The sequence below is a fragment of the Sceloporus occidentalis genome, unplaced genomic scaffold, assembly GCF_023333645.1.
Source record: "Sceloporus occidentalis isolate IW3139 unplaced genomic scaffold, rSceOcc1.0.p SCAF_7, whole genome shotgun sequence".
NCBI lineage: Eukaryota > Metazoa > Chordata > Lepidosauria > Squamata > Phrynosomatidae > Sceloporus > Sceloporus occidentalis.
This window is the reverse complement of record NW_028316987.1, coordinates 66,774,255-67,334,589: the sequence shown is the minus strand read 5'-3', so window position 1 is coordinate 67,334,589 and position 560,335 is coordinate 66,774,255. Positions and strand designations below refer to the sequence as shown.

Genomic DNA, 560,335 nt, shown 5'->3' with positions numbered 1-560,335 from the left:
AAAGGGCGGTATATTAGAACACATACAATAAAAAATGAATGATAAACAACACTATAAAATACAGTGGCCCCTCTCCTTATGCTGGGGATCTGTTCTGGATCCTCCTGCATAAGGGAAAATCCATCTATGCTCAAGCCCCATAGGAGATAATGGGGTGTGTGCATGTGGTGGCAGGGGTACCTTTGTTTTTCTCCCCATGCGGCTTCCGTGTAAGCTGGAAACCATGTAAAATGTGTCCGTACTAGAACAATATAGAATAATATACTAATATGCTAAAAACAAAATCCTCATCAGTCACTACCCATCTCAGCCACCTTAGGCACGCTCAGCATCTTAATGTGGTGAATCAAAGAGGAAAGTCTTCAACCTTCTATGAAACTCTGTAAGATCCTCCTCCAGCCAGAGGTGCAAAGGAAGACTAGTTATTCCATAAACACGGAGCCAGATCCTGAAAGGGTCACAGCCTTGATGGCAGCCATACACCAATAATCCTTTGTCTGCAGTTCTTAAATTTCTAGATGGTATATACCTTGCTAGCCAAGCTGCCAAATAATGTGGGAGGTTTAAGTGCAAATACTAGGACCAAAATGTTTGTAATAAGCCCTGGCCCAAACTGGCAGCCAGTGGAGGGATCTACAAGAGGAAGAGACATGTGAGTATTTGGGGTGATTTAAGACAACCTGAATAGCATGTGTATTCAGGCCACTATGGGGCACCTGGGAAAGAAGGAGCCACCTTCACTCACAGCATAATGCCGCCGCTGCTGCCACTACTGCTTGAGTGCACAAAGGCAGTCAAAATGTGCCCAAGTTCACCCTCTCAACCCATCAATGGACAAAGGAACAGAGCTGTTCTCAGAAACTCTTCCACTGTTCTGTGCCCGTGGCAAGCAGTACTGCATAAGGAGATACAACCTCCTTCTCTTAAAGTATATGCAGGTGTAGCCAGAGGTTATGGCTGCATGTATGACCCGGAGGACTCCATCCCACAGTGGCAGATCCTAGCTCCCTTTGAAGATACTGCCTCTTCTCCTGAGGAAGGCCAAGGAAACTTTATCAAAACAGAGTTATCACCTAGGTCTCTGGCAGATCTGGAGCCAGTGCTGAATAGAAGCCATACCTTCAGAGTTGCTCAAGGTAATGGGTTGCCCTCAAGTAGCTATGGATCAGTCATGGAAATGGCAAAGGGCAAGTCCATGCTGGATATATCTTTTCAATGAGAAAGCATGACTCATTAGAAAAGACAGTGATGCTGGGGAAGTTGGAGGGAAGTAGAAAGAGATGAAGCCCACATGCCAGATGGATAGTCGGGGAGGCTATGGGCTTCAGTCTGCAGGACCTGAGCAGAGAGGCTTGGAAATAAGCCTGCCTCTCAGCACATGTACCCCTCACCCCCGTTTTGACTAAGCACAGTTCCCTCAGTTTTGGATGCGATGTAATGAGTATCATTTATTCCATAAAATACTGCTGTTTTAAATAATCCATGGGATGATGACAATTTTTTTTGGCAATTTTTCTATTTCTAAGACATTTTTAAAAGTTTTATTTTAAAAATTGGGTTAAATTATAAAATAAGATGCGATTAAACTGGCTTGCTGATTTTTTTTAATAGCTAGTGTTTAGAATGTTGTTTTTTTAAAAAAACAACAACAACCCAAGCTCTTTATTTGAAAGAAGCTTATATAACTGGAATACCTCAGAAAGCATCTGTGGCACAGTTTTTATTAAACCTGAGTGACTCATGCTCTCACCTTAGCTTTACTCCTCCACAGGACTCTGTGAGTTAAAAGAAACAATCATCTGTGTCACCTGGAGGAAAGACGACATGATAAGGAAACAGCATGCCATCAATTTAATTTATTCAGTTTAATTATTTTAATCCCATTGTTCTACACAAGATGTGTAGCTCACAATTGAAAAAAACAAAAAGGCACAATAAAAAACAGCCATGAAAAACTATTATTATTATTATTATTATTATTATTATTATTATTATTACATTATTTATATTTCCCGCCTCTCCCTGCAGATCGAGGTGGGACTACAACAAACTAAATACAATACAAACAGTGATAATTACAACAAAACCCCTATCCCTCCCATTTTACATAATAAAATCACAATTCTCATCAAGCCATGATCAAAATGGACTGGACCATTAAGGTGGACGGGGCTGTTTTGCAAGGGGTCAAGGTGGGAAGGCCCACCAGAAGAGATTAAAGGCCAGATTAGAAGAAACACTGAAGAAAGTCAAGTTCACCTCATGATCTCCACACTGCATCTGAAAATGAGGGCTTATATCCACAAAAGTTCATGCTAAACCTTTTAAAGAAGAAACAGCCTTAAATGTATTGCCACATTTATTTATTTTTTCTGCCCTCCTTTCTCCTTTTCAAGCTGCAAGAGACTAACATGGCTACTTCTTTGAAAACCTCACAATCTGGGTACCATTGCTGAGAAAACCATCTCTGTCTTTCCCATTTGCTGTATCTAAGGTCATAGTAAATGATAAGTTGTGTTTCCTCCTGGTAACCTATGTTTCCTCCTACAATGAGATTTCCTCAAAGCTACATGTCTGGTGCTCAGAATTAAATCCTAAAGGGATCTTGTAGCACCTCTGAAACTAACTGAAAGAAAAAAGTTGATAGCACGAGCTTTTGTAGACTTGAGCCTACTTCCTCATATGCATGTACCAAATATTAACTATTAAAACATGCATTTAAGGAAGACCCGGGACAGCCAGCGGCCTAGTTTCCTCTGCAGGGACAGTGCAGCCCCCAAACTGCACACAGTCACTGCGGAGGAAAAAGAACTGGGAAAAACAGGGTTCTTTTTCTGGCAACATAAGCGCTGTGCGGCGACATGTGGATGCCTTGAGGCGCTTATGTAACAATGGTGGTGCTGGCATACACAGGGCACCGCCATTGTTACACCACTGCGCCATGCTGGGTTTAGGGACTGTGCAGTTGCCGTGCGGTCCCTAATCCTAGAATTGGCGCCAGTAAGGTGCAAAAGGTGTATACTGCACCAAAGTAGACTTAAATCTACAAAACTCATGCTACCAACTTCTTTCTTTCAGTTAGTCTCAAAGGTGCTACAAGATCCCTTTGCGTACTGATTTTCCAAACTAACACAGCTATATATTTGAACACTAAATCTATGTTTACTTTCCAATGACCACACACAAAAGAGAGGATGCTAAGTACAAGCTGAGGATAATCACAAGCTAAGATAAACAGATGTCTTTCCCTATTTAATGGACGACCTCTCTTCAAAACACAGTATATATAACATCTAGCCTGATGCTCACACAACAAGGATGCTCACACAACAAGAAGAGGAGCTTCACAGTGAACCAGAGCTCAGAGCCTAGAGAAAATTTCAAACATACCCTGGCCCAAGCTGTTTAGTGATTCAAAGAGTGAGAACCAACATTGTGAATTGAGCTTGGAAGCTAAGAAGCTGAACAATTTATGAAAGTTGTCCTAGTCCCTGCCAGAATGCTATCAGATGCTTTCTGTATCAACTGGAGCTTCCAGACTGTCTTGAAGGACAGCTAGACTTAACATGCTTTACAATTAGCCAGCATGGAAGTAGGTAAGTAGAGTTTTGATGAATGACTTAAGAAATATGTTTCTTAAAAATGCTTTCTTGGTCACCTCCCTATACCTGGGTATACAGGAGGAATTTTTGATCCAAGACATGGGAATCCTCTGCATTAAACCCAATCCTAAAACAAGTTAAACACCATTCCTATGGTCAGATCCCCCCAGCTGTGACTCATGTGCAAAACATGCTGTCTACTTCAAACCTTAGTCTTATCTGAATTGCATTTATTTGTTGAAACCAGAAATGCCTCCCACGCTAAGCACCAGTTTGAAGAATGAGGGCCTGTGCATCACAACCCATATGGGGAAAGGAAGCATTCAGACTGACAACTGGTGAGTTTGCGGTGGTTGTAGATTCCCACTAGTCCCAGCCCAGCATTAAAGACTCTTTAGAGGATGCACTAGGGGCTACATTTCAAGGCATCCAAGCAAATACTCCGTGATGAAGACAATAATAAAAAACAACACTGAAGCCAAGCCTTCTTCAAAGCAATTTGTTCAGCTGGTGAGAGTGACTTACTCCTGACAGTCCTGCCCCCTTCTCTGACCTTTTTCACTGACCGACTTTCCCTGTTCTCTAATAAAACAAAGGGAGACATTCTGCTTTAATATTGCACTTGCTCATTGGCTACAATTACAGTATTTAGAAAGCAGGCATGCACTAAACAATGTTTTTCAGTCTGCCTAGCCACTAAAATTGAATACCGCATGTTTAACAAGCAAAACTGCATGCCAAAAAAACAGGTTGGCTGAAATTTCCCTTGGGCTTCTGACCACAAAATGATGAAAGATTTAAATGAAAGCAAAGCTCAGACTGTAACAAATACCTCAACTGAGATAAGGGCATTTCTAATGAGGCAAAAGACCCAACCAAACGGAGTGGTCCAATGAAGGTTTGTTTCATAACTTAGGGTTTCCTCCGTTAAATTGCCCATAGACAATGTAAAGAGGGCATGTCATAACTTAAAACTGATTCTGTTGTCATTGTTCCCTCCAAAATCCTAAGAGTTAGCGACATATGAAGGAGCTGCCAAGCTTATAGAATTATAGGGTAGAATTCCAAGGATTCCATAAAAGAAAAGTAATTGCAGCTCAAAAATCTCACACTGCTTCCTTTGAGACTAGAGCTTTATATTCTCATAGAGAATACAAACCTTAATCTGCTTCAAATACAGGATGAAATCTGCTACTATGCAGATTTATATGGCAAGTTTTTCGTACACTTAACACTTGCTTAAAACAGCAAAGAATCCTGGGGTGACCTTATAGGCTAGATTTATTTATGCAAAGTATCAGGAAACTAATATGGGTTGGTGCATGTAAACCATTGACCAACTATTAAACTAATAGCTTATTGAATTATTTTAGGTAAAGTGTGAGGTGTATATGTGTGTGAACAATTGGCGTAGTGGTTTGAATGTTGGACTGCAGCTTTGGACTCCAGGATTCAGTTCTTAGATTGGCCAAGAAACCCACTGAGTGGCTTTGGTCAAGTCACATGCTCTTAGCCTCAGGGGAAGGCAGTGACAAACCTCCTCTGAACAAATCTTACCAAGAAAACCCCATGATAGATTGATCTTAGGATCATCATAAGTCGGAAATGACTTGAAGGCACACCACCACCACCACCACCACCACAACAACAAATATCTTGAGAGAGGGGGCCAAACGAAGATATTCAGAAGTGGTTTCTGGCACATTGTCTTGTGGCAGAGTTCTTCACATTTCTGCTCCCCAACAGGCTTAACTGGCAGTAGCAGCACTTCAAGGGTGCTTGGGATCTGTCTCTTGAATGCCTCACTGTTTCCAAAGTGCCACCAACCATGCTGGCTGGGTGACTGAACTGTAGTGCCCAAAACTATCTCTTCTAAGCTCCAGTTGCTAAATAGTTATGTCTTTATTGGTTATTATTATTATAGTGGGCCCTTGGTATCTGCTGAGGTTTGGTTCCAGGACTGCCCTGTGGATACCAAAATCCATAGATGCTCAAGCCCCATTATGTATAATGTACAGCAAAATAGTGTCCCGTATATAAAATGGCAAAATCATATTTTATTCCCCTTTTTAAGCAGTTCTTGTGACCCCAAAGGGACCTTGAAGCCCCAAGGGCAGAAAACTATACCCGTGGATTTTTTCTCCCTCTAAACATCCTTAAGCCTACAAAGTATGCCTACAGTCTAGGACATGAGGACTCCTGAATATCCTGTACCTGGATCAGCCAGGTATAGGTTATTCGGGAGTCATCAGGTCCTAGACTGTAGACTCACTTTGTGGTCTTTAGAGTGTTTAGAAAAAAATCCACAGAACTATACTTTGGCTGAACTCAGCAAGGACTGTTTTAAGAAGTGACCTGTTTTGTTTTTTGGGTTTTTAAATGTACAATTAGCTTGATCCCTGCAGCCAGGAAATATATCTATTAGTCACCGTGGGCCAAAAGAACAGCACCTGACAGAGACAGGGTAGGTCACAAAGTAATGTTTGTATTGCATTATACAGTACTCCTTGCATAAGAGACACATCTAGGCTCTTTGCCAGCTTTCTGTCATTCCAGCACAGTAAGGGCAAACATCTCTACAGGGAGAACAGTATAAAAGATTTTTTAAAAAGAGGTAAAACCAGCAAGGTAATCAAAACCTTTAACCTTCTGAGATGTTATCAAGTTAAAAGTGTGGCTTGCTTGCACCCGTTGCTTCAGTGAGCACCTGCCAGTGAAGTATGTGGAGGTCAAACCCAGTAAGATCTGCTTCTGAGCTAAAATGGTATCACTGAATCAAAGAGTTGGAAGAGACTGCAAGGGCTATCCAGTCCAACCCCCTGCCATGCAGGAAATCTACATCAAAGCACCCCCGACAGATGGACATCCAGCCTCTATTTAGAGACTTCTAAGGAAGGAGATTCCACTACACTCCGAGGAAGGAGTGCGTTCCACTGTCGAACAGCCCTTACTGTCAGGAGGTTGTTGATGTGGAATCTCTTTTCCTGTAGCTTGCATCCATTGCTCTGGGTCTTAGTCTCTGGAGCAGCAGAAAACAAGCTTGCTCCCTCCTCAATATGATATCCCTTGAAATATTTAAGCAGGGCTATCATATCACCCCTTAACCTTCTCTTCTCCAGGCTGAACATCCCTAGCTCCCTAAGTCGTTCCTCATAGGGCATGGTTTCCAGACCCTTCACCATTTTAGTCACCCTCCTTTAGACACGCTCCAGTTTCTCAACATCCTTTTTGAATTGTGGTGCCCAGAACTGGACACAGTATTCCAGGTGGGGCCTGACCAAAGCAGAATACAGTGGCACTATTACTTCCCTTGATCTAGACACTATACTTTTATTAATGCAGCCTAAAATTGCATTGGCCTTTTTAGCTGCCGCATCAAACTGTTGACTCTTGTTCAATTTGTGGTCTACTTGGACTCCCACATCCCTTTCACATGTTGTTTCATTCAGCCAAGTGTCCCCCATCCTATATCTGTGCATTTCACTTTTCTGCCCTAAGTGCAATACCTTACATTTCTCCCTGTTGAAGTACATTTTGTTAGCTTTGGCCCAGCTTTCTAGTCTATTCAGGTCATTTTGAATTTTGATCCTGTCCTCTGGGGTTAGCTATTTTTCCTAATTTGGTATCATCTGCAAATTTGTATATTTCTGGGGTGGGTGGGAATTGTGCTGATCTCTAAATACTATTGAACTGAACTACAACTCCCAGCAACCCTCGTTAGCATAGCCAGTGGTGAAAAAAAATCCTGGGAGCTGCAATCCAACAAAATATGCCTGATTCTCACTTTTGTGTACTACATCTGTAACCTACGAACACTAACATTTTAGTTCCAACTAGAGCAGACCCACTGAATCAATAGGATTGATGTGACATTTACTACTCTTCCCATTCAACAACTGATTCAGTAAGTCCACTTTAGCTGGGACTAACAATTTGATTGATGCAGTCGGAAAGTGGCTTATATTGAGTCAGAGAATTGGATTCATTTAGATCAGGACTTGTCTACACTAGTGCTGCAGTGGTATTCCTGTACTTCAAAACTCAAATCCAGAATTTGGGAATGCTGGACTATAATTTCCAAAATCTCCAGCCAGCAACCATGGACATACCATTTGTTCATCTGAATGTAATCTCAGAATAGACATACTTTGTTCAGAATTTGAAAATGCAACTTTTTTGGGGTCACATCCACTCTGATCAACACAAGTGGCATATGGGCCTGAAAAAAGGCAGTCAGGTTCTCCTTTTTCTCTTTATCCATAGCTGGAGGAAGCACATTGCTTGGAATCCTATTGGCATCCTATTCAAGCATAACCCCCTACAGAGGTGGATGCATTTTTTTTGTTTGTTTGTTCAATGTAGGATGCTGGTTTACATCAAAAGATGCAAAAAGAGTTGCCAATGGGTTTCTCATGTGTGTGGAATGATAACATGGTGCATGTTTGGTGTCTTGTTCAGTTGTGCAAATTTGCCATCCTATACAACTATACAAAGGATGTACAGCATAATCAGTACATAATTCTGCATGTGGATATTTATGCAACAGTGATAAGGGTTGTTTGTTGTTAACTGCCCTCAAGTCAGCTCTGACTCATGACACTGTGGTTGAGACATCTCCAAGCCTCCCCCTCATGTCTTGCTATGCTTATGTCTTGTAGATTTAGGCCTGTGACCTCCATAATTGAGTCTGGCCATCTGACATGTAGTCTTCCTCTTTCTCCTGCCTTCCACCTTTCCAAGCATTATTGTCCTTTTGTGTAAACTGTGCCTTCTTCTAATGTGGTCAAATAACAATAGCCTTAATTTTGTCATCTTGGCTTCCAGGAGGCTTTCTGGTTTGATCTGTTCAAGGACCCATTCTTTTGTCCTTTTGGTTATCCACTAAGGGTAACACAGCTGTATGAGTGATTGCTTACTTCCAGGTAACCAAAGGGTTGAAGCTGAGATTTAAACACAAGACCGCACTCACCCAATTAAGTATTCCTGTGCAAATGAAAAGTGTGAAAACTTCTAGATACTTGGGGTCAGACCTTTCTTAAGAACAGCAGCTTTAGCAACATCTCTCAAAGACTGAGAGGTGGGTGACCAGTATTTACTACTTCTCTTTGGAAAGTGTGGATGAGCCTGCATAAATAGCTCCGGGCACCTTGCTTTCTGCAATGGACATGACAGCCAGAATGCCAACTTGTTTTGAGCATAATAACTGTGAGTTCATCAGTTGTGTAGTGCTTTTCATATTTCTTCAAAATGTGGTTGGATGTGACCTCAGACTACTTTGTAAGCTTGTGACTGGGAGGAGCTTACCATCATGTACGAGAATGCCTTCAAACATGACCCAACTGCCTACTTTAAATAGAGACTATTACAGGGTGGAATTCTTTTAATGACATGTGCAAGGATAAGTCATGCCAAGCATGCTGGTTGATTTTTGTTTTACAATGGGCAACAGTCCTGTTCAGCTGATGGCCACATAAGTGGATTTGTGCACATGGGACAACTGTGCAGCAGTGCAGTTAATTACATAGAATAGCACATGAATGCAGACTGCAGCTATACGCACAACCGTATAATGGGTGGTTAGCCATGTTTCAACCAATGATCCAGGCATGAATACATTGGTATTGTGTACCATGAATCTCAATCATAGTTCCCTTCTTTCCATCCTCATTCATGTCCTGACTGCTTGGTGCACTCATATTTAACAAAGGATGGAGGGGAAAACTCAGGGGACATCAAGAATTGGATTAAGGGGCACAAGAGACCCCTCTAGGGCATCCAGCCCTGTCATCAACTTGGAGTTCCTCCCAAAGAAGAAAGGTGGCTATTCAAGAATTAATCTAAAGTAGGGGCTTTCCTATGCAATCTTGCTGTGGGTTCCTTGCGAATGTATGCAAAAGAGTGCTATGTGGATGGCTCCCCTCTAGGACTCAGTAACTAATTTTGTAAATGCATTTTCTCATATTAGCTATTCAAAGAATGTGAGTAACCAAAAGTGTATGTATGGGGAAGAGATTCAGTCTCATCTCCACACCCATCTGAATAGCTGATGGGTGCAGTAACTGTTGGACACACTAACTGTTGGTTTATTTATTACTTAATGAATTTATACCCCATCTTTATTCTTGCACAGGAACCAGGGCAGATTACATCCAATTAAAACAAGTACATACATACCTACATACCCCCTTTCAAAAAATGACACACACACACACACACACACAGAGAGAGAGAGAGAGATTGAGAGAGAGAGAGAGAGAGAGAGAGATGTTTGGTTCCTTTTGTTTAAGAGAGGATTTTTCATCTAAAGACCAGATCGACTCATTTTAGGCCTCATTGGGAATAGGTGCCAATTATTCCATTGTCTAGAAATTAGTGTAATTTCTATGTATGCAGGGCTAGATTCAGTCATACTAAGTGAAGACCCATTGCAATCAATCAGATTGTAAAAATTATACCAGATCTAATACGTTGCAGAGGATTGAGTTAGACTGAGACAACAGGAGACCAGGGATAGAATCCTCCCAGCTCAGCCATGGAAACCCACCGGGTAATCTTGGGGATATAACAGTCTCTGCCTTATAGGACAACAATGGAAGAATTCTTCTGAATAAATCTTGCCAAGAAAACTCTATCATACTGTCACAATAGGTCAGAGGGCTAGTCTACACATGGTGTGCATTTTCGCATTCACATTGATGGTCTTCACATTTCACATTTATTAGCATCAACCTTCCCTCTGCCAAAAATGCACAGCCATCTGAATGCATACAAAGCAGATGGATGGCCACAGGTGTGATAATGCACATTTTTGCAGATTTCAAGAGATACAAAAGGTAAACCAATGTAGTCTTTTCCCAAAGAGTCCCCCACCCCTGCAAAAAGCCCAAATTCCTGTGAATCACTTGTGGCCAGATCACATTCTACTTGACTGGGATGAGGAGTATTTTAAATGTGTAGACTATACTGAAGTCGCTTTGAAGGCACATAATAACAAATCTGAATCCAACTTATAGACTTTCTTAAGATGACAAATATCAGAAAATGAAAACAAAAACAAAGTAAGAGTAGCACTTGATTCCACTGAAAGACCAATGTTCTCAGTTTAGACATACTGTAGTTTTAAAATGAACGTGATGCAAAAAGAAAAAGAAATCCACACTTTTGCAGAATTTAGCATCAATGAGTTGTAAAGTTGATCTTCAGTTTCCATTAAATCTGAGTCACAGTTGGACAGCCCCCTTCCCCCCAAAAAAGAAAAGAAATAGTAACACAGGGTCTGCTTCTTTATGAAAGCCAAAAAAATCTGCTTAGTGTTAAAGTGTGATACAATAAAACATCCAAGATTTCTTCTAGTATCACAGTTCTTCTGGCTTTTTTTTAAATCATACAAATTATTTTATTTAAAAGAACACAAAAATTATTCCTCTTTGCTGGGGGTGAAAAAGGTCAGGAATAAATCTTGTTATTTTAATTTGCAATGTAGGTTGAAGTTAGGCACCTCCTGGATAGAGCAAAAAGCTCAGCTCACATTACTCTGACCTTTTCCACTGCTAGAGTCCAGGACACAGTGGAGAGCTCTGTGAAATACAGTGCCAATGAGCAGATGCCCGTTATACACTGCAGCAGATGAACTCCCTTGAATTAATGAACCATCATCAATATACACTTGGGTGACTGTAGGCTTCTCAGATAGAATATCTTGAATGCGAAGTACCTGAAACAAAGCAAAAATTAACACTGGTTAACACTAACCCATCTGGAAGTATCACAAACTTTCCAGAATTTCCTTGTTGTTGCTATATACCTTCAAGTAGTTTCCAACTTACAGCAATCCTAAGGCCATAGGTTTTCTGGAGCTGAGAGTGTGTGAACTGTTCAGGGTCATCCAGTGATCTTCCATGGCTAAGCAGGGGATCAAATGCTGATTTCCATAGTCATAGTTCAATGTTCAAACCTCTATACCATGTAGAGCTTCCTATGTTGGGTCAGCCTTACTCAGGAAAGCTTTTCTGGCTACCTGTTTTTAGATGGTGCTACTGGCCATGATAGATGGTTGAGATCTTAGGGTTCACTCTGGCCCAACATAGTCATTATTGAGGAATTGATAACCTTGATTTTAAGGATATAAACAAGTTGGAGCAGGTTCAGCAAAGGGCTCAAGTATGATAAGAGATATGCAGAACAAAGAGCCAGCATGGTGTAGTGGTTTGAGCACTGGACTATGGATCTAGAAACCAGAGTCTGAATCCTACCTTAGCCATGGAAACCCACTGAGCAGGTCACACTCTTGGGCAAGTCACACTCTTTCAGCCTCTGAAGAAACTTGCCAAGAAAACCCCGTGACAGGTTTTCCTTAGGGTTGTCATAAGATGGAAATGACTTGAAGGCACACAACTACAGAACAAAACACATGAGGAAAGGTTGAAGGAGCTGGGCAAGTTTAGACCAATGAAGAGAAGACTGAGGAGTGTCATGATTGCACTCTTGAACTATCTAGAGCTATCACAGAGGTTTGTTCTATTTCTGTGAGAACTCCCCTGCATTCATATATTCATTTGGGGGTTCTGTCAGAGGGATTATTAGTTTAGGGTTTTGTTTAGATATTATTTGATTAAGGACATAATGGGTTTGATATATATTGGTTAGTTAGAATGTACTAGAAGGTGATAGATAGATGGCTAGCTTCTGTGCTTGCTTATCAGGGTTGGAATGTTACAATGTTAGGGTGTTACCCAGCCAGGCAGAGACTGCTCTTGTGTTGGGAGGGGTGAGTTAAACTTTAGGAGTTAATGCTAATACTTATAGGCTGTTATAGTAATATGTTCATGATGTTAATATATGTTGTTGTTATGCTTTATATGCTGCCATGTATGTTGGGTTGTGGGTTGATGGGATATATAACCATTCTTACATATACTCATAGGTTGTTAAGGTTTTATAATACTTAGTTTGGTAGTGAGGGATGTCTGGATTTCAAGGCCACAGGTGCAAGGAGGAGATAACGCTTGGTGAGAACTTAATTGTTTTGGGAACAGGCCAGAGAGCCCAGACGAGAGGACACTACGTCACCGGGGTGGAGATTCCTCACTGCGCGGGAAAGACTGATCCAATTAATTAACTTTATTGCTTTATGGGGGTGGGTCTGTTCGTGGGACTATATAACCCATCTGTAACTATGTATCTTCATTCCTGACAAAGAAGTCACTTCTGTTGCCTATACCTTTACCTTTCAATAAAGCTGTTACTTTTTATAAGCACAGCCTCTTGTTGTTTGGGGGTGGCAATTGGGAGCCTGACAATTTCAGAGGGCAGAACCAGGTTCTAGAACTTGGCCTTTAGATATTTATAGAGTGCAATCATGTCACCTGTTCAGTCTTCACTGGGTTGACTTGACCAGCTCCCTCAATTTCTCCTCATATGTTATGTTTCTCCTCACATGTTTGCCTTTTCCTCATATATTTGCTTAATGTTTGCTTTTCTTCATGTTTCCTTTCCTCATATACTTGGTTTTAAGTTACAGGAGGGTGGATTTCCATTGCACTTTAAAATGAATATCTTGACTGTGAGAGCACTTTGGAAATGGAACTAATTGCCTAGACTGTTGGCAGGGTCTCTTTCTGTGGAGATCTTCAAAAAGAGGTTGGACACTACCTGCTGGGAATCTCTAAATGGAGTTCCTGCACTAAGTGGTGGGCTGGACTTTATGGCCTACAAGACCCTTTCCAACTCTATGATTCTATGTACCTCTGGGAGAGAGCTTCCACAATCAGTGGCAACTGGTGGCTCCCAAATCAGTGGGATGCCAAATCTAATCCAGATTTTTGTCTGAACTATCCAAAGCTCAGATCCTATCTTGGTGATAGAGTTTAGCATCTAAGATAACTAAAGTTCAGACTAAACACTAGAGCTGATTCACTCCACTATCATGAAAGCCACCAGTTACCATTCTCCACAAGATATCTTGTTTTGTTCTGTGTACTCAGAACCACATTTTTAACTTTCCAGATACTGTTTTTTAAAATTTGGATTCAAAAATCATTGCAAGGAAAATAATTTATTTACTATCAGGTATGGATTTTTGCAACATACAGTCAGAGCTCCAAAAACTTGTTTTTTTCAGAGTACAGATCCTCCAGACAGACATCATTGGCATGGTGGTTGGGTGATTCTGGACACTGCAATCTAACAAAAGCAACTTTTCCAAACTCTGTATATAGGGTGTTTCTTTTTACACTGGCTGTTGCAAAGTATCCATGTCAAAGTGCTATCAGAGAAAACTTTAAATGATGACATTTTGGTTGTTTATGTTTCAAAGAAGTAGCCATGTTAGTCTCTTGCAGCATAACATGGAGGATGGAAAGGGGAGAGGGAAAACAAGCAATATGGCAGCACCTCTAAGACTGTTTTTTATTCTAGCATGAGATTTCCTAGATATAAACCCACTTCTTCAGATGCAGCTGCTTGTTGTGGGTACCATATTTTTAGCAACCGTATTTGCAAATGCAATTTGTGGGAGCACATGTTTTTAAGTGTGCCTTGTTTGGCTACAAGCAATGCAATTTTGATCTGACCTAAATCTGTACTAACAGCCAAAAAAAGCCTTCTGAACAGACTGCAAATTACACATAATGGTATGCCTGACGCAAATTGTTTAGGTAATAATTTTAAAAAGTAGTCTAGAAAACTAAAACCATCTTCTCACCAAATTTAAGGCATGATCTTTTTAATAGGAACTCAAATGAGGGAAGAGGATGTGCTGACTAGTTAGCCAGTTTAGGTAAAACTGTTTAATAACAGTTAGGTAATCTTGTATAAATGTATGTACCTTGCACATCATCTTGAAATCTTCTGATTTAGAGATGTTTTTAATATTTCCGGTGATAGGGAAGACCTGGTTCACAAAACTGGTGTTTTTTCTCCTATATTGTGCCTGATATGTGAATAGCTCTTGTATGAAAATGACACGTCCCACCCCCAAAAGATTATAAACATGGCATTAATGAAGAACCTATGTAGTGAGGAATATTCAACTGCATGGCAATTCTCCTGAGGTTTAGAGTCACTTGCATATGCAAACCAAGACAGTTGATTTCCTGCCAAACACCCATGTTAATTTGGCAGGATGGACTGGATCATGGTTTCTTCTGGATGTTCTCGTTTTAAATCATTTTGGCAACTGCTATCAAACCATTTATATTTGCTTAATATATTGAAACAGAGTGTTAGTGGACTGAACACTGGACTCAGCCATGGAAACTCACTGGATGACCTTTGACAAATTACACTTTCTCCGTTTCAGAGAAAGGCAAGAGCAAACCCTCTCTAAACAAATCTTGCCAAGAATCCCACCATAAGTCAGAAATTATTTGGAGGCACTCAACAACAAATATATTATTTCCTTTGCTTCACTGTTTTTTCTTGCTGCTGACTGTCCTTATCTTTTTATTTTCTGCAAATCAATTGGGGGAAATTTTTGAAACAAATAGCAACTTCCAGGCCCTCTCATACCCTGGTTAAAATGCTATCACACATTTATCATTCATCTTGTTAAAATAATTTCTTACTGACCTCTGAACCAGGAAGGTTCTCTGGATCATAGAAGATCAGCTTCATGCCATTGGGATGGCATCCTACCCAAATGTCTCCAGTGTAAGGATCAACTGATATGTTATCAATCAGGGTGTCTGACTGGAACACCTAAAGTACACAGGGGAAAAAACACGCAACATTAAAGAAAAGCTTACAGTGACCAAAGGTAATGCTGAAAACAACTGCTCGCCTTGTAGCCAGTGCATCTTCAGGTGATATACATTTATTTTTCTCTTGGATGGAAAGGAGGACAGGGGTATTTGTTGGTATTAAGCTGAACCAGGATGTTATGCAGCATGTTCAAAAGGAAGGTTGCCCAGAACATAGAAAACATGCCATATGCTGATCAGAGATACTGTTGAGGGCTACATTACAGTAGTGCATGGGACCAAAGGCAAAGGTTTGTGACTAAAAATAACTTATTTTAATAATGCTCCTACTGCCAGGAACCAAGGAGAAGCATTTCAACCTTTTAAAACAAGGGAGGAAAACCCCATACAAAAACTGGACAACTACCACATGATCCTATAATGGAGATGAGTTTATTCTGGTGGCAGCAATCATCTGTTTTATATTCAGGTTAAGAGTGAACATGCTACATTCCAAACTTTGTTTTCAGTAACAGAACTGAGCTCACAGTCTTTCAAATCAGTGTTTCAAATCAGAATTGCACTTCTGGATCCTACCAACTGTTCTTACTTTCAGTAACCTAATTTGGGGGGAGCCTTTTTGTGCTTGCAGTTGTTAAAAAGGGTGGGGGGAGTCAGAAACGTGCTGATCTTATGGAAATAACTCAGGGAATTGGCAGTAGATCATGTTCTTATACCTAGAATTGATATACACAAATGGCAACAGCTTTCTGGGGTTTCAGACAGGATCTTTTAATGGTGCTGTTGGGGTCTGAACCTGGTATATTTTGCATGAAAAAACATGTGGCCCACAGGTAACCCTAACCCAAACACCAAACAGTAGGGCTGCATCTACACTGGAGAAATAATCCAATTCGACAACACTTTAATTGTTATGGCTCAATGCTATGGAATCCTGGGATTTGTAGTTGTGGCACTGGAGCTCTCTGATAGAGAAGGCAAAATATCTCACAAAACTACAATACCCAGATTTCCACAGCACTGAGCCATAGGAGTTAAAGTGATGTCAAGTTGGATTACTTCTGTGGTATGGATGCGGTCTGAGGCTCACAGGTAACCTTAACTTAAGCTATTATAATTTCCCCAAAGAGGTGACACTATCAGATACCTGGTAAGAGAAAGGAAATTGCCATCAAGCTACCATTCTGCCCTATCTGACCCTGACTAACCCTGGTATAGCTCTGAGAATGAAGCTGTCTCCTTTTGGCCATGCTCATTTGGCCTGTGCCAAAAACAAAACAAAACACCAAGAGTATTTTTTAAGAAGTTGAACATTGATGGAAGGATAGTAATAGGAGTGCCATTCTTGCCCCCTAGGAAAAGAATCCCAGAGCCTGACAGCAGCCATAAAAAAGGCCCTACTGTAAGGATACTAATACTTCAGGGGCAACTCAACTACTTTATAGGGCTGCAAACAACAGAATATTTCTTAATTTCAGGGATGTCTGTGTGCACCCAGCACTATTTCACCAGTTTCCCACTTTGTCCAATGGCCTTGCTGCACATCCTAGACTCCTATGGTTTTTGGCATAAGCCTTCAGGATATGTTTGCCCATTTTAACCTGTCTTGCTGAAACATGAGTTCACTAGATTTGTGCCTATTTGATCCAGTGGTTTTTCTAGCTCTTCAGGGAATATCACCAACAGCTCATTGATGTCAACATATAGCAGATATAATCATATCAAGGCAGGAGAAAACTGCCCAATATGCATGATTTGTTTCAGATATGCAGGCCATACATAACTTACCTTTAAACGAGACAAACTCAAATTGGCATGTTTTTCAAAAACATGAATGCTATGGTCCATTATATCAGCAACGTAGACATACCTTGAAATGAAATAAGGAATCTGAGTGTATTTTTCATGAAAGTCTTCCAATTTTAAGAAACTCTGTCTTGCAACACAGTCAAACGCTTTATGCATTCATTCATAAGAGGAGCTCAAAATGGATAGTTTTGAGCTCCTCTTATGGAAGCTATCCATTCTGAGCTCCTCTTATGAATGAATACATTAAGTGTTTGACTGTGTTGCAAGAGGCTTATAGTAATTTAGGGTGATATTTCAAGCAGCTTTTAATGCAATCAAAATAATATTCAATGCTTTGAGTAGGTATGGGGGGCAATAATTTGGGCAAGATGCAAAGATGCATTTTGGCACCCAATGTTCATAGAACTGAGACTTTCCTCTACTCCCCCAATTTCTGTAGCCCCTGGATTGCCAAATCCTGTTCCAGAGATTTCCCAGTCCTCCAAAGCACATGTTTAGTGTACATGAAGAGCTGCAGGAGGAAGGGAGGGATCAATTATACTGATAGAAACACTAGAATCCAAAAAAAGTGCACCACTAGAAGCTGGCACACATTCCTTCCAAATTACAATAGCAAAATCTCTGGAAGGTAGAAATTTGGATGTTTATGGTATGTTATCCTACAAAAGGCTCCCTAAGACATTTCTGTTAACTGAAAGTAGCAAATACATTATTCTATGAACATTACCCAAAGATCCTGAAGAGCTCTAAGATCCACAGTTCTCTGTATACCTGTCCTTGATATTAATTACTGAGTTCAGAGAGCATTCTCAAACTATATAGGACAGATAAGGAAAATATTGTTGGCTCTTCCTCTCCTAATTTTTTCTTTCTTTCTCTTAAATTAGGCGTGGTACAGACCACCCAAAAAGGGCAGACTCCCGGTGCCTGTTTTTCCGCCGGAGGGAAGCTGCAGCTGCCAAACCGCAAAGCTTCCTGCCGGCAGAAAAAGAACCTGCCAAAAGTGTGTTGTTGTAAAGCTGTGGCGGCAGCGTAACAAATGCGCTATTGGTGCACTTGTTACATAAGTACTGTGTGGACACTGTGTGGCGCTTACATAACAATGGCGGCACCCATGTATACAGGGTGCCACCATTGTTACACCCTTATCACGTGCGAGGATTGCGGAGCATGTGGCGCTTTGCCCCCAGGCAACCCTCGCATGTGACAAGGGCGTCACAAAGGGCCCGTATGTACCAGGCCTTAGTTTGCTTTTTCACCCACATTCAGTCCAACTATGATTTGCACAAATGACAAATTTGTCCAGTTGAGAGTTAACAATAAACTGTGGTTTACTAGTCAGAGGGGAGGGGAACAGGAAGACTGCACAAGCCAAATGTTTCTTCATGCAACCAGGGAAACACAGGCTTGGTTTACATAAGGGTGAGCTGTTTATGACCCTCCATATGTTGTTGAACTCTAGATCCTATCATCCCTCACCATGGGCTTCCTACACTTTCAAACTTCCCAGCCATTCACAGATGTAATAATTTTAAATACATCCAAATGAAAAAAAAGAAACGGTCCCTTAATTTCTAAATGCTCACACATTGATAACACATTTAAAAGTTAGCCATCACTTAATTTTCACATCAAGGTTGATGTCAAGTACAATATTATCACATTAAGGCTGATGTCAAGTGCAATATTAGCACCTTATGATTACATTTCAGGAAAACACACAACAAATTAGTTTAGCAAGCCAGAAGAATAATTAAAGTGTATCAAGTCAAGAAAGCATAAACACCCGTTTGGAAAAATAACAGTACTGTAGCAATATTTCTCCTCAGTGAGACAATTTATGCACCATGCTCTACACTGCTCTAAAAATACTTCTGTAAAAATTAATACTGGAACAAATGGAGGACCTTTGAGCTCTAATGTCCACACAAATGCAGGCATGCTATGGATTCTTATCAAGTTCTTGGGACTTTTCAGATGGTGCCAACATTTGGAAACGTTAATTTCATGGACCATGTCTCCTTGTTGGTATGGCCCTACTCAGGATATGTCTATCTACCGAGATCAGATAGTTGATCGTGGTTTTCTCAGTGGTTGCACCCAACCTCTGGAGAAGCCTCCATAGAAATTTCAATGTCACTTGTGACCCAACTCAGTGTTATTCATCGCATTTCCAAGAAAACCAGTCTTACTGGAAAGACCAGAAAGCATAAAGGTTCTGCTACTGATAACTTTTATTGTCTGTTTTTCTTGTTCACCTCACTCTAGTCATTTTAGTATGTTTAGTATTTTTTTATCTGTTCCCTATTTTGTGGCAAGACAACTGCAGAAAGACAGGATATAAATATTTTAAAAACAAACAAAATAAAGACAAACACATATTAACTCTGCATAAGCCAGGACAACTATTTTGAAAATAAAAACAAAAACCACCTACTTTCCATCCGGTGAAATGTTAATGCCATTGGCAGAGTAAAGTCCTCCTGCCACTTCTTTAACTTCTTTTGGACTGTAGTAAACAACATTTGTCCAAGTCAAACCCAGAAACATCTCCAAGGTCTTCAAGTTGGCTTCTGTGAAGTAATAATCGTTGGTGGCGTAGAAACTATCAGGGCCCACAGCCACAATATCATTCACACTATAAACAACAACAACAAAGATTGAAGAAAAGATATATAACTGTGGCAGGAAAAATGTGGTATAATGGAAACACGTCACTCCAGATCTCACATATGTGGCACTTGAAACTCCTGCCAGTTTCTTAAAGTCCCCCAAGCCCCATTTAAAACAAAACAAAACAAAACACTGGTGCATTTCCCCCAAAAAACCTGCACAGAAAATCCCCGAACAAGTGAGAACACCTCCTCATGTCCCTCCACTTCCCAGTAACTCTGTCTTTATTCATGTCATTCTCAAAATGGTGACAAATAATGACACAACATAACATTTTGGGAAGGACTCTGAAGAAATATGGAAATATTTTGGTACTTTAGTCTATTTGGAAGAAATCACCCATGAACTCCAAACATTTGCCCATCCTATAGACTATCAAAGATATTATTTCACACCATCTAAAAACAATTCACAGCCTGGACCCAGAGAACACAAAAGACAGAGCAGATCCAGTCAAATAGGCTATATCTAATTTTCTGTCCTATCTTACTGAAGCATGTGAATATTTGTATAACTAAAACTATGGGTTAGCCCCAAATTTTGTTGTACTTCAGAGGATATACATTGAAATGAATGGGACAAAACTGGGTCTAATCCTATCAAATGGCTGTTCTATAAGCTGTCCTCCTCAAAGGAGAGATAATGACTTTGATTTTATATTGTCACAGCTTTACAACACTAACACATTGGTTTGTTGTTTTTGTTGTATGCTTCCAAGTTGTTTCCAATTCATGGCAATCCTAATGCAAACCTATCATGGAGTTTTCTTGGCAAGATTTCTTCAGATGAAGTTTGCCATGGTCTTCCACTGAGGCTGAGAGCATGTGACTTGCCCAAAGTTACCCAGTGAGTTTCATGCCCAAGTGGGAAAGAGAATCCTGGTCTCTAGAATTGCAATCCAACATTCAACCCACTACACCACGCTGGCTCTGTAAGTAAGTGCAGATACTCATGCTTAAATGTGCACTACACAGACAATTACTTAGAATTAACCATAAACATAGTGCTTAAGGAACAATGAAAGCCAAAATCACACTGACTCAAAGACTGAATGTATAGTCCCTCAAATCCATCACCAAGCAATTTAACCTGGTCCTCACTCCACTGCTCTTCAACTGTCAACAGACCACCCTCCTACTTGGTCTAACTTGCCTCAACTTTCCCCTCCACCTTACCTTAACAGACACCCCCAGATTGCTCATTACTTGGTACCTTGACAGGAGCTCATGCTTGATAGTTTTAAGGTGCACAAGGGAATTGTCATCCTCCATAAATTTGAAAAGTTCCACCGTTGTCTTGATTTGGGGATGATTTACAACAAAGAGGTATACAGTATCATCTGGGGAGAAACACATAGTCAAGCAAGTTTGGTAATACTTGGAACAGAATGCCATTTTGAGAAGTGTAGGCTGTATCTATACTGCAGCACTAAAACATTTTGATCCCACTTTAACTAACATGGCTCAAATGTTATGGGACTGTGGGATTTGTAGTTTTGTAAGATATTTAGCCTTCTCTTTCAGAGAGTTCTGGTGCCACAATAAATGCCAAATCCCAGGATTGTAAAGGATGGAGCTGTGACAGTTAAAGGGGTAGCAAATTCTGCAGTGTGGAGGCAGACTCAGGCAACAAAATAAAGCAGTCTATTTCCCCCATCCAATGGTGTTCAAACATAGCTTTCTAGAAGGATTCTGCACAGTCAAAACGTTCATTCTTGAATCCCAGAGGGGAAAAAAAGAGGACATTTATCTGCATTTTGCTCATAAAACTTTAAGTAAGCCTCCTTCATGTGTTACAGGTTTTCATCAATAACACTGCTGACCATTGTGTGTTCCCACCAAACTGTGCCCCTCCAACATACAGTACACACCCAATGTATATGGAAACTGTAGCATGGGGCTGGCATAGTGATGTGTTACTGGGTACAAAGGCCAGCAACCTGGCTCTTGTCATGTCATGTCTCTGTCCACCACTTCATGCATGCAGCATAGTACAATGGAACCTGACCAGTGTTTAGAAATTTAAAATTCAGAGAAATTTTGTTGCCATGAAAACAAATATCCCCCCCCCCAGTTTTTCTCCCAAACAGCCCCCCTCAGCAATTTCCAGAAAGAAATAGACAAAATATGATACCACCACCCTTTACAGAACAAAGCTCACTGTTATCTTTAGGACTATGAACAGTATTTTGTATAATTTTGTTTGGTATAAAATAACATTTTGTATATGATTAACAAATTTAATTATTAGTTACAAATGGAGCTACAAGGTTTTGAACTTGAAGGGGCCTCTTTAGTTTTTGCCAGTTCATTCAGAACAGGCAAAAACAATAAAAACAGAAGACACTATCAAAATTAGTAAATCAGAGCAAATTATTTTGTTTCCTTTCCATAATGTCAAGCAGGCATAAAATGGTTGTTTCCACAAAAGGAAATGACAAAAGGAAACTGGAACCAAGAACTGTCACAGATAACTGTACTTTGCCTTACTGAACATCGATTTTAGAAAAAAATGTTGGGGAGCAAATGAACACCTTGACAACATTGTCTTAAATATTTTAATCATTCTGAAAGAAAATATAGTATATTTATTTATTATTTAATTTATATCATACCTATTTCCCAGCATGGGATTCAAGACAACTGTACACTGTTTTAAAAGCACAATACAATTGATAAACTCCTAAAAGAAAAGTTAAAACACATTTAAACTCAATTTCTGTTTTAAAAACAGAAGTTGAAAACAGCATTAAAGGATGCTTAAAAACATATTAAAATAAAAATCTCTATATTTCCCACTAAAAGCTTTATCTGCAATAACACACTAAAAACAAAAAGCTTGCTTAAATAAAAAGGTCTTTACCTGCCAGCAGAAAGACAGAAGGAAAGGGACCAACTGAATTTCCCAAGGAAGGGAATTCCATAACTTGGGAACAAATACCAAGAAGGCTTACTCATGTTCTCACCAGACAGGCTAGGATGGTAGTGGAACTCAGAGAAAGCCTTCTCTTGCAGATCTTATGGCTTGGGCAGGCTCAGATATTCCATAAACTGTTTAAAAAATTTTTTGCTGTTTTTTCCCTGATTTTTCTGGGGGAACGAAAGACTTCAGAATTTTTTTTCAGGCCTTCAAATCTCTACCACTGTTGATTTTGAACACATCAAAATCAAAATAGCTTTACTTGAATCCAGTCTCCACTTAAAAAAAAAAGAACTGTTAATGTCTAGCAGCTCCATAGAAGTTTGCTTGGTCCATCTCCAGTGAAGAGGATTGCCTCACCTTGCAGTGGTGAAATAACATGTTCTCCCCAATGTGGACTATCGAAAGCTGCTACTTCTTCCCTTGACTCAAACCATTTATTCTTCTGTAAAAAGTTCATCCCAATATATGAAACTGACATATGAGACTTCAAGATATGTCTATTTTAATCTAACAAGTAAGCATGAGACCTAAAGTCCTGGCCTCTCCAATCTGTTTCTTCCCTTGATCTCCTTCATAAACCCAGCATTACAAGAAAGACTCACTCATGTGTTCATGGCCTGCACAAGTCTAAGTAGGAGGACCTATACTTATCTCTGCAGCCCATGAACAGTTTTTACTACCACGTTCATAATCCCGAGTCACTGGCTGGGTGAGCCTACTTGTTGTAGTCCCCAAAGTAACTTTTCAAAGCACTATACCTACAGTTTAATAAATAGTTTTAAAGGAACAGAGAAAAATGAGCTGCAACCTGCAGATAAAAACGTGAAAATATCACCACTCTTATGAATGTATTTTTAAAAGACCTTTGGCCATGAACTGGCTCCAGGTGGAAACTAGAAACAGCTGGAAAATGGACGTCACCTGGTGTCCTGTTGCAACTGTCTCTTCTATAGTCCCTCCTTATAAGCAAGTCAACTTACCCTCATCAATGTATAGGCTGATCCCATGAGGATTAAAAGATGCCAGATCAAAGCCACGGCTGATTCTTAGCTCAACTGGTCGAGGATTTTCTTCATTTAAATCCATTAGTAATATCTCTCCTCTTTTATCAGGGGCAAAACTTTGCAACCCAGGGTATTTTAAGCCCTTGAAAACAGAACAAAGCAGAAACTTTGTTGAACAACAGTTCAGAACATTGACAACTTGCCAGTGGTTTGTGGACATGGTTCTTGATACCATTATTCTGATGCATCGATAGGTAGTCCAACCTTAACGGAGATTTCTGTCATGACCTGCTCACATTTCATAACCATTCAAGAACAGTTATTGCTTTCTACTGGAGGTATGCAAGGTCCCAAGAGTCCTCTGGGCCACTAAGCCTTTCCTTCCTTCTGTCCATACAGTTTGAGAAATAAACACCCCACCATCACAACAGGAAACAGTGTGGTGTTGTGGTTTGAATGTTGGACTATGAATCCAGAGACCAAGGCTTGAATACTCGCTCAGCCATAGAAACCCCTGGGTGACCTTGGGCAAGTCACACTTTCTCAGCCTCAGAAGAGGACAAAGGCAACCCCCTTCTGAACAAATCATGCTAAGAAACCGTGTGCTAGGGTCACCATAGGTTGGAAATTACTTGAAGGCACACAACAACAATATAGCTATCCCTGTTTTGAAACAGGATCTGGCCTGCAATTTGTAACCATTGCTCCAGTACCCAATAACTTTCCACACGTGAGAGAAAAACTTACAGAACTAATGAAAGCCAGGCCATTAGGAAGAATGTCAATATCTTCTGAACCAAACTCTGCAAAGGAAAAAAAAATCTTGATTAAAAGCATCCAGGAGAGATGTCAATACAATGAAATACAAGATCATTTCTTAAAAGAGGAAGTTGTTCTGCATCAAGGCAGATCATTGGTATGGCTTACTCAGTGTCATCGAAATGTGAGTTTGGCAAAGTGACTTTTGGACTACAGTTCCCAGAATACTCAGATGCTGGTTGGAGGATTCTGGGAACTGTATTCCAATAAAGTACTTTATAACCCTCCCCCTGAGCTCTACATCAGATTGCCCTCCACTCTCCAAGTTAACCAACTTGATTTTTTTGCAGCTCTGCCATAAGGTACCAGAGCCATTTAGTGGACAGAGGAAACCAGGAACCAGCAGACAAACAGCAAACTATGTGTCTAAATATGGATATACATTAACAAAAGCATTCTCTAGGATTTCTCAGGGATTCTCCAATAGTCCTATACGGTGACTTCATCACTGTGTGTCCAGCTGCATGCACACAGTTGGATGCTTCTCCGCTGACCCCTACTCTTCACCAACCAACAAATGGTAGCATTGTGGGTGCCCAGCATGAGAAAAGTGGGTTTGGGACAGAATGAGAGAAGGGACAATGTATTGTTCTGTCTGACTTTACACCTCATCTCCCAATGCAGGATCTCAACCTTCACTGAGAAATCCTAAAGATTCCATAAAATGTTCAGCTTCCATACAGAGAATATAGTGTTACTTCTGTTGCCCAATTAAAAATTCATATATATTTCATAGTCATGGCCACTGAGATGCTTTTAATACTTATAGCTGTAGGTGGGAGATTTAAATGATCATACACAATGGGATATAAAATACTCAAAAACCAGCAGAAAAACCAGATTCCCATAATTAATTACAGACATTTTTGGGGTGAGGAGTACATGGCTCTTACTTCAGGGACAATTAAAACTTGAAGGGCTAGTAAATCTCTTCCCAGGATAGCACCAAAGAATTTCTTGCAGGGGTTATCTTAAATGCACTCAGACAGAAGGAGCTATGCACACCAGTAAAAGCTAATTCTTTTCTTGGTGGTGAAAGTTTACAATGGAGAAGAATTCAGAGGCAGCCAGGATAAGATATAAGGGTTGAACAAAGATCAATTTTGGCTCAGAAAGACCAGTTGGTCAATGTTCTGACCTTGGAAACATTAGCTTTTGGAACCATAGCCCTAGAATAGCCCAGCCAACGTAGCCAGAAATTCTGAGAGTTATACTCACCCAAAGTATCATTTCTAACTCTGTTTTAACTAAAAGTTGAGATGTCTTTTTATATTGCTATTCAAAGGAACAACCAGAGTTCCCTTCTATGCCAGAAAACAAAGCACATACTATCAATCTGTATGACTGTGGTACAGCAATTCACTGAGATCAAAGTCCTTAAGAATAGTTCACTGTTTTGTTATTGGTGAGAGGGACAATATTTATTTATGTATTTATTTATATCCTGCCTTTCTCCTTACACAGAGTCCAAGGCAATCATTTTAGAAAATGATGTTGTACAGTAACACAATAATATTTCCATACTCGTAGTGTTCAGCCTGGAACTCAAGAGAAATAGATTCTAATGTCCATGCCCATGAAGCATGTTGGCCAGTCATTATCTTTCTGCCTAACTTACTCCACTGAATTGTTGTAAAATTAAAAAGAAGAGCTTGGAGAGAAGTACAAATGTTACCCTACTTCAAAGTCAATAAATATTTTGTGTGACTAACTAAACCCCAGTGTAGAAACTGGCAAAAATGTATAGTGGAGGAAAGCATACATCTGCATACACATGTGCCTGCAAAATTTCAAATACAAGCACACAGGTGCATTTGTGGAAAAGAACAGTTACTTCGGGTCAAACCTGCAACTACTGTACCCAATAGCTGTCCATTCTCATGATGGGGGAAAAATCACTTGCAACTCTGACAATCCATTTCTACTGACTGTGATATCACAAATACCTTTCTGTAATGAATTATGTGTCTAATTTTTTTAGGGTCTTCAGTATTGTAAATTTCTTGAAATATTATCAGGGGATCAGGAAGGGGGCCTCTTAGCAAAATTTGTTAGGATATTTGCCACTGCCTTCCTCTGAGATTGAGGCAGTGTGATTTATCCAAAGCCACACAGTGAATTTCCATGATTGAGTGGGTGACAGGGTTTTCTTGGCACAATTTTTTCAGAGGGAGTTTATCCTTATCTTCCTCTGAGAGAGTGTGACTTGCTCCAAAGTCACCTAGTGTGTATCCATGGCTGAGTCAAACTCTGGTCACCCAGAGTCCAACACTCAAACCACTATCAGACACTGGGTCTCACACACATAGCTATCTACTCAGAATAAGTTTCTGATGGAGTGGAGTTTGTTCCACAAAAACCCTAGCCATAATAGGCATATCAGAGCTTCCCCCAAAAATGCTTTTTATAGCAACTATCTTCTAACTCCTCAAGTTCGTGGGTATATATTGTCAGAACGATACTGCAGAGCTATGAGATTAATGTTGACTCACTACCAAATTATACCGCCAATAGAGTTAAGCAACTGATTAAAGGAAAAATCCATCTTGTTGCTAAATGGGCTGACTTACAATTACTCTCGAACTCTTCTTTCTCCTTTTGGTTTCCATTATATAAAACATCGTTTGGATTAGAGAATTATTTTTTTAATCTTACTCTGGCCCCTATTAGAAAAGCATTTACAACCTTATGTTTTCAATGTATGCCTTCTGCCTATTTGACAGGCAGATATAATAACACCCCTGTCCACCTAAGATTGTGTATTTGTAAAACTGGGGTAATGGAGAATATTGAACATTATCTTTTACATTGCCCTCTTTATACAGCTCCTAGACAAAAGTTCCTTGATTATATTTTACACTCTCTGACAGATCTTGTTCCCAGCAGATCTGTATGCTTTTGGCTGGTAATGATGTATTCATTACCTCCATGGTGGCAAAATTTGCTTTAGCTGCTAGTAAGATTAGACTTAGTTCTCAAGATGGGAGTGCGGATTAGAAGTCTCATTTGCCATATGATTTTATCACTATTGTTACATTACTGTATCTTATTGATGGGATTATTTTATTATTATTATTTTGTTTATTTGTATTTCCCCCCAGAAATTCTGTGTCTTGATCCTTTTATATTGCTTTTGTATCTACTGGCTGGACCAGTATCAAATTGTGACAGCTTTTAGCTTTTAATAATAAAGTTATTTTACCTTTTACCTTTTCATTTCTTTTTTAGAAAATGCTTTTAAAAGCTTAGAAACAGTTTAAAAGCTCTAAAAATCTGCAGTCCTATGCAAACCTGTCTGTGATGAAACCCCATCGGACACATTAAGACTTATTGTAATAATTCTGGGCTGCAAAGAAACAGATGTAACATCTTTAAAATCCTTCTAAGGATTTTGCTTTTTAATAAGCTAGGACCCAAACAGACAGGCCAAAATAAAGCTGTTTCATGTCTCTTTGGAGGTATGTTCTTTATATGACACACGCATCTTAAGAAGCCAGAAGTTCTTAGGGCTGGAGCATGGCTTTGGCGTGGCTTCCGACCTCTTAGGACGCATGTAACATTTAAAGAGCATACCTCCAAAGAGACCCAAAGCAGCTTTATTCTGGCCTGTCTGTTTGGGCCCCTAGTTCAAAGGTCACAAAATTCTGTGCAAACATTTGAATTCTCCAGAATTCTTCATCTGACAAGAAAGCAAATACAGTACAGCAGTGATTCTCTCACTCTTCTCACCTGTGCAACCTCTTTTATATCTACATGTGGATGTCACACCCCACTGGATGTAGTATATGAATAAAAAGATAGTTTACTGTGCACATTTTTGTTCACACATTTATGGATATTCATATTTTAACATTTTATAAGGAAATAACATTGTTCAAATTAGAACAGTTTTAGGCTGCATACTCACTGCAGAAATAATCCAGTTTGACAGCCCTTTAACTGCTATGGTTCAGTGCTATGGAATTCTGGGAATTATAGTTTTGTGAGACTTTTAGTCTTCTCTGTCAGAGAGCTCTGGTGCCCCACCAAACTACAAATCCCAGGATTCTGTAGGATAGCACCATGGCAGTTAAAGTGTTGATAAACTGCATTAATTCTGTAGTGTGGATGCAGCCCAAGTCAAATAAATTCTATACTTAAATTCAATACTTCTTCTCCGTTTCCTTTTCTGCCAAAGCCCTGGGCCATACTTCCTTTTCCTGCCTTGGCACCACAAAGCTTCAGGCTTGCTCCCAGACTGCTGCTGCCACCACCACACCTTTGTCACCTCCACTACCGGTCTATAAGCCTTCTCCATTGCTCTTCCTCCCTGCCACCCAGAGGTGGGTGCCGTGGCTGTAGAAGTCTCCTTCAGTGTTGCTGTCCTTCTCTTCCTTCTCCTTGAGATAAGGAAGATAACACTGAAGGAGATTTCGTATGCCTTCCTTGAGCAACTATTGCACCCCCACAAGGTTTGCCACCACCCTGCGTGGATCCATCCCACAGTTTGAGAACTACTGCAGTACAGTCAAAAATAATGGGGAGACAAAGTGATTGATATCCAAGAAACAGATATCAAATTGCCTCTGGTTGAAATCATAGAGTTGGAAGAGACCACAATGGCCACCCAGTCCAACCCCCTGCCAAGCAGGAATACCAATCAAAGTACCCTTGACAGATGGCTATTCAGCCTCTGTTTAAAAACCTCAAAAGGATGAGATCCACACTTTGAGGCAGCATATTCCACTGTTGAACAACTCTGACTGTCAGGAAGTTCCTCCTGAAATTTAGGTGGAATCTCTTTTCCTGTAGTTTGAATCCATTGCTCCTTGTCCTAGTCTCTGGAGTCATGGAAAACAAGCCTGTTCCATCTTCGATACAACATCTCTTCAAATGTTTAAACATGGCTATCCTGTCCTCTCTTCATCTTCTTTTCAACAGGCTAAACATTCCCAGCTCCCTAAGCCACTCTTCATAGGGCATGGCTTCCAGACCTTTCACCATTTTGGCCGCCCTCCTCTGGACACACTCCAGCTTTTCAATATTCTTCTTGAATTGAGGTGCCCAGAATTGGGCACAGTATTCCAGGTAAGTCCTGACCAAAGCAGAATACATTGGTACAATCACTTCCCCTGATCTAGACATTATTCTCCTGTTGATGCAACCAAGAATTGCATTGGCTTTCTTGGCTGCTGCATCACACTGCTGACTCACATTCAGCTTGTGCTAAGACTCCTAGATCCCTTTCACATAAACTGTTGTCTATCCCAGTGTCTCCTATCCTACATCTGTGCATTTCATTTTTTCTGCCTACCTTACATTTCTCTCTGTTGAAATTCATCTTGTTAGCTTTATCCCAGCCCTCTAATATGTCAATGTCATTTTGGTTTTTAATCCTCTGGGGAATTAGCAACCCCTCCAAGTTTGGCATCATCTGCAAATTTAATGAGCATGCTCTTTATTCCTTCATCCAAGACACTGATAAAGATGTTGACTAGCACAGGGCCCAGTACAGATCTCTGTGGCACTCCACTAGTCACCTCTCTCAAGGATAAAGAGAAGCCATTGGTGAGCACCTTTTGGGTTTGGTCAGTCAGTCAATTACAGGCCCATCTAACAGTAGCACTGTCTAGGCTACATTTTATTAGCTTCTTTGCAAGAATATCATGGGGAACTTTGTCAAAAGCCTTACTAAAATCAAGATAAGCTACATCAACAGCATTGCCTTCATCAAGCCTGTGATTCTTTTTTAAAAAAGAGATCAGATTAGTCTGGCATGACTTGTTTTTGAGAAACCCATGTTGACTCTTAGTGATGGCCACATTGTTTTCTAAGTAATTACATGCCATCTGTTTAATGGTCTGCTCTAGAATCTTTCTGGGTATATTGATGTCAGGCTAACTGGGCAATAATTATTTGGGTCTTCTTCTTTTATCCTTTTTGAAATGGGGACAACATTTGCCGTCCTCCAGTCTGTGAGAATTTCTCCTGTTCTCCAAGAATTCTCAAAGATTATTGTCAGTGGTTCTGAAATTACTTCTGCTAGTTCATTTAATATCTTAAAATGGGAAGCAGGAGAAGGATTGAGACACTCAAATTTAAGCCCTCCTAGGCACTGAGCTTGTCAGAATTAATGGGGAGAAGAAACAAAGAAACACACGATCACTGGCCCTGTTGTATAAATACTGTTTACACTTGACTATAACTTGACCTCATGTGTAAGTCAAGGACAGGTTTTAGGGCCAAAGTTATACATTTTGATATGATCCATGGGTAGCTGGAGGGTAAAACCTTGAGGCATGCAACAAAGAATATGAAGGAAACTATGCTAATGAACTTTAATTCTAACAGGCATAAATGTTTGTGCTTGTCCTAACAGCTGGATGGAGGAGGTGGAAACTACCACCATTTCCCCACCCGAGTATTCAAAAAGGTCAGAAGTGGTGCCACAGTGGACAGAGTAGAAGGAGTCAATGCTTCTTTTAAGTTCTCCTGGGACAGACTAAACTTTTGTCTCTTAGCACTCTACTCAGAGAAAGCGATAGTTACTTCTTTTTTTATATAAATGTTAAAGTACAGTACCTACATGACCCATGGATAAGTTGATCCAGATTTCTGGGGTCAATTTTTTCACTAAAACTTCTAGATTTATAGTATATACAGTATATATAATCTATCAAATAAAATCATCCCCACCTGTGGAAGAAAGGCATAGGTTCCTAGAGACTGCTAAAATAAACACAGAGAAACTTAACAGCTTTTACATTAATAAAGCAGGAGATTATTTTATATATTGTGCAAAGATGATTCAATTGTTGGGATATAATCCAGATGAAAATGTACAATGTGGGATGAAGATGACTGGGCAAAAAAGGGTCACTGCCAGCCATGACAAAGCATTTTCCACAAGTGCTGAGTCAGGGGAAGTCACCTCAGATGGTTGTCACCAAGTTCAGTAAACTGCTGCAAAAGGCAGTAAATGTGCGAAGTCACCCTAGATGGGGGACAGAGATCAGTGTGGCACAAGAGGAAGAGGCAGGGCCAAAAGGCCACATGGAGCCCTTACTATATAAGGGAGGTGCCTCTAGTCACATTGTGGGTCGTTGTTGGTGGATGGTGTTGTTAAGTTGTATGAGATTGCTGTATATAGTGGAACTTAGAAGAATAAAAGCCTTGTGAAGAGACATCTGGCTAGAGTCTCTTTTGTCAATTTCAGGAAGGGGAGAGGCATTTCTTCAATTTGCACACAGCTGCCTGTTGCTTGTGAGGTGGTGATCCTGGTGCCAAACGTCAGCGTGGTACATCACGCATTGCACAACAATGCTAACATCAATAACATTCAGAGGACAACCGTTCAAACATGACATGCAAAAGACCTACCGATTCCTTTAATAAGGTGGCAATTTGGAAGGCGCTTTACTTTCAGTTCTCGTGAAGCACAAATTCTATGCCTGCAAGAGAAAGAAAGTAGAAAATCTTTAATAGTGTTAAATATGATGAATAATGCAGCATGAGGGAAGGAAATAAGAACATATGGGCAGCCTGGTTGTGTCACATTAAAGGTCCACTAGATTAGCAGCCTGGTTCTCACAACCATCAGACAAATTGGTTCAAGAAGCCCAGAACCACAACAGAAGGACAACTGCCCAATTCAGCTGTTTTTCCCTAGAGGTGTTGGCTAGGCTCAGAGTAGGGGTGAAAAAACTCAGGCTTTGGGAGCCAAATTCTGTCACCGTGGCCTTCCCTAGATGTCCATGTGCACCCCCATCCCCCAACCCCTGTCACTGCTGTTGGTTAGCTCACCAGCTTTTGTGCAGGTTTCCCCCATTCATTTTTCAAAGCCTGAAATACATTTTGAATTACCTCTGCTGGACACCTTTCACTGCCACTTCTCGGTACCCACATGGCCAGAAGGAGGAGAAGCCTGCCTGAATGAATACCCCTCCATACCATCTGAACTGGGGACAACAACCACACTATCTTTAAAAATGTAGGCCTATGACTAACATAGTCATTTTCTTTTTCTTTCTCCTGTATGATTTAACACCTTTGCCTGACGAAGAAGCCACTGGAGCTTCAAAAGCTTGCAACATGTATATTGTGCATTTTGGCTGGCCTATGGAAGATTTCACTGTTTTGTGGATTTTGGATATTATTGTATTTTGCTATATGGCCAACGGCTATCCCTGGATGCCTTCCAACCCTGTGATTCTTCCTCTCCCAAAGCTCACTTACTGTAATGTGCACTGTACAAATATTACACTTTGACACCGCTTTCACTGCCATGGCTCAATGCTACAGAATTCTAGGATTTATAGTTTTATGAGATATTTAACCTATTCTGTCATTACATTAGGATTGCTGCCATAAATACTAACCCGTCATCTATATGCTTCATTCCAACTACTTTTGGGATCAAAATTACCTGAATTCCCCAGTCAGCAGAGGCAGTAGCTAGGAAGGCTAGGCAATTCTGGTAATCTCCAAATCACCAATTTCAAAGCTCTGCTTCATTCATCTTCCATCTTTAATAAACTAATGTACTCTGACATAACCAAGAATAAAATTAATCATATGACAACTAATTATGCATAATGATTATCCAATTATTCCCACAATCAAGATCTAGCCTGTCCTCCTACTTAATGGACTATTACTGTTTTAGAGAAGACTCAGGCTGCATCCACACTGCAGAAATAATCCAGTTTGAAACCGTTTTAACTGCCCAGGGTCAGTGCTATGGAATTGCAGATTGTTGTGGCCCCAGAGAGGAATGGTTTCAAACTGGATTATTTCTGCAGTGTGGATGCAGCCTCAGGCAGTTTCTGTTCCAGAGACCAAAACTACATTTCAAAGACTTTACTAGAACAGCAGTATGGATCCTATCATTTTAGGGCAGCCTTACAAAGGTTCCTATCCTTAACTTTTGTGAAACTTTTATTGTTGTAATCTTCACAAACCATTTCTTGCTTCTTGATGTGTACAAGAATGGAGGGTCCAGCATCAGTTCAAGGGGAAAACTGGCACTCTAGGTCTTTGGTGCAATCCTGTCACAAACTGCTCCACTGTAGTGGTCAGGGTTGTTGAATCAAGGTCGCACACAATTTTGGGTGGAATCAACATCAGCAGAAATATACTGACCCCAGCTTCAAAATAAAAACTTAGGGGCTGAACAGACCACCCCTTTCAGAGGCAGATCAGAGCCGTGGTAACTACATGCAGCACCCCTGATCTGGCCTTTCCATGGTGCAAAAAGGAGCCAGAAAAAGTGGCCTATTTTTGCGCCGTGGAAAGGGGACCATAGCTGCTAGCACCAAGGCTTTTCAGTGCTCCTTTGGCACTGTGTCATCTGGACGCAGTGTCAGAAGAGTGCCAAGACACCACCCGCCATTTGGTGGGGCATGCAGTATCACGCTGACATGGAAGTAGAGACCGGGTGTGCATCATGCAGACACCATGCCCCCACTCTGCCCTGATGTCGGCCTTTATGGATGGTCTGTCAAAGCTGTTAGATATGGTAGCAAAATAATTTCTTAATAAAAATTATATATATATACACACACACACACGGTAAATATATCATTTTATATTTCACCTTTTGTTAATTTATTAAATGCTTAATTTGCTCCATATTTACTTTCATAGGAATTTAGGAAAATCTTCCTGTTCAGAAATTTTAATATATACCGGTAGGTTGAGTATCCCTAACTTGAAAATCCAAATGCTCCAAAGTCCAAATATGGGTATGTGTTATTTTATCTATTTATTGTTTTTAATAGGATTTCTTATGTAATGTTTTGTAATGAGTTAAAAATCAAAGCAGATGTATGGTACTGGACCACTGTATTCGTCTCTCCCGTTCTGAGGCCATGGATAGATTTGCTTGCAAAATGCACTTTTAAGTGTGGTTTTAATATTGCCTCTTAACCCTTCGAATGGATAGTGCTGAAAGTAGCACTGTATCAAGGGCTGCATTCTCACTGCAGAAATAGTCCAGTTTGACACAGCTTTAACTGCCATGGCTTCATGCTATGGAATTCTGGGAATTATAGTTTGTTTTGGCACCATACCTTTCTGGCAGAGAAGGCTAAATGTCACACAAAACTACAATTCCCATAATTCTAAAGAAGTGAGCCATGATGGTTAACATGGTGTGAAACTGGATTATTTCTGCAGTGCAGATGCAGCCCCAGTCAGCTTTGTGATCTGAGTGGGGGATTTCAACACAAGTCTCTTCAATCCCACTCTCACTATGACACTACACTACACTGCTCAGTTCGTATAAATTAGATCAGGCTGGGTGTATTACAATGAATTACAAAATGTTTTAACTTTAACCCAAACCATTAAGGGAAAACTGCTCAAACATTTAAAGAGATTTCTCAACTTTATGAGTTTATGAGCACAGAAAAAACTTGTGTTATGGAAGCATGTGTACAAAAGGTACATGCCATAATACAGACAAATACAATAGTATATAGAAATTAACTTGCTGAAAATAGGTTCATTAGAAAAAAGGGCTTCATAAAAATGTTTATGTCAGGAAAATGTGTGCCCCAAAGTGTGTCATTCAGGAGAAATGCACATGAAAATGTGAATGAACAATGATGTAAACTTTTTTAAAAGGACTGGTTCAAACTCGTACACAATCTTAAGGATGAATAATGAGAAAACTGGATCAAATAGAAAATACAGTTTCACCCACCCCTCTTGAAGCTCACATGTGTGGGAACTTTCTAGCTGACTCCCCATTGGGGCTCTCCAATGACATCCCAGTAACTTTCTAGCAAGCCAAAGCCAAAATGGATTTGTGTAAGCAAGACATCAAGCAGAAAGACACACCAAAGTATAAACAACAAAAAACTGTTGCAGAATAGGATATCCACCAGCAATCCTTGCAACAGGCTCTTTCTGAATTAAAAACGAGAACTTTGGGTCCCTGTGATTGTCCTCATGCTAGAGACATACATTTGAATATGCTAACAAAAGCTTGCATGGGAGTAACAATCGCTACTGGCAGTTCAGCAGAAGATATTCAAGGGTGGGGATGCCTTAACCTTCAGTAAGTTTCATATGTACAAGGAATTTAAAAGATGGCTTGCTTGGTGTAATTCTTGTTCCAGATCATCATTCCAACAATTTCTTTTGATGACTAAATCCTTGGCTAAGGTACATAGAAATCTTTCATTAAGCCTTTAGACAAACAAGTATTTTCTTTGTCAGTTTTCAATTTGCAGTAGGTCTAATGCTGTGTATGCCACTGAGCACTCTTTTAAGGCATTTAAAGTTATTGAAATAATTTGGTACAGACCTTTGTTCATACAGATAATTTTAATTTTGTGTTTTTTTGTTGGTTGCCTCTGAAGAAGGACCTTCCTGGTCTGAAATAAAACTGGAGGGCAATAACTTCTCTTGTCCCTGGCACTTTGCAAAATGAGTTCATCTTACAGCATTTCTTTCCAGTACTTAGTAGTAATTTCTGTTAGGGAACCAGGGTGATGTAGTGGCCTTGAGTGTTGGGCTACCACTCTGGGAGATCAGGGTTCAAATCCCAGCTCAGCCATGGAAACCAACTGGATGGCCTTAGGGAAGTCACACTTTCTCAGCCTCATAGGAGGGCAAAGGAAAATTATCTCTCAACAAATCTTGTAAAGGAAAGCCCATGATCTTATGGATCTCCATAAGTCAGAAATGACTTGAAGGCAAGCAACTTTTTTTTAAAAAAAGGATTCCATTATTATTGTCTGTTGGGAACATGACAATAATAAAAGACAAATAAACCAAACCATGGTTGTTTCCCCCCCCCCCCCCCTCCGTTGTACAGTGGGATCTAGACAGTAGCTAGATTATCTCTTCACTCCATTTTTGAAAGATTCATTAACTACCTCCACTGTACGGCTGCATCAGCAAGATTGCAACATAAGTCTTATATTACACAGTACTCTTACCAAAGTGCAAACAGGATGAAAAGACAAGTAGTCTGACGAAATCAGTACACTGCCCTTTGTAATATATTTTCCACAGTATTTTAACCTGAGGTTATGTGCATACCTATCCAGAAACTATAGCAAAGCTTGATGTGTAATAAATAATTAAGTTCGTCCTTATTGTTGATGTGTGCCTTCAAGGCATTTCCAACTTATGGCAGCCCTAAGGTGTAGCTATCATGGGGTTTTCTTGGTAAGTTTCTTCAGAGGGAGTTTGCCACTGTCATCCTCTGAGGCTGAGAGAGCGTGACTTGCTCAAAGCCACTCAGTGGGTTTCCATGGCTGAGCTGGGATTAAAACTCTGGTCTCCCAGTGTCCTAGTCCAATTCTCAAGCCATTACACTACACTGGTTGAGTTCAATAAAACTTACAAGTCAGTGTGTAAGATTCAAAGAATATGATCAGAATATTACCAAAATAACTAAATTTTGTTTGTGGGGTGTGTGCCTTCAAATAATTTCTGACTTGGTGGTTGAAAAGCAAATCTATTGCAAGGTTTACTTGGCAATATTTGTTCAAAGAAGGTTTGCCTTTGCCTCCCCCTGAAGCTGAGAGTGTGTGACTTGCCCAAGGGCACTCAGTGGGTTTAAATGGCTGGGCAGGGATTCAAACGCTGGTCGCCCAGAGTCCTTACCCACCACACAGACCACTACACTGCACAAACATTCTGGGTGTTTGAAATTCACATCTGTTATTTTTCTCCCCAGAAAAAAATATTCTCTCCTAAACTGTTTTAAATACTGTAGATTGTTTTGTAATTCAGACCCATAACTTCACAGGGATGTCTGTGATACTTAACTTAAATTGAGGCAAGAGGGATTTTACAAAGTTTCCTGTTTGTTTCCTGAGACTTAAGAGTTACTTGTTGCATTAAACTGCCTACCAGTAGTATAAATAATATAGTACCTTGTTTAAAATCTTTAGTGTACTGTAAAGCAGTTTAGGCAACTCATTCTCCAATTTGAAACAAAATACAGTAGCTGGGTCTCAAATATGTTGCTATTTTGAGTTATCTTTTTTCCAACTGCAAGAAAAGCACATTTATCCATATTGCCAACCCACAGGCTTGCTCCAGATATAACATTTGTTAGCATATTAAATTGTATTTTTCTTGGAGGGAAATGTTGAATATATTTATGAACCATACTCTCTGCTTATCAGTTGTCCAGGAGGATATATAATAAATATGACCTTAAAAACTTATGTTTTCAAATAACTCAAGAAACAACCATAAACAAAACACCTCAGTACTGTAATTAAAAAGAATAGCTAGCAAGATAAAGCATTAAGCAGCATTAACACCCTACAAAATAATATTTACTTCCCATAAAAACAGAGCTAATTTCCCTTGGAGGCAAACTCCATATTGAGATACTGCTACCCAAATGACCCTGTGCATCATATCCCCTCCACCTTATGTAAACATATTGCTATGTTCTTAAGAATAAAACTGAATGCACACTGTAGAAATAATCCAGTTTGACATCACTTTAACGACCATGACTGAATGCTATGGAATTCTGGGAATTGTAGTTTTTTGGGACATTTGCCCTTCTCCCTCAAAGCACTCTGGTGCTACAACAAACTACAATTCCCAGAATTCCATAGCACTCAGCCATGGTGGTTAAAGTGGTGTCAAACTGGATAATTTCTGTAGTGCGGATGCAGCCTAAAACACGTTGCCATCTTTGACCTCTTAGCTTCTGATTCCCTAGATACTAGTATATGGTACTATCCTTTACAGTTTTTACACCTCTGAGAAGACATTGGTCCAAAATATACTGCAGAAATAATCCAGTCTGAGACTGTTTTAACTGCCCTGGCTCAGTGCTAAGGAATCCTGGGAATTGTGGTTTATTGTAGCACCAGAACTCTCTGACAGAGAAGGCTACATGTCTCAGGAAACTTTCAGTTCCCAGGATTCCCTAGTACCGAGCCAGGACTATCAAAGAGGTCGCAAACTGGATTATTTCTGCAGTATGCTTTGGACCATCATCTCCCAATGTCATCACATGAGACAGAATGAAGACTTTAAGTATCAAACATATATGGGAAAAGGCTCCCAAGTAAAATAAATGTGACTTATTTTAAAATAATTGTGTGCTAGTGTCAGAATATTTGGCCACTTTGTTCTGCACACCTGAAATCAAATAAGTCAAGGCATAGTGTTATCAGAGTGAAAACTGGGGATAGCTCTTTTACCTTTAGTGGTTAAAGAAATAGGAGAATTTCAGACAGGCTGAATCAGCACTGCAGAAATAATCCAGTTTGACCCACTGCCATGGTTCAGTGCAGTGGGATTCTGGGGAGTGTAGTTTGTTGAGCTCTGCTCTGGTGCCTCAACAAACTACACTCCCCAGAATTCCACCACACTGAACCATGGCAGTTAAAGCGGGGTCAAACAGATTATTTCTGCCGTGGGGATCCAGCCATACTGAGATTGCTTTTTGCCTGGTTTCAGGACTAGAAATACCTGCTGTAATTCCCTTTTCTACACAGTCATTAAAGATACAAAAGGCCTCTGGAGTTTTCTCTCTCATACCTATTATTCTGAGCTTTGCCCTCTGGTCAAAGGTAAAAGGAAGGCCACTACTGACTATTCACAATCCCCCGTGGGAGGCGTTTTGGCAAAGAAGAAATACTTTAAAATGAACAGTTAATCCATACCTCAATATTTATTTAGACAATATTAATATCAGATTACCAGGAAGAGTATTACAAAGCAAACCATCTACCTTCTTCGTCCAGCTGAACAGGCTTAGAGCACCTCTTCATCCAATTTACTATCTAATTAGCAGATGTTTGTTAATTTCCCCCCAAAATAGTTGCCCCTTTTTAAAATTACACTTATGCATAGGGCAGAGGACAACTCTAGGTTACACTTAACAACCCTTTATACTCAAAAAGGATGTGGCTACCTATTCCAAGGCAAAGCGCAGAACAAACTGTGCAAACAAGTTACTCTAAAGCAGTGGTTTCCAACCTTCCTAATGCCGCAACCCTTTAATACAGTTCCTCATGTTGTGGTGACCCAAACCCAGGAAATTATTTTCATTGCTACTTCATAACTGTAATTAAATAGGTGTTTTCCAATGGTCTTAGGCGATCCCCATGAAATGGTCATTCGACCTCCAAAGGGGTCTCGACCCACAGGTTGGGAACCGCTGCTCTAAAGCAACTAGCAACCTTCTTCTCTCTGCTGTTTCTGTTTCCCAACATTAGAAAGACTTGGGATGAACAAATGGCAAGGTGCAAGCCCCAGATACAATATAGTTTAGTATCTACTCAGCTTTATAATGGCAGACAGGAGACTTGCCACACATGGTTTCGGCCTGAGAAATAACAACATAAACAAGTGCAGGCACAGCAACCTGAGTTGGTTTCAGACGACAAATAAATGTAGATATATTCATCTATTTTCTGCTCCCCCATCTTCTGGTTAGACCAACTATTCAGGTTCAACTAGAGTGTTACTGGAAGGTTAATGCATTTTCCAATTTCCATGAAAGGAGGGCAGCGCATGTGCACACGTTACTTGGAAAGGATAATCCTTAAGTGTTTAACCCTTCTTCCTAATTCATCTCCTTGAAAGTACAGGTGCGTGTGTGATAAATATTACTGTTGACTGTCCCCTGTATCAACTCTCCTGGGATCAATTCTACACAAAAGATCTTATTTATAGTTGGGGTGGGAGTATGAGAAACTTTGGCAGGAAAAGGGTGAAGCACAGCATGGCATAGCGGTTTGAGTGTTGGACTGTGACTCTGGAGACCAGGGTTCAATCCCTGCTTGGACATGAAAGTCACATGCTTTTGGCCTTGGCCATGAAACCCACTGGGGAATCGTGGCAAGTCACATGCTCTCAGCCTCAGGGGTAGACCATGGCAAACCTTTTCTGAACAAATCTTATCAAAAAAACCTCATCACAGGGTTGCCATAAGTTGGAAACAACTTGAAGACACAACAACAACAACAACAACAACAACAACAACAACCACATCTCAATCAGGAGACCAGATCTTCAGTGTTTTGTTAAGCCTATAACATGGATGAAACACCCAGAATAGGATTTTAGCTATGTTGCTAGAAACAGCCATGCTGATACTTACTGTGTACAACAGAAGCTGGAAATGGCATTATTGTATCTACAGATAGTCTGAAATTGGTCCAGACAGTTGGAAAGTTCCTATTTTCATATATGAACCTGCCAGAGTCTTATGATCTTTGTGGAAAGGCTTTCTCTCAGTTCTGCAAACATCACAGAACTGTCTGGTGAGGATACAAGGGAGGGAGAAAGGGGACTTCTTGGGGTACATCTACACTGTAGAAATAATGCAGTTTGACACCAGTGCTGCTCCTCCGTCCTGTGGAATCCTGTGATTTGGAGTTTTACAAGGATTTTAGCTGTCTCTGCCAAAGAGTGCTGGTGCCTCAACAAACTACAATCCCCAAAATTCTAGAGCATTGAGCCATGGCAGTTAAAGTAGTGTCAAACTGGATTTTTTCTCTGGTGTAGATGCGCCCTTGGTGGCTGATTCCAAGCTGTGGCATTCCCTTCCATGGGAGGCTAGGGATGATGCCACACTGAGTCGAACATGATTGGAAAGCACACAATAACACAGCCATTCCATTTTCACTGTCAAGCAGCACTCCCCTTACTAAGGGGATGTTCCCATTAGGTGAAACCCCGCGTTCTGAATCGAATCCAAGGAGTGGCATTCCTATTAGGATCCGATTTAAACCTAGAACGGTTCTAGAGCAACCCGCAATCGTCCCCACTACAAATCGAATTGTAGAGCGGTTTAAAATTTTGAATCGATTTTTCGTCATTTAACGCGCGTTAAAAAACACGAAGGGTCTGACCTTCGTTTTTCCCTTGATTCGAGTTAGGAACCGGAGCATTTAAATAGGAACGACAGCCTTTGAAATCGGGTTAGATGGATGGGAGGAGCCGAGTGCGATGGGGCTGGCCTTGGGGGAGTTGCCCTTTCTGTCCCCATCCGTCATGGCTGTCGCCATTTTTGCTTCCCTCACCCCTTTGTCCGCTGTGGTCTTTCAATAAGAGATAAGGATTATTTTTATTTTTTATTTTAATGGTTTACAGGCGCTTAATCTCTTCAGCGCTTTAAGCGCCTGAAGTCCCGGCTGCTCAAGCGCCTGCATCTGCCGGTGGATTGCAACCTCCCCTCTGTGTGGGGAGAGCCCATTTCTAACGGAGGAGAGGCAGGAAGGGAAGGCTCCTCTCGAAGAGGCATTCCCTGCCCGCTTGGGCTCTGATCTCGCCCAGACAGGGAAGGGAAGGCTCCTCGCGAGGAGGCATCTGATCTCGCCCAGGCAAGGAAGGGCTCTGATCAATGGGGGGGGGGGGGATAGAGCCTTTCTCCCTCCCTTTCTCAAATGGAATCTGCCTTCTCCTCCAACCCTGGAAAGAGAATCTTTGGGAAGAGTGCTCCCTCCCTGCTTTTCCAGCAGCCTCCTTCATTGATCTCTGGGCTGTCATGCAAAACCTATCTGGAAAGAGCTTGAGTTTCCTAAATTCGCTTTGCCAGAAGCCTCCCCCATTGATCTCTGTGCTCTCTGAAGGGATTCTCCCTGGCTGTCTTGGGAGACATGAAGAGGGGATGCTGTCATGGAAAACCTATCCCATAGTTCCTCTGGAAAGAGCTTGGGTTTCTTAAATTCGCTTTGCCAGAAGCCTCCCCCATTGATCTCTGGGCTCTCTGAAGGGATTCTCCCTGGCTGTCTTTTGGGAGACATGAAGAGGGGATGCTGTCATGGAAAACCTATCCCATAGTTCCTCTGGAAAGAGCTTGGGTTTCTTAAATTCGCTTTGCCAGAAGCCTCCCCCATTGATCTCTGGGCTCTCTGAAGGGATTCTCCCTGGCTGTCTTTTGGGAGACATGAAGAGGGGATGCTGTCATGCAAAACCTATCCCATAGTTCCTCTGGAAAGAGCTTGAGTTTCCTAAATTCGCTTTCCTAAATTCGCTAAATTCACAAACAGTCAATGAAATGGAAATGATGCCAAAAGATAAATCGCTTCCAAATATTCCGGATTAACGTTACGTCGTTCTGACATACTATTGATTGACAGCTCCAAATAAGGTATGGAGGAGAAGAATCGCTTTATTTAAACACCGATTTCATGCCAAGTAGGAACGCTTGCAGGTAAAAACTTCGATTTAAAAAACCAGATGGGAACGAAGAATAAAAGCGATTCGGAACGCGGGATAAGACCAGGGTTATTTTGAATTGGATCTATTAAAAACGTTATATTTTAAATCGTTTCAAATCTTAAGTGGGAACATCCCCTAAATGTGGGAGGGGGCATTTTCTGATCTAGGGAAGCACCCCTTTCTTTCTGTCCCCAGCTGAAAAACTCTCATTTTTCAATAAAGCCAAAGCCATCCATCCCGAAAGGAAAGGGTCCAGAGCGCATACTGAATGCTTTCCTTGCATAGGATATTGCAAGCCAACAAAGCATTTTAACAAAGATAAGCGCAACAGAAAAATATGCATGAGTACATAACAAAATATGGTATCTGTGATATATATTGACAGCCAGTGTGGTGAACTGGTTTGAGTGCTGGACTATGACCCTGGAGATCAGAGTTTGATTCCCAGCTCAGCCATGAAACCTTAGGCAAGTCACACTCTCTCAGCCTCAAGGGAAGGAAGGCAATGGCCAACCTCCTCTGAACAAAACTTGCCAAGAAAACTCCATGATAGCTTCCCCTCAGGGTTGCCATAACTCAGAAATGACTTAAAGGCACACATCAACAACAAATATATATTGAGAGCCAGTATGGTGTACTGATGTGGAGACCAGAGTTTGATTCCCTGCTCAGCCATGAAAGCCATTGGGTGACCTTGGGCAAGTTATACTATCTCAGCCTCAGGGGAAGGAAGGCAACGGCCAACCAACTCTGAACAAACCTTGCCAAGAAAACCCCAGGATAGGGTCGCCATAAGTCAGAAACAATATGAAATCATGCAACGAAACATTTAGCTTTCTCGGTTAGAGAGCACTGGTGCCACCACAAACTACAAATCCCAAGATCCAAAAGGCTGCATCCACACTGCAGAAACAATCCAATTTGATCCCACTTTTAACTACCATGGCTCCATGATATGAAAACTGGAAGTTGGAATTTGTTGAAACATTTAGCCTTCTCTGTCAAAGAGCTCTGGTGGTGCCACCACAAACTAGAAATACCAGAATTCCACAGCATGGAGCCTGGGCAGTTCAAAAGGCTGCGTCCACACTGCAGAAACCGTACATCTTGATACCATTCCATGCTATGGGATCTTGGAAATTGGGAGTTGGGTGAGACATTTAGCCTTCTTTCTCAGACAGCTCTGGTAGTGCCACCACAAACTACAAATCCCAGAATAACCTAGCATGGAGCCATGGCAGAATGCATCCATGCTGCAGAAATCATGCAGTCTGACGCCACATTCAATGCCCTGTCTCCATGCTATGGAATCCTGGAAACTGGAGGTTTGTGAGACAATTGGCCTTCTCTATCAGAGAGCTCTGGTGCCACAACAAACTACAAATCCCAGGATTCCCTAGCACTGAGCCAGGGGTGTTAAAAAGGCAGAAATAAAAAGGCAGACACCTGGCAAGATGGCCAGGTGTCCCAACTGCAAAGGAGGAACACAAGGCACCAATGGGGTCCCTAGGGCAGTGGTCCCCCAAACGATGCCCTTTAAGAGATTTTGGGCTTCACTGCAGAAATAACCCAGTTTGAAACTGCTTTAATTGCCATGGCTCCATGCCGTAGAATCCTGGAAATGGGAGTTTGGGGAGACTTTCCTCCTTCTCTGTCAGCGAGCTCTGGAGGTGCCACCAGAAACTACAAATCCCAGGATTCCACAGCACAGAGCCAGGAGAGTTCAGAAGGCTGCGTCCACACTGAAAAGGAAAAAAAATCCAGTTTGAAACAGTTTAGGCAAATGGAAGCTTAACTCAGGTGCCTTGGGGGGTTCCCCCTCTCGCCATTCCATGCTCTGGGGAGCCCTTCCTCCTTAAGAGCTTTCTTGTGCCATGGCTCCATGCAATGGCAAGCTCCAGCCTTGGCTCCTCTTCGGGAGGCCACTCACCGAAAGGCCAGCAGCCGCTCCCCAACCAAGGCGGCCAGGATCCCCAGCAAGGCCAGCGCCAGCAGCTTCCCCATGGCTCAGCAGCAGCAGCAGCAGCAGCAAGAGGACAAAGCCTGGCTCCCAGCAGCTGAGCAGAAAGTTGCTTGAGACAGACTAGGGGCAGGGCCTTTCCCCTCCCGCCAAACCCTGCCCTGGGAAGAAGAGGCAGCAGCAGCAGCAGCAGCAGCCCCAAAGAGGAGGAAGGGGAGGAGGAGGGAACCCTGAGTCCTCCAGCCCCACCTTTGCGCTCCTCTCAGAGGAGGAAGGCGCGCGCAGCCGCTGTGGTTGCGCGCCAAAACCCAAGGCATCCCTATCCTTATGCTCTCCTCATGCCCAGCCATTTCCAGAGCCATGCTGAGGGTCCCTCTGTTACAGTGTGGCATCCCTAGGGTTGGTGCCACCATCATACAGGAGCCTTAGGAATGCTTTGTCTTTTCCTTTTTTTCTGTTGGCACTAATGTTACTCCCAATTCACTTTTCCCACGTTACCCCGGAATGCCATGCTAAATAGTTGTGACATCCAACAGTTAGCAAAATTAAAATGACACCTTCAAGTGACAATAGCATACGCACTGCCTACCATAAATGTATTTACAAATACAGGTAGAGTTAAGACCTACCTCTTTGCAGAGGCTTTTAAGGAATTGTTTGAAGGTCTGGCTGGGAAGTTGTACCATTTCCGGGGGGAAACAAACATTTGACACAGTTTTTAAACATACAGTTTTTATCTTTTTGAAATGTGTTTTATTTTATTTATTTTTAAATAACTTTCTTTATTAATATTGAAGTGCCCCGGCTCCGTGCTGTGGAATCCTGGGATTTGGCGTTTGTGGTGGCACCGCCAGAGCTCTGACGGAGAAGGCGAAACTGTTTTCAGGATGCTGTGGCACGGAGCCGTGGCAATTAAAGCAGTTTCAAAGTGGGTGAAATCATCCATTATTGATTGAGTAAGATGAATGATTAAATTAATGGAAGAACTCATCTCATTATAAATATCACATTATAAATTATGTATATAATTACATGTATCTCATCATATATGTCTCATTATAAAAAAGATTAGATCTTTTTAATGTAAAATTCTTGTTTGAAGATAAATGCCCAAATGTCACTCTCAAAGTCGCTAATGGGGCAGCTAGGATCAGAACCCTTTATGTATAAAAGGGCATTTAGAGGTAGATATAATAACCCCTTCAACTCTTGTCTCATTGAGGGGAATTGTATCTCTTGACTATATGTGTGAATTTGGGGTCTATGGGCTCTAATAAATTAAGACTGACTGACTGGTTTTAATTCTGCAGTGTAGATACCCCCATAGGTTTAAAGAACATACACATAGATACATTGCATATTTTTCCAGTTGAGAATTAATATGCTGTGGCATATCTAACTAGAGTTGAATAAGAACAGGTTGTGCATCCCTTATATAAAAATCAAAAAACAAAATTTTTTGCATGTTGATTCAATGCCATAAATTCAATGTTTCAATGTATACAAACTTTGTTTCATGCACAAAATCATCTTAAAATGTTGTATAAAATTACCTTTTGACGATGCGGATAAGATGGATATGAAACAGAAGAATTTAATGTTTGGAGTTAAATCATGTTAACACATCCTGTATTTTGTTTGTTAGGGTTCCCATATTTCATATCTCAAGGTAGCATGTTCTTGAGAGATCAATGACCTTTTGGGTCAGGTTCCCATGAGAAAAGGAGTGTGTCCCAAGGCATGTACACATCCAGATCATGGGTTAGTCATATCTAAATAGGTGTATGAATCCCTCCTTCCTTCCCCTATGTCATTTGCATTTCTTCTTGCAACTTGAGACAATGGGCAAGTATGATCCTGTCCTTTGCCTCACTCAGATAAAAGAAGAGATTTGGACTTTCAGTGAGACATCTTACACATAACAATACAGGCATATCTGAGTTAACCAACCTCTGATATAGAAGCTCCTTGATACAAAGTTTAGGTCACCCAGTTCCTATTAACCCTCATCCTCTGTCTAGCTGGAATTTTTTTAGCAGCATCAGCATTGGAAAGATGGTGAGGGAGGGTTAGAGAAACACACACTTTTGGTGTTTGGTTTCAGCAGCATGTCTGTAGCAAACAATGCGATCAAGTTTGAGCTGAGAAAGAATGGGATTCTGCTCTAGTCAATCCCTACTGTGGTTGTGTATAACTCTCTGTAACAGGCAAGGTAAACAGCTGCTTCCTTCAGAATTCCTTACTGAGGATTCCTGAAAAACAAAACAAGAAGGGCATAACAGATAAGCCTGTCCCAGCAGCAACTCTCAGCATGTTAAAAAGGGATAGAGCTGTACGTTTGGGCACGAAAAGGGAAATAATAAGAAAAGTGAAGGCTGGTGAAAGAAAAAGTCATCCCCGAATATATTTTGGAAGAAGCCTTCAAGTGGTCTCTAGAAGTCTCAAAATGTTCTAGCTTTTACATTAGGTTTACCTGACCTGGTTGTTTCTATTTTGCATGTGCATATTGTTAGTTTTGAATAAAACGTTTTCTGAAACATATTGAAATGTTCTTGGATTTTTTTGTGATGTATGAACTTATTTCTGTTCTTTCCATGTTATTTCTGCCTCTGACATCAAACTATCTGTTAAAAGGTAATGCCTAGGAACACATCTACTTTGTTAAAAGAGGTATACCAGTATTCCCATTTCACAAGGTTCTGTATCAGTGTAGCCAAATCTGTACTATCTATTCCACACATAAAATGGGAGTACGTATTGGCAAGGCCAGGAAGGCTCTGGGTAGAAACTCGAGTAAGACCTTACAATTTTGGGGTGGGAATGAACCCCAAATATCACATAAAAGCCTGTGCATTCTCCATGGCACATTGCATACAGTGTATATCTACTATATATACTCATGTATAAATCTATAAATTTTAGTCCAAAAATCAGCCAAAAAAAATCTGGGCCAATTTATCCACAGACCAATATAAGTAATGTACTTTAACTCCTATCAAAAAAGGAACCATCCCCTTCTCTGAGTAGAGTGGCGAAAGGCGAGAGCTTAGTCCATCCCGAGAGAACATGAAAAAAAGCACCAACCCCTTCTACTCTCTCCTCCATTGCAACAAAAAGCCGGTCTTTTTGAATGCTTGGGTGGGAAAATGGTGGCAATAACTCTTTGGCACTTTCCCTCAAAGCAACGCCAAGATAGTAGAGGGAATTGGTGCTTCTTTTAGGTTCTTTCAGAGTGGACTAAGTACTTTGGCATTGTTTTCCTTTGTGTCATCATTTACATCCTTTGTTGCGTTTTCCTAAGTTTTTCTCTTCACTTATCCACTGGTCACATCAAAATCCATAATTTTAGCCCGGAAAGTTCCCCTTGAATTACATATGAGGTCGACTTATACGTGAGTATATATGGTAGATACTGATGAAATTAACAGGAGACATTCAGGAGCAAGGGTAATGGTCTCAAAACCCGATTATTGACTCAAAATTTAAACAGGAGGAAATTGTCTTCCTATAATACTGTGCTTTTCCATTCAAATGCAGAGAGAAAACAGGAAATATGAATGATGAGCTAACTCGTTTTTTTCTTTCTCCTTTAAGTGATTAAAAAAGCACATGTGTACACAAACACAGACATATATAAAAACAGTTAACTAACTGAAAATAAATGTGCTTTCAGTGCCCATTGCATCAAGATATAAACTGCATAAAAGGCTGCAATCTTAAACAAATTTATTTGTGAGTAGCCTGCGCTTAACACAACAAGACTTACTGTTGAATTACCTATGCACAGAATATACTGTACCGTACATGTCTATATGGTAACAGGAAAAATCCAACAAGAAATTCTCTAGTGTAACGAATGGGGAAGTAGTAGATGCTTTCTTTCAGCTTGCTGAGCCATTAAACTTGGGAAGAAAAATACATTATTTTCTAAAGAAAATATTATTTTTGTCCATTACATGGTTGGTTATTATTGACTGAATGGGAGCTTAACTTGAGTAATTCTTGAATCCAGGAATCTACTATTGTTTGCTTGCTATTATTTTAAGTGATGTTTTAAACTATTAACTGTTTAATTGTATTTTAAGGGGGAGTGGGATTGTGGGATATGGAATGTATTTTTATTGGAATGTATATTTTAATGTTGTAAGCCACCCAGAGGGGTGGGATAAAAATAAATTATTATTGTTATTATTATTGTTGTTATTAGTAAATATAATTTTAAATAGTTTTTTTTTTCTGGACATGTGTATAATGGCAAGATTAGCCTCTCCTGTCCCAGTTCCTAGAGCTCAGTAATTCTCAAACTTTGATCTTCCAGGTCTTTTGGACTTCCTCTCCCAGAAGCACCTGGCAGTTTGGCCAATGGTCAAGAGGTTGTGAGCTGAGATTCACAACACCCGGTAGACCAGTGTTTGAGAACCAGTGCAAAGCTCACGCCATTTGTAGCATTTGCAGTTGGCTAGAAAGACTGTCTTGAAGAGGAGAAGGAGTTGGGGGTGGTCTTTGTACATGATCCAGCTGCACAAGCCTTCATCTAGCAACTCAATGCATTCTTCTCACTAAAGGTTAACTACTGCAATTTTCAAATAGTATGGTATACATTTTCTTTTCAAATGGACAAAATGTGTGTTATCCTTGTATGCTATTGTTTGTATTATTCCTCAAGGTTAACATTTACTGTGATGCTCCTGAAGAAGGAAGCAAATGGTCAAAAACTGTGCCAAATTAAACAGGAATTGTGTGTGGAATATCTGACAAAACCTAGATCTAGTCCTCTTAATAATAAAGACATAGTTTGACACCCATGAATGCTGTTAATCTCTCTTTCAGATTCAGATTTAGCAATCCTTATGCCTTTTGCAATCTATTGCAATGTTTGCAATTTCAACATTTATTTATTTATGGGATTTGTATCCTGCCTTTCTCCCAAAATGGGATTCAAGGCGGTTGTGTATGCCTTGCATGAGGGTAGACCTTGAAGTCTCCTTTGAAGGTTTCTGTCTTGCAAGGAATGAGTCATTAGGGACACACTATTTAGTTTTTTATGATCAGCAATGTTTTTCAAGAGAGTTTAAGAAACAAAACTGTTTTATCTTATGTCAGGAGTGGGAATTGGGTTGACCAGATATTGATAGATTTAACTCTCTTGTGGTCTGTGCTAGCCAAGGCTGTTTAAATAAACAGGAGTCTCATTAAACCATGCAGGGGTTTCTTTGACTTGAGAGCCCCTGTGAAATAGACATTAGGACTAGGGTGCCTGAGACGTCATTCTCACTACCTTTTAAACCAGATCGCAATTCGGTTTGAACTAGTTCAAACAACCCTGGTTCCCTCTTAAATCAATTTGCTGAAGTGATTTGGTGGGGGTGGCCATGCACCAGACCCATTTAACCCACGTCTTTTTGACGCCGATTTTTTCCACGTCTTTTTCACCAAATTGATTGAATGCAAGTGTGAACCACAAGCAGCTCAGAATTGATTCACATTTACCCTTCGGCTGACTAGAACTGAATAATTTTGAATCGATTCATTTGAAAATGTGAACCACAAGTGGGTTGTTTTAATGCCAGAAAATTACAGAAAATGCGATTGGGGCAAATGTAGTGGAATCATGCTCCCATGTCTAATCAATCTATTGATTCGGGTTGCACACTGATTTATCTGTAAATGGGAATGAGGCCTGGGTTCAAATCTTGACTCAGTCTTAAAACTCAGTGGGTGACCTTTGGCCAGTTGCATGTTGCCACCTTAACCTACTGCACAGGGTTTTTATGAGGGTAAAATGCATGCAATACAAACAATGTGTGTATTTCTGTGCTCCCTGAAGGAAGTGCTGTTATGGAAAATGTGAAATATATGTATTTTAAATATATATTGGAACTCCCTAAAACACTGCAAAGCAACACTGAACTTTGAGACAGGAGGAGCCTGAGGTCTTGGGATACATCTGTGCAGAGCATGGAAAAGTTACTTTTTGGGACTACAAAATTGAGAATTACACAGCTAGAACGGCCAGTGGTTGTGTACCATTTCAGTTGGCAGGTGATCAGGAGATGATGCTTTATCCCTCCGATCTTACATTGTCAACATGCTTTCAGACTTGGCAGTTGGCACTTGCTTTAGCCAATGGGCTTAAGACATTTCCCTCATGCCAATTACTACATGCCATCTGTTTTAATCTCTTCCATTAGAAGAGAGAAACCTCTGATTATATGTTTAAATATATACTGTGTGTATATATATATATATATATATATATATATATATATATATATAAAAAATCGGAAATAATTATCAAAATCTCCGTTACTCACAGTCTGGAATTGACCTTGAAGCATCTACTGTACTGCAAAGTCTTTCCAAGGCACGAGCCACTTGTACACTGGGTGCAGTACTAGGGCATGGAGCATTTTGATAACACAGTCCTTCAGGTAGACTTCCACACACCTGGGGACAGGGGTAGGTATAGGTACAGTAACCCTCCTGCATTGCATCACTTATATGTATAGAATGGGAAGTGTATGAGAAACCGATTTCTCAGTATCCCCCATAACTGCAGTGTGCTGGGATAATGTTGCTTACTGATTGACCTGGAGGTTGAGGAGAAAAAAAAAAAGCTTATGTGTGGAAGGATTACAAATTCTGTGGATTTTTAGTACTCAGATGGAATTCTTGCACTGAGAATTCTTTAATTCCAAGTGGATTTCATTTGCAGCAGGTTCTAGTTGGTGGGTCTTGGAGTTCTAGTAAAAGAAAGCAAGTCCAAAGTAGATGTTGCAAGCCTGATGGTTTGCCCGCCTCCTGTTACAAAGCACAAAGATGATGATATCTCTGTATTTCCATAAAAGACCCTGAAATGCGCTGGATCATCACTATGGCAACTGAGTGTAAAATAATATTGTTCTCCCTAGAAAGCAATTTGAGGTGTATAGATTGAGAACATATGTAAGAGTATGTGGAGGAGCATGTCCTCATGGAGGCTTTTTGATATTCAAAAGGAAGCCTGAGCATGAAAGGGGAGGGGAAGCAGAAAACACAAAGCCAGACTATGTTTTTGCTGCTGTTGTTGCATACAGCCCTTTGCACAAAAAAGAAACAGAAAGCAGTTTCTATATCAATCAGTTACAAGAAAGCAAACACAAGCGCTGATAATTCCTCATACATTTAAATAAATGTTAAAATAACTTTGATAATATATGTGAGATTTGCTTTTTAATTGTGTCAATATACAGAAAATACTGAAACCAATATAATACTGGCTAAGAAAGATTAGTTAATACAGTCAGCCCTCCACATCCAGGGATTCGTTATCCATGGATTCAACAGCCAAAGGCTTAAAAATATTCCCAAAAGATATAAATTCCAAAAAGCAAACTTTGATTTTGCTATTTTATATAAGGGACACTATTTCTCTATACTATTGTATTTAAAGGGACTTCAGTATCCACTGATTTGGATATCCACAGTGAGTCCTAGAACCAAAGTATATGAGTTCTTATATTGGGAGAAAGGTGGTAAATAAGAAAACAACAACAACCAGTAGATACTAAGCCCCCGCTGCATTTACAGTTTTTATTTTCTGTGAGCATGCAGTATTTCAGAATTATTGGTCAGAATCAATGGCTTCAGTTTGTCAGTGTTAGAATTGTGTTACATATCCTCCATCTGGTGGAAGTCTCCAGTGGAGTGCTGGAAGGAGATCTTGTAGGGCACCAGAGCTTTCTGACAGGGAAGGCTACAAAACTACATATCCCAGAAATCCTTAGCATTGAGCCATGGCAGAGAAAGCAATGTCAAAGTGCATTATTTCTGCAGTGCAGATTAGACCTAGGGGCCTTTTAAAAAGAGCTGAAAAGTGGAATAACAGGATTAGTCAAGGTTGTTCCTGACAAATCAGGACAGTTGTCAGGTATACTTATCCATATACCCACTGCATCATGTAAGATGAAATTGTAGTGGGACTACAGAAATTGAGAAAGAAAAAAAATGAGAGAGAGAGAATACATTGTAAAAGCTGAAACCTTTGAACCCTGCAGATAAGTTGAAAGGGAAAACTAGGCCATGTTTCCAAACAATCTCACTTTCCAGCATTAAGTATCTTTAGTGTTTTCATTGAGAATGATACCAGCCTCAAGAGCTGTCCAAATTAATTTTAACATATTTGCACTGGATAAAGTTTTGATGAATGAGTCACTAGTATAGACAAATCCGTTCAGCTATGTTTTTAAATGCTGGCAATGGTTTGTAGATCTGCCTGGTTTCCCCTTGGCAGAGTTAAGCATGTAGTACTAGTGAGCAGCTGATATTTCCTTCATATAAATAGAACAAGCAGATCAGCATTACTTCGTGTTAAAATTACCTTGAGGTTTGCGGGCTAATGCAAGTTTAGAGGAATTAGGACACCCTTTTGCATAAACATACACCTTTTGCAACTGAAAACAACTGCAATATATTTCCCACGCAAGGAGGGAAAAAGACATGGGAGAAACTGTGACACGGGCTGCAGCTGCCAAGCTAATGAAGAAAGCTTTCTTGGAGGCTCTGCAATCAAATGACTACAGAACTGTGGAGGAGTTTTTGATTGAAAAGCAAATAGATGTGGACACGGTGTTTGAAGTGGAAGATGAAAACCTGCTCTTAGCCTCCTACAAACAAGGTAATAACTAGTACTCGCATTTCAGCCTGTGAACTTTTTCATCCAAATTGGCTATTTGCAATATGCTGGTATTTGTGGCCTGGAGGTAACTTACAATGTAACTTACTGGATCAGAGCCTGATTAAGCAGTATGTTCGGTTGTTGTTGTTGTGCATCTTCAACTCATTTCTGACTTATGGCGACCCTAAGGCAAATCTATCATGAGGTTTTCTGGGCAGGATTTGTTCAGAAGAGATTTGCCATGGCCTTCCCCTGAGGCTGAGAGCATGTGACTTGCCCAAGGTCACCCAGTGGGATTCATGGTTGAGCAGAGAATCAAACCCTGGTCTCCAGAGTCATAGTCCAATGCTCAAACCACTACACCACACTGGCTCACATAATAAGTTTGGCACAGAGTACCTTTTATGGGTTGAATTCAGAGGAGTGTTCAGGTGAAAGCCTGAAGAAATAGCAGGGCACCAAAAACATTTAAAGGAGTTGTGCACCACTCCTGTAAATGGTACAAAGACAGTTTTTGCAGCAAAATAGTTGGAATTCTGGGAATCCAAAAAGTATCTTTTATGAGTCCTAGCAAACATACTGTAGAAGATTGAGGCTGAATATGTCTACTTGTTATGAGTTCTTACAACACTCAGGTATACTGAAAGTTTAACCCCACATGGAGATATCCCCCCCCCCCCCCCGCTCACACTATCTTTGAAATATGGGTGAAATAAAATCAGAAGTGGGACAGAATGCATTTGATGTTTATAAGCTATCCTAAAAAGTAATCTCCTTATTGACTTGCCTCAGCTCCTCCCACCAAACAGCACTGACCTGATCTGGTGCAGACACTCGGCTGCATAGCATTACACTTCTTGTCACATTTAAAATAGCTTACTTCAGGAATAAATTTTGGCTGGAGTAGACAGTGGTCTAAAACACACTGCAGAAATAATCCAGTTTAAGACCCTGTCTCAATGCTAGGGAATTCTGGGAACTGTAGTTTCGTGAGACATTTAGCCTTCTCTGTCAGAGAACTCTGGTGCCACAATAAGCTACAGTTCCCAGGATTCCCTAGCAATGCGCTAGGGCAGTTAAAGCAGTCTCAAACTGGATTATTTTTGTAGTGTGTTTTGGACCGGTGATGTTTTAGTTGGAATTTAGTCTACGATGCTTGAACCTGTCTATAAATGTAGAGCTTGGGCAAATTCTGTTTTAACTACAACTTCCAGCTTCCATGCTGGCCATGTTGTCTGAGTATTTTGAGAGCTGTAATTCAAGAACCAATGTGGCATAGTGGTTTGAGTGTTGGATTAGGTTGCTGGGAGACCATGGTTCAAATAGCACTTGGCCAGGAAAACCAAAGAGTAGTCTTGGGCAATTCACATTTTCTCAGCCTCAGGTGGAGGCAATGGCAAACACTCTCTAAACCAACTTGCCAAGAGAAAGCTGTGATAGGTTTTTCTTAAGGTTGCCATAAGTCCGAAATGAATTGAAGGCACATAACAACAGATTCTACAAAGTAGCTTTCCTGAGCCCTTGGTAAATGTTTCTTGGTAAATGTTAGCACAGAGAGAAGATGTATTATCCTGAGGTAAATGCACCCTAATACTGTAGATGAACTAAGTTTGTTTCGTTTCCATGCTATTACCAAAAGGGTGTAGAGGTTTAAGCTGGTGGGAACTACAGGGTGAGTCTCCTTTATGCAGTATTCTGTAATCCAAAATACTCCAAAAACCAAAACTCTTTTCATAGGTGGCAGAGACATCTTTGCTTTTTGATGGATCAGTGTGCACAAATTTTCTTATGTTCAAAATTATTTAAAATATTGTATAAAATTACCTTTAGGCTATGTGTATGTATAGAGATGCAGTGGCTTAGTGGTTAAAATGCCAATTCTGATGATTAGCAGGTTGGCAGTTTGAGGCCCAAGTGCTGCATGATAAGGTGAGCTCCTGTCACCAGTCCCAGCTTCTGTAAACCTAGCAGTTCAAAAGCATGCAAATTCAAGTAGATAAATAGGTACCACATCTCAGTTGAAAGGTAACAGTATTTGGTGCAGTCATGCTGGCCACATGACCAACAAAGCAGTAGTTGGACAACACTGTCTCTTCAGCTTAGTAACGGAGATGAGCACTTCCTCCTACAGCTGATTATGACTAGACATTCATGTCAAGGGACTGCCTTTATCTTTACCTTTATAAGGCATATATGAAACATAAATAAATGTTGTTTTTAGACTTGGGTCCCATCTCCAAGATATTTCATTATGTATGTATATGCAAATGCACGTATTCTAAAATTTTCAAAAGTTTAAAATTCAAATTGCTTCTGGTCCCAAGCATTTTGGATAAGGGATACTCAACCTGTACTTTGTTTCTTGAACCCTGCAATCTACTAACCAGGCCTAAAACAAAATGATGTATGCTTAGAATAACAAAATCCTGACCCCAGAAAACCTGATCTCTGATCTGGCACTCTCTAGATGTACTGACCTATATTATTGTTGTTACTGTTGTGTGCCTTCAAGTAGTTTCCAATTTATGACAACCCTAAGGCAAATCTATCATGATGATTTCTTGGCAAGATTTGTTCAGAAGAAGTTTGCCATTGCCTTCCCCTGAGGCTAAGAGCATGGGACTTGCCCAAGTTCACTCAGTGCTTTTCATGGCTGAGTGGGAAACTGAACCCTGGTCTCCAGAGTTATAGTCCAACACTCAAACCCACTATGCCACACTGGCTCAATATTTCACACTAATCCTAGTCAGCATGGCTGACTAGTCCCACGTCTCAAGGGTGCTAGGTTAGAGGAGACTGGAACAGAATTTAGAAGGAGCAGAATTCAGGGTCCAGAAAAAACAAAAAACAAAAGGTAGTCTCATTAGAAGTGAAAGGATTCCAGTTTCTCTCAGTTCCCAATACATCGGCAGCCTTACATCAACTCCATTTCTGAAGGTATTATAGTCCCCATCTCTTCAGGTGGAGTGATAAAGGAAAGGGGCAGGAGAACCCTATTGTTCAGTTGGGAATTTGTTCAAATTATCTGGATCCAGAAAAATTATCAGTCTCAACTAAAAGGAATTCCAAGGAGACACAGGGTCAGAAGACAGCTGTGCCATCCATATACTTCTTGAATGGATTTGTTACCTGTTGCAATTGGAATTACACCACATGGAGGTGACAGCCATGGTGCAAACCTATGTATCAACTAGACCTCAGTGTACATAGAAACTGTGATGGGACAGTTGTCAACACACACACACACACACCAGTGTTATTGAAATGCAGTTCCCATACCCTGCCATCATGGGCTAGCTCTGATGAGAGCTGCAGTCCAACAACATTTGGAAGGCCACAAAGTGCCCACCCTGATTTATGGGAAGCAACCTCTTTGAGGATGAGACACCAAAAATTTTAAGCAGAGGGAGAGAAAACTTAAGGTATTTCAGAGGATCTTTAGAGTAATTTTCACATTCTCTCTCAACAGTTGCTCTCTTGCTGTTTTTTCTGCCCTCTTTTTGCTCACTGTAAAAAAAAACCCACTCAGAACCCCTCCCCAAGAATGAGGATAAAATGTCTGAATGAATACATAACAGAACATTTGGTCAATTTGGACACCTCAGCAGTGATGGCCTTCCAGGCAACAAGGTGAAACAATCTGATTCAGAGAGCACTGGCAGGAAAGAAAGAGAAATAAAGGCAATGATCTGCTACATCAGGACTTTAAAAGAAAAGTTGTCCCTAGCCATTTGGACTGCTTGGTTCTGCTTGAGGCCAGAGAATGTCTTGAGCTGGTACTATATCCAGGGGTATAGCATTGTCCCCCCCCCCCCCCAAAAGAATTTCAGTCCCACAAATAAAATTTTCCTTCAGTCCCCAAATTTCTTGTGTTGAGAAAATGTGAACATCTTTCACATCAATCTTATATTTGCTGTGTTTACATTCCCTTGATAATTTTGCTTGCTCTCTTTCTTTGGATGTGTAAACTGCATTTCTAAATGCTCAGCCAAAGTTGTAAGTTATTGCAATGCTAGAAATTTGGAAACTAAGGAAATATTTCATAGGGGAGGCAGAATTCTAAATTAGAGTGGCAGTGCTCTAATCCACCCATCCTGTTACGTCCCTGAATATGCCATAGACATGCAATATCTTTAGATCACCCTATAATATTTTCTCCTTATCAGTCAAAGACAACCAATGCATGCATTATGCAGTCTTGTAAATAAGTATGCAAATGTTACTAGCCTGAAAAAAATTCTACCAGACGACTGGATGAGGACAGAAACTCTTTCCCCTCTGAATCCAGCAGAACACTGCATTTCTGTGTTGAATGCAGGGGAGAGTTGAATTGTTCTCTCCATCTCCCATCAGTTGCTTATTTAACCTGCATGGAATTTCTTCATTCCTAAAGCTCTGTAGGCATAAGAGATTTGGATGTATGGTTGAGTGAGCACTGCTCTCTGACTCTGGATTAGTGTGAAATTTTTTATATTACTAAAATAAATTGAACTGAATTATTTGGTCATTTTAGAGTATAGATTAGAATCATAGAATTGGAAGAGACCTCAAGGTTTCATCAAGTCTAACCCCCTGCCATGCAGGAATTCACAATTAAGGCACTCTTGACAGATTATTATGTGGCCTCTTCTTCAAAACCTACAAAGAAGGAGACTCCACCACTCTCCAAGGCAGCACAGTCAAACAGCTCTTGCTTTCAGAAAATTCTTCCTCATGTGGGATCTGTTTTCCTGTAGTCTGAATCCATTGCTCTGTCTTAGTCTCTGGAGCAGCAGACAACAAGCTTACTTGTTCCTTCTTCCATATGACATCTTTCAAAGAATAAATCCATTGAAACTAATGGGACTACACTTCCATTTCAGTCCTTCTGTCCTTTCACATGACTAAATTTGGATCCAACCCTATTAAATTCAGTGACTTAATTTATATTCCACACTCCCAATCCACAGAGGCTAGTACTTGTACTAAGTAATCACTAGTCATGGATTAGCAGCAATCCTTTAACAGTTCTTCATGCGTAGTTTTTTCTTCTTCTTTAAATCAGGGTATTGGCTGCCCAGTTATAAAATGCAACATTCATGGGCAACTGGACTACATTTATCTGTCCTGTATGGGCATCTGGAGAGCCTGAGGGTCCTGTTGAAGCACAAAGCGACCATCAACTGTAGACCAAATGGGAAAGCAGCAATCCATATCGCTTGTGAAGTGGCTAATTTGGATTGTGTCAAGATACTTTGCAGCCATGGAGCAAAAATGAATTGCTATTCATTGAGTGGGCTTGCTCCACTGCATTATTGTACGACAAAGATATCCATGCCTTGTGCACAACAGTTAATCTGGAAAGGTAAGATCAGTTGATGACATCTGTGTTGGACATGAGTATTCTTCTATTGGGTGTGTGTGAAGGTAGACATGGAAAATAATATTCCAGAGAGTGTTTAGTTTTGCCTTCTTCCCAGTTCCTTCAAAATACAGGAAAGTTCAACATAGGTGTCAAAATCAAGTAACCTGCCACTGCTTTTCAGTTTCATCCTAAAATGAAACAATTATTTAATGTGTATTTTCTGCAGTAGTATTCACTGTTAAGATGGAAGTTGCAATCCTTTGAGTTTCTTACACATGCATAAATTCCCCTATAGAAGCAGTTAGTTGAATACTCCCGCTTCCCCAGCTCAGAACAGTCATATTCAGTTCAAGGTTATGGATGTAGAGTTGTGCAGGCAGTGCAGTTGCTTGCATGCACATTGGGTTGCTCAAACTTTCAATTCATCAAGGAGAACACATTGCACATCTGCTGTATAGTTTCATGAATGTCTCAATGAATGTCCCAATTTCAGTCTTCTTCTCACTTTCTTCTTCACCCTCAGGTTACTTCAAATCATTGCAAACTGAGTTCAAAGTGTAAAAGCACTCAGTTAACTAAACAGGGGGGAAAGACAGGACAGGGTGGAATCTTGCTCTTCCCTATAGGCTTAGGTAAAAGCAAACTACTGCAGCCTCTCTTAGCTTTTATATTCTTCTTCATTAATAACTGTTGTCATCTTAACCACACTCTGATGTTGCTTGACCATACATGTCCTGGTTTTCATCTGTGAAATGTTGGAGTGTATGCATCATTCCAAAACATATGCAAATGTTGCTGATATTGTTCCACTGAAGACATCATGACAAAAAGGATGGCACACTGCTTGCAGAATAAACTTTTTTCTCCTATATAACCCACTCTTTCCCTAGTTTGCTGCTCTCCAGACCCTGGACAACTAAGCAGATTAGTTTGTCAACTAAAATGACAGGAATAATTGCCTAAAATTTGTTTAAACCACTGTCTGCCCTAATTTAAACAATATCTTTCAATATTCACTTCAGTTGCGCTTTACACCAAAACAGTCTAGTTTTTAAATCTCCCCTTTCAAAGTAGATCACAAATCCCTTTAGGATGAACACTTTAAGGCATTTTCCATCCTGAAAATAGGTCACTTGGAATGTGTCATTTTAGCTTACATTGCATTTTGCAAGAGTACCATGGACTTTTCTATGATTCCCCATAGTAATAATCTTAGTCCTGCTGTCAACTTTATTACCTTCACAGGAAATAAGAATGACACTATACATTTATCCTTCTACCAAATGTAATTATGTGCATCTTTGAGTGGAGGAAAAACCACAGAGTAATAGCAAATGTTGCCAAAATATAAGAATTCATCATTTTAAAATCCATTCTATCTTCCTGCCAGCTCTAATTTTAAAAGTATAGATTTAGTATCCATATGATTAAGTGTGCATGTTTCCTTCTGTTTGCATAATTGCTTTGAAATGTATACATGAATAGAATCTTCTATTCCTCCAGGATATAAATCAACTAGGAAACAAAATTGTACTGTTTTTTCACTATAAGAAGAGAATATTTTGAAATCTGAAAATCCCACGCTAACAACCTTCCAGTCAAAATTATCTTTAAATGCTCAGTACTCAAATGACTCAAGACCATATTTTTGCTCACATTGTGCAATCTCAGTGGCATTACATTCAGAACTGGCCCTGAAGGAATGGACAGGATGGTAACCCCCTTCTCCCGCACATACATTTCACATAGTGAAATCAACTGGACAGTTTAATCTTTTATTGTTATTGGTAATTGGCCTTGAGTTGGCCCCAACTCATGGAAACCCTGTGGATGAGACATCTCCAGTCTCTACAGGGGAGTCCTCCACTGCTCTGCTTAGGTCTTGTGGATTCATGTCAATGGCCTCCCTAACTGAGTCTTGTCATTGAGTATGTGGTCTTCCTCTCTTTCTACTGCCTTCCATCTTTCCAAAAATTATTGTCTATTTGAGTGAGTTCTTATGATGGGACCAAAGTATGATAGCCTCAGTTTTGTCATCTTAGCTTCCAGGGAGAGTTCTGGTTTGATCTATTCAATGACCTTTTTGTTTTTCTGTTCATGTTGTCCTCAGCACTCTTTGCAAGCACCAAAACTCAAATGAATTGATTTTTTCTTATCTGGTTTTTTTCCCCAGTGTCCACCTCTCACATCCTTACATGATGATGGACAATACAATGGTTTGGATAATTCTGATTTTAATGCTCAGTTGTATGTCTTAACTCTTTAGGATCTTATCTAGATTATTTTTATAGCTGCCCTTCCCAATTCCTAGTCTTTTTATTTCTTGGCTGTAGTCTCTAGTCTGATCAATGTTTGATCAGGAATAAGGACTGTAGGAGGGATGATTTTGAAAATGTTTGACCTGGTAATTAATTTTTTATGTTGCATTAGTAATAATGAGATAAATTCAGACCATAATTCCAGTATTCAGGCAAGATACAGAACTGTGGGATCTGTCCCTTTTGCTGGTGTACATATAAATATTGTCCACTAGATGGGAGTGTTGCTTCAACTAAAATATAAATGAATACTGAGATATCTGTGCAAACTCTTCTGTATAGTTCTTGCATTGTACATAATTCAAAATCCATGGTACATATGATGCTTATGCTGTTATGCTGCATGTACAATTGTGAGGGATTGCCTCAGGCAATTCAGCTCGTCCAAAATCAATCCAAGACTGTTGACTTTAGGGCTAGTCTCAATGTAAGCATACTATACTAATTGGGGCAAATTTTCACACATTCGTATTGATGGTTAATTGTTTTCATTTTTCTGTGCAAATCTGAATCTATTTATCTGCCTTCTGCTGAAAATGTACAGTGAAGCAGATGGACAGCCACACCTGTGATGATGCATATTTCTACTAATTTCAGAGGATATGCCAGTTAAAACTGAGTTTTCCTCTGAGTTGAAGGAACTTTTTATGGGGCGGGAGAACAAAAAGCCTCAAATCCTGGAAATCGTTTGGGGTCAGATCACATTCTATCTGACTGTAATAGATATGTACTGGGAGGCAGGTAGGAAATGTTGGACTCCATTAAACTGGATCAGTTTGAGTTGGTTAGTACCGATGATGTGGACAAGATCCTTGGAAGCGTTCGGAAGACAACCTGCTCCCTCGATCCCTGTCCCTCATGGCTAGTGGCTCAGGGGGGACTGGTAGTAACTTCGCTGTTACACCGGATCATAAATACATCTCTGAGGGATGGGCAATTTCCATCCAGCTTGAAATTGGCCACTGTAAAACCGCTGCTAAAAAAGCCCTCCCTCGACCCCCTGATGCATAATAATTATCGGCCAGTATCGCTATTGCCATTTCTGGGGAAGGTGATCGAGAGGGCAGTTGCAATCCAGCTTCAATCGATCTTGGATGAAACGGATTATCTGGACCCATTTCAAACCGGCTTTCGGGCGGTTTACAGGGTTGAGACGGCCATGGTCGCCTTGGTCGATGATCTCCGTCTGGGCATCGACAGGGGAAGCGTGTCCCTGTTGGTGCTCTTGGACATCTCAGCGGCTTTCGATACCATAGACCATGGTATCCTTCTGGAGCGCCTAGCAGAGGTGGGAATTGGGGGCACTGCGCTCCAGTGGTTCTGGTCCTACCTCTCTGGGAGGTTCCAGATGGTGCAGCTGGGAGACGTGTGCTCCAACAAGAGGGCCCTTACAACTGGGGTCCCTCAAGGAGCCATTCTGTCTCCCATGCTTTTTAACATTTACATGAAACCGCTGGGAGAGATCATCCGGAGACATGGGGCGTGGGGTTATCAGTACGCTGATGACACCTAAATAGCTTTCTCTATGTCTCCGACTGATGCAGTGACTGAGAATGGTGTCTCTCCTCTCGTGGCCTGTCTGGAGTCGGTAATGGGCTGAATGAGGGAAAACCGACTCAGTCTGAATCCAGAGAAAACAGAGGTACTTGTGATAGGTTCCCCTGGTCCAGGAATGATGGTGGTTCCACCTGTCCTGAACAGGATCACGCTTCCTGTGAAGGACTCCGTGCGCAGTCTGGGGGTGCTTCTTGATTTGTCGCTTCACCTTACAGCTCAGGTGGATGCAACGGTCAAGAGCACCTGCTATCAGCTTCGGCTTATTCGCCAGCTGCGCCCATACCTGGCCCAGAGGGACCTTGAAACGGTAGTACACGCTCTGGTAACCTCTCGATTGGATTTCTGCAACGCGCTCTACATGGGGCAACCCTTGTACCACACCCGGAAGCTACAGATGGTACAGAATATGGCAGCCAGACTGGTCACTGGTACTTCCAGGGCCAGTCATATTACACCTGTACTTAAAGATCTACATTGGCTGCCCATTCGCTTCCAGGCACAATACAAGGTGTTGGTGATAACCTATAAAGCCCTACATGGCTTGGGCCCAGGATACCTGGAGGACCGCCTCTCCCCATACATTCCGCCCTGCACCCTCAGAACATCTGGGCAGCAACTACTGAGGGTCCCAGGGGCTAGACTAGCCTCCACAGCAAGGAGGTCATATACCATCGTTGCCCCGGCCCTCTGGAATACGCTGCCCATAGAGCTCCGCTCAGCCACCTCCCTGGCTCAGTTCAGGAGGGAGCTAAAAACCTTCCTGTTCTGGCTAGCGTTCCCTGAATCAAGCTCCTGCTAGTCTTCCCCCCCAACCTTCGACAGCGATGGTATCTGGTTGATGGGGTTTTAATATTGGTTTTAATATTGTTGTTTGATATATGTATATGTATTTTTATTGTACTGAAATCTGTTGTTCACCGCCCTGATCATTGGAAGGGCGGTATACAAATAAAATTTTTATTTATTATTTATTATTTATGTGTAGACTAGCCCAAAGACTGGATGATATAGTGTTATAGTCTGTACTTTTTGATCTACACTGGCTCTCAAGCCATTATAAGCCCAGTTTAAAGTGCATAGTGTTTAGAGAACTAAATAGTTTGAAGCCAGGTTTCCTGAAAGGGACTTCCTGGGCTCACATATATCCAGACCTTTGTACAGAATTCATAGAGTTGGAAGAGAGATCAAAGGCTATCAAATCCAACCCCATGCCATGCAGGAACATACAATCAAAGTACCTCTGTTAGATGGCTATCCAGCCTCTGTTTAAAAACTTCCAAAGAAGGAGACTCCATCACACACCAAGGCAACATATTCCCCTGTCAAACAGCTCGTACTGTCTGGAAGTTCTTCCTAAAGTTAAGGTGGACTCTCTTATCCTGTAATTTGAATCCACTGCTCTGTGTCCTAGTTTTTGGAGCAGCAGAGAACAAGCTTGCTCCATCCTCAATTTGTCATCCCTTAAAATATTTAAACAGAGCTATCATATCACTTCTTAACCTTTTCTTCTACAGGCTAAACATACCCAGCTCCCTAAGTCACTCCTTATAGTTTCCAGACCCTTCACCATTTTTGTTGCCCTCCTCTGTACATGTCCCTCTGTAAATTTACTTAATTTTAACATGGTGGTTTTGTGGCATTGTGGTTCCTGAAGTAAATCTTCTAAGCTCTGTATAGACTTTAATATTATCGTCTGAGACCCTTCTACAGGTGCTTTCCTCATGTGAAATGGAACAGTAGATTACCAGGAAGAGAGGGCATTTTCAGTAATGGCACCCTGTTTGCAAAGTGCCCTGCCCAGAGAGTCTTGCTTGGTGCTTCCACTAAGGCCTGTTCAGGGACAGGTAAAGACTTCATAATTTTCTCAGGTGTCTAAATGCTCTGCTGCATTAATGCTTATTGTAGTTGTTGTTGTGTGCCATCAAGTCATTTGCGATTTATGGCAACCCTAAGGTGAACTATCATGCAGTTTTCATGGCAAGACTTGTTCAGAGGAAGTTTGCCAGTGCCATCCTCTGAGGCTGAGAGCATGTGACTTGCCCAAGGTCACCCAATAGGTTTCATAGCTGAGCTGGGAATTGAACTCTGGTCTGTAGAGTTCCCTGAACTACAGCACTTAGAGCTCTTCAGGAGAGAATTCTAAGTATCTCACCAAACTACAAATCTTTAGATTCCTTTTGATACAGCCATCACACTTAAAGTGGTATGAAACTCTTATAACTGTGCAGTGTAGATACTGGATTCAGCATGTACATCTTATTAGCAAGTGTCCCAACTGTCCCCTTTCCTTCTAAATAGGTGCAGATGTGAATATAAGAACAAACAATCAAGATGAAGAAACTCCCCTCCATACTGTTGCTCGTTGTGGCATCCCCGAAATGGTGGCCTTTTATGTGGAGCATGGTGCTGTGGTTGATTGTGGAAATGCCCACAGAGAAACGCCACTGGCTTGTGCAGCGTACTGGGCTCTTAATGGTAGAGAACAGACCTACAGCACAGATCACCACTTGATCTGTAGGATGTTGCTTGACTATCAAGCTGATGTCAATTCACGAGATGAGGATTTCCGGACTCCTCTCCACAAGGCTGCCTGGAACTGTGACCACATACTGTTGGACATGTTGCTTGAAGCAGGAGCAGAAGCCAACCTCATGGATGACAACGGGTGTGCTCCTTTGCAGTACGTCCTGAAAGTGACAGGGGTGCGGCCCAGTGCCCAGCCTGATCTTTGTTACCAGCTGCTTCTAAATTATGGAGCTGCCAGGATATATCCACCACAATTCCATAAGGTGAAGGAAAAAATTAAAACATGGTGTACATGTGCATTTGTTTAGATGGGAAATGAGAAATGGCCTGATGGAGGTTAGGGTTCTTCTGCCTTTTTGAACAGATTGAAAAACCTGGCCCAGTTCAATCCAGCTAATTGATTTCAGAACATCCAACCTGGCAGAGGCTCTTTGGTTTGCAAAATGCTCTTGCAAGTCTTCATAAGAGTTCTGCCATCTGGGTCTCATAGAGCTGGATCATAGGTCAGTGGTTTTTCTTTCTAGATCTGATTGCATGCTGTTTTGCATATTAAGTTGTGTGCAAGGAGGGGGAGACATGTACCTTTAATGGCTGATGAGGGAAGGAATGCCTTTTTCATCTTCAGCATGTGCACTTGGGGATACACACCATATGGGATAAATATGAGGGTTTAAGAAACATTAACATTCTATGATTAGGTGGCAACTAGTTCCATAAAAGCAGTTACCCTCTTTTTAATATTACTAGTAATATTATTATTATAATTTCAGGATGCCACATTTTTTTAAAAAAATCCATATAGAATGACTTAAGGTTCCTCCCCCCTGCCCAATATTGTCATCCTAAAAAAACGTAGGATAACATGTGTTGAGAAGAATTTTAGCCAGATGTGTGAGTTTTTTAATCTGCAAAAGAATCCCATAGTATCATGGGAAAGAAAATCATCACTGATACTTCAAATTTTTCAAATGCAGGCTTTCATTTGCCAAACTGGGCATTCGGGTTTTTCATGTTACAACTACTGATCTGCAAAGCAATACATAATGATTCCATTATCAGAAATCACATATAGGGCATAACATATGCGCTTAAGCTAAATTGGGACCAAGTGCATGGATTTGTGTACAATTAAGATGTGGGGAATAAGTGGGTATCTAATTGATTGATTAATTAATTAATATCCTGCCTTTCTTCCAATGTGGGTTCCAAGACAGCATTAAGAAAAAGTTTAAAACAGCATTAAAATACACTTTAAAATAATAAAAACACTACATTTAAATGATTATCTGCCACATACACTAAAAGCCAAAAACTTCCTTAAATAAAAGGGTCTTTACCTGCTGGGTGGAAGACAGCTGGAAAGGGGCAAACCAGGAAAGAGAATAACTCTCATAGCTCACAACTTTCATAACTCTCTATATTTTCACCAGATGTGCCTAGGATGTGGTGGAAATGAGGGAAAGCCATCCTCTCCAGATCATTGAGCATGGGCAGGGTCAAACAGTGAGATAGTCCCCCCCCCCCCAAATAGTCTGGACACAAGCCATGTAGGGCTTCAAAGGACATAGCCAGCATTTTGAATTCTGCCCAGAAATTGTTTGACAGATAGAAATCAAAGCGTAAACTGGAATGGAACAGAAGGAACAGAAATTGAGACCTGGCCAGAGACCTCTGCTAGAGGCTAGCACGAAAAGAGGCCAAAATTCTGACAATTGAAAGAAAGGGAAGGATCCAAGAATGAGAACAGGTTATGAACACATATGTAGCAATGCATGATAGTATGGGTCTTGCAAGCCATCTTACGGGAAAAAAAATAAAGCTTCACACAGGCCTTTTCTGCAAGGTCCAAAAAGCCCATTCTCTCCCCCCCCCCCCCCCCCCCCGTTCTGGCATCATCCTATTTGGACAATGCACAGCCCAAACCTCGGTTCTAGTGCAAGCAGCATGGATGATGTTTGGCACATTCAGAACTGGGATGTACTGTAACACCATTTTAAAAATTAAAAGAACCTCTTACACCGGGAAGATCCAGAGACCTCTGTACCTGAGCATGTCTGCATGAATTTTCTGCTGAGCTGCCTTGCATGTCTGTTGATGTCATCAGTTGCTCAGTATGAAATCAGAATGAGGCGCTCAGCCATATGATCATTGCTGAGCACCTTGTCCTGACCTCACACCAAGCAACCTGTGGTGAACATGTCGGGTGGCTCAGTGGGACATCTGTGCAGATAGCCATCCTGGTGTGGGAACAGAGGGCAGATAACTAGGGGAGGGCAAGACAGCTCTGGGAACAGGATACTCCATGCATACAGGGCCATAGAGAGAATATTATCAAAGTAATAAATTCTACCCCAGGTTCTGTACTTACTTGGCAAAGCATGTATGCACAGACCATCATTCCAGGTGAGCTTTCATAGAACTCCAGCTAAATGCATTCTGGTGAGGGCCAGTGTGGTGTAATGGTTTGAGCATTGGACTAGGACACTGAGAGACCAGGGTTTGAATCCAGTGGGTGACCTTGGGGAAGTCATACTCTCTCAGTCTCAGAAGATGGCAATGGCAAACCCTCTCTGAAGAATCTTGCCAAGAAAACCTTGTGATAGGGTTGCCATGAGATGGAAACGACTTGAAAGCACACAACAACAGCAACAACAACAAAAAGTTCATTCTAGACGTATTTCCATGCTTGTCTATTACAGGAAAATCCAAAATGGACAAATTTTAATTTAAAAAAATGTTTCCAGAGAAGAGAACTGGAAAGATCCAGTACAGTATTTATGTTTCCTGCATGTACCATCAGTTAATCTGCACCCATGTTGGAGAAGCAAAGGGACATGTTACTGTACTGTAGAGCAAGGAAGGGACTATTTCAAAGAGAAGGTATTCTCTAGTGAACATGTCAATTCCAATGGGTTGTAAATATTTCTGTTGGCAGGTTTTGCAGGCTTGCTACTCTTACCCAAGAGCAGTTGAGGTGATTGTGAATTCATATGAGCACATCAAGGCCACAGCAAAATGGAGAGCAGCTATACCTGATGATGTTTTTGAGGTAAACGTTTAAAGCTGACTTTTGTGACTGATGGTAAATGCATTGGTAACATCTCCTATATTGGAACTTAACTCCGCAGCTGTAGATGTTTAGTAGGGGATAGATGTTGGCAAACAGCCTGCTTGCTAGTGGGAGAAAAACTGAAGGCACATGGAAGACTTTCAAAGGGTTCAGTGTGGAGGCCCAGTGGATCTGTGAACCACTCCTCTTAAGGGTGCACTGTAGAAATAATGCACTGTGACACCACTTTAAGTGCTATAGCTTCATCCTATGGAACCATGGGATCTGTAGTTTTACAAGGTCTTTAGCCTTCTCTGCCAAAGAGTGTAGGTGCTTCACAAAACTACAGATCCCAGGATTGTGTATGATGGAGCTATGGGAGTTAAAGTGGTGTCAAACTGCACCACAAGAGCCCTCCCTTCATCCACCATCTTGAGGGAGAGAGAGGCAGGCTAGCTCCACCAGGCCTGCCTGGAAGAAGATGAGCCCTCCCTTCAGCCACCATCTGCCTTGGTCCAGGCTTCAGAGGGAGAGAGGAATGTTGGACCTGATCCCCTCCCCCCCTCACCATTCCCTTCTCCTTTTGTGTCATGTCTTTTAGATTGTAAGCCTGAGGGCAGGGAACCGTCTATTATCCCCTCTGTTGTAAACCGCTCGGATTCCCAGTGATTGGGCGGTATATAAATAAATCCTATTATTATTATTATTATTATTATTATTATTATTATTATTATTATTTCTACAGTGTAGCTGCACCCTGAGAGAATGCAATTCAGAGTCAATCAGTTCTTTTTGTTTCCAATACTTTCAAAATAATTTTTCTGTTTCATTACAGCAATAGTTTGCAACCTTTGATCTTCCTGATGTTTGGGATTTCCTGGCCATTGGCCATTTTGACTGGGACCTCTGGAAGCTGAAGTCCAAAACACAGAGGAGCAAAGGTTGAAAACTACTACATTATAAGGAAGGGAGGCAGGCAGGAAGGAGAGCTCACTCCATTACAAGAGAAGAAATGTTTATCAAAGGGGACAGTCAAGCCAATTCTAAATCCAATAGGTTTCAGTAAAGCTTTTGCTTATTTCTTATTATTGAAATCCAATAAATTAAAAAATGCTTAACTTTTGCAAGGTTGCACTGCATGTTAGGTGAGAGTTAAACAAAATATTAGTACTTTACTTGAGAAAACAACTCTATTCTCACAAGGTGCAGTCATGGTCCAATTTGTGGAGGCAGGTGCTTGTTTAATGCTTTATGTATTAAACGGTAGTTTAATCCTTTTTTTTTTTTTTAGTTTTTGTGTTATAGATTATTTCAGCAATATTGCTTTAATGATCAGAGTAAGCAGTCGTGGCCACTCCAGCCACGATTGCACCAGGATTGCGGCAACCACACGGCCCACTCCTTTTTGGACGAGATCACAGAATCAGAGTGGCTTCCAGCCACTTTGGAGGCATGTTTCATTTGAACGCCATGCCCTGTCTGGGAGAAAAGCGAGATATACATTAAATTAAATTGAATTGAACACAATGCTGAACTATGGTTTAATTCAAGGATTTGTAATCTACACTCTTTAAACCACATACGGCTTTCACCCTAATTTCATGCACTTTCAACTTAGGTCCAAAACACACTGCAGAAATAATCCAGTTTGAGACATCTTTAACTGCCCTGGCTCAATGCTAGAGAATTCAAGGAATTGTAGTTTTGTGACACATTTAGCCTTCTCTGTCAGAGAGCATTGGGACCATAATAAATTACTATTCACAGAATTCCCTAGCTCTGAGCCAGAGCAGTTAAATTGGTCTCAAACTGGATTATTTCTGCAGTGTTTTGGGCCCAAAACACACATTCCAAATAAAGCGGCTTCTGGCCACTGGGGGCATGGCATTCAAACAATGCATGTCCCCAAAGTGGCTGGAAGCTGCTCTGATGCTGTGATCCAGTTCTTTGGACCAGATCAAAAAGAAGCTGGAATAATCTAGCTCTTGGTGGAAGCTGGCTTGGGATCACAACAGTGGCCTGCTTTGGAAGCAAGCCATGCAGGTGCCGCAATCCTGATGCAATTGCGGCTGGAGTGGCCACCCACCTGCTTTGTCCCTTGGACCCTAGTCTCAAAAGCAATCAATTCAGAACTCTGAGAAGAATAATCTGCTGGGTGGAAAGGAAGACCAAGGAGTGAACATGGAGTGAATATGGGACTCCATAGAGGGGTGCAGGGTCTTAGAGAGAGAGAGAGAAAAGAGGTTGGTCGCACCCAGTTTTAACTGTAGCCCCACCTATTTCTGGCATCATGCCTCTGATTATGCCCTGAAGAAAGGGGTGGGCAACTATGGGGGGACCCCCTGAAGAGCCACTTTGGTGCCCCAGAAGACAAACTTTGCAGGGCTTCACCTTCTGCTTTATCTCTCCCTACAAAAAACAAAAACCCTTGTATTCAGTTTTAAATAAACAATAGAAAATTGCCCCCAAATGCTCCTAATTCTCTCTAGGGGGGCATTTCCACCACATTTTTTGGCCTCCCTGTGGATATTTAACTACCAACACCACAGTGCCCCCCTCTATATTCCTCAAGATCCCCAGGAACAGAAAATATTTCTTTCATTTAAAAAATTGTGTACAGGTAGGCCAAGGATGCTGGGGGTGCACTGAAATTATCCTCCAAGAAAACTAGCCCTTGGAGCCCACAGACTACACATGTAACCCACAATCTGCACCTTATAAAGTGTGAAATGACCTGGAGGCTTAAAATGATTGGCTACTACATTCCCATTTATGGGTTTCAATGAAACAAAGCTGTAATTATGGGGAAATATTGCAGTGGGTACCTGGAAGATCATGACATATTTTCTCCAGCACATAGTAGAAAGATATTGATCATAAGAATATTTTTGTTTTCTCTTTGCAGATGCACAGAGATTTCTACGAATCTCTTTTTGATGCCTGTGTGAACACGCCAAGGTCACTCAAACATTTAGCGAGATGTGCTATTCGGAGAACATTGTTCCACAGATGCTACAAAGTGATCCCTTCACTTTTTATTCCAGTGACACTAAAGAATTATTTACTTTTACAACCAGAAGGAATAATATACTAAGCTTCATTGGGGATAATTGCCAGCCACCTAATACTGTAGTACTGGAGTGTATTTACATGAAAAATGTAATAAACCAAGTTTTCAATGACAACTTTGCCTGTAATTGGAGCATGTGGCCAAAATTGTAAACAAAGGACCCAACTGGATATAGCTCTGGGTAATATAAAGCGCTTGGATACAGAGCTATTTTATAATACGTTTCTTTCCCAGCTCATGTTGTAGAACAATACATGGAACTGGAGGAAAAGAATTTGATCAATCCTTCCACCTGCTTTCAAGTTTATATGATTACTATGTTACATATATCCATGCTTGAAAAGTCTTTAAAAATGACTCTGCAGAAGGAATATAATGAAAGACTGATGTGATCAAAAGACCATAATGTTATTTGAATAACCATTGGAATCCACATGATCTTCAGGTGTGGATCCCTGTGTAGCTCAAAATGCACCACTCATGCACAAAAGAAAAGTCAGCATGTTTGTGGGAACCCCAAGATGTGTAGACCTATTCCCTTCAAAAAATCTAGAAAGAGATGGAGAAGCTCCAAAGTGCCCAATGGAAATTGAGCATACCTTTAATGATGACTGAATATATTCAGTGGCCATAGACTATTGTTGACTGAATATACTCATATATACTTAATAGGGGGCAGAGCAAGGGAATGTAACAGAACAGAAATCAGTAGTGGCTGTTGGCTCCTGTATCAGTGGGACAGTGGCTCCACTACAGGTGTTAATCCAGATTTTAAAGTTGTTATTCAGTATGCTGAGCTCTATCTCCAAAATAAGTTCAACACCTTGAAAAGTTGCTTAAAGACTAGGCAAAATCTGGGAAGGATTCACCAGCCCACTGACATGGGAACCACCAGCTACCATGGAATGGAATGGAGTATCCTTGAAAAGGACATAGCTGGCTCACTAGTACTCTGACAAAGAGTACTACACACAGCAATATTTTGTTAGAAGCCCTTCTTTTTGCTAATGGCTAGCCTGAAATATTTTTACTTAAAAATAATGACACAAGAGTAATATAGTATGTGAACTCTTTTGTATATGAATTGTATTCTTCACTCTATCAGTCCTATCAGATGGCCACATTAAAAAAAATGCTGCTTTTTTAGACTACAGCTTCCAGATTCTCTTATGTGGGCTGAAAGAGAAGTTGTAATGTAAATAAAAAAATTAACTTTCTATAGTTCTTTCTTGCTGTATTATCATGAGGGATGTGTAGATGAGATGAATGGCTGCAGACAGTCAGTAAAGTTGCCAGTTCAGCACCATTCCAGGCATTAGGCATCAAGTTGCCACCACATTTGCTCAGAGATAGTTGTTTAAACACACACACACCTTATTTACCAGTTTGGAAATTAAGACTTACCTAAAGGGACTGTTTCCAGATCGAGGTAAAAAGAAAGAATGAATCCTTTTTACTTATTTAGGGAGATGGGATTTCATCCAGGCTACATGCTTCTCTAGCCAGAAGATGAATGGAGAGCAGAATGGTGGGTGAACCCTGATGATACAATGACTGGAAGGGAAGACTGAAGCTAACTAAATACATATACTACCAGAAAGTCCTTGCAAGTAATTAAGCTTTGCAAATTGTAGCAAGCTGCTGCGGTATTAGCTGAGCTGGAAGTTTGAGCACAGTCCTCTCTTCTTGCCTGGAGCTGATCCTACCAAAACTGGAGAATTTGTACCCACATCTCCTACTTGGAGATGACCTATAAAAACTGAAGATGACAACCCCGAGAAGAAGTGATGGCACCATCTTTTCAAAAGTGGTGGCTATGCTGGCTGAGTGATTCTGGGAACTGTAGCTGAAAAAAGCAACTTTTCCTTTGGTATATAATCTTATGAGAATCCAGGTTATGTCACAGCTCTCAAGTTGGTGTACATGCAATAAACAAGAGGACTATTTTCTTATCGCAATTTGTTGGGCTCACCAAGAAAACACTGTAAAGGCACTGCGGCTTCGATAAATTCATAATGGCTAAAGCAGTCCTAAAGCAAGAGAGGAAAGTTGTCTGCTGCCAAGATTAATCTTACCATTAAGTGGAAAAGGGGGTGGGAGGAGTCATATTTAACATGTGAATGTATAATGTATGATTTTATTCTTTAATACTGACAAAGAGTGCATTTGGAAGAGGGAGGTCTTGGAAGGAACAATAAAGCTCTTTGGATCTGTCACTGTAGCAAAGGTTTCCATGCTGAGAAAAGAAGAAGAAAAAGCTTGTCACTGCTATTTCCCCACACCCTCCCATTTTTGTAGCCACACTCCCTCTTTAAAAAAAAAAATTCTATGGGCATCTAGCCTCACTTGAAAGTTTTGTTCTAAACAGGTGCTAGATTATACCCATTGTAGCATCTGACAGGGAGCCCAGCAGGATCATGATGATTATAGTGGTAAGAATTTGCAAGCTGTTCAAGACACTGGAGAATATCAATATCTGGCTTGAGCCTTCTTTTATTGCTGTTTCTCATTTGGCTTGAAAGGCCAATCGGAAATAAAAGCCCTATGCCTGTTGTAGCTGTAAGTCTTGCTCCAGATTAATTCCCATGTGCTTTCTTGATTTCGCAGTTCACACAGCTTGATAGAAGTGGGCAAGAGGTTGGATACATCAAAATGGCAATGAGGAGACATGGCAATTGCATTAAGTATAGTACGCCCATTACTACATGAGTCACATCTTTCTTGTGCAAAAATATTTACAGGAACCTCTGCAGTTGCCCTCATTTTTCACAGAAAACTTGGAATTTATTGTCATGGTGGTAAAATTTATCTGCTTCTATAAAAAAAACTGATAACTTTGCCTCAGGTCAAGATTTCAAAAATTGCCATCAGTACCTCCACCTGAAGAAAAACCCTATGCAATTTGAAAGCTTGCAGAAATTTTTGAACAAATTAAACTGTTCCAAAAAAAAAAAAAAGTATGGTACTTGTCTACTCTGTGTCTTTTTTTCTCTGAAGCTAAGCTAAGCTTGTGTACATTCACACTAAACCGTAGTTTATCATGACAATTTCTGAGGGTCTGAATGTCATTTTGCCCCCACAACTTTGATGGTTCACACAGCTCAATATGCCCCCTCAGTTTTTCATGCTTGCAGCAGCTTCTGAAAAGCCTAACTTAGCATTTAATTACAATACCCCCAGAAATTTTTAGCCCCAAAGAGCAGTTTGTAGAAACAGAAAAGAACTAAAATTTTACTTCCAGCTTCTTAAAATTGTTCAGGGTGTGTATATGCCTAAATCAGATACGGGGGTAAAATTACATTTAAATGTCAAATTACACTCTACAGGAACTTATAGGGGTCTACTTTGCATTTTTGGGTTAAATTGGTGGGTGCTGGAAAGGAATGGGAAAGCCATGCTTTGGACACTGAGAAATCCTGTAGCAGTAAGCCAACCCTTGCCAATCTGTGCCACAACCCATACTTTGGTTAGTTTATTGCTGACAAACCACAGGTAAGACTAGCCACAGTTTGGTAGACTTGGACCAGACCAGCTGCTGTTACTCAAACACAGACGGTAATGCTTCTGAACTAATTGTGGTTATGACAGAAATGCTCAAAACCATAGGAGACTAGGCTTATTTCTGCCACTGTGGTTTATAGTGATTTGAAAGGCAAATAGACAAGATTCAAGACTATTATGGAAGATAAAGAATTCTAACAATTCAAAGGATAGTTGAGTTCTGAACAAATATAAGATATGGAAAATTAATGCCAAATGGTTCAGTGATAAAACCTCTAAATAATACTCCTTCCAAGGTTCTGAGAAACTCAGAAAACTCTTGACACTGCAGTACTGTAGTAGAAGAAGCCAGTGATTATTAAACATTAGGCCTACACATATTTTGGACTACAACTTCCAGATTCCCTTATCATTGAGTATGTTAGTTGGGAATTCTGAGAATTGATGTCCAAAAATCCAAAGACAGAAAACCAGTTACAATAGCACAATTATGGATAGCTTAAATACAAAATCACAGGCCTGGATTCATTCAAGCATGTGCTCAGCTTTTGGGGGGACATGGGAAGAAAGTCATTTCTAAAGACTCTTTGAGTATTTAAAGATTGTCTTTCCTAATCACAGAATAATTACAACCAATCCCTTCATATGAGGTATGAGCGGGGAAGGCTTTTAGAGTAGTGATTGTTTAAGTTATTTAAGAATGATCTAATTCTAGCAATTTGCTGAACATTAAAAATAGATTATTATCTTAATAATACCTACAAACTAAGAGCAGGCTGCTGCTTTGCATTAAATATGGGTCTTCCGCACCTTTTGTTTTAGATTTTTTGTTTGTGTGTTTACAGGTGATCTGCAAACGATTTCTTTATACGAGGTTTATCCTTTAATAAGGATTTGGTCGAAAGGGGGCAGCACGAGATCATTTCTGAGCTTTGATCTGCTTCACAGGGTTGAAAAGGGAAAGAGATCTGCACTCATTCAATTCATCCTGAAGAATGAAAGCAAAAATACATTTTAGTTATTTAGAATAATTGAATAATAATTGAAAAGATGTGTTTTGGGCTTTGAAACTAGTGAGTGCACAGATTAGCAGAGGCTAATTGCATAACATAAGAAGCTTTATATTTTTTAAAACAAACTCAGTGATTGGACAGAAGACTGTTTGAGAATCTCTGGTAAGATGCATTAAACTCCACAACAGAAAAAGGAAGTATATGGCCATTATAAAATGATGCACACAAAGAGTTAGTCCCATAACAGTTCAGTAAAGCTAAAATATTTTATTCTAACATGCTTTTGAGAATTGAACATTATAAAGAGCAGGCTTTTAAAAGTGCACTCTATTGTTTTAATTATACTGTTTTTAACGTACATTTTATAGGTTCTTAATTTAATTTAATCATGTTTTAAATTGTTTTAATGTCATTGATAATTTAATTCTAATGTTAATCTTTTGTATCTTCTTCTTCTTCTTCTTCTTCTTCTTCTTCTTCTTCTTCTTCTTCTTCTTCTTCTTCTTCTTCATCTCCCATCATCTTTGGTGTGTGCTTTCAAGTTGTTTCTGATTTATAGTGACTCTAAGATGAACCTATCATAGGGTTTTCTTGGCAAGCTTTGTTCAGAGGGGGGTTGCCTTTGTCTTCTTCTGAGACTGAGAGAGTGTGAATTGCCCATGGTCACCCAGTGGGTTTCCATGGCCAAACAGTTATTCATACCCTGGGCTCCCGGAGTCCCAGTCTGACACCCATTCCACTGTACTATGCTGGCTCTACTATCACATTGGCTCTGAATCAGCCAAATATAGTCGACAGGCCTCATTTACACAGGAGAAATAATCCAATTTGACTCCACTTCAACTGCCATAGCTCCATGCTATGGAATTCTGGAATTTGTAGTTTGCTCCACTCTGGTGCCACAACAAACTACAAATCCCAAAACTCCATAGCATGGAGCCATGGAAGTTGAAGTGATGTCAAACTGGATTATTTCTCCAGTGCATCTGACATCACAGTTTTCTTGCAGTGAGTTAGGCCTCGCTAGGAATGATATATTGTCTATCAGTAAAAAAGACAGTGCTCTCATCCTGAGATTCTTCTCCCTTGCCCTAAGCACAAAAGAAGATGGGCCTGGGCCTGAGATCTGAGAACCCTACATTAAATCTATGGAGTTTATATAACATTGACTAAGTAAACTGAATTAAGTCTGATATATTTTTTTCTGGTCACTGAGTTACTTTTTTTGTACTGAGGGTAGAATTGTAGTGATTTAATAGGTAACATATTCTAGCTCATAAAATTTTGCACAGGCATTTTAAATAGTCATTGGGTCAAGAATCAAGTTTTTGGCCATTTTTATACCACTGTCTCAGTGGCTGTGTTTTGACCACTCCTGTGTTAAGACACTAGAATTATTGCATGTATGTTGTCTTCTTCAGTGTGGGTGCGCTTCAGTAATCTCCTTTAGTACACAGCCATCTTACAAGGGTAACAGCTGCAGCTTTTTCTCCCCTTCTAATGTCAGAGCTCAGAATAGTTACAAATTACATGTTGGTAGGGGGTGTGGTTCATTTAAATGGCACACAGCCAAGCTCCACATTTTGGCAACTGTTGTTTTTTTTTTTTAGATCATGACCTGGGTACCTGCCACAACCCTTTTTTTGATTATTTATTTAAAAAACACAATTTTGAGGGGCAAAATGTGGGCATTGGTCCCCAAATAAGAATTCTGCCTTGTGAAATGTTCTTTTAGTGCCCAAATCTCTAGCATTGCTGAATGCAAGGCACTGAAAATCATTTGCACCTAGAACTCTTCTGTTTACTGGTTTTGCATTAGCTTGGTTTACTTTGGCTGCTCCTTTTCTTTGGATGCCTAAACTGTGTTTTCAAATGCTCAACTGAAGTTTTAAGTTACTGCAATACTAGAAATTTGAGGACCAAAGGAAAATATCATTGGGGGGCAGAATATATATTTGAGAGGGCAATGCCCTCATTTGCTCTTCCTTCCTGTTGCAACAGTCCTAGGGCACAGTGGGAATGGGAGCTTATCAAAACTATCAGAGTGGAGGCTAACTCTGAAGATGCTTGTAAAAACATTAACTTTGGAAAGGCAAATTTGGGGACAAAATGTTTACTGGACAAATGTAGAAAGCACAACTCACAGGCCACATGAAGTGTCTATGCCCTTGTTTGTAACCCCCCTGAGTCTCCCAAAGCCCCTAAACTTGGAAGTTTAAAAAATTAGTGGGAAAACAAGTAACAGAAAAATGCCATCAAAACACCATTGATAACAGAATTATGACTTAAAGCACATCCTTACTTTGCCAAAATCCTGCCTAAAACAGCTGAGAAAATCAGGAAGTAGGTGCCAGATTTGTATTTTCATCCATATTTTTTTGGCTGAAAAGAATGGAAGTGTGGCCAGCTGGGGTGCAATTGGCTCCCATCAGCTTCACATTGCTCATCTCTGATGTAGATCATGGAAAACGCATTTTGTACTACAACTCCTAGAATCCCCAGCCAGTAGTATAATGGATGGAAAGTCATTTTTCCAAGCACTGGAGGATGTCCTCTTTCATGTTCATGCTCAGATCCTAGTCCAGATTTTTGTTCCATCTACACAGCTACTACTTTGTTAAGGCACTCAGGATGGAAAGCCCCTTATCCCATGTCAATAATTTTCTCTTTCTAGCCTGGAGTGGGGTGAAGGATAGGAATAATGTGGCCCCACTGGATATTTTTGCACTGCAACTTCCAGCATCCTTCACCACTAGCAGTGCTGCCTAGGTTTCCTAGGATTTATAGTCCACCAACAGCTGGAAGGCTACCTGATTCCCACCCTGATTTAATTCAACATTAGACTCTACGAGTAGAGCCATACTACACAATTATAGCAGTTTGATGCCACTTTAATGGCCATGGCTCCATCCCATTCCTTAATGAGAATTAAGAACTATCGGGGGTTAAAGTACTAATGTGCTTTTGCAATATTGCATTAGTTCAGCATTAGGAGCATTTTGTTTTAGTGCTGATTTAGTGCTGACAGTTGTCTTTCCCTCACTTGATCTCTGTTGAATCTGTATCCTAGAAACAATAGATCTGTTATCTTTATTGCTTCCGAGACAGTACAAACACATACAAGTAGAGATACATTCCATTTGAGAAACTACTGGATTAATTTAATCTGACATTGGGAGGAGGATAGAAAAACCTTTGGTAATGCTGGGAGCTCCAAGGAAGCACTTCAGAATGAGGCAAACATGATACAGATCTCCAAAATAAAACCAGTTTGTATAGGTACAAAACCTGGGGCCTCCAAAGACTTTTTCCCCATTTAGGATTATCATAAAATTCTGCTCAGGTATCACTGACCACACTTTCTTGAACACGGGATTAGGGGAGATCCTGGGCTCATACACCTCCATCATCACTTTCTTTATGTGAAAGTGGTGTGCCCAAAGAGAAGTGCTTGGTTGTATGAAGACTCCTCATGTTCAGGGGCATCATCTCTGAAAAAATACCACCTCCAGAATTCCTTGTGCATATGATGGCAGAATAGCTGGTAAAGCACTGGGTTCTGTCCTGGCACAGGGGTGGGACATAAATGAAACACAATAATACAATAATCAAGGACATATATATGCATAATAAAAGCATTTAGGGAAGAGGGGTAACTCACATCAAGTCTTCTGTTGGCAAAGAGCGTGCACTTGTTGTGGTTGCATGCCTTCAAGTAGTTTCTGACTCATGACGACCCTATCATGGGATTTTCTTGGCATGTTTCTTCAGAGGGGGATGGCCCTTGTTGTTGTTTTTGTTTGTTTGTTTCATGCTGGTCTTCGACCGTAATAAAGTACAGTATATTCTATTCTATTCTATTCATCTTCTGAGACTAAAAGAGCATGAATTGCCCAAGACCATCCAATGCGTTTCTATGCCCGAACTGGGCTTTAAACCCTGGTCTCCAGAATCATAGTCCAATGCTCCAACCACTACGGCATGCTGGCTTCACTATTTGTTGTTGTTGTTGTATGCCTTCAAGTCATTTCCAACTTATAGCAACCCTAAGGTTAATCTATCATTAGGTTTTCTTGGCAAGTTACTTCAGAGAGGCCTTGCAACTACCATCCTCTGAGCTTAGTGGGTTTACATGGCTGAACTGGGCTTCGAATCATGGTCTCCAGAGTCCTAGTCCAATACTCAAACCACTATGCCATGCTGTGCTCCATTAGTCACACTTATTACATAGGATTCACAGAACAACAACAACAATCACAACTAGTTTGCAATGAAGTGTGAATGAAATGAATGAAAGCCCTATCTGTTTTTGTTCAATGCAAGTGACTGTGGTTGCAAACAAACAAAGAGGTATTCTGTGTGTCAAGACAGTTAATCCACCTAGCTTTTTTCTCTTCTGAGGGTGAACCTGTAAGAGAAATTGATTAGCGGAGATGATTCATGATTTCATAATGGAAAAAGCAAAAAGCCAGATAAAGATAACATTTGAAATAAAGTGATCCAGTCTGTTTATAAAATGGTTTTAGCTCACTAATCCATTCTGGAAAAAAAATCAATATACTGTACCAACAGGATAAAGCATTAAGTATAGACAAATGGAAATGTAACAAAATTATCAACAAACTTCGTAGGACTTTTCTTCAGGCTGGTTATATTAACAAAATATAACAATTTGGGTGGTTGGGCAGAATGGACAGTAGAACAGTCCTATATAAATAATAGTGTAATTTCAGAAGTGTGAAAAATGTGGTTTAAGAATTTAAGCAGAAACTTTCCATTCATGATTCACGAGACTGCTTGTATAGGATTGGGATGGAGCTTTTCTTTTGTTCATTTTTTCTTTTTTGTAATGGGTAGTTTCCATATTATAAGTTTTCTTATAATGGTCCTCCCAAAATGATGCCCGTGTCTTGAATATGTGTTTCTGAGTGCATAAATAATACACCATCAAACAAAAGCAAGCAGGCAAGCAAATAAACAGCAGCTACTTTGCCAATGATGTAGCATATCTGTGCCTGCCTATTGAAGGAATTAGATGCGATCCCATTGCATTAATGTCAACATGAGCAGAGTTAAGGATAATAGCACACGTATGTATGTGCCTTCAAATCACCTGTCAACTTATAGCAACGCCATTAATTTAATAGGGTTTTTTAAGGCAAAGAATATACAAAGGTGGTTTTGTCAGGTCCTTCCTCTGAAATACAGTGGGCCCTTGGTATCCCCCTGGGATTTGGTTTTAAAATCTGCAATGCTCAAGTCCCATTAAATATAATGGTAGTAAAATGGTGGCCCTTATATAAAATGGCAAAATAAGGAATTTTTGAATTTTTATATTTTTGGATTTTTTCAAGCCATGGATGATTGAATTTCTGGATTAAAAAAAAATCAATGGACTGTATTGCCTATAGCATCTGGTATTTGTTGGTGGTCTCCCATCCAAGTCCTCACCGGTGGTGACCTTCCTTAGTTTCTAAGATCAGACAGGATCTGGTGTCTTTAGGATATTTAGGCAGCAGGACAGAATGCCATAGTGGTCTGAGTGTTGGACTTTGACTCTGGAGACCAGGGTTTGATTGCCAGCTCTGCCATGAAACCCACTGGGTGACCTTGGTCAAGTCACACTCTCTCAGCCTGAAAGCTCCTCTGAGTAAATCCCCTCAGGGCAAATCTTGCCAAGAAAACTCCATGATAGGTCTTTGGGTCACCATAAATCAGAAATGACTTGGCAGGCACACAACAACAACAACAAACAGAAGAGTACAAAAGTAATTATATTCACTTTTCTAATCAAATTAAAGAAAGCTGCTCATCTTGAAATGTGCACTTAGTAGTTTTCTAGAAAGAAGCACTGCTCTTCAAAACCACCAATAAACAAAATAATGGAGAGTAACTGCAGCATATTCATGGAAACAAAAACCAAGGAAGAAATAGGTCACAGACAAAACATGCTAAAGGCAAGTCTGTCTTTTAATGTGCCCGGGCCTTGACTTTCAAGGAGTTCCTGCACACACTTGGAAGGGGAGGCGTGGTGTGCCACTTGGTGGTGACTAATCCTCCTTTTGCCACTGGCACATATAAACATGTTTTTAAAGCTCTTTGTGCAATCAGTAGGGAACGCGTTGTTCTCTTTGTCATCAGCCCAGTGTACTTGTGAGAATGGAAGAACAATGCCAAGAAAGAAGTGCGCGGCAGCTAATTCTGCTGGCTGTGCAAGAGGAACAGAGTATGTTTACCAAGCATTAATAGCTCAGTCCCTCGCCTCCCCCCACATCCCCAAATAAGGAATGGAAAGCTTTAAGCAAAGACCAGAACAAGACAGAAACAGCAGCAACTGGCAGTGAACCACCTCCTGTTTCCTCCTGAAGGTTATTTTTTTTTAAATAACTTTGGTACTTTTATATTTACATGGTCATCTCTGGGAGGCTGCCCCCATTTCTACTTGTGTTTTTCTGAAAGAGGCTGCTGCTGATCTGTCCTTTATTGCAACCAGTCAATTCATTCCCAAGTGTCTCCAGTTAAGAAACGCCAATGGGAGGCAAGCTTAACTCTCCCCTCCATTTTTAGGCCCACAGCCTCAGAACAGCTGGAATAATCTTTTGGATTTGTTGAAACTGGCTCCCATATTGTCAAGCATTAGGAAACTGTTAATCCTTTCTTTTTGTGTGTGTTTTTTCTTTTTTTTTTGTATGCTGTGCAGCATAAACAGAAGCTGTGCAGCTGTTGTGTCCTGTGTGAAGTCCTGCTTTCCTTTGGTTTGGCTGTAAGCAGGATGGCTACTTCTGTCCCACTTGACTAGGACAAGACATTGGGGGAAAAAGAAGGCTTTTATCAAGACAAACTGGTTTGTACTCCCCACATTTTCATAGTTTGCAGATGTTTAGAGCTTTTTGGTCTGAGTTCTCTTCAATAGAAGTCAAGACAAGGTTCTCCAAGGGCAAGATGGGCTTTAAAACAAATTGTTAAAGAGCCAAGAATCCATAGGGTAAGACCAAAATCTTTTCCAGCCTCTTAGCTTTACCTTCCTCAGTATGTCTGTCAATTGAGACTTTCAGTAATGGACTGTTGTTGTTATTGTGTCTCATCAAGTCATTTCCAACGTATGGCAACCCATAGAGAATGTGCCTTGCCCAAGGTCACCCAATGGGTTTACAAGGTTGAACTGGTTGAACTGGGTTTCGAACCCTGGTCTCCAGAGTCATAGTCCAATGCTCAAACTGAATGCATATTCAATAATGAGTACATATTATTTTTTTCATTGCTGGGATGAGTAAGCATGATAATTTATTTTTTAAAAAACTATTTTATGTTTGTTTGTGTGTGTGTTTTAATTTATATTTTGAAAACCACCAGGAAACTGTTGAACTGGTAGCATACAAAGGTTTCTGGTAAAAACAGATATATAAAATAAATGAATTGGTATCTTTTATGCTTACAGATAGATTATTTGATGCTCATGCGGCAAAACAATACATAACAACTTCACTGCCTTCTTATTTTCCATGCACATTTCAAGAACTGAGCTTCAGCTTGTAAAAGCTGACAGAAGCTAACAGTGAGAAGCCACCACTTTCCTTGAATCTCAATGTGATGCCAAGATCCAGTTATATGACATCTGTTCTATTAGGGCCTAACTAGACAAAATCTGAAAGTTCCATGGGTGGTGCTCCCAAGATCATCTCCAAAAAGCATCTTACAAGTCTCCATGTTATAATTGGAAACATGATATGGTTGGTTGGTCCTTGGTATCTGCTGGTGTTTGGTTCCTACATACAGCTTTGCTTAGGTCTTGCAAATGCAGGGTTGTGGCTTGATGGAATCAATCCATCTGTAAAATAGTTACCAATATCTTCTTTTCCCACTGCCTTCAGTTTCACTGAACATTAACATCTTTTCCAGTAAGTCATGTTGCCTCATGATATTTCCAAAGTAGGATAGCCTCAGTTTCTGCCTTGACTAAGGATGATGGTATGATAGCCCTCTTTAAATTTCAGAAGGGTCCCATGGGGAAGATGGAACTAGCTTGTTTCCAATTAAATTGATTCAAATTATAAGAAAGGAGATGGAAATTTTAGGAAGAAATTCTTGACAGTAAGTATGGTTTGACAATGCTGTAGATTGCATCAGAAGGTACTGAACACTTTTTCCTTAGGCCTCTGCTTAAAGAGGTTAGATGGTCACTTTTAAGGGATATTTTAGCTATAGATTGCTGCACAGGTCCTTGGGAGCCTTCCAGTTATATTGTTCTATCCTGCCTCTTGAATTTGGTGGAGAAACTAACATTTTGTCTTCCTTAGCCCTCTTGCGGATGCCTCAACTGTTTGTTCTTTCCTTCAGAATGAGGCAATTCAACTCTGGCACAGTTTGAGATCATTTGCCCTAAATAACAGATGATATCTTAACTGTTACTGCTTCTCTGTTCTGTTGTATCAAAAACAACAACAATCCAAAAACAGTGATAGCAAAAGCAATGATAACAAGGCAGGAAAGGATTTATTTAAGCCTGAGCCTGCCAAGATCTGTCAATATTTTCTGTAAATATACAGAAAGAGCGTGGCTTCCTTTTGGAGAAACCAAAACATACAGGAACTCCTGGGAAAATCTATCATTTCCTCCAATAACGGATCACCATTTTCTTGTGAAAAAACAGAAGACCTGTAATTCCTTGATGGCTGATAATTTGAAGACAAGAGTCATTCTTACTCCTGCTCTTTACAGATGTGGAGTCTAGATATCCACTCTTATACTTGGAATGGAACTAGGCCACCTTCCAAGAAAGTCAGAAACATATATGCCCATGAAGTACCCTAACATATAACTATTATGCATTGCATTCACATTTAGTCATATATAGAGTAGACCCAGTTGTCACTTAAGTCCAAATGTTTTTCATCCATATGCCACAAATATGATTGAATCTATGTCCACAGCCTGTAATCTAGAGCTGATAACATGTGGCACCTCAGAAGTAACTGAACTATAATTATCATTATCCCTTGTCACATAGCCAATAGTGGAGAAATGTTGGAGCTGAAGTCCAACAACATCTGGAGGGCCACAGTTGCCCACTTTTGCCATAGTACCATGCCAATGTCAAGTAGCAGAGAATGGGGAAGTCTAGGTTTAGATGATTATGGTGCTGAATCCAATTAAAAATCTTCAGTTGCATTCAGTGCTCCTCTTATGTGATGAAAAGGCTATGACACTGCACATGCATAGTGGAGAAAGATTCTACTCTTTCCTCATGGAAAGGTATTTCAAGACAACCTTTTTTTCTCCTTGGAATTAATGTCAGTTTTATGACTTCCCTTCTCTCTAGTTAATAAAATGCTTCAGTTAAAATTCCCTGACATGCCTACTTGCACTGGTAAAAACAACCCAGGGTCTTGTGGCAGCTTTAAAAAAACAACATATTTGTAGTTGCTTAGGCTTTCATGGACTGGAAGTGACTTCATTAGCTTCATGAAACTGTTAGCCATTGAACTGGAACAAATGGGAACAAAGAAAGAAAGTGGACACAAAATGGAAAGAAAGCCAGAATACATGAGATGGACAGAGCCCAAATTAACTGTTAACAATATATCCAACTCAAGTATATGAAGGGATTTAAAGAGTTCCTTATTTCCTATGTTCCTATGCATGGATATCTAGGAACTCAGACATACTGCTGGGTTTAGGATATTGAGAAAGTATTTACTACATACATGAAGAAATAAGTGAATGTGAGTAGGATCACTCCAGTAGATTTCTGTCTTCACTCACTCACTCACTCACTCTTGAAACTTGCCTCTATTGGCATCAGTGGGTAAAGGACAGAAAACAAAACTACATCATTATAAAAGTATATCATTATGCCTTTATATATATCTATGGTGAGACTGCATTTGGAATGCTATCTATTCATTCTGGTGACCACATCGCAAAAAGGATATCAAAGACTTGGAAAAGATACAGAAATAAGCGTTTGGGGATCCTTCTGTCTGAGGAAAGGCTCAATCAGCCTTTCTTAAGCTGCTGTCCTCTGGATATGTGAAATTACATTTGGTTGTGATGACTGTAAACATAAATCCCCATGTTGTTGTTATCTGCTATTATGTTGACTTCAGCTTATGGTAACCTTATGAATACAAGACCTCCATGATCTCTGGTCATCAACTGCTCTGCTTAAGTCTTGCAGTCTCAGGAGAGTTATTTCCTTGACTGAATCAATCCACCTGTAGGATCCACTCACAATGCAGAATTATATGCTATGATTCCACTTTATCTGCCATAGTTCCATCCAGTAAAGTTCTGGGATTTGCAACTGGGGGAGGGAAGCATTTACTGTTACATCGGTCGTTTTGGCAGTCCATGGTACCTACAGAACTCTTCTCCAGAACCACATTTCAGATGAGTGGATACTCTTCCTGACAGTTTTCTTCACTGTCTAGCTTTCACAATGATACACAGAAATTGGAAATACAATGGCCTAGATGCTTTTGACTTTGGTATTTATGTCTTAACTTTCGAGGATCTTATCTAGTTCCTTCATGGCTGTCCATCCAAGACATAACCTTCTGGTTTCTTGATTACAGTCCCCATTTTGACTGATGACTAAGCCAAGGTAAAGGAACATAACGCCTTGTCTTAGTGGTTGGGAGTCCTTGAATGAGCTCTGAAAGGTATTACACTCCATCCTCAAAATCAAGTTTTGCACAACAAAGATGGCCACTGCTTGTCACACTGAGAGTGTTGTCAGGCCTACATGGAAGATCCGATGGTTTTGAAACCTGTTCCCAATGGTCAGGGACCCTGGGACAAGCATGGAGAGTGGTAACACCCTATCCCCAAAACCACATTTGCACAAAAAGGTAGCCATACTCTTGAGAAGATCTGGGGATCAGGAGAGGGTCTCTAAGGGTTTCAAAGACTAATGGAAGGTCCCTCAAGGAATCCCAATCAACCTAGGGACCATGGATTTGTAATTTGCATTGACATCCTTACATACCAATGGCATATATATGTCTGTACCTGCTCCCACTCCACCAAATGCATCTGAGGAAGTAGACTGAAGTCTATGAAAGCTCATGCTGTCAATTTCTTTCTTTCAATTAATCTCAAAGGAGCTACAAGATCTCTCTACATACTGATTCTACGGACAAGCACAGTTATATCTTTGAATTCTACTATGTTGGGTAGTTAATTCAGGATAGGAGGGAAAATAGCATTTAAAACAACAACACCTAATTAATGTGCAGTACATGTGGTAATAGATAGCCATTAGATTAGATGGGGACTTGACAAACAATCCATGTGTATCCATCAGGCATGATACTTCAATGGAAGCTCCATATTCAGTGCCAATATGCTACTGAATGCCAGGGAGTGCAATGCTTGGGGTGGGCTCTTCCCTTCTTGGCTTCCTACAAACATCTGGCTGCCCACTGGAAAAAATAGACTGAAATCCTATTCACCAGTTACGTATCAGAAAATGAAACAAGCAGAGCTATGCTGTAGTAGTGGAATTCACTGTTGCACAACCGATTGCACATTCTCTCAGTATGCAATAATAATTCCACCTCCTGATAAGGATGGCCATCTTCCTAAGCAGTGCACCTGGACCTGTACATGGGTTTAGGTTTATGTTGTCATCACATGACATGCACAAACCAGAACATGATGTCATGCTTGCACAACCTTGAAGAATGTGAAAAAGTCTGTCTAATGGCATATATACCAGTGTAATGCCACGGCAGGTCTCTGGCCATTGAATCCTGCAAGAACTGGTCTATCACAATAGGACTGGATTGGAAATGTAGACCCTTGAGCCCACATTGGTAATTTTGGAAAGGACTGCTGGACATGATTTTAACTCTGATGGAATGACAGTGGATGCCATATTTGAACTCTAAAAACATTGAGGGGAAGATGCCTGGTAATGATAACTAAAAATACTGATGCTATAGTAAGGTTTATATATCATATTGATACTAATACAAATTGATACTAATTGATACTTATACTTATGAATGCCTGTACCTGTTATGTTGTGTAATAAGTTTAAAACAAAATCCTTTTTAAAGCAAAGAACTTATTTAGGCATTTCCCTTAATTGAAAATTTTAATTTCCCAGCAACAAGATATTTCATTTTCATTCCTGCCCTATTGCAAGAAATGGGAGATACTGTATACTAAATAAGAATCTAATAATTTTAATTTTGAAACTTAGAAGAGCTGCATACATATACTGCAAAATATATTGCATCAAAATGTACTTCAGTGTCCCTTCTGTTTTAAAGATGCACTTGAAAGGTTGCCCTAGAAGATGTTCTGTTAAAATACACCCTTCAGCTTTTCTGAAATTTATTCTCTGAGTACACTCATATCAAACAGTGCAAATGCCTCCCAGCTTTGTCTTAAGAAAGAAACAGAGGACTTTCTTCTGTCAACTGAATGTGGCTGCCCAAATTGTCACATTTGATGGTGGCTGTTCTTCCTATGTTTTTTTTTTTTTTTTTTTTTTTTTTGTCAAGAGCTTCAAAGACACACAGATCTGCTGCTGGATCAATGAGTCATTGAACTATCCACCAGGTACTTTTCTGCTTTAAACAAGGATATTTTTCTTTTCCAGCTCCATCTTTTTGTTAGCTGTGCTGCTGTCTCACACTCCCTTATTGACTGAATGAAGAAAAGGCCTCCCCCCCCCCCGCCCCGGTTGTATTTACACAGTATGTCCTGGTTACTTCCCAATAGTTACTGTATACAATTGTCAACTTGGATGACAAAAGAACAGCCATATAGATATACCCTTGAGTTGCCCTGAAAATTAACCAATAGCCACACCAATGGCTTCATTCTAAATTGTTGTTTTCAAGGCAAAGATTGCCACATAGAATTATTGGGACCCTTGCAGTGAGCTGTCATGTTTTCTTCAGTAGCTGTTGTGAAACTGGAGTTGAAAGTGGTGTTTTTTAGCTTATGAAGAATGGGGCCAACCAAAAGGCTGAAGTTATACAAAAGTCTAGGAATGTACTCATTTTGCCAGGTTCTGAATCCCTGGAGAGCATAGATGGGCCTACAATTTATCTATTTCTGGTTATTCAAGTTAACAGCAGTGGGATGGACTTGGCTTTACTGCTGTGCCTTGAAGTGGAAGTTTTAATGGTAATTAGACAAGTTCTGTAGAAACACCAACCATATTTGCTCATTATAAATTGCAGAGGTGGCAATGTTGGCAACAAAATTAAAATAAAAACACCTCTATCTTGTGACACCTTTTTGGAGCAACAAATAGGTTCCAAATACTAGCTTTTGAAGCCAAAGGTCTTCATCACATCTCTTCTTCACTCAGTCTCTGCTTTATCACTTCCCTCACTTATTAAATGTGCATGTTAATCAATATGGGAAAAGGCAAGCACACTAAGCCATCCCTTTGCTTCTAGTTCTGACTCTTGAAGAACAACAGGTTTCAATGGGGGCATTTACCCTACATGTCAGCACTCTTCATATAGTTGGGGAACCTGGATTGATTTTGTTGTTGCTGCTTTGTTCCTAATTATAGTTGGGAATGTTCCTACATATAGGAAACTCTCCTATTTAGGCTTGTTTCTACCCTTTTGAAAAGACTGGCAGAACTGAAGATGAAGTCAGGACTGGTGCACTTTCCTTTTTGCATGCAATTTTACATTCTTACATAATGAAGTAAGCCATCATACTGTGAGGTTCCTTTAATAGTGAGCCAATTAATTTTTAGTGACAAGATATGGTATCTGTTGTTGCCATTAATTTGGCTTTCACTTAATAGCAGCCCTATGAATGAGAGACCTCCAAGAGACTCTTGGCAATATTCTACATCAGCTACGTTGTTGCATCTGCGTAACTAAGGAATGTATCCTGGCCTGCCCCTCGCAGTCCTCCTTAAGAGACAGAAGCAGGGTCAGGCAAAGGGTATGAACAGACAAAACTACAGATGGTGAATGCCCATAACTGAGGAATACAGAAAATGGTACCTTATGACCTGTCCTGCTTTGCAGGGATGGAAGTCTTGTATACAGTGCTTATTACAACACCCTTTGCAAACAGATCTTTGTGGATGAAAAATCATTCAAACACTTTCATATTTGACTGGCAGCTGCATTTCCACAAGGACTAAATGTTCCTGTCTAAACTGGTTATCTGAATTTCCCTTTATGCAAGAAAACTACATAAGGTACTGTAACAAAAATGTTTTTAATTCTGTTCCTTCGAGGACTGTAAAGCAAACAAGTGCATGCTATAGGGCAAAGTCTTGTAGACTGAAATCTGGTCGAGTGAAGGGAAAAAAAGAGAAAAACAGTGAACCACTGCAGATGGCAGACTGAAGCAAGATGGAAAAGCCTGGGTAGCTAACAAATCACAGCTCATGAAATGTTCTGAGAAGGGTCTATGGGGAGACAAATATGAAAACAAGAGGGCTGTCTGTTGAACACTCAGATAGGGCTAGGTAGAAATAGAGTGATGGCCAATTGGGAATAGGGGAATGGAGGAGACCTGAACAGGGTTTTTGGAAACTATGAGTTGAAAAAAGCCCAGGGGCAAGTGCTATTTGTTAAAAGCTGATATGTACTGTGTGTGGAAACAGCTTTAACACTAGTTGTTGACTTTGTTACCATACATATTTTACTGTTTTTATTTTTTACATTCTGAATATTTTAGTTTAACAGTTAACAGGGCCAATCACACTTTAACCACCAGGAACTGAATGACCAATACATCTACTTGTCCCATATAGTGGTTACCTCAAACTAGGGAGGGATTTTAAGGGTAAAAGGGCAAGGGAAGTGATGGGAACCTAAAGGTTGGAACTCTGGAGCCAACCTGGAGAAGGGTTCTGCCATACTGACACTCGCCTGAAAATGTTTCTGTATAATGTATACAGGTTGATGAATTATTTTTCAAAGGGCTTTCAAAACAAACTGACATGGGTTTGGAACAGTATTAAGGAACTTGCATGTGCCCCCCCCCCCCCCGACCTACTATTTCAGCTCCCTAGCAGACCCACAATAGTCCCTACAAGAAAGGGAAAGAAATTTCAGCAGATGGGGTGAGTGGGTGGCCTAAAGTGGAATTTGATAAAAATGACTCCTCATTTCCACTTGCCCATCCCTGCTTTATAAGGGTCATATGCAACTGAGTGACAATTTTAATATTCTCCTTCATTTCTCTTCTCTTGGTTAAGTCCCACAACAGTCTTCTAAAGACCCATTTAATTTCTTCAGCCATTTCTTGCACTTTCTTCATACACAAAGCAGTAGACATCACTTGAAGAAAGGTCACATCAGACTAAACCTGTTGCAGCCCTTGTATAACCACCATCCCATTGTCTCTCCTCCACTCCCACAATCAATGAAATCAACATTTCTGTGGTAACCACTGATGCTCAAGCTTCCAAGAAAACTTTCCTCTCTTTTCTAAGTTTTCAGGGTAGTAGCTGATCTTCTCTCTCTTACCTTACGCCATTATCTTATTTTACAGTCATCCAGCTTGCTTACTCACTGATACACACTATTGTACTGAAATGACAGTGACACTACTAACAGACCAAAGCACCATAATTACAAATAATTAGGAGGGTCAGAATTAGGATAGGCAGCTTAAATGTCAAATTCAGATAACTTCAGTACAGCAAGTGACCCCAATTTCACAGTGAAGCTGGGGGTGAAGGACAGACAAGAAATATTTTTAAAATATTTTATTAAAAATGTTACAGTACATTTCAAGTGTACTAGAAACTTCAAGGCATATCATAGCAGAGATATCTAAAAGGAAAGTCCAGTTTTGAGTGTCTTACACTCTGCCCAGGCAGTTTTTGATATTACGTGTGGGGCACAAAACCACACCTAAAGCACCCAAATAAGGTCTGTGCCTAAGAAAAGACGGCTCCTTTGGTTGTTTTCAGAAACAGTGCATAGTCCGATAAATAGATTAAAGCATAAGCAAAAAACTTTTTAAAATATATTATTACCTATTGCATAAGCTTCTATAGTTACCAAAACACAATGTCTGAAGAAATATGCAATTTTACACAGCTGATCTGAATGGCACACTTTTCTTATTAACCAGTACCACTGTGGTACCATTATATAATGTTAAGGATTCAAACAGTACATTAAGATCTCATCATTAGTAACTCTTACTATAAAGCTGCCAACCAAACCAGGCACTTGCAATTAGCACACTAAATATGCATTTCTTTTTTCATGATCAAAGCATAAAAAAACACTTTACAAGATAAAAATCTGCTGCATTTTCCAAATCTGAACAACATTTTCAGTGGGAAAAACATCTAAAAATCCAGCAATGTTAGCTGATAAAGCCTTTGTTGGTTCACTGTACCAACTGCACACAATAGCCTCACATGGCTGGGATTACCTATTCAACTGAATCCAATGTCCACAGCAAAAGTGGCATCAGCAAATATGACAGCAATGAAGCTGCCATAACTGAGCATGGACACTAAATCTTCACAGTGATCCTTTTAAAATGAACTAGGATTAGTTTTTAAGCATATCACTGTCTTTTCAAAAAAGAAAAAGACAGACTGACATAGATTGTCATTAGCTGGGCCCTTATGAAACTCCCAATCTTCCAGGAGTGCAAATTATTTGGAATGGAATATTCTCCCAATCATTTCTTCAAAAAAAGAAACCATTCTACAATTCTCATTTTTTTTCCTTTTCTAGTTCTCACTCATAGATTTCCCACACTCTTTGGAATTCTCATTTAAACTCCATAAATGGTTATCATCACATCACTATAAAATGTTTCAAGCATAATCTGAACTTTTAAAGCTATACAAGTCATTGTTTGACTGTAACTGCTAGCTCACATATCAAGATCCCAAATTTGTTTCAAATCCACATGGTGAAAACCTCTAAAGTTGATGTTTACACAATATCACTCAAAGAACTATCCTCCCTGTCTATGTATAACTTTACCTTGTGCTCATCCAGTTTAAAGTCAGATTGCTTGTATTTTAGCTCGCAAAACCTCTTTATTTCTACTGCTGTTTCTCAGTGCTTGTAAGAATCAGACATACCATAATATTACAACTTAATTATCTTCAAAATACATACCCACAACTTCCTTGACATCACTTTGAGATCCTTCTACATGAGTGTGGGATAACCTCCACAATCAGAAAGGCAATAGAAAGTTGCTACAGACAAAATTCAAGTAACACTTTACCATTCGGAATTAGAATAAAAAGGTAACTTTTAGCATCATGGTACTATCTCAGCTTTTCCCCAAATCCAGCTACTTCACTTGTAGTGGGGGAAAATTATTATCACTGCTATTTCAACTAGACAGATCTTCCATTGGTTGCAGTGTATATCATTAACACCAATTTTGTAATAGAATGAAATACGGAGTTACAACATTAGGGGAACGTTAAATTTTGCGTTGGAGTGCAACCATGATATACAGGTTTAGAACACATTGTCCTAACTCCTAAAGTTCAAAAAACACTACTATTTTGGAGTGTTAACCTAACTTTCTGAATATAAAATCATATGCACACTTGTCTATGAATGCAGTTCTCCTAATGTATGATGCATCTTGGAAAACAAATACAGTACATGTACAGTCTATGCTGTAATCTCCTATTCCATATATTTCTTCTTTCTTGTATAAATCTTGGTACAGAATAGGAGTGACATCAAGTTATTTGTTTCATTAGTCCTGGCTGAAACACTGATTTCTGATCCCCTTCCATTTCGTGCACAAATACAGATTTCATGCAGCCGCACTCTGCCTTGACAAATTTTTTGGTTCTTTGCTTGGAACACACCAGTCATCTGCTTCTATAGCAGTTTGATAATGTTTACAAGCCGACTTGTTAAAAACAGGAAGCTTTTCTATAGATTCTGTGGAAAGAGCCTAGAAAACAAGACCAAGATTTATACAGTTAGACATCTCCATTAACACCTGAGACAAACCAGTAGTATTATTCTTTTGGGTCCACTTAGTTGTTTATATCCCATCTTTTCCCCAATAATGAGACTCAAAGCAGCTTACATATTACTATACATCCATTAAAAATATAAAATATGAACATAATTAAAAATCATCTGTAAAGTTAAAGCCATTAAAATTAATTGAAAGACTATTTAAAATTCATTGACAGATTATCATACCCAATTTCTCAAAACATGATGGGAATTTTTTTTTAACTTGTTGGTAGAAAGAGAACAAGGAGGGAGCTATGCTAGCCTCCTTTATTACAAAACATCCTGACTGGAGACAGGTTTGCTTTTTTAAAAAAGGTATAAATTGCCTTGCTCACATAAAACTGATTATGATGTTAACATTTGCCAAGCTTTTGAGACTGAATTTCATCATATTCCACACTTCTATCTCAAGCACAGCTAAGCAATAATAAATAAATTAAGTTCCTTTCTGAAAAGAGTAAAACTGCCATATCTAATCACTTTTCATAGTTAGGTGACCAGAATGCCCTCATGAAGAGGAACTCTAGTTTCTTCAAATATTTTTATAGTTGTTCTCAGAATGGATATTTTTTGTAAGAAATTCAATATGGCTTACAATCCAGACAGGAAAAACACAAAATATTCCCTAAATTCAAACCAACTAAAATCGGTAATGGCAACATAAATTCACCTTAAAAGCAGATTCTGCAAAGGCTCATCAAAGCCCAACTAGCTTTATTACTTACAGTTTACATCATTATTATGAAAACTGCAAAGGCTCAAGCTGGCATGAATCCAGTTTTAAAAGCTAATTAACAGTTTAATTTGCAACACTGCAAAACCATTTGAAATGGGGGGAGAAGCATGGACAGAATGTAACATACCTTTAAGTAAATAAGAGCATCTGTTCCATAACCAGAAATGGAACACAGACTAAGGTCCCCATGGAAGTATTTAGCATACAGGCGAGAAATCGGTAAGCCATAACCAAAACCAGCCTAGAGAAAAATATGCCATTTTATTAGATTTTCTTCTTTTCTAGATCAAGTACTGCAGAATAGATAATGTACTGGTGTAAATTCCAATTGAATACTCTTATGCCCTGCTATGACTACCCAAAGGAGGAAAATTATGACAGCCAACACACTGCGTTTTCCCAGTCTGTTTACTTCAAGTTGTCTTCTGTATTCTTGATTTAATTATAAACATTAAATCTAGCATGATGCACTACTAGTAATCTGTTTCAAGGATGATCTTAGGCAGGTGCTTATACTTGACCAGCAATGTTTAACAGAAAATGAAGGGAAGTGAGAAGTGAGAAACTCAGGTAATGATGCTAATTTTGCAAGTCAGCTACTGGGAAACTGCTAAATTAATTTCCCTTGGATCTGATGGACTGTAAATGTTAAACTAAGACTGAGTACCTTTGAAAACAGATGATGTTTTCCATATAGAGACCTAAATACCAAGGAAGGGGTTAGGCTAGACTACATCTCAAGCATATGAGTTTTTTCAGAAGGATTTTACAACTTGAACATGGTATTCCCAGCACAGGCCAAAATCCAGGGACATACATCTAAATCCAATGACAGAGCAACTAGACCTTTTCTCCTCTCCCACACTCCACAACTGCTGCATCTTTCAGCTGCACCAAAAACTTGCACTTGAGAGATTTTCAACCATCCATATCAGTTTTTCAGGGTGCATGGAGAACTATTGGGAATGGGAGTGTGTGAGTAAATAATAGATTTTGGCAGAATCACTGGGATTCAGATGTATACTACTGGATACTGGCCTATCTGTATATGTACTGCCCAGTTTAGTGTGCAGATGGCAGGAGATAGTAATTTTTTGCAACACAGATCAGCATAGGAATGATGCAGTTGCTGCAGATACTAGGCAAGTTGGTTCAGCTTACATGCAAATGTCTTTAACTCAAAGCATCCTGTGTTAATTTATGAGACTTGCTTCATAAAAGCAAGGAGAATTACAACAACCTAGCCTTCCCTTTTCTAAGTCTTACCAAAGGAGTTGTATTTGTGCTATCAATCACAGGCTTTGGTGCAGTAGAGTATGTGTAGCTGAAGAGATTTTCTATTTTCCTTACTGGAACACCACCACCTCTGTCAGATATCTAGGTTAAAAAAAGAGCCAGAATTATGTATTTATAGTATGACCAGGAGCAACTGAACCACTAACATACAAATTTTTGTTTTTAAGGCTCCAGCAAGTTCAGTTCCAAAGAAAATCTGGCAGAGGAATTAGTCTTCTGAGTATAGTTCACAATGTATTCCCTCATACCAATCCTATTTAAATCAATGGGACTCTCTATGGACCCTTTTGATTGTGTTCTTAAGACAGTAAAAGAGTGTGGAAAAAATATTACCTTGATTGACAGGTCTTCCTTTCCAAGCACAACAGTCACCTCCACTGGATCAAGAGAAGGCTTATTTTCTTGATTTTCAACTGTTGCCCTCATTGCATTCTATAAAGAGGGGAAAAAACCATGAAGCTTAGGCATAACTTTCATCATTTTGACTATTCTTGAAAGTATGACCCAATTTACTAAAGCAGAAACCTGAAAACTGAACTTAGCAGTTAGGGAAATGTAATTGTCCTAATGAGGAATGCGATATTTAATTTAGATATTATCATATGAATGACCACAAGCCTACTGCATATTACAGATTGAATGTTTCCCGATCTTTTCATTTTCTTGTTTCACCTCCATGCATTCTCTATTGTGAACACTAAATTTTAAATATTCAAGATGAATTGCTATAGTTGGCACCACTTTTAATTAGTATAAAGATGTTAATGTACATGTAAACAAGAAGTCTAAAAAGGAACACTTTGTAATCACAAATACTAACCTTGAATAGTTCAAAGAGCATGTGAAAGAGATGAGAAGGTACATATACTATGTGAATAGGCTGTCCAGCTGCCTTTCCTGTAGAAAAAATACAAATAATAATTAGCTCACTGGTTTTATTACTACAGTATAACTTCAAATGATTATTATTGGCGAGTGTGTCCACATCAGTGATTTTTAGTGAGCTCTGTGCTTTCCAATCAGCATTCTGCAATATGCCACCCTTAATTTTATACAGCATTGGAGTTCTAATCATTTTTGTGGAAGCTTCTATTGTACTAAAGATATATATATATATATATATATATATATATATATATATATATATATAGCGCGCATATTGCATAACTCAGGGCAGAATCTGGAAGCAGTCCCTGCTTCTTCTTTACTACCAAGAACTCTCTTAAACTACAGCAATGGCAAATTTGTGCCCATGTGAATTTCTAATTATTTTTAAAATATGTTGAAAAAACAACTGTTTCACAATAACATGTCAAGATTAGTCTATGTCTGGCATTCTGAGTTTACTGAGAGATGATGCATAAGCAGACAAATGCCACTGTGCAAGTTTTGCATTATCTCTAGAAGGTATCAAACTTATAATTCCAGGATAAGGGAAAAAAAAGTAAGAGCAGTACCAGTTAAATTATAGATCAGTAAAAGGCCTTTCACAGGTGAAAGTCTTTACAAATAGACTTATGTAATGGGACAGACAGGAAAACTCACCATTCACTTGAGTGAGCTTTAACTCTGGAGAAGCAAAATAATACTGGTCACAAAGCATCTGGGCACTCTGGAAAGCATCTACAATTCATTGTAAAAGGGTGGGGGGGGGAAATAAAGCACTGGTTTAGGAAAATGCAGGACTATTACTTATTTCTTAGACTTCACATGACTCGAGTGTTATTTAATACTATAACAGCAAATTTAGAGAATACAGCCATCTAATTTATAGCAGGTCATTCTATTACTGTCTGCACTAAAGCATTAAGAACATTAGTACAGAATTATTCCATGGATTGCATTATACAGCAATCCTACACATGTCTATTTAGAACTGTCCCACTGATATCAACAACAATTACTCCAGTAATATATACATGCTTGTTACACAGAAACCAGCAACCATTATGAAGGCAAAGCTGTAACTTGTCCAAACAATAAGAGCTATGGACAACACAAGCAGTATCTAACTATCAATGAAACCTCAGCCTGCTGGTTATATGCTCAGTCCATACTTGCAGTCAGTGAGTTACAGTGGACCCTTGTTATACGCTGGGGTTTGGTTCCAAGATCCCCCGTGGATGTTCAAGTCCCATTAAACATAATGACATAGCAAAATGGTGTCCCTTATAAAAAATGGAAAATCAAGGTTTGATATTTGAAATTTATATGTTTTTGGAACATTTTCAACCCATGGATGCTTGAATCCGTGTATAAGAAGGGTCGACTGCATTTTAATAATCCAGTGTTTAATCCACTTCATGACACGACAAGAAAAATTTAAATGATAAAATATTTTGTTCTCTAATGTGACCCTATGATAGTCATGTCTCTGAAAGACTAGCTGTTCTTACCCTGCCAAATATTGCTAATATAACCACATGCATTATGTACATGTTGTCTACAAGTCAAACCATATTTCTGCCACAAGGAAGGGGTGCTCAATTGTATACGTACCATGCACCAGATCAACAACATCACAGCATGGGTCAATACATCCAATGTGCCGTGGATTGCCCATATTGTTATTGTTATCAAAAATAAGTGCTGTTGAAATAAAAGATATAAAACTATTAATCAAATGTTTCTTTTAAGCTTAAAAAGCCAGTCTATTGAAGGATAACAGGTGGGAACACTTGCAAGGAATGAAGGATTTTTTTTTCAGCCAGTGTGCTGAAGAATAGAGACTGAAGTGGGAGGAAGAGGAGGGAGGGCTTATGGAGAAAGGACCACTTTCCTTTGGCAGCTGGGGCCTGAAGGAGCACTGGTACTTGAAGGACAGCAGAAATTGGAATATGGAGGGATGGAAGGAGAGGGTGGGATTTTTCATGCTGCAGAAATCTGAGGCTTGTTTGTGCCAAGCTGGGAAAGAAGTACATTAAGTTGCAAGTGAGTGGGGGAGGGACTGCACTTTTGGGTTTGACAGAGTCCATGACACACTTCGCCCACCATGCAGTAAAGTATGTTTTATAGAGAGACAGTTAATAGGTTCAAAGTCACTCAGTGAACTTCACTGCAGAACCAGGATTTGAATCCAGGACTGATCTGCTTAAGTATAACACTACTTACAAGAGGAAAGTGATTTGGTTCTTACAGTTCTGTAGTCCGCAGACATTTGCATTCCACAGGAAAGCAGTTGTTTAAATTGAAAAACAAAACCCACATCTTAAAAAAAACTACTCCATAGTCTCAAGCTAGATAAAATTTCCCTTTCATTCTTTGTGCTGTATGCTATCAAGTTTCAATACATCACTCTAGAAGACAATATACAGTTCATTGCTTTCTTTGCTAGGATTTTTTTTTTATTGAGCTGAATGCTTTTGACCTACGGTTGGTACTCTCATAAGCTTCTAACTTGTTTGTCTTTTTGGATCAGGCGATATTAATAAAATCTACCTTTCATTCAAGATATCTGAGCAAGTTACACAAAACTTCCAAAATCTGTTAAAAGATGTGAAAACCCAACTTACTGTGTTGGTTTATTAACATGCGGATGGATATCCGATTCATGTAAAATCGATCCAAGAAGTACTGAATGTTTTGATTGATGAATGGGTCCATTTTAGATGAATCTCTGTATTCTAGAACTCCCTGGGCCATTGTAGGTACTACATCATGATGTCGGTTTCGGACTGTAACAATAGCATCTATAAAACTGATGGGGGAGACACAACTTTAGACTTGTTTATATGAAGAAATGAGAAAAGCAAAAGAAAACAAGCTATTCTTTCACACTAGTCTCAACTGGCATGATAGCAGAAAATACTGTTCCTCCATCCACAACCTCCGCTAAGTAAACCTTGAATACATATGTGGGTTACTTCACCATTCTATCTGTCAAGACAACCAAGGCATCCTAAAGTTATCCTGACACTTTATAAGTTATTGACATGTTTTATTTCCATGTGTCACTTTCTGTGACATGAGATGTCAATCAATTTTGTGGCTGTAAACTTATCTCAGTATATTATAATCAGGCATCTGTTTTCTGAACTGGACAAAGTTCAGGTTTCTAACAAGTGTCAGCAATCAGCTATTAGTTTGAACATAGTAATTTGTTGTAAAAACAAAACACAGAAAGCACTTACTCTGACAGAACTTTGTGGTCATCTGACTTTTTATCACGGAACTCCACAAGCTCCATTAGGCTTTGGACATACCTGTTACAATAAATACAAAGCAAATCATTGCTGATTAGTCAGGGCAGGGGGAAATTATTTGCACAAATATGATTAATAAATTCTACCAATCAGTAACTCAGATAGCAGACAAAGTAAGGACAAGCAGAGGATTTCAAGTTGCATCTAGATAAAGGTTAGAAAAAATATTCTTGATTGCCTGCTTGCACCAAAATAAGCAATAAAGAATGAGGTATTTTTCTATATAAACTTTGTATGCACACCTCTTTTGCTTTCCTCATGCTACTGTTGTTAGAAATCTGTATGTTTTTAGTATGTGTGTGGTTTCATCTGGCAGTTTTACATGCACACAGGGTATAGAACTATCCTTGTAAACCTGCACACATAGCATACTGAAAGACATTTATCTAGCTTCCACTATCTTGTTATAACTAATACCATCACTGATAAGCATATCACCACAAAGAACAAAACAGAAGGCTCTACAAAACCTTGATTTATGTTTAACAAGCAGCTGTAAAGAATATAAAAGGACTCTGTAGAGCATGCATCAGTTGTGCTTCCAGCATGATATTAGTTTCAGTTACACACTTGATTTAGATAGACAGATCAATATATTAATAATATTTGTGCTTCAAATAAAGTTTCAGAAGAAGGAACATATTTCTTCAAGATTGAAACAGAAAAGAATCATATGGGAGATTTTAATGAAGTTTGTTACAGACTTACCAGCTTTTTACCAACTGTACTGAAGGAGTGCTCAAAAGTGGACTAGGAAGGAGATCAATTTCTTTCAGAATATTTGCTAGCCGCACAGGAAGTTCATGCCGAAGAAACGAAAAAGAGGTTCTTTCACAGGCATTAGTTGATCCTAAAAAACAACAAAGAACAAAGTATAAATTATTTTTTCAGTGTAGTTATGCCAGCCAAGTATTCCAGGAAACTTTGTATCTCATCTTGGTGCTGTAATTAGTAACACATAGGAAATACGTTGCAACAGTTGCTAACTGTTAAAACAAAAGAGCTTTCTGCAAAATCTGCACAACTGCAGTGACCAATAGAAATAATCAACAAAAATAATCTGGTCTACTCCTCTTAGTGCCTTCATTTTCACAAGCTGCTGTATTACAGATGTTCACTAGAACATTAGATGAGAGTTATGAAAACTCTAGGGGAGAGGTTTCTGGCCAAAAATTGTAAGTGGACTATGTCTGGCTTTCTACAAGTGAAAACATTGGTGGGTTATATACCGCCGAGAAGTGGCGCTCTCCCGCCGCCGCCGCTTGCAGCTTCCGGGAGCTGCAGCTGCCACACTGCGCGTCTCCCGGACGCTCCGAGGAAGGAGCGCGGAAATCGCGCTCCTTCCGGGGCCAGAGAAAAGGCACACTATGCGCCGTGGCGCAGTCGTGACGTAATCATGGCGGCGGCCATGTGGAACAGCCGCCGCCATTTTGTGCACGCAGAGCACGTACTAGGGTTAGGGGGGTGCGGAAGCACTGCCCCTTCCTAACCCTAGTATGCGCTCGTCGTGTACTTTCTGGCCGTCTGTAACCCGCCTATGGGTTTTTTTAAGAAAACCAAATGGAAGCCAGGTATTCCTAACTGGTCATACCACACAGATTTTGGTGCCACTGAAAGCACATATAGCAAGTTAAGTATATACTGAAATATTACGAGATTCATAGGCTGGGCAGTACTATCAATAATGAATTATTATTATTATTATTATTATTAACATTTATTTATGACAAAGGCTGCTCTTACATAAACTTAACAGTGGCCGTGTTGAGATAATAAACTGAGCAATGCTGGAAGTTGTTTGTTCACTTATGCATAGATCAAGGGACAGAAAAATATCCTCTTTCTAGCATTTGATGACTACATCCTATGGACTGCAATGTTACAGAAGCCAAGGAGACAAGGATAAATGACAATTCAAATTCCTAGAAAGCTTTGCTTAAAGCCTAAAACATTTTCTGGAGATTACTTAAGAACAACATTAAACAGTAATGAGTGGCTCTTGTTTCAGAGACAGAAAGTCAAAACAATTCTATTTTAACATATGGTTATTTAATAGTTGCCCTTCCAAAAAGAGTTTATTTAGTTGCCCTGTTTCTAAATGCTTCACTTGTTACTGTATAAAGGATTTAGTAAAAACCACATTATATGTAAAGAACAGTATATAACACACTTCTAAAAACTTCAGTTTATTGACCAACTACAAGATTTGGAAATCTTGCATTGCAGGCTCCCTTCCTCCAGAATATGCTTCCTGCACATTTGCTTCCTAATAAAACTGAAATTACTGGACACACTATTGCATTACACAAAACTGTACATGCTGAACACATTACAGTTAACCTGAGCCCCTCTCATTCTTCAACGGCAGCTGATACAGAAACAAAAGGAAGATACAGGCACTTCAGAATACTTTTAACTAGAATGCAAGGCAGAAAAACCAAAGGAGTTCTGGGGAGCCTTGAAGACCAACCCTTGCAATCCCAGGCAAACTGACAAGGAACCAGACTTTGATCACTTCTGTTCACTCATTGTTCCCTCAGCGCTGTTCTCCACCTGAGATTGCAGCCTTATCTAGAACTCGTGAAATCAGATGCATAAATTGCATCAGACCAGATGAATATACCTGAGGAATGTCCTCCAAAGCAGCTTAAATTCCTAGGATGGAAAGGGACCTTGCAGCACCTTTGAGACTAAATGAGATGTAACTGAGAAAGTAGACCAAGGCCACAAAAGTTTATGCTACTTCTACACAATTAGTCTCAAAGTTGCTACAAGATTATATGTCTTCTACACGGTGCTACAAGGTAATATATATCAGACTTATATGTGTGTGTGCATGCTCATGTTCTTGGTTATGTATTCCTGATGTTCCATCGATGAAAAAGGCATTATAGTTACTACTACTATTACTACTACTATTACTTTGTTGTTAACTGCTTTCAAATTGACGCAACTCATGGTGACCCTGTGGATAGACATCTCCAAGACCCCCTGTCCTCCACTGCTCAGGTCCTCCAAATTTAAACCCATGATCTCCCTAACTGAGTCTATCCATCGGGTGTGTGGTCTTCCTCTCTTTCCGCTTTCCTCCACCTTTCCTAGCATTATTATCTTTTCCAATGAGCTGTGCCTTCCCATGTTATGTCCAAAGTATGACAGCCTCAGTTTGATCATCTGGGCTTCAAGGGAGATTTCAGGCTTGATCTGTTCAAGGACCCATTTGTCTGTCTTTTTGACTGCCCATCCTATCTCCTATTACTACTACTATTATCCCTATGCATACTGACACTCCAGACTAACACAACTATATGCCTGTGATATCTGTGAGGGTTACTGTTTCAGCTGCGGCAGACTCAGCACTCTGGACTCATGGCTGAAAGCCATAAAAAGATGGAGAGAAACCAGCATCCTTCAGCTATCTTCATCCCAAAACCATTAACTAGAAATGACTCTCCATCCCAATTCTGAGCCCCCCCCCCCAAACCATCAGAGATGCCTGCTGCCTTTTGAGATTGCCCATGAGAAGCCAGTGTGGTGTTGTGGTTTGAGCATTGGACTCTAGAGACCAGGGTTCGAATCCCATCTTGAAACCCATGAAACCCACTGGATGACTCTGGGCAAGCCACACTCTCTCAGCCTCAGAGGATGGCAATAGCAATCTCTCTGTGAAGAAACCAACCGAGAGAACCCTGTAATAGGTTCGCCATAATGGAAACAACTTGAGCGTACATGACAACAGAGAGCCAGTGGTGGTTTGAGAGTTGGACCACTGACTCTGGAGACCAGGGTTCGAATGGATCCCTGCTCAGGCATGAAACTCACTGGGCGGCCCTGGGAAAGTCACACTCTCTCAGCCTTGGGAACAGCAACAGCCACCTCCCTCTGAAAAAACTTTCCCAAGAAAACTCTATGGATTTGCTCAGAGATCCTCATCATGCGGCACTTTTGGAATCTGTTAAGGAGAGCCAGCATGGCTGAGTGGTTTGAGCACTGGCCTAGGACTCTGGAGAACAGGGTCTCCTTGGGTCTCTTCTGGTAGAAAGGTGAAGTAAATCAATAGAACAAAAAGCAGGGTTCAAATGAATCACCCTTCAGCCATGGGCAAGTCACACTCTCTCAGCCTCAGAGGACAGGAACTGCAAACCCCCCTCTGAAGAAACCTGTCAAGTAAACTCTGTGGCATTAGGGTCCCCATAAGCAGGGAACAAAAGACAATACTTGCCCATAGGGAAACCATACGTGCCCATAGACAATCATCAGAGAATGCTTGCCCATAGAGAACCATTGGGGAATACTTGCACGTTCTCTATGGGCAAGTACTGTCATTTGTTTTAGCATGTCCCGATTTGGAAGACACACAACAACAACAACGAAAGCAGAGGCTCCCTCTCTCTCTCTCTCTCTCTCTCTAAAGACAGGCACACAGAGACCCCCCTTTCCCTCACCGAAATCCAGGAACTGCTTGATGGAGAGGGGCGAAGGAGAGTACCGGGCAAAATGCTCCACCTCCCGAGTCACCCGCCCGCTCGGGCCTGGGCTGCCTGTGGCGGCTAATGGGGCCGCGTTCCGCAGGGCGATCCGAGCGGCCTTCATGGCTGCCAGAGGACTTCGAGGTTGAGGATAATGGTCACTGGAGTGTCTTCCTATTGAAACGCTCCCTCTGCCAACTCCGCCCCTTCTGAGCGCCGCTCTGCACGTGCGGCCCCTATTTACCTCCTTCCAAAGGGGCGGGGCCACGACATAGCCACGCCCCTTTAAGCCTGCCAGAAACTGTCGACGCCTTCTTTTTGGTCCCGCCCTTCTTACGCCACGCCCACCTCAGAGTATCATCTGCCAACCTTTGGTTTAAAACGCTGACGCTTTAGGAAGAAAAGGGGGCGTGGCGAGGGTATAGGCAGTGGGCGTGTCCTGGCGCCGTCTCTCTCAGTCCGCAATTCGCTCTTGTTTACACTGCTGGGCTCGGAGATCACAAGGTCAAACACTTCCTCCTTTTTCATAGTCTATTGGCCCCTCCCCCCACCTCGCGTGCCGAACGTTTGGAGCAACAGTCTTTCGCAGCGCGAGGGGGAGGGGGGCGGAAAAGAGCACGTCTTCATTTCCCTACCGGCTTCTTATTGGCTGCTCTCGTTAAACGCGTTTCTCCAGAGAGCCAATCAGAAGGCTGTATCCGTAACTGGGCGCTTAGGTGGTAAACAACTCGATTTCTGAAGGGAGGGGGAAGGGAGGAGGCTGTGCTGCCTTTTCCAAGAAAAGGGAGAACATGAGGAGGAGGAGGGAAGGGCACACTGAGGGGCGTGTGTGGTGTTGTGTGGGATAAACAGGGGAAACGAATAAAATAAAGCTATTGTTCTTGAAGCACTATCTTCCCTCACAAAAAAAGTTCAAATACATTGGGACACCAGAGCCAGCGTGGCATAACAGTGTGACCTACTAAAACAAGTGGTAGTACTTGACCATAGGGAAGCCATACTCGACCATAGAGGAACCATACTGGCTCATAAGGAAACATTGGGGAATGCTTGCCCATAGAGAAACACAGGAATACTGGCCCATAGGGAAATATACACTTGTCCCTCCATATTCGCTAGGGTTAGGGTAGCAAGACCCCCTGTGAATGTGGAAAGACCACAAATATAAAAAACGCCATGTTTTTACCTGAGAGGACACCTCTCTAGGGATCTCTAGGTCCTCCAGCGCAATTCTGTGGTCAACGTCTGACAGACACTGACCATAGAAATGCGCTAGAGGAGCTAAAAATGCCTAGTAGAGTATTCTCTCTAGGAATCTGTAGGTCTTTCAGTGCAACTTTCAGTTAAAGTTGACCATAGAGAGTTGCACTGGAGGACCTAGAGATTCCTAGAGAGAACATATCAAATCTGTGAATAATCAAATCCGCAACTATCTATTGCGCTTTATAGATGGACCCTATCGGGTGCCATCATTACGTGCGAGGGGCAAAGCTTCCTGATGGGCCTTGCCCCTTGCATGTAACGAGGGCGTCGGCAGACCACCATTTTGGGCGGTCTGTAAAGCGCCAGAGCTGCAAATATGGAGGGATGAGTGTACTTGCCCATAGGGAAGCCATACTTGACCATAGAGAAACCATACCTGTTCAGAGGGAAATATTGGGGACTACTTGCCTATAGGGAAGCATTGGGGAATACTGCCCATAGGGAAACACAGGAGAATGCTCGCCCATAGGGAAACATTGGGGAATACTTGCCCATAGAGAAACACAGGAGAATACTGGACCATAGGGAAATATATATGAGAACACTTGTCGATAGGGCTATAATTCCTCTCTAGTCACAGGATAATTGCGAGATATTTGCCAAATCGTGCGGCTATTGATGGGAGCATCCCACCATTCTCCTGTCTTTTTTCCCTGTGTGATAAACTCCAATGACGGCCAAATGTCTCACGAAACTATAATTCCCAGAATCCCATAGCACTGAGCTGTGGCTGTTAAAGCGATGTCAAACTGCACTAGTTTCTGCAGTACGGATGCAGCCATAGTTCAACACAGCCAGTGGTCATGAATGCTCAGCAACACTTGGAAGACTACACAGTTCTGTCCTCTGGTTGCATAGATGTGGACAAGAGATATTTTCCTTTGCTGGAGAACTTGCACTAAGAGGATCTAGATATTCCTAGAGAGATATTCTCTTGAGTAAATTTTGCTGCTTTTGATTTTAGATTGTATGCTGTAGGCAGGTTTTTAATCTGTATTTTGATATGACTTTGTAAAGCGCTGTGTAAAACATACAGCACTATATAAAACAACTGTAATAATAATAGTAATAATAATAAGAAGAAGAATAGCATTTTTTAATTTGTGGTTTTTCCACATTCACAGGGGTCCTGTGCCCCTAACTCCAGCAAATGGGGAGTGACCACTGTACTCAAAAAGCAAACAACAGGGCTAATATGGACACATTGATCAGGATAAGAAGATGCAGACTCTTCCTGGTAAACTGGGACATAAGAATTTAAGCCCCATTGAACAATGTGGGTTTCTAAGCATCAAAGTTAAGCCGTACATCAATGTTGCGCACATTAAGAAAGCACCATGCTTATTTTAACAAACAGCAAAACTGTTGCCTTATTACATTTTCTTGGAGTTGCTTACACAAGTTATCACTAACAGAACCTTAGCCTTTTAGGCTTTAGTTATATCACTCTGCTTGTTTTTCCGCTCATACGCCTAACATTTTCTAAATTTACTCTGCTCCTTTCGAATCCTTATACAGCTGTGAAGCCCTGTTGCCTGGGTAGCATAGTTGACATAAACAAAGTGAGCAATTAACATTGCAGCCCTATGCAGGTCTACTCAGAAATAAAGTTCATTGCAGTTATAGGTCTGCAGGGGTAAACAAGAGACTGGACAGTGGACTCATTTTTTAAAATAAAAAAATTAATTAATAGCAACTCCTGTTAACAAAATGAGATTACATTGGTAGACATAGTTATTTGGATTAGCTTAGTTAAAGTTTATTCGTTCTGCCTTCTGGGCATTAGCTGTTGTTCCACAGATGGATATGAACATTGGCAACAGGGATGGAGTTGTTTTTCCAAAATGTCTTTCCTCTTGTAATGATCAACTAAAATCTGGAAAAGAATCAGCAAGAAAACATATGAAGATCTGCAAATCTTTTGTTGTTGTTGTTCTCTTTACAATTTGATTGCACAGCCGGTTTTGCACTGTTCAGAATATTCCTGTTGGGGTTGCTTATTTGAGCCGTTCTATAACCTCCATGGTGTGCTGGAGCATGTCCAGAGGAAAGCAACCAAAATGGTGAAAGGTCTGGAAACAATACCTTATGAGGAGAGACTTAGGGAGCTGGGTGTGCTTAGCCTGGGGAAGGGAAGATTAAGAGGTAATATGATAGCCCTGTTTAAGTATTTGAAGGGGTGTCATATTGAGGATGGAGTGAACTTGTTTTCTGCTGCTCCAGAGAACAGGACATGGAGCAATGGATGCAAGCTACAGGAAAAGAGATTCCACTTAAACATTAGGAAGAATTTAGGAAGAGCTGTTCGACAGTGGAACATGCTCCCTCAGAGTGTAGTGGAGTCTCCTTCCTTGGAGGTCTTTAAATAGAGGCTGGATGGCCATCTGCCGGGGATGCTTTGATTGAGAGTTCCTGCATGGCAGAGGTGTTGGACTGGATGGCCCTTGAGGTATCTTCCAACTGTGATTTTATGGACTTTATCACACTAGTGAGAAGTGGGATTTAAATTAGAATTAAATTAGAAAAAACCCACAAATGTAGGAAGTTTATCACACGACATTTCACCAGACCAGAAATAACATGAAGATAAAGCGAAGGCAAAAGGGACAAAAACGGCAGTTTTTTACTTTTGGAACTTATTGAAAGTAAAAAGTTGCTGTTTTTATCCCGTTTGCCTTCGCTTTATCTTTGTGTTATTTCACTTTGCCAGTAACATTGTGTGATAAGCTTCCCGCATTTGCGTTTTTTTTTTTCTAATTTAATTCTAATACGAATCCCATTTCTGTTTGGGATTCCACGAGTGCGATAAGGTCCTATGTATGCACATACACACACATACACCACACCTTGCTCTGCTTATGCTTTCACAGTGCAAACTAGAAATGCAGGCCCTTAATCCGACTTTCCCTTACTGATAAAACTACCTAGATTCTAGATATAATAGTTAAGAAAAGCTTTCTCAGCGTGCTGATACAGCAGACATTTTATCTGAATGTGAAGTTTAGTAGGGGAAAGTTCACAGCCAGTTATGCACCAAGATTGTCCATTTGCGGCTGTGCCGAATAGGTTACACAGCGCCGCCGCCTCCTCCTCTGCAGCCGAAGAAGTTTAGTAGGGGAAAGGTCATAGCTAGCTGCAAAAGGCGTCAAATAACATCCTTTTCATTTCTCCTATTTCGCAGAAGCCAGAGCTGTACTTGGACCGCTCTCCTACCACATTAATCCTTGTGGGCTAGATGGAAAAAAATTGCTTCAGGAATAGCATTTCAGGAACAAACGTTCCTCTTGGTAAACAAGAGGCGGCCCTTTAACATTTTCCTTTACCGGCACAGCTGTTCTCGATTTCTCCTGGTTCAGAACCACTTTAAAAGTAATGTACGGTGGTCCCGCCACATTCGCTGGGGTTAGGGGTGAAGGACCCCCATGAATGTGGAAAAACCACAAGTAAAAAAACACTATTCTTTTTACTTAAGAGAACACTTCTCTAGGATTAGTGACAGGTTTGCCTTAAAGCTGCCCAAAGTTGAAAATGACTCGAAGGTACACAACAACAAAGTATATAGGATCATAGCCTGAAACACCCATTCTGCTTACACGATAATTTAGAATAATATTACTGTATAAATCTTTAATCAGAAAGAAGCCCTACAGTGTATATTTCCAGCACAATGTATTTAAGTTTGTGCACATCTCAGTATTGGGAATTTCCTTCCATGCCTAGTCTGTAATTCTACGCATATCTACCTATGTTTAGTGGGATTTACTTCTGAGTAGATATGCACAGGTTTGCTCCATTAATGTTTATAACAATGGATGATGGTGATTCTAACACATGAGAAAACAAGATTCATTTGGTTTATCACCACCACCGGCACAGTTTTTGTATGTAGACATAGGACTTTATCACACGGGGGGAAATCGGGGGTTCCAAAGGCATTTTCCTGGGATACTTGCACAATCACGGGAAAGATTTTCCCACATATTGTGATTAAAGAGGACTTATCCTGGGAAGAACCAGGAATGCTCCAGCAACAAATCGTTCATGCCATTTCTCTGTGAATGATTTGTTGCTGTAGCATTCCTGGTTCTTCCCAGGATAAGTCCTCTTTAATCATGACATAATGAGAAAATCTTTCCTGCAATCATGCGAATGTCCTGGGGAAATGCCCTTTTAAACTCCCGATTTCCCCCGTGTGATAAAGTCCACAGACATGTTTTGGAAGATAGCCTGTGGGTAGTATATCTCTCCTAATGTTCTTATTAGTTCAGAAGTCTTTTGACAAACTCACATTATCTTTCCGGTGAATAACCATCAGGATGTGTATACATATAGCTCTGAGTCATATCTACAGTTAATTAATCAGTTCAGGTTCCCAGTTTCTGCAAATAACAAATCACCCATGCATTTATCATATGGATGGATTTTCTGCCTATCCATGTGGCAAATGTGAGGAATTATGAGCTCTGAGGACACTTAATTCTTTTGTGTGTATGTGTGAGCACAAGTGCCTGGCGCCACATTAGATCTTTTATTTGGAGTTAATGGATAGGATCCACATAGACCTGGTCTTATTGCTGAGTAGAGAAAGGTAGTCTCTACCTGCCAAGCTGGTGGAAAAGAGTAGTGTGCCACATGGCCTACACTGCCCTATGCTAACTTGCTGTCCTGTGATCATTGCTGAAGAGAAATTCAACAATCAATCAATACCTTTATTACAGTTAAAGACCAGCCAATCAAAAACAAAAATTCCAGGTATAGCAAGCTACTCAGTTAAAAAAACAGGGAGATAAAACTTTCTAACTAGCAGATTAAAATAAGTACATTTACACTACTATAAGAGCAGTTCAGGTAAAATAGTAAAACAGCAATTACATTCAAGGAAGTAAAATAATAAATAATAGGAAACTGATTACATACTAGCAGAGATATATCTCAACAAGATCTGAGAGATTCAATAGCATACCCTCCAACTGTCCTGATTTAGCAGGGACTGTCCTAATTACTCTGTTGTACCACCACCCCCCAGCTGTTTTTGAAATGTCCTGGTTTCTTTCTCCTCACCTTCCCCCTTCATCCTCAGCTTACTTCATTTGCTGGAAAGAGAGCCTGAAGTACAAAAATATCTTGCACTCAGTTATTTAGGTAGGCTTTTGGGTGGGTGAATTTTATCTATATATATATATATAGTGTAGTATGCTGTTTTAATGTTTTAATAGTTTTTACTTTTTAAATGTTTTCAACTATGTTGTTTTTAACTAATGTTTTAAAATTAGTATTTAATTTTTTAACTTTTGTAATTAATGTTTTAGTTTTATCCTTTTTAATACAGTTGGCCCTTCCTTTATGTAGGGGATCTGTTCCGGATTCCAGCACATAAGGGAAAAACCACGTAAACTCAAGCCCCATTAGAAACAATGGGGTTTGTTCTTGTGGCATGCACCTGGTGTGCCACAGGGAGTGCCCCGCAGGCGTGCGCCCCATTCCATCTTCTGGGGCATGGGAGAAGTCTTTCCAGCAAATGCCGGAAGCCGCATATGGCGCGCCTGTGTGTGACGCGGACATACTGTAATTGTAACCCACCTTGAGAGAGCCAGCATGGCATAGTGGTTTGAGTGTTGAGACTATGACTCAGGGTTCGATTCCCAGCTCAGCCATGAAACCCAACAGGTGACCTTGGGCAAGTCACATGCTCTCAGCCTCAGGGAAGGCAATGGCAAACCTCCCCTGAACAACTCTTGCCAAGAAAACTCCATGATAGGTTCACTGTAGGGTTGCTATAAGTCAGACTTTGACAGCAAGCCCACTGAGTTCCTGCTGGATGCCAGCTAAGTCAGGAAAAAAACACCCAACCTTCCAGGACTGGATGAGTGTGCTGACTTTGCCTGTATTATAGAGACTGGGTTGTATGATAGTGAGGAGGGTGTTAATCTCTCAGCTTTGTCCACCAAGTTTATCTATGCAGCACCAGGTAAGATCTCGGGTCTAGGGGGCAGAATTGTGATGGCCTGTCATTTTGTCCTCTGCACCAGGTGCCCTCAGCACACAATAAACCATATATATAAATAGCAATAGCAAGTATATTTCTATACCACCTATTAGAGCACTTAAACACTCCCTAAGCGGTTTACAATGTGTAAGCTAATTGCTCCCGACAAGCTGGGTACTCATTTTAGCAACCTGCAGAAGGCTGCAAGGCTAAGTGGACCTACTTTAAAGAGGGTTTGGTTAAAACTCAGATCCCATGCCATCAGAAACAGTTCCTCTTGATTAAAACACTATCACATCAAAGATATAATTGGGCTCCATAGTCTGGACCAGAACAATCATATATTTTGGGTGCCTCTACACTGTAGAAATAATGCAGTTTGATAACACTTTAAGTGCTGTGGCTCCACCCTATGGAATCCTGGGATTTGTAGTTTTATAGGCTCTTTAGCTTTTTCTGCCAAAGAGTGCTGGTGCCTCAGAAAACTTCAAATCCCAGGATTATGTGGGGTGGCGCCACTATGGATTAAAAACCTGGATCTGTGAATGGTCCTGTAGTTACTGTATTGAAACAAAATTCCACCAAACAGTGATACCTTTGTTGGCCAACCGAAAAGCACAATATATTTGTTGCAAGCTTTCAAAGCTCCAAAGTAGTTACTGTAGTTAGTCATATCTACCTTGATTTCTCCATGCAAGAAAGCTGTTAACATCTGTTTTTTCAACATGCGTCATTTAGGATGGTGTCACATTTAAGAGTGTTTGCATGCAACTGCTCTCTGGGTCAGAATCAGTTGGGCAGGTTTTTTTTTCTTCATGACGGTTAGTTCCACTCAATAAGATTGTTTTGGGGGCTGTTTTCTTTTCATCACTGAGACATTCTGTGCATGTAATACGTGCAATACACACAGACATCCCATAGGCTAAGCATTTATAAATATGTTATTTTTAAAGATAGGGCATTTGAAAGTGCCAGCTGCTTACAAGCCTTAATATTCTTAAATAAGTATAACACCAAACTGGAACAGTTCTTCAAATTCCACAAATAATTATACAGCTTTGTAGTTCATATTTCAAATGATGCACCAAGTCCCTAAAAACCTAAAGGTGGAGGAGTATCATAGAAAATATAAAATTATACAGGAAAAACACCACTCCACTCTCGCTGAGTAACAATTTTGAAACCTGTGAAGTGGTATGTTAAAATACTGAACTTTAAGAAAACCTACAAAGAGTGTAATTGTCAGTCTTACTGCATCTGACCTTTATCTGCTGACTTTTACTGTCAATCAGTCAAGACACATAATTTACATCTCCCTTTTGTGCTATTTTTTTAATGGTCATAGAGTTTTAAAAATGGATCTGTCAAATTAAAACTTAAAGCTGCCAGACAAAATAAAGTTGCCTCAATGCACAATATCAGAGTTTCTCAAGGCTGTTATTTAGCCTTAAAAGCTAAGCGCTTTCCCCACAAAAGGAAACATGTATCTTTGCCTTTATCCAAATACAAATCATATCTGTTTTTCTGTGTCTGTTGCTCACTCCTTTTTATGGTACTTCTTTATTTTTAAGACTGTACTGCAGATGTACTGAGCGCATTGTAAAGGCGGCCAAAGTACTGAAATGATACCATGTCCTTTCAGGTTGATGGGTCTTGCTATGGCAATCTTATATAGGTTCCACTGAAGGCTGTAGTGGTAAGTTTCTCAGCAAAACCAATAGATTGCCCCAACTAATGAAAACCTAGAGAGTAATGATGACTTCTTTTGCATGCACGCATACCCCCCCCAATCCAAACATACTGGCCACATTTAGTGGTTGAGTAAAAACAGCCCCAGGGAACAAAGTTTTCTTTGGGGAATACAAAGTGTACTTAGTGGACCTTGCAAGGAAGGAGACTAGATAGCATGTGTGGTAACCTCAGTGGTCGTCCTCTGATGACCCCAAACTCTGCCCCAACAGCCTTGGTGGGCATCATTTGCTACTGTTCTTCTGGTATGGTGTTTTTCTAACTTAAATTTCCACTCCCACTTGCCCTATGCATTGAGGCGATGCAAATACTATCTCTCTCCCACTATCAGAGGGCCCATACAGACAGGCCAACATAAAGCTGCTTTGGGTCACTTTGGAGGTATGCTGCTTAAATGATGCATGCGTCCTAAGAGCCTGGAAGCCGTGCCAAAGCGTGGCTTTAGTGCAGCTTCCGGGATTTTAGGATGCATGCATCATTTAAACAGCATACCTCCAAAGTGACCCGAAGCAGCTTTATTTGGGCCTGTCTGTACAGGGCCAGAGATACTGTTTATGAATTTTCCACATCTCCTCTGAGATGTCCAATGGTAAGAATGTGGAGTAGGTTTTGTCCCTTCTTGCAAAAGTAATGTCATGTGCAGCTCCTTTGTTGTTTGCCATTTGGAATTAATCACCACCATTCTCCAATCACGAGGGAGAAATTCAGCTGCAATATACTCTAGGTTTATGGGTTAAACCTGCCAAGTAGCTACCTCACAAACTAATTCTGAAGAGTAAAGCAATTTTTTCTAATACTGGTACTGATTGGTATGCTTTACCGCTATACCACCTAAAGTTTTCCTGATGCAAAACATGAAGACTTCTTGAGCAATTCAGTGTTCTCTACCTACATAGGAGCCTGTGGCATCACAAATGAAGGAGACATGCTGGATTCCAAGGAAACATTTTCTTTGAATTGCAAATGGACATTACATTTCATTGAATTTGAAAATCTACCAGTGAACACATGGCCAAAGGGGGTGGTGCCAGCCTGAGGATAGCCCTCCCTACCAAAACTAACACCAGAAACAGAAAATACAGGCCTATGACTAACATCTTTAATTTCTTTCTCCTGTTTGTCTGATGAAGAAGCCAGTGTGACTTCGAAAGCTTGCAACATGTAATTGTGCATTTTGGTTGGTCCAATAAAGGTATCATTGCTTGGATGTTATTTAATTATGAAGAGGTAAACAATTCCCCCCCCCACACACACACACACTCCCCAAGGCTCAAAACCAATGCAAATTGGGCTACTGAGCCTGTAACAAATAGCTGCGTATCAGCTACCAATTCCACCACTATTTCTTGAGATGTAGTGTCTGTTTATAACTGAATAACGGGTGACACAAATCTTTCTCTTGGTGAAGAGTAAAGGGGGCAGAACATCAAATAATGAAAATTATCCTCTGTCTGATTGCAACCAAACACACATTTTCTATCTATAACTGGAATACCTCTATATGTCCCTTAAAGATATGCAGAGGTCATCTGCTGCTAAATTCTGTGAAAGCCCTTTGGAACTGAGGAAAGGTCTGGGTTTCAAAATATTGTGGCTTTGCTTACTCTTAATAGCAAATAACAACAGCAGCCAAAATCAAAAGTGGAAATGACAGCAATGTCACTTCCAGTAATATCACTTCATGGGGGGAGCGGGGGATTGTCTCCAATTCCTCTGCAGTTGTCTAAACCATGGGAAATCAAATTTGCTCCGGATTTCACAGTGTCACCTTTGTAGATCCATCAGGAGAGGTGGGAAATATAAATAAAATTTATTATTATTATTATTATTATTATTGGTTCTGTAGCACTACTGGGAGAATCCTGTGTTTTGGTCATGCTGCCGTATGATTAGACACTTGGAACTTGTACATAGATAAGTAGAGTGTATCTTCTTATTTCTCTAATTAATCCCTGGTAACAGCCAAACACAAATTATCATTCTGCATATAAAACTTTTCCAATTCATCCTGTTCTCTTTCTCTCTTTACTGTTCTAAAAGGTGATGCTGCAGAATGTTATATCCGTGGTACAGGGAAGGATTGTGTTACTCTTTGCTCTATGTTTATTGATGGACAGTTCAAAGTGATTTGTTTTAGTACATTCTGAACCGATTACAAGTTCAAGTGTCCTTTCAACTAACCTGCGACAAGCCTTATGCCAGATCTGGAAGACGTCAATGGGTTGATTATTACACTGCTTGCAGACTATTATTAGAACACAGCTTGAAGATTTAAAAAAAAATTCAGCCATGCCATTTGATAGGCCTTCTCTGTACATTACACACACACACACACACACACACACGGATAGCAAAAGTGTGCCAAATGCAACAGGATGGATCAATAGTCCATATTTAGAGGGGGAAAGACACATATTACTCAAACTTCATTTTTTTAAAAAAAATTCAGTACATGCATATAATTTTCATCAACTGGATTGCTATATTATATGTGAATATGAACATAAAAACAGTGTGTGTATAATGTATATAGTTCCCATGGCTAAGCAGGGATTTGAATCCAGGCCTCCTACAGACCTAGTCCAACATTCAAACCATTATACCACACTGGTTCTTATAAATGGAAGATGATGATGTCTGGATCCCTTCTCCCCCACTCCCAATTTTATGAACAAGCCAAGGTGACTGCACAATTAAAATGTATTTAGTAGCATCTGAAAATGCACCATACCAAGATGTCATTGAAAACCAAATAAAATCAAATGATTATTGATTAAAAGCCAGACTGCCCACTTTTTTTAAAAAAGCATTACACTGTCTTGATGAGATAGACTGGGAAGTGTATAGAGGTTGCCCTCACTCCATTTCTCACTGGTCTTGACCCCAATGGGCTACACCCAGTTACATAGAATTATATAGCTGGAAGTGATCACAAGGGCCATCCAGTCAGTGTGAGTTCTTGTGATGCAGCTCCATGGTTTTGCCTGTTGTTGTTATTTCTCCAACTACTCATTACATTTTTTTAGAGAGCTGTTGCTAGTGATTGCTTGGATCTGCTGTACCAGGGTTCTTTCAAAGACTTTTTGAGACAGTCCTATTCTTTTTTCCTCTCTGAATTTTTAAATTAATTTTTGTAGAGTTCTAATGCAAAAATGCCATTACATTGGTCCACTATAGCATTATAACTTTTTGATTTAGTTAAAGGAAAAGAGAAGAGACTATAATAAAAGACATATATCAGTCCTATAAGTCCTATAGCCCTTGAATAATGGACATCCTTAATGGGAGACACCTGGCAACTCTCTTGAGAGTAAGCAATCTCACGAATTCAGTCTTTGGGAAGAGAGGTTTGAGTTCCTATAAGTCTGGGTTTGAATCTTTTGTGTGTTTGGCCATGTAAATGCTGAATTAGGGTTGCCATCACTTTTTCTTTTTCAGGAGGCTCCCATTCTTTGCCATGTATAAAACAGGCAAGTAGAATATGGTTCTCTCCATGCCCAAAATAGCTGTACTTATTGAATTTGGCCAGTGCAGATAGTTAAGAATTTCAGCTATTAAGTTTTGATAAAAAGTTACTGAAAGTTCCAGATTCCTTCACCAATTCAACAGAAAGAACTTGAAAGAGAGAGAATGTGGGGGGAAAAGTCAAATTTGTCCATCTTTAATAACAACCACCACAAATAGTCGAGAATTTCTTGTGGCTCATTTTAAAAGCTGAAAGGCCATGGTTTTCAGGCTTATGCTTTTGAGAAAACAAGTAAGCTGGAAATGCTGAGGCTTTTAGATTCTGTGAAAAAAAAAAGGAAGTATAACTGATCCAAATGCGTATGCTGCTGTGTTATTCAGTTTGACCAAAGGTTGCCAATTAACAGCATAGTCAGAAATAATTCAGGTTTTTTTTTTTTTTTTTTACTTTACTATTTAAAGCACAGTGGAAATGGAAGTAGTTCCAAGCACAATTTAGTCTTGTTATCTCTGCTGACGCCACCAGTCTGGCTGCACAATGGTCTTGGAAATAGTTGTACCTATTGAATTTGGCCAGTGCAGATTGCTGAAACTTTCATGTGATTCATTTTTTGAGGGGGAAATACTTACCAAAATTATGACTTCTTTAACTCTTTTTTAAACACAACCTTGCATTTGTAAGCATTAAGGATGGTGCAGGTAACATTTGGGATACGAGTGGTTCTTGGATTTGAAAAGATTACATCATTGCAAATTGTAACATACTCCCCAACTGTCCCAATTTGCCAGGGTCAATCCTTATTAATTCTCTTTGTACCACTTTCTCAGCTGCTTTTAAAATGTCCCAGTTTATCTCTCCTCCTTCTGATTCTTTTATAGCCAGTTTACTTCAGTTCCTATAAATTGAATTCAGTATGCAAAAGTAGTTTGCACTCAGCTATCAGCAAGGGGAGAGGATTTTCAGTTCTCTCTCTGTCTCTGTCTGTCTCTCTCCCTCTCTTGAAGTGTCTACCAAATTTTAAAAATAACTAATTTATTTATAGAAATTAATTTAAACCCAGATTACCTCCATTAAACATTAGTTGATGGCAAAGGTTAATGCTGTAGCAATCAGAATGTGTAAAATGGAGAAGCCAACCTGCTTCCTGTAACAGTAATGATACACAAAACAGTTTGTAAAACCTGTCTTGTGTTCAGTATAAATTGTTTCTTTTTTGTAGTATGTGGAGGTACCTTATGTTGAGCTATGAGTGCTACCTGTTAGAAAGCACAAGGTACATTTATTGCTAAGAAAGCCAAACAGAATTGTTCTATACTACCTTGCAATTAGAAAATGGTTATATTTTAAAAAGGCACTCTGCTCAACTATGCTTGTGGTAGGAATGGCTTGTTATCCTTTGTCAGTTTTAACATATTTTAAAACTGCCCTTCATACTTATGGATGCCAGGGTGGTGTAAAATATATACTTAAAGCAATAAAACTCTCCAAACACATGAGAAAGCAAAACAGTAACACTGAACCCGACAATCAGAATGCCTTGGCAAGCAAAATGGTTATGAACAGGTGCCAAGACTCGTATAATGTGGGTGCCAGTCCTATTTGCATGGGAAAAGCATTCCATAATTGGGGTGTTGTAACTGAGAATATTCTCCCCCCTTCATTGGTACATAGGGGCTGAAATCCTATACAGAACTACTTGCAGTGGCATCTCGCTCCCTCCTGTCACCTAGTGTTGGTGGCAGGGCTACAGGGCATGGCTAAAAGGCAGTACTCATCCTTCCTCCTTCCTTGCTGCGATGGTGGCAGCCTCCTCATGAGGAAACTGCCAGCACCTCAGGAAAGCAGGGCGGGTGTGCTCACCCCTTCCTCTGGTGGGAGGATGGTCCAACTGGTTGTCAACCGGTGTGGGCTGCATCTGGACCTCCTGGTGATGCTACTGTCTACCTGTACAGTTCCTCATACTTGCCTACCTCCATGTAGCAGTCAAGCCCAGAAAAGGACTGCTGCTGCTTATTGATGAGATGTGGAGGGGAGTAAAGGAGACAATTCAGACCATAAAGTAGCAGCTGGACTCAGCTTGGGGGGAGAGGGAAGGAGAGAAGAAATGAGGGTGCATTATCACGTGGAGTACACCCTCTCTTTTCTTCCCCCAGCAGCCCAGAGCAGCTGGATCTTCAAGGTCTGTATTGCTTCCCTCCCCTTCTCATCCTTAAGCATCAGCAACAGCAGCTCCTGGGCTTGACAGTTTCTTGGGGGGGTGGGGGGGGATAGAGATTTTGGGATAAAGCTAAGGGGTAAGTAAGTGTATTTATGCATTGCAACAAATAGTACACAACAAATGGGCATTGACTTCATCAGCATAGCCAGTGATGAGAGATGCTGGGAACGGCAGTCAAAGAAAAGCTGGAGGGCCACACTTTGCCCACCACTGACGTTTAGCTGCTCCTAGTGCAAACAGGAGAGATCAGGCAGCAGGAACTCATTGCCAGGGTTCTCATGTTATCTCTGGTTTATCAGGCTTATCTCTGGCTTATCAGGCCCTGTGAACACCCCACAATATATTTATGGTATTTGGAGGAGAGACTTCCAGGGTCCTGGCAGTAGCCCTTTCAATACTGAAACTTTAGAGCTTTCCAGTTTCTATCTAGCAACTGGATTCTGCAGACTGATTAACAAAGTTCTATGATTTGGTGTAAGGATTGGCATAGGAGGTGCAGGATCAAGGGCATGGCATTGTGTCAGCTCCATGTGATCGTGTCAGCATAGTACTGTATTGCTATGCTGTTGAAGCGAGACCAATGTCCTGGCACAAGCACTGTCTCTGGGTAATCTCGTGTACCTGTGCTCAGAATATTGTAATAAGCAAGGGCTTAGCTGATAAGAAGCCTCTTGTACTCTGAGTGGGTTTGCCATTTGTTGAACACATGCTGCTGCTATGGCTACATGGCATTCATGGCAATCTATACTTAATGACAGCTACAGCCATCTGCGTGATCAGTTGCCTCTCTGATTTAACATGCACTGAACTAGTGCTTGCTGTTGGTAAAATGCTAGCCACAGTAACTAGTTCCAAATTATTCAGGGCAGGGGGAGGGGACTATATATTTTGTCATTTAGGATGAGCTGTTGATAATGTATAAGGATCACTTTTTCTATTTTTGGCCTTTTGCCCATGATAGCAAAGGCAAACAGGTATAAAGGCCACTACCTTCTAGGCAGCTTGTCTTCAGTCAAGCGGGAGAAGTGTAAACAGGTATATGCCTCCCATTAGGAGAAAACCCAATAAAGCCAAATGGCACAAAATCACAAGTATGAGATCAAGCAGACCAAAATAGGACCTTTCAGAGTGCCCTGTCAGCAGTATCATCATTCATGTGAAACTGGCGTTATCAAGAACGTGCCCTGGGAAACCACACACATATTTAAAAATCACTATGAGGCATTCAGTTTGGAAAAGGTTTTCTGAAAAGAGGGAGAATAATCTAGCAAAATGAAGCAAGCATATGCTCCAAGCTTGTAAGCAAAACACATATTTTGTGTATAAATCTACTCACTGGGCTAATGTGAATTTTTAGACGAACAGTTGACAAAAATGTAGAGCAGAGGATGCTGTTTCTGATCTCTTATCGGTATTTGTTGGCATATTCCTGACAAAGATTTAACACTGAGTCAAAAGTTTATTTACCCCACTCTATCAAACGTTTGGCTCCAGTACAATGTTTTACTTTTGGACACATTATGAGAAGGCACAACTCATTGGAAAAAACAATAATGCTATGAAAGGTGGCAGGAAGTAGAAAGAGAGGAAGGCTGCATGCTAGATGGATGGACTCTGTCAAGGAAGTCATAGGTCTGACTTTGCAGGAACTAAGCAGAACACTGGAGGACAGGGGATCTTGGAGATGTCTCATCCACAGGGTTGCCATGGGGTGAGATCGACTCGAGGGTGGGTTAAAAACAAAAATCTTGTTTAAACCTCAAATGTTCAGCTTTGCTGAAATCATATCTATCTGAGAGGAATAATTCCTTGCTTTGACAGTTAAGACTTCTGGTCTGAATTGAAGCTGCTTGTGATAACATTCAAAATCGAAAAAGGCTTGTGACTTCAATATTTGAAGGAGTTCTCTCCCCCTTTATCTACCTTCCCCAAAACTGAGTTCTACTGAAGGAGGCATCCTGTGTGTCCCACCAGTATGAGCAATACTCTGTGGGAGGACATAATGCCCTCCCCTTGGTAGTCCAGTTTGCTCTGATGCTGGTTTTATTCTGGCACCAAGTAAAAACATAGATTTTTAGTAAACTCTACTGGCATTTCTGTCCTGGACTGCAGCCAGCACACACAAACATACGCCAATAAGGATGGCTCAACAAGGTAATTAGCTATGCAGCTGGGAATAGTCCACAAACCTTGCAGGGAGTAAGAGAAAAAGCAAACCAAAAGCCAAAGCCGAAGTTAGGATAACAGGGATCACAATAGTCAGTCCAGGGTCAGGTCAGCCAAAGGGTAGCAATAGTTCAGTCTGTTCCAAAGTCAAGAGTCAAGATACTGGGAGCCAGTACAGGCAGCAATCACACCAAAGGATCATGCAATAAACTCTGGCACAGAATCAGCATCTCACAGGTGGTTAAGTAGGAGATTCCCTCCTCAGTGCCAGCTGAGGCTTGTTTGCCAATTGTCTCTGAGCAATCCTCCTGGACCTGCGTCTGCCAGCACTTTCAGCCCTGCGCTGCCTAAAGGAGGGAACCTCCAAGCCTGGTTCCTGCTGTACCACCAGAGGAATCCCACCAGCACTAGGACCTGGCTGAGCCTCCTCCTCTGGGGCTGGGAGATCAGGGCTAGCTTCTGGCAGAGCAGGATTAGCACCTGGTGTAGCCTCAATTACTTCTTGCATTGGAGGAACCCCATCCTCCTCCTCATCCTCCGAGACCTGCTCTTGGCTGGCCATGACAATTTCAGGCATTTATGGAAGAGACTTTCATGATCCTTGCACTAGCCTTTATGCCAAAATATACATGCTCATGACTTTAAAGTATTTTAATTTGTTAATTTTAATATGTCCTTAGTCTCTACAAATTATTTTTATTTTTGACTTTTTAAATTATTTTAAACTTTTAAAACCGATTTTATTTATGCCACCCTGAAATCCTATGATATAAGGTGGATAGAAATATTTAACAAGTAAATAAATAATTTACATTTGGTTCATGACTTTCCCTTGAAAAGAATTTTTGTAAAGAAATGTAAATAGTAACACACACATCCCTACCATAGGACCAGCCTATACTCAAACTCTCCACACAGGTTCAGCCATAGCCTGACTAGTCTACTGAATGACAAGTTCACATAAGTGATTAGCTGTCTGGATATGACAGTTGAAAATCATATACAAAAGTTTAATTTTATATGCCCAGCCTTTTTTGTGGTCCTCTTGGGCTCCCTCAGCCCCTCTGGATTTTCCATTTTTAAGGCTCTTTTTCAAGAAGAAGGCTTCCCTGTGCAGTTAATGGCCATTCTACTGCCCACACATCATTCTTCTTGCTCCTCACTCAAAGGAATGCTAAAATGCAACAGCACTGATTTTAGTATGGACCACAAGAGGAGAGCAATGTGTACACTTCTGTTTGAAGGCTTCCTTTGTTTGAAGAATTAATGAGTTCAATTCTGGTTTAAACATAAAGAACTAAAAAAACCCAACAACACTGGCTTGTACCAGGAGTCCTATCACTTAGGGATTTTACTGCATGGTCCCTGTTCTTGTGGCAAAAAAGGAAACATATCATGTTTAGAACCCCAATATCAAACATCATTGAATTATGTGACTGGGGCTGCTGCTGCCAACACTTTTCCTTCCTGAGTCCCCCTTTACCCCTCCTCCTTGCCTTATGTCCTAGCCAGTATGCCTTTTAGTGTTTTTATTTTTTATTTTATTTTTATTTTATTTGCTTTTAACTCATGTAGTTCCAGAACTCTGTGATATCAGTAATATATATATATATATATATATATATATATATATATGGGAGGGAATGGTAATTAGGCTGCTTTGGAATAGCAAAGGGGGGACAGGGTGAAAAGGGGGGACACTAAGGACGATATCACACAGGAGGAATGTCTCCCAATTTTGGAAAAAAAAAGGAAGTAGGGCCAATTCGAAAATGAACACTATTACACGAATGGTTGTCAAATGCACAGAAGAACACAGTGCCCACCCCAAAGCCAAAGTAGTGCGAATGCAAAAGAAGTTATCAAATGGGTACGTACCCTTCATAATCTAGAGTTCAAATTAGCATTCCTGCACATGTGCAGGGAGGGCAGAATCTGATCGTGACCTTTTTACACTTCCAGTGGGGCTTGCCTCTGGTTCCCATGGTTTTGCCTTGCTTCATATTATTTGTTCATTCATTACCCCTTATTTCACGTTATTTAGGCAATTCACGTTATTTAGTCATTCGTTACCCTTGAAATAAAGGGTATTTAGGCAATGCACTTTATTTGTGCATTCATTACATCTCATTTCACATTATTTAGGCAATCCACCAATTCAAAATCAGTCCAAAGCAACCTTGTACATGGTTTGAACATTGGACTATGGTTCTAGAAGGCAGGGATGGAGTCCCACTGGGTGACCTGGTGCAAGTCACAATCTCTCAGCCTCCTCAGAAAATGGCAATGGCAAACCCCATCTGAATAAACCTGCCAAGAAAACCCCAAAAGTGGGGTGGGCGGTCTCCAGATGGTTGTGTGTGAGAGAGAGAGACTGTGTCTGTGCCTTTAAGTCTCCAGGTATGGGGGGAATGGGGGGAGAGAAGGAGTCCCTCCCATTTGGGAGAGCTTTGCTGAAGTGAGGTTGGGGGGGGGGGGGGCTGGGTCCTCTCTGGTTCTAACCTGGCCCATTGGGAGTCCCATTGAAGGCAATGGTGCTGCCTCCTCGCCATGAGTCAGAGGAGGAGGAAAGGGGAGGGGAAGCTGGGCAGGAACCAGAGCTGGCAACTAAGGTTACATCCACACTGGAGAAATAACCCAGTGTGGCACTGCTTTAACTCTTTGTGGCTCAAGGCTATGGAATTCTGGGAGTTGGAGTTGGTTGTGAGCCCAGAGCGATGTCCCTGAGGGGAGGAATGTCAGCGCAACTGCTGGGGTCCAACAACCACTATCAGTAATTCAAACGAGTCCTGGGGTTAAATCAGACCCTTGTAGCAGAGCTGGCAATTTCCAGAAGCTGAAGCATGGCTCCAAAGTCCAATTGGGATGACAGCAACTGGATGTCTTCCAGGAACTGCAACAATGCAGGAACCTCCGGGGACACACAGCAAACCGATGCTGTAGCTTCTTCTGATAAACCACCAGAGAAACAAAGTCCCCAAAGTGCTCTTTATTCACAGTGCTATAATACAAAACCAGACCTCTAAAACTCCAAACCATACCAATCCAACTCCTACTTCAAACCCACAAACTATCCCTTGCAACCCCTGGGTTTATATAGACTCCAGACCATGTGGTCTCCCAAACCCAGTGAGTTCAGATGTGTAACCATGTCATGTGTCTCCTGTGCAATCCAGACACATGGTTTCATCATCCATGGCTAGGTGCACTTGGGCACTGAAGTGTCCTTGAGCCAATGAGCTTCAGCTGTGCTGATCAGCCTTGTCACTCTGCTGAATGCTCATGGCCAAACACACACACATCAAGCATTTCCCTGTGTGCTGTGTTTTAACCCTTCAGATCCCTGACAAGGAAAACAGACCCCCATTCCCCAGGCTGCCCCACTCCATCATCCCCTAAAGAGGAGGAATGAAGGAAGGAGAACAACTCTCTGGGGCTAATAAAAAAAAAGGGGGGAGTCTCTCTTTTTGAAGGCCGCTGGCCCTGGAGGGAGGGAGGGAGGGAGGGAGGGAGGCAAACAGATCCCTGAGGTGCACAAGGGGCCAGGAGCAAGGCAAGCTCCAAGCCCACCATTTTGGGCAGAGAGAGAGCTTGCAGGGCACCTCATGGAGAGCCTCCCTCCCACTCTTTCCTGTCAAAAACAGCTGCTTTTCCTCCTGGCTGCCATGGAAGACCTAGGAGCCTGGAAGCCAAAACAAAATGGAGGATCATGGGAACTGATGCGGGGTGGGGGGAATACCAGGGCCACAGCAGACATGTATATTACACCAAACAACACCACACTGAATGCGAAGTAGCCTGGGAATAGGATTTGTGAATTCCCTAGTTCACCGAATTTACTTAAATGTGGATTGATGCATGATTGTGTTTGGAGTGCGTTTGTAATGCGAGCGAATGCATCTGATAACCTTTCGCACAATAATGTGAATACGCATGATTGCGTTCAGGATGACACTGGATTATACTTCCAATTTCAGTCCTGTGATATCGTCCTAATACAACGTGACTGACAATAACTCAACTGCCTTGGCAGCAACATTTCCTACCTGGGAACTTGTGCTATTGGCAGTTCATTGGGACACCCTAATTGTGGTTGGGGGATACAGCAGCTATGGGTTGGAGGTGTCATTGTGGGATAAATATTGCCAAAGATGCCTTTTTCCAGGTGTAATGGTGATTTAAAAGTCATGTGTAGTAATCTTCTTAGAGCAGTGGTTCTCAACCTTCCTAATGCCATGACCCTTTAATACAGTTTCTCATGTTGTGGTGACCCCCAATGGATAGAGGAACAGTGTCTCGGTTCCTAAGACCATCAGAAATGTGTGTTTTCCTATGGTCTTATGTGACCCCTGTGAAAGGGCCGTTCGACTCCCAAAAGGATAGCGACCCACAGGTTGAGAACCACTGTCTTATTGCCTGAACTGAGCAAACACAGTGCAACTCCCCTAGAAAATCTTCCCTACTATAGTGTTGTCATATGTTTGGGAGTCTGTTTAACTTATGTGCATTTGAAATATAAATTCACATCCCCATCTGCCCCTTTTCTTGTGGTTTATAAGTGGGCACCCTAGTGAACAACAGTGAGATGTTAGAGGATTGTACTATGTGAATTATGCATGCCATGCTATGGAGCTTGCCCAATGGATCATATTTTCCAACCGATTTGATAGGGACAGCTCCAAAAAGTCCTTTGCCGTTCCACTTTTTTAAGCTCCTTTTAAAATGTCCTACTTTCTCCTTCCTCCTCTCATTTTTCCTCTCTGTCCTTGGCTTATTTCAGTTGCTGTAAACTGAGTTCAAAGTGCAAAAGTAGTGGCTATACTCAATTACCTCCACAGGGCGGATAGGAGAGGGAGGGGCAGAATCTTTCTCTTCCTAGTATGTTCAGACAAAAGGAAAATGATGCATCCTCTCCTAGTTTGTATGTTCTTTCTCATTAATAACTTTTGCCATCTTGACTGCCTTTGGTATTGCTTGGTCACACATCTCCTGGTTTTCATCTGTGAAATGTCAGATGGTCTGGCAGATCATACCATAAGCTTGCTTGCTTGGCTGTTCTCAGGTACAGTGAAGGACACTTTCCTACCACCAGGATTAAAGATCAGGTCAACTGTCACTCCAGTTGGTTTCTCTATATGGAAAGAAGGTAGGTGGGTTGGTGGGATCTTGCCCTTCACCTCAAAATGTTTTGGGCTGGCCTCATGTTTACCCTTGGTACAAGCTTCTACCTCTCAGCCACAATTAACTATCCTATATCACAGGACTGTTGTGCAGAACTTGCAAACAGCTACTCACAAGGAATGTGCCATGTGCAATCAATTCCTTTTTGTATAACCAAGGCCTACCAAAGTTACTTTACAATTTTAAAGCAAGGAGTGAGAATGTCATTCCTTTTGCAGGGTAATAGAAAATGTTTACTTTTGCAGATACAGGCTGTGAGGCCTCCCTACTTAAGTTTGATTTGTACCATAAACTTGTAGTATTTTGATAGCTTTACAAAGCAATGAATGTAGTTACTTTGGAATAACAGGAAAGTAAAGAGTAATGTTAAAATGCTACTAAAACTAAATCTACTACCTTAGATAATTTAAGCATCGCTGCAACACCTTGTTTGCATTTGTGACAATTTTGTCCCTATTGACGTCAATGAGATCACACCAACAACTTGTGTTTTTAAGCACACTTCCAGCTGAGAGGCAGTGAATGACTTGAGTCTTCAAGTTTCAGAGCTGACAGGATTGTGACTGCTCCTAACAGTGACGACAAGATCAACCTTAGCTCTTAAAAGCTGAATGATAAGCTCGGCTGTTATTTTCCACAAGTCACAGCTAGTAATTCATATTTCCCCCTGCTGTTCTGATCTCTGGCATATAAAGGTTTTTATGTGAAAGGTTATAGCCAGCAGAGATGCCATAGCTGCCAGAACATGACACTTGGCTAATGTAAGGAATGCCCCTGACGTTACCTTTGAATTATGCCAGTTGCTGTCTATATAAATGAAGAGAGAATCCTAGTCTAGAATAAAATGATGAATTTGTTCAAAGGAATGCACACACATACTCCCATATTTCAAGAACACTTAACCTGGAGACCAATCTCATTAAAGTCTATGATAGAGTTGGAAGAGACCGCAAGGGCCACCCAGTCCAACCCCCTGCCATGCAGGAAATCTCAATCAAAGCATCCCCAACAGCTGGCCATCCAGCCTCTGTTTAAAGACCTCTAAGGAAGGAGACTCCACTACACTCTGAGGGAGTTTGTTCCACTGTTGAGTTTTACTTAAAAAAAAAACCTTGAAGAAAAAGAGAATACATTTCTTGCAGCCTTTGTTAAGTCACAGTCTGTGTTTCTCACTGAATTGTTTCCACATGAAAGTTTCTAGTGTAACAAATTTCTTAGGGACAGCTTCCTAATAGAGCTATCCAAAGCACAGGCTTGCAGTAAGGTTTGTCTTAGTTTAAAGAACGAAGGAGTCTGGGTTGTACTTAAAGAGGCAATGCCAAGTTAATTCATTACTGGTGTTGATAGACCACATCTCATATTAGTAACTAAAAGACAATGTGTAGCTGTTCCATCTTTCCTTCCTTAATGGACTTTCCTTGGCTGGAGGGAGTTAACAAGAAGGATGGAAGAACCAGTGGGAAAACATGGAAGGACAGCTTACAAAATGTCATGTTTGAGGCATAACAGTTGTATAATCACAATGGTATCTGGTACAACCCACTCTCTGAATTAATAGTTAGTGTTGTTGTCATTATTCTTGTGTACATTCAGGTTGTTTCTAATTTATGGAGACCCTAAGGTGAACCTCTTATGGGTCTTCTGTGGCTGAGAGTGTGTGATTTGCCTAAGGACACCCAGTGGTCTGCATGGTTGAATGGGGAATCAAATCTTGGTCTCCAGAGTCTCCAATGCTCAAAACACTACATCTCAATGGCTCAGTATACTGCTTGCTAAAACTGCAATGGGAGACCAGGACTCTAATCCCCATTCAGCCAAGGAAACCTACTGGGTGACCTTGGGCAAATCATACTCTCTCAGGGGAAGGTAATAGCAAATCTCCTCCGACTAATTTTTGCCAAGAAAACTCTGTGATAGGGTCACCATAAATCAGAATAAAATAAGGCACATCATTGTTGTTATATTTACTTTGACTCCTTAGTAAGTGACCCCAAGGAAACCTAACAAACAGTGGCATACTTACTGTATTTGATACCCAGTGGGGATCATTTTTATGACCCCCTCCTCTGTTCAATAGCCTTTTCTGTGTCTGGGGGAGATGGGGGAGAGCAGGGAAAGGAGTCGACTCTCTACCACCCAGAAGACCTCCCAGACCTGGAAGGCATCTCCTTTCCACCTCAGAGGGGGGTGTCACCTGGTGTACTTCGCACTCCTTGCACCCACTAGTGACACCCTTGCTAACAGAATATTTCCAGGTCTGAATCCAGGCCCAGCTGTTCATGGGTTCAATGTGTCCTTGACAGTTATTTCTAATCCTCCTTGCTATAATTCACTTTTAAAAAGGAATATAGTATACTGTTTTCAGAATATCTGCATGGCTGTGACCATTTCTAGAAGGTAACTGATTCTGTGTGTACATTCATACTGCCATAAAACACATTTTTATATCATTCCATTGTTGCAGATGCATCATCACACAGCAGTGAAGATAACGACAAATAATTAAACTCCAGATTGTTTCAACCCATAGAAGTAAGTAAACAGATCTTATCTCACACTATTGCAAGCCACTTTAAATAAGTAAATACAGTTTCTTCCTTAGTACTCTAACCTTTCCCCCATATAAGATAGTAATTATTAATAATGATAATCCCCTACCCATATGTGTAGCATTAAAGCCTGACTCTTGTTATAATTTTGATGTAGGCATGTCAACCTAGTATCATTTTACCATGTCAGTTTAATACAGTAATCACTGCTTTTGGATATGTTTGCTTTGGGGCCTTGTCCGCATGTTACCTGGAGTGGCATGGATTTTGCTTGCTCTGTGGTTGCTTTGACAAACTCTTGGGTAGTCTTTGAACAAGGAAATTACAAAGGAAGACTAGGAAGGGAAACAGGTGGATTGAATTATATTCACAAATTTCAGTCCATTAGCAGACGTGTGAATAAAGACAATGGCTTCATGATTGTGTTGTTGCTGTGTGCCTTTGAGTTGTTTCCAATCTATGATGAATCTAAGGTGAATCTATCATGGGGTGGCAAAATTTGTTCAGGAGTGGTTTCCCTTTGCCTTCCTCTGAGGCTGAGAGAATATGACTTGCCAAAAATCACCCAGTGGGTTGCCATGGCTGAGCAGGGATTCAAACCCTGGTCTCCAGATGATAGTCTAGTGCTAAAACCACGATATCACCATGGCTCGTGCCTTCAAGGCTGGCATGAGTTGCTCCCTCTGAGGTCAAAATGAGGTGTCCAGCCATGTGATCAACACTGGGCATCTTATTTCTGACCTCAGAGGGAGTGGCCCATGCCAGTGGAATGGTACTGGGCAACAACCACCAAACATCACTTGGGAAAGCACAGGTAACAGGGGAATACAAAGCAGCTTTGGGTTCAGAATACTCTGGAAGCAGCTTATGTTTGTCTTGTAGCATTCTCCTCTACTTCAGTTTGTTCTTGCTGCATCATCATCATCAATCATCACCACAGGCTTTTTATTTTCTACATACCATGTAGAAAATACATACCTTGGCTCTGGAGACCAGGGTTCGATTCCCAGCTCAGCCATGAAACTCACTGGGTGACCTTGGGTGAGTCACACTCTCTCATACTCAGGGGAAGGCAATGCCAAACCTCCTCATGGCAAGAAAATCCCATGATAGGTTTGCCTTAGGGCCACCATAAATTGGAAACTGTGGCGCGTTACAGATGTGCCAAAGGGGCGTGCTAGGGTTAGGAAGGGGCATGGTAGGGTTGAGAAGGGGCATCACTTCCTGACGCCCCTCAACCCTAGTACGGACTGAGTCCGTACAAAATGGCAGTGCCTGTCCACACGGGGGCTGTCATTTTGACGTCACGGACGAATAGCGTCAGGACATCGCACGGCGGAAGCAACGCCGTGAGTGCATGACTAGCGCCTCGCGGTGCCACTTCCAGGGCCTAGAAAGAAGCTCCATTTCGGCACTTCTTTCTGGCTGCGCCCGGGAACTGTGCGGTTTGGCTGCTGCGGTTCCCGGACACAGCAATCGGCAGCGGCGTGAGACCGCCTGTTTTGGGCGGTCTGTAACATGCCTACTTTTTAAAATTAATTTTATTATGTTCCATATCTACACATACTATGCAGCCAACTACATTACACATATATTAAAACATCCGTTACTACATGCCCTATTATATTAATAAAAGATTTACATTCTCCTCTACCACAACTCTCTTCCATTCATTCCATTTCTCCTTCCTTTCTCCCTCTTATCCTAAATCTCTTTCCATAATCTTCCTATCTAACCCCACTTCTCACTCCCCTCTTCACTTCTCCCCTGTTCATCTTTATATCTGTCATACTTCTTTCTCTCATTTCATCTCCTTCCTTGAGGGCACACAACAACAACAACAACAAACCATGTAAGCCATGGTTGCATGCTACAATTATGCTCCTGTGGGTGTATTTAGCAACTCTTCTTGCATTAGCTGCATGGTACTGTACATTATAAAAGTCCACACACATCTAGCAAACTGTGGCCAGTTATCTCAACAGGCAGAACATTAACAAATGATAATAATACAGGAACAATCTCTTGACTTTGACCCATAAAAGAAGAGTTGTACATTGCTGGCTCTCTGTAGACTTTATGAAAAGTGATCTTTTCTTTTATTAAAAAAATAATTTTTAGAACAAACAATAGTGAGGGAAAATGTTAATGTATGTATAATGAAACCAGTCATTTAGAAGATTAGGCAAGTAAATTACCAAAGTAAGCTTTTCCTATGGCGTGAAAGGCTATTTTTTTTAAAAAAAAAAAACAACAACAAATAAATTTATTTATTTTATAAAAATAAATGTAATAAATTAAAAATAAATAAAAATAAAGAGGATTTTATTGTGTAGTGCTGAGCACAAAGTAAGAAAGTGAAAGGAGAGAGAAACTGGGAGATTTTAAAAGCAGTCGAAATGTGGAACAACAAAAGATTAATCAGGACTATTCAAGGATATGGGTTATTCTATGTTTGTGTGTGCCTTCAGGTCATGTTATGGTGACACAAGGAATTTCAAAGGGTTTTCTTAGGCATGGAGTACTCAGAGGTGGTTTTCCCAGTTCCTTCCTCTGAAATCTAGCCTATAGCACCTGGTATTGGTTGGCGGTATCCCAACCAAATACAAACCAGGGTTCACCCTGCTTATCTGGTGTCTTTAGGGTATTTGGCCCTTGATCCCCTCTAGTTCGGACAAATCATCAGGATTCCAGCCAGAGTAACTAGGTGGAACTTTGGAAATTATTTATTGTAGAAGACAACAGAACTGCAAGCTGCTGGGAAGATACTATTTATTTATTCAAGGTGCACACTGCCGAGATACTGTAATATCTCTCAAAACCCAAGATTTGGTTTGACAGTTTTGTAACCCTGGACTTGTCTGCAACAGTTCAGGTGACTTGTAGTTACACTGCCATCTAGTGGCAGAACATTCTACAGTAAAATGCTTGTAGCCAAGTGTTTCTTTAATTATGGCTAATAAGCCATTTAGAAATTCTAAAATCCTTATTCAGATGGTGAAAATAATCTGGGTTGTACTTTTGTTGTTCACATGCATTTCAAATACATCCAATTAAGCTTGGGGAGGGAGAGGCCAAAAAACCCAGGATAATCAATATTAAGTTTTCCCCAGCGTTTTAAAAAAAGATTTGCATTGTTGGCAGTGTGAATAACTGATGGAAATGGACTCGGGATAAACTGGGATAAAATTATGCATGTCTTGAATGTGTTTCGAATGCATTTGCATCATCAGCTCCATCTTTATTCAAGTACTGGTACATATGAGCAACGGAACTTGCAGGGATGCACAGAGATGTGAATAACAAACCTAGTTGTGCTTAAAAAAAAGATGCGTGAATGACTCCTTCAAGCTATTGTAGGCTGGTGTAGCAGGAGTTAAATACAAAGACATCCATGTTTCAGTTTTCTTAAATGTCCTACATTTTGGGCTAAATTTTATCCTACAATTGTCCTACATTTTGGGCTAAATTTTGTACTACATTTTGTCCTGGTTTTTAGTAGAGAATTATGGCAACCCTAACTTGAAGGCATGCACACACACACACTGGTCAAAACATTTGTACTCCCCCCCAACTCCTACTTACTGTACCTCTTAGCCTGTTGAGAGATTGCTGGAGAAGTGAAAATCTTGCAAAATGTTGGGAGATATGTGAATATCAACTTTCTTCATTCACCATAGGAACTCATGGCATAACCATTAAACCAGACAAGCCAAATGGCTGAGCAGGATTGCATTTTGATTTGATAATGCCGAATAGTGTTATGCAGTGTTAGAATAGAATAAATTATTGTGTGGCAGCTTTTGTTTATTGTTAAGCAAGAACCCACTTGGCGAATATTATCAAGCTGCAAATGCAGGGCATGCTGATCATTTGTTTTGCAGTGACTACTAATTAACTATTGTGTCTCTACCTTTTGCCAGGAGCTTTTAAATAATTTCCTTTCTATGCCAGCAACTTGACAGGAAGTTAAGAAAGGACACTAGTGAGGCCTAGATTACACATAAAGCCTGCAGGCAGCTGACAGGCAATTATGTATAATAAGGTGTTATGAAAACCACAGCGCAGCAGGTGCAGCCAGAAGGGAGAGACAACCTCCTGCTGGGTTTGCATTGGGATCAGAAAGAAAGTTAGTGCATATGAATAGAAAGAACTTGGGGGTTGACATATAAAATATGAAGCACCAAGGAAACAGGCCATCCAGAAAGCCACTGAAAGGGTTCGTAAAAGGAGAGGTGCCTGGGTTCAAGGCTAACTAGGAAGTTGTATTGTCTACCCCTGATTCTTGATGAATGGGGGCTGGGCTAACTGAAGTTTACTTGGTGAATTCTTTTAGTAAGGTTGGCCCTCTGTAGCCATAGATTCTTTACCCATGGTTTGAAGCTTCCATGGTTTGCAAAAAATTCAAACATATAAGTTCCAAAAAGCCAACCTTGAGTTTGTCATTTTATGTAAGGGGCAACATTTTTTCTATGCCATTGTGTTTAATGAGACTCAAGCATCCACTGATTTTGGTATCCACCAAAATCCATGGATGTGGTTTCCTGGACTATATCTAGCCATCTGGTATACAATCTTCCTCTCTTTCTACTTCCCTCCACCTTTCCTAGCATTTTGGGATCCTGGAACCAAATCACAGCCGATACCAAGGGCCCGCTGTATGTGAGCAGGTGCTGCCATTTCCAGTTGCTGCACACTGTCACTGATACACCCAGTTGTGCCTTCAGGTCTTATACAGCATATTTTGCAATTGCAACAGTTTGGGTAGCTCTTTTCTGGACTACAGACATCTGCATGAGGAATACCTCATTCTATCTGAAAGACTGTATCTCTTGATAATAAGCTTGAAATTGTTGATATAATATGATACAAGTCTTAAGATATTTGGCAGAGGACCTTTTCTTGGTCCCAACACCATCATTTGGTGATGACATAGGACAGAGTCCTCTCAGTGACTATAGCCAGGCTGTGGAATTCCACAACATGGGAAGCTTTGTTGGCCTCTTTCCCTGCTCTATTTCTGGTGGCTGGCAATGATCTTTTTGTTTACCCAGTTCTTTGACTATTAACTGGCCATTGCAGAAAACATTTTAATTAAAGCACAATGTATTTTGCATTTATTTATTTACTGCATTTATATGCTGCCTTTCTCTCAGTATGGGACCCAAGGCAGCTCATAAGCAACCAAACAAAATTAACTAAACACATAATAAAATTAAAACACAATTAAAGAATTACCATATTTGCTATTATTAACTGCCTTCAAGTCAACCTGGACTCATGACAACCCTGTGAATGAGACATTTCTAAGATACCCTATTCTCAACCACTCTTCTCTGGTCCTGCAGACTCATGGCTGTGGTTTCCTTGATTGAACCATCCATCTAGTATGTGGTCTTACTTTCTTTCTATTACCCTCGACCTTTCCTAGCATTATTGCATTTTCTAGTGAGTCATGCCTGCTCATGTCCGAAGTACAGAAGTCTCTGCTTAGTCATCTTGGCTTCCAGGGAGAGTTCAGGCTTGATCTATCCAAGGACCCAATTGTTTGTCCTCTTCGCTGTCCAAGGTATCCCCAGCAGTCAGCACTCTTCTCCAGCACCACATCTGAAATAATACCATCAGCATTGCCTCTTTGTTCCTATCAGTTTTCTTCACTGTCCAGCTCTCACACCTGAAGATAGCAATGGGAAATACAGTGGCTTGCACAACCCTATTTTTAGTGTTCAATTTTATGTCTTTGCACTTTAGGATCTTGAATAGTTCTTTCATAGCTGCCTTTCCCAGTCCTAGTCTTGTTCTGAGTTCTGGACTGCAAACTCTATTATAATTGATGATTGATCCAAGGCATTAAAATCATAAATATAGATAATATAAAATATATCTATAAAAGCATTTTAAAATATACAGAGGATAGAGGTAGAATTACCCCTCCCCCCACAAGAAATCTCCCTCATTAAAAGCCTCCTTGAACAAGGTCTTATCTGCCAACAAAAGGAGAGCAGAGAGGAGGCCTACCTAGCCTCCTATGGAAGGGAATTCCATAGGGCTGGAGCATCCACTGTGAAATCTCTCTCCTGTGTCCTCACCCAAATGACCCACAATGGTGGAAAGATTGGCTGTATCTGCACTGCAGAAATAATCCATTTTGATGTCACTTTAACTGCTATAACTCAATGCTATGGAATTCTGGGACATCTGGTCTTGTGAGATATTTAGCCTTCTCTGTCAGAGACCTCTGGTACCACAACAAACTATAAATCCTTGAATTCCATAGCACCGACACAGGGCAGTTAATACGGTGTCAAACTGGATTATTTCTGCAGTGTGGATGCAACATTTGAGACTAAAGTCTTCCTCTGAGGATTTTAAGACTGGCAGGTTCATATGGGGAGACACAGATGTTTATCATCATCTGTATTGCTTCAATTGCATTTTAAATTGCTTTAAAAGAATGTTTTGACATGATTTTTTAAAAAATACAATCTTTGTACTATTCATTGTTTTATTGTTTTAACTGTATGTTGTTTTAACATATTTTATGAGCTGAATTATGGGTCCCATATTGGGGAAAAGGGGAGGGGTATAAATAAAATAAATACAGAAATGAATTTGGAACCTTGGAATCTTAATTTTTCTTATAACCATCCTTTGCTTTCCCTATTATTATTATTATTATTATTATTATTATTATTATTATTATTATTATTATGTCCTCCATATCCACAGATTCTTTAGCCATGGATTCAACTATTCACAGCTTGAAAATATTCCAAAAATATATAAATTCCAAAAAGCAAACCTTGAGTTTGCTATTTTATATAAGGGACACCATTTACTATGCTATTGTATTTAATGGGGCTTAAGCATCTATGGATTTTGGTATCCATGGGAGATCCTGGAACCCCAATAGATAGCAAGGGCCCACTGTATCATCATCATCATCCCACTCCACTATTCTCCCAAAATGGAGCTCAAAGTGGCTTACAATTTAAAAGAACAATTCAAATAAAAGAGTTGGCCTTCTTGCCACATCTCTCCCTCTGCTGCATCCAAATCACACTGCACAGTTATAGTCCTATGATTCAACTTCAATTGCCTTAGCATCATCCTATGGACTCCTGGGATTTACAGTTCAGGGAGGGGGATTTGCAATTCTTAGTTTAAAAGCTTTAGTGCCTCACCAAAGGACAAAGCCCAGGATACCAGAAAATATTGCCATGGCAGCTAAAGTAGAATTGTAGTGCTGTAACTGTATTGTGTGGAAGAGCCCCTTGTTTAACAGTCTGTTCTAGAAGAGACCTATTGAGTGAAACTCTGCTCTGGTTGTGCTGAAGCTAAACAATGTTGTGAGCTGGACAAATCTGTATACTGATCACAGAGGATACAGGTAATTTTCCTGTTCAGCAGTTTTTGCCTTATAGCAGGGCAAGTAACTTGGGTGAGTCTGGGGACACTGTTTTGACTCCATCTAAAAAGTCCTACAATGCACAAAACAAAAGAGGAAGAAGCTGGAAGTCTACATCTCTTTTTGAAAAATGGGTATTGTTTGGTATTAAACAATGCAGGGGCCCCTGTGACCTATTTAAATGGCTAATCACCAGTCCTAGAGGCTTCCAGTAGACACAATTCCTGGGTTTTCTTTGCCAGAAAGGGGGCAGCAGGGGGAGTGGAGATTGCAAAATCTGCCTTTTTCCATACCGACTTTATAATATAACTGTAAAGAGTGAAGACAATAACAAAAATGTGGAAGGGCCAACACAAAGCTGTGTTGAATTCAAATGTCTCCCAGCCTTTGGATGCTGGGAATTAATTTGGTATACCCTAATGAATTTGTGTTAGCACTGTGTCTGTGTCCATATGTTTGTGCATAATCCACACTACCAACATCTGACATGTCTGAATTGGGATCGTACCTGTAGTGAGTGGTGGCTTTCATTTTGGTGACATAGGTGAATCCACGTAGGAGAGATGTCATGTACAAACTGGAATGAGCTTTTTTCCTGCTGTTCATAGGCTAAAGCACAAACCAATAAATTAAGATTACTAGAAAAGAGATTCCACATAAACACTAGGAAGAATTTCTTGATTGTGAGAGCCTTTTGACAGTGGAACAGACTGCCTTCATTAGATGTCTTTAAAAAAAAGATTGGATGGCCATCTTTTGCAAGCACTTTCACTGTGCACCAAGAGAAATCTGCCAAACCATCCAGAGGTTGACAACACGTAACAGGGAACAATAAGGAGTTTATCATACTAGGGAGATCCCGAAGAAAAACGGGATTTAAAAGAGATTTAGATTTTAAGAAAACTTGCAAATGTGGAAAGTTTATCACACAAAATGAAAACGCAAAGTTAAACTAAACGTAAGGCGGAGAAAACCGGCAGCTTTTTACTTTTGGGAAGTTCCGAAAGTAAAAAGCTGCCAGTTTTCACCGCTCTATGTTTTAAACTTTACATTATTTCACTTTAACAGCGACGTCGGCTGATAAATTTCGGGCATTTGCATTTTAAAAATTTAGATCTAGTTTAAATTCCTTTTTTCTTCGGAATCTCCCTAGTGTGATAAACTCCTAGGACAGTTAGAGGATTCACATTTGATAGGGTGATTTAGAGGGGGAAATGGTGTGTTTGAGAAGGTATTTAGGACTGTAGCCATGAGGGTAAAACAGTCCTATGAAGACTAGAAAGAACATTTTGGTTGATACCTAAGGACTGTTTATGTGTTAGTGAGAATGGCTAAGAAAACCTCAGCAAATTCATGTGGTACCATAAGTTTACAAGCGCCTCGAAGGCACACACACACACATGGTTCATATATTTTTATGCCATTGTGGTATATGTGGCGCACGCGTGCACGCACACACAATTATAGTTCCATGGGTTCTCTTTCATCCCTCTCTCTCTCTCTCTCTCTATATATATATATATCACAAGGGTTTCTTAATGGAAAACAGTAATAGCATTTATTGCAGCACTAGTATTGGTGGGACAGTTGAAAGTGCCATCTGGTGACTCTTCCTCAGCATTACAAAGCAATAAATTGTATACTATGGAGCATGAACTTCTATTTCATGGTCATGTATGGAATTTTATAGCTTAGAGATTAAAAAACAACTCCCATATTGGAACTTAGGCCTTGCATAACCAGTTGAGTCATGCACCACCATATGGACAGGGCTTTAGACATGCACCAGGAAGCACTGGGGTTGGATTGTATGCTTTCTGCTGCATGCTCAAAGCTTCTGTATGGGAGCACTTGCACACAGCTGCTTGTATTTGTGGCTGATGAAAGGCTAACATGTTTGCAGTATTTATTATGTTCTAATGTTAGTGACAGCTTTGACTTATGATGGCCTTATGAATGAGAGATCTCAAGTCACAATATCATTAACAGACCACTTCAGGTTTTGCAGACTTGGGGTCATGGCTTCCTTGACTGGATCTATCAATCTGTAATGCAGTCTTCCTCTTCTACTACAGCCTTTGACTTTACCAAGCATTATTGTCTTTTCTAGTGAGTCATGACTTTTCATGATATGGCCAAAGCACAACAGTCTCAGTTTAGACATACTGGTTTCTATAAACAGAGAACATACATAGAAGTGCAAACCTGCCTTTACACCTTCTCCCTTGACTTTCTTCAGTAATCATTCCAAGTTTTTGCTCTTTTCTGCTACTGGTATGGTGTTGTCTTCATATCTGAAATAGTTGGTGTTCCTACCTCCAGTTTCCATGCCTCCTTCTTCCACTGCTTCCTGTATGATATGTTCAGCATACAAGTTAAACAGATAGGGTGATAAAATGCAGCCTTTCCTGCTCCCCTTACCCATTGGAAACTATTCTGTTTCTCTGTATTCTGTCCCGATGGTAGTCTGAATGCAGGTTATACATCAGGAAAATAAAATGAGCTGTACAATCAAAGGCTTTGCTATAATCTATGGTGATTTATTTCTACCAAGCGCTCTGAATTCAGCTTCCACTTCACTTCTAAAACTGTAGTTTCATCTGGAAATGGTTCTACCTTGAATGAATGTGTTATCCTTTCATCTCTTTTATATTGTTCTTTGGTATATCCAGAGAAAACGGAGGTACTCATGATAGGTTCCCCTGGTCCAGGAATGGCGGTGGTTCCACCTGTCCTGAACGGGATCACGCTTCCTGTGAAGGATTCCGTGCACAGTCTGGGGGTGCTTCTTGATTCGTCGCTTCACCTAACATCTCAGGTGAATGCGACGGTCAGGAACACCTGCTATCAGCTTCGGCTTATTCGCCAGCTGCGCCCATACCTGGCCCAGAGGGACCTTGAAACGGTGGTACATGCTCTGGTAACCTCTAGATTGGACTTCTGCAATGCGCTCTACATGGGGCAACCCTTGTATCATACTCGGAAGCTACAGCTGGTACAGAATATGGCGGCCAGGCTGGTCACTGGTACTTCCAGGACCAGCCATATTACACCGGTGCTTAAAGAGCTGCACTGGCTGCCTATTCACTTCCGGGCACAGTACAAGGTGTTGGTGATTACCTATAAAGCCCTACATGGCTTGGGCCCAGGATACCTGAAGGACCGCCTCTCCCCATACATTCCGCCCCGCACCCTCAGAACTTCTGGGCAGCAATTACTTAGGGTCCCTGGGGCCAAACTCTCCTCTACTATGAGGAGAACATACTCCATCGTCGCCCCGACCCTTTGGAACACGCTGCCCACAGAGCTCCGCTCGGCCACCTCCCTGGCCCAGTTTAGAAGGGATTTAAAAACCCTTCTATTTCAAACTGCATTCCCCGAGTGAAGTCCTAGATGGCCTCCCTCTCTCTTCTGACGGCAAGACGGACGGCTGACCGGGGTTTTTTTTATATTGTTTTTAATTTGTCTTAATGTATGTATTGTTTTTTATTATGTTGTTCACTGCCCTGATCAATGGAAGGGCGGTATATAAATAAAAGTTTTATTATTTTATTATTATATTGTTTCCATTATCTTTTTATTTGTACTCGGTCATGTAATGTATTCCACTGCTGGTAATAGAGCATCTCCAGTCTTGGTATAAATTTCCCTTTGAATTCTTGGATCCTGTGGAAGACTTGTATTGTTCTTCCTTTTCTGATGCCACTTTCTATTTCTCTGCACTGATTATTACTATGGCGGGATACAAACCGCCATATAGTACGTATTGTATACGTACTAGGGTTAGGAAGGGGCGGTGCTTCCGCACCCCCCTAACCCTAGTACGTATACAATACGTACAAGATGGCGGCGCCCCTTCCACATGGGCGCCGCCATCTTTATGTACTGGACGCATAACGTCCAGACGTGTCGCGGCGCTAATGACGTCACGAATGCGCCATTGACGCTTCGCGAAGTCATCAGTGCGCCGCGGAAAGAAGTTCCGAAATGGAGCTTCTTTTTTGCTCCGCGCGGGAGCCGCGCGGTTTGGCTGCTGCAGCTCCCGCGCAGAGCAAATGGCGCCGGTGGGGGAACGCTGCAAAGTGGCGGTTTGTATCCCGCCTATATTTCTCATTGCCCCTGAAGTTGCTGAACAGTTACATTCAGGAGTCTGACCCTATTACCTTTTGCTTTTGCTTCTCATCTGTCCATAACTGCTTGAAGAGTTTAATCTGTCATAGATTTTGTTATTAGTAGTTCATGATCTGTGCCACAATCCATTCTTGATCTTGTTTTTGCATGGAGAATGGAGCTTTTTCACCTTGTGCTTCCAGTTATGTAGTCTATTTGTTTTCTGCATTGGCCATACAGCCATTTCTTGGGTTGCTTGAAGAAAGTGTTTACAAGAAACAAACTGTTGGCCTTGTAAAATTCAGTCAGTTACTCTCCTGCTTCATTTCTTGAAGCTAGACCAAATTTTTCTACAATCTTTGATTCTTCTCTGTTTTGCATTCCAATCACCTATGATTAGCAACAAGTCCTGTTTTGATGTGTGATCAATTTCCTGCTGGTCTTTAGCAAATAATCTTCCAGTTTATTCTTCTTTCTTTGTAGTTGGAACATAAACTTGGATTATGGTTATATTGATGTGCTTTCCCTGAAGTTTCAATATATTATTCAGTCAGATTTTAGATTATATCCTTTGACTGCTTTTGCTGTATCTCTCTTCATCATCAATGAAACACCATTTATTCTTCAATTTCTGTCTATTTTAGGTTGCTCACTCCAAGTACTGCAATGTTTATATGTTTCATTTCTTGTTTTTCTATATTTAGCTACGCGATTCATGCTTTTCACATTCCATATCCCTATAATATATATTCTGCACCTTCAGACTTCCCTTTCATCTCTGAGCACATCAGCTGCTGAGCAACCTTTTGGCTTGCATCCAGTTGCATCATTAGCCACAGCTAATGTAGTTGCCCTTTGCTCTACCCCAGTAGCTCACTGAGCGCATTCTGACCTGGGAGTCCCATTTTTGGGCACTATCTCTTGTTTCATATTGGACTGTAACATCATAGGGCTTTCTTGGTACAGTCAGCCCTTCCCAACTGCAGGCTTGCCATCTGTGGATTGGAGTATCCACAGATGGCCCACCTCATTCTCCCCAATGGTGGTGTATGCATGTGGCTGCACCAGTGCGGTCATGCGCATCATGCCAACATTGGTTAGAATGGGACTTGAAATCCCATGTTTTTGCCATTCATGGGGGACTCTAAAATGGAACCGCTGCAGATATGAAGGGCTGACTGTAACAGAATTCAAAAGGGGTTTGCTGTGCCTTCTTTTGTGCAGTTTCTGAGACGTCCCCTGCCAGTGTTATTCCTGATTACTGCTGCTGTCCGGTAACTATTTGATACATTTACTATGGCCCCTTAGCAAAAGCCTGTTTGACATGGGAAAGCCTACTAGCATCACTGCTATCATCAACATAGCTAAAGCAAACGTATTCCTCCTCCCAACCATGGGTTGCAAGGTCAATCCCAGAAAAAGGGCTCAAGCTCGACTCAGGCTTGCATCCTTCCGAGGTCGCTAAAATGAGAACCCAGCTTGTTGGGGGCAATTAGCTTACAGTTGTAAACTGCTTAAACACTGTTAGTTCAGTATAAAGCAGTATATAAATGAAGCTGTTTGTTTTTTTGTTTTGGGGGCTTAGGGATTACCCATGCAGTTGTGCTGCAAATAGACTAGCTCTCCATCTCCATACAACTCCATTCTTTGGGGGTTCTTCCAGACGTTGTATGAAAGATTTGCTGTGACCACCTTGGCAAGCAGAACTGTTGGACTCTGATGTTGTCCACTCTACATTTCCCAAAGACTAATTTTAAAGCATTCGTCTTTAATATCAAGGAAAGGCATGGGAGAAGCTTCTCCCATTTGTGCAGCATTGTGAATGAAGCAACTCTGGCTCCATAAATAATTATTAAAAAAGACAAACATTTTCTGCTGATTTGTGGGTTGATAAAACCATAGGCCCTACTGCTCAGGAAGCTGAATGGGCTTCAGTTTCTTTGTGAACACTGATGAAATAAAAGCTTTATTCTTTATGAACTGGTGCATTTGCCTGGAAGGGGGGAAAAGGAGATGGGATTTTCATGTTGGGAGAAAAAAAAACCTCTTAAAAGCATACAGACAGTATTATCAAGAGTTTGACAAAGGCATTCAAATCGATCATGATGCACATATCATTTATTATGCCCATCTTGTCACGCACATTTATAGAACCCCTATTATTGTTGGTGATGTTGTTCTTGTGGTGTGCCTTCAAGTGGTTTCTGACTTATGGTGACCTTATGGTTTCTTCAGAGGGGGTTTGACTTTGCCATCCTCAGAAGCTGATGGCATGTGACTTGCTAAAGGTCACCCAGTGGGTTTCCATGGACAAATGTCCTTTAAGAGTCTTAAATGGTTTGGGAACAAGCTATGTCCACATGAACCTACTGGGACCCTGAGATTTCTATCAGTGGTCCTACTTTGGTCCCCACCATTAGTCTTTATTTTTTAAAAAAGTCTGTTGCTTTATTTTTAGTTTTAACATCATACCTCTTTTAAATTGCTGGTGTTCTATATAAAACTGTTTTTCTTGCATTTACTTACATAAACTGAAACATACAGTTTGGTCTTGGCAAAACCCTGTGTTTACTGAGATATAAATCTCAACATTTTTTAAATGGAGGAGGTTGTTTGCCTGTCAAGTGGCCACTCAGAGTTAATAGTGATTGGAATGTGTTTATATCATAATTTATTTCCTCAGCATTTTCTTAAAGAATTTGTGTTTGTGGAACAAAGAACAACCATCATTACCTCACAAACAGCATCTTCCTCAGAAAATTTAAATTCTCAGCCACTGGCTGTGTACACAATTATACATAAATTAACTAGTAATTCAAAGCACTGACAAAAATATAAAATCCCTCCAGCTAGGAGAATTATGTTATCTCCACTATTTCTTCTAAGATGACTAAGCTGTCACATCTTTTTGCTACACACTTTCATCTCACCCTCATGAGTGCCATGCTAATAAGCAGGCAAATTCAGCATCTATGGCACAGACTGCATGCTGGCACAAGTGTAAAAGAAAAAGAAAATGCCTTAAGCAATGAATATATAATATCACACAGATATAACTACCAATAGTACTTTCGAACAAGGTGGGATGCTTCAGTGGTGCATTACTTCAAATGCAGCCTCTTTGGAAAGTATTTAAAAGGGTTTTAAAATTTATTTGACAAAATACAATTCATATGTGTCTGTGAGTGTGTATATATGTATGTATGGGAAATATAGTATTATTTTCAGCTTTATTATTTTTCAGTTGTAACAAACCAGTGTGACTGCAGTTCCAATCCTGTGAGGTTGGAAACATTACGAGGCACCCTTTGTTTTTATGTTCCAGAGGTAGTCTAGCATCACTATATTTTAAATGACCCTTATGTTGTATATAGATGCTTACACACTTTAAGAAAGACAGCTTCCTTTAAAAAAATTTACCAGCCAGGTTAGAATGGGCAGCTTCAGGGATGTGGCTATGGATAGGCAGGCAAAGTGAAGATGTTTCCTCCCAAGTAATAATTCTGCCCCCAAATGAACATTTGCTTCAGTTCCAAAACTCTGAGCACTGCAAAGAGTGAGATGTTGCTCATCATAAAATACTTAGAATTCTTATATTTGCAGTGTCTGTATGCCCTTGGTTTCTTTGCTTGCATCTGTTTTTTGGATGCCTAAGCTCTATTTCTGTGTACTCAGCAGAAGTTTTAAGGTACTTCAATGCTATAATTTGGGGTCTGATGGAAAATGTGGTTTAAGTTGTCAGAATTCATAGTGACAATGCCTTGATCTCCATCCCTTGATAACTAACCCCTGACCTGGTCAGCATGTCAATGAAGCCAGTTCTCAGACTAGAGGAGAGAGTAAATTAATTCCATTTTCCAATTCAATAAATCTGCTAAGAATCAAACAGAGAAAGAGTTCAGAAATAGTGGCTTAAAAATATCAACAAATAAAACAAATAAACTAACAAGATCCCAGGAATAGCCCAGAAAAATTGTCAGGTAAAGAAATGTACACCCCAAGACCTGTTTAGTATAGCTTTAGACTGATCTTATTATCTTTCACCGTATGTGAAGATGAAGGAAGGCTTTTACAGTCTCGGGTGGGAGCCACTGGGGAAGGAAATACAAAATGCCACATCTTCATCCCCAAAATGATGACAGACAGAAGTCTAAAAGCAGGGATGTTACCCAAAGATAGGTGTGTGTGGGGAGGAACTGTGGATTTCCTATAACTGTCAGCATTATGTCAAATGTTGGGGAAATTAGCTTTTGCAAGAGCCTTGGGTAACCTTTGGACCATTGGCAACTATTTATACCAGTACTAACTGAAGGGAACTCCAGGTTTGGGATGAATTAAGAGAGCTTTATTTAGGAAATATGTGTGCAATCACACACACAATGGCAGTTCACACAGACACAGCATATCGAGCTAACCAAAATGGAAATATGAAAATGGGATAGTGGCGTTTTAGGCATTTGCAGGAGGTTATAATTACCTGTCCAGTGAGTAGAGCCAGCATGGTGTAGTGGTTCTTGGAACATTGGATTATGACTCAGAAGACCAGGGTTTGAATCTTGCTCCACCATGGAAATCCATCCAGGATTCCATAGGATGGAGCTGCAACACTGAAAGTGGTGTTGAACTGCATTATTTGTACAGTGTAGATGTACCCTACACATTCTCCCTTGTCTACCCTCTGTGTGAATGTGTGGGTACCTCAGGCCACAACAAATCTGTAAATCCTGAAAATCTTTTGTTGCTGTTGCATGTCATCAAATTGTTCCAAATTTATGGTGACCCTCCCATGGCTTTTTTTTTTGTTGTTGCTGTTGTTGCAAGATTTGTTCAGAGGAGATTGGCATTGCCTTCCCCTGAGACTAAGAGCAAGGTCACCCAGTGGGTCTCACAGCCAAGCTGGGAATTGAATCCTGGTCTCCAGAGACCTAGTTCAAGACCCAAACTGCAATTTGACACCACTTTAACTGTCATGGCTCCATCCTACAGTAATAATAATAATAATAATAATAATAATAATAATAATAATGTATTTATACCCTGATTTCCCCCTGAAATTGGGACTCAAAGTGGCTTACAATTTAAAAGTCCAGTACCCTTAGAAACATTTAAAAACAACCATTATAAGATTAATAGACTATTTCAGAATCCTGGGATCTGTAATTTAGGAAGGCATCATCCTTCTTGGGCAAAGAAGGCTCAGAGAAGGTTACAAATCCCAGGATCCCATAGGATGGAGCTACAGCAAGTGGTATCAAACTGCATTATTTCTACATTGTGTGGGTACCTCGTGTGTGTGTGTGTGTGTGTGTGTGTGTGTGTGCCTTCATCCTTTCCAGGGTGGACAGATATTCTAACTGCAAAGGAGGATAAGGCACTGCAAAATGTAAGACATTCAAGAAAAATGTTGGACATGACAAAATAAAAGCTAAAAACACTCATATAAATATAAATTCATGTTTCTTAGTCATGCTCAAAAAGGAAGACATTTTGGCATTCCTCCTTTAAATAAGGTTGAAATGTAGGATGCATCCTGGAAAACAGGGACATCCAGTCACTCTGATCTAGGCTTGCCATTTCTCCTGGAAAATCCCAGATTAAAGGGTCTGAAAAATGTCATGGCTACATTAGAAGGAACTTGCTGACAGTAAGAGCTGCTGGATGCTCCCTTGGAGTGTTTCCTTCTTTGGAAATTTTTAAACAGAGTCTGGATGGACATCTGGCAGGGGTGCATTGATGTGAGTTCCTGCATAGCAGGGGTTGGACTGGATAGCCCCCAAGGTCTCTTCCATCTCTATGATTCAGATTTCCAAACTTCCATCCAGTTACTCTGGCTGAAATCCTTCTTAGTCCCAACTAGAGAAGCCCAAGGGCCTAAATACCCTAAAGCCACCAGATCTTGGAAGCTAAGTAGGGTTAGTACTTTGATTTGAGACCACCAACCAATACCAGGTGCTATAGGCTAGATTTCAGAGGAAGGAACTCACAAAACCACCTCTGAGTACTCCCTGTCTAAGAAAACCCTCTGAAATTCCTTGGGTCATCATAAAACAACAGGTGACATGAAGACACATGCACACACATGCATGGCAGAATGGGGCTGGTACTAAGACTGGCCTTTGAGGTCTCTTCCAGCTCTAAAATTCTATGAATCTGTGAAAAAACAACCCTGATCTCACCAGTGGCATCACTAGGTTTGGTGTCATCCCCACCATTGGTCTCCTCCCATACTACACCCATAAAGAATCCTAGGTAATGTTTTTGTACTAGTATGGTAAAGGTAAAGACCTTCCCTTAATCTAGTGGTAATAGCTGTGACATAAACAACTGGCAAAATTAAAATGATCTTTCAATTATAATATCATATGCTCAGAATACATGTGATTTTACATATCCATAGTTTCATGAGGTTGAAGTGAAACTTTGGTAAAATGTCATTTTTTAAATTAAATTAGTTTTTTAATTTTTTGTTAAATTAAATTTTGAAACTTGAAATTTTAATTAAAAAAAAATGGAGACTCTCCTTTCTCCTCCCATTGAGCCTCACTCACACCATCACTTTAGAATTTCAAAGAGATACAAGCAAATGCCACAGCCTCTAGAATCACAGAGTCGGAAGAGACCTCAAGTGCCATCCAGCCCAATCTCCTGCCATGCAGGAACTCACAGTTGAAGTATCCCCAACAGATAGCCATCCAGCCTCTGTTTAAAAACTCCAAAGAAGGAGACTGTACCACCCTCCAAGGGAGTTTTACTGTCAAACAGCTCTTACTGTCAGGAAGTCCCTCCTAATGTTGAGGTGGAATCTCTTCTCCTGTGGCTTGCATGCGTTGTTCCAGGTCCTATTCACTGGAGCATCAGAGAAAAGCTTGCTTCTAAAGACTTCTAAGGAAGGAGACTCCATTACACTCCGAGGGAGTGTGTTCCACTGTTGAACAGCCCTTACTGTCTTGAAGTTCCTCCTAATGTTGAGATGGAATCTCTTTTCCTGTAGCTTGCATCCGCTGCTCTGGGTTCTAGTCTCTGGAGCAGCATAAAATAAGCTTGCTCCCTCCTCAATGTGACACCCCTTCAAATACTTAAACAGGGCTATTATATCACTTCTTAACCATCTCTTCTCCAGGCTAAACATGCCCAGCTCCCTCAGTTGTTCCTCATAGGGTATGGTTTCCAGACCCTGCCAAAACATAGATGTTTCAGTAACAGTAGTGTCACCCCCCTTTAGGTTAGAACTCAAAGATACAGCTGTGTTAGTCTATAGAATCAGTACAGCAAGATCTCATAGCACCTTTGAGACTAATTGAAAGAAAGAAATTGGAAGCACGAGCTTTCATAGCCTTCAGTCTACTTCTTCAGATGCTTTTGGTGGTGTGGAAGCCAGAAGCAGAGACAGACAGACAGACAGACAGACAGACACACACACACACACACATATATATATGCCATAGATATATGAGAATATGTACAGTATAGTACACCTATGTACCATATAGACACGAAGAGAGTTATATTCTCTTCTACGTCTCTCCTACATGCATGTATATATACAGTATGTAAAGAGATTCTCTTCTATGTCTCTCCTACATGCATGTATATACGCATTTACGCAGAGAGATCTTGTAGCACCTTTGAGACTAACTGAAAGAAAGAAATTGGCAGCATGAGCTTTTGCAGTATTCAGTCTACTTCCTCAGATGCTTTTGGTGGCGTGGAAGCCAGGGACAGACATATATCTATGCCATAGCTATTTCTCTCCTACATGCATGTATATATACAGTATACAGAGAGGTCTTGTGGCACCTTTGAGGCTAACTGAAAGAAATGGGCAGTGTGAGCTTTTGTAGACTTCTGTGCTGCCAATTTCTTCCCATATTGTCCATTTCTTTCAGTTACCCCCTTTAGGGTGTCACCTTGTGTGGCTTGCACCGTCCACAGCCCCCTTGGGATGCCACTGCCCCTGATGCCACCAGTCCCCCCCCCCCGTCCCCAGAGACCAAGGTCTTTGCCCTCCAGGATCTCCCCTGTTTTGCTTTTGCAGGGCATGGCCAGCATGTGATCCTTTGGGCTAGCTGGCTTGCCAGGAGCTGGAGGAGGGAGGCGAGGGCTCTCAGTGCCAGAGCCCAGACAGGGAGGGATGCAGGCGATGCAAGGGAGGAGCCAAGCCAGCGTGAGGCAGCACATTTCTCTCGGCACTGAGACTGGCATCAGCATCAGCATCTCTGCCCTCCCAGTCTCGCCGGTTCTCACGCTGCAGCAAAAAGTGAGTCTCTCCAGGCAGCATCACCAGCATCCACAACAGCATCCTTCTCTGAGCATCTTCTCCTGAGCAGCCCTTGCCACCTTCTGGGAAAGAGGCTGCCCAAAACAGAGAAGAAGACCCCAGGCTCGGGATTGTACTGCCAAGGTAATGCCAGGCACTGGGTGTGCGGTGGTGGTGATGGTGTCTTGTGGAGGATGCCAAACTAGATTAGACTGGCACCTTCAAGGAGGGAGGGAAAGATGCTCCAGAGGAGCTCAATTCAGGCTCCCCGCCCCAGGATTTCTCTGCCTGGAGACAGAAGGAAGGAGGACCTAAATGCAACCTGGGTGGGTTCAGACTGGTGCCCAGAGCATCAGCTGGCACTGAGGACCTGGCAGATGCGTAGTTATTTGGAATGGATGGGGTGGTGGCACAATTTTGTGGATGTGATTTCTATATCTGTCTCAGATTTCTTGCATGTTTTCCTCTTCTTCAGTGTGCAATGAACTGTAGGATCTAGGGCATTTTCTGGATTGGGATCTAGCCTATGGTGCATAGATCCCAGCAAATTTCTAGAATCTAGTCAGGGGACTGGATCAGATTTGCTGCCACTGAAAAGAAACAACCCCCATGGTGTGTCTCCCAGCTTCTAAGAAATATGCTCATCCATTCTGGCTTTGCCTTACCCAAACAGTACCTGCTGTGCAGAGAGGAGTGTGTGTGTGTGTGTGTGTGTGTGTGTGTGTGAAGCCCTGCTATTTTGGGAATGACTTGGTTGGGTTTGAGAACAGAAGGAAAGAAACAGGAAATTAAATGACCCTAAACAGTCCTTCCTATCACCCTCATAAAAACCAAACCAATTAAACAAGACCGGTCTAAGGTTTCAGAGCAAATTCTGCTAAAGATGAATGATGGTATGTGCCACCATTAAAAACACACACCACAATTGGCATGTTTAAATGCAATCATCAGTGTCTCTTGCATAGAGAAGCGCCATTGATTTTTATGATATTTACTCTCAGGTAAGTTTGTATTAGATGGCTGGTACCCACTTATTTGGAAGTATTCAGAAAGCCTGTGTGTTTTAGTGGTTTGAGCATCAAGCTACAACTCTGGAGGCCAGGGTTTGAATCCCTGCTTGGTCATGGAAATGCATTGGGTGACCTTGGGCAAGTCACACTCTCTCAGCCTCAGAGAAGGCAAAGCAAACCCCCTCTGACCAAATCATGCTAAGAAAACCCTGTGATACGTTCAGTTTGCCTTAGGGTCACCATAAGTCAGAAATAACTTGAAGGTACACAACAACAACAACAACAACAATTTTGGGTAGACATGTATAGGATTGGCCTGTTAATATGTTTATCAATAATGTCTTTAGATTTCTAGAAATCCAGAGGGTTAGCTGGCTTTATTTATTTGTTCATTTATTTGTATAATCTGATTGAAACATTTTTAGATTTTCATCTTGAATCATATTATTTTCCGGACTTGTGAGTCACTCAGGAATAAATGCCGAAGGCCGGTGTGGCACTTTCTTTTACTCAAAAGGTCTAAGTGATTATGCACCTTTGGGGATTTGGAAATGTCAGCCTGTGGTGTCCCCTGGTGTGGAACAATGGTTTCTGGCCTTTCATATTTCCTGCATGGTGATGAGAAGATTAAGGAGAGACATGATAGCTGTCTGTGGATATTTGAAAGGCTGTCACATAGAAGATGGAGCTAAGTTGCTCTTTGGTGATCCAGAGGGTGGGGCTGGCACTATTGGATGGAGATCACAAAGAAGCAGGTTTTGGTTAAACCTTAGGGATATTTTCTAAAAATTATAGTGGAACAGACCATTTCTGGAGGCAATGGCCTTTCCTTCTCTGGAGTCATTTGAGTAGAGGCAAGGCAGGTGTCTCTAAAGGAGGCTCTAGTTGTGACTGGAGATGGATTAGATCAGAGGTCGACAACTTTGGCAGGTTGAGGGGCCAATTTTCTGGGACCCTCTGGGGACTGCATGGACTGAAAAGAGTGCTCCCCAACAAAATCTCCCAACAACCACCTGTAAGTGGCCAGAAGTTTACCCCCTGCTCTTGAAAAGCTAGGGGTTTTAAAATGTTAAATGGTATACAGTGGTGGTCCTGCAATTTTTTTTTAAAAAGGTGAACCAACACTTACTTAGGTTTCTGGGGGTGTGGCTGCTCTGTAGAAATAATGCAGCTTGATACCACTTTAACTGTCATGATTCCATCCTGCATAATCTTGGGATTTGTAGTATTGTGAGGCACCAGCATGCTTTGGCAGAGAAGGCTAAAGACTGTAAAACGATAAATCCCAGGATTTCATAGGATGGTGCTGCAACACTTAACGCATTGTGAAGCTGCATTATCTCCCCAAGAGGTGCACCTCAAGAGAGGCAGAAATATGAGGAAGTCATGGATAGGGTTGGGGCAAAGGAAAAAAAAAGATATGGCCTGAGGGTGAGACTCAAGTGGCCCCAGGACTCACTTTGCTCATTTCTAAATCAGATGATCTCCTACTAATATTGTATGAGTCTGTCAAAGTTTAACCAGGTGCACCTTATCTGATATCTGCAGCATCATTATGGAGTGTTATTAATGTTTTCTCATATTTGCATTAACAACTGTTAATGCTAAAATCAAAATCTCTCCCCCCCCCCTTGTGTGCAATTACTGGAGGCACACGGAAGAACCTCGTATTTCACCTCCCCCTTACTAGCACAATTTCTGCATCACTTTTACCCTTTAGACGCACCCTTAGGCTATTGAGCAAATAGTGAACTCAATTGTCCCAGTACAGCCAAAACAGTGCCATGTATGTGCAAGGGGGAGATAGCAGTAGGCTTGAGAGAATCCCAAGGAAATCCTTAGGGAGAAAAACCTACAGGGCAGCTGGTGGTGAGAGGGCACAAAAACAACTTGCTAAGAACTAAGCATGGTCATTGATGTTTACTATCCAAAGATCATCTCAAAGTATGCTCCACGGGGCTGAGAGGAAGCCCTCACTCAAAGATCTTAACTGGGGTTAGAATATCGGAAACCCAACTACAAGTCTTCAGTGAGCTATGAAACTAACTGGGGGACAGTCTTTTTCAGCCTCATCTACTTCACAAGTTTGCTGTGAAGGTAAAGTGGAGAGGAAGGGAGCCATCTTTTTGTTATGCTGGCTTCATTGAAGGAGATGCTGGATATTGAATATAATTCATCAGTTATGCATGCATACATACTTGGAAGATATGTTGTGAGAATTACTGGGATGAGGAGAAAGAATTTGCACTCTGTAAATATCAGATATTGTTTTCTGCCTAGTGTGGTTTGAGCATTGGACTATGACTCTACAGAACAGAATCCCCATTGGGCCATGAAACCCACTGGATGACCCTGAGCAAGTCACATTCTCGCAGCCTCAGAGGATGGCAAAACCCCTCTGAAGAAACTTGCCAAGAAACTTATCAATTTCCTTTCAAAGGGAATTGGTTTCAGAATATAAGAACCACTGTGACCATCTACCTCCCTATATTATCTACCAGCTATAGCCAGTTAAACTCACAAAAGGCACATAATAGTGGGAAATTTATGCAAAAGTTACTTTTTTAAAAAAAGGAAGTAGCTGTAGCTCTGTCCCTCTAAGTTCATTGCTTAACGCCCTGTAAAAAATTTTTTTGCTGTGTTTTCCATCACAATATCAGTCTAAGGAAGTCTAAAGCTGCATAAGTTACTTTAAAATAGAGTGCTTTTGAGTATCAGATCAAAATAACTACTTCAGGTAGAGCAGCAGGGCTCTGCAGGTAAACAGTGCATTCATTTTAACCGGTCATTAGACTGTGAATCACATAGTCAGTAGCTTCTGTGGGAATAGGTTATGAGCAAAATTCTAATAAATAGAATCCTGAGATTTATATGGAAAGAGATAAGATGAAGTAGATTAATAATAATAATAATAGACAGGGCTACTGACGGTAGGTTTAGGCCCTGCTTGAATTTATATTTTAAGCCCTCCAATAAGGGGGACTGACTAAAAATCTTAACTAGGCACAAGTTTACAAGCTATTATTATGTGTGCATTGAACACACACACACACACATATATATTACATCAATATAGTTATATTCTGAATATGTAATTGACAGTTTTTTCATCGATTAAAGTTTGTACTGTATTGGCTGTTAACTTTGTATATTACAATGATTTTCATTGAATTTCAAGGATTACTATAGATGTCAAAAACAATCAACAAATAATTATACCACTAAGAAAGACAAAAAAAAGTAACATGGTCAGGCCCGGCCCCCTTCTGGACCACTGGTGTCCCATAGTTAAACTTTTGATGTCATAGTTAGACCTGTGACCTCATAACTGCTGAAGGATGATGTGTTCAGCTCCTCCATAATATCATGGCAACCGTCTGTCTCCTAATCTGTCCCCCTCCCCAAACTCACCTTAAAATCCAGCCAGCGGCACTGTGGGGTGGAATTCTGTGGTGTTGGTGAGTGGGATGATAAAGGATGATGCTTCCACCCCTCTCCTGCCAGCAGTGTGCCAAGCAGAAGCAGAGACCCCCATGGGGTATTGTTGTAACTCCTTAGCACACCACTGATCACAGGCAGGAAGGGGATGGCTGTGTCATCCTTCAGCATCCCACTCCCCAGGACTACAGAACTCCATTCCTCAGTGCAGCTGGCCGGATTTTAAGGTGAGTTTCAAGAGTATTTACAATTGTGGCAATGTGAATAGGAAACAGTTATGAGGTTTTAAATCTAATTTATGACATTTTAACTGATTTATAATCTCAAGGCTGACAAGATGTAAGGGAAAGCCATACAAATTACAGGGGCTCAGTCATCTGGAAGGGGGCCAGTGATCAATAGTGTACTGAGGAATTGCAACAGGGCCCCATGAGGGTCCTTGCTTGTGCTTGACACGTTGCTGATTGCTGGTGGGAGAGGGCTGAAAGCAACATCCTGCATTCCTCCCCTCCAGTGCCACTGGCTGGATTTTAAGATGTATTTCAGGAATCAGATTGGGAGAGAGATTGTGGCCATGACATCTTGGTAACATGGCGGGCACAGAATCTCAGCCCATGTTTCTGATATTCCACAAGAAATAATGATTTCTATTGAAACATGTTGGTAGTTGGCACAGTCCATAGCAACCTTTAATACAATTTGAGTCACTGCTGTCACTGAGTATAACTAGGATCAGCTTCCTTCCCTATCTAATGCATTGTTGGATCATTGGACTATGCAAACAAAACAACACACAAAACAAAACAAAACAAAACTGAAAAATATCCCATACAAGGGAGTCATCTGCTGTGTTAGTATTAATTTCCCATCACTATGAAGATTTCTGTCATGATCATCTTTCTTCTAGGGCACAAACCACCAAAGAAATTTTTCCTACATACTGTACTTCATTTCTCTTGCACAAGTACCCATTTGTTACAGTCTGTCTTGATTTAAAAGACAATGTAACATGCTATAGTGACAGTTCACTAGAAATTATCTTATCTATTATTTTTATTCATATCCTGTATTTCTCCCCAAACTGGGATTCAAGGCAGCTTACAACAATGTTAACTTTAAGCTAATTAAGTAAAAGTTAACCTTCATTAGTCCAGCTAAAGCAACCCACCAATGATAACATTAAAATAGAACTAAAAAATTATAATTTGAAAGCAGAACTGAATTAAAAGCAATTTAAAATCATATATTTTAAAAAACATTAACAGAGTAGTGGAACCACTTGTTAAAGTCCTTTCTGCAGCAATCAGTCCTTTGCTGAAAGCCAGTCTGAATAAAAAAGATCTTTGTGTGCTGGTGAAGAAAAGGAAGGCGGCCAACCTAGGTCCTCTTGGAAAGGAATTCTACAGCCTGGGAGCAACCACTGATGAAGCCTTTTCTTCCTGCTGCACATTGTTTTTTTTAATTGCTCTTCCTAAACCAGCCTAAAAATATGACCTCCATTCTTTATTGTGTTGAGAGGAGTGACTGTCATAGTGCATTTGCAAGTGTTAAACCAATTATTTGTCAAATGACGTCTCAGTCATTACACTTGTTTTCACCATGGCTTTGTACCCAGACCACTTTATTATGTCTTCTGAATATTTCATAAACCAAGACTTTTCATTCCCTCACATCACTGGTTTCTTTACTATCAAGGAACACTTTGCACACTGATAACCTGTACCCACAAGAAACCTGTAGATCTGTTTTGGAGATTAACTTATCGTAGGTCATGTTCTAGGGAGCATGCCTAATGGGCACAGGACAGTCTTGTATAATTTCACCATTACTCTGTTTGGTTACGTTGTTTTTAACTGCTGGATTTGTTTATTATTTATTATTTCTATGACACTCATCAACCAAACAGATTAGAGTTGTATATGTGGTTCCCATTACACAGGGTCACCAAAATCTTAGGGTATGGCCTCTCTTCTTCAGTCTGCAAGCAAGAGAAAGGAGGTTCAAAGTGAAAGGATTGCCTTGAAAGAAGTGTATATATGTTTCTCATTAGTTACAAATAGTATTTATGATTTGAAAGGCACACTCTGAGCAACTGTGTGTTTCTTGTAACATCAGCCTTGTAACAGCACCAACTCCTCCCATGACATCAGAAGTTTTCATCTTGAAATCTCAGGGTCTGGGATAGTCCTGATCTGGCAACACTAGTTGTCATTATTTCATCCTCAAAATAACCTGGCATGGGCAGCTTGTGCCCTTCAGATGTTGTGGGATTGCAGTTATCATGATACCTCACCATTTGCTATACTAGAATTGGCTGATAGGAATTGCAGTTCAGCAACATCTGGAGGGCCACAAGTTGTCGCCCCTTGGTTTAGGTTGAGAGATACTGGCCAAAGGTCATGTAGCTAAATAGGGATTTGAATCCAGCGTTCTCCGCTCTCAGGCTGCATCTCACTGCAGAATTAATGCAGTTTGACACTACTTTAACAGCTGTGGCCTAATGCTATGGAATCCTGGGATCTGTAGTTTTGTGAGATATTTAGCCTTCTCTCTCAGAGAGCTTTGGTGCTACAACAAACTACAAATCCTAGGATTCCATTGGATGCTTCATGACAGATGAAGCTGTATCAAACTGCATTACGTAATTCTTCAGTGTGGCAGCAGTCTCAAACCTTTGCTTTATACCACACTGATATCACTGAAAACATTTTGGAAGGAACAAAATGTTTTAAGACCATTTCAGGAATCTCTTAATCATACACCACCTCCATGCATGCATCTTGTGAAGGAGAAACAGATACACAGAGTGGGGCCATGCCTCTTGCTTCCCTACTCTTGACATTCAAGGATTAAGTATAGATGTTTGCATGGCTGCATCTATACATGTACAGCTCTGCATGCCTAAATTTTTCCTTTAAGGATGTTCATGCCTAATTCATAGACATTGAGTCAATGGGATCATGTTGCACTAGGAGCAGTGGTAGAGAGGTATGACGCTTCAGACACTTTCTGTGCATTACTCCTCTTTATGCATTGCAAGCATGAGTGGATCTAATGAGGTCTTAATAATTTTTGCAAGTTTTGCATCATCCAGTTAATGGGAAAGATTTTTTTAAATAGCTTCTTTAGATATCATGACTTTCAAGTCACACTTTCTCAGGTTTAGAGGCAGGAAAAGGCACCCCACCCCATTAACAAATCTTGCCAAGAAACCCCATAATAGGTTTATTTTAGGGTCACCATAGGTTGGCACACAACAATAAATCTGAAATAGCAGGACTTGGGACAATATGTACATGTATTTAGATTGAGTCTGATGATGTACCCTCCAATATGTGTCTGTGTGCCCTCAAGCCACTTTTTGATTTATGGCGACCCCATTAATTTTGCATTTTAGGTCCTCCAGTATGATTCTGTGGTTAGCTTCCAGTGGATGTTGACCACAGAGATGTACTGGAGGACCTAGAGATTCCTAGAGAGGTGTTCTGTCAGAGGTGGGTTTTTTTTTAAAATCTGTGTTTTTTTCTGCTTTCATGGGGGTCTTGCACCCGTAACCCCAGCACATGTAGAGGGACCAGTGTACAGTTAAATCTGTGTTGTAGAATAAATAATCAGCAAAACATGCTACTTGGAAGTGCTGTAAATTCAGACTGCAGTTCTGCATTTGGAATAAGCTTTACTGATCACTTGCATGCAAGATTGGTCATAATTAATCAAAAGAGGACCAATGAAACCAAAGAGGTAGACTGAAGTCTATGAAAGCTCATGCTGCCAACTTCTTTATTTCAGTTAGTCTCAAAGGTGCTACAAGATCTACCTACTTACTGATTCTAAAGACAACATGGCTATATCTTTGAACTAAAGTCCCATAGATGTTATGACGAAGTTTGGATCCAACCCAATATTTATATTTAAAAATAGCATGCCATCAGAAATTAAGTACTAGTTTGTTTTATTTTATGATGTTACATACCTCTTGTTTCTAGTTCTTTGCTGTGCAGCTTCACTTTTTTTAGGTAGTTTCTTGTTTTATCACAGAAGGATAGATTAGTTTTCTTTTAGGCTGGGGAAGGATTAAATTTGTAGTCCTATCTACCTGGGAGAGTGATCTCAAACTCACTTTTGAATAGATGTGGTCACTTTTGAATAGTGACCATATATCACCGATCCTGAAATCACTCCACTGGCTGCCTATTGGTTTCCAGGCACAGTACAAGGTGTTGGTTTTGACCTTTAAAGCCCTAGATGGCTTGGGCCCAACCTATCTACGGGATCACCTTCTTCCATATAATCCACCCTGCACACTCAGGTCCTCTGGGAAGAATCTATTGCAGCCTTTAAAGACCAGATTGACTGCTGCTTTCTAGAGGACTTTTTTGTCCGCCATTCTCAGATTGTGGAACAGCCTGCCAGAGGAGATCCATCATATTATCAGCCTGGATAGCTTCAAAAAAGCTGTCAAGATGGACCTCTTCCAGCAGGCCTTTCCTGAATAAGAAAACTCCGGTCATAAAAATAATGGTGTTTGTCTACGTTATACCCCATTTAGTTTTTGCCCAAATTGGAATGATGTCGTATTGTTATTACTTATTGAGATTTTAATTATGATCTGTTTATAGATTATTTAACGATTACTTGTTTAATTGTTATTTTAAGGGGGGAGGGATTTGTGGGTTATACTTAAGGTATTGTTGGAATTTTATGTAAGCCGCTTCAATTGCTTGTACAAAGAAGCAGGATACAAATAAAAGTATTATTATTATTATGATTATGTCTCAAGTTATACTGTGATGTTAATTTTGCATGGTTGTGGAGTATGCTGAGGACCCTTTGACCCTCCAAATGTTTTGGATTACATCACCCATACTTCCTTGCCATTGGTCAGGCAGCTGGATCTTCTGAGAATTACTAACCTTCTGCACTGTAGAAATAAAGCAGTTTGACATTACTTTAACAGCCATGGCTGCACCCTATGGGATTTGTAATTTGGTGAGGTATTCAGCCTGATCTTTCAGAGAGCTCTGGTGCCTCACCAAACTACAGATCCAGGATTCTGTAGGATACTTAAAGTGTAGGGCAGTTAAAGTGTTGTCAAACTGCATTATTTCTGCAGTACAGATACACGCTTAGAGGTCCAAAACCTCTGGAAGATCAACATTTCCCCATACTATTGTAAGTAGTGCATGGTTCACAAAATGGCCTTGTGTAGTGACACAAGAAATCTGTAGGACTTATAAATGAGGGAATTTGATTTTGTTAAAGTACCAGTGTTTGGCATAGAGCTCTAGAATTTTGTGACAAGTACACAGATCAGTATTTGAGCTTGAGTTTTTCACAGTGCTAAAGAAAAAGCAAACCCTCACTGATTAAATCTTGTCAAGAAAACCCCATGATACCTCCCCTTTAGGGTTGTCATAAGTCAGAAATTACTTGAAGGCACACAACAACAACAACAACAACAACAACAACAGCCTAATTTGCATTAGATTCTGTAACTGTAGAATGAACCTGTAGAATCTGGACTGTCTCTCAACCAGGATTTCTCCATGAGAGGTTGACAGATGTTCTGCAAGAGATTGTGATTGGGGGGACAATATTTTTTTAAAAAAATCTCTTAATTATAATAATGTTTATGCAAGGGTTCCAGAATATTATTCCAGGGAAAGAAAGGTTAAGAAAGCCTGATTCTGAAGATAGGATGAGTCCTCAGTGTTAGTAGCTTGCTATACTTTATATTGCTTCCTGCATCAGTCTAATAGTGATGCACTTTCTCCCAGATTCGTTAATGTCAGCATCTAAGAGCAGATGTAATAATCTTCTTGTCCATGACCCTAAAGCATGGAACTCTCTCCTCTAAATCATTATGACATAACATGTATGTATATGCTTTGCATTATAATTCCTGCCTCTTTTTGTGTTATGCATCTTTCTTACTATTCTCTGGCTAGCTTCTAGCATTAAAAATCACTTTCTTTAGATTATAATCAATATGTATGTCACTGAAATACCATCTTAGGAGGACATGCAATAAGAGTTAACCTTTGCATAACCTTCCTTACTGGCTCCATAATCAAAACAAGCATTTAATGGAGAGACAGTGCATTTGATTCCCCCATACTAGGCAAGCCAGAAATTCCCTCTGCATTGTATATTTAGGCCACCGCTTCAAGAATCAATGGGGTTACCAGGTCAATTGTTAAGTGGGGCAAATATGAAACAAATATTGATTTCTTAAATGGAAACATCTGCAACATCAGCATAGTCTGATTTTTGTAAAAAAAGAAAGAAAGAAAGAAAGAAAGAAAGAAAGAAAGAAAAGCATAGCCTTCTGTGTTCTGAATCATAACTGCTGTAGAATCATATAAAGAATTATGAAGCATGTCTTCCTGATTGGCCTTGACAGTAATGTTGAATTTCTCACAGTGTTAACAAAACAGACTGAAGGGGAAGTTTTAAACAATCTGACATGTGCTTTGTTTTTAGCATCCAGTCATCATCCCCTTTATTTCCACTGTTCAGGCAGCAAACACCATTGCTTATGTAGCCAGAACAGCATTATTAGGAATTGGTGAGATTTGGAGTAAGACAGGCTCAGTCAGCCTATGAAAGATCTGCCAAAACCCTAAGCGTGTGCACACAGAAAGCACAAAGAACAGGCTGACAGATCACAGACATAAAATACACCCAGTGCTTCTACTACCATGCAACAATACAGCTGTGGGTCCTCAGTGTCTGCTGGGGTTTGGTTTTACAAGCACTTCTGAGTACCAAAATCTATGGATGCTCAAGTCCCATTATATACAGTGGTGTAGTAAAATGGTGTCTATTATATAAAATGGCAAAACCGAGTTTTGCTTTTTGCAATGGTGGGTGGGTGGGTGGGTGGGTGGGGTATTTGCAAGTTGTGGATGGTGGAATCTGTGGATGCAAAATCTGTAAATATGGGGGGCTGACTGTGCTACTGTACTACCATGATACAAGGCATGACTTGGAACAGACTTCCAAAAATGGAGGCTGTTTTGCTGAGTGTGATGTAAGGTGGAAGGACTTGGAGTAGAGAAAGCTATGGCGAGAAGGAGTAAGACAGAAGAGATTAGATTAGAGAAAGCTATGGGGAGGAGTAAAATGGAAGGGGCCAAAGCAGAGAAAGCTGTGGGTGCTCTTTGAAGGCACAAAACAGTGGGAAGTGGTGCAAGAGGAGGGAGGCTATAGCAGAAAGGAAGAATTAGCCAAAATCATTTCCTTCCCCTTCTGTTCACAGAAGTCTCCACAGCATCAAAGAGCCTTCTGTGAATGGAAGGACAATGTTGGATTCAGCCCCTTAGCACTATTTGGAGCTCATTAACAAAAGCAACAACCAGGGATAATAAAAAGTTAAAAGTATTCCAACGTTTTGAACTAAATGATCTAAAATCTCAGAAGCATGTTGGCGTTTCAAATGAGGGACACTCTATTGTTCTGCCCACCAATGCTGCATCTCCTTCTTCTGCTGTTTTCCAAGCTGCAGGTATAAAATATATATATATATTGTGCTGATGAAACAGGATGGCATTGTGTAGAGGACAAAACCAGTGATGTCATTTTGCATTTGTGCTGAGATGGCCTGTGGGAAAACCATTCCATTATTTCCCATCCACTTTTAGTATATGGAGGAAAGAAGATCACATTACTAATGAGTTTTAAAAAAACATGCACAGTCTAGTTAATTCTGCATAGTAAGTCTGTTCAAATACACTGAAACAGTAGACTGCCTTCCAAACATGACCAAGTTCTTGCTGCCATTTAAAGTTACATCCTGTTTAGTTTAATATGACCATGTCAGCTTATCTGAAATAAAAAAGGTAACTCATGGACCAGGAATGTTTAATGTAATGGAAAATGTGTGGTTGTGTGGCATGATTATTGGATCTCCCCCTGCAGTATATATTTATTATTGTTGTTGTTAGTTATTGTTATTATTAACTTAATTTATAAAGTGCTTAAGTTTACACACCGCTGTACATAAAATAGGATAAAATAAATATATTTCTGATGTTTTGTCATGATGCCAAGGATAGTAATATCTATGCCAGTGATGGCGAACCTTTTAGGGACTGGGTGCCCAAACTAAAAGGTGTTACCTGCTGCCAGGTGTGGGACTTCTGGGGGCGGGATGAGACTTCTGGGGCAGGACATCTCCCCCCCTGCCCTCCTGGGCCTTCAGATGCCTTTCTGGAGACAGCTGAAAGCCCGGGGGGGTGGGGTGGCAAGGGAGAAAGAAGAGGAACAGGCATGCGCTTGTTCCTCCACTTCCCTGCCCTCTGCGTGCCGCGAAAAATGGCTTCACATGCTGTCTCTGGCATGCGTGTCATAGGTTCGCCACCATGGATCTATACAGACCTGCAGGCTGGGAAACCTCAAATTATAAAAGCTGAAAAATGGGAAAAGAATACCCCCCAACTGCCTCACTTTGGCAGAGAAAGTCCTGATTAATCTTTGGTTGCCCCACTTTTTCAGCTGCTTCCAAAATGTCCCAGTTTCTCTTCCTCCCACATCCACCATTTATCCTCCATTTACATCCACTGGGGCAAATTGACTTGAGAGTACAAAAGTATTTTGCATTCAATTAATTCAATGTTTTGGGGGGGGGGGGAGAAGAGGTGGCAGAATCTTGCCCTTCCCTGTAAAGTCAGGCTAAAGCAAATGGCTACAGTCTCTCCTAGCTTGTCTGTTCTTTTTTCCTCATTAATAATTTTGTCATCTTGATCCCACTCTGATATTGGTTGGTTAGACGTGTTCTGGTTTTAATTTCTGAACTGCTGGAGCATATGGAAAAGGAGCATATTACAATTTTTGCTGCAGATCCTGCTTGCCTTCTTTTATATTGTAATTGCATTATGGCTGTTGCTGGTGTGATGATAACCAAATGGTAGGGATATTTTTGGAAATGGAGTCACAAATATGGGTTACAGATAAATGGAGTGAGAAGCAAGTGGCAGACATAAATTCCTTTTTGAACTGGCTTTCCATTTGAACCAGTGGAAAGACAAGTTGTTTCTCTTGTCTTTTCATTGTGTTTCCACTCATTAGCTATGCTGATTAGCTATTTTCAGCATGCTCACAGACTAGTGACTCCTCATGCTACACAACCATTGTTCTTCCTTCAGCTTTAAGCTATGTGCAGAATTGCAGTTGACTTCATATTTCAGAGGGCAGAGTGTTTCCTGTGCGTGTTAACATTCTGGTGTGTTCTGTTCACATGGCATAGAGCCATGTTTCAGGGTAAGGGACAGTTTGCCTGAGTACACCATTTTAGGCTATTTTAATTAAGATCAATTTTAAAAAATTGTTCTAGCACTTTTTTTCATTTTAAGGGTTAGGGCACAGTGACTTCAATAAGTGCAGCAATGTTTTATAGTATTTATTTTAACAGTGCATTATGTGTTTTTAACTGTGTTTTTGTATTTTAACATGCTGTACCCCACCTTGCTGAGAAGTGGCAAATAAATAAAAAATGTTGTTGTTGTTGTTAAAGTTAGGAATGTGGGGAGGGGAAAGCAATCCACAAATGGCTCTAATCACAAGGTACTATAGACTAAATGAATTGGTCACTACCAGATATTGAAGATATTTGGTTTCTAGAACAAAAAGGCAGTAGTTGACCTTAGTGTTTGAAAACATCACACTGAAACTTGAATCCCACTTTGTGAGAAAGGCAGGATATAAATCCAATAAACAAATAAATAAGAAAGCAGGATGTACATATGGTCCTCTTCAGGCAAGCTGAATTCAAGTAGGGTAAAGATAGGAGGAAAAGAGGTGTGCTAGTTTCGCCCCCCCCCCCCCACACACACACATGAAAGGTGAGATTGAGGCCTTGTCTACACTGACATGGGGCAGCCTGCCTCCGAAGCTGCCCTGGTGGTCCCCTGTTGCAAAGCCCTCAGTTCTGATGCTTGGCAACTGACTACATGTGTCCTGCTGAGCTTCCAAGCACGTCTACTGCTGCTGCGAGTCACTTCCCTCTAAGGTCAGAACGAGGTGCCCAGCAACAGTGACATGGCTGGGTACCTCGTTCTGACCTCCAAGCACCTTGTGGCAGCAGCGGACATGCCTAGCAGTTCAGCAGGACATATTTCAAACAGCCACCTGGCATCAGAATACAGGGCTCCAGATTTAGAAGAGATGGACCCTGGTAGTACAGGGGTTAAATGCCTGCAATGCATCCACTCCCTCACAAACCACAAGGTTGTGAGTTCAATACCAGCCAGGCTGCCAGGGGCTCAGAGTTGACTCAGCCTTGCATTCTTCCGAGGTCGTTAAAATGAGTACCAGCTTGTTGGGGGCAATTAGCTTACGCGTTGTAAACCACTTAGGGAGTGCTTAAGTGCACTGCTATTGCTATTCCCAGAAGATCCAGAACAACTGGCGAGTTTTTAAAATTGGAGGCAAGAAGGATAAAACATAGTTATGGTGCTGAGCTGGATGGTCATTGTCCTGTCTGCTTGCACCTCAATCGGGCTTTGCATGGTGTGTTGTCCGCTCTCCCTGCTGAGGGAACAGGGGGAAGCCAATGTATTTGGCTCATACAGACATGGCCAAAAAGGAGAGTGTCCTCTTGTATTGTTCTGCACTGGATGGAGAGGCAACTAGCATAGCGCAGGCTGTCTTTTTCATCATGTCAACCTCTACATAAGGAGAACACTTCTTTTCTGGTTGTGTAAAGGCTTGAAATTACATTGGCCTATTAAAAAATAATAATTAAAAAATGAGCAATAGAGAAATGGGCTCAGGCATCTAGCATACATGGAAAAATAGACACTTTGAAGTTAATGTGACAAGAAATGCACAAAGCCGTGGTTTTGATAAGCAGTTCATTGACTATGACTTATGGCACTTCTTTATTGTATATGAAAGTGATAGTATAGGGAGGAGGTGGCTCAACGGTTAAGATGCTGACTCTGATGATCACAAGGTTGATGACAGGTTGGCAGTTCAAGACCTAAACGCCATGTGATGGAGTGAGCTCCCGTCACTAGTCCCAGCTTCTGCCAACCTAGCAGTTTGAAAGCATGTAAAAGTGCAAGTAGATAAAAAGGTACCACTTTGGTGGGAAGGTAACAGCGTCCTGTGTAGTCATACTGGCCACATAATCATAGAGACATCTTTGACAACACTGGCTCTTTGGCATAGTAACAGAGATGAGCACTGCCCCCTACAGTCAGACATGACTTGATAATCTTGTCAAAGGGGAAACCTTTACCCTTTTAAGTGATAGTGATAGTGGCTGTATATATTCTTGAAGAGCTAGAGTGGTGTAGTGTTGGACTATGACCCTGGAGACTAAGGTTCGACTCCCTGCTCAACCATGAAACAGACTGGGTGGCCTTGGGCAAGTTCTTTCAGCTTTGGAGGAAGGCAATGAAAAAGACCTTCTGAACAAAGTTGGCAAAGAAAATCCCATGACAGGTCTGCCTTAGTGTCACCATAAGTTGGAAATGACTTGAAGGACCACCACCACATATTCTAGACATGCATTCCTAGAGAAAGATATCATAGGTTGATTCTGAAGCTATCTTTACTGCAAGACATGGTTAACGTCTGTGTTATGTTTGTTATTGTTGCTATCAACTGTTGCAGATTTTGTTTGTAAATTTACATTGTATTATGAATTGTATTTTTTAAAAATACTTTTCATTTGAATGTGTTGATTCATTTAAGATTGAAACAATTTTTTTAAAAAGAAATACTTAAGGTAGAGTTCAGGTTTATCATTCTTCCCTCTCCTGTTGCATTGGCTATCTGGTTCTTGATTGCCCAAAGGCTACTTATTGTCTCAGCTCCCCAAAAGGCATAACCCAACTCTAGATGTGTCTTCACAAAGCATAGGTCTCCCCAAGCAAACATGAGGTAAACTTATGGGAACAATTTTTGGGGGAAAAGCCAAATTGATTTAAATTAAGTTAAACTAAACAACAAAGTTCAGAAAGAAGCCCTTGGAAAAGTTATTTTTGGAGACTATAGTTTCCAGTAGAGCGAGCATGGTGTAGTAGTTTAAGTGTTAGACTATGAAAGACGGTTTGATTCCCAGCTTGGCTATGAAACCCACTGTGTGACTTTGGGCAAACCACATGCTCTCAGCCTCCTGTGAACAAATCTTGCCAAGAAAACCCCATGATAGATTTGCCTTAGGGTTGCTATAAGTTGGAAACAACTTGAAGGCACACAACACACACAGTTCCCAGTGGTGCAAGTGCATATACCTTAACTGCCAATGGTTCCATCCTGTGAAATTCTTAGACCCGTAGTTTGGTGTGATATTTGGAATTTTCTCTGCAGTATTTCACCATACCCCAAATCCCAGGATTCCATGGGCAGTCTGGGCACAGACCTAATTAATAGTCTACTACTCCCAGTTTCTCTATCTTCCTCCCACTTTCTTCCTTTGTCCTCAGCCTACTTCACTTTTTGCAAACTAGATTCAAAGTGCAAAAGTAGTTTGTAATCAATTAATCCAGCAGGTGGAGGAGGAAAAGACAGCAGGGAATTCTTAGCCTTCCCTGTAGGCTCAGGCTGCAGCATTTCCTAGCCTGACTGTTCTTCCTCCTAAATAATTCTTGCTATCTTAATTACATTCTGATGTTGCTTGGCCACACCTGTCCTTGTTTTCATCTGTGAAATGTTGGAGGGCACGGGATGGAACCACAGCAGTTAAAGTCACACTGCTATAATTTTGCAAGATCTCTCAGTCTGCACAATTACTTGTGGGGGAGTCTGGGTGTTGTAGCCAAAGAAAGTAACTTTTTGGAAGGAGACAGTGTTTTGTGAATGCAGGGGCAATTAGTAGAAATTTATTTTTATTGGACATGTTTGATGTATCTTGTTTCTGGTCAATGCAGGCTTTGTCACTCTTTTGCATTCTTTTTGCACCCATTAGATAATGGCCTTTAGCAGCATGTGCATAATATTGGCATTGATTGATTCAGAGCTGTGTTAGTATAATGGAGCAATGAGGCATAAAACAAAAGTAAAAAGGGGAGCATAATCGGCCCTAGCCTTGAGTTTTCTCAGTGCCTTTGATGGAATCTTTACACAGCCATGCTTTACGCAAATCAACAATGAAGCCATTAACTGATAGTCTAGAATACTTTTCTACTAAGGCCACCTCCTTAGACCAATTTAAGAAGGGACTGAAAACACTTTTTCGAACAGGCATATCCCTGACTCCTGACTTCTGTACGCTCTCCCTCCCCTCCTGACAGCACTGCTGAGCTGGCCTGAGATATGGTTTTGTTATTTGTATATGGGGGGATTTTAATATATTCATGTTTTAATATTTATATTGTATGTTATATATGCTGTTAAACCGCTTTGATCAATGGAAAAGCGGTATATAAATAAAATTTTATTATATTATTATTATTACTGCCTCCCCCCTTCATCCTCCACTGGTTCCAGTTTTGTCCTTCCACAGACAGAGAGGCTGACAAGACTGGTCAAGCCTACTGACCATTACCCCTTTTTTTTGGTTCATGTTAGGGATGATGGGAGTTGCAGCTCTTCTCCTGGCTTTCACTATCACCCCCTGGTTAGCGGAAGAACAATCAGCTTGACCAGTAGCTCTGAGAATTGGCTGAAGATGTCTTCTAATCTTCTCTGGAATCTGCTGGTTCTTGTTCTGCTCTCAGGACACCAGTCAACACAGTAGTCTTCTTTTAAAGATCTACTTTTATTCTAATATATACACTATGCACAAAACAATTCACTACTCTCAAAACCCACACTACTATACTCCTCAATACCCACAAAATGTATTGCCATACATTGCTGTTTATATAGACATTTGTCTCTCTATTCATTATACAGTTGCCACCTCCTGGGCGTGTACATACATTATGATTGACATACAATACTTGGCTCAATCTTGACCTCACATTGCATCATACATTACTGTTCACTCAATGACTTTCAGGTGATATCAATTTGCACCTTTTCACTTTGTCCTTGCCACATATGTCCTTGGCTTTTAGGACCTTCTAATTGCATTATATGCAGCACCTATGTGACATTTCAATTGCTTTTGCTTTGTCATGTTACTTTCAAATACATCCATATACATATTATATTTCTTGTGACTATATATCCCATGTTGCTTTTTCCTGACAGTGGGAACCAATGATACTGCAAGGCATAGCCTTCAGAATATCATAAGGGATTATGAGGCTTTGGGTAGGAAGTTGAAAGAGGTGGATGCACAGGTTGTCATCTCCTCTCTTCTCCCAGTCGAAGGGCATGGTCCAGGAAGGGAGAAGAAAATAGCGGATGTAAATAACTGGCTCCGTAGATGGTGCCGCCAAGAATGATTTGGATTCTTGGACCATGGGCTGCGGTTCCATGAGGAGGGACTTCTGGCAAGGGATGGGTTGCATCTCACGCCAGTTGGCAAAAACATTTTTGCCAATAGCCTCAAGAATTTGATCAGGAGGGCTTTAAACTGAGTTATGTGGGGGAGGGAGACAGTATTCTGGAAGGCAAAAAGGCTGGAGAAGATAGTCAAACTGACAGAGAGGGAACAAGACAAACAGTGCAAGGACCCAACAGTGGGAGGCAAAAGAACTTGCACAGGCAGCAAGTAAAGGGAACACATGGTCTTAGATGCCTCTACACTAATGCACAGAGCATGGGAAATAAGCACGATGAACTTCAACTCCTAGTACAACAAAGCAAATATGATATAATAGGCATCACTGAAACCTGGTGGGATGAGTCTCATGATTGGAATGTGGAAATAGAGGGGTATAACCTTTTCAAGAGAAACAGGCCAAACAGGAAAGGAGGAGGAATAGCCCTATATGTCAGAGATATTTACACCAGTGAAGAGATCCAGGACATCAATCCTGGAAGCCAGGTGGAGAGCATCTGGATAAAAATTAAAGGGCAGGGAAACAACAAGGATGTTATGGTGGGAGTCTACTACAGACCCCCAAGTCAGACGGAGGAATTGGATGATGCCTTTCTAGAACAGATGACCATACACTCAGAAAAGAGAGATGTAGTAGTGATGGGTGACTTCAACTACCTTGATATTTGTTGGAAGTCAAACTCAGCCAGATCCTCAAGGTCTAGTAAATTCCTCACTTGCCTTGGAGACAATTTCATGGTCCAAAAGGTGGAAGAGGCAACAAGGGGATCAGCTATTTTAGATCTGATCCTAACCAACAAGGATGACTTGGTTAATGAAGTGCAAGTGGTGGGATCCTTAAGTGGAAGTGACCATGTTCTCCTGGAGTTTGTTATACGATGGAAAGGAGAAGCCAGGCATAGTCAGACACGCATTCTAGACTTCAGGAGAGCGGATTTCAGTAAACTTAGAGAAATACTGGGGGCGATCCCATGGTCAGGAATACTAAAAGAGAAGGGAGTTCAAGATGGATGGGAGTTTCTCAAAAGGGAGATACTGAAGGCACAAATTAAAACAGTTCCAGTGAGAAAGAAAAATGGGAGGTGTCGCAAGAACCCAGGATGGATGACAAAGGAACTTTCAGCTCAGCTAAATCTTAAACGGAACATGTATAAGAAATGGAAAAATGGGGAAATCACCAAAGAGGAATTCAAACAAATAGCTAGCAAGTGTAGAGATAAGGTCAGAAAAGCCAAAGCACAGAATGAACTCAGGCTTGCTAGAGAGGTTAAGAACAACAAAAAGGGCTTTTTTGGATATGTCCGCAGCAAAAGGAAGAAGAAGGAAACGGTAGGGCCACTGCGTGGAGAAGATGGCAAAATGCTAACAGAAGAAAGAGAAAAGGCAGAATTACTCAACACTTTCTTTGCCTCAGTCTTCTCAGAAAAGGCAAAGGGAACTCAACCTGAGGATAATGGAGCAGAGGACAGAATAGGGGAAATTCAGCACAAAATAAGTAAAGAGATAGTACAGGAATACCTGTTTAACCTAAATGAATTTAAGTCTCCAGGACCAGATGAGCTACATCCAAGGGTATTAAAAGAACTGGCAAATGTAATATTGGAGCCATTGGCAATAATCTTTGAAAACTCCTGGAGAATAGGAGAAGTCCCAGCAGACTGGAGGAGGGCAAACGTTGTCCCCATCTTCAAAAAGGGGAAGAAAGAGGATCCCAACAATTATCATCCAGTTAGTCTGACATCAATCCCAGGAAAGATTCTGGAGCAGATCATTAAACAGAGAGTCTGTGAACATCTAGAAGGCAATGCCATAATCACAAAAAGTCAACATGGGTTTCAGAGAAACAAGTCATGCCAGACAAATCTAATCTCTTTCTTTGATAAAATTACCAGCTTGGTAGATGAAGGGAATGCTGTGGATATAATATATCTTGATTTCAGGCCTTTGACAGGGTTCCCCATGACATTCTCACAAACAAGCTTGTAAAATGTGGGCTGGACAAGGCAACTGTTAAGTGGATTTGTAATTGGTTGACCGGCCGAACCCAAAGGGTGCTCAACAATGGCACCTTTTCATCCTGGAGAGGAGTAACCAGTGGGGTCCCACAGGGCTCTGTCCTTGGCCCAGTACTGTTCAACATCTTTATCAATGACTTGGAGGAAAAAATTGGGGGAATACTTATCAAATTTGCAGATGACACCAAATTAGGAGGAATAGCTAATACTCCAGAGGACAGGATCAAAATTCAAAATGACCTGAATAGACTAGAAAGCTGGGCCACAGCTAACAGAATGAACTTCAACAGGGAGAAATGTAAGGTACTGCACTTAGGGCGAAAAAATGAAATGCACAGATATAGGATGGGGGACACCTGGCTTAAGGAGACAACATGTGAAAGGGATCTAGGAGTCCAAGTAGACCACAAGCTGAACATGAGTCAACAGTGCAATGCGGCAGCTAACAAGGCCAATGCGATTTTAGGCTGCATCAATAGAAGTATCGTATCTAGATCCAGGGAAGTCATAGTGCTACTATATTCTGCTCTGGTCAGGCCCCACCTGGAATATTGTGTCCAGTTCTGGGCGCCACAATTCAAAAAGGACATTGAGAAACTGGAGCGTGTCCAAAGGAGGGCGACTAAAATGGTGAAAGGTCTGGAAACCTTGCCCTATGAGGAACGACTCAGGGAGCTGGGGATGTTTAGCCTGGAGAAGAGAAGGTTAAGAGGTGATATGATAGCCCTATTTAAATACTTGAAGGGATGTCATATTGAGGAGGGAGCAAGCTTGTTTTCTGCTGCTCCAGAGACTAGGACCCGGAGCAATGGATGCAAGCTGCAGGAAAAGAGATTCCACCTCAACATTAGGAGGAATTTCTTGACAGTAAGGGCTGTTCGACAGTGGAACACACTTCCTCGGAGTGTAGTGGAGTCTCCCTCTTTGGAGGTCTTCAAACGGAGGCTGGATGGCCATCTGTCGGCGATGCTTTGATCTGGATTTCCTGCATGGCAGGGGGTTGGACTGGATGGCCCTTGCGGTCTCTTCCAACTCTATGGCCTGTTACAGACAGCCAAAATAAAGCTGCTTCGAGTCACAGTGGAGATATGGTGTTTCAATGATGCATGCGTCCTAAGAGTCCAGAAGCCACACCAAAGCCACGCTCCAGTCCTTAGGGCTGAAGTGTGGCTTTGGTGCGACTTCTGTGCTCTTAGGACGCATGCATCATTGAAACACCATACCTCCACTGTGACTCGAAGCAGCTTTATTTTGGCTGTCTGTAACAGGCCTATGATTCTATGATTCTATGATTAAACAGTTTATTGGCTGTGATATTAATTGGTTTAATGGTGTTGCTAAAACCAATGCTTGAAACCAGAGGAGGGAGTGGGTTTGAAATTCTAAACTGAGTTCTTGGGATGGACAGGATGGATAGCTGGAACCACAGTTCCTCATGCCTAAATGCAAGCTGATTAAATATTTAACCACAATTAAGATGTAAGAGATATAGAGGATTTGCTCCAGGATGGGTCTTTGTTTTTTCCTATCTGGCTCCAGCTTAGTCATGGTTAACTGGTAACCAGCACTGCATCAGCACCAGTTCAGTGAGTTATTTTGTGTGTGTCTCATTGAACATGAATTGAAAACATTCCACGTAGGGAAGCAATAACTACATTTAAAACCTAGGTCTTGGTTTCTGATGGGCCAAGGGCCTTGATCAATAGAAAATCACAGTGGCAAGTTTTAAGCAGATAACATACTTAAAGCTAAGCAGTTGACTGACTGACTGACTGATTGATTGATTGATTGATGATTTATTTCCTGCCTTTTCTTCAGTCCAGGACTCAAGATGGTTTAGAAAGCTTAAAACAGATATAACTTTAAAATTCATATTGTACAAAAATTTTAAAAAATGTAGAATTAAACTAACAATGGAATTAAAAGCTGTTAAAAGCAAGACCATTAAAAAGAAAACAGCAAATAAACAGTACAGCATATTCTGCAAGGCCGTTTGAGCAATCAGGATACTATCCAACTGTCCCACTTTGTCAGGGACAGTCCCAATTAATCCTCTGTCACACTTTGTCAGCTACTTTTAAAATGTCTCATTTTCTCTGTCCTCATCTCACTTTCTCATTTTGTCCTTGGATTACTTCAGTTGCTGCAAGCTGAGTTCAAAGTGCAAAACTAGTTTGCACTCAACTCAGACACAGGGTGTATGTCCACATTGCAGAAATAAAGCAGTTTGACACCATATTAACTGCCATGACTCTTTTATAAATTCCTGGGATTTGTAGTTTTATGAGACATTAGACTTTTAGACACAGATGTGAGTGGCGCTGAAAGTGTCATCCTCCTGCTTCTGCTCCAGAAGTGCTGTGGATTTTGTAGGATGGATCATAAGATTTTGTAGGATGGAGCCATGACAGTTAAAGTGGTGTGTCAAACTGTTTTAGCTTGTGTGTTTTTCACCATTAATAACTTTTGCCATCTTGACCGCATTCTCATGTTGCTTGGAGACATGTGTTGGGGGTATCCACCCTGGAGGATTAAAGCAGTTTGAAACCACTTTAATTTCCATGACTCTACCCTACAGATTCATGGGATTTGTAGTTTGTTGAAGTATTCAGCCTGGTCTACCAGAGAGCTTTGGTGCTTTGCCAAACCACAAATACCAGGATTCTGTTGGATAGAGTCATGGCAGTTAAAATGGTGTCAAACTGCTTTAATTCTGCAGTGTGGATACTGATTTTCATCTGTGAATGGAGAATGTGAATCAACTATCAAGGACATGCTAAAAAAGAAGGGGGGGGGGTCAAGTGCCTATGAAAGTATAGGAAGGAAGACTGCTAGTGATGCAAACTTGAGTTGATTGACTTGGACTCAAGTTGCTTCAGTGACTCAACTTGGACTTGACTTGGCAATAAATGATTCAATTTGACTCAAGACTTGTATATTTTTAGTGACAAACTTGCTGGCCTAACTTCATCCAGAAATAGCAAATGTCACAGGCAATGGGCTTGACGTGTGCGGTCTACTCAGCAGCTTGTCCCTGTTGCACATTGGAGGAGCCTTCTAAAGCTTTTCAAAAGCTTTAGAAGGATCCTTCTGCCTCAAGCTCGCTGCCTAACACATTTGTTGTTCTCTTCTGGTAATTTTTTTACCTACCTTTGTGCACATCTTCTTGATTTTCTAGTTATTGAAACTTCACCTCACCTCCTTTTTCTGTTAAAGTTGAGTCCCAGTCTTGACACTCCCCTTGAGACTTAATTTGAAAGTAGCTTGCAAGGACTTGAGACTCGACTTGAGACTTGGAGTAAAAGATCTGAATACATCACTGGAAACTGCCACACTGACCTCTCTAGGAAGTAATTGCAGAGCCTGGAATTAGGTACTGAGAAGGCCCTCTCACATGTTCCCACCAGATATACAATAAAGGTGGAAGGACAGAGAGGAGGGTCTCCACAGTAGATCTTAAAGCACAGCCATGCTCAGATGGGAAATTATAGCTTTTCAGATAAGATGAACCCAAGCTGTATGGGACTTTATAGGCCATAAACAGCAATTTCAATTGTGTCTGGTAACAGACGGACAGTCAGTGAAGCTGTTGCAATAAAGGAGTTGTGTGCTCTCTTAAAATCAAGGTATTGTCTAGTTAAATGATTTCACTCTTTTGAATGTTCTATCAATTTCCATGGCCATTGTAGTAGTACAAAGGTAGCATCACTACATGACATTATATTACAGTAGCATCAGAACTATTATTCTCTTCCCAGACACCCTCAAATAATCAATATCATTTTAAAAGGAGAGGGGGGGGGGGGAAGAATTTCACTGTTCAGTTTTTTTATTGGTTTCTATGTTTTTGCTCCCTAACAGAGAATCAACATGTCAGACAAGAGTGATTTAAAAGCTGAGCTTGAACGCAAAAAGCAACGTTTGGCCCAAATAAGAGAAGAGAAAAAACGGAAGGAGGAAGAAAGGAAAAAGAAAGAGGTAAGCAGGCATAGCTTCTGATGAGCTACCCTTCCCACATTTCTTTCCTTTTAATTTGAAATGTACAATCTTTTAACCCATGTTGGTTGAGGGATTTAAGAGCCACATTCGCTCATATCTGTATGTGAACGTGATTCTGTCCAGAATCTTCAGTTTGGGAGTAGCATTCGGTGCAAAATTCCTATGTGGCTTTTTTGGTTTGTTTTTTGCTTTTCATAGAAAATAGCATTTTCTGCATGGAAAATATAATTTCATCACAGAAGTATCAATTCCTGTGTAAAACTTTGCTCATGTTTGATTTGAATAGAAAACAGCATTTTCTGTGCAGAAAGCTGCATTTCCTTTCTTTTTTAAAATTTTAAAATTTTTATTCTTATCCCATACAAACACACACAGCAATACGACAACACATCAGCAGAAATAACAAACATGTGTTGCACCCTAAATGCAAATTTGATTAATTTACTATCCAATTCTAACCACATTCACACTTATTCATCTTTTTCCATCCATTCCAATTCCCTTCTACTTTTCTCCTCCTTCTTCCAGTCTTCCTTTCCTCCACTTCCTTTTTATTCTCTCTTCTATCATTCCTCCCTATCATCCACTCTAACCGCCTTCTTATTCACTCTTTCCCATCTCATGTCTTACCATCTTCACTTATGCTTATTCTCTACTACCTACATATTCCTTCTTCCATTGATAACCTTCCATACACTAATTGCTATTAATTTCTACTCTACCCTCAACCTCACCCATTCTATAATTGGTTTCCTACCTTCCTGTTTTGTATGTTAGGGTTAGCGTTGGGGATGCTTTGATTGTTGGGGATGCTTTGATTTGGATTTCCTGCATGGCAGGGGGTTGGACTGGATGGCCCTTGTGGTCTCTTCCAACTCTATGATTCTATGATTCTTTGTTTTTGACTAGACCTTTCTTTATCTTATTAGATATCTCTTCAAAAATTTAATTACTTAACATTTACATTTTCTATTTCTATACCTTTGCTACTTTTAACTAACTCAGTATTTTTATCATCCTATAAATAATTTTCTCTTTCCTATTAATCCATCTTATCTCATAGTTCTTTCCACATTTTAACATTTCCACATTCATATTATATTAAATTATTATTTCACCCCATTGTTCTTTCAAATATAGAAATATTAAATCCCAATCTTTATTAAAGTTCTCCAATGAATTATTTCTTACGACTTGTGATAATGTGTCCATTTCTACTATTTCCAATAATTTCATTATCTATTCTTCTTCTTTTGGTATATCTGTTGTTTTCCATTTTTGGGCATATATTATTTTCACAATGGTTGTCATATAGTATAATACTTTTCCATATTTTTTCCCCCAACTCATCCTCAAACATTCCTAGCAAGAAAAATTCTGGCTTCATTTCTAGTTTTATGTGTAGAAAGCTGCATTTTCTGTACAAGAATTTATATTTCTTATGTTGACAAACCAGAATACATAAACAGAAAACAGAAAAGTATATGTGTTGGCAGAGTGGTCATGATGGTGGCAGGATTATGGGCAATGTACCCCCCAAAAGGAGTTTTTCTAAGCACCTTGGAAGTCCTGCTTTTCCCACTAATTCTCAAAGCTCTGGTGTCTCTTTATAAAAGACCTCTTCATGACTTCTGTTCAATTTTATGTTCATCATCCTTGATTTATGTACCGTACCTTTCCAGATAAATCCAAGACCTCACAAGGAGCAAGCCTTGTGCAATTCCAGCTCTATAGAATGAATGCCACATTATTTCTTATTGCTCATGAACTGGGTTTTGAAATGTTTATCAAAATAGGAGCCTTGTGCTTGCCACATGGCTCCCTGGGTAGAAGGTGCAATACCTGGCACAGTCCAGATTGGAGATGGAAATTAACATGATATTAAATTGTAATAATGAGTTTAACATATGAGATACTTGTATAGATGTCAAAATAATAATGACTTGAACTAGGATTGCTTATAGGAGAGAACAAGGATGATATGTGTGTGTGTGTGTTTTACTCCTTTTGCAACCTGTATGTTCCTGCTCTTCCTTTATGGCTGTCTAGCTTGGTTGCTAAGGTAGCAGATTTGCACTTCTGTTCTTCAGTAAGATAAATTATAATTGCTGTTGGATTTTAGCCTCTTGGCTTTGGAACATCTTCTCAATCTATTAAGGTTTGACTGGCATATTAGTTTATTTGTCCTTGAAAAAATGTGTGTGGTTTTTTTCCCCTTTTCATTAAGGGATTTGTATTTTAAAAAAAAATGTTTCAGTCACTTAGTGAAATAGAAATGAGAACTGACAGGGGATGGATATTCATTTTCATGCAAAGTCAAGGAAGCATTAAGTGATTATGCTTCTTTTCTTTCAGATGTCAACATTTGCTGTAGTTTAAAGCACCTGTTATCCCTTTTCTAATGACTAGTTTGCTTTTAACTGACAGTTTAATATTGCACGTGTATCTCATACAGTTATTGGGATATGTGAGTTGATACAAGAAAGTGACATTGTAAATTTTATTGTGTTTTTGCTGTTGTGGGCCCAGCAGAGAGCTGGGGCAGTGTGCAGCAAAGACCTACATTTGCTGGAATAATAATAAAAGAAGGCCATAACTTTATTGGCTATCCCTGAAGAGGGCACAGATCCAGACACTGGGTGTTTCTCCTTGCCAACCAATACCAACTCCACCAGCATGGTGACTGGAGGAGACTTGAAGTTACAAATGGGAGATTCTATATGGATGAAAGCAACTGTGTTTTTCACCTGGGAATGAATCACATCACAGTCACCAAGATGGACATGTCCCTGACCACCTCACCCCAAATTTCACCTTGCAAGATAAGTTCCCTATATAAGGGTAAAGGTAGGGCCTGTATAGACTGGCCTGAAAGGCTGGAATGTGGGGAGAGTTATGGCACAGCGTCCACATGCTGGATGGTGTAACCCAGCCCCCAGCATGCCACTTTGGCACCCGTCAGTCAACACAGTGCATGCCATGATGACACCACTTGAAGGACACAAAAAGGAGCCACTTTCTGTGGCTCCTTTTTGTGCTCTCCAGAGGCTGGACTAGGGCCGGGTCGTGTAGTGGCTGCTGCCCCGATCCAACAGCCGCCAATCTGTACAGCCCCATAGTCTCTTCACATGAATGTCTAGTCATAACCATCTGCAGGGGGTGATGTTCATCTCTGTTACTAACCCGAACAGCCAGTGTTGTCTAAAGATGACTCCAGTGGTTGTGTGGCCAACATGACTGCACCGAATGCTGTTACCTTCCCACCGAAGTGGTACCTATGTAACTACTTGTATTTGCATGCTTTTGAATTGTTGGGTTGGCAGAAGCTGGGACTAGTGACAGGAGCTCACCCCATCATGCGGCACTCGGGCCTCGAATTGCCAACCTTCTGATCTTCTGATCATCAGGATGGGTGTCTTAACCACTAAGTCACCGCATACCTCTCCAAAAATTGAAATCTGGAGGAAGGGCCTTCCTCTGTGTCTCACCCATGGGGGCAGTACACTGTGTGAAAAGTGGAATAGGACCTTCTCAACTGTGGTACCCCACTTATGGCATACCCTTCCCATGGAGGTCTGATAAGTGCCAACATTGGTTTCTTTCCTGCCAAAACATGGCTTTTTATTAAAGCTTTCAGAGAGTGACTTATTTCAGATTATACATGTACATAGTTTTTAAATTGTTGTAAAGTGGTGTTAGCTGTTACTATGTTTAATATGTTTTATCTTGTTTAAATTGTTTATCCTTTTAATCTAGAAGTTTTAAATTGTTGATATTGTATTCTGCCTTGGGAACCTATGAAAAAGGGTGGGAGAGCTTGGCCAAGAAACCCACTGGGCAACCTGGGGCAAATTACATGCTCTCAGCCTCAGGGGAAGGCAATGGCAAACGTCCTCTGAACAATCTTGCTAGGAAAACCACATTATAGGGTTACATTATGGTCAGCATATATTGGAAAGGACTTGAACACACACAACAGCAGCAGCAGAAGTATTTTAATAAATAAGAAAATAAATAAGGTGCGTTAAAAGGACCCTAAAACTGGAAATGATGAGTACACAGGCCTATTCCCCTCCCCCAAACTGGACACACCCAGGCTAGAATGACATTTTTTAAAAATACCAAGGGTGGGTGCACGTTCAGAAGATCCAGTACAGAATCGTGTGTCAGAGGAAGGGTTTTTATTCTCCACAATTAGACTAGACAGGGAAATTCCATGTCTGATATCTGCCAAAGTAAACCTCTCCCAAGATGGCCAGTCTTGAAAAGATTACAGAACTATGCTGGCTCCTAGGAGAAAGATGGTTGGTGTTCTCTGATAGCTAATGAGCCCTAATATCTCTGCATCTCCAAGCAAGAATGTCCAAGTAAGTCTAAGGACCCATGGTTTTTTCCTGCCCTCACTTTTGTGTTTTTTAAATGCAGTTACTTAGAAACAGAAAGGCTCTTCACAAGAATAATGGGGTGTCAAAATGCCTACATTGTATTTTAGCTGTCAGACAATATGCCAGCTTGCATACCACATGCCTCTCCCCCTCATCAGACACAACTGAGCACAGCAGAATGTGATGGAAAACACAGTTCACTGATGCACTGCAGAATTAATCCAGTTGGACACTGCTTTAACTGTCATGATCTCATTTTATGGAATCTTGGGCCTTGTAGTTTGTTGTCGCACCAGATCTCTCTGACAAAGAAGGCTAAATATCTCACAAAACTACAATTTCCAGAATTCCATAGCACTGAGCCATGACAGTTAAAGCAGTGCCAAACTGCAGTGTAGATGCAGCCATAGAAGTGCTTGTCAGAAGTATTTTCTAGCACACTTTAGTTGCCTTCTGTTCTTTAAACATTTCAGGCAACCACATACTTTTCACATATGACCGTGTTCAGTATGATAGATAAGAAATGATTGTAACCCATGTTTTGCAATGAAAAAGTTCCTAGTTCAATCTCTGTCATATCTAGGTAGGCCTAGCAGAGATCCCTGCCTGAAATTTTAGAGAGCTGCTGTCATTCAGTGTACTGTAGACACAAATGAACTAAGTAGATCAATGGTCTGACTTACTTAACTTCCTAACCCTGTGTAATAATTCAATACTGATATTCCTGACCCAATCAGGTCCCAGTTAAACTGGATTTGAGGATTGCCAGAATAAAAGAGTCAGAAATATGACAACATGACAGTTTATTGAATCCATGCAGGCACTAAATGGAAACAGAAGTAAGGACAAAGGCAAAGATAGCTCACATGTCCCTTCAGTTGGTTGAAGCAGGGCTTCAAGTACATGATCTGCAAGTACAACTGCAAACTAGCTGTCACTCCATGGAGCAAGCTCTCCAGGCTGGACTAATATGCAGTATGTCCCTTCACAACAAAACCAAAAAAGGTCTGCCCTTTCTTCAGTCTTTAATATCTTCCTCACTGTAGAAAGTGTCCATAAGTTCAAAGACTGGGATATTAATACTCAGAACAAGTGATGGGATTCCCTTCCATCATGGGAAGGACATATATTTTGGAAAAGGTTGATGTACTGGTAACTCAGGAAAACCCAAGATGCCATTTAGGTGAGAAGTAGCAGTTCCTGGGGACTAGTTGGCCTCTCACAGAGTGTGCATAGTTAAGTTTTTTAAAAAGCCCATTCTACTCGGATATACATGTCTCTATACTTTTTAGATTTGTATGTGTATATGTGTCTGTGTCTTCAAGTTGCTTATTGACTTTGGGCTACCTCATGAGGTTCACAGAGTTTTCTTCTTGTTGTTATTAACTGCCCTTGAGTTAACCTTGACTCATGGCAACTCTGTGGATGAGACCCCTTCAGAACTCCTGTCCTCCATTGCTTGCTCAGGTCCTGCAGGCTCACACCCATGACATCTCTGATTGAGTCCATCCATCTGGCATGCAGTCTTACTCTCTTTTTACTGCCCTTTACCTTTCCCAGCATCATTGTCTTTTCTAGTGATTCATGGCTTCTTATGATGTGGCCAAAGTATGACAGCCTCAGTTTAGTCATCCTGCCTTTCTTAGGTGAGGAATAGTCAGAGGTGGTTTTGCCACTCTGAAATACAGCAATGGTATTCATTAATGTTCATCGAAACATTAACCAGAGTTTAACCTGCTTACCATAGTTTCCAAGATCAGACAGAATCTGATGACTTTAGGGCAGTGGTTCCCAATCTCTGGGTCAGGATCCCTTTGGGGGTCTAACAACCCTTTCACAGGGGTTGCCTAAGACCATCAGAAAACACATATTCGGATGTAGCAATGAAAATAATTTTATGGCTGGGGGTCACCACAACATGAGGAACTATATTAAAGGGTTGCAGCATTAGGAAGGTTGAGAGCCACTGCTTTAGGGTATTTAGGGCCATTTAGATTTGTATACAGGGCATAATTTGATTGCTTACCAACTCCTTGCTGAACCTTTGGAATCTAGCCCACAAAAATCATATTTTGTTTCTTACTAATAACACAATGTTTATTTTTGCTTTTCTAGGCCAATTTGTGGTAGATTGCAAGGCCAAAAATAAAGTATAAATGCAAATATAACACAATGTATTTTGAAATACAACCAAAACAAAACCTTCTTCTAGACCACCTCCTCCTGTATGTATCTGACCCAAATTTGAGATTATCTGCAGAGGCCCTACTGCATGTTTTACCACCCTGTGAAGTTGGCTTTGTGGGTACTCTGTACCAGCACCCTGGATGTACAACTGCCTCTCAAGGGAGGCCTGGCTGGCTTCATCTTTTCTGAGAAAGACACTGCTCCTGAAAACTTTGTGGAGTGGGAATTCATCTTTTTCCAAGAGTACTTTGGGAGCCCCCAAAAGAGCCTTGGGGACTGCTTGAATCCTCAGGACCACAATTTTCCCATCCCTGCTTTTATAGGGTAGTTTTTCTCAATCTGGTGCCCTGCAGAAGGTTTGGAGTTCCATTATCCCTTGTCACTGTCCATGTTATCTGGAGTTGATGGAAGTTTTAGTACAAAAGATTAGTACCAGGCTGCATGAAGCTACTATAGAGTATGTATTAGGTAGCTTAAGGCTTATCTGCATTGGCCAGGATATTCCATTGGCAGCACAGAGTATCCTGACCCTCAAGCTGTTTCCCCCTGTTACCTGGCCCTTTGTTTCTGTAGTTCAGTGGCTGTCTCCATGGGTGGCTTACTGAGTGCCAGTGCCTGTGCCATAACTGTGGGTTGCGCACATCTGAGGTCAGAATTAGGCACTTAGCAATGGTCACATGCTGGGTGCCTCATTTTGGCATCAGACTGGACAACCCATAGCAGCAGTTGAAACACACCCTAGTATCTTCTCAAAAGTTTTTAAAATTAATGTTAACCTTGTTTTCCCCTGGTTCTGATGCTGGGTGTGCCGGATGTTGGGTCATCTGAACAGAGCACATCAGAACAGGCAGGAGGGGAGTAAATGGACATTTTAGTCCATGCAGACAAGGCCCTAGATGCTTTTAAAAAGAAAAGGACCCATGTTTTATGGAACAGGTAGAGGATACGTATCTGAGTTCAACATTTTGGGGCAAGCTGCCCTGTGGTCCATGAGCTACAAATTCAAGAGGGAGTCTTCAGTCTAGAATAAGGACAAAGTCAGTAGTCTGTTCAATAACTTTATAAATTTAATGTGCCTTGGCTTTTACTCTTTAAAAAAGTTGTGGGGTGGAGGATTGGGGCCCATATAAACAGGCCTGATGAAATTCGTTTCTTGACCCTGCTGTTTCACCTGGGAGGAAAGCTGCCATTGGCGCCAGGAAATACATTGTGTTTACTTTTTAACATCAATAGATTTCTGTCTTTTTAACACATTTCCCCCCTTGATTTTATTTCAGGCAGATCTCCAGCAAAAGAAGGAGCCAACTCAAGAGGACTCTGACCTAGATCGCAAGAGGAGGGAGACAGAAGCTTTACTGCAGAGCATTGGTATTTCTCCAGAACCACCTCTAGGTATTCAAGATAATCCCATTTGAAACATTTTAACTACATTAAGTCTCACACAGTCTCTGTAGCATGCTTTGCTTTTCTTGTTTTGGCTGTGTCCCTTATGCAGCACATTCTGCTTATAAACCATGCATATCACCCATATAACTAATTCATTGCATTTCTGATTGTTATCTTAGCTGAATGTTGGCTTTGTGGATTAGTATTGCTTCTATTCATTCATTCATCATAGACTGCTGCTATTACATCTGTCTCAAACTAGGCTCAATTTAACTTCATTAATTCAATATTTTCTTTCATATAAAAATACTTGCCGGTTGGAAAAAAAAAGATTCCTATATTGCACTTTAAAACAATATTTATAGAGAGAAAGGAAAATAATATAAATTTAATAGACAATTTACCTATAGTTTTGTTCTATATATGAATTTCACCCTTCTGTTCTTATTTCATCCTAACTGTGTATATTTGAACATAGTATGTATTGTGTAGTTATGTGCTTTGTTTTCAGTTTGTTTTTTATTTGAAATTGTATATGGTATGTGCAGAGCTCAAGGTTGAGAGCAGTAGTTTGTATTTTTAAAAATTCACTTTCTTTTCCATTTTATTATTTCTTTTCCATCTTTTTGTTTGTGTCTGTGTGTCTATGTGTGTGAAACAACTAAAAGGAATTTTAAAAATAGCAAAAGATTGAGGTGAGCACATATTCCCCATGGCTGTTATAGACCTGAATTACATAGTGCTCAATTATCTCAGCTCCTAACATTCTATGCGATTATGCATTAACTCTAAATTCAATATAAATTAAAATTTGAAAATTGCTCCCATAATTTGTTGGGAAATTATTTCAGAAGCTAGACGTCATTCAGTAGCTAGGCAGAATAAGGAGATTCAGTGAATCAGCAGACAAAACATTACCTCCAGATGATAAAATATCTAAAAATTATTTTAGATAAACATTATTCTTAGATGACAGAACAAATAAACCGTATTTAATTTCACTATTACTTAATAAATAACAGTACTAAATAACATGATTAGTATATCAAATAACATTATATGACACAATATTTTGAAATATGGCTGAAGCAGCACATACATCAGATACACTACATACTCACAACAAAGGGAAACCTTTAGCTAAACCAGGTAAGGTGTTAGAGGATGGTGGTCAGAGATCCTATTTATTTTACTGGAAGCTGAAGTTGGAGAAATGCAGGTTGTATTGGAACAGTGGCAGCTAAGCAGGTCTGGAATTAGTTCATGTCACCCTGAGGACGTTTCTACAGAACCAAAATCTTGACACATCCTGAAGTGCTGACTTTTGCCCCAGGCCAGATGAGATGCCATCTTAAATTACCCACAATGACATAGCTTGTCACTGTGTCAGACATTATGTGAGAAATTTAAAATGGTAGCTTGTGGAGATCCACTGCTGTTGCCAGGGAACTTGTGTTTTGGGACATTGATGCGGGAAAAGGTCCAGCAGAAGGAATCCACAGGAGCCATCCAGTACTTGAAGATAGGGCCTAAATCGAGTGTTAGTCTCAACTAGCATAGAATCAATTGGAAGTTACATAAGTGTAGATATACAAGGTTCCCACTGATTGATTTAGTCTATTCTATGTGTATTTATTTGGATTTAAATACAATTGGCCCTCCGTATCCACAGACTCCTTATCCACTGATTCAACCATCCATGGCTTGAAAATATTTTAAAAATATATAAAATCCAAAAGGCATCTTTAATAATCATCCTATAATTATCCTATATAAATAATAAATAAGGTCAGTTTCCTCTTCACCAAACATTTTCTACTGAGTCTAAAAGAAATGAAGTGCAAACCAAATGCATGCCTAACCAGAAAACCTTTACTTAGTAGCAAAAGACCATTAGTTGAAGGGGAATTTGAATATCTCAGGGCACTGGGCCCTTAATCCTGTCCTTGTTCCCGCCAACTGCATATCCCTAGCAGTGGGCTTCATTTGATTCCAAATGAGCTTGTGATATGTGAAGGAATTTACAAGAAGAGGGAATCCTTGATATATACTGGCTGTAATGCATTGTGGGGTAGAAATCGTAGATTTCTAACACTTTGCTTTTTATTTTTAAAAAATGTGTGTATGTGTGCATTTCCCCTATTAGTCAATAAATTATATGGCAGGGAGAAGATGCAATCTACCAATGTTTTTAACAGAGATCCTCCAAACACTAATCTAACCAAATAAATACTAATATGGGGTGAGTAACCTGTGACTTTTCAGATTTTGTTGCACTCCAGCTCCCATCATTCCTAGCTGACACAATCAGGAATAATGAAAGTTAGAATCCAACAGCATCAGAAAGGCTATAGGTTTCCCAGCAATGATCCTAAAGCAACACAGAGAAATCTGACATTAATATAAAAATATGTTACATAATATTGAGAAATGAATCCTCATGGTACCCTAAAACATGAAAACTAAGGGGCTAAAACTGCAGTTTGCCTGCTAACCACAAAAGACCTGTCAAATGGCTTAAAGATGATGAATAATTCCACTCACTTTGGTAACTCCTAAAAGGAGTTTTACAGAAGTGAAAATACACGCCCTGTTTTACAGTGCCTAAGGATCCCTATGAGCATGAAACTTTCATTTGAGCTTACATATATTCATACGTGAAGCATATCTGTTTCAAAAGCAAATTCAGTTAACCATACTGGTCATACAGGAGAAAGGAGTCTTGGGCCAAGTAGTGAAACTGAGAGCCAGTGTGGCGTAGTAGTTTGGGTTGGACTACTATGACTCTGGAGACCAATTCAGTTTCCAGCTCAGCCATGAAACCCACTGGGTGACTTTGGGCAAATCACATGCTCTCAGCTTCAGAGTAAAGCAAATGGCCAACCTCTTCTGAACAAATCTTGTCAGGAATACCCTATGATAGGGTTATCTTGTCACCACAAGTTGGAAATGACTTGAAGGCACATGTCAACAACAAAGTACAAATTATCCCATTTTGATCACATCAGCACACATTCACACAACTTGTTTGAAGGGTAGGGACTAGGGGCAGGGCAGGTGGCAGTAAGAAGGCCTACAAATGACACCCCCCCCCCCCAATCTAATGATAGCTGAGCCCTGATGAGAAATAAAATGTTACCACTTCTTGGGCAAACAATGTTCTGAATACACAGGCCTCTAAATGTGACGTTAATCCTGTATAATAAAAAACTTCACAATAATATTAGAGAAAATATAAAACATTTGAATGTATTAGATTTATATAGTGTATAGAAACCAGGGCTCTCGAGTTGGTATACTAAACTTTCCACTCTGACTTTTCTATTTTTCTGCTCTCAAACTCTGATTCTGACTCAGAGCAAATATATGGCAAATCTATATTAATTAATAAAAACAAATTTATTATACGAAAATGGTCGCACAAGGCATTTCATCACCATCATGTGAATCATCAAGTTACTTAGACGGATAGAACTTAAAATATATATATATTTGATTAGGCGTAGAATATAAGCATAAAATTACAGATTTACCGTATAGTGTTATTTTAAATTTTTATTATAAAGGCAGATTCAGAGTCAGTACATTTCTATAGACTCCAACTCTGACTCTTTCCAAGACTGCTTCAGAATTTGACTCCATCTTCACAGAAACCTCAATCAGCAGAATCACTGCTATTGGCCAAATGCTCTCCTCATCATTTTCAACCACTGAAGAGGACCTTTGTGGTTGAAATATGCCTGACAAATTGGAAACTGTAGCTTTCAATGTTAATATTTGGGTTACCGTATTGCTTCCATTAAAAAAAAAATATATGAGTATTTGCAGCCACTGAGTAAATTTACATGATGTATCAAGCCAAGGGTCCACAGAACTTTGTTCCATGGTTTGTTTGTCATGTGCAGACACAGCAGTCTATCCATGTTTAGTTTGTTTCTAACCAGAGAAAGAATCCATGATCTGTTCTTGGTTTGTTGGGTGGAAAACCAGAGAAGGATTACTGCCTGTGTTCACATGCTGTGATAGGTAAATTAATTTGTCAAGTTGTTCATTTGGGTAAAAATGTGATCCCTGGACTGTCATATAATTTGAATTTGTCCATTATGTGTACCAGAAGATAATTGTCACTTAAAATTCCTTGTATAATGGAAGTGCACTCTGCAAGAGGTAATTTTAGGGTTTGAAATTGAGATGAGGTATAGAGGTAGGCAAGAATTCAGAGGCCATTATGACAGTCCAATTCTAGCGATTCTGTTTGCCCACATCTACTCAACAAACAATTTGGCCCTGAAGTTTGCAGGTAGAACCATATAAAAATATCCATTGACAACCAGCTGGCTTTTTTGGAAAGGCCACGAAGATTGCCATTAGAACCCAGTAAACTAAATGTGCCAGATAGAATCACATTGTCCAGTTCAAAATGAATTCAAAAGATGGCAATAGGATTAATATTTTTGTTTAAATCATATTTCATATTTTCTCATGGGCCAGATGTATTGCTTCAACCACTGGTTTTATGGCCCACATTGAGGTCTGTCATCATCTTAGCATATAGCTCAAGGGTCTTGCTGGGTTTGGAATCTTGCTGTGATTCTAGCAGCCTCTGACAACTTGTCTTTTCCCAGATCTTTTTGATTTCATAGCCCGAGTGATCTCACAAGGCTAGTTATATATTATGTGGCAGATCTGTGGGACTGAGTCTCCCAATATCTTCTTTCATATTTTATTGCTGCCACGAGGAACTCTGAATTTGCTTGGAGCAGTGGTGGAATGGAGGACATGTTTAACCTACCCACTGAACCATGTCCCTAATTTGATACAGACACTGGCACTGTTCCTTCTCTTGTGAGCTGCGAAGGAGACACAGGCACCTATAGGACATATGCTACATGGTATATATATTTTTTTACCTTTTTGGACTATAGCTCCTCAAACTCCCAAGCAACATGGTTACTGGCTGTGCTGTTAGCTGGGGAATTTGTACTCTAAAACCTTACATAAGCTCTGGCTATATGTTTAAGCACTCAGCTAGGTATGACTACAGTGATTAGATTGGGAAAACAGCTCAGAGTTGACTCTAAAGCATGGCTGCTTTGCAGTACTAGCAGCATTTTTTTAAACAATGTAATCCTCAACTGGACACTCATCTGATCCACTAACCTGTATAAGCAATAGTATATCTCTAGGAGTAATATTAAAATTACTGTATATATGCATGATTTTTGCAGGCAGCTATCAGAGTCAGTGGTAAGGATTAGTATTATTGGGCATCTTCCAAGGCCCATGTTCAAAGAGAAGGGGGGACACTGTCAACTGAAGCTGCCCAAACCCATTGCTCTACCTTCTTAATGTAGTTCCCAATTCACCTGCCCTCTGTAAGCAAGGACAGAAGCAAGGAGAAAGAGCAGCAACTTTGCCTTCTATTTTTTTTTCTGCCTGTGCATATTGTGTCCAGAAGGAGAGGGCAAGCAGATGGGCACAGTAGTGACAAGCTACATTCCTGGGCATTTTGCCCAAGAAGGCCACCTGAAACCTGGCACCAGGACAGATGAACACATTAAATGACTTGATGCAACCTTTGGCTCTAAAGTCATGGTTTCCCTTTGGGAATAGACATGAAAATCAAAATTTAGCTCCTGCTGATGTAGCTAAAGCCAAGGAAGCAAAAGAAATGTGTAATGAGCATGTCACCTACCACTTCACACCTGTACCTGCCAAAAGCCTGTCAAAAAATGAATGCCTTTTGCATTTTTTCTTCATTTTAGTGACAATTCCTATAGAGAATATATGTAAAGACCTTGTACCACAGCCAAGCCACTTGATTGGCGTTCCTGCCTGGTTATGTGAAAGGTTTAGCAAAAACAGTGAAAAGACTGTGGTTTCAATCTAAACAGTTAAATCAAAAGTAAATTATGCATTTTTAAACACACACACACACACACACACACACACACACACCTAAGATGAAATGGTAAATGTCATGTTTAAGATTTACATTTCTTTCAGTGAGGCTGCCTTGAACGTAGTTGAAGTGGGGTTGTTTGTGTAGTTTTCATTCCATTATAGAACAGAATTTGTATTTCTCATTACATGTTTATCTTGAAATGGCAAGATTTCCTGTTTTGAAGCATTTCAGTATGGAACCTCTTTAATTAAACTTATGAAGGTTGCTAGCCCTGATGTCAATGAGGCAGTGAATTCATTCTGGATTTTAATCTGAACTTTAGAATAAAGATTCCAAAACAAAATAGATCTGAAGATCCTGGATGTATTTTGGTGACCAGGTTCAGCACCTCGGATAGTTCCTCCAGAGTTTAGGTTACACCCAAAAGGGATTCATTGTCCCATTGACATAGTAGTTCCCAGTCTGAACATGCAATCTCATTTGTACTGTCAATCCAAGATGGCTTCTGTTACAATAAGGAGCCCCAATAAATTATTTCCTTCTAGTTGGATTACCTTTAAAGTTGTTGTTGTTTTATTCCTTTATATCTCACCTTTCTCTCAATAATGAGATTCAAGGAGGCTAACAACATGCTAAGAGGAGTACTGATTAAAACTATACAAAAGCTTTAATAAAAATATAAATATAAATATTACTTTAAAAACAATGAAACAATCTATAAAGTTAAAACTATTAAAATTCCTTAAAACACAACATGCAAATGTTAAAAACAGCACCACACCGTATTAAAAGCACATTCCAGACAGTTTCTAAAAGCCTGATGGAATAAAAAAAATGGTTTAACTTGCTGATGGAAGGAGAGCAAGGACAGGGCCATTTTGGCCTCCTTAGGGAGGGAATTCCAAATTCTAGGAGCAACCATCAGTTCATCTCTGCTGTTTGAACTGGATTAATTTTAAGCCTACCCATTTTGTAGGAGTGATTCTATACCCTCTAATTTAAGCCTCATCAGAAGGTTTTGTAAAACAAAGAGAAAAGAACACCCCAAAGGTTCCAGTGAAACCAGTTCAGTACATGTTTTTACCGAAAGATGTATTTTTGTATAATAGAAACTCTTTACCAGTATCAAGACAGTGAGCATTTCTTCCTGGGTAGTGGTGATATACTCAGTCTGTTTCTGGCCAAAATGGAGAAGTAGAACTCGAAGTTCAGGCATAGCACTTCCTATACATTCTCTGTCCATTTGGCAAAGGAGAAAGCTTTTTAGATTGTATCCCTTTGGTAGGCTGGCCTTTTTGTTGTTTGTTTTGTTTTTACTTGTAAAGTTGTTTTACTTATAAAGCACCATGTGCATCAATGGCACTATAATAATAATAATAACAAGGCCCTTTCTTTTGGAAAGGAGGGCTTTGTCATGTGGAATGTGTTTGCCACATTACACCTCTTTTTAAAAACCTACAGCTTATTTTTATCCTGGCTTAGCAAATTTTAGGACCAATTGAGATGTAATGTAATAGATACATGATCAATATAGGAGAATCTCAGTAAACAATGATTCTAGGCTTCAGCACAAGAATTTTTTTAGCACCTGCTAGACAGACTCCATTAAAAATGCAATTTCCTTCTACCCGCAGCTTAACTAGCCAGAAGGTGCTTGGTGGCTATTACATCACAGAGCTCTGGTACTCTCTCTAGAAAACTCTTGGCTTTTTATTTTAGGAAAAAGTCAGTGTTGGGAAAGGACCAAGTGTGACACTTCCGTTGTGCTGGGAGAAAAGTGCCAAATATGTCTGGATTAGGCTAATTTTGTTTTTAAAATACCAGTACTGTGAATGAGCATCAGCTGACATTAGTCACCACAAGAAGCCAATTAGAGCAATAGGTGATGGAGAAAAAATACAAGCACAACAAACATTACTAATCCCAAACACCCAATAAACTGTTTGGAAAGTATCTTTAAATGTAGCATGCTTTTTCTTTCTTGTTTAATTTTTGGTCTAGTTTTACCCAGCAGTGGCACTTGTTCAAAAGAAAATAATTTTAATACAGTGCCTAAACCATATATTAAATGGCGCTTTATTGTTCAAAGAAAATGTTCCAAGGTCTTTCTTATCTTTTAGAACAGGCACACAGCTCTGAAAATACAAATGAGCAATAAGAAAACTAAAGAGCCAATCTTTACTTCCAAGAGTTCTTTTACACTGAATAACTGATATTATCATGACTCACTTTCAAGCCAATCTAAATTTCATTCCAACTTTAATTTGCAAAAACATTTAGAATTCACATGACTTTTTCCCCCTTTCCTTTTCCTTTTCCTTTTCCTTTTCCTTTTCCTTTTCCTTTTCCTTTTCCTTCTCTTGCTTTCACCATTCCAAATTCTTCCTGGCCATTCAATTGTCTTATAATTTGAATCCTTGCTTATGATTTGTCTGACACTGCTCTTCATCAGTGCAGTCGCTGCATGTTTTAACATTGGATACCTGTTATTTTCATTATTTAGTCCCAACCCCTATGTCTCCCTCTCCGAAATCAGTGAGCACTCCCAGTGAAGCCGGAAGCCAAGATTCAGGAGACATGGGACCTGTGGGAAGGTAAGATGAAATGCTTGATCTATATACGTCTTCTGCCTTTATTATGAATGCTTTTCCTGTAAATGGTTTTCTTGTAATGCCATTAAGGTGTTCTGCTTTATAGATATACACCCAAGTCTCCTGAGGGATCCGGGGGACTGAGATTCAAGAAGTAACTTTTCTGTGCTTTGCTTCATGCCCTCCAAATGTGTTGGGTTACAACTCTCATAATCCTCAATGTAACGGACTAGGGCCTGATCAGGGCCATCATACCAAAACAGATTCCAGAGTGATCAGGATGAGACAGTGCAACCAGTGGAAAAGAGGGTTTGTTGGGGTTTATGGATGCAGGAAGGAAACTCACCTGCCCACACATTTGTAGGCAAACTACGCAAGCTATAATGGGGAGTGTTCTAGAAGCCATTGAGCTCTCTAGCATGTGTGTCCCACTCTCACCTTGTGGAAAGCACCAAGTTGTGGTTGAACGCAGAAAGCTTATATAGTGAAGTTCTACACCAAGGAATCACAACTGTGGCACAATTCCTACAAAGAGTGTCCTTAAGTCATATATGTCTGCTTTCTTTGCTTTGTAGAACATTCAGAACCAAAAGTTCAGACTTGGACATCATGATGTTTACATTGCTGAGATTTAATATAAGTGATTTTCTTTCCTAGTTGCTACAAGCATTACTCTCATCAATCAAAGGAAGAGCATTTTTATAATTACATGACTGAACATAGTGCAGCAAATGAGCATCAGTTATGCATCTTTTTTCTAACTAGCACATACCTGTTGCTACAGACTTTCCATAATCATTATTGTTGGTGATATAGTTTAGGAATGGTCTGCAGTTCAGTAGTCACCCAATTAGAATACCTAAGGTCCAAAACACACTGCAGAAATAATCCAGTTTGAGACCGCTTTAACTATCCTGGCTCAATGCTAGGGAATTCTGGGAACTGCAGTTTTGTGAGACCTTTAGTCTTCTCTGTCAGAGACCTCTGGTACACAATAAACTACAATCCAGGACTCACTAGCACTGAGCCAAGGCAGTTAAAGTGGTCTCAGACTGGATTATTTCTGCAGTGTGGATTGAACCTAAATTAACAGAATGGAATTAATCTATAAATGTGGCCTCACTTGGATGTAATGAAGACTTTCCAATATATCACAGATGAAAACTGGGACACAAGCATCATCAGAGTGTGATTAAGATTACAATGTTGTTAATGAGGAAGAACATATAAGCTAGGAGAGGCTGCAATAGTTTGCTTTTGTCTGAACCTAATGAGAAGGGCAAGATTCTGCCTGCTCTTTTCCTCTCCATCCTGTTATTAATTGAGTGCAAACTCCTTCTACAGGTTGAACTCAGGTCCAAAACACACTGCAGAAATAATCCAGTTTGAGACCACTTTAACTGCCCTGGCCTTCAGTTTGCAGCAAGTGAGATAAGCTCAAGACAAACAGGAAAAGTTTTAATACCTCTGAAAAAGTGTGATGACAAAGGATTAACTGGAACTCTCCCAGCCAAATGGGGACAGTTGGAGGGCATAGTAATGGTAAACCAGAGATGGGCAACCTGAAGTCCTTTCCAAAATTCTCTGAATGCAATAAATTCAGACCTCAGCAAAAACAAATATTTTCTACTTTTGGCAGCCAGATCCAGATTATCAATGATTCAGATGGTATGTATGGTTTTTCCAGAGCCAAGCACTGTAGGGAAAAGATATAGTGTGTTTCCTTTGTTCCCTTATATTTTCCTCACTCCTCCATTGTGTCTGTTACCATCAAGCATTTGTGTGGTAACTGAATAATTGAGTAGAAATTCACCGATCAGGATGTTAGGTTCACCAGTATGACAGCGCTGAAAAGTTACACCCTCACTATAAAAAAAAAACCCAGTGTACCTTGTGAATAATTTCCAATCTCTCGGTGCTATATGATGGGAGTTGCAGTCCAGCAGCATTGAGAAGGCCACAAATTACCCACCCCTGATTTAACTCCTCAGTCATATACATATTTAGTTGAGATTAATCTCTCTTGGAAAACTGAGTAAATTTAAATGTGGATGGACTGTAAATCTCTTTCATGTGACCTAGAAAGGGAAGATTGGTTCTGGATGCTTGCCAATTACCAAGTCAGGGACCTCAGTGTTAATTAATCTTTTTTGCATGTGAGTCTGTGGCATCATTAAAAAATGTTCAGAGTCTCATTCCTCCAGGATGCAAAAGAGTTCTTTCCTCTTGTTTATTCTCATTAGCAACTTTCTCATGCTATGGTTTGGAGAGGTGCTCTTGTTTCCCAAGGGTGCTTCCCAGTGTGTGTTTGCAACCTGACCCCCAGCGCTATCCAATATTAACATGTAATGTGGTGCCACAGAGTGAGTGTACTTAATGGATCTGCCATATTCGTTAGTCTACCCCGGAAAGCTTTAATTAGCCTGCTTTTCTCTGTGAAGCGGCAACATCTACCAGCCCCAAGGAAATCTGCACTGTAACGTAATTGCCCTGCCATATACCCATAGTGGGAAACATGTGAAAAATGTTACATTGGACAACAAAAACCACATAGATGTTGCAAGCCAGGCCTAGAAGCCAATCATTTATTGAAAATGAATATCTAATTAACAGCTGTCAAAAATATCTTGCAGAATCCTCTTTTGTATGAGAGTGTCGTCTTAGCTCTCTTCTAAATAAGGTAGTTGATTTTTTCTCCTTCTTTTATTGTGAGGAGGCATTGGAAAATGTAACACCGCAGTGAGAAAAGATACCACTGGATTCTTTCACTCAGGGTGAAAGGACTGTTCTGTTTTACTTGTAGCAGGCTAACATGACCAAGCCCCCTGGAATTTTTTGCAGTGAAAGTACATGAGTAGAAGTTGCTCTGCTGCATATAATCTTGACATTCAGAGAGTGCTGAAAAAAGTTTTAACAAAAAATTAGAGGAAGAAGTCAGTATGGAGTTGCAAATACATTTACATATATCTTTTTTTTATTCTGTCCACCACCAGAAAATACATGAATTAAAAGGGGAAAATACCCCTAGAACTCTTTATTAAAGCCAAGAAAAATTAGTTAAAACACAAAATTTCCAAAGATCTGGGGATTATTTATATTTTCTGGTTTGTAGCAATTTGCAGAAATCAGTGAAACAGGGCTGAGATTGACACTTTACTGAATAAATTGTATGTATCCATTTGTCTCCGCTGGATATCCCAAAGACAGGACTGGGTTTAGACAAACAACTTGACTTTAAAAATGGATTGATTCCCTTGAGGGTTGGTGGACTCTCCTTTGAACATGAGCTTTAACCACGTCTCAGGAGTGTTTTAGTTGTGTATTCCTACATGACAAGAGGTTGCACTACATGGTCCTGGTGTTCTCTTCCAACTATGTGATTCTACACAGACACATGTCCTTTGTAATATGTACAACTCTAGAATCTCTTCTCTTCATGGGGTTTAAGTGATCTGGATAGGATTAGAGCATTCTGTAAATTTGTCAAGAGCAGGCTGTGGCAACCAATATTGTACAGTATATCTCGAAACTGAAATGGCAACATAGCTAAAGCCTTTCGTGCTCATTACAATCATTTCACTGTCTTCTTTTCTGCACTTTTAGTGATGCAGTTTCAGGAGGACAGCTCTAAAGTTTGCAACATCTGTAGCTCCATATTCTCAGCAAAAGATTCTAATTGTTTCATCTTCCACACTGTTACAGGGTCAGCAAACTATTGCAAGTGACCCTGCTGTTAGAGTGACATTAATATGAAGCTTGCTGTTTCTGGTAGCTTTCCATGGCCAATTAAATGATTATTGGAATGATAAAGTGTATTAATATTTCTAGAATTACAAGGGAAAGGCAAATAAACAGCACTTTTTACTATATGGCAGGGTTCTATTTATTATGTATAGATGTCCAATTTAATTCTTTATGCTGGTCTGCACACCTGAAGCCTCTTGTTGGAGACCCCTGTCAACCTTAATGTGCAGTTTCTTGTTTCTTAACCAGCTTTGCAGTTTAACATGTTCACTGTCCTTGAGCTGAAATCAACTAGAGATCTACACTGGAAATTTTATTAGGATCAGAGACAGTTAACATATTACATTAGTCTTTTAAAACCTGGCATCTTCCAGATATGTAGCACTAAAAGTTTCCAAATCCCCAGCCATTCTGTCTATTGGAATCCTGGGAGCTATAATTCAACACATTGGGAAAGCACCAGGTTGAGGGAAGCTGCATTAGACAGTAGGAACATGTATACATGTGAATCTGTATTCATTTCTTTGTCTCCGTCTGTTGTGATGTAGGAAAAGGAACTAATAGCTTTTGTCTTTGTTGAGAAATCTGAGCTAATTGAAGCTCACATTGAGTGGAGTGTATAAGTCTTGCTTTCCTGCGTTAGGTTTGTAAGCCTGTGCTCAGAACCACATGTTGTTGTTTTTAATTACAGTTGTATAGCACCAATTTTAAGTGTCTTTTTACTGAAAATGTTTACTGATGCTGTTTCAGTAGATACAGGGAAGGAAAAGCAAGCCATTCATACTTTTTCCACACTCTCTTCTGTACAATGTATGGCTGTGATTTGTGACTGTTGTCTTGGGCAAAATATAAAGACATAAAATATAAACAAGAAAGCAAGCTATGCCATTTCAGCAGCTCTGAACCTATGTAGTGGGCCAGTGGCTTTGCAGTTCCACTCTGTGCATTCGTGTGGGCAGCTGTTGATGGTCCACAGCATTATACCCAAACCATTTTTTTTTTACTTTACTCACCTTGGATCTTGGCAGGCTGTATCAACCCATTGATTGGAATAACACTTCCAGTTTTGAAAGAAAAAAGCATCTTCAGGCTTAAAACAGACCTGAGTTTTTCAGAGGTAACATTTAAATGGCCAATTGCATGCAATTTGTCAAGTTGCTAAATTTAAAATAACATGGAATGGATTTACCACTGATGTAGAGACAATGTGATGCCTTGCATTATGAATGCCATTCCCAAACAAATTCAGTCAGCGCCATTCTTACTGCTTTCTTTTGGATGAAGCAGCCTAATATTTGCTTTTCCTTTCTCCTGAGCATTCTCCTTCTTCTCCTTCTGTTTAGATTTGCCATTTCAACCATATCACTGGCTGGTTGTGTGTGTGTGTGTGTGTGTGTGTGTATATATTTCATTGCACAAATGGATACTTATATAATCTTACTGAACTTCCTTGAACACTATATAAGCAGAAGGGCAGGCTGCACATGAAAGTTGGAATGATGTGGCTCTCCAGATATTGCTAGACTACACCATCCAGCATTCCTCACCTATCCCTATGCTGGTTAGAGCTGGTGGAACTTGTAGTTCATTAACATCTAGAAGGCAATACAATTCCCATTCCAGCTTTGCTTGTATAAAGCATACCAAGTCAGTACAGCCCAAGAACTGTGCCTAGTTGGTACCATCAAAGACAAATCTGGTGTTTGAAGCTACACAAAGCCTGCAAGGTGACCCCTTTCTCCAACAACCTCCACCTCTTTCCCCTGATGTGGAGTCTATTCCCAAGCTCTTTTCTTTAATCACACTGTAATAGTAATCCCCCTAATGGAATATTGTTTGTCCCTTGGGATACGTAAAAGATTTTGAAAGAGTCTGGAGTAGAGGAGTAATGACTGCCTCACAAGTTACGTGTAGTTTTCTCTCTTCCTAAGTATCCTGGGTGTGTAGGTATAAGTGGCCCCATGATACTCATAACATTAGATGCTGGTGCATAGTTGGCAAAGTACACTCTTGCCTAATGCCCTTGGCAACATTAAAGAAGTGATTTTTCACGTTGTTTCTATTTTATATGCAACTTCTGTAACATATTAGGCGTATAAATTATTCTCTATCAGACATTCTGGGTTTTTTTCTTGTGTGTGTGTGTGTGTGTGTGTGTGTGTGTGTGTTTGTGCTTTGCCTTCTGTTATATCAAAAATGCCTTCCGTTATGTTAAAAATTAGAGCAGGTGGATAGATTCTCCTAGTTTTTCCTTTTGCTTGGTCTCTGCTGTACAGCCATCATAGAAACCCTGAGTAAAACCTTTATGGGTTTTTGTTTTTTGTTTCAGGTGTAGGAATTTTGGAAATGAATTTGATTAATATGGAGAATCTTGCCAGTGTATGTGAAGCTTGTAGGTAGCTCAAAGCAAGAGACTTCTGCTTCCTATAGTAAGCATCACTGTCCTTGAAACACTTTGAAAATGCCTTACTACATTTTCTTTTTCCTTCCTCTTGCCTTCTAATGGACTTAATATTGATTATTCCAACTTTATGCACCAGTGTGTGGTAAATGCCCTTGCATTTTGCTTTCCAAATGAAACTAATAGGAGTTGAGCTCATCTAAGCATGTTAAGTTCAGAGCTTGGAAACATTGTTTTGAGGTGACCTTCACTCTTTCCCTCCCAGTTGCCGTGGTGGTTGAGGGATTTTGCCAATTGTGCTCCACACAGACTAGGGAATCCTTGGATTTATATTCCCCCCAAAGTAATGTTTCAAACGCTGAATAGTTTGTATCACATTTGTAGCTCAATCAGTTTGTACAATAACATGCTTTATGTAGACATATGCATTAAGCATTCAGTGGTGCTTACTTCCATGAAAATATATACAGAGGACTGAGCTCTAATTTGCTGCTATCCTGCTGCTGTCTTATCATAATGTCCCAACACCAGGCTCAAAGTAATATTTAATTCTGAGTCCAGGAGGTTTCTGTAGCTGGAATGAGGTGTGGGCCATTTTGACCTTAACTGCAGGCAACCAAAGGGCCCTGGGTGTCACAATGCCAGTGCCCAGGAGAAGGATAGGAGAGCAGCAGAGTGGTGAACTAGGCCATAATCCTTTTTTCAGAGCCAGCTGAGCCATTTATATGTTAGCTAATACACAGTGATTTCTTTTTTTGTGTTCTGTGAAGTTGATAATCACTTCACAGTTTAACAGTTTTAAAATTTATTTATTTATTATTTAGAAAAGCAAATGGTCAAACATTATATGACTGCTGTGTGACAAACTATCAGCCATGGTTCAAAAGGTGAAATAAGCGATGCTGTGCCTGGCATTATCTTTATCATCTGTAAAATGACCCAAAAACACATACTTGCTGCTGAGAAGAGCAGTCTTTCCCCAATATGATACCCTGTAGATAGGCTAGACCACTGTGGGGTGAGACCCCTGGGGGGGATGACAAGAGTTACTCAAAAGGGGGGGGGGAGAGACACAAGACTTGGAGGCCCTGATCCCACCTCCTCTTCTGCTTTCCAAATCTTTTCTTTCCTACAGGGAAGATAAAGATGAAGAGGGTGCTTGCGCTAGCAGTCTTTGCCTGAGGAGGAGGAGAGCAGGGAAGCTCATTGGATCATGTCCTCTGGTGGGACCCATCCTGAGCCATTGCTTCTTCTTCCCCCATCCATCCTGTCACTGTCTCCATCTCAGGACAAGATACTGCTACAGCATCAACCAGCATGCTCAGTGTGTCCTAGGCACATGGAAGCCAAAGGAGAGCCAGCATCCTCAATGGATCCCGTCAGTAGTGGAGGCCAGCAATGCCTCTTGCTCAGGACCACTGCCATCACCTGGCTCTGGTTGGGGCCCCTCAGAGACAGAAGCGAAGTGGCCAGAATCACTTAGCTCACAATACAGTGCTTTGCTGGATGAGGAGTCTTGGAGTTGAAGTCCAACAAACCTGAAGGGCTTTGGTTTGGGGAAGGCTCGGATACAAAAATCACAGGACTGCTTTGGGAAACATTGGCCCAGTACAGACTGCCAGTTTGAGGTGACCTGGAGCCAATTTTAGGGTTCTGGAGTGCACAGCATTCGCATGCTCCAGAACCCTAACACATATGGGCAGCGCCATCTTTACATGGCACCGTCCATATGGGGCATGCATGCATGATGCAAGTGTGGTGCCACATCCATACCTCCAGATGCCGTGCTTCCATCATGGATGCATCACAGTGCACCAATGGCGCATTGATGACATCATCTCCACGTGCCAAAAAACCCCCAGTTTTTCCAGGTTCTTTTTGGTCTTTTGGGGCGCTGCGCGGTTTGGCTACTGTGGTGTCCCTCTGGAGGAGAACTGGGTGCCTCCAACCTGTCCCTTTGTGACGGTCTGGAGAGCCCAATTGTTATCTTGGGTTAATGGATAGTTGGTCTACATCAGTAGTTCCCAAACGTTGGTCTTCAAAGTTTTTGGACTTTAACTCCCAGAAGCCCCAGCCAGCTTAGCCAACTCTTAGGAATTCTGGCACCTGAAGTCCAAAACATCTGGAGGACCAAAGTTTGGGCATAACTGGGCTAAATGGTAGCATCCCTGTTCTAGATTTAGTGCTAGAATGCTGCATTGGATGGAAATTTTGGGCTAAGGAAGAAATGCAAATTCCTTGCAGCCACATGCAGCCGAACTAGAATTCCATTCCAGAACACGTGCTTTCCTGTTCTTTTCAACCAATGATCTCACACTCTCTGTGCCAACTTTATGCACATGAAGAATTCCCTGGCTCAAGGTTCAAGTTATATCCTACCCAATCTTTAAAACAAATTCACCAGGTCAATTTCTGTACAGTAAAAGTTGAGCACTTTCCAGGTATATTGTGAAGATGATGTAGTAAGAGAAATACTGAAAAAGTAAAAAAGCTGACTGGGGCATTCTGAAAAGTGTACCCAAAAAATAACTTTTAAATTTTGTCTGGCAGTGGTCTGACAAACCTGTTAGTCTGTACTCGAAACAGTAGAAATGCATAGAAAATCTTTTGCAGGGATTGCTTGGTCCTGATTGTGGGAACTGGAATTCATGAAGAGGGATCCCAGAACCATTGTCATAGTTCCAAATACCTCCCCCAGTCTTTCCTGAATAAAATGCATTTAATGATGTTAACTTGTAGCTGTTAGTGGAGACCATCTGCTAATCAATGTGCACACAATGAGTGCAATGCAGTAATCTACAATGTCCCATATACATACATTGAGTGTTGCATGCAGACACCTTTGGATGTTTCTCTCTTTTATGCTTGTAGTGTATAATTCATTGGTATGCGCCAAGGATGTCCTTTCCAGGGAACTCAGGCACATACATGGAGCCCAGCCATGTGTTCCCCTCAGCATTATTATTGTTTATAGAACTAAAAGAAATGGACCCAGTTTGTAAAGGTCCACTTGTAATCAATTGTATTTCATTTGAGCTGCGGAGACCGCTACATGTTATGTTAACTGCTTTACTTTTTTCTTTTCCTTTTTACTCTGGAGTAAATGCCTGGGGTTTGTGTTGAATAAGGCTCTTCAGAAGTGGGTAGTGAGACTTAAAAGTTCACACTAAGAGAATTAATACAGTAAGTATAGTAGCCATAGTCCTGGAACCAACCCAAATTTAAAAACAACTGTACTGGTGAATGGTCAAAAATACTTCCTTCTTTATTCTCAGTGTGTTGTGAGAACAGCTCTTTTGCAGTTTGAATAGAATTGAGTAACAAAATGTAGTTTTTAACAATATTTGAATATTGTTATAACAGTATTAATATTGTTTCAAATGCTTTTATATAAATCAGAATACATAATTCAGCTTCCTAAATAAAGTACTGGAGATTTGATCTGTGATTTTGTCATGTATAGATTAATGCAATAATGGATAATGTTCTAATCACTAAAATCTAGTGTATATTCGGTTGGAAGATTATAGAAGTGTAAATGTTTTGTTGATATATGTTGTTTAGTGAGGTTGAGGAACTTTTAGTTATGATAGTGAAATACAGTTTTACTGTTTTGTTTTCAGTTTATTCAGGTTATTTTTTTCTTCCCTTGAGGCAGAGAGTTTCTCAAAATGCACCAGGAACAAAGAAGTGTTTTTGACAATACATGGTTTTAGCTGTTTGTATCTCTTTATTTGTTTGCATATTTTGGGCCTCAAACCTTCCCACTTGGATTTTTTAAAATAGATTCCTACATATAGACGTGAGAGCTAAAAAAAAAAAGTGGGAAGGGAATACATATCCTCCTCTTTCCTCAGCCCCATATAAAAGTGGGGTGGAAGAATATGGAAAAATTACTTATTTGAATTACAGTTCCCCAAATTTTGAATGGCTATGCCACTTAGAGGATTCTGGAAGCTGCATTACAAAAAGTTAACTTTTCCAAACTCTGTTATATGTAGGAATTTGATTTTAGAAACTGGGGTATGAGTGTGATGTTGGACTCAACCCATTTGCAATATCCTGATCTGGACTGAGGCCTGAGTACTTCAGAGTAAAAAAGAAAAGAAATTTAAGATACTACACATTTATTTTAATGTGTAGTTTACTCTTTTGCTAAGCAAACCTCTCATATTGAAACATCTCTCATTGGACACTCAATGTTCTTGCTAGTCTTATATCTACAATTGTAACATACTGAATTATTTGCTCTTGTTGATCAGTGAACACTGTGATATTGTGGTTCTCTGCTGCATTTTTTGGTGGTGTGTTCTGTGCTTGTACAAAATACAGCAAGTGACAAAGTGATTTCTACCCCTTCTTGCAATCCTTTCAGTTAATTCTGTGTGTTTTTCCTCCCCTTTGTGCTGTGCGGCTGATAACCTGGCTAGGACCCTGCAATGGGACACAGACCCTTCAGTGCTCCAGCTTCAGTCGGACTCTGAACTTGGGTATATGTCCACTCTCATTATTTTTTGTTGTTATATTATGACTTTATTTGCATGAATTATGTTGAAAAGGCTTTCCAGAGGGGCTTTCTCTGTGTCACTCTGTGCATGTGTGTCTATATATTTAGATATATATCTATATATATAGATAACTGTTTTCAGAAGGTTTTACATCTATTTTCTTAGGAAATGTTTTTGAAACTTAGAATTTGTGTGTAGGTATCTCTGTTTGTTTGTGCATAAATTCTGTGACTCTAAAGTGAACCTATGCTGTAGAAATAATGCAGTTTGGCACAATTTTAACTGCCTTGGCTCCATCCTACAAAGTCCTGGAATTTGTAGTTTTGTGAGGTACCAACACTCTTTTGGCATACAAGGCTAAAGTCCTTGCAAAACTATAAATCCCATGATTCCATAAAAAGGAACTACAGTGATTAGACTGCATTATTTCTACTGTGAAGATGCACTCTCTTAAATATCTAAAAGATTTGTTAGATACCTTTTGAGAAAACAGATGTAAAGCTACCTGAAAAACAGTAACATTTCTGATCCAATCCAAATGCAAGTTGGAATTTTCTTTATTTCTTTCTTACATTTATATCCCACCATTGCACCAATGAGCTCAAAGCAGTGTATATTTGGTTTATGTGTTTGTTTATATAAATCCCCCCCCCTCCACCCTGTATCATTAGATCTCAGGACAGCATGCAAATTAAGTTAAGCAAGTTATAACATATTTCAAAATGTGAAAAAGTAAGGGGTTAATTTTAACAGTCTGGAAAGATGTTAAAGAGTTTTCGCTGTTAGATGTTTACAGAGTACCCTCTGTAAGTCAGGCTGAGAGGAAGAGAAAAACTGGCCATGATTTTAGAAGTGATTTTCATACCTCAGTGGCACCTGGAACCTGGATCTCCCAAATACTAATCCAAAATTCTGACCACCATGCTACACTGTCTCAGTGTTATCAATATGCTCAGAAAAAGAACAATTGCACACTTTGACCTGAATCCAGTTAGTAGTCCCAGCTAGAGTAGACTCATTGGATCCATTGCTGAATCAATATTTAGATAAATCCCATGGCATACCCTCCAACATTTCACAGATAAAAATGAGGATGAGTGTAGCCAGACAACGTCAGAGTGTGGTCAAGATGGCAAAATGTCTTAATGGGGAAAAACACACAAGCTAGGAGAGGTTGTAGCAGTTTACTTTTGCCTGAGCTGACTGGAAAGGGCACAAATCTGTCCCCTCTGTCATTCAGTAAATGAAGTAATCTGAAGACGAAGAGTGAAAGTGGAAGGTGGAGATAGAAACCAGACTTTTTAAAAAGCATATGAAAAAGTGGGACAAGAGAGGATTAATCAGGAGTATCCCTGCCAAATTGGGACAGTCAGAATGTATGCCATTGATACACTGGGTCTACGCTAACTGGGAGTACCAGTTTGATTCAAGTCCTTATGTTGATAAAAATATTTTCATTACACTTGATGTGAAGTGTTAGAGCTACATGTTTATGAAAACTGTAACATGCATGTAGACATACACTAACAGCATGTGTATCTCCACCAAAATATGTCAGGAATCCATCGTGTGGGCAGGATCACAGTGATGTTAATAGTATGTGCATCTATGAATGTAAAACATCTTCCACCCTTTATTCTTCAAATAGAAAAACTCTAGCAGCAAAAGCAGCAGTAGTGATGTGCTTCAAACACTGCTCATCATCAGAATGGGCTGTATTTAATTATTTAGATTCCTATGTTTGATTCTTGATGCCATATGTGACCCTCCAAGGCTGTTTTTGTGTCCCTTGACCCCCTGTGTCCTCCCCAAGCCATCATTTCACTCTCAAAAAGAAAGGCAAATAATCTTTCTTAGAAGCCTCTTAAATAAATTACAGCCCCCCTGATCCTATTTAACACCCAACAATACATGTTTTTGAAAATCAGAAAAAGGCTTCCAGGACCTTCTGATTTATTTATTTGTTTGGGAGCATTTTTGAAGTTTATGTGGTCCTCAAGGTGTCTTGGGGCAGAGAATTGGCTTTTTGTCCCACCAATGTTGCCTGGTCTGATTTAGAAGGTGTATTAACTTTGATCTATACCAACAGACCTATGAATAAAGGGAAAATTTTGGATAACATGTAAGCAGTGCAAGTGGTAGTATTACCCAAGTTTCACTTACAGCTAGATGGGGAAAAAGTTGCAAAGCAGAAAAGAGTGCAAAAAACATTCTTCGGAGTCCTGTATCGATCTTCTCACCGTCTCTTGAGAGAAGACAAAACCAATGGTGTGTGTGTGTGTGGAAGGGAATCATTCCTAGAGGGACTAAACCCATAGGGTATTCTGTACATACACTTGAATGCTCAGCTAATTATTGTGTATTTGTTTGTTCCAGCCGCCGTCTGCACAAGCTAGGTGTGTCAAAAGTGACCCAGGTGGATTTCTTGCCTCGGGAAGTGGTTTCATACTCCAAGGAGACTCAAACACCCCTGGACACTCATCGGGCTGAAGGTAAATTAGCAACTGTTGCTTATATTTTCTGAAAGCATTTTGACATCTGAAGAAAATCTTCCTGGAAGGAAAAAAAAGCTGTCCTTTCAATTTAAAGTGGAATGCTAGAGATCTGTTTTATTGGTTATTCAATTCATACACTTTCCTCCCAAAAGATAAAGATAAAGTCTTCTGTTTGGTATATATTCCTTGACCCAGTGCTCCCATTGGATGTGCAGGTGGCATGGATGGCAGTGATACTTCTTTGCAGCATTGGCTGATGTGCCAGCCACAGTCATCCATGTTCAGTAATCTGTGCATGGATTAGACTAACATGATGAGCATGGGGCTACCTTTGGAAAGTACTGAGAAATTTTGGGAAAGATTGCAGTCATGGTATTGACTGGAATGTTACAATACAAATTGCCTTCATAGATGCCACAAGTGTATTTACCCCTTTCCAAATATTGAGTGTCCTTTCAAAAAGGAGTTTTAAATATCTGTACTTCAGAAATTTACGAAGAGTACCCTCTAGTGGTATAACTAAAAATGACACTAAATAAAAAAGTCTATGCTTGACTGTGGAATCTGGACTTTATTGGTGCTTTTGTAGTAAACAAAAATGCTGAATGTTTATACTCTTTGAGTAGAGATACTGTAAAATATGGTTCTTCTTTTTTTATCTTGGAGAATATTTCCACATTTTTTGTGTGTGGAATGCACACAAAATTGGAAAATGTGATAATTGGTGCTTTGCTGTAAATGTCATAGGATTTGATGGTTTGTTTATGTTTCTATGATCTGTTTGTGCATCTTGTAGTGTGTGTACTCTCTCTTTGTGTGTGTGTGTGGGAGAGAGAGAGAGAGAGAGAGAGAGAGAGAGAGATTGCATGTACTTAGCTTTGAAAAGAGAAAAACAAGCTAGTTTTGTATACACCATGAAACCATGATGTTGCCTTCTGTTACAGGAGAGATTTTTTTTTGAAAGGTTAGAGAATTCTCAAGGTATTGTCTTGCTGTGATGAAATGGCCAGTACTGATTAAACAGTCCCGGCTAGATGCACTGGATTGTTAAATGGGGAGTCAGCACTTATGTAAATCTCTTTGATTCAGTAGGTCTGCTCAAATTGTGATGAACCATTGGATTTAGACTTAATGTTCAGAGAAGCCATGTTCACTCAAAAGTGCTTACAATCACCCCCTATACAGTACTGTAGTATTGTGGTACATATTTAGTACTTCAATATAGTACTAAATGTGGAAAAATCATTTTTTGGGGAAGTTGTGTATATAGAACTAGTGTGGTCCAGTGGTTTCAGTGTTGGACACCGGAAGACCAGGGTTTAAATTGCCACTTGGACATGGACATGGGCATGGACATGATCTTGGGCAAGTCCCACACTCTCCCTCAGAGGAAGGCAATGATAAACCCCTTCTAAACAAATCTTGCCAAGAAGTTCCTGCGATAGGTTTGCCTTATGGTCAACATAAGTCAGAAATGACCTTAAGGTACATAACGACAACAGGAACAACAACATATAGGAACATCAAGAGATGGGTTCCACTTCTCTACACCTTTTGCTCTTCCATGTGTAGGTTTGAATGTTTACATAGGGCTTATCCTTATAGCAATTTGCAATGCAAATATGATTGGGATGTAGCTTTGGGGACAATGAAAGCATTGCACTCCCAAATAAGAACTTTCTGTCCCCCCAATTATTTTTTTCTTCAGGTCCCCAGTTTCTAGCATTGCAGAGTGAGACACTGAAAAGCATTCACACTTGGATTCCTTCTATTTGCTGTTTGTATTCTCTTCGTTATTCTGCCTTCCACTTTTCTTTAGATGCCTGAACTGTGATACTAGAAATTTGGGGATGGAAGGAAAATGTCATACATGTGTGTGTGTGTGTGTGTATCAGAATTCTTATTTGGGAAGCAATATCTTCATTTTGTAGTCCAAGCTACATGCCTGAATATGAGCAAAGACAAATATGTTCCTATCCATATTAAAGAAAAGAATTTTGTAATGACTAACACTTAAGAAAACAACTTCAAATATCAAAACAATATAATCTGATGGCCCTCAAGAATGAAGTGAAACAGTAAAGGGAGGCCTTGGAAAGATCTTAAGAGGGAAGCAGGCATGGTTGGTTTAAACCAAATCACTTTTAAAAAAAACTCCTGGTTTTTTAGATTGATTTTTCTTTTTCTTTTTTAAAAGTATGGCTATTATTGCTATTTTCCAACCCTTTTACTGAACAACCATGACTGTTGTGAATTTAAATTTTAAACTTTAACAATTTTTTGGCAGTTGTTCATTGTTAGACCATTATTGAACCACCTTGGGGCCCTTTCTGGGAGAAAAGTGGCATAGAAATGAAATAAATAAATAAATAGTGTCAGTTGCTTCTTTTTAATCCCTTTAGTTTATAGTGCACGAAATGCCATTCAGAAACAAATCCTTCAATTGATGTAAGTTCAACCAAAACAACTTGCTTTAAAAGCACATTTTTTAAAAGAACAATTATTATTTAAGCTGGTGGCTGTAACATCTGAATTGCATTTTGCTACTTAATTTTCTGATATGGTCCTATATTGGTGTTGTCCTCCACATTAATGCAAAACATAAACAAACAAACAAAAACCCAAACTGGTTTAAACAACAACAATTTAAAAAGACAGTTTAAACCAAAATAACAACAATGGTTTTGGGGAGTTATTTAAAAAAAATTTCTTCCCCAACTGTGGAAGCAGGCCTGGTTGTCTCAGGTGCATTCACTAGTGGTGCGGATTGAAGTATCCCTCTGGCTTAGTATGTATCACATTACAGTGGTCTTCCTTTCTGGTAAACCCAATTCAAATTGAGTGTGACAGCAAGTTGTTTTCAAAAATGAATTCTGAGGTTTCTGCCTGCTCAGCAGCACTCCAATACTGTTCTCGGTACAGGCAGCGGCTTGATTTAATCTTCTTGCAGGTGGACTGCTTGGCCAGGCTCAATAGGGACCCTCCAAGAGCTTCCACCCACTGCCTCCTCATTGATGGGGCTCTTCTGTTTTTCTGCTAGGGAATGGTGTTCACTTTTTCCATAAGAGAGCTCTGGCATTATGTCCTGGGGAGCAGATTCAGCCTCCCCACCGTGTGGTTATCAATCCAATCTTTAAGCCTGGCGTCCCATTTCATAACATTAAATCAAGTGAGCTGCTGAGACACCTGGTGACAATCGGCCCCAAATGAAAGAGTTAATGGCCTCGACCTCAGGGTCATCTAACTAACTGCAAGTCCTTGCCGCTGTGCTTTTGCCCTCATCCTCATATCCTGACATCTGAACCCAGCATTGAGCTGTGTATTTGAAGATGAGCATCATGACACCTGTATGTAAATAGAATACCAGCTGGGTAGCAGCGCTTTTTCTTTCTTTGCAGTATATCCAACCCATCAACAGCTTACATGTTTAACAGTTCTTGCACAGTATAAATGAACACATTTTTTGACATCCCACACACAGGCATGTTAAGCAAATATTGCAGGCAGATTTCTTCACATTCATGACTACTGTACATACAAGCAACATTTAGATTATAATTGAGTTTTGAGAGAGTATGTTTTTTGTCTGTTAATACTTTTTTCCTTGATATTTTCTGATTTTTTTTTATTTAGCTCTTTATTTTATAGCTATGTTGTAGATCATTGTTGTGATGTGTGTGTATTGTAAGCTGGCCAGAATTTTGATTTCATGGTAGAGGTGGGATATTGATACCCAGATAAATGTTGAAAATATATTGTTGGTCCTGATCTACAATAATATGGAGGCACAAGATTTTGCATAATTAAAAACAACAACAATGCATCTTTTTTTTTTTTTTTTGGACTGCAAGTTTCAGAATCTCAGCAGCTTTTAAAATGTTCAAGTTTCTCTCCCCTCCTCCCACTTTATTACTTTGTCTTCTGTATACTTGCCGTAAACAGAGTTTAGTGTGCAAATATAATTTGTACTCAGTTAACTCAAGACAGCTGGAGGGTATGGAATCTCTGTTCAATAGGTGCTTTCTTAACTTCATTCTGCAAGAAAACTTGGGCTGGGCCTCTCAAGAGTATTCAGGGCTCTGTGTAGGTGATCCTATAGCTGTCTCTTTGAGAGCAGTTTAGGAGTTTATTGCACCGTCTCTGGTGCCTGACTTACATCTACTGAATTTGATGCAAACTTGGACGTTATGCTGATTTTATTGCATGGACTTTTATCTCAAAATGGCTTCCTATTGCCTCCAGTGCTGAATTCGGGCTCCGTAAATTGCTTCAGTGGCCATTTTTTCCAAATTGGAAACTTTGGAATTGGAAAAAATGACTGATGAAGCGACATACAGGGCCTGAATTTAGACCTGGAGGCAATGGTAAGCCGTTTTGAGACCAAAATCGGTGTGATAAAATCAGCCGAACTTCTGAATTAGCGTCAAATTAGGAAGAGGAAAGTCGGGCACCAGTGATGGTGCAATAAGTTCCAGTATCTGGAGCACTTCTTTATCTCCAGAACATTAACCTGCATGTTTCAGTTCATTATCCTTCAGAAATGAGACAATAGTAGTCTGGGACAATTCTTGTGGTGGTGGTGGTGGTGGTGACTTAGATTTTGCTGACCAATTGGTAACCCTGTGTATAACCTGGACCCAAACCAAGGAGGGCTTTAAAGGTAATAACCAGCACTTTGAACTTTGCCTGGAATCTAACTGGCTACCACTGGAGTGATTGAAGCATTGTGCTTTCTGTGCACTCTAGTGCCTGCTGTGAGAGAAGCACAGTGCCCAAAATTTCTTTCAAAGATTGGAAATACCTTTCAAGGGAAATTGACATTTCTTGTAATTGAAATTAGCAAATTTGTATTCTAGACCTCAGTGCCATCTCTGGTTAGAACTTCCTTCTGACTTTCTTTTCAGCTCTGATTTTAGATAGGTGACTTGGAAGGTACGACCCAAAGAAAGGAATAAGCATCTCTTAGCCCTCATTCTTGATCAATTCATGTCCTTAATGCTATCATTAGGAGAAATGAATATGTGCAGCTGAGCCAGCTGAAAAGGCTTATATCCTTCTGCTCAGATGTATGAGATCTATAGCTAAGAGAGAGCTTAAGGAAATAGTCCTAGTGTTCTACAGAGGCTTAATAGTTTCATTTTATTAGCTCATTAACAGAACAGCCAGAACTGGAATGGTCAAAGTGAAAGTGGAGACTCCCTTTCATACCTGACACACACTTCATCATATACAAAGAACCCACAATTTGTGGGTTTCCTCCCCTTCATTAAAGTTTCAATCAATCCAGTTTTAACAAGGACTTAAAAATTCAAGATTTATAACAGTGTTTTGTAACAGGAATGTAAAATTAATACAATTAATATGCATGTAATAGGAAAAGAGAAAAACAATCTGGAAACCAACTGTGCTGTACATCTTGGATTTATATATTCTAGTAACACCTATACTTCAAAATGCAACACACTATCCACCATCAACAAGTAACTGAATTTATACAGTCAACTATCAGAGTCTTACATATCTTCCATTTAGCATGTTTACATCAATTCCAGATGCTGCTCATGGTGATCCTTTTCAATTATAAATTCCTGCTTGAATCCTGTTCGTTGGCTCTAGTTAGGGATAGACCTGCTGATTCAATTGTTAAATGATAAGTCAATGTGTAGGTAAATCCAATTGATTTGGTAGTGTGTCTGGTAAGGACTTAACAATAGAATTTAGGCCTGTTGTGTTAAATTGTATCATTCCAAAAACTCCAGTTGATTTATCAGCATACCCCCCAACCATCCTGATTTGTCAGGGACAGTCCCATTAATCCACTGTTGTCCCAATTTTTCAGCTGATTTTAAAATGACCTGGTTTCTCCCTCTTCTCCCCTCTTTCCATCTTTTTACATCAGCTTACTTCAGTTGCTGTAAACTGAATTGTATGTGTAAAAGTAGTATGCACTCAATTCAATAAACGGGAAGCAGGAGAGGAAGAGGTGCAATATTGCCTTTTCCTGTAAACGTTGGCAAAGGCAAACTTCTGCAGCCTCCTCCAACTTCTTTGTTTTTCTTATTGATAACTTTTACCATCTTGACCACCGTCTGATGTTGCTTGGTCCTGGATTTCATCTGTGAAAAGTCAAATCACAGAAGAAAAATGGTGACTGTAGTTCTACAAATTCTTCTTTGTTTATTTCTTCCCCGTGCAGTCTTAAATATAAGTTAATGTTTCAGATATGGCAAAAGACCAAACTGTATCAAGGCAGCCCCTTATTGAGAATTCTTGCTAGGAAACTTTTTATTTTTTTAATCAGGCATCTCCAATAAGAAAGAGATAAAATTTTTACATTAAATAGTTGGATATGTTTTTTGCGCAACCATTTCTGACATATTTTGATGATGATTTTTCTGGGTTTTTTATGGATCAGGTTTACTAGTGAAATCACCTGCCTATGGCCAGGCTTACAAAGAGTTTTGAGACTTTACTGTTCTGGACATCACCTCTCAGCATTTTTGGCAGCATTGAGTCTTGGCAGTTAAAATGGTGTCGAACTGGATTATTTGTGCAGTGTGAATGCAGCCCCAGTTGTCATCTGTGAAGTGTTGGAGAGCCTGGGATAGAGATGGATGTTTATAATAATGGCTGGTTTCAGTAATCCTCCCCTTCTTTGTTAAAGTACACAGACACATACAGTTATGTATTCTAAACCTTTATGGATCTTTGACCAATTACACAAATTTATGTTTTAAAAACCCCAGAAGCGCTAGAGCTAAAGGTTTCCAGTCATTGCTGGTTGCTTTAACTGCATGATCCTTCACTGTCCTGGACACTTAAAAATAATGGACACCTCTGCTCCTGGTGACAGTGGGAAAATGCCATCCTAGCAGATTTGTGCTTAACATAAAAGGTTCAGTTCCTGTGAATCTTTGCCACAGGACACAGACTATGAATAACAATTAAGGTTTATTACCATGTCCTTCTCTTTATGACAAATGGTGTCCAAATGGTCCTTTGCATTTCTGATCAGTTATGTCAGCTGAAAAGTATGCCATGATCATTAATAGCTCCTTTATATCAGTTTACTGAATAGCAGACCCTTTCAGGGCTGGCCACATCTTGCAATAATTTTATATTTTACACAGTAAACATGATACTCGTCGTAATTCTTGAACTCTTTCCCCCCAAACTCTCTCCATGCAACCAAAGGCGTTGGTATTGTTATTAGTTCTGACAAACTGGATTGTGTTTTGGCCATTGTTAAAATATTTGTATCTGCTCCACCCCTTCAAGTTGCCAAGAGACAGAGAATTTTTAATGAATTTAATTAAAACTTTATGTGGTTCCTGAAGTAAAACTCCAGCTGCTTTGCCATTCTTGGATGAAGGAAAGTTTCGTTAATGCATAATGATGTGTTTTATATGAGATATGTTTCAACCTCCTCCCTAGTAGCCCTAGGTTGTTTTCCATGTATATCACAGTTGGTGGATTATTTTATAAAGAGTGTACAAATCAGTTAAATATATTATCACCAACAGCTACTTTTTGGGCAAACAGGACACAGATCTTACCAGCTGTCAGAATCAAAACATTTATTGTATCAGATTCTAGGGATGTTTCTGGAATCTACTTCAATGGATTTTACAGTTCCATACTTCCAAAATGAATTTCGAATCTTCATCAGGTGAAATCTGCAGTCATGTTCCAAAAAACCCAATGCTGGTGGAGGGGACTAAAAATCTTTTTAAAAACAAGTAATTTCACCTTTTCCTGCCATTTTTATGTTGTTGGTTTGCAAAATGGTACAGTCAAAGCTTGGAAAGTTACTTTTTAAAAACATTTTCCATTGTTACTCATTACAGCATTGGAAAAATAGCCCACTGACATTATTCATTGTTGTTGTTGTGTGCCTTCAAGTTGTTTCTGACTTATGACAACCCCAAGGTAGACCTATCATGGAATTTTCTTGGCAAGATTTGTTCAGAGGTGGCTTGCCTTTGCCTTCTCCTGAGAGAGTGTGACTTACCCAGGGTCACCCAATGGGTTTCCATAGCCAAGTAGGGAATCAAACCCTGTTCTCCAGAGTCCTTATGTAACATTCAAACCACTACATCACACTGCCTCTCAACATTGTGTGATTTGTTGCACATCTTACTTCTTTTCTATTACTTCCTGTTATTTTTTGACAGAACAAAAAACTCTTCAACCTTACTTGCTTTTGATAGAGTCGTTTAAATTGTTGATTAAATAGTATTTTATTGTATTTCATTATGGTTTTTAATATTGTGATTGAGCTTGTATATTGCGTATTGACACTGGGTTGTAATCCCGCCTCGATCCACCTGGGAGAGGTGGGAAAATATAAACAAAATTTTTATTATCATTTACTATTTATAATTATAGGAGAATGGTGTAAATCTTGAAAAAATCCTGGTAAAGTTCTCTTTAAAAATAACTTTTTAAAAAATAACTAGGAAAGTGTTGGTTATTTCATTCTTACTTATTCTGTTAGTTTTGAATGTGGCTTTGTCACAGTCTTATTATCCTATAAATGTAACTAGTTAGAGGTGGTTGCTTGTCTTTTAACTCTCTACTTCCAACCTCTGGGTATAATAGTGCTATTGAAATCAGTTATGGATGGAATGAGGTCCCCACCAGAATGTATGTGGGAGAGGGGCAAAATGAGGACATTGCTCTCCAAAAAAGAATTCCCCTTCAATGAAATACTCATTCAATCCCCAAATGTCTAGCTTTGGAGAAAGCGAGACGTTGAAAATTGTTCACACCTAGAACTCTTATATTTGTTGGGTTTGCATTCCCTTGGTAACTGTGCCTGCCTCTTTTCTTTGGATGCCTAAACTGTATTTCTAAATGCTCAAACTGAAGCTTTCAGTTATTGAAATGCTAGAAATTTGGGGACTGTGAGGAGGTAAAATTCTTCTTTTTTGGGGGGGAGGGCAACATTCTCATTTTGCCCTCTTATAGCTATAGCCCTAGATTTCACGCTTGCATTAGGATAGCATGGAATAACAAGGAATACAGCCTCTATACTATAGACAGTGTGTATTGCAGATCCTAATAAACTTAAGGCTAAAACTTTAGCAGGCTTTAAGAAGGCACTCCTATGGACATGTGTCTGCAAATTAGTCCCATTATGTTCAGTGATGTGAAATGTGTGTATGTATAAGTAAATACGTTTTGGGTCCTGCTACAAATGAAAGAGGGCCAGAAACTCTTGGGATAATGTCATGGCATGCTTCACTTTAAACAGTAAATGGGAGGAAATTCAAGCAGACTAGTACAGAAAGACTTCTTTTTACGCCTTTAATGCATTGTGCAAAGTGGCTAATTAACAAAGAGAAACCAACAAAGATGAAATGTATGTATGAGTCTAATTCACACTGGATTTATTAGCCAATGAAACACCCATAGAAAAAGCAGTGAAAGTTAAATTTTTCATTTTTCCTAAAGGAAGGTGTGAACTCTCAGCTGGACTACAGTATAAAATGTGCAGAAACACATTCCTCATAGGAAACAAAGACATTTTATGGACCTGTATTAACAAGACTGATAGGCAGAATATGGTAGCTAGCAGAACGTTGCATTCCAGGCTGCATTTCTAATCTCATTTTACCCCTGTTCTATCCCACCAACTTCCATTCATGTGTGTGTGAATCTGAAAACTCAATCTATTGAGTAGCTCTCACCATTAATAATTATTCGATTGTATTTGCATTAATCAGACTCAATCCCATAGTTAATCCCATCCTAGACAGTGAAGGCTATTAGATATTAATAACATAGCAGTATATTGCAAAGGCTTGCAATAGGAATGGGCAATTTGTGGCTCTCCAGACATTACCGGAATGTAGTTCTGATTCACCACTGACTATGCCTGCAGGGTCTAATGGAAGTTGTAGTCCAGGGCCAATGCTATGTAGCAGCAAAATGAAGGTATTGCTTGCCCATGAAATTTTTCTGCAGTCCCCAAATTTCTAGCATTGTAGAGAGTGAGACATAAAAATAATTCACACCTAGAATTTTTATATATTCCATTTGCTTATTCATTTGGTAACTTTTCTCTGCCTGCCTCTTTTCTTTGGATGCCTAAAGTAAATTTCTAAATGCTTGCCTGAAATTTTAAGTTACAGCAATACTAGAAATATGACCGAAGGAAAATTTCATTATAGATGGAAAGAAACTTTTGGAAGGCTTGAGAACAATGATAACTTAGGTTTCCTAATGGGGTTAGATTCCCCCATCCCATAATGTTCAAAATCACAGTGGAAAGTGCACAGAAGAATTCCCAAGACATCCTGCATGTCCTTCACATGGCTGGGTATACCAGAGCATGGAACAGTTACTTTTTGGACATCAGCTCTCACAATCCTCCAGCTAGTATCTGGAAACAACTTTTCAAGGTTCTGGACTGAAGGTTGGCATGGGGCATTTGTGCAATCTAGACTTGTGATATTAAAATGCTGCCATAAGTGTTTCCAAACATGTGATGAGTACGCCGAGTCTCCGAGGGGTGAAAATGCAGCCACAAGGAACTGTGATTTAGACTGGATCAGTGATAATGGTGGACCATGAGTAAAGAGAGAGAACACATAGAAGACTAGTTTAGGTCAGAAGAATGATTCACTGGTAAAACAAAGGATGTTCATTTGGAGGGAGGAAAAAAACAAAACCCTATCCCTGCAAGCTGAGGATGTATCAAATGGAGCAATCAATATGTTCAAAACAGTTTTGGGGAACTGAAAAACCATTTTTATGTTGCCTTGTCTATTACAAACCAGAAAGAAATTGTAATAAACTTTGGATATGTATTTTAAATATAATTTGGAAAGTAGGACAAAGAACTACATTGAGCCCATACATGTTGAATATAAAAGTTGCTTATATTGTGTGGATATTGATAGTGATCCTCCAGAAATTATCATCAGATGTAACATAGCTGAAAGATTTCTCTCTATTAATGAAAGCAGGATCTTTAGGTTATTTTGCTGGAATGAAGCAGAGAATATTAAGAAAAGTCATCCAGATGTCAGAAATATTGATAATTAGGTGATGACGTTGTTGTTGTTGTTGCTGCTGCTGCTGCCGCTGCCACCGCCGCCTTAAAGTTATTTCAGAACCAATCACTGGGTTTTCTTGGAAAGATTTGTTCAGAGGGGATTTGCCTTTGCTTTTCTCTGACGTTGAGAGACTGTGATTTGCCCAAGATCACCCCGTGGATTTCCATGTATGAGCAGGGATTTGACCTCTGGTCTCCAGAGTCCAGTGCTCAAACCACTACACTATACTGGCTCTCAGATGATGGCTTACCTGAGAGCTCTTTATTCAGTACTTCAATAAAGAACTCCTAGTCCTTTTGTAATAAGGAAAGTCCATTTGAAATTTAAATTTTATATTAATTATAATATTTGCCATGAACTGGCTAAGTTGATATATGCTTTAGTCACATGCTGTTTGGATTACTGTAATATGCTTAAATGGGGATGCCTTTGAAACTTCCTCTGGTCCAAATAGTTGCAGTGAGGCTGGCTACAGGGAAGACACAACTCCCTTGTTACAATAGCTCTTCTGGCTGCCGGTCCATTGCTTGGAATGATTCAAAGTGTTGGTGATGACCTATAAAGTCCTATATGGTTATCTCCATATATGAGCCCACTCATGTCTTGAGATCTTCTGGGGAATTCCTTCTTTCTGTCTCATCACTTCACAGGCACATCTGGTGGGAACACAGGAGAGGGCCTTCTCAGTGGGTGCTCCCATGCTCTGGAACACTCTTCCTAGAGTGTTTAGACTGGTTCCTTAGGAAGGTAAAGACTTTTATTTCAGCAGGCCTTTGAGGACTGACTACTGATGTGGAAGACCAGAGGTATTGGCAGATTATTACACATGGTTTTTAAATCATGGTTGTAGTAATAAAACAGCATCGCCTTTGGCAATGCCCGTCACATTACATCATCAAGAATTAAGAATCTTTTGTCACTGTGGTGACCAAACTATGTCCAGTGCAAGAGGGAAAAGTCATTTTGTTCCTGTCCATCAAGAAATGTAAAAATTGTGGCTGGATGAACACTCTAAAAAAGAATCAGCATGCAAGTAATCCCTTGCTATGGTGTTACAATGTCTGTTTAGACTGTTTGTTGTCAAAAGGAAAGCATGAACCAATCAAAGTTTAGTGCCTCCTGGGAACGGATCAAGCATATTCTTCTGTCTTCCACTGAAGTCCATAGGTTTCAAAATAATTAATGTGACTGGATCATGCCCATATTTGCTTTGGACAAAATTACACAGCTGCCATTGTATGAGAAGGAGCTACAGCCATTTAGCAAATAGTTTTAACTTTTACAGCAAACATTACATAACCAAACTAAAGATCTGGTGGTTTAAATGTTACACAATGCTGGGACTGAGTTGTTTTTTTTTTTTTTAATTTGTTTATTTATAAAACACATATACCAAAAACATAACATACATATATACACAAAATACAAAACACAATAACATGGCAAAGAAGACATCAACAACAAAATGAAAAGACATAATAGCTTTCCATTATCTGAGGACTGAGTTGTTTGTGTCAGTTGAAGGATTTGTTCTGAAATGAGTACAAGAATTCCCCCATACTGCTTTAAAACAGTAGCAGGAAAACAAGCCACTTCCTTAATCTCTCTTTCCTCCCATCTCCCTGCAGAAACTGGCTTTAATCAAGCGCTTGGGTGGAAGTTTGACTGTAAGAAACGTGAACCAGATTTTGTTGATGCAAGAATTTGACACTAGGAAATTAAAAAAAAAGAAGAGTACCAATATACATAACTGTATAGTGAGAGGTTTATAGCAGATGACTTAGTTTCCCATTCACTAATATTTGTGGAAAGGTTTAGTATATACCAAATGTATAAAGTATTAAATGTCCCTTATAAAGAATTCTAAGCCAAGAAAGATCCATTTCCAAAGGGAGTTGGCTCAGACACCCTATTGGCAGCTGTGCATTTTTAATGTGATGGCTATATGTACATTAGTTTGCATGACATGTTTTTAAAAAAATGACACACATTTTTGCTGCATTACTTTCTTTCCTTTTGCCCTGGGGTGTGTGTGTGTGAAATCACAGTTGGGGAGTTGCGTCACCCTATCAGATTTGGATGCTAAAGTTTGATCACACCGAAGAAACAAAACAAAGCAAAAACGAAAGCCAACAACCACCCCTTTACTTAACAAATTTGGCAGATGGGTCCCTTTTGCAGCAGCTGCTTGCCATGTGATTTAAAACTTCCTGTCACTATAATTGATGTGTTTTTATTCTTTCCACTTCCTGAAGCCTGATCAGAATTAAAATTGCTGTTGGAATTTCCTGTCAAAGCAACTCATTTATTCGCTGGGCAGAGCACTGACAGTACTTTGATTGGACATTGCCTTCAGCTATTCTCGAGCAAGGAGATTGCTTCAAATTATACTCCTTTGCAAGGTTTGACTTCCATGCACGCCACATCTGCAAATATATACAGATTGTCCATCATGCAGTAACCTTCCCCCCTAATGAAAATGCCACATGTAAAATGTTAATGATTTGAATATCAAACCTGGCCACCTGCTAAGGGCCCTGGCTTTTGTATTTATTTAGAAAACGCACCGGGCCTTCAAATCTCATTGCCTCTCCCCTTATGTTCAGGTTTTGCCTATCAGGGAGGGAGACACGAGAGAGACACCAGAATCCCCTTTGACTTCATCATTATTATTTTTTGGTAAAGTTGGCTAGACATGTTGAGCTTCTGAATATTTTCACTTTTAACAATGCCACAATATGTTCTAGCAAGTTTTGCATGTACTCTGAATTGTATTTTGGGGTGATTATTTATTGGGAATAGGTTGCTCTGTCCTCACGGAATATATATGGCATGGACTGTTTCCAGACTAGGCATGTGTTTTTACAAATTCTGCCTGTGTTTCTCCCCCATCTTTCTACCATATCACACTACTGTTTTCCACAATGAAATTCACATGGGGCTTGAATCCATGCAAGTCTCTGTTTTTGCGTGTGTGTGTATGTCTGGAACGGATCCCCCACGAAAATGGAGGGCCAACTGTATGCAAAATGCTACAGATGAGATACGCATTTTCTCACAGCAAGGGCCCTTGCACACTGCAGAATTATAATGCTATGATTCCACTTGAACACCCATGGCAGTATTGTATGGTATCTGTGGATTTGTAGTTTAAGGAGGGTTATTTAGAATTCTTAACCAGAGAGATCTAGTGCTTCACAAAACTGCAAAACCCAGGATTCCATAGGATGCAGCTGTGGCAGTTAAAGTGGAATCATAGTGCTATACTTCTGTAGTGTGAAAAGGTCCCTAGTTGCAGGAGTTGTGAAAATATTACTTTTGTTGAGATTATCGAGTTCAGTGAAATGTCTATCCCTACTCCAGAAAACAATTCCCAACTCCAGAATGGTCTTGAGTCTGAACAAGGCCGAAAGGCTGAACAAAATACCAAAAGCATCCTGTATTTTTGGGTTATTTAGGTAGAATAGAAGTTTGTTAATAGCTACTTCCTGACTGTCAGCTCTGAATGTCATACATTTTGACTTTTTCCTATTTTGTCTTCAAATTCTGGCAACACTAAAAAAACCAAAAAAACCAGGAGTTGAGCCATCCATCTGATGTGGTAGTTTCAATCACATTTCCAGTATAATGTTTTTGTAGAATGTTTTATGCAGTAGCAAGTCTTACTGTGGACAATGTTAGAGTCAGCATGTTCTCCCAGGAGAGCATGCATAGCAGGATTACAACTTTCGTTTGCTTGAGTTCAGCCATTGGCTCCGAATAACATAAACGAACAACACACGTGGAACATCCTCTGTGTAAAGTCATTCATTTGTAGTGCATGACGGTACTTCCAAACAGATGGCACCTAGTGGTACCAATCAAAAGATGTTATGCAGTCATGCCAGTCTGATGATCTTGCCTTTAATGGGTTTTCTGTGGAAAGAAGCCATGTTGTGATAGATGGGAGGATTACAAATGGCAGTCACAGATATTGTCTGATGCCCCTATAAAATTCCATCAGTGGAGCAGGGTTACTGCACAATAAAAACCTGTCTGGAAGAGACCATTGTGTAAGTCTGCTGATGGAGCAAATCAAAATCTAGAGAACAATTAAACCACTGTACTGTGGCAGCAATTCAGCTGTTTTGCTGTGTGGTATGCAATTGGAAAACTTGATCATTTTGAAAATCTAAATTGCATGGATTGTCTGTTTGGTGATTTATATACTCCTTCTCAGAACAGAAAAAAAAATCATTATTAGGAGGTAGCCTAAAATATTATATCCCTTGTAGTTATAATTTAACTAAGCATACTATTTCAGATTTATTTTTAAAAAACTATGATAAAATATAGTTCTTTTTTTTCTATACTGCTCAGCCATCAAGGATTGGAAGATTATTATTGGAAGATTATTAAAAGCCCAGTGAATATTATTAAAAAACATGTGGTAAAACATGTTGCAGTAACGAGTCCCAAGATAATCAAACGTTGTTTCTTTCCTTTCCCCCTTGTATTCCAATTCTAAATATTTGTGGTCTTGTCTGCCTTCAGGAAAGGAGTAACACTCCCACAACACCACTGTAACATTTTATTCTGTCATGTTTTCCTAGCACATCAGCCAGTACAGTTTAGGCCGCCCATTTTGCCAGGCACAGTGAGCATTCAGATTGGATTGTAGGCATGCTTTAACATTTGCCAAGACCAGAGTCTGACCTTCAATGGCCTTGTTCCTCGTGCAATTTATCAATCAGGCCCAGAAATCCATTGAAGTTGCATATTTGCACGCAAAATAGTTTTCATTGCTTTGGATTGAACACGAACCATTGGCAAGCATTTTAAAAAGAGTGTTGCATATTGTAGTAGATTGGACCAGAGAGCAGTGAAGAGAGTTGAACTTATAGATTATTCTTCAAAGAGAAAGAGATGTATTCTTTGTTGATGCCAAAACACAGTTTCTGGGTCATACAAAGCACATTACCATCTAGGTTTTCAAGCTAGATGCTCAAACATGCCTCAGTTTTCTCAGAGGTGGCAATGTACAGTCAAGCTGCTGCATGGACTCCCCCATCCCATGGCACTCAAATCCAGAAGGAGAGGAGAGGAGAGGAGGGGCAAAGTCTTGCCCTTCTCAGTACGCTCAGGCAAAAGCAGAGTGCTGCAGACTCTTTTATGTATTCTCCCTCATTCTTTTGTCATCTTAAACACATTGTGATGTTGCTTGTCCACAAGGGTCCCAGTTTTCATCTTGTGAAATGTTGGAAGGTATATAAACATGTCCTTTGGAGAAATGATGCTTAAATGGTAAATTGCTCTTCCCACAGCCTCTCTCTGTGTATGTGTGTGTGTGTGCAATTTGGCATTTGGGAAGCATCCACCAGGAAAATTTGGAAGTGTGTGTTGGGGGCAGAAGAGGTGAATTCCTTCAAGGTCCAGGAAGGGAGGAAATGGCCTTAAACCACCACCCCCAACCCCCATATAATAATTCAGAAGACAAAATTAATAATCAGACTTGGCTTTTTTGCAACACCAGAATGAGGTTCACTATCCTAAGATAAATAAATCCCATGCTTTGGACAATTAAAATGATCATTTTTGAAACTGTATTAGTTTTATTGCTCATTAGTGAAAATGCCTGTCTTTGCACAGGTTGATATAGTTCTTATTCTAATATGCAGAAGCTGTCAAATAAGATTGTGCAATTGATCATAGAATCATAGAGGTGGAAGAGACCGCAAGGGCCATCCAGTCCAACCCCATTCTGCTATGCAGGAACTCTCAATCAAATCATCCCCGACAGATGGCCATCCAGTCTCTGTTTAAAGACCTCCAAGGAAGGAGATAACCTGTGTCCAATCTGTCTGAATGAAACCATAGTTATTGGAGCATGTGGGTCTGCTTCTTGTGATCATGCATCCCTAGAGCCCCACAGGGAAGAGACCTGTCTGCTCTCTGTTCATGAAGGCTGGCCCACAGCAGGGAGAAACTATAACTATGTTTTTGGACTACTCTCTCCTGCCTTGAAACTGTATTGACTGCAAACCAATCAACTGGTTAAGAAAATCTGTCACCTAATGACTAAAGATGGCACTGTAAGCTTAAAATACTTTGGTAAAGTTACAGTTGGTCCTCCATATATATGGATTCAATCATTTAAAGCTTGAAAATATATCTATTTTTTGAACAATCCAAAAATCAAACTTTGATTTTTCCATTGTATATAAGGGACACTATTTTATTACACCATTGTATATTAATGGAACTTGAGCATCCATGGATTTTGTATCCACAGAGGTCTGAGAAGAAAACCTCAGTGATACAAAGGGCCCAGTGTCCATTATTCAGACTACTGCATTTAAAAGGCCAAAAACCTTCCAGGTACATACTCATAAGAGTCCTTTGGTATGCAAACCAAGTGTCAGGTGTTTAGGTCTTGGAACTATGGCTCAGACAGGCAGACAAAACCACACATAATACTTTTTAATAATTTTGTACATGAAACAAAGTGTGGGTAACTGAACCATCAGATAGCAAAGGTATCACTAACTCAACCACCCATGAAAAAAATTATGGATTCTTGGAGTATTTTGGAATTTGGAATTCCGGATAAGAGACTCAGCCTGTATTATGAACAGGTCCTCTGAATTTTTCTAACTCTGGTGAGTCAAGCAGAGCTATTTGACCCTGTTTTCCATGATAGATATCCCCTCACCCCTCCTTATCCCTTCTCACCAAGAAAGATGAAATGAAGGCTTCTCCTAAGGGCCTCATCACAAAGTGCCCCCAAGATCCCACCTTTCCTTTCAGCTAGTTAACTTTAATAGAGAAAGCTGAGTATTGACTCACTGTTTTAAGAGCAACCAAGCACTCTGTAGTGACAGTGGTAGCTTTGACTCCTTTTTGATTAAGCAAGGCTGAAGTGGTTGCCATGTAGGAAAATTCTAGCAATATTTAGCTGAAATATGCCTATCCTGAGATCTCCTCATTTCCCCAAAATAGCCACTTTCTATTTATATATGAATTTCTGTATGTTTATATATATTTAAATGCTCCATTTGCTACACTGGTTTTAGCTTCTTGTTAGCATCACTTCTTGTTAGCTTGATGTTCCACAGCAACAGGGGCAGCTGAAAAAGTGAAACATGGTTTCAAGATTTATGCAGTGTCTTTATTTTCTTTCATTAAGAGAACCAGCAATAATAGGTGCATATTATAAGTTAACAGTGTTAAGCAGTATGTTATAGTTGTGTCTGACAGATGTATTGTTTATGATCATATTTCATGTTGTTGAAACGGTGTCTATATTCTTTAAAGCAACATGACCTTAAAACAAGACAGAAGCAATATTTATATTGGTGCCACTAGGAATAAAAAAAATATATTGTTCAGAAAGTGTGAAATTGGCTTCTCTTATCTTCACTACCAATGTAAATCTTTTTTTATTCTTGCATGCAAGGACAAAATAATTTGAAGAGTTTTCTTCCTATTGGGCAAAGCTATGAAAATGTTTGCACATTTTTCAATGATTTTTCACATTTGGGATTGTTGTTGTTTTTGCCTAAAATTATATTATTATTTTTTGTTAAAAAACACATTTTTGCACAGGAAATTAAATGTTATACAAAGTACTCTGTTTCTAGCACAACATGTTGGCTTTGTACAAATGTTCAAGATTTTTTTTTAAACCAAAATCACAAATTATGAAAATATTGTCAGATTTTTTGGTGACATATCCCAGTGTCCCAAAACACTATTTCTGGGTGAGAAGAAGAATTGCAATTCTTTTTACATCTTAAATCTTCACTGATAAAATATTTGTTACACTTCCCCATCAGATATGGAAATACGTTATCTCTTGAGTATCTTTGTAAAAACAGGAGAATGAAACTGATATTTTAAATGTATTCTGTGCTGAGTAATCATCTGCTTATTCAGCAGAGCTAAATCAGATTCCATAGAACAGTTTAGACAGCAGCATCTATTTAAAATATTTGTATTGTTTTGAACTGTTTAACTAGTTTTACTTGTCCACTATGCTGAAATCCTAGCATAAAAGGTGGGATATAAACATTGTTATAAAACAGAAAATGAGAAACTGTAGAAACAACAACAACAACAACAACAACAAATAACTAAATAGCTATAGCTAAAACCACAGTTTGGAAAAGTTACTATTGTGAACTACAGTTCACACTGGCCACTCTGGCTGGGAAAATGTTAGGGGTTGTAGTCCAGAAACTGAACTTTGGACAAGCTCTGGTTAATACAGTATGATTAGAATAGACTGGTTGTTTGTATGTTGTTGTTTCTTTGTCCTATACGTGGTATCATCTTTGTGCTGAAGTGTAGGGAAAGGATGTGAAATGGAAATCAGTAGGACCTGCCCCAGGACTGAGGAGACCCTTGGCAAAGTACCCTCTAGTGGTCACATCCTGTGTCAATAATTGCCCATAAATTTACATGGTAGAAATAGGTAGCAGCAGCAAAACTGTGATTAGTAACAGGTGTCTTAGAACTGCCATTTTAATTTCCCCAAGAATGATGCTGCCCCAGGAACATTGAGGGAAATGGCAATTCTCAGACCCATGAATGGTTCAAGGCAGACTTCAGTGCCACAGAGTTCTTCTGCAAAGATACTGGAGCCTGTGGCAACTGCTTGAGGATGCCAGGGGTTGACATCAAGTCTTGATAAGTACATCTCACATATTCTCAAATGTTATATTCATTGAGTTTGTATGTCATTGGTGCAGAAAAAGAACTGCATATCAGGAAATTGCAGTGCTGTTTGTGGTCTGCATGAAAATGTCATGTGAGAGATAGTGGGTCTTGAATGCAAACCTTAGGATCTAAGGTTGGAATTCAGACTTGCAAGGTATCATCAATTATCTGTACCTAGCTCAGAATAAGAATATATTGTAGGTATAATAAGAATATATGGCATGAGGTGTTCTATTTTGCAAATACTGTAGTATGAAAGCCTTAATATAAATATTCAGGCCCTGGCCATCTATCTCTGCTTAGCCTTTAAGATGAAGTGCTGTTTTACACTATGGCCATCCATACTTTTTTGGAATATGACCATGTGGAGTGGGAGATTCTGGGAGATTCCTCCCCAAAGGTAACTTTGTTGATCTCTTCCTCATCAAAGCAGGGCTATCTGCTTACAGTTCAGGCCTCGGTTCAAGCCACTAATATCACCTGTCCCAATTTGGCAGGGACAGTCCCAATTAATAATTTGTCATTCCAGATTTTCACCTGCTTTCACATGTACCAGGTTCTCTCTCCTCCTCTTAGTTTCCCCCTTTGTCCTTAGCTTATTACCATTGCTGTAAACTGTGTTCAAATACAAAAATATTTTGTACCCATTTAATAGAGTGCAATGTAGAAGAGAGGAGGGACAAAGTTTTGTCCTTTCCATTAATCTCAAGCAAAAGCAAACTGCTGCATTGTATCTTACCTTGTGTGTTCTTCCTCATTAGTACCTTTCCCCATCTTGACTACGCCATGTTATTACTTGGCCACATTTGTCCATGTTTTCATCTGTGAAATGTTGGAGGGTATAATGTCAAGGATCTTGAGATGGAAACTCTAGATTTAGGTAAAACCAATTCAGCCTTCCCCTGCCATGAAAACAAGCTTTGGAGTGAAGGACCACATACCTCTGCTATCCAGGCTTTCCTGAGCTAGTTCAGAAAACTATATGTATTTCATTGCTTATGTTTGTATATGTGTGTGTGTGTGTGTGTGTGTTGTAATTCAAATGTTACTTTCCTAACACTTATTTGGTCTCAGTAACATGATAGCAACCTCAGAGGCTCTGAAGAGCCTCTGTGTTTGTTCAGTAATGGAGAAGTCCATTTTAGCCATTAAATCCAGGTATTGGACCAAAAAGAAAATCTGAAGAGGGAAAAGAAAAGGATGTCTGAAAGTCTCATTTTGGTTTTCTGTTGTGCCCTAATACTGAAGATGAGTACGCTTGTTTGGAACACGCTGGGAGATCATAATTGCTCTATTTTCCCCCCAGATAAAAGGATGGAGTATCCCATTCAACTGGTTGCTCTAATCATTGGTACAATTTCACTGTCAATATTTTTTTTTAAAAAAAAAACAACCTAAAATTCTGCTGCAAAATAGGAAAAGATGTGTTTAGTTTAGTGTTATTTTGAAAATGTAAGCAATAGGAAAGGGAATTGATTTGCCTCTGTATAAACTGTCAGTTACAGCTTTCTGTGTGGCTGACCTGTTGAAATGATCTCTTTTTGGAAGGGAGAGGAGGGGGGAAGCAGCATTAGAAACCCACAAAGTAGTTATTATAGCTTTTGTAGAATGAGAATATGGGAACAGTATTTGTGCCTGCAGATGAGGGAAAGAATGCATGCTAAGTAAAGTTAGTGCAGTAAATAGGATTGTATCAGAAGCTGTTTCTACCTGAATGCTTACCACAGCCAAAGAAGCAACTAGCATGTTAATTTGTTGGTAGTATGAAATGATATGAACACTCTTCATTGCAAAGCATAAGGGTTTGTCACATTATTTTCCCTCATGCATTGGAGAGGAGAGAGCAACCACCTCCATGTGCTTATCAGAGCTTGGGAAAGTTACATTTCAAACAGCAACTTCCAGAATGCTGATGGGCAGTCTGGGACTTAGTCCAAAACCTAACCTTTTCAGACTGTAGAGAAAAGGTGCTTCTTCCAGGAATAGCTCTGGTTCCATCAGCTCTTGGATGTTTGTGTGATGCTAACAGATCCATGTCTATGTGAAAAACAAAAACCTGGCCAGCAGTACCACATCTCTGCTTTAAACTGCTACTTGATTCAGAATTATCTCTTTGTTTACTACCACTCCAAAATTCCCTGGCCAGCATGGCTACCAGCTTTGGATTGGTTTCTCTTGGACTCCAAATGAACTTTCTGGGCAAGTTAGGATTTCAATCTGGGCATCCTATCCCCTAAGCCAGTACCAGAAGCCCCACCTTATCTGGTGGGTTAGGTACCAGATGATAGCAAAAAAGTGGAATCTGTTGAAAAGTGGAACCCAGTTCTTTTTTTATTACTTGAAAATGCAAGGCTGAATACTACATGGCACCAAGTTGACTGAGAGAGAAAAAAAACAGTATGCCTAGTCGGAGAGGAAAAAACAAGCATGACAAGTCGATCGAGAGAGATAAAAAAAGCAGCAGTGTGAGGTTAAAAGAACAGCCAGGGGCTGAAAGTGTGGTGCATGGCTATAATTTAGATCTGTTGAAACAGTGAAGCACCAAAAAGCAAGGTGTGAAAAGACAGGATGACTGCATATGATTTTCTTTTGTAGTAAGCAATGAGTTAAAGGAGTAATGGGGTAGTGGGAGAAGTGAATACATATCACGGACATGAAAAGAGAGAGCAAATGATCAAAGTTGCAGAGGGGATTTCAAGTCTAATCCACATGTATTGGTGACAGCCATTCTCTGTGATTTTTCAAAAGCAGGATATTTGCATATCCAGAATCAAGTCTGCTACGCCAAAGAAAGACCCAACACAGCACTTTGGAAGTAAATGGCAACAACTGTTTATTGATTATAGTTGCAGTTAGTTGGCATATGCATGGGTTAGGATCTCGGCATCAGCAAGCCTGCTTTCTGCCCGATGAAACCAAACCTCCTTTTTCTGCCAGATAATGGAAATGGAGCAATGGGGACTTGCCCAGCCAGAGGTTCTACCAGGCAAGAATCCTTGCACCTCCACTTCATTAGGGTAGCCGGAAATGCCTCCAGTTCCATCTGCCCAATCTTGTGATGCCTTCTGTCGACAGGCCACACAGTGTTGCCTTTATCCTGAAAGAATGTCGCCATACTTCAGCACCAGTACCCTCACCTGCCTGACCACCCTGTGGAAAACAGCTGTGAATTGATAAGGGGTGAGAGGGGAGCCATCCCAGTGGATGAACAAGGGACCTGCCAGTCAAGGCCTGACTCTAATGAATTGCTGTAATAGAGTAACCAAGGGGACATGGCATTGAGGCCCCAAAGCTTGATGGTGGTGCCCTTCCCTAACTGATCTTCCTTGGAACCCTGCACCCCAATGAGCACCTCATCCTGTTGAAATGATACATTGGCACTGGTAAGGGCCCTGCCTAATATATTTCCCTTGGGCCCCACCACCAGCTCCCACACCCTGAATGCTCCAAAAAAGCCCTGGAAAAAGATGTGCAGAAGAGGTGGACCTTATACTTGGATTGGCAGACCAGTTGGAGAAGCCTCACAAGTTTTTTGAGGAGCTTGAAAGTGACTGGCCTTCTCATGTCCTGATGCTGTGGCACTGAACATGCCCAACTGCCACTGTTCTGCTAACTAAGGAATTTATCGCATGCAGTTTTAATGCCAACTTGGGCACGAGACGGGATCGGGCTGGAACGGATTAAAACTGATGTTACCACACACAAAATTACTGCTTCACTGCTGCTCGACCATCACCTGTCCTCCAGAAGTGCTCTGGCAGCTGATTTTGGTACTATGGAAAGGTTCTGTAGTATCAAAATTGCCCACCAGAGCACTGCTGAAGGACGGGGGTGGTTGGGCAGCAGTGCAGCAGCAATTTTGTGTGAGGTAAAATGAGTTTCAACCCATTCCAGCCTGATCCCATCCCGTGCCCGGGTCTGTACCATCAGTTTGCAGCAGCATATCTGCAATAAATAGTGGAGTAAAGTTTGATCGGGGGAAAGAATGGGAATCTGCAATAGCTGTTCCTACTATAAGCGGTATGTGTCTGCCTGTAAGAGGCAAGGTAAAAACAGCTGATTCCCAGATCTCTTGCTGAACATGTGTGCAGAGCAACATAAAGAGAAATGAGGACAAATAGAAAAGCCTGCCTCACAAGCCTCCTGTAGGATGTGAAAAAAAGCATGGATCTGTAAATTTAGCCACCAAATAGAAATCAAAAGAAAAGTGGCAGCTAGTGAAAGAAAAAGTAATCCTTGGATGCATTTTGGTCTCTGGGAGGTTCACTTTTATTTGTTGTTTAATTACGCAAGGCTTTTTGGGGCCAATACTATGAATTTTGATATGATGTGTGTGGATAAATTGAGAATAAAACTTAGGGGCATGTAACAAAGGGTGTAAATGATGAAGCAAAGGAAAACAATGCCAAAGAACTTACAAAATTCCAGCAGGCATAACTGTTTGTGTTCACTCTAAAGGCTAGATGGATAAAGAGGGAACTGTGATAAATTGTGACGGTGTGATGTGTGGGAGAGGCAACCAGGTACATGCTGTGCTAAGAAAATGTGCATTTGTCAAAAAAGGATTAAAAGATAAAACAAAGAAAATGGTCACTATGTTAGCAATGATTATTGCCTTTAACTTTAATGTGATAACTTTGTCTGATTTTAACCCAGAAAAGTTGGGAAACATGCACATGTCTTATTCATATCCTTCAAAGCCTGATCCTTCTTGGGGCTGCTTTGAGGAGAAGAGCCAAAGAACTGCCATAACTGCCATTTTTGCACCCAGGCATTCAAAAAGGTCTGATGCGGCACCATCACAGAGAGAGTAGATGGGGTCAATGCTTCTTTTATATGCTCCCAGAATAGAGAAAACTGTTGCATATTACTACTCAACTCAGAGAAGGGGGTGGTACCTTTTTTTTTTTTATAAGAGTAAAAGTATAGTACTTACATTGGCTTGTGGATAAGTCAACCCAACTTTTTTAGGGTCACTTTTTTTTTTACTAAAATTTACAGACTTATACATGAGTATATACAGTAGTTTCATTTCATTTGTGCATAATGTTAATTCTGAAACATGCTGGACTGCTCTTCTTTTTCTGCTGCAGGAACATGTCCATATTCTTTCTGTGCTATTTCATGCCCAAGAACACATCTGCTTTGTTTACCAAGATATATCTGTAGAGCTGCACTCACTTCAGTGAGGCATTAACAAAGAGTTTGCGGAACAGTAGTTGGATAAAGCAATCGCATCTTTAACCTAGAAAAGAAAAAGTACGACAGCCAGTAGAGTGTGCTGCTGACTTAAAATAAGCTTGGTAATCACTCGCTTCTGTTTTGTCAAGACATATCTCCTTTATTATGTACTTCTGAGCAGGGAAAGTGTTCAGATTCATCAGAAGCCAAATGGTGTAGCAGCGTTGTCTCTTTCTCGGGAACTTTTGCAAAAGCATTGCATTAAAAAAATGTTTGAATCTTTTATAATGATAGCAGGAGAGAGGACAAGCCTCATCATTTTTAATAATGCTTCTTCACCCCTCCCTCATTTCTCCCCCTCCTTTAAGTTCACATTTCTTTTCTGAAAGTCTCATAGCTTAGTCCAAAGTGTTTGCCTTTCCAGTTTTCAGCATCTTAGCAATGATCCTCTGACCTATGTTGTGATCTCAAAACATGTAGGAAATCTTGGCAACTTTAGCAGGAGGGGAGTTGTGCAGAATATCTTTTTTGCTTTCCGCCCTTTTCCCATGTTGAAATGAATGTATTTTCCCAAGGGAAATATCAATAGATTATTCTTGAAATATATTTTGATATTGTATTATATCTTGTTACTACTAATAATAATGGCACTACCAGTCAGAAAACATTTGTGCATGTAAGTATTTTCCTCTCAATCAGATTTCCTCCTGGTTTGAGAGAGAGAGAGATACTTTTCATTATGAAAAAGGGAATGTTCTTCCAATCTGGGAAGTACACTTCCCAGTTTCACTATCTAGCACCCTTGAGGAGATCCCAAGGTCTCAGGGCCCCTGTGGTAAGTGGCAGGGAAGAAGCATTTAAGTGTCCTTCTGTGTCTGCAAATTATGGTATATTGGGTGCTCCAGAGCATTGTTGGAAATCAAAAGGTCCATGTCATTTAGTTATGCACTTGGAACTCTGAGGCGAAGTAGATGGCCCACCAGGAGCAGCCAGAGGCCACTCTGGCTACAGTCACACTGAAACTGCACCAGGACTGCAGCGACCGCACAGCCCACTTCCAAAGCGGGTCGCTGCCATGGTCCCAAGCCAGCCACTGCTGAATTATTCCAGCTCCTTGAACCAGTCTAAAGGAGTTCCGGAGTGGCTTCCAGCTGCTTTGGAGTAGGGTTGCCATAACCCGGTTGCAACCGGGTTTTTCCCAGTTTTGGCTGCACCTGCCCGGTCACGGCATGGGTGCAGCCAAAAACCGGGAAAAGCCCGGTTGCAGCAGGCTCGCTGGGCAACCCTCGGGGCCTCGCTGCCCTCCTCCTCCTCCCCCGCGCATGGTCACGCGCAGGAAAAGGAGGGCAACGAGGCCTGAGGTGGAGGAGGCTGCAGGGAGGCGGCGCCTCTTGGGCGCAGCCGCGCCAACCTCCCCGCCTCCCTGCAGCCTCCTCCCTCCTTCCTGGCCTCCGCGGAGGCCAAGAACAAGGCGAGGCCGCGGCGCTCGCCGGGGGGCTCCTCGCCTCCTTCCCGGCCTCCGCAGAGGCCAGGAATGAGGCGAGGCCGCGGCGCTCGCCGGGGGGCTCCTCGCCTCCTTCCTGGCCTCCGATCGCGGCGGGGCCCAGGCGGGGAGGGAAAGCCTCCTTAAGTGGAGGCTTTCCCTCGCCGCTTGTCCTCCGCTCCCCGCCGCGATCGCGAGGTAAAATGTAGGACAAAATTTTCAAATGTAGGACACATTTTTGTGTGTCCTACATTTGAAAATTTTGTCCTACATTTTTCCCGGTTTGGAGGTCCGGCGCTATGGCAACCCTACTTTGGAGGTATATGTCATCTGAACGCAATGCCCCCAAAATGGCCAGAAGCTGATTCTTTTGGCTTGTGCGTTTTGGGCCTATGTCATTGGGAGAAGTTTAAATTGGGTTCCTAGTAGGTCTGGAAAGAGTATTCACTATTATATATTTCCTGGCTGAAAAATGCAGCGAGAACAAATATTTCTGGGCAATTTTTTCCTAGTATTCGCACATCTCAAAGTGTTTGTAGAAATTATTCTGCGCTGGAATGCAAGTAGTATTTTTTGATTGAGAACTGAGGGGTTTTGTGCGGAAAACACTGTTTCCAAATAGCTGCTTCTAGTTTTTTGTAATGGAAGAATACTGTTTGTTTTTGTACCAAAACCCCTCCCCCAAAGCTTGCACAGAAATTCTAGCACAACAAGAATGTTGCATGCACACACACAAAAAGGCAGCCTTGAACAACAAAACCATTATCTGTGTGCAAGATCTCTCTCTCTGCATGGAAGGTAACAGTCTTGCATAAAAATACACATGGCTGTCTGGAAACAAAATCTGCATACCCCTCCCCCAAAACCCAGGATTCTCAAATGAGACTATGTATTTCTATATAGGATAAATTTCCCAAATACATTGAGGTATGCAAATACCAGGTGAAAAGTGAACAAAATTCCCACACGGTATTCTTTCTCTCCATCTATAGAAATGAGAAAACGAGGGAATTTTTTCTTGCCTTCACTTTAATATCCCAAACCACAAGTCAGTGGCTCAAGGTAAACTGGATGAGGTAACATCTCAGCAGGCCATCCCACTTTTTCAGATGCTTTTAAAATGTCCTATTTTCTTTCTCCTTCTCCCACTTTCTCCATTTGTCCTCATTTTACTTCAGTTGCTGCAAACTGAGCTCAATGTGCAAAAGTAGTTTGCATTCAGTTTGGTCAGCAGGAGGGAGAGGTGAAGAGGAGCAGAAGCTTGCCCTTCCCAGTAGATTCCAGCAAAAGCAAACTACTGTGGTTTGTGTGCTTGTGTTTATTATTAATAACTTGAGCCATTTTGACCACACTCTAATGTTGCTTGGGAACATGTTGCTTTTCCCCCCCATTTTTTCAAGTATTGGAGGGTAGGAATGTCTATACATTCAGGCATTTTTATTTTACACCATTTATCTGTTGTATGATATGTCAGTGCAACACTGATATTTATTGCATTCTTCTGATGTATCAGAAAGCTTAATAAGGATGTCCAGAGCTTGGAAAAGTTCCTTTTTATGATATCTCACATAATCCAATAGCTAGCATTGTTACCAGCCATGCTAACTGGAGGATTCATGCAGCTGAAATTCAAAGAGTAACTTTGTGAAACCCTTGCTTGGCCACTGAAATCAAAGTGGCTCAAATGCACATAAGCAAGCCATGTTTATATAGATTTTGTATATAGGTTCCACTGGGATAATGCGAAAATGAAGCTTTATAATTTACATATAAATTGAGTGTGGTCAGTTTAATGCAGGTTTATATCCCTAACTAGAACAGAGCTACATTTTCTCTTTGTCTAAGGAAGTGTAATCAAAGAAGGCTGAGCAATAGCAATTATTTCCCCTCCAAAATATATTAGAGCAAATTGAAAATTATAGTTTCAACTGTATATTGTGCATGTTCATTTAAATTACGATGCAGAAAGGTCTTGCTTTTTGTTTAGAATTAATTGGTGCTGCTTGCTTCTGTCACTCATTAGCTTCACCAAAAAGGCATCATCAGGTACCAGCAAGGATTTAATAGGCAAAGCACTTCATTGGAGGGCTGGTTTCGGCTCGCTTGCTTTGGCAGGAAGAGATTTCCAACTTTAGCTGAACTGTTTAAATAAGGAAACCAAAACATTTTTTTAAACCCTATTTTTCTCTGGGATTTTCCTACAGTACTTCATGTGTGGCATTCAGTTTTTCTTCTAAATAAAATCCATTTCTCATCACTTCTATGAGCTGCCACATTAGGGCCACCCATCTTTGGGAGGAAATGTTAAAATATTATTGATAAAGTACTTTGGAAGACTTATCACCCCCAGAATCCCCAGCCCAGCCATACTGCTTGAGAGGGTTTGGGAGTTATAATCTAAAAACAACAACAACAACAACAACAACAACAACAACAACACACACACACACACACTTTTCCCAAATTCTGGGTATATTCTAGAAGCCTATATAAGATGCACAAGTGAATTAATGTTAAAATAAAGTATTTTTATCCCACTTTTCTACCACCAGGGAGCTCAAAGCAGCTAAGAGCATCAGAGATAGAAATAACTAAGACAATATGATAAAATAAATGTGATAGCTAGCAAGATCACTGACCCATCAATTTAGACTGTTGATCTATAAGTTACAACAATAATGTAATATAGCTGCTGTTTCATTATTCCACAAGGAATAAATTACAAGTAACTAGTTGCTTCCAGAGTGGCATAGTGGTTTGAGTGTTGGACTATGACTCTGGAGACCAGGGTTCCAATCCTTATTGAGCCATGAAATCCATTGGATGACCTTAGGCAAGCCACACTCTCTCAGCCTCAGAGGATGGCAATGGCAAACCCCTTCTGAAGAAGCATGCCAAGAAAACCCCATTATAGGTTTGGGTTAGGGTTGCCATAAGTCAGAAATGACTAGAAGGCACACAACAACAAGCTTTGGTAATACAAGCCACATAGGTAGATTGTAGAGATACAATCCAGCATCTTTCCAGTGCGATGCATTGTGAACATGCATCTGAAAAGATTGTTAAGGGATTATTCTAGCAACAGTGAATACTGTTTGTCAGTGAACAATGATACAGTATTATTGTTTATATTTCAGTGTTATCATCTTTATAGGCGACCGTCTGCCTGCCACACATTTTCTTCAGGAAAGTGTCTAAGGAAGGAGTCTGTTGTGGGTAGCTGAAATTTCATGTTTATGTTCCAGAACGCTTGCTGAAATTCTTGCTATTTGGTCTCCAGCTGAGCAAAGTACATATTTAAAAATTACAGCATGGCGATTGGTTGTCTATAGCCTTAGAAAGTAGCTGAGCGCTTGCAGTCAATTAAAACTGGGCTGGAGTTCAACATGAAGAGTTATGCTAGGCCTGGTTTTTGGATTCATATGTGCCTGAGTTTATGCCTGGACTGCAATATGTTTTTGATGTAAAGCTGTTTGGAAAAGGAAGTGCTTAACCCTTAAGCAGCTTGTCTTCATTTTCAGACACATGCACAAACATACAGACAAGATTCAGACTTCTTGTGCTACCACAGTGCAGTCTTTAAGCACATCTGAGATATGTAGCTTTTTCCATCAGAGCTTGTAAAAATTCCTCTTTTTAAGAATAGAACTATCAGAATGCCTCAGAAATCATGGCTGGTGCATACCTATCAATAACTCACAGGTGAAAATGGGGACTCATAGGGCCAAGCACCAACAGAGTGTGGTCAATATGGCAAATGTTACTACTGAGAAAGATCAGACGAGCACATAAGCTGCAGCAGTTTGATTTTGCCTGAGTCTACTGGAAAGGGTGAGATTCTGCCCTCTCCTCCCCTCTCTCCACTGAGTTAATTGAGTGCAAACTATTTTTGCACACTGAACTCAGTTTGCAGCAACTGATGACAAAAGGGGAAAGTGGAAGAGAAAGCAACTGGGGCATTGTAAAAGCAAAATGGGATAACAGAGGATTACTTTGGACTGTCCATGCCAAACCCAGACAGTTGGAGTACAGTGGGCCCTTGATATCCAGTGGGGTTTGGTTCCAGAACCCCCTGTGGATACCAAAATCCATGGATGCTCAAGACCCATTAAATACAATGGTGTAGTAAAAATGAGTCCCTCATCTAAAATGGCAAAAATCAAGGTTTGCTTTTTAGAATTTATATATTTTTTCAATATTTTCAAACCGTGGATGCTTGAATCCATGGATGAGGAGGACCAACTGCATATCAATCAATCAATCAATCAATCATTTCAATCAATTAAGATTGATTTCATATGATATGTCACTGTCTATAGGATTGTGGCAATAGTAGTCCAAAACAAAACACCAACCTATTCCAAGTTCTGCTTTTCCTCAACTGGTTTGGAGCAAAATTGATGCTTTATATTGAGATGGTCAGCTACCAAGAGTCTGTGGACTGCACCTGCCACCTTTTCAATCCTGCCTTCAAAAACCTCACTTCTTTTATTGGGAAACAAAGGCTACATGGAGCCTAAAATGGCATGCCCCTGCAGAATATCCTTTGAATGGCTAATTGCACCCCCTGGAGATTCCTGGAGGGTGCAACTAGCCATTTGGGGGCCATTTTGGGGTGTGGATGTAAGAATTCTCCTCCCCATTGAAATTTTCCTTTAATTGCCAAATTTCTAGCCCTGCAGAAAGTGAGGCATTGAAAATTAGTCACACCTGGAACTCTTCTGTTTGCTGTGTTCACACTGCCTTGGTAATTTTGTTTGACCCTTTTCTTTGGATGTCTAATCTGTGTTTTTAAATCCTCAACTGATGTTTGAAGTTGCTATAAATTTTGGGACTAAAGAAAAACATAATGGAGTGGAGCACAATCCTTATGGAGGCAATGCCCTCATTTTGATCCTACTATAGCTACATCCCAGTGGATAGGGACATGCAGGAGGTTGCACTGGTGTGTGTGTGTTGAGGAATCTCATGTGGCCCATGAATTGCATAATTGTCACTCTTTCTTGTATTAGATATTTCCAAATATCTCTGTGAAGCTCAAAAGCATGGTATGGGGGCATTTGTGTTTGTCCTCAGTTCTTTGTTCTCAAAATTGGTATTCAGAGGCATATTGTTTCTACCCATGGAAGATCCATGAATAATGGGGTGTGACTCCTTACCTTCCAACTGTGCAAATTTTTCAGGGACAGTCCTGATCAATTCTCTCTCATCCCACTTTTCCAACTGCATTTAATATGCCCCAGTTTCTCTCCTCTCACTTTGTCCTCAGCTTACTTCAGTTTCTGCTTGTTAGGGGCGATTGGCTTAAATATTGTAAACTGATTAGGGAGTGCTAGTTCACTGGTAAGTGGTATAGAAATGTACTTCTTGTTGCTATTGCTGTTGTAAACAGAGTCCAAAGTGCAAAAATAATTTACACTTCTTTAATACAGCAGGGTGGAAAGGAAAGAAGGGGGTGTAACCTTGCCCTTCCCAGTAGGCTCAGTCAAAAATAAACTGGTGCAGCTTCTTCTAGCTCGTGGGCTCTTTCTTATTAAACACATTTACCATTTTGATTATACTCTGATGTTGCTTGACCACACATGTCCCAGTTTTCATCTGTGAAATGTTGGAAGGTGGGTGATACTTATGAACATAGGTGTCTGTGCTGGTGAGAGGAATGTCCAATGAATGGAAGCAAAAAAATATGTGGAGGGAATGGTTTGGGAGAGGGAGGGAGATTTCTAGCATCTTCCCTGGTGCTTCTGTCTATCACAAATCAGAACACATCTGTTTACAATTTTGAAACCTCTTTGAACTGAATGAACCACCGTGGTGATCCCATCAAAGGTATACATTTTTTAGTTATTGTTTATATAGCACAGAGCTTGAAAAAGTTACTTTTTGGACTTCAGTTGTTAGAATCCCCTAGCCAGCATGCCAGTTGGGGATTCTGGGAATTACAATCTAAAAGACAACTTTCCCAACCTCTGAGAAAGTACACTGGTAATTTGTTAAACTGTTGTGACACATCTGACTGTCAGGCAATTTCTGGTACAACCAATATTTTTGGATACCATCTCCCATCAGCCCTAGCTGGCAGAATCAGTTATATAAAATGAGGAAAGTCTAAAAATATTGATTGGACCAGAAATTTCCCACTTCTGATTTTCACCATTCTGTTGGTTCAAGACTGATCCATATCAGTGAACCTTGTATAAGGGAGTCTGTGTGAGAGTAAAATTACTAGTTCACCTTAAACAGATTACAGTGTTCCTAGCTGTCAGATGTCCCCCACTGAAAGGGATGCCTACTTTTAGCAAAGCATCTCCTGCTCACCAATTCCTCAGAGGTGGGATTTTGCCTGGGGCATCATTAGGAGAGGGGCAAGGTGTGTGGATTGCACCAAGTGATACCTCAGAGAGAGGTGTCGCCCAATACACTGGTGGGAAGGGACTGCCTTCTGGGTCTGGAGGGTCTGCTGTTTAGGCAGGAAAATGAATCTCCTTCCTTTTCCACCTGGATGGCAGCTTTGCCAGACACAGAAAAAGCCGATGAAGAGGGAGGGAGATATTAAAAAATGATCTGAACTTGTTGTCAAATAAACTAGGTAAACTACTAGATTTTGCAAAGCTCATGGAAGAAGGTTGGACATAGTAAAGCAAACAAATAAAAACCCAGCACAAAGTTAGGATGTACCTCCCAATAAATGGCATTTCTGAGGTTTAAATCTACTAGCCCAATATTTTAAAGACAGCCGCTTATGGCCCTCTTTTAAGCACCAAATAAAATTTGAGCTTCATTCCATTTAGAGGCTTAATCCAGATGGAGAAATACAGGATGCAATAAGGAAATGATTCCAAGGTTTACAAAGGGATGTTATTCCCTTTAGTGGAAAAGACTGAGACCAGGCTGCCATGAATTTTGCTGGAGAGCAAAGCAATAGTGCTTGCCAGTGGGCAAAGGGACCCTCCTGGGGGAAGTGTTAGGGAGGGGAGGAGGAAGACAGAATCCAAGATATTGTAGTAAGAAAACATTCAACACCACATGCAACTAAAAATGAAATATCAGAAATCTTCTTGAACAGGGAAGCAAGTTGAAAAGACTGTTAGCAATAACAGCAAGCGAGCTAGTTCCAGTGGCCAAGATGGATTTTCTTGGAGCCAAGATGAAAGCCATTGTTCACTGAGGCCTTCTCACAGCAGATTTAGATTGCTTTGTTTTATAGTTCTGCCAAGAATTGGTGGGACAAATATGAAAGATTAACTATGCAGTTGTCAGTGACTCAGGATAATATATTTTTCTAAAATGCTTTTCATAATAATAGGACTAATGGGAGAGAAAAGTGCGGACCAGGCTATGGGGTCTGGTTTAAAAACAAAAACAACAAACCATACACACCAGACCTTTATTAGTTTCAAGACACAGGGTACCTGACTAGCTCTTAACCTGGTGTAAGCCCAACTAAAGGTCTTTGGATCAGGCTTGCTAATCATTCTTTCATCTAGCGTTATGTTGTAATTTGATCTACTGGAGGTAATATATGAAAAAGCTTTGATTTCTAAGTGATTTTATGCACAAATCCTTTCTCTGCATTCCTGTACAGATGATCAGTCAGTCTTTGTAGCTGACACCAAAGGGAATATTTTCTTTCTTTCTTTCTTTCTTTCTTTCTTTCTTTCTTTCTTTCTTCCTCTCTCTCTCTCTCTCTCTCTCTCTCTCTCTCTCTGTGTGTGTATATGTGTGTAAGAGAGAGAAAGAAAGAAAGAAATTGAAGAGCAAGCTGGGATACAGAAGCTGATGGACTTCAGAGCTGAGACAGTGTTCTTGGATTATAAATTGGGTTTAAGTCATTACCCAACATCTGCTAAAAATGCCACAAAGTCACAAGGATGCAACCATAACTGTCTGATCCATTTTCCAACGAGATCAGATCAGTCTCTGTGTTTCACCAGACACCTCTTATCCTCACAACAAGCTTGTGAGGGAGCTTAGGCTAAAAGAAAAAAAAAGAGACATTGTTTGCACTTCACTTAAAGTTCTTAAACCATGATTTGAGGCTTGATAAACCAGAATAAGAAGCACAGTGTGCAGGTGCACTTGTATTTTGGTGATCAGGGAAAGAAACTACTGATGAGTTTTATATGAGTTTCAAATCTGGGGTGATGGTTTATGGAGCCTAAAGAAACCAGCATTGTCTGAAGGGTAAAGTGTAAGTGAATCAGTTGTATGCATTCTGGTTTATTAAACCATAATTCAAGAATTATTAATTATGCCATCATTCATAACTAGTAATTCACAATGGCACCTGGTGGCTTCCATGCCAGTAGGCAGAGATTCTGCTCTAGGTTTTAATCCATTATTTAAAGATACTACGGTATCTATGGTGCTGAACATCACCCCCCAAAATATCCCCTTGTTTTCCAGTAAAAGTAGCTGTACATCATGAGGTCTACCAGCACTGGCTTCAGTGTGAGTTTGGTATTTTCTCCCCATTAGACAAACTCTGAGACCAAACTTTATAAGTCTGCAATTAATTAATCAGGTGTATGTCTTTGTAGAGCAAGGGTTACTAAGTCTTGGGGCACCACCTGTTTCTGATCTAGTTGTTTCTTAATTTCACAACACTAAGACAGACCTATCATGGGGTTTTCTTGGCAAGATTTATTTAGAGGTTTGCAATTGCTCTAAGGGTGAGGAGAACTACAGATGTTTATGTGTGTTTGTCCAAATACCATTGGTGCATTCTAAACATCAGTTTTGTACCTAGTATGATCCAACAAACACATTGCTGCAGTCCTATGCACACGTACCTATGAGTAAGTCACATCAAAAGCTGCATCGGCAGTGTAAAAATAATGCAGTTTCATGCTGCTTTAACTGCCATGACTCAATGCTGTAGATTTCTGGGACTTGCAATTTGTTGTGGCTCCAGAGTTGTCTGACAGAGAAGGTTAAATATCTCACAAAACTAAAAATCCCAGAATTCCATAGCATTGAGCCATGCAAATTAAAGTGGCCTCAAACTGCATTATTTCTGCAGTGCAAATGCAGCTGAGTCGGTGGAGTTTACTTGTGAGCAGACACATGTTGCTGCAGTCTAAGTTCGTGAAAAAGCTTTATGTAATTCATCTTAACACTGTTAACAAGCTACAGACTGTAGAAGCTTGGAATCATGCCCAGGTTTTTCTCTTCTTTCCTTTCCCTTTAATTTTGTTTTTCCTTTGCTTAACATATAGGCTGAGGAACAATTCTTCTGTGGACCTTGAAAGATTGCTCATTAGTTTGTGATATTTTGGTTGGGCTTTATAGTAGGTTTTTCTATGGTTTTTCTGAATCCACCCCCTCCCATGGACCAACAAGGCTATGCAATTTTTGTGAATCATTTAGTTGTCCAAATTTGTTGTACTGGCATATAAAATTAAAAGGCTGTTGCTTCAAAAGAAGAGAATGGCTAATCTAGTTGTTTTCCTTCATTTCTTTCTTTCTTTTTTAAAAATAATAATCCAGTTAACAGTGCGATTATTTTCTTTCTCTCTGTCTTTTCTTTATGCCCTTAGATAAGGCTAAACTAACCCCTCAAATCTATTATTTCTGATTTGCATGAAACTTAAATATTCCAGAAATTTGACCCCCTCCCCCTGGATTCCCCCAGCATTATTTGGACAATTCAGATTGGCATAAAGTCCATTAAGTCTTGGAGAAAACATCAGAACACTGGGATACTCACCAAAACCAAATGTTTTCAGAGAACCAAATTCAAGTGAAATGAATATTGGTGTAACGATGACACATTTATAGCAGCCCTGGTGGTGACAAAGACATCTGTTTGTTTTTTTAAATCCTAAAAAATAATAGTAATAATCCACAATCAGGAAAACCATCACTTTGTGGCCCTTGCCTGTGGGCTGGGGTAAGAAAGAGATCAACGCAGTGGATGCCACAGTCAAAAACAAAAAAGGCACTATTTATTTCTAATCCTCTGATCTCATGGCTGTCACGTAAAGCATTGCTTCGTTTTCATTGTCAGTCTTCCTGGGTCCATTCTATTTCTTACCCGTTGGTTTGTTCCTTTTTAAAGCTTTGGCCCAGGATCCAAATAACCCTGATATAGGTCCCATGAGCCCATGTGTACTTTAAACTCTTAAACAGATATCCTAGGTTCTATATTGGGAGAAGGAAAAGACATTTCTTTAAGTAATTGATTAAATGCAACCTCCCCATTCTGAGAAAGTAATGCAGAGGAAATTTTCCTCTGTAATGCAGAGCAAATGTTTTTCAAAAGATGCTTGTGAATGGCATGACTGACAGTCAAAGTGTGTGATGGGGGCAAGGGGTAGGTCAGAAATTCTGCTGGGCCAGCTCAAGCGACTTGTAAGAACATGAGCAGGTCTTTGGATTTTAGCCTATTTTAGAATATAGGAATATTTAAGAATATAGGAATGTGCAATTTGCTGTGGTCCACCAATTTCTGCATCCTTTATGTCAACTGTGGTTGGAGACAGGTGTCTCGGGAAGATCCACAAATCAATATGGAAGCAATATCCACTTTCTGCTGTACTTCTTACTGTCAGATAATTGAAGGTATATTGCTTTCTAAAACAGGCTGTTTTTGATTTTGTAGCTATTGCCACCTCTATGCACATCTTCTGGTTATACTAATTATTCTAACTTTGTGGTTTTTTAAAGAAGCAATTTGAGCTCGTTGATATGTTGGTATCCTGTGGTATTGAGTTGCACAGGTTCATTATTCATTGTCCCAAAAGTTATTTCATTCATTGACATTCTGTTTTTCTTGGTGTTTGGAAAAGTTTTTTAAAAAATATACTGATCATGCTAGCTTTTGGATTTTGAGAGTAATTTTTCTAAGCTCTAGTTCCTCTTTGGAGATTTGGATGCGATTGCAATCTGGACATGTTTGGTGCAAAACACAGCAGAAATAATCCGGTTTGAGACCTCTTTAATAGCCCTGGTTCAGTGTTAGGGAATCCTGGAAATCCTGGTATGTGGCACCAGAGCTCTCTGATAAAGTCTCACAAAACTACAGTTCCCAGAATTCCCTAGAACTGAGCCAGAGCTATTAAAGAGGTCTCAAACTGGATAATTTTTGCAGTGTGTTTTAGACCAGTGTTTTCTACCAGGAAGCACAGTCTTGTTGGTATTTCAAGACTCATCACTGCTCACTGTCTCTTTTCTCTCATACCCTTCTTTCTTACAGCTTGGTTGCTTATCCTAATGGTCTCCCTGAGAGTCAATATCCTAGAACCTAATTCTGTTCTATAATATGGAATAACCCCAAGACCATTGCAAAGAAAACATTTTCAAATTGTTTCCAGCGGGAAATTCGGCCTGTTCAGACTGTGGTACCTTGAGCTGCACTCACTATCAAGTATACTGATTAGTACCCTGGCTTGTCCACTAGGTTATTTCATCCATTAAAGGCCACTGAAAAAAGATCTAAGGGTAATTAATAGCACTGTTTTTGTTTTGTGGTGATAGTAAGAAACAGAAGAGGGGGAAATACCCCAAATATGTTGAAAATTAATTCAGGGAAATCATGCTCACTCCATCCTTCCACTCCCCAATCCAGTACATGGCAACAAGAGTAAAAATCTGTTTTTACTTTAGCTATCAATTTAGCAGCAAATCGAATTAAATACCAAAATGTTTGAAAACAGAGTTGTATTTCATTCCAGCTGTGTCACTGATTTGAGTAGGGGGAACATGTCTTAAATGCTCAACATTTTTATGATTAAACACCCCAATGGTCTTCTTTTTAAAATGAACCATACCTGGAAGAACGTTCCTGTTAAATATTAATCAAATCTCTTCCCAGCAAAGGGAGAAGAGGCTGGGTTAGGTAGACACAGACAGATGCAGGCTAGAATTTTGTTTGTTAATCCCAACTAGAGTAGACCCACTCAAATAGTTGTATAATAGTAAGTCACATGAGTCAATCCAATTAATTCAATGGCTCTCCTCTAGATAGGACTAACAGTCAGATTCAGGTCATAGTTTGGAAAGGATCCCTTTGGGGGCTGTAACCCTCAGGATCCTTTAGGCAGCATAGACACTGATTGGAGGATTCTAAACACTGTAGTAAAATAAAATAATCTTCCAAAGTTCTGGTTTATTAACTTTTATTTGCACTGTGGCATCTTTTAAGCTTCCTTAAGTCTGCTGTCAAGTATTTTATACTGCTCTTCGTGCTGATAGGTTTGGATCTACTGCTGGGTCATAGCCTAACTGGATCCCATTTGAGATAAATTAAATATACAGTATAAATTAAATAAATGAACAAATAACTGAAATGGGGCCACAGTAACACCATTACAAATGGAACGGAATGGAATGGAATATCTGGAAAGTGAGGATAGAAGAAGAAGTACATTGATATACCACCCCCAATGGTAGGAAAAAAAACCCCCAAAATATCTGCATTACGATTTAACCAGGGCTTTAACCCCATGTGATAGGGTCCTCTCTCTGAGGAACACCTGACTCACTGCGGTTATGCAAAACCTAAGTGTAAAAATACATAATACACAAAAACAGGGGCACACATTTGGACTGTGTGGACAATATTACAATAGCTATCACTCAACAGCTTTCCCAAGCCTGGCACCCTCCTGATTGTGAGACTGCAACTCTCATCCTCCACAGCCAGGAGAGCTAGTGCTGGGTGGGGTGGTGGTGGGCCTTCTAATTCCAGGACTGGTGGGATCTGTCTATTTTTGCCTCTTAAATCTTGCAGATGAAATTGTATAAGAACCTAAAACTTCCATTCAAAATGTACAACAACAACAAACTCACAGAAATGCACACCCACCAGCCTGCTTTTTCCTTTCTAAACAGAGACACATTTTCAATATACAGCTAGAATCAAGAAGTCTTCTTGATAGCACAATGGTCGCCTCTCACTTTGCCCAGCTTCCTTATGTCTCCAGGCCACAGAGGTCAGGCTGAAAATGTTTCCGTGACATGATGGCATTACCAGCCTTTTTCTAATGGGAGGCACATACTCCTACACAGTACATTTTCTCTGTGTTGTGGTGCTCACCACGCAGAGAGCTGTACTTCTAAATGGTTTCTTGTGTAAGCTCTTTCATGCTTCTCGCCTTGGATCCTTCTTTTAGATTCCAAGCCAAGAGGTCAGGAAACGCTTGGTACTTCAGCTTCTTTTTCTGTATATGTTTCTATGTGATTCTCCATGCATCCAGGGAATACATTCTTTCTCCCTCTTCTCTTTCTCTTCTCTCTCTCACACACACAATCATCCTTCTTCCCTATACATAGCTTTTGGCTCAGAATATTCCAGAGTTTTTTGTGTATGGAAAAATGACAACTTGATAATATGGGAGGATCTTACTATTTCCTTTCCCATCTTTCCCCAGAATATTCTACTTGTTGTGCTATCTTTGTATCCAACATTTACACAAGGGTAGGAGGAGCAGGGGGAGAAGGAGGCTTCTTCCTGCGTTTTTACATATACTTTGAAAAATTATTGCGCTGATGGAATCAGCAAGCTTTCAGGACTTTTAGGTTTGGCCAAGCTGTTAATGCATTTATTGCTTTTGGCATCAGGTGACTGGAGTGGTTAGTTGCTTGAATTTCTCTTTCCTCCCCACCATCTCTTTCCCCCCTCTTTTTTTAAAAAAAGATCACTGTGTTTTCCTCCCCTTTGCAATTCCTTTTCCTTGCTAATAGCACAGAGTGACAGCCACTGATTAGAGAAGCCTTGAAAAGGCCACTAAGAACCTGGCAGTCAGAGGCATCACATCAAAACCAAGACAGACGCTGGCTCTCAAGATCCTTTCCCCATATGGTGGGCTGTTACCCTCCCTGCGCTTTCCAGATAAAATTCACCTTTCTCTTTTCACTCTCTGACCTTGAGATTCCAGTAAAAAGCTTGAGAAATAATTTGCCACCTTAACATCTCTGTCCAGCCTTTCTGTTCAGATGCAGCTTGTTTTAGAAAGAATCAATACAGTGGTACAGTTCTGAAAGAAGTGTATATTTAAACAGGCACTGCAGGAATTGTCTGTGGCCTAGTTCTCACCTGAGGGGTCATAAATCTGTGTCTGAGATGTACTGCTTTGGACAGATGATTGGTTCAATTCCAATGACTGAGCCCTTCCTCTCTTCCACAGGTGCTTTTTCTCTATATAGAAACAGCCAGCCCTTTCTACAAATGGGCTTGCCATCCACAGATTGGAGCATATGCAGATGATCCTGCTCCATTCTCCCCAATGGCAGTGCATGCACATGGCCGTGCCACCATTGAAACAATGGAACTCAAGGTCCTGCGGTTTTTGGCATCCTCGAGGGGGCAGGGTCCAGAACAGAATCCCCACAGATATGAAGGCTGACTGTACTAGCCTGCCAGATGGAAGGCTAGGACTGGGAAACTTTCTCCAGAAATCTACATTCATCTTCATGGTCTATGTGACTGTTATAAATGGGATTATCTGCACCTGTGCAGTACATTTAGAACCTTGTAGAGCTAAGTGATTGCTTATTGGTGTTGTTAACCCATCCCTACCACCATATGTATATAATTAGCTCAGGGGCGTGCCTTCCTTGGTTCTTTTTTCTTGTGACAAATACTTTGGAACTTCTATTTTTCTTCTTACTATGGAGCAATCATTGAATTTTTAGCACTTTGTGTGTTTCATCTCTTCAGCAGTTTCCACATAGCTCACATCAGCCTCCAGAGAGACTTATGAGTCCTTCAAATGTTTCCCTTCATGCAGAGGCAAAATTCCAGATTCAGATGGTAACTCTTGGTGTCTCTTCTGCTTTGGAATTGAGCAGTGTATTTGATCCTCCTACACACACACATATACAAGTAACAGCATGCAAGTGGTACAGTCTAGGGAAGGCAGTTAAAATAGAATCAAAGTGCTATAATTATATAGTGTGAAAGGGGCCATTTTCACTATGCAAAAGCTGTCATGAATATCAGCATTAAACACCAAACGTTATTACACTTCCTAAAATGGACATTAAGATAGTATTTTGCATGTAGAATTGAAGTCAGCACTGTAGCCTAGGCTTCATTAGGCTAGTTACCCTGGCATGACAATCTAGTAGATAAGAAAATGAAATCACAGACTTTCCAATGGGAACCTAATGAGTTTCTGTCTTCTCACCACTCAGCCTGGCCACAAAGGCAGCATCTGTGTATGGAGTTTTGCTATAAACAATTTTCTTCTCCATTTGCTTTTACTGTTTTTACTCTCCTCCTCTGATACTCCCCCACACCTGATCAGCTGCTGTGTTGGCTTTGCTTTTCCTTTAGTGAATGGAGCTCACACATTCTCTCTTCCTGTCTTCCAATCTTCCTCTCATCATTCACTTGCTTGTTTGCTCACTCATGTGAAATCTCATGCAGTCCTTCCTGCAGATCCTTCCTCATAATTCACTCCCTCGCTTATGCAGAGATGAGCGTACATACATTGTAGATTGCTGCACAAGAGACTTAACCTTAAACCACACACATCTCTTGCTAGTTTGCTGCACCAAGGCAGGGATGGCTTGGATTCAGTGCAGAACTGGCCTTCCTTTATTGAAGACAGTCTGCAGTCAAATTTGGGCTTTGGCCCATGCATTGTGTGGACAGGGTGACCTGAGGATGGAGGAAAACAGGTGTAAATGGTCCGTGTAGACATGCCCTAAGTAAGCCAATTTTGTGGCAACTGGGAGTCCTTGTTCTCATTCTGATTGATCCCTTGAAGTCTTTGCAAATGGCACCACTGTCAATGACCATTAATAGGCCTATAAGCATCCTGAGAACTTTGAGATTTAGAGATGACACAAAATTCTGAACCAAGTTTCAGTCTCAAGGTTCTTTATGAATCTAATATTATAAACATACACTAGAGTAAAAATGTAATTCTGCTCCTTTTCTTTCCTGTATTTTCTTCTGAGGTTTTCTTGTAGAAGAGACCTTAAAAAATTGTCCCCCCAGTTCACCCGAACGTAAAATCTGTATTTGGATTTGCACCACCTGGTTATACTTAGTTTCCTATTTTAAAACAGTTTTTCAAAATGGATTCAGACATTACACTGCTAAAAACAATTTTCACTCTAGGTATTGAATGTCATACTGGGTTTGTAGTAATAACTGATAGATATCTTGAATAATCTTCAATACAGACTGAGATTACAAAACTCTGCCAATCACTGGGTTTAACCTTAAACATAGATGATTTGAATTCACATTAGCAGTGTGAGGAAGCCAAGAAAATGGAAGGGTGCTGTTTGCAGAAAAGATGAGAGGGTTACTTCTGCTGTTAGCTTTTCCTGCTACTTGCTTGAGATACTAAATCAAGGTGAAGTTTATTTTAAAAAAATCCAAGAAGTAGGGGGTTCTAACTGTTCATTCCTGCTGGGATTTTCCTATTATAAATCTGCTGTCAGAAATGAGTGTTTTACTTGTGGCTTAATTTTGCACAGGCCCAAACACCTTGGCTCAACACATTTTGCCAGAGACCGTCTTGACTGTCTTAATGCAGCAGGGTCCTCATTAGCTGTGACTCGGGAAAAAGGAAAAAAACACACACTTATTCTTTTGTCACTGCCCATTGCTTCATTAGTTATCCAATGGAAACTGAAAGAAGACATAAATCCCAAGGTGGCAAACCTTTGAGTAGCATTGCTCACATGAATTAGCCATCTTGAAGCAAAGCATAGTTAACATTTTCAGTGAAACCTTACTCTGTAAATGCAGCATACAATATCTAATTGTATCTATAGCTGCTAATATTTTGGACACAAAATGACTGCTTTGGTTATTTCCCCATCACTTCTATATCCTACTGTCACACAGAGTTTAAATGTATTACATTCTTGCACTGCAGCAATCAGAATCTCTAGCTAGTTTGCCCATTGGTTATACTGGCTGGGGGATATTGAGGGCTGCAGTTTAAAAAAACCCTCTTTTCCAGTCTTTTCTATCCTATTATGCTTGAACTGTACAGATATGTTTAACAAAGCACAGGACTCAGCCATAGCATTAGATAATAATTATCTTATTGGATGAACAATTTCATTTGAATATTATGCTGGTCCATGACGGTGATAAATATTTATCTATCTGTCATTTGAACATGTATTATGCATTGAGTCTCCCTTACCCAAAATGCTTGGGGCCGGAAATTTTTCGGATTTCAGTCTTTTTGTTTTTGGATTTTTGAACATCTGTATTTGCAAATACATACATAAAGAGATATCTTGGAGATGGGACACAAGTCTAAACACAAAATTAACTTATGTTTCGTATACTCCTTATACACACAGAGGTAATTTTATAGAATATTTTAAATGATTTTGTGCATGAAACAAAGTTTGTGAACTTTAAACCAAACCAGGCAAGTCTAGGCAATATATGCAAATATATTACTCTGCATAGCAAATATAAGATGTAGGATGTACAGCTAGCTGTAGCTATGTAGATTTTCTTGACACAGGTTTGTAAAGGACAGAGACTATGCTGCCTGTCTGGATAAAAAACAGTACTGTGGAGTAAGCATGAGCATATCAGTTTTGCTTGCTTCAAGTATAAGCATAATGAATGTGTGACAAAAGGGGGGCTAGATAGTGTCACTGGTTTTATTCCCGTACACCACTCATTGTGTCCCTGTGATATTCATTCCTTCAGACTGACAGCAGCAAATGCACACATCTATGTATTTTAAACATACCTACTGGTATGATAAGTGCACATTTGGAATTACTGGGATTCGCCCAGGATTTCCTCTACATATGCAACTCCTAATTGTTCAGTTCCTGTTCACATTTATTCTTTATGAGTGTGTCTTTTTACAAATCTAGGTCTTTTATACACTATAATGTCAGTGGCCATATTGGGTAGATGTGACTGGCTGGTGCAGTGACTGTGTGTGTTGTGTAAACTCCTCCGAAGAACTTCCTCTACTTGGTTTGATAAGAAATCTGTTTGATCTGTCATTGCACACATTATCCTCTCAAAGGCCTAGCCCCAGAGGCAGATGAAAGGCCCTCTCTCTATTTCAACTGCCACTGCCCATCCCTTGGAGGGAGAGTAGTATCTGCTGGATCAGATCCTGTTCTCTATTACCAGTCCTTTCTCATTTTGTGTCATGTATTTTTAGATTGTAAGCCTGAGGGCAAGAAACTTCCTAGTTAACAATTTGTAAACTGCTCTGAGAGCCTTTGGGGTTGAAGAGCGCAGTATAAATATTCTAAATAAATAAATGAAATAAGTGATATTCTCTGTTCTGTCATCTTAACAGTCTGATGCAGGTGACACAATATTGGCTGTTTATAAGTATGTATGGGCATATCCCTTTGACCAGGCTCCAGGACGAGGGAGTTTTCTAACTGTAGGGCTGTCACCTCTTGGGTGATATCCTGGTACAGGTTGATCTAACATGGCACACACTATAAGATAAAAGCAGTTTACCCTATAAGGATTTTAATTACTAGCTTCCCCCTAAAGACAGCTGTTAGTTCCAGCAAAAGGAAACATATGGAATCTATGGGATATATTTATTTAATAAGTGTTGAGTTATTAAAGTCCCATTGATTCAGTGATTTTAGATTCATTTATTCTAGTCTGGATTAACAATTAGATTTAGGCTGTATTATATGTTTGATTTTAAGATGTGAGAATAAAGGGACAGGGAAAACCAGCTGCCTCATTTTGTATCTGTGAATGTGATCTGCTCATTTCTGATAGCATATTAAACTATGGTTTATTATTACTATTGCTAAGAAATCACACGATGATTTGAGCTTCCAGTGTATAACAGGGAAACCATGATTTATTACTGCTTATCTGCTTTCATATTCTGTTTATTTAGCACTTGCCTTTATAAGTTGAGTTCTGTGTGGTCTAGCAACTCTTCAGGAGGGGACAGCCACAACTATAATTTGCCAGCAGTTTGTAAATTCAGGTGTAATCACAAATTCTAGCGCAAATAACAGTTTTAAAATAAGGTGTAAACCACCATTGAATTAAAAAAAATCTGGATTTACAAACTGTAATGTAATATGTAGGGATATGTAATATGTGGTTCCTCATTGCATCTTCCTTCTGTCTTTAAGTCAATACTTGTTCCACAGTTACACATTTCTAAATCTGATATAATTTGAGCCGAAACTTCAACCTTTTCCCAGGAACAATACATGGAACATGGGGTTCTGGTGGTAAAGGTTTTGAGCATGTGTAGAGTGTCTTTTCCTTATGGCTCTATGGCTGTGAGGAGCTCACAGACACATTCAAGTGGAAGTTTCCTGGGCAGAGGTCATGTCGTCTAAACAGAGTTTTGGCACCTCTTGGTTTAGAGATCAAATATTAGATTCTCCCTGAGCTTGTATAATGGCTTTGTAGCACATGAATATCTGCTTTTGACCACTAGCATTTTGTGAAGCAGCTTGGAAGCATTTCTTTTGGAACTGACTCATAGAGAAAGCATGATGATCGTGAAGTCACGCAACAAAACAGCAAGCGCAGTGCAAAAAGAGTTTGAGTGATTTTTAAAAAAATGCTTTGGCAATGAATAGAGTGTTTCTGTAGCTTGAGGAAATACAGGCACAGCTTCTGTTTGAATCATGTATATAAATGAGTATCTCTGGGGTGGAAATAGTGAGCACAGTTTTTAAAAAAATATCAGTTCAGTAAAATGCTTTGTATTCAGTAAATATTACTGTTCAAAACCATAGTCTCTAAATTGAGTATCAGTGTTGAAGCCAATGGCAGAGAAGAGCAACTTTGGAGATGTCCACTGTGAGAAAGCATTTTGTAAACAACCAAGCATGTTTTTAAGTACACAGTCAAGAAATGGGGAGGGGTATATATTCCCAAAGAGAAATGGTACATCTCTACCAAACTGTGAACCTTGCAAAATGGAGTAAAAATATGGCAGCAGGGTTGGGTGGTAATTTTGTTCAATTCTGGAGTATGAATCTATTTGGAAATTGTGTTTCCTTCAAATAATGACAATCATTTTAGGGCAGATTTATCAGACCTCCAGATATCCTGTCAATTTCCTGGAAAGTTGCCCATGCTGACTGGGGCTGATAGGAGCTATAGTTCTAAATATAAGGGAACACCAGGCTGTATGGAGCTGAGTTAAGGTATTAGTCATGTTCATTTGGATGTTTCTGGGAAGACACATCCACCACATGGTTTTGAAAAGATTTCAGTGTGATGCCTTTCTATGAATATGCTATATTTTTGAACAACAAGAGTTAATGATGTTCAGACACTGATCCATCATTTGACTTTTTCTCAAATGACAGGAAGAAATAGAACTGGATATCATCAACATGCCTTGCCCCAGTCCCCTAATTATCTTTCCCACAGGTACCATGACTGAGGGGATCAAAAGCCACTGAGGTCCAAGAGAATCAATACATATGTGTGCCTTGTTTCTTTATCAATGAATATCGTTCAACAGAGACATCAATTATAGATGTGAGCCCAAGGAGAAGATTTTTTTAAAAAGTGTCAAGTCCTTCAAATAAACATTAACTACATCCTGGGATCACCTAGTCAGTCCCCTCTGATTAGATGTCACAAGTCATAATGGACATGGGCTGAACATACTACTGAAAAGCTGAACCTTTACAAAGACCTTTACCATTCCTTACATCAGGCCGCAACCTGATTCATCAATGCCCTGAGTGCCTCTGCAAGATCAGTCACAAGAACAGCAAGTCCTTCACAAATGCTGACATTGCTGTCTCATGGTAGACAAGATCATGTACTCTCACTCTGAGAGTCATGCTACTTGCACTCAAAGCTTCGTCCTGTTTACTTCATTTTCCACAGCTCCCAGGGGGCTGGATAGGCTTTACCTCCCAGGAAAGGTCCCTTGAGACTGTTGTATCCATGCCCTGATCATCTTTACACATGGTGACAGGATCTTGACTGGTGTTTCAACTATGTCAGCCAGAAATTAACATTTGGGAACCTCTTAGGTTCAATTAGCTTCTGGGGATGGGTCATCTTAATCATAGTCATGCAGCTTGATTTTTGGATGCCAATGGGAAAAGAACCATCATGTGTAGAAGTTTTCAGGAAATTGTGAAAAATTCTGGAAATGCAAGAGAATGTCTGTGGATAAGAAACTTCAAAGGGATTTTGAATAATACTGTACTACTACAACTACTCATTAAGAGATTTACCATACCTGCCACCCATTCATTTCACTCCTTACCCATTCAGTTACTTGTGAGATACTGGGATTCCAGTTTACTATTTGTGAATGGCCACTGTAGAGTTCATCTTCATAAGATCTTATACCAGTGAGTTTGACTCTGGAATCTTTTCATGGATTACATGGTCCCATTTTCCTTTTATACATATGAATTTTAGACACTGGATATCCAAGGAATTCAGCAGAGACACCTTTGTGTCAGTTCATTTGGTGATTTGCTCCAGAAAGAAAAGCCTTCGCAGAAGGGGGGGGGGATCAGTGTTGTGAATTTTCTCCATCATTAAAATAAAGGTGTTTGCTCTTGTCTTTATTCTTGAGTAGTCATAATGGCTTTGCAGATTATTGGGTTGCAAATTACCTGACGTTAGGCTAAAATCAGCTTGATAAGTTTGGTCCTTGTTTAAGCCACACTTGATGTCAGAGGGAGTTAACTGCAACCCCAATATAAGTACAATGGGCCCTTGGGATCCACTGGCTCCTGTAGATATCAAAATTAGTGAATGCTCAAGTTCCAGTACACATAATGGCATGGCAAAAGGGTGTCCCTTATATAAAATGATGAACTCAAGTTTTGCTTTTTGGATTTTGTTGTTTTTGGGATATTTTCAAACCATAGATGGTTGAATCCGTGGATGCAAAATCTGTGAACATGGAGAGTTGACTGTATTTCTTTTAATGGAGGTTAAAAACTTCATCCAAATGTCTTTAGGAGACTCATTACAATTTTTTTCTAGAAAACTTTAGAACCTATGAATATTTTAAACAGAAAGGTACATGACCAAAGGATGTTGAATTTTGAGATTCTCACTGCAACCAAGAAGAATGTGCTTGGGCAAAGGAAATTAAGATTAAAAAAAATGAAAAGAGACAGATGCTTTTCATAAGAAACACTGGGAACTCTGAATTTTTAATTAGTAGGAAAATCATTATATTGAAAGATTACTGACTGTAATAGTTGAAGCAGTACAACAGTGTGCAGCCAGGACTGTAGTGAAGATGACTTAGCCAGCTTCAAGGCCCTGTGAGATGCCAGAAGAAAAATCATAAACAAAACATTAAGAGGCATTTCCTTGCCATTTGGCTGCAATACTCCATCATTTGTCACAAGATGGAAAAATAAGACCTGCCTTTCTGGGGCAGCGGCTGAATGCAATGAAAACAACACTGACTGCAAACACAAAATCAGTGCTCAAAAGTGAAGCTAAAAAACCAGAAGATGGAAATGAGAAATATTACACCAGGGGGCCTGCAGAAATAGCACATACACAAGCCAGAAATAGCACATATGGTAACTTTTAGAGAGTCTAAGGGAGAGTGACATTAAGCAAAATTCACAACATTTTCTTAACGAGATAAAATGTATTTAACTTTTGTTGTTGCTTTGTGCCTCAAGTCTTTTTCAACTTTTGGCAACTTTCTATGGCAACCCTAACATGGAGTTTTCATGCACGGTTTGTTCAGAAAGGGTTTGCCTTGACCTTCCTCTAAGGATGAGAGAGTGTGACTTGTCAAAGTCACTCAGTGGGTTTTCATGGTTGAGGGTATTTGAACCCTAGCCTCCCCAGTTATAGTCCAGCGCTCAACCCACTATGCCATAGAGGTTCCCGTATTTCTGTTAGCCCTCTCAAAAGCAAGTGTCAATTCATCTTACAATTCTCAGTTGTTTTTTTCTCAATTTATTGGAGCCTGTTGGTAGCCACATGGATTTGTACACAGCTACTTTCCACAGCCTGAGTTCGTAAGAGGAAAGATGTAAAGTTTGTTTCTGCATATTACTACACCACTGTTGTAATAAGTAAGTTATTAATACGAGGGTCATTTACAATTATGCAGAATTAAAACATGGTACTGTCAGCCTAATGCAGCATGGCTCTTGCTACATAAAACCATACACAGGAATTATGTTCTCTTAACTAGCATCAGAGGTGTAAATCCATGGAAGTGTAAATCTCATACTCCAGAGAGCAATGCAGGCCCTAGATGTTGAATGGGTACGGTATATATCAACAACGGGTGTGGGGTCTGCTTTACATAAATTTTAGATGAATATTTAGCTGTTTTCTAAACTGGTTGAACAGCAAGAACCTTAGCTGTATTAGAAACTAAAACCACATGTCCCAGTGGAAATATCCACATACCCTCCCATGTGTTAGCATCACTGTAACCCATGGAATATACATCTCCAGGAGAAACAAAACTATTTTCAATGAACTCATAAGATGGTTATGATTCTTATAATTAAGGTTCTTTTTTCTTGACCTGAGATGTTCTTGTTTTCCCTCCTGTAGTATTCATTACATTCACAACAGTGTATTTAGCGCTGAAATGATACTTACTTTGGGTGTTTGGCTGGTGGAACACTGTTAAGGTTGGCATATAATTAAGGTAACTGTAAATTTTAAATAATACGTGGGTTTGTCATGGTTTAACAACTAATATTATATTGTTGTAGAAACATGGAAAATATGAATGACAGAGGCATGTACCAAAGCATCACTGTACATGCAGCAGGGCATCTTAATTGACTGGTAACTCCTCAACCCTCACATGTTGTTCATGCTTCTTCACATGTCATATTATTACTTATTATTACCATTGTATTTAATTATATCCTGCCTTTTCTTTTGGGACTCAAGGTAGGTTACAAGTAATATTTAAAATGATAAGATAACAGCATTCATTTATAATGCCCTTTCCACTAAAGGGTGGAACATCAAATATATACAATTGAAAACAAGAACAATAAAACATAACACTATAAATATACATCTAAATATCTATCTTGGTTGTTCTTCTCTGGACATAATTCCATCATGTTGATACACTTCTTGAACTGCAGTGCCTAGAACTAGACACAGTATTCCAGCTGAGGTCTGAACAAAGCAAAATAAAGTGGGGCTCTTGACATTTAAAATGTCCCAGTTTCTCTCTCCTCCTCCCATTTTTTCCCTTTGGCTTTTGTTTGCTTCAGTCTGTTTCAAAGTCTACAACATCAAAACATACAACATTTAAAATATAATTAGGCTACATATAGAATTAAAAGCAATGCAAAAATATTCCCATCTTTTAAAAAAGCAGTACACCAATTGCAGACTATGTAGCTCTTACTAAAAGCCATTTCCCCATTGAGCAGGTAGTTCCCAAAGGTGAGTGGAAATGCTGAAGGCACCACGAAGAGCAGCAGAAACTCTAGGAAGGGCATTTCAAAGCATGGGAGCAACCACTAAGAAGATCTTTTTTGGTGTTCTCACCAAATGTACCTGTGAGAAGGTGGTGGGACAAAGACAAGGGCTGCGCCTGAAAAATCTCAAGATACAAGCAACTTCATATGGGGGAACATAGGCGGGTTACAGACCGCTGCTTTGCGGCGGTCTGCTGCCGCCGCCGTTTACTCTGTGCGGGAGCTGCAGCAGCCACACCGCGCGGCTCCCGCACGGACCGAAAAAGAAGCTCCAAAATGGAGCTTCTTTAAGCGGCGCCTCTATGACGTCACGAGGCGCCAGGGGCGGACTCGCGACGTCATAGACGCCGCGACACGTGCGGACGCACAGCGTCCGATACGTAAATATGACGACGGCCGTGTGGAACGGTCGCCACCATATTGTACGTACAGAACACGTACTAGGGTTACGGGGGTGCGGAAGCACTGCCCCTTCCTAACCTTAGTACGTATTCATTACATACTAAATGGCGGTGTGTAACCCGCCATAGTCCTTCAGATGACGTGGACCTGAGCTGCTCATTTATATGAATGTCATGGAACCTGTGGGTATAACACTAATGTATATACAGTCAGCATCAAGCATAAATTTGTTTGGGCCAGGCACAAACTTCTAATATGGATCATACATAAAACCCTTGGTCCATTTTGGCCTGTAACATGGCACCCATACCCCATTGCTGAGATATGACTGTTCTTGATTATGTTATTTGTTCCTTCCACCCACTGCAAATAGCCTAAAATACCCTGTTGGTTTTTCATGTTTGTTCAGAAGAAAAGCTGAGAGAAACAAGGGTGGGTTACAGACCGCTCATTTGGGGCGGCCCGCACCCACCCCTTTCCCCGCTGTATCGGGGTCTCAGCTGCCAGACCGGCAGCCTCCAAGGTGCCGATCCGCTGCTTTGCAGGCCGCGGGGAAGTGGCAAAAGGCCGCTTCCCCGCAGCCTGGAAAGGGGTGTCCTTGGGGCTTGAAGCCCCAAGGACACCCGGCGATGGCGGGGAGGAGGAGAAAGGGGCCGCTTGGCCCCTTTCTCCTCTGCGTCACTGGGTGCAGCCATGTAAAGGCTGTGCCCAGCGACGCAAACCCCAGAAGGAGCTCCATTTCAGAGCTCCTTCTTGGACTGCTGAAAGGGCGCTCTAGGCGCCCTTGCGCGGCGCAAAGACATCACGTCCGTGCTGCCTCATTTGGAGGCGGAGCGGACGTGACTTCGTAATGGCGGTGGCCGTGTGGAACAGCCGCCGCCATTTTGTACGGACTGGTTCCGTATTAGGGTTAGGGGCGTCAGAAAGTGACGCCCCTTTCTAACCCTAATACGGACCCAGTCCGTATTTTCAGGCCCGTCATTAACGGGCCTAAGGAACTCTGGGGATTGTACTTGAGATAATATGTGACATTGAGAGGCACATTTCTTTCCAACTTTCTAACTGTGTTTTGTGCTTAAACTACAAGTCTTACAGTTTGCTGTGCAGTTATTCTTTCTTCACACTTGTAAGATTGCCAAAATGAAAATTGGAGATGACCCCTCTACCTGTAAAGGTTGTGTGGAAGAGGGAATTTCAGCAGCTTCTGGCTGACATACAACCAGGTAACAAGCAACACCTGTTGAAATTTTCTCTTCTCTACAACCACTAAAGGTTCAGAACCTTCTCTTTTTTTCACTCTTGTAACCCTAATTCCTGAAGAACCATCACTTCTCAAAATTATGTTCATTCTATTCTAGGTTTCACAATTTTCCACTCTGAAGCCAAGATTTAAGTAAACATCCACTTGAATAGATACTGGGAAATATTCCTGCACAAATAATATGTGCAACCATAGCATACTAAAATGGATGATGAAGGCCTGTTACAGACTGCCAAAATAAAGCTGCTTCGGGTCTCTTTGGAGGTATGCTATTTAAATGATGCATGGGTCCTAAGAGTCCGGAGGTCGCGCCAAAGCCACACTCCATTCCTAAGCACTGGAGTGCAGCTTTGGTGCAGCTTCCGGATTCTTAGGGTGCATGCATCATTTAAACAGCATACCTCCAAAGAGACCCGAAGCAGCTTTATTTTGGCAGTCTGTAACAGGCCCATGACACTGAAATAGGTTTAAAAAATGCTATACCTTGGTTCAGTCATTAGTCAAAATAAGAGATTGTAGTCAAGAAATCAGAAGAAGAAGGCTGAGACTTAGAAAGGCAGATATGAAGGAACTTGAGGAGATCCTCAGATTTAATGATACATAATTAATACCCAAGTTGTGACAATCAATGCCATCGCATTTCCCATTTCTATGTATGGTTGTGAAAGCTGGACAGTGAAGAAAGCTGATTGTAAGAAAATCAACTAATTTGAAATGTGGTGCTGGAGAAGAGTTCAACAATTACGGTGGACTGCTAAATAGACCAATAAATAGATCCTAGAACAAATCAAGCCTGGCCTCTCCCTAGAAGCCAAAATGACTAAACCATTGTAATTTGGACATATAGGCGTGTTACAAACCACCATAAGGGACGTCCTCAGGACATCCTAGGTTTAAAAAGAAGTGTCACTTCTTGACGCCCCCAAGCCTAATACGTCCCGAGGATGTACAAGATGGTGGTGCCCCATCTACATGGGGGCCGCCATGATGGCATCACGAACGCGCCACTGTTGCGCCACGCGAGGGCGCTTAGTGTGCCCTTTCTTCGGAGCAGGAAGGAGCTCCGAAACGGAGCTCCTTCCTGGTCTTGCCTTGCTGGGCTCAGCCTTTAGATGGTTGTGCCCAGTGACGCAAGGGAGAAAGGGGCCAAGCGGCCCCTTTCTCTCCCTCCCCGCCGCCGCGGGGTGTCCTTGGGGCTTGAAGCCCCAAGGACACTTCTTTCCAGGCCTCGGGGAAGGGGCCTTTTGCCGCTTCCCCGCAGCCTGGAAAGTGGCGGATCGGGGCCTCAGCGGCTGCCGCTCTGGCCACTGAGGCCCTGCTTTTCGGCGGTCTGTTACGTGCCATAATAAGATGGCATGACTCACTGGAAAATACAATAATCCTCATTAAAATAGAAGGCAGTAGAACAAAGGGAAGACCACATTTCAGATGGATTGATTCAAGCAAGCAAGCCACAGCTGTGACTTTGCAAAACCTGAACACAGTTGTTGATTTTGGGGTCTCTTGGAGATCTTTCATTCATTGGGTCACCATAATTTAAAGCTGATGACATAACAAAAACAAAATGGGATTTTAAACTGGGCTGGGATTTCCCTAGATCCCAAGAAAAGCTACCTACTATCTCCTCTCCTCAGGCCTGCCACCATGCTTAGGCAATACAGTTGCTTTTTAATTTCTGGTACCAGGTTAAATGAAATGCAGAAACAGGAGTGCTTATGTCATCAGAAAGTGTTTGTGTGTAAATCCCAAATTGCTATAATGAATTGCCCTGAAATAAGTCAATGCTTCTGAAAGTTGGTGGTGATTTGGAAATTTATATAGGAAGAAAAATTCCATCATTGAGAGATGAAACCTAGGTTATAAATCCAGCCCTTTGAAGCACAAGTGAGACAGGTCACTTACAAGGATGTCTGGTGTGTAGTTTAAATAGAAGCATTGTTCTGGCCACTAGGGACCCTCCTCATTTTGAACAGAAACATATTAAATATTGCTTAAAACCAATTGATTAATAGTATATGCAGATAGGGGAGACTCATAGCAATGACTAAAAATCCAGTTATAAAAGGTCGTCTATTACCAATGTGCAAAATCATGATTCATTTATGAGAGTAAATCCTCATGGAATAGCCTCAGCAGAAACAGAAGTGGTTTCTGTACTGAAGACTTTTTAGAAATGTAAAAAAAATAAAAAAAATAAAAAAATAGAATGATACAGATGGTTCCAGTATGGTCATCTTGAATAAGTGGCAAAAACTTCCAAGTAAGTACTAAACTTAGACTTGAAAATAACTTTGGAATTTTTCCCCTGAGCAAGGCATCTTTGTGTACAAACCAGAGTGGAAAAGTTACTTTTTGGATGACAATTCCTAGATTCCAGTGGTCATACTTCGGCTGGAGAGTTTTGGCAGTTGTATTTCAACAAAGTATTTTTTCCAAGCTCTAATACAAACTGCACGTCAAAATAGATCCTTATATTCCCCTGCCAAAGCAATGCCCCTGAAATGTCACGTTGTAATATTCCAGCATTATGGAAGAAATCAAAGTCCCTGGACACTATAATCACAGACTTCTAGGTTCCATTTACTGTATTTGGCAGCAGAACAATTAGTTCTAAATAGAAACCACAAAAAGCCTGCTGTCATTCCCACTGATCAAGATGAGCCACCTTCATGGACCTGACACTTCAAGAAATTTGCCTGTCTGTGGAGAGCATTGATGGAAATGCTGGCCCTCTGTTGCAGTGTACAAACATGGCTACAGTCAGTGATGTATAAATCAAACATAATCCCATTGAGTGTGTACCAGCAGATCAGATCATCTGTTCTGCTAGAGTGCTTTTGTTGGATTCCCCCGCCCACACTGATGGATCTTAGATGGAAAATAATATGCAAAAAATGCCTTTTCTACAAGGCATGGTAATACAGTCATTTTGCATATGCAAAAATGTGTTCCTTTTCTCTTTTTTGTCTGCAAATCTTTCATCATTCACTATCACTTTCAGTTGTTAATACAGTATCTTCCACAGGAATATCTGCAAATCTCTCAATATATTTCAAGGGCAGGGCATCCTTTTCATCTAGCCACAGATTCCATGAAGACAAGGTAATCCAGCATCATGAGGCTGCTGCCTGTTCTGAAGAGGAAAAATCTGGTACCAGAAGATTCCATCACCGTGAAAATTATCTATCTGTCTACCTATCTATTTATCACTTCATATTCTGGGTCCCTCACTGCTGTACATTGCTTTAAAGCAGCAAACTGTTTTCAGTCCAAAGCAAAACTTGAGAAGGCCTCTTGAGTTTGACTACAGCTGCCATATGTTTTTTTTTTAAAGTAATACTTGGAAAAGTGTTAAAATATATAATTTCTAATGCCCCCAATTTGGCAAGAACAGGCCTGATTAATCCTCAGTCACCAGCTGGTACTTTTGGTTGGTCTTTAATATAAGTGTTGTTCAAATGTAGATTTTGGGTTTCTTCTTCTTCTTCTCTAGGGCAGTATGACCAATATCTTTAAAAAAATCTGATTGTTGCAGCTACTGTTGGCACATATGCAGTGGTAGATAGGGAAGGTTTGTGGGAGGTGTGTTTGCCCAACACTGGTAACATATATGCAACAGTACCATATTAATCTTCTTCTTATCCTCCCTTCTCCCCCTCATTTATATCCTATCTTCCCCCCTCTTAGGACTCAAATACACCTAAAATATCCAATAAGTTAATGTCAAAGAGCTCTATCATTCTACAGTGTTATAGCACTATTATCACACTTTAACTGTTATGGCAACATTCAGTGGAATTTTAAGGTTGATAGCAAGACCTCTCTGAGAATTCAAAATGTCCCTCCCCAAATTGCAAGTCACAGGATGCCACATGATGTTGCCATGGCCATTAAAGTGGAGTGATAGCTCCATATTGAGCCACTGTGGCATTTGAGCATTGTGCTATGGCTCTGGAAACCAGGATTTGAATTCTCTCTTGGTCATATAAACCCACTTGGGTGACCTTGGGCAAGTCACCCTCTATCAGCCTCAGAGGATAGCAATGGTAAATCCACTCTGAAGAAACGTGGCAAGAAAACCCTATGATAGGTTTGTCTTAGGGTCACCTAAGTTGGAAATGACTTGAAATGACACATTTTAACAGTATAGTATGGCCTCATTCACACTACATAATAAACCAATTTTTGAGTTAAAGCGATGAGACAATTTAGCGCCGAATAGATGATGTTCACACTATTCAAACTGAGATCGAATCTGCCCATTTCAGTTTACTCAACTTCATGTTCACATTCATCAATAGGATTAAATCAAAGTGAAGTTGTATTACAGGGGTGATCATGCCACAGGGAACCAAATCCAGTCGATAGCACGCTCACACTTGCGCTGAATTGATTCATTTAAAAAGATGCAGGGAATGCTGTGGATTCGAAAGAAACAGTTTAGCTGGGTTTAGTGCTGCGCCTCCCTGGCAAACAGCACCAGAAATTCAGTGCAAGTATGAACAAGGGCCCTTTAAACCAGTTTACACCGGTTTGAAAACCAGTTTATTATGTAGTGTGAATGTGGCCTATGATAAGGTCTGAGATGTACTTAAAGAGCCAATTCTTTTTAAAATAATAATTTTTAAAAAATTAGAGTAGTACAATTAAAAGCAGTACTGCAATCTTTTAAAAGCCCTTTCTTTAGAAATATTCAATTTCCCAAAGGCTGTCAGAATAAAGAAGGCTTTGCCTGCCAACAGGAGGGCAAAACTCAATCATGTATCCAACTCTATGAATTAGAGCTCAGGGATGCATCAAGCATATAAACTAATTTGATACTGAACCTGTCTAGAGCAATACTAAGCATTTTTGAAATGTGCTTCAAGTTCAGATGGAGAGTCCCTCTTCCAACCCATCCCAATCTGTGACACATGCACGCATGCACGCGCATGGAGGATGTTCTGTCAGAGATCCTTTTTATCTTTTATCTTCATCTTTTACAGGTGCTTATAATTGGCTGCATTGATTTCTGAGGCTCTGTCTTAAGTTTGAATGTTCTTCTTCCTCATCATGGGTCTGCAGTTTGGCTTAGATGTTCAAATGCTGTGTACCTTAACACAAATATAGCAAAATATATAACAGGAAAGGGAATAACATATGAATCGGGTGAAAGGGGGGAAAGCAGTAGAGGAGAGATTTGCATAGGTTAAGAAAGGGCAGTAAAACATCTGTTAGAAGTAGCTGACATGTGTCAATTTTCAGTGCTCATTAAATTCGTATTAATGCCGAATGGCTCTTAAGCTCCAAATGTACCTCCTGGCAGATGTTTTCTCAAGTTGAGCAGTGGTGGGTTTTCAGAACTGTTGCTATGCCTGTTTACTTGCCAGTGGCATCTGACCTGAGGTCAGGATTCTATTTAACCCCTTCTTGTAGGTCAAAAGACAAATTAATCTGGTGAGAATTGAATTGGAAATGAGGTGTTTGAATAACAGGTGTCCCACTATTGGCATAGCTGCTAGGCTCAAACATGTATGCATTTCCCCCCTTTACTGCTCACAAACATGCCACTGGGGACAAAAAGTCAAATGTAAGACATTTGAGATGGAAAGTTGCTGCAGGGGATAGGAAGGAGCAGGTGATTCATTCGAGAATGTCTTGCAGATTTTGGAAAACTTACCTCTCTCATACTGCTGGGTTTGATGTATTCATGCCCAGGACTTCGGTAGATCAAAAGTTGACCATAATCCTCTTCAAAAAATGTTAGTGTTACATGTGTGTGTGTGCCTGTGTGCACCTTCAAGTGCGCCTGTTGACTTATTTCATAGGGCTTGCTTAGTCAAGGTATAATCAAAGGTGGCTTTGCCAGTTCCTTCCTCTGAAATATAGCCGACAGCACCTGGTATTTGTTTATGGTCTCCCATTCAAGTACTAACCAGAGATTACCTTGATTAGCTTCCAAGATCAGACAGGATCTGGTGGATTAGAGGATTTATATACAGTATATGCCTAGTTACATGAACAAATTGTTCCTAGGGTAGATCTACACTGGCCAGAATATGCCGGGCTGCTCCTGGAGATTCTGGTCCTGGAGCTGACCTGTATCCCTCCCATTACCTCTTCATTCTGGAGTGATGCCAGGCAGCTGTCTACACATGCATCCCACTGTGCCACCTGGTGCCACAAGTCACTCACTCTGAGGTTGAAAACGAGGCACCCAGTGTCAATCACATAGCTGGACACCTTGTTATGACACCAGAGGGAGTCACAGAGAGAATAGGCAAAGTGGTGAGGAAGCACAACCTTCAAATGGTTTACAAACCGACGAAGAAAATCCAGCAAATGCTTCGCTCAGTCAAGGACCAGAGAGACCCTCTCACAGCCACAGTAGTTTACTGAATACCATGCAGTTGCGGACAAGTCTACATAGGGACCACCAAACGCAGCGTGCAAACCAGAATCAAGGAACATGAGAGGCACTGCAGACTGGGCCAGCCAGAAAAATCAGTAGCAGAACATGCCACAAACCATCCTGGGCAGAAAATACTGTTTGAAAACACTGAAGTTCTGGACCATGCCAACCACTACCATGTCAGGATGCACAGGGAAGCCATTGAAATCCACAAACACCTGGACAATTTCAACAGGAAAGAGGAAACCCTTAAAGTGAACAAAATTTGGCTACCAGTCCCGAGGAATAGCAAAATAAAGACTCAGGAAATGCAAATGGGAAACCATTCAGCGTCAGGGACTTTCCCAGCAGATAATGATCACCAATTAGCAGACATTAATCCTCGTTTGCATTAGCCTGCCAGCCTGAGGCCAGCCATCAACACAGAACAATTCACATGCAAATCACTCCTGCATTCCCAGGCTCACACAGTATATATACACCCAATTTTTCCAGGCAAAGCATTCTCTGAAGATGCCAGCCACAGATGCTGGCGAAACGTCAGAAAGAAGCTCTGCCAGAACATGGCCACATAGCCCGAAAAACCCACAAAAAACTATGGATGCCGGCCATGAAAGCCTTCGACTTTACAAAAAAAGAATACAGGGTGGTAAATATAAATATACCACCAAATAAAAATAAACCTCTCCCAGAGACTATCAATTCCAACTTCCACCCTAGATAAATTTATCAATTTATAAACAACTGTATATATATTTTTTCTTTTCCTCCCTTGTCAATAAATAATCCTGGATCCTCAGTTTTCATAATATAATGTATCAAAGGTCCTGTAGCATGTATCTCCAATATTTATGCTGAACCCCTGGTGGTCTTGGAATATAAGATGTGATGTGTACAAAATCAGTGAATGTCCACCATATTTTAATAAACATGCCTGTTCTAGTTTCCTTGCATGAATCTGCTTTCTTGTAAACAAAGGTCCAAAGATCTCTGAGTAAAAATAGGCATATGAATTGTCTGTAAAATCAAGCTGTGTAGATTAATGGTTTTAGGAAAGGCTGCCACAGAGTGCATCAGATTTTTGTGTTACATCATTTAATTTATAAACATACCAGCAGTTCTTCCAAGTGGCTTTTTGTTGCTTTTATTGACATCTCGTCAGATTTTGATTTAACTAACAGGAATCGTCTGCAGATATTCACACTGATAAGAGATTGCTGATCCTGATTCAGGAATTTTATACAAATACAATGGTGGGGGGTACAGGTTAGCAAAAATTAAAGACTAATGGTGGAAATTTGTCCAATAAAGTAGTTGAACAAGGTTTCTTGTTGGCACCTCTGCTGTTTAATCCTTATATTAATAATAATGTAACTTAGTTGTATTGTCCAGACCATTTTGCCACAAGAATAGGTAACTGTAAAATTGCAGTCCTAATATATACTGATGTGGTGCTGCTATTAATGAATAAAATTGGGCTAAAGAGAAGTCTGGATAAATTTTATGATTTCTTTCAAACACAACATTTTAATCAGATTAAATTGATGTTTTAATGACATACATACTCCCAGGTATAACTGGAGTTTAGATGGAAATAAGATAGAACAAGCTTACTTCTTCAAATATTTGGGTGTATATTTTGATAAGAAATGTTCTTGAAATGATTCAGTTACAGATTATTAAAATACCAGCACAGAACAAAGCCCGAGCTGTTATTTATTTATTTATCAATCATTTTACAAGTGGCAGGTTGGTAATTCCAGAACCATGTTTCTTGGGGAAGTATTCACTTAAATCCTATATGGTGTTGGGTTCTGGGAGACAAGACATAACTTGGAAAAAAATGGAGTTTTCCCAAAATAAGCTTCTGGGGTACTGACTGGCATTACCTTCTGGGACCCCAGCCTTTTCCCTCAGGGCAGAGACACGTGTGGCATTAGTAAAAGCTAGGGCACAGAAGTCAGCCCTACAACAGGTTGAGATGTTTTGGATTTTGGATTTTTCTTTTTAGATTTTGGAATATTTGCATAAACATAATGAGATGTCTTGGAGATGGGACCCAGGTCTAAACATGAAATTCATTTATGATTCGTGTACACCTTATGCATAGGGATGCAGTGGCTTAGTGGTTAAGATGCCAAGTCTGACTGTCATGAGGTTGGAAGGTTGGCCATTCAAAACTCAAGTGCTGCAGGTGGAGTGAGCTCCTGTCACTGGTCCCAGCGTCTGCCAACCTAGTAGTTTGAAAGCATGCAAATGCAAGTAGATAAACAGGTACCACTTCAGTGGGAAGGTAACAGCATTCTGTGCAGTCATGCTGGCCACATGAGCACCAGAGCCGTCTTTGGACAATGCTGGCTCTTCGGCTTAGTAACGGAGCCCTACAGTTGGTTACGACTAGACATTCATGTCTAGTTTGTTGAAGAAAAACTAATCATACCTTGAAATAACATTGTTACAAATTTCCATTTTTTATTTTGTCTCTTTCTCTCTCTCTAGAGGATGAGGAAGATGAGGAATTGGTTGAACCAAAACCACAAAATGATTCTGAGATAGAAACTCAAGAAAAGAAGCAAGAGGTGAAAGAAGGTTTGTAAACATAGACTTTATACAAACTTCATCAAGCATTATTCTTTCCAACTTAACTTTACACGTAGTGTCTATAGTCTAACTGTTGTTTTTATTATTTTACTATGATTGAACCCCACTGGTGGGACTTTTTATGTCACTGGATCCAGGAGGGTGAGCGATCCATTTCTGCCCTACAGCCTCCTTGCAGCCTCAAAACCTGGCCGGGAGGCCTGGGGAAACCACCTGAAGCTACTTTTGGAACAATAAAGTGGAGAAGAGTGGCAAGGAGAGCTCTGTTATGTTAATTGGTTTCTCTTAGCATGATGTGGTATATGGAACTATGGCTGGAAATCCTCTATCAGATAGATTTACTCATCTGTAACTATTTCATATTCATGATGGCTGCTTGGTTTGTGACAGTATTGTTATGATCATAACTCCCCTGCAAACCTGCTTTACCAAACATTCATTGCATGGGGAAGGCATCCATTCTGCCAGCTATTGGGTTATGGGTGAATGATGTTTCTGTCAGGTTTAGGGGGGGTCAGACCAAGAGAGAAGACCTTGTCTGCATTGGCCAAATATAACGTCCTCTCCCTGTCCTCTCAGCAGGGAGTCCGGATGACAGAGGGGCCAATCCCTGAGTCTTGTGTGAACAGTCTGGATGATGTCAGGCTTGTTCAGCACCAAAACCAGGGTACACCCCCCCCTTGTAACAGATTCAGTAAACTCACTAGTTGCTCTGGATCTTCTTAGATGACCCAGCGCCCTCCATTGAAATGCAGGGAGCTGTTTAAAACATGTCCTGGTGTGGGTCACAGGGCTGACATTAAAGTACAGTGAACACAGGATGGAAAATAGATCAGTGAGACATCTTGTGCTTTGGCTGTAGAAGATCTCTGGACCAATCTATGATATCTCTAATTCAAAAAGGATGCAGCAACAGATGATTTGAAAATTCGCTGTTTTAGAATATAGTGAGTGGTTGCCTGTCAGAATGATTTGGATGGACAAATCGTTTGAACTGATATAAGGCAGTCTCCTATATTCTCCATTTTGCCTTCATTACTAATAATCAAAGGTTGAAGAAGTTACTGTTTTAGACTACTGCACTCAAAATCTTTGAATCAACAATCCAGCTAGGAATTGCTGGGAATTGTAGTAAAAAAAGATAACTTCCCCACTCTCTGATAATAACTGTGGATGCTAATAAAGTTCTTATATTGGGATGCATATTTAGCAGATACCCCAGCTGAGTGCCTGCTTTATTATCAGTAGGTTTAGCAAGGAGACTTAGAAAAAGCAAGACCAATGTCGTTGAATACTGTATTAGTTGTTAAATTTTGGTTGAGATTTGTGTTATGTTTTTCCCCATTGCCACATAAAAGCAGCCCTAATTCAGATATCTCTGGAAGGCGACATTGTGGATTATGCGTGAATACTTTAAAAAGCCAAACTAAATAGACTCCTGAAAGATATATATTTATTTTAGCTTTTCACATGCTTGCAACTGAGCCCTTTGTATACTTTTGTTGTTGTATTTGAAGGGGAGCCATAACTAACATCATCTATTTCTTTGTTATAGTTTAGTCTAGTAGAAGTGCCTCATGTTGCCACTGGCTCCTCTTCTTGTCTAGTCAAGCCAGGTCCCGGGTGAATGGTAGCTGTGTGTTGGATTTTTTGGTAGTAACAGTTTTTGAGATGGTCAGACCACAGAATTCAAAAGGAAGTGCGGTAGTTGACTCAGATATAACAGCACTTTGTGAGAGTGTTAGTATTTTAGGAGCTGAAGGGGAACAAAATAAATCAACACTGATACCATATCACAGAAAAAAAGCATTTTGCTTTTGAAAGCTAAAATACATAAGCAAGATTAACATCAGCATTTCTGATAAAATCATCATAAATTAGAACTTGAGCTCTTTTTTGGTCCATCAAGGCCTGCTCTCAGTAAAATGTATGAATCACATACACTCAAAACTGTTCTGTTTTGGCAAGGATGGTTCCTGTTAATCCTCTGTTGTGCCACTTTTTCAACTGCTCTTAAAATATCCCCCTTTTTTCTCTCCTCTTCCTGCTTTCATGCTGGTTTACTTCTATTGCTGCAACCTGAGTTCAAAAGGCAAAAGTAATTTGTACTCAGGTCAGCAGAGGATGAGGACAGGAGGAGGCAGAATTCTGCCCTTCCCTGTAGATTTAGGCAAAAACAAACTGCTGCAGCCTTCCCTGTTTGTGTCCGTTCTTGCTTGTTTTCATCTGCTCTTCCCTGTTAATAACTTTTGTTCTCTTGACCATAGTCTAATGTTGCTTGGAAATGTTGAAGGATATGAAATCAATAACCACAAACATCACGTCACTTAACATAAACAGAGTGCCTTTTGTTAACTGTTGAGGTGTAATAACCCCCTTCCCTTCCAAGAATTATTGGAAAGATTTCCTGATTCTTGCACCTTTGGAAACTATTCCTGTGCATATTTACTTGAAAGTCAGTTCCCCTGAGTTCAATTTATTCACAATTATATACAACTAGGATTGTAGCCTCAATACATGAAATAAGCAAGAGAAAATACAGATAAGAGAGACTTTTCTCCTTTCCTCTGCTTTTATTTCCCCCCTCACATAATCATATTTGATTCCCTCATACAATCCCTTGCATTTCTGAGTTTGTAACCTCCATGTGTGCTCCATGGAAGTGATTAAAAACATGTTAGAAACAAAACAGGAATTGAGAGTTACATTTCCTGTCGGTACTGGGTTCTTCAATGCTTATTCAGAATTAAGGGCTTTCCTGCAAATTAGTCTATAATGGGTTAAATGCATGTTTATGTTGGCATAAAGTGCTCTGGTTTCGTTCCTTTTCTTTTCCACACAAAGCAATACAGTATTTTTCCCTCTGGACTTTTAAAGAATCTCTAATAGATATTATAGCGGCGCCATTCACACTTCTGTATAGCAGTTAAAGCCTGTGTCAGCACTTCCCTTATGAATCTTGTTTTTGAATGGCTTTATAACCCAGCCATAAAAATTTATTCTGGGGTAAAAACTGGCTATCACACAGGGAGCAAAACTTTTATTTTTACTTGAAGCACCTTGGATCATTCGTATCACCTCAGCATCCAGTTTTTGAGAGGAATATGAATAAAAGACTTATTGATGCATGGAACAACAACAACAAAACCCCACAGAATTTTTAAAATGAAATACCATTTGTAAGCTATTCTATCCTTGCTGTGATAGATTTTTTGAGGTCATTTATTACAAGCTTTATCAACAATGTTATGAAGGAGCTGAAACAATGGTATACATTAAATTTTTGCGAAGCGAGCAGGACTGTTACATTTTACGGCGAAGGGGAGAGAGCTGCATAGCAACAACAAAAAAGAGTCTTGTGGCATCTTCAAAACTAGCAGTCGCCTCATGTTACTTAATAATGTTTATAAACTTTTGTGGACTTCAGCCCACTTCATCATATGTGTGCCATATTCCCTGAACACATAAATATTTAAACACATGTTTGAGTAAGAGGGGATATTGATATTTTTGTTGGTGTTGTTATTGTTATATGCTCTCATATCAGCCTCAACTGAAATTGACCCTATGGATGACAGAAATACTAGAGACCCTGTTCTCATACCTTCCAACATTTCACAGATGAAAACTTGAAAACGTGTGGCCAAACAACATCAGAGTGTGGTCAGGAAGGCAAACATTATTAATGAGAAAGAAAACACAAGCACGTGAACTGCAGCGGTTTGCTTTTGCCTGAGCCTACAAACATCTGCAACCTCTCTAAGCTTGTGTGTTCTTCCTTATTAATAACTTTTGACATCTTAACCACAACTGATGTGTCCCAGTTTTCGTCCATGAAACGTTGGGGAGGGGAGAGAATTTGATAACTAATTGATTAATTTATCTGTTAAATTGTTAGATTAAAATACCATATAGAATGGTCAGTAACAAATTAAAGTAATTAGAAATGTTATTTGTTATTCAAATTTACATTTGACAACTAAAATGCTGAATTTTAGATTCACTGCTAATTTTTTCCTCCAGTGAATTAAGGGTGAATTACTTTTAAAGAAATCATTTCCACACTTTGAATCCAAAGTATCTTATATGTGAGTGGAAAGCACTTCTCATACATGAAGGAAGGCATAATTTCTTCCAATTTCCTCACATTTTCTCTAACTACAGTACTTATGTTGCTTCAGATACTTTTTGGGAGGGGTCTTCAACCATCAGATGTGGGGATTGGGGGACATCTAAAGGGTTTCTAGGGGAAAGGAAGACAGTGTTCTGCACAATGAGTGCATAGAACACTTTGCTCAGTTCTTTGGATCCAAGATAATAATATGACTTTCACCTCTTTAACAAGACAGGGTACTTCCAGTTAATTATTCTATCACATTGAATGAGGCCGAATGATAGCATTTCAGAGCAATACATTTCCATTTTTAAGCCTTCTGTGCCTCCCCCCTGGCTTCTTCCATCATTTTTTCCCTTCAGCATAGGAAATCATTAAGTAGGTAAAGGTGAATTGCAGAATGCCTTTTGACTGATAATGCTAAGAGTTGTCTATCAGGCGACATCCAGAAACTAAATGAAAAGTTACGGCAGATCCTCGAACATTGTATTACTTAATTTCATTTATGTTCCATCTGAAAGAGCAGGTATAAATAAGATCTCCTGAGTTTATAATATTAAACTATATTTAAACATATTGTAGTATTTACAATTGACCTCATAACAATTTAGAAAGCACAACAATTAACATGATATAATGGCCTTAATTGGTTAGTGTCAATTAGAGAAGACTTATTGAATCAATTGATGAATGGTGACTTGAGTAGGATTCCTAGATCTCAGGATGTGGCTCTGAATCTCAGAGCCTAGGCCCTCTTCTCCAGTTCTCAAGTCAAGGGGAAGGAATCCCAAGGTGAGAGTGCTACCTTGAAATGTGTGTGTGTATTTTTCTCATTTGTTTAAATCTATTGTTTTATATTTGAATGGCAAACTATGTGCAACTGTAGTTGATGCTGAAAGTATCATGCTTAATGACATTGCCTGAGTCCACCCTCTGTACTATCCCTAGGTGTCAGATTTTAGCACTGAATTCAGGACCTGGGATAGGCTTGACATGGCATCAGGGGTGTCATTAAGGGGTATGGAAGGTGCAAACCACACCATGGGACACTTCAGAAAGGGGTGTCATCCAGTACACTGGTTGGAAACGGCTACTTTCCAGGTCTGGTGGCTCTCTTAGCGAGGCAGGAAAGCAAGTCTCTTCCTTCTCCTACTCACCTAGCAGTTCTGCAAGACCCAAAAAGGCTGAGGAGTGGCAGGAGCAACCCACTCCCACTGGTGGCTGCTGGTGGGACTGGGCTGCCTTCTGGGTCTGGTGATTCTGCTGGCTGGCTGTAAAAGAGAGTTACTTCCCTTTGCCACCCAGCCAGCATCTCTGCCAGACCTGGGAAAAGGCTGTTGAAAAGAGGAAGGGGTATTAAAAATGATCTGCACCAAGTGTTAAATATACTAGATACAGCACTGCATGACACCCCAGAGTCAGCGGATAGGCAAATCACAATAGTTCAGTGGGCCTGTTCATGTTGAGATCAACAATAGAGCCAGGCCAATATAATAATAAACACACAGCACCCACCTGTTGAAAGCCCTTGGCGTCCAATCAGTTATTTAGAACACATTTAAACAGAAAGAGCTTGGCTGTAGAAGGACAACAGGCAGAAGGTGAACATAGCCTCCTCTGGAAGGGATTTGTTAGACTATAAGCATCTACAGAGATGATCTTTTATGTCCTCAGAGTGGCAGGACTAAGGGAAGAGTGTCCTTTGCCAGATCTCAAATCCTAGGCAGAGCTGTATGGGAGAAGAAAATCTTTCAAGAGATTTTCATGTAAATTCTGATTTAGCATAGTACATTCTAGTTCTTTTTTCTTTTTCCCCCCTTTTTTTGGTAGGGCTACATATTAAGCAAATCTTTTGGCTTTCCTTTTTCCTTTAGTTTTTGGTTCACTGTCTAAAATAATTATATTTTCATGTTTATGGGTAACAGATAGTTCATTGTGGTTTCTGGCTACCTCTTATGTTCAACCATCATTGCCCCAGTGAAATAAAAGGCTGCCTTGCCAAAGGCTTATATGGAACCTCAATTTTTACTCATCATATTTTATGTTTCTATTATAGCTTCTGCTTTTATTTATGAAATGTGAAGAACTGACAGATTTGTTCCTCATAGATACCAGGCTAGATATTTCGCATCTATCCAGGGCCACTAGATTACTGATTTTTTTTATTGCCTTATAAGCTGTCAAACAAGAGATAAAATATTCACAGGTTGTGCCAGAGAGAAAGTTAAAGTAAGAAACCTATAATCTCATAGTCTCAGCAAGCATGAACATAATAAGCTTCCCAACGTTGCCTATGAATGGGGACGAACAAATCCTCCCATAAAGGTGGCAGATGTCTTTCCCTGCCCACATATAAATGTTAGAAAAAGGAACATGGGCATCTGTCTTATACTGAGTCAGACTGTTGGCTTATGTGGTTCATTGAGGTCTACATGACTAGCTCATACACCTCAACAGTCCTGATTAATCCTCTGTTGTCCTGCTTCTTCAGTGTTGAACTGTACCTGTGTCCCTCTTCCTTCCACTTTTGCCATTTGTCCTCAGTTTACTTCCATTGCTGCAAACTAAGTTCAAAGTGCGAAGGTAGTTTCCACTCAGTTAACTCACTGGGGCAAGGGAGTAAAAGAAGAGGAGGAGTCTTACCTTTCCCAGTAGGCTCAAGCAAAAGCAAACTGCCACAGCCTTGTCTAACATGTATCACCTTCCTCATTAATACTCCGATGATCCTTGTCCACATGTGACCTGGTTTGCATTAAAGGGGGAAATGTATATGAGAGCAAGAGAGCTTTGTGCGCAGTTCTAGGGGTGCAATATTTCAGAGGGGATTTCTTCAAGGAAAGACCCACTCCCCCTGATTTTTAAAGGGGTATTCATTTTCTTTATCCCAAGAAGCAATTTGTAATCACACAGCACAGATATTCCTTCAAAGGTTCTTAAATGGCTGGATTGGCAGCCACTTTTGGTGTCATTCTGACCCTATTGGGAAGGGTAAGAGTCCATCTCTTTCTCTCTGGAATGCAGTCTGCTTCATGCTGAGCTAACTGAATGCTATTTATTTTGTAGCAATTGAAGCAAAGCTAGGACAAGGGGAAAATTAGGAGGAGGGGGAAGAATGGGACATTCAAAAACTTTTAAAGAGAAGGAAGAAGATGAAGTCTGGCCATCCCACCTGAACCATGACAGTTGCAGGTTATATTTATTGCTTTTCCAAGCTCAGCTTCTCAATAAACATCAGCCAAAAGTGTTTCTTGAAGTTATGAATGTGAAGTTTATTTTATTTTGGATCTTAAGTATTTTCTACTTCAGAATAATAAATACATAAGATACAGGATACCTTAAGTATAGAGCCAACATTCCAGGACTATGCCATAGAACATTTCAAGGGTTCCAAAAGAATTCTTTGTAAGGAAGCTTATCAATGCTACTGTGACTGCAACAGGACTTTTTCTTTCTTTCCTAAGATATTCAGCTGGAAATATTTTAATACTAGCATGTTTAATGTTTCCAATATACTTTTGTAAGCTCCTCCTAGGGAACTGACAGAAGAAGAAAAGCAGCAGATAGTCCATTCAGAAGAGTTCCTCATATTTTTTGACCGGACTATACGTGTGATTGAACGAGCGCTAGCTGAAGATTCAAACATTTTCTTTGACTACAGTGGCCGAGATGTAGAAGAGAAAGATGGGTCAGTTGTTTTTCTTCTATTGTGTTACCCAGTAAATAAATAAGTCATCACATTTGACTGATAGAGAAGCATCCTGTAGATATTTTTATGTATTACTTTACTGATTAAATTAATCTGGTTATCAGATCAGTCCGTGAGATATTTTCTGCCATATTCTTACCTTTTTATTTTGGACATTCTTGCACTCTTGATTGTCCTGATTTAATGATAACCTGCTCACTGTATTTAAAATGAGCACAAATGCTAAACTAATTCCTGACTATCTTCTATACAAATGAACTCAATGTTCTGGACATAGGACATACAGCAGGAATCCTGGATACAGACTGGGGATGAAAAGGATATTCACAATTATTCATTCCCAAATAGACAAATGGGTTTCCAAGCAGTAAAGCACAAACACACTCACACACCCACGCACACAGAGGAATAATGGACCAGCAAGAATTGTGTACAATTTCACCTGGTCTTCGACATCCCAAAGTGTTTCACAGGAATAATTCTGCAGAGAAAAACTGTGTGTGTAACACCCCCCCCCCCCCCCAATTTTCTATGCAGAAATTGGGTTTTCTGCACAGGGAATAAAATCCTTGTTTCCTGCACTGGAGACATAGGCAATCCAGTGTGAAAACATGGGTATTTTTTTGATCAAGAAACCATGTTTTTCTCTGGAAAATAATTCCTACATAATACCTTTGGACATTCAAATACAGGGAGAATACTGCACATGAATATTCACTTTCTTCCATAGCAGGGAGAAAACTACTGTAATGATTCATTCTTGCATGGATGGACAAAATAGTTGTCTTCTACCACTTACTATTACCGTAAATCATCAATAATATTTTGTGTTGTGGGCAGTGTGTGAAACTTTCACAGGGTACTTTTTGCCTTTTACTTACTCTATATATATATATATATATATATATATATATATATATATATATATGAAAACAACTAGAGAACACAGCTATCCCTCTGTCACTTGAATGCTGGGTCAATTATGCTCCGTATCATAATTTTCATGGATTTGTATTTTGACCAGAATTAAATATGGGTCAGGTGAAGTATTTACACACTGGGTATACAATGACACACATTTGTATTGTTTTGATAGGACATATATTTGCTATTCCATACTTCCTCTTCTAGACAGACAGAATAATGGGTGGGATGTGACAGGAAGAGTGAAGCTGCTGAGGACATGAACAGGAACAACACAGTTCAAGATGTGCTGACAGCTCAGCTAGCTATGGATACATAGCCAGAGCATGGAAAAATTACTTTTTCTTTTTTTACACAACTCTGAGAATTCCCGTAACCCCTGGCTATGCTAACTGGAGGATTCTCTTAGCTGTAGCCAATAAAAATAATTTTTCCAAGCTTTTCATGTAGTCAAAGAAAGAAAAGATCAGTAATCCAGACTGTGTCAATTTAATTATCCTAAGTTACGAACTCTCAACTAGGGATCTCGCTTCCATTAGAGATCCAGTTGGCCCTCTTCCTGTGCTTTCCACCAGCAGCTGAAGACATTTTTATTTAGGAAAGCCTTTAAATTTTAATTATGAAGTTGTAGTGGGTGTGTAAAACGATGTGCTTTTTATTTATTTATTTTAATATTTTGTTGAAACTATTGTTTAAAATATGTTTTTAGCTGTCTTCAATCATGCTTTTAATAATATTTAATAATAATAATATTTAATGATATTTAATTTCTTTCTTACTTTATTAAATTAATATTTTAGCTGGAATTAAAAAAAATTATTGTAAACTGACATGAATTAAATAAATTGTACCTTTACTTATAACTGATGCACAACTTTTGTTCAAATCCATATAGAGATGTTCAGGCTGGAGCCAACCTTTCCTTTAACCGACAGTTCTATGATGAGCATTGGTCAAAGCATCGAGTTGTCACTTGTATGGATTGGTCCATTCAGGTAAGATGTATAAAAAGGGTACACAAGTTAGATATTCTGGCCAGCATCTAAAACATTAGGCTACTCTTTTCAGGAACTTGGACTACTTCAGCTAGAAAACCAAAGTAGAAAACTACTACTCTTGTGATACTGGAATTCACAGAGAAAAAGAATATTTAATAATTAATAATAATAATTTGTTTTATTTATATACCGCTATTCCAAAGATCATAGCGGTGAACAGCAAGTAAACTAATTAGCAAGTAAGCTAATTTGCCCCCAACAGTCTGGGTACTCATTTTAGCGACCTCGGAAGGATGCAAGCCTGAGTCAAGCTTGGGCCCTTTTGCTAGTCTTGAACTCGCAACCTTGTGGTTTTGAGTGAATGGCTGCAGTACAGGCATTTAACCACTGCGCCACCAGGGCTCCACATATTTAAAATGTCACTGGACTCATAGAAAATACCTAAAGACACCATAGTTCTACAGATAGTATAACAAGATTGGGAGACCTGGGGCCCATATACACTACAGAATTATAGCAGTATTATTCCACTTTTAACTGTCATGGTTCCATCCTATGAAATCCTGGGATTTGAAGTTTGAGGAGCAGAATATTTAGAATTTTCAGCCAGAGAGTTCTAGTGCCTCATCAAGCTATGATTGCATAGGATGGAACAGCAGCAGTTAAAGTGGAATAATAGCACCATAACTCTGTAGTGTGAATGAATGGAATGTTGTTGATCCAAGTAGCCTGGCTGATGCTGAGAGAGGCTGGTGTAAGTTGTTCATCAATAGATTTATGAATTCCCAGTCCCTGGGATTAGATCTTGAAAAAGTTGGAAAATTAGCCATGCTGGCAGACAAAAGTGAGTTTGCCAGGTTCTGGGACAGATCTTGGGAGGAGGGACAATACTTGTATACACATGTTCCCAGTATCTCCTGTTTAACAAAAAATCAGCAACGGGTAGCAGACAAAATGCAAGACCTCAGCTGAAATGCCCCTGCTAGTCAAGTAGACTGTGCTAGACTAGAGAAATACATTGCCTGAACTGATAAAAGTACTGTCTTATGCTGAGAGCAGAGCCTGGAAAATCTGCAACTCAGAGGATTCCCCAGCCAGCATAGTCAATACTGTCAGGGATCTTGAAACAGTAGTCCAAAATGTAGCCTTTTCAGGCTCTAGTTAAGCCTTCATAACATCATTATTCATTGTATATTACTGAGAGAAAGAAATATGTAGTATAAACTAATATAGACTACATATTTCTTTCTCTCAATTAATCTCAAAGGTGCTACAAAATAACTTTGTATACTGATACAGACTAACACAACTATGTCTTTGAGTCCAACTGCATGGTATATTATGAGACTGTTATCTTGGATCTCATGAAGAAACTCAAATTGGCATTGCTTGCTTGAAGGAACATCGCACAGAGCTTGGAGGTCTATTTCTATTTAATGGCATTTTGCTCCAGCTTCATTTTTTTTTAAAAAAAGGAGCTTTGCATCAATGTGTTTTAATCAAATCCGTTTTGCGACAGGTATGCAGTGATATGTGGGTGGCCAGTAAGCCTATGTGGATTTGCACTGAAATGGGAAACAAGCCTGAGGAAACACTTATCTTAGGCTGTTCAAGGAGCTGGAAATTACATGGAATTCTTATCTGATATTAAAAAAACAAGCACAAGTTACTGTATTCCCGGGACAGTGAGATAAACCTTACTTGGAAGGCAACTGCCAAAGTGTAATCGTTCACCCCCTCAGGCATGCAAACATGTTCTGTCTCCCATTCTTTGTTCTGGGGTGGCCTTGTCTCACCTAGTCTTTCTCTAAATGCTTATCTGTCTTGGACATACACCTTAGCTATGCTCAGTGCCACTGTGTATTATGTCTAAGAGAGTGCTTTGAACTCTGGTTTCTATGTTTGGCCTGTGAGTACTGAAAAGTAGGAGAGACCTATGACAGCACATTGTGGTACATTGTGAAAGCAACCTTTTCCAACCTCTCTGGCTAGGACGTTCTGGGAGTTGTAGACCCCAAAGATAACTTTATTCAAGCTTTGGAAAAGTGGTGGTGTTGACTTCTATGTGAACCAGAAAGATGGTGGACAGTGGAGAGCATTATCCTGACCAGATTGTTAGCCATTAAAGGTAGCAGCATATATTAAAATACCAGGAATGAGCTTAGTGCTAGCGTGCAGCATTTTCAGACCTTTGTGGGCCCTATGCTCCTACTATGCTCATATGTATTTTAACTATATTGTCATCTTGGGTAGATTACTGGTTCAGGGAGCTCCATGCCACTAAAATAGCAATGCTGCCCTGGAGGCCCTGGTGGCACAGCAGTTAAATGCCAGTACTGCAGGCACAATGTTGTGAGTTTGATCCCAAGAGCTCCAAGGTTGACTCAGTCTTCCATCCTTTCATAGATGGGTAAAATGAATACCCAGCTTCTTGGGGGCAGTTAGCTTACAGATTGTAAACTGCTTAGAGAGTGCTGAGGTCACTGATAAGTGGTATAGAAATATACATGCTATTGCTATTACTATTGCTGCAGCATCGGTTCTCTAAGAGTAGGTCTATAATGGCCTGAGTGGTCTGGCCCAGAATTCCCTGCTCTCTTATGCTGCAGGTTATCAACTCTCATGGTGAACAATGGGCATGTACCTTCCCATGCGGTTCTCGTTCATCATCTACTGCTACTGCTGAGGTCAGACCGAGGTGCCGAGCCATGCTATTGACTTTGGGTGCCTTGTACTGACCTCAGAAAGACTTGTGATTACAGCGGCAACAATGGGTGGTTGCAGGGACCATGAGTGAATGCAGCCACCGCTGTCACTGTGAAGAGATCCAAAAACCCACAGAAAATGAAAGTTATTTAAATGTAGATGGGGGAGCCCTGAATTGGGTCCAGGCATCATGAAGACAGTCCACACCCAATTCAGCATTTTGATCCTGTGTCATGTAAACAGGAAGCGGCATGTCTAGGGGGAATTCAGGTTAATTTGTCCATGTAGACAAGCCCTAAGTCAGTGATAGCGAACCTTTTAGAGACCGAGTGCCCAAACCCAAAGGCATCCCCACACCATCTGTTAGCCAATGCCAGGGGGCAGGACTTCTGGTAAGGATGGGACTTCTGAGGGATGGGATTTCCACCTTCTAGGGGTGGAATTTCTGGGGTGGGACTTCCCCAAAGACAGATGAAGACCCAAGACGGAAGGGGGAAGAAGAGGCAGACGCCTGTACCTACTCTCCCCCCCCCCCCCCATGCCTTTAGCTATCTCCAGAGAGACAGGTGTGTGCTGTTCCTATTCTTCCCCTGCCCTTCCATCTCTTTGCATGCCCTCAGAAATGGCTTCGCACGCCAGAGACGGCATGTGTGCCATAGGTTCATCATCATGTCCCTAAGTTGTTAAAGCCTGTCAGCAGGTGTGTCAAGCTGCTTAGGAGGGGACCTATCAAAAATTTGTACTATTACCTGGACTCAACTCTGCAGAAAACATACAGGCTGTGGCATAGATGAGGAACATTTCGTGACCCCTATCTTCACTCTGCAATCATTCCTGCTAAAATTTACAATGCATTCCAAGTCAATGAGGAAATCCACATGTGAGGAAGAGCTTTAAGAAGCTGAGCTTATGTATATAGTTACCAACGTTTCTTACGACAAAGTCTTGTGAATAGTGTCAGGCAAAAATCAAATAGGTAATAGATGTAATAGAAATTAAAGCTATCACAAAGGGATGAACAAAATTGTATATGGATAAATTTCTATTTGCTATGTAGCTGGAAAATGGCAGTACAGCTCTTTTAGAGGAAAAAAAAGTTGGCAATCACTACACAAAATGAAAGGCATAATTTAGGCATTATGATTCCAGTAGTTTCAATATTAAAAACAGATGCCCACACTGCATATCATGTGAGGGTAAAAAACTACTTCTTTACACATTTTGTAAAGAAGAACACATTTTAAAAAGAAACCCTGCCAGCTATTTCTACCATGGTCTATTCTAGATAGCATCCTCCTCCTGTGCTGGATTTGAATTTCATGTTTATCCACCTTTGAGGAACAGATATGAATAAAAATTGGCCACCTTCTCCCACACAAATCTGTTTGCCCCTCCTGGCTTCAAGTGCCTTTACAAGGACATTTAAAGGGAATTAGTTAGGTATCTGTTGTTGTTGTTGTTGTTGTTGTTGTTTAGCTGTTTTTTTATTGTGGTTTTAAACTTCTGGTTGCATAGTTTTATTTCCTGTTTGGAATCTTTTCTCCCAATTTTTGCTGTAGTTTTTGTTATCATATTTTCATGCATTTTGAATTTTGTTATTGCAAGCCACCTTGAAACCTTTTGTAATATGTGAAGGCTGGATGAAAATAACTTTAAATAAATGAATAGCCTTGTATTTCATCCTTCTCCCGGTTGCCATTGGCAACTAAGAATTACGGAGAGGCCAAGGTATTAAAACCCCTGCAGATGAGTTGAGCAGGCTGCTGTTGAGGCACAAAACAGGATGATTTGACTCTTTCCCACCAGCTGCAGAAGTCATGCTGTTTGACACCACTAGGATTTGTAGTTTTGTGAGATATTTAGCCTTTTGTGTCTGAGAGCGCTGGTACCAAAACAAACTAGAAATCGCAGTGTTCCATTGCATGGAGCCATGACAGATGTGGTGTCAAACTGAATTAACTCTGCAGTGTGGCAGCAACCAAAGTCCATATTCCTGAATATGAATCAAGTGAAGCCCTTTCCCCTGCACTCTGGCAAAAGTGAAGCAGAGCTCTATGCCTTTTCTTAGCCAGTTTTTGTCCTGCTTGTGGAAAAAATGGCTCCACTTCCTCTGTGGCAGAAGCCAAAAAAGAAAGCTAAGTGTGTTGCTCAAGGAGTCATAATAGAAAATGAGTCTGAGCTTTTATTTCTGAAATAAAAAATTGTTAGCCTATTATTATTATTATTATTATTATTATTTATAAGAGGGGTGCTTGTTATGAATAAATAGCAGGTAAGTAACTTTATTTTTTTGTAGGCTAGCAACATTGGGGTCCCTAATAAGAAGGTTGAGCTAATATGCTAAAATGCTTCAGGTAACTTGTTATATGAGGAGCTAACCTATTTGTTCATTTGTGTTGTGAAGCTTGCAAGGGCATTTTCATACCTAAAGCCTGGATGTCAGTACAGTTTATTGAATAGCCCGAGGGCCGTTTCAAAATACTAGTAACATAGTATTAAAGCAGTGCCACACACCTATATATAAAATGTAAATATAGTGCACTAGGTGCAATAAACCCCAATACAATATAGATACATATGAATAACCTGAGCATGCACCAGAACCAGAACATGCACCACTTGCATACAGCTTATACATATCTAAAAAGTATACAATATATGCTAAAAGATATACTAATAAACAGGTAAAAATAAAATGGTTACACAATTTAACAGTAATATGTAAGATAGTTACCATAGAAAGTAAAACAGAATTAAAATTGAAATTGAAAAGGGAGGCAGAAATAACATAAAACATCCGTCATCGTATGTCAAATCTGTTCATCACCCTTACAATTAACACCAATCATCCCCACATATCTAGATCTCAACAGTGATGCTTTATGAAGGAACCGAGCTGTGGCAATAGATATTTTTGAATCTTGTCCACTCATAAAGTATGATATTCTGATGTGGGTATCCCAGAATATTGTTCGTTTAATATAGGGATGAAGGTATTGATCCCTTTCCACTTGGTACAGATTACATCTAAACAAAATGTGTGCTAGATCCTCAATTTCATGATCCCCACAAATACAAGTTTGTTCATTATAAGGGATACCCTGGAATCTTCCATGTCTTACCATGGTATCAAGTTGATCGAATCTTGCTCGGGTGAATGCCTCTCTGAGATGTTTAGGGATCTGTATTTTTAGATAAGATGGCCTGGATAATACTTTCACAAATAAATTAAAAATGCATCTGATGACGTGGACAGAAGTCCATGAAGGTTTATGCAAGAAATCTCCTTTTTTAACCCGTTAGTCTCAAAGGATTTCTTTCTTTCTTTTTTTAATAATATAACAGACTAACATGGTATATCTTTAAATACAGTTAAAATGTCATGGATAAATAGTCTACAATCATTCTAAACTTAGATGGAGGTATATATATATATATATATATATATATATATATATATCCCAAAAGCCCGATGGCTTAAATATTGACAAAATATTGGGATGTATTTCCAAGTAAACAATACACAGGATTAGGCAATACTCCCATAAAGTAGGGCTAGCTTTTTCCCTCTGAAGGCATTTGGAAAATAATTTTTTTAAGAAGATAAATATATAAACATAATTTTGGACACATTTTGGACAGTAAAATTAATTATTAATTAGTTATTAATTATTTCATTTTTAACCTATGCACTTCTTTAATTTTTCTCAGCACTCACTCCCTTTGCCCATCTCAGCATATTCAAATTCAGATAGATTAAAGTGTTTTAATGATTTTAAAATGTGTATCACGTATTGTTTCAATATATTTTGTTTTACACCTTGGGAGAAAGATGGGATATAAATCAGATTAGTAGCAAGCACTGACTGCATATTGTTTTCTTTACAGTATCCTGAACTGATGGTTGCTTCATATAACAATAATGAAGATGCCCCACATGAACCTGATGGGGTGGCATTGGTTTGGAACATGAAATTTAAGAAAACAACACCAGAGTATGTTTTTCACTGTCAGGTAAGAGAATGTCAGAGGTTTCCTTCTTACAAGATGTGCTTGAAACTAGTGTGTCTCATCTCCCTACCATTCGGAAGAGGTTGGAGTTAAAAATAGATCCTTTTTGGAAAGCATCTAGGAAGAATGTGAATGTTTTTAGACTGCATACAATCTTCTAAAACAACAACATAGCCCAGTTGGAGACTGTGTGTCATTTTCTGTCTATTTTGAACAATCCTCAAGGGGGTTTGTTATAAAAACCTCACACTTATGAAGTAAGTGTGGCGTACCACTTCCTCCTTCAGCTGGCAACATATGCTTTCCCACCCACATAAATTTCCTTGTGTCCTCTATTCCAAAGCTGTCTGCACGCTGTTTAATATTGTTTGGAGGGATATTGCAGCATTTCAGTGCTTTTCTACAGAAGGCATTAGTGAATACCAGTTTTGCTGATAGTGCAGAAGAATTGTGATTAGCGCTACAGTTATCAGCAATTGCTATTTGACAAGCAGTTTTGGCATTGATGCCTCCTCACTGTCATTCACTGCTGCACATTAACCATGGAGACAAGGAGTACAGAAGAAGGTCTGCAAAATGAAAGGTGTGTCTACACTGGCTCCAAGATATCTGTGTCTCGTGGAGAACATGTGACACAGTCAACACAAGTGTTGACAGGTCAAATAAAGGGCAGTGCTTCTGTCCCTTTAATGGTTGTGTAAAAGAGGAGAAAGCGTTAAACTAAGGGACAAGAGCCCTGCCCTTTATTTCACCTGGCATCCTTAATCCATGCCTAAAACTGGGAGTTCTTTCATGATGTCTTGACTTCCAGATGTTGTAATCTGAAAGTGTGTTTGTCTGCATGTGCCTTCAAGCTGCCTGTAGACTTATGGCAACACCATTAATTTCATAGAGTTTTCTTAGGCAAGGAATACTCACAGGTGGTTTTGTCAGTTCCTTCCTGCATATAGCACCTTGGTTGTCTCCCATCCAAGGAATAACAAATACTAACTACTTATCTTCCACAATCAGAGGAGCTTTTCAGCAGTTTTAGAAGGGTCCTTCAAGCCCATTGCCTAACACATTTACTGTTCTCCTCCAACAAACATTCCCTGTGATCTGGGGGCAGGTCTTGCCTGCTGCTTGCCAAGCCGGTTGCTAAAATTATACAAGTCATGAGTCGGTCAGGTTGAGCCAGTGCATCATTTATTGCCAAGCTGAATCCAAAGTGAGTCACTAAAGTGACTTGAGTTTGACCTGAGTCTGAGTCAGTCAACTCTAGTCTATATCACCGGGTATCAGTCTGTGTGCACATGTTACAGATGGTGCCTCTGCTCTTTCTCCACAGCCAGTACTGCAGCCAGTACTCCGAGAGTGAGCAGCCCTGTTTTAACCCTGGTAAAACTTTGTTGTTTGTGTGGCCATGCTGTGCTCAAAGCACTCATTTGCTTATGAAGAAGTGTTGATAACCAAACAGCTATAAAATTAAGAGGAGGTGGTAGTGTTTGTTTCTTTGTTCTTGTTGAGGTTTGCTGAGACTAAAATAAGGAAAGATTTGGTGGATGTGAGAAGTGTTTTGAGGACGTCTGCCTTAACAGTCAGGATTTTCCTTGTGCTTCTGATAGAAATGCATGAAAAATGATATAGCGTTTCAGACCACAAATAACCTGAATCAGAGAATGAGCTGGATTTAAGAATGAGCTCAGGACTTATGATTGCTGTGATACTGTGCCACATTATATATTTTAAAAATCCCCACAGTTATTTTAAGTGGTTGTCCCTAGTGCATTTCTAGCTAGAACTATGTTGGATCTACCATCCTGAAAAAGGCTAATGGGAAGAGACCAAAGGTGCCAGATGGAATTTCTTCTTCCTCATTGGTTGATCATAGCTCATGTGAGCAAAAGAGATGATGGAACTTGGCTAGAATGCCTTCTCATGGTCTGTGGAATAAAGCCTGAGTTCACTTATTCAGATGGAAAATATATTCTTTTTAAAAACACAACACACTCAAACATTTCATCTTACCTCAGAGCCTGGAAGGCAAGCAGGCTATGCTCAAGATGATCATGATGTCATTCTTTGGTTTCTAAGTGGAAAGCAAATATTATATATATATATACACTGTGTATATATATATATATATATATATATATATATATATATATATATATGAATGAAAAATGTGCAAAGGAAACATTCCCTGACTTGCATCCTAGTGTTCACAATGTTCTTTATCAAATGTGTGCAATTTACAGAAAGTAAAACAATAGCCATTCCCTATGATTGGACAAATGCAGATGTTTTCATGCCATCATGTTTGAACAAACACAAAGAAGAGAATGGCTGTTGTGTTGTTGTTAGACAGTTGATACCCTGCCCTTCCTCATAGGCAATCAGGACAACTAACAATCTACATAGTTGAAATGACAGATTGCAAATGTCTAAAACCACAAATGAAAAGGTCTACTTAAAGACAATAAAAATGATGCAAATAAGCTACAGTAAAAGGCATATCCAACACTTCCCTATTCCCTCAAATCTTGTACTAATGCATATGTTTTTTAACTGTTACCTGAAAGACTCAATTGTGGAGTGCGACTGGAATTCTGACAGTAAGGATTTCCACAACTGAGGTGCTACCACCAGGAAAGCCCTACCACATTCATTCCATAGCCTGATGAGAAATATTACTTTGAGGCCCTGGGAGTAAACCTTTTCTGGCTGATCTGGGATAAGCAACTGTGGTGGATCCAGAAGCTAGTTTTCTGCTCTCAGGACTTTCTGCAGGCTGCATGGACTGCAACAACAAACTAAGCAGAATGGCTGGAGGTCCACTACTGGATATGGAAAACATTTTCAACATGTTAAACAATGCAAGATATATTTCTACTCATGCAGGCTTCCAGAAGAGACTATTAATTTTATTTTTAGTCAGAAAAAAGATGATGTAGTGCTTAATCATGAGTAGATCTATACAGTCCCAGAGTATAACTGTCCACTCCTATGCCACTCCTCCAAAAATTATTGTAATCGTCTCTATTATTCTATTTCTCATTTTTGCTTATTAATTTGCATTGAGTCGTACACCTGAAAATAATACAGTCTTCTTTTCCTTCCTCCTTTACCTTTGCTCCTGCTAGTACCTGGGTCTTCAGCTATATAGGGCTATGTATGCAAATAGTTATATCTTGAATTCGTTCAGATGGCTCACTGGTTGCCAACACAGAGAATTCAGAATGAGTAAAATATATCTAGTCTTTCTTGTCCCCTGTACTAGCTGCAGCCTCTGGTCTATCATCAAGCAATGTCCTACGTAGAGTGCATTGCAGTTGTCTTGTTGAAATATTTATTTATTTATTTCATTTATATACCACCTTTCTCCCCAGAGGAATCCAAGGCAACTCACAGATAAGACCTTTAAAATTATTATAAAAATCAAACAATTAAAATGTCTATATATAAATTCACATAGAATACACAATATCTATATATAAAATCACATAGAATACACAATATAAAATATAATATAAAATTACATAAAATATGCTCATGTTGAACACAGACTGAAAACCCACCTGCTCCATAAAACCACCCTGCTATGCATTATGTACAGAAATCCTGCCGGCATAAAAATGCTTTTGCTTGGCAGTGAAAGGCCAGTAGGGAGGGGGCCAGCCTAGCCTCCTGAGGAAGAGCATTCCAGAGGGTGGGAGCAGCCACTGAGAAGGCTCTCTCTCGTATTCTCACCAGGTGAGCCTGTGCTCTTGATGGGACCAAGAGAAAGCCTTCCCCTGCAGATCTTAGGGCTCTTGCACATTCATATGGGGAGATACAGGCGGGATACAAACTGCCGCTTTGCGGCGGTCTGCCGCCGCCGCCGGTTAGTCCGCGGGGGAGCCGGAGCCTCCATACGGTGGAAATCCCGCGCGGAGCGAAAAAGAAGCTCCAAAATGGAGCTTCTTCTTGAGTTGCGTTTGCGACGTAGCGAGGCGCCAGGGGCGCACTCGCTACGTCATAACGCCCGCGACACGTACGGACGCTCAGCGTCCAATACGTCAAGATGGCGGCGCCCATGTGGAAGGGGCGCCGCCATCTTGTACGTATAGGATACGTACTAGGGTTAGGGGGGTGCGGAAGCACCGCCCCTTCCTAACCCTAGTACGTATTCTATACGTACTAAATGGCGGCATGTATCCCGCCATTATCTCTCAAATAGTCTGGACCCAAGCTGTGTAGGGCTTTATAGGTCATGACCAGCACTTTGAATGGTGCCCGGAAATGAACGTGTAGCCAGCGGAGCTGTTTTAACAAGGGAGTTATATGCTCCCTGTAACTGGTCCCGGTCAGCATTCTGGCTGCAGTGTTTTGAACCCGCTGAAGTTTCCGAACAGTTTCCAAAGGCAGCCCCACGTAGAGTGCATTGCAGTAGTCCAAACAGGATGTAATCAAGGCATGTGTCACTGTAGCCAGATCTGAAGTCTCAAGGAACGGGCACAGTTGGCACACAAGTTTAAGCTGTGCAAATGCACTCCTGGCCACTGCTGAAACCTGTGCATCCAGGCTCAGAGTAGAGTCCAGGAGCACACCCAAACTGTGAGCCTGAGATTTCAAGGGGAATGTGACCCTGTCCAGACCAGGCAAAGCCCCAATTTCCTGATCTGCCTTACGACTGACCAGGATAACCTCTGTCTTATCTGGATTAAGCTTCAATTTGTTTGCCCTCATCCAGTCCATTAGTCACAAGACACTGGTTCAGTACAGAGAGACGACTTCCTTGGATTCAGATGGAAAGGAGAGATACATCTGGGTGTCATCAGCATACTGGTGACACCTCACTCCAAAACTCTGGATGACCTCTCCCAGCAGTTTCATGTAGATGTTGGAGGACAGGACAGAACCCTGAGGTACCCCATAGGACAGCAGCCAAAGAGTCGAACAGGAGTCCCCCAACACCACCTTCTGTGTCTGCCCCTCTGAAATGATCAGAGCATGAATATTATGGCTAGCTCATCCCAGTCCAGGAAAGGCTGTACTGGTGGATGAATCTGGCCTTTTAGCAAAAGCTCTGAATCAGAGGCATGCTCCCAAAATATGTACTTATTTCAAAAAAGATTAATACATGTTGCCATCCTATACTTGTCTACTGAGGAGAAAGCCCTGTTGACTTCAGTGGGTCTTACTCCCATATAAGCATGTCTAGGGTTACAGCTTAAAACTGATAAAGTATTCAATTCTGATATTACAGGGTATTCTTTGTAAGTGAAGTAGTTTAAATAATACATTGCTGTTGCTATTTTTAAGTATCTGTTTCTAATTACAAGCACATAAGTCATAGTCAGGCTTGGAAGAAGTAGGTAAGAGTGGTTTCTTGGTCAGTTCTGGCCATTTCATCAGGAAAAAGATAGTCACTTGAAAGGGGTATTCAGAATTTCCCTATATCAATATATGCAGACAGACAGAGGCAGGAAGATCTGTATTGAAGGGGCTGTCTACAAAAGACCACAATTTTTTGGTTTGGTGGTGCAGACAGTTGTTGTAGTTAACTGCTGTCAGGATGGCTTCGACTTTTGGTATCCCTATGAATGGGAGACCTCAAGACACTCATCAACTGCCCTGCTCAAATCCTACAAACTTCTGTAAAAAGCTCTTCTTTTCCTATTGCTTTCTACTTTACCAAGCATTTTCATTTTTTTCCCAGTGATCTGGCCAAAATACAATAGCCCTAGTTTGGTAAGTTTAGCATCTATGAAGAGTTCAGTCTTGATTTCTTCTCAGATCCATTTATTTGTCTTTTCTTTGTTCCATCAGACCCATAGAACTGTCTTTCGGCCCCATATTTCAAATACGTTGATTCTCTTCCTGTCAACTGTCTTCACTCTCCATCTTACACAACTAAATACAGAAAATAGAAATCAATGTCATGGATAATCTTGACTTTGATATTCAGTTATGTGTCTTTACCCTTGCAGATCTTATCTAGTTACTTCTTAGTTTCCCTTCCAAGTCCTAATCTTGTTCTGATTTCTTAGCAACAGTCTCCATTTTTATTTATGACTGAGCCAAAGTATAGAAAGTCTTTGTTTATGTCAATGTCTTCATCACCCACTTTAAAGTGAAGAAATAATTTGTGATTATTTATTTATTTCATTTATATTTATTTAATTTCATTTTATATGCTGCCTTTCTCCTTGGAGAGACCCAAAGCGGCTCACTATTACTTTCTTAATAATCTACTGTAACTTTGATTTTGTACTTTCTGCATAGGTTTTCAAAAATGGAACCTTGAACCAAACAGTAACTAGTGCAGTAGTACAGTACAATTTCTTCAGTACATATCAGTGCAATTTCATAGACTCATAGAATCATAGAATCGTAGAGTTGGAAGAGACCACAAGGGCCATCCAGTCCAACCCCCTGCCATGCAGGAACTCCCAAGCAAAGCATCCCTGACAGATGGCCATCCAGCCTCTGTTTAAAGACCTCCAAGGAAGGAGACTCCACCACACTCTGAGGGAATGTGTTCCACTGTTGAACAGCTCTTGCTGTCCTAATGTTGAGTTAGAATCTCTTTTCCTGTAGCTTTCATCCATTGTTCCGGGTCCTGTTCTCTGGAGCAGCAGAAAACAAGCTTGTTCCCTCCTCAATATGACATCCCTTCAAATATTCAAACAGGGCTATCATATCACCTCTTAACTTTCTTTTCTCCAGGCTAAACATCCCCAGCTTCCCAAGTCATCCCTCATAGGGCATGGTTTCCAGACCCTTCACCATTTTAGTCACCCTCCTTTGGACACGTTCCAGTTTCTCCATATCCTTTTTAAATTGTGGCGCCCAGAACTGGACACAGTATTCCAGGTGGGGCCTGACCAAAGCAGAATACAGTGGCACTATTACTTCCCTTGATCTAGACACTATACTTTTATTGATGCAGCCTAAAATTGCATTGGCCTTTTTAGCTGCCACATCACACTGTTGATTCATGTTCTACTTGGACTCCTAGATCCCTTTCACATATAGTCTCGTTCAGCCAGGTGTCCCCCATCCTATATCTGTGCATTTCTTTTTCTGCCCTAAGTGCAGTACCTTATATTTCTCCGTGTTGAATTTCATTTTGTTAGCTTTGGCCCACCTTTCTAGTCTATTCCGGTCATTTTGAATTTTTATCCTGTCCTCTGGAGTATTAGCTATTCCTCCTAATTTGGTGTCATCTGCAAATTTGATAAGTATGCCCCCAGTTCTGTAATCCAAGTCATTGATAAAGATATTGAATAGCACTGGGCCCAGGACTTGGTCCAGCCAACATTTCTGAACAAGTGGTATTAACTCTTGCTTCCAGATCTTTGTGGGAAAACTAACTAGCTTTCATTCTTACTGAAATTGTCCTATTCATCTGTCCTCTTTAGTGGAAGAAATATAGTGTGCTAGAACTAAACCAAGATCCTGAGGCGAACCTTCCCTCTTCTTCTTGTAAACAGGAAACCCTTTCCCCTTGCAACTGTATCCTCTTGCAAACAGTTTAGCTCTACCTCATCACCAGATAGAAAGTCTTTTTGCAGATATAAAGTCCTCCCTGTGAGGCTTATGGGGCACATGTCTATGAACCTGAATCTGGAAATGTTCCCTCAGCATGCATGAACTACAGCCTCACGTTCATCCTTGGTAGATTGCCCCTCATGGCAGCACAGTGTTGTGTGAGAGGAACTGCAGCTATTTCTATCCTTTCTCCCTAAAGCACCACCATCCACTCATCCTTATTTGGTAGGCTCCATATCATGGCCAAACTGTTAATTTCTATGTGGGCTATGGCCTTAGGTTTTCTATTTTAATTTCAAATAAAAGCTGCCGAAGCTTGGAAAATATTGTGGGCTGGTTCTAGAAATCAGCCACTCCAACCGCACTGTAGAATGTTTCTCTCCCTTGTGCTTTCCCCTAAGTTTTCTGTAGTGGCTTCCATACACTGTCATTAAATTATGTATTTGACCACCCCTCCTTGCTTATTCTGGTGTGGTCTTTCCCTTTTCAACTGCGTGGATGGAATCAGAAATGCCTGTCTTAGAATTAAACACGTTGAAGTTAACTGAAAATCTGTATTTAGTGGCTAGCCTTGGCTGGAGTTTGTATCCACTCTCCTGCCCCTGATTTTCATTTCTTTTTCTGCACTCATTTCTTTTCCTCTATTAAAAAAAATGTTACTGTTGATAAAGACAATTCTCCAGTGGCCTGGTTTTCTGAGGTGGTCACAAGGAGAGCCCTTTAGTTGCATAGTTATGTTGGCAATGTGATAATATTTTACCAAAAAAATAAAGAATTCTTAAGAGTTTGTGTGAAGAAAGAAGTGGTTTCTTTTGGACTTTCATTTTTGTTCTTTTCTAATCTAGTCTTCCACTATTTTCTTTGGTACTAGACATTGCTTAGAACAGGGATGGGAACTGTGCAGTCCTCTAGATGTTGTTGGACTGCATCCCCCAGCATCCCTGGCCTGCAGATGCAATGATGAGGAATTTGGGGAGTTTCAGTTCAATAACACTGGCAATAATAAATAATGCCTACCTCCTGCATAGAGCAAACACAATAAATACTGCTGATTCTCTGACACACATGTCTAGTCAGTTTATTCAGTGATTCCACTTCTGTGCTAGAAAGCCATGTGTGATCAGTAGATGGTTATTCAGGTGATATTTTCTGGATAAAGCACCTTGGACTGTATGTTGCTAATAAAAAATGCTGCATTTGTACAGTTTTTCTTTTCCTGCTGACAGTGATGGGATATCATTAAGTGATGAGTATCTTTCATTGTTCTGTATAAATGATGGACACTAACTCTGTTGCTTTCATTTCAAACAAATCATTCATAGTATCATAATATTTAATTCCTGTTATTTGAGATGGGGCTAGGGAAGAGTCTTAGAAAGGACGTGAAGACACCATCTTTTTCTTCAAGTTTCCTTTTTCAAAATTACCCACATCCCAAAGGATAGTCTAAAGCCTCCTTCTTCTTATGAGTATGTTTTTCCATGAGACCTTCAATCTGTCTTTAGCAGGAAGGAAATCTTATGTTTCTGTTTTCTAGTAAAGCATTGCAAGTGCCTAAAACTAAGTCTTCATCTCCACTACATCAAATGATGACTAATTACAAAAACAACCACATTTTAAATACTGGGAATGGACTTTGTGGAGTTGTGTGAACGCTATGGTGAACAGTCCTTAAACAATTCAACCATGCACAGAGGTTCTTGCCACCACAAAATGAATGCCCACAATCTTTCTCTGCATTTTAACTGTTCTCAGCACATGTCTCCTGGATCCTTTGAGAATGAAACTTCATATTCACCTATTAGCTGAAGCATTAAGAAAATGCTTTCCTTGGCTGAAAAAGTTTAGGCACTTGTTGCTTTAAACTGTGGGGGCAGGGAAGTGGAAATTCAGCGGTATTATTTTATGCGTTTTAAAATCATGAGTTGTAATATATCTTTCCTTATAGTATTTGAAGGATTTAAAAAACAAATTTTATAACTAACCTGGTTTAAATCATTCTTTCACTTTTCCAGTTTAGCATGAAGCATCCCCTATGAACTGAGAAAACACATATGCTTAATCCTTCTTTCCATGATAATTTGCAGAAAAGTCTGATCCAAGTCAGTGACAGAAAAAAAACTAGACTTGCTAAAGGTTTGAATCTCTGTTTTTGTCCCCTGTTAAAACCATATAAAATTTAGTGACTGATAAAGTTTAGCAACCAGTTTCTTTGCTTCCAGTATGGAAGGATCTTTTGATATATTGAGACTTCCTCTAGACAAACCACATGAGATTTTCTGTATTTGTGGACTTTTCCTTGGACAGTGAAGGAATTACAATTGGCCCTCCGCACCTGCGGCTTTGACTTTTGTGGATTTGATTATCTGCAGTTTTGATTAATATGCTAGGAATCTCTAGGTCCTCCAGCGCAACTCTGCCAGAAGTTGACCATAGAGTTGTGCTGGAGAACCTAAAAGTTCCCAGAGAAAACACTTCTCTAGGCATTTGTAGGTCCCTCAAAGCATCCACGACAGATAGCCATGCAGACTCTGTTTAAAGACCTCCAAAGAAGGAGACTCCACCACTCTCCAAGGGAGTATGTTCCACTGTCAAACAGCTCTTACTATCAGAAAGTTCTTCCTAATGTTGAGGTGGAATCATTTTCCTGTAATTTGCATCTTTGCTCTGTGTTTTAGGAGTTTATCACATGCACTTTTCAGCCCTTCAAATATGTAAACATAGCTATCATGTCACCTCTTAACCTTCTCTTCTCCAAACTAAACATGCCAGATCTTTTAGTATTTTGGTTACCTACCTCTGGACATGCTCCAGCTTGTCTACATCCTTTTTGAATTTTGATATCCAGAACTGGACACAATATTTCAGGTGGTACAGTTACTTCCCTCAATGTAGCCACTATTCTCCAGTTGGTGTAGCCTAGAATTGCATTGGCTTTTTAGCTATTGCATCCCATTGCTGACTCATATGCAGCCTGTTGTCTACTAAGACTCCTAGGCTCCTTTCTCATGTCCTGCCAGGTGACATCCATCCTATATCTGTGCATTTCATTCAGTGTTGTCTGTTAACAGTTACAGGTATTAAGGTTTAAAAGGCATATACTTATATAATAATTCTGTTGTATAGTTATTTAAATATAGAATACTATGCATTTCTCTTTCCTCACTTCTTTGCATTTTTGTTGTTGTGTGCCTTCAAGTCCTTTCCAGTTTATGGCAGCCATAAGGCAAAACTATCCCAGGTTTTCTTGGCAAGATTTGTTCAGAGGGCCTTTTCCTTTGCCTTCCTCTGAGGCTGAGAGAGTGAGACTTGCCGAAGGTCACCCAGTGGGTTTCCATGGTTGAGTGGTAATTTGAACCCTGGGCTCTAGAGTTGTAGTCCAGTGCTGAATCCACTACACCATGCTGGCACTCTTTGCATTTTATACAGTTAATTATTAAATTGCCACATGTTTTGAAACAGCTAGGCCTAAATCCAACTGCTAGTCTCAACTACAGTAGACACTCTGAATTAATGGGCTTTACACAAATGTTGATTTATCGGTCTGAACTTTATACAGCATACCCTCCAATATTTCACAGATGAAAACCAGGACCTGTATGGCCAAACAACATCAGAGTGTGTTGAAGAGGGCAAAAACTATTAATGAGGAAGGACACAGAAGCTATAAGAGATTTATCAGTTTGCTTTTAGTCAGGTTTATGGGGAAGGGCAAGATCCCATCCCTTTGTTACTTGTGCAGTTTGAACTCTTTTGCAGCAAAGTAAGCCAAGGACAAAGGGGGGAAATGGGAGGAAGAGAGAGAAACTGAGACAGTTTCAAAGGAGCTGAAAGAGTGGAAAGACAGACTAATTGGCAGTGGCCTTGGTCAGTTAAGACATTTGGAGGGTATAATTTTATTTTAGATGGAACTAGCCATTGGATTTAGCCCCCTCCTTTTTTTTAAAAAAAAGGTTAGATTTATTTGTGTGGAATATCAGTGGTTGTTCAAAAAAGCATTTAGAAGGTAATATATGTCACATTGGATAAAAATTAGCAAGTGCTTCTACTTTTTGCCTTGTCTGTGTGCTTCATGTGCTTGACTGGCCACTGTTCTGGTTGTTTTTGGATTGACCTAGTAAATCTTCTTGGATATCCTTTTTCAATATAAGCAACCAGCACCATAAAACACAATTTGATGAAAAGCAAAAGTTTGCATTTGTGAAAGCAGGCATGGCATACTTTCAAATCTTTCGCCTGTTCCTTAAAAAGATCCTGCTCACAAGCTATATTTCACGAAGGGGAATTAGAGGGATGTTGATGATCTGCCAAAACCTCAAGTAGTGACAAAATCATCAGAGCGTCCTGGAAAGGATGCCTTCTCAAAAAAAAAAAAAAAAAAAAAAAAAAGACTTTCACAGATGGCCTGCATTATGGATACCCAAAAGCACATGACAGCATTTGTTTGGTTTGAGAACCTGAAGCAGGATCCATTGATAGAAAGCATAAATATGTCTTCTTACTCAGTAATATCATTTATACATTTCAGTCCTGTCAAACAAAGTGAGACCTATATTTTATGGGTTGCTGATTCAAACGCATTTTTGCAATACCTTTTACTAAACAATTGTCCATTTATTAATATCTTTGATGGGGGAAAAGTAATCTGGATTTCATTGCAAAAATAAAAACTGTGATTAAGGTCTATCCACAGTGCATTGCTATAAGCAGTTTCATTCTGCTTAATCACAATGGCTCCTTCCTATGAAATCATGAGACTTCTCATTTGGTGAAGTACTATAACTCTCTGGCAGAGATGTCACTAGAGAGCAAACCCCAGCATTTCACAGATGTAACAATGGTGGTTAAAGTGGCATCAAGGCAATATAATTGTGCAGTGTCGATACATCCCAAATCTGTGTGTGTGTGTGTGTGTGTGTGCGCGTGTGCATGAGAGAGAGAGAGAGAGAATCTTTTATACTATTAATGGGGTGAGTTGAGTCATTGTTCCCAGTTTCTACAGAGCTAGCCTTAGGGACAATGAGGATCTTAGGCCTGCTAAGTATTTTATTTCTGTTTGTTACTTGAATCTCATGTAAGGTGGGATACAGACTGGCAGAAAGGGGCAGTGAGACGCTGCCCCTTTCTACCCCAAATGGAGGCCACAGCAAATAAACGGCATGGCCTCCAGGAGGCCTAAAAAGAACCCACTCCTGGTGGGTTGTTTTTACACTGTGTGCGGGGTGCCATTGGCTCATTTGTGCGTGATCATGACATCCGTGCGGCACAGTACTATTTGGGTGCTGTGCCACACGGATGTCATCATTGCTCGCCCTGTGTGCATGGGGGCGTGGCAAGATGGTACTCACGTGCTGATAGTTGGGCTGGGCGCATGTGGACGCCCAGCCCTACCTAACCCTAATTTCGGCTCCAGGCTTTGCGCCAGTCTGTACCGGGCCCAAGTTACTTTTTTTTTACCAAGGTTTTTTTTTTTCAAATTTTCAGTTACTGGAAATTAAACCTAGTGCAGTTTTTTTATTGTGGTTGCTTCCTCCTATTCCTGTCAAAGAACTACAACATGAGTGAGTAAAGTGTGGCCTGCAGACCACATGCAAACCCGAAATGCCATTTTGAAATACCTCATTAAAAAAAATCTTTGGAAAAAACAACAATACACAAACCTACATTAGTGCAGCAGAAAACTTGCTATAAGAGTTTTGCCTCTGTCTCCATTCCCTCCTCCTGTCCCAATACTATACAGGTTTTTTAACTATACTGTATACACAACAACCATTTCTTGGTATGTCTTTTCGTTCCGCTGTAACCCAGGTCTTCCTTCCAAGGGAAAGTTTAATTTTCAGGTGATGGATTTTTGCCTTATGTGTGTTGCCTCTGTGGGAGCCTTCCTCGAGCTGTGTAGTGTCATACTGTGTTATCTGGCACACAACAGAGAACAGTTACTCCTTTGAAACATTTCAGCATTCCCCAAAGCCAAAGGATCCATCACTAAAAGCCTGGCTCCAACTGCCCCCATATTCAGTGCCTAAAATCAACAGTTTCCCACCCACTGACCCCACAGTGGGATAACTGGCAACTGACTTCCCCCCAAAAAGAATCTCTGTATAAGAACAACATTCATTTAATGATGATTAATATCCCATACATTCTGTAAAGTGAAGCTAAAAGCATTCAATCACTAGCTGAGGTATTGAAATTTCCTCGGGAAGATTGTTCACAGAGGGGCATGACCTTTCAAGCAATTAACAAAGGGGGGAAGTATATGTATTCTCCACATGCAAACTGAAAATAGGAATGAATTAGCTCTGAGATGTATAAAAACGCAGCATTTACCTTAAATCCACCTATCACAACAGGAGTATGAAATCATTAATAGTTTTTATTTTCAGAGCACCTCTTGTCAGTGAGCTTGGGTGATCGCTTAGTGTCCTTTGCAATAGAATGTCCGGGATTGCTGCCAGCAATCTCTGACTTATGCTGATAACCAAGCCTTCAGCCAACACATGCAAGCAAAACAAACCTTGTGGAGAAGCAGTCTAAGAGCAGGCCGAGGAAGCAAGCCGATGTCAGGGTTCCAGAAAGTCAAGCGTACCAAAAGACGAGCCGAAGTCAGGAAGCCAGAAAGCAGCGTGGTCAAAACAGTCCAAGGTCACAATAGCCAAGAGATAACAGAGGTCCGGTCCAAGGTCAAGATAACAAGGTAGCAAGGTAACAAGATGTCAGGAGCTAGAGCGACAGCAATCACACCAAGGGCTCATGCAATAAACTCTAGCAACAAACTCAAGCCTCTTTCCCACTTAAATCAGGGAAACTCTCCCTCGAGCCACCTGAGACTGGTTTGCTAATTGTCTTTCTGCAATCCTCCTGGATCTGCGCCTGCAAGCACTCTCGGCCCTTCTCTCTTGATAAGAAGGCACCTGCAGGCACGCCTCGTCTCCAGAATCACCACTAGGCTGTGGCACCATAGAAGGCCTTTCCTCAGCACTGGGACCTGGTTGGACCTCCTGCTCTGGGGCTGGGGAAGCACAGCTGGGACCTGGCAGAGTAGAACTAACACCTGGCGTAGCCTCAATCAGCCCTTGCTCTGGAGGAGGCTCATCCTCCGAGAGCCCATCTTGGCTGGCCATGACATAGAATATATAAGCATGGCTGTTATCGAGCAAAACAATGTGATTTAAATTTTTAAAAAGGATGACCAGTTCTGGTGGTCTAACTTTACTAAGCTACCAATCAAAGTTTGAAGGCCACAGGGACATGGCAGTTCTACTAAATGAGGCAACTACATTTGAGAAGTACCATAAAATAATGAGTCCAATTCAGAAATGCTTACTTGCTCACAACAGCGGATGTTCACTGAACGTTCATTGCTGCCTGCTATGATCTGCTTCCATAGGGCATTTGTCAAGATCTATGATTACGTTTTGAAGGTCTCAGGATCTGGTCTCTCTCCTTCAGTCCTCAGGGCAAAGGGAAAGGAATCACCAGACAAGAGGCTGCCTTAAAATATGTGTCTGCCATGTAACATCAACTTTGTAATTTCTCATACACACCTCTGACATCATGTTTTAATCCTGAAATCTCAGTGCCTCAGAGAATCTTGACCTGGCAATCCAATGTATCTGTGATAATCTATTAAGGGGTAATAGTGTATTGTGAATCTGCCTTTCCTTTGCCCTTACCAGTTCATTACAGCTGTTTGAGCTAACCAAAGTTTGGACTACAATTCCCATAATCTCCCAGATAACATACCACTGAATACCTTTGCAGCTAACCAGATCTCCTTGCAGCTAAAACAACAGAACAATCTTCAGTGAGACCAAGCCCAGTCTAGTCCAGCATTCTACTTACAGTTTGGAAATGTTACTTTTTAGACTACAACTCCCAGAATGCTTCAGCTAGTATGATGTCTAGGAGTTGTACTCCAAAAAAGTCATTTCCCCAAGGTCTTTATTTCACAGTGCCAGTTTTCCACTGGGCCTTAGACCTGAGATCATAGACCTCATGGTCAGCCCTTGATGGTATTCAGATCCCTCTACCAGGGCACTAGGATATTAATATAGATGGATAAATTTGTTAATCCAGTTCAAACAGCAACTAAAGGTTTAAAAAAAGGTAAAGGTAGTCTCTTGACATGAATGACTAGTCTAAACCAACTGTAGGGGATTACTAAGCCAAAGAACCAGTGTTGTCTGAGCACTGCTCTGGTGGTCATGTGGCCAACATGACTGCACTGAACACTGTTACATTCCAACCAAAATGGTACCTAGAAAAGACTAGACTTGCCCTTTTGTATGGTTTTCTCATTTTATATGAGCTTTCCATTGTGCTCACAGGCCTCACCTTGAAGATAACTGTGTGCAAGAGAGGCATTGCAAACCACTAGTACAGTGCAGAAAAAACTAGCTTCAGTGATACTAATGATCACATGTGGATGGGTAGTGGTGTATACTAAAGCCAAGGCATCTCTACAGTCATCCTGCAGTAGAATTGTTGATTGCTGAAGGTCATACTGCCATGATAGGATGTATACCGAATTCAGTAGATCTGTATCCAAATCCACACGTCAGTCAACATACTCCTGCACAATAGTGTCTCCAAGCATGCACAGGATGCAGAACTTTCGGTCTGTACATTTTGCCTACATGTAGCAGTATCCTCTGGAGCTACATAATTGAAACTATTTTACCATTTCCAAAAGCACATGGTCAAATGCCCTATTCAAGAATTATCAAATGAGTCTTTAGTAAATACATAAGAAGGGTAATCACATTAGCACCACTTTCTTATGTCAGTGGTTCAGTTGCCCTGTAGAAGATAAAGACATCTGAAGAAGAGAACCTCTGTTACCCATGGAAGCAACTTTTAACCCTGGTTACTAAGATTTTCCAATCAGACTGATGTCCCCCATCCTTTTCCACACAGAAAGGATGATGATCATGGTCACAGAGAGCTAGCATGCTCCCCTTCTTTGTCGTTTACGTAAGACAAATTTTATGATGCTTGAATAGGGCTAAGCAATTGCTACACCAAGGTGACACTGATTAGCACTCCACATGAAGTTCCATATACGCCTTATTCTTAAATCTTATCTTCTACATTTTGGTTTGTTGTTTATATTTTCATTTATATTAAAATTTTTGATTTATGCTTAAAAATGTTATATCCCATGGGGGCGTAAATCTTAAATTTCATTCTTGCAGGCAAGTTCAACATAATTTTATCATTTTTATCTGAGAGAAAGTTGTCAAAAGGCACAGTTCTCATTGACTATTTGCAGTTTAGGACTTAGGACTGTGCAAAGAAGAAGTGTGCAGATTTTTGCATTATGTGTATTGTGCAGAAATCTAGTTTCCTGTGCAGAAAGCAGCACTTTCCATGCATAAAACATTGCTGGGGGTGGGGGGTGGGAGGCTTCATGTAGAAAACAGCATTTTCTGTGCAGGAATTTTATTTTTCTGAGCAGACAATGCTGAACAAGAGAAATGTGCATTTTTCACCACAAAATAAAACCCAGATTGTGAAGATTCTTAGTATTTTCCTCATCAGGCTTTCCTAATACTTGAAGAACCTGGTTTTTGACAATTTTTTGTATATTTTAAAATATTCTTTCCATCCCTAGTTGTTATGTGACTTCACTTTGACTAATGTATGGTGATCTTATAATAAGCTTTTCTTCCCAAGATTCATTCAGGGGTTTGTCATTGCCTTCCTCTTAGTCTGAGATTGTGACTTGCTCAAAGTCACCAAGTGGGCCTCCATTCCTGGGCAGGGATGTGAATGCTGGTCTCCTAGCATCCTAATACATACAACATTCAAAATGACACTACAGTGGACCCTTGTTATACACTGGGGTTTGGTTCCAATATCCCCTGTGGATAACAAAATCTGTGGGTGCTCAAGTCCCGTTAAATATAATGACATAGTAAAATGGTGTCCCTTATAAAAAATGGGAAATCAAGGTTTGATATTTGAAATTTACACTTTTTTGGAACATTTTCAAACCGTGGATGCTTGAATCTGTGTATAAAAAAATCAGTGTATAAGAAGGGCTGACTGTACAATACTGAAGTTCTTTTAATGGAATACCACAATCTAAAAAGGAGTTCATCAGGTCATGGACAGCCAAGCTGTCTCATGTAATTATATATTAAAGAAATTGCAAAATTGTGATTGCCCACAAATTGAACATGTTACTTTACTAGGCACGCTTAGCTGGGGAATTCTGGGAGTCATGGTCTCAAAAGCTAACATTTTCAAGCTTTGAACTGTGACTGAATACAAAAGAGAGAGCGACAGTGAAAGAGGCTAATGTAATTTTAGGCTTCATTTATAGAACCATAGGAAGTAATAGCTCCACTTTATTCTGCACTGGTCAGATCTCAAATGGAGTACTTTGTCTAGTTCTAGGCACTGCACTTTTAAAAGTATACAGACAAAATGAAATGGGTTTGGATGATGAAGATGGTTAGTTCTATGGAAAATAAATCCTATGCGGAAGCAGAAAAGAAAACTGTGGGTGTCAGATAAGTAAGGGCAATGGCTTGTTCTCTACTGCAGTCTGGGGGGCATAACTAGATCTAAGTTGCATGAGAACACCTTTTGATTGACTCTCTCTGTGCTTGTGTGTACATTCAAGTCACATGTTAACTTATAGTGACCATGTGAATTTAATAGGATTTTCATGGTGGTTTGACATTTCTTTTCTCTGAAATATAGCCTACAGGACCTGGTATTTCTTGGTGGTAACCCATCTGGTGTTGTGAGGTTATTTAAAAGAAATATATGATAAGAAGAGCAGTTTGACAATGGAATCAGTTACCTAGAAAGGGGTTCTCCTTCTTTTGTGATCTGTTACCCAAAATGTAATCTGTTACACAATTGGAATTAGTTGGGGGGGGGGGAGATTAGCTGAATAGGAAGGAGTGAGAGGACTTCAGGTAATGCTTTAAAGCTGGAGTCTAGCCTATATATAACAGTTCTAAACCAGAGAACTCCAGACAGCAGATTCCAGATTCCAAAAGGGCAGATTGGGGTTGCCCCAGAGCTGCTCACCCCAGAGCTGCGGCAAGCACATGCTATGGCCCCAATCTGCCCTGCCACCGGCCCAAATAGGAATGGAAAATATCTGCTCTTGTTTGGGCTGATTTTGACCTGTCTTAGCCCAATTCCTGGCACAATTCTAGGGTGGCTTCTGGATGCGCCGGGGCATTGTGTCATCAAAATGCCATGCCCCTAGAGCAGCTGGAAGCTGCCCCTGTGATTGCCCAGAGTGAATTCCAGGTGTCTTTTCCGGCTGGTCTGTTTCAGCCTTTAGTTTTATTTATAACAGCAAAGGGAAATTAACTTTTACTCAAAGACACTCATGCATACACAAGTGCAAGAAAGTAACGATGTAAAGGTGGTATCTGATAGTAATTTCAGAGGGATTAACAGAGGGCGATACTTTACCTGATTCAAGCACAAAGCTCCGATTGGAGGAATGCAGTGGATGAGTCTGGGTGGACCTGTGTGTGCCAAGGAATCAAAGGAGAGACGGATAGGTTGTCTGAACTCAACCAAAATCAAATTGGGGCTGCCCCCAAACGGTCATATTTATAAGAGGAAATGTGTCCTGAGGCAGTCCTCAGGAGGTTGAGTGAATTTTTCCAGGAAGAAGAATAGCCAGAAGTGTGTGGAAATGGCAGTGTAATCAATTCAGATGGCTAACATAAAGAGGTGTAATCACGAGATGGAAGTGCCCTTTGATTCTTAGCCTTTTGGCATCAAAAAAGGTTTGTGCAGATGTGAAGGGATTATGCAGATTCAAGCCTCAGAGGACCTATCCTTTCTACATGTGCTAGACCCCTAAGCAGAGAGTTGACAGCCACCCTTTGGTGATGTTCTACCTTTGACTTCCAGTGTTAAGTAGGGGATTGGATTATGTGGTCTACAATGCCTATGATTCTATTATCAATGTTCAGGTGAGGCTGCAGATGAAGCACCAGCTATAGTAGATGGAATTCAACTGGTGTCTAAAAATAAGATTGGATTTAACAGTACTACAAAGGTGGGAGCTTGATCCTTTAGGGGAGAGCTAGACAACTTTGACAGATCCATGGGGCAATTTTCTGATCCTGAGATCCTCCACAGACTTTCCACACTGTAAAAAATGATCACAAAATGGAGGCAGGGAACAAAGCCACAATTGACTGGAAGTTGATTCTGTTCTGAAAAAATTGTGTGTGGTTTTTGAACCATGCAGGGGATCTTGCAACCTATTTACATCTACTGTTCCTAGATGTCTCCAGATGAGGAAGTCCATCCTTTTTATTTGCCAGGAACTGGGTGGTCTATAGGAGTTGGGGAGCAGCAAAAATAGCCTTGGAAGGGTGAATATGGGTCCAGGGCTGTACTTTCTAATTTCCTGCTTTAAGAAGAGTGCTGTCATGTGCAAAACACAATCTCCCTAAATAGCTGAATCATACACCAACAGAACCTCAATCTGATTTGGACTGAGTTTCAGTTTATTGTCCTTCATCCACTGGGTTTTCCCATAGCTTCACCTGAATCAGATGAGGAAAACAAATAGATTTGGATACAAAATATAATCCTGTAGTACACCACAGCATAATATAGTCCTAGACATTGCTATCCACATAGTGTACTCTTAGCCATAGCTACTCAGAAAAAAAAGGGCTGCTGTATTACAGTGTCACTGTTGTGATCTCAAGGTCTTCTCTGTCTTTGGAGGGGAAGTTAAAATGAGCCACTGGTAGCTTTTGTACATTCTGTTTATCACATATTGCTCCTAATGGGATATGAAAGCTGAAATAAAACTGATAAATTACACATAAGGCAGACTGTACAGAATATAGAATTTCTAATCTAGAACAAAAAAAAATTCAACAAAATGGTCACTCGTTTTAGGGTTTGGTTTTTTTTGCAACAACAAAAAAGCCCACTTCTTTTTTCTGCAAGAGTCTGTTTTGTATAGAGAACAGGGTATTTGCACACAATGGTACAAAAGTCTTGAAATGCAAAAAGAGTTTGAAAAATGTTTTTTAAAAATACCCAGTGGGGAGCAAACATTTCCATGCCTATCAGAAACCATTGGCATTAAATATGTATCCTGTTTTCGCTGAATCTTGTAAACTGTAAAACTGCCTTTCAGTTTGAGGAATCTGAGAGTGAAAAGCTGAATTTAGGTCATATGACTATATAGATGCTGCTTCTCTTTAAAACACGCACAATTTTTCAGCATACTTCTAGTACCTTCCTTACCCATCCTGTGTTCCATTTCTCCATCCATTATGTATATTCAAACACAGGAAGAACAGCAGTGAATATAAAATTGAAAACTGCTCTACATTTTTCATCAAATTATATTTGAAAGGATTTTAGATGAGGAAAGTGTGTGAGCAAGGTCTAAAATCAAAACAATGTAGAGAGGAAATGGCAAACAAATGTACCATGAGAAAAGTTAGCAAAAGAAAAAAATCCTTCTTATTGGAACAATCAAAATATTTTTATTATCCATAAAATAATATTTGTTAAGTCAGGATTAAGATCCATCCTGAATTCATTTTGACAGCTCGTATAACAAATTTGTTTAGTATTTTTGTGGTTAAGACTTATACTTTGCACTGCAGTTTCTTATTGTTCATGGACACGTAGCAAATGGCTAAAGATTTTTCCTAATGGAGAACATGGTTAACATTTATTCTCATGTGTTTGAAATGTGGCTCTGCATGGCTGGAAAGACAAATATTTGAATTAATAAGACATAGGCAAAGAATTCGTAATGATCCTTTGTCTTGATAGCAGCTTTCATACAGTTTGGTTGTTCAGTAGTTTTAAATTCAATCTTGCCTCTGCCTGGCTTCATTCACACTACAGAAATAATCCAGTTTGACACCACTTTAACTGCCATGGTTCAATGCTATGGAATTCTGGGAATTGTAGTTTATTGTGGCACCAGAGCTCGCTAACAGAGAAGTCTAAATATACTACAATTTCCAGAATTCCGTACTAATGAGCCATGACAGTTAAAGCAGTGTCAAACTGCATTATTTCTGCAGTGTAAATGCATGTTCAGACAATGCAAAATTACAACTGTGTTGCACACATCCAAAGTGATTGCTGTTGCTAGTCTGTATTATCTTTTAAAAGATGTAAAGTAATCCATTAGCAATTTTGAGACTCACTGTGAAGATTTTTTTTTCAGTATAAGCTTTCGCTGACATTTTCTTCCCATTGAAATCACAAAGGTGTTATTTAATTCCTTTATGTGTTTTGTGTGTGTGTGTGTGTTACAAACAAGTGCAGTGACTGGCTACATTCTCAGTCTTAGGCCATGGTTCAGAGAATCTTACCTACACATGCAAGCAATTTTTCACCTGTATAGTATCTTCTTTTACTGTGTAAGCAGGGTATTCAAGAATCTGGATGAGCAAAATAAAACTGCATCTGCAGGCAGTAGACTATTTCACAATTACGTGTGAGTGTTGTTGTACAAGGGAGCATGCATCCAGCCTCAGGAAAAAAAGTAGAAAGTATTGTTTCCTCTTTTACTTGAACACCGGAGCAAACTATATTTTACATATATCCCCATGGAACTTTTTTCTCCTTGTGAAGTTGAAGGCTTTCACAGCTGGCATCCATATTTTTTGGTTGGTTTCTTGGGCTGATGTTTCACCAGCAGCTGTGGTTGGCATCTTCAGAGAATACTGGCATGGAAGAGAGTGGGGTATATATATAGTATGAGAGGAAGTGATTTGGTCCAGAATTTCAGTGTTCTCAAACAGCATTTTATGCCCAGGATGGTTTATAACATGTTGTGGTACTGTTGATTTTTCTGGCTGATCCAGTTTGCAGTGTCTCAAGTTCCTTGATTCATGTTTGAACACTGCATTTGGTGGTCCCTATGTAGACTTGTCCGCAGCTGTGCAGTATGTGGTAAAGTCCTGCAGCTGTGAGAGGGTCCCAATTGTCCTTCGCTAAGTGCAGCATTTGCTGGATTTTCCTGCTCACTATGTAGACCATTTGGAAGTTGTGTTTCCTCACCAGTTTCCCTATTCTGTATGTGACTCTTTTGATGTATGGTGAATATACCTTCCCTTTGGGTGGTTGTTTGTCTTGACTCCTATGGGTTTGTCTAGGTCTGGCAGCCCTTCTGATGTCTGACCTGAAGTAACCATTAGCCTGTGGAGCCCAGTCTATGTGCTTCAGTTCATAGTGGGGTTCACAGATCCTTTTTGTCCAGTCTACCAGTGTTTTTATTGTGCTTCTTCTTTGTCCTGAGTGATGATTGGAGTTCTTATGTAGGTATCTGTCCATGTGTGTAGGTTTTCTGTATACTGTGTGGACCAAACTTTGGTTCGGTTTGCAGATGACCAGGACATTCAAGAATGGCAATGTTCCTTCTTTTTCTTTTTCCATTGTGAATTGGATGTTTGGGTGGATGTTGTTCAGATGGTTCAAAAACACAGTCTGATCTTCTCTGTGGCTCCAGATGGTGAAAGTGTCACCCACATATCGGAACCATGTTGTGGGCTTTTCTGGTGCTGTTTCCAGAGCTTGCTTTTCAAAGTGTTCCATGTAAAAGTCCCCATAATGGACACCATGGCATTCATCCAACAATTTTTTCTGGAAGACATCACAGCCCTGTTTGAACATTGCTTCACCACAAGCTACTTCCAGTGGGTAGGCATGGGAAGCCCTCTGAGCCCCGTGATAGCAAAGTTTTACATGGAATATTTACATGACTCTCCTTGCATGGCAGTTTGTTTCCACGAGTGCCAGGGTGGGATAACTCCATTGGGTCTGGTGGTGACTTATCTGCTCAAGTGCAGGATTACGTGTCTCTCTCACAGACTGCCTAGAAACAAAAATGAGGCCATTTCTGGAATTCCATATCTGGTTTTGAAAAACTGAGGCTGGTACCCTGTTAGGAAGTTGCATCATCATAAACCAACTTATGATTGCATAATGCTGAATTGCACCATTGTACAACATTCATATTTTTAGAAAGGGAGGGTAGATATAGCTATACCATTGGGACAATTGCACAAGCAGAAGCAACAGAACAGCCACTGTGAAATGACTCAGATGCACAACATGTCCTAATGCACAATGTGTTATGAAAATTGAGGTACTTGTAACACAATTTCCAGTACATGGTATTCCTTGGTGGTCCACTCCAAAGTGCTAACCAGGCCTGACTCTGCTTAGCTTCCAGGATGAGTCAGGATCTGGTTCCTTTAGGACATAGTAGAGTTCATGAGTAGAATTGTCACCTGAAAAATAATCAGTCCATTTACAATCTATCTATTAAGTTTTGAACTGCCTCTCAGTGAAATATACTGTATATACTCATGCATAAATTGACCTCATGTAAAAGTCGAGGGCAAGTTTTGGGGGCAAAATCATGGATTTTAATATGACCCATGGATAAGTCAAGGGTCAAACTCAGGGCCATGTAACAAAGGATCTAAATGGAGGGGGAAACACCATTTGGCTCCCTCCTTCTCCCTCTCTGGGGGTCACAGTCTGGGCTTGCAAAAAAAGGGGACACAGACATCCAATTTCCCTCCTTTCCCCACAACTTTCCCCAAGGCTGATGGCTTGCAAAAATGGGGACACAGACCTCTGATTTCCCTCCTTTATCCCACAACTTTCCCCAAGGTTGATGGCTTGCAAAAGGGGAGACACAGAACTTTAATTTCCCTCCTTTTCCCACAACTTTCCCCGAGGCTGATGGCTAACAAAAAGGGGGACACAGACCTCCAGTTTCTCTCCTCTCTCTCATCCTTCCCTTCTTCACAGCTTTCCCAAGACTCACGGAGAAGTATTATCATATTGACCTTTATATACATCTACCTAGGATTTTGGAGCTCATTTTTTGGGTTTAAAATTTTTGACTTATAGATGAGTATATATGGTAATAACAATGATCCCATGAATAAAGCAATCAAATACAAAGACAGAGATGAATATTATCAAACGACCATGGCAAAGATTAATTGCCACCCTAAGTGGCATATTCATGGAATACAAGCAGTTGTGAATTTTTAAAAAGTTTTCACAGTCCACTTAAATGGTCCTGATTCCTTGATGGGGTCTTTTTCTTTTGGGAGATAATTCTTGACTCTTATGGCTAAACTGGAAAAAAATGCCTCTTAGCTGTCACTGCTCATTTTGCTGTAGTAGGCTCTCAAAATAAGTCATCATTACTGGATTTCAATGTGTGGGAGGGTACATATGGTTCCATTTATAATATTCTGTGTTTACTTTTTCCTCTATTCTTTCATCTTTTTTTTCCAAGCTTAATTTTTTTTAAAAAAAATATCCCTAATCTACTTGGGACCACCATACCAGAGTTACTGAATATCTAGTAATGTCCTACTGTTTTCTTCTTTGCTACAACTTTCTGGGACTAGTTGTTTAACAGGTTTTAAGGCTGAAATTATTATCACTGCTTTTACAACTACATGTTTCATTGCCTCCCTTCAAATAATGTGGTCTATGAAATTGGCATATCTGGGTTTTCTACTACACCTCTGCTTATCCCCCAAACCATCAAGATGGCTCATGGTAATGTTCAATTAATTTTAGATTATTTGTAATTACCCACTGACACGACTTGTAAGTGATACATTAGTGGAAGGGATGGCTTTGGGCAAATATAATAGTCTGTCAGTCTTCCCTAGAAGCTGTAATTAAATCAAAAGATAAGAAGAGATTACTGTAATTATTTTGACAGTGAACTGATAGAAGTGTGCCCAAGTGACACAGATTGAAGAGCACTAAATGTCAATTGCTTAGAAACAATTAGGGTAAAGCAAGACATGTAAACATGTGCTTATCTGTCCTTAGATTTTCTCTGGCTACTTGCACAAATCATTTATGAGGTCTTACGGTTCAACCAAACTGTGCAGATGAGGATTCAGATGACAGCAATGGTTGTACATAATTTGTAAACTTACTGATCTTGTAGTTTGGGGGCCAGAAGTGGCTAGTTTGCGCCAGAAAGAAAAGAGCAACAGGTTTTAAAGGCTGTGTTATGCTGACATCAGAATACAAATCATTTTATTATTATTATTCCACAAAGAAGCTGCAAACTTAAAAGTGTAAAAAGCACCACTTGGTGTACATTAACTTTGGTAAAATAGGACACGTTCCATAATTGTTAGTGCCTTCCAGCTTGTCTTTTGTAAAATAAATAAAATAAAATATAAATAAAGTTATTTCAGATATTTTGTTTATTCTTTCCACAAAGAAATATGCAAAACAGATAGAATCCATATTTTATAATTTTTATAAAGTTATAGTCTCCATATCATGCAGAGAACTCTAGATAACCAATAGTCTAAAAGTACAGTAAAAGAATGTTGTTTTGTTAGATCACTTTAGGATGTAAGCCAGAGAGAATTAACAAATCCTGGGAGCCTTTTTGGCTGATGAATGGAGTGTAAATACTCTAAACAAACAAACATATTTATTTACTTGGAAAAAGCCCAAACAAGGCCCATGTTTCTCTCTTAAGCCAACATGTTAGTTGTGTGTATTTCTATTTAGTTGCTGTTTTGTTCTAGTAGAAGAATTTTGTGTGTCTCAGATGTTTAATGTGTCTACATGACTAAGCCTTTCATCAAATAAAATATATCTAACAGATATTTTTACCCTAATGGCAAGGCATTTTGTAAGCCACCTTGAGTCCCAGTCTTGAGGAAAATACAGGATAGAAATAAATATACCAACAACAGGATGCTTTGTTTTTCAGTTGGCAGCCAATGGGAAATATTAGTCTTTGCCTGCACTTCTATTTCTTCAATGCAATTGTGTAACACTCAGTTTCTGCTAGTGCCTTCATGCTAGATGTCGCATTTTTAATGATATACATGGAATATCATAAACATGGTGGCTGGACTAGGATGCTACTTGTTGCCAAGAGTAGCAATGGCTGAGCAGTTGTAGCAGATCAGTCAGATGAATTATTGTTGTTGTGTGCATTCAAGTTATTTCTGAGTTATGTCTGGCAAGATTTGTTCTGAGGAGGTTTACCTCCCTCTGAGCTGAGAGAGTGTGACTTGTCCAAAGTCACTCAGTGGGTTTCCCTGGTCTCCCAGTGTCCTAGTCCAACAATGAAGCCACTACATCACCCAGGCTCTCAGACAGATGCATGCCTTCCAACATTTCACAAATGAAAACCAGGACATGTGTGGCCGGCCAAGCAACCTCAGAGTGTGGTTCCATACCCTCCAACTGTCCCTATTTGGTATGGACAGTCACAATTAATCCTCTGTCACCTTATTCTGTCAGCTGCTTTTAACCTGTCCCAGTTTCTCTCTCCTCATCCCTTTTTGCCCATTTGTCCTCAGCTTACTTCAGTTGCTGCAAACTGCTGTGTGCAAAAATAGTTTGTATTCAATTAACTGAGCAGGAGGAGAGGACAGGAAGGTACAAAATCTTGCCCTTCCCCATAGACTCAGGCAAAAACAAACTGCTGTAGCCTCTCCTAGCTTATGTGTTCTTCCTCATTAATAACTTCTGCTGTCTTAACCACAATCTGATGTTGCTTGGCCACATGTGTTCCAGTTTTCAGCTGTGAAATGTTGGATGGGATGTGGTTAAGATGGCAAAAGTTATTAATGAGAAAGAACACACAAGCTAGGAGAGGCTGCAAACATTTTAAAAGCAGCTGAAAAAATGGGACAACAAAGGATAAATGGGGACTATCCCTGGCATATTGGAACAGTTGAAAGGTATGCAGCTGGCCTATCAGACATAAGTAATGTGATTTTAAGAAAACATGCCTGTTTACTCAGTTATAACTTCCAGTGAGCTTATCTCTGTTAGGGGTGAATGGTGCAAAGAATAATGTTAATATGATATCTGACTGACAAATAACAGTATCCTCTGTGGTTTGGATCCAAGACTCCCTGTGGATACCAAAATCCATGGATGCTCAGGTCCCATTAAAAACAATGACAAAGTAAAATTGTTTCTCTTATAGAAAATGGCAAAATCAAGGTTTGCCTTTTGGTATATATATATTCCAAATGGAGGGCCTACTGTATAGTATTTCTACTACACAACATTTTCCTGAATCATGTAATAAAGGATTAATTGCAATCAAACAAACCTCTCTCATTTTATTAAGAGGTAAGCAGAAGTTAACAGAAGGCTTTCGTGGTTGTTTTTTTTAAAAAACCTTCTGGGAGAAATAGAGAACAAACATGTTTGGAGAGAAACTGTAAAGCCAAACGTAAGCGCCCCTTGTCTGAGCTGAGTTGTGAACACTTTGTGAAGTATTACCGACAATTAGTTATGACTTATCACACTGAGTTCCTTCACTTGGAGGAAGCCCAAACACAACTAAGTTAACATAGAGATTGAGTTTCCACTTACTTAAAAAAAGGGTGGTCTCACCAGGGTAGAATGGAGTTCATTAACAGGCTAAAGAGGTCCCTTTGTAGCTACCTGTGTTGTACTTAACCCTTTTAACATCAGATATTTCATTCAATCAAATCATGTTTGACAAAAATGAAAAGGGAGAATTGTGGTGTTGTATTGCTAGTTGGGGGAGGATAATATTATGTTTATTTACTTTTTAAAATCAATGGACAGACTGTAGATTCAGTGGTGCAAAAAGCATGACTTGCTGTAAATGAACTGTGGTTTAGTTGGCTTGTTTCCATAGGTCTTGATGATGTTTTCCAGTTTTTTAATGGTTTCTATAAAAGAAAATTAGTTGTTTGAGATATTTGGTCTACTGTCTGTAGATTCGATTCAGAAAGAACAGAAAGAGGGGATTTTTGAAGTCCCTGACAATGATATAATTCAGTTTATATATGTGGTTTTAAGATGTGGCAAAGCTCCTTAGAGATGCAAACGCTACTCATTCTATTGATATGTACATTTAAAACAAAGTTCAAAGCTCAGATACTTTTTTTTTTGGCAGATGATTAGTAGATTCAGATATGAGCAATTTCCCCATCAATTGGATCTTCCATTTGCCTAGGATTTACAACCTCCATTTTGAATAGGCTGCATATGAAGAAAATGGCTGATCTTAAACCATGCAACCATTGGGATCTGACTCCCCAGAGCAGAAGTACATCACATTGGAACGGTATACTGCATACTGCTGTATAGATGCATGATAAACTTTACTGGATTTCCTAATGCACCATTCTCCTCCTTTCAAGGACTTAGTACTTTTTCAATAAAAATAAATTTAATTTGTGGCTCTATTTCAAGTCAGTTGGCTTGATGGTATAAGTAGAGCGGTACCAGTTTTGGATTTAGAGAGCTGTGTGGCTGAATCTCTTTTCATGTGGTTGCCTGAGACATTCTTAGAAACCCCAAACATTTTTGAAGATCCTCAACTGGAGACATTCACAATTCTTCCCTCCCTTTCTACCATTAATCCTTCATGTTTTAACAAGCACTGAAGCTAAGGCAGCCTACACTCTTTCCTGTCAAATCACCCTTCTTCCCTATACTATTTCTCTTGAATAAAGCAATCTGCTCCCTCCAGTCCATGTTCTTGTAAATCAAAGGGATAGATGTCAACACATGCCATATGGAAGTATAAACTTCCTTTTTTTAATTAAATAGGATTTTGACATTTGGTTTGAAGTGTTTGGTTTTTTTATTTTTTAAAGAAAAATCTATGCAAGGCTATCAACTGTTTTTATTTTTAGTAAAGCCAATCCTTCCCCCCCTCCTCCCCCAATACCACAAATAATTTCCAGCTTAAAAATCTTTCTATCCTTTCATAGTTCTTGGGCAGGCTAGAAGAATTGTCACTTTTGAACAGATGTAATTGCAGAAATGTTGTATTTTATTTAAATAAATATTAGATACCACTCTCTTTAACATGCTTGATGCATCATTCCCTGATCAAAAACCATTTAAAAAACATCTTCTTATTCAGCAAGGTTTAATAATGCTGCACGTCATTATACAATGATGCACAATTCTGAAGCAAAATTCCACGAGATCTGAAATATGTATTCAAAGTAGTTGGCTTTCCCCTTCCGTGGGCTTTCTATCCACAGATTGGAGCATCTGCAGATGGCGGCGCCACATTCTCCCCAATGGTGGTGTGCACACGTAGCTGTGTGAATGTGGTTGTGCACATATCGCACACCATTGGGAACAACACAACTTGAGGTCCCGCATATTTTGCTATCTGCAGGGAGAAGTCCAGAAAGGAACCCCTGAGGATACGAAGAACCAACTGTATATGTTTAAAGTGAACCAACATAAAAATACAAGAATTGACAGGATGAGTCAAACAAAATTTCCATATAGTACAGCTACAGCCTTGTCTTCAACCAGCAAAATATCTTAGTGGAGGGAGGGACATTTTCTTTTAATATAAATCATGGTCAGTATTCTATATCAGCTATTTAGTTAAGTCAATCATGATTGTGAAACTATCATCACAACCATAACTCCCCCAACCTTCTTTACTGAGGAGTTTTTGTCAAACGGGACAGAAGGCTCTCAATTTCGAAAGAGAAGATAGTGAGGTCAATTCGAAAAGTCATGCCCCGAACGCAACCCAGATTCTGTGCAAAGTAAGACACCACATGGGTAGGGTCTTAATTGCGAATTGGCACCCTTGCGCATGCTCAGTGAGACTCCAGCATATTTAGGCGAGTGAGAGAGAGAAAAACCAAGGAACCCCACAATTTACAAAAGAGGTTGGAGGGGGAGCGGGAAGAATGGTTGAAAGAACATGCTCTATTCACGTTAAAACAAGCATATATTCACTCTTGGCACATTAAAACGTGAATATAATGGTTATCCAATAGCTCCCGATCCATGCCTCTTAATTACCAGGCAGCAGCCCGCCCCCCCCCCCCCCAGCGATGCTGAAGGACAAGCAGAATTGCAGTGTGGCTTCATGGGGAAAAAAACCATTCCAGATTTTTTTTGGGGGGGGGGGACCAGGACCAAAGGAGATATGTACATCACACCAAACAACAGCACGTGCGAAGTTGCCTAAGAATAGGGTTTGTGACTTCGCTAGTTCACTCAATTTACTTAACTGTGGATTGATGCGTGATTGCATTCGGACATCCAGCGATCTCGTGTGGTAACCTTATGCACAATAAGGTGAATACGCATGATTCCTATCAGGATGACACTGGATTATACTTCCAATTTTAGTCGTGTGATATCATCCTGAGTGTCATTTCCCTGGGGAGAAGGAGGTCCATTCTGTTGGCGACTGGAGCATGAGTGAACGATGTTTCCATCAGATTTGATGGTTTGGGTTAGCGCCCCCCCCCCAAAAAAAAAAAAAAACCTGGTAGAAATGTCATGAGAAGGCATGACTCACTCAAAAAGACAATAATGTTTGATAGGGCAGAAGGCAGTAGGAAAAGAGGAAGACAGCATTCCAAATGGATAGACTCAGATCAAGGAAGCCCCAAAGAAAGAAAAGGGGAAGAAAAAAAGAGAACTTTTTAAAAAGCAGATGAAAAAGTGGAAGGACAAAGTGTTCATTGAGGCTGTCCCTGCCAAATCAGGGCACTTGTAGGGTATATTGTCTTGTTCAACTTTTTGTTCACATAGTCACCAACCAGTTCGTTATGGGAAGCGCACCAGCTGGACATCAGTGTAAACACACCTTACATCTCATGCTCCCCACTGTTATACAGAGGAATACTTCCCCTGATACCAGACGTGATATGTCCAATATGCAATAAACTTTTAAGGTCATCCAAGGGCAGCCATAACAATGACCCTTTGCACGCTACATAGTTATAATGCTATTTTACCACTTTAACTGCTCTGTGTGCCTCCTCTGGAACTCTGGGATTTAGAGTTTGGTGAAGAACAAGAGTTCTCTGGCTGAAAATACTAAATGCCCCTCCAGCCAGATTGGGGCCATGGCAACCTCACACCACGGCCCTGATCTGGCCTTTTGAGGGTGCGAAAAGGAGCAGCAAAAAGAGGCTCCCTTCTGCACCCTCGAAAGGGCACCATAGCTGCATTGCTGCAACTATACGGCTCTCCTTCGTGCCGTATGTAGTGCAAGCAATGCCTCGACTCTGTCCCCAGGCCAGCCTTTCAGGCTGGTCTGAACAGGGCCTTTGTCTTTCTTTTTACTTCTTTGCTGCAAACTAAGTTCAAAGTTCAAAAGTAGTCTAAACTCCATTAACTCAGCCAGGAGGAGGAAAGGAGGGGAAGGGGTGGAAACATGCCTTCAAAAGGTCCCAGTTTCTCTCTCCTCATCCCTCTTCCCTCATTTGTTCTCACATTACTTCAGTTCGTGCAAATTGTGTTTAAAGTGAAAGAGTAGCTTGCACTCAATTTCCTCAACAGAGGAGACAGTAGAGATGGGGTTGGATTCATACTCTTTTCAGTAGGCTCAGGCAAAAATAAACTGCTGCAGCAGTGTATTGTGTATTCGTTCTCATTACAGTAATGCCTTTCCTCATCTTGACCACACCTGATGTCTCTTGGCCACATCTGTCCAAATTTTTATCTGTGAATGTTGGAGGGAAATTGGATTTTGGATCTTAACTCTTGTCAAGGTGTTGTTGTTGCTGTTGATGCAGAAGTTCTACTTGGATTCTAGAGGTCGGTACTTTGAGAACTGATTTAGATAGCTCAAATGAGTCCAAAAAGTATTGAAACAGTACAACCCTTTCCAGGCATCTTTAGTTACTTTCAGACACCTTAGGAAGATATTAGGAGTACAAAATACATAAAGGCCACTAGACCTCCATGTTCCCCTGATTTTAGTGACTAAATCATGAATGATATGGCATCAACTGCTTATGTGTTACTTTTATATTTCATTGTTTGCTGCTTGCTTTGTCAGTAGCTGGAAATATTTCATATTCCAAGTGCCCACAAATGTGATCTGCTTTCATTTCCCACAGAATGCCCTAGAGAGTGACATTTTTAAAGAAGATGCTTCTACCCAAGGCAAATCTTAATTTTGTATTAGAATAATTTTTATTGAACACTCTCCTCCAGAAGGATCTAAGCTTTGGTGACTGGCAGGAAGCCATCCCAGTACATGAACAGCAGTATAGGCAGGCAGTTTGCACTCATCATGTGTACGTCAGATGTGGGCCCCGAGGTCAAGTTTCCCAGCCAAGATAATGCAGATGACTATCTGTTATGAGCATATCCATCTGCGGTTAAGGGGATGTGCCATCACTAATCCAGATCTGGCTTGCATCAGTTTTCCAAAATAAAAAACAGCTTTCCTAGGCAGAAAATGAACCTTTTTCAGATTTGTAAATACTATCCACAGTGAGATATAGAGAGGAAGAAAAAGAGTCATAAGGACATAACAGAGCTCTTGCTGAATTGGACAGAAAGTCAATCTAGTCCAGCATGCTATTGTGCCAGTGCTTTCCATCTGGAAGCTACTGGATAGACTTTGGCATGTTTCTGAAAAATGGGAAGAGCTTTTATTTAGCTGGGATATTTCTCCCAAATATTAAAATATTAGTTATTGTTATTTCTAGCTTCCCTTGATGCGACCTTGACTCATGGTAATCCTGTGGATGAGACATCTCCAAGTGTCCCTATCCTCCACTGCTCTGCTTAGATTTTGTAGATTCAGACCCATGACCTCCCAGAGTCTATCCATTTAGTATGGTCTTCCCCTCTTTTTACTGCCTTTTACCTTTCCTAGCATAATATTTCCCCCCCAATGATTCATGCCTTCTCATGATGTGGCCAAAGTATGACAGCCTCAATTTAATCATCTTGGCTTCCAGGGAGAGTTCAGGCTTGACCTGATGATGGACCCATTTATTTGTTTTTGTTTTTGTTTTGGCTGACCATGGCACTCTACTTCAGCACCACATCTCAAATGAGTTGAGTTTCTTTTTATCTGTTTTCTTCACTGTCCAGCTCTCACATCCATACATGGTGACGTGGTATACAATGGCTTGTATGATTCTAACTTTAGTGCTCTGTAGTATATCTTTACTCTTTAGGACCTTGTCTAGTTTGTTCATTGCTGCCCTTCCCATTTCTAGTCTTCTTTTGGTTTCTTGATTGTAGTCTCCATTCTGATCAGTGTTTGATCCAAGTGATAAGAGCTCTTTGAATATTTCAATTTCCTCATTATCTAGGTTGAATTTATGTAGATCCTTCACAGCATTATTTTTGTTTTCTTTATGTTCAGCAACAAGCCAGCATTTGCAATTTCTTCTTCGACCTTCCTTAGTAATTATTCTAAGTCTATGATGTTTTATGCTAGTAGTATGGTGTCATCCGCATATCTTAGATTAATAATGTTTAAAAAGTATACAAGAAAAATATATTGACCCCCCCCCCCCCAGAAGAATAAAACCCAACTGGATTACATTGGCCTTCATACTGAGTTAATCCTGGTAGTGGCTGATCAATGGCATAAATGTTCTTTCATCTGTAAGACTTTGATTACAGCCATTGTCTTATTACAATTAAAATGCTCTTCTGATATAACAAAATCCAAGCTATGGAATCTTTTGTGCATGAGAGGGTTGCATAGAAATCTTCTTTGTTTTGTTTTGTTTTGTAATTGTTGTTTATTGAAACTTTTTCAAAATTTTACAATAGAAGAATCGTCTTCTTCTCTCAGATACACAGGTGGTAAAGCCTCCTCCTGCTGAGAATGTAAACTGTTCAGGATGTAACTTTTACAATACAGATATCAGTATATATGAATAAGAAATGTGGGGTGGAAACTTATTGTTATAGTCCTGCATTGCCAGCTGTATATCTGAGAGAAGAAAATGATGCCTCTATTGTGAAATTTTGAAAACAATAATTAAAACAAAAAAAGATACACCATGTTTGCAAGCTACCTTGAAGACCTTGAAATAGTGGCAAGACAGGCTTTGTATCTGTTATGTCAGTTAGTCATTCAATATGTATGGGTGAACCAAACTTATATTTCTAAAGGTTTTAGGCTTTCAAAGGATGAGGTATCAAAGGAAAATTTGCTTCAGAATATTAATTCTAGGATTATTTTCTTAAACGGAAACAAAAGAAGGTGACTTAACAGCTAAAAATAAACCCTTTAAAATTTTCTCTATTCTTTTTTTTTTATTCTAGTCATCTGTGATGTCTGTCTGCTTTGCCCGCTTTCATCCAAATCTGGTTGTTGGAGGAACTTATTCTGGTCAAATTGTATTGTGGGACAATCGTAGTCACAGAAGGACACCAGTTCAACGTACTCCCCTTTCTGCAGCAGCACACACGGTAAAGAACTTGCTTGTTTTAAAAATGCCATTATTAATAGCTGCAGGCTTGTAGTGTAAGAGCATGCAATTATAAATAATACATGGTAGGAAAGACTACTGGAGCTAATAAAATTAAGTTTTGAAAAGTAATTAATTATATTTGTTAGTCCAAGGCCCAAAATATACTTAGCTGCCATTATTTTAAAAATAGTTCCTTCCTTTCTTATTTTTCAGTGGTAACTCAGGGGTGTAGGGGTTTGGTTGTTGCATTAAGACTCCAGGAGACCAGAGTTGTAGCGATACTGCAGCAGAATTAACGCAGTTTGACACTGCTTTAACTGCCATGGATCAATGTTAGAGAACTCTGAGATTTGTAGTTTTGTGAGAAAGTTAGCCTTCTCTGTCAGAAAAATCTGGTGTCCCAACAAACTACATTTATTTGTCTTTTTAGCAATTCACGGCCTTCCGTCATGGCCTGGAAATATTATAATGTGTGAAACTGGAGATGGAAAAACTGCAGCCCTAACCTCTTTTTTGCAGACCCTGAGCCCCCAATCTCTCAGTTCTTCCCAATCCTTTTTTAAAATAATAAAATAAAATAAAAATAATCCAGTGAATCCCCCTTGCTCCAGTTCCCAAAATCTGCCTGGAGTAGCAGCGTCAGTCTAAAAACCCTCCAATCCCCCATCATGGCACACACCTGCAATTCGATGCAAAATATACTAATAACCTAAGAAGTGAATCCTGGAAATAGATCTTTGATAACTTCTGTGACCATTCTTTTGGCTGAAAATCAGTCCTGTGGCTCACCATGGGGGGGAAACAATTCCAAATAAGCCTTTGGATAAAGAGATAGCACAATATACCAGAAAGATCATTAAAACAGGGTTTTGTTTTGTTTGGTTTTGCTTTGCTTTGCTTTGGCTTGCTTGCTTGTTTTGAATCATGAGAAAGCCCACCAGATCTGAATGGCCTTTGGGAAATAGGCAGTAATAGAGCCTGCAGCTTGTTATGCCTGACAGAAAGGAACTATCCAGCTGGGATGTATAGGTCCAGATTTAATAAAGGTACATAATAATAATTCAGGAATTCTGGCGCAAACCTGGAGCAAAGGGTAAGTTGTTTTAATGTGGAACAAGGAGTGGAAAACCGAAATCGGGTCTGGGCATAATAGAGATGGTCTGGACCTGATTTGGGATTTAGGGCCTGCATAATACAAGCATCGTGCAGTTACCCCAGGGCAAATTCAGTGTTTATATGTACTGTAATGTAGACAAGCCCTAGTTCCTCACTTGAGGTTTTAAGTTACTACAATGCCAGAAATCTAGGGACAGGAGGAAAATTTCATTGGGGGGGCATCTTAGTCGAGGCTCAGTGACCTCTGCTGGATCACTGGTAGCTATACCACTAAGACTAACCAAGCATGAACTGACTTAAGTTGAAGAGAGACCTTAGAAAAGATATTTTTTGGACTATGCCAAATCTCAGTCTGGTTTTGTTGTTGTTATTGTTGTTGTTGTTGTTGTTGTTGTTTCTTGTGAGCCTCCTTAATTACTGATTGTCTATTGGAGAAATACCTAATTTCTTATATCCCTGTCTGGTTAGGACCACCATCTTTTGCTAGATTATTTTCCAGTGTCACACCAATCCCTAGTTCATGTGCACTGTTTAATGAAAACAGGTGAGAACGTAGAGATTAAGTTATCCAAATTAAACACTATCTCTTAGGTTTTCTTATCTTAGAACTATATGTCCTAGAATTCTCCAGAATAGCCAGCATGGCTATTATCCATGTTAGCTGGATTTCAGAAGTTCTAGTGTGGGGGAAAAACTTTCTAAGCTTTAGAGAATGTTTATGTGTTGGGGTGTAGAGCATCGTACTTCCTGTTCACTTAACACTTTCTAGTTGCTTGTCTGTGGCTTTTGTAACTACATATTGAAGTCTTAGGAAATAAGAATTGTGGAGTTTGAGCCTACACATTTTGGCCCCGTGTGGCTATGATGTGAATTTCAAAGCATGGATTTCCAGTTGCGGGCAGACATGAACAAAAGATGAAGCAGGGGTAATTCCCTCCTCAGAAATACCTGGAACCTCATCTAAAACATTCCCATAGAGAAAAGGGAAATCTTTTCCTTCCTATCCAGTATTTAATCAGTATTTGTACTGATTAAAGTTGCTGAGCCTTCTTGTAAGGGCTAGTACAGATTAGACATTTTCAGAGATGTGAAAGTGCTGCTGTCTTCTTGTTGCTCATGATGCATGCCTTCATATTTTCTATGGCACCACTGTCATGCCAGATCACTCACTTAGTTTGCTCCTATCTAATTGTTAATTTTCTTTTTTAAATTCAAAACTGCTCAGATTGAAATTCTGTGCTCAGTCACCTGCAAATAAGAGTCAAAGCAAATCAGTAGCATTTACTTCTGGGTACACAAGTATCAGATTATATTGTCGGAAGAGCAAGTACCACCATTATGACGTATTCAGGATTTTGCGTGTGATTGTCTCAACCCACCATCAGGATGATAGGACATAATTCCCTTTCTACCTCATGCTTGTGCAGTTTTGGAAATGGTTTTACAAGTGTATACTTCTTTTAAACATAATGGATGCTAAGAAGAATTGTGTAGCAATTCACAGATGGCAGAAACTATGCTAACTAGTCCTTTAAAGTTCATGATAATTGTTATTATCACAACTGCCCTTTTCTGTATTCCACTTCATAAGAAAACACTGAGGCTATAAGAAATTTGTTCTTTTAGGATGGGATAAATACATACATTTATGAGCAAGATCTGTACATGTCCAACTTACGTTGCTTTGTAAGCACACTTGTTTTTCTTTGACATAAATATCTTAAGAGCCAAATTACACTCTACATTAAACATATAGATAAAAGTATGCATGCCCCCCATCTGACTGGGGCTAACATATATTGGATTTGAAGCTGAACGCTTTCATGGCCAGCATCCATAGTTTTTTGTGGGTTTTTCAGGCTATGTGGGCATGTTCTAGAAGAGTTTATTCCTGACATTTCGCCAGCATCTGTGGCTGGTATCTTGCATTCTCTGAAGATGCCAGCCACAGATGCAGGCAAAACGTCAGGAATAAACTCTTCTAGAACATGGCCACATAGCCTGAAAAACCCACAAAAAACAATATATTGGATAGATTACATTTAAAACCTCTGTCCGTTTTAATCTAAAAATGCTTCCATCAACATGGGTGTTTTTAAAACATGAAAGAATTCTTGGAAAGCAATATATTTTTTTTTGCTTCTTTTTAACCACTGCAGGTGAGTAGTAGCAAAATTTTAAATAAATCACTCTACCAACATGGGTGATATTTTTAAAAAAAGGTAAAAATGCCATTGGAACCAATTGAATTTTTCTTCTTTTTTTACCTTTGTACTGGAGTGGGAGAATTTTTTTTAGATAAAATGTAAGTATGAGGTAAAATTGAAATCCCTAGTACCTGTGTGTACCGGTATCAATCCAGACTTTGGCTCTGTTTCTATGTTACATCTGCATTGAGACTGGAATGGCTTTTTGTCCTCATGCCCAGTGAAAAGAACTATTTCAAAACAGTGTGTGTCTGTGTGTGCTCGTGTGCACCTTCAAATCACCTGTGAATGTGTGGCAACCCCATGAATTTTTCTTAGGCAAGGAATACTCAAAGGTGGTTTTGCCAGTTTATTTCCTCTGAAATATAGCCTATACACCTAGTATTTGTTGGTAGTCTCCCATCCAAATACAAATCAGAGCCGACCCTGCTTAGGTTGCAAGATCAGACAGTGGGCTGAGCTAAACATGCACATGAATCTATGTGTTTTTCTGAGCCTGGAAAAATAATAATAACTTTTCTGGATGAAAGCTCCCAGAGTCCCCATGCTGACCATGCTGGCTGGGGGGATTTTCAGAGTTATTATCTGAAAAAGATAGTTTGCCATATTCTGCAACTCACAGTGAGCTGGAAAATTGTCAAAACGTGGGTTGAACCACTGCTGCGTGGACGTGTGCTCCTTTCTTGGAAATGGGGTAGCACTCACAAGCGCACTGAAACAAGCCAGCCGGTAACTCAACACTTCTTTCCTCCAAAATTCAATTTTACAGTCTACATAAAAAGAAGAATTTCTCTCTCCCCCTCCCCACTGTCCCCAGCTGGAAAATAAATACCATGTTGCCATGAACCACTGGGTTCCAAATTTCCTGAGCTTATCCCTCCAAACTGGTGCCAGGATTCATAAGGGAAGAGAGTCCCACCACACATTACTCAATAATTTCCTTTCACACCCACCACACATCTGCTATTTGGGATAACAGGAAATTTTAATTACTTTTTAAAAATACGCACACATACACACAACCTTCTAAGCATGATGATTTCATTTCCAAAATAAATAAAAGCAAGATGGCATCTTCTTCTCTTGGGAAAGGAAGGAGCTTGGTTAGATTCTTTGCAAAGTACCATTGGTGTCTGTGTCCCTCCCCTCCTTCTCCCATTTCCCTGCCTCCCACTCTCCCGTTTGAAGCATCCTTTTCAATTTTACAGTGAGACTTATTGCTTCTGAAATTGACAGCTGACAGCTCTGATTAAAGCCAGGCATTGCACAAGAAGTGCTGTGAGGAAAACAGGGAGTTGTTCTTCGTGCTACTGAACGGTGCCCCACCTATTCGAACTTTGCCCCCATTCCTTCTTGTAGTTCCTGGCTCAAGGGGACTGTATTACCTACCTGCCCAAGTGCCATAGTGAGAAGGGCAAATGTCCAGTAAACTGAGATATGAGGTGATTTGGTTTGCTTTTCTTTCATATAAATACATATGAAAGGCCAGTTTTGGCTGGCAAATGAGTACTAACTAAGCAAGGATGCAATGGGATTGGAAGGATTTGAAGCCAGCCACCTCCCAACCAATTTGCTGAGCTAGTGCACCAAGCCATACATCTTGCAAGTTGTGAAACAGTTGTGTGTTTTTTTTTTAAATGATAAGAAAAGCTACTGTGACCATAAATGCAATCTTGTTTTGCTGTGCTTGCTTTTAATCTGGTCACAATCCTTTTGATATTATCTGCTAATAGTAAATAGTAATAGTCAACATTTATCAGCCTACCCTACCTCATAAATTTATTGTAAGAACAAATGGGAAAGACTGTGTCTTACCTTTGGACATAATAAAGACATGTTTAGCATTAGGTGGATGTACACAGATGAGATGATCAGCAGTTCGGTATTAAGACACCAAAATGTGTTTCTATGGTTTATCTCATCAAGCCATGATCATTAATTGTGGTTTCAAGTTAGCTTGTTTTAGGCCCATTTGAGGGACAAACTGTTGCTCCTGTTATATACGCTTCTCTTAAATTTGCATCAACAGTAATAATTGTTATATTCTTCCAAAACCCAGCTTGTTCAAAAACTTGTCTGCCCAGAAGAGTGAAGTCTCTCTTAAATAAGTTTTGATTCTCTTTCTCCCAGCCGGATGGTTACCCAACCTCCTGTGAAGGGAAACCCACCAGCATTTGAGGAAATCTGTTTTATTTCCAAATATTGAAGCTAAACAGGGTTAGCCCTGGTTTGTACTTGGAAGGGAGAGTATTCATTGCCTTAGGAAACTGTATTAAATTCATGGGCTTTTCATAGGTCCATAAGTGACTTGAAGGCATGTAGACAGGCACAGACACACTAAAAAGTTTCTCCTTTTTAGCTAAAACCTACTTCAGTTTTCACCCATCAATTAAACAGGAAGATTTAATTGCTACAGACAGACAGGAAAAGAAAAGCAGTCCTGTCTTTGTTACCCTAAGTTTAAATGGAATAAGCAACACATTTGTTCTTACCAGAGCTGCTAAGACCCAGTTTTCATTGCCCCTAAATTCATGAAGAATTTCTTGTGTGCATGGGCTTTTTCTCACTTTGTTGTGATAACCTTCATACATTGAAGGTTGGAGGGCAAGGCATTTAGACAATTTTGAAAACTAGTTCCTCTCAGAGTGGAAAAGAATTGTTAGTCCATTTTAAATCTAGAGGGTAATGTGATAGAGTGGTGCAGTTACTTCAAGCTAACCTCAGTGGGCCTGAGAGAATAAATTGTCCTATTATTAAGGTGGCTTAATGGATTTGCTGACATTTCCCCCCCCCCCCCACAAAAGTGTGTTGGACAATATTTTCTGGAATGGTCACACTGTCAAAGTTAGTAGGTTGTCTTTCTTTCTTTCTTTCTTTCTTTCTTTCTTCTTTCCTTCCTTTTTCTGCAGTTGTTTTCTTCAGTGAAGTCTACATGTTTTTGATCTATTTGAAAAGTTGCCTCTTTCTTCAGGTATTTTTTTTTTTTAGCAGCAAACACCATCAGCAGCATAATAATGTATCACTGCACGGCAAATGTCTTTTACAACATCTTGCCATAGAAATCATTTCGGTCAATTTCTAATGGTGTAAAATGAAGCTATGACAAAAGTAAGTAAGTGTGTGTGTGTGTGTGTGTGTTTCATAACGTGCTATCAGGCTTTGGGCAAGACAAAGAAGCCCCTGTTAGACAACAATAGGAACTCAGGGCATTATGTGACAATCTAGTGCCCTTTAGAACAATGCATCTGCATCCTTAGGAAACATACCCCCCCCCCCCGAATGTATTCATAGGCACCTTCTGATTATTATGTGCATGACATTTTGTGTGTTTTCAGCACCCTGTGTACTGTGTAAATGTCGTTGGAACACAGAACGCTCACAACCTCATTACCGTTTCTACAGACGGAAAGATGTGTTCCTGGAGTTTGGATATGCTCTCAACTCCACAGGTGGGTTTGTTTTTACCTATACAAGAAGAAAGTGTCAGGGTTAAAATGGATAGTTACTTAATGGAACATCATTTCTAAAAGCGAAAACCACACATCACATGCAGTCTAAAACCTGTGGATGAACTTGAAAGAGTGCAGCTTGCTTCCAGCAGTTGGCTTCTGTAAGAGCCAAAATCCATTTCCTCTGCTTCAAATCATGTAATTATGGTAATGCGTTAATATGCAGGTCAGTTTCAAGTGAAAATGAAATAATCTGTTTTAAAGCACAGGTAATCATGCAAGTCGCCTGTGGTATATAAATATATTACACTTGCTCTACATCATTGTGGAGCTGATACAGACTAGATCTTCACGTGGTGTCACTTTTCATTTGCATTTAGGATTTAGCTAAGCAGACAGATCACATTAGAATTCTGACAAATGTATTTCCTCCCTCTTTCCTCCTAATATTCATGTGTTGTTGTTGTTCTTGTTTGATATAGTGCCAGCTCTTGCTGGTATAGGAAAGAACTATATAGTTATTATGCATTCAGCATAACTGTGATATGATAATACATTTGCTTCAGCGTAACTTCAGATATGTAGTTATAAAAGCTGGTTGAAACAGGCTCACTGGCTACCGGTTCATTTCCAGGCACAATTCAGAGCACTGCTTATAACCTATATGTTAGGTCTAGAATGTTTGAAAGACTATGAACTTATACAGACCGGCCTGAAAGGCCGGCTGGTGGATGGAGTCAGGGCGCAGCGTCCTCATGACGCATGCCCTGACTCCTTCCCCAGGGCATCATGATGCCGTGTGCCACTCCACACATCTCACAGCATCATGACGCACCTCTGGGGCTGCATCTAAATGCCATAGCCATGGCTATGGCATTCTTTAGAGGCTGCAAAAAGGATATGCTTTTTGCAGCTCCTTTCTGCACCCTTGGAAGGCTTGGTTGGGGCCACTGTGTAAAGTTGCCGTGGCCCCTATCTGAATGAAGAAGAGGAGACTTCATGCTGTTGGTACAGCCCCTGTGTCTCCATATATAACCTTGCCTGAGTCTTAAGATCCTAAGGGGTCTTAGTTGGGACCCTAATTGCATGATTAATGGGAAGGGGAAGAAAGAGAACACAAGGGAGGGGGAGAAAGAGAAACCTGCAATATTTCAAGAAAGCTTTGGATGCAAACATGGGAATATGCAAATAAAATCAAAACAACAAAAAAATAATGAAAACTCTTGATACTTCCAGATAGGTTTTTTTCCTTTTGAGGTGGGCTTTCAATCAATAAATGATATAAATAAGAGCCTTATTGCATGACAAAAGAAAACTAACACTCAGCGTCCTTACCTCTCCACATTCTGTTGAAGCACTTTCACTCTTTTCCTGAGGTAGACGGTCATAAAAGTGTGCCTTTTGTTGTGCATGAAAAATCTGTTTGGCAAAAGACATGCCTTTACAACTGTCTCTCTCTGAAAGGAGAATGACAACATGTGGAGAGGTAAGAAGAAAGCCACTTTTCTCTCACTACATGTTGGCTTTCTTTTGATATGCAATAAGGCCCTAAATTGTCTTTTTTAAGACATTAGAGAAAGGGAATGACAAGTTCCTCATCCCTCGTCTAATCCCAGAACCATGACAAAGTATTCCTTGCTAGTTAAAAAAAAAAAAACTAGCAGATTAAGCACCTTTCTCTAAAACATTTCAGCCATCTCCCCTCTTCCTTAAGGAAAACAGACAAAATGGACCACTTTGTTTCATCACCCACCCTCCCACCCACCTCCTCCAAATGCAGATGTATAAATGGTCATTTTGTCTCTCTACATGTATATGTCCCAAAAGAAGGAGTTGAAGATGAACCATAACTTTGGAACAGTTGCAACAGATGCAAACTGAATAGGAAACTAGTTTTGCAATATGCTTTCTTTCTGTGGTTTTTTCAGAAAATAGCATGTCCTGTATCTCTATCAGCTACTTATCAGCTACTTAGTTAAGTATACTTTAGTTAAGTATACTCTCCTGGTCTGACCCCTCCAAAATTGATGGATCTGATCGCTGGCAGAATGATCCTCCTTCTTCACAAGTGGTTGATGCCTGGTAAAGTAGGTTGTGGGGAGAGTTATGATTGTGGCAATAGTGCCATAATTGTGAATCAGTAGCAGTTGTGAATAAGGAGCCAGTATGTATGAGTAAATCTAGGTAATTGTTTTGTATTCATGATCACTACTGTGGCTGCACCTGCACTACAGAAATAGTGCAGATTCACATTGCTTTAACTGTCATAGCTCAATGCTATGGAATCCTGGGATCTGTAGTTTGTTGTGGCAATAGAACTCTCTAATACAGAAAGCTAAATATCTCACAAAACTACAAATCCCAGAATTCCATACAACTGAGCCATGGCAGCTGAAGTGGTGCCGAACTGGATTATTTCTTCAGTGTTGATGCAGCCTTAGTCACATTTTTAGTCACTACTGCAGTAGTTATAATGATCCCCCAGCTTCTTTACCAGACGCTAGCTGCATGGGAGAAGGAGGTCCATTCAGCTGGCAATCAGAGCCTGGGTGAATTATATTTCTGTCAGGTTTGGAGGGGTCAGGCCAGGAAAGACTACTTAACTAAATAGCTCATAGAGAATACAGGCCCTGGTTGCAAAAACAATGTCTGTGACTTATTTTTCTAGGAAAGCATGGAGCTGGTATACAATAAATCCAAGCCAGTGGCAGTTACAGGAATGGCTTTCCCTACTGGAGATGTCAATAACTTTGTTGTAGGAAGTGAAGAGGGGACTGTCTATACAGCTTGTCGCCATGGAAGGTATGTTAAAAAAAAACACATTTTGCTAATGCCATCACATATATTTATTTTGGTTGCATTGCACTATGAAGGCCAAAAAAGGTTTTGAAACATGGGGTATACACTGAATGAATGGATAAAATGGGTCAAGATCCTACAATGGAGAATCTATTGTGGACCCTTGGAATTCATTGGGGTTTGGTTCTAGGCCCCCCTGTGGGTACCAAACTTCTTGGATGCTGAAGTTTGATTATATACAATGGCATAGTAAAATGGGGTTTCTTATATAAAATCAGAGTTTATTATTTGGAGTTTACATATTTTTGGAGTCTTTCCAGCTGTGGATAGTTGAATCCATGGATAAAGAGTCCATGGGTATGGAGGGCTGACTGTACATATGGCTAAGTCTCTATACATACATCTCACACTACCCTGCAAAACCCATCTAAGCAGCCTCTCCCCCAGCACAACCATTTTCATGTGGTTGAAGAACAGCACAAAGAGTGGCAACAAGTCCAGTCATTTTCCTGTAGCTGGGTGTTTTGCAACAGGCATTAACAAAGACTAGGGCCTCTTTAGTTATTGTTCCAAAAATTAACTTACCCAGGCTTTATCTTGGTTGACAGTTAACCTTCTAACTATATTTGCTGCTTGCATGAATTCGGGGAAATGCAAGGTGTGACAATATCACAGCAATGGAAAGTTTGTCTAAACATTACAGAGAAAGGAGAACATGACACAGAGTGGACATTTTGGACAACAGTTTGATGTCTAGCATCATATTTATCTTGTTCCACCCTGAACTGATGAAATAAAAAGTTATGTAGACCTACTTGTCTTCCTTCCTTCCTTCTTCACATTCTGTGCAAATATACACTTTGGATTTCATTAAGAGAAATATCATTTCCGTATGTTCATTTAAATGAGTACAAATGATTCTCTTTTAACAGTTTCATTGTGGTTGCCTGTTGTAAGACAGCTCCCCTTATTCCAGCTGTTCAGCTTCACCATCTGTGAATCCATGCTATGACTTTGATTTGTTACACAGAATAATGGATAAGCTTCATTATGTGTAACAATTCAGAAATGTTGGTTTATTATCGTTAAAGTGTCATTATCAATTACCCTTTTGTCTGACTCAGAGGCCTCTGTTGTTACTCTGTATCAATTAGAAATTTGCATGTGGAAATACTGAATGAGAAAATGGAATGAAATGGGGAGGGCAGGATAGAGCTTGAGAAATTAATGGATTGCAGCTGTTCAAACTCTCCAGCCAACATGGCCTAAAGTCATACAAGCTGGAGGATTCTGGGAATTATAGTCCCAAAGTAATGTTTTTATGCTATGCTTTCTATACATGTTGCGGTATGAAGTAAATGAAACCTAGTAATCTTAGGGAATAAGAAGTACATACATCCTCTGCCCCCATTATTGAATAAGGAAACAATTTTCATCTTAAAAGGATATTGTGAAGAAAGATTTAACACTAACTACCATTACCGCCATTGTAAATTGTTGATATGAAATGAACAGAAACTTACAAAAACTATGATGTTTTTACAAATATTAAAGTGATAGTCTAAATCCAATAGCTAGTCCCAACCAAAACAGGTCCATTGAACTGACATAAGTGTTGACATCATTTGATTCAATAGGTCTACTCTCTTTGAGACCAGTAACTGGATTTATGCTAATGTATACTTATTTTAATATGCTGTTTAATTATTTGGTTGGCTACTTATACAAAATCTGTGGTCCTGTCTTAGTGCTTTGCTATCCCTTTCAATATATCTGTGTTGCTTTAGGAGCTGTATAGTCTAAAAACATAACTTTTCCTAGTTCTATACTTATAGCCTTTCCCATTGCTCCTGAGCAATGGAATGGAAGCCAGGATGCTAGATCATGGGGTTGGTCATGAAGGAAACAGTGAAAGCATCATCCCAAGATTTTCTGCTGTTGAGTATTTCCTGAATATATGCCGCTGTCTTTCTGCAGTAAAGCAGGGATTGGTGAAGTCTTTGAAGGCCACCAGGGTCCTGTCACAGGAATCAACTGTCACATGGCAGTGGGTCCGATTGATTTCTCCCATCTATTTGTCACGTCATCATTTGACTGGACTGTCAAGTTGTGGACCACAAAGGTAAGAAAAGAGTATGAAGAAGTTTGTCTGGGTCTTTGCCTTCTCTCTCATAACAGAAAATGACCCCAGGCAAAGTGCAATAGAGGATCAGTCTTAATTAACCATGCTATTACCATACCTTATGTTGCAGAAACCATCAATACTGCATTTCTTTCAGGGTAACCTGTCAAGGTCCATGTTCCAGTGTGACTCATGGAAGGAAGGGGGAAAAAACCAAAGATAACAAAAAAGTGAGAGCCTTCTCAGTGGCTGCTCCCACCCTCTGCAATTTCCTTCCATGGGGGGGCCAAGCTGACCCCCTTCCTGCTCTCTTTTCACAATCCTTAAACCTTTTTGTTTCAAGCAGCTTTTAATGTGTACACAGGAAGATGTTATTTTTCTTGCTGTGTGCTTTCAAGTAGTTTCAGACTAACGGCGACCCTAAGGCGACCCTATCATGGGGTTTTCTTGGCAAGATTTGTTCAGAGAAGGTTTGCCATTGTCTTCCCCTGAGGCTGAGAGAGTGTGGCTTGCCCAAGGTCACTGAGTGGTTTTCATGGCCAAGTGGGGAATTGAGTCCTGGTTTCCAGGGTTGTAGCCCAACACTCAACTACTGTGCTCCACTAGGTCTGTGAGTTTATTTTTTGAAAACTTTGTCTTTTAAATGATATTATACTGTTTGGTGTGATTTTAAATTGTTTTTACATTTTCATTGTTAATTTTTAAATGGATTTTCTTTGGGAGACATCTTGAGTTCCACTCTGGGAGAAAGGGGGAATACGAAATAAATGAATAAATAAAGAAAAGGTAGTGGGTGGAGATGCAGTCAAAAGTAAGAAGGCCAGAAGTGCAACACATTCTTTTTCTCTCACATAGAGAATAAGCCTAATTGTTGTATGGCGAATGTGATAGGTTGGTCTTGCACAGAAAGGAGGATTAAGCTCATCCTCCTCAGTCTCTCCCTCCTAAAGTTGCTGCCCCCCGCCATAGCAATTAGGTTCAATTTGATTATTGGAAATGGTTTGGAATTATTTTTATGCAAGGGTGAACATAATTCCCACTTTTTAGACATAAATTTTAGGGCTGGCAGATTATAAAGCATCCAATTGGCCCAGTGTAAGAATGAACAGCTTGATAGTCCTGGCATCTACAGTGCAATTACAAAATGAGAGATGGGTTCCTGTATAAGGTTGTTCAATAAGGTAAATATCTGCATACATATTTTTTATTTAGTTATTTTTGTTACTTTAAAAGATGGTCCACACAGCATACATATATCTCTGAACAGAAGAATCTGGAGGTCTTGTGTTGAGGGAGAGGATTGTTTCATATTTCTATAATGTTTGATTCAGAGCGTAATAGATTTTTTTTTTACTGGTCTTAGGGTTTTTTTTTAAACAGCTATAAAATCTTACCACACTCTGCTGTTAAAACAGGCTAAGATCCACTAGAGAAATTGTTCTGCAAGCATAGTTATGTTATGGGTGTGCTACACTTCGTATATATTGGATTACAGAAAATGCATAAATGGTTGCAAACTTGAATGATGCTGAATGATTGTGTAATATGTAGTTCTACTTATGTGACACCTTGTAAATCATAGAGTTGGAAGAGACCGCAAGGGCCATCCAGTCCAACCCCCTGCCAACAGTTATATGAGCAGAACTCCATTTGCACAGTTATAATCAGGATATGATGCTTGTGCAAACACTACTTGCTTACGCTGGTTTATGTCACCCACAGAATTCTGTTGCCTCAGTTTAAGATAATTATATGAAGATAATATGAGAGCCATCATTTCTGGTGGAGGCAAGTAAGATAGTAAACTACCTGGTGGATAGTATTCAGAACCAGGAATGAGGAAATCTGTCTGATTTTGTTGCTCTCACATTCATAGTTGTGAGGAAATTTGAGAAGTATGGGGAACAAATCCATTATTTCGGCCACTTGCATAGGCTGACTCTGGATCGTCATTGCTGGCTATGTAGCTGTAGCTAGTGCGTTCTCCAGGCTCTCCAAAAGCCCTCTGGGAGATCCTGGAAGATGTCTACATCATTGTACTCCAGATATCTGGGAAAAGGATTGACAAGAAGAGAATTAACTCATTTGAAATGTGGTGCTGGAGGAGAGTTTTCCAGAAGCAGTGGATACCATGATCAACTTTAAAGAAAAACAAATGGATATTAAAGCAAATCAAGCCTGAACTCTTAGTAGAAGGGAGAGTGACTAGACCGTCGTCCTTCAACATATCATGAGATTACATGATTCACTGGAAAAAATGATAATGCTTGATAAAGTTGAAGACAGAGGATTGATTCAATCAAGGAATCTACAGCCCTGAGTTTGTAAGACCTGAGGAGGCATTTGATAACTAGGGTTCTTACAGATATCTCATTCATAGGCCTGTTCATGAGTCCAGATTGACTTGAAGGCAAAGGCAATAACTATAGCAACAACCTACCATGGTTGCCCACTAGTGATCTAAATAGTTCTGAGCATTTCTCTTTGTGGAAACGTACAGCTGCACTAACCACCCAGACCCAACAGATTTGGTTGTTGTATTGCAAGGTCAATATCCTTGTGATCAATGTGAAGATCCTGCAGCCTCCAGTGTTACAGGCTTTTCCCACTCAACCTGTACTTCAAAATTAACAAGAGGAACAGGAAGGAGCCACATAGAGGGATGTCTATGCTTTTAGGAGGGAAAATTAAAGTAACTGAGAAAGAAGGGGAAACCAAAAAGGTCCATAGGTACATACCCTTAGAAAGATTAATACTTAGAAAGTATTAATCTACCCACAGACCTAGTTATTAGGATTCCTTGAAGAAAAGCCATAATCTTTAGAAATGTAGGGAAGTATCTCAACCATACCAGATTAATGGAATAACGGTACATAGCATTCATAATATATTCATGCTTTTTGAAAGATTGATGATGTAGAGTTGTGGCATTTTGGCATTGGAAAATGCAGGCTTGACTCTGACTGAACAAAGGTACCATGAAAGCAGAAGTGGGATGCCAAAACGTCAAGAGATAACCTGTTTCAAAGAATATGTTGAGTCTTGTATCTATTTAGCCATTAGTGCTTTGAACATGTAAATTGTTTTCTAAAGACCACCTGTTCCTTAATATATACTCAGGATTATTAACAAGTGTTAATCTTCAGAAGTGCCAGCTCTGCTTATCATCTTGTCACACAAAAGAAGAATTATAACACATGAAGGAGAAAAAGGGTTGTATCTCCCTTTATTCTTTTCATAAATAAGCTTACCTATGGCTTCATAGGAAAGATGCTTGCTTCTGAAGATAGATTGTACAGGACTGAACAGGATTTCAGCTGAAGCTTCTACTTCTCACCCATCACAGCTAACCAATGCTGGGGATAAATTAATTAATAACTGGTGCCCTTTTATGACTTTGTAATTGCATGTGGCTCAAATAGAATATTCATCCTAAAGCTGTTTTGGGAATTGCTGCTAGAGGACAGACCAGAAAATATGCTTCCTTGGTAAAACACTTTTAAAAAAGATCATCTAATTTCAGTTGTCATAGTGTGTCACTGCAATAAAGATACACAGAGTTTAAAAACAAAAACAAAAAACAAAAAAAAATCCAGTTTTGTACAGTGGACAAATAGAAGCTTATCTCACATGAAAGGAAAGCTGAAATACACCAGAAGAGTAGCGGCTTTGTCCATGCCTCTCTGCCTGCTGTGGCAACACTTCCCTTCCCAAGGCAGATGATCATAAAAGTGTGCCTTTCGCCAAATTGATTTTTCCAGTGGTTTTATGACTATCTCCCTCAGGAAGAGAATGGAAGTGCTTTGACAGCATGCAGAGAAGCAGGGAGAAAACTGCTGCTCTCCCAATCCATTTCAGCTTTCTTTTCTAATATGATGAGGCTCATAGTCTTTATTATTTGGGCCCCAGTCACCTCATTGTTAGGAGTGTCTTTTGAATGACCAACACTGAAAGGGAAGAAGAAAACAAATGTTTAAACTTAAAATCAGAATGTAGGGACAACACAGAGAAGAGAGAGAATAGTTAAAGATGACATGAAAGAGGAAGTCATGTCACATGGAAAGAGAGAGGCTCAAAGTTATGACCACTGTCACTGAGTAATATTGCCCTAAATCAGGAGTGGACAACTGTGGCCCTTGCACTGCAGTTGCCATGGGCCTTCATTATTGGCCTCATTGGTTGCCAAGATGACGTGCTTACATTTTAAAAACCCAGCATATTCTGTGCAAAGACAATTTTGACCCTTATAGGGTACAGCTTTCTCAGAAGCATACAGTACCATATTTTGTCATATTTTAACTGATGTCCCATTCCTGCATCATCACTATTTGCCACGAAGTTCTTACTCTTCCCTTTGCTTTCGATACCTCACATAATTTGTGACCAATCATATTTCTTCTGCCACCCTTTCTCTGAAAAATGGAGCAATGCCCCTATAAGTGTGGTTTCTCCTATGTGGTCAAGTATGAAACAAAATTCTGGCTTGGATTGTTTCTTTCCTACCTAATTAATTGCTTCTACTGTCTACTAGTACCATTTTCATCCTTCTGCATTCCTGTGACATCATGTAGGCTATCTTGTTGTCTTATTTATTTCTTATTTGTTTTAACATCTTCTGTTCTCCATATTCTCCAGTCTGTTTCTTATATGGTACATTACAAAATTGTGACAATGAAAGCTTACTGACACATAGATAGTGATTATAATGAAATATATCTGCCTTTCTTACACCAGATGGTCAAAGGATTTCAGCTGCTGGAACACAGAAATTTCTCTGTCCCTGTGAAGCTTAATTGATCTGAACATGTTTCCTTTCACACTATGCAATTATCACACTATAATTCCAGTTTAACTGCAATGGCTGCATCCTATCAAATCCTTGGTTTGTACTTTGGTGAGGTATTCACTCTCTCTTGCTAAAAAATCTAAATACCCCTTCCTTAAATTGCATATCCCAAGATTGCCTAGGATGAAACCATGGCAGTTAAAGTAGAATAAATGTACTCTAATTACATAGTATTAAAGAGTCCCAGCCCCCAGATAATTCAAAATTTCAATATGGCTGCCTTCTCTATATCCTTTTACAGAACAGCTAAGCATTGGGCATTCTGCTTGTGAGAACTTAAAATGCAAAAGGAAAGCAGTTAATCGAAAAGGACATCCTTTGAATTTTCCTTTCTTTTTAATGCACCAGTTATGGCAATTAGAAATAGTTCACACTACTTCAGAGGCTCCCTCCCTTGTACCATAAAATAGTAGCAGTAATATAACAGAGGTACCCATATAACTATGAGAGGTAATATTCCCAAAAATGTAACATGGTAAATTGTTTTATTTATTTATTTATTTATTTATTTATTTATTTATTTATTTGTAACCTGCTCTTTTCCCAAAACTGGGACCTAGAACGGGTCACGATATTAGAAGAAGAGTACAATTAAAAGCATACAAAATGATACATTAAAATAGAATTAAATTACTACAATATTAAAATAGATTGCTTATTAAAAGAATAAAATACAGTGTAAAAAGATTAATGTGTTTAAAATGCTATTAAATAATACACCACCCCTGCCCATTCTTTACATACTTTCTGTTTTAAAAACCTGTCTCACAAGTCTGTTTTAAAAGACTATCTGCATGAGACGATTTTAACCTGTGGAAGGACAACAAGGAGGGGGCCATTCTGGCCTCCCTAAATGATCTTTAAAAAAGCAACTTTTGGAAAATGGATAGCATCTCATTTTTTAATGGTTCATTCATGGACTTAATGCAGAATATAGATTTTTCATAGTCTCTAGTGTTAAACTGTTAACAATGACAACTGAAGCATGTCCAGGTCCCCTTACAGATTTGATTTAGATTATTGGCATGATTGGAGGAAAGAAAATGATTTGGAAAAACAATGCTTTATACATTATATGCAATGGCAGTGAAGTTGCTATTCAAAAAGACAGGACCAAACTAGATTGTTTCAGTCACATGAAAGGAGGAAGCAAGACAGAAGTGGCACAAAGTGGCTTGCCTTGAAAAACACACCACATGCCCATACTATGATCTGACTGTGGGCACTTGCATCTGGTTTATAAGTTATATATAATTTAGGAAGCAAGCATGTTTTTCCTTGCAGAGTGAACATTACAGCAGACATAGGGGATGGACAAGAATTTCTGGCAGACCTCAAATGAATCCACCCTTAAAATTTACACACAACCACCAACAATAACAATGACAACTGCAGCGTTTCCAAGTCCCCTTACAGATTTGATACACATTCAAATTGAAATAGCAAAGAAAGGCATTTTGAGACTACTGCAATCAAATACTTGATGTCCAGACTTGTGGTCCTACATGGCCCATGCTGGTCCACAGACTGACAGGAGCCATTGTGGTGTTAGCATGTGATGTCTGGCCTCTGTGGCTGAGTCACAGCTCTCAATACAATATCTCCCAAGAAAAATCTATCTGCCTTTTTCTGGTGCATCGGGCATGTCTCTGAACAAGGCTTTTATCATACAATTAGTTCTTTCCAGCGGGCGTGTGTGTGCAAAATGAGAGCGTCTTCAGCTTGTAAACCTCCTGTTTTTCCACTGCTTCTTCCATCGTTTTTTTGTTTCTGCACACGCATGCATGCATACACAGACACACAAAAATATAACCCATTAAAGATGAGTGATGGAATAGCTTCATAGTGTCTTTTGACCGTTAATGCCAGGAACCTTCTGTCTGGAAGCACACAGGCTGATATTAAGCAGAGCTTGGAACAGTTGCATTTTTTGACTACAACTCTCAGTATATCTCAGCCAATATAGCAAATCCAAAAATGCAACTATTTCAAGCTCCTATACTTAGTCCAGTCACTGGTCCATCTATCTTAGTATTGTTTGTACAAAGTGGCAGTGGCTCTCCAAGGTTTTATACTGGTGTCTTTGGTATGCTAAGCATGTTGTGTACCATTCAGATGCATTTCCTTAGGACATTATTAAAGGTCCCAGATACATGGTGCAATATCTGGTCACCAGCATAGAGAGCTATTATCTATGCGCTTAAAAGTAGCCACTCACCTGTATAATTCACTTGCAGCTGAACAAGTAAAGAAAGAGAAGCCAGCTCTCTTCCTGGCCCAAAACTTTCTAGACCACAAATAGACAGCATAAACACAATATTTTGAGAGCTACTAATCTGAGAGGAAGTGGAAATAAATGTGAAAAGCTGTCCTAATTTGATTAATCTTCTACTTCCCCACTATGCTCAGTAGTATCATGGAGGCAAATATCTTCTTTAAACTAATCCAAGAAGAAAGTTCTTTTCTGCCAAATATATTGTATCCTACGGGAGGAAATATTATATAGAAATTAAAAGTGTACAGTTCTTATAATTACAATTAAGAATACAGTTGCAAATTCTTCACTAAGCAGCATGCTGGCTTACATGAAAATCTTTCTGTCTGTCTTGTACAAGTACAGCGTTTTGAGATTTCTCCAGAAGCAAAGCAATGAATGAATTTTCTTCAGAGCTCAGTTTTGTTGTCACAAAGCCAAACTGACTCAGAGCAATGGGTGGAGCTGCTTGTTCAGACAGGATTTTTACTTTTTGCCCTTTACCTCTGGAGCCAGAGGTCTGGCTCCCATCCAGCTGTATGAGGAGAAGATTATGGTCTTTCTCTAGGTAATTTGAAGGAGCAAAACCCAAGTGAAGTCAGGTGATCAAAAAGTCAGCACTGAATTTTTCCACAATATTTCTTTGATTTTCCTTATCTATTCCACTGTAACCACAGGATTTTTTTTCCTTAAAGAAAAAGCTTCCTGAGGAGTTTATTGCATGTGAAAAACCAGAGCTTGGAAATGTTACTTTTTTTGACTTCTAGAATTGCACAGCTGGGGGGGAGGGGGGGTCTGGGAGTCATAATTCAATAAGTAATTCTCCTAAGCCTTATGTCACATTGCAGAACTTTTCACAAGAATGAAACTGTAACAACATCAAGCAACATATTGCAAGAATGGTGGCTACAGGCAGCTTCAAATAAATGTTCGAAAGGTGAGAGAGGGCCCGAACAGACAGGCCAAAATAAAGCTACTTCAGGTCACTTTAGGAGTATGCTATTTAAATGACACACACATCTTAAGAGTCCAGAAGCTGCACCAAAGCTGCGCTCCAGTCCTTAGGACTGGAACATGACTTTGCCGTGGCTTCTGGCCTCTCAGGACGCATGAATCTTTTAAACAGCATACCTCCAAACTGAGTCGAAGCAGCTTTATTTTGGCCTGTCTGTTTGGGCCCAGAGTTACTTTTTGTGAATGTTTTCACAGTCACATTTCCAAATGGCAAATGGATAGCAAAAGCTGAAAACTCCTGAAAATTCAACACAGTTTTAGGTAGAGCCAATGTGATGCTGGCACACCACTGAGTAAAACTCTGTCATCTCTTCCCCCAAGTTAATTTGAGTGCATTTGGCATAAGTTGATGGCAAAGGGCAAACACAGGAGGCGGAGGGAGGAAGTGGGATATTTAAAAATCAGCTGAAAAAGTAGGATGACAAAAGATTAATTTGGACTCTCCGTATGAAATTGAGACAGTTGAAGGGCATGATCTTCCAGCCCTGCAGAGCAGGTTTTTGAGGTGCATGGAGGCTTGCAATGGGGAAGGGAGATGATCCTTCCCCATGCACATTTACACAAGATTCAGCTGTTTCACATGTGGATGTCCTGTGCTGAGTACAACCTAAGGAAAACAGTCATGGGGTGATCAGTCTTGTTAACCAGGGATTGGCAAAATGTTACCTGTGGACTTTAGGCGGCTCCCTACGGCCATTTTTGTGACTCACCAGAGGGTAAACGGGATGCTCCCAAATACCCTCTTGGGTATTTGGAAGACATTTCCACCACATTTGGAGGACCCCTTGGTCCCCCAGGGGTCAAAATAATTTTTTAATTTTTTCCCTAAATGCTCTCTAAGGCATGAGAGGCATTTCCACCATGTTTTGGGCCCGCACTGAGCCAGTCTACACCCAAGAAAAAAAATTGAAACAGGAAGAAACCACTTCCTCTTCACTTCCTATTGTTTTAAAAAAGCTTCTCCTAGGCCTAAAATGGCCCAGGAAAGCCCCAAAACATGGCAGAAATACCTATGGGTAATATGGAAGATTATATATATATATATATATATATATATATATATATATATTGTAGGAGTGGCTTCAGTGGGATGAGGTGGCCCTCCCATTTCTTCTGGAGTTAATACAGCCCCTACCCTTCCACAGTTGCCCATCCAGCCCACTGCTGGCTGGTGTGTTGGCTGCTGATACACAGTTTTGAGACAAAGAAAGCTGGGAATCAAGAAGATTTAGCCTTCAGCTGTAATTGCGAAACCACTTATTCTTAGAGACGTCCCTTTGAAGTTAATGGGCTCTCCAGCAGACAGTAGCTGGAGGGTTGTAGACAGAATCAGGATGTTTGTAGCAGCTCCTCTACCTTCGGCACTGCTGGCATCATGTCTCTCCTTTCTCTATGTAACAACATGGTTTGGGATGTTGATCCTGAAACACGCTTAGTGTTAAGCACTTACTTTGTGGTGATTCAAGTATTCTGCTTATTTCTTTCTTTATGTATTGAACCCTACTTGTAACCTCATTGCCTTTCTCCAGTCTGAAACAGAACAGAACAAATCAAGAATAGATATAACAGAATGGTACAAACTACTATAAAGATAAGCAATATCCTGTAATATAAATTTAAAAGCACAGCAGAGGTAAACGAAGAAAGGTCACTCAGCTCTATGAACATTTCACATCTAGAATCCTTCAAACATGTCAATGGAGCTGCTTGAAAGGAAGGGTTTAATAATTATGGCATTACCACCAAAGAAACTGGTTTCTCTGTTCCACGGTTCATCTGACACTAGGCTCTTTTACACTGCATGGTTATAGCACTGATTCCACTTTAACTGTCATGGGTCCATCCCATGGAATCCTGGGGTTTGTAGTTTAGGGAAGGGTATGTAGAATTCTCTTGTAGCCACACAACAAACTGCAGGCTTCCATTGGAATATTGGCATGGCAGTCAGTTTCCACTTTATAATTATAGTGCTATAATTATGTAGTGTGAAAGGGCCCACAATATCCGTTGAGATTATTTGGTCCATATATGATTTTCTCTCAGGAACTCAACATTATTGCAGGGTGTAGAGCAGCTGCAGAGATGATGGAGGCCATTTATGCTGTACAGTGCTTCCCCAATGGACTGTGCCAGTGCATTTTGGTGTTCTAGAAGTGATGTAATGTCACTTCCAGCCACCATTTTGACCAATTTTGGGGCTTTTTCCTTTCGGAGAGGTTTTTGGGAGGTTGAGGCCTCTAGGGTGCAGGAAATAAACCATTGCATGTGTGGCAGGTTTGGGTGCTTTTCGCTTGAATACTGACATGATCCCCCCCCCCTTTAGAAATAGTCAGAGCTTGCCACATGTAGCCTATATGTCTCACTTTGTCAACACTAATGTAGAGTTTTAAGGAAAATCAAACAATTAGGGTATGTGGCATCTTGGTTTACCTGGTATCCTAGCCTAGCAGAACTTAGGAAAATTCCTTTTTTGGACTGCAGTTTCCAGAATCTTCCAGATTGCAGACTGCTCTCTCCCGCTGAACTCTGGTACCAGCTGTGATTTGAGAAGCTTTGGGATAGGTAGAAGGGATACCCTCTGGGGCATAGACAGTTTTGCCTTGAAGTGGCCTGCAGCAATGGGGACTTGCTAATGTTGTTTTAAGGCATTTTAAGTCAGCACTATTTCTCTGAGACATCCTCTTATACTGAGGTTCTGCGGAGGGAAGCCAGGCCCTCAGACTAAGGGCTCAGACTTATCATACAGGAACCCTAGTGACATCACATATGCCCCCTCCCTGATGTTAATGAATATTGCGGCATAGTGTTGGTGATGTTCTGAGAAATATTTAAAAGTCCGTATTATCGTAATAACTCAATTAGACCAACCCCCCCAAAAAGGCAAAGTATTCTCTATGCAAACCTTTGAAATTGCACATTTCTTCTTCAGATGAAGCTGGTAGGTAATCTAGGTCAAAAGGTTATTCCATGTAAGATTATGGTTATTGAATCAATTTGGGATATGCTTGCTAGCTAAGTCTGTATCTGTACTGCAGAGATAATGCAGTTTGACATTGCTTTAATTGACAGGCCTCAACGGTATGGAATCCTGGGATTTGTAGTATCAGAGTTCCCTGACAGAGAAGGCTTAATATGTCACAAAACTATAAACCCCAGAATTCTGTATCCATGGCAGTTAAGGCAGTGTCTGCAGTGTAGCCTTGATTCCAAGTACCTTCACTCTCTTTGTGGACATTATTTTGGCTTTTTTTTAAAAAATGATACATAATGCCACTCTAGCTGTTGGTCCAGATGTAAAGAAAGCAGCAGTAGATCACATAATGTTCTGGCAAGTTAATTCATAATAACTGACAGGCAACTCAGAGGAGTCCAGTATCTTTTTGTGTGTGTGTCATAGATGTGTGGGAATTTTTCAGTCATCATGTGGAAGCATTCATGGCTAAACTGACCAGAAGTGCCAAGTGTAAGCTCTAAAGGCCCTGCCATTATGCTGGGCAGTCAGTAGTAATAGTCTTGCAGTGCTTACCTATGCCTACATGCCTTGTAATGTCTGCTGGTAAGAGCCAGCATGGCATAGTGGTTTGAGTATTGGACTATGACTCTGGAGTGTCAAATCCTTGCTTGGCCATGTACTCAAAGCCTAGAAAAGTTACAGTTTTTTTAGTACACTTCCTAGTATCCCCAAAACAATGCTACAAAAAGTAACTTTTCAGACTCTGCTTGTGTTTTGCTAGATATATGTTCACACCAACCTCCCTGTTTTTGCAGTCCCAAGAAAAGGGAGATTTACTGTGTCTCTGGTGGGCTTCCATACATGGCTGGTGGTCTGTGCTCAGCTCTACTGTCAGACAGAGTGAGGTAGAATAAGAATTCTCCATAATGAAAACACTGCAGTAATTTAAAACTTCAGTTGAGCATTTAGAAATATACAGCAAGTATATGTTTTCTACGTTAGGGGACTGAAGAAAAATTTCATTTCATGTAGCAGAATTCATACTTGGGGGCCAAATCTCACTGTAGCTACATTTCTGCTTTTGTGTATCCTGTCTCTCTGTGCCCCACAGACCTATGCTAAGACCTCTGCCCTAAGGGGAATGTGATGATAGATGCCATTTTCAGGGCTTTGAAAACTTTCTTTGTTGAACTACAGCTCTCAGAATTCCTTCAACCAGCACAGCTTTTGGTCTTATCCAGGAAGGCTCTTCTTATTTTTTTTTTTTTTTTTTTTGGCTGAAAAAGTATACAGTTATTGGGAATAAAAGAAGAGAGACAGAGAAAGAGAGAAAAGAGTTAATTTGTTGTATGCTTTGCTACACCAGCCAAGATGAGTCACTTCTTAGCAGTTTAAAACTGCTATGGAGATTAACTAAATCACTAGTTTGCCTCCCCATTCCCAATACCCTAACTTCATCTTCTTCAGATCTCTGTTGCCTGACAGGTTGACACTTCCAAAAGTCAGGTGATGTCTGGCATAAGGAATTCACTGTCTTTTACTTCTGTCTCAGTATTAGCATATCACAGGTGAGGCATAAACCATTTATATTTCACACATTTGTACACCCTTCTTGAAGGAGATGAGAATGTGAGACCTTTTTTGTCTGGCCAATTTTTCCTCTCTCAAGATAAGCTGGGAAAGAGTAACTGGCACCAGATCAACCTGTGAGATCCAGAACTGAAATGGAGAATGGAAATCTGAATTAGATTTTCTTGTTCCCAGAACTCTATTTTCTGCACTCTGTATTCCATACCCTCCAACATTTCACAGATGAAAACTGGGACACAGGGTCAAGCAACATCAGGGAGTGATCAAGATGGCAAACATTATTAATGAGAAAGAATATGCAAGCTAGGAAGACTACAGCAAGATTTGTTCAGAGGTTTGCCATTGCTTTCTCCTGAGGCTCAGAGCATGTGATTTGCCAAAGGTCACTCTGTCAGTTTCATGGCTGAGCAGGGAAACAAATCATAGGGGCTCGACAGACGGGTAGTCTCACCGCCCTTTTCTGCCCTGGATTGGTGCCGCGGCAACCGCACTCTGCAGCAACAATCCACTCCCTCTCGGGAGAAAAAAGAAGCTGCTATAAGTAGCTTCCTGGAAGAGACGCCATAGTGGCACTTGCACTCTATGATGATGCCCCTTCTGGCCAGCGCTGTTTGGCCCTGCGCTGCCCGTGCCTCATCATGGCATGCTCCATGTAAACGGGTGCACACTTTGATACCGCCCGGGCAGCAGACTAGGGTTCTTGGCCGTGTGGATGCCAAATCCTAGTCTGAGTACAGGTTGGCGTAAACTACTGGTCTGTACGGGGCCATAGTCTCCAGAGTCATAGAACTTTATCAGATGGGGGAAACGGAGGTTTAAACTTACATTATCACGTGAAAATTGTGCAACCATGGTAAAGATTTTCACACACAGCACGATTAAAGAGTACTTATCCCGGCAATAACCAGCAAGAAATCATTTACAGGATTTACTCATGAATGATTTGTTGCTGGTTATTACCTTGTTATTGCTGGGATAAGTCTTCTTTAATCACGATGTTGTGTGAAAATCTCCACTGTGATTGCATGATTTTCATGGGATAATGTCCGTTTAAACCCCAATTTTCCTAATGTGATAAAGTACATAGTCCAACACCCAAACCAGTACAACAGGCAAAGACAAAAAGAAAGAAAGACAGAATAGAGACTGAAGTACAGACTGAGTCTCCCTTATCCAGAATTCCGAAATATTCCAAAATCCAAAACATTTTCATTGGTTACTGAGATAGTGATACCTTTGCCTTTGATGATTCATTGTATACAAACTTTGTTTCATACACCAAATTTTTGTTAAAAATATTGAATAAAATGACCTTCAGACTATGTGTGTGAGGTATATTTGAAACATAAATGAATTTTGTATTTAGATTCGGGTCCCAACTTCAAGACAGCTCATCATGTACATATATGCAAATGCATGTATATCAAAATCCAAACAAATCCAAAGTCCAAAGCAGTTATAGTCCTAAGCATTTTGGATACAGGAGACTCAACCTGTGTATAATAAAAGTGTCTTGTATGTAAAGAGTTGGAAAGACTCTGAAAAGATCAGCTATTAAAGTTTTAGGTCCAGTAATAAAATTGGGGCTTTTGGAGTCCTCTTATATGAGATGCCAACCAACTAGCTATACTGTCTTCTATGATACTTCAAGAATATTCCATAGGTACCAACACTGGGCATATTTAGTCCTCCTTCAGCAATTTTGTCCCTTAGAGTTTCTCTGCCCACTCTCAGTTTTCGGTGGGTTTTTTTTTTTTTTAAACTTCTACAAACCTTGAGGTTTCCTTAAACATTCTGATACCTCCTTCTGTATTTCTCTGTGGTCCTGGCTTGGTTACAGCTCTGATGATGCTCAAAAGCTCCGTTAACTATTGGAGGAACTGCTTGCATTTGCAATATTCACAAGTAAGACATTGGAAACCAAAAGGGGTTGTGAACTTACAGAAATGCCCTTGGGCCTTAAGACTGGTTGTCCCTTAAGGGATTGGCTGCAGCCTTAAAAACACTTACTGGGGTGAAAGCCTCATTTGACACAATGCACTTGAATCTCCTTTATTATTGGCCAGACTCCTTTTCATTGGTTCTTTCCTGTACACTCAGCTACAATGCCCTGACTTTAAAGGAAACCACAAAAGCCTAATCATCATGTTATCTCCAGACGTAGTCTGCTCTTGGAAGCCTTCTCTGTTGCCTTCCTTTATTCCCTACTTATAATAGTTTCCACATGTTTAAGCAAAAATACAGTACTCTTAAAAATCTGCAGGACAGGAGAGCTCCGTTAAGCAAACTAACCAACAATTTGTTAGCATCTCTGCAGCAAGAGTGATTTATAAGTGCAGGAATTTTACACTGAAACTGGGATGGAATGCAAGTTCAAGCCCACCAAGCTGCAACAGAGACGGATGATGGGTGGGAATGGAACGAAATGAATGCTAAAGATGATGAGGATCTTATAACAAAAAAGATGCCTTCTCTTCTACAAAAGTTGTAGACAGTCATATTGGTTTATTAAGAGGAGAGGGATACCCAAAACCAACAGCATAGCCTCCAACATTTCACAGATGAAAAACAGGACACATACGGCCAAGTAATATCAGGGAGTGATCAAGATGGCAAACATTGTCAATGAGGAAGAGCACTCAAGATAGGAGAGACTATAGTAATTTGTTTTTGCCTGATCTTACTGGGAAGAGCAAGATTACACCATCTTTTCATCCTTCCCACAGGTTGAGCTAATTGGCTGAAATTATTTTTGCACTTTGAACTCGGTTTGAAGTAAGATGGGGGAATGTAGGAGAAGGACAAAGAAACTAGGACTTTTCAAAAGCTGCTGAAGGAGTGTGATGACAGTGGATTAATTAGGACTTTCCCTGCCAAATCAAGGCAGTTGGAGGCTATGCTTCTGCCACATAGACCTCAGTCCCTACATCAGGTGTGGACAAAATGCTATTTGACAGCACTTCTCTAGCCACTGTAGTCAGTGATGAGGAATTTATTTAATTTATCTCTTGTTTCTCTTGCCATATGGGACTCAAGGCAGTTTGCAGAAATGTAAGATGTACATTCCAGCCGGGCCACCAAGGCTGTAATGGAACCAGGGCTTGCAGGGTCAATAACTCAGGACTCTATGATCCCTGGGGACTATAACTATATTGTCTGCCATCCCACACCCTTTTCTCAGAGTTTAGCTGCAATCCCCACAGTTCTTGGAAGTGAAATGGGTTTTCCTGGCAATGAGGCATTGCTATGAGCTATCCTGTTGTCACCCAAAATATTTGGGAATGATTCTCACAAAGTACTTGTTCCCATTACAGATGAAAACGACTAGAAATAATTCTAGATCAATTTAGCCACTTGCCCTTTTGAGAGATTGTTCTGATGAGGACCTGCAATTGAAATGTAACTAATATACAGCTGAGGACCACACTTTGCTCATCCCTGATTTATGGGTTCAACAAGTGTAGGAGAACAACTTGCTTGAGAGTCGAGGTTCACAAAAGAAAGAAATAGGGCAAGGAAGGAGGAAGGCAAAGAAAAATGAAAGGAATAGTACAGGTTGAGTTTCCGTTATCTGAACTGCTTGAGGCCAGAAATGTTTTGGATTTTGGGGCTTTTTTGGATTTTGCAATATTTTCAAATACATAATGAGATATCTTGGTGATAGGAGCCAAGTCTAAACATGAAATTTGTTTATGTTTCATATACATCTTACACACATCGCCTGAAGGTAATTTTATACACAATATTTAAATAAACTTGTGCATGAAACAAAGTTTATGTACACTGTACCATCAGAAAGCAAAGGTATCATTATTTCAGCCATTCATATGGAGAATTTTGGATTTTGCAATTCAACCTGTAGTAGCATTTGAAGGTTGTAGAAAGAGAAGCATTGCTCATTTAATGTGACCACAACAAAAAGAACCCCAAAGGGTGAACAGTGAAGAGACCTTGGTGACTGAAAGTTACATCTGGATCTAAACCAGGGTAGGGAAATTCTTCTAACTTGAGTGCTACACTTACTCTGGTTAAGTATTCCAGGGGTTATGTGTGAGCCATGGGTGGGCCCTTCATCAAAGTGGGTTGGTCTACCAACATAGTTTCATGAACACACATGGGAAACAGACACACATAGGCACACATATCTTCCCCATTCATACACATTTGGAGAATTTCAGGGTGTATCTACTCTACAAAATGGTCTGTTTTAATATACATTCCTGTTCCTCAAGAAACTCTGGAAACAAGGGGCTGGGAGTAGGCAGGACAAATAGAACTCTCAGCATACGGCCCAGATGTTCATGGATTCTTTGTGGGGGAGAAGCCAGGATTTCTGAAGCTAGTATAAAATTGGTCTGAAAATTGTAGGATAGATCTGTCTAAAACACCGTGGGCAGCTGCAGATTTAAAGCAAATTGAAAGTGGTTAATTATCACAGCTTCCGTTACTGTACTGTGGGAACTGATGTTGTTTTCATGAGGCTTAATGACAATAGGTTGCTGGCAAATATTTCAATTGCCCTATAGAATGGTTTGTTGGAGTTTCCTGGTTGGGAGCAGTTCCATTTGAACTTGATTAAAGAATTGCAGCAAGCAAACGCAAAAGGTTATTTTCTGAGCATATACATACTCCTAAGCATGCATAGTGAACTGAGGGAAGAAAAAAAGAGAAATGTATATTTCTGCTACATGAAGGACCTATGGCTTTCTGATTTGGAAATAGAGTTCGGAGACATCCCTTCATCAAGGAGAGCCTGACTCTATTATTCTGTTGTGTGAAATACTTCTTTTATGAAATAAGCAAAGCTGATAGATTTCACTGTAGCTTTTAAGAAGTTAAATGCTAGTTAAAACCTGCGAACATGTCCACATGCCTTCCTCTAAGTAGTCAGGTTCTTACTGTGTGGCGCCTCCTGGATTAAGGAAGATCCTTCATGTAGATACGCTGAGGAGCTGGCTGGAACTTTAGCCCTTGATGCAGGTATACTTATTATCAACTTTCTGCATGCAAACTATTCTTTAGGATGGAAAACAGGTAGACCATCAAAGTAAGTGGTTCATCGAGGAGCTGGTAGGAAGCACTATGCTTCATACACAGATTTATAATTTTGCCAAGCTTCTACTGGACAAAGGTCAAAGTCCAGTTGTGTAACTTTTATTCACATATACAATCTTTAAGTTGTGTACAGAGTAGCACACATGATCATATTGACTTCGAGCAGAAAACATAGATTTTATATAAAGTTCTGTTAAGTGTTCAAAGTATTCTGTATTCAACATATTCCAAATAAAAAATACAGGATATAATACATGCATTAAGCAGGGGCATGTATATGTTTAAAATGTAGCTGTTTGTCTTCTCCTTTTAAAATAGACAGACATGGGGTGAAGAAATATTTATGTGTACATGTACACACACAATTGTGTGTTTCAAAAGGGAAACTGTTACACTTGTGAAAGGCATTTGTCATGGACTTGGAGCTTAGAAAAATGAATTTATGGCATTACACCCTGTTTATGTTGCCCTGATACCTTAGTATCCTAATAGCCTGGGTGCCTCTGCACAAATGCACATTACAGTTTGAGAGATAATGTACTCCATATTTAGAAAGCAGCCTAGCAGATATTTTGTTCTTGAATGGTCTCAGAGATGATTCTTCTGGTAGGGAAAGCATAGGCAAAGTTGTTCTGTACTAAAGGAAAAAAAACAGAATTAGTTCTGACATAGGAAGGAGTAAGTGCATGCTGTTCACCAAGCAAGGAAGTTTATACACTAGGTAAACAGATGGGCCATTACACTTGTCTATACTATCTGCCAGTGTTTTTGGAGAAAGATAGCCAAACTGATAAGCAGATGTGTGGTAAAGATATTATAATAATAATACTAATAATTTTTTTTATCCTGCCTCTCCAGTTGGATCGAGGCAGCTTACAAAAGAGTGACATACAAATACAAAATACAATAAAAATATAAAATAAAACCCATTATCCCTCCTTCCAACGTAACCCTTAAAATTCCCAATTAATAATAACAATAATAAAATAATATATAAAATATATAATAAAATACTATATAGCCCAGGCTTCTGGGATTCCATGTGGTTGTATGCCCCTGAGATACTTAAACAATGCCTACATGTCATCTTAAGTAACTCTTAAAGCAGGCAAAGTCTCCACACTACTACCAAACAGAACTGAAAGTGATATGATGTTTCTTCTGTTTTGAGTTGTAGCAAATTGTTTTCATTTTGGGTATGCAGTGTTTATAAGGAGTGAGAGCAAAACCATCACATTTTACAGTGGGTTTTAGGCATTTTTGTTGGGGATTTTTTTCCCCATTTTCATATGACAAATCACTTGGGGGAAAAATTAAATGGGGGCTGGGGGTGGGGGGATTCCTTGGCCTTTAGAAGGTATTAAAAAAGCTTGGAGCCACATGCAGTCCATAGACCACACTTTGTCTATCTCTGTTCTAAAGGATGTCTAATGTTAATATATGAACATAACAATTCCTTGAAGACTGGTTATGTTTCCAAAGAAGTAGCCATATCAGTCTCTTGCGAGATAAAATGAAGAGGGAGGGAGAGGAAAGGACTGTGGCAGCACCTTTAAAAATAATTGCTTTATTTTTTTATAATTATTTTTGCATTAGCCTTCATGGATATAAACCCACTGAGGCTCTGATTTAAAATCTGGTCCTCGAGAGTCCCAGTCCAGCACCAAAACTACTAGAACACACTGGATCTAACCATTCTGTTCTGCTTTGGCTGAAATACCCTAAAGACACCAGATCCTATCTGATCTTGGAAGCTAAGCAGGGTTAGCCCTGGTTAGTACTTGGATAGGAGACCACCAATACCAAGTGCTGTAGGGCATATTTCAGAGGCAGGAACTGGCAAAACCACCTCTAAGTATTCCTTGCCTAAGAAAACCCTATGAAATTCATGTTCTGCTTTGATTAGATTAGACCTAGAATACTATTCTGAGTTCTGGGTACAGCAATTCAGAAATAGTATTGACAAGCTGGAAGGTGACCAGAGGAGAGTGGCCAAGATGTTGAAAGATTTGAAAACTAACCTTATGAGGAAGAGCTTATGGAGCTGGGCATGTTTAGCTTGGAGAAGAGTGAGAAGTGGCATGATGGCCACCTTTAAATATCTGAAGGAATATTAATCTTGTTTTCTCTTGCTCCAGAGACCAGGACACAGACTGTTGTATTCAAACTGTAAGGAAAGAGGTTCTACCTAAATATCTGAAAGAACATCCTGATGGCAAGAGCTGTATATCAGTTGAATGGATTGCCTCAGGTGATGGTGGACTCTCCTTCACAAGAGATCTTTAGACAGAGGTTGGATGATCATCTCCCAGGAGTGCTTTAGTTGTATATTTCTGCAGGAGTTTGTACTAGATGGCTCTTGGATTCCCTTCCCTTCCCTTCTATGCTTCTATTAAACTCTGTGATGCTCTGTGTTCCTATATAAGCATGTATACATACAAACACATACAGAAACAGAAAAATTCCACTGTTTAGATTTCTGTCAAGAGCAATAAGAATATTTAATTTCTTTTATCTCTGGAGTTTTCATTATCATTTAAATTTCATTTTACATTAATTGATCGGGGATTAGCAAAGCCATTATTCAGAAATCAGACTAAGACAAGCCAGATGCAATGAATAATTCATGACATGCAATTATATATTACAATTCTGGTGCACCTTTTAAAAACTTGCCTCCAACTTCCAGTCTGTTGTTAAATGAAATGAGGGCGTAGGCACTTGAAAGTCAGATCACAGCACCACACTCTCTTTAGCAGCTTGCTCTCTGAACCTTGCCACCTCCTCTCTGACTAGAAAATCTTAAACACTGTGTGTGGGGTGGAGGGAGACAGTGAAGGAGAAGATTTGAGATGCTAGATAATCTTGTCCTTAAGGGAAAATGAAGAGAAAAAGAGAAAAAAAAGTAATGGGAATAAGTAATTGGACAAGTTTATATAAGAGAATGCAGTGCATATTATACAGTCATCCCTCCATTTGTGTGGACTTTGAATTTACGCCCCTCGCTTAGTTGCAAGGGGCAAATGGCGGGGCTTAAAATGGGGTGTGTGCCAATAGGGCTTGAATATCAGCGGATTTCCATTTTGGCGGTGGGTCCAAAACAGATCCCCCGCGAAAAAGGACAGGCGACTGTATATGACTTATGAACCAATGTGGCAAAATGTCGTTTCAGTGTTGGAGTCCAGGGTTCAAATCTCTGGTCAGCTTTGGAAACCCATTGGATGACCTTGGGCAAGTCACACACAGTCAGGCTAAGAAAACCCCATGATAGATTCGCTTTAGGATCACCATATGTCAGAAATGACTTGAAGGTGCACAACTACAACAATTTCAGACTTAAGGCACCCTACAGCAAGCATATCATGGGAGTTTTCTTGGTAAGTTTTTTCAGAGCGGGTTTGCCATTGCCATGTGATTTAAAACCCAAACAAACAGTACTTTTGACAAGTTTGTTTTGCATCCCAGAAGGATTCAGTTAATCACTTAAAATACAGATCATTGGAGTCATTAACAAACAGAGCTGTTAATATATCAGTACAATGTTTCTGACTTCTTCCCTTTCTCAAAATAGAAATGAGCTTCATCCAAGGTGGCCTCTAGAACATTGTATTATCAGCCTTCTTAAATGTGGGTTAAGCATTTTCCTATAGGTGGGGCCATGTGCAGTTAAGGTCTTAAATCTGCGGTTTCAAGATTGCTCCCTTATATCAAACATACTTGAAAGAAATGGCACCTCTCTTCCAAACACAGAGAAATCAGAGAGGCTGTAATGTTCCAGATTAAGATGTCTGACCACTGATTGTTCAGCTTTCTTGAGGAGGATTGCAAATTTGTGATTCCTGGACTATGTACACATGTGGTAGTTTTCCTATGTACTGAAGATGGCATCCTGTACATCTGTATTCAATCATGTAAATAAGATTGCAAGGCTAGCAGGTTGTTGTTGTTGTTGTTTTTAATATGGTAGTTCCTGCCAGCAACTGCTCTTAAAAGCATGTGTCTTCTTAAGATGCATACAGATAATACAATGCATGGAATCACATTTTGAAGAAACTTGTTAAAAAAACCCTCATGATTGGTTCGCCTTAGGGTCACATAAGTCAGAAATGACTTGAAGGCACACAACAACAGTGTACAAAAACAAAACCCCATTTCCAAGCTCTAGCATTGTCAACAGAAGTCACAAACTCTATTTAGTCCAGCATGTTCTAACACTCAGAACTACTTTGAATTGTGACAATTAAGCTGTAAGGTGGACACAGTTAAAAAAGCTTTCTGGCAACATAAATGGGTCACACATTGTTTGGTTTAAGTTGCTGGTTTCAGCAGCCTACTCCACTAGTTGCAAGGGAGTCTGAGTCCAGGAAAACGTTGTTAATAATAATAATAATAATAATAATAATAATAATAATAATAATAATAATTTGTATCCTGCCTCTCCCGTTTCAGGCTCAAGGCGAGTAACAGCAAGGAAAAATTCAAATACAAAGTCACAGGAAAAAAATAAGGAAACAGATTGATTAAGAATCAATTTTAAAAATATATCTGGGATAGCCAGGCTTTCTCAACTGACAAGGATTGAACTTTAAATGCTGTGTAAAGTGTGTATACAGTTTTGTGTAGAGTACATTTTAAATTATAATACATTTCAAATAATTTTAATACACTTTAAATTTTAATGTGTAATATTTTTCACTTTTTAAAATTGTTTTTTAAATTTTGTATCTAAATTTTTCAGTGCTTTGTATTGTTTTTAACTTGCACTGTTTTAAATTTTGTTAGCCACTTTATGTACCTATATCAGGAAAAAGGTGGGATATAAATCAATAATAATAATGATGATAATGATGATAATAATAATAGTAATAATAATAATAATTGTGTTGACCATGTAGAAAGTACAATAACATCCCAAAGCCACAAAACAGTGATATACATGTTGCAAGCTTTCAAAGCTTTCAAAAGTCTGGAAAATATGCACTGTGGGGAGAGACTTAGGGAGTTGGGCATGTTTAGCCTTGGGAAGAGAAAGTCAAGGGATGACATGATAGTCATGTGTAAATATTTGAAGGGATGTTATACTGAGAATGGAACAAGTTGTTTCCTGCTGCTCCAAAGACTAGGAGCAATGGATCCTAACTACAGGAAAAGAGATTCTACTTAAACCTCAGGAAGGACTTCTTGACAATCAGAGCTGTTTGACAGTGGAACAGACTGCCTTGGAGAGTGATGGAATCTCTTTCTTTGGAGGTTTGATGGCCATCTGTCAGGGGTGCTTTGATACTGTGTTCCTGCATGGCAGAGGGTTAAATTGCATGGTCCTTGAGGTCTTTGCCAGCTCTATGATTCTAGGGGTCGGCCAATAAGAGCATCACTGTTTTGTGGTTTTGGTGTGTGATTGCACAGAATCACCAAATGTATCTGATTAGAGAGATCTTGCAGCACCTTTGAGCCTAACTGATAGGCTACCTGGTGGCACAGTGGTTAAATGCCAGTACTGCAGCCACTCATTCACAGCCACAAGGTTGTGAGTTCAATCCCAGCCAGGGGCTCAGGGTCAAGCCAGCCTGGCTTCCTTCCGAGGTTGCTAAAATGAGTACCTAGCTTATCAGGGGCAATTGACTTACACGTTGTAAACCACTTAGGGAGTGCTTAAGTGGACTGATAAGTGATATAGAAATGTACTTGCTATTGCTATCTTGATAAGGATGTTAGTCTGTAAAATCAGTAAGTAGAGAGATCTTGTAGCACCTTTGAGACTAACTGAGAGAAAGAAGTTCGCAGCAGGAGCTGTCCTAGACTTAAGTTTACTTCCTCAGATGCACTGTAGACTTAAATCTATGAAAGCTCACACTGCCATAGGGCTATAAGATATACTGTACTTAGGTAGAAAAAATGAAATGCATAGATATAGGATGGGGGACACTTGGCTTAAGGAGACTACTTGTGAAAGGGATCCAGGAGTCCTAGTAGACCACAAGTTGAATTTGAGTCAACAGTATGATGCAGCAGCTAAAACGGCCAATGCTATTTTAGGCTGCATCAATGAAAATACAGTGTGCCCGCCTCATACGCAGCTTTCAGTATATGCTGAAAGTCGCGCGAGTTGAAGGGGCGGCGTGTCCCATAGAGTTGAATGGGGTGTGTGCCTATGGTGTGCACACGCCACTGTGCCATCGCATGCACAAGCCCCATTCATTCAAATGGGGCTCGAGCATAGGCGGTATTTGCTTTACACGAGGGAGTCTGGAACAGATCCCCCGCGTAAGGTAAGGGCACACTGTATAGTGTCTAAATCAAGGGAAGTAATAGTGCCACTCTATTCTGCTTTGGCCAGGCCCCACCTGCAATACTGTGTCCAGTTCTGGGCATCACAATTCAAAAAGGATGTTGAGAAGCTGGAGCGCGTCCAAAGGAGGGCAACCAGAATGGTGAAGGGGCTGGAAACCATCCCCTATGAGTAACAACTTAGGGAGTTGGGTATGTTTAGCCTGGAAAAGAGATGGTTAAGAGGTGATACAATAGCTGTGCTTAAGTATTAGAAGAGGTGTCATATTGAGGATGGAGCAAGCTTGTTTTCTGCTGCTCCAGAGATTAGAACACAGAACAATGGATGCAAGCGCCAGTAAAAGAGATTCAACATTAGGAAAAACTTTCTGATAGTAAGAACTGTTTGACAGTGGAATGCACTCCCTCAGAGAGTGGTGGAGTCTCCTTCATTGGAGGTCTTTAAACAGAGGCTGGATGGCCATCTGTCGGGTATGCTTTGATTGAGAGTTCCTGCATGGCAGGAATTTAGGACTGGATGGCCCTTGTGATCTCTTCCAACTCTATGGAGTTTATCACATGAAGGAGATAGGGAGTTTATCCCGTAAATATCCAGACAAATTGCGCAATCATGCAAAATGATTTTACACAACATCACGCAAAACCCACCATTGGAGCGGTCACAAAGAAGCATTAACATGCATCTTTTTTACTTTTAGGATTTTGACGACGATGCAACTGTATTTGTGCAATTGCATGTGGTAATTATTTGTGCAATTCCTCACCCTTTACGCTTTATTTGCAGGATGCTTTAAATGTGCTTTAATCTCTCTTTGATGCTGAAATCAGCCCCCCAGTGTGATAAAACTCCTACGATTCTATGGTTGCATCCACACTGGAGAAATAACCTGGTTTGACACCGCTTTAACTGCCCTATCTTAAGGCTATGGAATTATGGGAGTTGGAGTTTGTTGTGGGTCCCAGCCTTGAGCCAGGGCAGTTAAAGCGGTGCCAAACCGGGTTATTTCTACAGTGTGGATGCAGCCTATTTCTCTACTTACTGATTTTACAGACTGGCAAGGCTATATCTTAGAATGAATTGTGTTCCTCTTGGAGAGGCTTGTAAGTCTCCTTGCCCCTTTTTCCTTACCACTGAGGATCAACTTGTGCCCTGAAGACTCCCAGCCTTGGAGATCAGCTCTGCCCTTCCCTTGCCAGCCCTCCAGAGTGGAAATCCTATCTCCAGGAGCCCTCTCTGCTCCAAAGTCAGCAAAGGAAGAAGGCTTAGAAGAACTGCTTTTCCCATTGCCTTCTGGCGCCGCCTGCCCACGACCGCTAGGTGGCAGTGTTCGTCTTCCCTTTGGCCAAGGGCTGCCTTTGCATAGCTTTCCTGGGGAATCTCCCCATCCATTCATCCTTATCAGGGTCGCCCATCAAGGCCATTCACTCGCCCATAAGCTTTTTTCTTCCCCTGATCGGCTGTGAAGGCTCCTTTTCCTTGCAAATGCAAGCAGTGGCTGCTTGGGCACCCCCCCCCCAAGTCTCCCACCCCATTGCATTTGCAGGGGAGCCACTCTGCTGCCCATCATCCCCTCCCTGGACCTCTCCTTGAGGGCATCAGGCCTCCCCTCCTCCTCTCTCCAAGGGGACCTTTCATCTCGGGGAAGTTTTATGACACTTGGTTGAATGAATGTGCAAAGTTTTTAATTAGACTCGCCAGACAGCCCCAGGCACTAGCAGCGCCACGAAGTCTTCATGCTTCTCCTTCTCCTCCTCCTCCTTTCCCTCCCCCCTTCCTTCTCTCTCTCTCTCTCTCTCTCTCTCTCTCTCTCTCTCTCTCTCTTTTGCAGCACAACAAGCCGCTCTACTCCTTTGAAGACAATGCCGACTATGTCTACGATGTCATGTGGTCCCCAGTGCATCCTGCCCTCTTTGCCTGCGTGGATGGGATGGGCCGCCTGGATCTCTGGAACCTGAACAATGACACCGAGGTGAGGCTGGCTGGGAGGAGGATCGGGGCCAGGGTGTGTGTGTGTGTGTGTGTGTGTGTGTGTGTGTGTGGGTGGTTGAAAGCCTAGTAGTGTTGCCTTGCAAACCCTGCTTTGCATAGATGGGCAGGGACTGGAGCAAGAGCCAGCCAGCCAGCCCTCTTTTCCACCAGATCCTCTCTCCTCTGACTGCTGCTTTTAAATCAGTCTCAGTGGAAATTGAGTTCCTCTGCTCCCTGTGAACTTGGCCCACTTTCTCAGATGTCCTAAGTGCCAAGGGACCGCCAAATGGAGGACGTTCAAGACAAATGAAAGCCAATATAGAAATTCATACTTCTTAGTCATGCTCCACATTTTGACATTCCTCTTGGGCAGGAGGGTGAAATACAGAACATGTCCTGGAAAAGGAGGATATCTGGCCACTCTGTTCCTCACAAGCCCTGCTTTGCATGGATGAGGTGGGACTGGAACAAAAGCCATCCATGCATCCCTCTTTTAACCAGATCTTCTCTGCTCTGACTGCTGCTTGTAAGTCAATCTCAGTGGAAATTGAGTTCCTCTGCTCCCTGTGAACTTGGGCCCTTTTCCAGAGATCCTTGGCCAGGGTGAGTAGATATCCTAAGCACCAAAGAGGACAAGGCACCTCAAAATGAATGACATTCAAGACAAATAAAAGCTAAAAATACTCATAGAGATTCATACTTCTTAGTCATGGTCCAAATGCAGGACATTTTGGATTTCTTCCTGGACAGGAGGTTGAAATAGAAGACATGTCCTGGAAAGGAGCACATCTGATCACCCTGTTCCTTGCAAACCCTGCTTTGCATAGATGAGGTGGGACTGGAACCAGAGCCATCCTTGCATCCATCCCTCTTGTAACCAGATCCTCTCTCTTCTGACTCCTACTTGTAAATCAATCTCAGTGGAAATTGAGGTTCTCCTTTCCCTGTGAACCAGCCCCCTTCCGAACGATCCTTGGCACAGCAGGTCTGCTCCATTTCCTCTCCTCCAGGGCCAAATGGAGTGGACCTTCAGCTGTACCATCATCTATTCCGTGTGTGTGTGTGTGTGTTTCAGTATATTTTTACACTACCTCCCAGTCAGGCTGAGCAGATAACCACAAAGGAGGAGAAGGCACCACAAACATGTAGGACATTACCAAATTAAAGCTAAAAAAACCCCCACTCATATAAATGCTTCTTAGTAATGCCCAAAATAGAAGACATTTTTGACATTCCTCCTGAACAGAAAGTTGAAATGTAGGATGTGTCCTGGAAAATGAGGACATCTGGTCACTCTGCTCCCAGCCCACAAGGGCTCTAGAGTTGATGAACAATAAACAAACAAACAAACAAACAAAAAGCAATTAAAACCAGTACAAAGAGGAAACAAAACTCATGAAAACGCTCTTTGAAAACATTTTAAAGCAGTCTAGAAACAAACCTAAAACACCATTTTAAAACAGACCAGTTTGAGACATTAAAGGCCAAGTGGAAGAGCACTGCTTTAGCTGCCCAATGAAAGCGTAAAAGAGATGGAGCCAGCCTAACTTCCTTGAGTAGGGAGTTCCACAGTCAGGGTGTTGATATACAGAAGGCACTGTTATGTGTCCATACAAATCTATTCCTCCAGTGCAAATTGAATACACTACTGTTTAAGAGCATCCAAATATATACACACATACATATTTACAGTGTGTGTGTGTGTGTGTAAGAGGCTATGGAGTTTATCACACGAGATGCTAAGTGCTTAAATCCCATGCAGAAATGGCATTTAAATTCCAGAAAATCCTGCAAAAGCGGGATCGTTTTCAGACCCATCGGGGGCATTGAGTATTAATGCAAAAATAACCCACACAGAAAGTGGACAAAATAGGCTGCTTTTTACTTTCGATAGAATCCCGAAAGTAAAAAGCAGCTGATTTTGTTCACTTTCTGTGGGGGTTATTTTCACGTTAATGCTCAATGCCCTCAACGTCATGTGAAAACAATCCCTGCTTTTGCAGGATTTGTCCACTTTCTGTGCGCATTCATGTGTGACGTTATATGAAAACGATCCCGCTTTTGCGAGGTTTTCCCGTTTTAAATCCAATTTCGGCATGGGATAAATCCTGTGTGATAAATTCCTATGACTAATAAAGAAGTAGTGTAAAAGCAAGAGAGAAAAACCAATTCATGGGCCACACAAGTGTGCAGTAGACTTTTCTTTATTTGCAAAAGAAAAAAGAAAAAAATCAGCAAGGATGGTTGTTCCATCTGTGGAAAAGTAAAACAACACAAACAATTGGACAGCATCAAACAAAATAATACAGAAGTCACCAAACAGAAGCTTGCATACTTTCATGATGTTTTGGTTAGTCTTAATAAAGGTATCGTCCAACTGTAGCTTTAAGCTTTTTGCTTGTTTAAAATAATTATCACTGTTTTTATCTTCATCAATCCCTGGTGCCACTGTACTAGGCCCTGCAGACCCTCGAACATTTAAAACATGTGAACTGGGACATGTGGTGGCAAGCAACTTCAGAATGTGGTCAAAATACATAAAATTATTTATGGGGGAAAGCACACAAGCTGGGAGAGGCTGCAGAAGCTTGCTTTTGCCTCAGTCTACAGGGAAGGGCAAGATTCTGCTTCCTGCTGTCCTTTCTCTCCCCTTGCTGAGCTAGTTGGGGGCAAGTACTACTTTTCCACTTTGAACTCAGTTGGCAGCAATTGAAGTAAGCTGAGGACAAAGGAAGAAAATGGGAGGAGGAGGAGAGAGAAACGGGGATATTTTAAAAGCGACTGAAAAAGTGGGACAACAGAGCCTTAATCAGGATTGTCCCTGCCGTAGCAGAACTGTAGTGGAGGGCAAGGGCATTTTTCAGAACATGAAGATGATGGTGTGCATGTGCAGAAGTGGAGAATCAGTTGGGACAACATCTTAGCACTCAGTTCCTGCCCACCTGTTTCACATTACATAAGTGGAACTTTTACACACCCAACTCTTCTTATCCCTTTACAGTTGTCAATTTAGAGTTGATGTCTCCATTTTCAAGGAGTGGGTTGTTCAGGAGACCTGTGTGTTAGCAGCTTCTCCGCTTTAAATTTCTACGTGCCCTGTGTAGGAAGGACTTAAACTTTTCCCTTCCTGCCTGGAACATCTTTTGCAAAGTTTCTACACATGGCACTTACTACAGATTTGTGCATGTTTGGCTATCACACATTGCTACTGAGAAGCACAGAGAAGGGAACTACAAGTCTAAGGTGCATCTTTTCTTTGTTCCAACTGTGAACCAGTTTAATCTGGTTAAAATGTTCCCCTACTGACAGCAATTACTGACAACATAAGAATCAAAAGGGGAAAGGGAACATATGTTCTTGGAAGTCCCAGGTAGAGAAAAATAACCAAGACTGTACCATTAGCAGACATGCATTTTACCTTCTACCTGGAGGAAAAACCCATTGAACATACTGGGTCATTCTTAATAATAATAATAATAATCCAAGTCCTAGTATACATGCCTAGGTTAGAGATACAATCTTGGCTGCAATTCTGTGCGGTTGGAGAGAAGCCCCATTGAACTCCATGGGTCTTACTTCGGACTAAACTTACATAAAAATTGTGTTGCAAGTAGCCAAACATATATACACTTACCTGGCATCATATTCTAGTAAAACAGAGTCCTATTTTTGGACTACAAGAATCCCAAATCCAGCAGGGCCACTTAGTGGCTGCACTGTTTGAAGAATTCTAGGAGCTATAGTACAAATAAAGGATTTGTTTTCCCAGAGCTCTGCTTACTAGTAAGCTATAGGCTGCATCCGCACTGCAGAAATAATCTAGTTTGACACTACTTGAATCACCATGGCTCAATGCTATGGAATCCTGGGATTTGCAGATTTGTGAGATGTGTAGCTTTCTCTGTCAGAGAGCTCTGGTGCCACAAAAAACTACAGTTCCCAGAATTCCATAGCATAGAGCCAGGGCAGTTGAAATGGTGTCAAACTGGTTTATTTCTGCAGTATGGATGCAGCCCTAGCGAGTTATCTAGGACTTGGTTCCAGTGCAAACATGCATAGATTTGTGGCCTTGTTTGGATGTTTCCTGTCCTGATATCCAGATAATGCATTTAGGTCTGGTGTGAAAGCCTTCTCTGAATTTTATTTGCAATGCAGTATTAATGAGGGAGTACAAGTTAATCTTAATTTGGTTCATGCAGAATAATGGTTCAACCAGGAAGACACTGGTGGAAATTCTCACTCAGCCACAAAGCTTAATAGGTTTGTTTTTTCAGCCCTGCAGTGTTGTTGGAAGTAGAAAAGGAAGGAGAAATAGGAAACCTATAATCTACCTAGAACTCCTTGAAAGAAAATGATATTTGTAAAAGGGTATATAAAATAGTAATAAATATTGAAGTGAGAAGCACCATAAAGATAAAGCAAATTGTATAATAATTATCATACCATTTAAAAAGTGATAAGTATATAATGCAAATGCATTTATTTAACAGGAAACATGAATGTGTGATTTGATAAACGTGTCTTTGGTCCAAAACACACTGCAGAAATAATCTAGTATGGGACTGCTTTAATTACTCTGGTTTAGTACTAGGGAATCCTGGGAACTGTAGTTTATTGTGGCACCAGAGCTCTAACAGAGAAGGCTAAATATCTTTAAAAAACCCTACAGTTCTCAGAATTCCCTAGCATGGAGCCAAGACAATTAAAGCAGTTTCAAACTGGATTATTTCTGCAATGTGTTTTGGACCTGTGAAACGTGGGTTCATATTAAACATTTGGATTCATACTCTTTTTCTCAGCTGTAGGTCCTCCCCCTTCATCATCCATTTCTGATTATTATTATTATTATTATTATTGTTATCTAAGAGCAACTTACTGCTGTGATACATCTATAATTTTCCTTGCCAAATATTCTCTAGTATCCTTGCAAATCTGGTCATACCTATGTATGCTGAAAGACTTGTGGTCATGTGAAAGAACAGAATGTCCCAAATGTGGTTGTGGTGTGTGAGGGGAAGCCACAGTTTTAAAACAATTAAATAAAAATAATTCTACCAGTGGAATGCCACCCTGAGTCAGACTGGAACCATTTCCCATTGTGTGCCAGCTTTTGACCTGGAGGGAATGTATTTTGCGGAGGACCATTAAATCATCTACAGGTGTTACTGTCCATTGTTCTATGCTGCTGTCAAGCAAATATAGTCTGGACCTAAGTCGGTGTTTTACTAGCCTGGATGGCCAGTTGTGCCCTAAAAAGAGCAAAAAGAATATTTACAATTCTCCCTTATTTGGGTTTCTGGAAGTGATTTTTTTCTTTTCTTTCTTATCTCAGAGAACTGTGAACAAGTTATTTTGCTTTTTGCTTTTTAAGAAGATGATAGAAACATGGCTTCAAGCATTTTGAGCAGACATTCCCTTTCAAATATTATTTTTTTATATGAAACACCTTTATTCTTTATCTGATACAACATTTATCATATATACTTAAAGTACTGTAGCAGCACATGTTATTTTATTCATTATTTTTATTGTTTTATTTGTACCCTATATTTTTCCCCAGTCTTGAGAATTAAGGGAGCTTGCAAAAGTTTAAAAGAGTTAAACATTTTAAAAAGTCAAAACCAATTGTCAGTTTGGTTTAATCAAAATTACTCTGTTTTAACGTTTGACGTTTTAATGTAAGTTTACTTTGTTTTCTTTTAAACATTTTGTCACTAGGGATGAATATTCATGCATACAAATGTATACACACTTTATATGTGTGTGAAAAGCTTCTTGTGCAGTTACAATTCTGAAATATAAGGACAAAGATTTCTATACCAGTAGCAGAGAGAAATGTAAAAATAGAAACCATAGAGAGAAAACACTGTTGCCCTGTTTAGCATCAATCAATCAGTGAAGTCAGAAAGCTTTGTGAGAAGATATATTGATTTCCATGTACAGAATGTATCTTACTATAGCTCCTCTTTTCTTCTTCTTTTTTTACTCTTTTACAATTTTGTCTCATGTCATTTTTTGTCTGAATTCAAAGGGCCTGTGGTTTTGCCTCGTTTCCAGTTGTGAAATAACTGTGTGTAATTTTGATTTTACAGAAATTGTCCCTTGAACTTTTCCTTTTCTTTTCTTCGGCCTGTGAGAACAGTCTTGTGATTGAAAGTTCTAAATGTCACCCTACCGAGATTTGAGCATCAGCTCTCAAAATAATTGCCTTACGCAAGTCTTAAGTATATTATGAGCCTTCTGCCCAGCAAATACACAGTTCAGATCCTGTAAGAGTTGCACAGTAACAACAAGGCAAGACAGATAAAAGAGGCAAGCCTTGTAAATCGGTTTGCAAGCTAAAAACACTATAGAAATGAACAAGCATGACAATAAATTTAAGTTCCCTAATTGCAGAAGAATAGCTGTGTTCGCCTACGAGAACAGAGAATCCAGAAAGGGCATTGGCGCCATATGGGCTTGAGGCATGAGCTTTTAAGGCGAGACAGAGCTTAATTCATCGGTTGTATGTAAAAGACTAAGAAGGTAATGGATTTATATACCCATGGATTGAAGTGGAGAATCAATCAAATGAACAAGGCAAAAGCAGGTCATGCCAATAGTATTTTTATTTTTTCTTCTTCCACTTTTTGGGAGTTAACGTCGTCTTTTCGTAGCACTATAAGAGACATTTAAGTTAAAAGAAAATGCAGGTTTTTACTGCTGTATTCTGTAAATCACCTTAGACAGGTAAGGCGGGACAAATGCTGAAAACTGGATTGTCAGGTGGAGACGGGAGGTCTTTTGAAGTGTTTTGAGCAGGAAGCCACAGAGCCGGCTTAATTATAAAGTGTTCAGCTGGAGGAGGATGAATAAGGAGGGGCTTTCTCTTCTGGAGAAGGGAGAAGAGAGGGAGACATCCCCACAGGTGTTACCATTACTAGCCTTTACTATCACTCCTGAAAGACTGCTGAAAGAGAAGTTCGTCATTTCTCCCCAAACAGACTGTTTTAAACTGATGCAGCAGATCTGGTTATGGGTGAGGAAATTGCTCTGTGATCGCTGCAGTTAAAGCAGAGGGAGCTGTGAACGGGATGACAGTCATCACATTTATTTTACTCTCATTTGTTTAATTTGGACCATTAAATCTATGCCAGGCAGATACACTTTTGGGCTTTTTAAAAAATAATAATAAAAGAAATAGTTCCCTCTAGGAAAAAATTCAGTGTGAGCACAACTACCAGGAAAAACTAATCAGAGACCCACAGTAGCAGCCAAGGAGCAAACGCTTTAACAACTGGAAGTGCTCGGTCTTTTGATCCATTGCCCGGCAATTTGGTACTTTTAAAAAATAATGATTTTATTTCTCCCTCTCTTCCAAGTACTGGGCCAGAGTCCAGCCAGAGTTAAACATATTGAGACCCCATTGATTTCACTGGGAGAATTAAACAAGCCCCCAAATCATTCCCACAAAAATCAAAAGAACACATGTTTTAGTCAAATCATATTCTTTAGCTTATAATGTCTTCTTTTTAAAGGTTTTCAAAAAAGCAAATGGAAGAATCTGGTTTGTTACTAGATAAAAAATCTCAATGATGAAATCAATACACCACCCCACCCCATCCTGGTTTTTAAGCATTACAGCTTAATTCACTACCTAAGTAAACCAATGTTGTAGGATTTAAACTGACTGAGATTGAGGTCAAAGTGTGTTCCCTTGAAATCACTGGGTCTTGCACATAGCTTTAGGACTGGAGATGAAAGCATTGCAGAACTGTACCTGTGATCTCAGTGATTTTATAGTCTCAGTGTTTCAATGGTGATTTAATGGTTGCAGTGTTTTAAGATGAATCAGCTGTTTCTCAGTTAAATTCAAATACTTTGGCATTAGGGAATTTCACATCAGGGTATTAGCACCTTGAATGAGATCAGGGTTTTAAAAATAAGTTAGGTATGAGTAAAGTTTAGAGAAGAATACAACAAAGGGGCAAGTCCATACAGCATTCTTTAGATTTTGTCTGCATGTCACAGTGTTGTTTTGGTGGCAGTGTAGTCCAGTGACCTACATTGCCAAAAGTTATTTGTACATTCCCCTCCCATCTCAGTAATGATAAAGCTTATCAGTGACAGCTGTTAAATCAATTGTACTTTGGATGCCAAAGGTCCCTGCTTCTGTTCCTGCCACCTCCAAGTATATTGATTGACTGATTGATTTTCATTTTTATATATATTTATTTATTTATTTATTTATTTATTTATTTATTTTTCTCCCAACATGAGACCCAAGGCAGGTTACAACAAAGTTACAACAAGATAGGGCTAAAAACCCAATGATAAAAAGTTAAAACACAAGTAATCAAGGTAGCATATTAGAGCACCACTAATCTGAAAAGCATAAAATTGTTCAAAAATGTTACAATCAAGATGAAAATACAAGTTGAGTCTCCCCTATCCAAAATGCTTGGGACCAGAAGTGTTTTGGATCTCCCCCCCCCCCCAGATTTTGGAATATTTGCATATTGGAGATGGAATCCAAGTCTAAACGTGAAATTCATTTATGTTTCACATATACTTATAAACATAGCCTAAAGATAATTTTATACATAATATTTTAAATAATTTGTATATGAAACAAAATGTATGTACAGTGAACCATCAGAAAGCAAAGATGTCACTATCTCAGTCACCCATGTGGACAATTTTGGATTTTGGAATGTTTCAGATTTTGGAATTCTGGATAAGGGATATTCAACCTGTATATAGTACATGCTCTCATTCAAAGAAATGTCTGCATAACCCTTTCATTATCAAATTTTTTAAAATAAAAAGTTCTTGATCTGTTTGACCTGCTAGCAAAAGGCAACTGTTGGGAGGGCAGCCTGTCCTCCTATGAAAGGGAATTTCATTCCCTGGGAGCAGCCACCAAAAAGCCCTCTCAGATGTCCTCACCAGGTTGGCTTCTAACAGTGGTGGAACCATGTGAAAATCCACTCGTGAGATAGTTAAGACTTGGGCAGGTTAATATAGGGCTGAGAAGCCAATTGGCTGAAGCCCTTGAAAGGTAGAGTCGGTCACTATAGATAAAACTGAACTACCCAGAAAACTAGCCTGATTCAGTACAAAGCAATTCCATACATTCATAATTTTGTAAATTTATTATCAATGTTTACATCCACGTGGGAGAAAAGTGGGATGTAAATCAAACAAATATCTCACCTTGCCAAAAGGTATCCAAGGCATCTTAGTATCAAGATCATTTGTATATTTTAATCATAAAGAACAACAACAACGCTATCATCTTTTAAGTATGTCAAGAATAGTGTCTTTAATCCCAACGGACAACATGGATATCAGTGACATCAAAACAGGTTTAAAATGCAAGTTTAGAAAGCTGCAAGAATATAAAGACAAACTATAAATACAATTCTGTAAAAGCTTGTCAAAATAAAATGGGTTGTGGGACTCCCATAGAAGACAATTCCAAATCTCAAGCGTCACACCTGTAACCTACATGTGCAAAATCAGCGAGAGTTTCTGGAAAATATAATCATAAAATCATAGCAGATATTTAGAACTTGGAAAAGTTACTTTTTGGACTGTAGCTCTCTCCTCCAACCCTTGCAAGCATGGCCACTGAATTTAGTAACTGGGTGTTAACATTTAGCAAATTTGTTTTATGGACAAATATATGTAGCTAAATGTATCAAGATTCTTTACTGAGAACAATAGTGTTCGATTTACATGTGTAATAAATCAAAATTCTTGATTTACATCTGTAGTTGCATTATATTTGCAACTATAATGCTACACTGGAAGTTGGCAAAGAACACTTCTCCTGTATGCTGATCCAGTTGCAAAGTACAAGAAGACGTTCAAACATGCCACAATTTTGAGTTTTGTTTTCATTAATATTTATATACATCATCTGAGTGCAATCAATAATTCTCAATATAGAGCCATTTGGGAAAGTATTAATTATAATCCTGGTGTATCAGAGATATCCAAAACAGCGACACTTTATTTTGTGCATCTTCCTGACCAACCGTTTTATTTGTAACCTTGAATGGCTATAACAATTTGAGAGCGGAGGGTAAACAAATGCAACACCTCTTTTCATATCTTCAGATTTTTCATAAATATTTCCCTCAGAGTCAAAGGCACAGAATATGAAAATCATAATTCTTCTCGGTATGTTCAAAATATTTGGAGATGGTTTGTAATCTGTCTGGACTGATGATTGTACAAGAATGATTATATATATTAAAATAAATAAACATAGTTCACCCCACAGATTTACCTTAAACAATCAATGCTATTAAATTGAATAGTGAAATTATTTTCATGTACATTGGGAAATGAATTTCATTTTGTCCCTTGGGGATCATGCACATGTAGAGGGCTGCAGATTTAATTTAATATTAAAATATTCTAAATTAAATGTCTTCCACAGGTGGATTCCAGGGAGGCATGAAAAGACATAATAACCCATTAGTAATAAAACACAGTAAGACATCAGTCCATAAACCTAGGAAAACGATAACAGCATAGCCACGCAAAAAAGTTGTATACAAATTAGTTGAGAAAATAAATTTGCTTTAATGCTAATGCCATCTGATGATTTTAGAGCACAGGCCGTTTACTTGGGGAAGATTGCATAAGTATACATGTGTGGCTAATTTAACCAGTAAGTATTGTTAAAGTAGTTTTACCAGATGATTAAGGTGATTATCACACAATGCTTTTAAATTAGAATTAAAGCTGGATAATGGCATCTTTGGCCATACTTATCCTATGATGTCATGTCTCTCCTCTAGCTGCTTTGCATTTCAAGCGTTGTGTGGCATTAGTGGGCATGATTCCCCTCCTCTCACCCTCACTATTCCCAAGCAGGCTGTTTTCTGTCCCTTTTCTATTATTTTCTAGGTTTTTTTAAAAACAAAAACAAATGAAAGGCACACTGGGTAAGGAATAGGGCAGTGTTATGGAAACTGCAGAAGAGGCAGTGCAGGACCACAGATGACCAAAACAGCACCTTTGTTCTATTACGGATAAATGTGATAATGAATGTTTCCAAACAGGTATGCTTTTGCTTCCTTACACTATATCCTTAGCAGAACTGGCATTAGGGGTTCTTTTTGGTTGGGCACCTATAAAGTTCATACTTCAGCAAGGGTCCCAGTGTTTCTTGGATTATTTGATATCGCATATCAGTAATGATCTTTGCCAATGTGCCAGGAACTGGTATCATATTTGTGCCAATTGGCTACAATTGTTACTTTCTTTCCTGGAAAATTGCCAGGGACTGGCACCAGTCTAGGGACTTGCACTGGGTTAGAGGAAGAGCACCTGCCTCCGGTTGTCTTGCTTTCTCCTTTTTGGGAAGTGACCCATGTTAGGGTTAGGGGAGTAATAATAATAATAGCAGCAAGGCAATTTGTGAGGAGGAAGGCAAGAGGCCCATGGAGAGGACATCTTGGTCAAGGATCATCCAGAACTAGAGTTTAGAAAAAGTTACTTTTTTGAACTACAGCTGCAAGAATTCCTCAACTAGCAATGCCCCCCTAACTCCCCCTAACCCCTAACTCAGAAAAATATGAGAGGGAATAAGTTGTCCACCCCTGTTGTATACCTTACTGGTTTTGATTTATGCTTCTTACCACATTTAAACTCCTTAATCTTTGCCACTCAGTTTACTCATCTGCTGATCTTATGCTGGCCACATTGAGATGAAGAAGACTAAGTAAACCTGTGTCACTCATTGCCTCTTACTTCTCACTGTGAATCATTTTGATTTTAAAAAAATCTTGTTTTAAGCCTTGCCTATTTTTTGCTTTCATTTCTGTTCCTCCCTAAGTGTACCATCTGAGTGAACAACAATGCATCCTTTGTTGTTATTATTTTGTGAAGTAGCATATTTGGTATAGAGCATTTACATCATCATCCTCAAGAGAATAATGTCTTTCATAGGTTCCAACAGCTAGTGTGACAATCGAAGGAGCCTCTGCCCTCAATCGTGTTCGTTGGGCCCAAGCTGGGAAAGAAGTAGCAGTTGGGGATTCTGAAGGAAGGATTTGGGTCTATGACGTCGGAGAGGTATGCAACTGTCTTCATAGATAATGCTGTATACTTATGCTTTCTCTTTGAAATAACAGACATTTTATATTGAATCTACAAGCTGTTTATCTGTTCAGTGCCCAAGTTAGTCAATTTAAGATGCAATTCAGCTCCTTTCAAATCAGGAGGAGTTTCTCTATTGACTTCAGGAAGAGACACACAGATACTTTATGAATTTAAACTATAGATGATGAGGGGAATTTAAAGAGATGCACCCCTCCCCAGTCCCCAGGATGTTCAGTAGTGTTGACTTGATTGTAAAATTGTATGTAAAGATCTTGTATCAAAATGATGTGGCTAATCTTTGTCTTTTCCTTTAGAAATGTTTCATAAGAGTAAGGAGTAGTTAACAGTTATCTATTTATTAGAAGAAGGCTGTCAAGTGCTTTTGAATGTCCTTTATAAATCCTCACCCCAGATCAATTTTCACATTAATATCCTGAGGTGGATAGGAAATTACATCTATAAACAAGACTAGCATCCATGATGCCTGTCCTTGCAAAATAAGCTGTAGTCAGACTGATTGGGTAGATGAAAGATCTGTTGTTTTGATTTGGTTTTCCCTTCCCATGAAACCAGCTGATCAGTGTGATAGTTTTACAAGTTCTGTTCCTGTTGCCCTGGCTGTTAAACAGGTCCACTCTCTTTCTAGAAGTTCTATAAAAGCAGCAAAATCAATTTAGCAAAAGGAAATTACTGTGATTGTGGTTTCTGATGTTGAATACTAATGGATTCTTATTTGTTCCTATGGGTTCTTTAAAAAACTACTCTGAGCCTTTAGGATAGGATGGCCATATGTTCTACTCTACATAGGAAAGTCCTCTGATTAAAGGACTGTCAGATTAGGAAGGGCTTCTCTGTTGACTTCAGGAGGGAAAGACAGCTAGTTTAATTAGATGATGAGTTAGATTTAAAGAGGTGCACCATGCACCCCATCCCAGTCCCTAGGATGTTCAGTAGTGCTGACTTTATTATAAAGTTGTATGTATCAAAGTAATGTGGTAAAGTGATGTGGTTAATAATTGTCTTTTGCAAAAATTACATTACTTTAAATTATTGCTACTTACGTTGTGGCCCAGTTTTATAATGTATCCTACACATGTGTGTGCACATACGCGCACACACACATACCATCATCATGATCTGGGAAGCTTTCTATTTCATGCCTGGTACTTGTACTGTTGTATTGGGCTCTTCAAATCTCAGACCAATTTTAGATACATTTCCTGTGATCCAGATATAACCATATCTAGGCTAGACCCTTTTAACTCAGTGAAGTTTGCATTAGTCTTGACTAACTCTAATCCCATTTATTTGCGTTAAGAATGACTAAATGGATTCAACCCATTTGAAAAAATTATTAAATGGTTTTAACCCATTTTTAAGAATGACTAAATGAGTTCCAACTCATTAGCCACTTAGAATTGAACAGGGGTTTAAGGGTCATACAATTTTTTTGTGTCATAGTCTACATTTTGGGCAGCTTTCTGGACATACAGGCTTCCTACCCACATGATAGGATATTACCATTTTGTGTATTCTTTTTAGTTTTTGTCTTCCCTTTATTATTAATTACATTTTCAAGAACAAATTATTGATAATTACCATCCTTCGTAACACACAATTTACCTCTTACAGTTAGAACACATGGATTGATCCAATTATATTTGTCATATACTCATTAAAAAAACAAAAAGGGAAAGATTGAGAGAGAGAGTAAAAAGAGAAAGGGAAAATTAAGTGACTGGTAAGTTACTACAATATAAATATATTTTTGCATATTAAATAAAAATTATGCCAGTTTGCTTGCAATTCAATCTTTGGTAGATATGTATAAAGTATTTTTCATACTCAGACATTGTTAGAAGATCTTAATCCAAGTATTAACATTCAGGGTGCTTTTAGATTTCTAGTTTTACAAAACTAAACATTTAGCTTTCAATATTGTTCTAGTAAACCATTCACCCATGCATGTTACAGTTATTAGGGCATTGCTATGTAGTAAAACATAAGTGTCTTAAATTGTCACTATTTATTTCAAACATGTTAATTCTTGTCTTGACGTCTGTCCAGAAAGAGGTAAAAACTTGACATGATCTTAAAAGATGTACAATACTAGCTACCAGTTGACTACATTTCCAGCATCAATCTAGTAGAACCAGACCCAGTAGTTCCAATTGAACCAATGCTGAGTATGCCCTAGACCAGTGTGGGTACGGGTTGTCAGAGACTCCCTTAGAAATTGGATGAAAATTATGGACCCTTCCCCCAAAACATACACTTAAATGCAATTTGAGGAAATCGATGGGGGGACCCCAGGATTTTTGAACCCTGGTTCAAAGCTCAGGACACAATTTAGGAACCTCAGCCCTAAAAGTAATTTCTTGTGTTGTCACTTTTGATACAACAATAAAACAAAATGCCAAGCCAAAAAACCAAATGAGATCATACATGCATATATTTTTAATTTTTTTTAAAAAAAATAGTTGCAAAAAGCTATCATATAAGTGGTTTCTACCCCTGTATTAAGTGCTTTCTGAGCATTGAAGTACTTTAATGTGTGTGATCTGTTATGCTGACTACAACCCTTTAAACTGAATCTGTGTTAGAGCTTGAGAAAGGTACTTTTTAGACTACAGTTCCTCTATCTGGTTCCCTTTCTGGCTAGGGGATACAAAGAGCTGTCATTGAAAAAAGTAACTGTCCTGAGCTCTGCTCAGCGCTCTTGTCCCCAAATTGCATATGGAGGCTGAGGCTGAGATGCAATATGTTGCTTAAAGCTTCCCCACTGAGTGCATTGCTGAGGCAAGATTTGTGCTCAGGACTTTGTGGTTTAGGGCTCAATACCTTGGTCGCTCTATTATACTAACTGTCACGGGCATCTTTCATCATATCATCTTTCCTGTAGATAGAGAATGAAATCTGTCCATGATATCGCTGCCTAAATGAGTATGCTGGGTATTGATGTAAGAAAATCTGAAACGGTGGGTTTGGAAAGGAGCGGCAGAAGCCCGTAGGGTGACGAGTAGATATAATGGAAATTAGCAGGCTGAATATAGTGTGTTGGAAGGCTATTCTGAATTCCCCCCTACTACATACTAAAATCTGACTAAATTGAAGTCAGTATGGTGTGCACTTGATGGAATGTGTCTCTTTGTGGCTGAATGCAGCATAAAATGTAGTGTCTGCATTACAATTCTTGGAACAGTTAAGGGTGACTGGTGGAGCAATCAGCTTTTATAGACAGAATTTGTTTTTTTGTCATTATCTGTGATAGGATACTGGGATCTCCATCTCACCACAGTAGGGAAACATTATAGAACATATACAGATTTAGCTTTAACTCACACAAAGTGATTTTATGGCCCATAGCAAAATTGCTTGAGCATGACTCATATCTTGGGCTGGTGTGTGCTTTTGCAGGAGTCGCTTTTGCTCACAAATGGCTGCAGAAACATCTTGCCTGTATTGTTATCATAATTGCTAAACTGTCGAAAGTCATTACACTCAAATTTCTGCCACAGAATTGCCAGGATGCTTGTTTTATTTATTAATTTATATATTTGGGCTTTGTGTGTGTGCTTGTGTTTGACTGGGTATGGGCAGGAATTCTTTTCCTGAGTAATCTGACAGATGCTAGAAATACCTGCATTGACAATATGGTCTGCGCTTGCCTATTGTCTGGCGTCTAGACAGTCTGCAGGTATATCTCTTTGACATATCATGCTCTGAATTATTTGGAATAGTTTGCCGATTAGCCACTGAAAAAATGGATTTAGTATTATATCAATTTCTTGGCTTTTCTTCACTTGAGAAACAGAAGAGACAGGGAGCTTGATCTGAGGAGAATACTGAGGGGCATTTAAGCTCAGACTCCAGTTGACTAGAATCATGTATATAAGTCCATTAAAGAACAGAAATTAGCACTACCCCCTACAGTCAGTTAAGACTAGAAATTCATGTCAAGGGACTACCTTTACTTTACCTTTAAATATGAAATATCTCCTTTGTGTCAAGTAATACCATAAAGGCATCAGATCCCATCTGATATTAAAAGCTAAGCAGGGTCAGCTCTAGTTTGTACTTGGATGGATTTAATACCAGGTGCTGTAGGCTATATTTCAAAGAAGGAACCGGCAAAACTTCATCTGAATTTTCCTTGCCTAAGATAACCCAATGAAATTCATAGGGTCATCATAAGTTGAAAGGTGACTTGAAGGCACACACACAAACACAGAGGATCACGTTATGGTTACCATAAGTCAGAAGTGACTTGAAGTCACACAACAACAAATTCCTCTTGGATTATGCGATCAGAGGACATGATTGTTATATTGGTGAGTTACTAGCTTCAGTTTTGCAGCATATGCAGTGCAAACCACTCCAGACTTTCTCACACATGTGAAAATCCTTAATTTTTCATTCTAGGTCTTTGTAATACTTAGATTTAGCCATATCACTTCACCTTTGTCATCAAGTGATTTTCTGCTTGTATGTTATAAAGACAAACCCACTTGAGCACAGAACTGACAGAGTGAGGCAATTTCCTGATTTACCATATTTTTAGTGTGCTATGAAAAAAATTACTCATTTAATTATAATTCATATAAGAACAATGTTCAAATGTATACTTGATAGAACAGAATGTATCATAATAGTCCCTCTGTGTCAGGGGTGGTGAATGTATGATCCTGCAGACATTGCTGGTCTGCAGTTCACATCAGTCATACTGATCAAAGCCTTATGACAGAGGATGGGAGATTGCCTGAGTGCAGATGGGGCAGGATATAACTAAATTTTATTATTATATTATTAAGAAGTAGAACAACCACTGGAAGGCCACAGTATACTCAGCCATACTGTATATGAACCCACTTCAGTTCTGTGAGTTTAGTCTGGCAGATTTTGGGATCCTGAAATCGTATTCTTTCTACTCTTTTGGATTCTTCTAAAGCATACATATCTATACACAGTTTGCTTGAAAAACGGTTTTAAAAAGTATAGCCTGGTTTGGACATTTGTGTTCAGGTCTGTTTCCCGCTCTCCTCTCTGGTCCAGCTAAAAGGACAATATCTAAGCAATCTGTATGTAGCAAGATCTTGTAGCACCTTTGAGACTAACTGAAAGAACACAGTTGGCAGCACGGACTTTTGTAGATTCAAGTCTCTTCCTTTGATGCATTTGGATCTAAACCATCTGTTTCCATTTTAAACCAACAGTGGTTATTATTTTGTTCACACCAAGAATTATAGTAAATTTAATCTATAGTTTATCTAAACAAGGTAAGGTAAATAACCATAGTTGATTCTAGGTTTGCTTGACCAAACCATAGTCCAAAATAACCACAGCTTGTGTCAGATTAAATTTTAAAAAAACTAACTATTCTTTTAATTATTTCCTTTTTGGAGAACTAGTGTCAAACTCCATGTCTCACTAGTGGATCGATCCATATCATAGGGGCAGGGAAAGAATCCTATGAATAATCCTCTTCTTTTAACAGTATTTGTGGTTCATAAATCATGGCTCAGTTCTTATATTCTCAGAGAGGAGTCATCCAGACATGAGCACTTATCTTCTGCATAATACACACTATGGCGGGATACAGACGGGCAAAAAGGGGTGTATTCATGACGTCATGAAGGTAGAGCCTTCAGACGGCCCTTACCTGAATGCCGTCATGAACATGCCCCCCGCACGCCCCAAGCGGGAAGAAGCGGCATTAAAAAGGTGCTGCTTTTTTCCACTTCTTTTTGATTTGCGGCGTACGTGCGCAGCTCCGTATGTAAGCTGCTGCACCGGTACGTCAGAATTGCTACGCCGCAAATATAAGTTGCCTGTTTAAAAGCTCCGTGTCAGCTGCGTCGCATAATGGGTCGGGGTCCGGGACATGCGTGGTTTGCAGTCAAGCTTTAATTGCAGCGTCCGCTGCCATGCAGCTGTGGAAGCTGCGGCACAGCTGCGGCGCATTTTAAGACTCGTAACCCTAACCCTAGAGCCACTTGTGCGCATGCGTTGCTAGAATCGCGGGAAGTTGTAAGTTTTGCTGGCGGATGTTTTGGTTGTAGAAAGTGATAAGGGAAAGTTTGGAATTTAAAGTGACCCCCTACACACATTCCTGCGCCATTTTCACCTGGGAACGGGCACAGTTCGGCTGCTCCTGGCACAGCTGTGTGGCGGCTCCCCTTTGCCACCAGGCAGGATGGCTCAGCCATCCACCAGCACCCCGAAAAAAGGCAGGGGGACGTCTTGGTCTCATACTGAGACGGCTGACCTCATAGCTATATGGTCCCAGCCAAACATTTTGCAGAAACTGGAGCAGTCCTACCTGAATGCTGACACATATCGAGAAGTGGAAGAAGCCATGAGAGCTGCTGCACCGGTACACCAGAATTGCTACGCCACTAATTTAAGTTGCCCATTTAAAAGCTCCGTGTCTGCTGCGTCGCATAATGAGTTGGGGTCTTGGGACATGCGCAGTTTGCAGTCAGGCTTTAATTGCAGCGTCCGCTGCCATGCAGGTGTGGAAGCTGCAGCACAGCTGCAGCACATTTTAAGACTCGTAACCCTAACCCTAACCCTAACCCTAACCCTAGAGCAACATGTACGCATGCGCTGCTTGGAAAGTTTGGACTTTAAAGTGAGCCCCTACACACATTCCTGTGCCATTTTCACCTAACAATAAAAAACCCCTGCGGTGGCAGCAGAGACAGCTGTAGCTGTGCATTGCAGATTCAGCAGGAGCGCGGGGACCAAAGGAGAGGAGGCATCCATGATGCTGGTGACACTGGCAAAGTGCAAGCGGACAAGGATGCCAACACCAGCTGATCACCAGCTGGCAGGAGACCACCATTGTTCTTGGGCAGAGCGGGGGGAAAAGTTTTAAAGGGGCTTGGGCGCTTTAAATGTGCCCATAGGCTTTCTGCCGCCGCTGCTTAGCGCTGCAGCTGCGCAGCTACGCATCCGCCAGCCGGCAAAGGAAAAAAAAAAAGCTGTGGTTTGGGCCGCCCGTGCGGAAGCTGCCCCTTTCTTTGCGGCGTCTTCCGAGGCAGCGGTATAGAAGCTACGGGTCCGAAACGGACCCAGGTGAGGCGTCTTCACTGCCCCCCGTGTGGAAGCCCCAACACCTGAAGCACGTCCCCGGGGCGGGCGGTCTGGAGGCTCCGTATTCAGCAGAATACACCTCCAAGACGTCTTCTCCTGCCCGTCTGTATCTCACCTATAACTGCTTATCTTTATTGCCTCCAACCAGGTGCCCTCCACATGCATTAGACTGTATCTTCTCCATACAGCATGTTTATTTGCTGGTTTGTCTGGGGATTATGGGGCATGTAGCTGAACATGCTGGAAAAATTCGTACAAATTAGAAAGGAATTGTAACAAGCAAAAGATATAGGTTAATATATAGGTTAATATACCTAGATATAGATATAGGTTAATATACCTAGTAGGTACTCTGCTTAGTGAAATCATGTATAGAGAATGACACATTTGTGTTCTCACCACAATTGCATGTGATACTTGTATACAGTTGCTTACCACTTTCAATTGAGGTAGCTGTTTCTGTGGATTCTCAGTTGACTTTTTAAAAAAAAAAATGGCCTGAATATGAAATTAAAGTCCCCTCTTTTAGCAATCTGTCTGTAGGTTTCTGACTACTGAGTTTAAAATAACATTAATATTTTTATTTTCTGATAAAGTTGTCATTGTACAGTACATACACTTTTTTAGCTATTTGATTTCAGCATTGTCTTTGAAAACAACTGAACACATTTATTTTCACAGTCAGGGGTCTATTTTCTCTCCGACGCATATACATTCCCCCGGTTAGCATGAATGTGATTTACACAAACATCTCCAAGGGCAGGCAGATTTCACAAATCCATATTTAAGTTCATATCTATCATGATGTGAAGGAAAATTTTGTACATCAGTTTCTGATTATTTGCAGAAATAGAAATGGAGTATCTGATTTTTCAAAAGTGTATCATATTAACTAAGAAGATAGCTGCAGAAATTTAAAGCAGTTTGATTTTTTTTTCATCAATTGTAAATTAGCAAATCTATTTAGGGTATTTTGTAAAGTGTGTGTGTATTAAACTACCCATCATGGTCATTGCATTAGTATATGTGACAAAACGAATTTTATACCGCTTGTATTTCAGAACACAGCAATATGGATGCATCCTGATTATTGTAGCCAGACTCAGTAGTAGTTGCTCCAGCAGTTACATTTAAGAAAGAGGTCTCAATTCAACCGTAAGAGCTATAGTGATGGCATGTAGATATTACTGGTCAATCAAAGAAGGTAAAGTGTCTGAGATATTCTGACTGTACTTTTACAAAGGTAAAATCCAGAAGCCTTAAGAGTGGGGCTAGAAAGATTCCTTCTGTGAGTGGCTTTTACCATACAGTCCTCCCTCCATGGATTCTTTATCCATGGATTCAACTATGAATAATAATAATAATAATAATAATTATTATTATTATTATTATTATTATTATTTCTATCCCGCTTCTACAGAAGATCAAAGCAGCTAATACTAAAAACATCCATAAATATAGTAATCACTTGCTACCATTGTATCCCAAACCCTCCCATCCACAATAAAATACAATTAAATTAGTAAACAGTTATTTAAAACAGTTGTTAAAAATACAAGGCAGAGGTAGTTAGGGCAATTGTTGAATGATTAAATACAAGGTTGGTAAAATATTAATCCGGGAATGCCTGCTGTAGGAGATATGTCTTGATTGCCTTTTTAAAACAATCAGGACTAGTGATACATCAAATCTCCTCCAGCAGGCTATTTCATAACTTGGTAGCGGCAGAAGAAAAAGTCTTCGCTGCACATATTGCCACTCCATAGGAATCAAAAAAGTCGGACAAGCCTCCATGGCTTGAAAATACTTTAAAAATATATAAATTCCATAAAGCAAGCCTTGATTTTACCCTATATTATATAAGGGACACCATTTTACTGTGTCATTGTGTTTAATGGGCTTGAGCATCCACAGATTTTGTTATCCACAGGGGGGTGAATACCAAAGGCCTACTGTATTTTTAGATCCAGCCCTAGGATAATTAGGGTTTGTTTTTGTTTGTTTTTTTCTTTTACACTTTGAGGTTATCATATCTATTGGTAATTGTGTTAGATAATTTTGTTAGCAGTTTTACTCAGAGGCAAGTCACTATTGGAAGTGAAATGACATTTGAGGGCACGAAGTGTTTATTCTTGTATTATAAAGACCAAACTTGATGTTGTCCTCTAATTGTGTAGCTTTGCCATAAGGACAGGGTTTCACCACTGTAAACTGCTGGAGCAGGGAGCTTATCTGAATCAGAACCAGTAGTGGACCTTTGCTCCTCCTCATTGTCCAGATCTAGATTTGTGCCCTTAAACCTACGGCTAGAAAAAGGATTTTTTTGCACACATGGGCAACTTGCATGCATCTAGGCCCCAATTCAGAATTTTAGTGATCATCAAAAGAGTGTTCAAGCTGCTGCTTTTTTCTTTAGATAACTTTTGTGAAATAATTGTTTCTGAAAAGCTGAGCTTTCAGACTCCTCTTGCATATTTAAGAGACTAATACCTGTAGTTACACTGACTGGTGTATCCAGTATAGCTTTGGGTGGGGGCCTTAAATGAGGGCTCCTTAATGAAAAAAATGCCAAGGTTTAAAAAAACTGATTTAATTGCTTTGTTTTATGAAGGCCATCACCCATCGCTGATTACTAGAGTGATAAAATGTTTAGCTTTGGTAGCCTCCATAGGGGGTAAGCCAGTGTAAGTAGAGCAAAGTCCAGTAATTATCACCCTAAATCCTTGTGTTTTTCATTACAATATTAATTATTTAGGTTACCCTAGAACTTCTGAGATCTTTAATGCACACATTATGTATACATCCATGAAAAAGAAAGCAGTATATTTTCAGCTGAACTTTTTTTCATTTCGTGGATAGACTTAGGTCACCTTAAGTACTTAAAATAAGGTGAGTAACATTTGAGTTGAATGCACTCCTACCTCTTTACATGGTCCTGTGCCTCCAGATTTTGATGACACCCTGAGACCAACTCTTTTTTCTGAGAGGTGGTCGTGGTTGTTGTGGTGGTTGTTGCGTGCCTTCAGGTCATTTCTGATTTATGGTGATCCTATCATGGCAAGATTTGTTCAGAGAGAAATTTGCCTTTGCCTTCCTCTGAGGCTGAGAGAATGACTTGCCCAAGATTATCCAGTGAGTTTCCATGGCTGAGTGGGGATTCGAACCCTGGTCTCCAAAGTGTTAGTCCAATGCTCAGATCACCACACTGTTCTCTGAGAGATTGTTCATCCCTAATTTGAAATGAATGTTCATATACTAATTTAAAATACTTTCTGCTGCTCCGAAGATATGCTATATATGTAATAGACCGCTTTATGGCTGTCTACTGCTGTCACTACCTAAATATAAAACGCTGTATCACTCCATATATTTCCTGTCACTCCTTAAATCTCTCCCTCACAGGCAGCCATGTTACAGATATAGCTATAGTTGTTACTGTGTGCCTTCCAGTCATTTCTGATTTACAGTGAACCTAAAGTGATCCTATCATGGGGTTTGCTTAGCAAGATTTGTTCACAAGGGGGTTGCCATTGCCTTCCTCTGAGCCTGAGAGGGATTGCTATTGTGTTCTTCTAAGACCCAATGGGTTTCCATGGTGGAATGGGCATTCAAACCTTAGTCTCCTGGAGTCCTAGTGCAGCACTGGAACTACTACACCATGTTAGATCTCCAGGAGAGAGGGACTATTAAGAGTAAAATGTCACCACTGCATGCCCTCCCCAAACAGATTGTTTGTTTGTTACATTTATATGCTGCCTTTCCTCTGTTGAGCTCAAAGTAGCTTGAATGGCTCTCCTTCTCCTCACTTTATTTTTTGCAACCCTATCAGACAGGTTAGGTTGACAAATGCAAGGTCACCCAATGAGTTTCCTTTCTGCGTGGTTGGCTTGAACCTGGCTGTCCTGAATTCAGCCTGCTAACTACTACCCTACACAGGTGTAGGCACTGGTATTGTTGCTGAAACAAATAAACATTTATGTAGGACAGGTATCACAAATACAATTGACTCCTGAACCTACAAGTAAGTGATAAGGAATATTATAATCTCAAAGTTCTATTTTCCCATCTCTAGCCTTCAGAGAGAAGAAAGAGGATTACCAGGAAGGCCTTATCCCAGTTTCCAATATTATTCTTCTCCCATTCCTGCCAGGCCATGACTCAAATCCTGTTGGTTAGTCTCGACTAGAATAGAATCATAGAATCATAGAATCATAGAGTTGGAAGAGACCACTAGGGCCATCCAGTCCAACCCCCTGCCATAGATTATCAAGTGGCAAATCAGCATGTTTGTTGTTGTTGTTGTTAACCGCCTTTGAGTCGATCCTGACTCGTGGTGATCTTGTGGATGAAACATCTCCAAGACTCCTTATCCTCCACTTCTCTATTTAGGTCCTATAAATTCTTACCTGTGACCTCCCTAATAGAGTTTGTCCATCTTTCTGCTTCCCTCCAACTTTCCTGACATTCTTTTTGAAAGCAGCAATTCCTTGCATCTATCTGTTGTTGTCTGTACAAACTGTAATATGTAAATTTGATTCATATGTGCTATTTTTATTACATTTGTCTCCTTTTCTCCTCTTTTCGGTGATGCAGAAGTGCCTCATTCACCCCACTTTGTAGGAAAATATAGAGCAGTGTTTCCATGCAGTTCTTTGCAGCTGATACAGAATTATTACTTCCAGGGATGGGAAGGAAAAGTTGGCTGATAAGTGAGTCTACAGAATTGCATAATGCTGTACAGCATCTTATTGTAGATTTTTTAAAAAGCTATACTTAAAATAAAATAGTTTCCCAATATTCTAGAGCATTCTAATGAGGAACATAGAAAAAGTGAATTTACAGTAACAAATTGGCTATATAGGAAAAGTAAATCCATTTCCCAAGCATATTTAGGGTTTTTTATATATACATTGAGTAAAATCAGCTTGACTAGGAAATTGTTGTAGTTATTTGCCTTACTACAGGGAATTGAGTGAAAAAATGCTCAGTGCCAAATTTAGGTTAAAGCTGTATTACATCAATGTAATGGTGTAGTTGTTTGCAATATTCAGCTGAACAGACATCCCCTCTTTCTTCCTAGGAGTGGCATATGTTTTCTGCAGAAATATCTTCCGAAACAAGAATTAGTTTGTAAAATTAATCATCTTTATGATTCTTCTGTGGTTTGAGCTTGTCACTTTCAATAGCAACCTTGCTTGTGACGGAGGACTTAATTATGGTGTTAAGTTTTTTTTCCAGTGGTTGGTAAAGTTGTGTGTAGTTATAAATGTAGAGAGCTATGGAATGTATGTCTTGATAAGGAGCCGGTTAGCTTGAAATTGCAGCAAGTTACAGAAGAGTTCAGGACATTAATTTGCTCCACAGAAAAGCGGAAACAACATATTTGAACTATAATTTTATGGTATTTGCAGGCGCTTTGGCTGTGATCCAACAGACCGCAAGTACACAGGTTTGGTGGCTTTAAAAAAAGCAAGAGATCCATGTGTTCCTCATACAGGGCACAAAAATCTTTGCCTTTCTATAGCAGACAATAGGAATTTAGGACACTTGTGGCCCTTTGGAAAACAGCTCTTCGGTATTCCGAACTCTAGAATGTGCTAAGTTTACAGACACAATTTTATTATTTTAAAATAAAATAAAAATTATTTGCATATTAGGTATATTCATTGGCTAGCAATTCTGTGATGCAAAGTTTTATGAAAGCACTGCAGCATAAAGATGAAGATGAAGACAAACTCCAGCCCTGAGATGCCTCAGTCAATATGACTTGTTACTGGGGATTCTGGTGGCTGAAGTTCAGGACATCTGATGTTGACCAGCAGTGGTTCTCTTATTTGGAGGCGCAGGAGGCTGAACTATTCAGAACATAATTAGACAATTATATAAACAATACTGAACTAGGTGGAGCAGTAGTTTAACTGCATTGTAAGGAACTTTCAGAACAGAAACTATATCAATGAGCTATGGTCTTTTTTATGATATACTCACAGAACTCATTAGATCTCATTAGACCTAAAGAATGAATAGTCAGTATAAAGCCCATAGACTAGCAGCCTTATATTCGCTATGTTTACACATCAGTCCATTTACATGGCCAAGTAATTTATCATGGCCAAGTGCTGAAGAGTCAGTTAAGACATTTTTGTTGTGTTAAAAAAAGCCATGATCTTGCACTGTATCTCCACCTCTCCCAGAATATCATGCTACAGAACAAATATAGCTTTTAAATCATGGAGATCTATGGAGTAGCTACCTTATACAGTTGACCCTTCTTATACACGGATTTAAGCATCCACGGTTTGAAAATGTTCAAAAAAAGTATAAATTTCAAATATCAAACCTCAATTTTCCATTTTTTATAAGGGACACCATTTTGCTATGTCATTATATTTAATGGGACTTGAGCATTCACAGATTTTGTTATCCACAGGGGATCTTGGAACCAAATCCCAGCGTATAACAAGGGTCTACTGTATTTCTATGCTGAGATATCAGTCCATTTACAAAACTGGTTCTTCATATCCAAGGAAGGGCCAGAACAGACCGCCCCAAAAAGCCCACTCCTGGACATCATCGGTACACATCCTGATGATGCCGGGAAGCTGGCTTGAAGCCACCAGACTGCGCAGATATGGGCAGCTTCATGGTGCTCTAGCAATATGGCGTTTACGTGCTGCATGCTGCCGGAGCGTCATGGGACAGAGTGGGAAAAGCTGGCTTTTTGCTGGCTGTAAAAGGAGTCGATCTTTGCCTCTCCTTTTTGAGCTGGCTTGAAGGCAAATTGGGGCCAGGGCATGTGTTTGCCATGGCCCAAATTTGTCTTCGGAAGGAGCGGCTTCAAGCCACCCCTTCAGGGCCATCTGTTCCTGCCCTAACTGAATAGCCAACCAAGACTGTTTTGATCATGTTAAAAAAAGGCTTGCATTGGCTCCCCCCCCCCAAAAAAAAAAAATATCATTCCATCAGAATAGACATAAGAAAGTTGTGTGATGCTGAAATTAAGATAAGTTGGTTTCAGTGGGCTCTTGCAAACAGGGTGGTTGAAGTATTTGTTGCTGTCTTTCTCAGGATCAGCCAAAAACCAGCAAATCCCAACTAGCCATATTGCAATAACTCACACTTATTTAGACCACTCTGGAAGAACCATGTATTAGTTAATTAATGGAAAGTTTTAGACCATTATGTAAAGAATACTGAACTAGGTGGAGCAGTAGTGTAGCTGAGTTGTAAGGCAACTCATGTTCTGTATATATGTCTGTTTGTGTCTTCAGTTTCCCCAACTTTCTAATATTAGATGGATGACAGTGAGAAAGACTGATGGCACTTGAATTTTGAGCTTTTCTTTACAGGTGTATGTGCTTGATACAAGAAGTCTGTCCTTCTTTCACATGCTTCCAGTGGCATTTGAATTTTGTTAAATTATTATGTTAATTTTTTTTAGTGTTGGCCAGAATCCACATGCATAAGGTTTCTGACAGAAGCAGTTGGACATTTTTGTCCAATATGGAACAATTGTATTTAGTTGAAGATGAAAAACAGATTGTGCTTCGTATCACTGTGCTTGGTTGTGCTTTGTGTATTGTACATGGTTGCATCTTGCATTGCTTATGGTTGTAACTTGATGTACATCCATGTTGTGTCTGGATGCACATTGTAAATGAAAACATTTGGAAAACGTTTGCACATTTGGTTGTGCATTCAGTTGTACAGAGTTGCTGTTCATTATCAAGGCAGCACTGCATAACTGTTACATAACTGTTGTGAACATAATGGTGTACTCTGTTTCCTCAGGGTAAGCAGCTGGACATTGGTTTGGGGTCTCAGTCCATTTGGATATTTATTTAAAATTGCTGTGGGTTCCCTTTGCCCCAATATTTCTGTTTGTAATCTCCAGTCTTGTTTCCATTGCTGAATTGCTGTGGTTGATTTATGGTTTGTTTGTTTCTAAAAATATGTTGTCTCTGATTTTGTTACCTGTCTTGTGGCATATGCAGAAGGATGAGTGGTCCATTTCCAAATAAAGTAAATAAATAAAAAGCTAGCCCAACATTTGAATAGATCCAGAGATAGACATCTGGGCTGACAGAAGTAGATTCCTACTGTCCTGTCCTCTCAGTTCCCCATGGCACATGTTACCCCAAGATCCATCCTCTTTTTAACCCCTCCCTTCTGATAGTAAGTTCATATTAAAAGGGTTGCTTAAGAATCGTAGCCGTGAATGTGCCCCCAGTGCCAGGAAACAGCCGTACCCTATAAGGAGATCTGGGTCCATATTTGGGGATCAGAAAGATTCAGCAGAGGGAAGCGCAAGAGCACGTAGCTGAGGAGAGATCAATCAAGACTGGAATCTGCATAATCTCTTCACCAATGGGTGCAATTGTGGCTTATTTTTACAATTGAACAGAAAGCCAAAAGTACCTCTCCCTGAGAGCAATATTCATATATCCAGGGATTGTCTGACTGTTCCCAACTTTCCTTCCCATTCTTCTCCCCTGGACATTCTTCTCCTCATTGAATATTAATTATGGGTGCCCTCCTGGGACCCTGGCATTTGGGTAACATGAAAATACTACACAGAAACTCAGAGGAGCCTGCTCTGTGGGGTGAGCTGCTATGTGAAGGAGATCCCTGAGAACTGAGTAGATGCACATTTCTGAAACCCTCCTTTCGTGAGAAGTTAAATTCTGCCCTGTACTTATACCAAGGTTGGGAATTATGAAGTCTGTTCTCTCCCCAAATGTGCCCAGGGCCCCTTTCTTAAAACTTCACAGCATCTAAATAGAGAATTACACCACCAGAATGCTGCATGGAACGCAATTCTTCCTTTTAAGGCTGTTTCACTAGGGAAAGGTAAATCTTTTAAAAGCCATTTTTCCTCTAAAGTTAGGGTTGCCATAAGTCAGGACCTCCAAACCGGGACAAATGTAGGACAAATGTAGGGCAACATTTTCAAATGTAGGACATATTTTTTTAAAAAATGGAGGACGCGCAAAAAATTGAGGGTTTTTAAAAAATGTTAATATAAATGCATGTTTTTTAGGCATGATCAAAATGGAGGACATTTTGGCATTATTCCTAGACAGATGGCAGAAATGTACCTGCCCTCGGGTTCAACTGTACTTCTCAGAAGTGTGTACTTGGTCAAGGGACGGTGGTTTTTCTTCACTGCGCATGAGTTTGTAAAAATCACAGCAAGTTACATTGGCCGTGCCTCAGAGGCTTGTTGATATCAATATCACCATCATCATCATCATCATCATCATCATCATCATCACTATAATTGTCCAGGAAAGGCAGACTTGTTAGCATTCAAAGCGCCATAAATATACAGAAAATGCACTTGCATATATTTAATAATAAAAAATAATGCGGAAAAAATAAAAAACAAGGCAGAGGTGTAAATATTTAATAATAAAAATTAATGTAATAAAGTAAAAAACAAGCAATAATAAAAATTAATGAAATAAAATAATCAAACTGTGAGCGTGGTGTAGTGATTTGAGTGTTGGACTATGACTCTGGAGGTCAGGGTTTGAATCCTGGCTCAGCCATGTGATGTAAGCCCAGTGGGTGACCGTGGGCAAGTCACACTCTCTCAGCCACAGAGGATGGCAATGGCAAATCCCCTCAGAAAAAAACTTGCCCAGAAAACTCCATGACAGGGTTGCTGTCTGCAAAGAGGTCTCAGAGTGGGTGATTTCTGCAGGGCAGCCATAGGGTGAATCCACACTGTAGAAACAATGCAGTTTGACACCACTTTAAACTGCCATGGCTGAGTGCTAGGGAATCCTGGTGTCTGTAGTTTCTTGTGGCACCAGAGAAAAAGAGAAGGCCAATGAGCCCACAAATCTACAAAATCCCAGAATGCCATAGCACTGAGCCATGGCAAAGTAGTGTAAGGCTGGATGGTTTCTGCAGAGCAGAGGCAGCCATAGGATATAGCTATACCAGTGGTCCCCAGACTGTGCCCTTTAAGGGATTTGAGACTTCAGCTCCCAGAATCCCAGACTGTTGGCTAACATGGCTGAGGCTTCTGGGAGTGAAGTCCAAAAATCTCTTAAAAGGCATAGTTTGGGGACGACCACTGATCTCCACTGTAGGAACAATGCAGTTTGACACCACTTTAAAACTAAGTGCTGGGGGACCCAGAGATTTGCAGTTTTTGTGGTGGCACCAGAGAGAGGAGGCTAAGCAGCCCACAGATCCACAAAATCTCAGAATGCCATATACCACAGTTAAAGCGGCATCAAACTGCATTAATTGTTCAAGGTAGATGCAAACTCCCTGCTTACTGGAGGGAAAAAACCAAACACTCCTGCAGCATCTCTGGCAGAATAAGCAAGCTGCCCAGAAGGATGGCAGGGGCTTTGGGGGGCGGGGGGGGAGTGATGAGCTAAAAAGGTGGGCTAAAACACCTCCCCACTTACTTTTTGACAGCCTCTGTAGATCCATGGATGGGGACTCCGCCTCCTTGCCTCCACTGTACTCATAAAGGACCCCACTGATGTCTAATAGCAGCCCTTTAATGCCCGCCAGGGCTTTTGCCCACTCAGCCATAACCCTGAATGGAAGCAAGAGCTGAGCAGGGCTATGGAGACACATGCTCAGAGCTTCCCTGCGCGCAGTGGCCTCTGGGAAATGTAGTCCTCCCTTCACAACCAGGGACCAAAAACTCCAGTCCTCCTGAGGAGACTCTGGCCCTAGTGAACTCTGCGACCTAAATAATAATAATAATAATAATTTATTTATACCCTGGCTCTCCAATGGGATCAAGGCTGCTTACAACAATATTAAAAACACTAAAATAATGACCACAAAGGAGGACAAGGCAATGCAAAATGAATGCACCACATTCCCAAATAAAAGCTCAAAACACTCCTATAAATAAATAAATAAATAATCATGCTTTTTAGTTAAAAAATTAATGAAATAAAATAAAACAAGCAATAATAAAAATTAATAAAATTAAAAAATTAAAAAAGCAATAATAAAAATTAATAAAATAAAATAAGTATTTTATGTTTTTAAAAATAATTTAAAACCCCCCAAAAACCAAGGCAGACCTAATGGCCACTGACTCAGCTTTCCTCCTCCTCCTCCTCAAGGCTATGGAATCCTGGGAACTGTAGCTCTGTGGACTATTCAGCCTCCTTTTGTCAAGAGAGCTCTGGTGCCACAAGAAACTACAATTCCCAGAATCCCATAGCACTGAGCCATGGATGTTTAAGGGGGGGGGTCAAACTATTTCTGCAGCTTTTTGCTACCCTAAAGCCCTTCCTATTTACAAGCAAGGCAAAATCTCTTCCTTCCAAGCCATTGAAAACCAACCCAAGGGGAGGGCTGATTGCTTCTTTCCCATTGGTCAGCTTCAGGAGAAATTTGCATATTACAAGGAAAGGTGTTTAGGGCCTCAAAAACGATCCTGTGATAAAGAATTACAACAATACTGAGTGGTATACATTTAAAAGATGAGGCATTTAGACTCCCAGTGAAACATGAACAATTTATGGCCTTTGTTTTTCTCACTGTAACCTAGAAAGTAATGCCTTTTGCAAGACATATATAGCAAGTGGGCTGGCAATAGCTCTGAGTGGCAGGTCTCCTGAAGACCTGCTGTCTAGGCTGAGCCAGGCAAGGGAGGTGGAGGAGGGTGGCCCACAGCCATGGGGAGGGGTAGAGCTGCCTCCAGGGCCTCGCTGGGGGGGGGGGGAAGTCCTGGGGGTAGGGCCAAACTGGGGTGGGACTGTGTGGCCCCACCCCAAACCAGGAAAGTCCCGCCCCCAGGCAGGATATGGCAACCCTATCTAAAGTGGAAGTCACTGTCTGGTCATGTCTGGTTTTTGAAAAAAAGTGAATGAATGGAGGAGTCTAGGGGGCTGGAAAACAGGGGCAAGTGCATCCCCTAGACTTTCTAGTAAAAACTGACCATCCCTCTGCTTTCCAAAGTTTCAAGCCCTGGATTGATGTGGCCCTCCAGATGTTGGGAAGGTGCCATAGCTCCTAGGCTGAACATACATTTTCCATACAGAAGCTGTCAAGATCAGTATCAGGATGTTCAGATAAGGCTGGCAAAACTATCTGAAATCCCAGACAGCTGCTGCCGCTGCTGCCAATCAGAGTAGAAAGTACTGGGCTAGATTAAAGGTTCCCAATCTTTAGTCCTCCAGATGCTTTTGACTTCAGCTCCAATAATTTCTGACTGAATGGTACCTCCATTGTTAAATTCTTGAAAATGCTGTCATAGTTCTCTAAACAGCACCAAGATAGTCTGACAGACTTACTCTTATGTGGCTAGGTTGAAGTCCTCAGTTTTAGATTGTGTGTGTGTGTGAGAGAGAGAAAGTATCAACTCTACACTTAACCCCTGTATTCATAAAAGTCACATGCCAGTGAAAACCTTTATGCATATTGTCACTGGTGGATACAGCTATCGGGGTTGGTAAAGACTTCACTTGAACAATGCGGAGACATAGTTCACAGCAGAGGTTAATCGAGACGAAAACCCACAAATGAACTTTATGGAAGGGTGGTATGTACAATTCCAATGATACCTGCTGTGCATTGAGCGGAGACAGTCTGTAGCCTGTCTGTGGTATCCCACCCCGTCAGTTAAGCACACCAGTATATACACAGCACTGATTAAAATCATCTGCATGCAGTTTTCTGGCTTCAGTCTCTTTGCCAGTGGTTTCATCCATTGTTAGCACTGATGCTAGGTTCTCTGAAGAGTTAAGCACAGTGGTGCTGTAGCTATGTGAAAGGGTGCTTTTGGTTACTTTGGTGGCCTTTCCCTTCCATATTACCTCCCACTTTGTTTCCAGCCATGTGTGTGGCATTGGGAGTTGCCTGGAAAAATACAGACTTTTTCAGACTATATATAAAGAAAAATAATGAAGGAGTTTTGATACTACCGCAAGATCAAAGCCAGAATAGGTGCACATATATAACAGCATATGTTTGCCCATACTGGGTTAGCTGCAAAATATATTCTCTAGCCTTGGTTAAATATGAATAGCTTCCATAGGGAGAATGAAAGTGGTGTGGATTTTTAATATGGAAACTTTTGCTTATAGAGTAGATGTGCCCATATGATTTGGAAAGGATTGGGCCCACTGCTGCAGTATGGGGCATTTGTGTGAGGTTATCTATATGTGACATTTATTCCCTGTCAGCTTCCAATGTCTCTTTTCTCTATGCAGCTTCTTAAATGCATCTGTGCAGAAATCTATATGTAAATAGGTGAACAATCAAAGAGAAATTGGGTTTAAGAATGCTTAGTTTCAGTTCCTACTTTCCTAGAATTCCCAACTGTGTTTCAGAGCAAGACACCAATGAAAAAGTTTAACTAAAACCCATCACTGTTTTATCTATTACTTATTTACATTATGATTTTGTGTTTGGCAGTGTTTTTTCTAAGATCCAAAGCTTATTTTATTCAAGACTGATTTGTGCAAAAAATCGTGACATGCAAAATTGTTTATAACAAATCCTTTTTCAAAATCAGACCAGTGTCCTGGAGTATATAAGTGGATAATGTCAGGACAATGGAAACTCTGTTTAGAGTAAACAGTTAATAGTTAATGCTCTCCTGAGATAGACGTTTTCTACAATGATTCTGTTAAATTGAAAAATTACAAGGATGCTGATAAACCACTTTTGGTCTTTATTTTGAAGCCTCATCATAGTCATTATAACCCATTTGCTTTGCTGACGCTATTGGAGGAACCAAACTAAAATTAACCCAAATTCTTTTTTGCGGTCCTTAATTAACCAGCTGTTCAAAATCTTTTTTAACTAGCTCTCTAGAAGCCAAACATAATTTAGAACAAAATATATAAAAATGAGAATGCTGGGATGGGAATTTCTGTAAAGCTACATTCCTGACTTCTATAAAGGCTTCTTTCACCGAAGAAAGAAGTGAGAGCGGGTGGGGGAAGACAGTGAAGTAGATGTGGTAGCAGCAAAAAAAAACACCCCAAAACATCTATTTTTTTGGTCTCAGATAGAAAATCAAAACTGCATCTTTCTTGTGTTCATTTGTGTAAAAATGTCACACACAAATTGGAAAACTAGAAAAAGGATACCTTCTCCTTAAATGATTAAGTGTCACCATGCTTCATGAGGAGGCTAGCTCTCAATAGAAGATTAACAATAGCAGAATAACAAGCTGCTTTGCAAGTTACAATAGTTTCCCATCTGGCAGAGCAATTGTAACTACTTAGAGGATGGGGAGCTGCATGCAAGACCAACTACTCCATGGAGGACTTTGCTGGCTCACACTGTTGTGTGTGTACACTTGTGGGGTTTCTTTGCTGCCACAATATCTGCACCTTCCTCCTCCTCCCACTAAAACCAAATGGATGAAATTAATTACACAAGCTTCAAGGCTGGCATAATGGGTAACTCTGTTCTCCCAGCCTCAGGAGTTTATCAGACAAGGGAAATTGGAAGTATAATCCAATGGCAATCTGAATGCAATCATGGGGTTTAACATTATTGCGTGATAACCCACTACACACAAATTCGGGCAATGGGAAGTCAGTCCGAGTGCAATCATGGGGTTTCACGTTATTGTGTGATAGACTGCCACATGCAAATTCGGGCAATGGCATGCTATTTTGGGGCAATGGGAAGCCAGTTCGAATGCAATGATCATTCACGTAATTTCGCTAAACTAGCGGCTTTACATGAATGCGTTCTGGCCCCACTTTCTTTTCATTCAAAATTAAGAGAAATTCCTCCCGTGTGATAAACAGGAGGGCTAAGAGTCCTACAGATATATGGATTCTCTCAAGACATGTCTGAATGCCCAAATTCAGGCCCTACAGAGAGAAGTCCAACACATCTTTCCCTCATTTCTCCTCCCAGGTGACATAAGATTGTTTCCTTAATGCTGTAACCCATTGTTTTCCTGATCTAAATTACCTATTGAGACTAACTAGGATTGAAATAGCCTACAATAAAACTGAAACTAAAACTAATTTTTTTAAAGTTGCTTTGCTGACGCTATTGGAGGAACCAAACTAAAATTTACTCAGATTCTTTTTTTGTGGTTCTTAATTAACCAGCTGTTCAAAATCTTTTGCTGCAATATTTTTTTGGCCTTAGCTGTTCTTGAATTGACCTCAACTCATGATGGCCTTGTGTATAAGACATCTCCAAGCCCCCTATCCTCCACTCCTTGCTTACTTCTTGTAGATTCAGTCTCTGCTTGAGTCTAGCCATCTGACATTTGGTCGTCTTCTCATTTTGCAGTCTTCTACCTTTCCTAGCATTATTGTCTTTTCTAACAAGTCATGCCTTTTCATGATGTAGCCAAAGTTTATACTCTCCTATCTGCTTTCTTCTTCACTGTCTATCTCTCACATCCATACATAGTGATGGGGAATACAGTGGCTTGGATGATTCTAAGTTTAGTGCTCACTTGTATATCAGGTGGTTGATGTGCAGGAATCAGTAAGGTAAATGCAATTCTGTGACTTTTGTAAGAAATGCATGCTCTTAAAGCCATATTGTTGGCTTCTGCTTACAAGACAGACTCAAAGGAAGTATAGGGCGATTAAAGAAGAATGGTGCAAACCTGAATAAGAATAGCTTTATTTTTGCTCCATTCTTTTTTAATCACCTGTTATTAATCACACAGAGTTGGATTTACCACCCATAAACAATATTGACCTGAGTCACAAAATGGCCTCCTAGCATTTACCTGAAAGCCTCTAGCTTTTTAATTGGAGTAGAAGCCATGTTTGCTTAGAAGGGAAGAGAAATTGTTGCCATAGATGTGGTAGATGAAACTTTAATGGTGACATTAAAGCCAGGTTCTTTGAGAATGTAGGGGGCTGGGCTGATCTGTAGCCTCTTTTCAAGACCAGTTTGGTAAATGCTTTGCTATTGGCATAGAACCCATGAAGTGTTTTTTTTTTCTTCAACACACAAGACCTCCATTTGTTTTACTCAGTCTTTGCCAGTGTGGCTGGGTGGTTATGGAAGTTGTAGTCCAACTGTGGAGAACACTGATTGGGAAAGGCTGATTGAAATCAGTATCAGTGCTTGTATCATGTTGATCGATCGATTGATTGATTGCCTGAGCATTGTTTAAATTATGCAAGTCCAGATGCTGTTGCCATTCCTAGTTACCAGGAACAAACTGAGCACTTTCCTAGTAAATCAAATCGTTTAGCACATAAAGGGCCTGAATCCTATTTTTGGTCCCAACTGGGGTACGTCCACTTAATCAGCTAGATTTACCTATGTGTTACATAACTACTCTGCAACTAATTCACTAATTCATTGGAAAACACTGGGAAATTTGTTATACTACTGTAACCTCTGCTTATGCTAGTGTAAGTCACCAAGGGGATTCTGTACATTTATACAGATTTAAGGCAGAGCCTTAGACACCTTAGGCTTTGATGAAAAACCATGGGTTTGTTTGGTCCCCAAATGAAGTGCATCAATAAATCCTCTAAGGGGAGTACATTCCATAACCAAAGTGCAACAGAGAGAAGACCCTTTGCCATGTCTCTACATAGTGTTGCTGTTTCTGATGCTATGAAGAAAGGCCTTTCCAGCAGATACCAGTTACATTTTCTTGATATGTTTAATGAAAGAACTCTTTCCCCTTGTGCTTTTACACATGGCTAGGATAAATGATGAATACTAGAGAGTGTTGAAGATGGAGACTATAACATTATTCTTGCATAAGAACCATGATATAGAGTCCATCTACACTATGCAAATAATGCAGTTTGACACCACTTTAAGTATTGGAGCACTTCCTGAGATTTGATGTTTTACAAGGTCTTTAGCTTTCTCTGCCAAAGAGTGCTGGTGACTGACAAACACTACAGATTCTAGGATTCTGTAGGATGAAGCCATGGCAGTTAAAGTGGTGTCAAATGCATTATTTCTACAGTGTAGAGGCACCCATAGTGTGTAGTGTCCTGTTCCCAGGTATGCATTTACATGCATGGCCTTATAGTTCATCTTAAAATGATGCCTGAATAGGGTTCTCTCCTCTTCCGCTTTCTTTGCATGCATATTTTTCTGTTCAGTATTCAGTATTTTTAGTGTTCTAATACTGCTTTAAATACTGCAATTATTGAACAAATTCAGGATCATGTGCAGAGTTACCTTTGAAAAAGCAGTTGCAGCATGTTTCTTAACTAACTGGAAGTTGAACTAGCTTCTGATGAATACACAATGAAAACTGTAAATCTGGCTATGTCTGTGTCTCTGGGTAATATCTGAGGATATATTCTCTCTCTTAGAGCCTTATCACACTAGACGAATACCGCTCAGAAATGGGATTTTAAAAGTAGAAAAAACTCGCAAATACTGGATGGTTTTTCAGATGAGTTTGCACCAAACAGCAATAACATGAAAATAAAATGAATGGAAGGTTGACAAAAATGACACCTTTTTATTTTCAGGAAGTTCTCGAAAATAAAAAGGTGTTGTTTTTGTCCACTTTCCATTTGTTTTATTTTCGCATTATTGCTGTTTGGAAGAAACGTCTGAATAACATCCTGCATTTGCAGGTTTTTTCTAATTTTAAATCCTTTTTCTGAGTGGGATTTGTCTAGTGTAATAAGGTAGTTACATTCAGTTTAAGAATGTCAGACTTTTTCTAGGGTCTTCTGTTGCCCACCCAGCCTGGAGCAGAGATTACATAGGCTACTTGTTCTGTTTGTACAGGTCAGGACTACTTGATGGTAGAATAAAGACTAACGTCTTAAATTTAAGTAAAAGCAAGCAGGTATTTGTGGGAGGGGATAGTAGCTCAGGTATTATCTTGTCCTTGGAGGATATTGGGGAAATGTATGGATTTGCCAACCATCAATGGCTGTGGATAAAACAGTCTGCTCTGGAATGGGTTGTCCCAGTTTAAGGATTTTTTGCTGGCGTAGTGGCTTACAAGGAAATGCTCTGCTATTTAAGGCTTTTGTTCTGTACTATCCTTATATGAAGGAGTAGCAACAAGGATGGACATATACTTGTCCCTCTATGGAACTGAATGGAAATGCCTGTTACTAGAAGAGCTTAGTGTACACTAGGGGGTTGTTCAGTCATATTTTTTTTAGCGGAACAATAGGAATAATTTCACTCACGTGATCTGGGTTTGCAATTCGTACTGTGGAACCGCATCTCTGTGCATCTCTGCAAGTTTGCTTGCTCACACGTGCCAGCATGCAAATATGGAGTCTACAGTGTGACTGTATTCGAATTGAATTCAAGGAATGCAGAGTTTAATCCCTAGTCTATTCACATTAGTTATTCACTTCTGTTATTCAATACAAATCTTGGAACAAAAATCCGGTATATATGGGGTTTTTGGCAGCCCCCCCCCCCCAAAAAAAAAACAACACACTTAATCAGGTGCGCTTGGGATGCATGTGAACAACAGAGATTCAACCTGGATTCATGCTGGATTATTTTCATCATCTGAATAACCCCTGAAATACACATAGGCTGCATCTGTACTACAGAAATAATTTAGGTTGGCACCCCATTGTTGTGGCTCAGTGCTATGGAATGCTGTGAACTGTAGTTTTTGTGAGACATTTAGCTTTGTCTGTCAGAGAGCTCTGGTGGCACAACAAACTACAATTCCCAGGATTCCATAACACTGAGCCAGGACAGTTAAAGTGATGTCATACTGGATTATTTCTGTAATGAGGATGCATCCATACAGTGCCTGATTGTAGCAACTGTTTTTATGATTACAAACACAGGATGTTCTGCTTTATACTGAATCGGACTATTATCCTATCTATTCCAGTGTCATTAACATTGTTGTGCCTAGTCCGCAGGCACTGAACTGTTGGCAGAAGTTCTCTTGGGTTTCAGCAATGTTTTTCTTTAAAAAACAAACAAAAAAAATCTACTTAGAGGTACTAAGGGCTGAACCTGAGACCTCCATTCAGTGCACATGCTCAGACAGAATTGGGCCAGGTGAGACTTCATTTATGGTCTTGTAACCTACAGGATCTTCCTTTGTAGAAGCAGCCTTAAAGGTTAGCATGGTTTTATGGCACATTAGCAGCAACAGAATGAAAATACGCGCACACACAAAGTGAGTCAAGCTGCTTCTTGTCTTGAGACAGTTTCTTTCCAGCCCTACTGCACACTGCATAATGTCTTTAAACAGTTCCTCTCTCCTACGAGCATCCAGAGAGAGATTACAGACTTTACAGAGCTGTAAAAATGTGCACGGTTAATTTAAATTCATGTTGCTAGCTTCTAGGCTCTAAATGTATGAAAATGTACATAGAGAAAGCAGTTTGGTGATTGTTTCAATTTTATTTTGCATTATCTTTCAAAAATTGCAACACCAGATTCAACTAGAATGATTTGTGAGGGATTGTCCCACTACATCGCTAAAATATCCAAGCATCCTTGGCATTTGAAAAACATATCCTGGTTTTTCATCCTCTCCTCATAAAAAATGAAATAAAGGGGGAGCAATTTTACCAAGTATTTTCAATTTTGAGTGAAGGGGGAAAATTCTGTTTGCTTAAAAATTGCTTGCTGTGTCTCAGAGGTGCTTAGCATTTTTATTATATCCTTTTTTTTTCTCCTGTAGGTCCAATTTATATTTCATATAAACAAAGCATACCAAAACCCCAACAAAACAAAAGAAAACCAAGACAACAAAAACTTGACATCAGCCATAGATGCTGCATAAACATTTTAGAATAACCTGGATTTGAAGTTTTACACACATGCAACCTGTCTTCTATTCTAGCTGGTTTGTTGTATTATATTGTGGTCTCACTACAGCAGCATTCTGATTTTGGACATAAACATACTATATAATTTATAATGCAATGGTATTACTTCATTTGCCGTGGGTCCATCCTGTGGAATCCCGGGGTTTATAGTTTTGTGAGGTACCTAGAATTCTTTGCAAAAAAGCCCTAATGCTGTAATTCAGAGAAATGCAATTGAGACTTCTAAGTACCTCAGGAAACTACAAATCCCAGAATACTAAAAGGATGCAGCTGTAATGAAGAAATGTGGATATGTACCTTGACTTATAGTTATGGGCTGGACTCCTGTTGGTATACTATGTTAGTAGCTGCGCTTTTTCAAAGATCAGATTGTGGCAACGAGGAAGGCAAACAAAATCTTCCACCTCTGAGCAGTCTGTTTTGCTTACTTCCACAGTGGTTGCTGTGTGTATATGCCTTCAGGTTGCCTACCAGCTTATGGATATCCCATGGACTTCATAGGCAAGGAGTATTCAGAGGTGGTTTTGTCAGTTCCTTCCTTTTAAATACGTATACCCTACACACAGCACCTGGTATTGATTGGTTGGTGGTGTACCATCCATATAGAAATCAGAGCTGGTGCCTTTAGGGTATTTAGGCCGTCATGGCTGCTGTGCCTTGGGCCTTTTTCCTCCCCGCACCTTGCTGCCTGTGCTGGTGTGATACAGCAGGATTTTAGCCACAGTCCCATACTACACTGGAAGCCTTTGCTTTCTGCCCAACCATCCAGCAGCATTGTTTGGGGATACAGAGGTTGAACAGTTAAGCTATTATCATCCTTATACCAAATGAGTTAAATTTAGATGTATCAAAGTTTGGAAATATTACTCCTTTTTAAAAAGCATAGTTCCCAGAATTTCCTAGCAAACTTTGCCACTCCCCATGCTGGCTGGGGAATTCTATGAATTGTAGGTGCAAAAAGATACCTTTTCTGAGCCCCGCCAAAGGTTGATAATATTTACACATGCCTGCAAAGCTGTGGTGACATTGCTTTGATATACTGTATGTAAGCTTGATAGGAGGCATTTGTTTGTGATTGAACAGTGAGTTTAGTATTAGTGTCTTTGTCACATTTTCCAAGCTCTCCATTTTAGATGGCTCTTGATGGCATTTGTCAGAAACTATAGACATTTCGTGCGTATGTTTCACTGCTGTATAAACAGGTGCCCCCTGTTGCATAGGGATCCATAATTTGTAATGTGGAAATTTAACTATGCCAGAGGTGTTCAATTCTGGTATTACCAAGATGCATAAAATTCTAGGAGACATACTTATTGTTATGGGAACTTGGTACTTAAAAAGTCTAGGCATACTTCCATTGAGCCTACTTCAAGACAATGATGAAATTTGAAAACACTTTCTCGATACTGTTCACATTTTGGATTATGCAATTTAGATCCTTTTCAAAATGAGCAAATTTGTTCAATCTCTCCCTCCACTGCAAGCTTCTTCATCCTCAAGGAACAAGCTGCTCAACTGGTTGCAAAAATATTCCTCTCAATTTTTATAACTGCCAGCCATAATGTGCTTTGGTGAGAAACAATAAAACTCCCATTGAAATAGCTTCTTAAAGTCTCCTTTTATTGATACACTGCATCCATTTTGTCACACTCTTCTCCATTTAATTCTCTTTGCAGCTTGCCATGCCACACAGCGATGAGTGGACCCGATTTGCCCGAACCTTGGTGGAAATCCGAGCCAACAGAGCAGACAGCGAAGAAGAAGGGACCATGGAAATCTCTGCCTAGAAGAGAGGAAGGTGCTCACCCCTCCCCTCCATCAGTTACACTCTTGTTCAGTGTCGAATCAGTATTGTTGTGGCTTTCCATGCTGATGTTCATGTCAGCATTACCCAAGAGTTCCAGCTCCTTCCTATTAATCACGCTGTGCTTTAAGCAGTCTGAAAATATCCAGAACGCTTTCATGCTTCATATTTCTTTCCTTTTCTTTTTTTTAAGAAGTTACCTATGAGAGGACAAATCAAACCCAAGTGGGTTCAGTCCTTGCCTTTTTAAAAAACTACTTTAGTAGCTGCAGTAACTGGCTAGAAACCTCCGGATAAACTTGGGCTCACAAACATTTCAGGCACAGTCCTATTAAATCCAGATGAAGTCAGATATGATTGGGTACAGATGTGGTGCGTTTTGCAACCATGGGACTGGGCCAAAGACTTTAGATGTGGTGTTTCACATGGTGACTTACATTATGAATGGATGTACTATATGAACATTGGTGCCCCTTATTTATTGCGGTGTGCTGCATGGAACATATTTATTTGAAAGCATTAAAATAAATGATCCTAAAGCATGTGCATAATGAGCAAACTGCATTGTCTCTGCATGCCTGTCGGGGTTATAGCGTGCTCCAAAATAACAATTACAGGATGTCACTTTATAAGAAAATGAAATCTGTTAAAGGTTGGTTGAATAAATTGAACTTTTAAAAAATGCCTATTATTTCTAGGTACTTTAACAATATTTCATGTACAGTTGGTCACTGACACTTGTTAGAGGCTACCAGTTACAGTCTGAAGCAAGAGTTCTGTTCCAGAATATTGCTAGTGAAAAAAGGCCAAGCCTGTGCTGTAGCCATGTGCACTACTTTTTTCATATTAAAATCATTTCATTTACTGACAGAGAAGGGAACCGCGACTTCTAGGAAAGGTAACATGTATTATATAAAACAGTTTTTAGAGCAGTACCAGCAACAGTACATTTGTCTATTTCTTTCTCTGCATTTATGGGAGAAAATAAAATTGATCTTAGCAGGTGAGATGAGATTGCTGAGAGTACTTTGGATCATTTCCATCTAGAACAGGGGATAATGTATCCCTTACTATTGGCCATGCCTGCTAAAACTTATGGGAGTTGTAGTCCAAATACACCTGGAGGTCTATAGTTGTCCACCGATACCTCACAGAAGATCTTGCATAGAAAGCTTTACCTGGTGCATCTTCAGAGACAGATGATGCATATTTAATTACAAAGAGCAACATGGGCCAGTTAGTTGGATGTAAGTGTGTTTATCTATCACTGCTGGTCAAAATATTGCTGATAAGCTGGGTTTGTTGATGCATATACATCAGAGGAGAGTGATCACAGCCATAAAGGGGAAGTAGAGTATCTGTCAAAAGCAGTCCTGTCCTTCTCATCCTCAGATAACCCAGGTTAGGAGCCATCCCTCAATGAAACCAAGACAGAATTTAAGTTGATTGATGGACCATCAACTGAGGTTCAGCTCTGAAATAGACCTTCCCAAAGTGATCTAAAGGAACTGGTCAAAGCTTGAGGCTTTCTAGAGCTACTCAAGGCAGTAAATAAAATGTCACATTTCCCCCTACTGTTTGCAATTGTTTTTGCCCTCAAAAAAGTTTTAAGTTGGGCTGGATCCAGATTTAGACTGCTGCCACACTGTGGAATCAATGCACTTTGACACTGCTTTAACTGTCATGATTCCATCCTATGGAATTTTAGGAGTTGCAGTTTGTTGTGGCACCAGATCCCGCTGACAGAGAAAGCTAGGTATCTCATAAAACTAAAAATCCCAGAATTCCATAGCACTGAGCCATGGCAGCTAAAGTGGTGTCAAACTGCTTTAATTCTGCAGTGTAGATAGAGCCTCAGCCATTCTTACAGGAGACCCATTGGAATCAGTAGGACATAAGCTAGTCTTGACTAATTTAACAACGTATGGATTTTAGTGAGTGTGCTTTATGACTAAAGCTGGACCAAATCTGTTCAGTTAAACTATCAGCAGTTTTATTTTCATTTATGTATTGTTATCTTGCTTTTTAGTCAAAATAGGCTTCCAGATAGACTTGCATAATAGTGGTGAAAACAAAATTGCTCCTTTGTTGTTTTATATAATCTAAAAAGATAAATATAAAAGGAAAAGGGGTGGGAGGGAGAAGGAAAAAAAATCATTTTTTAAAAGCAGGTCTGGTGGAATGGCCTTCCATCTCATCTGTCTTATCTTTGGACATTGCAGATTTACAAGGACTATTGTGTATGTTGTTGTTGTTGTTTCTATTCCACCTTTTTCTCAGATTGGGATTCAAAGCAGTTTGCAATGTTTTTTATAAAAAAAAAGTTAAAAATCCACAAGATACAAAAATTAAAATACAATTAATCAATAAAAACAGGTTAAAACATACATAATTAAAACACACAAATCAACATAATTAGAAATACCTAGCTCATTGTGTAAGATGAACCTTAAATAATCACTCATTAAATGCCTGTCAGAATAGAAATGCTTGTCTACAAAAAGAAAGTGTTTTGGCAAATACTAGGTTGTCTCCAGATTTCTTTGTACTTCATCATATTCCAGTTGAAATCAATGGGACTTGTTAGTTGCGATTAATCTAAATCTTACTGATTTTGGTAGGGCTACTCTAGTCTGGATCCATCCCATAGCTTTCACACAGTTAGTAGTAGGAATGCTTTCCAAAGTATACATTGTGAGTAGTTAAGAACACAATTTGCTCGAGTGCTGCTTCTGGGTTATTTGCTGTGCTTAACTTCCCAAGAGAATTCCATAATGAAAGTATCTTGAGGTTTACTTATTTCTAAACCCACCAGTAATTTATTATGTATAATCGCTGGATTCAAAATATGTTCTTTAGCATAAGCAATACAGTTAAAATGTCTCAGCTAACAAAATGATGCTTACATTTCTCAAGAAGTGTTTTTACATGGCTTATTTCCCTCAGTGCTGGCTTAATCGGAATGGCACAGCTGAATGCACAGCAACTTCCTAAGGCTGTGTTCATTTATCCGAGGCAGGCAGAGAGGCACACATATGCCAGCACTCATTGGAACAAGAAATGCAGCATGTTCAGAAAAAAAGCTGCCTGAAATGTTGGCGCAATTGGTAATGCAGTCGTTCTCACCTGTAGCATTGCCATCCCCCATTTACAGCCCAGGAACTAACTCCAATTGCCAGTTTCAGTAAGAACTGACCCTTTGAATCAGTTGAAAGTACAGAATATAACTTTCAGCGGCTGAGACAGTGTGTCTATTCTAGTTGAAAGTAGCAATTAGAATTAGGAAGCAGGTAGCCAGCATGGTATAGTGGTTTTAGGATTGGACTATGACTTTGGAGAAGAGGGTTCGAATCCCAGGCTCAGCCATATAAACCCACTGGGTGACCTTGGGCAAGTCACACTCTTTTGGCCTCAGAAGATGGCAATGGCAACCCCCTCCCCGAACACATTTTGTCAAGAAATCCCCATGATAGGTCACCATAAGTTGGACATGACTTGAAGGCACACAGCAGCAACAATAGTATTAAGCCCAGAGTGAAGTTGAGAGAAGAGCATCTTCCTTATCTATTAGATTTTGGGCAGCACTAAGGTTTGTAGCAGGAAGGAGGAAGAATACTTGACACATAGCTTGGATCCTTAACCAGGACACTGCAAGAGCAACATGATTGCAAGGCACAGAAAGACTTATCTCATCCCCCCCCCCCCATTTGTCACCACCCAGATATTTTGGGCAACAGTTCCCCTAATCCCTAACCAGCATGGCCATTGTTGATGATGGAGATGCTTGCCCAGCACTGGGGAAAACTGGTTATATATTGACATATGATACTAGCTGGGTACATTGAACTGGTGTCCTTCTGTGACTACGATTTTCTCACAACACAATTTGACCAGAATACATTCCTCCAACAACCAGGTTTGGATGAAAGAGTGCAAAGCAGACAGACATCACAGATGACTAGAACAACAACAACAACATAAAAGAACAGAGAAAATTTGAAATGGTTTATTTTTAACTGTTAAGTCACCTTTTGTTTCTGTTTAAGAAAATAATCCTAGAATTAATATTCTGAAGCACATTTTCCTTTGATGCCTCATTCTTTCAAAGCTTAAAACCTTTAGAAATATAAGTTTAGTTCACCCATACATATTGACTGACTAACTGACATAACAGACACAGAGCCTGTCTTGCCGCCATTTCATGGTCTTCGAGGTAGCTTATAAATATGGTATATTTTTGTTTTAATTATTGTTTTCAAAATTTTACAATAAAGGCATCATTTTCTTCTCTCAGATATACAGGTGGCAATGCAGGACTATAACAATAAGTTTCCACCCCATTTCTTATTCATATATACTCATATCTGTATTGTAAAAGTTACATCCTGAACAGTTTACATTCTCAGCAGGAGGAGGCTTTACCACCTGTATATCTGAGAGAAGAAGACGATTCTTCTATTGTAAAATTTTGAAAAAGTTTCAATAAACAACAATTACAAAACAAAACAAAACAAAGAAGATTTCTATGCAACCCTCTCATGCACAAAAGTTTTTTTATCCTGATGGCTAGGTATCAGTGGAGCCTTCCTGGGATGAAAATTTCATACTACTATTGCTGGCAGCAGAACTTGAGTGTTGGGATGATAGTGTGAAGGAGACTGTAATGTGAAGGGGTCTCTTCCATGAGTTAAAAAGTGTCAAACTCCCTCACTCCCTTCTCCAGGCATGGTGCTTTGTGTATTCCTCCATGCTAGGGGCTTGGACTTGGTGGTCCTTGAGGTATCTTCCAACGCTATGACTGGCCAACAGATTCACACCTCAAAGCTCACCATGTTAAGGCCTGCATCACCAGTTTCCAGCTAGATGCCATTGCCAACCAATGGATGCATTGCTCCTGTGCTTTGAAACAGCAAATGCTTTGTTTCAGGGTCAGGTCCTAAATTAATCAGGGCTCTTATTTTTTAATCAAGACATAGAACATTAATTAATACAGGCTAGTAAATCAATAAAAATGATGTACTAAAATTATGCTGTTTGAGGCCATAATGTGTGGACAATTTGCTTTATTTGAGGCTTTAAAAGAGGAACTATCCATGGAAATGTCTTTTCTTTATTAAGAACCAATGCCTAAACCAATTTTACATACCAAAAAAAGAAAGAAAGAAAGAAGGAGGGAAGGAAGAAAGAAAGAAAAGAAAAGGGGAACTTAAATTTATTTATTGGTGGTCTCACAGCATGGGAGGGATAGGCAATGTGGCTTCAAGTGACAGATGGCTTGCACTGCAACTCCTTCCCAGGAGCATGTTGTGGTATTTATCAAATGCAAGCAACTGCTAACTCCACATAACATTTCTTCATCCGGAATGCTCTGAATCACCCTGGCCAGTATGAGTTAACAACTTTATTCTACTAACAATCCCATGACAGAGAGAGAGAGCAGAAACCACTTTTTTCTAATGGGGAATCCTTGAGTCCTCACAACATACTGGACAAATACTGGCAAGCCATAACCAGCAGCACCAGGGGTGCAGGTTTTCAAAACATCAAAAAGGGCAAAAATTCTGGCTTGAGCTAATGCAGTGGTTCCCAACCTTCCTAAAGCCGTGACCCTTTAATACAGTTCCTCATGTTGTGGTGACCCAAACCCATGAAATTATTTTCGTTGCTACTTCATAACTGTAATGAAATAGGTGTTTTCTAGTGGTCTTAGGCGACCCTCATGAAAGGGGGTCCTGACCCACAGGTTGGGAACCAATGAGCTAATGAGATGGCAGGTAATGGAGGGTTATAATGGAGGGTCATCATTGAATCATAGAGTTGGAAAAGCCCACAAGGGCCATCCAGTCCAACCCCCCTGCCATGCAGGAACACAGAATCAAAGCACCCTTGACAGATGGCCATCCAGCCTCTGCTTAAAAACTTCCAAAGAAGGAGACTCCATCACACTCCCGAGCGTGAAGGAGTATGTTCTATTGCCAAACAGCTCTTACTGTCTGGAAGTTCTTCCGAATGTTTAGGTGAAATCTCTTTTCTGTAGTTTGAATCCATTGCTCCAGGCCCTATTCTCTGAAGCTGCAGCAAACAAGCTTCCTCCATCCTCAACATGAGATCCCTTCAAATACTTAAACAGGGCTACCATATCCCCTCTTAACCTTCTCTTCTCCAGACTAAACATACCCAGCTCCCTAAGTCGCTCCTCATAGGGCATGGTTTCCAGATCTTTCAGCATTTTGGTCGCCCTCCTCTGGTTAGTAAATAAGTAGGTTGGTAAGTGTGTATGTATGTGAGAAACTTTTTATCTGGTCATCTTTGATCTTTTTCTTTCTGTCTTTCCATGGAAACTATCATGTTTCTGTTGGGGCATACAGACAAGCTATGTCTAGCATGCACACATGAAGAGTTGATGCACGTAGGCAAGAATGCCTAGAAGATGGTCTCTGTGAAGAGTCTGGCTCAGGACGGCACAGAAAAACTCCACACACAGGCTGCAGCTTTCACCTTGAAGGAATGAATCTCCAGACAGTGGGACTTCACTCAACGAGGGCTTTAAATCTTTGTTACAGAATATTTACAAAGATTGCACAGAGTATCTGACAGCCATCTTGAATACTCACAGATATATAAACTAAAAAAGTGCTTTGCCAACTACCAACTGTAACAACCCAACAATGGAGACTGTAACCTTCTCCCTTATATAGATGGTCTTCCTAAAGTCATGTGACAGCCATGCCACCAATGAAACCTGGCTGGTTTCATGCCCAGTACCTGTTGCATCAGAATGCTACCCATGATGCACTGCTGGCTGGCTTCACCTACTCTGCATGTTGTATCAGGCTTCCCACGATGCACAGCTCACCAAATGCAGACTCATGCACCTGCCACTTCAACGGTAGTAACCTCTGTTCCAGTTCCACCTAGTGGCCACATCCATGTCATTTTCCAGACCAGGGTGCAACATGGTCTTGACAGTTTCCTCCTCTATTCCTGGAGTGAGGGAGGGAGGCAGGGAGGGCTTAGATGCTGAGATTCACAGCCTCCCCTAGCATTCCCAGCACATGCCTTTTTTATGGTCTTCTTTTCATGTTGTAGAAATACCAGCTGTGGATCTTTCAATAGTACCATGGTGTACCATGGTGGACTTTACAAGACTAGCTCCCCCCCCCCCATCTCCCCATCCCCATTGTCAGAGGGTGAGAACTGAAACACTGACTAGCTTTGGGTTTGGGGTACTTTCTGGGGACAATCAGATAGCAGCCTAAAGCAGGTAAAGTTCTAAGGTGTTTAAAACTACTTTACAAAAGGATCTGTTGGAACGAGACTAGTAGAAGGAGTTATATATTTTCAGTTTGTACACATGCCTACATTTCCTACAATCCTTTACCACTGGCCAAGATGGATGTGGCTTTTGAGAGGTGCAGACCAAAATAGTTGGAGTACAAAAGGTTTCCTAACCCCTATTTTAAAGGAGTTATTTGGCATTCCAGTGCTACATGATCCAACACTGAAAACACTTCATGCCCTGAAACTCCACAGGAATAGTTGTCACAGTATATAAGACAAAGGTAAAATACCTTCATTTCATTTTGAAAAACAACCCACAAACTGTTCTAGGAGGGTCTTGATATTCATTGGAACGCATTGTTAATAAAAAGGGAATACAACCTAATTTCAACCTGCTATGAAACCCAAACAGGAATGGCATTCTGAGGTGGAGCAGCAAACATTCATGACCAAGTAGCAATCGTGAATATGAAATTTACCTAAATTTGCTCTTGTTGTGTGTTTTCAAGTCATTTCCAACTCATGGCGATCCTAAGGTGAATTTTCATGGGGTTTTCTTGGCAAGATTTGTTCAGAGGTTTGCCATTATTTTCCCCAGAGGCTGATTGTGAGTTGCCCAAGGTTACCCAGTGAGTTTATATGACTGAAGGGGGATTTGAACCCTATTCTCCAGAGTCAAAGTCCAACCACTACACCACACGGTCACTATTTAGTCATGGTCATAACACCCCATTCCCCAACTTGGTAAGGAGGTGGTCCATTCTGCTGGCAACTGGAATATGGGTGATTGATGTTTCCATGAGGGGTTTTGGGGGGGGGGGGTCAGGATAGGAGAGGTAACTTAACTAAGTACACTTAACATCAGTTACTTAAGTATATGTATAAGTATACATAGAATATTGGCCTGATTAACTGCAGACACTCCAGCCCACATTCGACCCATGTAGTAGGTATACACAAAACTGTGTGTCCACATTTCTGTGTCGAGGGGGCTGAATAACAGTCAAAGTAGTCAAAAATATTTTATTCTGGTTATTTTTCTTTCTTTTTTTTTTAAAAAAATCTCCTTTTTAATTCAACAAAGTTAGTAAGAATTTTCACACAAATGTAGTCCAATTACAAGCTGGCAGTTAAGGCAGATAACCATTGATATAATACATGGATTTATTATTATTTCTATTGCATTTATTTAAAGCAGCAGCAGCAGTTACTCTGTAAGTGCAGAACACAAAACAAAAACTTGAATATTATCATGGTCAGGCTGAGAACCCATGGGCACAGCCTCCATTTATGTCAAGGGTAGGTGTCTATACAGAAGCCTGAAGCAAAAAGCACAGGAAAGGACGAAGAACGTACAGCTACCGCTTTTAATAGCTCAGGGCCCTGATGCTGACATTACAGTGCAAATGGTAAGATGCTCAGATGTTGTTCCATAAAGTGCAGAGTCTAAAGAAAATAGCACTTCGCGCCCCACCTCCTACACGGTCAGCATTCCAGCCCCAGGAACAGAATAAAATTGCTAAACATTTGTCATTGTGGTTTTAAGTTACAAAAACATGTTCCCCATAAAAGCTTCCTAACACAATCCAGTAATGCAGCTTGTGCGTGTTATGTATGCAAAATCCAGTCACTCCGGCAGAGTCAGGTACCGTATGTACACATGGATCAAATTGTTTTGCACCAAGCACCATTATTTCTGCAGTGTATGCATATAATATTCAATATGAAGCCCAGATATTTGAAAAGTGACTTTCCCAAGCAGTATGATTAGTTGTAGTCTAAAAAGCAATTTCTGGGGTTCTGGGAGTTGTGGTCCAAGCAGTAACTTATCCATGTTCTAATGCAACTGCAAGTGGCAGTAGAGTCCTCACCTGATCACAAGATAATTATATTCCCCAGCTTCCCTAGTTTGGCCAGAAACAGGTTCTCCAAGGGGAACAAGTGGAATTATATATGAATGCTTTTCCTCAAGTGCAACTACATTCACAATCCCAAGGCATGTGCAAGTAGGACAAAAAAAAAAAAAAAAAATACATTCATGGGCCCAAACCAATAAGATTATTTTAGAAGAATTTCACAGTGATCTGATACAAGATACACATAGATCAATGATTTACAATGGTGAAGAGAGAGAACAAAAGCAAAAAAGCTAAAGGAATGAGATACTGAGATTGGTTAGATGTATGGCCCTTTCCCAGTCCTTGGGAGAAGTCATTGCTTTAGGATCAAACCGAGGCTGCCTGAGAACCAGATGGTGTGGTGGACCTAAACCGAGGTAAGTAAAGTCCAAATTTATTTTCAATTCCTGCAAATGTGGCAACAGCCAGTTTATAACCCCCCACGTGGTCAGGATTTGGAGCAGGTAGGGTGATCCGAGATTTCAGAACTGGTTCGGATCCTGCTGGTCTTCTGCAATGTTTAGAAACAAACAAACAAAGAATAGGTTTAAACATTTTTTAAAATGGAACTGAGATGAAATTGCTTTTACACCAATTCTCAAAAGGAATTGAGGCCTTTTCAGTGTTTTAGCTATAACCCAATGGTCTTGCTTCTTTCTCCCCACCAGTGGCCATTTTAGGTCATGCAATGTTGTTATTTAACACCATGAAGTTGGTCCCTAGATTTGTTCTGTTTCCCTGTCTGTTCCCTACAACCGAATCTGAGTCAAAGCAATCAATCTATCATACTTACACTCCCCCAAAATCAACGTAAAACCATCTCTGTAGCAGCTCGTAAGTCACCAGGGTCACCCCAAACTGAGGAGAGGAACGAAATACACGAGCTGAAAGTGAAAAGGTTAAAAAAACCCATTAGCCATGTTAACACACAATTTTATGTATGAACATTCCATAATTGAAACAATTGTTTTCAAAAGTTACCTGCAGCTCCTTTCCAAAAAGCCCTCGGACCTTCCTCTCGTAGGATCTTTCCAAAACAGTCAATGACACCACTGTAGGTTGTCTGTCCTGCCCGGGCTGCTACTTGTAACCTTGTCTTGATTACATCTGCAGGGGTCACCAAGGAAGCAGCAGGCATACCTAAAGAAGGAAAAGTTGGGGGAACAAGAATCAGTTTTTGGCACTTGGTCTCTTTGTCACACATATCAACTTGTTTATGATTTCACCTCAGCTATCTGACAACTAACAGGGTGGAACTATATTTAATCACATTTAACGAAGACCCAAAGAAATAATTGGGACTTAAATCATGAATGAAAAGTCCCATTGGTTCCAAAGGGCCTACTCAACATCTTACAGAATCAGGATGCAACACAACAATTTTGTGTGGAAACAGTGGAATATGTTGCCTCAGAGTGTAGTGGGGTCTCTTTCTTTGGAGGTTTTTAAACAGAAACTGGATGGCCATCTGTTGGGGGTGCTTTGATTCTGTGTTCCTGCATGGCAGAGAGTTGAACTCGATGGCCCCTGTGGTCTCTTCCAACTCTATGATTCTGGTTCTATTCTATGTAAAAATATTTCTTCTTAAAGATAAATGTCCAGAAAATTAAGACCAAAGAATGGCTAGTGATATGACCTCTTAAGAATTTAATGACAGCCACTTAAAATCAGCCCCGTGAGAATGTCTCAAGTGTAAACAATTTTGTAAAAGACTACTACTAGTAGGCAGCCATTGTGATCATCAGGATCAGAAAATCAGAACAGTCACATCCATGTTCAGAACATAGTTCTTCCTAAGAGTCTAGATTTTAAAAATGTAAAATAAAGAGAGTAGATGAAATGCATACCATAATGCTCCTGTATTTCAAAATTCTGTGTATAGCAAGCTAGCATCCTGGGAAGATGGTTTAAGCTTACCCTTCATTCTAACATGCCTTTTCAAACTTGAGTGAGTGTTCAAAAATCACCTTTTATTAACATCCTACATCACTATAGCTTCAGGATATCTGTAGATTTACTGTTCCCCACCTCCACCATGGTGATCGACTGAGAACCATCTTTTAGCACCATACTATTGTGAAAAGACATGATTTCATCTGATTCTGGAAGCTATGCAAGATCAGACCTGGTTTCTACTTTGAAGGCATACCACCAGGAAATACCAGAGAACTCCAAGACTAGTAAAGAATCCTGCCTGAAACCCTGGAGAGCCATTACCACTCAGAAATGACAGTACTGAGTTAGATGGATCAATAATCTGATTCAGACTAAGGCAGCTTCCAATAGTCACTCAACCAAGTGAAAAAGTCTGTGAAATGGAAAAAAAGAAAACTAGCATTTTCTTGCACCACAAGTACTGGACTCTTTGCAAAACTCTGATGAAATGGGACAGCTTGGCTTTACTTTCATTTAGAGGTTGGGCAGCAAACAGAAGCATTCAATAAAATACTCCAAGCTGTCAGAGTGCCCCAATTCGCTTACTGGTGGTAAAGTCAGCTCCTCTGTGGTTTCTGGTATTTGCCCTTCTGCAAAGAGCACTGGAAATCTCAGTCTTTCCTGTACTCCCTCCTCCTGGGTGAGGTCTACATGTTATGAAAATTCTTGCTAAACTCAGAACAGGCAGGCAGGTATAAATTTGAATCATCACTGCACCCCACCCCACCCCAATCTCAAATTCTAAATTCATTATTTTCATGTTTTCCTTTAATGCTATATACAACCTACCATGTCTAATATCATCAGCAAAAACTTGCTGGAAGATATATGCTGGCAGATAAACAATGGAAAGCACCTAGTGCTGAATAATCAGAAGACAAGGGACATGATCCTGAAAACCCTACTTTTATGGTAGGATTACTGAAGCCAAAAAGCACACATCAAAAGAGGTTTTAAGATGCAAAACAAAAACTTTTTAGATTCATCTACTGAAATCGTGTAAATTTTGAGGAGGAACAAAAATAAAATGAGATTTTTTTTTATTTCAGAAAACAGTGTCTCTTCTTATTTTATTACTTTTCCATTCTGCATGAATTCCAAACCAGCTTGGGCAGACAGAGATGCATAAACGTCCTTTGCTTTCTCGCTCCCTCCTTCTCCTCCTCGCCTCTAAAGCTTAATAATTCTGTAACAGTTTTTGTCCAAACCAATGTGGTCTGGCTCCAAAACACAACCACACTTTTTTTTAGCAGACTGCTTTGAAAGAGATGTAAAAGTGTGTGTTTATCACTAAAATAGGAACTACTCCACCTCTCCCCAAAAAAACCATAAACGAGAGAAGAAGAAACAAAAACACTGCATGAACTTTCACATTTGAAAGTCTGGCAAACAAAGGCTTCCCTTGAAATAGGCTGCAAGTGATGCATTTCACAGGAGCTGGACTTCCACTCTTTCAAGATAAGCTAAAATCTGAAAAACACAGCTGCCCATGTATGCAGCTCCTATGTGGAGGTGCCAGTTACAGAAATGATGCCTCAATGAATGCGGTCTGGATATAAACCAGCCAGAGGCCTTGTCTGCTTCCAAGACATTCCCTTTGGGGGCATAAGCAAGTGTGAACTAGCCCTGAGCTGTGTGGTGCAATTCCCAAATAGTTTCCACATTATATGTATTTTCCCAGAGCAGCTATCTGCAGGAATCCTAAAATTACAACCCAGCACTCTTTGCAACATCTTCTGCTGAAATGGTCCACATGCCCTCAGTTAAGTTAAACGGCACAATTGAGTAGGTTTGTGAAGAAGGTGTCATCCTGAAAATTAACTCCACAGAAAAAGTAACAATCTAACCCAAGATATGAAGTGGTTTTCTTACCATTGCTAGAAGGAATATGGCTCTATAGGCCCAGAAAGTGCCCATGATAAAATGCACTTCATTTCTTGCTATATCAAACCCTTACACTTCTAAGGTTATGGCACTTTCCCCCACCCAACCAATTCTATGCTGCGTAATAAGAGAATCAAGCCATTGCTCTCAATAGTAACTGGCTAATGGAAGCTAACTTGAAATCGAAATATAGTGAAAATACAAGATAAAATCCACATTATTGTGCATTTTCCAAACCTATACTGGCAACTATTGATAAAGAGAAACGGCTTCTGTGACCAAACTTCAAAGAGACACTTATCACAGTCTGCAATCGCTCCACAATAGGCAAAGAAAGAAAAATTAGAAAATCTAAGAAATGACTTGGCTTAACACACTGGTTTAGGTTTCACATCTAGATAGGATGCAGAGCTGAAAAACTGTTTTGTTTCCTTATGCTTAGTTACAATTAATCCAGTTTTGAAAGCATATTCTCCTGATCATATACACATTACTATTATATATTTTTTGGAAAATAATACAAATTTAATTTGCTTGTGTCAGTATTCAGAAACTGAATTGTTAATACTTGTGGTTTTATGTCTCCTTACTACACAATTCATATTTGCAGAATTAATGAATGTACATTACAAAACATGAAAGTTTGTAAGTCAGAAGTAAAAGAAACAATATGTAGATTGGTGCATGTTTCACGTATGCAATCGTGTGCATACGGAGTAGCTCTTTCCAGGACCATCAAAACTCCTAGATCATCCTGGCTAGGAAACTGAGGGACTTGTAATCCAAAAAAGGAACTTCAATAAATTCTGGCTTTCTATAAGCAGCACCATCTCCTGAGGAGGTGCATGCTAGAAAAATTTACACCAGTTTTTTGTTTAGGGGCACCCATGAAAAAGTGATGGGATGTCAGGCTTTATAGGTTATATAACGGGAATAAACAAAATCCTGAGTGCTGCAGCAGATAATATGAGCAATATATTCCAAACTTATTAACAAGCACAGGGAACCTAAACAAGCAAATATACTCAGTTTAAGAACATTTTTACAAGTAAAGAACTCATTTCATAGTACACATTGAACACTGCAATATGGTGCATCATGTAATTGGCTCATTGTAAATTTACAGATGTTGGCTGGAAGATAAAATTTGAATGTACCCCAGTATTCATTTATCAGGGAATGGTCTTACTATTACTAAACTTCTATCCGAGAAACATACTCCTTTCACAATAAAAAGGGTCCCAGCACTGAGGAACTAGAATAAAGCTGTAGTGCAAATGTTAACAACATGAGTACTTGCAAAATCATCACAGACATATATGAACAATAACACAGTTATTTGCGAAGTCATAAATTCAAAATTTCAGCTCCTTCAACAAATGTTTTAAAGCAGTTGTGGATCAATGGTCCTCCAGATTAACTGAAAAAGGCTGTCTAATTATCTGTGGAGTTTTGCCTGAACCGTGCACTTCCAATACTAGAAAGGGCCTATCAGTGGCTTGGAGAAATGCCCTTCCCCAAGGCTTGGAAAGTTACTTTTTAAAAAGCTATAAGTTGTGCTTCCTATAGCTACCATTATAGCTTCAATTTTGAGAAGTAATTTGTTTCTCAAAAGCAACTAAAATAAGGGTGTTTTTTTTAAAAAATCTCTGCATTATAAGCTGCTGGTCCACAGTACAAAATGAGAGGTTATAATCAGAGATAATTATTAATAATAAAATACATCCAGCATGCCCAGACCTGCCCCCAACCTCCAATATAATCTAAATCCTGGCAGCACCAGTTGGCCTGTGTTCACGGCACACCTTGGAAGTGAACCATGCGGACAGTGGGCATCTGACCCACTTTCGACTGCAGTGGACTCGGGTTGTTTTTTCATGCCAGTCTGCTCTGGGCCATAGTTATGTATTTGTAACTAAGTAGCGGTGGCTTAGTGGTGAAGACACCAGTTCTGACAATCAGATGGTTGGCAGTTTGAGGCCTGAGTGCTGCATGATGAGGTGAGCTCCTGTTACTAGTCCCAGCTTCTGCCAACCTAGCAGTTCAAAAGCACACAAATGCAAGTAGATAAATAGGTACTATTTTGGTGGGAAGGTAATGGCATTCGGTGCAGTCATGCTGCCCACATGACCACTGGAATCATCTTTGGACAATGCTGGCTCTACGGCTTAGTAACGGAGATGAGCACCACCCCTACATTCGGTTACCATAACCTTTACCTTTAACTTTTAGCAACTGCTTATAGAATATTGATTATTTATTAATATTTACATCTGTTGCCTGCTTCTGGAGGTTAGTCTTGGCTATTTTCAGAATCATTTAGAAATCACTGCTTGAAAACTGTGCACACTTAAAATGGAAGAAAGTTTCATGTAATTCAACCAAGATCCAAAACACTGTGGAAATAATCCAGTTTGAGACCGCTATAGCTGCCCTGACTCAATGCTAGGGAATCCTGGGAAAAGTTTTGTGAGACATTTAGCCTTCCCTGTCAGAGCACTGATGCCACAATAAACTACAGTTCCCAGGATTCCCTAGCACTGAGCCAGGGTGGTCTCAAACTGGATCATTTCTGCAGTGTGTTTTTGGACCTCAGTGGAGCTTACTTGAGCAAAGGAACAACAGAAGTAGAAAAAGCAGTGACATTATAACTGAGTGAAGTTTTCTGCCATTATATTACAATCATAATGTAACTCATAGGTATTTCAAATCGGGGAAATGAGGCATTACTTTGCCAGTAAGTCATTATTTGTAATGAATTATGCCCACGTTCGGCTCTTCTAAGAGCAAGAAACTTGATGGACCCTACTGTCAATACCAAGGGAAGAAATTTACCCAAAGCTATCAGAATGCTGCCTGAAATCTGAGGAGAAAAAGCCTATACCTCACAATCTCATAGAAAGTGAATGAGTTAAGTGAGTGAGTTAATAGGAAATCAGTTAATAGGAAAATTTTGCATCGGCATGATTTGCCTGATGTCAGGAGAGAGTTTTCTATCTCCTGCATATGAAATGAGAGTATTCCCTTTTGATGCTTGGGAAAAGGGAAGCTCCATGATTCTCTCTCTCTCTCTCAAATGGAACAAGCAAGTGCACTAATATCTTGGATCACTATAGCTATCAGAGGCAGAAGTGGATTTTCTGGTTGCAAAGATTATTTGGCTGTATAGAACACCGGATATTACATCCCGGACTCTTTAAGAGCACACAGGCTGAGTATAAAAACATTGCAAGAAAAAAAATGTGTGAAAGAGATTGTCTAGAACTCTTTCCAGGGCATTCTGTATTTCTTGTAGCAAAGCACAACCAATTGCAGGGAGTGGTCAATTCCATTTCAGAAAGAGAAGTAATTAGCTGAAAAACTTTATTTGTATTAAAGACCAAAAAGAACCATGCTGACCTTTCTAGGGTAGTGGGAGAGAGAATACAAAAAAGGGATGGAATGCGGATGGAAGAGCAGAATTCTGAACTGTTCACAGAGTCCCTTTTAGCTGCTTCTCAGCAGGTGAGAAAAGAACCATTTTCTGCTTGTCTTTTCATTCCATGCAAAAGAGGCAATGTTTCCCCAGAGCCATTACATTTCTCTATTATCTGTCATAATAACAGGGCCTTCACCTTTTAGATAGCCTTGTATGCAGCTTTTCAAATATACTGCTTCAAGCCTATGCTGGCTTGCGGACACTCTGTGTAACAACAATGACCTAAACCATTTTTATTTCATGCATAATTTTTTTAAAAAGAGAGATTTCTTTCCCCCACCCATAGTTAAATATATTTATGACACTGGTCACTGGGGTCAATGGCTTATCTTTCATTATAGTGGCATAGTCTCCACCTGATGGTGGCATTTACTTGGATTCTGTTTTGAAATGACATCCAAATTTCAACCAGTAATGAAGACATTAAAAAAACACATTTTGACCTTTCCAGCCATTTCCCTCCACCCAGTATGTTCACCTGGGTAAGACAGCTCTTATAACTGTCATTGTCACATTCAAAGCTATCATCTCATACAACATGTGATATGAAGGTTGAAAATTATAAATCAAAGTAGCCACAAATGGAGACTAGCAAATTTATGCTAACTGTGCATAAGCACTAGATCATTCACCAATAAAGGTCAATTTACACTAACAGATTACTCCAGCTTCCCAGTATATCCTGCAGTTTATTACTGTGTTCTCAGCAGCATTTTAGTTTTTGGTTACAGAGCTCATCATAAAGCCTGAAAGATCAACTAAGGTTACCCTCTGAACAGACAGCATCTTTGCTCTGGATTTCAATACCAACAGCACACTCTCCTTTGGTACGGGATGACTTCCAAAAGCCTGAAAATCTTAAAACATGTCTTTGGTTCAGATGGTGGTTGGAGAGTTTGGCTAAGCTGGCAGAAAGTTAAGAATTTTTAGTGGCATTTTTCAAATAATCAGAAGGGTTTCCAATCACAACAAAAGGCAACAGCCAACCCTGTTACAGACCACTAACATTTGGCTTGTACTGTATACACCTGACAGATTTATATCATCTATAAAAAATGAAGCCACTTGATAGACCCATCTCCCATATTCATCTCAGGCTCTTAAACAACTGCTCATGTTTGTGTGCTGCTTACATCTGCATGAGGCAAAGATTCTACAATTGATACTATGTGTGAAAATATATCTCCTTTTATTTTGCTAACACTGTCTGCCTACCCATTTTATATCTCCACCTTTTAATAAATGGAAAGGAAGTAAGTTTGATGTCATTTCCCAGAAAGCTCTTATTATAGCCATGTCCCCTGGTTCAGGTATGACACATGCTGGAGGGTATGAACCTCTGTGCATAGGTTTACAAGGAGAACTGAAAGGCATTTAAGGCCTCAGTACATGAGTGTCATGGAATTTTTTTTCTAGTTTGACTAATAGTAAAATTGATTTTTCAAAACCACTCACCATTTCAACTCATATGGCAATTTCATAAACATGACAAGTAAGAATCACTGCTTCATACTGATTAGGGTGCTGGGTTAGGATTGGAAATACCCAGATTCAAATCCACAGTTGAAAAAGTGCCCTTAAGCCAATCTTTGGCCCGTTACAGACCGCCCAAAAGGGGCGGTCTCGGGCCACTGCCGGTTGCAGCGTGGAAGAGTCGCAGCAGCCAAACCGCGTGACTCCTCCGTGCTGCAAAGAAGGAGTGCGAAAATCGTGCTCCTTCCGGCAACCCGGAAGAGATGCTGCAAGTGCCAAAGCGCGCACTCGCGGCGTCACTTCCGGGCTGCGACGTGCGGATGCAGAGCGTCCGCTACATCAATATGGCGGCGGCCATGTGGAACGGCCACCACCATTTGTTACAGACTCTGTGCGTAATAGGGTAAGGGGTGTCTGGAAGAGATGCCCCTTTTTCAAAATGGGACGTCCTAAGGACGTCCCTTATGGCTGTGTGTAACGCGCCATTATCTCTCTGCCTAACCTACCTCAAAGGGTTGCTATGAGGATAAAAATGAGGAGACCTTATGTACATGGCCTTGAGCTCACTGGAACAAATAAATTCCACTGGTAGATCAAGCCAGAGTTGCAGTTTCTTATCCAGCTTGATACTGCTTAACCAGTTCCAGTATCCAACTCATTCGAGGCCTCCAAAGAACAAGAGGTATACAGTCACAACAAAAGCAGCTACTTACCAGCTATTGCTCCAGCTAAAAGCAAAGATCCAGGGCTTACTCGTCCATCTTCACTTGCAAAAGCAGATTTCATGTGAGCATAACAGGGGAAGTAAATGGCAGAGAAGGGAATGTCACGAAGAAAACAGGCCTTGGCTCCCTAGGAGAGGAAAAAATAAAAGACCAAAAACAGAGAGAGCTTATACTCTATACAGGGTCAGAAGAAGATTCCAAGCACTGAAGCAGGTAATAACTTAAAATATTGTTTAAATATTTGAAAGGATGTCATATTGAGGAGGGAGCAAGCTTGTTTTCTGCTGCTCCTGAGAACAGGACCGGGAACAATGGATGCAAGCTACAGGAAAAGAGATTCCACCTCAACATTAGGAAGAACTTCCTGACAGTAAGGGCTGTTCGACAGTGGAACACACTTCCTTGGAGTGTAGTGGAGTCTCCTTCATTGGAGGCCTTTAAAGCAGAGGCTGGATGGCCATCTGCTGGGGATGCTTTGATTTGGATTTCCTGCATGGCAGGATGGCCCTTGCGGTCTCTTCCAACTCTATGATTCTATGATTCCTTGCTTTCATTTCCTTTTTTAAAACGGTGTTCACAATCTAACACAGATTTAACTTTCTGATGTCAACCAGCTTACACAAATTTGTCTTCCTGCCAGCTGTTTGTGGCAATTTTGGAAGCAAAAGAAAAAAAAGACTTACAAAAGGATTACTTTGCTTATGGAATGTATAGAAATGATTCATGAAAACTGAGCTTGCCTTTGGTTTATTATACCAGGAAAAAACACACCCAAAATTTCCAAAAAGACAAGAGACCCCCAAGCCAGGTTTTAAAAAGTAGCACTTATAGCAACTTTTTGTATGTGTCCAAACTATTAGGATAAATGGGATAAAAAACAAACAAATATAATCACTCGGTACAGTCAAAATAATGAAAATGTTGATTTAAATAATTCTAAGATTATTAATCAGTTTCAATCTTAAAAGAAAACGTTTATACTTTATTCAGTCTACTAGTCCCAGTGAAGAGTAATTTGGTGGAATGCAGAAATTTTTTAGAACTTCTGGAATTCAGTACTATTGATAATTGATTTTCTCACAGGATATAATTTATCAAGAAACCCCAAAGCTACATTATTATTAGAAGAAGACTGTAAAATGTGTTGATGTACAAATGATTGCTTCATTATAATCAAAATAAATACTGTCCAGTTCTGGCAGAACAGAAATAGTCCTAATATAACTGATTGGTTAAAAGGAGAATGTAAGAAGTAATTCTTAATATTTAAAATTACTTATCCTGAAAGAGAAATTACCAACAAAATAACGTGCTTATTGAAAGACTCTTATTAATTAACTCAACAAACTGAGATGTTAGTGTAATTTCCATCCTTTTCTTTATTTAGTCTGATTTATAGATATATTTGTTCATTTTTAAGGAATTTTAAATGTATCACTTAGCTATAGTGTACAGGAGAAAACATAAAAGAGCACACAAAAGCAATGATGAAGGAAACAACAACAAGAATTGACTCTAAGATCTCTCTTTAGAGACCATACAATGTAGCATCCTATGGCTAGTCAACCTGATGAGAGTTATTATACAACAAAATATGAAAGGCCTACCTCAGCAGGGAAGCCCAAAGCAAAACATGTAGTGGGTTGGTATTGCAGAATTAAAGACAACAGGTGCTTTCTCATCCATGCATATGTCCATCATGTGTCTTTAAAGATGCATAAGCATCTCGCATTTCTACACTAATATCAACATTTATGCATCTAATTTCCTCATTGTTAAATGTCTTTGAACTGGATTTGACTTATGGCAAACTCATGAATGAGAGACCTCCACATCATCCTATTATCAACAGCTCTGCTCAGGTCCTTGATTTAGACAATCCACTTGAAATGTAGCCTTCCTCTTTTCCTACTGCTTTCCATTTCACCAAGCATTATCATCTTTTCTAATGAGTCTTTTCATCTCATAATATGACAAAGTACAATAGCCTAAGTTTAGCCATTTTGGCTCCTAGCGAGAGTTCAGGATTTATTTCCTTTAAGACACATTCATTCGTCTGGGGGGAGGAGCCACAAGCGATGGTGTGAGCAGCTAAGATCGACCGCTCCTGAAAGCAAAGCCTAAAAAGCTAAAAAAATCTCTCCTAATGAGAAAAAAAAACTGTGAGTAACTGCAAATAAATATATTGGAAAGGGAAGAGAGCAGATTGGAACTGTTTAATTAAAGTTTTAAAGGGAAGGAAGAGAAATAAACAGCAATCTTACATACGGCATTGCCGGCTAGAGGTTTGTCAGCCGAGCGGACGCTTGGATTGCTGGTAGATGTCTAAAAGCCAAAAGAAAAAAAAGGAACTCAAACAAACAGTGATAAACTGGGGAAGAGAGTCTAAACAACACCCTTCCGATAAGGCTTATAGTCGTTTGCAAAGAATAAGTTCACAAGAGAAGCTTGGAACTTGTAATAAAGAAATGAAAAAGACAACGTCTATGGAGGCAGTGGGAAAAAAATGGAGCTAGACCTAAAGAACATGGTGAAGTTCCGGGAACAGAGCCAAAACAAGAAGAAATAAAGATATGGTTAGAAAAAACTCTCACTGAAAACCAAAACAAAGGTTTTGAGACCATGAACGAGTTGATAATTAAAAATAATGCTATTTTAACAGAAACTATAACTAAGACAATTATGGGTGAAATGAACAAATCTTTTCAGATGATTACAAAAGAAATTGAACAAGTGGATAAAAAAGTCCAATTAATACAAAGTCAACAGAAAGATCAACAAAAAATAACTTTGGAACATTCAACCAGATTGGACCAGCTGGAAAGGAAAATTATTGACTTGCAGGATCGTAACAGAAGGAATAATATCCGCATTCGAGGCTTTCCTGAGTTACCAAATGAAACATCCAGATCATTAAAAACAGAAATCCTTAAATGGCTACAAAGCATTGTCCCTCAGATGACTTGGGCAGAGGAGGAAGTGGAAAGACTACACAGAGCATCAACAGTTAAAAGGGGCTTGACCCCTAGAGATGTAATCATGAAAATAATAAGTTTTTACAAGAAAGATCAGTTAATGAAAGAAATCAGGAAACTCTCAGGAGGACTGAAATATGGAACTACCACAACTGAAATTTACAATGATTTATGTCCAGAGACTATTAGTTGGAGAAGAAGCATTAAGCCTTGTATTGCAGTTCTGCAAAAAAATGGAATAAGATACAGTTGGGGCTATCCTGTATTTTTGAAATTTCAATGGAAAGGAAAGCAGCACAAGATTTTCTCCATGGAGCAAGGATTGCAGCTGTTGGAGCAATTGGATCTGGCCAAGCAAGGAGGAGAGAGCGACAAGGGTGCAGCTGGAGGAGCCAAGGAATGATAGAAAACAAGGACAAGGACGTTGACTTTTTTGCTATTCTATAATTTTCTCTTTTTCTTCACTTTCTTCTTTTTTTTAAAAAAGGACATGACAGGAGAGATTAATAATAAACAACCAGGAGGAAGAAATGGACCACACATCGGAGAGATGGCTTCTTCCCCCCCCCCCTCCTGGAGGGCTAATAGAAGCCATGGGCGAGGTCTAAGACCTTGGGGATGGAGGAGGGGAAGAAGGGATAGGTGGGTTAAATGGGGAAGGGGGGAGGGAGGGAAGGGGGGAGGGGGGAAATGACGGTAACCGTCTAATGAAAAATAATAATTGTAAGCCGCTCTGATAGCCTTTAGGGCTGAAGGGCGGGGTATAAATAAATAAATAAATAAATAAATAAATAAATAAATAAATAAAGTCAGTAGGGTACTGAAGCCACTCCATGGTTTAAGTGAACTATCCAAGGTGCTGAACATAATAAACAATAAGCATTTTCTTCATCTTCAATGTTGTATGCCTTCAAGTCATTTCTGATTTACTGTGACCCTAAGATGAATCTATCACAGGGTTTTCTTGGCAGAATTTGTTCAGAGCATTTTGCTCTTGCCTCCCTCTTAGGTGAGAGAGTGTGACTTTCAAGGTCATCTTCAATAGCTCATTTAAAATTTGGACTAAAACACAGAGGGGATTCACCACTTCACTCAACCCCACTTCTGGTTAAAATGGCATAACCTGACTGCTGCCCTGTGATTGCTGTAATGAGATTTTATATTGTTTGATGTTTTTATGATGTGTATTTTAGATATGATTGCCATTGTATGGAGATTTCTGGTTGTAATCCCGCTTCGATCTGTTGGGAGAAGTGGGAAAATACAAATAAACTTATTAGTAGTAGTATTATTCAATCCACCAGCTACCACTGGTATGGCCATATTTGGCCTTGTAAGTTGGCCTTGATACAGTAATATCAGCAAACCTGTTCTTCCATGTAAGCACATGGTGCCTGCAATAGTATGTTGCCACACAGAGTGGTTCTTCTCACGATTCCAGCCATCCAACCAGCCATGTTCTTTCCCATGATATTCTATTTTACACAAAGAGATGCTCCCCCCCAGTCAACAGAAAGTCAGCACTCCATGCCCAGTGAGCATGCTAACTCCTCATTATGCTGTTCATCCCCTCTCCTTCCATCTCCCCACAAATTTATTGTACAATTAAAAAAAAAACCCTCAGGTTTCCCCTGGCCTGCTGATACCTTTCTGTCTTTGTGTGGATAATGACATTTTGCCTATACAAGGGTCACACTCAGACAATAAATTCACATTCCCCCCCCCAGAATATGGATTATAAGAAACAAGTACACCTATGGCTCAATCTCCTTTGTCCCAAAATTTAAGTGAACAATTACAGCTGCCACCCTGCAATAATTTATAAAACCATATGTATGCCTAACCGGATTCAGAATAGTAGCCCCTGCAAGGCTGACATAATCCATACAGACAAATTCCCTTATGGGATATATTTGAGCAGCAGGCAAATTTGCTAACCAAGTGTTGTTTCGATTTGTGGGGCAGGTATAAAGCTGGAGATGAGCAAATACACTTTCTTCTCCCCCAAAAGGCTGACTGAATCTCCATGCTGCTTGTCTTTGCAGCACAGCAGAGTTCATTAGTTTTATTTCATTTTCTTGCTGTCATTATAAATACCAGATGCCTTTTGTTTCCATTACAGTTCAAAATGCTGACTAAGACTGTTAAAGCTCTGAAGGGTATGGGCCCCTCATGATGTTTGCCTAATACTTCACCTTGATGTTAAGATTGGCCAGGTGCATCCTCTTAGCTCTATCCAATTTTAAAAACCAAGGAACACTTGGCTTTTAAAATACTTGCCAAGGGCAAGTATTCATTCATATTTACTGTACAACCTCCTCATGCGGGTTCATCAAAACTCTAGGGCTAAGAAGATAATGAAAATGCCTATCTCTTCTATATTTATGCTTGGGTAGGAATTTGGCTATGGACAACAAAACAAAAGTGGACACAGTAAAAAGAATCTATCTATCTATCTATCTATCTATCTATCTATCTATCTATCTATCTAGTTCTTTCCAAAACCACAACATGCCATGTTTCCTGCATGAATCAAGACCAAAATTCTAATGAAGGAATGATGACACCTACCCTACTGCTATTTTTTCATTTTTACAGTAGTCTCTCTGCAAAGAACAAAAAAACATGCTTTTAAAGAAACCCTCAAGTAACTTGCTTTCAGATTTAAGAAAGAAAATAATCTGCCAACTTCAGCTGGTTTCTATGTAAACAAAGCTGGATCAAAACTTTAGATCCACTTTATTAACCACCAACTTTGGCTCTGTTCCAATATCTCAACAGTCTAAAGTTTCCTCTTTCCCCTCTGTTTGAAAGTCTGGGAAAGCATGTTTAACAGCAGGCCTCATTTAACTTCAAGTTAATCACCTGCAACCAGCTAATGCCAATTAGGAAGGCTTAAGGGAGAATGGCCATAGCATCTTGCAAGGTTAAAGAAATCTTTACTCCACAATACTCTGAAAGTTTAATGGGAAGCAAACTCTCATGGATTTTAGTCAAATTTGTTTCTAAATTAAGTCTTTACCTAATTCTACCTTTACTTTAGTCTTCACACCTTTTTGATGTTCACACTGTGTAAAAACCCTAAAGGCACCCTTAATATTAGTTCCTGGTAAAATATTAGGATTATGTACCCAAAACTTGAAAATAACTAGTTATGTGTAATTAATTTCTTGTCATAATAACAAAGGTATTGTATCACAGTAGGACTGCAATTTAACTATGGATAATCTTACTCTTTTCTTTCCATTGTGATTATAACCATTTTTCACTTTTGTACTTATGGGGCTAAATGATAAAGGAGGAATATTACATGGTTCTGGTGCTAACTCAGGTTCTGTCTTGAACTGCCACCCTAGGCTGAGGTGATGACAATGTAGATTGCACCAGTGTTACCCAAAATGGTAGCCATTTCTAAGAAAAAACAGTTGTAGTCAATGGGCACAAATACATTGGCAGTATTTGGAGCATTATGGGAGAGGGAGGGAGAGAGAGAGAGAGAGAGAGAGAGAGAGAGAACAAACCCTGCAGGTTCCCCATATCAAACAAGCACTGGACTAGAAGACTACAGGCCAGTGGCTTGTAGCATTCAAATTTATCTTGAAGTAACTGTAAGGTAACTAATTATTTTTGAGGAATGGAAAAGTGAAGCACTACTTTTAAAAACTGCAATTACAATAGTAACAAACTGTTAGGGGGAGAGCTTTGAAAAATAATAACTAACTTCTTTAAAACAAAACTTTCCAAGCTCTGCATCTACCTGAGCTTATTCTGGCAGCTCAGGGATATGCTTCTGAAATGCTGTTGTAGGAAAAGCCTCTGCATCGTGCCTTGCACACCTTCACCGTACCTGCTAATTGACTCCTCACCTTCCTTCACTTCTTAATAATAAGCCCTCAAGCCTTTAATCTGGAATTGCATCTTGGAGTACAAACCAATAGAGGTAAAAAGGATTGTCAGAAGTTGCAGATAATCAACTCAGAAGTCAGAGCTAGGGCAGGTTCTTTAGCATGCTAATTCCTGCTTATTCCAGCCTTACCTGCAGGAAAAAAAATAAGGATCTAAATAAACTATTTCTACTACAAGGGGAGGGAGGGTAATTACACTCACAAAGGCACCTCTGTGTCAGGGTTGGGCACAAGGAGCCAGAAGGTCTGGGAGACTCAGGCTTAACCTCGTCTCCTGCAGTGAATGCACATTGTCTTGTGGAGGGGGGGAAATGCCAGACTGGGGGAACCTCACAGAATTCAAGACAACAGTAGTGCACCTTGTTTGAGAGGGTTATTTAATGCTTCTGGCACCTGTACTTACCGCCATCCCTTCTTTTGCGACCTTACAGGTTTAGAATTTATTTGGCATGTATAATTGTTATTTTGATCCTATAGCAACAAACAATAGGTAGCATGTCATTTCTTGATCCGTTAGCATTCCTCTTGGGTTTCACTGGCAACTTAACCCTTCCAATTCGGATATACGGCAGCATCTCCATCCACTCCTGGGCACCCCCTCCTTCCCTCCACCTCACCTTGTCTTGCTTCAAAAGCCTCAGTTACAGATTTAAGAGTCTAGGTTGGCATTTCAGGACAGAGAAAGAATTGGTTGTGTGCTCCCATTTTCAATATCCCACAGAATTAAAATGTATGTCCAAATCACTCAAGAAAATATTATTCTACAAATATAAATTAAGAACATAAAATGGGCAGCTTTGAGTATTCACATTTTGGCTGGATTCACCTATTTTTCTAGTATATTATGAATATAAACACATTATTGTTGCTGTTATAACAAGCCCTTTTCCAGTCTAGGACTTAAAGCATCTTACAAAAATTAAAAACAGATACTAGCTGTTACTGACAAAGTGATAACTACACGGATTGTTTAAAGAAGTTTCAGGAAATGTTGTAGTTTGACTACTATTCTGAATTATTTTCCTAGTTTATACTGAATTTGCTGCTTGGGTGCCATAAACTCAGTGCACCTAACCCTAAAAAGTAATTTGACCTTAGAGGGATTATATTTTTCCAATTCCAAAGTTCAGCACAGTGCTGCTTGCTTTTAAATGTCTGATAAAAAAAATTAAACTGCACTGTAATAATAATAGTTAACTTAAGAAAGGTCTTAATGATAGAGCAATTCAAAATTGTTTGTGGATTAAGAAAGAAGAAGAAGAAACTGAAGGGAAAATAATCCGAAAGTATTTGAAGGCTACTCTTCAAGCTGATTTGTTAACAAAAACACATACCAGTAAGTAATCTCTCTGCAAACATATAATAAAATATAAAACCTCAGGCAAACAATGTTTTTACATTTCTAAGCTAATAACCTACACATGCTAGAGAGCATTTATTTCTTTTTAAAATACACAATAATGCTAGCTTTAGGAAATCATGTTTTATGTCTCTATAATTCTGTTTTATTCTTAGCAATTCAAACTGTAACGGTGTGACATTTTTAAGGCCAGTGGATAGAGGTGGTATAGCACATAATTAGATATAAATGAATAAAAAGAATTATAGCACACTCTAAAGATGTTTATTCGAAAGTGACTTGCAAATAACTAATTTAATCTCCTTTCCTATAAATATATTTTGTAACAAAAATATAATGAAGGCGCATAAAAATGCCGAGAATAAGCAGCTTTTTGTTCTGCTGAATGATGATCATTCAATCAAGTATTTATACCCCGCTTTGTAAATCTGGTACCTTTGGTTATGGTTTCCCTATTTTCACAGCAGCAACTTGATAGGCCGGACATACAAAGTAGCAAGTCACATTAACCTCTTCAGCCAACAGAGACAGCCAGTGACAATGGACAATCAATGGAGCACATCCCCAATTTTCCATGATCTTTTTGAATATAAATCCAGCACTGCCCTCCTATTTACTCTGATCATCTTATTCCAGGACTAATCAAATCAGCTACGTCATCAAGGATTCATGCAGCTGCACAAGCTCTATATCCTTGCCATATACCAAGAATGTGGAGTTTGTGGCTCTCCAGATGTTGGATTACACAACTCTCATTATCTCTCACCATTGGCTACCAGAATAGTGCTGAGTAGAGTTGTAATCTAACAACATCAAGAGGGCCAAAAGTTGCACGCCTCTTCATATATGACACTACCCATTAAAAAACAAATGTCAATTGCTTATATGCCATTGGGTACATCCATTTTCACCTCTAAAAATGGGAATGCCACAAACCCTGCCCATATTTAGGTAAGCCACTCTCTCACTTGACTGCTGTAAAGTCCCCCCCCCCCCCCGCCAAACACACACACCTCTGCCCTTCCTAACTCAGCATGACAGGTGTGGGGTCAATTCAACCAGCTTTCTCTTCTTTAGTTTTAAGGAATGATCAATTTAGGTTAGGCCAATGGCACAGAGACAAAGGTTTTTATGCTCTCTCCATGGTGCAGTCCAGATCCAAACTGGGCTATTCTCCTCCTTGCAGCTGCTTTTTTGAAAAAGAATTTTAAGAAACACAAAACATACAACAGATATTACATTTGTGATTAAACAATGCCAAGCTCAGAGCAAAGCTAGCTTGGGTATCAAGTTATACTTTTTGAATTAAACATCTGTCTTATATCAGAATACCTGTAGCTAATAATGTTCATACACTTCACAATGACTCTGGAATCCTATGCACAACAACGGTATCTAAAACACAACATAAGCACGAACGGATTTCATATACAGTCCATCATAGGAAGATATAATTAGTTTACTTTTAATTCATGTTTTAAGGTTGGCATAGCTTCAAAGTTATGGTTTTATGTTTAAAAAAACCACCACCAAGGCTTTAGAATTTAACGTTCTTACTTCAACATTCACCTTGAAAGGCTGCATAGTCTCAGGAATGCAGAGAAGTGTTTAACATATTTCCCCCCCCTTCACTTGTAAATACTTGCCCCCCCAGCAGCAGTGTAACACAAGTTACAGGGAGCCTCTCCATATGATATAAGCTTCCAGATTCCCATTCAGCCACACAAATTATGCTTGCCAGGTCAAAAGGAAAAAAGAAAGGGGGGGGGGGAACCCTAACATTTTCAACTCACTCAAGATGATTTTCTCAAATTATGATAGGAACAGAGGAATATAGACTTGAGTTAATAAAAATGGTGAAGCAATATAGACACGGAGTCACTTCATTTTTTAATCCCTTCTTCGTCAACTCTCCTCTTTAAAGACTTCCAAAAATTTACTGCACATATATATACAATCGTTTCAAGACAGCAGACATAGCAAAGCTGGTATGCAACCAACGTTAACTCCACTCAGATGTGTTTACATGACAAGCCACAAAAGAATTTATTAGCAGTAGTTATAGCTATTTTGTCAAATGAGTGAATGTTTCCCTTGACCACATAGGCTCACTTACCACTAATGGAAGGAGAACAGCCCCATAAAAACATCCACTATGAGTAGAACTAACTCTTGATTTGGCAGAGTAGTTACCACCATCACTGACAGAAGTAAAATGTAAGAGAGCATCTCCATGTCCACTATAAAAACAATGTATTCTGCACTACTAACTTAACCCTAGAGCTTTATAGTCTAGATTTATATTCTGCTTCAATCACCAAGAAGGGATATGTTGTTATTGCTGCTGCTGCTGCTGCTGTGAAAGACATTATTATTATATTCCATTATTATAATCTGGTTATTGCAGTATGTTTCCATATTTGCAATCAATATGTGGAGCACTGGAAGCATTACACACATACATCTATGTTTCTATAGTCCTTTGTTTTGCTTGAACAGCTGCTATAGAAGAGGTAAAATTGGGAGTAGAAAAGCAGGAGAAGGATGAAAGCACTCAACCCATAGTCTTGCTTCTGTTTTTCTATTCTGACTGGCCTTGGAACAGCTTCCCTTGCAATGGCAGTGTGGGGAAATGTGCATTTCCAAGGATCAAATAAAATGTCAGGTCCTTCTGAAAATGAAGCTTCTTCATTTCATCCAAGGTGCACAGCTGCCTGGCTCAGTCAGACTGGACAAAGGTTCTGAGACATCACAGCAATTTAGCTGGTAGCAATCAGAAGAACTCTGACATCAGAGGACTTGAATGAAGGAGGAAATAGTAAAATCTCTGACAAGAATGACATTTCTCTGTGACAGATGGAACATGTAGAGAGACAAGAGACATAGCAGATTACTTATTTTTTTAATAAAAGTTTTTGGAACTGAGCTATAACACTGATTTAAATCCATGTATGAGGGTGTACAAGCAGGTCTAGCAAAGGGAGACTGATGATACCTACAGTCTGTTCAAGTACTGATGGGCCCTTAGGTAGTTCTAGAATTAGGATATAGTTAGGTTTTATTTTATTTGCATATGGCAAAGGGGTGAGGCAAGGATGCCTTCTATCACTCTATTTGTTCATCTCATATGCAGTAAATACCATTAAGAGCAGGTTTAGACTCAGAAGAAGGAGGAGCGAAGATAGGAGGAAGGAACAACATCAATCTAAGATACGCAAATGACACCTTAATACTAGTGGAAAATATCATAGACTTGGAACAATTATGAAGGAAAGTGAAGAAAGAAAGTGCAAAGGCAGGCTTACTACTGAACAAAAAGAAAACAAAAATAATGACTATGGAGAACCTACATAAATACGAACAAGATAATGTAGAAGTTGACGTAGTTTAAAAAATCCCCATACCTTGGATCAAACACTGATCAGAACAGAGAGTGCAGTCAAGAAATAAGAATACAGTACTAGAAATAGGAAGGTGAAAGAACTAGACAATATCCTAAGGAGTAAAGATATTCCTCATCACCATGTACAGATGTGAGAGCTAAACAGTGAAGAAAGCCAAAAGGAAAAAATCAACTCATTTGAGATGTGGTGATGGTGAAGAGTGCTGAGAATTCAGTGGACAGCTGAAAAGATAAACAAATGGTCACTTGAACAGATCAAACCTCAACTTTCCCTGGAACCAAGATATCAAACTGGGGCTGTTGTACTTTGGCCACATCACAAGAATGCAAGATTAATTAAAAAAGACAATAATGCTGGGAAAGAATGAAAGGAAGACCGCATGACAGGGAGATCATAGGCCTGAATCTACAAGACCTGAGCAGAGCAGTGGAGGATAGAGGGTCTTGAAGATATCTCATCCACAGGGTCACCATGAGATGAGGTTGACTCAAGAGTGGTTAACAGCAACATTTTTTTCAAAGAAACAACACCAGCACGTGCAATTCTTGCTAAAAGAACTTGCATTCTTTTAACAGAATTTTAAGATATTAAGATTCCCTCCTTCTTTTTCTTGTGAAATATATTAGTTATCTCTCTCATGTACAGCTCCAATGAAAACATATAACCAAAATATGTTACCTTGTACAGGCCAAAAAATCCGAGGTCTCGCAGCACAGTAAGGGCACTAACACGTGGGCCAGTTGTGATCTCTCCAGCAACTTGCAAGCGAATCTTGACAATTTCTAGTGGGTTTGTGAAAATCACTTGAGATCCTCCAGCCTGGGGGAGACAGACAAACAAACAAACAAACAAACAAACAAACACACACACACACACACACACAAACAACATTGTGAGTATGCAATCACGGCAGTAAAGTACAATGGTGAGGAACCTTTAGCTCTCAGAATTTGCATCCAGCATGGTCATTGGCAAGGCACTGTGAAAATTGTCATCCAAAACATTTAACAGGCCCAAGATTCCCCAGCCCCATTATAGAGGAAAGAACAATTTCCCAAGCAATACTATTGTATATATTTTAATGATGCTGTTAATTCTGTTGTTCGTTTATGGGAATGGATGGAGGATGTCCAGTGAAAGTTCAACTGTTGGCACTTAAGTATTTTATATATAATTGGTTTATGGTCTGCTAGTGACCAGATCTTTTGACATTATGAACTAAGGAGTCCTAAGAAAAACAGGTGCTACTACAGCTTTATCAGCAAACAATTTTGGTTGAAAAAAATCTTTGGTAAAAGGAAACTATACTGAGAAGCCAGTAATAAAGCAAAATTAAGTTATAAACATTTTAAAAACTTAATTATTAAATAAACAGAACTGAAATTGGACAGAAGCTACAATATTTTACTAAATAAATAAGTCTTGCCAAAGTTCTCTATCCTGCCTCCCATTTTGGCACCTGGACAAAAAGTGCTGTGGAACATATGTATTTACAATAACTAATTTCCTACACTTTTAAAAAACTTACTGAACTGAAAATATGTATATTCCCAAATAACATTTTACTCAGACATTTCTAATCTAATTTGAGCCTGACTTCTCTACACACAAGGCAGTTCTATTTTATTCCATTTTCTCCCAAAAGCAATGCAAGAACACAATCAGGAAACGAAGAGCTCTAACTCAACTCAACTTTCTTTAAAAAACACACATACAAAAAAGTTTGGGTAATGATCTGGCCACTTACCTAAAGTAGCACTGCCAACACTCTTAAACCAACAACATTTTTGCATCACTAATAAAATTAATCCTATGTATGGTTACTAGGAAAGGCTTTGAAAGCTCAGGATAGAAATCAATAGTCCTAGCAAAAAATATAATATAGGATTGCGCCTCACTCATTAACTCCCTTCTCCTCTCAAAATAACCCAAGCATTTGGCAGAGGGCTAGTGTATCCTACATTGGAGCTGGCCACCAAGTGCTGGAAGCTAACTGTATTTAGTACTAAAGGAGGAAAGTTGCCTGCCTCTCTGCAAACCTTATGTGATTTTTTTTTTTTTAAAAAACAGAATTAGAAATTGTAATCTTTGGATTAATTTCCAGAATCCTCCAGTCAGCATGGGCATTCCCAAACTTTGCTCCTGGACCAAATGGCTGCCACAGGAATTTGTGGGTTGGGGTAAGTTGTAATTCATCCCCACGCAGTAATGATATCTGTGCCCTATCAGAGTGAGCCTAGGGAAAATGTGAAAACAATTTTTAAAATGCCCCCAAGAAACAGCAGGTTATTAATCTAGCTCGGTCCGCTCTTGGTTACAGAGGAAGGAAATCAGTAGAATAAAATTAAACATAACTAAGGGGTTAATTTCAACAGAATCTACCTTTTCCCTTCTCCCTTTGGCAGCCTTTCCCTTTCCCCATGTTCTGCTCCTCTAGGTCTTCCAACCCTCCCAAGTACATTTTGACAAGGGGAGGGGAGGCTGCAGGTGAGAGGTTGTAGTGTCTCCTGCCCGTCCTGCTGAAGGGCAGCTTATGAGACAGAGAGATGCCAACTGGATTCATCCTATAGTGAAACCTTTGTATACCATCCAAGGACATTTAGAGTCTCCAACTGATTTTAACTGCATTAATATTCCCAAGGCTACTGTTGGGTATGTCAACATTGGGAGACAACTGTGGATTAAAAATGGAAATGTGGAATTAAAATATGTTTTAGCTATTTTGCATACAATCACCATAGCACATGGGGCTTCAGAACATTTTCCTCAAGACACATGGAGGGACCCTGATGCAGGTGAGTTATGTTAACTAAAGCAAAGATGACTGTTCCTATTATAAAACCCTTTGAAATCAATGGTATTATTCAGAGTTATTACAGGTCAAGTCATTAGTTTCTGATCTATGGCCAAATAATAACAATAATAGCTACTCTGGGCTGTCTTTGTCCAGCATTTTCTGAAAGTGGTATGCAATGACCCATTTCCTTCTATTTATTTTAATGAAATGCAACTGTGGGTATCATCCATATACTGAAATAATTAAGGCAGAAATTTCCTCCCTAACAATATTTTTCCTGAAGCCTTAAAATATTTTTTAAAGAAGACTGTCAGCAGCATTAAAACTTTATCATTTTTAAAATGATACCATTTTAAATCTTCTATCATTTTAAAATACGACCAGTGAAATTAGCTTACAACCACCAAGCATTTCCTAAGCTTCTTTGTAATTTGTGATTTCATGACTTCTGGGATTCCCATTTACAGTCATTAATGACTGGGCATGACCTGCAAAAATCTTATGTCTGAAGCCAGGCAGTGCTGAAACTGAAGGGTTTCCAAAGTACAGTATATCTGGGCATTGTGAAATTATGACTGGAGTGCTCTCCTGGCATATTGAGACAAGCAGCTGCAACACAACAACACAACCCCAAGTGTCTCTCCAGATGCTTGACTCAACACTCCCAGCAACTGGGAGAGTGCTGCAGTCACTGTGTCTCAGCATCCCAAACAAACAGTGCCTCAAAATCCCATCAGTTCGGCACCTCCTGGCTTAAGAGGTAGATTTTTGGAGACTGGCATTGACAGAAGTAGCTACAACAACAGAACTCTCTCATCATAGCCGTATCTAACAATGCAGAATCTCGCTTAATATTTGCATATTTAAATAAAGAAATAAACAATAAAATACACTTAGATATGCTAGACTGATGCTAGATTGATAGCCACTCCTGAACAATGGTCAGGAACAGCCTTGCAAATAAGCCCAGAAATATTATTAACGTGAAAACATTTTTTACTAGCCTGCTAAGACACCAGTAGCCTGAGTTTACAAGCTGGCTGGGAAAGAAAGGAAAACCTTTTCCTTCTGCAGCCAGCAAGGAAATACAAGCAACACATATACACCTACCATCTATTAAGCAGACTTGATAGAGAACGAATGAAGCAATTGCTCTCTCTCTGGCCAACCTGCTGTGTTTCTGTTATGCTCACTGAGAAAGGTTTTTCTCCCCACTAACTCCATGGCTATCATGAAAACCAGTATATGCCATCCCCCTGTAAGATGTGATCACTTGACTGGATGGAATTTCAGGCATTCATCTTCACTAAATTCCTGCCTATCACAACTAGACAACTGGTTAAATAAATGTTACTTTACAGGGAAGACATTGGGCATTTCTGATTCTGTAAATTCAGATTCCACTTTAATAGCCATAGCAACATCCTGTGGGATTCTAGGATTTTCAGCATTTACAGTTCTCATCCTGAGAGTTCCAGTGCCTCACCAAACTACAAGTCTCAAGATTTTATATAATGCAGCCATGGTATCACATAAGCAAAAAAGCCTGAGTTCTGCTTCCTTGAAGTATCACTTTCTTTATGTGGAAAGTGAGACAGCTACAGAAGGGAGGTTTGCATGAAGGTTCTCCCTGAGATCACACACTCCCAAATATCTGGCTCTTGCTCACATGGAAAATCTCCAAACAGGACGCTCTCTTCTGTAGATGTGCCGGTTTCCAAGTGAAGTAAGCAATGACAGAAAGGGGAACGATGAGTGAATAAGGCTTATGGAGCTCATTAGCCAACTTCAGGCAAGCAAAGATCTACCAGTTAAACTTAATCTCAAAAATCAGACCTCAAAAAAACAAACAAAAAAACAAACAAACAACTTTTTGGAGGATAAACTTCCATAATCTCCCAGCCAGTGTGGCTAGTGGACATGCTCATTCGTGCATTCTGGGAGATGTAGTCCAGCAGGTAGTTTTTCCAAGCTCTGTCACTCAGACCACTTGGCACTTTGTGAAGTGTGGTGACACAATAATGTTATACAAAAACAGAAGTACAAATTAACAGGAGTTACACATAATGCAGTCTGAAGAAATTTAAATTCACGTGCTACTTTAAAGACTTCCCACAAATGTCATTATATATGCAAAAATTCAATATAACACTTTCTCAAAAAGTACAAAGGAATTTAATTAAAATTTCAGCCTATCTTTTTAATAATAAAAAGAGTAAAACAGATGCTCTTATTTTAACATGAAGTGAATCTAAAAGCTGAATGGTTTCAGGACTCAAGGACCACACAACATGAGAGCAATAAGTTGCCTTATCCATTCTATATCATGGGGTAATATATTTTTAATGGAAAATTGTTTCTGCACATTTTCAGTGACAACTCTGATTTAAAAAACCCAAACAAAAACACAAACCACAATATCACTAGACACCTCTCGATGGCAGTATAACCTTGTACACATGTGCACTCCCCAGGATAGAAAAGGAAAAAGAGGAAAAAAAAATTGATATTTCTTCTTTGTCTTAAAAAAATAAAGCATTCAGTCACTTGCAAAAAAAAAAAAAAAATCCATTCAGTGCTGCTGACCATCATAGCCATGCACAATTCAGTCTAAAATAAAACCTGCTTTATTTGATTTATTCCATTACGTAAAATATTTAAAGGGAAATGGCCATTAAAATAAGAGAAAGAATTAGATCCTAATGGGACCGGATTATTTCTTTCTCTTATCTTACCTGGTACCTCTGACTCGATACAATACACTAAGAACCTCAGCAAAGCAAATTGCTAGAGAGACAAAATCAAATTCCCATTTTGTAAAACATAGCCACACAAGCAACTATTGTGTGTGTAAAAACAACAAAAAGTCATATGGCATATTTTAGTATGAGCTTTTTGCAGAGTATAGTGTGCTTCATCTCAGGCATGATTTATCTAGAATTTAAGGAATATAAAATACACATGATTGGGGCTGGGTAATATATATATATATATATTTCTTAGAGCAAAAGTAAATGCAGTAAATAAAGGTGATGGCAATTCCATTGTTAATGCTGGCATTCACAAACCTGCTGCTGATAACACAAAACATCTTAGCCCTAGTGTGTTTGTGCATGCATGCATGCAGAGGTGTGTGTGTTGTAAATGATAGATGGAGCATCCTGAATAGTGAAAAACTAAAATAAAGAGTACAGGACCCAGGGAAGTCCAATCTTCAAAAGTATAGATTAAAATGAGAAATTGAGATAGAGGTGCAAAGTGAGGTGCAGGGGCCTATTTAGCTCTGTGTCCTGTTTCGAAATGTGACTTGTCCGCAAAAGCAAAGTATGAAGGCAAAGTTTTCCCTATTGTTTGTCCCACAGCAACAAGTGTTCAACACACAGCCTCTGAAAAGCAGAAGGCAGTTTAACTATCATGGCTGACAGCCATGATTAGATCTGTTTTCCTTGAATTTCTTTTATTACCCCATCTAAAACAGCACCCATTATTTCATTTTTCCTTTGTCTGCCCCAGTTATAATCCCGTCAATTATATTAGGCAGACTCAAGTTCTTTTACTATGAAAGAGAGAACTTGATTCAGTTTGTCCATACCACTCATTATTCCATAAAACATAAAACACCATTAAGGTTGCATGTCTACATGCATTTTCTCAAAAGTAAAAAAAAACACACCATTAAGGCTGCATTGCTAAACCCAGTTTCATGGGTGTAAACCCCACTGAAGTCAATGAAACTTTCTTTTGAGCAGAATTTCATTGATTTTCACTATCCAATCCTACTAAGAGCTCAAGTACTTTATTAGATTAAAAAATGATAATAATCTGTTAATAATTTTGGTTGCCCCTTCTCTGCCTTTTGCAGCCACTTTCCTAGCTCTTCATAAGAGTGATGAAATATTTGCCAGTAACAGAAATCAATGTTTGGGACCAGAAGTGTTTTGGATTTTGGAATATTTGCATATACTTAATGAGATATCTTGGTGATAAGACCCTAAACATGATATTAATATATGTTATTGATGCACCTCAAACATATAACCTGAAGGTAATTTTATACAATACTTTAAATAATTTCATGCATGAAACAAAATGTTTTGGATTTTGAGTATTTTGGATTTTGGAATTCTGAATAAGTGGGACTCAATGTGTAGAACAGAGATAATGGAAGGAACATATTTCAGAACTGTGGTCTCTTCCAACTCTACGATTCTATGATTCTATGAAGCCATCTTGGTTCCTCGAAATGAGAGAGAGCAGATTGTATGATTTCACCCACTGGACAAATTCTTAAAAAACAAAGCAATCTTCTAAACAAGGCAATTTTGTTTATAAGACAAAGGTTTGTTGTAGTTTCGTATTCCACTGTATCATAAAAGATTTCTCTCATGTAAATTTGCCCCAGCAATACCTCCAGTACATGAAGATCCTTCATATGGTATCCAGTCACCCAACCCCTCTGTTTTTTTTGCTACACAGAATCTGGATAAGTAGACAACTATGCACATATTACATTTCTTCTATTTGAAATTTAACTCTAAAGATCTTATACTAAGGAAAACTTTCTCTTTGTAAAACAACAAAAGTGCTCAAACAGTCAAGCACAAACCTCATAAGCCTCCTGATAACACTTTTTCTTGCATAAACTAGATCTTTAAAAACGTCTGTTAAATAAGCACATCAAATTAAAATAGATTAATACATGGAACATTGCAAGGCATTACTATTTCTACCAAAATGCATTGATTTTGTTTTTCAAGGGTAAAAGATTGCAGTTTTGAGATTTCCTCGTTCTAATAGTATGTCTAAGATGGAAAAAATATAGTTTATTTACAAGCTCTGACCAGTTCTGTGCTATAAAAACAGAAGACTTGATATTTTTCACTTTATTAACTATAGCAGTTCTTTAGAAGCTGAGCCAAGAAATCAAAGTGGAGCCTCTTTGATTGATGTTATAAAAGCAATTAAGTCACAGGTTTGTCAAATATGTTAACATTTGGCTCTGCTTCTAGTATGTGTCTATTTTGACTGCAAGTAGTAGAGCAGTAACATTTAATGATTTACAGACCTTCGATGTCTTAAAGTCTGGTAGCTGAATTAAATCTATGACACTATCCCTCTGCCTTTATTTGTTTATTTTTTGGTAATGTAATAGTAATGCATGGTGATAGTGTATGTATATATATGTGTGTGTGTATGTGTGTGTGTAGCATTCTATATTATAAAATTTCAACAAGATATTTCTTGACTGTATCCCTCTTCTTTTTTTAGTTTAGTTCAAGTCACTTTAATGGTCAAGCAAAAATGTTTAGTCATTCAGATCAAACTAAATAGGAAAAATGAAATATAAAACAATTAACCCTTTTGCAAGGCATTTATCTGACAAATAATTTGACTTCCCATTAAAACCTTATGAAATTCCTAGCATGAAAACTTAAATTTACCTACCCAAAATGTAATAAATGTGTTACAGTTGAAATATAAGAAAAACATTCCTGTCATCAACTGTCCCAATCAGAGTTAACAACTCACCAAACAACTTTTTCCTTTGCAAATTACACCTGAAACGATGTAAAATATTGTATTACATATTTTTCACTTTGGCCAGATACGTTGCCATTGCTCTTGTGACATCTCCTTGTTTTGTCCCTTCTAGAAAACAACTGAGCACAATTTGAAGCCAAAGAGATGAAAAAAAAATTAAATGTTCATATCCCTAAATGCTTCAGTTAAAAGGATAAATAACAGAATAAGATGAGAGCCTATTAAATTGAATATATCAGAATTGTTTAAAATGCCATTTATTTTATTTTATTGGTGAGAACAAATATTAGAATCCCTTGTTGAAAAATATTCTTTAGCTTGATAGAACTGAAACCTTTAGATTCTCTGTGACTACAGAGCAAAAGATGGAAAAACTAACAACAGCTTTGATGTTTACTTAATCCTTACTATAGCTGCCTTCAAATACTAATTTTTCAGCTTCTAACAATTTAAATTTGGAAAACAAATACCGTATATTAATGAATGTAAAGGAACAAAGTTTGAAATATTATCCACTGCAAACAACAACAACAAAACCTCAACTTTTAGAGTTAAAAGCAAAAGACTATTTCATTATGGGGAACAAAGTATTTTTTATGTAGTTGAAAGACAAAATTAGCTGACATGACCAGCCCTGTAAGAGATGCTTGAAGGTACCACTGTCATCTCTCCATAACTGAGTGCAGTTGATACCAATGTTGTGTCCCATTCTAATTTAAGAGAATGAATTAGTAGCTTTTGAGGTATACAAAATATGTCTTAGACAAAGTTCCAGCTACCTAAACCAATATTGCATTTGGAGTATGATCACAGAACACACGATTCCCTTAACCAAGTCAGAATCTTTATTTTTTTCACAAAGAGACATTAACGCCTTCTCCATACTCTCCATCTTCCTCCAAAAAGTTTTTTTTCCTGGCATAAGGAGCAGAATTTTGTTGTATTCATAATGCAGACTTCAGCCAAGTAAAATAACTTATCAGATCAAGGTCTTTGCCTTCTGCAAAAACTTCTACTTTTCTCCAGACACTGGTAACATAATCTCTTCACAGATTCCTGAGACTAAAAGACACAAGGATCACAAAATACTTCAGAGTTGTGCATGACTCCGAAATTCTCTTAGAATGATAATTTCTGATCCACCAACTCAATCCAGCAACGTTGGTGTAAAAACAAAACAAAACAAAAGTTGCATTAACTACTACTATATCACCTTTTTGAAAAGCACAGGTTCTTTTCCAGAAACATATCAAGCTTTTTTAGGTTGTATAGATAGATTCATTTGTCCATGACAACTTTGGACTGTGTATGCTTGCAAGAATACGTGCAAATTCTAGGATACAAACATGCTTAACATTTTCTACAAGAAAATAAGGAGGATATTTCAAACTGCAAGCTTAAATGGAGATACCTGCTTAAACTGAATAGCTAACAATAGAATGGATCATCAGGGATGCTTCCAGATGAGTAACTCCTATCATTAATAAACCCCTGTAACCTAAAAGTGGAGCTATAGTAAACTATTAGAGATATTGGACTTTCCCCATCTATTTATCTTGCAATGTGCTGGCCATACTAGTGGATGTGACAAACACATTGGGGCTCAGGAAAGTAAAGGTCCAATTCACCCAAGATTCAAACAATCTTTTAAAAAATTCAATAATTTATTTTGTGCTAAGTACTCAAGCATTTAAGTATCATTACCCATGAAATAGTTTTGAAATAGTTTTTTAAGATTTGATTTGGATCGCAAGTGTGGTTTGAAAGTGTTTAATTAGTGGGGAAAACACATATTCCATATGTATGTATGTATGTAAAATAGAATGGCAGTGAAGTTTGTAAATATTAACATAGGAAAATTCATTTTTAAAGTGTGGACTTTTTCAGCAACGTTATGATACTATTCTCTCGCTCTCGGAATAATATGTATATGTATGTATGTGTTTATGTATGGCCTAAGTATTTTAGCACTGAATTAAAAGTTGATTAAATTAAAAGGTTAACTATAAGATGGTTTTGCCACGAAAGTTATAAATGTGTGCAGATGTATATCTTTCAAATTATGCATTCTTCAAAAGAAAATCACAGATATAAGGGTGTTTATATCTAGATGTTATGCCTCAATTATTACCATGTTATGTATTTGTATGTATTATGTATTTTGGATTTTGTACTTTGTATTTTTATTAGGCATTATGCTGTGTTATGTACTTTGGATTAGGTTTGTTGTTTTCTTTACTATTTATTTCTGCTTTTGTATAATTATTTTATTGTTTATTATGTTTGTTGTGCTACAATTGGTGGGGAGGCTATATTTTTTGTATTTGATGCCTTTCTTTTTTAATCCGCTTTGATTCCATGAGGAAAAAGTGGAATATAAATAAATCAATTTATTATTATTATTATTATTACTACTACTACTATTATTATATTTGTGGATATTGTATTATCTTCAATCCTTCTCTTTCCTACACACACACACACAAGTCAGACATTCTGATATATGATAAAAGGTGAAAAAGAACTGAGAAAATATGGAAAAATTACAATTTGTTCATAATGTCATGTGGATATTGCACTACTAGAAAGTTTGCATGAACAGGCATGATAATTCCATGGTAAACCTAGGGCTAAATTCAATTGTTCCCCATGCTCAACTAGAGATAGTAGGACTTGCATAATTGACTTGCTCATCGTCCATTAATTAATTGATATATTCTCATTAGGACTAACACTTGAATTTAAGCCTGGTCTGGAAGCAGCAGTTGTTAAATTGATTTATACAGCATTTTGTTTTACAATGCTTGTTCCATAATGCTATGCATTTATAATCTGAGTATTTTGTTAGTAATATTAGCAGCACAACAATATTGCACAACTGCTTATTTTTAATATTTCTGCTTAATTGGCTCCTTCTGATGAAGGATGAGTTGTTCTTTTAAACACTTTGCTTTCATACCTATAGACTGAATAGACATCTAGACTATACTGTAGTACAGTACTGTATTTGGGTACCATATGATAACTGAACACTGTACACACTTGCTTCTTAAATGCAGGTAGGATTATTTATCCTCAATATTTATCTTCCCTATTGAGGGCCACCAGGAGTGGGCAATGATAACCTGTTTTCTCCTTTGTGATTTGCTATCTACCAGATCTTCAGACTTCATATACCTCCCCCTGGATGCTTTCTGAAGTCACAATTTCACAAATCAAAGCCTTGAAGGGATCCTTGTAATGTAATGGCATCAAACATTCTGTGATCCCTAACATCCTGCCTATCAAAACCTTTGTATGAAAATAACTCTAAATCTGCATTACAACTCTTTGCTGTAATGATTACAGCACTGACTCTTTGCATGCCTCTCATGCATCTATTTTGGCTTTTTTCTGCACCCTTGCCCCCACTCCATGTCTCTATCTCTTTGGACTTTTTTCTTCTCCATTCCTCCCCTTCATGACAGATCATAGTGGAGGAATGCAACCTTTACACAGGTTGGGGACTCTTGTAGGACTTGGAAGTCTCTAGCTGGTTTGTCACAGGAAGGATTACATAGGAGTATCATTAAGAAGCCAGTATGGTGTAGTGGTTTGAGCATGAGCATGTCTGTGGAGACCAGGGTTCAATTCCCCGCTCAGCCATGAAACCTGGTGAGTGACCTTGGGCAAACCACATGTTCTCAGCCTCAAGGGAAGGCAATGGCAAACCTCTGAACAAATCTTGCCAAGAAACCTCCATGAAAAGTGTTGCCTTGGGGTCGCTATAACTCAGAAATCACTTGAAGGAACACAACAACAAATAACATCAGTAAGGAAGTCTTTCAGGGGCCATTTCACACATCACAATTATATAGCTAAGATTCCACTTCAGCTGCCATGGCAACATCCTATGGAATCCTGGGATTTGCAGTTTAGGAAGGGATGTTTAGAATTCTCAACCAGAGAGCTCTAGTGCCTCATCAAGCTACAGATCTAGGATTCCAGACAGTTAAAAGTGGAATCATAATGTTATAACTGTGTAGTGTGCTTCTAGAAGCTTTCATTGAAATAGCTTTCTGTGCCTCGCTGAAGGAGGAAGGAGAAGGCAATCACTCTTATGACTCTCTAGCTCAGTCCCCTTGGCTTCCTCTGCAGTCACCAAATGTGAACTAAAGGAGCCCCTGAAAGATTCAAATGCTCTACAGGCCACATCCAGCCTATGGGCTGATGGTTCTCCACCTCTGCCACAGAATAAAAAGGAAAGGTGATGGCATGCAGAAGCTTAAGCAGCAGCAATGATGATTAATTCTCTCAGTTCTTCTCACAGGGAAATGCATCTGAACACTCTTCTACTCCTGGCAAATCGCAAGAAAGGAAGTCGGAATTTGAGCTTCCACATCAAATTACCCTCCATGACTACTGATATACTTGTTCTTGAAGCAGTGGGCTACTGAAGTTAAATGGAGTAAGGGGATAAAGCTATCTTCTGCAATAGATTAAAAAAAGATCAGCTGTTGACTAGTGATATTTGAGGAGGTGTAATAGAGACCCCCAGTCAGTTATTGTTATTATGCCAACAGGTGAAACAGGCTATGTGAAGCTAACATTCATATGGAGCCAAGAAATACAGGACTTTCATGCATAACAACAAGGGATGTACTAAGAATGTATGTGCCTTGCATTTAAATAAATAAATGACTTTTTAATGAAAGAGACAGGAATCAAATATTTTTGATATGTTCAGCCGATAGCTCAGAATAAAATGGGCTCCCATATATGTACACATACGTACATTCTCACATTGCACATTTGCTATACGCAACCCATGGTACTGTAAAGAAGAACCAATGTATCCTGGCACTCCACTGGAAACTGGCCATGAAAGCTTATGTCCTAATGAATGGATTAGTCCTTAAAGTGTCACAAGGACACACTGTGTTGGACACAACACACTAACACAGTCACTCCTAGAACACTTAAACTACTGATATTATCATATGCTTGCTCTTCTAATGTGCAAAAAGCAAACAGCTGTAGTTAGCACACTGAGGCAGAGATGGTATGATGCAAACCAAAATTAATTTCTTACTATAAAAAGCTACTATAAGACCAAGTAAATCCATTAGTATATTTAGTTCATCTACAGAGAGCCAGGGTGGCATAGTGGCTGAACACTGGACTGGAGACCAAGATTCAATTCTCACTTGGCCTTGAAACCCACTGGTGATCTTGGGCAAGTCGCATGCTCTCAGCCTCAGGGGAAGACAATGACAAATCTCTTCTGAACAAATCTTGTCAAGAAAGCCCCATGATATCTTCACCTTAGGGTTGCCATAAGTCAAAGATCATGAACACAACAGCCTATCTAGAGCCCATACCAACAGTGGACAAGCTACAAGGGTTCAGGGGCAAATCTATCCCTGCAAAACCTGAGAAGAGCTGCACTATCCCCCAAATTAAACTAGAACTGCCTGTGGAAAAAACAAACCCAGTTCTGGGGTGTGTGTATGTTAAATAAGGTGGAAAGGCAGTGTAGCCGGTTTTAAAGGCTTCTTGGAGAGGAAGGCATATAAATGAGCATGGGCTGCATGTGGTCCATGAGCCATACAATACCCTGGTCTACATTGACATGTGACTGGCAGAGAGAGAGAGAGAGAGATTGAGAAAGAGAGAGAGACTGGAAATGGCTCTTTAGGGTTCCAGAGAGAACACCTATGTGGAGGTAACAATTGAATCTAAGACCTTTTGCATGTACCCTGTCATTGTGTTGCTGTTACATTCCTAAAAAAAGTACTTCATTCCTAAGCACATGATGAAAATCCTACTAACTAAAACAGGATATATATCCAAATTAAATGTGATTAAAAGAGCAAAACAAACAAAGACAAGGCTCCTATCTATTGTTTCTTGGGAATTATTTCTAAAGCAAAATGACTTCTGAAAATTTTCCTAGAAAAGAAAAATCATTAATGATTGGAAAAACAATTAGGTTTAATATGTCTCTGCAACTGCAATACTAAGAGAACTCTCTTAAATAGAGAGCTGTCAAAGTAAAAATGTAAAATACTCACAAATTAAGTTCTGTATGTTTATAGAGCAATCTATATTTACACATCTATAGCCAGGCTTAACAACCCTACAAATAATGTTAGAAGCTCCAAAGCATTAATATAAAGTACAGAAGATGCTATCAGAGCACTAAAGGTATGAAGAGCATGACATTGAACACTGAAAGTTAGCAAACTAAATGAGTCTTAACCAGCCATAACAGAGATTTTTTAAAATGACATCATGAGACAAGAAACATTTTAGGACTTGAAATCAACAGAGCAATTTACACATCAGTCCTATAGTCATCATCTCCTTTTTAATGAGAAGATGGAACTGACTGTCAATGGACGTATCATGGGTCATGAAACAAAAACCCTCTATTTTTCCAAAACTGAAGGAGGCGTTTTCAATGAGACAAGCAGCTTTGTGGGTGCAAGTGCAAAAGTCAATCATGTGTACTAATTCTCAGTAATCAGCCTGCAAGGTGAGCTCCCTAGTGATTCAGAAGTCAATGCATGCCAAATACACAGCAAACAGCAAAACACAACTGTTCATCTGACACTGCCCCTAACAAAGTGCTTTGCATTCCATAAGGACAGTATACCTGTTGAGCCACTTGAAACACTTGTTCCTTTTCAAGAGTCTATTGTTCTTGATTCTTTTAAATACAAACAAAACAAAAACCTCACAGTTTCTCAAATGGATCGGTTTACAAAAATATGAAGCAAAACAAATCCTTTAAACTTCATTTCACTTAAACGTTAACGATATCCAAGGGCAAAGCAAAAGCACCATTAATGATACTACCCTCACTAAAAGTATAAGCTCGATTGAACTAAATAGGGGTTGATTTTGAGCAGACGTGTGCAGAAGTAGTGTAAACCAAGCTATCTGCCTCCTAGGAGATCCATAAACAAACGTACATTGTGAAAGCTCCTGTCCTTTTGCACAGACAGCCAGATTGTTCCCTCCTTCTCTGCATTTCAACAGAATCTTATAGATCATCATCTTCGGGAGCACTGTACAGTTTAGACTGTGGCAAGTCACTGTTAGATCTCTCCAGTTATTATCACTGCATCGTATTATTTATTCTGTTTATTCTGTTTTGTATTTTTGAGTCACTCTAGCACATTCACACTTAGAGTGACAAACATAAGAAAACAAAACATGCCTTTAAAATACTGATTTAAAAGGAAAAATGAAAACAGCATCTTCCAAGCAGAAGACGAAGCAGCATGGAGAAGGATAATGATAAAAATGGCCTGTAAGAATATATTTCTTTAAAAAGCTTGTGAGAATAAAAATAACTTCTCTTGGTGTCAGGGCTGATTCAATTTAAATCAAGTCAATTTAACTCATGGTTTAAATTATGGTTTATATTGCATCCCCAGGGGACTCGATTTTAGGAATTCAAATCACAGTTTAATGCACTAGTGAGGATGATTTTATTTAGCCATAACTTTTCATAGAGTTACATTATAATTCAATATGGCCTTAACACATATTCAGAGATCTAGGTTTCACTAGTACATAAGCACTGAGCAATTATTCTTTTTCCCCACAGGTAAATTTTCAATTAATCAAAAATGTGATCTCTACCATTTAGATCCAGTCTCTTCCTTGTTAATTTCTGCTCCATCTCCCCAGATTCTCTATCCATTGACCTTCTCTATTTTTGCACTTGGAGAGAATCAAGATGGAGAACAAGAGTGAGAATGCACTTCATATGCACCAACAGCAAAATAGACATGATCACAGAATTAATTAGAAGTTATATAATTAATATTCTTTATGATAACTTTGACCTCTTTTTTGCTAATAGTTTAAGGGGGAAATTGAAACCTGGTTCATATTTTTTAAAAATTGTCAATTTAAATTTTAAAAATCAGATTTATTTATTTTTTAATGTTTATTTTTATCAGCCCAGACTGGTGCTTAAAAAGGTCAGTAAAGCCAAACAGACCTCTGGGGAGGGAGGATTCCACAGTTTGGAGACCAGAACAGAAAAGGCGGGGGAAAGAGCAAAGATCTAATGTAAGAACCAAATTGGGGCTATTCATAACAGGACAAAAGTGTGAGAGTATCAGGGAAGAGAGTTTAAAAAATACACTGACTAAAATTTAAAAATGAGACAGAGTTTCTTAACATGTACCACTTTTCTGTAGCGTCCTACTTTGATAACCACTGGGGGAAAGATGGTGGTAATTGACTCCTCAAATAGGGATAAAAAAGAAGGTGGGAAGGGCAAGAAAAATAGCTCAAAAGGGAAGGATTGAAAAAGCCCTTTCCTTTCAAACTACAACCTTAGCAACTTTATCATTTAAGAAAGGAATAGAAAATAATCCAATTTCCTTGACACGTGACACTAAGGCTTTCAGAATATGGCATCTCTTGGTCTACACCAGAATCCATTTAAAACTGTTATATCTAACATCTACCAAATGTTAGCAAGAGAGAAAGACAGCCATCCCACAACATAGGAGAACATTACCAACTCAATTCCATACTGCCAGGTCTGAAAGAACTACCAAAACATAACAAAACAAGACTACCCATTGGGAAACACACAAGTCTCTTATCTCCCTGGCAATGCTCTATGCCCTTTAAACACTCTCATTCAAAGAAAAATTTGGGCTGTTTGCCACCAAATCTCTACTGCCAGAAAATTATGCAGAATCACACAATTAATTTTAGCATGAGAATGCCAAGTGAGATATTCAGTGTACGCAGCATTTTTTTTAAAAAAAGGCTAACAAATTGTCCTATCTAAGGACGTAATTTACACACACTAAACTATTGAAAAAGATAGCTGGAGCATTACTTAGAGATGTGTTTGAGACAAATTTATTATTTTGAAATAAGTAAAATAAATAAGTAAAATAAACCAGATAGATACCAACAGGGTATGAATGAGTCATAGAGGGTGGCATATAAATGATAAAATATCAATGTGAAAATAAAAGCAGTGTGTCTTGGTTTTTGTTTTTTGTTTTGTTGTTGTTTTTTTTGCTCTAGGTCATTTGGTGGTTTTTCTGCTGCACTGACAAGGATTTTATTTCATTTTCGGCTCTGCAATTCTGGGGTTTTTTATGTTTGTGAATTTTTAAAAGGCCCATATTCTTTGATTTTTTTCCTCTTAATTCTCCTCCCTGAATTCTCCCAGTTGCAAAACAGGCGAGCCTACCTGGCAACGTGTGACAGGTCAGTGATCAAACAGAGCAAGGAGACATCACCCTCATCTTGGGAAAATTGCAGAAATGAACACTGAACAAATATAGTTTCAAAGCTACATACTGCAGTCTGCTTTCTGCAAGCACAACGGCATGCCTCTCTTCTCCTGTTATTACGGTACTGTTTGCTGGGATTGGTTTGCACTTCCATGTTCTTTTCGGCAGAGATATAAATTGCTTTCAAAGAGTGACCTCATCCTTCTTATGACAGCAGAAATTTACCAGTCAGCTTGGAACTCCACCAGCTCTACCCTGCCCCGCTGATCAAAGCCAGTTTAAATGAACAGCACTCTCTGTCTTTTAAAATGGCACTCATCTTTGAACAAGAGTTCATTTCAAGTAAAAAGGATTTATAATTGCTTGAACAAAATCAATACCCTCCTCCTCTGATATAGTGCTTGTTATAATTATATGACTTGCTGTTGCAAAGCTAAACAGCAGAAATATTGTCATTTAGTGAATGAAACACAGGTTGTTCATTATGATACAAACTCCATGAAAGCAAAACAGGATTTGCGTAATGCATTTTAGAGACAGCCTACATTATGGAACACATGATGTGCCCAGTTAACACTACAAAAACCAACAACACTATGGCAACAATATTCTGTGAGTAGTTTTTGCCACTTGGGAAACTGGTATGACAAGCTAAAATGGGAAAGTTTGTGGATTAGGCATGGCTGAAAAGGGAAGGAAAATAGAAAAATAAACGGATACAGCAGAATAGATGTCACAAGGAAATTGTGTATTATATCAACTTTTATATAACTTCACATGCAACACATGTAACTGTTTATAAGCTTTAGTCTGTGAGCCTTTAAAATGTTACACTAAGATGCCAAAATAATTACTACTGCATTTAAAACCACTAACAACCTTCACTAACATTAAGTAGCAAGCATCAGTTGACTATTTAAGAAAGAAACATAGAGGTTCACTAGCTGCACAATTTAACCTAAACCCCAATTTTTGTGGTTACGTTCATAATAAATACAGTAATACATCTTGGATAAAGAAAAATAAAAGAAACACTTACACAGCCGCCAGCAAGAATTTCTGCTGCGAGAGGAACAGAGCCATCTTTGAGCATAAATTTGTCTCTCACAAAATCGTTTACCTTAAGAAATAAACATCCAGTCAAATGAGAAAAAGCATGACCCATTTTTTTAAAAAAATTACAGCTACCCAAAATACAAATTCTATGTCTACCATCAAGATAACACTAACACACACACACACACACACACACACACACACACACACAGAGAGAGAGAGACAGTTAGGAAAGTACATTTACTAAGCTTAAAACCAGATTTGCAGCATTCAGGGAATCAACGGATGTATACATTTGCCTACAAAAATAATGTAATTCAGATATTTGCTTAAGACATTTGTCAATATTCCTTGAAAAATATTCTACTGCCTTACAGCCTTACCTTGAAAATAAGTTTCAATTATTTAAATTGTTTACTTTTAAGTCAGTGAACACATAATTTCAGTTTGGAATTCTACATATTGATTATCTATGAATTCATTAAATGCATTTTTAACTTTCAAGTGCTAAAAACAAAGCTAAGTAACATGAAAACATGCAACTCCTAAATGATTTCAATTGCATATTACTGTTTTTATTACACTAATAGGAAACTGTAAGAGTGGAAGGTTTGTTCTTTTTTGTGATAAATAATCCAGAGTTAATCCAGAGTGAATACAAGTGACTATTACAAATGAGGCTGCCATGCAACACTCATTACCCTAATTCTCACCCAAAACACACAGAATCTAACTATATAATATATGAATATAACATAACACAATATAAATATATGTTCAAGTGTCAGAAGGTTACTTCTTGAGCATTTTGAATGGTAGCTTTATAGAGGTACACTGTTTATATATACTGGATTCTTCAAGTATAGTTTTATTCAAGGAAACAGTATACGTACTATATACTTATGCAGGCTTAAAGCATGCAACAACTCATTCAATACAATCCTATAATATCTACTCAGAGGTAATCAGCTCTGAGTTAATGTATCTTACTGCCAGATAAAGATTTACAGTTTTTCAGCACAAAACAATGGATTCTGACCTATGAGTTTTACATTCAACTTACTGTAAGTTTAATCGCCTTTTCTGGGGCTACACCCAATAACTGTGGCAAAAGACCTGTAAAGAGCACAAAAATACTATATAAAACATAGTATTAAGTTAGCATACAAACAGGTATATGTGAAGTTGTACCTAGACATTTGATTGAAAAACAACAACATAAAGCACACAATTCAGATGCTATTATACACATACGCATTCCATACACTTAAAAGATCAGAGAGATTTATTTGCACACACTGCAAGTTGGTGTTGAATCACTGTGACTAACAGACAAGGTTGTGAACAGGGAAGCCTCTCACTATACCAGTTAAAATTTCACTTCTGCACAGATTCAGTTATCAAGTCAAACTTACAGGGTTACAATGACTGAAATGGCTGCCATACTATCTGAATACATGAAGAACACAACATAAATGTTTAGTTTCAGTTAGCAGCAGCAGCAAGATATACAAGAAAGGTGGGCAGATTTGGGATATCCTGGAATATTATGAGATTATCAAGGATTTCTGACTTTCATTTGTTCCACATTTGCAAACATTTGCATTTGTTCTGGCTGGTGGATCATAACATGCTAATAAAACAACCAAAGTATTTTCCATGAGCTTAGATGACAACCCTGGTCTTGAATGTTTTCTTGGTGGGTTTTGGGCTATGTGGCCATGTTCTAGAAATTTTCTCCCTGACGTTTCGCCAGCATCTGTGGCTGGCATTCTCTGAAGACGCCAGCCACAGATACTGGTGAAACGTCCGGAAGAAAATTTTCTAGAACATGGCCACATAGACCAAAAAACCCACAAAAAACCATGGATGCCGGCCATGAAAGCCTTCGACTTCACACCTGGTCTTGAACATCAATGGCTACCAGTAAGGATGACTATAGATCACCTCTAAAATCACCAGTAGTATGCTTCTGTGTATCAGTTGCTGGAGCATGCAAGATGAAGCACACTGCTATATTCATGTCCATTAGTCCATACTAATTGGTCCATTAGTCCATACTAACTGTCCACTATGTCAATAAAATGTCAGATTAGGTAGGCTCTTCTTAGGGTCAATTGCTTTTTATGTGCCCAAGACTTTGCAGAGCCAAGGAGCATGCATACTGGAGCTATATGGGCTGATTTAATAATATTTTCATACGTTCATCAGATTTTGTTATGTGATCAAAGGATCACATAACAAACATCTTATTTAGAATTTAAACTTAGTAGCACAATTTATTTACCTAGGTATACACAAACTACTAGAAGAAAGCAATCCAGTGTATAAATACAGAGGCAGGAAGCTGTGTTTCATGTTTGACATTGGATTTCTCATTTGAATTGTTCTGAAATAAAATATTGCAAGAGGTTTGTAAATCAAATGTCACAGAAAGGTTTCATGGAAAAGTGAGAAAATGAGAGAATATATATATATATATATATATATGAGAGAGAGAGATTACTTTCACAAGCAAGACTATGTTGTAGGATAATTTACCACTTGCTTAAGCAACTACTTCTGAGAAAGTCAACAGAACAAACTGCAATTTATACTAATTTCCATGGTTGAGTAAAAATAGCTCACAGATTTTTTTTAATACCAATTTTGAGAGGTGTCTATCTTGAGGCATTCCAAATGAGAGAATGAACAACATTTATGGTTATTCCACCACTTTGTTCTTTTTCATCAGCTGTTGAGATTGCTGTTGATGCTTGATTTCGGAGCAAACCAATTTTGTTGCACTACTGTTTGCCTGCTTTATGAGAAGTCTTTAAAGCTTTTTTTTTTTTGTCTGCTTTTCAACGGATGCTAGACTGTGAGAAGTGGAAAATCCATGGTCAGGAGAAAAGGATTCTATATTCTCTCTGTCTTTACACTGTCCATGCTCAATGTCTAAGGATGTCAAGGAATCTCTCCATTTGATTGGTTTTAATCAGAATGCAGACATGCTACTTTACAACTACAGCTCCCACAATTCCCAGCCAGCAAGGCAGTGGGAATTCTGATGTAGTCCAAAAGTAACTTTTCAAAAAATACTTTCTGGAAATTCTGGGAGATGTAGTCCAAATAAGTTTTCCATACTCCTCTTTTAAAAGAATTGAGATAGTCTCCCTTTCTTTAAACTATGCATAATACCTGTATTGAAGAAAACTTTAACAACTAAAGGGCTGCACATTCCCCAAACCTGTCGTACAAATTCAGGTTCCATTCACATACTCCTAATTTAACATACTCCTAATTTTCTCCCCGACCTCCATCTTGAGGGGAGAGAAGCAGGCAAGAAACAACAGGCCTCTGCCTGCCAAGTTTAAGAGCCCTCCCCCCGACCTCCATCTTGAGGGGAGAGAAGCAGAGGTTTTTTTTTTTTTTTTGTTACTTGCTTTGTTGTTTTATATGCATATGTATGCTGTAAACTGCTTTGATCGTAGGAAAAGCGGTATACAAATAAATCATATTATTATTATTAAAGACCAGTACCAAATCTTCCTTTTGTGGGCAAAGTGATCAAGAGGGCAGTTACCTTCAAACTCCAGGCAACCTTGGATGATACACACTTTTTATGGTAATTTCAAACCAGCTTCAGAGCAAGATATAGAGCTTAGATGACTATGGTCACCTTAGCAGATGATCTCTGCCTAAGCACTGACAGGGGAAATGTGTCATTGTTGGTGCTTTTGGATCTCTCTGTGGTATTCGATACCATCAACCATTATGTAGCGAGATCTTGTAGCACCTTTGAGACTAACAGAAAGAAAGACGTTGGCAGCATGACTTCAGTCTACAAAAGCTCATGCTGCCAACTTCTTATTACAGACTAACATGGCTATGGCCGGTTACACACCGGCAGTTGGGACGTCCACAGGACGTCCCATTTTAAAAAAGGGGCGTCTCTTCTAGACGCCCCTGGGTCTAATACGGACTGTGTCCGTACAATATGGCGCCAGCCCTTCTACATGGCCGGCGCCATATTGACGTATCGGATGCTGAGTGTCCGAACGTCGCGCGGCGCTAATGACGTCACGAATGCACCCTTGGCGCTTCGCGACGTCATCAGTGCGCCGCGGAAAGAAGCTCCATTTTGGAGCTTCTTTTTTGCTCCGCGCAGGAGCCGCGCGGTGTGACTGCTACAGCTCCCGCACGGAGCAAGCAGTGGTGGCGCCAGACTGCCGCAAAGCGGCAGTCTGTAGCCCGCCTATATCTTTGAATTCTACCATCAGCGATTGTATCCTTCTGGAACACCTGAGAGGTTCCAGAATCGGGGCACTGTGCTTCAGTGGTTCTGGTCCTATTTCTCATGTAGGTTTCAGATGGTAGTGCTTGTGAACAGCTGCTATTCTAAGGCATACCATAAGGAGCCCTGATGGCGCAGTGGTTAAATGTCTGTACTGCAGCCACTCACTCAAAACCATAAGGTTGCGAGTTCAAGACCAGCAAAAGGGCTCAAGCTTGACTCAGGCTAGCATCCTTCTGAGGTCGTTAAAATGAGTACCCAGACTGTTGGGGGCAAATTAGCTTACAGTTGTAAACCGCTTAGACACTGCTTAGGCTGTATGAAGTGGTATATAAATGAAGCTTGTTTGTTTGTTTGTGCCATTCTATCCACAATGCTCTTTAACTTCTACCAGAAACTACTGGGAGATCACCTGGAGACATGGGGGAAGGTGCTATCACTATACTGATTAACCCCCAAATGTACCTCTCTATGCGTTCAGAAATAGTATCAGCTAAGAAAAGTATGTCTCTGCTGGATATAAAGGGCTGGGTGGGAAAAATCAATCTGAAACTGAATCCAGACAAGACAGAGGTGCTTGTTGTCAAGGGTCCAAACCTGGCTTTGGAGGTGTGCCAGGAGCCAGTTTCTCACACCCTGGGATCACTGAAAATTGAACCTGCCCCCAAAACAGAAAATGGCTGGAAGTCCACTGCCAGTTAACTAAAACCTTTGTATTTATTTTTTTATCACAACAAAGTGTTGAAGGCATCTCATTTTAAAAGAAAATTATACTTCCTGGAAGTTTTACTTTTAAAAAATTCAAAACATATTTTGGGTATGTGCGGAGAGCTACAGCTGCAAAATCAGACCTTTTGCTCAGCCTTGCACTATGAAAATTGAAAATGCAGAAGACATGATTTATCTTGCCTAAGTGAAAATGAATGCCACATACCACCTTCATTCATTCATTCCACAGAGATTTACAAATGGAATCTTCCTTCCATACAGCAACATCGTTATAGTATAAGTAGTATAAAGGCCAGCTGCAGCAACAAAATGAGTCCAGGTAATGAATTAACATTCAACAAGCTAACTGCTTTGGAAATCTGTCGATTGCTATTAATTGTCAACACAAGTGTAATACTAAAAAGCTGATGGGACATTGCCTCAGGTTTATAATATTCATAATTTTTTTCTTTCTACCATGACTGCTTTTTCCTGTCTAATTTAGATACTAATTGTTTCACTGATCTCTGACACTGCAGAGTAGGTAAATCTACATCCTACAAGGATTTGGATTCAACTCTGGTGCCAGGAACGGATATTGGATCTCCACATCCATGAGTGCAGAGGGCAAGATTTGACCTTTAAATCCCACCACCATCGCTACAAAGAAAGTTATACAGCACTCCTATTCCCCATGTTGAAGCTCTGATGTTGACAGTGGGAGCCAGTGCCAACACAGTTGTCAACCTTCGCCCCAAAGCAGGAAATTTATGCCAAAGCTGGACCTGGAATAGGTTAACTCCTCTACAACCAATGCTGTTGCCCATTCAGTAACAACCCATTTGTATGATTTGCAGAGACCACGAAGAAGTTGTATACTACAATGCAATTTTATGGTTCTTAGGATAGTTTGGGCTTCCTCCATCTTCCATAACAGAAAGAGAGGCCAATTTTTAACAGAGTGATTTGACCTCAAAGATCCCCCCTTAGTATTAAGCATTTTATTGTATTTGTCACTCCTCTAGCCATTAGAGGATCTGGATGATGTTTGAGAGAGTCTGAATGATGCCTGGTCTGTTCAGCACTGAAATTTATATTTTTTAAAAACCCTACCTTTTGGATCTCCCAGGAGCCCTCCTTTTTGACAATGGCAGGTTGTTTGCATGCACATCTTGCTGTGCTACCTGGCGCAGCTACCGCCATGTCACATTGTTCACTGTATGTTCAAAACAAAGTGCCCAGCCATGTGATTCAAGCTGAGTACCTCGTTCTATCCTCAGAGCAAGTGATGTGCTGCAGCCATGACTGCAGCAAGCAGCACAGTGACTTGTCTTCTTAGAAGTGGACCCTGCCATTTGGCATTATCAAAACAAATTTTCTTATATATCACTTTTCTGGGTTTTCCCACTACAGGAGAGATATTGATATACCAGTTTATGATTACTGGTATTTATTTATTAAGTTTATTCAATACTATAATGATGATATCATCACCACATTTGCTGTATGTGTCATGTGAGCCACCATGGTGTAGTGGTTTAAACATTAGACTACAACTCTGAAGACCAAGTCTCAAGTCTCTGTTCAGCCATGGAAAGCCACTGAGTGATCTTGGACTAGTCACATTCTCTCAGCGTTAGGGAAGGGAAAACCCTTCTGAACAAATCTTGCCAAGGTTCATCATATGTCAGAAATGATTTGAAGGTACTCAACAACCATCACATGAATACACTAATGGAATGTCATTAAGCAAGATAAAATGACTCCCAATATTTCCAACAGCAGCCTCAGCCTTTGAAGCAAGCAACTGTGTATTTCAAAAATGTGCATTTCATGTTGAATTGGATGCTCTCTTTTTTCAGTTTAGATCAGTCCAGAAAGTACAATATCCAGTAGAGGTGGTGCACACAGCCTGTTCTGAAGAGAACAGAAAAAGCTTTTCTAGAATCATCATAAAATATTTTCTGGAGGTATCATAGAAATGATGTGGATATCAGACAAAGCAGGAGAAAACCGACACTGTGGACACTGGGCAAATATAATTAATTCATTATAATTTGAGAAAATCATGTTTTTCTTAGTGAACCAACAGTAGAGGCAATCAGTACAATCAAACCCATATTCTGACTCTGCAATGGAAGCTTAGAGAATGTGAGAAATTCTCATTTTGAGTCAAGATTAACTGACAAATAAAGTAGCAAGTCTGGCAGGAAATCTCTACTGTCCTCTTACAATCAGATGAAAAAAAATCTGAATACTGACCTCTATAGAGTCCAAAGAATCCTTCATAACGTAGCACTTTCTTAAAGCAATCAAAGCTGTTCTTGTACATCAGCTCTCCAACAAATGACCCAGTGGAGCGCTGGTTCTGCATCCGGGTTTTCACAAGATCTATTGGGTATACTGCAGTGGCTCCAACAGCTATACGTTAAGTTGTAAACAAACAAGAATATGTTTTTATAGCTAATATCAGGTTTATCCTGAAAATATTATATACCATCACCATACAAGTATTTACAGGAATTTTTGTGTGCACCAAGCAGGAATCTTCACCCTCCCCCAGAACTTGGAAACATTACATTTTTTAACTACAGTTCCTCAAATTCCCAGCCACTGTGGCCACTGGATATACTGGCTGGGGAATCCTGTGAGTTGTAATACAAAGGACAAGTTTTCCATTCTATGTTTATCATTGTGCAATTTTCTGTACAGGACTTAAAGGAGGCATACAAGTTAAAATAATTTTAGAGGATGGAGCCAGGTGCTCCATATCTCTTTCATAAAACTTTGGAGGCCTCTGAGCTGTGCTCTGGCCACTGGCTGAGCTAGCTGAGATATTCTGGGAGTCACAGCTAAAAATGTAAATGTTCCAGTTTTTGTGCTCCCCTTGTTTGAACAGCAGTCTTCCTCCCCCCACCCCCACCCCCACCAACGTATTTGAGCTGCTTTTGAAACTCTTCCTGAATTTCAAGGAGACTTTTGACATGGCATATACGTTGGCTATTTGTGGAGGCTTTGGAAGAAGTTACACAAAACACATGAAATTTAGTTACTTCATAATTTGGCCATAGTCTCCCTGTATCATGAGTCCCATCTCACAAACAGTTCATTTTGTATTAAAAGCAGTGTTCAGACAAAGCTGGCGATAAAATACCCCATGAAATTGATTGAAAGGCTGTTTCTATGTTGTAATGTTATTGAGTACCAGTGTGCTTAACTCTGCTAAGGACTGGGCTGCTCTTCACATAAACAGGCAGAAGTAAAGAAATCATGCTGAGATTTTCTTACATGTCATTAGCCTTTTGCACAGTTACTGTCATTGTTTGGGTTTGCTTGCTTTTTTACAGTCTATAATACCTCAACACTCACTGCCAAACAAGAAACAGTCACCAGCCATGGTCACAAATACATGAACGAATAACAAAACAACAACAACAGATGCTATGGAATGTAGTTGCAAGATATAATGGATGTAATATTTTACTGTCAACAGTACAAGATTGTGAATACAAACATACAGTCCTGAGCACAAAAATACAGACAGCTCAGAATAAATGCAATCTGCAACAGAAATGCTACCTTTTTGAGAATGCTAACATGCTGGTAGGTGTTATCTTTGGAAAAAACACATGCACGATTGAAACTAGCATATTAAACATTAAAAAAATCTTAATGAGGAAGATCTACAATGAAATGACTACGCAGTTTCTGGAAGTGGTGGTTTTAATGGGGTTATTTTCACAATAAATCACAGATTTGTTGTCAATAATTAAAGACTGGCATAGATTTACAAGCAATGTAAGAATGTATTCTCACAGCAGGTAATCTGACTTGCCAATAACCTGAAATTGTTTATTGCAAGAAGCAACAGTTAATAGCCTGCACTTCTGCAAATTGTTACAGATTACATTTTTTTTCTCAGTTGACTTCCTTTTGTTTCATTATATTCATTGTCGCCAATGTTCTATGTGTCTTGACCTTCTTGTTATAACTTGTGGAATCACTATAGGTAGATCTTTTTATTGCAAGTTTTGGTATTCCATTCAGGAATACAATACTATATTTTCTATTCAAACTGTTGTTTTATTTTCATTGGCTGTAAGTATCGTATATACTCGACTGTAAATTGACCTCTTATATAGGTCAAGGGCACGTCTTGGGGCCTAAATTATGGATTCTCATATGACCCATGGATAAGTAGAGGGTAAAACTTAGGGGCATGTAAAAAAGGGTGAAGCAAAGGGAAATTATGCCAAAGAACTTAGAAAACTCCAGCAGACATAACTGTTTGTGCTCACCCTAAAGGCTGGATGGATGAGGAGGGAACTACAGTAAATCATCATGTGTGGGAAAGGTGACCAGGTGCATGTGGGACTAAGAAAACGCACACGTATCAAAAAGATGAAAAGCCAAAGCAAAAAAAATACTGACTATCTATGTTAGCTGTGACTATAGTATTTAACTTTAATGTGATAACTTTGCCTGATTTTAACCCAGAAAACCTGACAACCATAAACAAGTATCTTATTCAAATCCTTCAAACTCCGATTCCTCTAGGCATTCACATGAATAAGGAGGGCCAACTGTATATAGAGTAATTACCGCCACTGTATATTGTATGTACATTCCAAAACATCTGCTATTGCTTTGCCATTTGTTCATGTACTCATGATAATCTTTTTTGGTTTGTATGTTTCACAATATGACTTTTTTAAAAACACATTTCACTTTCAATTACAATGGCCGACAGAATTATTAAATCATAACAAAAGAGTAAAAAAACCAGAAGAGCCATTCTTGATATCATGGCTATAAAGTACAGGCTGAGTTGGAAAATTTTGTTTCTTGGATTACAGCAGAGGTGGAAAGAGTACATCCTACAGGACATGTGCAGCCCCTGGGCCCCACTTTTGCAGCCCCTGAAAGTCTTCCCACCATTCCCAAAGTCTCACAACATCAGTTTAAAAAAGTGTGTGTGATTTTCAGGTAAACAACTCCACTCCAAAATTATTCCCAAATACTTTTTGTTTTCCTGTGTTGTCCATCTCAAAATGGTGACAAGAAGTGACACATCATCACTTCCAGACATACTTTGAGGGGGACTTAAGAGAAAAACTGACATATTTGGTCTTGCTGGGAATTCTGTGAGCTGTACTCCAAGGGTGGCTAGCTGCATAAAGGGCAGGAGCCAATTCCTTGCCATACACTCCATGGGCTGCTACTCCCCATCCCCAGAAAACCCAGTGGTCATGCCAGCTAGGGTATTTTGCAAGCTGTAGTCTAAAAAAAGGAATTTTTCCAAAATTGTGGTGGCATGCTTCTTTCTGTAATGGAGGGCAGGAAGGCAAATGGCAAACATAGTCACTTCTTCATACATTCACTAACCTCCAGCGACTGAACCAAGGGCAAATCTATATGCAGATTCTGCTATCTGGACAAGAATAGGCCGGGACACATCTCCTGGAGCTTGCTGCAAGTTTGTCAGGGAGGGAGAAGATTGAGAGGTAAGGAAGAAAAAGATTAGAAGAGTCAGGTTTACATTTTCTGCGACTGAATGGAACAACATAAAATAACGGGGTCGAAAAACAGATACTGCTGTAGTTACATATTTGCATATTATATTTCTATCTCAATTTAATTCCCAGGAAGAAGGTATAACATACATGGGTGCCCAGGTGGTCTACCACCTAGGCAGTAACCACACTTAAGGCATTTAGTGCAATAGATGCACCCCATAACAAACTGGAATTGAGGGTTTTAGACATTTTTGTTTTCATCTAGAAAATATTTTGGTCTGTCCCCTGCCTGAATTGATATTTTTAATGCCCATCCTAGTATTAAGATTAAGAAAAGCTATTCCTGCTCTGAACAGCTTTCTAGAAAATACAGGAAGCTACTTTATGCTAAGTCAGACCACTGATCCATCCAGTCAAGTATTGGCAGCTCTGATGTAGCTCTCCAGTTTCAGACAGGAATTTTTTCTAATACTTGGAGATCTTTGGTATTACCTGGTGATCTCTCATCCAAGAACTAATCAGCCTTGATCCTGTTTAGCTTTTGGAATCAAATAAGATCAGTTGTGCTCAGGGTGGTATAGGACACACAAGAAAATAAAACACATTTTTCCCATCACTATTTTTTGTTATGGTAGTCTAGATTGCCAATGAAATGTAGTAGTTATGAGATGAAACCACAGATAATAGAGGTTTACATGACCTTTTAAATCCATGTACAACATGAAAATATGGGGGAAAATAGCTTCATTGTACCACCACCAGTCATTTAATCAAATAAAATATTAAAATCAGAGTTAAATCAGAGCTAGCAAAGAAGTGCTGAGAACAAGATTAGGTGTTGTAATTTTAACAATATTAAAATACACACACATACATTTAATTGTAAATATTGGTTGAAATTTGGTTCACCCAAATTATAATTATTGGCTGAAATACATATCACTGTGAAAGCAGAGCTTTGAAATATACTTCCTCATCTTCGTCCACTAGTACAACTTCCAGAATTTGTTGCCAACTAAAAATAGTCTTACTGAGCTCTGGCTTTGATACACAGCTTTTGTTTCTGGTTTTCTGTAAGAGAAGGTTCTCATTGCTGCATAACATGATTATTTTGAATATGACAGGAAGCCATCTTATACTTGGTCAATTTAACTTGTCATTCTCTAGGGGTTTGAGACATCCATCTTTCCCTGCTGAACGAGGAGAAACCTATAGGAATGCAAAGCATGTGGTTTATCAATGAGCTATAATCCTTCTTCACTATTTTCAAAGGATCTTGCTGCAGGAAGAAGAGAGGAGAAACCCTACTGGATACGCAAGGTCCTCATTATGTTCAAAAAAGATCTGCTGGATTTAAGCCATCAAGTCTCGAGGAGAACATAAGAACTGCCCATTTCAAACTGTGCATTAATTTGCTAAATAAACCACTGTAGTGTGTGCCACCTGCTTTATGTTCCAAGATACTCATGGAGACTGATTTAGTTGTTACAGGACTCAAGTTGTAGAATTTGCATCCAGGATGTAATGAGCATTTACATCAAGAATGGGGAATGTGTCGTTGGGCTGCTACTCCCATCATCTCCCACTACTGACTATTCTGGCTAGGACTGCTCAGAATAGCAGTCCAACTACTATTGGAAAACCACACATTCCCAGCTTTTTTTTCCATGCAGGAGCTATGACAACATGGCACTGCTATCTACACGGATCTTCTGTATTGCCAGTGCCAAGACATAATGCTACGTAACATGGCATAGTGTCTGTGGCAGCTTCCAGTGTGGTACCTATAATGTACAGGGTGGCTTTTGGTCCAAACCTCTTTAAGTAATCTTTGAGACAGGTTTTACAAATGAGCTAATAAAAATGTATTGTCCTAACACACTGGTTCTTAAGGCAAGACTAAAGAAAAGTTATTGAAGGGTGATGTTGACTGGGAGGAGGGGCAGAATAGGAGGCAGCCAAGTGAGGAAGGCCTGGCGTGAGGCCTATTAGACCCAAAAATGTAGCCTACATCAACTCATTGTGGTCAAACTGGCGTCTCTGCACAGACCCAGAGTGCAGAGAGTGGGGAGGGAAACCCTCCAGCTCTCAACATACATAACTTGGTTTGACTTAAGTGATAGCTTTAGAAAAACAAGAGCTACACCCAGGTCTACGCCAGTTTTTCAATACAGGAAAGAAACCAATAAAAAGTTTTTGACAGTTGGCAAAGACTTTTTTTTTTGTCTTTTGCATCACATCACTTTCCAGTTTCCCATTCCGCAAACATTTAAAAACTAAAATTAAAATTTTTAGAAAGCCAGCAGCAGCACTTGGTTTTCTCCACGATCTTAAAGGATTTCAAACTATTATGACAGACTAAACAAAACCATCACTCATTTCAATATGCAGCTCAAGAGAGAATGCAACAGGAAGACAGCAACAGCAACAGACAATCTTACCTACAAGTCAGCCTCAGTAAACTCTGTGCAACTTAACCACTGAATAGGCATATACATATAAAAATGTACTTAAAGAACTGAATATCTATGAGCAAATAGAGCTTTCTCTTAATACGCTGGGTGCATGTTGACATTCCTAGTGTAAACTGAATAACATTTCTTCCTTCATTAAAAATAACCCCCGGCAAAGTCACAGGAGGGCTGAACCAGTTAATTCAAATAAGTGAATGAATATTACCCCCGCCCCTCCAACTAGTGGTTAAAATGAAACCTTGATTTTTCTTTCTAGTCATTTCTATCAGGTAATCACAATTTTAATGTTTTAAACAAAAAAGAGAAAATAAACACTTAGTTTTTTTAGTTTTCTGGCTTAGTAAAATTCTAATGAAAACATTTGCAAAATTTTTAATCACAGTTTTTATATTTAATTCACCAAGAAGTGCCAAAGACCTTGAGGCCTTGCTGATTGGAAGTACTAGAACAAGGCAATAAATGCTTCATTATTCTCCCCACACACCCTTTATCCCCTCACCTGTCTCTGAGCTTCAGCCAGGTTGTAAGGCAATGTGCCCTCCTCCAAAGGAGCAATTCGTTCAATGTCAGCCATCGTCATGCGTCTGAGGACACAAAGGGATCACAAAAATGATATCTGTATTACAAACTAGAGAAAGGTAAGTTATCTTGCAGTGGTGGGTGATATTTTGCTCAGCCATGGTATTTGCTTCTCTCTTTCTTTTTTCTCTCCACAGCAAAAGAAAAAAGAGAGTAATTCTCAAACTTACCCCCGTGGCTCATATAAATCTGCTAACTGGAACAAGATGTCAACTTCCATGGGTGTAACCTGGCCAAATTTCTGAGCTGCCAGAACAAACTCCTCTACAACAAAAGAAGAGGTGGGGTGATGAATACAGAAAGGGGAACTAATCAAACAACACTGAAAGTTATCCACAAATACCCCAGAATCACCAATGTTTAATATGAAACCAATATGCTGCAAAAGAAGGGGAAAAATACCACAAATAGTACTCCTGCCACTGTGTAAATGTATGTTTTAAATACTCTGTCCATCATGCAAATAGGAGAAGCAGTCTAGCCTTCTAGCTTAGTGCTAACAGCAGGATTTAGAATATTTGACATACGGTATCAATCAGTTGTGAGAGGGGGGGAGAGAAGGAGACAGAGATGTGGAAGTTTTCATGCATATGTGTCCCAGTAGGTTATATTAATGAAGGGCTGGCACTACAGAGGGAGTTCTCTATAAAAGCGGTTAGATAGAGCCTGATAACATCTTGTTCCAAGCTTGTAGATCAGCTTACTGCAATGCCAATACAAGTTTATGGAATTTTTCAACTACCCTTGAAGGTCATTTTAATAAGCTGCCAATTTGGCACTACTCCTAGGAAGTTTTTGAGCCCTTTAAAACGTCTTTACATTGACTTCTCATTCTACCCTGCCTTTAGGACTTTGATTTTTCACTGACGTTAAGTACACGTTTTTAAGCAGATGTAGAATCCCAAAGAATTAATTCTAACAGACAAAAGTAACTAGAAACAGAAAAGTGCACTCACAAAATATGAGTTGGGATCATTCTTTTTACCAGTGTCAACATGTTTTGTTTTAATTTGTAAACTGCCTTAAGTCTCAATTGTATGCCTATATGAAGATGGTGATAATTATAATAATTTCACTGTTATCCTGAAACAACGGAAGGGCAAAATTTTTTCAGAGTAGGTTCAAAACCTTATTTAAACTAACCTTTAGTAACTTCCACGTTTTTTCTATGTCCAGCCAGAGTACTATAGATTTTTCTAATGAGTTCCATGTTATTAAGAAGAGTATTAAATCCATTAAAATAGGAAAAGCTGACTTGGTGGGAAGTGGTACCTCCAGCAGCCTAGAACAGAGAGTGTGATGAGGAAAGTAAGAAGAGAAAAAGATCATATTAGATGTGTTTCATTTTTAATCATACAACTTGATTGTTGGAGTTGGGGAGGAGAAAGGCTTTGGAAACTGTTAGTTTTAAAAACAGCAATAGAAGTAGCAAGGATTTTAAAAATATAAAATGGGGGGAGCCTATAATAGATTCTTAAGTTACTGAAGCTAATCATGACCAGAATGCAAGCTGTTCCCTCTATTCCAGTGAAACCTAAACAAATACATATGCAGGATTATAACAACATGGCCAGTGGTAATTTACAGAGTTCAAGTTTCAATACTGTTGCAGTCAAAAATGTTTTATAAGTTGCTTTATTTCTTCTAATGAGCAAATCTCAAAGGCTTAAAAATGCCAAGGATATTAATGTCTGAGTTGGGAGGGGTGGAAATTGAAAAAATTAACTCATGCTATGGGGTGGAACATGGGTCTATTTTAATATTTAAATCTAGGAAACAACTGTATCACTTAAAGCATGCAGTGAAATCCTCTCTTAAGACAGCTCAAACTTTGCTCTTGCAATCAGTTCCCTGAAATAATCAAAACTCTTATCTTTAAAATGCTCATATGCTGTTACCTTGAAGAAGAATACAGTATTGCTAGGAAATCTTCCAAATATCTGTGAGAAATACAAATAGCTAATTTTGAGGAGCAGGGTGTTATTAGCTTACAGTTGTAAACCGCTTAGACACTGTTAGGCTGTTTATTATGGGTTCCCCTTCCTTTGCACAGCAAAGTAGATATTTTTGCCCAACACAGACGGATATAATTTTTTGAACATGGAGGTGGGGTGAGGACGAAGAATAAGAACACCATGGACTACTTTAGGATGATTAAGTATAGACTGAGGGAATACCAGACACAGTTCAATGAAAAAACAGGAGAGGGTTTATTTGATACTACCAAAATTTCTGAACTGGGGGGGGGGGGGGGGACAGAAAAACAGCACTAGCCACAGCAGCTAGATATTTTAGTATAGTACTCCAAAAAAGTAACTTTTCTGCAACTAATCTAGTACTATTCCCTATGAGTGTCTAATGTTCTTCATGGCCTCTTTCAACTGAACATGCCATAAACTGTAAGACTCCCTGCAAACATTCTTATATGCCATGCCATTCATTGGATGTGAATTTCATTTGTAACACAGCAAGAACACACTGATGAATAGATTTTTGTGGGTTTTTCAGGCTATGTGGTCATGTTCTAGAAGAGTTTATTCCTGATGTTTCACTAGCATCTGTGGCTGGCATTTTCTGAGATTGCTGGCATGGAAAACAGTGGGGTATATCTAGTGTGTGACCCTGGGTAGGGAGGAGTAATTTCCATGTTAATTTGTGTATTGTTCTGTTGTTGAATGGCAAGGCCTCAGGGTGGGAGGATATGCCAAGAGGATTAGTGTCTGTTTAATTAGGAGGATTAGTATCTGTTTAATTAGTGATCACTGTCTGCTAGAAAAACCCCTGACCCTGGGTGGTTTTCATTTGCATTTTGCTGGGTCTTGATTTTAGTACTTTTCAAGACAGGTAGCCAAACTTTGCTAATTGTAAGAGGTTTTTTTTCCTGTTGAACTTGTCTTGGTGTTTGTGGATTTCAATGGCTTCCCTGTGCATTCTGACCTGATAGCTGTTGGTATGGTCCAGAATTTCAGTGTTTTCAAATAGCATTTTATGCCCAGGATGCTTTATAACCTGCTTTGCTATTGCTGATTTTTCTGGCTGGTCAGTCTGCAGTATCTCTCATGTTCCTTGATTCGTGTTTGAACACTGTGTTTGGTAGTCCCTATGTAAGTTTGTCCGCAGCTGCGTGACATACGACAAACTCCTGTGGGTGTGAGAGGGTCTCTCCTGTCCGCTGAGTGCAGCATTTGCTAGATTTTCTTGGTTGGTTTGTTGCTTATTTTTTAAAGCTACACATTTGAGGAATATTTAGAAAAATACAGGCCATGGAATGGAGGTAGCAGCATCAGGGCTATCTCAAGGCCCATTTTCAAGCTGGCTGCAAAACCGGTGAGCAGCTAAGAGATTTGTTAAATAGCTCAGCATGCCAGAAATAGCTGCCCAAAAGTGAAACAGTATCACACAGCACAAAAATTCTTGTTAGGGTCAAACGTACATGGATTATATATCTGATCTACAGCTAAGGTCTGGAGGTAAACTGCCATCAATATGAGATGTCATGCCAAATTTCATGCAAACTGTAGGTTAGATTAAGCATACTTATAAAAGATGCAGAGCAGATGTGAGCTTCTAGCTCACCATCCATTTCTGAAGTAGCCCTTGGTGCTGAAGCAGTTGCCAACCTCTGCAGAAGCCGAATATTTCTTTCCAAAACAAGACTTTCATGCATATCTGTCCTAACAGGAAACAGTATTCTGTTGAGATAGCACAAGATTTTTTTACCCTGATGGTGCAACAGGTCATCAGATACAACTCAAGGTTGCTGGCTTCTACTGTGGGTCACAGAAGATAATGTCACAATCTTCTGAAGACGAAAACTATTGCATGAACTGCTACATGGATTTATCATGTATAAACTTAAGCTCCTTTCTCTTGAATCCAGAGCCTAGATTATGGATAGTAGTAAAAACAAAAACAAAAGGAATAGGAAAATAACCTTGTAGTAAATAGCATCTTCAGCCTTCTCTCTACTGTCTTCTATGTGTACTTGTTTCAGTAGAAACCCCAGTTCTGACAAATGTCCTTATCCAACATTGCAAATAGCAAATAACTTACAGCTACTAGACATTCTTCAACAAAAGGTGTCAACATATGAGGCCGGATTGTGACCATGATGTCTCTAAAGTCAATGGCAGTGACTCTTCCAGCTTGTGTGTTATCTCTCTGTACAAAAGCTTGTTTAGCATGTTCCAGCTGGATTTCCTGTAAAAGATAAAAAGTACAGTTAAATATGGCTGTTGACAAACTCTGCCATATTCTGCTTTTTCAAATCTGTTCTGCAGGACATAAAAGGTACATCTAGACTTGGGGTGGGGCAAATTCAGCAGGCACATGATCCAATTTTCTAAGACTAGGGCTTTCTCAAGGCCATGCAAACCTCTAAAAAAAATCACAGAAAATTGGGGGGGGGGGGGGGTTGAATGAAGTGGCCAAAACTCCATTTCTCTTTTTTTAATTTATAAATACTAAACAGGGAAGTAGATCACATGTAAAAAGTGCAATAACTACTCCTAGAGACTTCCAGGAAAGGAAATATATATATATATATATATATATATATTTGCCTTGAAAAGAGGATTCTGGAGGAATCTGGGGAACAGTGAGCACAAAACCAGTCTTGGACCATCCATGTGACCACTTTGCCCATTTCTCCTCTAGAGCATAAGTCTGGGAATGAGTTAGAGAAATCTGGGGGAAATCTTCAGCTCATCTCACAGTATGTTCCAAGTTCCTCACAATTCAACGGCAGGACACAATAATTAACCCATTTTACGCACTCAGGGGTTATACAGACCGGTGCACGCTGCAGCCTCCACAGATGCTTGCACACCATGATGATGCCCCTTGTGTAGGTGCTGTGCACGACGAGTGTCATCATGGCGCACATTGTGTAGATGGCCGTGTGCCAAGATGGTGCCCACGCAGCACAGTAAGGGCTCAGAGCGCCTGGACGCTCAGCCCTCAGCGTGTGTACAGGCCAGCAGAAGTTGAGCTAATATGAACACTAGAGTTGGGCTAATATGAACACTATTGTTGGTCTCTTTTTGTAGCAACTAAAAGTTGGAAAAGGACAACTCTCCACACATCTGGAGGCTCTCCATGTGACCCAGAACCTTGAAAAAATCAGGATTTTCCTGAAGGAAAGAGGGATGGAATCACGACAGGAAGAGGAGAAATTTGTTACAGACTATTAGTGAAATCAGATCTTGCAGGGTTTATGTTCAAAATGATGTATAGAACTACCTATGCTTAGAAATATAGGCCTAAATCCAACTGCTAGCCCCAACTAAAATAGACCATTTGAATCAACTGCTGAATGGGAAGAAAACACTTACATAAACCCCACTGACTGAATGAGTCTGCTCTAGTTCAGAAAGCAATTGGATTTAGCACAATACTTACATTTACTTGTATATAATGGAAAGTGAGATAGTATAGTTTGTTTTTAAATTCCCTAAGATTGCAATACAGGACTCAATCTAAAGTGTTATCTTGTGTTTATAGGGGGGAAATGGATCCATCAGAGCTTCTACAAATGAAAGGAGCATGTGTGCATACATTCATACTGCACAAGCATGTGAGGTAGAACAGATTGCTGGATGTGTGCAACTACGAGTGCCAAGACCCTATCTTTTCTATGAATGGGAACTCTACTCACAAATCAACAGCTTCCGTTCATGAAAAGGTAATATCTTTACTTCCAAATATGCTGTATACAGTATACAGTCAACCCTGTATATCCATGGATTCTTTATCCACAGATTCAACAATCCATGGCTTTAAAATATTCCAAAAAATATAAATTCCAGAAAACAAATCTTGATTTTGCTATTTTATGTAAGAGACACCATTTTACTCTGCCACTGTATTTAATTGGACTTGAGCATCCACACATTTTGGTAACCACAGGAAAGCAATCCCCAAGGGTCCACTGTATTTAAAGGTAGAAACCTGTCTTTTATTGCAATAAATACTTTGGAATCCATATGGATTTTTCTAGCTACAATGTATGTAGCTAGAATGTATGTGACAATGGAAGTAATTATTAAAAATTAGCATACAATGTGCAAAGTATTCACCGATTTAGAATTAGAGACACAATGCATAATCCAGGGAAAATCCTGCTGATTTTAGCAAAAAAAATTAAGCACATGACTGCTCCCCACTGAAACCAACAGGTTAATGCTGGTGGGATCATGCCCACAGATATCGAAGCAACATAGGATAATTATCCTATGTGACTTCAAAAATGCCTAATACTTTCTCAGTTCTGGAATTGACTCATGCAATGAGGTATTTCTTCTGAGCTATCACATCGATTTCTGGACTCAGCAGAGTATGGGTTAAAAGAAAAAGAAATTTGACTGCTTTTCAATGCAAAATTAAAGGCCTGCCATATGTCCCCTAGATTGGAGGTAGTGTAATCCCTCTACATAACTTTAAAAACAGCCTCAATTCTTTGATGGTGGGAGTCTGAATTCCTAAAAGCCACAATAAGTGTTTATACAAAATTAATTTGCAGTTGATAACAGGAACTCTGGCACCAGAGCTTAATGAAAAGATTTCCCAACTCCATTCTCTCTCCTCCGCCTCTCTCTCTCTCTCTCTCTCTCTCTCTCTCTCTCTCTCTCTCTCACACACACACACACACACACACACACACACACACACACACTTCCCAATGCTATTTTTCATGCTACAGCTCATAAAGGCATTCTGTTTTCCAGGTACAGGGTGATTATGTTCAGGTATGTCTGATATTTCCAACTGATCAACATTCATTTGACACAGCACAGTCCTTCCCGCTATTGCATATTGTGAGGTCCCATTGACAAGAATTATTACTTCACCAATGAGGGTACCAGAACGGAAGAACAAGCTAACATACATTTGAACTTATTTAACAAAACCATAAAATATGCACATGTAAAACACAATGTAAAAACGGATGTTAAGACTCTGGGCAAAAATTGCAGGTTTTGAGACCATCAGCCAATATTCAATGGTGCAATACTCTTTCTTTGTGGAAGAAAAATCCTTATTTGTGCAATTATATGAACAGCTTTTTTTAAAAAAACAAAAAACTAAACTAAACTAAATACTACCTCTTCTTCATTTAAAAATTCACCTTCACGCAGCATATTGGGGGAAAAACCCACTTATTATTTTACCTATCCTATCTGTAACCTCTCTTTGCTTCAATGAGTTTCAGGATGATGTACACACTAAGGTGGAAATTATACTATGACCTTGTGAGCTGAGGTAGGTGAAACTAGTGACTTGCCCATGTTGTTGTTAACTGTCCTCAAGTTGACCTTGACTCAAGGTGACACTGTGGATGAGACATCTCCAAGACTTCCTGTCTTCAACTTTTCTGCTCAGGTCCTTCAAACCCAGGTCCGTATCTTCCCTGACCAAGTCTTGCCATCTGGCATGTGGTCTTCATCTCTTTATACTGCCTTCCACATTTCTTAGCATCATTGCCTTTTCTAACTATTCATTTTTCATGATGTGGCCAAAGTACAATAGCTTCAATTTGGTCATTCTGGCTTCCAGGGATAGTTCAGGCCTGATCTGTTCTCAAACCCAATTTGCTTGTCTTCTTGGCCATCTTGGTATCCTCAGGATTCTTTTCTAGCACTACATCTCAAATGAGTTGATTTTCTTTCTATCCACTTCTTTTTTCTTCACTGTCAAGCTCTCACATCCATACAATGTGAGGGGAATTGCTTGGACTATCCTCACTTTAGTGTTCAAAGTTATGTCTTTATACTTTATGATCCTGTCCATTTCTTTCACAGCTGCCATTCCCAGTCCTAGTCTGATTTCTTGACTGCAGTTTTCCAACAATATTTGATCCAAGATATGGGAATTCTTCAATTATTTCAATTGTCTCATTGTCCAGGGTGAGGTCCTGTAGATCTTCTGTGGTCATTATTTTTGTTTGTTTGTTTTTGTTTTGTTTAAATCAGCAGTCCAGTCTTGGCACTTCTTGACCTTCCTTAGTAAATGCTCCAGGTCTTTGTTTCTGCAAGTAGAATTATGGCATATGCCTATGTTAGGTTGTTAATGTTCTTCGTCCTATCTTCATTCCTCCTTCCTCTGATTATAAGCTTGCTCTGTGTATGATATTTTCTGCATACAGGTTGAATAAATATGGTGATACTATGCAGCCTTACCCGTCCCCTTTGTCGACTTGGAATCATTCTGTTTCTCTGTATGCTGTTCTGGTGGCAGCCTCTTGTCCTGAGTACTGTACAGATTACCCATCAGGACAATCATGTTGTGGCACTCCCATTACTTTAAGCGCAAGCCATAGATTTTTATGATCTAGGCGGTCAAAGGCTTTGCTGTAGTCAGTTTGCCCATTCTCACCAAATAAATTTAAAGGCTGTGCAAGATTTCGGGTCCCAAATCCAGGATTCCATTCATTGCACTACACTGGCTCTTTATTTGTGACCAAAGCTGTAATAGAATCAAAGTCCTCCCCTGCTACCAAGGTCCAGTTTATCCAATCTATTATATGCTTCCATCATCAATTCCAATGAATTAGAATTCCCATCCTAAGCATGCATGCATACACATACACTCACACCACACAGACACAGAGAATCGTCATTTTACTATCTGTTTTAAAGAAAGATATTGCAATTTCCCCCCCAAACAGAACTGCCTTTTCCTTCCAGTGTTTTTAAATGAATGTACTTAAAATTGTTTTTAGATTTCAATATTATGTCAGTTTAATTACATTATTATACTTGTTTTATTTTATCGGTTTTGTAAACTGCCTTCCAGTTCTGAGGGGAAAGCAAACAAACAAGGATAAAATAAAACAAAACAAAGTGTTTGTTCAAAAGGTCATATTGCCAATTTTAAAATGGCTCAGGATGGGGGCAGAATCACAGCTATGAATGTTGTTTCTTTGTTAAAGTTGCTAGCTTTAGCATAGGGCTGTGGCACCAGCTGAACTCTCAGGAAATTGCTTTGCTTCTCTGGATCTTCAGGCAGGGAGACAAATATGAGGGAGAACAATGCTTGATTTCTATATATGAGGTGGCTTTAAATCTTGGGAATCTATCTCACTCCATTCTCATTTGGTGCTAGGACTCACTAGGACTCAGTTTGAAGATTTGTACATACAGTATACTGCTGACTCACCCAACAACCAGGAGAGAAGGGAAGGGATTGGAAAAAGCTGGTAGGTGTATACATTTGGGCCCATTATGCTATTTGAAACAAGGTGTGGAGTAAGAATACAGTTGGCCCTCCATATCCATGAATTCTTTACTCACGGATTGAAAATATTCCAAAAATATATACATTCCAAAAATCAAATCCCAATTTTGCTATTTTATGTAGGAGATACCATTTTACTATGCTACTGTATATAATAGGACTTGAGCATCCATGGATTTTGGTACCCATGTGGGGTCCTGGAATCAAACCTCAGTGAATACCAAGGGCCCACTGTACTCAAAACAAGAACAAAATCAAATTAATAAAGGTTATACCTTTAGAAGTCATAGGGAATACACCTATTGAATAATTACTCCTCAATACCCCTTTGAAGCTTTCATTAAAAAAATCTACAGCTTCCACAACTAGCTTTTTCCATTGTTTATTCCCACTTAACAGAACTATTTCTAAAATATAGCTTGTGACAACATATGAAGGCAACAGAATTATCAAAATGATCAGTAGCAGGCTTTTCTTTATTTTTGAAATTTTATGTAATTTTGTTTAATTTTTGTTTTATAAGCCTATACAAATAAGTGGAGATGCATTTGCAAAATATTAAAAGGTATCTCACCTGGTACAAATTAAGAAAAATATAAAAAGCATTTTCACACTGAGACCACTGTGGTCTCCTACTGTTGTAAGGTCCAAGGTCTAGACACCAAAACAAGGTGATACATGAGAAACATCAAAGGAGAAGGGCTAAATGCCAAACCTTGCTTAATTCAAAGCAAGCTTTCTTAAAAATGTGAAAAGTAACTCCATATCTCAGGCTACAGGCAGGTATTTTTTAAAAAATATAACTACCCTGTGCCAAGAACCCGTGTGGGAAGGTTATCTGGTACTCTCACCTGCCTAGAAGCTATGTATCCTGATCCCAGATCCATAAGGGCCAATTGTGATTGATGCTTAATGGCAATGCTTGTTCTACTTATGGCTTTAAGACAAGGGCAACCCAAGAGCTATATTTGCATTATTTGATCACTTGAATTAACTCTGCAGGACAACAATTTGCAGACACAATGATGACAGAGAAATATCATCTCTTCACTGTCAGCACCCCAGCACAGGCCTTTCAATGAGTTCTAGCCCATGTTCGGTTGTACTCAATCCAAGTCTTCCTCCATCATTGTTCTAGTCTCCACCCCACTTGTTTAATCACTGCCAGCTCCCTAGTGAACCAGGCAACTTGCCTGGCTGTACCATGGGAGGAAACATTTATCAGCAATTGTAACCACCACCCTGATCTTTATTCCAGAGATCTGCCAGGGCTTTGACAGGTTTACCAGGCAAGGCAAGAGGAAACTCCTGAAAAACCATCAGGAATCCATCCACATCCACAAATCTCTTGGGGTGGATCATCTTGATTGGGCTCCCACCCCTGCTTAGGGTCTGAGTCCCAGTGAGTCTAAATCCTACCAGGCAGTGATCAGTCCATGACAACGGAACTATTGAGAGTTCCTCCACTCTCAGACCACCATCATCCTGCCCAGAGCAAAAAACCAGGTCCAGTGTGTGTTGTGCAGCATGGATGGCATCAGATATTACTTGGGACAGCCCCATAGTTGTCATGGCAGACAGAGTAGTCTCTGCATGAATAATGAAGTCCCCAAGTACAACAAGCTGAGGGGACTCCAACACTACCGTTGAAATAAACCCAGCCAGCTCAAGAAGAGAGACTGTTGAGCAGTTGGGTGGGTCAAAAACACACACTCATACCCAACAGAATATGGAACAGGACACCTGGTAAGGGAGATGGAGTCCTGATAGACCACTGCAACTCCACCTCCCCATGTCTCACCTACTGTTGTATGGAGAACACAGGTGGACAAAGCCGGGAGAGATTAACACACACACCCTAGCTTCATCCAGCCAGGTCTCTGTAATACAAGCCAGGTCGGCATGCTCATCCGGGATCAAGTCCTGAATCAATGATTCACTAACCTGGTATTGAGCAGCAGAATTTTTACCCCAGGGGGCCTGTTGCCAAGGCTATCGAAACTACTTGAAATGGAGGATAGTTTGGGAGTAACCAGCATCCTGTGGCTCTCCTTTCTACCAGACTGACTCCCCATACCACATCTCCCCATACCCATTACTGTCATAATGGCTGCTCCCCTTCCATGCCCTCCTTGTATATTCTACTGTTAGTTGACAGTTGTTTCCAGATTGCAGCCTGCAACAGTCCTCCAGGCGAGGCTACCAATAACAACATTAAGGGCCTGTTCTTCATGTAGCAGAGCAATAATGTGAATAGCCAACAAATGCAACCTGCTTAATTGTATTAATGAAAAGTTTACCCCACTGCAAGAATACTGGTTTCCTTCTTTAAAATACAAGTTTCATGTATGGAGCCCTGGTGGCGCAGTGGTTAAATGCCTGTACTGCAGCCATTCACTCAAAACCACAAGGTTGCGAGTTCAAAACCAGCAAAAGGGCTCAAGCTCGACTCAGGCTTGCATCCTTTCGAGGTCGCTAAAATGAGTACCCAGACTGTTGGGGGCAAATTAGCTTACTTGCTAATTAGCTTACTTGCTGTTCACCACTATGATCTTTGGAATAACGGTATATAAATAAAACAAATTATTATTATTATTAAGTAAGCAGACAATGAGATGGTAGACCCCTATCCTGGGGTGGTGGGGGTGGCCTCTTTCTTCCTCCCACATGGTGGCTCCCCTCAGTCCTAGCAGGCACTCAGCTTTATCCCCTTGCCAAGAGGCAGGTGGTCCTACCTGGCTGTTTAGCCAGTAATTGGCTAGGTGCCTAGAGCTTGGTTCTGAAGGGAGCAGTTTCTCACAGGCGGCAGTCCTCCAGGTGAGTCTACCAGCAACAAACAAGCAGCAAGCAAGTAGACAATAAGATGGCAAAACTCTGTACTGGGGTGGTGAGGGTGGCTTGTTTCTTCCTCCCATATACTGGTTTTTTTTTTTGTTTTGTTTTTTTTGGTTTTTTTTTTTTTTTTGGTGGCTGAATGGTGATATGGACCTATATTTCCTAGTCCTAACCATTAGACTACCCAAATCTATAGTGGAAATGTTTATAAATTCCAATATTAGCTTTTGAATCAGTTTCTGCACATGATAGTAAACCTGTGTTGTTTCTTCTGGGTAGGTGTGACTTGGGCATGTACAGTTATCTGCTGAATTCCCCTTGCATAGGTCTTGCTGTAGGATTGGTAGATTTCTGTGCTACATTCCACAGTTCAAAGCATTAGCAGAAAATAGGTCAGGAGACTAAAAGGATTATTGTGTAATTTGATATATTTTGATGCATTTACAGTAATTGTTTTTGTGGTTTTTTGCACTTGCATCTGTGCCTGGCATTCTCTGAAGATGCCAGCCACAGATGCAGGCAAAACACCAGGAATAAATTCTTCTAGAACACATCCACATAGCCTGAAAAATCCACAAAAAGCTATGGATGCCGGCCATGAAAGCCTTCAACTTTATATTTACAGTAAGATTCAACAATAAAGAAGAAACACATTTCCCCTCCACCTTCTTTCCTAATTTGAGTACTGAAAAGACTGGAGGGACTGACATTTCTATGCGTAAGAGATGAACTACAAAAAAGCATACCAAAAAATTCATAATAAACCCTGTATTCCATCCCCTAAACTGGAAAGAGTATTCACATACCTATTTGGTTATAATGGGAAAACACTTCTGCTTCAAATTCCTATGTATATTTGAGGAGTGGATGATAAGTTGAAAAGATAAAGGGCAAATGAGATAGCTGGAAAAGTCAGCAACATATGGGAAGAACAAACACTTTCAGTTTGACTCTCATTGCAGTTATTCATGTCAATAACTCTGAAGCTTCAACTATGAGCACCAGAGCATCAGAGAGGGACTTGGTCAAGTGAGCTGAATGTGTTCAGGTCTTAGATCCTCTTTGGATACAGACTAAGACAAGGGATGGTGTTAGAAGAACAGCCTTGAGAATGACAGGCAGTACACAGCTTATAATAATAATAATAATAATTTGTTTTATTTATATACCGCTATTCCAAAGATCATAGCGGTGAACAGCAAGTAAGCAAATTAGCAAGTAAGCTAATTATATAGATAAAGATGTGTATACACTTATTGATGAAGTGGACTGTCTGTGCCTCCTGCACCTTTAAACTCTAGTTCAAGCCCTTGACCTGACTTCAATTCCTCTCAAGCCTAAACTAAGTTTAGGGACACTGAGCTCAAGAATATACACACTGAAAATCTAGGAAGAGGTGGAAGTACAAGCCGGAAGCACAAGGCATGGTTTTGTCCTAACATGTTTGAGAACATAGTTTTTTGTGGGATTTTTGGGCTATGAGGCCATGTTCTAGAAGAGTTTATTCATGACGTTTCGCCAGCAGCTGTGGCTGGCATCTTCAGAGAATGCTGGCATGGAAGAGACTGGAGTATATATACTATTGGTTGAGAGGAAGTGATTTACATGTTAACCCGTGTATTGTTCTGTTGTTGAATGGGGAGGCCTCAGAATGTCTATTTAAACCCACAATAAACTACGCTTGAAAACATTACTTCTCCAGAGAGAACTCTGGAGATTAGAGTTTGATTTCACACTGGAGCATAAAAGCCCACTAGGTGACCTTAGGCAAGTCACATTCTCTTAGCATCAGAGGATGATTCCACACTGGAGCATAAAAGCCCACTAGGTGACCTTAGGCAAGTCATATTCTCTTAGCATCAGAGGATGGAAAAGGTAAACCCCCTCTTATGAAATTTGTAAAGAAATCCTATGATAGGGTCACCATAATCCATAGATGACTTGGAGGCACACAAGAACAAACACTATGGACAGCAGCAACTTCTGACAGCAGATACTAAGAGGCAATAATGTGCCAGAACACAATGCAGAAATAATCCAGTTTGACACTGCTTCAACTGCCTTGGCTCAATGCTAGGGAATTCTGGGAATTGTAGTTTTATGAAGTATGTAGCCTTCTCTGTCAGAGAGATCTGGTGCCACATCAAACTACAATTCCTAGGATTTTGTCACACTGAGCTAGGGCAGTTAAAGTGGTGTCAAACTAGATTATTTCTGCACTCTGCTTTATACCAATGTCAGTCTGAGATGCTCCTCCCAAACCCCCACCCCCCATCCTTTCCTCTATTCTTGATATTGCTGGGTATGCCACAAAGCCTGGCCTGCACCCTTTAAACTAACCTGCTACCTTCAAGTATATCAGATGATCCTATCCCATTGCCAGTATCAAAATAAAATTCAACTGCCAATTCATGAATGTGGAATAGAAAGAACAGTAACTTGTCTTTTGCCTCAAGAGTGCTGGATCCACCCGTCCATGAGCACTGATATTTTTATCGTGGGATGGAAACATGTCATCTCTGGTGGATGCTGTTCAAAGTTCATAGAAAGACCTAACATTTTCAGAATACCACAAAGTCACTCATGAGTAAGGGGGAGGAACTGAAAAATCTTGGAATAACTTCTTGCTGTAGACAAGGTAGCAATCCAGTGGTATTGCCACTGTATAACTAAGGCCATAAACCCATCTCTCTCTCCCCCCACTCTCTCTCACACACTAAAACTACTAGCAATTTGTTTTTATGAAAGGTCAGTAGGAGAATATGTACCCACAGAGCCACCATTCAAATGAAAGTTTCAAAATCAAGCATTTCTGGTAGTTTTTGCTACCGCTCAGTTACAGTCTTGCACTGAACGAAAACAGCTGGATGTGAAAGACTTGTACTCTTACGATGGTGAATTTGGAACAGCAACTGTCAATATGAAACAGACACTGTTTGAAAGGAGGTAAAATTCATGGTGTTCTGAACTCTACACCACCTTCCTAAGAGCCAAGATGGGCTAGCTCTGAAGTCAAGTGAAGTTAGCAAAATGATAGTCATTAAGACTAACAGAATGTGATTATACTACAGTATATCAGACATCCAACATCCTCTTCAGACAAAGAGTTAATTAGGCTCTGCTCCACCAAGTCAATTTGAAGCATTTGTCCTAGTAGCATTATCTTAATTATTCCTCAATCAAAACGATAACACTTCCTACTGTGAACTAACATCCTTATGTAAACAAAATTACAGACTCCATAGTCATGAAATATGATCCTTTGTCAAAAACTCTCCTGCTCTTTACCACATATCCAATTGAAACATAACAGAAGCACTCATCTTGTCTTGCCTGGAGTCACATGAGGTTTTAGCACCATCTGAAAACAGTAATATGTTTCTGAAGTAGAATTCTTGAAGTGTATCCCATCCCAAACATAAAATAAAGACAAAATATCCTTACCTCAATTGTAAATACAGAAGATAAAAGTATCTACCATGTAAGATGAGGAGTTATGATCTGGTGCCTTTGGACATGCATAATCTGTATTTTAATCCATCATTTTATTTTTTTTATCCCTCTGTCTCCCATATACACAAACAACACTGCATAATTCTTAAAATATCACATTGGCATTTGCCAGTAAGTAGCTGGTTGATTTCCAACAAGTCTTTTTAGACCATTCATAGGTTCCCGTTCACTTTTATATGGAAATACACAAAAACTGTACAGCAGAAGGAATCCATTTTATCTCTTTGAATTTTAAAGCTGACACTTCCAGAATGTAGGTTTGGCAGTACATCTTATAAGTTGCATCTTATTCGATGACAGCTCAAAATCCCCTACCTTTGGTTACAAATATCCAATACAGCTGAATTCACTGAATGAATTTTATGTGTATGTGTGCACACACGTGCGCGCGCACACACACAGAGAGAGAGAGAGAGAGAGAGAGAGAGGGGGACCCTACTGCCTTTAAACATCTTTAGTGCCAAGTCCTCTCAACCACACTCACTATATTAAATTGAAGATGTTGACTGGAACCTTTCCAAAAATATCTATGCTGCTTTGAGATGGCAAAAGAAAAATTAGTGCTTACACAGCAATTTCAGTACCAGGCAACAACATCTTACAAGCATCTAACAGCCTAAAAATACAGATAACCTGTGTACTGTACAGTGAAATCAGTGAGAGATGGGGATTAAATCACACAATTCTTTTTTTAACCTGTTTACTCCAATTTAAACATTTATTGCCAAACTCACCAGCAAGAACTGGGTGAACTCTGCATATGTTAGTCGTCTTTTCCGATCTTTACCAAAATGCAGCTGCACAAACTCTGAGTTCCAGTTAAAGGGAATATGCTGGTGAATTGTGGTCTGACCAAATACTTGCTTAACATCCTCTGTGGATTAAAAAAGAGAGAGAGAAGACAGTGACAACAAATTAAAAAATGGAACCAATCTGGGACAAAGTGGGAACCATGCAGCCATTTAGATGTTATTAGACTCCAAGTTTTAGGAGCCCTAGCAACACAGCAGTGGAGAAGAATGCTGTGAACTGTAATTCAATAACACCTGGAGGGTCAAATGATTCCTATCCATGATCTAGGAGATATTTATAGATTTTCACTATATCATAACTCTGGATTAACTGGCAGCCAGTTCACAGGCTCAGGCAATATGTCAAACTACCCCAAGACTACACCAAGCCATCACTTTCCCCATTTTGCCTAGCCCTCCTTTCACTAAGTGATGCAAGCAATAGCATTAGTAACAATTTGCTGTTAAGACTACATATAACAAATCAAATCGTGGTTTGTCCTTAGCAATCCTTATCAAGCTACTTTTTATCTTTGCTCTCCTTGAAAAAGCTAGTATATCAAGCTGCCATCTAGCATTTGTCCCAAGTCATCAAAACAATATTCAAGTTATTTTAAGAGATTGCTTAAATTGAACTATGCAAGTCAGAAGAAATCATGGCGCCAATTGCACATTTCCAATATTCAGGGCTAGCTGTGCTGGCCATAGAACAAAGTACAATAATATCCAAATTCCACAAAACAGTGATGCCTTTATTGGACCAACCCAAATGCACAAAATTTATAACATTTTGGCCTGCTTTAACTGACAGCCCCAGTTGCAATATCTACTGAAGATCTCCTTCCTGCTCTATTTTTTCCTTAATTGTACCCAAACCCAACTTAAATTTAAAAAGAAAGGAAGTAAGACCATCATCTTAAGCAGAAAAAGAACTCTTAAATCTCTAGCCTCTTGAAGGAGATGAGCCATGAAACCGAATCACACATTTTTACTACTGCTTTCCTCCCAATTTGAAAAATTATTAAACACAGCCAGAAATTGCAACAACTTGTGTTGGAGTTGATAGAAGAGAGGGGGGGGGGAACTCCAGTATGTTGATCCTAGACTGCCAGCTGCTGTGGACAGATATAGAATGATGGAGAGAGTGACAGACAGGGAATCTGTGATCCTCCCAATGTTTTTGCCGCCTATTCCCATGGACCCTAGACACCAAAGCCAATAAGGGGTGATGGTGGGTGAAGTCCAAAATCACATGGTGGCCAAAGGTTCCATACCTCTGATTTTAAATTTGTTAAAAATTTGTCAAGTGGCCACCAAGTTCATTTTAATTTCACTTTAAGCTCAACACTGACTATATATTAATCCTACTCAGACATTCACCTCCACATAACTAAAATAACCTAAAACAGGGGTAGGCAACCTGCAGCCCGCGGGCTGGATGCGGCCCGGCAAGGCCTTGGGACCGGCCCCTGCCCGATCCTGCCGTCGATTGCCGCCGGGGCCTTTGGGGGGCAATTGTCTATAGAAGCCTCAGAAACATGCATTTATATTAACATTGTTTTAAAAATCAGCAAATTTTTTTGCGTGTCCTCCATTTTTTTAAAAAAAAGTGTCTTCCATTTGAAAATTTTGTCCTACATGTGTCCTGGTTTATTTATATATTTAATTTTTTAAAAAATTATTTAATTATTTATTTTTTGGCTTCGGCCCCCCAGTTGTCTGAGGGACAGCAACCCGGCCCCTGGCTCAAAAAGGTTGCCTACCCCTGACCTAAAAAGACAAGAATTGGCCCCATTCCTCTTGCCCCCATTTGCTGAACTGAAAATCCTATATTCATTATCTCAGCTACTGCCAACCAAAGGCTAAACAAACAGATTCACATCGCCAGCCAAATTTCTAGTTCCTTTATGGATTTTTTCTTTTTCTTTCAGACACTAAGACAGAACTGAGATACCATTTGAAAAAAAGGGAGAAATCCAACATTTCAACATAGCTGTGGATGACCAGCAGTGTCACCCTTTCACATACCCTGGAATTAAGTGTCACCTTAGAGTGAAAAATCTCTTACTAAATGGAGATTCTCTCTCTCTTTTAAACTGGCCTGCAGAAGTTTTCATTCTTTCAACATTATAATAGAAGTATTTATTAAGTAATACAGCTATTCAAAGTTTGCATTTACTATCCATCCAAGCAGCAAGCCAGGATTAATTTATTGTTTTAGGTTAAAACAATCTGAAAAGTCAAACATTTATAACTTGACGGAGAAGTCTAAGCTTTTACCCTGTCAGTGTAATTAACTTATTGAAAAAGGCACCACCATCTTCTGCTAAGGAGAGAGTACAAGGCAAATTGGAGATTTTATAAGACATTAAATTACATAATGGTGTGAAAGTGAAGGCAGTCCTATACGGAACAATACCAAGGTTGTTTTTTGAAAGAATCTGACAAGGTCTTTTTATATTAATGATAGTTAAGGGTCTGGAAAAATAATAATAATGTAGAATAAGAGCTGGAGTTGAGAATCCTACATTCAAGGCTTTAAGGAACTGATTCAGAAGATTCAATTTTCTTAAAGATGTGAGAAACTCTGGGAAACACTGGGGGAAGAAATACACCACACACTCCTTTACTCCAGGGGTTTTTTGCACTGATGTAAAGTTTTAAAAAGATGTTAACAAAATAATGTTCTCCTAGGCATTCCCACATTGGCTTGCCAAGTGAAATAAGGCACAGGGGTCTGGTTACTCTAACAGTTGTGCCAAAGAGGGAATTTCAGCAGATGTTGCTTGTCATGCAAGCATCACCTGCTGAAATTGTCTCTTTGTACAACCACAGGGTCCTGTTCCTCATTCGGCAACCCTATTCACACCTCCACTTATTCTGAATGGTGTTAGACTGATGGAGAAGAAGGCTAATGCACAGGTATTAGAATTTGTGGGGTAGCCTAGCCCACTCATTAGGTTTCAAAAATGACAGGAAGAGAATTTCTTGTTTGAATAGCTATGCTATAGTATAGCTATGAAAGACCAGCAGTGTGATCCTTATACACACCCTATTAACTTCCTGTTAATTTGTAAGCTGCTAATTTATTTATTTATTTTTTGGTGGGGAAGTGGGATGTAAATATATATTTCAACAACAACTACAACAACAACAACTGGGCTTTGATATGTGAGCAGGATGGTGGCCACATATAAACCATTAACTAGTCTAGAAGAAACAGCAATTTCACATATCAATGTGCATTCTTCTACATTCTAAGGTTAACAAGTGTCTCCTTTGTTACTGCAGTTTGAGCTTTAAACCAAAATGTTCTTGTTGTTCAAACATACCCTTTTCTTTGACCTCACCTATCACTGGAATATGTCCCCCACTAAACTTCTTTAAAATTAGTCACCCCTTATGCTGAAAGAGGTTGCCCACCACCGTACTACGGGATTAACAGAGAACAAGTCCACTGAATGCAGTGGGGAATACTTATGAGTAGAAAATAAGATTCTACTGTAACAGATTTCTCCTTTTGAGGCAATAACCTTCCAAGGCTTTACTGGGAGTAATATGCACTAAATTGATTGGATCTTGATCCCAAATAAACAAGCACAGGATTATTTTATGTAAGCAGCCCTGAGATGGTTTTTACAAGGCAGTTAAAACATTTAAATAAATAACTGTTGGACCATAAATTTCATAAAGTTTTAAATTCCAAATTGTATTCTAACATATATTCCATGTTATAAAAGATGTATTTTATGTCCTCCAAACCTTTTTCAAGCCCTCCCTTAGTCACATTTTTCTACACTAAAAGGCCAAAACATTATAACCATTTCCTGCTGATCATTCTGGTGGTTCTTTTTGTATTTATTCTAGCAGCCCCAATAGTTCATATTTTGATGAGGTCTTCAGTCAAACCAGTTATCAAGAGGAATGCATATTCCCTAGAATAAATCGTGCTATTGTTTTCCCCTCCTACAATGGGATTTCCTCAGAGGTCTGTGTCTCAACAATCTGAACTGCAAAGTCTACAAGTACCTTCCTATGACTAACCACAAAACCAAACAGACCTCTTTTACCACTGAAGAAAGCATCATTGCCACATCTTGTTGGTCTGACACTTAGATGCAAGGAATCCCCACACACACACCCTTATCTCTGTTGGGTTTTAAAGAGTAAGTATTTGTCATTTGTCATGAAAATGTTCAAATTCAAGAAAAAGTAGGGAAGGTCCATCTGATTCCTCCCACAGTAGTTAAATAATGATCTTAAACATTCAAGGGGGCCCTATGTAGTTAAAGAGACACCCTACAAGTCACACATGGAGCTAAGATTTTTAAATGTATCAGTATAGAGCCATGATGGTGAACCCGTGGCACGGTTTCCGCCTCCTCCCTGCCATTTTTGGGCCGGCGCCTGGGAGGAGGAGACAGAGGCGCGTGCGCGTCTGCCTCCTCCTCCCAGCCCTCTTCCCTCCTGGCTTCCCTTCACTCTGCACAAAAGGGCTCCATGGAGCCTTTTCACGCGGAGCGAAGGCCGAGGAGGAGGCGGCTGGGACACGTGCCCAGCCGCCTCCTCCTCCTCCCGGCTTGCCTTGGCTCGCCGGGAAAGGGCTCTGCGGGGCCCTTTCCCCGCGAGCCAAGGCCGAGGAGGAGGCAGCTGGGACGCGTGCCCAGCCACCTCCTCCTCCTCCCGGCTTGCCTTCACTCGGCGAACGAAGGAAGGGCGAGGGCCCTTTTGCCGGCCTCTGACGGCCCCAGGAGGGACCCTCAGAGGCCGGCAAAGGCTGGAGGACACCGCGCCGTCCTCCACGGCCCTTTTGCCGGCTTCTGATGGCCCCAAAAGAGACCCCCTGGGGCCGGCAAAGGCTGGAGGAAGAGCCAGAGGCTCCCTCCGTATGAAAAGGGTGTGGGAGCCCCGCCCCGGCACCCAGCCCCCATCCTGGGGGTAGAAGCCCCGCCCCCGACATGTGACCTTAAAAAGGTTCACCATCACTGGAATAGAGGCTACAATCCAGGATTGCTATGTCTTTGATTACACAGATGGTTTAAACATAATGGACAGTTGCTTTACTCTGTCATAGGCATTAGCTTTAAAATGTTTTGCATGTCAATTTCTTTGGATTCCCCCCTCCCCGCTCCAAACAGAAACTGGATTTCTATTCTGTCTTTACTACAAAATGTGACTCAAAGACAGAAAAATATTTCCTTCTAGATTCTGCAGTCTTAACCTTTCATACATATTCACAGTTAAGGTGTGTTCTCCTTTACAGTCATTTTGCTATCTGAAGAGCTGTTCAGTGCAAATCCTGTCTAAAGCTAAGACACATAAAAAAGGAAAACAGAAGCCTTCAGGTTCCTGGTTACAATATGTATTTTGTTGTGTTGTAAAAAAATATTTCTAAGGTAGGGTCTGTGATCTATGCATACAAATCAGCATATGCACGTGTTCCTCTCCTTTTGAATGAAATTGTGATGCATTTCTTTCTTTTTTGGGGGGTGATGCATTAGTGGCAACTTTTTTCAAGGTATTATTACTCCTTCAACCTTCATCCTTGCAAATACAATCTCAAACCTTCTGCTTTAAATAATATTTTACAGTGAGTCTACTCTGGAGTAAATGAGCATACTATGTGACATATTAAAGCACCCAGAGTTTAACAACCAATGGTCTAAAGTCTTTTTATCTCTGGTTTCATGGTAACATGTTTATTTGCAAATAAAAAGATCTAAGATTAAAGATTTCAATGATGGTGCTGCCACAGCAGTGGGTCCCCCCCCCTTTTTTTTTAGTAGAGGCAGGTCAAATTCCTCCCAAAATTGCAGCTTAGATGTTGTCGTTGTAGAAAGGATGGTTATATTTCAGTTCTCAGTTAACCAGACAGTGACCTTATACAGTTTGAATTTACTCTCAAATTGGCTCTCTCTCACCTTCTCAATACCTATTTCTTCTTCTTTTTTTAACATTGCATGAAGAAACCAGAAAACACAATATTTTAGCCACTGAGCAGACTGCATTCTGAAATCAGTCCACTAACTGGAAGTGCTCTCTGTTACCTCTATCTTTTAAAATTGGAGCCATTATAGTCATTTGTGCAAATCCACATTTAGCCTTTCATAAAGAGTGGATTTTTGACCCATTGAACTGGAAGAGCTTCTGCGCTGTTCTCCTGATCTTTGACAAGATATCCCACAACAACAGAGAAGACAATTTCTTGCTGGTGTGAATTTGTATTCTGTTGTTAAACTCTGGATGCTCACAAATGGTAGATCTACTTCAGTTAGCTTGCGCTCTGATGATTCCAAATGTTGTTACAAAGCTGTAGAGAACAAAAAACAAATACCATACAGAAAGCCAAATAACAAGTGTGTGAAATCCAATTATTGTTACTGAGACAAGTCTTCCTAAGGAGATGCAGACAACTGCCCTGGGCAATGTCAACTGCTTCTTCATTTTTCAGAGGTGTGTGTGTTGGGGAAGCAGACATTCTAATTAGGCTAGAAGAAAGGGTAGTATCAGCCAATTGGTACTCAAAACTATCATTTCCATCTGTTGTTATATACGCTCAAGTCAATGTCAACTTATGGGCACCCTCTGCTAAGGTTTCCTTGGCAAGTTTTATTTAGAGGAGGTTTGCCCTTGCTTTCTCTGAAGCTGAGAGCGTTTGGCTTGCCCAATATCACCCGGTGGGTTTCCATAGCTGAGTGAGGATCCAAACCAACATGCTGACCACTACATCATATTAGCTCATTCATTCATTACAGAATCATTAATGCCAGGTTGTATTTCTCAGAACTCAATGTTCAAGAGAGATAAAGATAGTCATAGTATAAGGGTCAATGGTCCAAAACACACTGCAGAAATAATCCAGTTTGAGACTGCTTTAACTGCCCATGCCCAGCGCTAGGAAATCCTGGGAATTGTAGTTTATTGTGGCACCCGAACTCTCTGACAGAGAAGGCTAAATATGTCACAAATCTACACTTCCCAGAATTCCCTAGCACTGAACCAGGGCAATTAAAGAGGCCTCAAATTGGATTATTTCTGCACACATTGTCAAAGACTACAGTTTGGTTAAAGGCCTGTGTTTATGGGCACTAGATGTTTAGGAAATTCATTTATGGTTTCACAGCCCCAGGTAATTTCCCCCAATGCACTGTTTACTCAAGTACATTTCCAACTAAACCTCTCTACATAAGTTATGCAAAAATAAACTGGATTCTGCATCACCAGTCTTTGAAGAACCTAGTAATGGAACTAGGCTTGGGTCCAGTCTATTTGAAATATTTTATCTCCCTGTATGAGTTCATTAGGGTTTTAAGATCATCTGGAGAGGCCCTTCTCTCTGTCCCACCACCCTGTCAGGCACGTTTGCTGGGAACAAGGGAGAGGACCTTCTTGGCGACTGCTTCCCGACTGGAACTCCTTCCCTAGAGAGCACAAGCTGGTCCTGTCCTTGCTCTCCTTCCGGTGGCAAGAAAAAAAATTGTGCTCCTAGGCCTTAATAATGTTGAGGTTGGGCTCTTAATGCTGTGTGTTGCTGTGTTGAAGTTTTTTAAGAGTCTCTATATCAGGTTTTTTATTTTTATTATCTTTAATGTATTTTAATATTTTTAATTGTTTTAATAGATGATTATTTAATTGTATATTCTATACTTTCATTTATCTTTTGTAGTGTTTTTAATCTGTATTGTTTTAAAAGTTGTTAGTCGCCTTGAGTTCCATTATTGGGAGAAAGGCAAGATATAAATTAATAAAACAATTAATAACAACAACAACAAAAATGGAAGCAATTTTTGTAATAATTCCAAGATACAGATGGAATATAGGCAAGAACTGAGTTATATACATACATACATACATACATATATATATTTCTGTTCTTCAAATACACCATAATAGTTTACAAAGTTTACTTTGAAAAATGAACAAGGGAAGCATTGTGAATTAAGAACTCATGAGGTTGTACATGTATTTCTGTCATTCAGGTCAAGAGATAATGTCCTTTTTCATCTCCACCTTTCAATAGCACCAGCATTGCCCTGGAAACACTAAGCCTGAAAATAATAGCAAAAAAATGTAGTTTGCTTTATGTTTTATACAAGTCTTCTGTTGAACTTCCAATACAAAACAAAATGTCCACACACCAAAGCTGTTGTATATACCCATGGTAAATTAAATATGGGCATTGTCGCAATATATGAATTGAAAGCAGAAGTTTCTGTATTTCATATAAGTGTCATTCTTTCATGTAGGGAATTTATTGTGTGTGAAACAGTTCTTAATTTTTAATAAGCAGACAAGCAAATGAAGTTTTATTCCTCATCCAGACATCATCTTCTTTCCTCAAAGGTTTGTACTTTGCCCATTCTGGTTCCCAGATCTTTCATTAATATCGAAATATGACAACAAAAGTCATTCTACAAACTCTAGCATAACTACTTTTTAAAATTAAGGTTTCCCCATTCAGGTTTTCCTTCACTCTGTTAAAAAAAAAAAAGGACTGCCTGCATGGCAGTCATTCTACACAGTTTGCAAAAAGACAATGCAAGTTCTAAGCAATAACCTCTGATATTCGGAAAGCCAAAAGTTGTTAAATTTGCTTTGCCTCCCACCCTTGCAAACGAAACTCTCAGAATTAAAGATAAAGGTTATTAAAAGGACTGTTAATTTTTAAAATGTTGACATTTAGACCCAAGCATCTAAACTTTTCTTTATTAAACCATCTAATAAAGGAAATCAAAGAACTCTGCCTCTTTAATGAGGCATTAAAATACAGTAATACAAAAAAGGAAAAACTGTTAAGCCTCTTAAACCCCTGGACTTACATTATCAGCTTTTATGTGCCTGTCAACACTCAAGAGTAAGAAGCAATGGTTTATTCTCTGTCTCAAATTTAAAAGCCAACTAAACTTCCTTCCACCTTCCCGCTGAGATCTTTAACTCCTGGCAAAGAGCAGCAGCTTAGTCTAAAATGTGGTACAAGAGGCCAAGGCAGCCACTATCATTTGCAAGCCAAAGCACATGACTATCTCCCATTTTGTATCACCTATTTAAACAACAGCTAAACCTCCTTTATTTTAGACATGAATGCTTGTGAAGGTGGGAAGGAGAAACAGAAAGTCTTTGTGTTGCTGACATCAAGAATGGTTTGGATATATCAAAGTAATAAACACCAATAAACACACTGCGTGCTACAGAATTAGGACTAATTTTTTAAAAATAAACACATTGCATGTTTACTGGAATTTGTTGGGGAAACGGGTGAGGAGAAAGTGACAGGGACAGATAGCCAAATGATCAGCAGAGCCTAACAGAAAATAGAAGAGCATCATCCAACTTTGCAGTGTCTTTGTGGTTGAGTTTCAGTGGCATGAAGCAATTGTAAAAACCTTGTAAAATACTGTCTGATAGGAACATAGGCAGGTGCCTTAAAGTCAGTTCATTGTTCTGTTTAGGAGATCAATTTTAACACTATTCAGGCATTTATAAGGTGTGTTGTTTGAACACATGAAGAGTGAAGACTCCCAAGTCCCAAACTCCTTAATTGTCACCTAAAGCGGTGCTCCTCAAAGAAGTGGTCTTTGGACTGGCATTGATTTCTGAGACATTCACCGCTGGTCCCTGTCAAGTTCCCAGGAAAGCAAGAAACAATTGTATCCAAGGGGCTGAAATACAGTTGGCCCTCTGTTTTTTGCGGGGGAATGTTCTGGACCCCCCACACACAAACAGAGGCTCGCACATATTTCAAGCCTCATAGGTTTGAATGGGTGTGCCTCCGTGCGCGCTCCATTGGAGACAGCAGAGGTCACCCCTCCGTAGGCAATTGAGGGCACGTATCTCAGATCTGCGAGTTAGGAGGGGCGACTGTATAGTGCCATTACCAGCCACATCAGAAAAAATAATTACCGGTTCCTCTGTATTAAACAGGCTGAGAAGCGCTGATCTAAAGCACCATGTCTGAAGAAGAGACACTTCCAGCAATCACCTGTGAAGTCTCCCACACCCCGCCACATGAGCAAGAACCAATATTTCCCTAAATGCCTTCCAATTCTCTGTCCTGGGTATTGCCTGCATTGATTCCAATTTCTCTAGGGCTTCAGGCAAGGCTCTCTCCCTTCTATACTCAGAGATGGAATGTGGCATGTTTGTGTGATGTGGCCAAAATACAACAGTCTCAGTTTTGTCATCTTGGCTTCCATGGCGAGTTCAGGCTTGCTCTGTTCAAGAAGCCATTTGTTTGTCTTGTTGACTTTCCATGGTATTCTCAGCACTCTTCTCAAGCACCACATCTCAAATGAGTAGATTTTCTTATCTGCTTTCTTCACTGTCCAGCTCTTACATACATACATGGTGATGGGGAATACTATGGCTTAGACGATTCTACCTTTAGTGCTCTGTTGTATATCTTTGCACTTTAGGGTCCTGTCTAGTTCTTTCATGGCTGCCCTTCCCATTCCTAATGTTCTTCTAATTTCTTGACTGCAGTCTCCATTCTGATCAGTGTTTGAGCCAAGATATGGCAAATCTTTAACTATTTTGATTTCCTTATTATATAGATTAAATTTATGTAGATTTTCCATGGTCATTATTTTTGTTTTCTTTATTGTTTTTTGTTTTCTTTCAGAAAGCCTGTCTTTGCACTTTTTTCTTTGGCATTCCTTAGTAATAGTTCCAAGTCTACGATGTTTCCTACTACTAGTATGGTGTTATTCACATAGCTTAGGTGATGTTCCTTTCTCCTATCTTTACTCCTCCTCCTTCTGAGTCTAAACCTGCTCTTTATATGATATTTTCTGCATACAAGTTGAACAAGTAGCAATTGCAACTGCATTTACATTTCTATACCATTTATCTGTTCACTATCTATAAGCCAATTGCCTCCAACAAGCTGGGCACTCATTTTACTGACCTGTGAAAGGATGGAAAGCTGAGTCAATCTTGGAGCCCTGGGATTGAACACACAACCTTGTGGCTGCAGTACCAGTTTAACCACTGCACAACCAGGGCACCTGTAGAGAGGTAAAATGTATCCTTGCCTGACCTCTTTTCCAACTGGGAACCCTTCTGTTTCCTCATATTCTGTTCTAACAGTAGCCCCTTGTCCTAAGTACAGATTTCTCATCAGAACTATCAAATGTAGTGGCACTCCCATTTCATTAAGAGCACCTCATAGTCTTTTGTGATCTATGCCGTCAAATGTGTTTATAAAGCACATGCTGATTTTCTTCTGGAATTTACCAGGAAGACATTTTCCATCGCCGCCCCGGCCCTCTGGAATACGCTGCCCATAGAGCTCCGCTCGGCCACCTCCCTGGCCCAATTTAAAAGGGATTTGAAGACCTTCCTTTTTGGTATTGCATTCCCCGATTAAGATGTCCTATGGACCTCCTTCCTCTTCACTGGCAAGAGGATTGGCTAACTCGGGGCTTTTTTCTGTTTTTCTGTTTTTTATTGTAATGGTATTGATGTTTTTAATGTATTGTTTTTAAAATGTTGTAAACCGCCCTGATCTGTGGAAGGGCGGTATATAAATAAAAATTTTATTTTATTTATTTTTTTTTTATTTCTTGGTGTGCTCCATTAACCATTATATGTTTGCAATGTGGTTCCTAGGTGTTATTCAGACATTTGTTTTTGTTATTGTTATTTAGCATGACAATGTGAGTAATTTCATACATTCCAGTTTTGTTGTTCACACTACAGAACCACATCTCTGTGAGTTCTGTTGCTCACAAGTGCAAGCACCTGAATAAAGACAAAGTTGATGATGCAAATGTATTTGAAACACATTCAAGGCATGCAGAGTTTTATCCTGGTTCATCTTGGTTCTATTCTCATTGGTTATTCACACAGATGATGATGCAAATCTTTTGGAAAAACTCAGGAAAATTCTCTAGATCAGTGATGGTGAACCTTTTAGAGGCCAAGTGCCCAAACTGCAACCCAAAAGCCACTTATTTATTACAAAGTGCCATGTCCCTCTGGCTTTCTAGTAACAAACTGTGGCAAACTCTATGCTGGGGCGATGGCACATGTGCCCACAGAGAGGGCTCTGAGTGCCACTTCTGGCACGCGTGCCATAGGTTCGCCATCACTGCTCTAGATTGATTATCTTGGATTAAAAGGGGTTTTTTGGCAGCCAAACTTAATCGGATGCATTAGAAATGAATGTGAACAATGAAGATTCAATTCAGATTATACTTGTATTATTTTCACCATGTGAATAACCCCCCTTAATATCTCTTCTTTTTCTGAACATCATTTGGACCTCTGGGATTTCTCTCTCCATATATTATTGGATTCTATGATGCAGAATTCTGAGCATAATTCTGTTTGCATTAATTTCGCTTCTGACCAATATACCAAAATCCATGGATGCTCAAGTCCCATTGTATACAATGGAATAGCAAAATGTTGTCCCTTTTATATATTATATTATATATTATATATTACCATCTGATAATGTCTATGCATGTAGTATAACATATATACTATCCCTTTTAATATACTTAAAGTATATTACTTAATAAGAATCAGTTGTAATTAGAGATCACCCAGTATTTGTAAAGGCTCTTGAGGTCTCTTCCAACTCTATGATTCTATGAAGCAATTCCTGTTTCAATATCCAATGTAAAGTATCTTAAGAAAGGATCCTATCTTAAGGGATCACTTTACTCTTTTTTGATGTAACTCTGTGTTTTTAAAATTCCTTGATGGTTACAAAGGTATGGTCTCAAAATGGAGAAAGAAGATTACATGATTCAAATGCTGCCTTCTGCAGCATCACATTCACTGCTGTGAATGATAAGGCAGATGGCAGAAGAGTGAGTTCTACAGGACAGTGGCTTGATGCAAAAATTAAAAGTAATTTTAATTACTTTTGAGAAACAAAAAAACAAGGATCTTTAAAAATGTTTTAATTGTAACATTTAGCCTCAGATCTATAACAGCAACTAATTAGTGGGGGGGGGGAGTTTTTCCTCCAAGCTTGGCAACAAATTGCAAAAAAAACCAAACCAAACAAAAACAAACAAACACATTCTCTAAAACATTCACATTAAATCCAAACCAGTACTTCTTACTTTGTTATACCCCTACTTTTAAAGACTGCACGTTGCAGAGAAACAAAAGTGTTATTTTTCAAATTTAAGGGAGAGAGAAAATGAACACAAAAATTTATCAATAGGTCTGGGGAAATACAGGTTTCACCAATAAGTGTGTATGTTTAAAATGTGTGTAAGTTTCACCAATAAATCTGTTATGTACAAAACAAAATGTTTAAATTAATTTTGTTTTACTTCCACAGGGGCTTAGAAATTTCTTCACACAAAATATGTATTTTTGAGATTAAACATGTTTTACAACATCACCTCCATGAATCCAAGACATGGGCACAAGAGTAGCTTATTCTTAGAAACCCATTTAGACAAGTGTCTGACATTCGTAGGACTAAATTGCCACCTGCCTACTCACATGTTTCTATTCTGTCTGGAAGAACAATGCACAAATTACCAGCTGTGAAAAAGTTCTGAAAGTAGGTTGGATTTCATTGAAGTTTTTATTTTTCTTTCAAAACACTGCATTTCCTAACTTTTAAAAAATATTTCTGTATTGCCTTTTGCTAAAATTGGCTCTAGCATTGTTTACACAATTAAAATAATAAAATTACATGGTTGGGGTAGAACAGCATTCACAAGATTTTTAAATGTCTCTAATCCAAAAGCCCAGGCATACTTTCTGGTCAAATTATGGTCACAAAAGTCATCTGTATTGTCAAGTTGCAAAACAATAACAACAAAAATGGTTTCAGAGGGGCTTGTCTTAACATGTGCAGGCATACATATTTAATCAAACAGCAATAATAAGTTTGTTTCTCTACAAAATGCAGTCTTTAAAAGTAGGGGTATTTCAAAAAGAATACTGCTCTTACAATAGTAAGGGTTATTTTAATTTTTTCAGAAAATAAGCAGGTATACATCAGCAAACAAAGGAGATGTGTCCCTGGGCATTACCTTCATAACACAAAATTTGGTACCAGAGGCAGAAATAGCATGGAAAGTATAAGGATAGGTTCCTGTATGACAAAACAGAACAGCAAGTCAACATGTTTTAGCAAGTGTTTTATTTAAAACTAACAATGTGCAGATATATAAACAAAAATCATTCTGAATCGTTTCAAGACCACTTGAAGGCTCCTTCTAAAATATACCCAGGAGTGATTTTCTTTCATCAGCTTCCAATTTTCTTATGATTCTGTCTTGTTGGCCATGCATACAGGTATATTTGTTTGTTTGTTTGAGCATGCTGGGGTATCTGGTGAGGCAGGCTGCTCCCCCTTTTTCTTTATGTTTTAATATTCACACATACTCAGTAAGGGATTATGGTGGCAGCTGCTGTTCATTTTGCCTGTTGTAAGCAGGGCATATAAAGCTACAGCAGGATTAGCTAGAGCAGAAGCCTATTCTTTCTCACCAGAAGCTGTATTGCATTGATTACTACAAACATGCTACTGCAATTTGACTTTGAAAGTTGGTTCCTCCAGATCTTCTTCACCATCCAGCGAATGCTGAGACTACTAAAAATCACTTCCAGCTAGACAGAAGACCAGGATGTCAAGGGAAGCTGGGTAGATATAAAAAGACTTTGCAAAAAGGAGCTTCTTCATTAGAAGCTTTGGTCCGGTATAGCCTGGGGCTGATTTTAGGGCTTGGGAGAGCACAGTGTCCACACGTTCCCGAGCCCTACCGTGCTATCCGGGCACCATCATGGCTCACCTCGTCCACATGGGGCCCGCCATGATGATGTATGCACAGCGTCCAAACAGCGTCGTACCATGCGGACGTCACTGTTGTGCGCGAGGACAGCATAGGTGCCCTGCGTGGGTTTTTAAGGCTTCGCAGAGGATGCAGCATTTGTCTGCTGCAGTCTCCATCCGGGGCAGAAAGGGGTGGCGTCTCACCACCCCTTTCTGCCCGTCTGTATCCCCCCCCCCCCCCTTTTACAGAAGTATCCCTGTGCTTACAAACACACAGGGCACAAACCAGTCAAAACTCACTTTGGAGGCCTATTGATTTCAGTGGAGAAGGCAGAGTACATGTAACTCTCTGACAGTAATGTTAAGAACACTTAATTTGGGTGGGACTGTGTCGAAAGTGTTTTGACTCTTCAAAAAGAATGTACACAGTTGTGCAGAAGTTGTATGTCATCTTCTCAAAGGAACCACAATAAAAGCCTTATACTCAGATAGGAACTGTCTTTATCTGCAACTTAGTGATGATTATAGTACTTTTTGAATCACAGCTAAATCCAGTGACAATCCCACCTGCAGGACTGGGCCTACCTCAGTAGGGATTAACATGCAGAAGCACAGATATTATATCAAAACACAATGAAGTTATTTAAAATATCTCCCTAAAGTATCACAAATTCAAATAAAAGTAAAACCCACATTATCAACCAAAAATAATAATAACAGGAATAAATTCATATATAGTACAACTGGCAATCTAATACACAAGGATTATAAGTGGTATTTTCTCTATAATAAATAGAGACATGTACAATAAAATATCTCATTTGAGAAAGAGGAAAGGGTTAGAATAAAGGTCTTACCAAAAGTCACTTCTCCTTTGCCAGTTTTGTCAAAAAGCTGGAAAGCCACCATGAATAACGCATCTGGAGCACAGAGGACAGATTCAAATGCTACAAATTCTTGAAAGGATATCAATCTAAGGAAGAAACAAAAAAAATAGCCATAAAATATTAGATACATTATTAGACCGTATGATATATTGCGAGCTGGAAATATTGGCAATTCAGGTCTTCATAAAAAATACATACATTTTAATTTTTAGCTGCATTGCGAATAACTATCATTGCTTGTGAGATACCACAGTAGGTTAGGTCTCTGCAGCACTCCAAATGTGCAAAAATGAGCTGTAAGGGACATGGGGTGCATTTCAACTATATTTGGAGCCCCTTCTAGACACTTCAGGGCATCAGAATGAAATTTTGTGAATTTTTTCAAAAATATTTTTGCCTGCCTGAAAATGCCCTCTAGGAGCTCAAGAAGGTTGCTGAATATGGCCCTGTGATCCCTAGAGGACCTTTGAGGGCAAAATGTTTTAATATTTTGTGTATGCCAGCCGTGCAGGGGGTGGCACAGCCCTCCAAAGTCTATGGAAGGCTAATGTAGCCCCCCTAGTTGCCCTGCCCTGCCCTAGGGTGTGGTGTTGATAGATTCATGTATTTTATTTTTGACTTTTCCCAGTATTTGATTTTTACTGCTGCTAGCTGCCTTCACTACCACTTGGGTACAACTTTCTGGGTACCACTTTTAATTTTTTTTAATTTTTCAAGTAAATAAATAGAAAGGCCGCCTCCTCCTCCTCCTTCATGGTACACATATAAAATCCCTCAACATTTATTCCAATTTAGCAACAGAAGATGCTTCTCAAACTGCAATTCATACGTATCTTATTAGGTTATATACATAATGCCCCTTTGATTGGCACAGGGCAGGGCAGTCCTCCAGAAGCTGATAAGACAACAACTTCCAGTAAGACCTACCACTAGCTGTGCTGACTACAGCTGATGGGATTTGCAGTCTAGCAACACATGGAAGACCACATGGCTCCCACCCTGGCTATAGGGCTTAAATCTACACAGGCCCTTATTACTTCACTGGGCTTTGAGTCAGTATTCCAGTTTTCACAATGCAACTGCCAACTAGATCACAAGGATCAAAATCAGGTTAACAAGAGCCAGCTGGGGTTTATTCTTTACCTCTGAAAAGCTGATGCATGATCCGGGTCATGCTAGAGGAAGTGGGGGGGGGGTTGATTAAGTTGGTATGAGAGATGCACAAGTAGTATCCCAGATCCTGGTCTTGACACCAGCAAGATCTGGGCTGGCCCAGTGGTAAGTAGATCCAGGAGGGAACCCCGTTTGAGGATAAGATAATGTCAACATTGGCCATAACCACTGGATAGCCGGTCAATGCAGACCCTGAGTGCCTGCAGATTGTTTGAATCCTGACCTCCTACTTCCCAAAGTTATACTGGCATTAAGGGGAAACAAGGGATCTTTCCTCTTTCTCTTCTCTGGCTGCCCAGCTTGCAGGGGTTTAGTAGGGAATCATGAGAGAGGTTTTCCTTGGCTGGGGAATTCTGGGAACAATTGTCCAAAAATTTTTCCCCCAAATGCTGCACTTATATATACGTATCTTTTTGCTATTTTACTATTATTTGTTTAATATGAGTGCAGGCTCCAATATAATTCCTATGCACATACATATAAACATACTTACATTTATGATGTTTTTTATGGGATCTTCACATAGAAATGCTGGGGGGAAATTATTGTACCTGAGCTTCAGCTGGTTTTATCAGACTGGTGAAGTGATCTGATGAAGTAGGCTTTATCTTACAAAGCTCATGTCACAATAAAATTTGTGAGATCTTTAAAAGGTGCCACACATCTCCTTGTTCTTGTTTCCTACAACAAACTAACACAGCTACTCTTTTTGACCAAATAGTACCAACACTTTTATATATATATATATATGGAAATAGGCAAAAAACATACAAATGGTACAGATCAAATTTGGCTGCTGCAGAAGAAACATGAATATCTGCTGTGCCAGCTGAATTCAAATTAACCCAATTTTTACATGTTAATTAAACCAGCTATTTTCTTCTTATTGTATTTTTGCTCCTGAAATAGACTGGCCTGCAAGTGATTCCCAACAGATCTACTCCAACAACAATGACGTACTCATTTACTTCTATTATGACCACACAATACAGTAACTGAGCAGTAATTTTTCACAGTCAATTACACATGTGGTTCCTAATGGTTAAAGATGCTGAAATAATGCATGCTGCATAGCCATATGTTCCAAGCTTTATACTGAACAAGTGTAGTTGCCTAGGTAACAGGTTTTCTCTCTGGCTTAGCACAACCCTTCATTGAATATCATTAGGTTTCATTAAACAGCACATATTAACATGAACCTCAATATACTACTTAAGAATAATTTCGCCGACATAAGCAAGGGCTTGTCTAATGTAAAAGCCCGGCTGAGAAAATCCTAATAACCCTGCATTTTAACGATGCAAAATGGGGAAGAGATGGATGAATTATAAACCAAGCAGAAAGATCCCCTGTAAGTCAGAGGGCTTTTTTTCCTTCAATAATACTCCACACACATGCACACGTTTATTTTATTTTTTAACAGAATGAACCATTAGTTTGTACAAAAGAGACTGAGGTCAGAAAGATGAATCAAACAGAACAAAAAATTAAATGGTGTTAAAAGTGATCTTCAGCTGCACTGTCAGCTCAGTTTATCCACAGAACAGACATCATGACAAGCTTACCATCCAGCTCAACACTGGCTCAAACACTTACAATATCTCTGCCTTTCTCCTGCCCATCTTCACATTCCTATTACTGCCAACATTTCCACCTCTTCTTAAACCACAATTAGGAAAACTTTCAAAAAAGCATCCCAGCAGGGATAGGCAATTTAAAAAAAAAATCAGGTCATTTTTCATAAGAATTTACTAAAATTCACATATTTTTCCTATCCATAATGGAAAGAATGTGAGAATTAGATATGTGCACCCACTCTTAGGATTTTGATTGTTTTGAAAAGTCTAGGTTTGCATGTCTGTGTAGTCAAATTCACTGGCACTACATTAAAATTTACAAGTCCTTTCTCCCTCTCCAAGAAGCTCCTTGTTGAGGACTTTATGGCAAGCAGCTACTACAACATGGTCTACTCTGTGCCTAGAATGGCTGTACTTAATGAATTTGGCTGATGCGGCTGGAAAAACAAACAAATGGGTCCTAAAACAGATCAAGCCTAAAATCTCCCTGGAAGCCAAGATGATTAAATTGAGGCTGTCACAGCTTGGAAACATCATGAGAAGGCACATCTCTTTGCAAAAAACAATAATGTGGAGGTGGGGAGATGGAGAAAGAGAGGAAGGTTGCATGTTAGATGGACTATATTAAGATGGTTGGACTATATTAAGGTGGACGGATGTGGTCACAGGTCACGCTATATAGTTGGACTATATTAAGGTGGTCACAGGTATGAATTTGCAAGACCTAAGAAGAGTGTCTTGGAGGTGTCTCATGCCATTAGTTGGGATTGACTTGAAGGTGGTTAGCAGCAACAGCTGGAAAATAAAAGTGTTTCCTATCATTTTGGAAGAATTTTACAAAACCTGGAAATTTCTTCCTATTTAGGATGGAAAGAACCTGAAGTTTACAAAACGTCCAATGTGAAAGAAAAGATCTACCCACATCCTGCAGCCACTTGTCTGAACACAAGTGACACAACACTGACAGTATAGTACCAAAATGAAGAAATCAAGGTTTTGTGCAGGAAGACTAAACAGGATGAGCTAGCTGGATGAGCTACTGGCAGCTTTCTAATCTGCTAGTGCAGAAAGGGGAAAGGAAACACTTTGGATAGGGCCTTGGCAAGGAAGTTTAGAACCACCAGTGTGCTATAGTGGTTTGAGCACTGGACTATGACTCTGGAGATCCAGTTTCAATTCCCCCTTGAGCATAAAAACCCACTGGGTGAACTTGGGCAAGTCACTCTCTCAGCTTCAGACAATGGCAATGGAAATTGTTAAAGAAAATTTTAAAATAATGCATTTTTAAAAATTTTAATTTAAAAAATTTAAAACTTAAAATTTTAAGAAAACCTAGAGCTTTTCCTTTCTCCTCCCTCTGTGCCTCATCCCACTTATACCATCTCATCAGCATTTTAAAGGACACAGGCGATTGCCAAAGCCTGTTTCTGCCCAAAGGCAGTTGTTTGGGTTGCACAGGTGTCACCCCCCCTCTTATTATGGTGTCACCTGGTGTGGTGTGTACACCCTGCGTGATGCCACTGGTTGGTATTTTCCATATTAATTGTTTGTTAAATTTGCTCTGTTTTTTTTAAATTCCAGATTCTAAAGGAGCTATTCAAACTTCTATACCTGCTTTAGGGTTCAGCAGTTTAGAGAGCTTCCTTTAAGATACAAAATAAAACACATTGGGCAGGATCCTATTAGTGACTTATGTGCACCTATGTCTCATTTTGCATGAGACACAGCCATCTCTGCTCCATTCTAAAATCCTGTGCACCACAGGAGTCAAGCCCCAGGAAGGGCTGCTGCTGCTCTTTATCAATGAGGAGGGGAAAGCATAGAAAAGCAGTTTTGACCAGGAAGTTGCAGCTGTTCTGGTCTCCCAGGGGACAAAAAAATGATGGTGAATTCCATCTGTAAGAGAATCCTCATTTCTTTATCCCTTCAAGCCAAGACCAGCAGCTTCTCCACTGTTTGAATTGCCTCCCTTTCCACTCTCCTCCCTATTGTAAGCAACAGTTATTGCAGGTGCAGCAATGGCAAGACCCCCCCCCCCAGGGATTTGACAGCTGCAAGGGTGGAGGAGAGAATATGGAACTGGATGGGAAGAACCTTACATCCTGCCTGGTCAATGCAGGATCTCAGCCAAAATGGATTAACTGCACCTGTAACACAAAAACTATCAACTACCACTACAATTACATCAAAGAAGAAGGGAAAAAATCAAGAGATGAATGATATTGAGAATCAGTTCATAATTTCCTCTTAACTCCATATCCTAAAATACGGATTTACATTTTTTAAAAAAATGGGAGTGGTGAATAACCTGATGGAAAAACTGCTTCCAGAAATTCAGGTTGCAGTACACCATGATCAGATATTTATTTATCTCTTGTTGTATTGACAAACTGAGCCTTGAATTTCCAAATGTGTATTGTTAGTTACCCAAAAAACCCCAAAACCCCAATAAAATTCAAGAAAATTGAGGATGTATTAGAAATAAGGTGGTAATAAAAAAAAACTGCTCAGAAAAAAACACAACTTTTCTATTAGAATGGACTGTAAGGGCATTATTTTATTGACTTTTATCTGTTGTCTTTTCAACTGATTTATTTTTAATGATTTTAACCAATGGGTCTTAAGCTGTGGAGTAGGACTTGGGGGGGGGGGGGGGGCACAAGAGTTGCTCAAGAATTTTCACAAGACTTGGAAGCTTTGATCCCCCTCCTCTTCCCCCCCCCCAAAACTTTTTAATGTGTAATATTTATACAAGTTGAGCTAAATATTGACTTTATGTAGGGCTGAAACAGACCAGCCAATTTAGATGGCTTGAAGCCAGCTTGCAGGCATGGCGTTTACACGCACCACACCCCCAAGTTACCCGGAAGTCGTGCCTGCAATTATACGCTGGGCAGCTTCTAGGCATGGCATTTAGCCGCCACACACCCTGAAGCTGGAAAAAGCTGGCTCCAGAGGCAAAGGGGTAGCATTTTTTTGCTCATATTTGGGGTGGCAGCTGGCTGGATCGGGGCCGTGCGTCTGTTTTCCACAGCCCCAATCCAGCTTTAAATGGGGCGGCTCCAAGCTGCTCCATCAGGGCCATCTGTTTCGCCCCTTACTTTACTTTTATTTACTTAAACAAGACAGTTCTAATTTGAACAGTTATTTCCTTATAAAATGTTAAAATATGAATATACTTAAATGTGAGAATGAAAATATGCATATTAAATAAACATTTTATTCATATGCTATATGGGGGAGGGGGGAGAACATCCACAAGTATATGTAAAGGGGGGTTCCAAAGATAAAAGTTTGAGTACCACTGGTTTTATGGATAAAACATGGATATTTATGGATAATTCAACTGTATTTGAGTAATAACTTTTGTATGTTTTTAGTTCTGAATATTTTATCTGTATTAGCTTTACATTTTGTAGGAGCCAGGTGTCCCAAGATTGGGAAAAATGCAGGATATAAATGAAGGTCATCAAGATGATGATAACAGTGAAGGTGACATAATGATTTTTTAAAATAAACCCCCCCCCCCCAATAATATGTCCAAAGGAACATGTCCGAAGGAGGGCGACTAAAATGGTGAAGGGTCTGGAAACCATGCCCTATGATAAATGTCTTAGGGAGCTGGGGATGTTTAGCCTGGAGAAGAGAAGGTTAAGAGGTGATATGATAGCCCTGTTTAAATATTTGAAGGGATGTCATATTGAGGATGGAGAAAGCTTGTTTACTGCTGTTCCAGAGACTAGGACCCTGAACAATGGATGCAAGCTACAGGAAAAGAGATTCCACCTCAACATTAGGAGGAACTTCCTGACAGTAAGGGCTGTTTGACAGTGGAACAAACTCCCTCGTAGTGTAGTGGAGTCTCCTTCCTTGGAGGTCTTTAAGCAGAGGCTGGATGGCCATCTGTCGAGGATGCTTTGATTGTGATTTCCTGCATGGCAGAATGGAGTCGGACTGGATGGCCCTTGTGGTCTCTTCCAATTCTACGATTCGATGATTCTATAACATTGGAGGCTATAGTCTTAAAGTTCTTATTTTGAACCCCACTGGATTTGCTTCCAGTAAAATGTAGCTTACTTGATTCAGTCTACACAAAAACAGTGCATTGTGATTTGATGTGTTTATTCAGCCAATATTCAGTTTGACACAAAAGTCAAACTAGCAAGTCAAAACAGAAAAGGACACAGAAGAAGCAAAACTTAGTTGGACCTAATAAAACACCAGTGTCTTCCAAGTTAAGCACATGAATATTATGTAACAACGATCAATAAAACCCAGCCTGAACTGGGCAGACTGTAGCCAGTACTGGTGGGCGAAACATTGGCAGAGAAGCCTCCTACTTCTGTAGTGTTTTCTGGGTTCTAGAAGAGTTTCTTCCTGACATTTCGCCAGCATCTAAAGGTGCCAGCCACAGATGCCGGCGAAATGTCAGGAAGAAACTCTTCTAGAACATGGCCACATCGCCTGAAAATCCCACAAAAAAACTATGGATGCTGGCCATGAAAGCCTTCAACTCCTACTTCTGGTTTAATACTTTTTAGACAGAACAACACAGAGGAGCCTAGAAAACAGTATACAAGAAACTTCAAATACAGTGAGGACATTTGAACATCTATAATGGTTCTGGACATCTACGAATTGCAATGTTCAGAAACTGTTGACAACAACATGTCTATATGGCAAATAGTAAGTTCTAGTAATTTGTTAGCATAATCACAACAGTACTCCTCAAATGACAAAAATGCAAGATTAGTTGAGGAAAGGCAGGGAGAAATGACTTTATTAAAAACAACAGCAAAAACAACAGGGCACAGTGTCCTGAACGTCTTGCCCTGCATTCATTGTGATACACTGAGCAATCATCCTCATAGTTAAAAATCTGTCTCATTTAGTCACTGAAAAGCAGCTGTATTAAAGAATAAAAAAAGCAAAAACAAAAATGATCCAAGTTCATTCAAAAGATACTGTCCCAAATATTAATGGATGATGTTCATCTGAAGACATACCTGAAATTTGGAAAATCAAAGGCTATCAAATTGCATTGAAGTTATCCTCAAAGATTTCATCTCTGACTAAGTTTTCAATTACATCTAGTTATCCTAGTTAGCCAATATAGTATTACTGATCTTATGCAACCTGGAAGGGGTTAAATGCCATGTACAGACAACTTATTGAACATTTTCATTGGAAAGGGAAGAAATCAATGTGGAAGAAGATAAGGTCAAAATTTTGTTTCAGTCTGTATCAGGAAATAAATGTATTAAGATTAACTTCCTGCATCACCTTTGATCATCATTGTTTCTCCTCAATAATAGTCTTGTATATATATGCAAGAGGAAAGAGAGGAAGGCTGCATGCTAGAAGGATGGACTCTATTAAGGAGGTCACACATACGAGTTTACAGGAACTATGCAGAGCAGTGGAGGACAGGATTCCTGGAGATGTCTCATCTTCAGGGTGAGTTGGGTCAAAATCGACTCAAGAGCAGTTAAAAACAACAATGAATATATGCAACACTACATTTCAGTGGATCTGAAAAAATCACTGATACAATTTAGCTCAAATAATCCTCCAATGAATCTTCTGTTCTAAGCATATAGCATGCCAAGGAAGTGAGCTGGGCCATTTGTAACCGTGACAAGCCATATCTCGCTAAATTTTCTGCTCTTGGGCCTGTTACAGACAGCCAAAATAAAGCTGCTTCGAGTCACTTTGGAGGTATGGTATTTCAATGATGCATGAGTCCTAAGAGTCTGGAAGCTTCACCAAAGCTGCACTCCAGTCCTTAGGACTGGAGCGTGGCTTTGGTGTGGCCTGTGGACTCTTAGGACGCATGTATCACTGAAATACCATACCTCCTAAGTGACTCGAAGCAGCTTTATTTTGGCTGTCTGTAACAGGCCTTCGTTTCCTTTCTTAGCACCACTCTTTATCGCCCTTCCTCTGCAACCTTTTCAAACACATCTTTGCCTGATGAAGAAATTTTGATTTTGAAGACTTGCACAAAGATTTTTCTGCCTTTTGGTTTGGCCTAATAAAAGTATTACCATAATATAGGCTTTTAGTCTTCAGGATATATGGGAGGAGGATGCTGCAAGTCTCTAGATCAGAGAAGACCAACTGTGTAGGAGGTAGGGGGATTTTTTCCACCCTGTGCCTGCCCAGCAAGCTGCACCAAAGTGTTTCTGCACACCTGAAGTAACATGATGTCATTTCTGGTCACCATTTTTACTGATATTTTAGATTTCCATTGTGTTTTGGGGAGGTTTGAGGGTTTTGTTTGTTTGTTTTGGTAGGTCAAGAGAAGGAAATTGCTATGTTTTGGGCACATTTTGGGCAGCCCAAATTTTTATAAGCATAGACTGGGGGGCTTTGAGGGGCTTCTGGGTGGCTTCAAGGGCTGCACTTCAGGATACCCAAGGTCCACATGCAGCCCATGGGCAGCACTTTGCCCACCCCTGCACTAGATGTTGGACTGGAAATCCCATCATCCCTAACCAATGGTAAAACAGTGTAAGAACATCTGGAGGGTAACATGCCCTCATCCCTCCAATACACATTTACTCAATAGTACGTCCCACTGAGTTCAATTAAGTGGGTATAGGAATTCTGCCTTAATTGCTTAACCACTATTAACTTCTAATGTATAACAAAATATCCAAGGCATACATCTCTGAAAATTCATTTTGCCCCCCTCCCCCCACACACAAACATATTCATTTTTCTGTATGTTTAGCAATACTAATCATTATCCTCATCATTGTATAATAAATAAAAAAGCCACAATAGTTTACTAAAATCAGCAATTTACCCATAATAGCATAATGGGACATAGGGTAAGCTATGCCTATTATTTAATGTTTCAGTCTTAGACAAACAACCTATTTTCAAAACTGCTAGATTAGAGATAAATCAATAATAATGGGAAAAGCTGGCATTTCAAAGCATTATTTTGAATTGTTTACACTTTCTAAAAATAAAAGCTATATAGCATTTTGAGTTAGTTACTGGCATCCAAGCTATGATTGGCAGAAATTGCATATTTTATTGGACAGAATTTAATTATAGAAAAAAAGAGGTATGGATTGTAACAGAAAGCTGGTTGGATTGTTAAGAATGCAATTTGCAAGAAAAAAAATCTTTGCAGCTCATCTGTGGGAGGGTGAAAGGCATCCTAAATTGCCCTCCTGAAGTCTCAGAACTCCCACCTGCCCCTTTGGAAATCAACATGTAAATGCTTTACAGTGCTTCCACCTAACGTGAAAACAGAAATACTGTTCTTTTCCCATGGAGAGCTGAACAACAGATCAAACTGAAGAAACTGTTAAAGTCACAGAAATATTGAGCTCTATTAAGTACCCAATAATCTGAATTGAGACTTCTGAACTGTGCATTTGGACTCTGGGGATATTCTAGTTGGATTAACAACATCAGATTTAAGCCTATATCTACCAGATCACTCCTGCCCACATATCTATTGACATTTCCAAAGAACTGTAAAAGGTGAGTGAGATAGGACTTAATTTTTGCAGAAGGCAGGTTGGCTATTTTTCAATAAGGTATGCTCTTTCTAAATGCTTGGGCATTTTAAAGAACATTTTTCATTGATTTATCTGGAATAGATGTTTAGTTAAACCAGAATGTTTTGTTCTTTTTGTTTGTTTTTTGATTTTGGTGTCTTGGATATTTTCTAAAATTGTTGTTGTGTGAGACCTTATCCTGTTTTCTGGTACAGAGACTGATCTCAGGAGCATGTAACATATTTTAGCTTTAAAAAAAAATCACACTTTTTAAAAAAATAACTCTTGAATGGCTATCATCTGAACCCAACAATTTGTTTCGTATTTATTTGTCAATAAGGCGTGTATCTGTCTGTCTTGTTACCACTATTTGTCTCAGCTCTCTGTTTTCTTATTTTGAAAATATCAGTTCAGGGATGGGTATCTACCCTTTATCTTATACAGTGAAGACAGGTGAAAAAATTAATAGCAATAGCAAGTACATTTCTATACCGCTTATCAGGGTACTTAAGCACTCCCTAAGCGGTTTACAATGTGTAAATCAATTGCCCCCAACAAGATGGTTACTCATTTTAGCAACCTGTGGAAGAATGCAAGGCTGAGTGGGCCCTGGAGCCCTGCCTGGGATCAAACTCACAATCTTGTGGCTGTGAATGGCTGCAGTACTGGTATTTAACCAGTATGCCACCAAGTTTCCTAATTAATTTGGTGTCTTTGCAATCACCTTATCACACTTTAGTATGTCTTTAATTCCAGTGTCATTCAGTGGTCCAGCTGCATTCTATGTTGAGACTGGAACGATCTGGTAGGTACAGGCCTATGTTGTTAGTCTCAACCAGCATATACCCTATGAATCAATGACAACTTGGAACGAGAACACTTATGCAAGTTTCAGTCATTCAGTGAGTCTACTGTCATTGACACTAACAACAGAATTTGGGCCACTGTTTATTTGAACTTCCAAAAAGTCTCTGAGAAGATCCTTCATTGAAGACTCCTGACTGAGCAAATGTAGTAGTCATGGAAGGACAGAAAAAGCCCTCTTACAGAACAAAAGCAGGTAAACAACAGTTTGTAAGGACATACAAATAAATGGTCAGTTCTCACAATGGAGGAGTGGGACCGCAGTTACCCTACAGAGATCTGGACTGGAATTGTTGCACCTTAATTTCTTCCTAAATGAACTAGAGGTAGAGGTATGTATACAGGCTTACTGAGGACTCCACATTATTTAGGATCACAGAGTGTTCCAAGAGGATTATTTTCAAGGAGGAATGAGCCTTATAATGATAAAAGAACATGAATGTATGCAAGTGTAAAATGACACAGGTGGAAGCAAAGAGTCCCAATTTATAAACCAATGGGATCTGAGTTGGTAAGACTGACCAGAAGCCAGAGCAGACAGGCTCGATCCTGCATCTTCCAAAAGCGGATCAAAATCCAGCTGTCTGTACGGCCCGCTCCCAAGGCAGGCCAAACATTCAAGCCCAGTCCGCATGGTGCAGCATCAAGCTGTGTTGTATCATTTTTTTAATCGCCTCCCCATCATGCATGTGCACTGTTGCACAAATACACTGCACAAATATACAAATACCATGCATGTGCACTGTCACACAAATATGACCTCCCATGTCCTTCCCAGATGCCATTCCATTGGATGACTGCCACTTTCATCAGACACACAGTTGTACATGTGATGCACCACCAGTACAGGGCATTGGTGTGTTGAGTGATACATTGGAAAAGCACATTCACAGAAAAAGTACTTCATCATACAACTAAGGCACCGTAAAGACAGGCTAAAATAAAGCTACTTCAGGTCCCTTTGGAGGTATGCCGTTTAAATGATGCATGCGTCCTAAGAGTCCGGAAGCCGTGTCAAAGCCATGCTCCAGTCCTAAGGACTGGAGCATGGCTTTGACACAGCTTCCGGACTCTTAGGACGCATGCATCATTTAAACAGCATACCTCCAAAGGGCCCTGAAGCAGCTTTATTTTGGCCTGTATGTACATGCTCAAAGTTACTGTGGGATTCTGCTGTAGTATTAATTGCAATCTTGAACAGCTTTAATGGTTCCTACTCAAGATATCCATTACAGAAATAGTATGCCTTGGTATATCAGTTGGTGGGATGCATAAACAGGAGGCTAGTGGTGTACCTATGTTCTCCTTATAGACTTCCCAAGTGGTCAGCCATTGTGTGAAAGGAACCTTATCTAATATGGTTCTGTTTATATTCCCATGTTTTAGTGAAGAGCAAGAGAGATAGCAACAGTCAAAGGCTTGTTCACAGATAAATCTCCATTAAAATACTGTATTCTTTTGCAGTTTGCAAACAAAGAGGTTATTTTGTGTATACCATGGAATAACCAAAAATACATGCAAGGAATAATCACATAAGCTGATGGACAGGGAAGAGACATTCATCAGAGAGCACATTTTCTGTACAGAACATACATCCCAAATCCTAGCAAATTTCAGCACAAATCATAGCCTTCCACAGGCTCCTGTAATACTTGAATAACAGTAATAAAAAATAAAGGTTTCTGATTTATATTAAGCCACTTGCATCTCATTTTGTTCAAAACAGAAATAGTTAGACAGCACAGAGTTACAGATTATTCTGTAAATTTTCTTGGGTTTTGGGTTTAGTTCTTAATTTTTCTTTTCATTGAAATTTCCAAGATTTTATTTTGTGGCATCAGGGTTGGCTGGCAGTATTTTATTCCTAATAACAATAAACCAGAAAATCTGTTTTCCATCTGTGTTTTTTCTTGTTTTGTTGAACACATAACTGTTTATATGTGACTTGGTGTTTTTTTTAATGTGACTTGGTCTTTAAAAAGATTATTGTGATCATTCCAGTGGTTTAGATTATTTTGACAATTTTAATTGTTTTATTATTTAATTTCTTTTTTATTATGCTTGTTAGTCACTTTGACCACTAAAGTTTTGTGGAAAGGTGGGATAAAAACAGAATGAATGAAAAAGATTTTTTAAAAGATATATTCTGATTTAGGTTATAGTAAATAAATAACAGATTTACGGCACTTAAAAGGCTCACTATTTTATCTGCACATAATTTTTGTGGATTAAAGTCATAACAGTTTTTAAAACAAGCTTTGCTGAATCAAATCAATCACATCTGCCTAGTCTACACCTGTCTGCTACAAAATTCTGTTCACACACAGCAACCAAGTCGATGCATCCTTTATATATTTTGTACATTGTCTTATGGAATGCATTTTAAAGACTGTATTCTATTCCATTCACATTACTCCAAAATTATGAAGAACCAATTCCTGCTAAAGGAAGAACCTGATTATGGATTATCTTTTTCACATACTTTGTAAGAAAAGCAAGATTCAACTGATTTTGTGAATCTTTTACCACCATTACGACACAAGCATTTTAAGTAAATGCCACATTACATACCCATCTTTAGTCTGATCCACCACACCTCCCAGCAACTGGACAGTGTTGGGATTGGGTACTCCATCTCCTAGTATCTTCAGAAACCGTGTGACAAAGTCATTGGGGGACATGTAAAATTCACCATTTTTCTCAACACTTGCATACTGTTTAAAAAGGCAAAGAAAAGAGAAATTTGGTTCGTAAATTACAAGATATCATAGAAAACATCACTTTTATTGATCATGTATAAAATTATGAGCAATGTTTGCATATATATGACCAAACATATGGCTCCTATCACAGAAATAAAACTATATATGCTCAGCACAGTGCTGCCCTATATACCATTGTTTGGAGGACTATGTATCTTCCATATTGTTATCCTGGTTTAGTGGTAATGATAAATTGTCATGACACACAATGTATTAACATATGATTTGAAAATGCCATCCAGCAATGATTGAGAAATTATAGTGTCAAGTGAACTTGTTATTCTTATTGGAATCATGTCAAGTCAGGTTTATTTCTGTACCTTTTCTGCTGTTACTGGATTCAAAACATACACAACAGTTACATTCATAATATAGTACAATCATAGACCAATACAGTAAACAATTTCTAAAAATAAGGCTGCAATAATCATATTTTTAAAGACATATATTAACCATACTTTGTTACAATAAACTATCATTAACATTAAAAAGAAGAGCGAAAGGAGAGTATACTTTGTCAATCACTTCTTCCTGATCCTCCAAACCACATTATGGACCCTCGGTATCCACTGGGGTTTTGTTCCATGACCCTCCTTGGATTCCAAAATCTGTGGATGCTCAAGTCCCATTATATAAAACGGCATAGTAAAATGGCAAAGTAAAATCCCTTATATAAAATGACAAAATCGAGGTTTGCTTTTTGGAGTTTTGGAAGATATTTTCAAGCTGTGGATAGTTGACTCCATGGATGCAGAATTCATGGATTTAAAGGGCCGAGTGCATTTTTCAGATCTTTGATCCATGAGCAATATAATTCTTCAAGGAAATGACAGTGAAAACATGTTGAAATATATTTTTTCTCTAATATTAACTTAATAAATGCATGGCTGTGTCCACTAATTCATACAAAACCGCCATGTGCAAAACATTAATGTCACATGGCTCTGACAACATTTTTCAAATTCTCTCTTCTTTTTACTCCCAAATATCTACCTCTTGGGAGTAAAAGTAAAAAAGAAACAGAAGTGAAAGCAGAAGTAAAACAAATTTTATTTGAAAACTAAAATTACTCCAGAAAGGGAAGAAAGCAATATGAAGAGCAGTAATAAAAATGCCCTCAATATGCTATACTGGCCTAAACCCAAGAAATCATATAGTATTACAGAGGAAGGGGGGCAGGGAATCACACAATGCATTTGGCATTTCAATTTTTTCCCCTGAGTAGCTGGTTAGGTCTATAGACCATAATTACACAAAAAGAAAAATACCGGGACAGGGAAGAAAGGGATCATGTATGCCTTCTGTGTTTTTATGAACAGCATTATTTCAGAATAAAGGTAGGCACTATTTGGGATTTCAAGTTGCCATTATGGTCCTTCATGGATTTTAGCCCTGTCAGTGATTAAGAATCCTGAAAGCTCACCATGCTAGCATGTAAATGACATAGCACTAAATGCTAGGTCAGCATTTCGGCTTTTAGTAATTTAATTTCAACTAACAATTTATTGTGGCAAGTGGATAAGCTAGTTGGCAACTATAGTCCTGAAAAGCACCTTTTTTTTTTTTTTTTTTGTAACTACAACACTTAGAATCCTCTAGCCAGGATGTCCAGTACATTGGCAAAGCAGTGGTCTGGAAGTTTTGAGAAGGTCCAGTTAAACAATGAACTTTCCCAAATTCTGGCAAAATGTGTTGCAGCTTTTTCAATGCAGTGTCTCCCATAACGTTCATCAATTGCTTGGTATTAACTGCAGAAATCTGTACTCTGCAAATGCATGGGTAAGAGTGTAAAGAAGAGATCTGAGACCTTGTGTGTTCTAAAACAGAGATTCCAAATTCTAGTGTTCCAAGTGTTTTTGACTTTAGGTCCCCAAAACCTCAGCCATCTTGGCCAATGGTCTTAGATTCTAGGACTGAACAGCCATAACACCTGGAAGGCCAAAGTTTGGGAAACACTGTTCTAAAGGATCGTTTATTTATTTTGAATGTCTGATTAAGGAACTCCACCCAAACCCAAGTGCATTCAAGTAAAGGTAGACAGGTTGGGATCCAGTGAAGTTCTCTGAAAGTAAACACTCTCATGTCACAAAGCAATCCTCTTTCAAACTGAGAGGCGTCTCAGTAGAAGGCTGTGATATTCAATCAAAAAGTAAAACTTTTTTGAACTTCTACCTAAGTCCAAGCCTTTTGACACATCTAAGGTCATTAGATCCCAGCCTTTTCATTTTAAATGTCATTAAAGCAGACAACCCACCCCTTACCATCACAATTTCTAAGTCACACATCTTCATCAACCAATCTCAGTAAGACACCAGTAAGAGGACAAAATGTAAAATACCTACTGGTACTTTGAAAATGCATGGAAACATTATGTACTTCTTGGGTGGTATTAGAAGGCACATTAAACTACATTTGTTAACAAATTCTAAAAATATATACATTGACATGTGTCAAGAAAAGAAAGATCTGTATCAGAGAAAGCAGCATGTTCTCAGCAGGAAAACAAAATTACTAATTACTCTGGTATGTTTCTTCTTTTGGGATGGCCTGATAAACATCAGCTACAGTTCTCCACAGAATGTTATCCATACCAGGCACCAAATATGTTAGGTATTTAGGACAGTTTTGCAACAGGCTTCAAAGACTGTTGTAGTAACTCTTGCAAGGTGAAGACTGCTGCCAGTTCCTAATTCATAAAGCAATAGTTCTGCTTGACAAGTACTCTTGTATCTCATATGCCTTGGCTGACTTAGACAGTTAAACATATTCTTTTCTTTCCCTAGTTAGATTTAAACCATACAGAAGTAATTTCTTTTAAACATATGCTTCTTTATCAGAGTAAAAAGCCAGAATAGAAATACAAATCCCAAACATTAATATCATATTCATGTCACTTAGAATTACGTATTTGGGGATCTGACTGCAGTTATGTATTATACCTTTGTAAGGAAGATTAGTACATTTCTTTTTCTTATTTACAACCTGGCTAGTAGCCTTAAATGCATCTTAAAAAGTTACTGGGGAAAAAACCACATTTGTGAAAAACAGAAACAAAACAAGCTCAAACATACACAAACAAAATTAAAACCAATTTAAAACACAGAAGCAACATATAAATCACCAGCCAGATGAGTAGATGATACAGAATGAGAGGGAAAAAATCATCTGCACATTTTTAGAACCACCTCACAGATCAATCAGATGCATTGTAATCGTTTGTGGGAGAATCTTTTCTAAGTCTCAGACTTGAAAACTTTTTAACACAACAGTTATTGAGAAACAAATCAAATAAGTCAGCCATTTGGCGGCTTCTACATTTCATTTTTTTCCCTCTAGGCTAGCCCCCCTGCTAAGACATTCAATAACAGAAAGCAGCATAAGGTTTCGCTGTCCCTCTGTTTCTCCCCACTGTGATTTATTCTTGTGTATTTGAAATCCAATCACGTACCCCCCACACTACATATAGAAAATGACCTTGAAAATGTCAGCCTGCTCATTTTGCCTGTAAGCCTAATCTCTTAGGTTATGGTAGGAGAGTTGTAAGAAGTAGAGTTACTCTAGGAAATTATCATGACAAAAGGGGGGAAAATCAATTCTGTTAGTTTGGGAATAAAGACTTTCAAAAAGGTGATTCTATGCAGTCATGTATTTTTCCCTCACTTTGGTAATTATACCCACAGAGAATTTGATATTACACAATAATGCCTAATAGCTTTTTGGTAAGTTCCTTCAAAATTCACACTGGATAATCATATATTTTAAATACTCAGGCATTAACTAGTTGAAACCCATTCAAGCCTTTGCAAATACATCAGTGGAGCATACATACATTTAAAAAGGTATTGCGTAAAGTATCTCAAAAGCAAATAATATGCAGCCAAGGAATATCAAATTTATTACTATGTGTTTAAGCTAAAGAGGAAATGATGCAATAAAATGCTATTGTAATTTTGCTGTATTTTGGCGTTCCTTGTTGTGGACTATAATCCAATTTCCACTTACCTTGTTGTATTAAGATCTAGAGCTCAGTGGGCCATACTTCTAAAGAGACATATATATGTAGGAGTCTGTTGTAAATTTCCAATTTCAACTAAACTGTGTTACAGTTCTGAAGTATCTCAAATAAACAAGGGAGGAGGGTTTTTTCTAAAACCAAGGTTATTGTTATTGTATATTTCTACATAAGAGACCTAACTTACACAAAGCAATGAGTCAAGATATTGAAGAATCCTGAATGCCACTGCATGCAGCCAAATTGCCCTGCTTAATTCATCCCATTTGTATAACCAACTATGCAAACTAGGGATAGCTTATCTAGAATGACATTGAAATCGGGAATCTTGGTTTGTCATTTCCTTAACTGGGGTGATGAGCTAGGATCTCTCATTTACGTAACAAACTAAATCAGGGTGGGAAACTGCCTAGGACAGTGATGACAAACCTTTTGGGGGCCACCTGCCCCAACTAAGATTTTTTCTGGCATTGGGTATTACCTGGTACCGGGTGTGGGAGTTCTGCTCTCCAGGGGTAGGACTTCTCTCCCCGCACCTTTTCTGGCCTCCAGAGGTCTCCGAAGAGACAGTTGAAGGCCAGGAAAGGTCCGGGAGGGAGAGCCACAGGTGTGCACATGTGGCTCCTTCTCCCCTCGCGCTTTCCTGGCCCCCAGCTGTCTCCAAGAAGTCCGGGAAAAGTCTGAGAAGTGGAGCAACGTGCACATGCACTCCTGTTCTTCCTCCTCCCCACCGGGTGCCAGGCAAAATGGCGTCATGTGTCACTTCTGGCACGTGTGCCATAGGTTTGCCATTGTAGGCCTAAGATTTGAGACTGGATTCTCTCACTATTACCATCAGAGCCAATACTGCCACTGTCAGTTCTGCCACTGCAAAGAACAATCCCAGTTCTCTGGAAAATGTGGCACATGGGGAATGCACATTTTATTTCCAAGCAGAATCATGTTCTGAGCAGCCTGCTGCAACAAAAATTCTGCTCTCTGTAAGACATATTTCCCTCCAGACTCATGCTGGTTTTGTGATAACTGGAACCATAGGTATGGCTGGGGATGGGGGGGGGGGGGGCGTGAAAAAGAGATCAAAGAATGCAAATGTGTTATATGAATAGCATATTTAAAAGGTAGTATAAAATATGTGACTTGAGGATCCCTAATCAGAAAATCCAATATATGAAATGCCCCAGAATCCTAACGTTTTTGAGTGCTGACATGATGGCACTAAATGCTTCTACCTATACAAACTCTTTCATGCACAGAATTATTTTAAATACTGCCAAAAAAAAACCCTTCAGTATAATGTGGATAGTGTGTATATGAAACATAACTAAGTTTTGTGTTTAGACCTGGATCTCATTTCCAGGATAACTACTTATGTAAAAACAAATATTCCAAAATCAAAAAAAATCTGAAATCCAAAACAGTTTTGGTCCCAAGCATTTAGGATAAGGAATACTCAACATGACTCAGTGATGGTTGAGTTCAAACACAATGCTGAACTATGGTTTAGTGCTACAAGAGCAAGCCTAGCATCCCACTAGGATCACATGCTCCTTGTGCCTCTCTTCTTCTCTGGTGTAGCCACAAGAAGCTTCCATGTTTACATTAAATTAACCACATGTTAGCCATGTTTAATCAGCCACCTTCATAAATGATTGTTTGAAGCAGTCTTTCTACTCACAATAGGTAAAACTTACCACAGGTTGGCTGAGCTTGGAAGACAGATAAATAGAAATAAAAATGGAAACAGAAGCTTCCAACCACCTTATCAAAACTGCTATGATTTAGTACCGCATGCAACACTGACTCATCTGGCTGCCACTAGCCAACCCAATGCTTAAAGGCATCTGCAATATTATCTTTCTCCACATCAATTCCTACACCTGTTTATTGTCTTAATGAAGCATAAGAAAGCACTGCCTTTTACATGCTTCCCAATCAAGCTATTAATTTATTTGAATTATTTCTTTAAAAAACCTTGACTGCATACATTTTGGAAAAGATTTATAATAAAACCAAAAAAGTAATAAGACTAATATATAATATAATATAATATAATATAATATATAAGCTTCATGAATATATAAACAAAACAAGTACTTTACAATAAAACAAGGAAACTTCCAAAATAAGTAGGGGCATTAATCACTAAAAGTTCAATGGAATAATGTTGTTTTGTTAGGATGATGTGGAAACCAACCTAACTCCCCTGAATGGGAGTCCCTTAACCGTGACACTATGACACAGAATTCCCTGGCTAGCAACCTGGGGGATTTTTTGGTCACTGTGTGAGAGAGTATTTCACCACTTCCCACATTCATCCACACTCATACCTGTTGTCATTTAGTTGCTGCAGGTGGAGGAGCAGAAAAGCATTGTGCTATTCCCTAATGATGAACATTCAATAATGTCATCCTTCAGAACCACCAGAGGAAGCCCAGGAAATTCCAAAGGATGCCTTTGCCATTGTGAGTCCATCAATATGGTCATTACCAAACACTTCCACATCTGCTCTCCTCCTGCTTCTCAATGGCTGTCCCCACATGTAGTAGATGAGTCCTGCAGGAGGGGAGACAGAGTAGAGTTCTTGGGATGAACTTTTTGCTCTGTCTTCCCATGCACATTTTGGTCCCTGTACATAGTTACCACTGCCCTCACTTCTTTTTTTAGGTGAGACATGTAATATTGCCTCAGATGATGAATTCTGGCTCCTTATGGCATAAGAATGCAGCTTTCAGATTCTTCGGCCTCAACCTACCTTCATGAATTGAGACTAGAAACAAACAAGAAGGTAGTGAACTTGACTGAAGACAAAATCTCACATAGTCTGTTAGACATTAAACAGACAAAAAATATAGCTACCACTAGCTGGAATTCAAAAACACTTTTCAAAGATAGGCCTACAAAGTGTTACACAGTAATTTAGATCCGAAATATTGAAGGACAGACTACTTTGGTCAAATCAACCTTGTCAAAAAACCTGGATAAAAACATTCTTGGCCATCACTACTAACAGTAACCCCCAGCTGCATACTTGACACTTCAACGAGAGTTCAATCCCATACAGAATACTGTATTATACACCTAGTCGGGAGTTGGCTAGTTACTAACCAGCACAGTCTTCATTTTCTTTGGACTCGGCTCCAACATTCACTCCCTCACTGCCTAGACCCCAATTCAAGAATTCAACATCTTTCCCTGAAAGCCAAGATGCTCAAATTGAGGCTGTCGTGCTTTAGTTACATCATGAGAAGGCATGACTCATTAGAAGAAAAAAATAATGCTAGGAAAGGTAGAAGGTAGTAAAAAAAAAGTGGAAGACCACATGGCAGATGGCATGACTCCCTCAGGAAGGTCACGGACTTGAATGTACAGGACTTAAGCAGAGCAGTAGAGGAGAGAGGGTTTGGAGCTATCTCATCTATAGGGTCACCGTAAGTTGGAGTCAACTTGAGGGCAGTTAACAACAACATCCAGATTCTTTGATGGCTGCATATTCAGAGATTCAGAACCCATACTGCTCAACTGGTCTGTATTTGGATGTTAGCGAGGGATTGTACTTTCCATGTACAAGTAGAGTAAGAGACATGGGGTGTACCTACACTGCAAAATTAAGGCAATGTGACATCCCTTTAATGGTCATGGCTCCATCCTACAGAATCCTGGAATTTGTAATGTTGTGAGTCATCAGTACTCTTTGGCAGAGAAGACTAAAGACTTTGTAAAACAACAAATCCCAGGATTCCACAGGGTGGAGCTACAGTACTTGAAGTGATGTTAAACTGCATTATTTCTACAGTGTAGATGCACCCTAAGATATGGCTTTCAACTAAACCTTGTAATATCCTTCCAAATAATTATCTTGAAAGAGGGTGCTAATTTCCACCCATTTCCATGCCTTTGTTTTTTGTCACACCAAATTCTTCAGAAGAAGCAGAAGCAGAAACAATATACAGTTGCCTCTCCTAATGCGCAGATCTAAGATCCGCACCCTTGAATATACACAGGGGGCGACCTCCGCTATTTACAATGGCATATGCACCCAGCATGCGCACCCTTGTCGTGCTCATGGGGGCGTGCTGGCTGTTCGACAGTGGAACAAACTCCCTCGAAGTGTAGTGGAGTCTCCCTCCTTAGAAGTCTTCAAACAGAGGCTGGATGGCCATCTGTCAGGGATGCTTTGATTGTGATTTCCTGCATGGCAGGGGGTTGGACTGGATGGCCCTTGTGGTCTCTTCCAACTCTACGATTCTATGAAACCTATGGGACTTGAATAAGCACAAGCTTCCGTTTTTGGGGGGGGATCCGGAATGGATCCCCCGCAAAAATCAACTGTAAATGTAATATGAAGTTCTCATCATCAACCTGCTACGCCTACCTATTTATCTAGATAAAAGTAAATGGTTTACTTGAGCTGTAGGCAAAATGTGCCCCTCCACTTATTGGTGGACTACAACTCTCACAATCCCTCATAATTGCCTAGGTGGACAGGGCCTATAGCAGATGCAGCCCAACCACATATATAAACCCACAGCTCCCAACCTCATCTTACTGAATATGCAGTCAGCACAGACATCTAGCTCCAACACACAATAATTCTAGCAATCAGCAGCAAGATATAGGATTGTACCCATACATTTTTGCTCTTGAGCTCCTCCTACTTCTCTTCACAATGGATTTGTATGTGGCATGGAAATAATGCTTAAAAGCTCTTGTAAACTCAAATTTGAAATTAAGGTTTATGCACCAGAGTTTAAGGTCATCTCTACCCATGGCTAACAGCTGCAAAATTCAATGCCAATCACTGCTTCATGTGAGGACAAATCAGAGCATAACTCACAGCAAGCATGGAAAAATGCAACCTGCTCTTGATCAACACACAGTGATCAGTGTTTACATTGGGCTATATGTACACAGGCCTCCAATATACTGTTTACAGAATTTATTAAACTTCCATTCCCCATTACTTGCTTGTAAAAACAGACTGAGCTAAAAGCAGTCCAGAAATTGAAGAGAGATGGGGAAACACTAATGAAGAAAAATCTCAGTTACAGATTTCATTTTAAACCCTTGATCATCTAAAGGGGTTATTTCTTTCCCCTTGTGTAGGAAATGTTGAAATTTCTGTTCTATTTTGGGGGGGAATACATTTTAATGTCAAGATAGCTATATTTCCGATTCTATACAATAACCATTCAAGAACGTATTTGACTTCTTGGAAAGCATTGTTCAATTTCTGATAGTGGTATTTAAATCTAACATGGTAATAATACAGTGAATGATTAATGGTTAGAAGACTATCAAGAGATGAATAATGCAATAAGAACTAAAGAAATGAAAAATTCAGGCTTTAAAAGATAAAATATTTACTTTTAACATACCTTCAAAAATATTGTTTTCAACTCAGTTGGATCAGCTCTCTTGGTTAGAGCCACCTACAAGTAAATACAATTATATTAATATGCATAGTCTACACAAAAGATGTCAAAATGTCATTAAAAAGAGAGCGTGAGAGTAATTCAAACAAAAGAATGAGCGACAAAAAAATAAAATGCTCCCCTCAAGTAAATTAGGTAGTGGTTTATGTGAGAAATAAATACTCGCTTAAGAGTTACACTCAATTATTTGATCTTTTTTCTGGAAATGTTGCTGTGAATAAGCTGGCAAATCCTAAATAAGTACACATAAGCTAGAAGGAAGGTTTGGCCCACATGGTATTACCAACCATAATAAATTTCCGTTCCAAAGACATGGAATGGGCAACTTCAATATAGACTGAAGCTTCACCCTGACAATTAAAACAAATTACAACAAGAAGTCTTGCCTTATGCCTGGAAATCCCTGTTGTTTTGATTAGCAATCTGCAAAGCAAGCTCCATAGCTAAAGGCAATCATTGAAAAGGATTGTTTGCACTCCCGATTGTTGTTCTAGGCAAAAATGATAATAGACTTTGAAACATTTGTAGACACAATTTTCATGGTAGAAAGTAAGGAGGAGATTGCCTTCACTGGTGGTGGTAGATGGATGCACCTAATGTCCCACTGGACTCCCATCAACTATTATTCTTGTCATGCCAGTGTGTCATAGCAGTTATACTTGTAGCACAGCCATCTTCTGTATCACCAGTTCAAAACTATCAAGTTGTTCCAAAGCTTGGAAAACAAATAGGTGCTACATTTAACAGCTCTTTTCCTTTTCTGTCCCATAATTTTTTAAACACAGAAGAACTATGAATGCAGCCCAGACTGTAGAAACATTTTTTTATTCCAACTCCCAACACTCCCTAGCCAACACAGGCAGACTCCATGATTATTGCAAAACCATCCAATTTCTTGAGTAAGCCCAGGAATGAAACTCACAGCTAAGTTTCTGGCTTAGGTGATTCCCCAGCTAGGGGAGAACTTGAGAAGTTTCTAGCTATTTAGCTTTATTTTGGTACTAAGGCTGGAAATTAAAAACGATAAATGGACCAAGCACATGTCAAAATAAGGTAGGACAGGAACATAACAATTTTTGACAAAAAGAAAGATTCTTTAAAAATTGGATTTTTAAAATGCATCATAGATGGCCTTTTCAAAGTATGGCTTCTCTGCTGGTAATGAAATGACATGACATTTCCAACAGCACAAAAATGTGAACATTTGTGCAGATATCTACACTGCAGGTTAAGACACTGGTAAATTCAAAAAAAGAAACTGAAATGTCTCATGTAAGAAACCCCTTGAAAACCAACCATGTTCTCTCATTTGAACCCTTTCCTCTCATTAGAAGTATATACTGCACAGCAAGAGACATTAATGTGTTCAGACAGAAGTACATACTGTTGATCTATTTACTGGATGCTAGCTATTTGGGGGTTAATCATGTTTTGCAGTTTCCCCCTCTAAAACTCACCAAAATGGCATGAACAATTGTGGGGTAGATAGCCTGAAAATGTGTGTTATCCAAGCGTGCATGCTGTCCTAAGTGTCATAATCTTGTGCTAAGACAGTTATTTGTTCAAGAGCTCATTCACAAGGCTTTATGCTCTCTGTGGCAGACTGGACTTCAATGAATTCAGCAACAACCACAAGATATCCCCCCACTCCATACAAAAAAAGGTCCCCCCACAGTCTATTATCTAATCAATCAACCATATAATTTATTGGGAATCCTGTATTCTGCTAAACATTAACATTTCATCACCAAAGGTATTTCAACTTCTCTCCAAAGTATCAAATATACTTTAGAAGCTGGCAGACACTATAGAAGAATATGGCAGCAGTGGGCAATGCCCAGTGAGTCAGAGGCTACACCAGCCTGACCCAAACCTGCCAGGGGCTACAGCTAACACATGCATTTCTCCAGGCTGATGGAGCCATACTTCAGTTTTGGTAAAAGGTGTATGAGGAACATGCACCCCATGTTTTTAAACTAAATCATGATTCTGGCAGCACATTCAGCTTACAAACGAGGTAAGCAGAAAAGAAAGTGTGAGTGGGGTGAGGCTCAGAGGGTGGAGAAAGGAAAGGACTTAAGGTGTTTTTTTTTTAATTACTCTTTAAATCTTTAAAAATCACATCTTACCAAATTTTCTACTTTTTCACAAATTTCACTTTAATCACATGAAACTATGCAAATGTAAATACAATCATCCCTCCATATTTACGGCTTTGATATTTGCGGATTTGATTATTCACGGGTTTCATTAATATGTTCTCCCTAGGACTGTCTAGGTCCTCCAGTGCAACTCTGTGGTCAACTTTAAAAGTTGCACTAAAAGACCATTTGTAGCTACTCCAGTGCCATTCTATGGTCAGTGTATGTTGGACATTGACCACAGAGTTGCACTGGAGGACCTAGAGATTCCTAGAGAGGTGTCCTCTCAGGTAAAAACAGTGTTTTTGTTATATGCGGTTTTTCCATATTCACAAGGATCTTGTTCCCCTAACCCTAGCGAATATGGAGGGACAACTGTATATTTAGGTTGTGCTTATGATATTGTAATTTAAAGGTACAATTTACATTTTGCTAGTTGTTTATGTCACAACTATTGACATTATAGTCAGTGATATATGTGAATTACAATTTACAAGTAATATCAGTAAAAAAAATACTAAGTGTTCTACATGGTGTGATATGGGAGTAAGTCAATGGAGGGAGGGTGACACCATGCGTTAATGCACTGAGTGAGGCCAACTCTAGTGACGCCACTAGCAACTGTGCAGTATGATCACAAAAACCTATGATGCATCAGTAATACAAGTACCTTGTTCTGTCAAAAGGCACATACTAAAGATAAGGTCCAAAACCTATGGGCTACATCAATAAAGACAGGACCTACGACAGTTCCCTGTGTAGACTCCCAAGACCATTAGTAGTTGAGTTCATAATGATCACATACAACTGTAATTCTCAAAGATTTTGTTGGATCAAAGCCAACCAACCTAATGTGAATCTCCAAGATTAACATGTAGACTGCAAAGCAATGATACACAAGATTTTACACTCTGATTTTTAAAGTACTTTTTAATGTATACTTTAGGTTAAAATGTGTTTAGAACAATGCATTTTGAAAGCTAAATTGTTTGAAATACAATCAATCAATCAATCAATAGTTTATTCGGTCATTGACCAGTATAAAATATAATAAAAAATATAAATACTGAGATAATAGTATGATCAAAACATTACAATTATTGGAACAAAAGTTAGAAGGGCAAAAGGGCAAAATCAGATCAAACTTCACCAACTATCATCAGTTGCTATCAGCCAGTTGGGAACGCATTTTACACATGCTATAACAAAGTTTTGCTACCTTGAGTACATCACTTGGAATGCATATTTTGTGGGAAAATTTGTTCAAAAATACTAATTTAAATTCTAATTAATATTATTTTCGTGTGTGTGTATATATATGTGTGTGTGTGTGTGTGTGTGTATGTGTGTGTATTAAAAATCATGTTATTCTGGAAACAACTTAAAATCAATTTATGAATACATGCAATGAAACTGACACAAACAAGAGAGAGACTCATATATCCTAGTCCAAGGTCAACTGACCCTATCTCAGCATTAACAGCAATATTGTATACAGACATATTAAGACCGCTTTAACTGTCATGGCTTAATGCTATGGAATTCTGGGAATTGCAGTTTTGTCAAGACATTTAGCCTTCTCTCTCAGAGAGCTCTGGTGCCATAACAAACTACAATTCCCAGAATTCCATAACACTAAGCCATGGCAATTAAACTGGTGTCAAGATAGATTATTTCTGCAGTACAGATGCAGCCAAAGAGGGTAGAGCTAACAGTGCTAAATGTGAGGTCCAGATAGTTGCATCAAACCTGGAAAAAAGGATCACATACCTTTCTTAATGACCACATGGACATTTTCCTAAGTATACTATTATAATCCAACTATAGGTTATTAAATACAGTGAAATGCTCAGGAACTGATGAACTAAAAGAAAACTTTCTAAATAACCAAAAGGGATTAAAAAAAGGAAAAGTATAAGCAGCCGATAAATAGCCACATTGCAATAAGAAAACAGTATCAGTAAGGACTTTCAATTCGTTCTAAGTTTATCACAAGAACTGCAGCAGTTACTAGACTTGCTCTTAAAGTGATAGATTAGGAGTTATGATATAAACTAGGCCTTTGACAATAAACAAGGATTTTTGGGTAGTGGGAGAAATAGTCCAGTTTTAAGCAAAAAGTCGCAAAGGACCCCCACCTCCATTTGATTATTCATTTAGTTCTCCAGTATATCCCTGTATGCATGAAACTTTCAGGGGTGACTGGTCAAAGGAAACAGAGGAAGGGAAGGCAAGTCGGATAAAAGTGTGGTTAATAAGCACTTGTTTTCTGAATGCCGTTCATTTATAAATATTGTTAAAACTGGCTGCTAGCATTAGAGGCAATGTTAGGAAATTAGGTAACAATATTTTGGACATCACGAGTCAAAACTAGAAACTTAAATCCAACTGGATGACAACTGGAAGCTCCTATAGAGGATATTCCAAAAGCACAATATACTCCCAGATTCTCGTTCATGATAGCAGATAGGCTAGCTAGGTTTGTGTCTATAAAAGGCATAAAAGGGATCTGAAGCAGAATGCATAATAAGAGTAACCTTACACCTGAGAACCATAGAAATGTAAAAGTGTGTCAGATCCTGTTTCCACGTCCAGAAAAAAATCTGTAGATAGAAATAGGATCGTCTATGAAAATATGACAGAACACTGATAAAGAAATGTGGTTGGAGAGGGTGTGGAAAAAAGATAGGTTACAGAATTAGGGTACCTGTAAAGCTACTCTTAGCTATTATTTGTGTTTTCTGGGAAAAGTCAAACTAGAATATTTTCCATTTAATTTTACCAGCGCTATAAACCATGTTAGGTCCAAAACACATTGCAGAAGTAATCCAGTTTGAGACTGCTTTAACTGCTCTGGCTCAGTGCTAGGGAATTCTGGGAACTGTAGTTTTATGAGACATTTTGCCTTCTCTGTCAGAGAGCTTTAATGCCACAATAAATTACAATTCCCAGGATTCCCTAGCACTGAGCTAGGGTAGTTAAAGCGGTCTCAAACTGGATTATTTCTGCAGTGTATTTAGAAACTCAGTTGATTTAGCACATTTGGTTTAAACACTGCATTCAAAACTTTATGTTGAAAGTGCTTTATGGAATATTTTTAATAATATAGAGAAATGTTTTACAAAAATGACCTTCCTTGAAAGAACACGTTCTTTTAAGGAAACATATCTAATGAGAGCTATACCCAATGTAACTTATATCAGCAGTTTTGCTGAGTTATAACTGTAGTATCTTCAGCTTCACTTATCCATTTTCTATACTACTTTTCAAGTTGAGAAAAATCTGATTCAGTAGCGCTAATTGAAAATTCTAGCTGGATGTTAGTCTGCGCCAGACACATCCAGAACCCAATGCACTGTACACAGATGAGGCTGTCATGTGTTATTTTCCACTTCCCCTATGGGCAACTGAGCCAATGTGGAATAGCAGTTTGAGTACTGGACTAGGACTCTAGGAAGCCAGAGTTCAACCCCTGCTCAACCATGGAAATCTACTAGGTGACACTGGGTGAGTCACACTCTCTCAGCCTGAGAGGAACCCCCTTCTGAACAAACCTTGCCAAGAAAATCATAAGGTCATCATAAGATCACCCTATACTGGAAATGACTTGACACACCACCACCACAATGGGCAACTGAGTACTATAATTTATCAAAGCTTGTCTCCTTAGAAGAATTATTTAAACAAGTTCATATCCTATATTTGGCCCAGCTAACATGACTAATTCCACCTTTAATAGCCCAAACAACTATGGATACGCATATGCATAAAGATATATATGCATAAACACACACACACACACACACACATTATATTACAGTATGTTGAATTTTTTTCACAAAAAATATAGAAGTGGAAATTTTTCTGTTTGGGAAAATTTTCACAGAATTTTTATGACTTCACATCTTTGGCTTTGAGGGAAACAGCAGTGGTGCCATTCAGATGTGAAGCCCATACATACACATACACACTGTTTGGACCCCAGGGTTGGCCTGAAGATAAAGATTTAGGACAAAAGAGACTTCATAACTGGCAGCAAAGAAGCCCAGAGATTGACGATGAGGAATGGGGAGATGTGTGTGAGACATATTGATTTCAAATATCCAGTCAAAGCCGGGTCTGAAGTTTCCATCACTGAAATAATTAGAAACCTACTAGAACATTTTTCACTATCGACATTAACAATGTCATAGCTACTGTGCTGTGATAAAATGCTACCCATCTATATATTTCCAACCAGGGAAAGATGTTAGTCATATCTACACAGTTGCCCAAAGAATCTGTGCAGGTACCTTTCCTCCCCCTAAATCATAGTACCTGGAGAAGAACATGTTTATAAGTTGTACACATTTTACAAATAATTAGTCTGGCTATAGATCCTCACCCAGCAGTATTGCAGCAGGAGAGAGAATTGAAAAACAGTGCTGGAAGTCAGAGGGAACAACAACAGCAATCCAAAGATCTGCCAGAAGTCTCTAGACAACATCAAGGAATCACAGTGAACCTGCAAACAATAGTAACTCAGCCAAACACAGCCCACCAGGAGCTCAAGATGCCACCTATTTTGGCTGCTGGTTGAGATTATTTTATTTTTTAAAAAAGAAGGAATTGTCAAGCTCCTGGCAGGGCAAAATATATAGCTCATGGGCCATAAGTTGTACAAGCCTGTAATTTGTGTTGCCTCTGAAGTTTCCAGTTGTATTTCAGTATTCTTCACACATCAGTGTATTTGACGCTCTGTATAACGTCTCAAGCAAGATAGGTCCCCGATCCCATGGAGCTTACAGTTTCAACTCTGACAATACCAAAGGCAACAAACAGATGGAGAGGATGGGGAAACGTATGAGTATTTATCAACATCAACAATGTGCTACTTTACAGAACTAGGAAAATACACTCCGAGTACAGCTCCGAGAATGTCTCAAGGACCATGACAATTTCAAGCTTGTGCAATACATTCTGCTGGTTCATCCAGCAAACTAAACAAGGTGGAATATACTGTATAGAAGTGATTAGAAATATTCTCATGCATCATCAAATCAGGGACAGGCAAATTGTGGTCCTGGGGCTACATGCAGTTCCCAAAGGGTGAATCCGGAGCCCCTTGAGATCCCCCGATCATCCTTTTTCTTGCCTTGGATAAATGCCCTCTCCTATAAGTCTCCAGGTAGTTCAGGCTCCCTGCAGTTTTAACATAAAATAAATCGTTTATTTACAAAACTGGTTTATAAAACTAGAAGTGGACTTCCAGACATTTAAAAGTTTAGTTCTGGCAATCTATGTGGCCCCTGATGTGCTTCATGGACAGAAAATTACTCCTTGAACTGCTGCAGTTGCCCATGCCTGCAGATTATCCAAATCTTTAAAAATTAACACCACCCCCCCCCAAAAAAAACGCTAACTAAAATACATTTAGATAATATACAAGTACAAGGAAATCTCCTTATAATCTGCCTGGCAGGTTTTAATCAGAATGAGATGCCTTCCAATCCATCGATCTCTTAAAGTCATGTCTTTCTCCTCCCACACACCCTCCACTATGACTGCAGTACAAAAACATGGGCATCCATCATCTTTCTACATCTGTTATTTCTTGTACTTGAAAAAAATAGAAATTTAACCTTCAAATTCTGAACTGATGAAACACATTAGGTATAGTCCACCGCCCACACTGCCATTCTCGCTGGGAAGCATACCAACAAGCAGTAAGCGACCGGCAATCTCACTAGGCTTCCTTCCAAAAATACATGCCAGTCCTCAAAAAGTTTTCTCATATTATGGGGTAGCACTATTTCTGCCTCATGTTACTGATAGTAGTTTTATCTTGCAAAGGTACCAAAAAGATATAAAGCATTTTTGAGATCTTAGAAAAAGCTCTGTCCTACTTGTGTTCATTGTGTCCAAGGGCATTTTTAGATTATATTACAGATTTTAGATTTATGCATGTTTAATGTTTGGTAACAGACATACAAAACACTGATTTACCTTAAGATAGCTGCTTTCAAATCTTCTTTACAAAACACCAGATCAAAGAACTGGTTGAGCTACACAAAGACTAGGGGGTCAAGAGGACCACCAGCGTGGAAGTGACCTCTGGCTGCTCCAGCCCTGGTTGCTCCCCTTTTAGCACAGGACTGCGGTGTCCCAAGGCCAGCTGACACCTCAGTCCGCAACAGACCACCAACAAGGAGCGGGGGGGGGGGGGGGTTGCAGTCCTTTTGCAACACATTAGCTGGCTTCTGGTCGATCTGAGGGCATGCATCATCTGTACACCACGCCCCCAGATCGGCCTAAAGGTGGTGCTTTTGGACCGTGTATTTCGGGCCTAGGTCAGATTCAAACTGTACTTACAAACTGTTTAAAAACTTCAATTTTAGGTTGCCACTGAAAGATACCTGAATAGCTTCTCTGCCCACCACAAATGTATATTCTAGAAATAAAACATACAAACAAGCTTCATTTGTATACCGCTTCATACTGCCTAAGCAGTGTCTAAGTGGTTTACAACTTTAAGCTAATTTACCCCCCAACAATCTGGGTACTTATTTTAGCGACCTCGGAAGGATGCAAGCCTGAGTCGAGCTTGAGACCTTTTGCTGGTCTTGAACTCGCAACCTTGTGGTTTTGAGTGAGTGGCTGCAGTATAGGCATTTAACCACTGCGCCACCAGGGCTCAAATAGAAAGCTTTACCCATTACATCTGTTTCCAACATACTGTCCTTCCCCCATGTTGATGATGACAGAAAGACTAATCTGTGTGACCCTGCTCTCTCTCCTCTTTTAATTTAAATACCCAAAGGGAGAAAGCTATAGAGCTATTTGTTACTAAAAATGGATTCCAGCAGTATGACACCCTGATCTTAATTTTTATGTCGAGGAAAGCGTGCTTTCATCCTGCTTGGAAAGGAAGTATGCATACATGTCTATACACATACACATTAGAAATCTTGATCCATCCAGAAGTTCTATTAGACAATTCCTTAACAGGTGAGTAAGGTTTTCAGTTAAGATCCATCTTGCTAAGAATCACTGAAATTTGAATAGATCTGGTTCTCTTTAAGCATGTCTTGTAAGTATGCTGTAAGTATGTTTTGTAAATATCCTTTCAGACTTCTCACCATTTCTGTCTTTCTAGCATGTAAACAGAACATCAGAAGCTGCCTATTGAACTGAGCTCTGAAATGTTGGGGAAAGTTACAAGTGGAGCTTGAACACACAGCTCCATACACAGAGAATGGAAAAGATACTGTTTTGGACTACAACTCCCCATGATTTCTAGCCAGCAGAGTCACTGGCCATGTCAGCTGGAGAATTTGGGGAGCTATAGTCCAAAAAGTACTGTATATACTCATGTATAAGTCTAGAAATTTTAGTCTAAAAATTGACCCGAAAAACCTGGGTCAACTTATCCACAGGTCGGTACTGTACTTTAACTCTTATTTTAAAAAGGAACCATCCCCTGGTGAAAGACAATCTGTCATGGAAGCACTGACCCCCTCATCTGTTATTTCATCCATCCAGCCTTTTAGTAGGAGCACAAAGTTATGTCTGCTGGAATTTTGAAAGTTCTTTGGTATTGCTTGCCTTTGCTTCATCCTTTAGATCCTTTGTTACATTTCCCTAAGTTTTACCTTTGACTTATCCTCGGGTCATATCAAAATGCATAATTTTGGCCCCCAAGCCTGCCCTTGACTTATACATGAGGTCAACTTATAGTCGAATATATACTGTAACTTTTATACATTCTGCCCATAGCCCTCCTCATGCTCACTTTGAATGACTTGGGCCTGTTACAGACTGCCAAAATAAAGCTGCTTCGGGTCTCTTTGGAGGTATGCTATTTAAATGATGCATGCATCCCAAGAATCCGGAAGCTGCACCAAAAGCTGCACTCTGGTGCTTAGGAATGGAGTGTGGCTTTGGTGCGACCTCTGGACTCTTTGGACCCATGCATCATTTAAATAGCATACCTCCAAAGAGACCCAAAGCAGCTTTATTTTGGCAGTCTGTAACAGGCCTTAGAGAGCTCTTCTCAAATTCTTTTAAAATTCACTGTAAACTGATCAAACTTCAGAACAAGAAGCAAGCAAGCCTAAATAGAAGAATCGGGTGAAGACCATGCATCTCTCACATTCATCTCTCTCAGCAAGAAGCGCAAGCCTTAGGGGGTGGGGGTTGGGGATTGAACAAGTTCTTCCTCATCTATAATGCAATGAAAAAGGGATGGTTGGGAAAGATTACAGAACAAACAAATTGCTAACAGCCTGACAGGCATCCATCACTGCAAAGTAGACACTGAGTTTGCCCAACTGATAAATGTAAGTCTTACACTGAAAAGTTTCAGTGTTGCTGTGGAACTGATGTACGGTATCTGCCTCACACAATAGTGCAAACTGAATAAAGTGAACAAGAGATGAAATAATATTGAAAAGTCGGTTACAGTGATTTGTTATGAAGGTTTGTTGAATCTTAGTCATGAACATACAGGAGGAACAGGGCTGGAGAAAATAAATTCCCACGAAGTGCCCCAAGTAATAATTGAGTAGCAAGAATACTGTAAAAATAACTGACAAGTAAATGCATTTTGTTCCAGTGTTGTGTTTTTGTGGTTGTTTTTTTACTGAGCACAGAAGTTAACTTTTAAAGATTGTATTTATAATTGGATCTGCCTGTGCATGTCTCTTCAAAATGCTACACCTTAGTAACTTGGTGTGTGAGTGGGTACAAATCCATGTTTATGCATGAATACATTTCTTGGATCTTAAAAAAAGAACAAAAGGCATTGGTGTAACGGATGTAGGCAACATAAGGTACAAGTAACACTATGACTGTATTATAAAAGAGAAAGCAAAAAGACATGAAGTCAAGGCGCTTTCTTCAAAAGTAAAAGCAAAACGAACACTCATAACATTTTAGTTCAAAGGTAATGCATGGAAGAAAGAGGAAAATCTGACTAGGGTTTATTTAATAAAAAATATTTTTGTATTTAAAATATGGCACTTGGAAATTTATATATGCTGTTAGAAACAATAGAAGGATACTTTATTGTCTTAAAATATGCACTTGCAATCATAAGCCACATTCTGATTATCTGACCTTGCCTTGTTTTTTTGCTCATTTAGTCTTCTCCTAAAGGAAGACTCTAATTAACCACTGTCTCTCATTTTGTCCAAACTAGAAAGTTAAGGTTATTACTGTTGGCAACAGCCAGGATCTCAAACCACAGAGATTCATGGAACAACCTAGATGCAAGGCCTTATAGAAGAAAAGTTATATTTCCAACTCACATTGGCTTGTCATGAGTTGTGTAAAGTTTTTTTATTTTACCTTACCTTCTTATTGCCTCCCTCTTTAATTCTTACTCTTTCAAAGCTGGCAACTATAACTTCCAGACTCAGTCTAAACAGGACACTATATGTAATGTTATATTTTAATCACGGCTTGCACAAAGGGTGGAAAGCTCAGTGCCTGTCTCACCTCAATAAACCAAGATGTAGCTGTCTGAGTCAACTCAATTCAAGGATATGAAATGTAGCTATGTGGAAATCAATGGAACATTTGCCATTGGCCTCAACAGGCTCTGAACTGCAACCAAAAGTAACAATACTTTGTTGTTCGTGTGAACTGAGTGTACCATGCCGCTAATGCAGAATCCTTTTAGAAGCTAAGCACTATTAATGAATATATACATTAGAATTTTTCTTGCAATGAAACATCCTAAATGCAATTACCAGTCCCAAGTATAGTAGACCTACTGAATCATTTGGTGAATGTAAGTTAACACTTCTATATACTCCACTGATTTAATGGGTCTGTTCTTAGATTTGGGTCACAGAATAAGAGTAGGAATTGCACAGCTGTCCAGATGTTGTTGGACTGCACATCCCACATACCTCGTAAACACAGCCAACAGTAATGAATATTGGTAGTTTAAATCATACAACATCTGGCATTCCTCACCTCTGCTACAGACAGTGGTATATAACTTTTTTTTACAATTGTGATACAAAGATAAATTGTTTTTGTTGTGTGCCTTCAAGTCATTTCTGACTTATAGTGACCCTAAGGCAAATCTATCATGGGTTTTTCTTGGCCAGATTTCTTCAGAGGGAGCTTGCCTTTGCCTTCCTCTGAGGCTGAGAGTGTGTGACTTCCCCAAAGTCACCCAGTGGGTTTCATGGCCAGGTGGTGATTTGAACCCTGGTATCCAGAGTCATAGTCCAACACTCCAACCACTACACCATGCTGCCTCTACCTACTTAATGTCCACTAAGCAGACATTTGAGATATGGTGGCGGTGAAGGGTTCTGAGGATACCATAGACTGCTAAAAAGACAAATAAATGAGCCCTACAACAAATCATGCCTGAATTCTCCCTAGAAGCCAAGATGTCTAAACTGAGGCTGTCATACTTAAGCAATATCACGAGAAGACTTGACTCACTAGAAAAGACAATAATGCTGAGTAAGGTTGAAGGACGTAGGAATAGAAGACCTCATACCAGATAGATAGTCTCAATCAGGAAGCCTTCTTCTGAGGCTTAGACAGTGTGACTTGCCTAGTGTCACCCAGCGGGTTTCCATGGCCAAACAGGGATCTGAACCCTGATCTCCAAAGTCATATTCCAATGCTCATCACTGCAAGCATGTATTTTATCTGTTAGACTGAAGTGTCAACAGAGAGTCCTCAGGATGTGCAAAATAAGAACATTCTTAAGCATTTAGAAAAGTCTAACTAGGTTGTAGAAAATATTGTGCTGAACATTTTTTTAAAAACAATCAACAGAAGGAATATGAATCAATTATAACTTTCTCTCTCCTACAAAACAATAACAACAACAACAACAACAACTGTTTCTGTTAATAGCAATTCAAATGGGTTCATGCACTGAAAGCCTTGAAGCACAAATTTGGTTCAGAAACCATTGTGTCTGGGGATCTGTTTTGCCTTCCCAACTAAAGAATATTAGATATAGTGTTTGTCTGTAGAGTGTTACATTTACATCTTGCTCTCTGCTTCTGGGCCCACATCCAAATTTATTTGTTTTTATGAGATCAACTGATGGCAGTGGAAAAAATTAAGATATCAAAATTGACATTCAATTCAACTTAAAACAAGGCATAAAGGACCAGAACAATCTTTACAAACTTCCTTTCCACAACATCATACCTAATAATAATGGTTGAGACGATGGTGTACTGAACTGTATCTTATTCACAACAACTGATTTTAAAGCAGGAACATTTGTTTTTATTGTTTAAAAAGCAAATATATGAAGGGTTCAACAATCAGCCATTATAATATATTGTAGTGATCTGAGTATTAGACCATGACCCTGGAGACCAGGGTTCAAATCCCTGTTCAGCTGTGTAAACCCACTGGGTGACCCTGGCAACTCACATACTCTCAGCCTCAGAGGATGGCAATGGCAAACCTCATATGAAGAAACCTGCCAAGAAATCCCAATGATACGTTTGCGCTTAGGGTCACATGAGTGGGAAATGACTTAAAAGGCACACAATAACAACACCAGAAAGACAAACATGTTAATTTCCATATAAAAGCATATATCAAAAACAAATGAGGAATGAGTATGATGCACGACTATAGAAAATGGGTGAAGTGCCATTGGGGATGGTGAAGGGAGATAGAGAACAAAGAAAGGGAGATGCGAATAGAGTATCCTTGAAGACCACATGGCTAGCTGCACATCAACCTCAATAGCAGCATTCTATTCTGCAATATTTTGTTGCAGGTGCCACATCTACCACATACATACTTTCCAAATTAGAACAGTTTCATTTAAGTAAATTCAATACAGTCAACTCTCTTCTTGTACAGGCTTGCCATCATTGACTGGAGCATCTGCAGATGGCCCCACAACATTCTACCCAATAGCAGTGCGTGCACATGGCCGCACCAACACTGTTGCGTGCACATTGTGCTGGCATTGGATAGAATGGAATTTGCAGTCCCACAGATTTTGCTCTCCATGAGGTGGGGTCTGGAATGGAACCCCTGCAGATACAAAGAGCTGACTCTATTTAACTCAATACACCTGTAGCTCTTACATACAAAAAAGTTTGGGAGGAGGAGGAGAATCAGAGCCTCAAAGTCTTGCCCCTTCCTTGAGCAACTCTCACTCCCTACCCCACCATTGGCGAGTCACTAACATAGGCCATTCCTCACACCACATGATGCCTCCTCTTTCTAGGCTTACAATCTGACATGAAGAAATCAAACAATTTGCATACATTCTATTGTCAAGTTGAGACTGCAGATGTCTGAATGTTCACAAAACATATGACAATGGATCAACAATGGCCTTACCACTTAAGCATCCCAGTCTCAAAATCTCAAAGATTTTTTAAAACATAGGAACTAAACAGTATGGGTTATCCACTGTAGTATCCCTGAGAATTATCATTGTTATCCTAATATTTTGCAGTAATGTTGGACTGTCCTATTGAAAAATACAGTCTAGCTATTAAAATACAGTTATTGGCTGTCAAACTATCAAAAATGGCCCTAGGAAAACATAATTAATGTTAGGTTCATTTCAATTTTGAAACAAGAAAAAGTAGTTGGTATCAATATGGGACTAAATCATAATCACTAAGAGACACTTTCTATCTAAACTGACACATCCTGGCAGATTATGTTATTTAAAAAATAAAAAAGTGAAGCGACAGGCAGGCAGACTTAATGTTAGTGGGAAAAAATAGAGAGAGACTACCTTAATGGATATGTGAAAATTATTCAACAGAAGTACATCTCAGTTGTGAAACTCTAATCTGCTTTCCATTGTGCAATGTACTGGGACTATGTAGGCATTTCCTATTTATGAGAATCACTCCTAAATGCCTTTCATTCTGCCACATTTGATCATTCTTGTTGAATAAGATATTGAGAGGTGACATGTATTTTACCATCTCAGGCATCATCGAGGAAGGGCACAATTTTATAAAATCCTGCTAATCAGGTGTGTGGAAAATGTAGCCCTCTAGAAGTTGCTGGACATCAATCCCATCAGTAGAGGTTTCCCATCCCCTGTTGTAAATAGATCAAGGAAAGAAGCACCAAAAGGTGACAGTACTGGAGAAAAAGAATGATGTATTTCTTTTTTAAAATAGGCATATATTACTTAACATTTAAACATTAAAAAATAAAAATATAATGACCACAGGAGATTTACATAATTTTAAAGTGGATGATGAAAACACTGAAATAATCAGACTTTCTCTTACTTGGCTGAGTCATAAATCAAGCTGGAGGCACGGATCAAATCAGAAAATTACAACTTGGGAGGATAGATATTAAGGAATTATTACTGAATGCCAAGTCAGGATCATCCATGACATTTCCCTTCTGAATTCTATGTATAATTGTGAAAGCTGGACAGTGAAGAATGCTGACAGGAAGAGAATCAACTCATTTCAGATGTGTGCTGAAGGAGAGTTCTACAAATACCATGAGCTGCCAAAATGACCAACAAATGGGTCCTATAGCAAATTAAGCCTAACTTTACTTAGGGACTGAGCAGAGAGGCAAGGATAGCATGGGCAGAGGCTGTGCTATCCCAGCCCCAGTGCTCATCCAGGTTGGTCCCTGTGTTGGCAGGAGGGTGTTTACACATCCATCCCCACACCGACCCAGGACAGGTGTGGGCTCCTTACCTTGCTGTGTCATCACTCCAACTGAGAAGCCTCCTACCTGCAAGGTCAGACACCCCTTTTTCTAATCAGAGGCAGAAACAGGGGGCTTCTCAGCAGGAGGAATGCATGGCAAGGTAAGAATGCAGGGTGGCACGTAAACAGTGGGAGTTTGCCATGCAGTTTCTATTTGACCATTAGATAAGTATGTATTGGTGTGTATTATTTTTATAGCCTACTGTTTTAGAGTTATTTTAATATTAAGTTGTTATTTTATAATTTTGTTGCTTTCTGATTTTAGATTTGATGCCATAGGCAGGTTTTTATCTCTGACTTGGTTGATGGCTATGTAAAGCGCCATGTAAAACTTATGGCACTATATAAATAAACTTTAATAATAATAATAAACTCCATGGTAAAGCAATATTTATATTACTCTGGGTTAAGTTGTTTACTCCAGGATCAGGCCAGATCCACCAGATCTGTATCCAGTCTACCAGGATTTGGTCTGCATTGACTGAACTAGATGATGCAAGGCTAGAGGAGAAGCCATGCCTTTTGGCCCATGGGGACAACCCAAGCCAAAGTGGTTTTTGTACTTTGTATCATGAGATAACATTATCATTAGAATAATTAGAAAAGACACTAATGATTAGCAAAGTGGGAGACAGTAGAGGAAAAGGAAGATCACATTACAGTTGGATGGACTCAATCAAGGAAGCCACAGTCCTGAATTTTCAAGACCTGAGCTGGGCTGCTGGTAACAGTATGTTTTGAAAGTCTCTCATTCTTAGGAATGCTGGAAGTCAAAGCTGACTTGATGAAGAAAGAATAAACAAGTGGTATGATGTAGATCAGAAACAGCAAGATACCTTCTTGGGAGTACCATACTATATCATATTAAAATACAGATATGGGAACACAGAAACATGTCACCCTTTCTGATAAAAAGTTCCAAAATTGCACAGAATAATTTGAAGAAAAGGTTGGGATAGAGTTGCTTTCTCTTTGATGTGCTATCTCTTTTTATGAAAAAGATTTCTTGATGTAGACAAAAATTGTACCAAAATGTAATTCTTCAGAAGTGACTTCACTTTTGCCACATACAAGGTTGTCTACTTCATTTTAAAAAATTATGTGTTTATACACTGGACCCTTCCCATCCACTATGTGACCGTATGAGCCCTGGCTCGGTTGCAACAAAACCTTCTGGCACCCAATGCTGCGGACCATATGAGATTCAAAGTTACCCATGATGCGGCAGCAACTGGAAACAAGGTTATCAAATATTTCCTGTTTTACTAAGTACAGCATCTAAGTCTTTTCAAGCTGTATTGTCAGCTTGCCAGTCATACCTTAAAGTGACATGGTTCACTCTTACAATCCATTTTCTTTTCAACATTCATCATTTTTACATGTCCACTCCCACTTTCAAGTGCTATTTTCTTGTTTTCTTTTTAAAGACAGATAAATGCCAGCAGCCTACTTCTTATGAGCAATTTTATCCTATTTCACCACCACTTATGCAGACCAAAGCAACATTTTTGGTAAAGTATATGACTCAGCTGTGTGCTTCTAAGGTACTGTAAAGTGCATGAAATTATTTTTAAAATGTTATGAAAAATGTACTGGCAGCTCTCTTTTTAGTGTTTTAACAAAGCTACAGTTTCCATTTCTTTTATTCCAAAATAAACTATTTCTACAAGGGCAGCTTCATATCTCAGAAAATGACGGAGACGGATGGATATTTTTCAAACACAAGTATACAGCAGAAATTTAAATTGCATTTTTATTCTTTGAAAACATCATCCAACACCAGACACATTCAAAGTAAAATTGCTCCAGTAATTTCAATGGAACATAGTAGCATAAGCAACTACCTTGTACATAGTAAATTTACTTGCCCATCTAACCTGGAATGGGCAACTTTGACTGGTCCAGAGACAATTTTTGTTCTACGCACCCCACCCCTGAAATTCAGTAGCAAATCATGCAGATGTTTCAGTGGGAAACCTGGAAATGGCATTGAAACAAGAGGGAAATGTTCATTTCAGCAGGGCTTTCCCAGTTCACATACAGAATTTCAGAAGCAAAACACAAAATTCCTTTAAAATAAATGACTTTCAGCTTGTTTTTAAGGATTTTTAGCAGTCTCCTGCTAAAACTCAGTGGTGTAAAAATTGTGTACCCCAGAAAACACTTTTGGGACTTATATGTTACCCACCTCGATCTAACCCAATATTGTTTCATTGCCTCTAATTTGAAGAATTTGTCAGACTGGAAGCATTTCTCTAGGACCTCAGGCTGATGTTTCCCCATATGACTGATTCGCCTTATAACTGGAGATACCAAGGAATGAACCTAGAATCTTCTGCATGCAAAGCATGTGTTCTGCCACTAAGCCATGGTCCTTTCCTAATCACACTTACTTCCAAGCAAGAGTGCTGATCCTGTTTACAAGGAAAAATAGGCAACACACAGCCTTCCAGCTGTTGTTGGCCTGTAATTGTCATCAGCCTCAGCCAAACAACCAAGAGTGATGAATTATGGGAACTGCAAACTCTGGCTAAGATTGTACATTGCCTCACTGCAGTCTAAGTTTTGGATGAGGATTTACATTATGCTTGTATTATGAAAACGCTTTACAGAACACCTATGTAGAGCAAAATACAATTAATGGTCAATGCACATGGATGCAAATACAAAACAAGTTTTAAAAAATTATTTCATCATGCCTTTGAGAATTGATTTTTCAGGGGAAACTGTTCTTGTACATGGTACTGGACTTTTATTGATTGTTCTTAATTTGTTTAAACTGGTCTGAATTTTATGATGGTTTAATTGCTTTTTAACTTTTATATGCTGTTAATTTTTATGTTCATTTTAACAGGTATAAAACTGCATTGAGTCTCAGTATACCCACCTTAGTACTAAACATCTAGAGAACAATAAGCTGCCTGGTCCTACACTAAGGTAGGCAACTAAAGAGTTCTATGGAGCTCCTGGACAGAAATCAAGAAGCAGAGTGCAGCTATTCTGCCTTGTCCTCCTTAAGCAATTTTCTTTTTTTTTGTGGGCGAATACAAGTCATGAAAATGTGTAAAAACCTGGGTAGGCTACAAGTGGATGATTACACCTGGAAGACTGCACTCAATCCCCATTGAATGAGACAGAGCAAATATCTCCCAACCAAATTAGCCTTCCCATCAGGATTGTTAACTGTTCTGAATGTCTGTTTTTACCCAAGATGATAGAAAAGGGTGTGAACTGTGGTGGCAGGTCTGGCACTTACGGGTTGAGGCCCCTGTTCCATATTAAAATGACCCAGCAGGAAGACATAGTGTCAAACAGGATTATATTCCTGTATATGAACATGTTTCCCATTAATACTGATGGGACTGTTAGCCACCTTCAAGTTAACTTTGACTTATGGCAACCTTATGAATGAGAGTCCTCCAAGTCACCCAATCCTCAATTTGCTTGCAGGTTGCAGACTCGAGACTTTGGCTTCCTGACTGAGGCTATCTATCTGGTATGTAGTCTTTTTTTCCCTACTTCCCTCAACTTATTGTCTTTTCTAATGAGTCATCTTCTTATGATATTGACAAAGTGTGACAGACAACCTCATTTTAACAATCTTGCCTTCTACAGAGAGTTCAGGCTTGATTTGTTCTAGGGCTCATTTATTTGTCTTTTTAACAGTCCACAGTATCCTCAGAACTCTTCACCACCATCATATCTCAGACATTAGTAAGTAGAGCCAGCATAGTGTAGTGGCTGGAGTGTCGGACTATGGTTCTGGAGAGCAGGGTTCAATCCCTCACTTGGCCATGAAACGCATTAAGTGACTTTGAGAAAGTCACATGCTCTCAGCCTCAGGGGAAGGAAATGGCAAACCTCCTCAGAACAAATCTCGCCAAGAAAGGTCCATGATAGGTTTGCCTTAGGGTCACCATGTCAGAAATGACTTGAAGGCAAACCACCACCACCACCAAAACAACAACAACTTACAGTGCGATCCCATGCCATGGAATCCCCACTTTACAGTGAGATGTACATGTATTCAATTTGGATTCTTCTCAGAAAGAGTTATGGCTTCTATATCATAGCATTTTTTCACACCACATCCCTTATGGCATTTTTATAATTGATTGAAGCATGACCAAAGTAACAAAAAAGTATGTTGTGGCATCTTTTCTTACAGATTTATTTTAGCATGACCTTTTGTAAATTACAATCCAATTCTCCAGGCACATAAAGTACAATATTAAACACAAAGACATGTGTGAGAGTGTTGTATTCATATATGTACCGAAGGTACATATGCTTGTACTTCATGCTTCTGAGGAAGGTGAGTATAATCCATTGAAATTAATGCTAAACTAAGTGTGTTTCAAACGATGCCACAAGACTCCTTTTTGTTATAATTCGTTTATAATTATTCAAACATTTCAGTTATAAGATATGAAGCACTGGGTGCTGTTCACAGGCAGCAGTTCACTGCACACTGAACAAGGTAATATTGCAAGCTAGTTTGTCACTGAATGTTGACTCTCCCTCCCTCCCTCCCTCCCTCTCTCTCTGTGACACACACAAACACACACACACACACAACACTCAAAGTAAAGTGAAACAATATGTATCCATCTGAGCATAAGCGCAATTCAACATATTTCCTCGGGCACCATGATAAAGAAGAGGCAATTGAGCCTGAACGTATTAGTTTTAAGTAAGCCATGCACAGATGCAAACTTGCCCACGAACAAAGATGTTCTTCCTCATCCATCATTTAAGGATTTGTGGTGCATTAAGTAGATTTTTTCTTCCAAAAATGGAAAGCTGTGCATTGTCTGACTAGGAGAAAAAAGTGTGCAATTTGATTCTCTTTGAGTGCCTGGCCTGCATTCAACTGGATCACTTGTCCATGATGTTTATTCTAAACTTGGCCTTTAAAAATTAAAATCTCATGCCCCATACCATAAAATTCAAACTATAGCCAAATACATTCAAACCTTGAAAACGATGTAGATTTTTATGTACAACGAATCCCAAAATTGAATTATAGCCCAGAAAGATAATTTCCCCAGCTCTCATTAATTCAGCCTTCCCCAATCTTGTGCCCCCCTATGGCAGCTTGAAATAATAGGAATTGTAGGCTTTGTTGTTGTCAACTGCCATCAATTTGACTTAGACCTAGGGTGATCTTGTGAATGGGAGACTTCTAAGTTACCCTATCATCAACATCCCAGCTCAGGTCTTGCAGACTCAGTGCCATGGCCTCCTTGACTGAGTCATTCATCTGTTATCCATCCTTTCATCTCTTTCATATACTTCCCTCAGTGTATTGTTTCTATCATCTTTTTTATTTTTGCTTGGTTATGCAATGTGTTGCCCTGAAAGTTGCATATCATTCCCACTCTTGGATTAAATTCCCCTTTGATTTTTTGGATCTTGTGGAAGATGTCTCCTGTTCTTCCTTTTTTGTTGTCTCCTATTTTTCTGCTTTGACTACTAGTTCTCAAGTTGTTGAACAGTTACATTCAGGGTTCTGGCTCTATTTCTGTCACCTTTTATTTTTGCTTCTCATCTGTTCTTGGCTGCTTGAACAGTTTAATGTGTCATCCACTGAGGCTTCTCTTTCTTTTTGATTGCAAATAGTATCTCTTTGCATTCCTCCCTGACAATATCCCTGACTTCAGTCCAGACTTCTGACTCCCCATCAATTAGGCTTAATAGTGCAAATCTATTTTTATGTTATCTTTACATTCTACTATGATGTTCTTCAGGTTGTATTTTTGGCACAGTGGTTGGTTTAGTGTTCTTCTTTATTTTTACTCTTTATTTTTACTTGTGGCCTGTGCCACAATCTGCTCCTGGTCTCCCCCCCCCCCCCCGAAATAATGGAGCTTCTCCATCTTCTGCTTCCAGTTATGCAGTCTATTTGACTTCTATGGCCATCAGGTGGTGCCCATGTATACAGTCACCTCTGTGGTCACTTGAAGAATCTGTTTGCAATGAACAGACTGTTGGCCTTGCAAAATTCAGCTGATTGCTTCCCTGCTTCATTTCTTGATCATAGAGCAAATATTCCTACAGTCTCTGATTTCTGCTCTGTTTCCCACTTTTGCTTTTCAATTTCCTATTAACAATAAGTCTTGTTTTGGTACATAATCAGTTTCCTCCTGGACTCCAGCATAGAAGCTTTCCATTTCTTCTTCTGGCTCTGAAAAGCTACCTAATGTATATTCTAGTGCAGAATATTAGCATTACTGATGACATATCTGCAAGTCTTATTATCACCGTATCCCTTACCTTCTTTTATTAATGCTACATTTCTTTCAGAGAAAGTTGAAATTGGTCAGAGGCTATCTAATAACACCAAACTTTTAAGGGATGGACAGAAAAAATGTACCCAGTGCATTATTTAAACAAAGAGTGAATGATAATTTCATCAATTTCCCCACTATTTATAACAAAGACTTTTAAAAGCATGTTTTTCATGCTAATGCTATTAAGTACATATGCATTTTTAAACAGTTACATTACACTATAATATTTAGAAGAGATTTAAAAACTTAACTTCAACTGAAGTACTAAAGTGTATTACAAAATTGTCCCAACTCATTAAATTCCCTTTGGCCATACTATCACTTGAGGATTTCAGTATGTTAAGTGTTTAATCTCTTAACTAACTCCTCCAGGACCTGGACAGGATTAGACATTATGCTACAAAGACAGCTACAGATCATGGACAGAACCCAATTAGGCCTCTTACTATAATATCATTATCTTAGTGAAATTCTGTTGTTAAGAAATGGGCATGTACTTTTTAATGCTCCACAGCTCAGAACATGCCACAATATGAGCATGCAATGTTTACATTTAGGAAACAGTGTCCTTCTTCCCTACAAAGAACAAAAGGTCCACCACATTCGCTAAACCTGCACAGATCAGTTGTAAAAAAAGTGTTGCTTGCAAGAAAGCATATAATAAACAAAATATTGCCTACATTAGACATGACAAGACTCTAAAATTAAGAAAAGAAAAGAAAGAAGAAATGGTCTGGGAAGGAAGCAAATATATTCAGCTAACTGGCTTTACACATATGGAGATCATTTTGGAATAAGAGAAGCTAAATGTAATTTGTAGTTTAACTAGACTACATGCACTAAATCAGTGGGAACTTTGGAAATCAACACTTGTATAAATTCCACTGATTCTACATTAGCTGGGAATAACAGATATGTTTTATTTTACAGTGTCTACTAAGAGTACCCATAATCTTCACAGCAATGATAATACCAGTTGTTTACATATCCTCATTCACCTAGATCCAGTATGTCCCTTGGTTATAGACACATCTTTAAACCATATCTATTAGAACAAAAACAGTAGAATTCAGAGACATAACTGCATGAGTCTGCAATATTACAGTGGACCCTGCAGGGGTTTGGTTCCAAGATCCCCCGTGTATAACAAAATCCATGTATGCTCAAGTCCCATTAAATATGACATAGCAAAATGGTGTCCCTCATAAAAAAAATGGAAAATCAAAGTAAATATATACTTTTTTTGAACATTTTCCAACCGTGGATGCTTGAATCAGTGTATAAAAAATCCGTGTATAAGAAGAGCCAACTGTATGCAAAGGGATCTTGCAGCATCTTTGAAACTGAGGCGCGTTACAGACTGCCCAAAATGGATGGTCTCGCGCCGCTGCCGGTTGCTGCGTCCGGGACTGCAGCAGCCAAACTGCGCGGTTCTCGGGCGCAGCCAGAAAGAAGCGCCGAAATGGGGCTTCTTTCTGGGCCCCGGAAGTGGCGCCGCGAGCCACTAGTCGCGCACTCGCGGCGTCACTTCCACCGTGCGACGTCTGGACACTATGCGTCCACAACATCAAAATGGCAACCCCCGTGTGGACTCGGTCCGTACTAGGGTTGAGGGGCATCAGGAAGTGACGCCCCCTTCTCAACCCTACCACGGCCCTTCCTAACCCTAGCACACCCCTTTGGCGCGTCTGTAACGCGCCTAACTGAGCAAATCAAGTTGTACCATGAGCTTTCGAACACTTGGTCTGCTTCCTCAAATGCATAGAGTCAACACTCCATGCATCTGAAGAAGTAGACCAAGCCTATGAAAGTTCATGCTACAACTTCTTTCACAGTCTCAAAGGTGCTGCAAAAATCCTTTGCATGCCATTAGAAAAAACATCTTACACTTACAGTTTGATAGTTTGATTAGCACTGCTATAAAGTAAATTTAGCACATGATTTCATCAAAAAGTATGGAAGGTATATTGAAAACCAACTGTTGTCTTACTAGGTTCACCCACCACATCCCCCCAAAATTAACACTGCCACAATTGGATCTATAACATAGAATCTCTGACATCTTCTTTGAGAATGAAAAAAATTAGAAGAGTTACTGAAATCTATGATCAGCGGTAAAGCTCCAAAACCATACTATTTTCCTTTTTCCCCCCTACTGAAATAATAGAATCATAGAACTGTAGAGTTGGAAGAGACCACAAGGGCCATCCAGTCCAATCCCCTGCCATGCAGAAAATCTCAATCAAAGCATCTCCGACAGATGGCCATCAAGCCTCTGTTTAAAGACCTCCAGGGAAGGAGACTCCACTACACAATCATTGTTGTGTTGCTATTGTTGTATACCTTCAAGTTGTTTCTGACTTATGGCAACCCTATCACAAGCGTGTTTTCTTTTGCAAGATTTCTTCAGAGGTAGTCTTTGCCTTCCTCTGAGGCTGAGAGAATTAACTTCCCCAAGGTCATGCAGTAGGTTTCCATGGCTGAACAGGGATTGGAGCCCTGGTCTCCAGTCATAGTAAACCTACCCTGGCTCCCAGTATAAATCATACTCAGAGCTATCGGTCCCTAGAATTTGTTGTTGTATCAAAAGATGTTTAGGTTAAGAGCCTTTCTTCCTTTTGAAAAGTTTTTCTGTTATTCGTAAATCAGGCAGAAATTCTACCAATATCTTTATTAAACATTGATTAGGAGGAACTTCTTGATGGTAAGAACACTGAACTCAGTTTTCTAGGCAAGTGTTGGCATGCTCTGGTGCCCAGATGGCTGCACCACTGAATATCTGGCAGTTCTGGAGGGCAACAACAAACCTTCACATCGACCATTTTGGATTAGCCATATCACATCACTCCTGGTCGTCTTTGGAGGCCAATTTAGAAGTTGTTTTGTTGTTTTGGGGGTATCCACCCAAACAGAACAGTATTTTAAGTGTCCCAAAGTTGTTGGGGATACGTTTTGATGAAAAACTGGGGAAGAGGGTGTCATCAAAAACTTGTACAGGATACAGGGACAAAAAGAGAGAGTTCCAAGAATTAAACTGGATCCCACTAAGGGCCATATGCAGCCTCAGGACTACACATTTCCCACTCCTGGGCTAGAGCTAAGCTTTCTCTTCTTGGAGGTTTCTCATGCAAAAGCTAGACAGCCATCTCCAAGAAATGTGTTTAACTCTTCATTCCCTACATTGAGCAGGGGGGTTGGATTAAATTAGCTTTATTAAATCTATTGCCCTTGAATCATACAGTTGGAAGAAACCACAAGGGCCATCTAGTTCAACCTCCTGTCATGCAGGAACACACAATCAAAGCACTCCTGACAGATTGCCAGCCATTGAGATGTGTTGGATTTACATCTCTCATAATCATCAGCCAAGAGCTTTATAATTTCATCATACACACACACAATTGGATATAAAGGACTACAAGAGGCCAAAGGGGTACAAAAATGAATGAATACAGGTAGTCATGCAGGATGTGGCCAGAGACAGAAAACAGAAAGCATATAACTCACCAATCCATTGTTTGGCTGAAGTGGGGAAAGACATAAATATTAACAAACTGTATCAGAGGAAAATCCATACACAAATCAAATTTAAACCTTCAAACATATTTGAACTTCAGTCTAAACAGATTACCCTGACGTCTCTGGTTTGCATACATCATCAAACATCTGCTATACTACACAACCAAACTATTTGGCTCCAGTCGTTTCAATCTACTTCTGTAATTTCTGGCAGAATTTAATTATTTAGATGATTCAGCTTTGCACTTTCTCAAAGAAAAAACTGCCTGTATTTCAAACAGCCAGTCTCCATACATGGCACTAAGAAGTAACACAGATTTTGACTGAATGGTAGTAAGCACATTGTTACCTCTAAGTATTTTGATTCTTGAAAATACCTTCAAAATACAAGCGGATTTGTATTTAAGAAGACTCCAGTGGTCAGAATGTTCTTCCAAGAACACTCAGCATCCATTCAAACATTTCTAGTCTTTGCAATGACAGAAGAAAACACAAAGCTGAGAGCAGAAAAAACCATAGAGTGACATATTGCCTGAAGATGCAGTACAGGATTGAAAACCCCCATTGTCTATGAAACTGTGTAATGGATGCCAATAGGAGTTTCACTCTATTACACATGTCAACAAACCCTGGTGGCACTTTCAATGCTACGTGTGCTTAATTCAGACCCCAGAAGGTAGTGGGGAGAGACAGGATTTTATAGACTACAATTCCCAGACTCTACCAGCTTGGAAAGCTGTAGTACAAAAACTCATTTTTCTAAGTTCTGATTTAATTTAATGCCAGAAATGCAGTCAAGATTAAACTGGAAGGAAAAAATGGCTTAATGTTTAGGCACAATAAGGCAAACAAAGCAATTCTGAATCAATCATGCTCATCACAGTTAAGTTTTGTCATGTGGCTGGCTTGTGCTCTTGAGCGATTTGGAATTATCATTAAAAGGTTTTCTATCCTCTCTAATTATAAAGCAGATCCAGGTGGTCAAGAGTTACTTTTGCCAGTAAGGTGAGGTGGGGAGCCTGCGGCCTTCTGGATTTTGGACCACAACTCTCATTAGCCAAAAGTGATGGGAGTCAAGCCAGTTCTTATTAGCATGGAACACAATACAAGGTATTTGTAAAATATTATCCCTCCCATGGTGGAACTCACAAATAACTCAGCAGCTTTGCAAAAGAATCTAGTTAACCCAATGCCTCGGAACACAATTGTGTCAAAATGTACTACCAATAACCGCCCTAAGTGGTTATTCAAATGCAGTGGTCATTTAAATTTTATACCCTGCATTTTCAGGTCATAAATGAAATACACACATTACTCTCACAACACATCTGGAAAAACCTTTGGTAAGAAAAATTTGCCATGCAATCCTAAATATGTTTACTCAAGCTCATTATGGTCAATGAATCTTACTACCCAGTAAATATAGTTTGTATAGCAACCTCAATATAAATGTTACAAGCAGCATCACAAATTAGAAAATTTCATCTAGGAATCAGCATGTGCCTAGATCATGACCAATATAACAACCCCACACAGGGACAGCTCATCATGTATTTATACATGGGCCAACAAGCTGCAGTCAATTACAGGTTTTTTTTTATCACACAGCAATCCATTTACTCGGAAGAAAGATCATTAGACAATAAATAAAAACGAGGTATATTAATTTATTATTGCCTAGACAGATATTTCTCCCACATATTTCTGAATTCCTGACATTACTTCATGAATGTTGTAGCTGATGCTCCCTACAAACAGTGGGTAGGCAAGCTGTTCAAGTCCACTGTGAAATCTTTTTATGCAAAAAGAGCACCTGGATGTCAAGGTCTATAGGTGCAGAAAAAGAAGGAAGCTTTTGTTTTGTTTTACAATTCCATGTTTTGTTTTACAAGTCATACAAAGAGTCCCCTGGTCCTCTGAGGTAGTTTTGAAAGCTGATACAACCCCACTTCCATTCACCATTACACTGTCAGAAGCCTCCACTGAATCAAAGAACTTCCCACTGGAAGGATTCCACTTGGTAAAAACCCAGTGATTGAAGGCTTTTAAACAGAGGGTGGATTCCCATCAGCTTTGCTAATGACAGGAGGTTGTACTGGATGCCCCTTGTGGTCTCCTTCAACTCTATGATTCCATTATTGTATTTCTGTGCAACCTTATACATTTCTCCTTACTAGTACTCAGTCCTTTTGAGCAGAATGGAACTTGGGGCTCGAACAGACAGGCCAGAATAAAGCTGCTTCGGGTCACTTTGGAGGCATGCTGTTTAAATGACACATGCATCTTAAGAGGCCAGAAGCTGTGCCAAAGCTGTGCTCCAGTCCTTAGGACTGGTGTGTGGCTTTAGTGTGGCTTCCAGCCTCTTAGGACACATGCATCATTTAAACAGCATACCTCCAAAGTGACCCGAAGCAGTTTTATTTTGGCCTGTCTGTTCGGGCCTTATCTCCCTAAGTTATTCCACAGCAGGATTAAGTGACGTATAGCTCTCCAGATGTAACTGGACTAGAACTCCCATCATCTTGCACTACTGGTTATGCTATCAGAGATCAAGGAAAACTGCGAGTCCAATAACATTTGAAGTGCTATAGGTCTTCCAGGGCTCATGCCTTTCAGCTCTTACTATAGTTTTTAAGATGTTTGAAATAATATGTTTTCTCTAGGAATCCCCAAGTCCTCCAGTGCAATTCAGCTGGAAGTTGACCACAGAATTGTCCTGAAGAACCTAGAAGTTCCTAGAGAAAACATTTCTCTAGGGATCGATAGGTCCTCCAGCATGATTCTGTGATCCAGCAGATGTTGACCATAGAATTGCACTGGAGGACCTGGAGATTTCTAGAGAGGTGTTCTCTTAGGTAAAAAGAATAGGGATTTTTTTATTTGCGTTTATCCCCCCCCCCCCCCCCAATTTTAACAAGGGTCTCTCAGCCCTAACCCCAGGGAATGTGGAGGGACCACTGTAGATGAGTTTAAGATGGAAGTAAGTCACTGTTCTGGTTTTCCAAAGCTTGTTAAGTGTAAGCTTTAAAAAATGGAAACTTGCCATTAGATGCTCCTTACAAGTTAAGAGAAGAACTATGTTAATTTTGAAAACATAAGATAAACATGTTTAGGAATGCAGTTCTACTGTGAGTTGATTTTTATGGAGAAAATGTTTCGGATGAGATTTAATATGTTTCAAAAGCCTGTAGTTTGAAAGGAACATGATTTGCTCAAAACTGCAAATGATCAAATCTACAAAAGTCAAAGCTGCAAATGTGGTGGTCCAACTGTATTTCAAAATAGAGAATGGCTGGAGCACACCACTTGATTTCTCTACTATATTTACTTAGCAAATCACGTACTTGCTTGATGATTGTTAGATAACTGTATGAATTGACATCAGTGACTAAAAGAAAAGAAGCTCCTATACCTTCAACAGTTTTGCTGAGGAGGGAATTTCAGAAAATGGTCATTTGTCATGTAAACTATCCTTGCTGAAATCCCCTCTTGCATACAACTATTAAAAATGTGGGAGTCCTGCTCCCATCTTCTCACCTGGCTGCTGCTGCTACCACTGTTGCTGTGTGCCTTCAAATAGTTTCCGACTTATAGCAACCCAATCACAGGGTTTACTTGGCATGTTTCTTTAGAAGGGGTTGTCGTTGCCATACTTTGAGCCTGACAGAGTGTGACTTGCCCAAGGTCACCCAGTGGATTTCCACAGCAGAGCTGGGATTTGAACCCTGGTCTCGCAGGGTCCAAATTGAACACTCAAACCACTATACCATATTGGCCCTACTACTACTATCAACTTAATTTGTTGTTGTTGCTGTGTGGCTTCAAGTCATTCCCAACTTATGGTGATCCTACAGCGGGCTTTTCTTGGCAAGATATGTTCAGAGGAGGTTTGCCATTGCTTTCCCCTGAGGCTGAGAGCATGTGACTTGCCCAAGGTCGTCCAGTCAGTTTCATGACCTAGCGAGAATCGAACCCTGGTCTCCAGAGTCGTAGTCCAACTCTTGTACCTTTATGCCATCCTCGCTCTCAACTTTATTTATACACCACTTTTTCCCAATGGCTGGGGCTCCATATGGCTTACAAATTAAAATTGCAATACAGCCTTCCCTCCATTCTCATGGTCTTTGGACCCACGTCCCTCATTTATGTGCAAAGGATAAACGGAGGGAGAATGAATGGACGAGCGCCTGCACACCCATATTCAAACCAATGGGGCTTGAATATAGGTAAAACTCTGTTTTCATGAGGGGGTCCAGAATGGATCCATCATGAAAAAGGAGGGGTGACTGTATAGTTAAAAATGTACAACAGGCCAACAATAAAATAGAATCTAATTATTTAAAATGGATGGCATTCAGTATCAGCTACAAGTGCATAAGCTAGAATTATACATCTGTAACTGCTCCATATTCACAATTCTCATGTAGTCACTATTGTGGCACTACTGACATAATCTCGACTGCCCTCCTGAATCTACTTTACTGGGCATCAGCCATATCGAGAGAAATCAATTGTTCTAATGACTAAGGCTGTGGCAATCAAAGGTAGGATCCGTATAGCAATTCTTTATCTGCTGGCAAGGTGTGTAAAAACATCATCCACCCATGCGATTGCCAGCAGCGTATTCTTCCTTTTATTGGTGTGGCAAATGCTCAGTAAAGCAGGTGAGGGGGATCCAGCCAAAAGAAATTGCCTAGTTATGCAGATATAACTAAGCAGCCAATGTTGCTACTTAGTTGCTACTAAGCTACTAAGGAGCAGATGTTGCATAGTAAAACAATTTAAAACATATATTTTAAAATGAAAAGCCATTAAAAACAGTATTTTAAAACAATACCTTTGATACTGGTTGTGCAATGAGACATTTAAAAACTTCTGTATTTTTATGTATCTATCTATTTATCTAAATAAATAAATAAATATTTTGCTTATCTAGTCACACATGCAAATGAGGCCTTTGGTTTCACTCTTCTGTATGGCATGTTCTTGTTTTATTTGCTTTGTTTTCTTGGCTGGCTGAAAGAGGGCTTCCTTAGTAATTACAAGAAGAGCTATGGCATTAGATTGTGCATTTGGCTTCCAATTCTACTTCTCAAAAAGTTAAAACAGGGCTGACTTATGCACCTGTCTTCAAAGGGAGAGAAGATGCAACATCTATGATTCTGTGATGCAAGCAGTAAACCCCCGCCCCAAACCCCCAAAGCTATTCTATCCAGCTTCCCTGCCCCCCCCCCCCGAAAATGAAATAAGGCCTTTTGAAGAGGAATATTCTAGGTAGAACATTTGTAGCTTTTAACAACCCCATCACCACTTTACAATGAGAACATGTGAGTAGGTTTGCTCTTTCTTTCCACACAGCACCTTTCAAACATTTCTCCTTTGCACTGACAACCAGCTTTTAGCTAACTTTTCAAACTTGGAAAATGGTCAAAGAAAATCAGGTGACTACCACTGTTCAAACCAAAGTCCTTACATAAAAGCGACCTTTGTGTCACTCTCAGTTCTTTGAACTGTACTAGGCACGAACAGTTGAGCTTTTTTTAAAAAGGCAAATCTCTCTTCCAAAGAGGTGCATGAATTATGTACACAATAAGTGTACATGGTGTGAATGTGTACCTTGGGAAATAGGGAGCCAGTTTTCTGAGCCAAGCAGACTGAGCAGACTGTAAGTGGGCTGCAGATGGGGAGGCTGTGGTTCTCTGGCTCCCAAAGTCTCTTGCCATACTTGCAGAGGGTGATAGAAATTGAAGTGCAACAGCTTCTCCAAGGCCATAGATTTTTCCCACCCCTATATTATAACAACCTTAAGGTGTAAACCTAACCACATTTTCAAATGAAGAAAAAAAAATATCCAATGAATGCAGACATATGGTGGAATAATCATTGTGTACCTTGGTGTGGCAGGCAAAGTTTACTTTGAGCCAGCGCGTGTTCCCAATGTTAGCCCAAGGAAAACAATAGAAAAGATGTTGTCTTCGAACAAGCCTTGAACATCCTTGGCCCAAAATACACTGCAGAAATAATCCAGTTTGAGACTGCTTTAACTGCCCTGGCTCAACGCTAAGGAATCCTGGGAACTGTAATTTTGTGAGACATTTAGCCTTCTCTATCAGAGAGCTCTGGTGCCACAATAAACTACAATTCCCAGGATTCCCTAGCACTGAGCCAGGGCAATTAAAGCGGTCTCAAACTGGATTATTGCTGCAGTGTGTTTTGGACCCTTCTTTCAGCACAGTAAAGGTGCAACAAGCCAGCATGGTGTAGTATGTTGATCATTGGACTATGTCTCTGGAGACCAAGGTTCGAATCGCAGCTCAGCCATGTAAACCCACCTTAAAACAAATCACACTTCTTAGCCTCTGAGGATGGCAATGACAAAAACTCACTGAAGAAACTTACCAAGATGTTAGCTTTACCTTAGGGTTGCCATAAATCAGAAATGACTTTGAAGGCACACAGCAACAAAAAGGTGCAACACCTCTGTGATTGTCAGAGGAAAGCAGATTTTCCAGGCTATCAAGACGGATTGTTCAATGGCTCCTGAACGGCAAGGGACTGGACTAGTCAGCCCTCGCAGTCCCTTTCAACTTTGTGTTCTATGAATCTTGGTTATAGCAGCTAAAACCAAACCTCTGTACTCAGGGGTAGTGTATCCATGAGTAGAGAGGGTCTAGATCAGCAATACTCAAACTCTGCTCCTCTAGGTGTTTGGGACTTCAACTCCCCAAAGCCTCACCCATCTTGGCCAATGGTCTGGGATTCTGTTGCACTGAGCCCTGGCAGTTAAAGTGGCGTTCAAACCGGACTAATTCTGCAATGTGGACTCAACAGCTCAGACCTCAGCCCTGGCATCTCTCTCTCTTTAGCAAGGCAGCCTCGGTTACAGCCCCACCACTACCTTTGTTTGCATCTACACTGCAGAATTAATTCATTTTGACATCAATTTGACTACCACAGCGATACATTATGGAATTTTGGGATTTGTAGTTCCCTAAGACATTTAGCCTTTTCTGGTCAGAGAGTTCTGGTGCCCACAATGAACAACAAATCCCAAGAATCCTTAGTATAGAGCCGTGCCACTTAGAATCATAGAATCATAGATCTGGAACAGACCGCAAGGGCCATCCAATCCAAACCCCTGCCATGCAGGAAATCCCAATCAAAGCATCCCCGACAGATGGCCATCCAGCCTCTGCTTGAAGACCTCCAAGGAAGGAGAATCCACTACACTACGAGGGAGTTTGTTCCACTGTCGAACAGCCCTTACTGTCAGGAAGTTCTTCCTAATGTTGAGGTGGAATCTCTTTTCCTGGAGCTTGCATCCATTGCTCTGGGTCCTAGTCTCTGGAGCAGCAGAAAACAAGCTTGCTCCCTCCTCAATATGACATCCCTTCAAATATTTAAACAGGGCTATCATATCACCTCTTAATCTTCTCTTCTCCAGGCTAAACATCCCTAGCTCCCTAAGTCATTCCTCATAGGACATGGTTTCCAGACCCTTCACCATTTTAGTCGCCCTCCTTTGGACACGCTCCAGTTTCTCAATGTCCTTTTTTAATTGTGGTGCCCAGAACTGGACACAATATTCCAGGTGGGGCCTGACCAGAGCAGAATACAGTGGCACTATTACTTCCCTTGATCACTATACTTCTATTGATGCATCCTAAAATGGCATTGGCCTTGTTAGCTGCCGCATCGCACTGTTGACTCATGTTCAACTTGTGGTCTACTTGGACTCCTAGATCCCTTTCACATGTTGTCTCCTTAAGCCAAGTGTCCCCCATCCTATATCTGTGCATTTCATTTTTCCGCCCTAAGTGCAGTACCTTACATTTCTCCCTGTTGAAGTTCATTTTGTTAGCTGTGGCCCAGCTTAAAAGCAACATTAAAGTGGATTACTTCGGCAGCGGATACAAACTGGGACATAACACTATGGAATCCTGGGAGCTGTAGTTTCGTCCAGCATTCAGCCTTCTCTCTGAGCTCTGGTCACCCTGCAAAACTACAACTCCCACAATTCCTCAGCATGATGCTGCGCCACTTAAAGCAGCGTCAAACTGCATTAATCCTGCAATGTAGACGCGGCCTTTCTCTCTCTTTGGTCCAAAACCACACTGCAGAAAGAATGCAGTTCGAGACCACTTTAACTGCCCTGGCTGAATGCTAGGGAATTCTGGGAACTGTAGTTTTGTGAAACATCTAATAATAATAATAATATAATTAAGCCTTTTCTGTCAAGAGAGCTCTGGTGCCAACAATAAACTACAATTCCCAAGATCCTGTAGCACTAAGTCTGGGCAGTTAATGCGGTTTCGAACCGTGTTATTTCTGCAGTGTGTTTTTGGACCTTTCTCTCTTTGACTGCTGCGTCCACACTGCAGAAACCATCCCATCTTGACACCGCTTTAACTGTCCAGGGCTGTGTGTGTGTGTGTGTGTGTGTGTGTGTGTGCTGTGGAATCCTGGGAACTGTAGTCCATTGTGTGGCAAAACTGCCTTCCCCTGAATTCCGCCAGCATGGAGCCCTGGCAGTTTAAAGCAGTGTCAAACTGGATTATTTCTCTGCAGTGTAGATGCAAAACTTTCTCTTTAAACCCTCTATTTGGGGAGGAGAGGCTCCCCCAGCCCCCCAAAAAGGGAGGTCTAGGCTTCCCCCAAGGACAGGCTGGAGGTCAACACTAGGAACCCAAAGGCCTCTTCCACCAGAGCAATAGGAGAAGCCTACAACAGAAAGGCCAAGCTGAGCAGAATAACAGTACAGGCTAATAACTGCAATAACAAGCTAGGGGCGCGTGCGCGCTCCCGATGGGGTTGGGGGGCGCGCGCTTTCGAACGTTCGCTCTGCAGCTGTTGCTCCTGCTGCTGTTGTTGGGACTACAGTACTTACCTTGGCAGCCATGCTTTACCGCGCGCAGCCTTTTTCCGCCCCGCCCCCTCCACAGAGAGGTAAAACTGGTGGCAAGCCGGCGAGCTGCGTTCTAAACCGACGCGCCAATCAGAGGAGAGGAAAGGCCGACGCCGCACGCTGATTGGCTGGAACCAACATTTCCTCCCTTTTCCCCTCTCTCTCTCTTTATATACACATATATCCTGGGATTAAGCAGCTGGAGGTAGCGCGCATGCGCATGATCGGACCCGGCTGTCTTTCCACAGGCTGAGGCCCGGGCGCCCTCCTTTTCCCGGACGCGTCCTCCATTATATATTTTTTCAGCCTCCTCCTCTTCTTCCTCCCCCAGAAAATGAATAATCTATTACTCTATGAGTGTTTTTAGCTTTTTTATGTGGGTCATGTCCTCCATTTTTTCTTGCAAGTCCTCCATTTTGTCCATGACTGTGAAGCATGAATCCTCTTTTTTCTCTCAGTGTTTATTTTGGGGCATGTCCTCCATTTTTTCCTAGAAGGTCCTCCATTTTGAGCATGACTGAATATTATATACCTCTATGTTTTAGCTTTTTGTTTGGGTCATGTCCTCCATTTTTTTCTTGCAAGTCCTCCATTTTGAGCATGAATCTTATATACGTTTCTTTGAGTGTGTGTTTAGCTCTTATTTGGATATGTCCTCCATTTCTCTTGAAGGTCCTCTATTTTGAACACGACTGAGAAGCATGAATGTTATATTTCGGAAAGCTCTGACCAGAGTGAAAACTACAGATCCCAGGACTCCATAGCCTTGAGCCACGGCAGTTAATAATTTCAAAGCTGCTGCCGATATGCGCAATCTATCAAACCCGGGCCAGATAGAGGCCTAAGGGAGCATCTACACTGTAGAAATAATGCAGTTTGACACCACTTTAAGTGGCCCTAGCTCCATCCAATCGAACCTTGGCATCTGTAGTTTCGTGAGGCACCAGCACCCTTTGGCAGAGTAAGCTAAGGCCCTCATAAAACTACAAATCCTAGGCTGGAGCTAGAGCTCTTGAAGTGGGGTCAAAGTGCAGTGTAGATGGGAGCTATCAAAGGTGAAGAGTACATGTGTCTCCTCAGGAAGGAGTCCCACTGCACTCAGTAGTAGATTGTAAGGAAAATGGGTGCTCTATAAATAAAGGTACTTCTCACCTTTGAGTAGGGAAGAAAAACCATTTTATTTTTATTGGTCCTGGACCAGCGCAGTGTAATATTTGTGTTTCGTGGGCAAAAATCCCAGTGAATGCCAAGGGTACTGATTCATAGCTCAGCCCCGGAAACTTCTCCATGCCAACTCCAGCCATGGTTCTGTGATTATCAGGAACAGAGCAAGAGCTTATGACTGAGGCATGCTTTGCCTTCGGTTCTGAATCACTGCTTATTATATATATATATATAATTACCAGTACACTTTCGCCCTTCCTCCAAGAAGCACAAAGCAGGTGCCAGTGTGCAAAATTCCTTCACTTTCCATTCATCTTTCCTGCAACTATAAATTGGATTAAGGTGAGGCTGAGCCCAGATTACAAGGGCAGATTTGAACATAGAGCTTTCCAGTTCTAGCCTTCTCTGTTTTAAAGGGCCCACAGAGAGAGCTGGGATTAATGTGAAAGGCGTTCCTCTGCAAGCAGTGGACAACCTGGTGTTACAAATTAAGCACTGAATCTAATCCCATTGATGAGAACTAGGATGATGTAAATGGATTGAATATTGCACCAGAACTCCAGGAGACCCTGGTTCAAATCTCCACTCAGTCCCAGAAGCATATGAATGCAGTTTGATACCACTTTAACTGGCATGGCTCCATCCTATGGAGTCCTGGGATTTGTTTGTTGCGGCACCAGAGTTCTCTGACAGAGAAGGTTAAATAGCTCAGAAACTACAAATCCCAGAATTCCATAGCATCAAGCCATGGCGGTTAAACTTAAAACCATGTCACTGAATTAATTCTACAGTGTGTGCATCCAAAGACATTGGGAAACCTGCTCTGGATAAATCTCTATAGGGTTGCTATTGGAGTTGCCTTGAAAGCATATAACAATGAATACTTCAAAAGAATGGCTTAAACACCTACCTAAATTCCAAACCACACTGCAGAAACAATCTAGTTTGAGACTGCTTTAACTGCCTTGGCTCAGCGCTAGGGAGTGCTGGGAACTAGTCTTGTGAAACATTTAGCCTTTCTGTCAGAGAGCTCTGGTGCCACAGTAAACTATAATTCCCATAAATAATTCCCTTTATAATTCTATAAAGACCAGTTTCCTATGTTTTGTGCACTAATGATCATCGTTAAAATTGGACCTGCAACTTCATTTCCATACACAAAGGATTTAGAATTCCCAGGATTCGCTGGCACTGAGCCAGAGCAGTTAAAGGGGTCACGAACTGGATTATTTCTGCAGTGTGTTTTGGACTGCCAGCGAATCCTGGGAACTGTAGTTTATTGTGGCACCTCAGCTATCTGATAGGGAAGACTAAGGCCCAGTACAGACCACCACTTTGTGGGGGCCTGGGGCTGAAATTAGGGCTGGGGAGCACGAAGCATCTGCACGCTCTGCACTATCCCTGCGCCATTTTGGGTGCATGCGCATCTACATGCCGCACGCACTAATGATGTGTTTTGTGCGCTGTGTCCAAACATGGCAGTGCACAAAAGACCTCACTGTGCTGCTCCAGGGCGCTAATAGCTCCTTGGCAGTGGTACAGAAAGAAGCTGCTTTTCGCAGCTCCTTTTTGGGACAGATTGATGCTGCACTCATGCAGTGGCCGCGTCAACGATCTGGGGCAGAAAGGGGCGGCGTCTCGCCATCCCTTCCTGCCCGTCTGTACCAGGCCTCAGTGTCTCACAAAACTACAGTTCCCAGAATTCCCTTGCATTCAGGCAGGGTAGTTAAAATGGTCTCAAACTGGATTACTTCTGCAGTGTGCTTTGGACCTTCCCTCCTTCCTGCTTCCTTCCACCTTTCCTAGCGTTCCTAGCATTTTACTCTTCTCATGACATGGCCCAAGTAGAACAGCTTCAGTCTGATCAGCTTGGCTTCCAGGGAGATTTCAGGCTTGGTCTGTTCAAGGACCCATTGCTTTGTCTTTTTGGCTGTCCACAGTGTCCATAATACACTTTTTCAGCACCACATTTCAAATGAATTTATTTTCTTCTTATCCACTTTCTTCACTGTCCAGCTCTCACATCTGTACATGGTAATGGGGAATAGAATGGATTGGATGATTCTCACGTTCGTGCTCAGTTGTAAATCATGACTCTTTAGGACTCTGTCTAGTTCTTTCATAGCTGCCCTTCTCATTCCTATTATGTTATCCAATGTAAATCCAATGTAAACAGCCCTGCTTCTTTTCTCTCTCTGACACTCTCTTGTTTGTTGCCACTGGGATAGCAGGACTGGAGCTTTGAGGTTGCATGGACTACATGCCCTTTGCATGGATAGTTTGGTGAACTTCACCAACAACACTCTACGCAAGTTTGTTGTCCTTGAATCCTCCCTTCATCAAGTTTGGCATTTTAGCAGATAATTGTTCCTATGAAATAGGATTTAGCCAGGCTGTCAAACTACTTTGATAATAATATTTGTCAAGATGAGTTTTATCAGATCAAGAAAGTGGGGGGCTGAAAACCTTTTTATTCCCCCCCCCATCATCATCCTTAAAAGCAAGGCAAAAAAAAAAAAAAAAAGCAGGCGGAGAGAGCGAAAAAATGGTTAAAAATAAAAACTTTCCATTTTGCAACCTGTGCCATAAATATTCAGTGTGTGCTAGACCCTCAGTTGGCATAAATCATCATGGTTCTAGAGACTTCAAGGGCACCATGCTAATTTATATCTGAGGGAGGGAGTGTAGCAAGCAAAATACATGTATTTTGAATTTTTTTAAGAAAGTAATTTCTTCCCTCAATAGTGACAAACACACTTTGCAGCTCAGGACAATTTGGGCATGAATGTATTGGGGGGGGGGGGGAGACACACAATCATCTTTCATATGTGACAGATTTGTTTAGGCTGTAAAGATGTGCTGCACTTGATTAATTATCAGTATCTAGCTGCAGAGAGCTGAGGTAACAAGGAAGCTCTGATGAGAGAATTATTGGCAGACCTGCTCAGAATACATATCAACTCACATGTCACATATGCTTGGAATATTTAACAGACTGTAATGGACTACTAATATTATTTCTTGTCCACAATTAGGCAGTGACCATCAATAACTCTCCAGAGACAGAGAACAATGTCCCCCCCCCCCCCCCGGGCAGGATTTTAGCAATCAAGAGAAAGGAAATATTATTCAATCATTTGTTTGTGATTAATCGCATTCAACCATTAAGCAATTTCTGCCCTCTGCGTTGAGTCATTCTTATTCTGAGCTGGTAAAAGATTTGCATAAATACAAGTGCCAATGACAAAAAAAGGGAAATAAAAATGCTATCAAAAATAATTTTAACTAATAGCCGTTGAAACGCTGCATGCCAGAAAGACTGCATATCTGATGTCCATTACAGTATTTCTATTTAGAAACAAACAGGAGAGCAATTCCATCAGTGGCCTCCATTTCTTTATTGTGTCACCATAGCTTTGGCATAGGTTTCCTTGGTGAATTAATTTATTATTAGGATTGCAATATTTAATCAATTAATTGACTAGTTAAATCAATTAGACATCAATCTGATTTAAAAGTGTGGATTAATTGAGCAGATTTTAATCCATTAAAACATTTTTTTTTAATCCAAGATAAGTCTTGCCAAGGAAACCCTGTGACCATAAATCAGAAGCAGTTTGAAAATACACAACAAGAATAACAATAGCAACAATCTTTCGGATATTAATCGTTACTTTAATTGAGTAAGGCAGTACCTCTTTACTAAGAAGCAAATATGACTAAATGCAAAGGGACTTATTCCATGTTTTGTTTTGTTCAAGATTTATAATGTCCTTTCTTTTCTTTTTTGCTTTATTTATAAGTTTTATGGTCCATAATACTATACAACATATATAAAAAATCTTTACGAAATACTACCATTTACAGTGTCCTTTCATACTACACTATTATAGCATTTGATGGAAGCTCCCATCATTTCTAACCATTGGCTGTTCTGGATGGGGCTGATGGAAGCTGCAGTCCAACAGCATCTGGAAGACTGCATGCTTCCCATATCTGAACTAAGGGTATAAAATCTATCTGATTTAATGGGATTATCTTCCGAGCAAATAGTCACTCATAAGGCACATCTTTTCCAAGAGGAGGTCCTTCTATGGCCAGCCTCTCCCTAAGCCCAATTATGGATATATAGTGAGCTCTCCACATTCGCTGGTGTTAGAAGTGGCAGGACCCTTGTGAAAGTGGGGAAAATGCAAATAAAACAACATTTTTTAAAACCTGAGGGAACACCTCTCTAGGAATCTCTAGTCTAGGCCCTCCAGCATAAGTCTGTGGTCAACATCTGCCGGAATTTGACTACAGAATTGCACTGGAGGATCTACAAATGCCCAGAAAAGTGTTCTCTCTGGGAATCTCTAGGTTGCCCAGTGTGACTTCTGGCAGACATTGACCATTGTGTTGTGCTGGAGGACCTTGAAATTCCTAGGGAGAACATATTAATCAAATCCATTAATAATGAAATCTCTCCTCATACTTTAAGAAAGCACTACCCAGCCTGGACATACTGATGCTCCTCTACAGCAATTTTATGTGTATTTAACTTGAGGAGACCCTATCTGCTTGCCAGCTTATTACACAAAGAGATCTTCTCTATGTGAGGGAATCCTGCCCCAGCCATTCCCCTTCTGCCTAGAGGAGAGCTACATGCACAGGGACCCTCCTCACACTCCCCCAACACACAACTGATCAGACTGAAGTCAAAGGCTTTCATGGCCGGCATCCATAGTTTTTTGTGGGTTTTTCGGGCTATGTGGCCATGTTCTAGAAGAGTTTCTTCCTGACGTTTCGCCAGCATCTGTGGCTGGTGAAACGTCAGGAAGAAACTCTTCTAGAACATGGCCACATAAACCAAAAAATCCACAAAAAACTACAACTGATCAGAGCTTAGACAAGTTCCTTTTTGGTATTACAGCTTCCAGAATTCGCCACACCTCTGCCAGAAAGGAGCCTGCCCAAGCTCTTCATTTGGTAGATGTGGCTGGTGGGCATATTGAATGAGTTTGATGGGTCCAGTTAACTCTCCTGTTGGTGGGTGTTCTTCTGAATGCTCCCAGTGAAAAGGGAGTTGACACCTTGTCTCCCAAGACCCTTGGTGCAGGGAACCAGAGTGGTTAGCACTGTTGGATTAAGATCTAGTTCCTACTGAGCATTCTCCCAGTCCCACCACTATTGTAGTAGGGCCTTTTCAGTGGCTGCCCCTAGACTTTGCAGCTTCTGTCAAAGGAGGCCAGAATGCTCATAGGCAAAACCATTTTTATTTCAATAGGCTTTTAATTCAGAAAGTTTGTAAAGAATGGGCTGGAAGTGCTGCATAGTTTTTAAACTGAACTGTTTAATTGCATTTTATTTTTAATTGGATTTTCAAAGTGTTGTATGAAATCATTTAATTTAAATGATTCTGGCAGGCCTTTCCGGACTGACCTTCCCGTTACACTGATGTAGATTGCCCTTTATCTGCCCAAATGTCTCTCCCCATCTTGCCTATTTTAAATTGATTTTAATTTGTATTTAGAGTGTTGGTATTGTAGTTTTAAAGTAAGGGATAAGGGGATATGTAACTTTAGTTATGTATGTGTTATGTATTTATTTATGTATTCTATTGTAACCTGCCTTGATCCTTTTGGAAAGGCGGAATATAAATAAAATCTAATATTATAATTATTTTGAATAGCTTAATTCCATTTTAATGTTCACCTTTTAGCTGTAAGCCACCTTGAGTCCTAATTCTGGGAACCCCTTTTTGGGAGAAAGGTGGCATATAAATAAATAACAGCAAGCAGACAGAAACATAACAGGCAAGGAAATATAACGATACACTTCTTGAATTCATTACATCACATCACTGTTACACCCATTAGGGACATTAAGAGTAAGCCCCATAGTAATATTTTATGCACATAAGTAAGAGGGAGCTATCATAAAATTACTGGCAGTTGTTCTTACAAAGTCTAGCCTCCTCACCTGCTCCCCCGCCTCCAGAGTATCAGGACGGGGTCCATGTTATGCAAGCTTTGGTCTGCTACAATCAGTCCATTTGTTTTCTATCATCATTAAGCATCTAATACATGTACAAAGGATTCCAGTTATAAATCACAGAGTGAATTATGAAGGAACAAATACAACCATTCAGTCTTCCTGCAGACTGATACCCAAAATAAAAAATATATATATTTCATAATTTTATTTATATGAATAAGTGTGAGCTGCCTTAATGAAAATTGGCATTGAGGTTGAGAGATTCATGAAGTTTGCATTTTAAAAAAATGAGCATTTTTTTCAAGGATTAAAAAAATAGTAATCAATCTCTCATTGAAGTCAACAGCAACTCTCCAATTGATTTTAGCATAACTGGGCTACACCCATCGTGTCTATATCCATATGCCTAGAACAGGTGGTTTAAATTAAGAATGGTGGGCTTTGGGGTTTTCTCCTCTGTTTTAGTTTGACTACCCAGAGAGACGGGAAGAAGTAAATTATCAAATCAGCTGATTGTGGTTCTGTGGTTTCATGCATCAAGAGCAGGCATGATGTCTCAGGAGCAAATCAGCTATGAAAAGCAACTGTAAAAATGCCATAACATGTAGTTGCATTTCTTGTATTCCAGAGATTTAGAGTGACCAGATGCAAAAGAGGAGAGGTCTCCTGCACTTTCACATATTATAGAGAAAAGGGTACTGTTTCTTTTACACAACCATTATAAGTGCAGGGGCCATGTTCTTGTTCACATCTGCACACCCTACAATGATTTCTACTTATGCAAGTGGTGTAGTACAGTGGTACTCAAAAGTTTTACCCTTTCAGCCTCCCCTTTATATATACACGTGGACGTTGCACCCTCCTTCCACTCGACATAGTGTATGAATAAAAATATTTTGTTTATTTAGTGTGCATATGTTGATTAGCACATTCATGTAAATTCTCATTCTAACATACTATAAGGAAATAATATTGTTCAAATTAGAACAGTTTTATTTACATAAATTCAATATTTAATTCAACACATGGGTAAATTTTGCACATAAAAAAGTTTGGAAAGAAGAAGAGTAGGGATCAAGGCCTTCAAGTCTTGCACTTCCTCTGAGCAGCTCTTACACACACACTCCAGGGGTCCCACCCTACCATTTGAGAACCACTGGACTAGGACTCTGGGAGACCAGGATTCAAACCCTTGCACAGCCATGGAAACTCCCTAAAATAACCTTGGGCAAGTTGTATTTTATCAGCCTAAAAAGAAGGGAAAGGCAAATTTCCTCAGAACAAATCTTGCCATGAAAATCCATCATATGCTTGTCATAGACAACTTGAAGTTACCTAACAACAGCAGCAAATTATTTCCAGATTTCTTTTCTTCCATTTCACAACAGGAGGAGAGGATATCTTTTGAGGCACAAGTAGTATTGCAATGGAGCAAAGTCAGAGTCCAGGATTAGTACGGACAATGGTGTTACCTACTTGACCACCTTGACCATTATGGTTTACCTGTCTCCCTTGGGAACCTTTCTAGTAACCATATAGAGTTGTGGGCTATCCCTTTTTTTCCACTTTACAGTATTTTTTAAAACAATATTTATATACAAAAGTCCAAAAGAAAAAAAATAGTATTGTCCTGAAACATGCAGTTCATTACAAGTCTGCTATTGTTTGTATAAGCTTTCTTTTTATAACAATACAGTGGAGCCTTGCCTTATGTGGGGGATCCGTCCTGGACCCCCCCTCCTGCGTAAGACAAATCCAGCGTAAGCTCGAGCCCCATTCAATATAATGGAGCTTGTGCTTGCGGCAGTGCAGCGTGTGGCGTGGCATGTGTGCGTGCCTGGTGGCCACATGTGCCATTCATTTAATGTCGGCACAACTTCCACATAAACAGGAAGCTGTGTACGGTGCACCTGCATATGGAGCAGGTGCACTGCACTTCCCTCTGTTAATCGTTTGCAAAAAAAACCCATCTTTTCAGTTAATCTCACTGACTTCATTTTCATTATTGAATTTGTATGTTAGTTTTTAAATTCTTAATCTTCTCTGTTCTGTCTCATCAGCTATCCCATTTTTAATGCAAGCTATTTGAGGGTGACTAAGAAATGTAGTGTGGTGTAGTCTGAGTGTTGGACTAGACCAGAGTTCGAATCCCTGCTCAGCCATGGAAGCCACTGGGTTACCTTGAGGAAGTCATATTCTCTCAGCCTCAGAGGAAGGCAAAGGCATATCCTCTCTGAACAAATCTTTCCAAGAAAACTCTGTGACAAAGTCACCTTAGAGTCACTATAAGCCGAAAATGACTTGAAGGCACACAACAACAAGAACAACGGGAAATGTAAAGGTTTGAGGGGAAATCAACTTTTTCCACTGGAGTTTTAAAGGCTTTTATCATCAGAAAAAACTGAAAATCAACAAAGTGAAATGAAGTGGATTATGGGATATTTTCTTTTAGAATGGTGAATAAACTGTTTAAAACAGGATGTACATCTATTTACACCCTATATATTTTTTGTAAAAAGTATGTAACTTGAAGACTTTTATGTAACAAATTGTGTAACACTTGATAATTGCAATTATTTGTGTGAATTGTGTGAATATTGTATCAAATCTTCTTTCGTATAAGTAAACTCACAGTTTAGACAGACTCACTCATATGGGACACTTGTTGACTGTAATACAAAAATAGTAAAATGATTATATAGCTGGTTATTCATCAAAATCTACTGTAATTACTAAACACTGTAACAATAATCATTTATCTTCATTGCAGAATTGCTATGAAAGATCCAGGGAATCATCAGTTATGGAAAAGGCTGATACGTTGGTTGAGATATTCCTGACAAAATATTCAAGTTTTAGATAAAACAAAAAGCTTTAAAATTAATTTTATCCTATTTTGAAAAGTGGCTGTGGTATGACAAGCACTGCATATACATATTTATGTATTTTTGAAATGCATTATAATAGAAGCAACGATATAATTTTTATTCACATATACTCACAAATGAGCCACTGAATTCAATGGGACTTACTTTCAGGTATGTCCTTACTTCCAAATGAGTGGACATACTCTTGCTGTCTTAACCTTGCTAGCTCATTCCAAAATTTAGTGTTTGCAATTATTCTTTCTTATTAACTGCTTCTAGATTTTTATTTTTTTTTATCATTTATGAAATACAGTAGGATTAGTGAAATAATTCCCACTTGATCTGAACTGGGCATCCAAAATAAATATTTTAAAATCTCTTGTTAATTTGTTTCAGTGTTAATTTGTTTCAGTATTATCTTTGATTTTCTGTCTTAGCCATTCAGCTTTTGCTATTAGTTCTACAATGGCCTCCATTTATTTGTTTGTTTGTTTGTTTGTTTGTTTAATATAATTGTCCTGTGGACCCATCCTTTCCATTGACAACATACTGTTCTGTTTGTGCTCTCCACATCCATTTTGTTTGGGTTGTTTTGTTTTATTTCTGTACAGAGAATGCTTGCTTGCTTTCCACTTAGGTCCCCAGTTTTAATACAAAGCTATATTAAGCCCTCTTTTTCAACTGTGTAGTACATAGGAGTTCACACCAAGACACACTTACCTTGACCATTAGGGTTTGGTACATAATGAATATAAACAGAGTTTTTTCTGTGTAAATGTGCAAAGATTTGTGTTGTAAATCTGGGAAAGTAAAAAATAAAAACAACCTAGGTCCCTGTATCCATTTAGTTCATACTACCCAAATTAAGTTCTCAGGAAGGACTTCTGTCTGACACAAGAAATAAAAAAAACTGCAAGCTTTATCTAGCCATTTTCTTCAGCAACGCTTGTGTTTTTATTGTCTAGTTTGAATCCTATTGCTAGTCCCAACTAGAACAGAGCTGCTGAATCAGTAAGATTTACCAATGTGTTATGTCACCCTTCAGCAGTTGAGTCAATGCATATACTCTAGTTGGGATGAATGAATAGGATTCAGGCCTCTGTATGTTACTTGGGTTGCCTTTAAGCAAACAGTAATATTTATACTATTATACCTAATCCATATTTATTGAAGTGATTAACAAACACAATATAAAATGAGCAAACTGTTTTGGATTTCACCTTCAGTTATGAAAGATGAAACAGTTGCATCCAAGATGGTACTTTACAGCACTCTGTTTTCAACATTATTTGGTGAAAAATTGTATTATTCTCTAGGATCTATACTCAGCCTAGAGTCTAGACTGAGTCAAAGTGATGTAGTCTTAGGGTCTTAAGTCTATGAATCTAGAAATTTAAGGCTTTTGTCTAAAATACTTGAAGGAGATGGTGCCTCAGTACTAAACTGACAGGCTGTAATTGTCTGAAGTTGAAATGCATGGCTACTGGTTAGTCCAGCTTTGTGGTTCATGAAGCATGTATGCAACCTATGGTTCATGAAACATGTTTGCAAGTCTGTAGTTGTTTTCCCTACATACTGCAGTTGACATTATTTCTGTTGCATTTATATATCTCATATATATATATATATATATATATATATATATATATATACTGAGCCCTGGTGGCGCAGTGGTTAAATGTCTGTACTGCAGCCATTTACTCGAAACCACAAGGTTGCGAGTTCAAGACCAGCAAAAGGGCCCAAGCTCGACTCAGGCTTGCATCCTTCCGAGGTCGCCAAAATGAGTACCCAGACTGTTGGGGGCAAATTAGCTTACTTGCTAATTAGCTTACTTGCTGTTCACCGCTATGATCTTTGGAATAGCGGTATATAAATAAAACAAATTATTATTATTATTATTATTATTATTATTATTATTCTCTTTCCAAGGAACCAAGATGATGTATGTAGTTTGCCCTCCAAATTCTTGCAACAACCCTGTGAGTTAGATTAAGTTGAAACAGTAGTCATTAAACTGAAAGATAGTAGATCACTCAATGAAATTCATGGATCTGGTTTTCCCCAGTCCTAAGCCAACATAAACCACTGCACTACACAGACCATTGCTAACAGAAATCCCAGCCTTGCAAGCAAATGTTTACAATCTTACAAACAAGTCACTCCATCAGCACAAATATTTAATGGTAATGGACAACATCTGTATAGTTAGACTCTGTTCTATTATATCATAAAAATAAATTCAAATTCCCTTATATTCAGCTGGGCAACATGTGGTCCTCCAGAGGTTGTTGGCCTACAGTATGCATCATTGATCACCACTAACTATGTTGCCAAGGGCTGATGACAATTGCAAAACAACATCTGGAGAGCCACAAATTGCCCACCCCTGCCTTACATCTTTTTTGCAATTCCTTTTAAGTGCAGGCCCAAGCAGAAGTCTTACGTGATTTCAAATGTGATTTTTCAAGTAAGAAAAATGAAACATGAAAAGTGTAATTACATATACAGAACCAGTGTGGTATAATGGTTGGAGTTTGGACTATGATTTTGGAGATCATGATTTGATTTCCAATTTGGCCATTGGGAAACCCACTAGGTGACCTTGGTTAAGTCACGAGCTCTCAGCCTCAGGGGAAGGCCATGGCAAATTTTCTCTGAACAAATTTGCCAAGAAAATCCCTTGACAGGTTCACCTTAGGGTTGCCATAAGTCAGAAAAGACTTGAAGGCACACAGCAGCATTAGGGTTCATACTGTCCGCTCACAGAATTTTAGACTGTTTGGCAACAAACAAACTATCACAATCTCTCAGAGCTTGGAAAAGGTACTATTACAGATATCAGAATACCTCAGCCAGTATACTAAATCCTGTGATCTGGCATTTTGCACCATAGAATTCAACTCTCCATCCCTCCCCCTATTTATTGAAAGTAACATTTGAAATCAAAGTCTTCTTTTATTCCCCAATCATCAACAAAGACAAAATTTAGAAAGTTAGTTAAATTCTGTATTTTAATAACAGTTGACAATAGCTGAATTTCTAAGCAAATATTTCATCAAAATCTGTTCCATGTTTATAGAGGACACTTTTGGCTCTTTTATTTAGCAAGTCTGGGCAATGTGTCTTCTAGAGATCCTTCTCTTTCACCCAGAAGCAGCTGGTGATTTCCATGTCAGTGGGACAATGCATCTGCTCCAGGTTTGAGCATAAACTTTAACAGATCTATCCAAGAAACCAAACCTTTTTGGACTATAGGATTCAGCCCCACTGACATGGAATCCTCCATCCATCACGGCTTCTTCCACACCACTGCTTGCTGGATCCCAATTCATACAGCTCTCAAGGGGGAGAGTGGTCTCATTGACATGAATAGAAGGAAACTCTGCACATCCTCACTTCTTTTCTTCATTTCAGTAAACTTCAAAAATTATGTATGTTTGGTTATATTATTATCTCTGTTCATTCCTACTTCTGTCCAGTGCTTTTGGATTTTATATTATCCTTCCTTTGTGCTCAACTCCCTTATCTTCTAACCCATAGCATTAGGCTACAGTTTATTTCATGGGGGCAGAGGGAAGAGAACAAAAAATTACTGCCATTACTATCCAAAGGCTTTGCATGGTGTTTATTCTTTTCAGCTCTTTGAAATTCACCTTTCAAATTAAGACATAAAAGATGGCTGTTTGACATCCATGGAAGATTTATCAGTCTTCAAATATATTTTAATG

The 560,335-nt window shown here is 39.8% G+C and overlaps 5 protein-coding genes across 10 annotated transcripts; 2 read left to right on the top strand and 3 right to left on the bottom strand.

Moving 5' to 3' along the window:
* Positions 1-10,298: 10,298 nt before the first annotated feature.
* On the bottom strand, positions 10,299-44,777 carry LOC149309878 (serum paraoxonase/arylesterase 2-like). Its single transcript, XM_089533198.1, has 9 exons — positions 44,600-44,777; positions 31,888-31,958; positions 24,457-24,512; positions 23,686-23,851; positions 20,996-21,122; positions 19,548-19,748; positions 17,090-17,171; positions 15,171-15,299; positions 10,299-11,316 (listed from the first exon to the last, which is right to left on the bottom strand). The coding sequence occupies exons 1-9, from the start codon at positions 44,671-44,673 to the stop codon at positions 11,122-11,124; spliced, it is 1,101 nt and encodes a 366-aa protein (XP_089389324.1). The 5' UTR covers positions 44,674-44,777; the 3' UTR covers positions 10,299-11,121.
* Positions 44,778-53,007: 8,230 nt separating this feature from the next.
* LOC149309877 (ankyrin repeat and SOCS box protein 4-like) lies at positions 53,008-71,304 on the top strand. The gene is made up of 5 exons (XM_089531383.1): positions 53,008-53,285; positions 58,330-58,629; positions 64,803-65,293; positions 67,966-68,079; positions 70,985-71,304. The coding sequence occupies exons 1-5, from the start codon at positions 53,108-53,110 to the stop codon at positions 71,171-71,173; spliced, it is 1,272 nt and encodes a 423-aa protein (XP_089387509.1). The 5' UTR covers positions 53,008-53,107; the 3' UTR covers positions 71,174-71,304.
* A 20,053-nt stretch (positions 71,305-91,357) lies between these two features.
* LOC149309876 (pyruvate dehydrogenase (acetyl-transferring) kinase isozyme 4, mitochondrial-like) lies at positions 91,358-104,556 on the bottom strand. The gene is made up of 11 exons (XM_089533197.1): positions 104,312-104,556; positions 100,575-100,716; positions 99,795-99,866; positions 99,177-99,361; positions 98,164-98,253; positions 97,210-97,287; positions 96,485-96,561; positions 95,998-96,096; positions 95,635-95,745; positions 94,496-94,609; positions 91,358-93,561 (listed from the first exon to the last, which is right to left on the bottom strand). Exons 1-11 carry the CDS (start codon positions 104,457-104,459, stop codon positions 93,418-93,420), a joined length of 1,260 nt encoding a protein of 419 aa, XP_089389323.1. The 5' UTR covers positions 104,460-104,556; the 3' UTR covers positions 91,358-93,417.
* Positions 104,557-148,594: 44,038 nt separating this feature from the next.
* Positions 148,595-394,828, top strand: DYNC1I1 (dynein cytoplasmic 1 intermediate chain 1). 3 transcript variants are annotated; one of them, XM_089531382.1, is made up of 17 exons: positions 148,595-148,832; positions 173,414-173,530; positions 181,401-181,515; positions 189,951-190,008; positions 200,581-200,640; positions 203,035-203,150; positions 264,497-264,586; positions 272,235-272,397; positions 274,238-274,337; positions 280,935-281,060; positions 315,636-315,782; positions 322,443-322,556; positions 325,225-325,358; positions 327,333-327,477; positions 353,307-353,447; positions 365,393-365,518; positions 394,050-394,828. In XM_089531382.1, exons 2-17 carry the CDS (start codon positions 173,423-173,425, stop codon positions 394,158-394,160), a joined length of 1,854 nt encoding a protein of 617 aa, XP_089387508.1. In that variant the 5' UTR covers positions 148,595-148,832; positions 173,414-173,422; the 3' UTR covers positions 394,161-394,828. The 3 variants fall into 3 exon arrangements, with proteins under 3 accessions (XP_089387508.1, XP_089387505.1, XP_089387506.1); XM_089531379.1 differs by having other exon boundaries at positions 148,596-148,832; positions 189,918-190,008; XM_089531380.1 differs by lacking the exon at positions 148,595-148,832 and adding an exon at positions 148,995-149,014 and having other exon boundaries at positions 189,918-190,008.
* Positions 394,829-402,502: 7,674 nt separating this feature from the next.
* Positions 402,503-546,649, bottom strand: SLC25A13 (solute carrier family 25 member 13). 4 transcript variants are annotated; one of them, XM_089533193.1, is made up of 19 exons: positions 546,580-546,649; positions 537,681-537,695; positions 511,995-512,048; positions 502,417-502,559; positions 488,682-488,797; positions 473,019-473,158; positions 460,756-460,902; positions 457,846-457,984; positions 456,873-456,966; positions 456,623-456,707; positions 453,519-453,603; positions 450,396-450,554; positions 444,213-444,265; positions 443,133-443,213; positions 425,174-425,314; positions 412,840-412,978; positions 404,338-404,496; positions 404,150-404,240; positions 402,503-403,867 (listed from the first exon to the last, which is right to left on the bottom strand). In XM_089533193.1, the coding sequence occupies exons 1-19, from the start codon at positions 546,589-546,591 to the stop codon at positions 403,684-403,686; spliced, it is 2,037 nt and encodes a 678-aa protein (XP_089389319.1). In that variant the 5' UTR covers positions 546,592-546,649; the 3' UTR covers positions 402,503-403,683. The 4 variants fall into 4 exon arrangements, with proteins under 4 accessions (XP_089389319.1, XP_089389320.1, XP_089389321.1 ...); XM_089533194.1 differs by lacking the exon at positions 537,681-537,695 and having other exon boundaries at positions 546,580-546,627; XM_089533195.1 differs by lacking the exons at positions 537,681-537,695; positions 546,580-546,649 and adding an exon at positions 506,610-506,715.
* Between the last annotated feature and the right edge of the window lie 13,686 nt (positions 546,650-560,335).

Coding starts and splice junctions, on each gene's coding strand:
- LOC149309877 (XM_089531383.1), top strand. CDS start 53,108: ATGGGAGAAACTGTGACACGGGCTGCAGCTGCCAAGCTAATGAAGAAA. Junction 58,630..64,802: donor ACAACAGTTAATCTGGAAAG/GTAAGATCAGTT, acceptor CCTTCTAAATAG/GTGCAGATGTGAATATAAGA. Junction 65,294..67,965: donor ATCCACCACAATTCCATAAG/GTGAAGGAAAAA, acceptor TTCTGTTGGCAG/GTTTTGCAGGCTTGCTACTC.
- SLC25A13 (XM_089533193.1), bottom strand. Junction 457,985..460,755: donor TTGAAGAATGTCTAGTAGCT/GTAAGTTATTTG, acceptor TCTCTGTTCTAG/GCTGCTGGAGGTACCACTTC. Junction 425,315..443,132: donor AAATTCTTGCTGGCGGCTGT/GTAAGTGTTTCT, acceptor TGTCTCCCCCAG/GCTGGAGGATCTCAAGTGAT.
- LOC149309876 (XM_089533197.1), bottom strand. CDS start 104,459: ATGAAGGCCGCTCGGATCGCCCTGCGGAACGCGGCCCCATTAGCCGCC. Junction 97,288..98,163: donor TGTTGTTGATCTGGTGCATG/GTACGTATACAA, acceptor AATGAATTGTAG/ATGCTTTCCAGAGTGCCCAG. Junction 95,746..95,997: donor AGGAAGACCTGTCAATCAAG/GTAATATTTTTT, acceptor TTTTTAACCTAG/ATATCTGACAGAGGTGGTGG.
- LOC149309878 (XM_089533198.1), bottom strand. CDS start 44,673: ATGGGGAAGCTGCTGGCGCTGGCCTTGCTGGGGATCCTGGCCGCCTTG. Junction 31,959..44,599: donor GAGCGGCTGCTGGCCTTTCG/GTGAGTGGCCTC, acceptor TTTCTCTTGCAG/GCATAGAATTTGTGCTTCAC. Junction 23,852..24,456: donor GCCTGGCTTTCATTAGTTCT/GTAAGTTTTTCT, acceptor TCTGTTTTCAAG/GGCTTAAAATACCCTGGGTT.
- DYNC1I1 (XM_089531379.1), top strand. CDS start 173,423: ATGTCAGACAAGAGTGATTTAAAAGCTGAGCTTGAACGCAAAAAGCAA. Junction 190,009..200,580: donor GACATGGGACCTGTGGGAAG/GTAAGATGAAAT, acceptor TAACCTGGCTAG/GACCCTGCAATGGGACACAG. Junction 325,359..327,332: donor ACAGCTTGTCGCCATGGAAG/GTATGTTAAAAA, acceptor GTCTTTCTGCAG/TAAAGCAGGGATTGGTGAAG.